Source organism: Phyllobates terribilis, unplaced genomic scaffold (assembly GCF_046119375.1).
Source record: "Phyllobates terribilis strain yellow unplaced genomic scaffold, ASM4611937v1 Scaffold_3__8_contigs__length_932513732, whole genome shotgun sequence".
Taxonomy (NCBI): Eukaryota; Metazoa; Chordata; class Amphibia; order Anura; family Dendrobatidae; genus Phyllobates; species Phyllobates terribilis.
The window spans coordinates 365,807,946-366,384,661 of NW_027362763.1; the positions used below are offsets into that span (position 1 = coordinate 365,807,946).

The 576,716-nt window shown below is 43.1% G+C and overlaps 1 protein-coding gene across 4 annotated transcripts; it reads left to right on the forward strand.

Moving 5' to 3' along the window:
• The first annotated feature begins 31,485 nt into the window (after positions 1-31,485).
• On the forward strand, positions 31,486-317,532 carry MYOM2 (myomesin 2). Of its 4 annotated transcripts, none has more exons than XM_073675391.1 (37): positions 31,486-31,504; positions 113,396-113,523; positions 132,666-132,785; positions 136,063-136,258; positions 140,304-140,461; positions 145,030-145,122; positions 158,684-158,772; positions 171,805-171,852; positions 172,815-172,979; positions 178,382-178,543; positions 180,802-180,943; positions 181,503-181,702; positions 184,575-184,628; positions 186,465-186,592; positions 189,618-189,801; positions 190,140-190,314; positions 197,114-197,235; positions 199,983-200,170; positions 215,665-215,791; positions 244,469-244,647; positions 244,913-245,027; positions 253,202-253,358; positions 253,451-253,557; positions 254,017-254,061; positions 255,815-255,951; positions 260,324-260,468; positions 260,682-260,741; positions 264,854-264,921; positions 266,486-266,599; positions 271,118-271,205; positions 272,886-272,924; positions 281,864-281,969; positions 297,573-297,736; positions 297,892-297,928; positions 298,014-298,036; positions 300,150-300,205; positions 316,099-317,532. In XM_073675391.1, the coding sequence occupies exons 2-37, from the start codon at positions 113,417-113,419 to the stop codon at positions 316,477-316,479; spliced, it is 4,479 nt and encodes a 1,492-aa protein (XP_073531492.1). In that variant the 5' UTR covers positions 31,486-31,504; positions 113,396-113,416; the 3' UTR covers positions 316,480-317,532. The 4 variants fall into 4 exon arrangements, with proteins under 4 accessions (XP_073531492.1, XP_073531491.1, XP_073531490.1 ...); XM_073675390.1 differs by lacking the exon at positions 31,486-31,504 and adding an exon at positions 33,249-33,378; XM_073675389.1 differs by lacking the exon at positions 31,486-31,504 and adding an exon at positions 100,909-101,049.
• Positions 317,533-576,716: the final 259,184 nt, after the last annotated feature.

Below are 576,716 nucleotides of genomic sequence, written 5' to 3' on the forward strand. Positions count from 1 at the left end.
TTTTACACCCCTGTCAGTATACAGTGCTGTATTCTACAGCTGTGACATCAGTGATGGCTGATGTCACAGCTGTAGAAATGATCCGGATCATCGTGGGACAGTCGTAATCGTGGACTACGTTGTTGACGGCGGACAGGTGAGGGATATTGTTGTTTATTTTTTTACGTTTTTTTTCAGGAGTTCGAGGGCTTCGCGGAGGCGTGTAATAAAAAAAATTGTAGAACCGTGTGTTTTTTATTTCATTAAAATACTTTATTCTGACCATGTCTTTTATTGAAAAAGCGGCGACCATTTAACCACGCGGTTAGTAATGGGGGCGTCTTATAGACGCCCTCCATTACTAACCTGGGCTTCACGTCAGCCGCCAGTACAAGGCTGACATGAACCCCAACCCCATTACCCCCTGCCACTGCTACAGTGGCAGTGTGGAAGAGCGAGACTAAATGCCAGATTTGGCGCATCTTATGGATGCACCATTTCTGGGACTGCTGAGGGGTGATATTAATGGCCGCGGAGGGGGCTAGTATTCATGGCCCTTTCCATGGCTATTAATATCAGCCCTCAGCTGTCTAGTTTAGCCTTTGCTGGCTCGATTTTATAAGGGGACCCCATGTCAATTTTTTTCTGGGGTCCCCCTGTAATCTAGCCAGTAAAGGCTAAACAAACAGCTGTGGGCTGATATTAATAGCCATGGAACATTGTTGGCTAATGACCCCTTCCGCGGCTACTAATATCATTCCCCAGCGGTCGGCTTTCCCTCGCTGGTTATAAAAATGACGCGGGAGCCCACGCCATTTTTTTAAAATTTTAGGCTTTGTGCCCATAATTCAGACGTAGCACCGCTTTGGCCGCAAATTTTTGCTGCGCCCAAAATGTTGCATTCTATTGAATGCAGTTAAATCAACATGTGTTTACTGAACCATGCTTATTTACCACATTCTATACATTCTAGTGGTTAAATTTCTGTTGCGGAGACTAGCAACTCCACAAGAGAATTTGACATGCTGCGGTCCTGAAAGACACGCCACATGTCATTGTCCGCAGGTGATTCGCAGCCTCAGATGCACGCATAGCGGACATGGGATTTCTAAAGATCCCATCCACTATGCTGTTACATCTGGACGCTGTGGGTTTGATGCTGTATAAATACGCAGCGTCAAACCTGCAGCGGTTCCTGATTGTGGCCACGTACCCAAATTCACCTGCAGCATGTCAACTTTTGTAGCGGACACGCTAGTCTCCGCTGCAGATTTTGACCGATTAAAGTGTAATTATATGCTGTGGATTTACATGTACCGACAACAAAAATGCAGCATTATAACTCTGAGTTTTCGACACAACATAAATACGTTGTGTCCAAAGTGCTGCTGAGTGCTAATCGGGGAGGGGGGACGAAGGGGCTAACGAACCAGCTGTGACATATTAATTATGGCCAGGGAAAATGTTTGCCTAGTGGCACATTCCCAGGCTAAAAAAAACAGCTTACAGCAGTCGCATAAATTACGTGAATACAAATGCTAATGAAGATTGGGTGAATGGGACTAACTGACACCCAGCTCTTTTGTTTGGTGATGTCAAGGTGTCAATCAGATCTTTTCATGACCAAACAAAGTAAAGAAACACACAGACACAGTGTAAACACTTTATTTGAAATACAACAGGCCAATTCTTTAATCATTTAAATATAAACCAATATACTCACTCCAGTTCTTATGGTAATCCAAAGGCTTAAACAATGTCCCACCAACTTTATTTAGCTCCAAAAATAATTCATTGATGCTCAAAAACGCTTCAAAAAACGTTTAAAAAAATGCATGTAAAACGCATGTAAAAAAGCAGGTCAGGTTACAGAGCTGTGTCGTCAACTGCTGAGGTACATAGGGCATAAAAGTTGTAAAAGTTGCCAAAGGGTTTATGCCAAACCTCCTCTGGTGTTAACATCAGCACATAAGCTGTGCATTGAAAGAATCATAGCATGAGTTTCCATGGCCGAGCTGCTCAGAGGTGTATCTAGGCTTTGTGTCCCCCCCTATACTGCCCAGTATCTATACTGTGACCCCTCATCACACACCGCCTCCTTGGCTTACTGTCCCCTCCTGGTTGTGCCCTTACCCTGTCACCCCATATTACACCCCCAACACTACTCAGTCTCCCACTCACACTTTTCTCCACCCATTATTTCCCCCTCCCCCTACTCATTCTGTCTTCTCCCCCCTTGCTAACAATACTGTCTCCTCATATATTTACCCTCACACATCTCCCCCAATTCCCCATACTGTGTCTGCACACATCACATCACCCTCGCTTCCCAAACTGTGTCCGTATACATTCCCTTCCTTCGTTCCCCATATTGCGTGTGCACCCATCCTCCCCATTCTGTGTCCGTACCAATCACCCAAACACACAAAATCTCTCCCACCCCTCTCCCCACATTAAATCTCCCCCCAGCCATACAATGAATCTCTCCCCACAGTAAATCTCCCCCAGCCATACAATAAATCTCCCCCCAGCCATACAATAAATCTCCCCCAGCCATACAATAAATCTTCCCCCAGCCATACAATAAATCTCCCCCAGCCATACAATAAATCTCCCCCAGCCATACATTAAATCTCCCCCAGCCATACAATAAATCTCCCCCAGCCATACAATAAATCTCCCCCCAGCCATACAATAAATCTCCTCCAGCCATACAATAAATCTCCTCCAGCCATGCAATAAATCTTCCCCATCCATACAATAAATCTTCCCCCAACCATGCAATAAATCTCCCCCAGTCATACAATGAATCTTCCCCTACACTAAATCTCCCCCAGCCATACAATAAATCTCCCCCAGCCATACAATAAATCTTGCCCCAGCCATATAGTAAATCTCCCCCCACACTAAATCTTCCCCAGCCATACAATAAATCTCCCCCAGCCATACAATAAATCTTCCCCCAGCCATACAGTAAATCTCCCCCAGCCATAAAGTAAATCTCCCCCAGCCATACAATAAATCTCCCCCAGTCATACAGTAAATCTCCCCCAGCCATACAATAAATCTCCCCCAGCCATACAATAAATCTTCCCCCAGCCATACAGTAAATCTCCCCCAGCCATACAGTAAATCTCCCCCAGCCATACAATAAATCTCCCCCAGTCATACAGTAAATCTCCCCCAGCCATACAATAAATCTCCCCCAGCCATACAATAAATCTCCCCAGCCATACAGTAAATCTCCCCCAGCCATACAGTAAATCTCCCCCAGCCATACAATAAATCTCCCTGCAGCCATACAATATATCTTCCTCCAGTCATACAGTAAATCTCAGCCAGCCATACAAGAAATCTCCCCCAGCCATACAGTAAATCTCCCCCAGCCATACAGTAAATCTCCCCCAGCCATACAATAAATCTCCCCCAGCCATGCAGTAAATCTTCCCCAGCCATACAATAAATCTCCCCCAACCATACAATAAATCTTCCCCTAGCCATGCAATAAATCTCCCCCAGTCATACAATAAATCTCCCCCCATAGTAAATCACCACCCAAAGTAAATCACCCTCAGACATACCATAAATCACCCTCACAATGAATCTTCCTCTCCATTACATCTTCGATGTCTTCAGCTCTGGAGCACAGAGCACTTTCCACCAATGTGCACCTCTGCAGCGCCTGTGAGTGACATCAGCAGCGTGATCACATGACCTAATCACGCAGATGGCGTCACTCTGACCTGGAGGTCAGAGCTTAGTTGTATTCGCCTCTGAGAGGCGCGAGTACAATCACTGGGAGCCGGCGTGCTGCAGCTTCTCTGAACCGGTTGTCAGCTTGACAGCTGGCTCAGAGAACTGCCGACTCTCAGTCTGGGGGGCGGCAGAATGCAGCTGCCGGGGGAGACACATTAAACTGACGTATTAGGCAGCCTGACTGCGCCCCCCTGCCAGCTGTGCCCAGGGCACAGACCCCGCCTGCCCCCCCTAGATACGCCTCTGGAGCCGCTTCATGCAAGCCTTACATCATCAAGCACAATGTCAAGTGTCTGATGTAGTGGTGTAAAGCACGGCATATCTGTACTCTGGAGCAGGGTTAATGTGCTCTGTGGATTGATGAATCATGCTTTTCTGTCTGACAGTTTATTGGATGAGCCAGGAGATTGTTACCCACAGTGCTAACTAGAGAGGCTGGTGGAGGAAAGATATCAATATGGGGTCGCTTTTCATGGGTTGGTCTAGGCCCTTTAGTTCTACTGAAGGTAAATCTTATCAATATATTTATACATAATTGTGGGGGGGTGGTCATTATTGTCTATAAAAAAACAGCACAATAAATGAAATTGCCCTCTACAATTATTTAGCAAAACATCCCTGAAAAATCTAAATATGTTTACTCCCAAAACTATCCAGTTTAGCTGAAAAAATGTAATGGATGACAGTATGCATATTTATAAGTTTAATATTAACAGAAAGACCAATACAAAAGTTGGAATTCATCTGATCAAACTTCTGTGACTAAGTCATTAATGCAAATTTATGTATAGCTCCGCAATTCGGAGAAATCCCTCTGCTTTTCTTCTAAAGTTTTGTGAATGTATTTATTTTAGTTGGAAATACATAAACCAGAAACTCATCTTTTTACCTTGTTTCACACTGTATCGTTAGATGTGGCTACCACTCAAAGACAATATAATATTTGAAATGGATTTTTTTAAAGAACATTTTAAGCTAAAAAATAAATATTCATGAATTGCCCTTTTCTGTCAAATTGCTGAGAATTCTTTTTACTTGCTTCTTAGTTATATCAGCTTCTTGTAAATCTTAGTGATATTAGTATGGCTGCCATTACATCTTCCACAAAGAGTCAGACATATTGCGGTCACATAATTAATCTTTTAAGAAAGAGTTTTAACCAAGAAACAGCTGAATAAATGTTTTAGTAGGTTGGCACTAAAGGGCAATTCAAGCAATTAAAGGACATACAGTAGTTAAAGGGGTATTCCTATCTCCAAGATCCTATCCCAATATGTAGTAGGTGTAATAATAATAATAATATTAATAAATACCTCCAATTAGAAATGTAGTATAGTTCTTCTGATTCCCTATCTCTCTTTACTCATGTGCAAGGCATTGCAGAACCATAGGTATCCATGGTTACGACCACTAATATAGTGACAGTTAGCTATCTAGTTGCTAGTGGTCATAACCATGGATACCTAAGGTCCTGCAATGCCTGCACATGAGCAAAGTCACAAAGCAAATCAGAAAAACTATACTACATTTCTAATTGGAAGTATTTGCTAATGTTATTATTATTACACCTACTACATGTTGGGATAGGATCTTGGAGATGTGAATACTCCTTTAATGATTGCCGATTGACGCTCAATTAATGACCTAGATTGGCTCTTGAAAAAGGGTGTTACTAACTTTTGTCATGATGACATGACCAGGATCTGTCTGATGATCACATGACCACAACAGATTTTCTTCATCTGGAAGTAGACAGTGAAGCTTCCTTGTCAATGACTGCAAGCAAGGATCTTAAAAACTGTGAGAAATTGTAACACAAAGTATTTTAGAAATAATTATACTGAATATTCAAATATTATATATGCTTATAATGCACTTTAATGGGTTATTCCCAAAAATCAACTTGCTGATTGCTGTGAGTTCAAGCTCTTTGACCTCCAGCAATTCTGTCTTCAATGAGAGGTGTGCATAAGCTCCGCTGATTCTCTATGGGACTGCTGGAGATGGCCAAGTGCTGTATTTAGCAGTCCCATAGAGAATTTTTTCATCTGAAAAAAGGAACTCATTTAGAATTTGATGGCAGCAAAAAAGTTGGGAAAGGGTTAGCAAAAGGCTTTAAATTAAGTGGTATTAATGAAAAACAACTGGAGTTATAGTTTTCAACAAAGTCACAACAAAGTTTTCAAAAAAGAGCATGTTAGAGACAGAGAATCGTTCAGAAGCAAAGATGGTTTATCAATCTGTGAAGAGCTGTGTCTAAAAATGGCTTAATAATTTCAGAAAAAATGTTCCTTAACGTAAAATTGCAAAGACTTTCAAAATCTCACCAAACATATTATACATATACCTAGGGCATATGCACTATGTGTAATGTAATTGACTCGCCCCCTGGGCCGTGGGGCACTCGGATCCGGGCAATAGGGAAACGGTGGGAGTAGTAGTGGCAACCCGGTTCCGTGGCTCAGGGTGGTCAGGCCAGTGGTAGTCCGTTATGTACTGATGTTTATGTCCGACTACGCCACCCATGGATTGCGGTTATTAGGAACCGCCGCTGCATGCAGACCGCTGGGGCTGATGAGGTGTGCAGTAGAGATGAGCGTTGTTCTACTCGAACTGTTCGCCAATCTCAAATTCGAGCTGTTTTGGGCGGTGTTCGAGCCGGTCGGCGAACACGAACAATTTGAGAAAAATTCGGCTGTTCGAGGTTATGTTCGATAACTGTTCGTGCACCAAAATCATAACTGGATTTTTTCTCAGTAATGATGAAAATTAATGTTAATACGCAGTTTGAGTGTACAGCGGGGTGGGGGGAGGGGCAGGGGATGGATCTCTGCAGGAATAATGAAGATCTCCATTTTTTTTTCTCTTTCCCGCATTTGCAGTGGGGAGGTGCAATCTGTCAGCCTATCAGCAGCGCACACACGGAGCGAAGTGCTTTTTTTCACACAAGCAAGGGCATGTGTGATTGGCAGTGTATGTCACATGTCCTTGCCCTATAAGACCAAGCCATTTTCCCCGTCGCCACCATTTTCTCACTGCTGCAGCTGCGTGTTAGACGGCACCGCTGTTGCTGTGTGCGCTATACCTTGTTAATTTCAAGCCAATTTTCGCACAAATATACAGATAGCTTGGGAGTAGGGAATAGTTGTGATTGCAGTCCTTTTAAGGACTAGGTTACAGCATTTCCTACGACTTTTATCAGGCAGGTCTGTGCTCTTAAATAGATAGATTGTGGGAGTAAAGACTAATTGTAATTGGAGTCCTTTTCAGGACTAGGTTACATCAGTTCCTATCAGTTTTTGCCAGGCAGGTCTGTGCCAGTGCTGTGCAAGTTTTTTTCACAGCATTTGGCTGAATCTAGCAAAGCTAATCCTTTTTGGCCTATTGCAGAGTGTGTTAGTCAGTGGAGTAGCCTATCTGTGTTGCAAGATATAACACCTGTGTATAGAATACCAATTTTTTTACTGCACCTAGTGAAGTAAAATCTTTTGGGCATAGCATCATTCTATTAGTCCATCTATACTGACCTCCATCAGGTTGCAAACTGAATATAATTTTTTTCTGCATCTAGCTCTGAAAAAATATTTTGGCTTCTAGCAGTGTGTGGGACTTGGTCTATTAGTCCATCTATACTGACCTCCATCAGGTTGCAAATTAAAAATATTTTTTTTCTTCATTTAGCTCTGAAAAAATATTTGGGCTTCTAGCAGTGTGTGGGACTTGTTCTATTAGTCCTTCTATACTGACCTCCAGCAGGTTGCAAATTGAATATAATTTTTTTCTGCATCTAGCTCTGAAAAAATAGTTGGGCTTCTAGCGGTGTGTGGGACTTGGTCTATTAGTCCATCTATACTGACCTCCATCAGGTTGCAAATTAAAAATATTTTTTTTCTGCATCTAGCTCTGAAAAAATATTTGGGCTTCTAGCAGTGTGTGGGACTTGGTCTATTAGTCCATCTATACTGACCTCCATCAGGTTACAAATTAAAAATAATTTTTTTCTGCATCTAGCTCTGAAAAAATATTTGGGCTTCTAGCAGTGTGTGGGACTTGGTCTATTAGTCCATCTATACTGACCTCCATCAGGTTGCAAATTAAAAATAATTTTTTTCTTCATTTAGCTCTGAAAAAATATTTGGGCTTCTAGCAGTGTGTGGGACTTGTTCTATTAGTCCTTCTATACTGACCTCCAGCAGGTTGCAAATTGAATATAATTTTTTTCTGCATCTAGCTCTGAAAAAATAGTTGGGCTTCTAGCGGTGTGTGGGACTTGGTCTATTAGTCCATCTATACTGACCTCCATCAGGTTGCAAATTAAAAATAATTTTTTTCTGCATCTAGCTCTGAAAAAATATTTGGGCTTCTAGCAGTGTGTGGGACTTGGTCTATTAGTCCATCTATACTGACCTCCATCAGGTTGCAAATTAAAAATAATTTTTTTCTGCATCTAGCTCTGAAAAAATATTTGGGCTTCTAGCAGTGTGTGGGACTTGGTCTATTAGTCTATCTATACTGACCTCCATCAGGTTGCAAATTAAAAATAATTTTTTTCTGCATCTAGCTCTGAAAAAATATTTGGGCTTCTAGCAGTGTGTGGGACTTGGTCTATTAGTCCATCTATACTGACCTCCATCAGGTTGCAAATTAAAAATATTTTTTTTCTTCATTTAGCTCTGAAAAAATATTTGGGCTTCTAGCAGTGTGTGGGACTTGTTCTATTAGTCCTTCTATACTGACCTCCAGCAGGTTGCAAATTGAATATAATTTTTTTCTGCATCTAGCTCTGAAAAAATAGTTGGGCTTCTAGCGGTGTGTGGGACTTGGTCTATTAGTCCATCTATACTGACCTCCATCAGGTTGCAAATTAAAAATATTTTTTTTCTGCATCTAGCTCTGAAAAAATATTTGGGCTTCTAGCAGTGTGTGGGACTTGGTCTATTAGTCCATCTATACTGACCTCCATCAGGTTGCAAATTAAAAATAATTTTTTTCTGCATCTAGCTCTGAAAAAATATTTGGGCTTCTAGCAGTGTGTGGGACTTGGTCTATTAGTCCATCTATACTGACCTCCATCAGGTTGCAAATTAAAAATAATTTTTTTCTTCATTTAGCTCTGAAAAAATATTTGGGCTTCTAGCAGTGTGTGGGACTTGTTCTATTAGTCCTTCTATACTGACCTCCAGCAGGTTGCAAATTGAATATAATTTTTTTCTGCATCTAGCTCTGAAAAAATAGTTGGGCTTCTAGCGGTGTGTGGGACTTGGTCTATTAGTCCATCTATACTGACCTCCATCAGGTTGCAAATTAAAAATAATTTTTTTCTGCATCTAGCTCTGAAAAAATATTTGGGCTTCTAGCAGTGTGTGGGACTTGGTCTATTAGTCCATCTATACTGACCTCCATCAGGTTGCAAATTAAAAATAATTTTTTTCTGCATCTAGCTCTGAAAAAATATTTGGGCTTCTAGCAGTGTGTGGGACTTGGTCTATTAGTCTATCTATACTGACCTCCATCAGGTTGCAAATTAAAAATAATTTTTTTCTGCATCTAGCTCTGAAAAAATATTTGGGCTTCTAGCAGTGTGTGGGACTTGGTCTATTAGTCCATCTATACTGACCTCCATCAGGTTGCAAATTAAAAAAATTTTTTTCTTCATTTAGCTCTGAAAAAATATTTGGGCTTCTAGCAGTGTGTGGGACTTGTTCTATTAGTCCTTCTATACTGACCTCCAGCAGGTTGCAAATTGAATATAATTTTTTTCTGCATCTAGCTCTGAAAAAATATTTGGGCTTCTAGCGGTGTGTGGGACTTGGTCTATTAGTCCATCTATACTGACCTCCATCAGGTTGCAAATTAAAAATAATTTTTTTCTGCATCTAGCTCTGAAAAAATATTTGGGCTTCTAGCAGTGTGTGGGACTTGGTCTATTAGTCCATCTATACTGACCTCCATCAGGTTGCAAATTAAAAATAATTTTTTTCTGCATCTAGCTCTGAAAAAATATTTGGGCTTCTAGCAGTGTGTGGGACTTGGTCTATTAGTCTATCTATACTGACCTCCATCAGGTTGCAAATTAAAAATAATTTTTTTCTGCATCTAGCTCTGAAAAAATATTTGGGCTTCTAGCAGTGTGTGGGACTTGGTCTATTAGTCCATCTATACTGACCTCCATCAGGTTGCAAATTAAAAAAATTTTTTTCTTCATTTAGCTCTGAAAAAATATTTGGGCTTCTAGCAGTGTGTGGGACTTGTTCTATTAGTCCTTCTATACTGACCTCCAGCAGGTTGCAAATTGAATATAATTTTTTTCTGCATCTAGCTCTGAAAAAATAGTTGGGCTTCTAGCGGTGTGTGGGACTTGGTCTATTAGTCCATCTATACTGACCTCCATCAGGTTGCAAATTAAAAATAATTTTTTTCTGCATCTAGCTCTGAAAAAAATATTTGGGCTTCTAGCAGTGTGTGGGACTTGGTCTATTAGTCCATCTATACTGACCTCCATCAGGTTGCAAATTAAAAATAATTTTTTTCTTCATTTAGCTCTGAAAAAATATTTGGGCTTCTAGCAGTGTGTGGGACTTGTTCTATTAGTCCTTCTATACTGACCTCCAGCAGGTTGCAAATTGAATATAATTTTTTTCTGCATCTAGCTCTGAAAAAATAGTTGGGCTTCTAGCGGTGTGTGGGACTTGGTCTATTAGTCCATCTATACTGACCTTCATCAGGTTGCAAATTAAAAATAATTTTTTTCTGCATCTAGCTCTGAAAAAATATTTGGGCTTCTAGCAGTGTGTGGTACTTGGTCTATTAGTCCATCTATACTGACCTCCATCAGGTTGCAAATTAAAAATAATTTTTATCTGCATCTACAGTACCTCTGAAAAAATATTTGGGCTTCTAGCAGTGTGTGGGACTATTTGTATTAGTCCATCTATACTGACCTCCATCAGGTTGCAAATTCAAAATAATTTTTTTCTGCATCTAACCCAGCCAATAGTTTTGGCCTAATACCACAGTTTGGCCACTCAGCTCTGCTCGGTTACCATCCATTGTTTTTTTGTGCAAACAACTCCAGAGTTGTGAATTAGTTAACCACCAAAATGAGTGGAAAAAGGCCTGCTGCTGGTGGAAAGGGGAATAGGCGTGTTGGGAAGGGGAAAAAAGGTTGTGTCCGTGGGGTAGGTGTTAAAGCAACAGTAACATCTGCAGAAGAAAGACCATCTTCCAGCCAAACTAAAATGTCTACTTCTTTTAGCGGACAATGTGATAAGATCCCTTTCTTACGGCCACGCCAATCGCTACAAATTCCAGATGAGGCACAAAAACAGCAGGTGCTTCAACGGATATCAAGTGCTCCTTTAAGTGGGCTCTCCTCCACATCAACTTCAACATCACAAATACTCCAGTCCTCAAAGGTGTCACCCAAATCGCACTTGCTTCCTCACAGCTCCCAAATCTCCAGCTGCCCGTCTGAGTATGAGGTAGAACAGATGGTTGAGTCTGCAGAGCTGTTTACTCATACTATAGCCTGGGAATCAGAGGTCGACTCCAGCGCTTCTGTGAATCCAGACGAGGAAATGATCTGCACTGATGCCCAGAATCTTTATGAGTCGGATCCAGGACCAGACGCAGAAGGTTCTGACCATAATGTAGACCCTCATTCCCAAACTGTAACTCCTGTTGGTGGAGACAATGAGGAAGACGATGATAAGACTCAAATACCTGATTGGAGCGACAACTTTAGTTTTTTGTCAGGGCAGGAACAGGTTGGCTCTGAGGACGACGGGTGTGATAACGCACAGGGTGATGATGATGAGGTCGGAGATCCCACTTACTGTCAACCCACAGTCAGCCAAGAGATGAGGTCAGCAGAGGAGGTGGAGGAAGATGCTAGTGACGACGAGGTCAGGTTGCGCCTTCCTGGACAGAGACGTAGTACTGGAAGCACGTCAACAACTGCATCCTCAAACACAACTCTGCCTCTCACCACAAGTCGTGGTGGCTCTTCAGGTCGCATGGGTGCTAAGCCTTGCATAGCCTGGGCATTTTTTCAGATCGATAAAGATGACCCAACTCGTGTTATCTGTAACATTTGTCAGCAAAAGCTAAGTAGAGGCCAAAAAATACATAGTTTGAGTACTTCATGCATGAACCGGCACATGGACATGAAGCATAAGTTGCAGTGGGAAGCTCAGTGTGCTACAATGCGGCCTAGCCGGCCGGGCCAATCACCGTCTGCCATATCTTGTGCATCCGCGGCCTCTTCATCCTCTGTGACTGGGGGGACAGCAGTCACACCTGTTTTGGGGCGCAGACCTGCCACCTCTTTACCCGCAACAGCCAGCGTGATTGGCAGGTCATCATTTTCTTTGGAGGTGGTAACACCAGCTGGTGTTGAGCGCTGTCCGACATCGATAGCACCACCTTTGGATCAAGGCAACCTAACATGTCCGCCTGCATCTTCCTCACAGACCGGCAGTTTGCCGGGGACACCCTTATCAACCCCGTCTAAGCACAATAGCCAGCCCTCGGTCCCTCAGATGTGGACAAGTAAAAGACCATTTCCTCCTAGCCATTAGAAAGCTAAGAGGTTGAATTTCACCATCTGCAAGCTCTTGGCTACAGAAATGCTGCCTTTCCGCCTGGTGGACACAGAGGATTTTCGAGACCTTATGTCCGTCGCAGTGCCCCAGTACCAGATGCCCAGTCGGCACTACTTTTCAAAGAAAGGTGTGCCTGCGCTCCACCAGCATGTCGCACACAACATCACCGCTTCTTTGAGAAACTCTGTGTGTGACAGGGTGCATTTCACCACAGACACTTGGACGAGTAGGCATGGACAGGGGCGTTACATGTCGCTGACTGGGCACTGGGTAACTATGGTGACAGCAGGACAAGGGGCTGCTGTCCAAGTCTTGCCGTCCCCACGAGTTGTGCGTCAATCCTCTTTATGTCAAAGTTCCTCCACTGCTTCTGCCTCCTCAACCTCCTCTCGGTCTTCCACCTGCACCCAAAGCCTGTCTGGTCATGCCACAAGCTTTCTAACTGCGCAGAAGGGATCCTGCACACCTCCTTACTATGCTGGCAGTAGGGCTCAACGTCATCAGGCGGTTTTTACATTGAAATGTCTGGGAAATGTGAGTCACACAGCTGAGGAGTTGTGGTCAGCTCTGGAGAACCAATTTCATGAATGGTTGTCTCCACTGGACCTGAAACCAGGGAAGGCCGTGTGCGACAATGCTGCAAACCTGGGTGCGACCCTTCGCCGGGGCAATGTCACACACGTGCCTTGTATGGCTCACGTGTTGAACCTGGTTGTCCAGCAATTTTTAGCCCACTATCCCAGACTAGATGGCCTTCTGCAGAGGGCACGGTCGCTGTGTGCTCACTTCCGCCGTTCGCATCCCGCAGCTCAGCGACTTACATCTCTACAGAAGTCGTTGGGCCTGCCACTTCACCGGCTAAAATGCGATGTGCCTACCCGGTGGAATTCAACTCTGCACATGTTGCAGCGACTGTGGCAGCACCGACAAGCCCTGGTGCAATACGTTCTGACGTATAGCCTGGGCCAACGAGATTCAGAGGTGGGGCAAATCACGCTGGAGGAGTGGTCTCAGATCAGGGACCTATGCACCCTTCTGCACAGTTTTGAAATGGCGACGAAGATGTTTAGTGCTGACGATGCCATTATCAGCATGACTATTCCGGTGATTTACATGCTGGAGCACATGTTAAACAGAATTCGGAGTCAGGTGGCACAAGAGGAGGTGGAGGAAGTAGAGGAGGAGGAGTTGTATGCGGAAGGGCTAACATCTGCAAGGTCCAGACGGTCGGCAGCACCAAGGCGGCAGGCATGTGAGGGTGGGGGAGATGGTTTTACCAGGGCGCATGGTAGCAGCCAAACTAGTGAGGAAGGTGCAGGAGCCCAGGAAGAAGTGGAGGACAAACTGATGGAAGACTCATCAGATGAGGGAGACCTTGATCACATTTCTGTTGTGCGAGGTTGGGGGGAGAGGACAGAGGAAGGAAGCATGATTGTTACCTCGCCACCAACACAACAGGGACTTGGTGCTCCTGGATGCGCAACACACATGAGTGCCTTCTTGCTGCACTACCTGCAACATGACCCTCGAATTGTGAGAATTAGAAATAATCCTGACTACTGGGTTGCCACACTGTTAGATCCCCGGTACAAAAGTAAATTTGCAGAAATTATTCCTGCCATAGAAAGGGATGCACGCATGCAGGAGTATCAGCAGAGACTGTTGCAGAATCTTACATGTGCTTTTCCACAAAATACCAGTGGTGCACGTAGTGAATCTCACAGTTCCAACTTGCCAACCGTGGGACCGTCAAGTGTTCAGCACTCAAACCGTAACAGAACCACAGTATCTGCTGGTAACATCAATTTTGCGGAATCATTTCACCACTTTTTTAGCCCATCCTTTGCAAGGCCACAGGAGACAAGAAGTCTGACACATAGTCAACGCCTAGAGACGATGGTACAGGAGTATCTCCAAGTAAACATTGAAGCCACGACTGTGTCACTGGACCCTTGCTCTTTTTGGGCTTCCAATCTGGATAAATGGCCGGAGCTAGCCACTTACGCCTTGGAGATCTTGTCATGCCCCGCAGCCAGCGTTCTGTCTGAACGTGTGTTCAGCGCTGCTGGTGGTGTGCTGACAGATAAGCGCACGCGGCTCTCCACTGATAATGTAGACAGACTCACGTTCATAAAGATGAACAAATCATGGATCCGAAACGACTTTTCTACCCCTGTGTCATCCTGGGGAGAGTAAAAGCTTGATGATTGGTTAAAATCACCCTACCAACCGTTTTAAGCTTTCAAATTACTAATCATGTTTATCTGTATCTTGACTGGAAAATAATTTGGGCTTTGTAGCAGTGTGCAGCACTGATCCTATTAGGCCATCTATACTAAAGCTTCACCAGATTTAAAATTAAAAATAATTTTTAGCTGCATCTAGCCCGGAAAATAATTTTGGGGCTCCGAGATGCGCAAGGCACATAAGTGCCTTCTTGCTGCACTACCTGCAGCATGACCCTCATATTGTCAGAATTCGAAGTAATCATGACTACTGGGTTGCCACACTCTTAGATCCCCCAAACTTTTTGATCAACCTTTTCATTTTAATAAAGACAAAAAAAATGGTCATTTTTGAAATTATAAGCATTAGCAGGTTGTTAGAAACTGAAATCAAACAGTTTTCAACTCAAAACTTTATTCTAGGTGATGTTACATTTTCACATAGGACCCCTTGTTCGAAAGGAGCTTCTGAACTCTCTCGTCCATTGAATTTGTCAGGTTTTGGATGGTTTCTGCTTCAATTGTTTTGCATGAGGACAGAATACCCTCCCAGAGCTGTTGCTTAGATGTGAACTGCCTCCCGCCATCATAGACACTCCTTTTAATGATGCTCCAAAGGTTCTGAATGGGGTAGAGGTCAGGGGAGCATGGGGGTCACACCATAAGTTTGTCCCCTTTTATGCCCATATCAGCCAGAGATGCAGATGTTTTATGTGCAGCATGAGATGGTGCATTATCATGCAGAAAAATGATCTTGCTGTGAAATACACGGTTCTTCTTCTTGAACCATGGCAGGAAGTGCTGTTTGAGAAAATCCACATACATTATGGAGTTCATCTTTAGCGCCTTCAGGGATCCTAAAGGGGCCGACAATCTCTCTCCCCATGATTCCAGCCCAAAACATTACTCCACCTCCTCCTTGTTGGCGCTGTAGCCGTGTTTGCGTGGGGTGTCCATCAACCAGCCATCCTCCACTCCATCCATCTGGACCATCGAGCGCTGCACGGCACTCATCCGTGAACAAAACAGTTTTGAAATCAGTCTTCATGTAATGTTTGGCCCACTGGAGCCGTTTCTGCTTGTGTGAAGTGGATAGAGGAGGTCGACAGGATGGCGCATGCACAGCTGCAAACCTCTGAAGGACCCTGCATCTTGTTGTTTGGGGGACGTTGGAGGCACAAGCAGCTTCAAAAACTTGTCTGCTGCTATGACAAGGCTTTTTTGCCGCTGCTCTTTCAACCTGACGTAATTGCCTGTAGGAAAGAGTCCTCAATTTGCCCTTATCAGCACGCACACGTGTGTACTGTGAATCAGCTACATACTTCTTGATTGCCAAGACACTTCATCCTGATCATCGCACAATGTTGATTGTAGTCATGCCTTGACCTAAACACTCCACAATTTGTTGCTTCTCAGCAGCCGACACATCCTTTTTCTTTCCCATTTTGGCAGAAAATGTAGGCTGCTTAATAATGTGAGAGAGCATTCTTAAGTAGTCTTGCCTTTCATTGGACACACCTGCCAAACTAATTAGCACAGGTGTCTGCAATTGCTTACAGTGATATAAAGAGCCCTGACACACATCACCATCAATGAGTTTAACTGACAAACAAACAAATTCTTCCCTTATCACTCCTAAACACTTTTTGTATAATAATTTGGAACGCAGTGTACATGTGCTTTTCCACAAAACACCAGTGGTTCACGTAGTGAATCTTACAGTTCTAACTTGCCAACCGTGGTCTGTATGGAGTTGTTCAATAAAGGGCCCAAAATTAAAATAACATAGATGGGAGAGGTCTCTATGAATAGGAATTCCTAAGTATTTGATACCCTGTGAGGGCCAGGCAAAGGGAAAGTTGGACTGGATGGAATCCTATATGGATTTGGGGAGGGAGACATCGAGGGCCTCAGACTTCGCTGCATTGATTTTAAAATTTTACCATGTAACAAAGTGATCTATTTCAGCCATAACAGCATGGATGGATATATGTGATTGAGTGATATATACTAGGACATCATCAGCAAATAGAGAGCACTTGTACTCGGTGCCTCCCACCTCAATCCACCTAATATAGGGGTTATGGCGAATTGATGAGAGCAGGTGCTCCGTCACTAGGATGTATAAGAGAGGGGACAGAGGACATCACTGCCTTGTCCCATTGGTGATTGTGAAAGGTGATGAAAATGTTCTGACGCACCCCCTGGGCCTTGGGACACCCGGAGCCGGACCCTTTTTGGTGGATGCTGGTGGTTGTAGTCTTCGTGGCGGCGACCCAGTTCCGTGGCTCAGGGCGGTCAAACCAGTGGCGGAACTATTTATGTGGTTTTCATGTTTAAATGTCCGACTACGCCACCCGTGGATTGCGGTCAGAGTGAACCGCCGCTACAGGGCAGACCACTGAGGCTGGTGTTGTGGGTGCAGCAGAGCGTAGCATAACTCCCCACGGGAGGAGTATAGCCTCAGGGCAGTGTATGCGGAGGATGGGGGTGATGGTGCAGGGCAGCAGCAGTAACGACACGGAGTCAGTGATGCAGTTCAGGGCCTTTACTCACAGTTCTTATTATCCAGACCACGTCTGCAGGTAACGGCTGCCCACGTCGTACTGTGCTCACCAGGTGAGGGGCTCAGACAACTCCCAGATAACTTTGGAGCACTTCACAGGACCCCCTTTGTGTGTCCTTTGTCTGGCCTTTCTTACCAACACTTCTGTCCGGCTGCCTCGGGCCTCCTCTTGGTAAACTTGGCGCCAGTTTCCCTGACCCTATGTGGTGCCTTCCTAGCGGGTGTAGCGAGGGGCTGCGCCACATAAAATGTCAGAGCCTCCGGTTTCTAGCTGAGGGTCGTTTCCTGCCTCCACTAGTTTGGGGACCGGTCTCCCCCTTTGGCCTGACCCCTCCACGCAGGTGGATTCGGGCGTGCGGTGGCGACTCGCCCGTCCGCACCCCTGGGATCCCTTCATTCCTCGTTCCTGGAGCCTTCTCCGCTCCTCTTCCTTCCTTCTCCCTCTTCCAGGCCTGGGCCTCTGTTACTAGGCCCGCCTCCGGAGCAGAGCTCATGCAGAGCCCCTGCTCCCTGCCACTTCTGCTCAGACTTCTCTGCACTGAACTAAGATGGTGCCCACCTTTTATACTCCCTTCTCAATGCACCCAGGAACTGCTTCCTCCCTGCTCCTGCACAACAGGGTTCCCCTTCCTCAGTGTTCCCTCCCCCCACTCCAGCCAGGGACAGGGACTGTCGTGCCCATCTCAGGGGCATATTGGTCGCCCTGCCCCACGGCAATGTGGTGTAATGCATGCAGGTGTCGGGTCCTGATCCACACTCCATCCTTACCTGAGAGTGAGATATCACACCTCTGGGTGAGGTGCAATACGTCTGTAGCAACCGAGCCCTCAGGGTGCTACAGTTCCATTTATCTTCAGCCTAGGTGACGTATTGCGATACAGGGCCGTGATTTTGGCTATAAAAGGGTCCCCTAGACCCCTACCCCAAGCTTTTTAAGAGAATCATATATGGCATGCCAGGAGACTCTATGGAATGCTTTCTCAGCATCCAACGAGAGTATCTAATTACAAATTTTTAACTGCATCTAGCCCAGGAAATACTTTGTGCCTAGTAGCAGTGTCTGCTAGTGAGCGGATTATCCCGGCTGTTAAGCAAGCTGCACCACCTGTAGTTTAGACACTTAATTTTTTCAAAGGAAATGCTTCGGGACCATGGGATACTTAGTGAAGAGCATCAGGAGGCACCCCAAGGCATAGGGGCTGGGACTGGCAGTAGGATGCCTTGCGGTGGACAGCCGAGCTCGATCCTTATAAAAGCTTTTTAACTGCAGCAGCTTTAGTGGACGCTACTGGAGCTGGAATTACCGCGGCTGCTGGCATGAGACTTGCCCTCCAATAGATCCTTGTAAATGGATTTAAAGTGTATTCATTCAAATTAGAGAGACAATTTAAATTAAAAAGCTTAGAGCTGCCTCCACCACAGGGGGGCTCGCTCGACCCACCAGCGGACAGGCACCAGTATTGGGAGAGGGGGGCTGGCCGTCAGGGTTCACCGCGGCTCTGGCACAAACCCGGCGACACGGAGGTGGCACGGGCAGGAGCGGACTGGCCGTGTCGGCTTCTCACTTTTTGGATTTTAGAAGGGCATGACATGCCTATATCTGTGTCTCCCCCTCCTTTTACTCCTCCACCTCTTTTATTTTCGCATGACTATATGTACTTGTCACTTTTCCATGTGTTAGTTATGTCTTCTGAGCAGTTTGTCAGCTTTTGGACACCTTTGAAGGTGTTTTCTATGTGTTTCTATGTGTTTTTGTTTGCCTGCCATTGGTTTTAACGGTGTTCGAAGGTGTTCGACGAACAGTTCGACGAACAGTTCGGCGAACACACGGGTGTTCGACGAACCGAACCGAACTCGAACACTACGGGGGTGGCTCAACACTAGTGTGCAGCTAGGGTAGTGTGACTCCCCACGGGAAGAGTGCGGCCCCAGGGCAGTATAGTGGATGGTGGGAGTGATGGTAGTGAGAGTCCCAGTGCTGGTAGTGCTGGAGGAGCAAGGAGCACACAGACAACAGGTTGCAGTCCAGGGTCTTTACTAAAACAGGTAAATTGACCCACAAACAGTCCCGGCTAGGAGGGGACCTGGATGTCTGAGAGCAACGGGGAAATTGGCCCTGGTCAGGGTGAGGGTGTAGGCCTACCGTGCTTTCTGCGCTCCTTCTGGCTATCTCCTCCTGATAGGATAACAGCCCACGTTTCCGAGCTCTCCGTGTATTCTCGCCTGTATGGCCTGCGACGTGGGTTCCTTTCTGCTCCCAGCCTTGTACGGCTTTACTGGTCCCTTCGGTTGTGGCAGGGCCTCCAGGCTTCTTAGGCCAAGGAATGTACAGTCCCTTGCGGACTGGTTCTCTGCTGGGGGATGTGGAATCCTTCCAGCCTCAGACACCAAAGTCTGGTAAAGTTAAGTCTTTTCTCTGCCAAAACAGGCTCTCTTCGCCTCTTGTCTCTGACTTGTGGCTCTCCTACTGCCACACTTCCTCTTAGGTGCAATCAATTTTCTGTCCCTGCTCCACTCTGGGACACGTCTCAGTGCTGAGACAGGCAATCCAGTTCTCTCTAACCCTGCCCTCAGTACCAGCTTTTATAGGGGCAGCCAGCTCCCCCTACTGGCCTGAGACAGGAGGCATTGCATGCTAATGTTCCCCTGACTAGAGAACCTCCCCCTTGCTCTCAGACACAGCTTTAATTACACTTGCGGCATCCAGGTCAGGGTGACACATTCCCCCCTAGTGAAATTTAGTACTCCGGGACTAAACAGTAAACAAAGATAATATACATAACAATAAAACATTAATAGACAGACGACGCACAAATTGAGTTCTTAAGGTCACAGTGTGGTCTGTGACCAGGTGTCCATATCACCAAAACAAAGGGAGCCTTAACCAGGTGGGGGTCTGTCCTACCCCAAGTCCTTCACAGTCTTAGTTCATTCCTGGGTTAGGCTCAGAATGCAGTCCATACAAGGTCCCGGTTATAAAAAGTCCATAACCTGTGAGTCCTTACGGTAGCTGCAAAAAACTGAAACAGAGTATTACCAAACAAGCATGTAACTTGGCAAACATTTCAACATTTGGCAACAGGGTTATTTACAATTTTAGCGTGCTCTATATTCTCCAGCGAGCGGGTATCTGCCCCTTTGTGCTCCTGGTTGACCTACGTAGCCCACTGTCTGGTGGTGGACCAACCTGGCTTTCCCCACTAGCGTTAGGGGTACAGCTACCAGCTGGGTGTACAGGTAGGGCAGGCAGCTGTCTGCGGGTCCTTTGGCTTACCGCAGGCATGGCAGGCTCACTGTCAGCAGAGGGTTGACTCTCCTGGGCTGCTGGTACAGGCTCTTCTGCCTCTGGAACCGCTCGCTCCTCTTCACCTTCCGGCTCTGGTGTTGGTTGTTGCTGTGCCGGTTGCAGGAAATGCAGGACGGGTACCACTATGGCATCATTTATGCGAGTCCAGGACTGAGGGAACTCTCCGAGAATGGTGCTGATCATTTCTTCCTTGTCCTCTGCGGGTTCAAGGTCACTCTGATCCTCTTCTGCACTACGGAGTTGCTCGGGGCACCTTTTGAGGTGGTCTCTGGAGACGACACTAGTGGTTTCTCCTCCGTCCTTGGTGATTACGCACACGTTTGGGTTGTCGTGGTCAGACTGCAGTACGGTGTAGGGTTCCCTTTCCCATTGGTCGTCCAACTTATGTAGCCTTCTTTTTCGCTTTAGGACTTGCTCACCAGGTTCTAGGGGACCAGCAGGGGCGTCTTGATTGAAGAGTCTTTCGTGCTTCTCTCTCACCTGGGCCAGGCTCTTCTCCACACTCTCCTGTACCTTCTTGTACTGCAGTTGCCTTTCCGTATCCCAGTCCGCATCCGGGGAGGTGTCCTCAGGTATTAGGACTCCCATCTCCAGGTCTACGGGCAGCTTACCTGGTCTAGCTCGCATGAGATAAGCCGGGGTGCAGTTTGTAGCGTTCACCGGGATGTTGTTGTACATGTCTACCAGGTCCGGCAATTTTTCTGGCCACAGGCTGTGTTCCTCCAGGGGCAACGTCTTCAGGAGATCAATGACTATATTGTTCATCTTCTCAGACATCCCGTTGGTTTGGGGGTGGTAAGGCGTTGTCCGTATTTTCTTACAGCCATAGAGGTTGCAGAACTCCTGGAAGATTTCGGCCTCGAACGCTGGACCCTGGTCTGTCAGGACCTGTTCCGGATACCCGTGTGGACGGCAGAAATATTGCTGGAAGGCTCTGGCCGCTGTTTGGGCTGTCAAGTCCTTTACCCGGACCACCACTAGAAAACGGGAATAGTGGTCAACGATTGTCAGGGCATAGATGTATCCTGACCGGCTGGGAGCCAATTTGACATGGTCCAGAGCTACCAGCTCAAGAGGCTGCGTGGTGACGATGGGCCTCAAGGGTGTCTTCTGGCTGGTACGGTCCTTCCTCCTCAGGTGACAAGGGCCACAGTCTCTGCACCACTTTTCTACTGCTCCTCTCATGCCGACCCAAAAGAACCTTCCTCTTAGTAGGAACTCCAGTTTCTTCCAACCGAAGTGTCCCGCTCTGTCATGGTAAGCCCCCAGGACCATAGCTGCATCTCGCCTTGGGACCACGACTTGCCAGGTCAGCTCGTGCGTCCGGTGGTTAACAATCCTTCTGCACAACTTGCCTTCGTAGAGGAACAGCTTGCTCTTCTCTTTCCATAGCTGCTTGGCTTCCTCTGGAGCATCCGGATCTATGCGGGCATCTTCCTGGGTCAGCAGATCTTTCACCAGGCGGATGGCAGGGTCACTATCTTGGGTCTCGGCCCAGCTGTGGTGAGGTAGGGGATTCATCATCACAGTTGTTAGATCCTCCTCCTTCACGCGGTGAGAGTGTTGAGCGGCTCCATACCGGTGAAACGCGGGGAGTTCTACCTCCTCCAGCTCTTCTGGGTCTTCGTCACCTTCAGGTAAGTGAGGCATTCTTGATAGGGCGTCCGCGTTGGCGTTGGTTTTGCCTGCCCGGTACTTGATCACGAAGTCATAGTTGGAGAGACGGGCCATCCACCGCTGTTCCAGGGCACCCAGTCTAGCATTGTCCAGGTGTGTCAACGGGTTGTTGTCCGTGTACACGGTGAACTTTGCGGAGGCCAGGTAATGCTTGAAGCGTTCCGTCACGGCCCACACCACCGCCAAGAATTCTAGCTTGAAGGAGCTGTAATTCTCCGGGTTCCTCTCGGTGGGCCTCAGCTTCCGGCTGGCGTATGCGATCACCCGTTCTCTGCCCTGTTGGTTTTGGGACAGTATGGCTCCCAGTCCCACATTACTGGCATCTGTGTGGAGAATGAAAGGCTGGCCGTAATCAGGGTAGGCCAGGATCTCATCCCCCGTGAGGGCCATCTTTAGCTGGCGGAAGGACTCCTCTTCCGGTTTATCCCACTTGAAAGGTGGCTTTTGACTCCTGGACTTAGACTGTCCGATCAGGAGGTCCTGCATAGGAGCTGCCATCTTAGTGAACCCGGGGATGAACCTTCGGTAGTAGCATACCAACCCGAGAAACTGTCTCACCTCTTTGATGTTCGAGGGGCTTGGCCAGCTCTTGATTGCCGTGACCTTGTCAGGGTCGGGGGCCACTCCTTCCGCGCTTACCACGTGCCCTAGGTACTGGACCTTTGGTTTCAGCAGGTGACACTTCGAGGGTTTCACCTTCAGGCCGTAGCCTGCCAGGGCTTCGAACACCTCGGCCAGGTGCTTTAGATGGTCCTCGTAGGTCTTCGAATAGACGATCACGTCGTCCAGGTAAAGGAGGACCGTCTCGAAGTTTCGGTGCCCTAGACAGCATTCCATCAGCCGCTGGAAGGTCCCTGGTGCGTTGCAGAGCCCGAAGGGCATACAGTTGAATTCACTCAGTCCCATCGGGGTGGTGAAGGCGGTCTTCTCCTTGTCAGCCTCTGCCACAGGAACCTGCCAGTACCCGCTAGTAAGGTCCAAAGTAGAAAAGAAGTTAGCTGATTTTAGTGCGGCTAAAGACTCTTCTATTCTAGGCAGTGGATATGCGTCTTTGTGGGTGATACGGTTGATTTTTCTATAGTCCACGCACATTCTCATGGTGCCGTCTTTCTTTTTGACCAGAACCAAAGGGGCTGCCCAGGGGCTACAGCTGTCTCTAATGACCCCAGCTTCTTTCATCTCTCTTAGCATGCCCTTTGCGTTCTGATAATGTGCTGGGGGTACAGGCCTGTGTCTCTCTTTTATTGGTGGGTGGCTCCCTGTGGGGATGTGGTGTTCTATCCCCTTTACTCTGCCGAAGTCTAGCGGGTGCTTACTAAAGACTCTCTCGTACTCCTGTACCACCCGGTAGACTCCTTGTTTTTGGTGCAGGGGAGTGGAGTCAGCACCCACATGGAGTTTCTGGCACCAGTCCTCCTTTTGTTTCTGGGAGCCATTACCCTCCGCCTGAGGAGATGGAGGCAAGGGTTCCACGGCCCTGATAGCTTTGTGTTCGACGACAAACAGTTTGGCGAGTGTAGCGTACCTGGGTAAGTGTACTTCCCTCTCCCCAATGTTGAGGATGCGGACGGGCACCCTCCCATGACGGACATCAACCACCCCCCGGGCTGTCAAAATGGTGGGCCTGCTGTCTGAGTACACGGGTTCTACCATGGCTTGGTAGTCTCTACCTCTCAACCTGATTGCAGTCCGACACCAGATCATCATTTCACTTTTGGGAGGCATGGAAATGGGGAATGGATCACTGAGTCTTACGCTACCGATCTCACCACCAGACAGTTCTACCTGCTGCCGTCTCATCAGGGCTTTTATCTCCTTGTTGAGGACTCTCTGTTGGCTGGAACTAGCATTCACCGCCACCTGTTGTAAGATTACAATTACCTCTGAAAGACAATTTTCAATTACGTTAGTACCCACAGTTATTTTAGGGTGACTTTCACGACGGTCAATGTCCACAATAATCACTCCCTGTGCCGGCAGTTCAACTTTACCAATTTTAATGGTCATCTCCTTGAACCCCATCGGCGGCACGGGTAAGCCATTACTGGCGATGATGCTCAAGTTACTGTCTGGATACCGTGTGATATCAGCATCAGTCCAATACTGCTTAAAAAGTACATAAGGGATAGTGGTTAATTGTGACCCAGTATCCAGCAAGGCGCTCATGGGGATACCGTCCAGCACCACGGGTAAAACCGGGCGCCCCCCAACGTACTTATCACGTCAATTATAAGGGCCTGGTGATCTTATGCCTGGGGGTTGGCCCTCTGCCCCAGGTTGGACCCGTTTAAATTACAGTACCTGGAAATGTGTCCGGGCTGGTTGCATCGACGGCAAATGGGCTGTCCATCCTCTGCGTAGCGGTCTGTGGGCCTCCCTCGCAACGACGGGATCCTCCTCTGTCGACGCCACGGGACATCCTCCGGACTTGAAGCCAGCTCGATGGGTCTTGACGGGTCCACTTGTAACGCCTGGACGGTCCTGGTCAACGCCGCGACGCTCCTGGTCAGCTCCTGGACTTGGTGGTGCAGGTCTTTCGACGGGGCTTGGTTCAGGGCCTGTGCATCAGCCTCCACGGAGTCCATAGAGGAGGGCGCCGCCTCCTGGTGGTAGGTGATAGCAGGGCACCGGGGATTTATAGCGCCACTGGTTGCAGATTCACGGAGCACCCTTATGGCCCTGTCCTTAAATTGGGCAAAGGTCAGGTCGGGGTTCTGAAAGAACATGAGGCGCAGCTGAGCCCTGTGGGCACTGGACAGCAGACCTTCTATGAATTGTTCTGTTAGCAGTTTGTCCGTTTCCTGCACACTGCCAGGGTCAGTTTGTTGGATAGCCCTCAAGGCTTCCTGCAGATTTAGGGCATAGTCTCTGATGCTGTCCTGTGCCCGCTGCTTACACCCATAGAACCTCATTTTAATTTCAGCGGAGGTACGTGTTTCAAAGGTACCCCGCAGCCGGGCCAGAATACCCTTCACAGTCCTTTTCTCCTCAGTGGGCCATGATTTTACCTCCCTTTGGGCTGCGCCAGTTAACTGCCCTGTTAATATGCTGACCTTCTGTTCCTCTGTCAGGGGGTAAACGTGGAACAAACTGTATAGCCTTTCCTTGAAGTCAGTTAGGGCATGGGGCTCCCCTGAGTATTTGGGCAGCCAGGCCGCTCCAGGGATGTAGGGCAGGGAAAAGGGCATCACCGCTGCTGCAGCTGCGTTGGTGGTAGTGGGCGCCTCTGTGTCCGACATCTTTCTACCCCCCTAGTGGACCGTGGCCTACCTTCCGACGATCCTCTTCTGTAGGCCGCGGCTCCGCTGCTGCTGCTATGGACGAGGACCTGGCGTCGCGTCCTGATGACGTCAGCGTCGCTCTCTCTCCCTTCCAGAACCTTGCGCAGCGTCGGTGCGTGGGGCGGAGCTTCGGGTCTCGCGCGCTTTCGGCGTCCACGCCCCTCTTCTTCCCGCGCGGCGTCCTGAAGATGGCATCCGATGGCGGGAAACAGCTGCGGATGGCGGGAAGACGGCAGAAGACGGCGGGAAACGGTCCAAGATGGCGTCTGATGGCGGGAATCGGCTCCGGATGGCGGGAAACGACTCCGGACGGCGGGAAACTTCGCCACAGGCAAGTTACAAAAGTCTTTTTCAGGCACGCAGTACCCGGTGGTTGCGGGCACCAAATCCTGCCAACTACGCCAAAGCTGACTCGCCCCCTGGGCCGTGGGGCACTCGGATCCGGGCAATAGGGAAACGGTGGGAGTAGTAGTGGCAACCCGGTTCCGTGGCTCAGGGTGGTCAGGCCAGTGGTAGTCCGTTATGTACTGATGTTTATGTCCGACTACGCCACCCGTGGATTGCGGTTATTAGGAACCGCCGCTGCATGCAGACCGCTGGGGCTGATGAGGTGTGCAGCTAGGGTAGTGTGACTCCCCACGGGAAGAGTGCGGCCCCAGGGCAGTATAGTGGATGGTGGGAGTGATGGTAGTGAGAGTCCCAGTGCTGGTAGTGCTGGAGGAGCAAGGAGCACACAGACAACAGGTTGCAGTCCAGGGTCTTTACTAAAACAGGTAAATTGACCCACAAACAGTCCCAGCTAGGAGGGGACCTGGATGTCTGAGAGCAACGGGGAAATTGGCCCTGGTCAGGGTGAGGGTGTAGGCCTACCATGCTTTCTGCGCTCCTTCTGGCTATCTCCTCCTGATAGGATAACAGCCCACGTTTCCGAGCTCTCCGTGTATTCTCGCCTGTATGGCCTGCGACGTGGGTTCCTTTCTGCTCCCAGCCTTGTACGGCTTTACTGGTCCCTTCGGTTGTGGCAGGGCCTCCAGGCTTCTTAGGCCAAGGAATGTACAGTCCCTTGCGGACTGGTTCTCTGCTGGGGGATGTGGAATCCTTCCAGCCTCAGACACCAAAGTCTGGTAAAGTTAAGTCTTTTCTCTGCCAAGACAGGCTCTCTTCGCCTCTTGTCTCTGACTTGTGGCTCTCCTACTGCCACACTTCCTCTTAGGTGCAATCAACTTTCTGTCCCTGCTCCACTCTGGGACACGTCTCAGTGCTGAGACAGGCAATCCAGTTCTCTCTAACCGTGCCCTCAGTACCAGCTTTTATAGGGGCAGCCAGCTCCCCCTACTGGCCTGAGACAGGAGGCATTGCATGCTAATGTTCCCCTGACTAGAGAACCTCCCCCTTGCTCTCAGACACAGCTTTAATTACACTTGCGGCATCCAGGTCAGGGTGACACATAATGACACTGCATTGTCACACATTGATATGCGATTCTCTCGCATGGTCGCCACATATATAATTACACTATGATGAATAGATGTGCATAATGGTTAATTCATAATTTCTTGGTATGGCCTGCAGTATACATAGAGATATGACATATCAATGGACATTGCATATATAGATGCTATCTATATATTCAATTGAATATACGGGGACCTATTACATGTCTGGTTTATTATGTCGTCTTTTTGAATGGTTTTGCTGATCAATTAATTAATTTTCTTGTTGATCATTATGTTTTTTCTATCTATGTTCCACGTTCCTTATTTATATTTCCCATCTATCACTGTAAAAACTATAGCCCCTTTTGTAACCTTGGTCTGCATGCACCGCGATGTCTGAACGCTGTGGTGTCGCGGTCCCTCTGCATTGGTGGGCTCTCGGCATCTTTTTACTGTGTGAGTGTGATGCCGATGCCTTCTGGGTGCCTTGGTAACGGTGACGCTGCTGCATCACACATGGACATGCGCGGTGTGGGATCCGAGGCACGTGGCGAGTATCGCGTCACTATCGGTGACGCGACCAGCGTCATCGAGGACATGCGCATTATCCAACAAGCCGCGCCACTTCCGGGTACGCGGCTAATACCATTACAAACATGTGCAGGGGACAAAACTCGGGTGATTACGCCCTGCACAGCATCTCAGCACCTGCGGTGCATTGTTGGGGGCATGCCCACCTTGGCACATGTGTGATAACTCCTTCGGACCCTATTTATAGCAGACCACTACAAAGGATAGATACCCCTTGAGAAAGGCTTATGCCGAAATGCGCGTTGGAGGAGGTGCACTACGTGGCTGGTATGGACTCCAAGTTATTGAGGTAATATAATGCAATGGTGATACTGCTATATAACCTATGGGCAGCACGTGATTTATCATATTTGCACTGAATACTGTGTACATCCATTGTCCCTATATTTAATAGATCAGTCCAGTACCTGCCACCATGAGCACCTTAGTTGTTGTTTTTATTATGTATTTGTCTGATGCACTTCATTTCTATTTGTTTGTAATCATGCTATCAATAAAGGTATTATATATTTTTCTCATTGATGACCCAGTATTGCTCATTTCTGACCTTCGAGTCACCTCCTTTCTTTATAGTGTATACAGTGGTGGACAAAAGTATTGGCACCCCTGCAATCCTGTCAGATAATACTCAGTTTCTTCCTGAAAATGATTGCAATCACAAATTCTTTGGTATTATAGTCTTCATTTAATTTGTCTTCAATGAAAAAACACAAAAAGAATTGTCCTAAAGCCAAATTGGATACAATTCCACACCAAACCTAAAAAAGGGGGTGGACAAAAGTATTGGCACTGTTTGAAAAATCATGTGATGCTTCTCTAATTCGTGTAATTAACAGCACCTGTAACTTACCTGTGGCAACTAACCGGCACCTTTTCTCTCTTTGAGCATGGAGAAAAGAAAGAAGACCAAAGAACTGTCTGAGGACTTGAGAAACCAAATTGTGAGGAAGCATGAGCAATCTCAAGGCTACAAGTCCATCTCCAAAGACCTGAATGTTCCTGTGTCTTCCGTGCGCAGTGTCATCAAGAAGTTTAAAGTCCATGGCACTGTGGCTAACCTCCCTAGATGTGGACGGAAAAGAAAAATTGACGAGAGATTTCAACGCAAGATTGTGCGGATGGTGGATAAAGAACCTCGACTAACATCCAAACAAGTTCAAGCTGCCCTGCAGTCTGAGGGTACAACAATGTCAACCCGTACTATCCGTCGGCGTCTGAATGAAAAGGGACTGTATGGTAGGATACCCGGGAAGACCCCACTTCTTACCCCGAGACATAAAAAAGCCAGGCTGGAGTTTGCCAAAACTTACCTGAGAAAGCCTAAAACATTTTGGAAGAATGTTCTCTGGTCAGATGAGACAAAAGTAGAGCTTTTTGGCAAAAAGCATCAACATAGAGTGTACAGGAAAAAAAAAGAGGCATTCAAAGAAAAGAACACGGTCCCTACAGTCAAACATGGCGGAGGTTCCCTGATGTTTTGGGGTTGCTTTGCTGCCTCTGGCACTGGACTGCTTGACCGTGTGCATGGCATTATGAAGTCTGAAGACTACCAACAAATTTTGCAGCATAATGTAGGGCCCAGTGTGAGAAAGCTGGGTCTCCCTCAGAGGTCATGGGTCTTCCAGCAGGACAATGACCCAAAACACACTTCCAAAAGCACTATAAAATGGTTTGAGAGAAAGCACTGGAGACTTCTAAGGTGGCCAGCAATGAGTCCAGACCTGAATCCCATAGAACACCTGTGGAGAGATCTCAAAATGGCAGTTTGGAGAAGGCACCCTTCAAATATCAGGGACCTGGAGCAGTTTGCCAAAGAAGAATGGTCTACAATTCCAGCAGAGCATTGTAAGAAACTCATTGATGGTTACCGGAAGCTGTTATTCGCAGTTATTTTGGCTAAAGGTTGTGCAACCAAGTATTAGGCTGAGGGTGCCAATACTTTTGTCCGGCCCATTTTTGGAGTTTTGTGTGAAATGATCAATGATTTGATTTTTGCTTCATTCTCTTTTGTGTTTTTTCCTTGCAAGCAAATTAAATGAAGATAATAATACCAAAGAATTTGTGATTGCAATCATTTTCAGGAAGAAACTGAGTATTATCTGACAGAATTGCAGGGGTGGCAATACTATTGGCCACCACTGTAGAGCCGTTGGTCTATAGAATAGTCCATATAGTAGCAAGAAATAATATGGTTACTCTTTACATGACTTTGCTACGCTTCTCTTGGAGCTTTCTCTTATAGACTTGTAAAATAAGTACTGCATCTGGGCAATAAAAATGAAAAAAGCATATACAGAATGGGAGGAATAGAGCTAAGCAACAGTACATGTGAAAAAGACTTAGGTATACTAATAGATCATAGACTGAACATGAGTCAACAGTGTGATGCAGCAGCAAAAAAGGCAAATACAATTCTGGGATGTATTAACAGAAGCATACAGTCTAGATCACGTGAAGTCATTATCGGTCTTTACTCCTCTTTGGTCAGACCTCATCTGGAATACTGTGTACAGTTTTGGGCACCACATTTTAAAAAAGACATAGACAAACTGGAGCAAGTTCAGAGAAGAGCGACCAGAATGGTGACTGGTCTGCAAACCATGTCCTATGAGGAACGGTTGCAGGATTTGGGAATGTTTAGCTTGCAAAAAAGAAGACTGAGAGGAGACTTAATAGCTGTCTACAAATATGTCAAGGGCTGTCACATTGTAGAAGGATCATCTTTATTCTCATTTGCACAAGGAAAGACTAGAAGCAATGGGATGAAACTAAATGGGAGGAGACAAAGATTAGATATTAGAAAAAACTTTTTGACAGTTAGGGTGATTAATGAGTGGAACAGGCTGCCACGAGAGGTGGTGAGTTCCCCTTCAATGGACGTCTTCAAACAGAGGCTGGACAGACATCTGTCTGAGATGATTTAGTGAATCCTGCGTTGAGCAGGGGGTTGGACCAGATGACCCAGGAGGTCCCTTCCAACTCTACCATTCTATGATTCTATGATTCTATGAAAAAGAAGAGGAAATGCTATACAGCGGTAGACATGGCCCTGTGTCAACTTTTTTGAAATATGTTGTTGCCATCATTTTTAAATTAGTTAAATATTTCAGTTGAAATGGAAAAATGTCTAAATTTAATTTTAATTTTCTGATAGGTGTTCGATGTTCTGTTGTGAAGTATGGCTAGAGAGATTTCCTAATTATTGCATTATTGTTTTCTATACATTTGACACAGAGTCTCAACTTATCTGGAACTGTAACTGCATTTCACTAGAAGAACCTGATACCACTTCTTCGTTGTATCACAGGGCCTGTGAAGATAACGTGAGACATTGTGTCAGAATTATAAAACTAAAGTAGATCTTGTCATATGGCAATGAGACTAAATAATGGCTGAAACAAATGACAGTGTTTCTTGAATGTCCAATGGCTTAAATGGCTCAACTGCTCAAACATTGCACAACTGAAAAAAATATTTGGTGGAGTGGGTAACATTTCTCCAAATTGACATCAGAGACCTGTAGTCAGTTATAAGAAATGGCTGCTTTTCCCAGGGAAGTAAATACCATGGAATGTCTGTGAATTTTTTTCATTCAATGTCATTACCATTTTTACACGTAGTTTACAGGGTTGTCTCATCTTCTTAAATGGAAATAAGTGCATGAAAAAACAAGTAGGGATTTTTAATTCTATTGTGTACAAATTTGTTGCCAAGGTTACTAGTTACCTCTGCAGTCTATAAGTGCTGGCCGATCTCTTGGGCAAGGGGAGCAATGCTAGCCGGTATAAGTGCTAGTCAGTCTCTTGGGCAAGGGGAGCAATGCTGGCCAGTATAAGTGATGGCCGGTATAAGTGCTGGTTGGTCTCTTGGACAACACAAGCTCTGCTCTGAAGCTGACCAACTCGCAGGATCCCCGCCTGCTTCAGTGCACCTGTGCTCCTCCAATGCTGCAAGAGCAAACCCTCCTCTTCTGTAGTATAGCAAAGCTCACAATTCGAGTCAGGGGCAGAGCTATGCCACTGGTCTGAAATGTCCATCATCAGGAACATACTGTCCACTGGAAAGCAGGAAGCAATACAGCAGGTAAGAGGTGTTATCCTGAAAACAGAAGATGATTCAACACCTTAAATGAAGATCAGATATTGAAACTGTGTGTCTATAGTTAAAAATAAAACTATCTTATATGCAGTCAGTGTTGGACTGGGGTGGAAAGGGCCCACCAATAACATTGTCTCTGGAGGCTACATGCAAATGTAACATTACCCTCATTCACAAATTGACCTATGTGCCTATATAATAATTAACTAGGTAGTTTGTTGAATTAATGATGAAATGCTGTGTCTCTCTGTATGTAGTGACTGAAATGATGAAATGTATTAAGCTAACTACTGCTCATGTTGGGGGGTAAGTGGCTTACTTCTGTGCCGGAGAACCACTGGGGGATTCACCTTATACCCTGTGGGCCAGTCCGAGCCTGCATGTAATATCTTTACTATTTCACATAATTCTGCTGTCAGATTAGGGCATTTGGTGTGACACAGTTAAAGAGGTTGGCCTCTACTTTTATATCGACACCCGGCATCCCCACTGATAACCTGTTACTGACGGCAGTGACGGGTGGAAGTTCTTGGATGCTGCCAGAACATAGCAGTTCCATTAAAACTATAGTGGCCGTGGCCGGGTACTGTAGATTCACATCACCAGTCATTGCATCTATTGTACCTAGCCATGGCCACTGTAGAAATGACGAAGCTGCTGTGTTCTGGTAGCATCCGAGAACTTCCGGCCACCGACTGCGCCAGTAACAGCTGATCAGCAGAGGTGACGCATGTCTTAATAATCTTCTACAGCTCTAATTATGAATATTCATGGTTACTTATGACAGTCGTGGACTCTGCGAATTAAGTTTATGGTTATGTCTTGTGGTAGCTGGGTGCAAAACTGTAAACTCTTAGTGCAGGAAACAATACAGTATTTAGATTTTTGTATCAAATTGAATTTAAAATAAGGACAAATGATAAACATATCTGACATGTATGGAATAAAATATGTGGGTATATTAACCCTTGTGCTCTTTACAGAGAGGCTCATCCATATGTGGAAATGCATTATCTCCAGCAGTAGAGAGACGACTGCTACATTCATGTGAAGAGTGATCTGTTACTGAAAATGGAATCCTATATATAGAACTCAGATGATTGTCACACAAACATTTGCGCCTAGATAAAAGAGATTGTAAAATTTTTTACTGTTTGCCAGTGGAGGGTTATAGTCTTATAAATACAGGTTGTAACAGTGACTTGTGAATGTTTCTCTGATTTAGTTTTCCGTTAGACGACAATTATAACATTGAATACAACATTTTCTTAATAAAAATGTTCCAAAAAGAATATTTTAGAAATCTAGTTGACAGGCACAAGTATAATAATGTCACGCTATACAGTCTGTATGTTCGAAAAACAAATCATTTTTATACACAGAGGACAGGTAGGCAGCCCAAATCCAGCTGATGTTAATAATCCTAAAATAATTTTTGCATCACCTAAACCAAGGATAGGAGTAGATTGTGAACACTGGCATAATACTGAGGGCACCAGGATGGCTGCCCATGGTGCAAAATTCTTAGGGTACCAAAAATTCAAAAGAAAAAAAAAGAATGTAACAGTAGCATCCTTAGCGCCAAAGATCTGGGGCAGTCCACATTTCCCACATTTTTGGCTCAGTTCCCCGGATCTCTTGGCAAGGAACACTTTGACTACATCAGCATCAACAAGAAGCCAATACAGTTAGATAATATCGTAGTGCTGGGAACTCAACATTTTCAGTCTTGAAAGATTTGGAGGCTGGTAAAGGCTTGTAACCCACCAGCTGGTAGCATCAAGGTATCACTGCATTGTGCTACCTGTGCCAGCCCACTTTGTGGGCAGGGGAGAAGAGGATTAAGCCACTTGGATTAGGTTAGTTTAAACTTTATTTTTTTATTGAACATGGCATAAAGGGGGTATTATTACTTTTGAAGGACATTGTTATTGTTTTAAGGGTGCACTGTAGAGACATTAATACTTTCTACAATGGGCATTAATATTTTAATTCTAAAGACATTAATACTTCTATTATTTGTTTTAAGAGGGCACTAGTGGGCATTATTTGTTTTAAGGGTACACTCATATGTCATCATTGGGTTATGGGGCAAAAAACTCATCTTGCACAGGCTCTGGCAACCCTCACAACACCACTGGCTCCAGTGAGATATACCTGCTAAACAAAGGCGTGGAACCTAAGGAAATCCTGTTCTTCACTTATGACTAGTGTTGAGTAGTGTTGAGCGATACCTTCCGATATCAGGAAATATCGTATCGGATTGGATCGGGCCGATACCCAAAAAGTATCGGATATCGCCGATTCCGATACCGGAAACCAATGCAAGTCAATGGGACACAAATATCGGAATGAAAATAAACCCTTTCTTTCCTTGTAGGTTAATTCTACATGAAGTAAAACAACTAAGAATAATGTAGAATGACATGAAAAGCCGGCAATTCATCAGCGGCATTCACCGGTACCCGACAATTTACAACAGAAAGAATAGAGCTTCACACATAGATTAGATAGATAGAAACATGTCAGTCACATATATATGAAGTACAGTGACAGTGTTGCTTACTGTACTTGTCATTTAGTGTAAAGGATTTATTAAAAAAAATATTAGTGTTTTCGTGCACCGTCTCTTTAAAAAAGCCGGCCGGCAATTCAGCATCTGTACCCGACAATTTATAACAGACAGAATAGAGCTTCACACATAGATTAGATATAGAAACATGTCAGTCACATATATAAGAAGTACAGTGACAGTGTTGCTTACAGAACTTGTCATTTAGTGTAAAGGATTTATTTAAAAAAATAATAGTGTTTTCATGCACCGTCTCTTTAAGAAAGCCGGCCGGCAATTCAGCATCTGTACCCGACAATTTAGAATAGAAGGAATAGAGAATCACACATAGATTAGATAGATAGAAACATGTCAGTCACATATATATGAAGTACAGTGACAGTGTTGATTACTGTACTTGTCATTTAGTGTTAAAATAAAGGATTTATTTAAAAAAAAATTGGCGTGGGGTTCCCCTTAATTTTAGGCTCTAGCGGAGGTTAAGCAGACAGCTGGGGCAAATGTTTGAAGCCTGGGAAGGGGGTAATACCCACGGAGCTTCCCAGGCTACTAATATCAGCCCCCAGCTGAATACCTAGCCTTTACTAGCTATTAAAATGGGGGACCCCCCCAAAAAAATGACGTGGGGTCCCCCCTAATTTAATAGCTAGCACAGGCTAGGCAGACAGCTGGGGGCTGATATTAATAGCCCAGGAAGGGTGCCATGAATATTGGCCCCCTCCCAGGCTAGAAACACCAGCCGTCAGCCGCCCCAGAAATGGCGCATCCATAGGATGCGCCAATTCTGGCACTTAGCCTCGCTCTTCCACGCTGCCCTGGTGCGGTGGCAGGGGGTAATAGGGTTGGGGTTGATGTCAGCTTATAATGCCAGCTGACATCAAGCCCAGGTTAGTAATGGAGAGGCGTCTATAAGACACCCCCATTACTAACCCCATAGTCAAAGTTAAAAGAAAACACAAACACCCAGAGTAAAGTCCTTTAATTGAAATAAAGACACAATTCTTTATTGTTCTAAATTAAACCATACTTACCATCACGCCCATTCCAGCTGAAGCCAACGATCTCCTGCAATAAAAGAAAAATAATAAAGCAACCTCATCCTTACCTTTCGATGGTTCCCAGGACAGCTCCAGCTCTGCTACATCGAGATGACAGGCTGGACCGCAGCAGAAAGCTGCCATCCAGCCTGTCATCCCGCAGACACTGAGAAGCGCAGGCATGCTTGCGCTCCTCAGTGTCTCTCTGTGACGTCATCCAGATGAGCCGAGTTCATGTCCAATGAACTCAGCTCACCTCATGCACGTCACTGACAGCGTGGGAAAATTCTCCTGCACTCAGCGCTTCAGCGTGAGAATTCTCCCACGCTGTCAGTGACATACATGAGGTGAGGTCATGTCCAATGAACTCAGCTCACCTCATGCACGTCACTGACAGCGTGGGAAAATTCTCACGCTGAAGTGCTGAGTGCAGGAGAATTTTCCCACGCTGTCAGTGACGTACATGAAGTGAGCGGAGTTCATTGGACATGACCTCGGCTCATCTGGATGCCGTCACAGCCAGACACTGAGGAGTGGAAGTATGCCTGCGCTTCTCAGTGTCTGCGGGATGACAGGATGGATGGCAGCGTTCTGCTGCGGTCCAGCCTGTCATCTCGATGTAGCAGAGCTGAAGCTGTCGTGGGAGCCATGGAAAGGTAAGGATGAGGTTGCTTTATTATTTTACTTTTATTGCAGGAGATCGTTGGCTTCAGCTGGAATGGGCGTGGTGGTAAGTATGGTTTAATTTAGAACAATAAAGAATTGTGTGTTTATTTCAATTAAAGGACTTTTTTCTGGGTGTTGTGTTTTTTTAAATACTTTACTAGAAATTCATGGTGGTCATGTCTAATATTGGCGTGACCCCATGAATTTTGGGCTTAGGGCCAGCTGATAATGCCAAGCTGGCCTTAACCCCTTTATTACCCAGTGAGCCACCGCACCAGGGCCCTGGATGAGTTGGGTACAGCGCCAGAAGATGGCGCTTCTATGAACGCGCCATTTTCTGGGGCGGCTGCGGACTGCAATTTGCAGCGGGGGTGGCCCAGAAAGCTTGGGTCTCCCTGCGCTGCGGATTCCAGCCCCCAGCTGCCTAGTTGTATCTGGCTGGGCACAAAAATAGGGCGAAGCCCCACGCATTTTTTTTTAAAATTATTTCATGAAATTCATGGAATAATTAAGAAAAAAAGGGCTTCCCTATATTGTTGTGTCCAACCAGGTACAAATAGGCAGCTGGTGGTTGGGGGCAGCCCATTCCTGCCTGCTGTACCTGGCTGGACACAAATATAGTGCGAAGCCCCACGTCAATTTTTTTTTAATTATTTCATGAAATAATTTTTTTAAAAAAGGGCTTCCCTATATTGTTGTGTCCGGCCAGGTACAAATAGGCAGCTGGTGGTTGGGGGCAGCCTGTTCCTGCCTGCTGTACCTGGCTGGACACAAATATAGGGCGAAGCCCCACGTCAATTTTTTTTAAAATAAGTCCTTTATTTTAACACTAAATGACATTTGAGGAGTTAATAAAGATGCAGTCCCTAAATTATTATTTATTTTTTAATTAATTTTTCCCAAAACTTTTGACGTGGGCTTCGCCATATTTTTGTATGCCAGCCAGGTACAGCATCCAGCTTCTATGAACGCGCCATTTTCCGGGGTGGCTGCGCACTGCAATTTTCAGCGGGGGGAGGGGGGGGGGGGCAGAAAGCTTGGGCCTCCCTGCGCTGCAGATTCCATCCCCCAGCTGCCTAGTTGTACCTGGCTGGACACAAAAATAGGGAGAAGCTTCACGTATTTTTTTTTTTTAATTATTTCATGAAATTCATGAAATAATTAAGAAAAAAAGGGCTTCCCTATATTGTTGTGTCCAACCAGGTACAAATAGGCAGCTGGTGGTTGGGGGCAGCCCGTTCCTGCCTGCTGTACCTGGCTGGACACAAATATAGTGCGAAGCCCCACGTCAATTTTTTTTAAATCATTTCAGGAAATTCATGAAATAATTTAAAAAAATTGATGTGGGGCTTCGCCCTATATTTGTGTCCAGTCAGGTACAGCAGGCAGGAACGGGCTGCCCCCAACCACCAGCAGCCTATTTGTACCTAGCCGGACACAACAATATAGGGAAGCCCTTTTTTTCTGAATTATTCCATGAATTTCATGAATTTAAAAAAAAAAAAACGTGGAGCTTCGCCCTATTTTTGTGTCCAGCCAGGTACAACTAGGCAGCTGGGGGCTGGAATCTGCAGCGCAGGGAGGCCCAAGCTTTCTGGGCCCCACCCGCTGCAAATTGCAGTCCGCAGCCGCCCCGGAAAATGGCGCGTTCATAGAAGCGCCATCTTCTGGCGCTGTACCCAACTCATCCAGGGCCCTGATGCGGTGGCTCACTGGGTAATAAAGGGGTTAAGGCCAGCTTGGCATTATCAGCTGGCCCTAAGCCCGAAATTCATGGGGTCACGCCAATATTAGACATGACCACCATGAATTTCTAGTAAAGTATTTAAAAAAAACACAAACACCCAGAAAAAAGTCCTTTAATTGAAATAAACACACAATTCTTTATTGTTCTAAATTAAACCATACTTACCATCACGCCCATTCCAGCTGAAGCCAACGATCTCCTGCAATAAAAGAAAAATAATAAAGCAACCTCATCCTTACCTTTCCATGGCTCCCACGACGGCTCCAGCTCTGCTACATCGAGATGACAGGCTGGACCGCAGCAGAACGCTGCCATCCAGCCTGTCATCCCGCAGACACTGAGAAGCGCAGGCATACTTCCACTCCTCAGTGTCTGGCTGTGACGGCATCCAGATGAGCCGACAATGAACTCGGCTCACCTCATGTACGTCACTGACAGCGTGGGAGAATTCTCCTGCACTCAGCGCTTCAGCGTGAGAATTTTCCCACGCTGTCAGTGACGTGCATGAGGTGAGGTCATGTCCCATGAACTCGGCGCACCTCATGCACGTCACTGACAGCGTGGGAGAATTCTCACGCTGAAGCGCTGAGTGCAGGAGAATTTTCCCACGCTGTCAGTGACGTGCATGAGGTGAGCTGAGTTCATTGGACATGACCTCGGCTCATCTGGATGACGTCACAGAAAGACACTGAGGAGCGCAAGCATGCCTGCGCTTCTCAGTGTCCGCGGGATGACAGGCTGGATGGCAGCGTTCTGCTGCGGTCCAGCCTGTCATCTCGATGTAGCAGAGCTGAAGCTGTCCTGGGAACCATGGAAAGGTAAGGATGAGGTTGCTTTATTATTTTACTTTTATTGCAGGAGATCGTTGGCTTCAGCTGGAATGGGTGTGGCGGTAAGTATGGTTTAATTTAGAACAATAAAGAATTGTGTCTTTATTTCAATTAAAGGACTTTTTTCTGGGTGTTTGTGTTTTTTTTAAATACTTTACTAGAAATTCATGGCGGTCATGTCTAATATTGGCGTGACCCCATGAATTTCGGGCTTAGGGCCAGCTGATAATGCCAAGCTGGCCTTAACCCCTTTATTACCCAGTGAGCCACCGCACCAGGGCCCTGGATGAGTTGGGTACAGCGCCAGAAGATGGCGCTTCTATGAACGCGCCATTTTCCGGGGCGGCTGCGGACTGCAATTTGCAGCGGGTGGGACCCAGAAAGCTTGGGTCTCCCTGCGCTGCAGATTCCAGCCCCCAGCTGCCTAGTTGTACCTGGCTGGACACAAAAATAGGGCGAAGCGCCACACATTTTTTTTTTTAATTATTTCATGAAATTCATGGAATAATTAAGAAAAAAAGGGCTTCCCTATATTGTTGTGTCCGGCTAGGTACAAATAGGCAGCTGGTGGTTGGGGGCAGCCCGTTCCTGCCTGCTGTACCTGGCTGGACACAATTATAGGGCGAAGCCCCACATAATTTTTTTTTAATTATTTCATGAATTTCCTGAAATAATTAAAAAAAAATTGACGTGGGGCTTCACACTATATTTGTGTCCAGCCAGGTACAGCAGGCAGGAACGGGCTGCCCCCAACCACCAGCTGCCTATTTGTACCTAGCCGGACACAACAATATAGGGAAGCCCTTTTTTTCTTAATTATTCCATGAATTTCATGAAATAATTAAAAAAAAAAAAACGTGGAGCTTCTCCCTATTTTTGTGTCCAGCCAGGTACAACTAGGCAGCTGGGGGATGGAATCTGCAGCGCAGGGAGGCCCAAGCTTTTTGCCCTCCCCCCCCCCGCTGAAAATTGCAGTCCGCGGCCGCCCCGGAAAATGGCGCGTTCATAGAAGCTGGATGCTGTACCTGGCTGGCATACAAAAATATGGCGAAGCCCACGTCAAAAGTTTTGGGAAAAATTTATTAAAAAATAAATAATAATTTAGGGACTGCATCTTTATTAAGTCCTCAAATGTCATTTAGTGTTAAAATAAAGGATTTATTTAAAAAAAAAATGGCGTGGGATCCCCCATAATTTTAGTCTCTAGCGGAGGTTAAGCAGACGGCTGGGGCAGATGTTTGAAGCCTGGGAAGGGGGTAAAACCCACGGAGCTTCCCAGGCTACTAATATCAGCCCCCAGCTGAATACCTAGCCTTTACTAGCTATTAAAATGGGGGACCCCCCAAAAAAAAATGACGTGGGGTCCCCTCTATTTTAATAGCTAGCAAAGGCTAGGCAGACAGCTGGGGGCTGATATTAATAGCTCAGGAAGGGTGCCATGAATATTGGCCCCCTCCCAGGCTAGAAACACCAGCCGTCAGCCGCCCCAGAAATGGCGCATCCATAGGATGCGCCAATTCTGGCACTTAGCCTCGCTCTTCCACGCTGCCCTGGTGCGGTGGCAGGGGGTAATAGTGGTGGGGTTCATGTCAGCGCCAGCTGCCATGAAGCCCAGGTTAGTAATGATGGCCGTCTATATGACACCCCCATTACTAACCTACAAAGTGTTAAAAAGAAAAAACACACTACACCCAGAAAAAAATAATTTATTTGAAATAAAACACCATTTTATTTAATTCTTAGTTTACTAAAAAAAAAATAGTTACCTGTCCACGTTCCTGCGCTGATCTCCCATGCACAGCTGTCACATCTGGAGATGGTGACAGCTGTGCATGGCTGCTGTAAGCTCACGCTGCCGGGAACACGTCCGCTCCCGGCAGCGGGAGCCACTGACTGAGGTCACCGGAGTGCATTCAGGCAGCGCAGCTCCGGAGACCTCCTTTACGGCAGTGCTGTACCGTGGGAATTTCTCACGATACAGCAGTGCCGTAAAGGAGCTAACCGGAGCAGCGCTGCCTGAACTCCGGTGAACCCTTACGGCCCCGTCATTCTAGCGGCGGCAGCGGTTCAGAGCGGTCACATTCTATGTGGCTGCTCTGAACTGGAGATCTTCGTGGGACACTCGTGGACTACTACGGAGGGGTAAGGATAAGGTTGTGGTTTATTATTTTATATTTTATTACAGGAGATCGATGGCTTCGGGGAATTAGGTGTCTTGGTGAGTATAGGTGTAGTTTTTTATTTTTTACTTTATTTTAGGTGGCGATCGGCGGGGACAGGTAATGTATGAACTAATTTCTTTTAGGTAACCACTGGCCACCAATGACATGTATTTAACATTTATTGGGGACACAGTAGGGCAATTTAAATAGCAGGATCAGGCTGATGGGAACTACTGCTCCCATCGAGCTGATCCTGCTGGCAGGAGTGGACGGGGGACAGACATAGGCCGATGGGAGTAGTAGTGTCACATCGGCCTATGTCTGCCCGCACACACACCCGCACACACACACCCCGCACACACACACACCCCGCGCACACACACACCCCGCACACACACACACACCCCGCACACACACACACCCCGCACACACTAATCATGACGGGTCCGGGAGGTGAGGCTGACCTGTGCGGCCGTGGGAAAGTTGATGTGAGTTCATGCAGTCAAGCATGAACTCACATGAACCCTCTGAGGGCACCGCGGCTACTTCAAATGAACAGCTGATCGGCATCACCTGATACCTCAGCTGTTCATTTGAAATAACCGGCGGGAAAGCGCAGCACAGAACGGGAAAGCCGGCGGTGAAGTCTTTTCACTGCCGGCTTCCCCGCCCGGGTCCTTCGCTCCTTGGTGCTGCGCTCCCCGCCCGGTCCTAATTTACGATCGGGATGGGAGGTGGCGAGGGGAGCGGAGGATCGGGGTGGGAGGCTGCGGGGAAGCAGTATGGGGCTGCGTGATTGTTTAAAAGCCGGCGGCTTTTTACCGCGCGCCGGCTTTTAAACAATCAGGAGAATTCTCCCACGCTGGGATGGCATTCTGATGACAAGCTGGATCGCAGCTGAGCGCTGCCATCCAGCTTGTCATCCTTCAGAGACACTGCAGAGCGCAGGCATTATGGGAACTTCCGATTCCGGTATTCGATATTATAAAAGTATCGGAATTAAGTATCGGAATTCCGATACAGTGAATATCGGCCGATACCCGATATTTCAGTATCGGAATGCTCAACACTACTTATGACTTTACTCAGGCTTTGGGCTTTACTGGAAGGGAGTCATCAGGTCAGAGTCCTATTTTCATCTTTCGTTTAATTAGGGCTGCATACAACGGACATGGAAACAAGGTGATTGTAACAGGTGGAGAATGGCCAGCGAAGGAGTAGTCAGAAATATAGCCAAACCAGAATAAATAGTCAACTGCAGTAGTAGCCAAGCCACGAGACAAGTCTTAAAACAGATACAAAGGCAGAAGTCATGACAACTTACTTTTGGTTAATTTTGTTAGAAGTAGGTCTTCCATGCAGAACACAAACTCCTTTGTTGCAATTTTAAGGCTGTTTTAAGCCAATCACAAGTTCTCTAGTGAGCTGCATTTATGGTCAGCAGCTGTCAGCTCTCCTGTTTGCCTACTATTCCCAGAGTACATGGTACTGGACATCACTCTCGTGAGTTAACTCAGAAGCAGGATCTCTATTCTATGTGGCAGTTTGAATTAAGTTCACAAAATACAATTTGACCCAGTTCAATCTAAAAGCTGTAAGACATTTTCTGAATATAAAACTTGCTTCAGCTCATCTTGGATTTGAGTGAAAAATGTGACTGTTGCTCAGAGTCTTGTGTTGATGCAGTTTTATCACTGGTGTATTGCTTGCTGCTAAATTACATATTCTGATAGATGGCTGCTTTTTGAGAAGCTGTCTTGTACACTAGTATCACTCCCTATTAATCACTTGAAATATATAATGTGTATCTTTAGGGTCATAATGAGCGGGCAGATGCTAAGAAAGCCTGGCTGGAACATTGTTTTTGCACCATCCAATATTAAAGGGGTATTCAAGTCTATAAAAGTCATGAGCTATTTCGTTAACTGCTAATCACAGGGTTTAAAGTCTTGAACGAAAGCTCCCTGAATATCTGTGCTGCATAGTCTTCTATTGCAAACCAGAAACATTAAGCTGCAATAACTGATCACAGATGTGTCCTAGAGGAGCAAAAAACAGGAGCCAGGCAATCAACAGTGGACAAAAATTCAAGGTTTATGTAGGCTGCTATCCCCGGCTTCATCTAGGAAATGTGAAAGCTGCATGAGCCTACTGCTAATGGACTTATCTCCTGGATAAAAAGTCATTTTACTGCCTAATGCTACAAAGGCCTGTTTGACAGTTTTGGGCATGTTTCTAATAATAAACCCTAACTGTTTAGTAGAGATGAGCGTTGTTCTACTCGAACTGTTCGCCAATCTCAAATTCGAGCTGTTTTGGGCGGTGTTCGAGCCGTTTGGCGAACACGAACGATTTGAGAAAAATTCGGCTGTTCGAGGTTATGTTCGATAACTGTTCGTGCACCAAAATCATAACTGGATTTTTTCTCAGTAATGATGAAAATTAATGTTAATACGCAGTTTGAGTGTACAGCGGGGTGGGGGGAGGGGCAGGGGATGGATCTCTGCAGGAATAATGAAGATCTCCATTTTTTTTTCTCTTTCCCGCATTTACAGTGGGGAGGTGCAATCTGTCAGCCTATCAGCAGCGCACACACGGAGCGAAGTGCTTTTTTCACACAAGCAAGGGCATGTGTCATTGGCAGTGTATGTCACATGTCCTTGCCCTATAAGACCAAGCCATTTTCCCTGTCGCCACCATTTTCTCACTGCTGCAGCTGCGTGTTAGACGGCACCGCTGTTGCTGTGTGCGCTATACCTTGTTAATTTCAAGCCAATTTTCGCACAAATCTACAGATAGCTTGGGAGTAGGGAATAGTTGTGATTGCAGTCCTTTTAAGGACTAGGTTACAGCATTTCCTACGACTTTTATCAGGCAGGTCTGTGCTCTTAAATAGATAGATTGTGGGAGTAAAGACTAATTGTAATTGCAGTCCTTTTCAGGACTAGGTTACATCAGTTCCTATCAGTTTTTGCCAGGCAGGTCTGTGCCAGTGCTGTGCAAGTTTTTTTCACAGCATTTGGCTGAATCTAGCAAAGCTAATCCTTTTAGGCCTATTGCAGAGTGTGTTAGTCAGTGGAGTAGCCTATCTGTGTTGCAAGATATACCACCTGTGTATAGAATACCAATTTTTTTACTGCACCTAGTGAAGTAAAATCTTTTGGGCATAGCATCATTCTATTAGTCCATCTATACTGACCTCCATCAGGTTGCAAATTGAATATAATTTTTTTCTGCATCTAGCTCTGAAAAAATATTTGGGCTTCTAGCAGTGTGTGGGACTTGTTCTATTAGTCCATCTATACTCACCTCCATCAGGTTGCAAATTGAATATAATTTTTTTCTGCATCTAGCTCTGAAAAAATATTTGGCCTTCTAGCAGTGTGTGGGACTTTCTCTATTAGTCCATCTATACTGACCTCCATCATGTTGCAAACTGAATATATTTTTTTTCTGCATCTACCTCTGAAAAAATATTGGGCTTCTAGCTGTGTGTGGGACTTGTTCTATTAATCCATCTATACAGACCTCCATCAGGTTGCAAACTGAATATAATTTTTTTCTGCATCTACCTCTGAAAAAATCTTTGGGCTTCTAGCAGTATGTGGGACTTGTTCTATTAGTCCATCTATACTGACCTCCATCAGGTTGCAAACTGAATATATTTTGTTTCTGCATCTACCTCTGAAAAAATATTGGGCTTCTAGCTGTGTGTGGGACTTGTTCTATTAATCCATCTATACAGACCTCCATCAGGTTGCAAACTGAATATAATTTTTTTCTGCATCTACCTCTGAAAAAATATTTGGGCTTCTAGCTGTGTGTGGGACTTGTTCTATTAGTCCATCTATACTGACCTCCATCAGGTTGCAAACTGAAAATAATTTTTTGTCTGCATCTAGCTCTGAAAAAATATTTGGCCTTCTAGCAGTGTGTGGGACTTTCTCTATTAGTCCATCTATACTGACCTCCATCAGGTTGCAAATTAAAAATAATTTTTATCTGCATCCAGCTCTGAAAAAATATTTGGCCTTCTAGCAGTGTGTGGGACTTTCTCTATTAGTCCATCTATACTGACCTCCATCAGGTTGCAAATTAAAAATAATTTTTATCTGCATCCAGCTCTGAAAAAATATTTGGCCTTCTAGCAGTGTGTGGGACTTTCTCTATTAGTCCATCTATACTGAACTCCATCAGGTTGCAAATTAAAAATAATTTTTTGTCTGCATCTAGCTCTGAAAAAATATTTGGCCTTCTAGCAGTGTGTGGGACTTTCTCTATTAGTCCATCTATACTGACCTCCATCAGGTTGCAAACTGAATATATTTTTTTTCTGCATCTACCTCTGAAAAAATATTGGGCTTCTAGCTGTGTGTGGGACTTGTTCTATTAATCCATCTATACAGACCTCCATCAGGTTGCAAACTGAATATAATTTTTTTCTGCATCTACCTCTGAAAAAATATTTGGGTTTCTAGCTGTGTGTGGGACTTGTTCTATTAGTCCATCTATACTGACCTCCATCAGGTTGCAAACTGAAAATAATTTTTTGTCTGCATCTGGCTCTGAAAAAATATTTGGCCTTCTAGCAGTGTGTGGGACTTTCTCTATTAGTCCATCTATACTGACCTCCATCAGGTTGCAAATTAAAAATAATTTTTATCTGCATCCAGCTCTGAAAAAATATTTGGCCTTCTAGCAGTGTGTGGGACTTTCTCTATTAGTCCATCTATACTGACCTCCATCAGGTTGCAAATTAAAAATAATTTTTATCTGCATCCAGCTCTGAAAAAATATTTGGCCTTCTAGCAGTGTGTAGGACTTTCTCTATTAGTCCATCTATACTGACCTCCATCAGGTTGCAAATTAAAAATAATTTTTTGTCTGCATCTAGCTCTGAAAAAATATTTGGCCTTCTAGCAGTGTGTGGGACTTTCTCTATTAGTCCATCTATACTGACCTCCATCAGGTTGCAAACTGAATATATTTTTTTTCTGCATCTACCTCTGAAAAAATATTGGGCTTCTAGCTGTGTGTGGGACTTGTTCTATTAATCCATCTATACAGACCTCCATCAGGTTGCAAACTGAATATAATTTTTTTCTTCATCTACCTCTGAAAAAATATTTGGGCTTCTAGCTGTGTGTGGGACTTGTTCTATTAATCCATCTATACAGACCTCCATCAGGTTGCAAACTGAATATAATTTTTTTCTTCATCTACCTCTGAAAAAATATTTGGGCTTCTAGCTGTGTGTGGGACTTGTTCTATTAGTCCATCTATACTGACCTCCATCAGGTTGCAAACTGAAAATAATTTTTTGTCTGCATCTAGCTCTGAAAAAATATTTGGCCTTCTAGCAGTGTGTGGGACTTTCTCTATTAGTCCATCTATACTGACCTCCATCAGGTTGCAAATTAAAAATAATTTTTATCTGCATCTACCTCTGAAAAAATATTTGGGCTTCTAGCTGTGTGTGGGACTTGTTCTATTAGTCCATCTATACTGACCTCCATCAGGTTGCAAACTGAATATAATTTTTTTCTGCATCTACCTCTGAAAAAATATTTGGCCTTCTAGCAGCGTGCGGGACATTCTCTATTAGTCCATCTATACTGACCTCCATCAGGTTGCAAATTAAAAATAATTTTTATCTGCATCCAGCTCTGAAAAAATATTTGGCCTTCTAGCAGTGTGTGGGACTTTCTCTATTAGTCCATCTATACTGACCTCCATCAGGTTGCAAATTAAAAATAATTTTTATCTGCATCCAGCTCTGAAAAAATATTTGGCCTTCTAGCAGTGTGTGGGACTTTCTCTATTAGTCCATCTATACTGACTTCCATCAGGTTGCAAATTAAAAATAATTTTTTGTCTGCATCTAGCTCTGAAAAATATTTGGCCTTCTAGCAGTGTGTGGGACTTTCTCTATTAGTCCATCTATACTGACCTCCATCAGGTTGCAAACTGAATATATTTTTTTTCTGCATCTACCTCTGAAAAAATATTTGGGCTTCTAGCTGTGTGTGGGACTTTCTCTATTAGTCCATCTATACTGACCTCCATCAGGTTGCAAATTGAATATAATTTTTTTCTGCATCTAACCCAGCCAATAGTTTTGGCCTAATACCACAGTTTGGCCACTCAGCTCTGCTCGGTTCCCATCCATTGTTTTTTTGTGCAAACAACTCCAGAGTTGTGAATTAGTTAACCACCAAAATGAGTGGAAAAAGGCCTGCTGCTGATGGAAAGGGGAATAGGCGTGTTGGGAAGGGGAAAAAAGGTTGCGTCCGTGGGGTAGGTGTTAAAGCAACAGTAACATCTGCAGAAGAAAGACCATCTTCCAGCCAAACTAAAATGTCTACTTCTTTTAGCGGACAATGTGATAAGATCCCTTTCTTACGGCCACGCCAATCGCTACAAATTCCAGATGAGGCACAAAAACAGCAGGTGCTTCAATGGATATCAAGTGCTCCTTTAAGTGGGCTCTCCTCCACATCAACTTCAACATCACAAATACTCCAGTCCTCAAAGGTGTCACCCCAATCGCACTTGCTTCCTCACAGCTCCCAAATCTCCAGCTGCCCGTCTGAGTATGAGGTAGAACAGATGGTTGAGTCTGCAGAGCTGTTTACTCATACTATAGCCTGGGAATCAGAGGTCGACTCCAGCGCTTCTGTGAATCCAGACGAGGAAATGATTTGCACTGATGCCCAGAATCTTTATGAATCGGATCCAGGACCAGACGCAGAAGGTTCTGACCATAATGTAGACCCTCATTCCCAAACTGTAACTCCTGTTGGTGGAGACAATGAGGAAGACGATGATGAGACTCAAATACCTGATTGGAGCGACAACTTTAGTTTTTTGTCAGGGCAGGAACAGGTTGGCTCTGAGGACGACGGGTGTGATAACGTACAGGGTGATGATGATGAGGTTGGAGATCCCACTTACTGTCAACCCACAGTCAGCCAAGAGATGAGGTCAGCAGAGGAGGTGGAGGAAGATGCTAGTGACAACGAGGTCAGGTTGCGCCTTCCTGGACAGAGACGTAGTACTGGAAGCACGTCAACAACTGCATCCTCAAACACAACTCTGCCTCTCACCACAAGTCGTGGTGGCTCTTCAGGTCGCATGGGTGCTAAGCCTTGCATAGCCTGGGCATTTTTTCAGATCGATAAAGATGACCCAACTCGTGTTATCTGTAACATTTGTCAGCAAAAGCTAAGTAGAGGCCAAAAAATACATAGTTTGAGTACTTCATGCATGAACCGGCACATGGATATGAAGCATAAGTTGCAGTGGGAAGCTCAGTGTGCTACAATGCGGCCTAGCCGGCCGGGCCAACCACCGTCTGCCATATCTTGTGCATCCGCGGCCTCTTCATCCTCTGTGACTGGGGGGACAGCAGTCACACCTGTTTTGGGGCGCAGACCTGCCACCTCTTTACCCGCAACAGCCAGCGTGATTGGCAGGTCATCATTTTCTTTGGAGGTGGTAAAACCAGCTGGTGTTGAGTGACGCGCCCCTGGGCCTGTGTCGCGCTGCGTTGCGCACGCGGGAGCTTACCCGGAGCCGGATCTCTTGAGGGTTGTAGTCTCGTGGCGGTGATCCGGTCCGTGCCCAGGGAGTCAGACTAAGTGGCGCTGTATTAGCGGTAGATGTTGGACGACTACGCCACCCGTTGAGTACAGCTAAGGAGCTGCCGCTGCAGGGCAGACCGCTGAGGCCGGTGGTAGGATTGTGCAGCGTGATAGTATAACCCCCAACGGGAGGGATATGGCCTCAGGGCAGCCGACGTGGATGATGGGGGTAGCAGGAACCACTCGGAGACGGTACGGTGTAGTTCAGGGTCTTTACTGGTGACAAAGATAGACCCTCCCGGAGTACTGGCTAGCGATTGGGGCCTGGTCAGTCCTTGAGCAGATGGGATCTCCCCTGGCCAGGCGGAGTTGTAGGCCTCCCAAACTAACGATACTCTTCCGGCTACCTTGCTAGAGGCGGGTATAAGTAGCCCACGTCCCTGAGTGTACCGTGTGGTGCTCACCCGTATGGCCGGTGACTCGGGGCCTTCTAGTAGCTTCCGCTCCACGACGGCGGTGCTGGTCCCACGCGTGTGACTGTGCCTTCGGGTTTCTGGGCCAGAGGACCTGCAATCCCCTGCCGGTCGGCTTCTGCTGCTGGATAGGAGTTAGTCCCCACAGCCTCGGACTCCGGATCCGGTGATAACTTTCCAGTCAGGGCGAGCTCTGCAGCTGCCAGCCCCTGACTCCTTGTAGTACTGCTCCCACAGAGCTCCTGATGTTCTTTTCCTATATCTGCCTCTCTGTCTCTACTTCTTCTCTACTCACTAACCCTGCCTCAGCCCTAGGTTTATATAGGGGAAGTTCTTCCCCTCCCAGGACTGGGCAGGAGGTGTGGCATGCACAGGATCCCTGACCAAGAGACCTCCCACCTGCTCTCAGACATAACATTGCTTGTTACTGTGGAAACCAGACCCCTGGGGTGCCACATTCCCCCCTAGTGAAATTTAGTACTCCGGGACTAAACATATTTTTAGAAAAACATAACAAGGTATAAACAATAATAATACAATAAGAAAAACACATAAAGATGGTTACGGCGTGTCCGCAACCGGGTGCAGTCTTTGAAGAAAACAAAGGTGTCCATTTCACCAAAACAGGGAGACGTAACCAGGTAGGGGTCTGTCCTGCCCCGAGTCCTTAACAGTCTTTTAGTCCATTCCTGGGTTACGCTCCAACCAATTGTACAAGGATTCCCGGTAAATCCACCAAGGACTCCTAAAAATAACTAGAAACACATAATTATTTACAAGTAACAGACAGGTGACCACAAATAAAACAATTTAAACACTTCAAATCCTCCAACGTGCGGGTAACTGGCCTCTAGTGGCCCTAGTGGACCTACGGAGCTGACTGTCTGGCCCTGAACTACAGGGTGTAGGAGCTATCAAGGATAAACTGGGCAGCTGTCTACGGGCTCTTTGGCTCACTAGGGGTATGGCAGGCTCACTATGAGCAGAGGGTTGATCCTCCTGTTCTGCTTGTGTGGAGTCTGCTGCCTCCTGGACCGGCTGCTCTTCCAGCTCTACCTGTTGCTCCGTAGGCACTTGGGATGCTGGTTGGAGGAACGTGAGGACGGGTACCACAACTGCACCATTGACTTGAGTCCAGGATCGAGGGAAGTCTCCGAGCACAGTACTAACCATATCTTCCCTTTCCTCTACGGGTCGAGGGTCTTCTTGCTCTCCTTCTGGGTTCCGTAGCTGTTCGGGACACTTCTTCAGGTGATCCCGGGATACAATGGCTGTGGTTTCCCCTCCGTCTTTACTGATGGTACAAACCTTTGGGTTGTCGTGGCTTGAGGGCAGTACGGTGTACGGGTCCTTCTTCCACTGGTCGTCCAACTTGTGGAGCCGTCTCTTCCTCTTCAAGACCTGCTCTCCGGGTACCAGGGGAACAGCGGGAGCATACTGGTTGTAATTTTTCTCTTGTCTTTCCCTAGCGAGACAGAGACTTCGCTCCACGCTCTCTTGTACTTTCCGGTACTGCTGCTGCCTCTCTGTGTCCCAGTCTGTTTCCGGTGAAGTGTCCTCGGGTGTCAGGACTCCCATTTCCAGGTCAACAGGTAACTTACCAGGTCTCGCCCTCATTAGGTAAGCCGGGGTACAGTTGGTGGAACCTACCGGGATGTGGTTGTATAGGTCCACCAGATCGGGCAGCTTCTCAGGCCACAGACTGCGTTCTTCCAGGGGCAACGTTTTCAGGAGATCCATTACCACCTGGTTCATTTTCTCACAAAGTCCATTAGTTTGCGGATGATAGGGTGTCGTCCTTATCTTCCGGCAGCCATACAGATTGCAGAATTCTTGGAAGATCTCCGCTTCAAAGGCAGGTCCCTGGTCCGTCAGCACTTGGTCCGGGTATCCGTGTGGACGGCAGAAGTGCTGCTGGAAGGCTCTAGCTGCTGTTTGAGCCGTTAAGTCCTTAACGGGGACGACAACCAAGAACCGGGAGTAATGATCCACAATGGTTAACGCGTAGACGTAGCCACTTCTGCTTGGGGTCAGTTTTACATGATCCAAGGCTACCAGTTCCAACGGCTGCCGGGTGACGATGGACTGCAGGGGAGTCTTCTGGCTGGCACGGTCCTTCCTTCTTAGGTTGCACGGGCCACAGTCTCTGCACCACCTCTCGATGGTTCCCCTCATGCCTACCCAGTGGAACCGCCCACGCAGCAGGAACTCCAGCTTCTTCCATCCGAAGTGTCCAGCCCCGTCGTGGTATGCTTCCATCACCATGGCTGCGTCTCTCCGTGGCACCTCTACTTGCCAGATTAGTTCATGCGTCCGGGAGTTAACCATTCTGCGGCACAACTTCCCCTTGTAAAGGAACAGTCGACTCTTCTCAGCCCACAGTTGCTTGGCTTCCTCCGGAGCGTCTGGGTCAAGGCGAGCCTCTGGCCGAGTCAGCATCTCCTTCACCAGCCGGACGGCAGGGTCACTGTCTTGCGTTTCCTCCCAGTTGTAGTGAGGCAAGGGGTTAAACGTAGCGGCTTGCTTACTCCTTACCCGATGGGAATACTGGATAGTCCCATGACGGTGGAACGCGGGGAGTTCGACTTCTTCCAGTCCCTCTGGATCTTCTCCTTCGTCCGGTAGGTTTGGCATCCTGGACAGGGCGTCCGCATTGGTATTGGAGCGTCCTGCCCGGTATTTGATTGTGAACTCGTAGTTGGACAGACGGGCCATCCATCTCTGCTCTAGGGCACCGAGTCTTGCCGTGTCCAGGTGTGTCAACGGGTTGTTATCCGTGTACACGGTGAACCGGGAAGAAGCGAGGTAGTGCTTAAAGCGTTCGGTGACTGCCCACACCACTGCCAGGAACTCTAGCTTAAATGAGCTGTAATTCTCAGGGTTTCTTTCGGTGGGTCGCAGTTTTCGGCTAGCGTAAGCGATTACTCGTTCTTTACCCTGCTGGATCTGGGACAGTACGGCTCCTAGCCCGATGTTACTTGCGTCGGTGTAGAGGATAAAGGGCTGGCTGTAATCAGGGTACGCCAGGATTTCATCCCCCGTGAGGGCCATCTTCAGCTGGCGGAAGGACTCTTCTTCTAACTTCTCCCATTTGAAGGGCGGCTTCTGGTTCTTGGCCTTCCGGGACTGGCCTATCAGGAGGTCCTGCATAGGAGCTGCCTTTTTGGTGAAACCGGGGATGAATCTGCGGTAATAGCCTACCAACCCGAGGAACTGCCGCACTTCCTTTACACTGGAGGGACTTGGCCATTCCTTAATTGCGGTGATCTTATCAGGGTCGGGAGCCACTCCATCAGCGCTCACCACGTGTCCCAGGTACTGCACCTTTGGTTTCAGGAGGTGACACTTGGAGGGTTTCACCTTTAGGCCGTAGCTTGCCAGAGCTTCGAACACTTCCGCCAGGTGTTTCAGGTGGTCCTCATACGTCTTGGAATATACGATGACATCGTCCAGGTACAGCAGGACCGTCTCGAAGTTTCTGTGGCCCAGACAGCACTCCATTAATCGTTGGAAGGTTCCTGGTGCGTTGCAGAGTCCGAACGGCATGCAGGTAAACTCGCTAAGTCCCATCGGGGTGGTGAATGCGGTCTTCTCCCGGTCCGCCTCTGCTACAGGAACCTGCCAGTACCCACTAGTGAGATCCAAGGTAGAGAAGAAGTTAGCAGATCTTAAAGCAGCCAAAGACTCCTCTATCCTTGGTAAGGGGTACGCATCCTTGTGTGTGATACGGTTGATTCTCCGGTAATCTACACACATCCTCATGGTGTTGTCTTTCTTTTTGACTAAGACTAGTGGAGCTGCCCAGGGGCTACAGCTATCCCTGATCACCCCAGCCTCCTTCATGTCTCTAAGCATCCCCTTGGCGTGTTGGTAGTGTGCAGGGGGTACGGGTCGATACCTCTCTTTTATGGGAGGATGGTCTCCCGTGGGGATGTGGTGTTCTACCCCCTTGACTCGCCCGAAGTCTAACGGGTGTTTACTAAACACTCTCTCGTACTCTTGAACCACCCGATAGACTCCCTGTTTCTGGTGTGAGGGAGTGGAGTCAGTACCCAAATGTAGTTGCTGACACCAGTCCTCCATTGTTTTCTGAGAGCCGTTACCTTCCTCCGGGGAAGATGGAGGCAAGGGTTCTACGGACTGTATGGAATCTTGATTGATGGTATACAATTTGGCTAGCGTGGCATACCGGGGCAGGTACACTTCCCTCTTCCCGATATTTATTATGCGAACGGGCACCCTCCCATGGCGTACATTGACCACCCCCCGTGCTGTCAAAATGGTGGGCCTACTGTCTGAGTAAACTGGTTCTACCATTGCCTGGTAATCTCTACCTCTCAGACCAATAGCTGCCCGGCACCAAATCATCATTTCACTTTTCGGGGGCATGGCAATAGGGAAAGGGTCACACATTCGCACGCTACCAATCTCACCACCGGAGAGTTCTAGCTGTTGCCGTCGCATCAGTGCCCGGATCTCTTTCTGGAGCACTCGCTGCTGGCCGGAGCTGGCGTTCTTGGCAACCTGCTGTAAAAGGAAAATCACCTCTGCAAGACAATTTTCAATTACAATAGTTCCTAGAGTTATCTTTGGGTGACTCTCGTGTTTGTCAATGTCTACAATGATCAGTCCCTGTGCTGCCAGTTCGACTCTACCGATTTTAATGGTCACCTCTTTAAATCCAATCTGTGGCACGGGCTGACCATTGCTGGCGATGATACTCAAGTCGTCGTCAGGGTAGCGGGTGATATCCGAGTCATTCCAGTACTGCTTGAAGAGCACGTACGGGATGGTGGTGACCTGTGACCCGGTGTCCAGTAGGGCACTCATAGGAATGCCATCCAGTACCACGGGTAAGACTGGACGTCCTCCCACATATTTGTCGCGCCAGTTCGATGGGCCTGGTGATCTTTTTCCTGGGGGTTGGCCCTCTACCCCAGGTTGTGCCAGTTTAAAGGACAGTACCTTGCCATATGTCCGGGTTGATTGCAGCGGCGGCAGATGGGTCGTCCGTCCTCGTTGTATCGGTCACTGGGCTCCTTCCAGGACCTTACGCAACGTCCGGACGTGAGGCGGGGCTTCAGTTCTCGCGCGCTTTCGGAGTCCACGCCCCTCTTCTTCCCGCGCGGCGTCTTCAAGATGGCGACCAACGGCGGGAAAACTCCACGGAAGGCGGGAAGAAGGCTGAAAATGGCGCCGGATGGCGGGAATCTTCACCGATGGCGGGAAGAAGGCTGAAGATGGCGCCGGATGGCGGGAATCTTCACCGATGGTAAGTTTAAAAGTCTCTTTTTTTTTTTTTTCCAGGCACGCAGTACCCGGTGGTTGCGGGCACGGAATCCTGCCGACTACGCCAAAAGTTGACGCGCCCCTGGGCCTGTGTCGCGCTGCGTTGCGCACGCGGGAGCTTACCTGGAGCCGGATCTCTTGAGGGTTGTAGTCTCGTGGCGGTGATCCGGTCCGTGCCCAGGGAGTCAGACTAAGTGGCGCTGTATTAGCGGTAGATGTTGGACGACTACGCCACCCGTTGAGTACAGCTAAGGAGCTGCCGCTGCAGGGCAGACCGCTGAGGCCGGTGGTAGGATTGTGCAGCGTGATAGTATAACCCCCAACGGGAGGGGTATGGCCTCAGGGCAGCCGACGTGGATGATGGGGGTAGCAGGAACCACTCGGAGACGGTACGGTGTAGTTCAGGGTCTTTACTGGTGACAAAGATAGACCCTCCCGGAGTACTGGCTAGCGATTGGGGCCTGGTCAGTCCTTGAGCAGATGGGATCTCCCCTGGCCAGGCGGAGTTGTAGGCCTCCCAAACTAACGATACTCTTCCGGCTACCTTGCTAGAGGCGGGTATAAGTAGCCCACGTCCCTGAGTGTACCGTGTGGTGCTCACCCGTATGGCCGGTGACTTGGGGCCTTCTAGTAGCTTCCGCTCCACGACGGCGGTGCTGGTCCCATGCGTGTGACCGTGCCTTCGGGTTTCTGGGCCAGAGGACCTGCAATCCCCTGCCGGTCGGTTTCTGCTGCTGGATAGGAGTTAGTCCCCACAGCCTCGGACTCCGGGTCCGGTGATAACTTTCCAGTCAGGGCGAGCTCTGCAGCTGCCAGCCCCTGACTCCTTGTAGTACTGCTCCCACAGAGCTCCTGATGTTCTTTTCCTATATCTGCTTCTCTGTCTCTACTTCTTCTCTACTCACTAACCCTGCCTCAGCCCTAGGTTTATATAGGGGAAGTTCTTCCCCCCCCAGGACTGGGCAGGAGGTGTGGCATGCACAGGATCCCTGACCAAGAGACCTCCCACCTGCTCTCAGACATAACATTGCTTGTTACTGTGGAAACCAGACCCCTGGGGTGCCACATTGAGCGCTGTCCGACATCGATAGCACCACCTTTGGATCAAGGCAACCTAACATGTCCACCTGCATCTTCCTCACAGACCGGCAGTTTGCCGGGGACACCCTTATCAACCCCGTCTAAGCACAATAGCCAGCCCTCGGTCCCTCAGATGTGGACAAGTAAAAGACCATTTCCTCCTAGCCATGAGAAAGCTAAGAGGTTGAATTTCACCATCTGCAAGCTCTTGGCTACAGAAATGCTGCCTTTCCGCCTGGTGGACACAGAGGATTTTCGAGACCTTATGTCCGTCGCAGTGCCCCAGTACCAGATGCCCAGTCGGCACTACTTCTCAAAGAAAGGTGTGCCTGCGCTCCCCCAGCATGTCGCACACAACATCACCGCTTCTTTGAGAAACTCTGTGTGTGACAGGGTGCATTTCACCACAGACACTTGGACGAGTAGGCATGGACAGGGGAGTTACATGTCGCTGACTGGGCACTGGGTAACTATGGTGACAGCAGGACAAGGGGCTGCTGTCCAAGTCTTGCCGTCCCCACGAGTTGTGCGTCAATCCTCTTTATGTCAAAGTTCCTTCACTGCTTCTGCCTCCTCAACCTCCTCTCGGTCTTCCACCTGCACCCAAAGCCTGTCTGGTCATGCCACAAGCTTTCTAACTGCGCAGAAGGGATCCTGCACACCTCCTTACTATGCTGGCAGTAGGGCTCAACGTCATCAGGCGGTTTTTACTTTGAAATGTCTGGGAAATGTGAGTCACACAGCTGAGGAGTTGTGGTCAGCTCTGGAGAACCAATTTCATGAATGGTTGTCTCCACTGGACCTGAAACCAGGGAAGGCCGTGTGCGACAATGCTGCAAACCTGGGTGCGGCCCTTCGCCGGGGCAATGTCACACACGTGCCTTGTATGGCTCACGTGTTGAACCTGGTTGTCCAGCAATTTTTAGCCCACTATCCCAAACTAGATGGCCTTCTGCAGAGGGCACGGTCGCTGTGTGCTCACTTCCGCCGTTCGCATCCCGCAGCTCAGCGACTTACATCTCTACAGAAGTCGTTGGGCCTGCCACTTCACCGGCTAAAATGCGATGTGCCTACCCGGTGGAATTCAACTCTGCACATGTTGCAGCGACTGTGGCAGCACCGACAAGCCCTGGTGCAATACGTTCTGACGTATAGCCTGGGCCAACGAGATCCGGAGGTGGGGCAAATCACGCTGGAGGAGTGGTCTCAGATCAGGGACCTATGCACCCTTCTGCACAGTTTTGAAATGGCGACGAAGATGTTTAGTGCTGACGATGCCATTATCAGCATGACTATTCCGGTGATTTACATGCTGGAGCACATGTTAAACAGAATTCGGAGTCAGGTGGTGGCACAAGAGGAGGTGGAGGAAGTAGAGGAGGAGGAGTTGTATGCGGAAGGGCTAACATCTGCAAGGTCCAGACGGTCGGCAGCACCAAGGTGGCAGGCATGTGAGGGTGGGGGAGATGGTTTTACCAGGGCGCATGGTAGCAGCCAAACTAGTGAGGAAGGTGCAGGAGCCCAGGAAGAAGTGGAGGACGAACTGATGGAAGACTCATCAGATAAGGGAGACCTTGATCACATTTCTGTTGTGCGAGGTTGGGGGGAGAGGACAGAGGAAGGAAGCATGATTGTTACCTCGCCACCAACACAACAGGGACTTGGTGCTCCTGGATGTGCAACACACATGAGTGCCTTCTTGCTGCACTACCTGCAACATGACCCTCGAATTGTGAGAATTAGAAATAATCCTGACTACTGGGTTGCCACACTGTTAGATCCCCGGTACAAAAGTAAATTTGCAGAAATTATTCCTGCCATAGAAAGGGATGCATGCATGCAGGAGTATCAGCAGAGACTGTTGCAGAATCTTACATGTGCTTTTCCCCAAAACACCAGTGGTGAACGTAGTGAATCTCACAGTTCCAACTTGCCAACCGTGGGACCGTCAAGTGTTCAGCACTCAAACCGTAACAGAACCACAGTATCTGCTGGTAACATCAATTTTGCAGAATCATTTCACCACTTTTTTAGCCCATCCTTTGCAAGGCCACAGGAGACAAGAAGTCTGACACATAGTCAACGCCTAGAGACGATGGTACAGGAGTATCTCCAAGTAAACATTGAAGCCATGACTGTGTCACTGGACCCTTGCTCTTTTTGGGCTTCCAATCTGGATAAATGGCCGGAGCTAGCCACTTACGCCTTGGAGATCTTGTCATGCCCCGCAGCCAGCGTTCTGTCTGAACGTGTGTTCAGCGCTGCTGGTGGTGTGCTGACAGATAAGCGCACGCGGCTCTCCACTGATAATGTAGACAGACTCACGTTCATAAAGATGAACAAATCATGGATCCGAAACGACTTTTCTACCCCTGTGTCATCCTGGGGAGAGTAAAAGCTTGATGATTGGTTAAAATCACCCTACCAACCGTTTTAAGCTTTCAAATTACTAATCATGTTTATCTGTATCTTGACTGGAAAATAATTTGGGCTTTGTAGCAGTGTGCAGCACTGATCCTATTAGCCCATCTATACTAAGCTCCACCAGATTTAAAATTAATAATAATTTTTAGCTGCATCTAGCCCGAAAAATAATTTTGGGGCTCCGAGATGCGCAAGACACATAAGTGCCTTCTTGCTGCACTACCTGCAACATGACCCTCATATTGTCAGAATTCGAAGTAATCATGACTACTGGGTTGCCACACTCTTAGATCCCCCAAACTTTTCGATCAACCTTTTCATTTTAATAAAGACCAAAAAAATGGTCATTTTTGAAATTATAAGCATTAGCAGGTTATTAGAAACTGAAATCAAACAGTTTTCAACTCAAAACTTTATTCTAGGTGATGTTACATTTTCACATAGGACCCCTTGTTCAAAAGGAGCTTCTGAACTCTCTCGTCCATTGAATTTGTCAGGTTTTGGATGGTTTCTGCTTCAATTGTTTTGCATGAGGATAGAATACCCTCCCAGAGCTGTTGCTTAGATGTGAACTGCCTCCCGCCATCATAGACACTCCTTTTGATGATGCTCCAGAGGTTCTGAATGGGGTAGAGGTCAGGGGAGCATGGGGGTCACACCATAAGTTTGTCCCCTTTTATGCCCATATCAGCCAGAGATGCAGATGTTTTATGTGCAGCATGAGATGGTGCATTATCATGCAAAAAAATGATCTTGCTTTGAAATACATGGTTCTTCTTCTTGAACCATGGCAGGAAGTGCTGTTTGAGAAAATCCACATACATTATGGAGTTCATCTTTAGCGCCTTCAGGGATCCTAAAGGGGCCGACAATCTCTCTCCCCATGATTCCAGCCCAAAACATTACTCCACCTCCTCCTTGTTGGCGCTGTAGCCGTGTTTGCGTGGGGTGTCCATCAACCAGCCATCCTCCACTCCATCCATCTGGACCATCGAGCGCTGCACGGCACTCATCCGTGAACAAAACAGTTTTGAAATCAGTCTTCATGTAATGTTTGGCCCACTGGAGCCGTTTCTGCTTGTGTGAAGTGGATAGAGGAGGTCGACAGGATGGCATATGCACAGCTGCAAACCTCTGAAGGACCCTGCATCTTGTTGTTCGGGGGACGTTGGAGGCACCAGCAGCTTCAAAAACTTGTCTGCTGCTATGACAAGGCTTTTTTGCCGCTGCTCTTTTAACCTGACGTAATTGCCTGTAGGAAAGAGTCCTCAATTTGCCCTTATCAGCACGCACACGTGTGTACTGTGAATCAGCTACATACTTCTTGATTGCCAAGACACTTCATCCTGATCATCGCACAATGTTGATTGTAGTCATGCCTTGACCTAAACACTCCACAATTTGTTGCTTCTCAGCAGCCGACACATCCTTTTTCTTTCCCATTTTGGCAGAAAATGTAGGCTGCTTAATAATGTGAGACAGCCTTCTTAAGTAATCTTGCCTTTCATTGGACACACCTGCCAAACTAATTAGCACAGGTGTCTGCAATTGCTTACAGTGATATAAAGAGCCCTGACACACATCACCATCAATGAGTTTAACTGACAAACAAACAAATTCTTCCCTTATCACTCCTAAACACTTTTTGCATAATAATTTGGAACACAGTGTACATGTGCTTTTCCACAAAACACCAGTGGTTCACGTAGTGAATCTTACAGTTCTAACTTGCCAACCGTGGTCTGTATGGAGTTGTTCAATAAAGGGCCCAAAATTAAGATAACATAGATGGGAGAGGTCTCTATGAATAGGAATTCCTAAGTATCTGATACCCTGTGAGGGCCAGGCAAAGGGAAAGTTGGACTGGATGGAATCCTATATGGATTTGGGGAGGGAGACATCGAGGGCCTCAGACTTCGCTGCATTGATTTTAAAATTTGACCATGTAACAAAGTGATCTATTTCAGCCATAACAGCATGGATGGATATATGTGATTGAGTGATATATACTAGTACATCATCAGCAAATAGAGAGCACTTGTACTCGGTGCCTCCCACCTCAATCCACCTAATATTGGGGTTATGGCGAATTGATGAGAGCAGGTGCTCTGTCACTAGGATGTATAAGAGAGGGGACAGAGGACATCCCTGCCTTGTCCCATTGGTGATTGTGAAAGGTGATGAAAATGTTCTGATGCACCCCCTGGGCCTTGGGACACCCGGAGCCGGACCCTTTTTGGTGGATGCTGGTGGTTGTAGTCTTCATGGCGGCGACCCGGTTCCGTGGCTCAGGGTGGTCAAACCAGTGGCGGAACTATTTATGTGGTTTTGATGTTTAAATGTCCGACTACGCCACCTGTGGATTGCGGTCAGAGTGAACCGCCGCTGCAGGGCAGACCGCTAAGGCTGGTGTTGTGGGTGCAGCAGAGCGTAGCATAACTCCCCACGGGAGGAGTATAGCCTCAGGGCAGTGTATGCGGAGGATGGGGGTGATGGTACAGGGCAGCAGCAGTAACGACACGGAGTCAGTGATGCAGTCCAGGGCCTTTACTCACAGTTCTTATTATCCAGACCACGTCTGCAGGTAACGGCTGCCCACGTCGTACTGTGCTCACCAGGTGAGGGGCTCAGACAACTCCCAGATAACTTTGGAGCACTTCACAGGACCCCCTTTGTGTGTCCTTTGTCTGGCCTTTCTTACCAACCCTTCTGTCCGGCTGCCTCGGGCCTCCTCTTGGTAAACTTGGCGCCAGTTTCCCTGACCCTATGTGCTGCCCTCCTAGAGGGTGTAGCGAGGGGCTGCGCCACATAAAATGTCACAGCCTCCGGTTTCTAGCTGAGGGTCGTTTCCTGCCTCCACTAGTTTCGGGGACCGGTCTCCCCCTTTGGCCTGACCCCTCCATGCAGGTGGATTCGGGCGTGCGGTGGCGACTCGCCCGTCCGCACCCCTGGGATCCCTTCGTTCCTCGTTCCTGGAGCCTTCTCCGCTCCTCTTCCTTCCTTCTCCCTCTTCCAGGCCTGGGCCTCTGTTACTAGGCCCGCCTCCGGAGCAGAGCTCATGCAGAGCCCCTGCTCCCTGCCACTTCTGCTCAGACTTCTCTGCACTGAACTAAGATGGTGCCCACCTTTTATACTCCCTTCTCAATGCACCCAGGAACTGCTTCCTCCCTGCTCCTGCACTACAGGGTTCCCCTTCCTCAGTGTTCCCTCCCCCCACTCCAGCCAGGGACAGGGACTGTCGTGCCCATCTCAGGGGCATATTGGTCGCCCTGCCCCACGGCAATGTGGTGTAATGCATGCAGGTGTCGGGTCCTGATCCACACTCCATCCTTACCTGAGAGTGAGATATCACACCTCTGGGTGAGGTGCAATACCTCTGTAGCAACCGAGCCCTCAGGGTGCTACAGTTCCATTTATCTTCAGCCTAGGTGATGTATTGCGATACAGGGCCGTGATTTTGGCTATAAAAGGGTCCCCTAGACCCCTACCCCAAGCTTTTTCAGAGAATCATATATGGCGTGCCAGGAGACTCTATGGAATGCTTTCTCAGCATCCAACGAGAGTATCTAATTACAAATTTTTAACTGCATCTAGCCCAGGAAATACTTTGTGCCTAGTAGCAGTGTCTGCTAGTCAGTGGATTATCCCGGCTGTTAAGCAAGCTACACCACCTGTAGTTTGGACACTTAATTTTTTCAAAGGAAATGCTTCGGGACCACGGGATACTCAGTGAAGAGCATCAGGAGGCACCCCAAGGCATAGGGGCTGGGACTGGCAGTAGGATGCCTTGCGGTGGACAGCCGAGCTTGATCCTTATAAAAGTTTTTTAACTGCAGCAGCTTTAGTGGACGCTACTGGAGCTGGAATTACGCGGCTGCTGGCATGAGACTTGCCCTCCAATAGATCCTTGTAAATGGATTTAAAGTGTATTCATTCAAATTAGAGAGACAATTTAAATTAAAAAGCTTAGAGCTGCCTCCACCACAGGGGGGCTCGCTCGACCCACCAGCGGACAGGCACCAGTATTGGGAGAGGGGGGCTGGCCGTCAGGGTTCACCGCGGCTCTGGCACAAACCCGGCGACACGGAGGTGGCACGGGCAGGAGCGGACTGAACGTGTCGGCTTCTCACTTTTTGGATTTTAGAAGGGCATGACATGCCTATATCTGTGTCTCCCCCTCCTTTTACTCCTCCACCTCTTTTCTTTTCTCATGACTATATGTACTTGTCACTTTTCCATGTGTTAATTGTGTCTTCTGAGCAGTTTGTCAGCTTTTGGACACCTTTGAAGGTGTTTTCTATGTGTTTCTATGTGTTTTTGTTTGCCTGCCATTGGTTTTAACGGTGTTCGAAGGTGTTCGACGAACAGTTCGACGAACAGTTCGGCGAACACACGGGTGTTCGACGAACCGAACCGAACTCGAACACTACGGGGGTGGCTCAACACTACTGTTTAGTGGCCTTATACTTAGTAGCCAGTTTCCTTTAAGAAGAGGATAATTGTTGATAATGAAACTATTATATGGCTTTTCTGGGTTAAAATGGTTGTCCACTTAGAACACTCAAAAGTGTGGTGACCTCAATAAGGGACCTTATTCTGTTAGCAAAAGTCGAAAGCTACTGTAATAATTGTTTGAGACTTGCTGGCAGCCATCCTAGGTGATGATGGCTGATGGCCATGTGTTTTGTCAGTTGGATAACAAGCTTTACTCGATGAGGGAAACCAATTTACTGACTTTCATTTATACAACCTAGTTACATTTATTGTTTATGATTCATGCCTTGAAACTCTTTCATGATCACTGGCATCAGGCTCCATTTTCCACTTCTCTTATACTTCCTTGTAGTATGCAGCCAAGGCACGCAATGAATATGACATGGTCAAACAAGATGGCTTGGGAGTATAATAGTGGTATAAAAGCATAATCAAAGAACCATGAGTTCAAGCACGCATGAGCCCCACCTAGATCTATGTATGATATAAACACACTATTCTTGCTTTCCTTCCACTTGTCAGGAGCTGAAATTTTCTAGCATTCCCCAATACAATAGGAAGGCAAGAAGAAATAGTGCTGCTAAAGAAATGCTGATTTCATTAAGAAATTCACCCCTCAGTGTAACACTATGGGCACCTTAACTCTCAAAAAAGCTCCCCGCAGCTACTGTCTCCTCAGAGCTTTTCCTGCTAAACTCTCCACCTGATTAAAGGGAACATGTTTTGAGAATTTTATACCCCAAACTAATAACTATCATGCTGTTTAAATAAATGCCTAGATTGTAGAACTTAATTTTGCAGTTTTTGATAAATTCAGCATTGAAATCTTATGCAAATCAGCGGCAAGTGCTTCAGGGTGGGACATTGCACTTTTAATTCTTCTGCCCTCCTTCCCTATTTCCTGCCTCCTGAGTCTGACGGACAGGTCACTTTTGTTCCAGTGACCTACTTTCCCTGACCTGTTAGTCAGACACAGGAGTCAGGCGGCAAGCGCAAAATTGTTGGGTTTCTAAGGAACGGATTTATACAATCAATGTATAGATTTAATCAGCTTGAAAGTCAATGTACATACATGCTATTAGTTTCAGGTATAAAATCCTCATGACAAGTTCCCTTTAATACTGACATATATCACATATAACAAGGGAAGACACACATTGACAGACCAGGCAAACATATGTGGGACATAAAACACATCATTACATACAGTAGGCATGTAAGGGGACATTGCAATTGATATATACATTTCCCCCTTACAAGCAGCCAGACAAAGGGAACTGATTCACTCAAAAAGAAGCTTGATTCCTTGTATCGTAAAATCCATGTTGTGTACAGTGGGTACGGAAAGTGTTCAGACCCCTTTACATTTTTCACTGTTTGTTTCATTGCAGCCATTTGGTAAATTCTAAAAAGTTCATTTTTTTCTCATTAAAGTACACTCTGCATCCCATCTTGACTGAAAAAAAACAGAAATGTTTGCAAATTTATTAAAAAAGAAAAACTGAAATATCACATGGTCATAAGTATTCAGACCCTTTGCTCAGACACTCATATTTAAGTCACATGCTGTCCATTTCCTTGTGATCCTCCTTGAGATGGTTCTACTCCTTCATTGGAGTCCAGCTGTGTTTAATTAAACTGATAGGACTTGATTTGGAAAGGCACACACCTGTCTATATAAGAAGTCACAGCTCACAGTGCATGTCAGACCAAATGAGAATCATGAGCTCAAAGGAACTGCCCAACGAGCTCAGAGATCTAATCGTGGCAAGGCACAGATCTGGCCAAGGTTACAAAATAATTTCTGCATTACTCAAGGTTCCTAAGAGCACAGTGGCCTCCATAAGAGCCTTGGTGAGAGAAGTAAAGAAGAACCCCAAGATCACTGTGGCTAAGCTCCAGAGATGCAGTAGGGAGATGGGAGAAAATTCCACAAAGTCAACTATCACTGCAGCCCTCCACCAGTAAGGCCTCTATAGCACAGTGGCCTGACGGAAACCTCTCCTCAGTACAAGACATATGAAAGCCCGCATAGAGTTTACTCAAAAACACATGAAGGAATCCCAGACTATGAGAAATAAGATTCTCTGGTCTGATGAGACGAAGATAGAACTTTTTGGTGATAATTCTAAGTGGTATGTGTGGAGAAAACCAGGCACTGTTCATCACCTGTCCAATACAATCCCAACAGTGAAGCATGGTGGTGGCAGCATCATGCTATACGGGTATTTTTCAGCTGCAGGGACAGGACGACTGGTTGCAATTGAAGGAAACATGAATGCGGCAAAGTACAGAGATATCCTGGATGAAAACCTCTTCCAGAGTGCTCTGGACCTCAGACTTGGCCACAGGTTCACCTTCCAACAAGACAATGACCCTAAGCACACAGCTAAAATAACAAAGGAGTGGCTTCAGAACAACTCTGTGACCATTCTTGACTGGCCCAGGCAGAGGCCTGACCTAAACCCAATTGAGAATCTCTGGAGAGACCTGAAAATGGCTGTCCTCCAACGTTCACCATCCATCCTGACAGAACTGGAGAGGATCTGCAAGGAAGAATGGCAGAGGATCCCCAAATCCAGGTGTGAAAAACTTGTTGCATCATTCCCAAGAAGACTCATGGCTGTACTAGCTCAAAAGGGTGGTTCTACTCAATACTGAGCAAAGGGTTTGAATACTTATGACCATGTGATATTTCAGTTATTCTTTTTTAATAAATTTGCAAAAATTTCTACATTTCTGTTTTTTTCAGTCAAGATGGGGTGCAGAGTGTACTTTAACCCCTTAAGCCCCGAGGGTGGTTTGCACGTTAATGACCAGGCCAATTTTTATAATTCTGACCACTGTCACTTTATGAGGTAATTACTCTGGAACGCTTCAACAGATCCCCCTGATTCTGAGAATGTTTTTTCATGACATATTGTACTTCATGATTGTGGAAAAATTTCTTCGATATCACTTGCGGTTATTTGTAAAAAAAACGGAAATTTGGCGAAAATTTTGAAAATTTTGCAATTTTCGAAATTTGAATTTTTAAGCCCTGAAATCAGAGAGATATGTCACACAAAAGAGTTAATAAATAACATTTCCCACATGTCTACTTTACATCAGCACAATTTTGGAACCAAAATTTTTTTTGTTAGGGAGCTATAAGGGTTAAAAGTTGACCAGCGATTTCTCATTTTTCCAACAAAATTTACAAAACCATTTTTTTAGGGACCACATCACATTTGAAGTCACTTTGAGAGGTCTTTATGACAGAAAATACCCAAAAGTGACACCATTCTAAAAACTGCACTCCTCAAGGTGCTCAAAACCACATTCAAGAACTTTATTCTTCAGGTGCTTCACAGGAATTTTTTGAATGTGGAAGAAAAAAATGAACATTTAACTTTTTTCACAAAAATGTTACTTTAGACCCAATTTTTTTTATTTTCACAGGGGTAACAAAAAAAAATGGACCCCAAAATTTGTTGTGCAATTTCCCCTGGGCACGCAGATACCCAATATTTGGGGAAAAAACACTGTTTGGGCGCACGGCAGGGCTCGGAAGGGAAGGAGTGCCATTTGATTTTTTGATGGTAAAATTTGCTTGAATAATTAGCGGACGCCATGTTGTGTTTGGAGAGCCCCTGTGTGCCCAAACTTTGGAGCTCCCCCACAAGTGACCCCATTTTGGAAACTAGACCCCCCAAGGCACCTTTCTAGATGCATAGTGAGCACGTGGAACCCCCAGGTGCTTCACAAATTGATTCGTAAAAATGAAAAAGTGAAAAAAAAAACACTTTTTCATTTTTACGAATCAATTTGTGAAGCACCTGGGGGTTCCAAGTGCTCACTATGCATCTAGATAGGTGCCTTGGGGGGTCTAGTTTCCAAAATGGGGACACTTGTGGGGGAGCTCCAATGTTTGGGCACACAGGGACTCTCCAAATGCAACATGGTATCCGCTAACAAATTGAATGGAAAATTGGCTCAAATTGTTAGCGAACACCACGTTGCGTTAGGAGAGCCCCTCTGTGCCCAAACTTTGGAGCTCCCCCACAAGTGACCCCATTTTGGAAACTAGACCCCCCAAGCACCTTTCTAGATGCATAGTGAGCACTTGGAACCCCCAGGTGCTTCACAAATTGATTCGTAAAAATGAAAAAGTGAAAAAAAAAACACTTTTTCATTTTTATGAATCAATTTGTGAAGCACCTGGGGTTCCAAGTGCTCACTATGCATCTAGATAGGTGCCTTGGGGGGTCTAGTTTCCAAAATGGGGTCACTTGTGGGGGAGCTCCAAAGTTTGGGCACACAGGGGCTCTCCAAACGCAACATGGTGTCCGCTAACAATTTGAGCCGACAATTTGTTAGCGGATATCATGTTGCATTTGGAGAGTCCCTGTGTGCCCAAACATTGGAGCTCCCCCACAAGTGACCCCATTTTGGAAACTAGACCCCCCAAGGCACCTATCTAGATTCATAGTGAGCACTTGGAACCCCAGGTGCTTCACAAATTGATTCATAAAAATGAAAAAGTGTTTTTTTTTTCACTTTTTCATTTTTACGAATCAATTTGTGAAGCACCTGGGGGTTCCAAGTGCTCACTATGCATCTAGATAGGTGCCTTGGGGGGTCTAGTTTCCAAAATGGGGTCACTTGTGGGGGAGCTCCAATGTTTGGGCACACAGGGGCTCTCCAAACGCAACATGGCGTCCGCTAACAATTTGAGCCGATTTTCCATTCAATTCGTTAGCGGACACCATGTCGCGTTTGGAGAGCCCGTGATGTGCCTAAACAGTGGAGCTCCCCCACAAGTGTCCCCATTTTGGAAACTATACCCCTCAAGGATTTTATTAAGGTGTATAGTGAACATTTTGAACCCAGAGGTACGGCACAGAATTTGTTTACATTAGGTCATCATATTGAATAAGTTGTCATTATTCTTGAGCGCAAGTGCTCGCTACTTGAGTTTGCATCGGGTACTCAGGTATGCACCATGTACAGCGTGTGCTCGAGTGACATGCTCGAGTCCCTGCTCCGCATGTTTCACGGTTATTAGACACCCAAAAAAAACCATGCGGGGATCGCTCGTGCATGGCAGGCAATCCCCGTAAAGTTTTTTTGGCCGCGAAGCATATGGGGCAGAGACTCGAGCATGTCACTCAAATACCCACGATACTCAATGCATACCAGAGCACCCGATGCAAACTCAAGTAGCGAGCACTTGCGCTCAACACTAGTCACCATATCGTCATCTTTTTTTCTTACTTTTGAAAAAAATCCCAACCCCAGCCCTAACCCTAGCACAACCCTAGCCCTAGCACAACCCTAGCCCTAGCACAACCCTAGCCCCAGCACAACCCTAGCCCCAGCACAACCCTAGCCCCAGCACAACCCTAGCCCCAAACCCAGCCCTAACCCTAGCCCAATCCTAACCCAAGAGTTTATTTTTGACGCCGTTCCTTGTGCGGTATAAGTGATTAGACGACTTTATTCTTCAGGTCGGTGTGATTACAGCAATGCCAGAATCATATGGGGTTTTTATGACTGACAGCTGTCACACACTAAAAGACGCATTTTTTGTAAAATCTAGTTTTTGCATCGCCATATTTTGAGAGCTATAATTTTTCAAGATTTTGGCAGACAGTCATGTGATGGCTCGTTTTTTGCGGGATGACTTGACGTTGTTATTGGTGCCATTTTCAGGCACGTGACATTTTTTGATCGCTTTCTATTCCGATTTTTGGGAGGCAGAATAAACAAAAACCAACAATTCAGGAATTTTTTTTATTTTTTATTCTGTTCCGCGTGTGGTAAAATTGATGAGGTAGCTTTATTCTTCGGGTCAGTACGTTTACAGCGGTACCACATTTGTATCATTTTTCTATGTTTTGGCGCTTATACACAATAAAAGCTATTTTATAGAAAAAAATATTTTTTAGCATCGCTTTATTCTGAGAGCTATAACTTTTTTATTTTTCGGCTAATGGAGCTGTATGGTGGCTTGTTTTTTGCGGGACGAGATGACGTTTTCAGCGGTACCATTTTTATTTATATGCGTCTTTTTGATCGCGTGTTATTCCACTTTTTGCTTGGCGGTATGGTGATAAAGCATTGTTTTTTGCTTCATTTTTTTTTTTTTTTTTACCGTGTTCACTGAAGGGGTTAACTAGTGGGACAGTTTTATAGGTCAGGTTGTTCCGGATGCGGTGATACCAAATATGTGTACTTTTATTGTTTTTTTTTTTTATAATAATATTTATTGATGGGTACATTATATTTTTATTTTTGGTGGATTATTTTTTTTATATTTTTGCAAATTTTTTTTTTTTTTTTTTCCACTTTCAGACAGTTTATACACTTTATTACTTTGTCCCACTCTGGGACTTTCACTTTTTTTTCTCTGATCGCCTGCATGGCACAGGAATGCAGCACCATCCCTATGCCATGCAGGCTGTCAGCGGTGCACAGTGTGAAGATTGTTTGGAGATGCACTGCGCATGTCCAAACAATCTTCCTGCTGTCTGGTGACCCGGATGTTGTCATGACGACATCAGGTCGTCATGGCAACACCCGGGAAGCCTTTGCAGACTGCGCTGGAAGCCAGAAGAGGAGGTGAGTATCGGCGATCACCTCCCCTTGCCCCCGCAATGCCGCGATCGACTTCGATCGACTTCGATCGCAGCATCGCAGGGGTTAATGTGCTGGGAGCGGTGCAGGACCGCTCCCTGCACATAGTACCAGGTGTCAGCTGTGACAATCAGCTGACACCCGGCGGCGATCGCGCCCGCACAGCCTGTGTGCGCGCGCGATCGCGATGACGTACTAATACGGGTCTGGCTCTTAAGTCCCAGGGCACAGACGCGTATTAGTACGTCAGATGTTGTTAAGGGGTTAATGAGAAAAAAATGAACTTTTTAGAATTTACCAAATGGCTGCAATGAAAGAGAGAGTGAAAAATTTAAAGGGGTCTGAATACTTTCCGTACCCACTGTATGCAATATATGCAGATTCTGCCCAATGCTGCCTGTTTCCACCCCTGCATTGAATATATAAATAGGCTAAATGTTGTTGATGCACATTATTTCTTCAATAAAGCTACAAATCTATGCTGAGCTATTTGAGAACATTGGGCCAATATATAATTCTGCTCTCTATGTCTCCAACTATGAATTGTACAATTTCTTTGCTTCTCAATATTGTTTCAAGCAATTTGGTGGAACAACAATCTCACAGTGGTTCACCCATTCCAGCAGTCATCTGTTATATTCTTTTTACATATTTAATATATTTATAAATGTTTTATTTAAATGTAAGCTTTATATATCACATACTCTGCATGCTGTTCTGTTCATTCATTTATTCTGTTTGTCTATTTTCCAAATATAGGTCATCAAAGCAAGCTGTTTAACCAATGCCTAGGCTGTGAATGACCTCTTAAAATGTCAAGGAGATGACAACACATATGACCCATACGTGAAAGGCTGGAATGTACGCTTGAGTTGATGACCTAAGGGCCATAATTAGACCTGAGAGTTCTACCTTTAAACTCACCCAAACCTTACTATGACTAATAAACATTTGGGAGTAATATTGGAGATTTATTCATACCATTTTTTTAATGGAATTAGAATAACACATTTTAGTGCAAAGCTCTTTTTACACATAGAAATGCAACTTTTTCAACTTTACGCTTCTCTTAACACTTTTTTTAGGGCTTAACCTGAGGGGGTTTGGCTACCAACTCTGACTTATATTTCAGTTTGATGTGTACAGACAGCCGATGTCCCAAACTTATTAAGGTGTGTACACCTCTTCAATCGGAGCTAAGCTACAGTGCCACCAAATGGCCACAAAACAGTGTATGGAGCTGTGATGTCAAGGCTCTGCACATTATGCTCTGGCAGCCATGGGACCAGGTAGTAGTTAATCAGATGGGGTGCTTACTGTTAGACTGATCTTAAGTCCGCAATATCCATTCGACTGTCGAGCTGCACATGATATATTAATATATGTGATATACGATAATGATTGCATTCATGTAAACTGTTCATCAATTAGGTTAACTTATTTGGGGACCAACATTTCAGTGATCAATTATTTTACTAACATTTGTAATTCGCAAGTACAGGCCATTGACTGCAAAAATTCTCTAATAATTATATTACAAAATAGTAGATTGGGTCAGATTGTCATTTCAGGGAACCTAACATTTGGGAACGTGCGTAAAGCTTACTCAGGAGTGGATCTCTAATGTAACAAAGCAGAAACGTCACAGTGACCAAGGTACCAGGCTGTTTTAGAGCAGGGCTTTGGTTATGGGTCCAGAACATCATATCTCAAGTGTAGGTGGAGAGCTTGGATTGTAAATTGACTGTTTACATTGATTACTGAGCATTTTATAAGTACTGTGAAGACTGGTTTGTATTTATCCAAGCAGAGGTCAGTATTTTTGGCTTATTTGCTACCAAAGTAATTTATTTATTTTGTGGAATTTTGCATCAAATATGTTCTGTAAGAAATGTATAAAAATATATTTTAGTGACTTAAAGTCTCACTGAATCAGACCCAAAAATAGAAAATAATTTCTGAAAAATCATTTGACCAATTTGACAAGAAATCTGATTAGAGACAAGGATGATTAGATATGCAAATGCTTATCTTCATCTTCTCACTATAGTAGTGTCCCAAAACTTTCACAAATGTAATAATTAAAGACTACAGATGTTCTCTCATTGCTAAGAGAAAGGTCTCTGCAACATCCCTGAGGTCACAGAAGGCTACGAAAGGGGAGCGATAACAGTAACAGGCGATGGTGATAAGAAAGTACATTTTTTCTTTCTCTCACTTGCAACTTCCCCCCTTACTTTTCTTACAGAAATAGAATTAGGAAGTGAACCTTTTTTATGCGGCTCCCAGACTTCAAATGAGGGCTGCAATCTCAGAATACTGTCATGGTATCACTGTAACCCGTCATCTGTAGCGACAGGTGTTCCTTGTCATTTCAACAGTCATTGCATAAATCAATAGTACAAACAAATAGAAGAAACTTTGTAATATCTCTTCTCAACAAAATCTGACTCTTTTTCCACATATGAGACACTTTTCCCCTCTCCCCTACCTCCTGAACTCACCAGAAGGAATAATTTTGTTAGTGTGTCCCATATATACAGTATAATGCTCGTCTCCATCCACTAGTTAGTTAAGAGAGAACTGAAATTTGAAGCTAGAGCCTGCAGCTGGAGAAAAATGCAGGGTACGTGTCAAATTACTAGAAATAGTTCTATCTTCATGTACACACATCACAACTTATTCAGAAAAGATGCAAGAAATGACAGGTACACTTTAAGGAATATAGTTATCCAACGCCCATGCAAGTTATGTAAAAAAGTATCTATGGTGGCGATGATCCTGGCAAGTAAACAAATAATGCCATGCACAGCCAAATATCACCATGTAGCACCTATATGTTACAAAGCAGAATGAAACAAAATCCACCATGCAGTGCACATGATACCCTTAAAGAGGACCTTTCATCAAATTTTTCATGTCAAACTAGACACAGGATGTGATACTGGCTGCGGAGATGAATAAAACGATTTTTTTTGCCTCTCTGTTGCGGGAGATATTAGCAATCAAAGTATTTGTCACCCAATTAGTTAACTTTAAGCACAAGTGGGTGTTATTAGATACTTTTCACTTGGGGTCTGTACTTCTTCTTTCTGTATGAGTTGCGATCTGATAACACCTAGTCGGACTTAAAACAAGTTAACTCATTAGGTGTCAAATATTTTTTTTCCCAATATCTCCGTGTCACAGAAGTGAAATTTAAAAAATAAATAAAAACGTTTTATTCCACTCTGCAGCCACTATTACATCGTGTGTCCAGCTAAAAGGAACCTGTCACCAGGTTTTCCCCATATAAAGTATGGCACCCCAGGGGGTCTGGTTGCCACAGTGGTAGTAATACCATGTCTGGGAGCAAAACAGGAGTTTCCTGGTCAGGGAACACACTACATGCAACACCTCCTGCTCCAGACCAGAAAAGGGGAGGATCCTGCCCTATATAACTGGATCTGGAGGTGGGGTTAGTGAGTTGAGTCTAAGTCGGAGTCTAGACAGTGCCAGGAGGCAAGCAGGACACACAGGAGTAAGAAGCTAGGGACTGGAGCTGTGCAGAACTCGTCCTGGCCAGAGTACATACAGAGAACCGGACACCGGAGTCCGAGGCTGTGGGACTCTTCAAGCCCAGCAGCAGATACCGCAAGGCAGGAGATTGCAGGTCTCCTGGCCCCCAGAAGCCCGGAGGCTCAGCCACACGAAAGGACCAGTACCGCCACAGAGGAGCGAGGAATACACGGGATCCGAGTCGCCAGCCATACGGGTGAGCACAGCACGTCACACTCAGGGACGTGGGCTACAACACGACTATAAGCGGGATAGCCAAAAGAGTACAGTCAGAACGGCAGGCCTACAACTCCACCTGGTCAGGGGAATTCTAGGATTGCTCCCAGACTGACCAGGCCCTCATCCCTAGCAAGTACTCCCGTTGGGGCCTATATAATTACCACCAGTAAAGATCCTAGGACTGCACTGAAAAGACTCCGTGTCATCATTACTGATCCAGGTACTATCACCACCATCATCCATACACGCTGCCCTGAAGCTACACTATTCCTGTGGGGAGTTACACTACCTTGCTGCACGTACCACCAGCTTCAGCGGACTGCTCCGCAGCGGCGGTTACCAATGACCGCAATCCACAGGTGGTGTAGTCGGACTATTTAAACCAGATACACATAGACTACCCTGGTTTGACCGCCCTGGGTCACGGACCGGGTCGCCGCCACGGTGACTACACTGTGTTCCAAATTATTATGCAAATAATATTTTCTCAGATTTTCCCAAATTACCTATATGAATTGCAGTCATTGTAATTTTCCAGTCAAATAACTATTAGAGTACAATTGAAAGGTTTTTGTACAAACTGCCTATGATAACAGTATATTTAAAAAAAAATAAAAAACGAATAATGCCCCGTCTCATGCTGCACATAACACATCTGAATCTCTGGCTGCTATGGGCATAAAAGGGGACAAACTTATGGTGTGGCACCCATGCTCCCCTGACCTCAACCCCATTGAGAACCTCTGGAGCATCATCCAAAGGAGTGTCTATGACGGCGGGAGGCAGTTCACATTTAAGCAACAGCTCTGGGAGGATATTCTGTCCTCATGCAAAACAATTGAAGCAGAAACCATCCAAAACCTGACAAATTCAATGGACGAGAGAGTTCAGAAGCTCCTTTCGAACAAGGGGTCCTATGTGCAAATGTAACATCACCTAGAATAAAGTTTTGAGTTGAAAACTGTTTGATTTCAGTTTGTAATAACCTGCTAATGCTTATAATTTCAAAAATGACCATTTTTTTGTTCTTTATTAAAATGAAAAGGTTGAAAACTCTTCTGTGCATAATAATTTGGAACATGCATTTTGAGTGCAGTTTGAGTGTTTTATTTTTTAAAAAATATACTGTTATCATAGGCAGTTTGTACAAAAACCTTTCAATTGTACTCTAATAGTTATTTGACTGGAAAATTACAATGACTGCAATTCATATAGGTAATTTGGGAAAATCTGAGAAAATATTATTTGCATAATAATTTGGAACACAGTGTACTACCCCCAGCATCTACAAGGCCCGGCTCCGGGTATCCCCACGGCCCAGGGGCGCGTCAAAAGTATGGCCAGCACCTGTACCATCTGTTACAGCAGTCTAGCTTGCTGTATTTATGTCCCCAATCCACTCTGCAAGGCATAAAAAAGAGCTGCGTGGTCTGGACAGGTCTTGATCCGGCGCCTTTTCTCTTCTTATGATCGCCGTCCTCCTGCCCTGCTGTTATGTTCTGAAACTTAGAACTAAGGAATAGGAGGGAAAAGCTGTCCCTGCACTGAGACTAAGCTTAACCCTACGCTGGGGTGGGTGCCCTATTCCTTATGAATAGCCCCACCGAAACTCCTGCACTGAACTCAAACGAAGACCTGTAAGAAGGGGAAAGAGGTCCCTAAAAGATCTAAGGACTGCGACCAAAAGCAGGAGACCTCCTAACAGAAAAGTTAGTTGCAGAAACGAAGATTAAAGGAAACAAAATTGGTGGAACAAGAAGTCCCAGGATAACAATTGACCAAAGCACAAAGAACTAAAGGCTACTTAGCCAGAGCACAAGCGTAACAACACTGATGTCCAGCTTGGAATGGGAGACAGGTGCTGAGTAATTAAAGAATGAAGTGATCACATGACCAAGACACCCAGCACCAGAGGAAAAGACTAGAAGCCAGCAAACCACAACAAGACGGCCGATAGTAAAACAACATAGATTCTAGCAGTACCTCCCCTTTTACGAGGATCCTCCGGATCCTCTAGGCCGAGCCTTACCAGGAAATCTCCTGTGAAAAGCCTTAATTAGCCTTGAGGCAGAGACGTCCTCGGTAGAGATGAGCGTTGTTCTACTCGAACTGTTCGCCAATCTCAAATTCGAGCTGTTTTGGGCGGTGTTCTAGCCGTTCGGCGAACACGAACGATTTGAGAAAAATTCGGCTGTTCGAGGTTATGTTCGATAACTGTTCGTGCACCAAAATCATAACTGGATTTTTTCTCAGTAATGATGAAAATTAATGTTAATACGCAGTTTGAGTGTACAGCGGGGTGGGGGGAGGGGCAGGGGATGGATCTCTGCAGGAATAATGAAGATCTCCATTTTTTTTTCTCTTTCCCGCATTTACAGTGGGGAGGTGCAATCTGTCAGCCTATCAGCAGCGCACACACGGAGCGAAGTGCTTTTTTCACACAAGCAAGGGCATGTGTCATTGGCAGTGTATGTCACATGTCCTTGCCCTATAAGACCAAGCCATTTTCCCCGTCGCCACCATTTTCTCACTGCTGCAGCTGCGTGTTAGACGGCACCGCTGTTGCTGTGTGCGCTATACCTTGTTAATTTCAAGCCAATTTTCGCACAAATCTACAGATAGCTTGGGAGTAGGGAATAGTTGAGATTGCAGTCCTTTTAAGGACTAGGTTACAGCATTTCCTACGACTTTTATCAGGCAGGTCTGTGCTCTTAAATAGATAGATTGTGGGAGTAAAGACTAATTGTAATTGCAGTCCTTTTCAGGACTAGGTTACATCAGTTCCTATCAGTTTTTGCCAGGCAGGTCTGTGCCAGTGCTGTGCAAGTTTTTTTCACAGCATTTGGCTGAATCTAGCAAAGCTAATCCTTTTTGGCCTATTGCAGAGTGTGTTAGTCAGTGGAGTAGCCTATCTGTGTTGCAAGATATACCACCTGTGTATAGAATACCAATTTTTTTACTGCACCTAGTGAAGTAAAATCTTTTGGGCATAGCATCATTCTATTAGTCCATCTATACTGACCTCCATCAGGTTGCAAATTGAATATAATTTTTTTCTGCATCTAGCTCTGAAAAAATATTTGGGCTTCTAGCAGTGTGTGGGACTTGTTCTATTAGTCCATCTATACTGACCTCCATCAGGTTGCAAACTGAATATAATTTTTTTCTGCATCTAGCTCTGAAAAAATATTTGGCCTTCTAGCAGTGTGTGGGACTTTCTCTATTAGTCCATCTTTACAGACCTCCATCAGGTTGCAAACTGAATATAATTTTTTTCTGCATCTACCTCTGAAAAAATATTTGGCCTTCTAGCAGTGTGTGGGACTTTCTCTATTAGTCCATCTATACTGACCTCCATCAGGTTGCAAATTAAAAATAATTTTTTGTCTGCATCTAGCTCTGAAAAAATATTTGGCCTTCTAGCAGTGTGTGGGACTTTCTCTATTAGTCCATCTATACTGACCTCCATCAGGTTGCAAATTCAAAATAATTTTTTGTCTGCATCTAGCTCTGAAAAAATATTTGGCCTTCTAGCAGTGTGTGGGACTTTCTCTATTACTCCATCTATACTGACCTCCATCAGGTTGCAAATTAAAAATAATTTTTATCTGCATCTAGCTCTGAAAAAATATTTGGACTTCTAGCTGTGTGTGGGACTTGGTCTGCATCTAGCCCTGAAAATAATTTTTCTTCCCAATAGTGGTAGCAATAGAAATATGGGGCGCGTGCCTGGCTTACAAAAATATACGCTTCATAACAAAAAACACCAGCCTAGCGCACTGCATTAATAAGATGGCATCATCGTCTCCCCCAGTGCTAGGCCTACTACCCAGGCTAGCATTCCTGTGCCTAAAACACAATGTATGGGTCCGAGCTAGCCACTATGCTGAGGGGTCTAAAGCTGCTGCTAACGCTTTATAACAATTCAATTGGCAGATTTTCACAGAGCTCTTCCACAACGCCCACCCATCGGGCAACAGTTGCCCACCTTCCCTATGGGATCTAGTGGCGAATAGTTGATGCCATTAATCAGAGCGTCAGTTGCCCCGTCGACGTGGCAAGCATACGGTAAGGCATGGGAAGAGTGGACACGACTAGTAGCAGGCAGACGGGTTGACCAATGTGAACAAGCCAGATCACAAGTCACCATAGAATTTCTCCACCAGCTAATTATGAGGGGCATATCAGGGGCGTCAGCGCAGCGGTGTCTGACCGGAGTAGCATTTCACTTCCAACTACTGAATTGGGGAGATGTGACAAAGGTTCATCATCAGACAATCCATAAAAGGGTGGAAAGGGGGTCAGCTAAGTCAGGAGTGTAGACGTCCCGTCCCGTGTCACTAAAACTGATTTCTCACATCATATCCCTAACACCATTAACATGACACTCACAATTTGAAGCAACACTACTGTCTACTGCATTTGTGATCGCCTTCTTCGGGGCGCTATGCATAAGCGAATTAGTCCCTCAATCCAAAATTACCACCAGTGGAGGCTTATTACACCAGGACGTAGTCATAGCCAATAATGCAATACGTCCACGCATACAAAAATCGAAAACGGTTCCAGCGGGCAGGGGCACTTGGGTACTTCTACAACCCACAAACGGTACACTGAGTTGGGTAACAATAGTAAAAACATATCTAACCATCAGATCACAAAGTAATTTCTTCCTATCACACATTGATGGAATGCCATTATCAAGATACCAGTTCCAAGCTATATTTAATAAATGCATAACATCGGCAGGGAACCACCCAAAAGATTACGGGACACACTCATTCCGCACGGAAGCAGCAAGAGCAGGACTGTCAGAAACGGAAGTTCAGAGGATAGGGAGATGGCGATCCACGTGTTTGGCAAGATACATAAGACCGGACTTGTTATCCTAACGTGGTTTGTTTCTTTTACAGGTGACGCTAAGCCAACAGTGTGGGTGATAGGCCACTCGTATATGTATTGGGCAGAAAAAAGGGCGAAAGTCTGCCCAGGCGGGAGGAAATTAGAGTTTCATAACACATATTTCAACTAGAGAGGTATTAGAGGCCTGCTATGGCCACAAGTACTAATGGAGGTAATCAAGGTAGGGAGAGAGGCAAGATGTCCGGTCATCTTAGTTATACAGGCCGGGGGAAACAACCTAGGTCATCATAACAGCGCATAACTAATGGCAATAATGAAACTAGACACTGAGCGCTTCAGAGAATTTTTCACAAAACTAGCAATAGTATGGTCAGAGATTGTGCCGATAGCGGTATGGCAAGGTGCGCGAGACATCACGGCTATCGAATGGACAAGGCGGGTAATAAATATTCGGATGGCAAAATTTAGAAGAGACAGAGGCGGTGTAGTGGTACGACACCGACAACTGGAAGGAGATAAAGCAGGCCTCATACGGCCCGACGTTGTTCACTTAATGAATATTGAACTGGACATATTCCTGTCAGGACTCCAGGACGGAGTGGAACAAGCGTTAAGAGTGATGGGTGGGGGTCAGAGTCCTGCATACGAGTACGCAGGATCCTCCGTGGCCTGGAAATAGAAAGGACATGTTGGAGAGTTACACTTGTTGGCCAACTTGCCGGAGTGGAGACCCAGGGCATGCTGCAACAAGCTGAATTATTTTAGAAATAAAATGCCTTTCTAATGGAATGAGTATAAAGAGTTAATAAAGCTGTGACCGATCCTCACCCATCCAGTTGTAAGAGTTACATTATTGTATTGTCAAGGAAAGGGGGGCGGTAGGGGGGCTGAGCGTCTGGGTTTGGTTGGGGGTCCCCACAGTCTGCCTAGGCTAGATGCATTTAAAAATTCTTATTAGATACACAGGCGGTGCAGCTTGCTTCGCAGCTGGGCTACTACGCCCAAAGTATTGCCTAGGCTAGATGCAGTTAAAAATTCTACGCTGACTAGCAGACACTGAAGATTTGGAGCAGACCTCTGAGCTCTTCAGACTCAACCATCTGTGTTACCCCAAGCCATAGTGTATCTAGTTTCTTACAGTTAAAAAGGGGGGGGCGACCCAACCCACCTGGAATTGACGATGCCAACGTCACGTAAGACACAGCAAGGGGACTCCAAAAAGAGTCTCCATTTTTTCCCAAAATTGTGGCACAGACACCACTTAACCCTAGAACGCATACCTGTGGCCTTGCAGGCCCGCCCTGTTAATTGTTTTCTATTTTCTGCAAGATTACTTTAGTTAGAATTTTGAAACTCTAGGTATTCTTCATGTATATAGTTGTTTGTCATTTGAGTTTGAGTTATTCCATGTTATTTGCACACGAGCCTAAAAGGCCCCAGGTATATGAAAGTGTAGATTTTTATGGTCATGCGTTCTAGGGTTAAGTGGCATCAATTGCCCCACAGTTGTTTAAAACGGTTGGTGAGGTGATTTTACCAAATCCTCAAGGTTTTAGTCTCCCAAGGATAACACAGGGGTAGAAGAGTCCTTGCGAATCCATGATTTGTTCATCTTTATGAACGTGAGTCTGTCTACATTCTCAGTGGACAGACGCGTGCGCTTATCTGTCAGCACACCACCAGCAGCGCTGAACACACGTTCAGAGAGAACACTGGCTGCAGGGCATGACAAGATCTCCAAGGCGTGAGTGGCGAGCTCCGGCCATTTTTCCAGATTGGAATACCAAAATGAGCAAGGGTCCAGTGACACAGTCATGGCTTCGATGTTCACTTGGAGATACTCCTGCACCATCCTCTCTAGGCATTGACTATGTGTCAGACTTCTTGTCTCCTGTGGCCTTGCAAAGGATGGTCTAAAAAAGTGGTGAAACGATTCCACAAAATTGCTGTTACCAGCAGATACTGTGTTACTGTTACGGTTTGAGTGATGAAGACTCGACAGTCCCACGGTTGGCAAGTTAGAACTGTGAGATTCACTACGTGCACCACTGATGTTTTGTGGAAAAGCACATGTAAGATTCTGCAACAGCGTCTGCAGATACTCCTGCATGCGTGCATCCCTTTTTATGGCAGGAATTATTTCGGCAAATTTACTTTTGTACCGGGGATCTAAGAGTGTGGCAACCCAGTAGTCGGGATTACTTCGAATTCTGACAATCTGAGGGTCATGTTGCAGGTAATGCAGCAAGAAGGCACTCATGAGTCTTGCGCATCCAGGAGGACCAAGTCCTTGTTGTGTTGGTAGCGAGGTAAGAATCATGCTTCCTTCCTCTGCCCTCTCCCCTCAACCTCGCACAACAGAAATGTGATCAAGGTCTCCCTCATCTGATGAGTCTTCCATGCCCATCGCCAGTTCGTCCTCCACTTCTTCCTCGGCTCCTGCACCTTCCTCAACAGTTTGGCTGCTACCATGCACCCTGGTTAATCCCTCTCCCCCACCCTCCCATGCCTGCCGCCTTGGTGCTGCCAACCGTCTTTACCTTGGAGATGTTATCCCTTCCGCATACGACTCCTCCTCTACTTCCTCCACCTCCTCTTGTCCCACCACCTGACTCTGAATTCTGTTTAGTGTGTGCTCCAGCATGTAAATCACCGGAATAGTCATGCTGATAATGGCATCGTCGTCAGCACTAAACATCTTCGTCGCCATTTCAAAACTGTGCAGAAGGGTGTGTGGCGCCCCTGAGGGTTCAGTCGCCACAGAGTTACTGCATCTCACCCAGAGGTGTGGTATCTCACCCTCAGGTAAGGAAGGCATATGGCTCGGGACCCTAACACCTGCATCCAACACATACCCGCAGTGGGGGTAGGGCAAGATTGCTCCTAAGGGAGAGCACAGTCCCTGGTCCCTAGCTGGTGGAAGGGTCCTATGTAGTGGGTGCTTAGGGGAGCAGCTTAGCGGAGCACATGACAGGGAGAGTATAAATAGGAAGCTATCTTAGAAAGAGCAAGCCAGTCAGAGGAGGAAAAGTGACAGGAGCAGAGGCTCGGCATGAGCTCTGCTCCAGAGGCGGGCCTAGCCTGGGAGGCCCAGGACTGAAGGAGAGAAGAGAGGAGTGGGAGCAGGAAGGCTCCAGGAACCGAAGGGACCCTAGGGCTATGGGCCGTGCAGAAGGCCACCCGTACTCCTGCTGCTACCAGGAGGTAGAGGGGTCAGACCAGATAAGGGGAACCGGTCCCTCAACTAGCGGAGAAACAGCAAGGCTCAACTAGAAACCGGAGGCTGCAGCATTTCATGTACTGCAGGTAAAAGTCCACACCAGTCTCACTAAGAAGGTAGCCACATAGGACCCAGGGGACGGAACACAAGTCGCCCGCCAAGGCCCGAGGATACCGGATAGAAGTGTCACTGGGTGTGAGTTGCAGGTAGAAGGCCAGAGAAAGGACACACAGAAGGGGGTCCTGCTAAGTACTCCGGAGCTATCTGGGGGTGGACTGAGCCCCTCACTGAGTACGCACAGCACGACGGGTGAGATTGCTCTGGTACCTGTAATCTGGACTGCAACAACTGTGAGTAAAGATCTTGGGACTGCATCACACGGACTCTGTGTTCATTACTGACTCCCTGCACTACAACCACCATCATCCACCCACACTGCCCTCAAGCTACACTCTTCCTGTGGTGAGTAATAATACCATTGCTGCAAAACCACCAGCTTCAGAGGACTGTTCCGCAGCGGCGGCCCCTTTTGCCCCACTCCAGAGGTGGCGTAGTCGGACATTATAAAACCCATATATACAAATTACCCTTGGATTGACCGCCCTGGATCACGGACCGGGTCACTGCCACAGTGACTACAACCCCCAGCGTCTACCGGCCCGGCTCAGGGTACCCCACGGCCCAGGGGGCGCGTCAACTTCATAGGTCCCTGATCTGAGACCACTCCTGCAGCGTGATTTGCCCCACCTCTGGATCTCGTTGGCCCAGGCTATACGTCAGAACGTATTGCACCAGGGCTTGTCGGTGCTGCCACAGTCGCTGCAACATGGTCAGAGTTGAATTCCACTGTGTCGGCACATCGCATTTCAGCCGGTGAACTGGCAGGCCCAACGACTTCTGTAGAGATGTAAGTCATTGAGCTGCGGCATGCGAACGGCGGAAGTGAGCACACAGCGACCGTGCCCCCTGCAGAAGGCCATCTAGTTCGGGATAGTGGGCTAACAATTTATGGACAACCAGGTTCAACACGTGAGCCATACAAGGCACGTGTGTGACATTGCCCGGCGATGCAGCATTGTCGCACATGGCCTTCCCTGGTTGCAGGTCCAGTGGAGACAACCATTCATGAAACTGGGTCTCCAGAGCTGACCACAACTCCTCAGCTGTGTGACTCACATTTCCCAGACATTTCAAAGTAAACACTGATGCCTTGAGCCCTGCTGCCAGCATAGTAAGGAGGTGTGCAGGCTTCCTTCTGCGCAGTTAGAATGCAGGTGGCATTACCAGACAGGCTTTGGGTGCAGGTGGAGGACCGAGAGGAGGTTGAGGAGGCAGAAGCAGTGGAGGAACTTCGAGATAAAGAGGATTGACGCACAACTCGTGGGGACGGTAAGACTTGGACAGCAGCCCCTTGTCCTGCTGTCACCATAGTTACCCAGTGCCCAGTCAGCGACATGTAACGCCCCTGTCCATGCCTACTCGTCCAAGTGTCTGTGGTGAAATGCACCCTGTCACACACAGAGTTTCTCAAAGAAGCGGTGATGTTGTGTGCGACATGCTGGTGGAGCGCAGGCACACCTTTCTTTGAGAAGTAGTGCCGACTGAGCATCTGGTACTGGGGCACTGAGATGGACATAAGGTCTCGAAAATCCACTGTGTCCTCCAGGCGGAAAGGCAGCATTTCTGTAGCCTAGAGCTTGCAGATGGTGAAATTCAACCTCTTAGCTTTCTCATGGCTAGGAGGAAATGGTCTTTTACTTTTCCACATCTGAGGGACCGAGGGCTGGCTGTTGTGCTTAGATGGGGTTGAGTAGGATGTCCCCGGCAAACTGCCGGTCTGTGAGGAAGATGCAGGCGGACATGTTAGATTGCCTTGATCCAAAGCTGGTGCTCTCGATGTCAGAGAGCGCTCAACACCAGCAGGTGTTTCCACTTCCCAATGAACTGATGACCTGCCAATCACACTGGCTGTTGCAGGTAAAGAGGTGGCAGGTCTGCGTCCAAAAACATGTGTGACTGCTGTCCCCCAGTCACAGAGGATGAAGAGGCCGCGGATGCACAAGATGGGGCAGACGGTGGTTGGCCCAGCCTGCTAGGCCGCATTGTAGCACAGTGAGCTTCCCACTGCAACTTATGCTTCATATCCATGTGCCGGTTCATGCATGAAGTACTCAAACTATGGATTTTTTGGCCTCTACTTATGTTTTGGTTACAAATATTACAGATAACACGAGTTGGGTCATCCTTATCATTCTGAATAAATGCCCAGGCTATGCAAGGCTTAGAGCCCATGCGACCTGAAGAGACACTACGACTTGTGGTCAGAGGCAGAGTTGTGGTTGAGGATGCAGTTGTTGACGTGCTTCCAGTACTCCATCTGTGTCCAGGAAGGCGCAACCTAACCTCGTCGTCAATAGCATCTGTGACGCCCCGCTGTGCTTGGTATCACATATCCTAGAAGAGTGTATTGATGGAATCCTCCACAAGAGGCCCCCATAAACATTCACACATCTCCACCTTCCACCTCAGACCAGCAGAGGGAGCCCGTTAGGGATATAAATAGGGAAAGTGGAGCTAGGCAGTTCAGTTCCTCTGAAGAGTTCCTGCAGTAGAGAAGCCTAAGAGAGGTCAGTCTGCAGTGGAGCTCAGTCTAGTCTAGAGAACTCAGTTAATAGTTCAGCAGTGGAGCACAAGGCTCCTGCTAACTAGATTCAGTAAGGCATAACCGGAATCCCTGGAGAACTACAAGTCCCAGGATGGCTAAGGTGCTGATACGTAACAGAGCCAGGAGACGCTTAGGCCCCGCATAGTGGGAGCGTGAACTCCAAGAGAAGGCCCTACCACAACGTCAGCCAAGCCAGGACAGAGACAAAGTTAGGCCTAGCTCCAGGCAGGTCAGAAACTTACTACGCAGAGGCAAGAAACAGGAGGCCCTACACCCGCTCATTGGGGAGGATCCTGATATTCACCCTTCACCCTACAGTGCTCCGGGATGTGCCTGAATTTCCTCCAGTAAAAGGTACTGAAGTGACTATCGTGTCCGTTCCCGTTCTTGCTCTGACCCAGCTGGGTCTCGCCTGTCCTGCATTCCCCCTGCATACGCTGCCCTGAGACTTAGCTCCACCTGTGGGGAGCTATACCATCGAGCAGCCTTATCACGGGTCTCAGTGGACTGCTGCAGCGCTGGTGCTTCTCACCAGATACCACAGGTGGCGTCACAAACTCTTATAAAATTAACAATTATCCACTCTTTTAAAGAGTGACCCCAGGGTACGGGCCAGGGAGCCGACCACCGCGACATCCCCAAGGCCAGGCAAAGGCCCGGGTACCGAGTCATCCCCATCCCCTGGGCTAGTCACATCCTCCACCACCTCCTCCGTTGACCTCATCGACTGGCTGACTGTGGGTTGACAGTAAGTGGGATCTCCAACCTCGTCATCATCACCCTGTGTGTTATCACACCCGTCGTCCTCAAAGCCAACCTCTTCCTGCCCTGACCGAAAAGTCAAGTTGTCGCTCCAATCAGGTATTTGAGTCTCATCATCGTCTTCATCATTGTCTCCACCAACAGGAGTGACAGTTTGGGAACGAGGGTCTACATTATGCTCAGAACCTTTTTCATCTGGTCCTGGATCCGACTTATAAAGATTCTGGGCATCAGTGCAGATCATTTCCTCGTCTGGATTAACAGAAGCTCTGGAGCAGACTTACATTTCCCAGGCTATAGTATGAGTAAACAGCTCTGCAGACTCAACCATCTGTGTTACCCCATACTCAGACGGGCAGCTGGAGACTTGGGAGCCGTGAGGAAGCAAGTGCGATTGGGGTGACACCTCTGAGGACTGGAATATTTGTGATGTTGAAATTGAGGTGGAGGAGAGCCCACTTGAAGGAGCACTTAATATCCGCTGAAGCACCTGCTGTTTTTGTGCCTCATCTGGAATTTGTAGCGATGGGCGTGTCCGTAAGAAAGGGATCGTATCACATTGTCCACGAAAAGAAGTCGACATCTTAGCTTGGCTGGAAGATGGTCTTTCTTCTGCAGATGTTACCCCCCCCCCCCACTGCGGGGGGACTCGACCCACCAGCGGACAGGCACCAGTATTGGGAGAGGGGGGCTGGCCATCAGGGTCCACCGCGGCTCTGGCACAAACCCGGCGACACGGAGGTGGCACGGGCAGGAATGAACTGGCCGTGTCGGCTTCTCACTTTTTGGATTTTAGAAGGGCATGACATGCCTATATCTGTGTCTCCCCCTCCTTTTACTCCTCCACCTCTTTTCTTTTCGCATGACTATATGTACTTGTCACTTTTCCATGTGTTAGTTATGTCTTCTGAGCAGTTTGTCAGCTTTTGGACACCTTTGAAGGTGTTTTCTATGTGTTTCTATGTGTTTTTGTTTGCCTGCCATTGGTTTTAACGGTGTTCGAAGGTGTTCGACGAACAGTTCGACGAACAGTTCGGCGAACACACGGGTGTTCGACGAACCGAACCGAACTCGAACACTACGGGGGTGGCTCAACACTAGTCCTCGGCCTTCACCCAGGAATTATCCTTGGGGCCGAAACCTCTCCAGGACACAAGATACTGTAATCTTCCTCTATGCCACCTGGAATCCAAAATGCGAGAAATCTCAAATTCACCGTCCTCATCAACAGGAGAAACAGTACGCTTCGCCTGCTTATCAGGCGTATCCGCTTTCTTAAGTAATGACACATGAAACACAGAATTAATCCTCCAGGATGAGGGAATGCCCAATCTCACTGCTGCCGAGTTGACAATCTGAACCACTTTGAAAGGACCCACAAATTTAGGCCCCAGTTTTTAGGAGGAATTTTCAAACGAAGATTCCTAGAGGACAACCAAACCATATCCCCAACAGCAAACAAGGACTCCTTTCTTTTTTTTGTCAAAATACCTTTTTGATATCCTGTTAGTCTCTTTAAGGTTCAGGCGTACACTGGTCCAAACCCTCTCCAAATCACCAGAAAAATTGTCCTCCTCTGGTACAGCAGCCCCAACTTTGGAAAATGGACCAAAAGAAGGAGAGCAACCAGCCGAGGAAGAAGTATGATTATTAAGGGCAAACTCCGCAAGTGGTAGACATTCTGATTGCATTTCCTCATTGTCTGCCACAAAACATCTCAGAAACTTCTCGACATCCTTGTTCTTCCTTTCAGTCTGTCCATTGGACTCTGGATGATACCCCGACGAGCAGGGCCGGCTCCAGGTTTTTCTGGGCCCCGGGCGAAAGAGTCTCAGTGGGCCCCTTTAATACATACCACGATTCATGATGCACAGATACAGCAGAGAAATATATATATATAGTACAATGCAAAGATTTCACTTCTTACATTACATGAGCGATATCTATTTTAAATTCTACAATAGCTCAGAAACCAGCGAATCGCTCCACACAGAATACTGGCCCCCATATAAGGCCCCATACGGAATACTGGCCCCCATATAAGGCCCCATACGGAATACTGGCCCCCATATAAGGCCCCATACAGAATACTGGCCCCCATATAAGGCTCCATACGGAATACTGGCCCCCATATAAGGCTCCATACGGAATACTGGCCCCCATATAAGGCTTCATACGGAATACTGGATCCCATATAAGGCTCCATACGGAATACTGGCCCCCATATAAGGCTCCATACAGAATACTGGCCCCCATATAAGGCTCCATACAGAATATTGGCCCCCATATAACGCTCCATACAGGATACTGGTCCCCTTATAAAGCTCCATACAGGATACTGGCCCCCATATAACGCTCCATACAGGATACTGGTCCCCTTATAAAGCTCCATACAGGATACTGGCCCCCATATAACGCTCCATACAGGATACTGGTCCCCTTATAACGCTCCATACAGGATACTGGCCCCCATATACACTGTGTTCCAAATTATTATGCAAATAATATTTTCTCAGATTTTCCCAAATTACCTATATGAATTGCAGTCATTGTAATTTTCCAGTCAAATAACTATTAGAGTACAATTGAAAGGTTTTTGTACAAACTGCCTATGATAACAGTATATTTTTAAAAAAATAAAAAACTCAAACTGCACTCAAAATGCATGTTCCAAATTATTATGCACAGCAGAGTTTTCAACCTTTTCATTTTAATAAAGAACAAAAAAATTGTCATTTTTGAAATTATAAGCATTAGCAGGTTAATACAAACTGTAATCAAACAGTTTTCAACTCAAAACTTTATTCTAGGTGATGTTACATTTGCACATAGGACCGATTGTTCGAAAGGAGCTTCTGAACTCTCTCGTCCATTGAATTTGTCAGGTTTTGGATGGTTTCTGCTTTAATTGTTTTGCATGAGGACAGAATACCCTCCCAGAGCTGTTGCTTAGATGTGAACTGCCTCCCGCCATCATAGACACTCCTTTTGATGATGCTCCAGAGGTTCTCAATGGGGATGAATGTGCTATGTGCAGCATGAGACGGGGCATTATCATGCATGAAAATGATCTTGCTGCAGAATGCACGGTTCTTCTTCTTGAACCATGGAAGAAAGTGCTGTTTGAGAAACTCAACATACATTATGGAGTTCATCTTTACCCCTTCAGGGATCCTAAAAGGGCCGACAATCTCTCTCCCCATGCCCCGTCTCATGCTGCACATAGCACATCAGCATCTCTGGCTGCTATGGGCATAAAAGGTGACAAACTTATGGTGTGGCACCCATGCTCCCCTGACCTCATCCCCATTGAGAACCTCTGGAGCATCATCAAAAGGAGTGTCTATGATGGCGGGAGGCAGTTCACATCTAAGCAACAGCTCTGGGAGGGTATTCTGTCCTCATGCAAAACAATTAAAGCAGAAACCATCCAAAACCTGACAAATTCAATGGACGAGAGAGTTCAGAAGCTCCTTTCGAACAATCGGTCCTATGTGCAAATGTAACATCACCTAGAATAAAGTTTTGAGTTGAAAACTGTTTGATTTCAGTTTGTATTAACCTGCTAATGCTTATAATTTCAAAAATGACAATTTTTTTGTTCTTTATTAAAATGTAAAGGTTGAAAACTCTGCTGTGCATAATAATTTGGAACATGCATTTTGAGTGCAGTTTGAGTTTTTAATTTTTTTTAAAAATATACTGTTATCATAGGCAGTTTGTACAAAAACCTTTCAATTGTACTCTAATAGTTATGTGACTGGAAAATTACAATGACTGCAATTCATATAGGTAATTTGGGAAAATCTGAGAAAATATTATTTGCATAATAATTTGGAACACAGTGTAATGCTGCATGCAGGCTGTTACCCCCCACATAATGCCCCATACAGGCTGCCCCCCCCTTATAATGCTCCATGCAGGCTGTTACCCCCCACATAATGCCCCATACAGGCTGTCCCCCCCCTTATAATGCTCCATGCAGGCTGTCCCCCCCCACATAATGCACTATGCAGGCTGTCCCCCCCTTATAATGCCCCATGCAGGCTGTTCCCCCCCTTATAATGCCCCATTCAGGCTGTCACCCCCTCTCTCTATAATGCCCCATGCAGGATGTCACCCCCTCTCTCTATAATGCCTCATGCAGGATGTCACCCCCTCTCTCTATAATGCCCCATGCAGGATGTCACCCTCTCTCTCTGTAATGCCCCATGCAGGATGTCACCCCCCCCATATTATGCCCCATACAGGATGTCACCCCCCCATATTATGCCCCATGCCTCTGACGCGCCCCCTGGGCCTGTATTGTGTAGCGTTGCGCACGCGGGGAATACCCGGAGCCGGATCTGTCGGGGTTAGTAGTCCTCGTGGCGGTGACCCGGTCCGTGCCCAGGGTGTCAAACTAAGTGGCGGAATTTAGCAGAAGATGTTATAGTGTTCGACTACGCCACCCATTGAATGCGGTTATGAAGCCACCGCTGCAGGGCAGACCGCTGAGGCCGGTGGTACAGTTGTGCAGCATGGGTAGTATAACCCCCAACGGGAGGGGTATGGCCTCAGGGCAGCAGACGTGGATGATGGGGATAGCAGAATTGCACGCAGGCACCAGGAACCACTCAGACGGTGCGGTGTAGTTCAGGGTCTTTACTGGTGGCAAAGGTAGACCCTCCCGGGAGTACTGGCTAGCGATCGGGGCCTGGTCAGTCCGTGAGCAGATAGGATCTCCCCCGGCCAGGCGGAGTTGTAGGCCTCCCCAACTAATTGTACTCTTCCTGGCTACCTTGCTAGAAGCGGGTAAAAGTAGCCCACGTCCCTGAGTGTACCGTGTGGTGCTCACCCGTATGGCCGGTGACTCGGGGCCTTCTGGTAGCCTCCGCTCCACCACGGCGGTGCTGGTCCCTTGCGTGTGACCGTGCCTTCGGGTTTCTTGGCCAGAGGACCTGAAATCCCCTGCCGGACGGTTTCTGCTGCTGGGTATGGAACAGTCCCCACAGCCTCGGACTCCGTGTCCGGTGAGATCTCTTCAGTCAGGACGAGCTCTACAGCTTCCAGTGCTGGACCCCTTTTATCACTGCTCCCACAGAGCTCCTGATCTTGCTCTCCCTGCATCTGCTCCACTCCAGACCAGACTGTGTCTCTGTCTGGGACTCCTCTTCTTCTCTTCTTTTTTTTTTTTTAACCCCACCTCAGCCCCAGTTTATATAGGGGAAATTCTTCCCCTCCCAGGACTGGGCAGGAGGTGTGGCATGCTTAGGGTTCCTGACCAGGAGACCTCCCACCTGCTCACAGACGTAATATTGCTATTACTGTGGTAACCAGAACCCTGGGGTGCCACACCTCCATACATTAAAAAAAAAATCAAATACTCACCTCCCTCCTCCTCACCTGCTGCCCGCTGCTCGGGTCCGGACTCCAGCGCTGTCGGCGTCTTCCCGCTCTGCGCTCCCTGCGACGGCTCAGGGGAGCGCGTGGTGGAAAGACGTCACTGCGCCCTCTGACCTGAGACGTCACAGGGAGCGCAGAGCAGGAAGACAGCGGATCTGCGGAGGCACGGGGAGAGGTAAGTATCCGGCTGCCGGGCCCTGAGCAAGCGGGAGGGAGCGGACGCTGACACCGCTCTCCTCCGCCCATAGCCCAGCGGGGTGTGCGACCGCCAGTGGGCCCCCCTGCCTGCTCAGGGCCCCGGCACTTGCCCGGGTGCGCCGGGTGCTGACACCGGCCCTGCCGACGAGAATGACAAATGAATTTTCAATCTGTCACAAAAAGCACGCCAAAAGCGAGCCACAAACTGTGGTCCTCTATCGGAAACAATGTCCGTGGGAACACCATGGAGCCTGACAGTCTCCTTCACAAAAGCCTTAGCAAGAGTCTTGGCGCAAGGTAACTTGTTGAATGGAACCAGATGACACATTTTACTAAACCGGTCCACAACAACCCAGGTGACAGAAAAACCCTCCGATAAAGGCAGATGAAAAAATCCATGGCAATATGCGTCCATGGCGAACTAGGAACTTCCAAGGGGCATAGCAACCCCACAGCCAGAGCGTGAGAGGCCTTCGACCTAGCGCACACAGAACACTGACGCACCCAATTGATGACTTCCCTTTGCCACCCTGGCCACCAGAAACTCCGACCGATAGACTTCCTAGTTTCCGAAATCCCTGGGTGACCCGCCAACCGAGACTCATGACATTAAACAAACAACGCTCTCCTCAAGGCTCTAGGCACAAACAATTTACCACACGGAGTGTTAGTTGTTGCCGCACTCTGAGCTCCTAGGATGCTATTCTCCAACTCAGAATCCAATATGGCCACCACCGCCCCTCTCTGCAAAATACACTCCTCCCTCTCAGCATTCACCGCTGGAGGAAAGAAACTACAAGACAAACCGTCAGCCTTAACATTCTTTGTCCCCGGGACAAAGGTTACGGAAAAATTGAACCAGGCAAAAAACAGTGCCCACCTAGCCTGATGGGCAGTCAAACGTTTAGCTGCGTCCAGATAAATCAAATTCTTATGATCAGTGAAAACCTATATAGGATGTCGAGCCCCCACCAAAAAATGTCGCCAATGCTCGAATGCGAGTTTAATAGCCAACAACTTACGATTCCCAACATCATAGTTGAGCTCTGTCTCAAAAAATTTTTGGGAAAAGAAAGCACAGGGATGCACCCCATCCTCACCCTCCTGGGACAGAACTGCCCATATGCCTATAGATGAGGCATCCACCTCAACCAAAAATGGCTTGGTCTCATCCATCTGGATAAGAACAGGAGCAGAGCTGAACCTCTCCTTGAGATAATCAAAAGCTTCAATAGCCTCAGTGGACCATTGGACTATATTAGCACCCTTCTTGGTGAGATCAGTAATGGGTTTAGCGATGACAAAGAAATTCTTTATGAATTTCCTGCAATAATTGGCAAACTCCAAAAACCTCTGTATGGACTTCAAACCCTCAGGCCTTGCCGACTCCAGCACAGCCTTAACTTTCACCGGGTCCATCTCAAAACCATCACAAGAGACAAAGTAACCCAAAAAACTAATTTTCTGGACAGCAAACTGACACTTTTCCAATTTAGCAAAGATTGTGTTATCTCTCAGTATCTGAAGAACTTTGCAGACTCTCTGCCAATGAGACTCAAGATCCAATGAATAAATCAAAATGTCATCCAGATAAACAATAACACTCCCACCGATCAAGGGTCTCAGAATGTCATTGATGAAATTTTGAAAAAATGCAGGAGCGTCGTAAGCCCAAAAGGCATCACCAAACACTCAAAATGACCTTCCGGGGTGTTAAAAGCTGTCTTCCATTCATCTCCGTCCTTCACCCGCAGAAAATTATATGCCCCACGAAGGTCAATCTTAGAAAACCATTTTGCTCTGGTCAATTGGTTAAACAAATCCGGAATAAGTGGTAATGGGTAAGGATTGCACACAGTGATCTTATTAAACTCCCTAAAATCCAGATATGGCCTAAAACCCCCATCCTTCTTTTTGACAAAAAAGAACCCAACCGCCACAGGAGACTTAGAGGGTCTTATGTGACCTGCAGCTAAACTAGTCTGAAGTTACTCCTTCAAAGCCTCCCTCTCGGGAATTGTCAGATTAAACAACGACTCTTTGGGAGCTTAGCATCAGGGATGAACTCAGTAGCGCAATCGTAATCTCTATGAGGTGGTAAAGCTTTCGACTCCACCTCCGAAAAAACCCTCCAAAAATCCTGAATGGGTTCAGGTAACTCCCCCTTCATACCAGCTGCAATGTGAACATTACAACACTTACCATAACACCCCTGACCCTAGGATCTTATGGAACCAGACTACCAGTCCAGCAAAGGATTATGCACTTTTAACCAGGGCAACCCCAGGACGACCGGGGAAGGCAACTTAGCAAGTACAAATAAGTCAATCTGCTCCTGATGTTCCATATTCATAGTAAGCGGAAACCCAGTGACCTTTCGAAGAATGCTCCCATGCTCCAGGGGAGTATTATCGATCGCCACCACAGGAAAAGGAGACAACAAAGGTTCAGAATCAAACTTATACTTTTCAAGAAATTGTTGATCAATCAAATTAAGTGCAGAACCACAATCCACCATAACCTGAAACTCACTCAAACAACCCTGACAGGTGGTATTACCAGGAAAAAACACCCCAGCAGAATGTAAAAACGCAATGCGAACGGGAGTGATATTTCTACTGACCATTTTTTTTTCTTTCCTTAAGCGAACCTCACATTGCTTTAAAGAATAATCAGCCTTACCGCAATACAAGCAAAGTACCTCAGAGAACCTCCTGTCCCTCTCCTTGGAATGGGATGGCATTGCCCCGACCTGCATAGGTTCCCCAGTGACGGCAGGAATATTGTGAGAAACAGAATCCAGCAATACAGGAAACGTCTCCTCATTCTGTCTAGCCCTCAACCTTCTATCCATACGGATAGCTAACTGCATGTCAACTTGCAGAGTATCAGGTGCAGGGAATGCAATGAGCAAATCTTTAACCCTTTCACTCAAGCCTGCTAGAAACTGAAACTTGAGTGCAGGGTCGTTCCACCTGACCTCTGCAGACCATCGTCTGAACAGGGTGTAATAACTCTCAGCATCAAGAGAACCCTGTTTGAGATGTCTGAGCTCTGCCTCAGCTGATGCAACCCAATCAGGATCATCATATAGCAAACCCATGGCATAAAAAAATGCCTCCACAGACCTCAAACAATGATCCTCAGGAGACAAGGAAAACGCCCAGATTTGAGGTTCCTTACGCAATAGAGACATAATAATCCTACACGCTGTAGTTCACTCCCAGAAGATCTAGGTCTGAGCCGAAAATACAACAAACAAGCATTTTTAAATGAAAAAAAGTCCTGTTGTTTCCCCCAGAAACACTCAGGTAATCCTACCTTAGGTTCTTCATAGCGTTCTGCAGGGTATTTACTCACGTACTGCTGAAAACCGGCAACCTCCCGAGTCAATCCTTGCAAGCGTTGAGCAAGCTCCTGGATGGTACTCATACTGAAGAAAATCCAGGAAGAGGAGAGGAGAAGAAAAAAAACAAAAAAACCCCACTTTTTAAAAAAAATTTTTTTTAACGCGACTTGACATACTGTTATGTGCCACAGAAACTCTGAAGGTGTCAGATCGGAGGTTGGGTCTGCGACCAGGAAGGACGCGCGATACGAGCCGTTACCTTTTACAGAGACATATGGTACCGGGCATGGATAGAAGGAAAGACAGTAGACAGCCGGGGACCAGCAGATGCCAGAGCGGCATCGCGAAAGTGAATAGAGAGTTATGGGGGAAACGGGCAGCGATAGGAACAGAGTATTGCCAATGCTTTAAAAGACTGCCCCTTGCCCAGTATAGTTATTGACATTATAGTTCCCCTTCCCTCCAGTAGATCATTTTAAACTACCAGCCCCTGAAATCTAGTGTATTCTGATAATTTATTCTGGTATGTGATTTCCTGCTTATTTTATTGTCAAACATTGTGTTTTACAATTATTATTAGTTGTTAAATAAAAGAAATATACTTTTGATCCAGTCACAGAAGTAAATCCAGCTCACCACCTTCAGTTCCACACTTCTGGAGCACGGATAGCACCTGGGCAGGGTGCGACATCCAATAGAGAAAGCGGAAAAACCCAACTCAAAGATAAAGTCCAAAAAAGTGCATTTTATTTTCCAAGGTGCATGAAGCAAAGATTAAAATTGTGTGTTCACAAAAAAGAGAATGCAGGCATCTTTCGACGCATTTTGAGCAGCAAGCGCTCTTTGTAAAAGATACCATCTATCTGTGAGCTGGATTTTTCTGATTTCTCTATACTTTTGATCTGCCTGTGTCTCCGCTGTTACATACCGTTTACCTGCATTATAGACACATCATCCACATGAAAATGGGCAGGAAGACGATGATCATAAGAAGTGAGGAGGTGCTGGATCACAGTTTGTGCTGATCCCAGGTGCCGGCTGCTGAAGGCAGCTCTCATCATTGTCCCTCTGCTCCTGCTGAGATCAGCATGAGCAGGAGACAGTGCTAGGAGTTGTATTCAGCAAGTGCTGAATACATGCTGTATAAAATGAAGAATGAAATTAAATGAATTTCTTGGGCTCATGCCAATTATTCAAACCCAGCAGAGGGAAAACCGCCCACCACGGAAGGGGCAATTAGCTAAAATTGTTCCCTGTCTATTAATAACAGCCCACAGCTGTTTGATTAGCGTTTACTGGCTAGATTAAAGGGGGACCCCAGAGAAAAATTGACATAGGGTCCACCTATAAAATCTAACCAGCAAAGGCTAAACAGACAGTTGTGGACTTATATTAATAGCCAGGGAAGGGGCCATGGATACTGGCCCCCTCTGAGTCTAATAAAATCAGCTCTTGTATTGGCAACTGACATGAAGCCCAGGGGTTAGTAATGGAGAGGCATCTATAAGGCGCCTTCATTACTAACCCCATAGTAAAAGTTTGTAAATAAACACAGAACCTGAATAAAATCCTTTACTAGAAATAAAAGTCCGCACTGTTTTACCCATTTATTTAAAAATAAAAAACAAATTTATACTCACCTTATACCTATTCCTGTGAAACCCATGTCCCTTGTAAAAGACAGAGAATAAAAAAACAACAAAAATACTGCTGGGACGATGAACTGAGGTGACCTCAGTAAAATCACCGCTAGCACCGTGAGAAAATTCTCACAGAGCTCGCGGTGATCTCATTCTGTTCATTGGATGGAATTTTCTGGAAAATTCATAAGTTGAGTATTCAGCAGCCACTGAGTGGATCCCTTCAAATCAGGTATTATATTAATGAGCATCACAGCGCGATTATAGCCATGCCTTTAGTTTATAGGGCTAAATCCAGCTGACAGATTCGCTTTAAATGTATATTTTTGGGATTTTATGACAATCAGAAGTCTTGTCTTCAGAAGTAATACTAACCTGAAGCTAGAGGAACCTATCTGATGATGGATCAATATCATCTACCACACCGCACTGTCTTTCCTTGGGGAATATCCAAAGATATTTTGGTAATATCTCTGGAAAGTGTATTGCATTACTATACACAATAGTCCATTTCATGTAGTGCTAATTTACTTCTAATATTTATAGTGGGGTGTGTCTCACAGGATTCTCTGGAGCAAGTCTTTAGGCAACTCTGCATTAATCCCCAAATAACAATGCAAAATAATAATGCTCATATCTCTGGAACTGTATGATGGATTTTAAAAAATAAAATAAAAAAAGTATCAACGGAAATAAAATAACAACAGAAACTGGCTACTTTACACTCTTGTAATGAGTCCTCTAATATATTTTTTTACTAGAAAACTGAGTGTTTTTATCCACATTCAAGCTACTATGTGCAGGGATGTAATTTATTAGACCATAAACTACTTCCCCTCACACACTGACAAAGGGTATATTCAGTTACAGTGTGATTAAACGCATCTAAAAGAAACAAAATGCACATAGATTCTTTATGCCACAGTTGTTGTGCACTTGCATTTTAGTTCCTTTACAGGTTTCACCTTAAAAACTGCACCCACGTCAGCAATCGTAACAGAACCACAAGCTTTTTCTTTCAGCTAAAACCTTTTACATTCATGGATTATATATCCAGACATTTTTGTAAATAGGCATGTAATACTAATAGATTGTGAGCCCTCGCGGGCAGGGTCCTCGCTCCTCCTGTACCAGTCGCTGTCACATTGTGTTCAAGATTATTGTACTTGTTTTTGTTATGAATACCCCTTTTCACATGTAAAGCGCCATGGAATAAATGGCGCTATAACAATAAATAATAATAATAATAATAATAATACATTTTGCTGCAGTGTCTGTCGGTCATGGTTGGTAAAATCAGCTATAGGAAGGAAGGCAATGCTGTTAAGAATCGAGTAGGGATGGAAAGGGGGACAATGTTACAGCCAGTGGGAAAGAATTAAAAAAGAAACGTTGTTGATGACAATGGGGAAGGAATTTGATCAGGGGCAACACTGCTGACTGTGGAATGAAAGTTGGGAATTGAGCTATTTCTTCTGTTAGTGGTTCTGCAATTTGGTATCTGTTTGGTGCTTTAGGGAAGGAACTTTATAGGCTGCCCTGTGAATAATCAGTGACCAGCACAAGAAACAGAGTAGGTTGTCATATTGATCCGCATCAGAGTGCCATTATAGCCATGCCTTTAGTATGTAGGGCTAAATCCTATTGACAGGTTTTCTTTAAGTTTGTGGATGTAGTGTGAAAAAATGTGGAAGAGTTCATGGGGTATGAATAATTTTTCAAGGCACTGTAATGAACACAGAAAAATAGAACTGAATTTTGTCTCCACCCAAACATATTTGCTGCAGCTCTCACAGCTCTGCTGTATTACAGCCCTGTCTGCCTGTGAGATTGAAGCTGAGAGGAACCTGCAGATGTGTTAGGTATAATCACACACAGCTGTGCAGTGAGATCAGGAGAGCAGAGAGCGGCCATTACACATCACACTGGTAACTCGCCTTAATGTAAAATAAGCTCTGGATGCAGAATCTCATGCAGATCATAGTCAGGCCCATAGTCCTGAACAGCACATTTACATAAAAAAAGTGTTTTTCTCTGGAATAAGACTTTGGATCGCAAATATTAAGGTGTCATTTTATTCAACTTCCTACAACCTACATGCCCATATGGACAGCTCAGGAGGGTTGATCCTACTGACAGATTCTCTTTAAATAAAGTGCTGTATATAATCATGATAAAGAACAAAAAGCATTCAGTGTAATAATAAAATAATGAAAGAATATGGCATATCTGGCATTGGGCAACGACTTTTCCACAGCTGTATACTTGGTATGTTACTATATGTCAGAACTTCATAATAAGCTATACAGAATGACAACTTATCTCTCCCTTGTTTTCTTTGAAATGAGTGCGTGTAACTTGAGAGGATAGAAACAACCATGAGAAAAGCAATGCACTCATGTGTCTCCAAGGTCATCCATTTACAGTGTACTATTTAATGAAATGGACATTAGCAACCTACAGAACTGTAAATGGAATGTCACAGTCATATATCCTATCTTACTCTTAGTAAATGGTCTTTTCAGAAGAATTATACCACCCTATTTATGTTATTTCCCATATAGAATGTGCCGTAATGCTTAATTAAAAAGAACAAACGCTTATAAGGTTTCATTAACAGTCACTTTAATGTATATTAATAGTCTTAGATGGTAATGCCCAGAGGGATGCACTTAATCCAAAATATCCAATGCAAATAATTGCTGCGTATTCCAGATAATTTGATGGCCCCAGAGTAGATTACATATTGTGAAGAGAGAGAGAAAGATGATAGCTATAGATAGATATAGATAATAAATGGACATAGAGAGATAAATGGATTTATAGACACTGCATACAATAGATCGATATGGTGGATGGATAATACAGATAGATATACTGATAGAATTATTGATATTAGATATATTTATAGATAATAAATATACAGATTTGTAGATAATAGATGAATAGATAATACAGATAGCTGCATAGAAAAATTATAGATTTATAATATATATGATAGAAAGATGATGATAATAGATAGAAATATAGATTGATAGATAAAATATGTGATATGTGATAGCTAATAGATTTGTAGCTAATACATAGATGGATAGATAATCTAGATAGATATATGGATAGATAGATAGATAAATATATGGATAGATCTATAGATCATAGATAGAAAGATGAGGATGGTAATAATGATATATAGACAGATAGATTGATGCACATGTAGATTTATAGTTATTAGATTTGCAGATAAAATACAGAGAGATAGATTGATAGAAACATGATAATGGTAATGATGATTGCTAGACAGATTTATGTAGATTTATAGCTAATTGATTTGGAGATAAAATACAGATACATAGACCAGGGCCGGCTCCAGGTTTTTCTGGGCCCCGGGCGAAAGAGTCTCAGTGGGCCCCTTTAATACATACCACGATTCATGATGCACAGATACAGCAGAGAAATATATATATAGTACAATGCAAAGATTTCACTTCTTACATTACATGAGCGATATCTATTTTAAATTCTACAATAGCTCAGAAACCGGCGAATCGCTCCACACAGAATACTGGCCCCCATATAAGGCTCCATACGGAATACTGGCCCCCATATAAGGCCCCATACGGAATACTGGCCCCCATATAAGGCCCCATACAGAATACTGGCCCCCATATAAGGCCACATACAGAATACTGGCCCCCATATAAGGCTCCATACGGAATACTGGCCCCCATATAAGGCTCCATACGGAATACTGGCCCCCATATAAGGCTCCATACGGAATACTGGCCCCCATATAAGGCTTCATACGGAATACTGGCCCCCATATAAGGCTCCATACGGAATACTGGCCCCCATATAAGGCTCCATACAGAATACTGGCCCCCATATAAGGCTCCATACAGAATATTGGCCCCCATATAACGCTCCATACAGGATACTGGTCCCCTTATAAAGCTCCATACAGGATACTGGCCCCCATATAACGCTCCATACAGGATACTGGTCCCCTTATAAAGCTCCATACAGGATACTGGCCCCCATATAACGCTCCATACAGGATACTGGTCCCCTTATAACGCTCCATACAGGATACTGGCCCCCATATACACTGTGTTCCAAATTATTATGCAAATAATATTTTCTCAGATTTTCCCAAATTACCTATATGAATTGCAGTCATTGTAATTTTCCAGTCAAATAACTATTAGAGTACAATTGAAAGGTTTTTGTACAAACTGCCTATGATAACAGTATATTTTTAAAAAAATAAAAAACTCAAACTGCACTCAAAATGCATGTTCCAAATTATTATGCACAGCAGAGTTTTCAACCTTTTCATTTTAATAAAGAACAAAAAAATTGTCATTTTTGAAATTATAAGCATTAGCAGGTTAATACAAACTGTAATCAAACAGTTTTCAACTCAAAACTTTATTCTAGGTGATGTTACATTTGCACATAGGACCGATTGTTCGAAATGAGCTTCTGAACTCTCTCGTCCATTGAATTTGTCTGGTTTTGGATGGTTTCTGCTTTAATTGTTTTGCATGAGGACAGAATACCCTCCCAGAGCTGTTGCTTAGATGTGAACTGCCTCCCGCCATCATAGACACTCCTTTTGATGATGCTCCAGAGGTTCTCAATGGGGATGAATGTGCTATGTGCAGCATGAGACGGGGCATTATCATGCATGAAAATGATCTTGCTGCAGAATGCACGGTTCTTCTTCTTGAACCATGGAAGGAAGTGCTGTTTGAGAAACTCAACATACATTATGGAGTTCATCTTTACCCCTTCAGGGATCCTAAAAGGGCCGACAATCTCTCTCCCCATGCCCCGTCTCATCCTGCACATAGCACATCAGCATCTCTGGCTGCTATGGGCATAAAAGGGGACAAACTTATGGTGTGGCACCCATGCTCCCCTGACCTCATCCCCATTGAGAACCTCTGGAGCATCATCAAAAGCAGTGTCTATGATGGCGGGAGGCAGTTCACATCTAAGCAACAGCTCTGGGAGGGTATTCTGTCCTCATGCAAAACAATTAAAGCAGAAACCATCCAAAACCTGACAAATTCAATGGACGAGAGAGTTCAGAAGCTCCTTTCAAACAATCGGTCCTATGTGCAAATGTAACATCACCTAGAATAAAGTTTTGAGTTGAAAACTGTTTGATTTCAGTTTGTAATAACCTGCTAATGCTTATAATTTCAAAAATGACAATTTTTTTGTTCTTTATTAAAATGAAAAGGTTGAAAACTCTGCTGTGCATAATAATTTGGAACATGCATTTTGAGTGCAGTTTGAGTTTTTTATTTTTTTAAAAATATACTGTTATCATAGGCAGTTTGTACAAAAACCTTTCAATTGTACTCTAGTAGTTATGTGACTGGAAAATTACAATGACTGCAATTCATATAGGTAATTTAGGAAAATCTGAGAAAATATTATTTGCATAATAATTTGGAACACAGTGTAATGCTGCATGCAGGCTGTTACCCCCCACATAATGCCCCATACAGGCTGCCCCCCCTTATAATGCTCCATGCAGGCTGTTACCCCCCACATAATGCCCCATACAGGCTGTCCCCCCCCTTATAATGCTCCATGCAGGCTGTTCCCCCCACATAATGCACTATGCAGGCTGTCCCCCCCCTTATAATGCCCCATGCAGGCTGTTCCCCCCCTTATAATGCCCCATACAGGCTGTCACCCCCTCTCTCTATAATGCCCCATGCAGGATGTCACCCCCTCTCTCTATAATGCCTCATGCAGGATGTCACCCCCTCTCTCTATAATGCCCCATGCAGGATGTCACCCCCTCTCTCTGTAATGCCCCATGCAGGATGTCACCCCCCGCATATTATGCCCCATACAGGATGTCACCCCCCCATATTATGCCCCATGCCTCCATACATTAAAAAAAAAAATCAAATACTCACCTCCCTCCTCCTCACCTGCTGCCCGCTGCTCGGGTCCGGACTCCAGCGCTGTCGGCGTCTTCCCGCTCTGCGCTCCCTGTGACGGCTCAGGGGAGCGCGTGGTGAAAAGACGTCACTGCGCCCTCTGACCTGAGACGTCACAGGGAGCGCAGAGCAGGAAGACAGCGGATCTGCGGAGGCACGGGGAGAGGTAAGTATCCGGCTGCCGGGCCCTGAGCAAGCGGGAGGGAGCGGACGCTGACACCGCTCTCCTCCGCCCATAGCCCAGCGGGGTGTGCGACCGCCAGTGGGCCCCCCTGCCTGCTCAGGGCCCCGGCACTTGCCCGGGTGCGCCGGGTGCTGACACCGGCCCTGACATAGACAGATAGATAGGTGGAAAGCAGATAACATTAGAAAGTGATAACCTATAACAGAAATACTAGATTACAGTAAACCTGAAGCAGCCCATCAGATTACACTATATTTTACAATTAGTTTGTAAAAGTAAAAACTAAATCAGACATTGTGTAAAATGAGAAATAAGATGTTTAGTGTTAGAGTGAAGATATACTCTGTCAGGGTGACCTAAAAGTGTGGTAGCCCAACTCCATGCCTGCTATATATAGCCCCATGGCTTGCCATACATGGGATGGAAGGGCTGCAGCATTCCTTTACAGATAGATATTATTTTTGTTTTCATCACTCTGAGTCTGGTTAGAAGTTAACACAGATCCTGCTCTACTCTACTGGGAAGGTTTAAGTTCTCCTCTTATAACTGGTAAGTAGTTATTCATTTATTATAGCTATATTAGTTTCACACATACTAATAATGGGATCTATTTATATTACATATACATACATAGTAAAGAATTTATACCCTTTTGTAGGAATAAGAAAAAATAAAATGCAAGGTCAAGTTCTGTTGGGTTGATTCTAGATTTTCGGCTAAGTTACATTTCTTTAGGAGGGGACTTCATTGGTTTGACTACAAGCCAGAGAGCTAATAAACCGTCCATCCAAAGTGGCATTAGAGGCATTACATGGCAATAGCCTGCTCACTGGGTTTAGGGCAATGACATGCATTCAAAGTATGTATTCTGACATTTCACAAGCTTAACAATAAGCCCATTGTGATTTGTTGACTATAGCAGCTCTGTAGCCAAATAAACCTGGAAGGTAGAAAATGTTGTGGCTTGTATATGTATGTGAGTGGCAATTCAGGCTCTTATAGATTATTCTCATTTCCTAACCCATGTCTACATAGTGAATATGAGCGGACTATAGATGGCATACGTCTTATCATATAAGGCACTGCCCATGTTTAGGTTACCTTCCTATACATTACCATTTAAATTAGGATATCTCTATTACTAAATGCAGCTTATACACATGTATTCATTGAGGTTTTGTGTAATCGGATCAGTTTCTTGCCCATTGCACTAGAATTGTTCATATCATAACATATCAGAGTATCAGTATAAGGACAATTAAGGATATTTAGTCAATGAGGTTTCTGTCTCAAATCTAAGTTTTCATGACAAAATAAGACCGTTTCTCCACCCCTTATGATGCTTCATCAGGAGGATGCCTTCCTTTCATATGAAACATGGACTGAAGTGGGTGGAATGGCAGAAAAATCTCAAAAGGGACAGTGTGCATAACATAAAATATCACATATTGACGTAAAATGACGTTATGCTGAATCAGCTCATGATTTGTGTGCCATAGATTCTCTGTGGGTTAGGGATATCATTTTATGACATAAATCATAGCTCTATTTGTACAAGCTTAGAAAAACGTGACTACTTCATTCCAAAAGCACTGACACACATCTCTATCACAGCTCCCTCAAAGTGAATGGAGCTGAGCTGCAATACCACACACCGCCTGTTGAAAGGTGTGGCACTGTTTAGAGAGTTTTTCTAAAACATTTTCCTCTTCTTGGATTTATAATTAGAGCTACTTGTGTAAATTTGTGGTTGAGATGAGTAAAACGTTTTGGAGGAGCTTTGTTCAATGGATATATCCATGGGGAGACATATCATTGGTGCAACCTTTGCAGCTGTACAATGGCCCAGGAGGTAAGGGGTCCCACTACCACCTCAAAGACATGTGGAATTATGCATTAGACTATATTGGGCCCATATATTGTTGCTTTTGTTGCTTCTGTCTGTGTCCACCAGTGGTCACATCGGTTGTACATGACCATTCCAGAGCCCTGTAAATTCCCTCTTACCTGCCAGCATGAAGCACAAATGACAACGCTGGACCGGCTAATCAAAAGAAGCACTGTGAATGCCGGAAGGAAAGAGGAGGTTTTCAGGGCTCCGGTCCGACAGCCACGGACTACCGATGTAGCCGCTAGACCAGGGTCCTGTGAAACTTTTTGCTCTAATATGCGTAACATATCTTATAATATGAACTTCTTATGGCAAATTGTCATAGCACGTCGACATTATTAATAAGAAAAATAAATTTGCATTTAATTATTGATGATCTGATATGAAAAGCAGATTGGAAAATGTTGCAGAACTTTTTCTCTTAGACGTCAGCTGAGACTGTAACAGAATCTCAATGTTGATTTCCAAAGCAGCTGATATCAGTGACATAAGGAAATGCGGTGACATTTTAGGCCGGGGACATGTCATGAGCGAGCTGGCCAGACACAATCATCCATAAAAGTTTCTATATTTAGCAAGATTCTCTAAAATAATAAAATGACACATGAGAAGATAAAGCTGTCATTGTGATTCATTGTAACCAAATTCATGTTTTTTTTCAAGGAATTTTAAGCGAGTATTTTGCTTAATAGTTACTGGAAGAAATAATGTTTTATAAACATATAAAGGCAGTCTCGGACTGGCCCACGGGGTAACAGGTAAATTCCCCGGTGGGCCCCTGTGCACGAGTAAACCACTTACCTCCCAACATTAGCAGAAGTTGGCTAAATACATTTGATTCTCTATGTACAGAAAAAAGCAGCATATCATCATTCATCCAACACACTGACTAGAGTATTATTCTATAGAAGCAGAAGTAAATGTGTGAATGAGGATAATGTAATATTTGCATGTAGCTGAACACTGGGCCCCCAGAGTCAATGATACCGGTGGGCCTGTGCCAATGTATAAATGTATAAACCCTATATTATGTGTACCATATAAATGATTGTCTGACTATAGTTACATAGGATGAAAAAAGACACAGGTTCAACTGAGTCCAGTTAGTTATTTGCTCTCGGATTGCCACATATGTCATGTATACTGCTAACATTTGTTCTTACTGTATTGGTTTTACGGCCTGATGCAGCTCAATTTCTGGGCTATGGTTTAGTTTTATAGTGGAATGGCAACGCACAAACCTCCCTAGCAAGCTTAGCAGTGCATGCTTAAGTCAGTCTCTTGCGATGGAGAGGGATTTGCTGTAAGCGGTTTTGTAGATGGAAGTCTTAGTAACAGCGCTGAATGTTTGGGACAGCTGCAGAGGCCGCTCGGATATTATCATGTCTGACACATGGTCCTGGTGGAAGAGGCTCCGCAGCAGAAAATAATTTTGGTCTTTATGAATCCAGCACGTATACATTCCAAACATGGAGCACAATGTCCAAGCTGTATACATAGATTATTATTTAGCTAAGTTATTCTTATTATCTATTTATCCATCTGCTTATTAATTTCTCTTTATCTGTTTTGCTTTACTTGTTCTTATGTTTGTCAGAAAAGATAAATTATGATGTTAGGTCAATTTAAAGGGTATTTATCATTTCATATGATTTTTCATATGCCATAAAGACTGAAATGTTAAACCAAATGTATCCACCAATTGCATAGTTACAAAGCTAATTTACCCATAAATGTACATAAATAGCAAATAGCAACCCCACATGTAATCAATTACAGAAAGGAGAAAAAAAAGAGTTTTTATGCTATAAAAAAAAAATCTCAATTTATTGTTTACATATATCATAAAAGAGACAAAGAAGAGTATCAAGATCGACAAAACAGTATATAGGTAACCAAGCAGGATCTGCACATTTGCAACAATGAGGAAAAATGTGAGTGCATAAGCGTATTTTAGTATACATATAAATGACACAGTGGTCATAAATGTATATGCAAACCTACAGATATCATATTACAGGTATATGGCAAAAAAAGACTCCAAACCCATAACAATAGTGCAAATTGCAAGGTCACCATACAGAAAGAAATCCCCAAAGCGCGTTTCGCGTGTTTAGTATGTTGCTTCCTCAGGGACCTCACGAGGAAGCAACATTCTAATTACGCAAAACGGGAGTTGGGGATTTCTTTCTGTGTGGTGCATAAACATTTATGACCGCTGTGTCATTTATATCTATACTAAAATACGCATTCATATTTTTTATAGATTAAAAACTTATTTTTTTCTCCTTTCTGTAAAAGACTGAAATGTGCAGCTGATCGTTGGGCTTCAGGTCCCGAGCCTTCTACCAAGCACTGCTCTGAAGTGCACAGCTCCTTATGGGCTCAGTAGAAAATCTATGAGTCCTTTCACCACCCTCACAGATTAGTGTACAGATCAAAAGACTTTCTATTGAGCTAGTACACTGTTCTGTAAGGGCACTCATGCAGGAACTGCACACTTCAGAGCAGTGTTTTGTGTGATGATGGGGTCTCAGGTTTTGGACCCCCACTGATCAGCTTAAAGTTTTAGTCTCTATAGTACATAAACAATGATGTGAAATGACAGGTACGCTTTAAAGAAAAAAAAACAAGAATGTCATGGTATCCTTTAACTTCCAAGGATCACCAATGATTTCACCACTACATTCTGCTGACATTATTCATTATGTGGGTACTCAGCTGAAACTGGGCACACTCTGCTGGCTGTCATAGAGCTATTAAGAGGGCTCCCTTACGGGGGCTATTAAAGAGGTTGCACCATAAAGGGGCACTCCTTGACTGTTATATGAGCTTGTTATGCATTTAGTGTATAGTGGCACTGTTTATTTTTATAGTATGTCAGTATAATTTATTTGTGCTGTTTGGTGGCATTAATTATGTAGCAGTAATGTCTGTTTTCTATGTATCATTGCACAATTTATTAATCACTTTATGATATTGGTACTAATTGTATCTATGAAGTGAAAATGCATTTATTTGTAAGTGTGCGAGCATTACAGATCCCTCGTTGAGAAAATCCTATATATACTACTGTTCAAAAGTTTGGGGTCACCCAGACAATTTTGTGTTTTCCATGAAAACTCATACTTTTATTTATCAAATGAGTTGCAAAATGAATCGAAAATATAGTCCAGATATTGACAAGGTTAGAAATAATGATTTTTATAAGAAAGAATAATTTTCTCCTTCAAATTTTGCTTTCGTCAAAGAATGCTCCCAGTGCAGCAGTTACAGCATTGCAGACCTTTGGCATTCTAGCTGTTAATTTGCTGAGGTAATCTTGAGAAATTTCACCCCATGCTTCCTGAAGACCCTCCCACAAGTTGGATTGGCTTGATGGGCACTTTTTGCGTACCATACGGTCAAGCTGCTCCCACAACAGCTCAATGGAGTTGAGATCTGGTGACTGCGCTGGCCACTCCATTACAGATAGAATACCTGCTGCCTGCTTCTTCCATAAATAGTTCATGCAGAATTTGGAGGTGTGCTTTGGGTCATTGTCTTGTTGTAGGATGAAATTGGCTCCAATCAAGCGCTGTCCACAGGGTATGGCATGGCGTTGCAAAATGGAGTGATAGCCTTCCTTATTCAAAATCCCATTTACCTTGTACAAATCTCCCACTTTACCAGCACCAAAGCAACCCTAGACCATCACATTACCTCCACCATGCTTGACAGATGGTGTCAGGCACTCTTCCAGCATCTTTTCAGTTGTTCTGCGTCTCACAAATGTTCTTCTGTGTGATCCAAACACCTCAAACTTTGATTCGTCTGTCCATAAAACTTTTTTCCAATCTTCCTTTGTCCAATGTCTGTGTTCTTTTGCCCATATTAATATTTTCCTTTTATTAGTTAGTCTAAGATATGGCTTTTTCTTTGCCACTTTGCCCTGAAGGCCAGCATCCCAGAGTCGCCTCTTCACTGTAGACATTGACACTGGCATTTTGCGTGTACTATTTTATGAAGCTGCCAGTTGAGGATCTGTGAGGCGTCGATTTCTCAAACTAGAGACTCTAATGTACTTGTCTTGCTGCTCAGTTGTGCAGCGGGGCCTCCCACTTCTCTTTCTACTCTGGTTAGAGCCTGTTTGTGCTCTCCTCTGAAGGGAGTAGTACACACCATTATTGGAAATCTTCAGTTTCTTGTCAACTTCTCGCATGGAATAGCCTTCATTTCTAAGAACAAGAATAGACTGTCAAGTTTCACATGAAAGTTCTCTTTTTCTGGCCATTTTGAGAGTTTCGTAGAACAAACAAATGTAATGCTCCAGATTCTCAACTAGCTCAAAGGAAGGTCAATTTTATAGCTTCTCAAATCAGCCAAACCGTTTTCTGCTGGGCTAACATACTTGTGCAAGGGTTTTGTAGGGTTTTCTAAACATCCATTAGCCTTCTTACACAGTTAGCAAACACAATGTACCATTAAAACACTGGAGTGGTGGTTGTTGGAAATGGGCCTCTATACACCTATGTAGATATTGCAATAAAAACAAGATGTTTGCAGCTAGAATAGTCATTTACCACATTAACAATGTATAGAGTGTATTTCTGATTCATTTAATGTTAGCTTCATTGAAAAAAAATGTGCTTTTCTTTCAAAAATAATTACATTTCTAAATGACCCAAAACTTTTGAACGGTAGTGTATATTCCTTATCTCGGGCAGCGTACAGTATTAGTATCTGAGTTGCTTAACATACAGCATATACACTTATCTCTCCTACATTTGTGGACTGGCTTTAGAAGTGTAAAAAAAATAAAACAACAGACACCAGTGCTTTTTTTAGTATCTCCTCCTCTAAGTCATCTGTCTCTTTATTGCATCCTGTCCTTGAAAGCTGTTCAGATTCTGCATCAGTTGATTTTAGTCTCATAGAATAGAATTGGGCAGAAATTCCAGGATAACTGACTAAATAGCCGGGCAAACTATTAATGTATGGAAGCATTGGCCGTCCCTGTATGTCTAGGGCAAAGAAATAAGTCTTTATATTTGCCTTCTTCCCTCAGCTAATCTATGGCTAGAAGTTTGACTTTGGTAAGGAACTTTGGTTCCAATCTGAACTAGTCTTCTCCACTACCACTAGATTTTGCTCATATTACTAGGAATGGTTAAATGTCTTGCTTTTCTCAATATATCTGTTTCAATCATTGATCTACAGAATTTTTAGGAACTATTCTGCAGGCTTCTTTCTCTGCATTTATCTCCACTTCTTCTTAACCCCTACAGTTTTTCATAGCCTGACCACTTATGATCTGCTTCACTGCAAGTATCCCTGTAGACATACTTTCCTTACACATACTGTAAAGATATCATCTTGGCACAAATACTGTATATCTATAAGTCATATGAATGTTTGACGGGAACAAAGCATATGAACAGTTAATATTCCTATAGTTAAGATGTCAATAATGTCATTTACATATACGGCCTTCTCTGGTTACATTCATATTATTGTAAGATCACTTGAACATATTGGGAAAGAATTATTAAGCAACTGTGCCAGATTTCTGGCAGAAAGAAAGTTGAAAATGTTGGCACATGTTTGTCTAGTAGAAAAATGGGACTTTTTTTTCTTCTTTTGCCATTCTTGTCCCTCCAAATAAAGGGTTTAATGTAGAAGCCTGTGGCCACCAGCGGTCCAACAAATGTAAATGGGTTACCCAAAATATACAAAGTTAAATAATGTTGGTTGCCAATATTGTAGAATAGCAAAATCAATAGTACTAACCCATTCTGTTACTCAGCAATCCGGAGTTGACCGTCCTGCAGCTTTTCTGGTCTTTGTTTACATGCGGTTGGCATGTGACCGCTGCAGCCAAACAAAAATCGGAGTGCAGGAGGAGGGTCAGCTCTGGATCACTGATAGAGAGATTGAGTTAGTACTAATGCTTTTATTATTTTACAGCATTTCAAGACAGCATTATTTAAAAAGTCTTTACCCAGCTATAAGTCAATACCTGATAACTTAACAGTGCTTGGCATAGACTCTAATTTAGGAGTATATTACAAATCTCTGTGGTACCGATTCACAATGCTTGGTTCATAATGTTTTGAGGATCCATCAGAACACATTTCTGGCATGCTATACTATGGACAGCACAGTGTTAATAGCTCTGTAATATGGACCTGTTGATACTATGTGCCATTGTACAGTGTATGTGCATGTTTCACTGTTGTGGTCATGAACCAATATATGGAAATCATCTAAACACTTGTAGAAAAAATGATTGATAATAATTAACACCTAGTAAACCGGTAATAAAATATTCTACTTACTATTTCACACTTATGAGATATACATTATGCATAACTTGTGGTGCATGACTATAACAGTGTAAGATTATTTTGGAGATGGGTCGTCAAAGACATATCAGGTATTTCACAGCTAAATATAGCCCCTTACCACTTCAGAAATCACCTTCTGGACGTCAATGCCAATGATTTATCAGTGGAATACAAAATTCATGATGGCACAAAGTTGGTCATCAGCTACATCTCAGATGTCCTGCCTTCCTGTGGATTGCATTTTTTTAATTTAAATTTTAAAATAATTAATTAGATTGGTTGGCTTAAATAGTCCCTGTGATGAGCTCATAAATTAATCAACTTTTCTCTGGGAAACTGGCAGACTGCATAGATTTTGATACTCAAAACCCCTTTTAATGTGATGAGCAGCAATTTGCTATTTATTTTTCTATATTTTATTCCTGTATTTATTTTTGAAGTCATAATATTAGACTTTTCATTGAAACTGAGTTGGTGTGAAAATGTATTTTTAAATATTATTATTTCTCTGTTGCTTAATCATGAGATATAGTTGACAGTGTCTTGCACATGACAGACATTTGTTAGCTTGGGACTGATAGATCAGCACTGCTTCATTGGTATCACTCTAATATGTCACTTGACTGATCATCAGACTAACATGCACATGATGCGAAAATATTGCAAAATAAATTTGTATGGTTGATAAACATCATGATACATGGTGTACAGTACTCTCCATCTATGACTTTAAAGGAAATTTGTCAGCAGGATTTTGCCCCCCCTCCCCCAAACTATCTAGCTCTTTCAAAGACTAGTCCATCAATACCTCTACATGGTCAGTCCGCTCCTCCTTTACTGAGAAATCAGCCTTTGTAATGATGCTCAAATGAGACTGAAGATCTGAAGCCTCTGTCACTCCAGCTCTATTTCCCACCTAGAGCTGCCTCCTCCTGCTTGATTGACAACCTTTATGCTGTATGACTTTAGGCAAAAGATCCGGCAGCTCTTCAACCTCATTTGTATATCAACTCAAACGCTGGTTTCTTAATAACCAAGGAATGGACTAACTTTGAAAGAGCTACATGCACATAAGTAATTTGGGGTGTAAAATCGTGGTGACAGATTCCCATTAAAGGGTATTTTCACAATTGACATTCCTCACCTATTCATAAAGTACAGTGTCTTGAAAAAGTATTCATACCCCGTGAATATTTATACATTCTTTCGCGTTTGTATTCAGCCCCCCTGAGTCAATACTTTATAGGACCACCTTTTGCTGCAATTACTGCTGCAAGTCTTTTCGGGTATGTTTCTACCAGTTTTTCACATCTAGAGGCTGATTTTTTTTGCCCATTCTTCTTTTCAAACTAACTGTAGCTCAGTGAGATTCGATACTGAGCTTCTGTGAACGGCAATTTTCATGTCTTGCCACAGATACTCAATGGGATTTAGGTCTGGAATTTGACTGGACCATTCAAACACATGGATATGCTTGGATCTAAGCCATTCTATCGTAACTCTGGCAGTATGTTTAGGGTCATTGTTCTGTTAGAAGGTGAACCTATGCCCCAATCTCAAGTCTTTTGCAGCATTTAACTGATTTTATTTCAGGATTTCCCTATATTTAGCTCCATCCATCTTCCTGCTGCCAACACCACATTTGATGGTGGGGATGGTGTTTTCAGAGTGATGTACAGTGTTAACTTTCCGCCATACTTTGCTGTGATGACACAGCATTTAATCTTAATTATCCAGACGTAAATTCAGTAGGCCAGGTGACATATGCTATTATCTTTATGTTGACTTTTCAATTTATGTGTTTTTCTTTGGTTGGTCAAGAAACACAAACTGTTATTTCTATAAGCCTGGATGTTGGCACTTGAGTTGATATTTACTTGAACTTATTGTTTTCTAACTTTGCAAGACAGGGACACATGACACATGGTCATTAAACAATGGATGTTTGCTAAAGTTAACTATGTTAACTAGTTAACTATGTTAATTTACTATTGTGTGGGCCCTGTGGCTTGGTGACCAGCAAAACAGAGAAGGGCAAACTATGCAGATCAATTAAATGCTCAAACATTGTGGATGATGATGACCTGAACCACAGATGTGGTTTTAAAAAGAATTTGAATAGTTCTGCAAGAAGAATCAGAGTGACTTGCCAGAGCACCAGCTAGGACTTAATGGCTCCATCAAGAGGGACACAGATTTGAATTTCTACAGGTTGTCAGCTTAGGGGACCACGGCCCCAGCTGGAAGAACACAGATGTACTCCATTGAATATCACTGAACCCATGGATACGTTTGGAGAAACCAGGTTGGGACCCTCCGGTCATCTGGTCTCATGGAGATGTTTGGGATAGCCAGGTTGGGACCCTCCAGTCACCTGGAACCCATGGATATGTTTGGAGTAGCCAGGTTGGAACCCTCCGGTCACCTGGAACACATGGATATGTTCAGAGAAGCCAGGTTTGGACTCTCCGGTCACCTGGCCTCATTGAAATGTTTGGGGAAGCCAGGTTGGGACCCTCCGGTCATCTGGTCCCATGGATATGTTTGGCTGAGCCAAATTGGGACACTCTGTTCACCTGGCCCCCATGGATACGCTTGGAGAAGCTAGGCTGGGACCATCCGGTCGCCCGACCACGGGCCTCAATATACTGTCAGCTTCCTAAGTGGGTGCCCGCCAAAAGCAGGGTGCCACTGGTGGGGACAGTTGGCCCTGGAAGCCCCGGAGTCGCAGCTGCTTTAATCCCGGCGAGTCAGCGGAAGGGTGAGACTCTGTAATTTTGCACCATCTTGGGTATTTTGCTGGGACTGTTCTATATGTTATTGTCTGTGTGGTGGTTCAATGAAGTATTGCCACACTGTTTTACCCTCACCCTGTGTTGTCTGAGTGGTATTCTGCCCATGGGAGATCCCCGTGTCTCCACAATTGCGTTTTGCATTTAGTCCAAAAAGTTCAGCTTTGGGCTCATCAGACCAGAACACCTTCTTCCACATGCTAGATGTGTCCCCTACATGACTTTTGGCAAACTGCAAATGGGACTTCTTATGCCTTGCTTTCAAAAATGGCATTCTTGTTTCCATTCCTCCATTATGGCCAGATTTGTGGAGTATACGACTAATAGTTGTCCTGTGGATAGGTTCTCCCACCTGAGCTGATGGATGGAACAGTGCTCCATGAGATGTTCAGAGCTTGAGCTATTTTTTTTTATAACCTAACCCTGCTTTACTATTCTCCACAACTTTATCCCTGACCTGTCTGGTGTGTTCCTTGGTTCTCAAACAAACTTCTAAGACTGTCACAGAACAGTTGTAGTTATACTAAGAATAAATTATATACAAGTGGACTCATGTGAGAAAATGTGGAAAAGTTCACGGGGTATGAATACTTTTTCAAGGCACTGTAGATGATAAACACTTGATTGAAAGGGGCCGTTTTGCTTTAAATCAAACAATTACTAGAATGGGGGTCCCAAGCCTCCCCATTTCTCCTCACTGTGAGGAGAAGCTTTAATAGAGAAGCGATCAAGCATGCACTCTCTATTTAATATCTCTGGGACTGATATAAAGAGCTGAGCACTATACTTGACTTGTACAGTTCTGAACTTTTCAAAGGTTCAAAGCATCCATCCTTTACTGAAATTACATAGCTTGAATGTTAAGACCACTCCGGAAATCCTAGGATTGTTTTTGTATTAGTTGACCAGGATTAGAAAAATGTGTCTGCTTTCTTCCAAAAAAAATGCCACACCTGTCCACAGGTTGTATGTGGAATTGCAGCTCAGCTCATTTACTTCAAGGTAGCTGAGCTGTAATGCCACAATCCATGGATATGTATGGGGCTGTTCCTAAAAGAAAGAATCCATGCCTTTATTTAACCCATTACTGCTTTATGATGCATACTGTATATATCCTTCATGGACCTTATAGGAGTGTGTAGAGCAGGCTCAGGAACAGAGTCTGCTCCACACAGGACTCATGCTAGCTGTGTTAAACAGCTGACATCTACCTATAACAGCAGAGATTGGGAACATCAGCTGCAATAAAAATGTTTAATGTATCCCAAAATGTTGATATTTAAAATTGCAGATTAGAGCTCGAAAAACAAGCCCTCATTCAGCTCCTTCAGCAACAAAACAAAAGCTATGGGTCTTGGAAATGGTGACACAAACCAAAGTTCCGATTTTTTTTCAAGGCATTGAAATAGTTCCTGGTCGGTTTTACCACATAATAAGCATCTTAAAACAAAACCTAAGAAATTATGGAATAGTGTTTTTTTTTCACCATTTCTCATCACTTTATTTATTGTTCCCCATTTTTCTGTACACTATTTGGATAAAGTGCATTCAAAACTAGAACTCGTCTGAAAAGCAAAAGTCCTCATCACAATGGAAAAGCAAAAATGTTATGGCTCTTTGAAGTAGGGTAGGGAAAATATTAAACGCAACTTTGGCTGCGACCTTACAAGGTGAATTTTGGACAGTTTTTTTGAGTGATGTGCACTCACAGGAGTCGTGGACTTCCCATTGCTAAACTATTGAGTTATAGGCATTTTGTCTATACAGTAAAACACAGCTAACTGCAACAACATGGCATTATTTGGTACTCAAGATAATAATATATGTATGTACTTTTAAGCTTGCAGCTGTTTAAAATGTTAAATTATTGCCATTTTTTCCTCTAGTTCTAGGGACAGGCTGCTGCCATGTCTTCTAAGGTTGTTCCTTATTATCAGAAGAGACAGAAGCATTATGACCACTCTTACCGCAATGTTCAAAGCAGATATGTAGTCCAGGAATATTCAACACAAAAGTAAGTGCTGCTTGTAAATGATTGAATTGTACTGTATATTTTTCATTGACAGTCAATAGTTGATGAAGGCATTAGGCAACTGTCATTTTTGAAAGCTCCTGCCAAGTAAAAGCCCTCAATGTAGTATGGCTGCTGCAAACAAAATGTAATACAAGACAAAGGAAACCTGGGCAAAAAGATAGTTTTTAAATGGTCATATAATTAAAGAAGCACTCCCATCAAACGTTTTATGGCCTAAACCTGTGTAAATATGTATGTAGTCTAGTGTAAGTGCGAAAATATGCTCACCGATTGCCGTCTTCATGGCTTTCCAGTGCCACTTCAGGCTACTACTCATTTCTGTGTCAGCTATTCCAACTCACCGGGGTCTATGTGTGAAATGGAAGTCACTTTTTCAGTGTAACCCTATAGAGCCTTGTTCTGATCCTTATTCTGATACTCCATAGAATAGCATTGTAAAAGCAACTTCATGCTCATGCATAGACCCCAGTGTGATCCCACAATGTGGAATAGAAGAAGACCTAATTGGAATTGGAACTTGGGGAAGATGGTGATCGGTGAGTATATTACCGTACTTACACTACATTATGTGTACATTGGTGAGAGTGCTCCTCACAACAAACAAAATTTAATTATTACCTACTGATCCAGGGAGAAAAACGAATTTAATGACCTATTTTGGGTAATAATATAATTGTATAAATTTAATGATGTTGCATAATGACATATATAAAGGAGGTAGTAAATAATAGTCAGAGTTGTCAGTCAATATTAGCAAAGGCAAGAAATAGCAAGATATGCAACAGGACAGGATTTGCATGATACTATATTTTAATGGTGCACACCCAAGTCTCACTGGTTGAGCACCTGTGCGCACTACACTAAGGGTATGTTCACACATTGACTTTTTTCAGTGTTTTATTCTACATGGAGTTGCAGTGTGTTGGAACAAAAAACACTACATACATCATGTGTTTTTGATGCATTTTTCATGCTTTTTATGCATTCAGTTGAATGGGTAAAGCAACAAAGGAAACATGTTGAAAAAAAATGATATGCTGCGGTTTTAAAAAAATGCTCCACAGCTCAAAAAATGCATCTGGTCGTGAGATTTTAGAAATCTCATTTATTTTTCTGCTACTGTAAAATGCATTGCTTTTTTCCGCACAAAATAACACTGCAAAAACATTACATGTGAACAAGCCCATACACTGTTCTGCATCCTGGTCAGTTTATTACAGATAGTCTTTGTGTTATATTACATTTTGTTTGTTGGTCTGAAACCATTAAAGAATAATGGCCCTTTCAAAAAGCTTTTGACATGTCAAAAACACAGATCTGCGGGTCCGGGTGCTGACACCTCCACTGATTGCTACAAAAAAGGAGCAGAGGAGCTCAGTAAACCTCTGTTACAAGAATGAAGACAATCTCAATAATAAATGAGCCAAAGCACCTTAAATTTTTTTAAAAAGACAAGTTTTGACCATAACCAACGATTGTCATCTGATTTGGTATAAGGAATGACTGTCCATTTCAAACAACGACCAATGAATGCTCGCAATCATTCCAAACACCAGTCGGACATATCAGATTGTTTTGGACTGTAATCAGCACTGACTGAATCATGGCCCAAAAATTATCAATATGGGGTAATTGGGAAAAGACTAACGATTGTTGGACTATTTTCATCTAATGTGTATGAGTGCCTTAAGTCCAGAAGAGCAATGCTTGGCAGAGAATTTCTACTCCTTCATGGAGACTTCAGCACTTGGACCTCCACTGATCAAAACGTCTCTGTAAGGCCATGTTCACACGACCGTACATTTGGTCTGAGTGCTCTCCATGGAAAAACTGACAGCTTTCGGACAACATTATACAGGAAACTCTATTTGGCATTGTAAATTTTATTAACTGCTAATGTATAAAAATGGATTCCATACTGATGTAAAAAAATGTACATACGGATGAACCAAAATGGACATACTGATTGCGTATGAATTACATATGACTGACAATTCAGATGAAAAATTCTCTGTTTTGGTTGAAAATCGGACAATTTTTTATACGGTCGAGTGAACTTATCCTTAATTATGAAAGGTTTTCTGAAAGTGCTTTCACACATTAAGTATAGGAAAATAGAATAAATGAAGGAGGGAATAAATAGTTTTTCAATGCAGTAGAACTTGATATAACAGTGTGGTACACGTGGAAAATTTGGACATTGAATAAAAGAACTAGCTGTTAGAATTGTTTTAATGCATAATTTTCAATTAAATTAATAGAATTGCCAAATAATGAATGAAATTTTTTTCTGTGCTGTTTCTGTATAATAGATTTTCTCAATGCTGTTCTTTCTTTCTTTCCCTTCAGTTCATTGTCTTACATACATTAAGGAATCCTTTCAGTTTGTGTTTTAATACAGTATATTTTTTCTCCATAATTGCTCAGCAGCCATCTTTATTATTTTACAGAAAAGAAACAAAATTGTCAGTCTAAATTAAGCTACTTTGCTTATGGTCACAAACTATGTGACTCTTACATTCTTCTTTCAATATTTCAGAATCTGTGCTGATTTTTAAAACAACCAAAGAGAGAAGTTCCTTGTTTGTAGAGTATAACACGCATACAGATTTGGGAATGTTCACATTGCATTTTTGCGTTTGAGGCGGGCACAAAAGCGCGGTCAACCATACTTTTGTGCTTGCCTCAGAAAGGTGGACAATGCCGAAACAAAGGCCAGACAGCACAAAGTGATTTATTAAAGTGAATGGTACCATCAGGTGTTCCGCCTGAATCCCATTTTTCCAGGTATCAGACAAAAGTCCCAACAGAACCACTGATTTACGGCCCAAACGCCTTACTTATTTGTGGCTACGTTGCAAAAAATGCAAAGAGAGAGAATTTTCACACAGAGAGTAACTAAACAAAAATGCAAAAACACATATGATCTCTGCTCAGTAGCCTAATTTAATTAAAGCAAACTACCACCATCACAAATAGTTCACTTACATTCATTATTTATGCTCATTATATCTCCCTGTACTACCAGCCCTTACGGAAGTTGGCCCCCAACAGACATGTATGTCCAGCCTCTGAGACCTATGTTGAGGGCCTGTGTCCCCAGTTTGAAAGGAGACACCATCATGCATATCCACTCCGATCAGCACAACGCTCTACTATTTTTATCAGTCCCTCAGACATTGACTGAAGCGGTCCGCAGCTCCATTCTAACAGAGAACACAGGACCCCCATGCTACACAATCACCCCACAGCAATCATATGTTTATTATCGCTAAATGTTTGCTATGGACCAACATTTTTAAATGTCGAATACCAATTTGTACAAAAATATGGTGGTAAGTTGAGGCCTTGAAGATTCTTAGTCACAATGCAAAACCTTTAGGGGAACCTTTCACCTACCACATACTGTTTATAATACCGATGGATTTAAATGTGGCAGAAGGACAATTTAATTTGCTACCTTTGCATCTCTTTTAGGGTAGGGTGACACGACCGTTTTCTCCACATCCAAGTAAAATGGTCCTATTATTCTGATCAGACATTTTTCTTTAATCAGAGAGGAATCCGTTTTTCTTGGATATGGAGAGAAAAAAAAATTCTCCCCCTTGTCCATTCTGTCAGTCCATGAAAATCACACCACACTTGGATGTCATCTGACTGCGTTCAGATTTTTTCACGGATCCATAGACTTGCATTACTGATTTTGATCCGACACTTGGATCAAAATCGGAGGTGTCTCCGATTTTTCCCACGGACCACTTGGTTCGAGGAAAAAATTGGACATGTGCACAGCCCCAAAGATTATCATAGGTATAAGTGCTGTCCTTGAAAACCATGGAAAGCACTCGGATGAGAAAAATGGTCCTGTCCACGAGTCCTTAGAGGGATAAAGAATTCACACTGCCGAAAAGTTTATAACTTTATTAAATCACTAAAGAGGTCTTGTCATTCGCCAAAAATATGTCACTTTAAACTGGTAGAAATGCTGCTGTTCTCCTGAATTTTTGTTTATTTTTGGTTCCTGCACCACGTTCTTGAAATATGGCCTTGTCTTCCTTATATGTAAATTTAGTATTGTTAGCTAAGTAGGTGTGATCCTCAGGATGACACCCATAAACATGCATTGAAGATGAAGCCCACTTTGCAAAAGAGAGGACCATATTTCTAGAGAGATGAAGTAAGAACAAGAGAAAAATAAAAACCATAATCAGAAGAACAGTGGCATTTAAACCACATAATAATATTACAAATTTATGGCAAGTGACAAGAAACAAACGGCTGATGCTGTCTGATTTCAAACTTGTATAATCTTCCTCACCGCCATGAGGAAGAGCTGGAGCCTGACCGCGACATTTAATAATGGAATAAAGATACAGTGGCATGTAAAAGTTTGGGCACCGCTGGTCAAAATTATTATTATTGTGAACAATTAAGCAAGTTGAAGATGAAATTATCTCTAAAAGGCCTAAAGGTAAAGATGACACATTTCCTTTGCATTTTAGGCAAAATATATACAGTGTGGTCCAAAAGTAGGTGGACAGAAAATAACATTTATTTTGATTTATATATAAAATTATATTTACTAACACAAGCATAACATTGACAACTACATTTTATTCTGAACAATAATACAAAAGCCCTTAAATTTTATCAACGCAGGTGCTCAAACTGTTTTCCATTACAATTTGCACAGCTTTGAAGTCTGCCTCTTACGCTTCGACAAACTTTTTTGCGCAAGTCTCTTTGGGTATCAATTTCTTGAAATGCATCTCTTATGCAATTTTTCAAATCACTGACACTTTTTGGTTTTCGACTATAAACTTTGTCCTTGAGTACTCCCCAAAAGAAAAAATCCATTGGGGTCAAGTCTGGTGAACGTGCCGGCCAATCAAGTGGGCCTCTTGAATAATGTGGAGGGGCCCCATCTTGTTGGAAATAAAGGTCATTTGAATTAGGCTGTTGCTGTAACTGGGGAACAACTTGATTCATTAGAATTTCGAGATACTTATCTCCTGTGACTGTTCCATCAAAAAATATTGGTCCTAAAACACCAAAACTTGAAATACCACCCCAAACATTGACACCAGGCTCAATTAGTTGTTGCTCTAATGTTAAATGCATGTTCTCATTATTAGAGATGAGCGTTGTTCTACTCGAACTGTTCGCCAATCTCAAATTCGAGCTGTTTTGGGCGGTGTTCGAGCCGTTCGGCGAACACGAACAATTTGAGAAAAATTCGGCTGTTCGAGGTTATGTTCGATAACTGTTCGTGCACCAAAATCATAACTGGATTTTTTCTCAGTAATGATGAAAATTAATGTTAATACGCAGTTTGAGTGTACAGCGGGGTGGGGGGAGGGGCAGGGGATGGATCTCTGCAGGAACAATGAAGATCTCCATTTTTTTTTTCTCTTTCCCGCATTTACAGAGGGGAGGTGCAATCTGTCAGCCTATCAGCAGCGCACACACGGAGCGAAGTGCTTTTTTTCACACAAGCAAGGGCATGTGTCATTGGCAGTGTATGTCACATGTCCTTGCCCTATAAGACCAAGCCATTTTCCCCGTCGCCACCATTTTCTCACTGCTGCAGCTGCGTGTTAGACGGCACCGCTGTTGCTGTGTGCGCTATACCTTGTTAATTTCAAGCCAATTTTCGCACAAATCTACAGATAGCTTGGGAGTAGGGAATAGTTGTGATTGCAGTCCTTTTAAGGACTAGGTTACAGCATTTCCTACGACTTTTATCAGGCAGGTCTGTGCTCTTAAATAGATAGATTGTGGGAGTAAAGACTAATTGTAATTGGAGTCCTTTTCAGGACTAGGTTACATCAGTTCCTATCAGTTTTTGCCAGGCAGGTCTGTGCCAGTGCTGTGCAAGTTTTTTTCACAGCATTTGGCTGAATCTAGCAAAGCTAATCCTTTTTGGCCTATTGCAGAGTGTGTTAGTCAGTGGAGTAGCCTATCTGTGTTGCAAGATATACCACCTGTGTATAGAATACCAATTTTTTTACTGCACCTAGTGAAGTAAAATCTTTTGGGCATAGCATCATTCTATTAGTCCATCTATACTGACCTCCATCAGGTTGCAAATTGAATATAATTTTTTTCTGCATCTAGTTCTGAAAAAATATTGGGCTTCTAGCTGTGTGTGGGACTTGTTGTATTAGTCCATCTATACTGACCTCCATCAGGTTGCAAACTGAATATATTTTTTTCTGCATCTACCTCTGAAAAAATATTGGGCTTCTAGCTGTGTGTGGGACTTGTTGTATTAGTCCATCTATACTGACCTCCATCAGGTTGCAAACTGAATATATTTTTTTCTGCATCAACCTCTGAAAAAATATTGGGCTTCTAGCTGTGTGTGGGACTTGTTCTATTAATCCATCTATACAGACCTCCATCAGGTTGCAAACTGAATATATTTTTTTCTGCATCTACCTCTGAAAAAATATTGGGCTTCTAGCTGTGTGTGGGACTTGTTGTATTAGTCCATCTATACTGACCTCCATCAGGTTGCAAATTAAAAATAATTTTTATCTGCATCTAGCTCTGAAAAAATATTTGGCCTTCTAGCAGTGTGTGGGACTTTCTCTATTAGTCCATCTATACTGACCTCCATCAGGTTGCAAATTAAAATTAATTTTTATCTGCATCTACAGTACCTCTGAAAAAATATTTGGGCTTCTAGCTGTGTGTGTGACTTGTTCTATTAGTCCATCTATACTGACCTCCATCAGGTTGCAAATTGAATATAATTTTTATCTGCATCTAGCTCTGAAAAAATATTTGGCCTTCTAGCAGTGTGTGGGACTTTCTCTATTAGTCCATCTATACTGACCTCCATCAGGTTGCAAATTGAATATAATTTTTATCTGCATCTAGCTCTGAAAAAATATTTGGCCTTCTAGCAGTGTGTGGGACTTTCTCTATTAGTCCATCTATACTGACCTCCATCAGGTTGCAAATTAAAAATAATTTTTATCTGCATCTACCTCTGAAAAAATATTTGGGCTTCTAGCTGTGTGTGGGACTTGTTCTATTACTCCATCTATACTGACCTCCATCAGGTTGCAAACTGAATATATTTTTTTCTGCATCTACCTCTGAAAAAATATTGGGCTTCTAGCTGTGTGTGGGACTTGTTGTATTAGTCCATCTATACTGACCTCCATCAGGTTGCAAATTAAAAATAATTTTTATCTGCATCTACAGTACCTCTGAAAAAATATTTGGGCTTCTAGCTGTGTGTGGGACTTGTTCTATTAGTCCATCTATACTGACCTCCATCAGGTTGCAAATTGAATATAATTTTTATCTGCATCTAGCTCTGAAAAAATATTTGGCCTTCTAGCAGTGTGTGGGACTTTCTCTATTAGTCCATCTATACTGACCTCCATCAGGTTGCAAATTAAAAATAATTTTTATCTGCATCTAGCTCTGAAAAAATATTTGGCCTTCTAGCTGTGTGTGGGACTTTCTCTATTAGTCCATCTATACTGACCTCCATCAGGTTGCAAATTAAAAATAATTTTTATCTGCATCTACCTCTGAAAAAATATTTGGGCTTCTAGCTGTGTGTGGGACTTGTTCTATTAATCCATCTATACAGACCTCCATCTGGTTGCAAACTGAATATAATTTTTTTCTGCATCTAGCTCTGAAAAAATATTTGGCCTTCTAGCAGTGTGTGGGACTTTCTCTATTAGTCCACCTATACTGACCTCCATCAGGTTGCAAATTCAAAATAATTTTTTGTCTGCATCTAGCTCTGAAAAAATATTTGGCCTTCTAGCAGTGTGTGGGACTTTCTCTATTAGTCCATCTATACTGACCTCCATCAGGTTGCAAACTGAATATATTTTTTTTCTGCATCTACCTCTGAAAAAATATTGGGCTTGTAGCTGTGTGTGGGACTTGTTCTCTTAATCCATCTATACAGACCTCCATCAGGTTGCAAACTGAATAAAATTTTTTTCTGCATCTACCTCTGAAAAAATATTTGGGCTTCTAGCTGTGTGTGGGACTTGTTCTTTTAGTCCATCTATACTGACCTCCATCAGGTTGCAAATTGAATATAAGTTTTTTCTGCATCTAACCCAGCTAATAGTTTTGGCCTAATACCACAGTTTGGCCACTCAGCTCTGCTCGGTTCCCATCCATTGTTTTTTTGTGCAAACAACTCCAGAGTTGTGAATTAGTTAACCACCAAAATGAGTGGAAAAAGGCCTGCTGCTGGTGGAAAGGGGAATAGGCGTGTTGGGAAGGGGAAAAAAGTTTGTGTCCGTGGGGTAGGTGTTAAAGCAACAGTAACATCTGCAGAAGAAAGACCATCTTCCAGCCAAACTAAAATGTCTACTTCTTTTAGCGGACAATGTGATAAGATCCCTTTCTTACGGCCACGCCAATCGCTACAAATTCCAGATGAGGCACAAAAACAGCAGGTGCTTCAACGGATATCAAGTGCTCCTTTAAGTGGGCTCTCCTCCACATCAACTTCAACATCACAAATACTCCAGTCCTCAAAGGTGTCACCCCAATCGCACTTGCTTCCTCACAGCTCCCAAATCTCCAGCTGCCCGTCTGAGTATGAGGTAGAACAGATGGTTGAGTCTGCAGAGCTGTTTACTCATACTATAGCATGGGAATCAGAGGTCGACTCCAGCGCTTCTGTGAATCCAGACGAGGAGATGATCTGCACTGATGCCCAGAATCTTTATGAGTCGGATCCAGGACCAGACGCAGAAGGTTCTGACCATAATGTAGACCCTCATTCCCAAACTGTAACTCCTGTTGGTGGAGACAATGAGGGAGACGATGATAAGACTCAAATACCTGATTGGAGCGACAACTTTAGTTTTTTGTCAGGGCAGGAACAGGTTGGCTCTGAGGACGACGGGTGTGATAACGCACAGGGTGATGATGATGAGGTTGGAGATCCCACTTACTGTCAACCCACAGTCAGCCAAGAGATGAGGTCAGCAGAGGAGGTGGAGGAAGATGCTAGTGACGACGAGGTCAGGTTGCGCCTTCCTGGACAGAGACGTAGTACTGGAAGCACGTCAACAACTGCATCCTCACACACAACTCTGCCTCTCACCACAAGTCGTGGTGGCTCTTCAGGTCGCATGGGTGCTAAGCCTTGCATAGCCTGGGCATTTTTTCAGATCGATAAAGATGACCCAACTCGTGTTATCTGTAACATTTGTCAGCAAAAGCTAAGTAGAGGCCAAAAAATACATAGTTTGAGTACTTCATGCATGAACCGGCACATGGACATGAAGCATAAGTTGCAGTGGGAAGCTCAGTGTGCTACAATGCGGCCTAGCCGGCCGGGCCAACCACCGTCTGCCATATCTTGTGCATCCGCGGCCTCTTCATCCTCTGTGACTGGGGGGACAGCAGTCACACCTGTTTTGGGGCGCAGACCTGCCACCTCTTTACCCGCAACAGCCAGCGTGATTGGCAGGTCATCATTTTCTTTGGAGGTGGTAACACCAGCTGGTGTTGAGCGCTGTCCGACATCGATAGCACCACCTTTGGATCAAGGCAACCTAACATGTCCGCCTGCATCTTCCTCACAGACCGGCAGTTTGCCGGGGACACCCTTATCAACCCCGTCTAAGCACAATAGCCAGCCCTCGGTCCCTCAGATGTGGACAAGTAAAAGACCATTTCCTCCTAGCCATGAGAAAGCTAAGAGGTTGAATTTCACCATCTGCAAGCTCTTGGCTACAGAAATGCTGCCTTTCCGCCTGGTGGACACAGAGGATTTTCGAGACCTTATGTCCGTCGCAGTGCCTCAGTACCAGATGCCCAGTCGGCACTACTTCTCAAAGAAAGGTGTGCCTGCGCTCCACCAGCATGTCGCACACAACATCACCGCTTCTTTGAGAAACTCTGTGTGTGACAGGGTGCATTTCACCACAGACACTTGGACGAGTAGGCATGGACAGGGGCGTTACATGTCGCTGACTGGGCACTGGGTAACTATGGTGACAGCAGGACAAGGGGCTGCTGTCCAAGTCTTGCCGTCCCCACGAGTTGTGCGTCAATCCTCTTTATGTCAAAGTTCCTCCACTGCTTCTGCCTCCTCAACCTCCTCTCGGTCTTCCACCTGCACCCAAAGCCTGTCTGGTCATGCCACAAGCTTTCTAACTGTGCAGAAGGGATCCTGCACACCTCCTTACTATGCTGGCAGTAGGGCTCAACGTCATCAGGCGGTTTTTACATTGAAATGTCTGGGAAATGTGAGTCACACAGCTGAGGAGTTGTGGTCAGCTCTGGAGAACCAATTTCATGAATGGTTGTCTCCACTGGACCTGAAACCAGGGAAGGCCGTGTGCGACAATGCTGCAAACCCTGGTGCGGCCCTTCGCCGGGGCAATGTCACACACGTGCCTTGTATGGCTCACGTGTTGAACCTGGTTGTCCAGCAATTTTTAGCCCACTATCCCAGACTAGATGGCCTTCTGCAGAGGGCACGGTCGCTGTTTGCTCACTTCCGCCGTTCGCATCCCGCAGCTCAGCGACTTACATCTCTACAGAAGTCGTTGGGCCTGCCACTTCACCGGCTAAAATGCGATGTGCCTACCCGGTGGAATTCAACTCTGCACATGTTGCAGCGACTGTGGCAGCACCGACAAGCCCTGGTGCAATACGTTCTGACGTATAGCCTGGGCCAACGAGATCCAGAGGTGGGCAAATCACGCTGGAGGAGTGGTCTCAGATCAGGGACCTATGCACCCTTCTGCACAGTTTTGAAATGGCGACGAAGATGTTTAGTGCTGACGATGCCATTATCAGCATGACTATTCCGGTGATTTACATGCTGGAGCACATGTTAAACAGAATTCGGAGTCAGGTGGTGGCACAAGAGGAGGTGGAGGAAGTAGAGGAGGAGGAGTTGTATGCGGAAGGGCTAACATCTGCAAGGTCCAAACGGTCGGCAGCACCAAGGCGGCAGGCATGTGAGGGTGGGGGAGATGGTTTTACCAGGGCGCATGGTAGCAGCCAAACTAGTGAGGAAGGTGCAGGAGCCCAGGAAGAAGTGGAGGACGAACTGATGGAAGACTCATCAGATGAGGGAGACCTTGATCACATTTCTGTTGTGCGAGGTTGGGGGGAGAGGACAGAGGAAGGAAGCATGATTGTTACCTCGCCACCAACACAACAGGGACTTGGTGCTCCTGGATGCGCAACACACATGAGTGCCTTCTTGCTGCACTACCTGCAACATGACCCTCGAAATGTGAGAATTAGAAATAATCCTGACTACTGGGTTGCCACACTGTTAGATCCCCGGTACAAAAGTAAATTTGCAGAAATTATTCCTGCCATAGGAAGGGATGCACGCATGCAGGAGTATCAGCAGAGACTGTTGCAGAATCTTACATGTGCTTTTCCACAAAATACCAGTGGTGCACGTAGTGAATCTCACAGTTCCAACTTGCCAACCGTGGGACCGTCAAGTGTTCAGCACTCAAACCGTAACAGAACCACAGTATCTGCTGGTAACATCAATTTTGCGGAATCATTTCACCACTTTTTTAGCCCATCCTTTGCAAGGCCACAGGAGACAAGAAGTCTGACACATAGTCAACGCCTAGAGATGATGGTACAGGAGTATCTCCAAGTAAACATTGAAGCCATGACTGTGTCACTGGACCCTTGCTCTTTTTGGGCTTCCAATCTGGATAAATGGCCGGAGCTAGCCACTTACGCCTTGGAGATCTTGTCATGCCCCGCAGCCAGCGTTCTGTCTGAACGTGTGTTCAGCGCTGCTGGTGGTGTGCTGACAGATAAGCGCACGCGGCTCTCCACTGATAATGTAGACAGACTCACGTTCATAAAGATGAACAAATCATGGATCCGAAACGACTTTTCTACCCCTGTGTCATCCTGGGGAGAGTAAAAGCTTGATGATTGGTTAAAATCACCCTACCAACCGTTTTAAGCTTTCAAATTACTAATCATGTTTATCTGTATCTTGGCTGGAAAATAATTTGGGCTTTGTAGCAGTGTGCAGCACTGATTCTATTAGGCCATCTATAATAAGCTCCACCAGATTTAAAATTACTAATCATGTTTATCTGTATCTTGACTGGAAAATAATTTGGGCTTTGTAGCAGTGTGCAGCACTGATCCTATTAGGCCATCTATACTAAAGCTTCACCAGATTTAAAATTAATAATAATTTTTAGCTGCATCTAGCCCGGAAAATAATTTTGGGGCTCCGAGATGCGCAAGACACATAAGTGCCTTCTTGCTGCACTACCTGCAGCATGACCCTCATATTGTCAGAATTCGAAGTAATCATGACTACTGGGTTGCCACACTCTTAGATCCCCCAAACTTTTCGATCAACCTTTTCATTTTAATAAAGACCAAAATAATGGTCATTTTTGAAATTATAAGGATTAGCAGGTTGTTAGAAACTGAAATCAAACAGTTTTCAACTCAAAAATTTATTCTACTTGATGTTACATTTTCACATAGGACCCCTTGTTCGAAAGGAGCTTCTGAACTCTCTCGTCCATTGAATTTGTCAGGTTTTGGATGGTTTCTGCTTCAATTGTTTTGCATGAGGACAGAATACCCTCCCAGGGCTGTTGCTTAGATGTGAACTGCCTCCCGCCATCATAGACACTCCTTTTAATGATGCTCCAAAGGTTCTGAATGGGGTAGAGGTCAGGGGAGCATGGGGGTCACACCATAAGTTTGTCACCTTTTATGCCCATATCAGCCAGAGATGCAGATGTTTTATGTGCAGCATGAGATGGTGCATTATCATGCAAAAAAATGATCTTGCTGTGAAATACACGGTTCTTCTTCTTGAACCATGGCAGGAAGTGCTGTTTGAGAAAATCCACATACATTATGGAGTTCATCTTTAGCGCCTTCAGGGATCCTAAAGGGGCCGACAATCTCTCTCCCCATGATTCCAGCCCAAAACATTACTCCACCTCCTCCTTGTTGGCGCTGTAGCCGTGTTTGCGTGGGGTGTCCATCAACCAGCCATCCTCCACTCCATCCATCTGGACCATCGAGCGCTGCACGGCACTCATCCGTGAACAAAACAGTTTTGAAATCAGTCTTCATGTAATGTTTGGCCCACTGGAGCCGTTTCTGCTTGTGTGAAGTGGATAGAGGAGGTCGACAGGATGGCGTATGCACAGCTGCAAACCTCTGAAGGACCCTGCATCTTGTTGTTCGGGGGACGTTGGAGGCACCAGCAGCTTCAAAAACTTGTCTGCTGCTATGACAAGGCTTTTTTGCCGCTGCTCTTTCAACCTGATGTAATTGCCTGTAGGAAAGAGTCCTCAATTTGCCCTTATCAGCACGCACACGTGTGTACTGTGAATCAGCTACATACTTCTTGATTGCCAAGACACTTCATCCTGATCATCGCACAATGTTGATTGTAGTCATGCCTTGACCTAAACACTCCACAATTTGTTGCTTCTCAGCAGCCGACACATCCTTTTTCTTTCCCATTTTGGCAGAAAATGTAGGCTGCTTAATAATGTGAGACAGCCTTCTTAAGTAGTCTTGCCTTTCATTGGACACACCTGCCAAACTAATTAGCACAGGTGTCTGCAATTGCTTACAGTGATATAAAGAGCCCTGACACACATCACCATCAATGAGTTTAACTGACAAACAAACAAATTCTTCCCTTATCACTCCTAAACACTTTTTGCATAATAATTTGGAACACAGTGTACATGTGCTTTTCCACAAAACACCAGTGGTTCACGTAGTGAATCTTACAGTTCTAACTTGCCAACCGTGGTCTTTATGGAGTTGTTCAATAAAGGGCCCAAAATTAAGATAACATAGATGGGAGAGGTCTCTATGAATAGGAATTCCTAAGTATTTGATACCCTGTGAGGGCCAGGCAAAGGGAAAGTTGGACTGGATGGAATCCTATATGGATTTGGGGAGGGAGACATCGAGGGCCTCAGACTTCGCGGCATTGATTTTAAAATTTGACCACGTAACAAAGTGATCTATTTCAGCCATAACAGCATGGATGGATATATGTGATTGAGTGATATATACTAGGACATCATCAGCAAATAGAGAGCACTTGTACTTGGTGCCTCCCACCTCAATCCACCTAATATTGGGGTTATGGCGAATTGATGAGAGCAGGTGCTCCGTCACTAGGATGTATAAGAGAGGGGACAGAGAACATCCCTGCCTTGTCCCATTGGTGATTGTGAAAGGTGATGAAAATGTTCTGACGCGCCCCTTGGGCCTTGGGACACCCGGAGCCGGACCCTTTTTGGTGGATGCTGGTGGTTGTAGTCTCCGTGGCGGCGACCCGGTTCCGTGGCTCAGGGCGGTCAAACCAGTGGCGGAACTATTTATGTGGTTTTGATGTTTAAATGTCCGACTACGCCACCCGTGGATTGCGGTCAGAGTGAACCGCCGCTGCAGGGCAGACCGCTGAGGCTGGTGTTGTGGGTGCAGCAGAGCGTAGCATAACTCCCCACGGGAGGAGTATAGCCTCAGGGCAGTGTATGCGGAGGATGGGGGTGATGGTGCAGGGCAGCAGCAGTAACGACACGGAGTCAGTGATGCAGTCCAGGGCCTTTACTCACAGTTCTTATTATCCAGACCACGTCTGCAGGTAACGGCTGCCCACGTCGTACTGTGCTCACCAGGTGAGGGGCTCAGACAACTCCCAGATAACTTTGGAGCGCTTCACAGGACCCCCTTTGTGTGTCCTTTGTCTGGCCTTTCTTACCAACCCTTCTGTCCGGCTGCCTCGGGCCTCCTCTTGGTAAACTTGGCGCCAGTTTCCCTGACCCTATGTGGTGCCTTCCTAGTGGGTGTAGCGAGGGGCTGCGCCACATAAAATGTCACAGCCTCCTGTTTCTAGCTGAGGGTCGTTTCCTGCCTCCACTAGTTTCGGGGACCGGTCTCCCCCTTTGGCCTGACCCCTCCACGCAGGTGGATTCGGGCGTGCGGTGGCGACTCGCCCGTCCGCACCCCTGGGATCCCTTCGTTCCTCGTTCCTGGAGCCTTCTCCGCTCCTCTTCCTTCCTTCTCCCTCTTCCAGGCCTGGGCCTCTGTTACTAGGCCCGCCTCCGGAGCAGAGCTCATGCAGAGCCCCTGCTCCCTGCCACTTCTGCTCAGACTTCTCTGCACTGAACTAAGATGGTGCCCACCTTTTATACTCCCTTCTCAATGCACCCAGGAACTGCTTCCTCCCTGCTCCTGCACTACAGGGTTCCCCTTCCTCAGTGTTCCCTCCCCCACTCCAGCCAGGGACAGGGACTGTCGTGCCCATCTCAGGGGCATATTGGTCGCCCTGCCCCACGGCAATGTGGTGTAATGCATGCAGGTGTCGGGTCCTGATCCACACTACATCCTTACCTGAGAGTGAGATATCACACCTCTGGGTGAGGTGCAATACCTCTGTAGCAACCGAGCCCTCAGGGTGCTACAGTTCCATTTATCTTCAGCCTAGGTGACGTATTGCGATACAGTGCCGTGATTTTGGCTATAAAAGGGTCCCCTAGACCCCTACCCCAAGCTTTTTAAGAGAATCATATATGGCGTGCCAGGAGACTCTATGGAATGCTTTCTCAGCATCCAACGAGAGTATCTAATTACAAATTTTTAACTGCATCTAGCCCAGGAAATACTTTATGCCTAGTAGCAGTGTCTGCTAGTCAGCGGATTATCCCGGCTGTTAAGCAAGCTACACCACTTGTAGTTTGGACACTTAATTTTTTCAAAGGAAATGCTTCGGGACCACGGGATACTCAGTGAAGAGCATCAGGAGGCACCCCAAGGCATAGGGGCTGGGACTGGCAGTAGGATGCCTTGCGGTGGACAGCCGAGCTCGATCCTTATAAAAGCTTTTTAACTGCAGCAGCTTTAGTGGACGCTACTGGAGCTGGAATTACGCGGCTGCTGGCATGAGACTTGCCCTCCAATAGATCCTTGTAAATGGATTTAAAGTGTATTCATTCAAATTAGAGAGACAATTTAAATTAAAAAGCTTAGAGCTGCCTCCACCACAGGGGGGCTCGCTCGACCCACCAGCGGACAGGCACCAGTATTGGGAGAGGGGGGCTGGCCGTCAGGGTTCACCGCGGCTCTGGCACAAACCCGGCGACGCGGAGGTGGCACGGGCAGGAGCGGACTGAACATGTCGGCTTCTCACTTTTTATATTTTAGAAGGGCATGACATGCCTATATCTGTGTCTCCCCCTCCTTTTACTCCTCCACCTCTTTTCTTTTCGCATGACTATATGTACTTGTCACTTTTCCATGTGTTAGTTGTGTCTTCTGAGCAGTTTGTCAGCTTTTGGACACCTTTGAAGGTGTTTTCTATGTGTTTCTATGTGTTTTTGTTTGCCTGCCATTGGTTTTAACGGTGTTCGAAGGTGTTCGACGAACAGTCCGACGAACAGTTCGGCGAACACACGGGTGTTCGACGAACCGAACCGAACTCGAACACTACGGGGGTGGCTCAACACTACTCTTTATACCAGTAAGTACAATTATGTCTGTTAATATGGCCGGATAATTTGAAAGAAGCTTCATCACTCCACATAATGTTATCTAAAATTACTGGATGTTGTTTGATAAATCTTCCCCTTCATTACCTTATTACACTTTCTGTCCACCTACTTTTGGACCACCGTGTATATTGTCACTTTTTACATTTTAAAAATTACAAAAAAGGAAAATGTGCCAATGCAAAAGTTTGGGCACCCTGCATGATAAGTACCTAGTAGCACCCTCTTTTGAAAGTATCACAGCTTGTAAACGCTTTTTGTAGCCAGCCAAGAATCTTTAAATTGTTGTTTGAGGGATTTTCATCCATTCTTCCTTGAAACATTCTTCCAGTCCTGTGAGATTCCTGGGTTATCTTGCATGCACTGCTATTTTGAGGTCTAGCCACAGATTTTCAATGATCTTCAGATCAGGGGACTGTGAGGGCCATTTTAAAACCTTCAGCTTGCGCTTTTTGAGGTAGTCTATTATGGATTTTGACGGGTATTTAGGATCATTATCCATTTGTAGAAGCCATCCTCTTTTCAACTTCAGCTTTTTTACAGATGGTGCTATGTTTGCATTAAGAATTTGTTAAAATTTAATTGAATCCATTCTTCCTTCTACCTGGAAAATGTTCCCCGTGTCATTGGCTGCAACACAACTCCAAAGCATGATTGATCCACCCCCATGCTTACTGGTTGGAAGATGTTCTTTTCCTGAAATGCTTTGTTCTTTTTTTCTCCACACATACAATGATCATTGTGGCCAAAGAGTTCTATTTTAACCTCATAGGTCCACAGGACTTGTTTGCAAAATGCATCAGGCTTGCTTAGATGTTCTTTTGCATACTTCTGATGTTTCATTTTTTGGTGAGGACGCAGGAGATGTTTTCTTCTGAAGACTCTTCCATGAAGGCCATATTTGTGCAGGTGTCTCTGAACAGTAGAACAATGTACCACAACTCCAGAGTCTGCTAAATCTCTCTGGAGGTCTTTTGCAGTCAAGCGGAATTTCTGATTTGCCTCTCTAGCAATCCTATGAGCAGCTTTCAGTGATATTTTGCTTGGTCTTCCAGACCTTATCTTATCCTCCACTGTTCCTGTTAACTGCAATTTCTTAATTACATTTTGAACTGAAGAAAGGGCAACTTGAAAATGCTTTGCTATCTTCTTATAGCCTTCTCCTGCTTTGGGGACCTCCACCATTTTCATTTTCAGAGTGCTGGGCAGCTGCTTAGAAGAACCTATGGCTGCTCTTTTTGGCACAAGGTTAGAGGAGGCTGGGTTTTTCTAAAGCAGGGAAATTTGCATCACCTGGCCTTTCCTAACGATGATAGTGAACAAGCCATAAGCTCAACAGGCTAATTAACATCTGAAAACTTGGTCACAGTTATCTGAGCACACAAATTTCCAAGGGTGCCCAAATTTTCGAATCGCCCATTTTCCTTTTTGTAATTTTTAAAATGTAAAAAATGACAATATTTTTTTTGTGCCTAAAATAACTTTATCTTTAGCCCTTTTAGAGGTCATTTCACCTTCAACTTGCTTAATGTTAGGAATTGTGATTCTGTACTCCCACCTGAGAAAAGATCGGGTTCGGTGCTGCGCTACTCCAGTTTCAAGCGCTGCCATTGTCCTGACCCTGGAGGTAGAGCTACCATGTGCGCAGGGAAACTGTCCCTATCTTCGGAGTGTTGTGTTCTGGGGTAGTAGGATGTGTGGGGATGTGGGGCGCCATGTCTCCCATGGATTTCACTGCCTGGGGAACATGGGACACTGTGTTCCCCGGTTGCCAAGCAATGCAGGATGCTGCTGTATCTGGCACTAGGCAGTGGTGGGATTGTGTCCATTCTGCTGTGCAAGTTAGCAGGGAGTGGTTGTCTGGGGATGATTGTGAGGTATTCAGCACCTGATCATTTCTTTCATCATTAGGCAGGCTATTTAACCCTGCTCTCAGCTCATGTCTTTGCTGTTTATTGCAGTTCCTACTGTATGTGCTGTGGTGGTGCTATCAGTAGTGGTTGCTATCTTGTCAGGGGCTTTCTTAGGGGTTTTCTCCTTCTCTCTTCTTGCTACACTTCTTGGGGTTCTTGCAGAGTTACTCACCTGGTTCTTGACTAGGCACCGGCCGCGTCACCAGACGCCAGCTATTTGGCGACAGTGGGCCTGGGAAGGGCTCTGCCAATGCCCCCCTTCGATTTACTGGGAGTGGGGTAAAGAGTATTCCTGGCCCTCAAGGGCTCGCCTAGCTGGGCAGCTTGTGCCAAGTGCGTCTATGGCTGCACCTTTGCTGGTTTGGTGCCAGTCTTGCTGGGTCTCTCTGCATTTAGCGCATAACACATATCTGTTCACAATAACAGTAATTTTAACCATGGGTGCCCAAACTTTTACATGCCACTGCATAAGTTTTCTCCAAGAGATGGCTGCAATGCTGGATAATGTTCTGTATTCTCTGATGGAGGTGACAAGGTAGTAAGCCAAGCTTGTGGTGTGTAGAATGATCGTGTGTTGTATACATATATTATTGTATATCTAACAGTGGTGATATCACAGAGCTACAACAGGTATGTGCAACATCATCTCTTCTCTCTGTCACTACAGAAGAAGTAGCTCTGCTTCTACTCAAAGAGTTTCATCAATTTCCTCCGGTTCCAGAGTAAAATGTGTATGTGGGGCTGATAGAGATGTTCAAGAATACTATGTCCCTGAATTTAAAAGAAGGTACATGCTATTGTGTACCATGCATGGGTAGTTAGACCGTACGCTTACAACATGACCTATTAATGTGTTTTTATAGTATGGTATCAATTAATATGTCATAATAATATGTAATAGCCATGTCCATCCCATCACATCTCACAGGTAACACAAGCATGTTAAATACTACAGCTCTAGCAGTAGATATAGCATGGCCTCACTTATTTATTATGAGCAACTGACTCTTTCTTATACATCACATAATGGAACAAACTAGCGATTTAAGAAAAAAAACATTTAGGAGATTAAGAATTATCAAAGAACATAATCCTATTGATTGTAATTCAGGCCTGTGCGTTTAGGCACTTAGGTTTATTTCCTATGTTTGAAAAAATTAAAGGGCATTAAGATAAAAAATCTACCAAACATGTTTGGTTCACAGAAGTCTACCATAATTGTATCATTCATTGCATCTCATTTGCACCTTTTTGTTTGACTACATAGGTAGACCTGTAAGTGTAGGTTCCCATATGCAATGGTATAGCCATGCTGAGTCCAAAGACTGAGATTTCAAAATAAAATTGTAGGGAAAAAGATGACTCCAATGAAAACATTCAGAGTCTTCGTTTTCTCCTTCCTTATTAACCTTTCCTTTCTTCTTTCCTTGCTGGTTCTTTTCATTTTTATTTCCTTTTTGCCTCTTTCTTCTCTTTTCTGTTTCCTGCTGCTACTCTTTCTCTTTCTTTCATTCTTTCTTTCTCTCTTTCTTTCTTCTTTCTTTTATCCATCCCTCTCTGATTCTCCTTTATCCACTTCCTCACGTTCTTTTTTTTTTTGCATGTCTTTTTTACTTTATACTTCGGCTTTTCTTTCTTTCACTCCTTCCTTTCTTCCTTTTTGTCTTCTTTGTCTTTAACCTTTGGCAGCCACATACAGGTGCTTCTCACAAAATTAGAATATCATCAAAAAGTTAATTTATTTCAGTTTTTCAACACAAAAAGTGAAACTGATATATTATATAGAGTCATTACAAACAGAGTGATCTATGTCAAGTGTTTATTTCTGTTAATGTTGATGATTATGGCTTACATCCAATGAAAACACAAAGGTTATTATCTCAATAAATTAGAATAATTGACAAAAAACACCTGCAAAGGCTTCCTACGTGTTTACAAAGGTTCCTCAGTCTGTTTCAGTAGGCTTCACAATCATGGGGGAGACTGCTGACTTGACAGATGTCCAGAATGCAGTCATTGACACACTCCAAAAGGAGGATAAGCCACAAAAGGTTATTGCTAAAGAAGCTGGTTGTTAACAGCGTTCTATATCCAAGCATATTAATGGAAAGTTGAGTGGAAGGAAAAATGTGGTAGAAAAAGGTGCACAAGCAACCGTGATAACCGCAGCCTTGAAAGGATTGTTAAGAAAAGGCCATTCAAAAATTTGGGGGAGATTCACAAGGAGTGGACTGCTGCTGGAGTCATTGCTTCAAGAGCCACCACACTCTGATGTATCCTGGACATGGGCTACAAGTGTCGCATTCCTTGTGTCAAGCCACTCATGACCAATAGACAATGCCAGAAGCGTCTTACCTGGGCCAAGGAGAAAAAGACCTGGACTGTTGCTCAGTGGTCCAAGGTGTTGTTTTCAGATGAAAGTGAATTTTGCATTTCGTTTGAAAATCAAAGTCCCAGAGTCTGGAGGAAGAGTGGAGAGGCCACAATCCAAGCTGCTCGAGGTATAGTGTGAAGTTTCCACAATCAGTGATGGTTTGGGGAGCCATGTCATCTGCTGGTGTAGGTCCACTGTGTTTTATCAAGACCAAAGTCAGCGCAGCCGTCTACCAGGAAATTGTAGAGCACTTCATGCTTCCCTCTGCCGACAAACTTTTTGGAGATGGAAATGTCATTCTCCAGCAGGACTTGGCACCTGTCCACACTGCCAAAAGTACTACTTCCTGCTTTAAAAACAAGAGTATCACTGTGCTTGAATGGCCAGCAAACTCGCCTGACCTCAACCCCAATAGAGAATCTATGGGGTATTGTCAAGAGGAAGATGAGAGACACCAGACCCAACAATGCAGACGAGCTGAAGGCTGCTGTCAAAGCAACCTGGGCTTCCATAACACCTCAGCAGTGCCACAGGCTGATCGCCTCCATGCCACGCCGCATTGATGCAGTAATTGATGCAAAAGGAGCCAGGAGCAAGTATTGAGTGCATTTACTGAACATACATTTCAGGCCAACATTTCAGATTTTAAAATTATTTTTCAAGCTGGTGTTATAAAGTATTCTAATTTACTGAGATAATGACTTTTGTGTTTTCATTGGCTGTAAGTCATAATCATCAACATTAACAGAAACAAACACTTGAAATAGATCACTCTGTTTGTAATGACTCTATATAATATAGGAGTTTCACTCTCTGCACTGAAGAACTGAAATAAATTAACTATTTGATGATATTCTAATTTTGTGAGATGCACCTGTAACTTCAAGTCAGAGTCAAAGCCTTACAAACCAGAGTTTCTATAACTGTTCACATCATATACTGTACTTCGGTATCTATATGCTTCATGCTTAAATCTAAAAAAATGCAACCATGCTTTATTCCTTTATGTGCCGATGCAAAAGCATATCTTAAGACGACTAATGCATGAGCTAAAATAGACTAATAGTGTACTATGATATTGTTTCATTCTAAATTTGAATAATTTTATTTCCCAAGTTGATTATCTATCTTTAGATCAAATATCTATCTATCTATCTATCTATCTATCTATCTATCTATCTATCTATCTATCTATCAAATACCTATCTATCTATCTATCTATCTATCTATCTATCATCTATCTATCTCTCATCTCATCTATCATCTATGTATCTAATATATGTCAAATATATATTTATCTATCTATCTATCCATATCTATCTATCCATCCATCTATCTATCTATCTATCTATCCATCTATCTATCCATCCATCTATCTATCCATCCATCTGTTTGTTTCTGTCTTACACTTTATTTACATACAGCTGGTCATAATGGTTTCTTCGTCTCAATACTTTCATGGTATAGAGATATTCTGTCTATTATGAAGATCTCCTTTATGCATTAATACCATTAACTCCACTTTACGTAGAACTGATGCTGTGTTCTGCGCTTGTTCAGTGTCTCTCTACTTCAAAGCATGGACTGCAAACTTGTAGATGTAGGAATTTAGTGAAGCCTTCTGTGAAATAACAAGAGCTATATAATGTTTTAGTATTTTTTTTAATTCATTGCATACTCCATATTGTAGGACACAGGAAAAACGTGCCGAGCAGCGCTCCGAGCAGCATGCTGAGCAACAAATTGAGCAAAGGTCTCAGCAGCAACATAGAAGCTATGACCGAAGTGTTCGCTATGCCACAGAGCTCGCCTTCTTGGAAGAAGACGTCCGTATTGCACGGGCCCTGGCAAGGGAACAGATTGATAAAGTGTCTATTCAGAGGATGGTAAGGCAGTCATTTTTTAGCTCTCTTTATACAGTATTTGAATACTACGCCCTTAAGATTTAGAGTTGCATAGACTCATGAACGCATTATGGGGTATAAAGCCTCTCTATCAGATGTAAGTACCCATGGTAGGTGGCATTACTGTTTTGCATTGTGGCCCAGGAAATCAAGTTACAATATAATTGACACAATATTATGCTTATAGGGAATCTCTCACCAGGTTTTTGCTACCTAATCTGAGAGCAGCATAAAGAGGAGACAGAGACCCTGATTCCAGCAATGTGTCACTGACTGGGCTGCTTGCTGTAGTTTTGATAAAACCACTGTTTTATCAGCAGGAGATTATCACTAGAGGACTAGTCAACCTGCTGCCATGTAGTCCTTCATATTTATGAGCTCTATATAACCTCACTCCACCACTGATTGGCAGATTTCTGCATTTTCACAGTTTACACAGAAAGCTGCCAACCAGTGATGTGGATAGGGTTATACAGAGCTCAGCATTCAGAGAAAACAGAAAGCCGGAAAGTAAGTGACACATTGATGGAATCAGGGTCTCTGTGCCTACATCATGCTGCTCTCAGATGGGTCAGCAAAAACCTGGTGACAGATTTTCCTTTAAGAAATTGTGAGACTTCATAACAGTCACTTTGCATATTTATGGTACAATGGTAAAAGTGTTTACCCAACATGTCCTTTATGATCTGGATTTTATTAAAGTACGATACTACGTGCAGGGAATTTAGATTAGTGGCACCACTCTAACAGTAAAAAAACCTCACTGGAGTGGTGCCATTAATCTAAGCTCCCTGCTCCTAGGCTTATACTCACCAGGCTCTTTTATCAGTGCCGCTCCAGTTGGTATTCTGCAGGTTGTGACCTGCTGGATCGCTCCAGTGTTTGCCAGGGGAGTCGGAGGAAACTACTCAATGTAAGTCTATGAGACGCAGAACGAGGCCAGAACAAGGCTCTCATAGATTTACACTGAGAGTCTGTGACCGTTACTTCTGACTTCCGGTCAGTCAGAAGTTGCGGTCACAAGATGACGGATTGGGTCTGGAGTGGCACCAGGAAGAGCTGAAGACAGTGGCTGGTAAGTATAATACTAGGGGCAGGGAACTTACTTTAGTGGCATCACTCCAGCATTGAAATTAAAAAATGCTGGAGTGGTGCTTTTTAGAAAGTACAGGAATAAATCAAACTGTAGCCACTTTATCTGTCAAAAAGAAGCAGTTGCAGTTTATAGCTCTTGTGTCCTAGTGATGGAGAGGAGCTGTTCTGATAGCTCTTAGTGCTTTATAATAATTCCTCTTCCCTTTCTATAAAATAGGTAGACTTATCATAAATGGGTAAAAAAAAATGCAAAGTGCTTGTAAAAACTGGCAGCTTTGCAATTTAAAGCTATTAAAAATCCTCTTATGTTCTCAAGAATGGAGGGATTTTTAATTTTATTATTTACTGCTTGTTGCCTTGCTTAGTGGCCAACGCTGTATTGTAAGAAGCTTTTTCCAATGATCTGCTGCTCTGATCCAGCGATCCGGCCGGCTTCAGTGCCACTACACTCCTCTGATTCTACACTGGCGCAGTTTGAGACAGAGGTGCAATGTCATTGCTTGTCTGAACTGTCAGTCAAGCAGGAATGCACCGCCACTGGCAAACGGCAAGTCAAAAGGTGTAGGGGGAATGCTTTTCTCCTGAAGACAAGATGAGGCTACATAGGGTTTCTGTGGAGTTCTGGGCTCCAATCCATTCATGGGCAACATCTCACAGAGATTGTACACTGTGGGTTTCCTTCAGCCGCTCCTGTTTCCTTCCACACCTCCAAACATAGTGACAATTTAAAGGGGTATATTTTATATTAATTATTTATGTAAACACTAAAAGTCCCAATTTAAATAAAGTGTGTCACCTGCTGCTGGGAGAATTTGACATACTCTCTTCAACTTTGCTTGTGAATAAGTAAGGCACAGCCTAGACAATGCCCTTAAATTCATGCTGCTCCTAGCTTCTTTATAACAGTTGAAGATGTGCTCTATATCACAATTGTATGAAAATGTTCTGTATCCACTGGCTTTATTAAATGAATTTGAACTCTCACCAGAAAAACGCCTCTTAAAATAGTTTTAAAGTACAACAAAATACTTGTATTGTATATATGCAGGATAGGTGATAAATGTATGATCACTGGATGTCTGACCACCGGGACCCCTATGAGAACAAGGTAACTAAGTGCCTTGTGTTACTAGAGCACTGTACATGGCTAGCTGTCAATCCCATAGAAAGTGAATATACTGGTGATCCCACATGCACACTGTTCCATTCACACAGGGTGCTTAATGGAAACCTGTCACTAGTTTTTGAGCTTATGAACAGATGCCACCACCTTCAACTGCTCCTGTGCTGCATCCCACAAACGTGTCTATCAGCTCCTGACTCCCCCTGTATACTATTTGATTTTCTCCTGTGCTGTTTGTAAATGTGGATGATTGATGAGACGCGTCATCCTCATAGTGAACCTAGGGCTCGCGCCTGCGCAGTAGGCTCACAGGACCGTGCAGGCGCGCTCTGCTCTCCCTACTGTGAGCAGAGCATAAAGCAGCACTGCACAAGCGCCTAGCTTTGATTGATGAGAATGGTGAACTGAAATCTCGATGCTGCGCAGTAGCCTTATTCCGATGACGTCGCCATGTGCTTGCGCAATGCTGTTTTATGCTCTGTTCACAATAGGGCAGAGCAGAGCGCACCTGTGCGGTCCTGTGAGTCTACTGTGCAGGAGCGAGCTCTCGGATCGCTAAGTGGCTGATGCGTCACATCAATCAAAGCAGAAGGATGCGATTAGGAGCAGAGAGGAGGGACAGACGCCACAGCAAGGACGCCCATCGGACCGGATCACCCTCATTTACATACAGCAGGGGAGCATATCAAATGGTATTTTTTGGAGGGCATACAGGGGGAGTCAGGAGCTGTTCGAATGCAGCACAGGAGCATTTAAAGGTGGTAGCATTTGTTCATAGACTCAAAAACTGGTGACAGGTTCCCTTTAAGGACCCTCATTCTCATTACTTGTGAGGGTCTCAGCTGTTGGATCCCCAGTGATGATAGATTTATCACCCATGCTGTTAAAAGATGGGTTAAATGTATGCAGAGGAAAAAACACTTTAATCTTATTATGAGGGTTACTGTAAGGGGCTTGGTTAGGTCCTTTCAGATAGAACGATATGAACCTCCAGCTTCAGAAATTGCACAAGGAAAAGAAAGCTCACATATCAAAACTTCTGCACATGATGTTTGCAATTTTTGCCGACTTCAGAAAGTATTATTATTAGTAGTAGTATTATCATTGGCTTTAGAAAGTATTATAACAATTTTTAAAATTGAGTCATCGATAAGATACATTATGCAGGCTCGAACTGGCCCATAGGGGAACAACAGAATCTCCCAGGGGGCCCCTGTGCAGACATGGGTCCCCAACTCCACTGTATGGGCAGTACTTGGCATAATTCACTTGATTCATTCTGTACAGAAAAAGCAGCAGATTATCATTCAATTACCAAACTACCCAGTTTAGTATTATATAGAGGTATAGGTAAATTTATGACCGAGGGTAGTGTAATATATGCTTGCGGGTGAAAAGTGGACCCCCAAAAGTCAATGTTAGTGGTGGGTCATTGGCAACCCAGTCCGACCCTTACATTTTGCGTCTAAAAAGTCCATTGTCGTCCATTATATGGTATTTAGGACTGATGATTGAGGCTGCGATGTATCTCCCCACATAGGATATGCAGGGCAGGTACAATGCCTCCCACTAATATCCTAACCTCCCAGCTACTCTCTGAACCAAGAGTTGGCTCATGTTTTTACATTTTTCCTCTTCATAAATTTGTGTGAAGCAGAAATAGTTTATGAGTATCACATGAGCCTTCTTACTGTTTCTTCTGGGCAGGTGAGGATACAGTCACTATAGCAAAATAAGACTAGTCCTGAAAGTGATTGTTGTGGAGGGATAATTGGATGATTACCAACTTTACACTTTTTTTTCAATCAGGTAGAGGAAAAATTGGCATTACAAAGACAAATTCATGAAGAATGTGTAAGCCGTTCCCCAGATATATTAGTTCGACTCAGATCACATACAGTTTGGGAAGGTATGCCTGTGAAGCTTTTCTTTACTGTCCAAGGATATCCAACGCCAGTGGTACAGTGGTAAGAAAGAAATTATCCTACTCAATTATCATGCATGGTTACAAAAATAGCAAATTGATAGTAGAAAAACATAAAAAAGCTGGCCATACATTAATTTTGCCAACGACTAAACTATATGGTCAAAAATACTGGGACACCTACACATTACACCTACAGGAGCTTTTATGACATACCATTCCAAATCCATATTCCTTAATATGGAGTTGGTCCCCCCTTGGCAGCTATAACAGCTTCCACTCTTGTGCGAAGACTTTCTACAAGATTTTGTATTATGTCTGTGGAATTTTTTGACCATTCATCCAGTAGAGCATTTTTGAGATGTTGGACGAGAGGGCCAGGTTTCACATCCAGGTTTTTTAATGAACTGAGATTAGGACTCTATGCCGGTCAGTTAGGTTATTACACATAAAACTCACCCAACCATAAAAGTATACAATTGTCCAAAATGTCTAGATATGTTGAAGAATTTGGATTTCCCTTTACTGGAACTAAGGGGCCTAAGGCTCCATTAAACTTCACAGCTAGCACAATGCAGTGAGGCTGAGAACGTTCTATTGGCATTCACCAAATTTACACTTGTCAATCAGATTGGAAGATAGAGAAGTGTGATTCATCACTCTACTGAACACATTTCCACTGCTTCAGACTCCAATGGCAGCGTATATTATACCACTCCATCTGAATCTTGGTATTGTGCTTGATGACGTAAGGCTTGTAAGCAACTTCTCCGCAATGGAAACCCAAGCTATGAAGATCCCACTGAACAATTTTTCTTATGATTTTAATGACAGAGAAGGTTTTGGACTCTGTAGTAATTCAATTGCGTCAACTGAATTAATTGAGTCATTTGCGAGTTGTATGCAATATGCACCTCAGCACTCGATGACCCTGTTCTGTAACTTTTTATGGTCTACCACTTCATGGTTAAGTTCTGCAGTTCCTAAATGCTTCCACATTTTAATAATACAACTCAAATTTCATCATGAAATATTTAGGAAGGAAGACATTTCACAAACTGACTTGTTACAAGAGCAGCATTGTACTACAGGACAACACGCAAATTCTGCAAGCTCTTTTTAGAATGACCCATTTTTTCACAAAAGTATGTAAAAGCATGCTGCACTGGTAAGGGCTGGATTTTCTACAACTGTGACAATAGGAATAAATGGAAAATCTGAATGCAATGATTAAGAGGTTGCATATAGTCCATATAGTATATTTCTCCTGATACCCATAGGTACTTGGCCCAGCATGCATGTTTTTCTATGGGGAGAAGAGAGCAATCTGCTGCAAGTCATCTCTGTAGACAGTTTATGTCCTGTAAGAACATGGTCAACATGTAATCATCTGTCAGGGGAGAGTCTGCACACTTCCAATTCATTTAATAGATGACCATGTTTTATATGGACTGTCCAGGTCCATCAATGTTAGTACAATAGCTCTCCAAATAGGCCCATAGAGTCGCCCCATTGGTATTTTATTTAGGCTAGGTTTTTTAGTTATAAATTTAAAGGGGTATTCCCATCTCCAAGATCCTATCCCAGTATGTAGTAGGTGTAATAATAATAACATTAGCAAATGCCTCTAATTAGAAATATAGTATAATTCTTCTGATAAGCTATGTCGCTTACCCCATGTGCAGGGCATTGCAGTAGCTTAGGTATCCATGTTTATGGCTACTCATATACTGACAGTTAGTTGTTAGTTGTCATAATCATGGATATCTAAGCTACTGCAATGCCCTGCACATGGGTGGGGTAAGTGACATAACAAATCAGAAGAACTATACTACATTTCTAATTGGAGTAGTAAACAGTATGGAATATTTGGGGTAATTCAATCGTGAAAATGTATACAACCCCATATTATGACTAGTTTATCCATAGAGAGGGGACTACCGAAGTATATATATATATATACTAAAAATTAAACAACAGAAGAGAAAACTTCGGAACACGTCCCAATTAGAAAAAATCGTAAATTTTTATTTCACAGAATATAGAAATAGAAGGAGACATATATGGATCACACACAGTTATATAAAAACAATAGAACAAAAGAGCTTGGAGATATGAATGGTATTATCTTCATAAAGGTAAATCAAAATGTAAATACAATAGAAGCACAGATAAAGTGAGTCATAGGGGACAATATATATGTATATACTGGCATATCAATTAGATTCTAAAATTTATTGAATATCATGTCCCATATATGACTACTCAGTATTGCTACTGCAAGGCCACAGTGAGTATTACAAAAATTTACATATTTTAGACATTAAGTTGCCTTAGATTAATCTTCACAGTAGTACTCTGTATATAGAGATGTCATAATTACACCATGTGTGCCCATAATAATGCATGATAGCGGAGAGTATCTAGACTCATATGTATTCACAGTCACTGTAAGAAATAATAGGGAAGTTGTGCTTCATAAATATGTATAATGTGATCAAAAGGGATCACTTACTTACAGCAGCTGGGAGAGCCACACCGCTTTCTCCTGCTCTGCCCTACGTGCGTTTCGGCTGGGATTGCCTTCGTCAGGGGGTGGGGAATGAGAGAGGTGCCAGGGATTAAAAGGAGACAGCAGCCAATAAGAAGAGAGGGTGTGTAAGTGGACAACCAATCGGGACAGAGTGGGCGTGGTGTGACACATGTCCGTCACCGCCCCACCGCCGCATCCACGGCAACCGCGTGATATGTATGCGCGTTAATCTTCATAATATTTAGGTCATGTGATTTTTGTCATGCGGAAGATGCTTGTTATATTGTAAATGAATTTTTGTGTTGTGTTATTTAACATGTCATATTTATGACTAATATGTCTCACCTTTTGAAACTGATGTCTGCTGATTTAAAGGATAAATGATGTGATGGCTTTGTATTAAAAGACCTTAATATCCTCTAGAAATTAAATTATTAAGCTATATATATATATATACATTGTTATTTCTATTATGCAAGGTCAATTTCATCATATAGCTCCACATATATTCCTTTCAAATGTACTTTTATATCACAATAATCTAACTAATCGCTTCTAGATTGAGACATGAAAAGTGTCACACATAAGAATCATTATATATCCAATTGTATTCCATCTCCTCTTCCAGTGATGATTGGGTGCTTTACATTGTATGATATCAGCCTATTTGTTGTGACATAAATATTCCACCTCCGTTATGATGGATTACCCCCTGGTGTCCATTCAGTGCGGAGTGGGCGGCACGCATGTCCCCGCTGCCTGCCGCCGCTTCTTCGCTGGCCGTATCTGTATGTGGTCCTCGGATGCACGGTCACGTGTTCACCTCACGTGGCTGTGTTGCCGGGGATCACATGATGCGGTTGCCGTGGATGCGGCGGTGGGGCGGTGACGGACATGCGTCACACCACGCCCACTCTGTCCTGATTGCTTGTCCACTTACACACCCTCTCTTCTTATTGGCTGCTGTCTCCTTTTAATCCCTGGCACCTCTCTCATTCCCCACCCCCTGACGAAGGCAATCCCAGCCGAAACGCGCGTAGGGCAGAGCAGGAGAAAGCGGTGTGGCTCTCCCAGCTGCTGTAAGTAAGTGATCCCTTTTGATCACATTATACATATTTATGAAGCACAACTTCCCTATTATTTCTTACAGTGACTGTGAATACATATGAGACTAGATACTCTCCGCTATCATGCATTATTATGGGCACACATGGTGTAATTATGACATCTCTATATACAGAGTACTACTGTGAGGATTAATCTAAGGCAACTTAATGTCTAAAATATGTAAATTTTTGTAATACTCACTGTGGCCTTGCAGTAGCAATACTGAGTAGTCATATATGGGACATGATATTCAATAAATTTTAGAATCTAATTGATATGCCAGTATATACATATATATTGTCCCCTATGACTCACTTTATCTGTGCTTCTCTTGTATTTACATTTTGATTTACCTTTATGAAGATAATACCATTCCTATCTCCAAGCTCTTTTGTTTTATTGTTTTTATATAACTGTGTGATCCATATATGTCTCCTTCTATTTCTATATTCTGTGAAATAAAAGTTTACAATTTTTTCTAATTGGGACGTGTTCCGAAGTTTTCTCTTCTGTTGTTTAATTTCTAATTGGAGGCATTTACTAATATTATTATTATTATTATTGCACCTATTACATATAGGAATAGGATCTTTGAGATGGGAATATCCCTTTAACTGTAATTCTGTTAACGCAATTTTTTTTATTTCTGCAACTGTAATAATAAAAATGCTTAAAAATTAAATTGAATATTCAGTTTCCTAATTAATTTCCTATCTAATTTGTTTCTGCACTGTTGAAAATTCTGGATATTTACATTGTGTTATCTTTACATTCAATTTTGTCAAGCATTAAAAGATCACACTGACTCTTGCAAACTTGCCATTATCTATAATTAAATTGTTTGTTTCAATGAAATACAAAAGCAACTTAATATATGCCAATGTCAATGCATCCTGAGACCATGCAAAATTAACTCTGCTGTGATTATGATACTATTGACTTTACAGAAATGAATCTGCTCTTTCCATTAGGTATAAAAATGAAACTTTGATTAGCCCAGCAAGTGAACCAGGAAAGTACAGAATTGAAAGCAAATATGGAGTAAACAGCTTGGAAATATACAGGTAAATATTGTTTGCAAGTAATTCTTTGTATTAGGAAGTCTGTTATAGTTATCATTATATTAGGATGAACAAATTACATTTTGTCAAGTTCCAGAGAGCAGAATCTGGCATCATCTTTTATTTACATGATAGATACATTGTATGCATAGAAGTTAGAAGTCTCATTTGGTAAAACTAAGTATCATATACTACAAGTAAATTATCTCTCTATGTATATACGGTATGATCCAGGTTAAACCCAGGAGCAAAGTCAAAGATTACATACCTTTCTTTTCTCTTACCTTCAATAAGGAGCTATAAAATGAGTCCCCTGGTCAGAGCACATCAAGTAGCCCCTAATAGTCAACAAAAGATGGCCACAAAAAAGTGAAAAGTAATGTATCAGTTCTACACATGGAGAAAATTCTGAAAGCATATTTTAAAAATTGCCTTATCCCCCTTTATAATATAACAACCGTCTATACTGACTTCTGGTGCCAGCACAGTTCCAGATCCATTTCAGTGATGATGGTACTGGGTCTCCCAGGGCTCATGTGACATTGTCAGCCCTACAGCCAATCATACACTCGCCTTTTCTCACTTCCTTCGGATGTAACTGACATTTAGAGGACGTCAGAGCGCATCAGCAGCAGCTCTCACTTCTTCCAGCTCTCAATTTTGTCCAAAGAAAGTGAGAGTGAAGCGACTGTTTATTAGCAACAAGGTTCACATGGCATAGCAACATGACGCAAGCCCCAACAGAGCCGGTGCCATCATTGCTGGAACAACGACGGCACTGATGTTAGTACGGACTGTTTTTATTTTAAAAGAGGGAATATAGCAATTGAGAAGGGGTTGTCCAAGTAGTGGACAAACCCATTAATATCATACTTACCAACATTGATTTTGGCCTTTTAAAGAGAACTTGTCATGTGAAAAAACGCTATTAACCTGCAGATATGGTGTAATTCTGCAGGTTACTAGCATTCTGAACCTGCCTGGCACTTAGAGCCCCGCTGCTGGGAGGAACTTAACTTTATTCCTCCTAGCAGCGTTCAGGCATCAGTAATGGGAGTGATGCCAGCATAGTTTCGGTCACTACTCTGTGTATAGAGAGCGATGACAGTAACCGCACCTCTGGCACTGACTGACAGTCGGCCCTAATGCTGAGCTGCTGTCAGTCGGTGCCGGGGGTGCGATTTCAGCTGCTGTTCTTTATACACTGAGCAGTAACTAAAACCGTGTCGGCGCCGCCACCATCACTGAAACCAGAATGCTACCAGGAGGTTTAAAGTTCACTTCCTCCCGGCAGCGAGGTTCTAAGTGCTGGAGCCTGGCAGATTAAGAACGCCAAAAAATAGCTAATTGCTGCATACACTACTAGGAAACATAGTACAGGACAAGAAAATATGTACCGGTTAGTTAATCTGATATGAGATATCACAAAACAGGACTTTTTTCATAAAGAAGAGGTAAAGTGCATCTGAATGGAGGAGGTCATGACTGGGAATGAAGAAGAAACAGGAGCAGGACACTAGAGATCTCCTGTAGGCACTTGGCATCTCTTGACATCAAGGCTCTGTTCACATTACATGGCTCTAATCCCTTGCAGATCTCCTTTTCCTTTTTCCATTTTTAACCTGAAATTGAGAACAAAGTTGTTATCTGAGCGCAAGGGGATAATAAGTCTGTTGATGTTATTGATTTTGACATTTTTGCATGGGTTGAAATAGTGTGTGCATTATATTCTCTCTCTGAATTTATGTCAAAGCCGTTCATAAAATGTACATATATATTAGTCATGTTTGGTTCAGGGCATCATTAGCTAATAATACATTATATTTTAGTGTACAGCTTCATTACCTACAAGATCTTTTCTGTGTAAAAGGCTATGCATTTTTTCATATATGTGTATTTTAATCTTGCTCCAGTATTGTCATTTTTTTTTTGCCAATGCCAACTACAGATTTATGAGTTTATCTATTACTCAGTCATTGGTATAATTGGCTTATCAAATGATAAGTACATGTATTAAAATGATTTATTTTGTGTGCCTCAGACGCAATTTTAATTTTTGCATTTTCTAAAATTTTTTAAAAGACACATGAGGCTTGCACCAAACACTGTATGTACATTACTGGAAGATATTGTGGTATTAAGGGAATGGATGATAATAATGCTGCCTAATGTAAAAGTGAATATTTATTTAAGGTGCACTTAGGCTATATTCACACATCATGTCTTTTTCAGCGTTCATTTTCTGCAGCAAAACCTGATGTCATGCCAGGAGGTTGTTCAAGACTTTTGTTGCTGTTTTCTTGCTTTTTTGCTTTTTTTTGGTGCGTTTTTTCAGTGTTTTACTCACTGTCCTTTTGTCTCTGTTATGCATGTACATAAAGTTCAGTGAAAAAAAAATCTCATTCTGGTTTAGGTGCAAAAAACACTGAAAAAAACATGATGAAAGTTCAGCTTTGCTTCCACCACAGAAGCATTAACACAGGTCACCAATGCAAGACATATGTGAAACCATATTAACCAGAATTTCAAATGTACAGTGAGGAAGGTGAATTGTTCAGGAATAGTTTACCTAAGACACTGGCAGTACATTGAGTTTGTATGACACTATTTACTTTTACACTATGGGGTCTGCAATCGAGTTGCTCAGGGCATTGTGAGCTTCACAATGCTGTACTTGCTTATTTTCACTAAAAACGCAGCAAAATCTGATAGCTATGTTCACGCATCTTGTTTTTTTCAGCGGTTTTTCACTACCCATTACTTCCAATGGGTAAAAAACGCTGAAAAAACGCTGAAAGAAGTGACATGCTCTATTTACCAAAAAAACATGCAAGGCACAAAATCCTGAACAAAAAAATCCCATGATGTGTGAACAGAGAATTCTGGTTTATCATAGACTTTGCTGGTACTCCAAAAGACAGCTGAAAATATGCATAAAAAACTGCATCAAAAAACGCTGAAAAAAACATGATGTTTGAACATAGCCTTAAATTTGAAAAGTAATTTTCAGTGAGACAGTTCTACTTAACTAAAAATCAACTCAGAGGAAACTGATTCTGTTTCCACCATCTTGTACAACAACACAGACCAGACCTATTGATTACTGCAAAGTGTACATGTCAAACTCTGGCCCGTGGGCCAAATGTGACCCGCAGTGTGGTTTTACTTGGCCGCGATACCAGAACCACCACCCCTATGAGGGGCCCATTATTCTGTATGGAGGACTATGTGGGGCCCATTATACTGTATGGAGGACTATGTGGGGTCCATTATTCTGTATGGAGGACTATGTGGCGCCCATTATTCTGTGTGTAGGACTATTTTGGGCCCATTATTCTGTATGGAGGACAATGTGGGGCCCATTATTCTGTATGGAGGTCTATATGGGGCCTGTTATTCTGTATGGAGGACTATGTGGGGTCCATTATTCTGTATGGAAGACTTTGTCTGGCCCATTATTCTGCATGGAGGACTTTATGGGGCCCATTATATTATATACTGGTTGGCCCGCGACTTTTTCCCAGTTTTTCATTTTGGTCCACTGTGTTTTGAGTTTGATATCTTTGCAGTAAAGGCTCCACACTTTCTCCAGTCTCCCAAGTCTGATGCCTCACAACCTTTGGACTTCACTCTATCATACAAACTGTACATTCGGGCCCTCACTACCACTTGTCGCCTCTAATTCATAAACCTTTCTTTTATCAGTTTTTCAATCAACTTTGAATTGAGAAAAATGTTAGTGGATGCCCTTGTTATTTTTCATCTAGATTAATGCAACATCCTTCCATTTTACAGTCTTGCACCCATCCAATCCGTCCTTAAAGGGGTTTTCCCACAAACAAAATACACTTTAATTAATAGATCTTGGAATAAAAACAAGGTTTCACATTTGAATGTGTAAAAAAAATTGTTCCTGCATTGAGATAGTCTTATAAATATGCCCCGGCTGTGTACTGTGTAATGGCTGTGTCTGACCATGCAGGAACATGGTCTGATCATACCACATCTCCTGAGGAGCGGAAGACGCAAAAGAGAGTATACAGATATTACTGCAGGGGATCGTAATGAAAAACATTTCACTGCCTGTTTAAAAACTTGTTTTGCCTCACAGAAAGAATCATTTGTGATCCCGTGCTGTAATGTCTATCCTCTCTTCTGCTTCCTCCACTACCCAGGAGCTGTGGTATGGTCAGACCACTTCCCTGTACGGTCAGACACAGACATTACACAGTACATAGCAGGCGCGCATTTATAAGATTATCTCAGCACGGGAACATTTTTTTAACACTCGCGGCTGTTAGACCGCCTGATGGCTGATAAAATCCGCCATCAAGTGTGGGGAAAGATGTGGGTTCAGCAATTGAGCCCGCATCAAAGGCAGGGACATGGCCAATGTTGAACATGTACGACAACGGTCGGAAAGGGGCTAAACATGGTTTACCTCATAGAAAGTAGCAGTTGTGATCCCATGCAGTAATGTCTGTATAGTCTTTTGCTTCCTCCCCTGCCCAGGAGATGTGGTATAATCAGACCATGTTCCTGCATGGTAAGACACAGCCATTACACAGTACACAGCAGGGGCACATTTATAAGATTATCTCAGCACAGGAATATTTTATTTAACACATCCGATTGTGGAACTTATTATTATTCCAAGATTAATTAATCTATTAATTAAAATGTACTTTGTTCGTGAGACAACCCCTTTAAGTTTCAGCTGTCATTTAATTAGAAGATTAACATATCATGACACACTATTCTGTCTGATAAAATAAACAGGATTCTTTACAACTTGGATCAAAACAAATTCACCGTATTCATAAGGCATCCAGTAAAAAACTAATGAATGATGGCAGTTTGAACAACATCCTTTACCCTATTATATACCTTGAGGGTCCCTTGGGGTACCATACTTTTCCTCAGAAGCAGTGTTTTTATCGTATACAATTTTAATTTTTAAATAGATTTATTACATTTATGGGAAATACCTTTGTGTGTCTCTTTTTTGATTTTGAGGCACATGGAGAAAGTGTATTGGGCCATAGCAGACTGCGGGTGTGGTATTATATATACAGGTGCATCTTAATAAATTAGAATATCATCCAAAAGTTAATTTATTTCAGTTCTTCAATACAAAAAGTGAAACTCATATATTATATAGAGTCATTACAATCAGAGTGATCTATTTCAAGTGTTTATTTCTGTTAATGTTGATGATTATGGCTTACAGCCAATGAAAACACAAAAGTCATTATCTCAGTAAATTAAAATAATTAACAAAAACATCTGCAAAGACGTCCTAAGCATTTAAAAAGGTCCCTTAGTCTGTTTTAGTAGGCTCCACAATGATGGGGAAGACTGCTGACTTGACAGATGTCCAGAAGGCAGTCACTGACACACTCCACAAGGTCCCAGAGTTCCAGTACTCAGTCTCTCAACAATTTCAAACTGGCCTCTTCTTTGCATTTTGGCCGGAGTAGTGCTGCAGGGTTTTACAAGTGCACTGTCATCACAGGAGATGAGGATACTACTCCGATGCAGACATTGAAGCAGTAAGGTCCTTTATTTGTATTACCATATACACCTGATGAAGGCTGTTAACCGCCTTGTGAATTTTATGGTCAGCCGAATGAAGAACCTTACTGCATCAACAATTGCAGTAGTACCCTCATCTCTTGGGATGACAGCACACTCATAGAATCCGGCACTATAATTACATCCTTTTATGACTGGGTGATCCACTAAGCAGACACCATTAACACCATCGTTCATTAACAGGCCCCACCGAGACCGACCGTAAGTTAGTGTACACCTTGCACCCATTCCACAGGCAAAGTCTTTCCTGAGATAGTGCCACATTCCTATCTTTTCTAGACTTCTTTGGATCTTGTCCGAAATGAAAATCTATGAGAAGGTGTACGCGTCTTGTTCAAAGCCTATCGCTTGTTAAAATACCACTATCTGAAGGTGGTATGCAAAGATCCTGACTAATTCTATAAAACTTCTGCTGCAGTTCTTTAACTGCTTTCTAGGAACATGTCTCGGAAACACAGTGAGGACATGTATGAAAGTGTCTTATTACCAGAAGGGTGAAGGTGAGGTCAATCCAATTGCGCAATGACATGTTCTCAATTAATATTCACATTTCCAATGCTTTTTTCACAATCCTCCAATAATCCTGTCTGAGCACAAGTGTAAGGTTCACTAATTTGGTTGCACAAAACATCTGCCACTTAAGTTTAGTAGGATCCTGAAGCGAGATTGGAAAACAAGTATCTCTCATCTCTATTCTCCCTCTGTGAGTCATTTTAAGAGTTTGTCAAGGAGGGTCTTGGCTCCCATATACATTATACAAATGTCAATTAGCAATCGCCATTATCGATGGATTCGGATCACAGTCTAATGTGAATGGAGAGCCAGATTCTTCCTCTTCCTCTCGTACAGTACACATGAGCGCTTGGCAGATGGTATGCTCTTGTGTATGGGAGAGTCGGGAGAGATAGCTGCCAAATTGGCCCAATCATCACTTGGCCAATAGCTATCTAAAATGTATGGGGCACTTTAGGATCTTAGGACTATCAGACATCATTCATTTTTCATGTACACCAACAAAGGATTGATTTTCATTAGGCTAAGTTACCAAAATGAGTATTTGGTGGGCATTTGACGCCGCATATTTTTGCTGTGCAAAAAAAAGCCAGCATCCTACAGTTCCAGAAAAGTGAGTGGGATTTACAGAAATCTCATGCTGACTGTGCTATTTTTAAAGCTGTGTAAACTGATCTGCGGTGCATGTTTAAAAACTGCAACATGTCAATTTCTCTTGGTGTAAAATGTCTTTTATTTGAGGATTTTCTCCACAAACTTAAATGAGATAAGTAAAACCAGCAAGTAAAAAATGCTTGTGTGGTTTTTAGTGCATTTCTGCAGCAGAAACACACTTAAAACTCATGTAATCTGTACATGATTTTATTAATAAACTTTTATCAAAGCCAAATAACAGGAAGTAGCTAAAGCAAAGCAATTCTATTTAAAACACGACATAACAGAAGAAGGCAAAAACTGCAGCAGAAAAAAACAAGATTAAAGCGCATGTAAAAAATACAATTAAAACTGTAATGAAAAAACTCAAATAACCTAATTTAACTAATACTGAAGGTACAGAAATGTTGCAGAAAATCTGTGGCATCAAATACTCACCAAGTACTTATTGTGGGAATTTAGCCTACGGGCTCATACACACACCTGCTTTTTCCACATACAAGAAAAACGGACCGATTATTCTGATCAGACTTTGATCACAGGTTGACCAGTGTGGTCTGAGTGTGATCTGTTTTTCAGTACTTGGTGAAATTAAAAATTTTTTTTCCCATCCTCTTCATTCTGACTGTCCATGAAAATCGGACCGCTGTCATCCTAGTGCAGTCCAATTTTTTTAACGAACTCATTGACTTGCATCGCCGATTTTGATCTAACCCTCAGATCAAAATTGGACATGTATTCATGATTCTCTGTGGACCTCTCAGTCCACGAAAAAATTACAGACTTGTGAATGGCTTCATGGACTATCACAGGCACATAAAAAATTGGACTTGTGAATGAGTCCAAAGTGTTTTGGATAAAAAATTCATCAGAGTTTGGTTAATGTGCCAGTTTGCACCATCAGTGTTTCATCAGATTTTTTTGCGCACAAGGTTTCCCAATATTCTCCAATCAAACAAGAAAATACGTTTTTTTCATGGATCCATAGACTTGCGTTTGCGAGTTTGATCGTAGACTATGGTCAAAAACAGTCAAGTCTCTATTTTTATTTGATGACTGCTCTGACATAAAAATATCACCATAGACTATATCTAGTACAAGTCTGATCAGTGAAAATCACAGATTGTACGGGTATCATTAACAAAATTTACCTTATTTCTGTTGCGTACAAATTATCCTAGTAGTAGAAATATGGGAGTTCCAGTGAGACTGGTACTTTACCTTTATCAATTGTATTTTTTACAAGTAGACATATGAATCAATAGACTGCTGTGTTTCAGGAGGATATTGCTAGGTGAAATTACACTAAGACATATGTATTGGCCGAAAATATGTCAATAGTTTTTTTTCACATATATAATATTGATTACCGAGAACCAGTAAGGATTTTTGAGTTTTGCACTTGTCTTTTTTTGTGTCCCATTGAATGTTTTATACATAACTCATGTGTGCTGATGGTTATTTTTCATTCAGGTCCATCACTGGACATTTTGCTATTTGTACGTACTAGTCAATTTTTTAGAGGTGGAAAAAAAACAGTAAATTATAAATGATTATGTTGTTTGCAAAAAATTAAATATAAAAATATAAAATTAGCAAATACATTTTTTTTTACCTCTCACCACATTTATAAGTAAGCCCGTAATCGCCTGAATAAATAGTTTATACTCATTTAAAAGGGATTTCACCACAAAATAATCCATCCAAAGAAGAAGTGAGAAATGTATGACCATTACTAGATTGGGTGTCCCTGAGCTCCGGTAGGAATACATGGTAGTTGGTGCATGAGGTTTCCGTTAGGTATCAACACTTCAGGTTGATAGAAGTGGGGTAATGGTATCAGGAATGTTTTCTTGGCACGCCCTGTGTCCTCTGATACCAATTGTGACGCTGCCTACCGTCACCTCTCATGGATAAGCCGTGAGGCAGGGGAGTCAAAAAGGCTGGGGTTAAATACCAAGAGTGTATGTCAAAGGCAAAGGGGCAAGACAAGAGTAAACAGGTCACAGTCTGAAGTCAGCAGTCCAACATGGCATATATCGAGACAAAGGGACTAGCCAAACGAATAGTCAAAAGCAAGGTCTGAGGTCATGCAGCAAAAGATCAGAAGAGCGGAACACTAAAGCACAAGGCACACACTCCACCGAGCAAAGCTACGACTGACAATGGTCTGACTATTGCCAGCCAGCTAAATAGGATGACACCCGGGGAAGCCTAGCAGGCTCAGCCTGTGATTGGACTGCTGGGCAATCTTAAATTTGTCATGCTGAGTTGCAGTTTAATTCTGTAGAGCTGCACTGGGAGGAAGGAGAACGAGTTGTCACTACTTCCATCTAAGTTGCTTTAGCCGCTATAAACTCTCCTGCTCGTATTGGCCACTATTCTTTCAGAATGATTTCAACACTTTGTGGAATCTACAGTATGTTATGATGAACTGTTGTGGTTTTGAAGACCAAAGAAGGTCCAACACACTACTGTACAAGATTGGTGTCTGTAATATAGTGGCCATTCAGTGTACGTAGATTATATTACATTTGCAGAAAGTAAATGATACGGTGTTTGAGTTTCTAGCATCATTTATACTTGGGAGTAGTAGAGTGAACGACATACACACGGCTCAGTTTAACCAACTGACTATAGAAACTACCTAATACATTCTGATTTTAGAGTAGGAAGTCTAGTATGTGAATGAATCTTGAGGGTAGAAGCACTTGTTAATTTTGCATTTTGATCCTTGTGATGATAGCGTCCCTGTACATCTCTAGTATTCTCAGCTGTTCATACCATCTTGCTGAGCTGTCTGCAAACTGATCTGCTGATTCTTAAAACAGCTTGGAATTTCTTGGCTGTCATCTTGAACGTACTGTGTTAGGGAGCTCTTCCCTGGTGACATTTGTCTATCTGTATATACTTGGCAATCTTTGGAAAATATTCATGTTGCCAAGATGAGAACATCATATTTAATTTTAAACGCCAATCTTAATGTTCCCAACAGTTTATGTATTTGCATCTTCAGCACTATATTTGAATAAATATATATTAGTAAATTTGCACAAAAAAATATTAACCCAGATAATAGCAAATTATATGTATTCAAAAATAAAAGTAAAAAATGAAAATAGAAATAAACATCTTTGAATCAAGTAGGAGAGAAAAAAAAGTGAGGAGAAAAAGATAATGGAAGGTAATTAGGAAAGGAGATATGCACCGGTACAACCAATGATATTTTTGGAAACTCTAACAGGTTCTCCATTTTTTTGTTCGAATGTGTCTTTGCCTAGTGCATAACAGGCATAGATAAAAAATATACTGATTGTAAGGTAATAAAATAATCTCCTTACCAAGGATAAGAGAATCTGAGAGGCTTTACAGGTTGTCCAGGATTAGAACACATACCTGATTTCTTTCAGAACCAGTGCTGCATCTGTCGGTTATGTCTTGTATTACAGCTCAGCTTATCGTCAGTAAGGTACAAGCGCTGTGTAATCAACTCTTCTGCTCTAAAATCTTTTATACTGTCGGAAGCACTCTTTTTTTCCCCCAATCTCATGTAATAAAGTGGAGAGTATTTGATAAGGAACGGCCCCTTAGTGGTGATGTCCATTCTTACTCTTTTTGATCTCCCAGCACTCCAGTCCTGAGCAAACGTTAAGGTGTGCCTATAATTTAAGGAAACAGAAAAAGCTATCATGAGTGAACAGTAACACTAATTCTGTTTATTATATAAATTGTATCCAACACTTTTCAGTAGTTTTCCACTCTGCATTGTCTATCTCTAATTGTCAGTCGTTTCTGAGCTGGTGGGTGGAGATTACCTATTATGATGCCTCCTATAAACAGTACACAGAGAGAGAAAGATTCCTGCTCTTCATTTCTGTGCAGATTATGTTCAGAACCAGCGTGAAGGATATTATGCAGCAGTACTGAGCAGTGTAGTTATGAATCCAGCTCGAAAGTGTAATGAAATAATTTGCTAGAATATGCAGTACAGATCTGTTTCTCTGTCTGTTAGTGTATGTCCCTGCTCCCTATTACTCCTCCTTCTCCCATCTCTATAAAAAATTAACTTATGTGCAGTTTGTTGAAACGACAGTGACTATTACAATTAACTAATATTTCTACCACAGCCCAAAATGTACCGTACAAAGAACCAATGAGATGCACACATTTTTTCACATTGTAACCTTTGAAGGAGCAGGGGACACCCAGATGACCACATAATGTCTTTACTTTCTTGGGTTCTTCATTGATTCTGTGCTTATATATATTTGCCTATGGTAGGGTCCATTATATCTTACTTTCCAAAATAAGCCATTTATAATAATAATAATAATTTTTATTTCTATAGCACCAACATATTCCACAGCACTTTACATTTTACATTTTAGCTTTGCAACATAATGTGATTTTGTTAAAAAAATAATGTTACTTTTCTAAAATATCATCAATTCACTATCTGCCCAAATCCTGACGCTTACTGTGTAATACCACTGGTTAACAGTTTGTATGGGAACACATATCACAATCTATAGATACCTATTACAATGCTGTAGCTTCGTAAATATGTTGTTAGGCTACATTATGTGAACACTCTTACTTCGGGCAGTAAAAGTCTGTCTCTTGCTTACTTCGAAAACATTGAAATTATTCTCTTCCATGCAGTGCCATCATGTGGAATTTGCAGTAATTGCAGTTATTTTTTTTTTTAGAAAACTTTGTAATAAAGTATTTTTTTTTGCTTTAAATATATTTATTGGGTTTTAACAACATTGATTTGAGAATAGAACATTCCAATTACGTTCAATAATAACAATAAAAAAAAGTTGACAATTGTTAATATTAAGTTATTGTTAAACATTAGAATATAATTGTAACCAGCTTGATGAGATATTAGAAGCTCTTACATGAACCAAATAATTATGTGTATGCTAGAGGAATGTAAAGAAGAAAGGAGGGCGGAAAGAAAAAGAACCGGAAGGACAAGGAGGGGGACCCCCCCCCCCCCTCACAATTTATTCAATTTTAAGTATTATTTTCTGACAACCAAATTGGCAGGTCATTCCCCTCACTGATTAAAATCCAACATGTCCATTAGCGATGAAAAACTTTGAAGCGATTGTTATATCATGTGCAATCATGTTTTTTATTTTCATAATAGTGTTAACCTCTTCCACTCATTCACTTAAAGTGAGGCAGTTTCATCATGCTCCTGAATATTTTTGAAGTAGTCTATAGTCTCACAAAGATCTGAGACACAGAGTAAATCTTTAAGCTGATTATTATTTAAATTGCAACCTCTGAAGCCTTTTTGGGAGTCAGGTATACTCAGATTACAATATACAGGAGCATGAACTGACCATTTAACAGTTCCTTTCTGAGATGTAGGTTGCCATGTAAGCAAGTGATGGCTAATTAAGAAAAAGTCTATATGGCTATGCATATTGTGTAAAGGAGAATAATATGTATAATCCTTTATGTCTGCATGTAGTACCCTCCATACATCAACCACTTGGAGAGACTGAGCACATTTAGCAAAGCTTTTGTTTGTGATTTAGATTGATGACTTCTGCCCAGGGACACATCTAAAGAAGGATCCAAGACAAAATTTAAGTCACATCCAATAATGATAAGGCCCCCTGCATTTTTTAGTTTGTTTAAGTATTGATGGTATGTCTTAATTTGGTCACAATTAGGGATATAGAAGTTTGACAAAGTGAAAATTTTGGAGTAGAAAGAGATCTTAACAAACGCATACGTCCCCTCCGTGTCAGACAGCATTTCTAAAATAGTATGTGGGAGTGCTTTGTGTATGCCTATATTGACCCCCTTACACTTCAAAACAGCATTTGTACTGTGACGCTTAATTATATGTACCAAATGTCCAACTGGTGGTCTGTATGCAGGGGAGACAGGGCAAAAACTTAGAACAAGGATGAATTTTCATCGCCACAAAATAAAAGAAAAAAGATTAGATCTACCTGTGGCCAACCATTTTTGTATTCCTTATCACAACACCATGGACATGAAATTACTAGTATTAAAGGTAACTTCAAATTTCAGATAGACTGAAGAGTCTGGGAGTACAAACTTATGACAACCTTTGACACACTCAGTGCAGGAATGAATGTGTTGCATGGATTTATGTCTTTCTATAACAACTAAAGAATGTGATCCTCTGACCATGTGGGGGCATCACAAGCCTGGACCAGACCTCAATCACAGGATAATAAAACTTTCACACTCCTTATCTGTGAACTGATACAATATTTATGGCCACAACTGTTTATCAGTCTCCCATACTAATAGCTCTGCTTCACGTCACTTGTCTCATCCATTGCATTATTTTTGCATCCTATTGTGCATAAATATGTGACTCTTCAGATTTTGTGTTATTCTGTGCCTGATGAAGAGGCCTAGTAGTCTCGAAAGCTTGCAATTTGTTACCATCTTTTCAGTTAGCCATTAAAAGGTATCAACCACTGAGGACTCTGAAATCTTAATATTTTTGTAAATTGCTTAGAATTTTCCCAGGAACACGGTCTGATGAAAGAGCTCTCAGTGTGTGCGTCCTCTCAGTGCCATGTTCAGGCCACGTCCACTAATAAAGCTTTTATCTTGATTTTGTTTCCTAATATTATATACATGATGTATAAGTGGTAGCTTTTTAGTTATCTTATTGTACTTTAAGGATTAAAAAGATAAGTTCTTAAAGTACTACATGCTTTGTGTAAAGTAAATATTTAACTGATTATTTCTTATTCTGTAACATCAATTAGTCATGTTATTTTAATGTTCTTTTTAGGACTAATACTGATGACACCTCTACATACACGGCAGTGGCTAGAAATATACATGGACAGTCAACTACCAATTCTGCTGTGATTGTGAAACGTAAGTGAAGCAGTAATGGTGAAGAGTTTCAGTTGCATTTGTAAAACATGAAACTCTTGCACATTGTTCTAAATATGGCCCACAGGTACTCAACTAGGTTATCTTATGTAGACTCCTCACAAAAACATGAATTAACGATGGGGCATATTTTTTCACAGTTGTTTTTACATTTAGGTTAAATGCCATTTATGAAACCCTTCTCTACTATTTCTGACACATGTGACATGGTGGCTCAGTGGTTAGCACTGCACCCTTGCAGTGCTGGGGTCCTGGGTTCCAATCCCACAAAGGACAACAAGGAAAACATCTGAAAGGCACTTGTATGTTCTCCCCGTATTTGCGTAGGTTTCCTCCGGGTTCTCCAGTTTCCTCCCACAGTCCAAACACATACTGATAGGGAATGTACCGTATTTTTTGGACTATAAGGCACACTGGACTATAAGACGCCCCTAGGTTTTAGAGGAGGAAAATAGAAAAAAAATTAAAGCAAAAAATTATGCACTGTTATGAGGGAGGGGCTCTGCTGCTGACACTGGTATTGTGGTAATGTCCCCCAATTCTGATAATATCCTCCATCCTGGTATGTATGGCCCCTCCTTCTTGGTATACATGGCCCTCATCCTCATCCTGGTATATGTGGCCCTCATCTCCATCCTGGTATGCATGACACCTCTTGATCCCCCATCCTGGTATGCATGGCACCCCTTGATCCCCCATCCTGGTATGCATAGCACCCCTTGAGTCCCCATCACTCTGTACACAAAAAAAAGAAACAATTATACTCACCTCCTCTCTCCTCCAGTGCTGTCCTGCTCGATTCCGACACTCTCACTGTGTGAGCCGCGCATGGCAGGGACGCCATGCTCACTCACACAGTTAAGTGCTGTGCTGGAATAGTCACTGCTCACCACGCTGGGACTGTGTGCATGGGGAACAGTCACCATTCAGTCTCTTCAATAGCACGCACATTGTACCCGCAGCGCGGCTCCTTCTACTGTCAGCAGTCAGTGTGTCTGCTATTAAAGACCATGAATATACACTACAATCCATGGGAGTGGGTTGTAGCGAATATTTTGAGCTTTAATAGCAGGCACACAGACCACTGGCCTCAGCAGGAGCCACGCTGCGGCTACAGTGTGCGCGCTATTAAGGAAAATTAATAATCATTGCTCTCCACGCCCATGGGCGTGGGGAGCAGGGAATATTCATTTTCTTTAGCAGCGGGCACAGTGTAGGCTGCAGCAGGCGGCTGCTGCCTCCTGTGCCCCTCTCACTCCCGCTGCCACTCCTCCCAGCCCCCCCACCACGAAAGCCACAAAACATATGTTCGGACTATAAGACGCACCCCCCACTTTCCTCCAAAATTTTGGAGGAAAAAAGTGAGTCTTATAGTCCGAAAAATATGGTAGAGTGTGAGCCCTAATGGGGATAGTGTCGATAATGTCTGTAAAGCGCTGTGAAATTAATGGCGCTATATAAGTGAGTAAAATAAATAAAAATAAATAAAAATTTATTAAGGTTTGCTCCTGCTTTTCTGAAAGTGACTGAAACCAATATTAGGTCTGATATTTGTATGTTGGTGATAATAATAAGCTAAAGGTGGTCAATTGTGACCTGTGTTTGGTAATACTACTGCCTGGATGGCTGGTGCCAGTGGTGGTTATCAAACAGTATAAGCTGCAGAATAACTTTTTTTTCTTTTACACTACTCCTTCCATGTCCGTTGCCACTATTTTTTTATCATACATTTTCACAACACTTTAATTGACTTTCGTTAATCTTTTCAAGCCCAATTTTTCAAATCCTCGCCCAAAGGAACGTAATAATAAATGCTAAGTATGTACGCATACAGAGAGCAAAATGTGGCACAGGTTTTCAAATTGGACTAGTAAACAGGTGTGCAAAAACAGACATGCAAAGATAAATATCTACTACTATTTTTAATTTTTTTTTTTCTATTTTTTCCAAAACTCCCTCCCCACCCTCAAAAAAGTAAGCAATGCTAGGTTGGTTCATGACCCAAAAGCTGGCACCTGTAGCATGGCACTGTATTGGTGTGGCGTGCATAGATGTAAAATTTGAATTTGACTAGGAAAACAGATATGCTGCAGAAAAAAAAATTTTGTGGCACACACACTTTGTGAGTTAGACAGTCTCGTTTAAATGTCTGGATTTTAGGCAATTTTCTTTTGCATTTTTTAAAATGAAAATCACTCCCCTCTTTCACCTTCACAAAAAATGATTGCAAAAGAAATGTAAAAACTCAGTGCCGTTGCTTGTGACAAGCAAGTACATCATCTGACGCTGATTTCAGATTTTTTATAGAAACTTATTCTGTCTTGTTGCTGCTTTCTAATGCATTAAGAATAAATGCATAATTGTAATTCAAATGCAGCAAAACAGATTCCAGCTATACTAGATTACTGATAAACCATACTGAGTCTGGCACTGCTGCTGGCACCTCTCCTATCAATTGAACACATTACTGTCTGAAGTATTTGTATTTTAAGGCATTTCTTCCTATCACTATTGCTGAACTGTGAGTGAACTTTGACTAACTTTCTGGATGTAAATCTGCCTAAGGCTGTGTGCCCACGATGCGTTTTTAATGCATTTCTGCAACGTTTTTGCAGCTGCGGAAACGCTGCGGAAACGCATTAAAAACGCATGGTAGAAGGGTAGTGTAACGGGTCTGGGAGGCGGAACCTCTGAGCAACTTATACAAGGGGGCGGTCCTTGTAAGGAAGCGGGTGGCGACCAGGGAAGACAGGCAGGCAGTCACAGCAGGTGACCGGGACAGTCTCTGGGTAAACGGGCAGGAGGTCACGGCAAGTGACCGGGACAGTCTCTGGGTAAACGGGCAGGAGGTCACAGCAAGTGACCGGGACAGTCTCTGGGTAAACGGGCAGGAGGTCACAGCAAGTGACCGGGACAGTCTCTGTTTAAACGGGCAGGTACGACCTGTGACGGCTGAGCCTCCAGGTAGGCTAGCAGGCAGATGGCAGATGAGTGCTCCCAGGTGAGCAGGCGAGAGTCTCTGGATTAGCAGGTGGTCACAGCATGTGACGGCGGAGCCTCCAGGTAGGCTAACAGGCAGATGAGTGCTCCCAGGTGAGCAGGCGAGAGTCTCTGGATAAGCAGGTGGTCACAGCATGTGACGGCGGAGCCTCCAGGTAGGCTAACAGGCAGGTAGCAGATGAGCGCTCCCAGGTGAGCGGGCAAGAGTCTCTGGACTGGCAGGTGGTCACAGCACGTGACGGCGGAGCCTCCAGGTAGGCTAACAGGCAGGTAGCAGATGAGCGCTCCCAGGTGAGCGGGTTAGCTGGTCCATAGACAGACTGACAGGAGTAGGAAGGCAGACTGTCGGACCTCAGGCTTGCAAGCAGGTAAGCGGATAGCAGGCAGGAATCAGACAGCAATCTGGCAGGAAACTGGCAGGTAACTGGCAGGTAACTGGAAACGGGACCTGAGGGCTGAAGCAGAGTAGTGAACAGTGCAACAACATTGCTCGGGCACCTCCATTTTGGAGGAGGTGCCTTATATATGGAGGGATCCTCCGGCCATTGGCCGGGGACTCCTTAGGGCGACGCGCGCGGCCCCTTTAAGAGAGGGGGAGCGCGCGCGCGCGCCCTAAGCACAGTGACCGGGGGAGAGCGGGCGCTGCAAGCAGAGCGGGAGGAAGCCGCCGGGCACGGAGCAGAGAGGTGAGGGGAACAGCGTCCCTGCCTAGCAGGAGGCAGGGACGCCGACGCTACAGTACCCCCCCCTTTAGGCCCCCCTTTTTTAGGCCAGACAGAAATTTAGCAAGGATGAGAGGGGCATGGATGTTCTCCCGGGGCTCCCATGTTCTCTCCTCAGGACCAAACCCCTTCCAATTCACTAGAAAAAAGGTCTTTCCTCTTACCCTTTTGGTGGCCAGAATGTTCTCTACCTCAAACTCGTCTTCAGCAGAAACCGGAGGAGGAGGCGTACCTGTAGACTTGGAAAAGGAGTTAAGTACCACGGGTTTGAGAAGAGATACATGGAAGGAGTTAGGGATCCGTAAGTTGGCCGGGAGTTTCAATTTATAGGCCACCGGGTTGATCTGTTTGATAACCTCCAGTGGGCTGATGAACCGAGGCCCTAACTTATAGGAAGGAATCTTGAGCCGGACATATTTGGATGAGAGCCAGACTTTATCTCCGGGACGAAATTGTGGGGAATCCAGGCGTTTTTTGTCGGCGTGTCTCTTCATCTGCTCGGACGACTGAAGGAGTGCGGATCGGGTACTCTCCCAAATGGAGGAAAATTTGCTAACGAGAGATTCCGCGGCCGGGTTGTCCACAGAGGTGGAGACAGGAAAAGGGATCCGAGGATGCTGACCGAAGACTGCAAAAAACGGGGATTTAGAAGAAGATTCGCTCTCGTGATTGTTGTAAGAGAACTCGGCCCATGGTAGGAGATCCACCCAGTCTGAATGGTGGGCATTAACGAAGTACCGGAGGTAACTGGTCAAATTCTGATTGATCCGCTCCACTTGACCATTGGACTGTGGGTGGTAAGCGGAGGAGAAGTCCAGGGTGACGTCGAGCAGTTTACATGTGGCTCTCCAGAAGCGTGAGGTGAACTGAACCCCACGATCCGACACGATGTGGAGAGGCAGACCATGGAGACGGAAGATGTGGCGGATAAAGTCTTTAGCTAGCTCGGGAGCAGATGGGAGGCCTGGCAGGGGAATAAAATGAGCCATTTTGGAAAAGCGGTCAGCGACCACCCAAATGACCGTACAACCGGCAGAGACGGGGAGATCTGTTATGAAGTCCATAGCTATATGTTGCCATGGGGCAGCAGGCACAGGCAGAGGAAGAAGGCGGCCGGCAGGCAGGTGTCTCGGAACTTTGTTGCGGGCGCAGGACACACAGGCAGAAACAAAGTCAATTACATCCTTGTGCAGGGTAGGCCACCAGTAGTGCCGGGTAATAAGCTGGAGGGTCTTTTTCTGACCGGCGTGCCCAGCTAGCTTAGACGAGTGACCACAGTGTAGAATCTTCTCCCGATCGGACTCCGTTACGAACGTCTTACCGGGAGGGAGACGATTTAGGCCCACGGGGGCTACCTGCATTACTCTGGCGGGATCGATGATGTGTTTAGGCTCCTCCTCAAGATCAGACACCAGAAAGGATCGGGACAGGGCGTCAGCTTTGATGTTTTTGTCAGCCGGACGAAAATGAAGAATGAAATCAAAGCGGGCAAAAAACAAAGACCACCAGGCTTGGCGCGGGTTAAGTCTCTGGGTGCTCTGGAGATATGCCAAGTTCTTGTGGTCAGTGTAAATTATTACCGGGTGGAGAGCCCCCTCGAGCAGGTAACGCCACTCCTCCAGTGCCATCTTAATGGCCAACAATTCTCGGTCTCCTATAGAATAATTGCGCTCAGAAGAGGAGAAAAGTTTGGAGAAAAAGCCGCAGGTTACCTTTCTTCCGGAAGAAGATTTTTGGGTAAGTACCGCCCCAGCTCCGGAGGAGGAGGCGTCAACTTCTAGGAAGAATTGTTTGTTGCCGTCCGGACGATGCAGCACCGAGGCGGAGAGGAAGGCCTGTTTTAAGGAAAGAAATGCCTCCTCTGCTTCGGGCGGCCATTCTCTGGGGTTCGTACCTTTACGGGTGAGAGCAGAGATAGGGGCGGTCCGGGAAGAGAAGTGTGGTATGAACAGGCGGTAATAGTTGGCGAAGCCCAGGAACCGCTGAATAGCCTTCAACCCCTCTGGTCGGGGCCACTTCTGGATGGCAGACAGTTTCTCAGGATCCATTTGTAGACCTGTCTGAGAGATTATGTAGCCCAGAAATGGAAGAGAGGTCTGCTCAAAGATGCACTTCTCATATTTAGCGTAGAGGTGGTTCTGCCTGAGCCTGAGCAGGACCTGACGAATGTCCCTCTGGTGAGTAGGAAGATCCGGAGAGAAGACCAAGATATCGTCCAGGTACACCACCACGCAGGAGTAGAGAAGATCACGGAAGATGTCATTGACCAACTCTTGAAAGACGGCAGGAGCGTTACAGAGACCGAAGGGCATCACAAGGTACTCATAGTGGCCGTCCCGGGTATTGAATGCCGTCTTCCACTCATCCCCCTGACGGATACGGACCAGGTTATACGCCCCACGGAGATCCAGTTTGGTGAAGATTCTAGCCCCCTTCAGATGGTCAAATAATTCAGGAATAAGCGGAAGGGGGTATTTATTCTTCACAGTAATCTGGTTTAGGCCTCTATAGTCTATACATGGACGGAGTGAGCTGTCCTTCTTTTTGACAAAGAAGAAGCCTGCTCCCGCCGGGGAGGTAGATTTCCGGATAAATCCCCGGGCCAGGTTCTCCTCAATATATTCAGACATGGACAAAGGGTAGATTCGCCCACGGGGAGGAGTAGAGCCGGGCATCAGGTCGATTGGGCAGTCGTATGGTCTATGAGGAGGTAAAGTCTCTGCCTCTTTTTTATTGAAGACATCCGCATAATACCAATAGGGAACCGGAAGACCTGGCAGATTGGCTGGGGTAGGAGAAGGACGGGCAGGACGAACGGGAAATAGACAAGTCTTATGGCAGTCCTGTCCCCAGCGAAGGACCTCTCCGGTCTGCCAGTCAAGCACGGGTGCATGTTTCTGGAGCCAAGGCAGGCCAAGCAATAGTGTGTGAGAGAGTCCAGGCAGAACATGAAAGGAGATGCTCTCAGAATGCAGCATTCCCACCTGTAGAGTCAGAGATTCGGTGATGAGTTGGATGGGACGTGGTAAGAGACCCCCATCCACGGCGGCGACAGATAAAGGTACGGCCAGAGGTTTGGTGGGAATGTGGTATTTTTCTACCAGGGATTGAGAGATGAGATTTCCAGCAGCTCCAGAATCAAGTTGAGCCAGTTCAAAATAGCGGTTCTCTCCACAGAAGATAGAAACAGACAGCATCAGGGATGGAGAGGGTTTACTTTTGTCTAGGGCGACCTCTCTGAGCGATCCTAGACACAGGCGTTCCCCGACCTCTCAGGGCAGGAACGGATCCGGTGCTCCTTACTGCCACAGTAGAAACAGTTCCCCTCGGCACGACGTAAGTCTTGACGGGTCTTGACCATCTTGGTCTGGTCGACCTGCATAGGCTCAGGTGAGTGTGCCTGGGGAGTAACAGAGGGAGTGACGGGTCTCTGGAAGGTAGGGACTAGACGTGGAATCCTCCTCTCACGGGTGACCTCCCTAGCGCGCTCCTGGAACCGGATGTCAATCCGGGTGGCAAGTGTAATCAAGTCGTCGAGAGTGGTAGGAATGTCCCGACCGGCAAGTTCATCTTTAATACGGCCGGACAGACCCTCCCAGAAGACGGATACCAGGGCGTCGTTATCCCAGGCCAGCTCCGAAGCAAGGGTACGGAACCGTATGGCATATTGGCCCACGGTGAGACTCGCTTGACGGAGGCGTAGCAGAGATGAGGCGGATGAGGTCTTCCGTCCGGGTTCATCGAAGACCTTCCGGAAAGCCGTGAGAAAGGCTGGCAGGTCGGACACCAGAGGGTCTCCTCTCTCCCATAGAGGATTTAGCCAAGCCAGTGCCTCTCCCGTGAGATGGGACATGATGAAGGCTACTTTGGCCCGGTCGGAATTAAACTGGTGGGACTGGTGTTCAAAGTGCAGGGTGCACTGGTTAATGAAGCCCCGAGCTTGAGCGGAGTCGCCTCCGAAGCGAGGAGGTGCCGAAAGCCGGATTCCAGAGCAGGATACTATGGTATTGGTGGGCAGCGGAGCAGCCGGGCTGCGAGTCATGACACTAGCGGTGGTTGTTGGTGGAGCAGTCAAAGTGTCCAGGCGAGTATTGACATTCCGCAGGTGACCCAGGATGGACTCCTGTTGGGACCTCTGTCGGGACAGTTCATGACAAAGGTCCGAGAGCGAGGGAGCTTGGGTGCCACCGGGTTCCACGGCCCGAGCAAACTGTAACGGGTCTGGGAGGCGGAACCTCTGAGCAACTTATACAAGGGGGCGGTCCTTGTAAGGAAGCGGGTGGCGACCAGGGAAGACAGGCAGGCAGTCACAGCAGGTGACCGGGACAGTCTCTGGGTAAACGGGCAGGAGGTCACAGCAAGTGACCGGGACAGTCTCTGGGTAAACGGGCAGGAGGTCACGGCAAGTGACCGGGACAGTCTCTGGGTAAACGGGCAGGAGGTCACAGCAAGTGACCGGGACAGTCTCTGGGTAAACGGGCAGGAGGTCACAGCAAGTGACCGGGACAGTCTCTGGGTAAATGGGCAGGTACGACCTGTGATGGCTGAGCCTCCAGGTAGGCTAGCAGACAGATGGCAGATGAGTGCTCCCAGGTGAGCAGGCGAGAGTCTCTGGATAAGCAGGTGGTCACAGCATGTGACGGCGGAGCCTCCAGGTAGGCTAACAGGCAGGTAGCAGATGAGCGCTCCCAGGTGAGCGGGCAAGAGTCTCTGGACTGGCAGGTGGTCACGGCACGTGATGGCGGAGCCTCCAGGTAGGCTAACAGGCAGGTAGCAGATGAGCGCTCCCAGGTGAGCGGGCAAGAGTCTCTGGACTGGCAGGTGGTCACAGCACGTGATGGCGGAGCCTCCAGGTAGGCTAACAGGCAGGTAGCAGATGAGCGCTCCCAGGTGAGTGGGCAAGAGTCTCTGGACTGGCAGGTGGTCACAGCACGTGACGGCGGAGCCTCCAGGTAGGCTAACAGGCAGGTAGCAGATGAGCGCTCCCAGGTGAGCGGGTTAGCTGGTCCATAGACAGACTGACAAGAGTAGGAAGGCAGATCGTCGGACCTCAGGCTAGCAAGCAGGTAAGCGGATAGCAGGCAGGAATCAGACAGCAATCTGGCAGGAAACTGGCAGGTAACTGGCAGGTAACTGGAAACGGGACCTGAGTGCTGAAGCAGAGTAGTGAACAGTGCAACAACATTGCTCGGGCACCTCCATTTTGGAGGAGGTGCCTTATATATGGAGGGATCCTCCGGCCATTGGCCGGGGACTCCTTAGGGCGACGCGCGCGGCCCCTTTAAGAGAGGGGGAGCGCGCGCGCGCGTGCCCTAAGCACGGTGACCGGGGGAGAGCGGGCGCTGCAAGCAGAGCGGGAGGAAGCCGCCGGGCACGGAGCAGAGAGGTGAGGGGAACAGCGTCCCTGCCTAGCAGGAGGCAGGGACGCCGACGCTACAGGTAGCAATGTTCCCCAATGATAATCCGCATGTGCTGTGCACATGCTGCGGAAATTTCCGCTGCCGATTATCATTGCGGAAAAAAATGCAGCACTACCAATTATTTTGCGGAAGTGCTGCGTCTTCGCCGCCATTGACTTGCATTAGACCGCATGGATTACGCATCACTGTATATTTAGATGCGTAATCCAAGCGTTCTAATGTGTGGATGGTACCCGGGTGTAGATGAGAGGAGAGTCTCCTCCACACCCAGGTACCATTAAAAAATCTGTAAAAAAAGAATAAAATAAAAAATAAATGTATACTTACCTTCTGGCGGCCCATGCAGCGCTCCTACTTGCTTCCCGGCACTTTGCAGTGGATTGAAGGACCTGCGCTGACGTCAGAGTCATGTGACAGGTCACGCGACGCTGACATCGGCAGGTCTTTCAATCCACTGCTGCCGGCAGCCGGGACCGAGGGAAACAAGCCAGCGCGGGTCATCGGAGGGTAAGTATAGATTTATTTTTTTATTTTTAACCACTCTCTCGGGTCACACTATATAAATCCATGCAGTTTGCATGGATTTATATAGTGTGACCTAGTTGTCACAAGCACTTTCCAAGTGATGCTAATCGCTTGGAAAGCGCTTGTCAATCCGCATGCGGAAATGTCAGTGGGTAAACGCTCCATTTCTGCATGTCCCTGGCAGGAAAACGTATGTACAATCCGCATGTACAATCCGCAGGCGTTTTTTTCTGCCAGGGAGATGCAGAAACGCTCAGGAAAAAATCCTGAGCATTTCTGCATCGTGGGCACATAGCCTAAAATAACTTCTAAATTTCCTGCTTAAGCTATTATACAACCTATGCTAATCCCTTCTGATTGGCTGCGATATAACATGTGATGTGATGTCCGCAAGGCACGATGTGGAAGCCCACGCGGTTGTGCCTGTGGTCATGTAAGCCTTCTATGTTTAATGCAATCTTCTGCATTGTGTTAAAAGGCGACCAATGTTTATATAAACTTTACAGTTATCATGGTTTTTATCTTGCATGATAAATGCCCTAAAAATTAGGAAAAAGCTATCTCAGAATTTCTATTTTTTGGTCAACTTGTGTTATACAAAATGGTTTAAAAAGCAACTATAACGTCAAGTATGTACAGTGGGGAAAGCAAGTAATTGATGCACTGCTGATTTTGCAAATTTTCCCACCTACAAAGAATGGAGAGGTCTGCAATTTTTATCGTAGGTACACTTCAACTATGAGAGACAGAATCTTAAAAAAAATCCAGAAAATCATATTGTATGATTTTACATAATTAATTTGCATTTTATTGCATGAGATAAGTATTTGATACAATAGAAAAACAGAACTTAAAACTTAATATTTGGTAAAGAATCCTTTGATTGCCGTTAAAGAGATCAGATGTTTCCTGTAGTTATTGACCAAGTTTGCACACAGTGCAGCAGGTATTTTGGTCCACTCCTCCATACACATCTTCTCCAGATCTTTCAGGTTTCAAGGCTGTCGCTGGGCAGCATTGAGTTTCAGCTCCCTCCAAAGATTTTTTATTGGGTTCAGGTCTGACTAGGCCACTCCCAGACCTTAAAATGCTTCTTACGAAGCCACTCCTTAGTTGCCCTGACTGTGTGTTTCGGGCAATTGTCATGCTGGAAGACCCAGCCACGACCCATCTTCAATGCTCTTACTGAGGGAAGGAGGTTGCTGGCCAAAATCTTGCAATATATTACCTCATCCATCCTCCCTTCAATACGGTGCAGTCATCCTGTCCCCTTTGCAGAAAAGCACCTCCAAATTATGATTCTTGCCCCACCATGTTTCATGATTTGGAAGGTGTTCTTAGGTTTGCACTCATCCTTCTTCTTCTGCCAAAGACGATGAGTGAAGTTGATATCAAAAAGTTCTATTTTGGTCTCATCTGACCACATGACCTTCACCCACGCCTTATCTGGTTCATCCAGATGGTCACTGGTGAACTTCAAACGTGCCTGGACATGTGCTGGCATAAGCAGGGGGACCTTGCATGCCCTGCAAGATTTTAATCCATGACGGCGTAGTGTGTTACTAACGGTAATGTTTGAGACTGTGGTCCCAGCTCTCTTCAGGTCATTGACCAGGTCCTCCCGTGTAGCTCTAGGTTGATTCCTGACATTTCTCAGAATCATTCTTACCCCACGAGGTGAGATCTTGCATGGAGCCCCAGACCAAGGAAGATTGACACTCTTGTGTTTTTGTTACATTTTCTAAAAATTATGCCAGCGGTTGTTGCATTCTCACTAAGCTGCTTGCCTATTGCCCTGTAACCCATCCCATCCTTGTGCAGGTCTACAACTTTGTCCCTGGTGTCCTTAGACAGCTCTTTGGTCTTGGCCATGGTGGAGAGGTTGGAGTGTGATTGATTGAGTGTGTGAACAGGTGTCTTTTATACAGGTAATGAGTTCAAACAGGTGCAATTAATATACAGTAGGTAATGAATGCAGACAGGTCTGTGGGAGCCAGAATTCTTGCTGGTTGGTAGGTGATCACATACTTATTTCATGCAATAAAATGCAATTGAATTATTTAAAAATCATAAAATGTGATTTTCTGGTTTTTATTTTTAGATTCTGTCTCTCACAGTTGAAGTGTACTACCATAAAAATTACAGACCTCTCCATTCATTGTAGGTGGAAAAATTGCAAAATCGACAGTGTATCAAATACTTATTTTCCCCACTGCTCTGGAACAATAACAATGAGGTTTTCTACTAATATTATATTGATGAACTACCCCTATCATAAAAATCAGTTCAGCAGAAATCTGACACCCAACAATCCCACTGATACCAGCCCGGCAGCGGCCAGATGTAAGACATGGTACAGAGTGTTTCAACACTGCTCCATTTATTGGCTGCTGACAGGCAGACTAGGTCCTATTATTAATTTGAATAGGAGCTGATCTGCAATACCCGACAGCCGCAGTGTTTTGCTGCATACACTATTTACATCCTGCCACTGTCCGAGCTGCTAACATCTGATATGTGGTGGGTGCTGGGTGTTAGATCCCCACTGATCTGGTGTTAAAGTATGTATTTGGTGTTGCAGTGATTATACTGTCCCGCAGATTAAAAGGCTACGTTCCCGCGATTAGTTTTTGGTGAGTTTTTTACGCTGTGATTTTTGAAAAAATGAAAGTAACCTATTTTACTTTATGGTTGCAGAAATTGGACAGAAAATCTGTAACATGAAATCTCACCAAATGCTCATTGTGGGAACATAGCCTTAAGATTATGAAATATGTGTACCAGATCATAGGGTAGGGCTGGTCAGCTAAACACTCTCTGGGGCATTATAATAATATTTTTATATAGTGCCAACATATTCTGCAGCTCTTTACATGCATTATCATTGCTGTCCCCATTGGGGCTCACAATCTAAATTCCCTATCAGTACATCTTTGGAGTGTGGGAGGAAACCGGAGAACCCAGAGGAAACCCACACAAACACAGGGAGAACATACAAACTCCTTGCAGATGTTGTCCTTTGTGGGATTTGAACCCAGGACCCGAGCGCTGCAGGGCTGCAGTGCTAACCACTGAGCCACCGTGCTGCCCACATTATGACTCTTGGCCAACATTTCCAAGCTCTATTAACATGTTAATAAGAGTTTAACATTAAACAAACCTTGTTTTTGAATATTTTTTTGCTAGCTTTGTGAAAAAAAAAGTTATATTGAGCAGAAAACCCTGCAAATATGTTGAAGTAAATACATTTGTTATTTTTATTTACTGATTGCAAATGGAAATAAATGTCTCAATGGAAAAAGTGTCTTGAAGTGCACCCTGATGAGAATGATAATTTTTTTTTTTAGGATTCCGATCAGAAGATGAACCTCTGTATCCTGGTTTCATGCCACACTGTAAGTAACTCTTCTTTTAATAATATTATGAATAATATATGCAGAGTTTTAGGGCTGTACTGAAAATTATCTTAGAAGATGTGTAATATGTAATGGAACATACTAAAATGCTGTTGCAATTAGACATTGAATTGGTTAAGAAGATTTTCAGCAGGCAGTAAGATTTCTTAGCAAAATTAAAGGGGTTGTCTGGCTTTAGGGTTCAAGTCTGCAGTCACTCTATGTGAGGATGCTCCGGTGCCGAAAGCAGGCGGTCATGTGACCCTAGAGGTGTGCGCCTCTTAATGAATAAGGAGAGTCTGACTGCAACACGCCCCCTCATTAAGAATAGTGAGAAAATTGCCAGTCTTGATGAATCAGGGACAGTGTGAACCCTGTATAAAATGCTACAAATATGTATAACAATAGAGAATAAATGGAAGTCAGCTCACCCTCCACGGATTTCAGCATGTCGAAGCCAGGAACAATGTGTGGTCACATGTGGAGCTAATGCAAAAAAGAAGTGAAAAATTCCTGCCCCAAAAAGTTATATTAAAAAATTCCAAATTTTTATTACATCATTTTAAAATCTGATGTCACCTTGTGACCTCATCAGGTTTTAAAATGATGTAATAAAAACTTGGAATTTTTAAATATAGCTTTTTGGAGCTGGAATTTTTCACTTCTTTTTTGCATCAAAATGCTACAAAACCAGATTTAAAAAAAAAATGGATCGAAATGGACTAACAAATAATATGTTAAGTTTGTCCCCATATAGATCACAAAGTCAAAGATAGAAGCTTCAAAATGACATTAATACAATATATGAAAAATAATTAATCAGGATACTTTTTATATAGGGATTACACATTCTAACTCTATGAAATTATTCAATTAATCAATCAATTAGAACCAGATCGATAGGGAAACAGATAAAAGTTTTTCATGTTCACACACTAATAATCCTTTTGATGTAATTACAGTGCCTTTGACAGCAGCAGTTTGTTTCACCCATATTGACGTAAAATTCCTGGAAACGTTTGGGGTAACATTTGGCGTAGAAGGTGACACAGTTACTTTGTCTTGCGCTGTGCTTTTAACTCCTGACATCAGCAGACTGCGACCTGAAGCTGAGTGGTACAGAGACGGTGAGTGACTTCTAATCAACCGAACATATTAAATGTTAAATGTCCAATTTCATATTCTGACGAATGCAGATTAAATGAATCAAAGTTTAAACATAAGAATGTCCTCTGTTGAACTTTGTGCATTTATAATAGTTGGAAAATGTTTCACTTGCGACAACTTAAAACCAAATAAATTGTTATTGTCTAGGATTCCATAATAAGATGTGCAGTGCGTCATGGGCATAGATATTTCTGTAATAATAGTCCAAGAGAATAAAGTATTGCTATTCCCCATCACTAGGCCGTGTTACGGGTCCGGGTGGTGGAACCTCTGTGCCGAGGTGCAAGGAGGGACACAGAGGGGCGTGACTAAGTATCCACCCGAACCGACCCTGGTTGTACGGCAGCTAACGACACCGTGACCAGGGAGGATCTGGGCTGAGGGACCAGGTGCTACTCTGGGGACGACCTTGTAAGAGAGCAGGTGGCTCCCACGGGTCAGATGGCTGGGACTGACCGGTATGGCGGATGGACACGGCAAGCAGGCGGAAGTCCCTGGTAGCTGACAGGTGGTCACAGTTCAAGAAAGCAGGGCAAGTAGCAGTCTTTAGGTTTACCAGGAAGGTGGTCACAGCAAGTGACGGCAGGATCTCCAGGCAGGCTGGCAGGAAACAGGCAGGTGCTCCCAGGTGAGCGGGCAGACAGACGAGGCGGGTAACTGACAGGTAACTGGTGGGCGCTCCCAGGTGAGCGGGCTGATGGACACCGCAGGTAACTGGCAGGTAACTGTTGGACGCTCCCAGGTGAGAAAGCAGACAGACGAGGCTGGTAACAGGCAGGTAACTGGTGGACGCTCCCAGGTGAGCGGCCTTGACAGACGAAGCAGGTAACAGGCAGGTAACTGGTGGACGCTCCCAGGTGAGCGGTCTGACAGACAGGGCAGGCGGATGCTCCCAGGTGAGCGGACAGATAGCCAAGGCAGGTAACAGGCAGGTAACAGGTGAGCGCTCCAGGTGAGCAGGCTGGCAGGCTCGGCAGGTGACGGGCAGATAACAGGCTGGCAGGCAGGACGAGAAGTCAGGCTAGCAGCGGGACCTGAGGGCTGAAGCACAGATCAGACATAGTGCAAACAACTTTGCTCGGGCACCTCCACTTTGGAGGAGGTGCCTTATATATGGGAGGTCCTCCGGCAATTGGCCGGGGACTCCTTAAGACGGCATGCGCGGTCCCTTTAAGAGAGGGGGAGCGCGCGCGTGCGCGCCCTAAGCACACTGCCGGGGAAGGAGCGCGTGCCGGAAGCAGCGGGGAGAGAAGCGCTGGAGGACGCCGCGCCAGGAGCGGGGAGGTGAGAGGGACGGCGTCTCTGCCTAGCAAGGGGCAGAGACGCCGATGCTACAGGCTGTACTGAATCCTAGTTTTATAGAGGTAATAGTGACTTGATTACAAATATTTTTATATTGGTGAGGTCATGATGGCATCTGACAGATCTGATGCTTCTTAGGGCTCGTGTAGACGACCATATTTTTGGTCCTAGTGTGATCAAACAAAACATCAGATCGCACTCGGACAAATGTAATTCTATGGAGCTGTGCATATGTCCGATTTTTCCTTGGACCAAGTCTGTCCGAAGAAAAAATCGCAGCATGCATGATTTGCATCTGTAAATTGGATTGCACTCCGCCATGCAAGTCAATGAGTCTGTTAAAAAAATTTAGATGACGTTCAAGTGCAATCTGATTTACACAGAGATGGAGAAATATTTTTGCCATCTTCTCCTCATCTGAGAAAATTAGATCACACTCTGATTGGACTCTGATCAAACTCTGTTCAGAGTTTTTGTTCAAAGTGTGATTAGCATAATCGGACTAATATTCTAGGATGAGACAAAATACGGTCTTGTGTGACCCTAACATTGCAGTAAAGGTTGTTCTTTTGGGTCACATTACAAGTAACTATGTGGAACTCAAGAACTGTAAACTACATGGAGAATGTTTGTATCAGATATGTTTTAACTGATCTAAACAATTTCCATTGACTCCTTAGTTGGCAATGTGGACGCAGTAAGATTAAATATTGTTTCTTTGACCAGTCTTGAACTTCCAAATGGAAGCTCTTATGGACAAAGGACCATGGCAGGACTTATGTTTCCTTCATAACATTTTTCACAATATTTGTAAAAATTATATTTTGTAAAGTTAATATGTCCTGCACTGCTTTGTAGGCTTGATTAAGGCCTGGGTCATTCAGGCAATCAGTGATGGATTACATACATTACTAAGAATACACCAGGAGTCCAAGTCCGGTGCAGCTTGTCTGTCCTGGCATTTGGTTCAAAAGCCATAATTAGACCCTCAACTTGATAACTTTCCATGCCACTGTTGAAATGAGAACATATTTAGAGAATATATATATTATACTACAAATTTCTATTTGTTTGCCTCCATCTGACGTAAATATAGTATATACATTTAAAAGGAGTATCAAGCACTCTTAAATTGATGATTTATTTGAAGGATAACTCATTGATATAAGGTCGGTGAAGGTTCAACAACACTTGATCAACTAATATCATCTCCAGTGGAAGCAGGATGTAAACAAAGTATGGAGTGGAACAGCATAGCTCTGTATACTATGTACAGTACAGACCAAAAGTTTGGACACACCTTCTCATTTAAAGATTTTACTGTATTTTCATGACTATGAAAATTGTACATTCACACTGAAGGCATCAAAACTATGAATTAACACATGTGGAATTATATACTTAACAAAAAAGTGTGAAACAACTGAAAATATGTCTTATATTCTAGGTTCTTCAAAGTAGCCACCGTTTGCTTTGATGACTGCTTTGCACACTCTTGGCATTCTCTTGATGAGCTTCAAGAGGTAGTCACCAGAAATGGTTTTCACTTCACAAGTGTGCCCTGTCAGGTTTAATAAGTGGGATTTCTTGCCTTATAAATGGGGTTGGGACCATCAGTTGTGTTGTGCAGAAGTCTGGTGGATACACAGCTGATAGTCCTACTGAATAGACTGTTAGAATTTGTATTATGGCAAGAAAAAAGCAGCTAAGTAAAGGAAAATGAGTGGTCATCATTACTTTAAGAAATGAAGGTCAGTCAGTGCAAAAAATTGGAAAAACTTTGAAAGTGTCCCCAAGTGCAGTTGCAAAAACCATCAAGCGCTGCAAAGAAACTGGCTCACATGAGGACCGCCCCAGGAAAGGAAGACCAAGAGTCACCTCTGCTTCTGAGGATAAGTTTATCCGAGTCACCAGCCTCAGAAATCGCAGGTTAACAGCAGCTCAGATTAGAGACCAGGTCAATGCCACACAGAGTTCTAGCAGCAGACACATCTCTTCAACAACTGTTAAGAGGAGACTTTGTGCAGCAGTCCTTCATGGTAAAATAGCTGCTAGGAAACCACTGCTAATTACATTCAACAAGCAGAAGAGACTTGTTTGGGCTAAAGAACACAAGGAATGGACATTAGACCAGTGGAAATCTGTGCTTTGGTCTGATGAGTCCAAATTTGAGATCTTTGGTTCCAACCACCGTGTCTTTGTGCAACGCAGAAAAGGGGAACTGATGGACTCTACATGCCTGGTTCCCACCGTGAAGCATGGAGGAGGAGGTGTGATGGTGTGGGGGTGCTTTGCTTGTGACACTGTTGGGGATTTATTCAAAATTGAAGGCATACTGAACCAGCATGGCTACCACAGCATCTTGCAGCAGCATGCTATTCCATCCGGTTTGCGTTTAGTTGGACCATCATTTATTTTTCAACAGGACAATGACCACAAACACACCTCCAAGCTGTGTAAGGGCTATTTGACCAAGAAGGAGAGTGATGGGGTGCTACGCCAGATGACTTGGCCTCCACAGTCACCAGACCTAAACCCAATCGAGATGGTTTGGGGTGAGCTGGACCACAGAGTGAAGGCAAAAGGGCCAACAAGTGCTAAGCATCTCTGGGAACTCCTTCAAGATTGTTGGAAGACCATTTCCGGTGACAACCTCTTGAAGCTCATCAAGAGAATGCCAAAAGTGTGCAAAGAAGTCATCAAAGCAAAAGGTGGCTACTTTGAAGAACCTAGAATATAAGAAATATTTTCAGTTGTTTCACACTTTTTTGTTAAGTATATAATTCCACATGTGTTAATTCATAGTTTTGATGCCTTCAGTGTGAATGTACAATTTTCATAGTCATGAAAATACAGAAAAATCTTTAAATGAGAAGGTGTGTCCAAACTTTTGGTCTGTACTGTACCTGCTGTTGTTAGTTACTTTTCAATAGCAGCTGGTCTACAGTACCTGACTGTGGCTGCTAAGCAATGTGCAAAAGTGTGCTGTTCTGCTCTATACAATGTCCACATCCGGCTGTTGCCGGAGATTATAATAGCTGATTGACTATGACTGATCTTATATTGATGAACTACGCTAGTGATAGGTCATGGATAATAGACAAAACCTTTAAAAGTAAAGCATTACACTATAGCGCTACCTTGTTACTTTGTGTGGACAAAAGGGTTCCCCATGGTGTTGGATTAACACCTTTGCTATCTCTGCTGATTGAGTTGTTCAGTGCATATGACCCAACATACCAGTCATCTGTCAGCATTCAGTATTTCCAGTTGGTGACACGTGTGTTATATGATATAGCTATGCAAATTGCCTCTTCAGAGACAAAGAGGACTTGAACTCTAGTTTAACCTAATGGAAGTAGCTATCCTAAAAGTCAATATCAACCCTTTAACAAGCCTTGACATATGACTTAGGATAAAACCAAACCAGAATCTCAATTTGCAGACACTGTGTTTCGGGTATTGCCCCTCGTCATCAATGCAAAGTGTGAGATCTGATTTGGCTAGGAGAGATGCTTAAGAAGCAATTTGCATATTTAATTTCCCACAGGAGCATGTCTAGAATATAAGTCTCCTGAGTCTGACATGCCAGGCCTGGCTTGTCACTCTCCACAGGGAGAAATGGTACCCCTTAGATTTCATATGATATAGCTAAACACTCTAATATAACAAATATGTTATATTACTATAACAAATGTAACTATTATCTGATGTTGTACATTGAACTTAAAGTTACATTGTTACTTTGTGACTTACTTTGCATACCATTTTGCAAGAGGGATACAATTCATAATATTGCCAAGGCATTATGCCCCGAATCTCAAATAGATAACACTGAATGCCCAGCCAAAATCTATCTATAGATCGATATAAATAAAAAGTATATGGGAAATAATGTTTCACTATTAGTATGAATGAGATTATATATTTCGTCCATAGGAATGGCCTGGCCAAGGTTGTTTGGTGTTTTGTGGTTTGATATGATTTCCTTTTCACATTATTGAATATTAGCACTATGAGAATAGCTCTTGACTTGTTTGCAATTCAATTTCCTTTTCAGATGTCCTGATAAAAGAATCCAAGTGGTACCAGCTGCATTTTGGAGAGGGACGTGCTACCCTGACATTGACACATTTGAATAAGGATGATGAAGGATTGTATACTGTACGAATGGTCACCAGAGCAGGAGTCAATCAGCACAGTGGATTTCTCTTCGTAGCTGGTATTTATATCATTCAGTCATACTTTTCCGTGTATATATAACATGAACAGTCCTGAAAAAGTATTTTTTAAAGCATAATTGTACCTTTTCCCAGCAAATACCATAGACGTGGTCCACCAAGAATGTTCTTGAAGATGTTATAGAATGTTTAGTAATAGAAGATATGTTAATCAACAGTAACTAAATGAAGAGTATTTTGGAAATAGAGAGAGCGAGAGACATTTGATATCTGCTCCAATTTCTGACCATTGGAGAGAACTCTTAGGATATATGAACATGACAACTTTTAGAAGCTGCTTTACTCACATTTTGCTACAGGAAGACCCTTCAAGAAAATAGAAAATGCTGGCAGTGTTATTCCTGAAGCATCTTTCTTGAGGTCTTTTGCTTCATTTTTGGAGCGACTTTTGTTTTTTGTTCCATATATAAGACAGTGGTGCTTCCAAGTGGAAGCCGTCAGAAGAATGGAACGGTTACTTCTTTTAGCCACTTCACGGCTTTTGAAGCTTAAATCGGTTAAACCCAGTTACAAGAGATAGAACATATGCACTGCAAATTGTTTTGACATTAATGGGCATATGTTCATTCTTTTTGTAGCAATTTAGCATTTTTTTCAGGTGTTTGAATCTGCCTGAAAAAGTTGCCATGTTCAAATACCCTTAAAGGGAATCTGTCAGCAGGATTTCACACCGTAAAATACTTAAAAGCGATGTAACTCTTTCAAAGAAAGGTCCAGCAATACCTTTATATGGTCAGTCCGTTTTCCTGTTACTGAGAAATAAGTGTTTGAATCGATATGCAAATGAATCTGTACATCTGAAGCCTCTGTCACTCCAGCTCTAATACCCATCCAGTGCCGCATCTTCTTGCTTGACTGATGTCTCCTTTGCCTGAAGTCTCACAGCATAAAGGCTGTTAGTCAGGCAGGAGGAGGCGGAACTTGGCAGGGAATAGAGCTTGAGTGACAAAGGCTTCAGATGTACCATAATCCTTCAGCCTCATTTGCATATCATTTCAGATGCTAATTTAGTGTAGAAATGGACTGCCCATGTAAAAGTTTTTCTGGACTTGTATTTGAAAAAGCTACATGTGCATATAAATACCGTGGTTTTGAGGTTGAAATCTGCTGACAGATTCCATTTGAAGGGAATCTCTCAGCAGGTTTTTGCTATGAGATCTGACAGCACCATGAGGGAGAGACAGAGAACCTGATTCCAACAATGTATCTCTTAGTAGTCACAGTTTTCTATTCTGTAGATCCAGTAGAGCTGAGATGTAGATCTGTGTATAAACCCATCCACACCTCAGCTTTCTGTGTATAATGTATAGTGACAGAAACCTGCTAATCAATGCTGGGGATGGGATTGGACTTTGAAGCTCAAGGCCATTTGTCCTGTAGTGATAATCTCCAGCTGATAAAACACTGATTGAAACAGCAAACCACAACCTAGTAAGTGGCACATCACTGTAATTAGGGTCTCTTCTCTCCATCGCTTGTACATTAGACCTGTCAATCATATGCAGTGGTGCTGAGAAGAGCCGGCCAGGGGTGGAGCCGGCCTAGTGATTCCCTGACAGATCTTCAAAGTACTGTATACTTTCTCTGAGACAATGGAGCATTTCAAAAAAATAATATATCAGGATTCAATCAGTCTGACAGTGGTTTGGGCAGTATAAATTGTCTGACAGGTTCCCTTTAATACCATTCAGTAAAAGAAATTCAGAATATTAGTATTGAAAATAATAGTAGGACTAATGTGTAAATGGAATTGTTCACTCAGGAATACGCAGCACAGTTCTTATATCTTTAGACTATGTTCACACACGTTGGGTTTTGCAGCATATTTTGCTGTCGATTTTTATGTAAATTTTTAGCTGCATTTTGCAGTATCAGCAAAGTCTATGAGAAACCAGAATTCTCTGTTCACACATGTTTTTTTGCTGGGTATTTTGTGACTTGGTTGTGTTTTTGGAAATAGAGTATGTCACTTCTTTCACCGCTTTTGCAGCAGAAAACGCACCAGCATTTTTACTGCGTATTTGCAGCTTTTTTTCACTTATAGGATGTAATGGGTGTTCAAAAAAATGCAGCAAAAATGCAGCAAAAAATGCAACAAAAAACGCACCAAAACCTGCGTTTTTAATGCAGCTGTTTTCCTGCCAGAGAAAAGCTAGCAGCATATTTTCAGCAGAAAAAAACTCAACGTGTGTGAACATAGCCTTATTTTTTTTATAATACTGAAATCCTGTTATTGTAGATGCGGCAGCCCTGGTGGCAGGGGCACCCGGAGCTCCAATGGATGTGGAATGTCATGATGCAAATAAAGATTACGTGATTGTCTCTTGGAAGCCTCCAAACACAGCCAGTGAAGCTCCAGTAATCGGATACTTTGTTGATAAGTAAGTATTTAGACATTGGCATGTGCCCACACCCTGATACTGCATTCTGTCAGTGATCAGAGATATCCAGTTTAATTAAGGAGTAGGGGTAAAAAAAATTCCTCACTTTCTTTTATACCTTTGGCTTTAGTAACAGTTCCTTGTATTGATTTTGGATTGACACTTGGATTGACTTCAGCACCATGATAACCAATATTGTTACTTCTGAAGGGAACATAGGACTGAGATTTAGATTTGTCTTTTGCATATATTTTGTTCTAGCTTCTGTACATAATAAACACCTCCATATTTACATGATTAGTGCTTCTTTTTATTAACGCATGTATTACTTTTGGGTTGTTTAATTTATAAGTTTGTTAATGTTTTATTTTTTTGTATAATTATTTTTTAAGAATTATTTTCTTCACTCTGTCCAGTTTATATACAGTACAAATAATATTGGTTGCACTTTAGGATGTTATCATAGCTCTATATGTCCACTTTTTCTGAATGTCATGGTACCAATAAATTTGACCCCAACGGATATATGTATTGATAAATCTATTGTTTTTCCACACAGATGTGAAGTTGGCACTGAAAATTGGATTCAGTGTAATGATTCTCCTGTTAAAATCTGCAAATATCCTGTGACTGGTCTGTTTGAAGGACGATCTTACTTTTTCCGTGTTCGAGCAGTTAATAAAGCCGGAATCAGTAGACCATCAAGGGTCTCAATTGCTGTTGCAGCTCTGGACCCCGCTGATCTGTCACGACTTCAAAGTAGGTGCACACATTCTCATTAAGCAGTTGTGAATTATTTAATGTTTTCTTTCTTTTGTCTAATTAGCTTACGTGGGTGTATGTAATGTAGAAGAAATCTTTCCAAGACACAGCAGGACGTTTGTGTATCCAAGAAAGTAGCACACATGATAAAAGAAATCACTTAGATAGAAAGCCTTATGTGTTTAAATCCTATAATGAATATGTCGCATTCAAGCTCAATATACAAAATCTCTGCTTTGTTGCAAACAGTACTTTCTTTGGTATACATAATGTAAATTGTAGCTACAAAATGCACTATGGGAGATTACAAATATTCTATTTCTTGAATTAAAGAGGTTGTCTACTACAATGTGCAGTGGGCAGATCAATTTAAACTGTGTAAATAAGGCTTTCTTCAAATACCTTACAATTCCAAATGTGCCTGTGAGCGGCGCTATCACTGTCCGCTCATCCTCATCATGTGACCTCTGGCTGCAGCTACCTCTGATGACCGGTGATGCCCAGGATTGGAAGCTGACCTGACATCACCGAGGCGGGAGCCGGTCTCCCTGAGTGACTGGGCTGTGGGAGGAGATTCATTGCACGTCACAGCCCAGCATCTCGCTAGTTGCGGCACCCTGAAAGTAGTTCAGGAGAGAGAGCGTGATGCTGGACTGTGACGAGCCGTGAAACTCCACCCACAGCCCAGTCACTCAGGGAGACTGGCTCCCACCACGGTGATGCCGGGTCAATTTCCAATTTCGGAAGTTAATGTGACATCACCGGTCATCAAAGGCAGCTGTAGTCGGGGGTCACGTGATGAGGATGAGCGGACACTGATAGCGGCACTCACAGGCACATTTGGAAATGTAAGGTATTTGAAGAAAGCCTTATTTCTGAAGTTTAAATCAATCTGCCCACTACACATTATAGTGGACAACCCCTTTAAATCCTTAACAACCTTGGACGTATAAGTACGTCCAAGGTCATCTCCCCCCCTTTGATGCGGGTTCCAGAGCTAAGGTCACATTTTACCCGACACATCTGATCTGATCAGCTATCATGTGCCTCTAACAGCCGCGGGTGGAATCGCGATCCACCCACGGATGTTAACATGTTAAATGCCGCTGTCAAACTCCGCCCGCCCATCGGCACGTCTGTCACATGATCGCGGGCCGCCGATGGGTTGGCTGACACCCGCCCATAGCAGATGAGCATTATTGTTGCACATATCAGGGCTGAAACCCTGCTATGTTTAACACAAGTGATCAGATGATCGCAGCTTCTAGTCTTCCATGGAGACTATTGAAGCATGTGAAAAGTAAAAAAAAAAAGGTTTTAGAAATATTAAAAATATCTAAAAGTTCAAATCACCCCACTTTTAGCACGATTCAAAATAAAACAATAAAAAAATACACGTATTTGGTATCGCTGTGTTCAGAATCGTCCGATCTATCAATATATAAAAAGGATTAATCCAATCGGAAAAACTGCATAATGAGAAAAAAATATCTAAATGGCAGAATTACTTTTTTTTGGTGTCTTCAACATTGCAATAAGATGCAATAACGGGTGATCAAAACATCATGTCTACCCCAAAATGGTATCAATAAAAACATCAGATCGGCTTGCAAAAAATAAGCCCTCACCTGGCCCCAGATGCCAAAAAATAGAGACGCTACGGGTCTCGGAAAATGGCATTTGTTTTTTTACCACTTAAATAAAAAAGAACCTGTACATTTTTGGTATCTACAAACTCATAATGACCTGGAGAATCATAATGGCAGGTCAGTTGTAACATTTAGTGAACATAGTAAAAAAAAAAAAAAAAATAATTGTGGAATTGCACCTTTTTTTGCAATTTCACTGTTTTTCAAAAGTACAACTTTTCCTGCAAAAAACAAGCCCTCACATGGCCCTATTGATGGAAAAATAAAAAAGGTATGGCTCTGGGAAAAAGGGGAGCAAAAACGAAAATGCAAAAATGGAAAAACCCAAGGTGGTAAAGGATTTAATGCGCTATTCAAAATTATCAGTGATCAACAGTGTTGTATTTCAACTGCTCCATTGACATGGACGCTCATCTCAACTGAATGTTCATAGATTTTCAGTAGGAAGAATGTCGCGGCCAGACAGATCTACCACTACCTCCCCTTAAAAGGATTGGGCATATAAGTTTAAACTGCCCCATCCTCTTCTCCTTCTCTCTCATCTGTCGGGAGGGGTGGAGATAGTGGGTTCGGAAATCCCAATACACATCAGATGCAAAAACCCTGCAGGTTTGAATACCATTAGTCTAGTGCATATGGGGACCTTCTGATGGATAATAAAAAAGAATGATTGCAGATAGTCGAACAAAGTAAATCATCATTATACATTTTTTAAGTGAAGGTGATAGATATTGTAAATTTTGTTTAAAAAAATCCAGATTATCATTAGATTCTGTCTTCTTAACACCTATGCATATGTATGTGTTTAAATCCTTGTGCCATATTGAACATTTAATCAATATACTGCTTTATTACCACTTACTGCAGAAAGATGAAAAATATATTGAACACGGCTCCCGCAAGACTAAAATATAAAAACAGATGTCAGAGTATATTCCAGCACAGTAGAACATAAAAAAGCCTTGTTATACCTTTATGTCAATAAATCAAAGGGCTCTATCTACAGGCAAGAGCACAGAAGGCTTTGTTCTTTATGCTACTAAAATGCAATTTTAGCTAGAGATCTAGTTAAATAATACACAAAACAAAGATAACGCAACATAAAAATGTAAAGCTAAAATGTCTTTCATACGCAGTCAAAGCAATATACACAGCACAAATATAACTTATAAAACATTGTGACTTTGTATAATGTGATGTAAATTATTCTGTCTTTACAGCAATCCATCTGGATGGAGGGCGAAGTATTGTCATCTGTCAGGATGACCTAGAAGGTATAATAACCTTAATAATCCAAATCAAGAATCAGAATAATGTGATGTTCATTTTTCTTTTTTCATGAAACAGTGTGAGAAAACAGGCAGTTGCTTCCTATGCGCTTTGATCTGTAGCATTAAAGGTTATAATCAGGTTTATTGGACCTATTATGGTATATTAACAAATTGCATATTTGCTGCAGATTTTACTTCTGAAACAACCCCATTGAGATGAATAGAACTGATATTTTGGCAACAAAATCTACAGTGTGGGAATTCACCCTTAAAGGGGTTATCCGGCCTTAGGCTACAAGTCTGCAGTCACTCCATGTGACTACAGACTTGTGAATACTCAGAGCAGGTGTACAGAGCGCTATGAGGATTGTCCGCTACCAGCGCCGGTAGCTGGCAGTCATGTGCCCACAATTATGCAATTCGCAAACTTACAGCCACATTCCGACTAGTCATATATGGCCTTTCTCAATACAGTTGCATTGAGTGAGGCATGTCTAGTCTGCATGTGACCGCATGTATGCAAATTGCATACTTGTGGTCATGCTCCCGTCGTTAGCACCGGAGAATCCTCAATGCATGTAGTGCGTGCGCTGTGAGGATTCACAAGTCTGCAGTCACATATAGTGACTGCAGACTTGTACGCTAAGGCCGGACAACCCCATTTAACCTATTAAAGCATATTATGCTAATAATCTTCCTTTATTTTTGGACTTCTATCATCTACAGACAAGAACTTAAAAAGCACCTGAGATGTTCAGAAACACTATTTACCTTCAGATCTAGGGGTAATCTGCATCTAAATAGTGTTTAAGCCCTGTTTAGCTGGCTAGCAAGAGCAGTTGCAAAAAGGGGGAATGTGAAGTCATATTCTCCCTGCAGCCAATCGCTTCCAGGTATTGGGGTTGTGCAGGGAACTGTTACAGTCTTCTCTCTTTACACAGTGAGCGTGGCTGTTATCACTCCCTGGCACCTTGATTGACAGGCTGCTCTTCAGTGTATTTGCAGTGTATATGTGCAGAGCAGGCTGACAAACACTGTGCCAGGGAATGATTACAATATGCTCATATCATAGTGAGCGGTGACTGTGACAGCTCCTTGCACTTCTCCGATGACTGTGCAAGCGGCTGCAGGGAGAATAAAACTTCATTTTATCCCTGTAGCTGCTGCTCCAGTAAGCTAAACAGGATTGAAACACTATTTACTTGCAGATTAACCCTATGTCTGAAGGAAAATTGTGTTTTTGGATGTGGCCTTTAGAGTTATTTAAAAGTTTGCTCCAGACTGCCAATGTGTATTGATTTCAATAGTCTTCATGTAAGTCTTGTTTTCGCCCAGTGGCACTCACTGTAGGAAGTATTATGATCGCAAGATAAAGTCAGGTGGGTATTAAGGAACTCTGACTCATAGTTGACTTTGTGACTGTATCAGAATCATATTAAATTAATTTAATAATCGTGAGAAAGCTTGCACCGTGAGAGAACGCACCGTTTAGGTGCGATCATTACGTTTGTCCACACCGTGAATCCTCAGGAGCAAGCAGGAAGCTGGGAGAAGGAGAGGGTGGGCTCCTGTAAAAAAAAAGATTGCACAACCCCTTTAATATTGAAATAAATGTAAAAAAAACATTAAAGGGAAACTGTCAGTCAATTTAATCTGTCCAAACCACAGGCAGCATGGCACTAATCCGGTGACACCATTCTAATTGATTAGGTCTCTCTCCATTTCCACACATGGGAGAGACCTGATAATGAACTAGAGCGATGAGGGGGCAGCATGGGTCACTCTTTGATAATAGAGCAAGTACAAACTATGTTCTATTTATCTATTGCTTTCATTTAGGTGATGTTAAAATTCCTGGCCCACCTACCAATGTCCAAGCACTGGAAACCAGTAAAACATATGTTGTTCTCAGTTGGGATCCACCTGTTCCTCGTGGCAGAGATCCACTTGTTTACTACATTGAGAAGGTAAATGACTGCATGATAATAAAAAATAACTCCCTTCCACTAGTATATTTTAGAGATGTGTTACAATTATTGACATTCTTAGACCTTATAACAATGGTACATGTATTTCAATTAGTTGATTTTTTGAAGGCACATAAGAGCTTACAAGCCTTGAAGCATAAGTATATTTTGGGAGGATTTCATTCAGGTTTCATTGGTGGGAATGCAATATTTAAAGGAGGTCGGTCAGCACAAGGAACTGTTTATACTATACTCAGACGTTGAGTGCACTCTTGGCGTAGCCAAATCTGAAAAGCTGGTATATACTGTATATATCAGGGTGTGTCAGGGTTATTAGCGGGGTGCCTCAAGGGTCTGTCTTGGGCCCTATATTATTTAATATATTTATTAATGATCTAGTGGAAGGGTTGCATAGTAAAATAGCAATATTTGCAGATGATACTAAACTTTGTAAAGTAGTTAATACAGATGAGGATAGGGCACAGCTACAGGAGGATTTAGATAAATTGGGGAGTCGGGCCAAACAATGGCAAATGGGGTTCAATGTCGATAAATGTAAGGTCATGCACATGGGAAAGAAAAACAGCAGTCACCCATACATATTAAATGGGAAACCGTTGGGGAAATCTGACATGGAGAAGGACCTGGGCGTCTTGGTTAATAGCAAATTAAATTGGAGTGCCCAGTGTCAGGCAGCAGCTGCGAAGGCAAATAGAGTCATGGCATGCATCAGAAGAGGAATAGGGGCATATGATGAGAACATTGTTCTTCCTCTGTATAAAGCGCTGGTAAGGCCGCACTTAGAATATTGTGCACAGTTCTGGGCTCCGGTGCTTAGGAAAGACATATTGGAGCTAGAGAGGGTACAAAGGAGGGCGACTAAGGTAATAAAGGGAATGGAGGGACTAGAATACCCAGAGAGGTTGTCAAAATTAGGCCTATTTACGTTGGAAAAGAGAAGGCTTAGGGGAGACCTCATAAACATGTATAAATACATCAGGGGGCAGTACAGAGATCTCTCCCATGACCTGTTTATACCAAGGATGGTGACAAAGATGAGGGGGCACACTTTGCGTCTGGAGGAAAGGAGGTTCCTGCACCAGCATAGAAGGGGATTCTTTACGGTCAGAGCCGTGAGACTCTGGAACTCTCTGGGAGAGGAAGTGGTGATGTCCAACTCACTTAATGAGTTCAAGAGAGGCCTGGACGCCTTTCTTGAGAACAATAAAATTACATCTTATGCTTAGTTAATTAATCCAGGGATTTAATCTGACTGCCAGATTGGTGTCGGGAAGTGAATTTTTCCTCAATGATGTAAATTGGCCTATACTGCATGTTTTTTTTTTTGCCTTCCCCTGGATCAACGCTGCGGAATAGCTGCAGTGCACAAGAAATAGGCTGAACTGGATGGACGCTTGTCTTTTTTCGGCCTTATAAACTATGTAACTATATCAGCTACAATGTACAAGAGCTTTCTGGAATACACTATACTAAGCTTGTCACATTCTGACCACCCTGTCCTTTTTACCAAGCACCATCTGTTCTTTTAAAAAATGGTGTTGATGCAAAAGGCCAAAAAGTTGCTAAACTTTGGCACAAATTAAATTTATGATAAATTTGACAACTTTTTGATTATATAAGACTAGTACAAAGTTGATTGTAAATTCTCCCCATTGATGTATTAAGGGAACTTTTTAGGCATGTTGTGTGATCTATGCAGAGGTCATTGTGCAGGGATGAGGAGAGATATGACCATCAGTTATTGTGAATGGTGGGTCCAATGTTATCCAAATAGAGGTGTTACCTGTCATTGTTATCCTGTCTGTGATGGTAATAAGACTACAAAATAGAAAGTCTAATATTGGGATTCATTGCCAGTGTTAAAGAAGCACTCATCCCATCAAAATTTTTATCCTCTTAATATATTGCAGTCATCATATTATATAGTATTGGGTACTTACAATTGCTCATTTTGCCTTACTACCCAGCTAATTCTTCTTTTTTCCATTAGGTCTATGACATCACATGATTAATAACTGACTAGCTGATTCCTTTTAAAGAATTGGTCCACTACAATGTATATTGTGCACATCGATTTAAACCTTTCAAATAAGTCTTTTTGCAAATACCTTATTTTGACATGTTTGCCTCTGAGCGGTGATATCACTGCTCGCTCAGTCTCGGTCACGTAACTCTTGACTGCAGCCGCCGCTGACATCCGGTGATGTCACGTCAACTTCCAGACTCTTGAAGTTGACCTTACATTACCAAGTCATGCCCCAGAGTCTGGAAGTTGATTTGACATCACTGGATGTCAGCGGCGGCTGCAGCTGGGAGTCACATGATTGGGACTTAGCGAGCAGCGATAGTGCCGCTCAGAGGCAAATATGTCAACATAAGGTATTTGCAAAAAGACTCATTTGAAAGGGTTAAATCGATGTGCACAATATACATATACCACCTCTTTAAGCTCTATGTAGAAACAGGAGGTCAATTTTCCCTGTATGAGTCATAAGTCACTGCAAAAGTCCCTGACTCCTGATGAGGAGTTGAAGAGGGGGATGATAAATGCAGGGACAAGAGATCTCCTGTTTCTACTTAGAGAAGAGAAAAGAGAAGAATTAGCTGGGTAGAAAGACAAAATGAGCAACTGTAAGTGTTATAAAATATGAAACTTGCAATATATTAAAAGGATAAAAACTTTGATGGGAGTGTTTCTTTAAAATAGGAGGTCTTTTTCAAATCTAGAGAAATGGAAAATGTAAATAAACATCAACATTAAAAAAACATTAAGAAAAACTGGCAAGGTGTAGATGTGTCTCATAAATTGAAAAAGAAGTATATTTCTATGATACAATATATTGCAAAGTTTTTTGAACAATAGATTTATGTAAAGTCTGGTGAAACAACTGTGACTATTTATTCGCATTATGTATAAAGATAATGACTTAGGTTCAATAAAAATGAATCCAGTCGTCTGTATCTCAAATTTGGCCAGAGTTAATTGTTTCTTGCATTTTCACAGACAATGGTTGGCAGTGGGAGCTGGCAGAGAGTCAACTCGCAGATCCCTGTACGCTCGCCACGCTATGCAGTGTTTGATTTAGTGGAAGGAAAATCATACAATTTCAGAGTTATTTCTGTCAACAAACATGGTGTCAGTGAGCCTTCTGAAGTAACGCCACCAATACAAGCAGCGGAACGTCTGGGTAAAAGAACTCACTTTTGATGTTGTAAATGTCGTTTTATTGCTATTACATTACAAGTGTAAGTTACTGCAGTATACACATATACAGATTTAGCAGAGGGGATTATTGTCTTTTTTCTTCTTTAGCACCATATATAAATCTATTGAGTAATGTTACCTGCGAACATTATTACTATGCACAAATCAAATACTTAAATAAAATAACAGCCCTGCTACATCTGTATATAAATGAGTTATTTAACATACATACAGGGCTTAGTACCTGATTTATTTGCCTGGCGTTGTTAGGTGCTCTAGTTTATTTACTCCAGATTTATATGCTTGTCTTTTCTTTTAAAGCTGTGCCATCTGCTCCTGGTCGTATTTTGGCTACTAGAAACACCAGAACATCAGTTGTTGTGCAGTTTGATAAACCTAAGGTAGAGGAAGAATTACTCGGGTACTATATAGACTCATCCGTGGTGGGCTCTAATCATTGGGATCATTGCAACCACAAGCCCATTAAATATAACAGGTAAACTGCTAATTTATTTAGTATGTTTGTTACTTAAGAGAAATAATAAGATTTGTTTTGCTTATTTTTATTTTTCATTTTTGTACTAAAGGGAACCTGTCATTAGATTTTTGCTGCCCGAGCATGGCTGCGCAATTGCAGTTAAAGAGATTGTCCACTACTTTTTCATTGATAACCTATCCCTAAGATAGGTCATCAATATCTGATCGGTTAGGGTCTGACACCCGGAACACAGATCAGCTGTTCTCTGTGTCGGCGGCCGCTAGCCAAAACTGCTCGATTCCGCAGCTGCTCCATCTTCTTATAGTTGCTGCAGCCAGGTACTACACATCCGCCTCCTATTCAAATCAGTTATAAGCGGATTTTTATACCAGGCAGTGGCCACTATCAGAAAACAGAGCAGCTCCGCAATCGAGTAGTTCCGGCTGGCGGCTCCTGCGGCCGAGAGTTGCTGATCAGCGGGGGCGTCGGGCGTTGGACCCCTACCAATCAGACATTGATGACCTATCCTAAGGATAGGTCATCAATGAAAAAGGAGTGAACAACCTCTTTAAGTAGGTGAGTAGAAAGAAGCAAAAGAAACCAGCCTGAAACAGGGGTATCATGTAAAATCTTGTGAATAGACAGAAGGCGGCACTCCAGCAAGCGATATACATTGAAGAACCTTTATTCCTTATGCACACTTGAAGCACCAGCTTAGTGCGAAATGGCCGTCATCCCGAAGGACCCCCGCTTCCCCGGCTCCATGTTTTAAAGTGTGCATAAGGAATAAAGGTTCTTCAATTTATATCGCTTGCTGGAGTGCCGCCTTCTGTCTATTCACGAGGTTTTACAAGATAAACCTCTTTAACTATGCATTACTCTGAAATGCTTTACTATTTCAGAGAAAACATAGATTGAAAAACCTGCCTAGTGACTATAGAGAGAGACCTGACTGATTCAAATCAGTTTCTGGCCTGGATTCTCCCTGTGCACCTGTCAATCAACTGGAGCAGGGCGGTAAAGAAGCAGCTGAATTTACAAAAACTATGAAATACCACAGTGTTTCAGAGTAAAACATACATGGTTGCAATCACGCAGCCAGGCTCCAATTTCAGCAGCATGAATCTAATGACAAGTTACCTATAAGATTATCTGAGATACTATATATTTTTAACTGTAACATTGAATCTAACATATGTATGATATCTGTAACTAGATACAGGGAAAAAATATATATATATATTTTTTGTATCGTGTTAGCCAGTAGATAGAAAAATATTTAGATTTGAGAGTCCTCAGTGGTTGATACCTTTTAATGGCTAACTGAAAAGATGGTAACAGATTGCAAGCTTTCGAGACTACTCAGGTCTCTTCATCAGGCTAGTATAACCCAAAATCTGAAGAGTCACATATTTATACACAATATAGCACAGAAATAATGCAATAGATGAGACAGGTGATGAAATGTAGAGCTATTACTATGGGAGAGATAAACATTTCTGGCTGTAAATATTTTAGCAGTTCATAGATAAGGACTGTGAAAGTTTTATTGTTTGGTGCAGTGTTGTGATGACCCCAAAAGTCTGATGGGCAGATTCCTTAGTTGATGTAGAATGACATAAAAAACTCTATTGTCTACAGCCAAGCCATCAGATACAATCGGATATGTTCCTACCCTATGGATAGAGACAAACACCTTGATGGCCTCAGAAAGACCTTTTTAAATCAGGGCTACCATCCCAGAACAATTGAGAAAACTCAGACAACATGAATTCCTGTGTAATCTAGTTGTTATGGAAGTGTTATATCATATAGTGACAGTGTTTGAATGTTTATAGAGTATGATTGATACTTCATTTGGGATCAATTGGGAAAATTTTCTCTTTCAGGTCAGAATAATTAAAAAGGAAACATTCTAAAATGTACAGTGGGTATGGAAAGTATTCAGACCCCATTTAAATTTTTCACTCTTTGTTTCATTGCAGCCATTTGGTAAATTCTAAAAAGTTCATTTTTTTTTCTCATTAAAGTACACTCTGCACCCCATCTTGACTGAAAAAAACAGAAATGTAGACATTTTTGCAAATGTATTAAAAAGAAAGACTGAAATATCACATGGTCATAAGTATTCAGACCCTTTGCTCAGACATTCATATTTAAGTCATATGCTGTCTATTTCCTGGTGATCTTCCTTGAGATGGTTCTACTCCTTCATTGGAGACCAGCTGTGTTTAATTACACTGATAGGACTTGATTTGGAAAGGCACACACCTGTCTATATAAGACCTCACAGCTCACAGTGCATGTCAGACCAAATGAGAATTATGAGCTCAAAGAAACTGCCCAAGGAGCTCAGAGACAGAAATGTGGCAAGGCACAGATCTGGCCAAGGTTACAAAAGAATTTCTGAATTACTCAAGGTTCCTAAGAGCACAGTGGCCTCCATAATCCTTAAATGGAAGAAGTTTGGGACCACCATAAGTCTTCCTAGACCTGGCCGTCCAGCCAAACTGAGCAATCGTGGGAGAAGAACCTTGGTGAGAGAGGTAAAGAAGAACCCCAAGATCACTGTGGCCGAGCTCCAGAGATGCAGTAGGGAGATGGGAGAAAGTTCCACAAAGTCAACTATCCATGCAGCCCTCCACCAGTCGGGCCTTTATGGCAGAGTGGCCTGACAGAAGCCTATCCTCAGTGCAAGACATATGAAAGCCCGCATAGAGTTTGCTCAAAATCACATGAAGAACTCCCAGACTGTGAGAAATAAGATTCTCTGGTCTGATGAGATGAAGATAGAACTTTTTGGTGATAATTCTAAGTGGTATGTGTGGAGAAAACCAGGCACTGCTCATCACCTGCCCAATACAAGCCCAACAGTGAAACATGGTGGTGGCAGCAACATGCTATGGGGGTGTTTTTCAGCTGCAGGGACAGGACGACTGGTTGCAATTGACGGAAACATGAATGCGGCCAATACTGAGCTTTCCTGGATGAAAACCTCTTCCAGAGTGCTCTGGACCTCAGACTTTGCCCATGGTTCACCTTCCAACAAGACAATGACCCTAAGCACACAGCTAAAATAACAAAGGAGTGGCTTCAGAACAACTCTGTGACCATTCTTGACTGGTCCAGCCAGAGCCCTGACGTAAACCCAATTTAGCATCTCTGGAGAGACCTGAAAATGGCATCACCAACATTCACCATCCAACCTGACGGAACTGGAGAGGATCTGCAAGGAAGAATGGCAGGGGATCCCCAAATCTAGGTGTGAAAAACTTGCTTCATCATTCCCAAGAAGACTCATGGCTGTACTAGCTCAAAGGGGTGCTTCTATTCAGTACTGAGCAAAGGGTCTGAATACTTATGACCATGTGATATTTCAGTTTTTCTTTTTTAATAAATTTGCAAAAATTTCTACATTTCTGTATTTTTTTCAGTCAAGATGGGGTGCAGAGTGTACTTTAATGAAAAAAAAAATGAACTTTTTAGAATTTACCAAATGGCTGCAATGAAACAAAGAGTGAAAAATGTAAAGGGGTATGAATACTTTCCGTGCCCACTGTATTCATACCCTTCCCTTTATCAACATTCTCCCTCACCCTTTTTTGGACAACAGTATAAGGCTGTATGCTCGCAGATTTTCTTTTTCAAGGTGGTCAAAAATATATTTCTTGAAGCGATTTTGAAGAGGTTTTCAAAGGTTTTGGAAAGATTTTTCCAGAAGTGTTTTTTTTTGCAGCCTTTCAATTGGACAATGCCTAGTTTGGAGTTTTTCCATCTGGATAAGCTTCAAAGAATTGATATAAACTTTGTTTTCTCCCACTGGGCTTTTTTCAAAACTTGAAGCAGAAGAAAAACTCTTAAAAGACTGAACATGTTGCAAGGTGCGCAGGGCGGTAGTAATGGGCAAGGGGCTACTGTGTTCCTACTCCCTGGCACCCTATAAATAAACAATGTCCCAGTTCCTTAGTGTCATGCTGTGTTTAATGGATTGTACTCACATTCAGGCCACAGGCCTCCACTGTCTCCACGATCCCGGATCCAAGAACAGCCGCACATAAATCAGGGGACACTCGCTTCATAACAAACACTTCAACTTTACTTAGCAGTCCATGTTCAACTGATGATACAACACAGTACATTTCCATGTTCTCTGTATGTTCAGTGTGAGATATCCCTTTGCTTAATGGCTCCTTCGGCCCCCGGGATACTCTATCCGGCTGTGCAGTTCTCATGAGACTCATTCCATCTCCCTCATGTGTCACTCCGTCTGGCTTCCACTTGTTGGAAGAAAATAAGGCACACTTTCCAGTGCCTAGCTCTGGCCATAGGTTCCCGAATATTGCAGGGATGTCCGCAGAAGACAGTAGCAGATGTTCTCCTGCTGCAAGAACAGTGCATACCTGTCATGCCCTCCAGCCCACTAGTCCTGAATGCTGCTAACACTTTCTTTATCTTTCAATCTAATCTCTCACTGGAGACTCACTGCACTAACCAGGAAGTTCTCCCCTTCTTAACTAACCCTACCCCCTCCCATGTTGGGGGTGTTCCCAAATGTTTAACTATATTCTAACTTAGGCAATTTACTTCCTGTATCTGATGTGCCCACAACTGCACTTTTCCAATTCTTAACCTAAACTATGAGCCGTATGCTATACCTATGTCCTATACTTAGCCCTAGAGTTTCCCTATATGTTACACATAAAGAACATGATACATTTACTACCTTACAATACATTAACTGCGCACATTAGTGCTCATAGAACCCTATGCAGTTCCACATATTATAACAGTGACAAATCAGCACAAATTTTCTACAAACACTGTTCGGAGATGCATATGACATCCCCTATGTCACCCTTATGTGACGCTCACAGCCCTCCCTGGGAGATGGGGAACTCGGAGCCGGGTCAGATGTTGGGGGAAGCAGTCGTGGCCTGGACCCGCTCCGTGCCTAGGGCCGTCACATAAAAGTAATGGTCTTTTACAGGGTTGAGTGGTTCTTATCGACTACGCCACCTGTGGTACCTGGTGAAGGCCACCAGCGCTGCTGCAGTCCTCTGAGGCGGGATCTTGTGGCAGTCGTCGTTGATACTACTCCCCACAGGTGGAGCAGGGCCTCAGGGCAGGGACGAGGATGGAGGGAGTTGTAGTGTAGGAGGTCTGGTGCTGCGTGGTGCGGTTCAGTGCAGAAATAAAGAGTCCGGAGGCCATAGGGGTTGACTTCCAGGGTTTTTTACTCACGGTGGAGAGTACAGGTGCAAGGCTTCTCCCTGCTCCTCACGGAGTTCTGCGGTCACCAGGGATGGGGGTCCGACAACCTCCGATTAATTCAAGTGCTTAATCAGGACCCCGCACCAGAGTGTTCCTAGACTTCAGACTGAGTCCTCTCCTGTCTGTGTGTGTAGATAGGCTGGGTCTCCCTCTGGAATACGCTCAGAAAAAGGGTACAGGTGGCAGCTCCGCTCCTTCCCTTACCCGGTGGGATCCTCTGGGCCTGCCGGGCTTCCCTGACTAGGACGTGGAGTAGCAAAGTCAGGTGTCGGGGGCCAGTACCCCTCTTGCAGCCGGAATCCCTCTGACTAGGCCGGAACAGCGAGGACAGGTGGCGTATACCGCTCCGTCTGCATCCCCCTGGGATCCTTTTGCAGTGGAGCTACACTCCTCAGCTCCAGGCCTTCTTTGGTATGGTCCTTGACCGGGTTGAGACATACGTTAACTTCAACCTGCCCCTCGACTCAAGGCCAAAGTACGAGGGCCGTGTCTCCATCCACTGCAGGTTCACCCAGAAGCCACGTTCAGGGATGGAGATCACAATCAAAGAACCATGAGCCCAAGATGGCTGTTTATTAAATATGGAATATTAAGTGTAACTAAATGTACGTCCTCCACCCTCACCCACTACATGGTTCCCCCTATCTCTTGGTTCCCCAGTCTCCCATTTCCAGTAGGGGCAGCACACTAGTGCCTACTAGCCCCCTCTGGTGGGAGAAGTGTGGTGTTAGATGTGGAGGTGGGGTCCTGACCATTGCACCGTTCTTACCTCGAAGGAGGAACACCACACCCCATTGAAGAGGTGCAGCATCCCTGAGGCGATCGAACCCTCAGGGGCGCCACACTTACACATGTGAGCAGCCAGTGGATTTACAACAGGATTTAATAGGAAGAGTCTTTGAAGTGTTTTTTGAGCGATTTTTCTGACGTCTTTTAGAGCAGACCTGCTTTAAAAAACACCCCAAAAACTCTTTGTGCACATACCCTAATTAAATGACCTACTAAGGGTATGAGTTAAATGCATTTTGTAAAAAATTATAAGAAACTGTTTTACTGTGATTTGTTCAAAAAGCACAACAAACCTTTTGCAAAAAAATGTTTTTTTCTACAATGACTATGATGAGCTAATGATGCAATTAAAAGGATACATTTCATGACATAAAGAAGTGATTTTTTAGACAGTCTATATGCTATCCAGCATAGTCTCGTTATAGAATATATGGCAACATGAGGTAATTGGCACGGAGTTTCATTGACACCCCAGGCATCTAACTTTGCCTATGACACTATGCTGAATATAACTTTGATTATTTTAGATTTTAGTTCCTGGATGAGAAATGTAAGATTGACTCAGTCTCTTAGGCTTCTGACACAGATATGTGCTGTCTCACGCGCTGACTTTGAGAAGTTATTCAAGAAATTAGTTGCGTTTAAACCGTACTTTTTAATAAAATATTTGACAAATTCCGACGATAATAAGACATTTACATGAAGAATTGAGCAGTTCAATGAGCTTGTGATAATATTACCACATGCCTTTCCTCAGATTCGTAGTTCACGGTCTAACAAGTGGAGAACAGTATATTTTCCGAGTGAAGGCTGTTAATGCTGTCGGTGTCAGTGAAAATTCTCAAGAATCTGAGGCCATAACCGTTAAAGCTGCTCTAAGTAAGTATCCAGTAATAAATGTATCGCTGTCCTTTAAGGCTTTTTTTTTCTGTCAATTTTAGAGAAGCTTCTAAATCACAAGGCGGCTTGGCATTGATCAAATACAGGTTTTAGAATCCAAAACGAAATGTTAAAAATGAGATAAAAATGGGATATTTCACACTCATAAATCTTGTTATGTCTTAGATTTGGTGTCCTTTTAGGGCTTTGTGCATTTTTCTTGTTTTTGTTAAAAAGAAGTTATAGCATTGGTAAGAAAAGGGCATAACATCCATACTGCAAAAAAAGATCAGGAAGGTAATGGGCAGTAAAGAATTTCCGTGTGGTTGCACGTTTGCTATAATTCTATAGACTTTAGGAAATAAGAAGTAAGTTTGGCCTCAAAGTGAAGTGCATTTTTTTCTTGGACGTGAAAAAAATAGATCAATTTTCAGCAGTGTGCTGGATAAGATTTTCATTAGGTCCGTGGGACGATTTTTACCACCAGCGAAATATGTACGTGTGGAGAGCACTATAATTTATAATGGGCATATGTTCCATCTGTGAAAATTACTGATAGAACATTTTTGTGAAAAACAGACATGTGGATGAGGTCTCAGGCTGAGTTCATACAGTATATGGCCATTGGAAACTGATGGAAGAACTGATCTCATTGTTTGTGCCCACTTGGCTGCTGTACCAGTTATTGTGCCAGACAGGTGCAGGAGCCGGTCCAGTTACATTTTTTCATCAGTTGCACCAGGTTGAAAAAAAGAGTGTGTAGCAACAGATATATGTGAACCCAGCCTTAGGCCGGTTTCGCACATCTGTGTATCTCCGGTACCCGAAAAAATGGTGCCGGAGATATCCATGTCCCGTGTGTCCGAGTGTGTCACACATGTGGCAACCATGTGCCGCCCGTGTGCCACATCAGGATCACACGTACCGGCACCTGGGAGTCAGCAGTACAGTTAGCGCTGTTCCCAAGTGCCGGGTGCTGAATGCTGCCGTCATAATTGTTCCCTGCCGGTGCTGCGATCAGCACTAGCAGGGACAGTGATGAGGGTAGTGTCTGCTCCTGCAGTGTCCACATGTGTAAAAATAAGAATAAAATAAAAAAATCCATATACTCACTTGTCCTGAATGTCTCCCTCTGTAATCCATGCGACCAATCAGCAGAGGAGCCGGGGAGAATGACTGCTGCAGCAAGCCGAGCGGCCCCAGACCTCCACTGAGCTCAGGAGCAGTGTCCTGTCGCTCACTGAGCACAGCTCTGGGGCCGTTCGCTGCAGCACTTCATTCTCCCCAGCTCCTCTGCTGATCAGTTGCATGAGGACACTTAGGACAGGTATCTCTCGTATCCTATATGGATAGATAGATACTGTAGATACAGATACTTGTAGATAGATAGATAGATACAGATAGAGAGATAGATAGATATATGGATAAATAGATAGATAAATAGATGGATAGATAGATAATAGATATATGGATAGATACAGATAGATAGATAGATAGATAGATAGATAGATAGATAGATAGATAGATAGATAGATGAATAAATGGATATATAGATATCTTTACCTGGTACTGCTCTGTTTTACATATTAACTTTATTTCCATTGTTTTAGGAGGCGGTATACCCCATGGTAGGTGTTTTACAATAGTGTGATCACATGCACAGTTCACTGTCACTAGGTGCTTTCTATCACAAATCACCTTGCAATCACTTTGAATGTTCATAATGCCGTCAACAGCACAGTAATGTTAAACATTTACTCAACGCATACTCCTATTGTACAGATTATGATCATCAGTAAGACTGCAGAATGAACTATGAAGACGATGTACAAGAATTTGGCTTCTTTATTTCAAATATAGCACCTTACCTGTCCAGAGGTTGTGTGTGGTATTGCAGCTCTGCACCCTGTACCTTGTACCCTGGCACTGAACTGTGACTATAGGTTTCTCATGTACTGTCACCCTACTTGGTGCCCTCTGTTTGACTCCTCCAATGAGACCAGCATTCTGGATCTGCAGCATCCAAGTTGGCCGCTGCATTACCATAGGGAATAGTGATAAATCTGAACCTCATCTCCACAGCGCAAGAAAGGTAAAGAAGGAATGGTTCAAACTTAAAAATGTGCTTCCCGTGCCAAATTGGCAGCCATCTTGGATGCAGGAGGACCGAAACACTGATTTCAGTTGAGGAGTCAGTAGGAGGAAAATAGAGGCACCAGGTAGGGTGACTACACATGACAAATATTTAGTAACTCTTCACTGCCAGGGTGAAGGGTTATTTTACATAATGTTGAGCTGCAATATCAGTATAGTTACTTTAAAGAGAACCTGTCATGTAAAAAAAATGCTATTAACCATTATTAAACATTATTCTGCAGGTTAATAGCATTATGAAGCTGGAGCATTAGAGCAGTGTGTCAGTCAGTGCCGGGCTCTTGGTCAAAGCCACCGCTCACTATGCACTGAGCGGTGCCTGAAGCCCCACCGACCCACCCGTATGACTGAAAGCCCAAATTTGCTGGGAGGAATAAAACTCACTTCCTCCTGGCAGCGGGGCTCTCAGCGGGGGTGCCAAGCAGCTTCATAACTCTATGAACCTGCTGACTAACCCCATAGCTGCAGGTTAATAGCTTTTTAGCTTTTTTTAAATGACAGGTTCCCTTTCGGGACTTTTTTGCGGCATCAAAATGAGACACTGTTTGCCTAAATTGATAAAGTCATTAAATGTGTGTCCTTTCCCTTGTCAGCCACGCCTTCACATCCATATGGAATTACCCTCCTGAGTTGTGATGGCCAATCCATGACTCTAGGTTGGAAGTTACCCAAAGTCACTGGAGGATCCAATATAACTGGGTATTACATTGATAAGCGAGAGGCGAACCATCTGAATTGGCATGAAGTGAATAGCAGACAAGTTCAAGAAAGGATCTACAAGGTTTGTTACAACATAAACTTTAATGTTGTATATAAAGAAAAATGTGAAATCTCAGAACATTTTAGTAAGTCTCTGATTTACCTCACCAAAGGAATCTTAAAGGTAATCTGTCACCAGGTATTTGCTATTTATTCAGAGAGCAACATGATGTAGGGGCAGAGACCCTGATTCCAGTGATTTGTCACTTGCTCGTCTGTTTGTTGTAATTTCAGCAAAATCAGCTTTTAATCAGCAGGAGGTTGATGCTGATTCAGCAGGAGGTTATTGCTGTACGACTAGTAGTCCTCCTGCTCTGTGTAACCCTGCCCCCCACTAATTAGCAGCTTTCTGCCACTGTACAATGTACTCAGAAAGCTGCCAATCAGTGGTGTGGGTGGGGTTATACACCGATCAGCATTCCGAGAACTGCTAGATTTGCATCACTGAAAATAGTGATTTTATCAAAACAGCATCAAGCAACCCTGTAAGTGACACATCACTGGAATGAGGGTCTCTGTCTGTACATTTTGATGCTCTCAGATTACATAGCAAAAAGCTATAGATAAATTCCCTTTAAATTAAAACTTAAATAAGAAATTAATGTTTAAATTAAATGTTTGTTAGCCTGCAGCATTATCTGTACAGCATGATCCCAATAAAGTAAATTTTATAGAAATCCTGCACAGAATTTAATCTCCTGCTGATCGGTTTCATCTTTGGCTGGTGAATCATTTAAGTCCTGCTGCCTTGGGAAGAAGGGCGGCTATTAGTATTATTTTACTGCATGCAGCGCATAGCCAGGAGGTTACTGCTCTTACACACCCCTGTTTAAATACCAGGTTTTGGTCATGTAAAAAAACATACCAAGAACAATAATTTCAGAGCTTTTTTCCACCTTTAATGGCACCTATAATCTGCACAATCCAATTGAAAAACAAACTGAAATCTTTTGGGGTGAAAAAAAAATAAAGAAAGAACTTAAATAATGTGGTTGCAGAAATATGCACACCCTGAATCTAATATTTGAAGTAGTCTTTGAATTTATGACAGAATTCAGTCTTTGCCCACTCTTCCTTGCAGTAGCGCTCCAAATCTGTCAGTTTTTTAATCCATCTTCTGTATACAGCCCTCTTCAAGTCAATCGACAGATTTTCAATTTTCAGTTTTAGGAACTGTCCGGGAAATTCGAAAACTGTGGTCATCTTATGGCGACGCCATTCTTTTGTTGATTTGGAGGCATACTTTGGGTTGTTATTGTGCTGAAAAGTAAAATTCCTCTTCATCTTTAGCATTTTAGCAGAGGTCTGAAGGTTTTAATCCAAAATTGACTGATTTGGAATTGTTCATAATTCCCCCCATCTTGACTAAAGCCCCAGTTCCAGCTTCCAAAAAACAGCCTAAAGCTTAATGTTTCCTCCTCCATGTTCCACTGTGGGTATAGTGTAGTTTTGATGATCACCAGTGTTGGCTTTGTGCCAAACATACCTTATGGAATTATGTCCAAAAAGTTCAACCATGGTCTCATCAGACAATGACACGTTCTCCACATGCTTGTGGCAGACTTGGTGTAGGTTTTGGCAAATCATAGTTGTGGCTGGAATGTTTTTCTTTGTTACGGAAAGGCTGCCATCTTGCCTATCCCATAGGTCAGATATATGAAGAATACAGGAGTTTTTTGTCATAAAGAGTACACAACCAGTACTTGCGAAAAATTCCTGCAGCTACCTTAATGTTACTGTAGGCCTCGTGATGACCTGCCGGACCAATTTTCTACAATGAGAACCCTTTGCTATGTTATACGTTTGTTAACAGACCATGACGCTTAATGTAAGATGCAACAGGGTAAGTGTCAGGAAAAAAAAACTCTATGTGGTTAATCAGAATTAATCAGAATTACTTTGAATGATGGCACATTTCTACTGACTACTATTTAACATGAATTTAAACATGTTTGGCAAATTCTTAACACAACCACATCACAAATATATAAGAGGGTGTTCACACTTATGCAACCACAGTATTTTACTTTTGTTATTTTATTTTTCCCCTCAAAATGATTTCATTTTTTATGAGGATTTGTACTGATTATGGGTGACATTAAAGATGGAAAAAGTTCTGAAATAATTCTTATTGGTATGATTTTATTTACATGACAAAACCTGACATTATAACAGGGGTGTGTAGACTTTTTATATCCAAAGTGTATGATATTTTCTTATCTATGTTTCTCTCTATCTATTTATCTATCAATCAACAATACTCTACAAAAGTTTTAGGCAGGTGTAGAAAAATACTGGACAGTAAAATTGCGTTATAAATACAAGTGTTAATAGTTTATTTTTATCAATTAACAAAACGCAACATGAATGAACTAAAGATAAGTCTAAATCAAAGCAATATTTGGTGTGACCACCCTTTGTCTTCAAAGCACCATCAATTCTTCTAGGTACACTTGCATAAAGTGAGAAATTTTGTAGGATTATAGTCAGGTGTATAAGTATTCAATTATACCAAACAGGTAATAATGATAATCATATTCATATGTAGACTTACATTTACAGAAACAGAAACAACTGTGTAGGAGGCTTAAAAATGGGTAATGAACAGCTAAACTTTACCACAAAGGTGATTTTATGAAAGAAAGTTTCATGTCACAGGTCATACACTACGGCAAGACTGAACAAAGCAACAATACATGAAGTAGGTATACTGCATTGGCAAGGTCTCTCCGACGCAATGATTTCAAGGAGATTGGAGTTTCAAGATATGCTGTTCTAACTCTTTTGAAGAAGCAACAAGAAGTAAGCAATATTGAGAACCATAGACGTAGTGATCGGCAAAGGAAACTTCGTGCAGCAAATAAAAGACACCTCATGCTTACTTCCCTTCAAAATCGGAAGATGTTTAGAAGTGCCATCAGTGCTCAGATCTGGCAGTAACCAGTGGGACCCGGCTACACCCAACTACTGTTTGGAGAAATCTGGCGAGAAGTGGTGTTTATAGAAGAATTGGTGCCAAAAAGCCATACCTTTGACATAGAAAGAAGGCAAGTGACTCAACTATGCACAAAAACATAAAAAATTGGGTGCAGGAAAATGGCAGAAGGTGACCTGGACGGATGAGTTAAAATTTGTTCACCAAAGTGCTGAAGAACGATAGAACGGTACAACAATGAACGTCGGCAGGTAACAGTGACATGGAGTTAATGATTTCTTCAGTATTAATGGTGTCTTCAGTGCTGAAAAATACAGACTGAGACTTATCCATGATGCAATACCACTAGGGAGACGTCTTATTAGCTCAAAATTTATTCTTCAGCCCCAAATATCCAGCCAGTGTCATTAATAACTGTCTTCAGTGTAAAGAAGAACATGGAGTCCTGGAAGTGATGACATGGCCCCCATAGAGCCCTGATCTCAGCATCATCAACTCTGTATGGGATTACATGAAGACACAGAAGGATTTCTATCTGCATCCACCGAAGATCTCTGGTTAGTTACCCGAGATGTTTGGAACAATTTTCCTGCCGAAATCCTTCAAACCTATGTGCAAGTGTACTTAAAAGAATTGATACTGTTTTCAAAGCAATGGGTGGTCACACCAAATATTGATTTGATTTAGATTTTTCTTTTGTTCATTGACTTTCTATTTTGTACTTTGATAAAATAAACTGCTAGCATTTGTTTATTTAAAAGTATTCTTTCTTTTTACCATTGTTTCTGTACCTGTCTAAAACTTTTGCACAGTACTACATATCTATCTGTTTATCTACAATTCTAATATACCCATAAACCCCCAATAAACAATGTTTATTTAATGGGAAATCATATGATTTAGCATGATGTTTGTAATATAATTGAGATGATAGCAGGTGTCAACTTATATTATGGTGCATGGACCATCTTTAATCTAAACAAAAGGTGCTTTAAATTACATTTTCTAAGATCAAAGCCCTGAGACATCATCCTAAGACTATTAGTATTCATATTGCAAGCTACAGTAGATTAATAATGGCTACCAAATGATAGATATTTTCTCTGTTCTTACAGTTAGCCCACAGCTACATTTTATGAGCTCCCTTACAAAAAGTAACTGGAGTAGGAAAAAGTGCATTAAACTCATTTAAAGTTCTTGCGAGGTTGTTCTGTAACTCCAGGGTCCATATTTCGGAAAATGGTGTTTAATATACCCCACGTTACAGTTTTACTGTTCCAGGTATGGCTAATGCATAGCTAATTAATTAAAAGGGAGCTAGTTAGCAGGATTTACCCTTATAAGCTAATAACATGTGTTTTTAAAGTGAACCTGACAGCTTATACCTGCTGCCCAATCTATTTGCAGCATGAATCAGGCACTCGCAGTATTATCTCATTCAGGTATGTTTCACTCTGAATTGCTGCGACATTTCAGAGAAAAACATACTTTTACTAGCCACCGGGGACCGAACCGTGATGGAGACTAGTCGGACAGCCGGTCGCTAGCGACTTCTCTCCACCCGCTGACAGTGACTGACAGGTCGTTGCCTATACGCGCATGTAGGCAGAGACCTATCAGTCCAGGGCAATGGGTGGGGAACTTCCGCCGGGGACCCGCCTGTCCAACTAATCTGCCTCGCGGCTCGGCCCCTAATGGCCATTAAAATTATATTTTTCACTTTTCCAGAGTCAAACTTACCTGTCTGAGAACACAAAGCCAGAGCCTCGTACATGCTGCCGCATATCAGATGTCAGGTTCTCTTTAAATACTGATTACTATCATTCCAAGGGTTCAAGTAAACTTCTCTACGTTTTATCAAAAATCTATTTTTAATATTGTGGGGCCTCACATGTTAATTACCAGGACTAGTGCAAGAGGCATGTGCTCAGCAATATACAGACTCTCCCTTTCTGCAGATATCCCACCCAGAGAGGGGTGATTGATGTCTTAGTCAAGTCCTCTCCACATGCTCCAAAATGAAAATATGTTCCTGGGATATCGTCTCATGGGAATTATAAACCTAGCATTGTAATGATGAATTCGCAACTGATTATTAGCATTGTTATAGATGCCTTAACAGAAGAAGAGCACTGAAGAAAATAGAAGGGGGCATCATCCAAAGTGTATTTACTGATAATAATAATAATAATATTCCATCAGAAGGTAATGATGGATCTTTTTCTGCAATATGTTGGTGACTTCTAGAAGAGCTTTGAAGGGATACTCCCAAAAGATTGTTATCCCCTATCAATTTAATGGCAGATTACTTGATTACTGCTGAGGGTCCAACTGATGGGACCCCCAGTGATCCCAAAAGTAGGGCTCTGGAGCCCAGAAAGCAAGCTCTGAAGTTTGTTCTTGAATGGAGTGTAGGTATGAATGCTTCCTCCCCTTTAATCATTGTGAATTGGACTGCCGGAAATAGCCAAGTACAGCGCTTTCCTTTTTGAGTTTGATAATTTACAACTAATTTATAAATAATAACAGGGTCTGTACCACCGGACTGGCGCATAGTAAATGTGGTGCCAATATTCAAAAAGGGGGCCAAAGTTTGAGCCTGGAAATTATAGGCAGATAAGTTTAATCTCTATTGTGGGTAAAAAACATTGAGGGTTTTCTAAGAGATGTTATCCTGGAGTATCTCAGTAAGAATAACATCATGACCCAGCATCAACATGTGGTGTTAATGAGGGATTGGTCCTGTCAACTAATCTGATCAGCTTCTATAAGGTGGTAAGTTCCAGATTGGACCAGGGTATCACTGAGGAGGTTGTCTATCCAGACTTTTAAAAGTGCCTCAGTGCCACACAAAATGTTGCTACATAAAATGAGATAAATAGGACTAGGTGAATTTATTTGTAATTGGGTTAACAACTGGCTCTGTGATAGGAAACAAAGGTTGGTTATTAATGGAACACACTTACAAGTAGATGGGGTCACAGTTAACAATGGGGTACCACAGGAGTCAGTATTGTGTCCTCTTCTTTTTAATATATTTATTAATGACCTTGTAGGGGACATATAAAGTAGAATTTCAGTATTTGCAGATGATACTAAACTCTGCATGTTAATCAACATAGAGGAGGATAATTTAATATTATAGAAGGATTACTGTAAGCTGGAGGCTTTGGATGAAAAACGGCAAATAAAGTTTAATATGGATAAGTGTGCTAAATTGTAAAACACTGGGTAAAACTGTCACTGAAAAAGACTTGGGTTTATGGGTGGATGGCAAACTCAACTTTTTATTGACCATTGCCAGACAGCTGCTGCCAAGGCAAATAAAATAAAGGGATGCATTAAAAGAGCCATAGATGCTCTTAACAGGAACATTGTTTGCCTAATGTCACTAGTGCTGCTACACAGGTGTATATGAAGGACATAGCTGAACTAGAGCTAGAGGTGCAGAGAAGAGCGACCGAGGTTATTAAGGGAATGGGTGGTCTGCAATACCAAGATAGGTTATGAAACTTGGGGTTATTCAGTTTGGAAAAACTAAGACTTATGTGCAATCTTATTACAATGTACAAATATATGAGGGGACAGTACAGAGATCTTTCTAATGATCTTTTTACACCTATGCCTGTAATGATGACAGGGTGCCATCCTCTACGACTTGAGGAAAGAAGGTTTAATCATAATCACAGAAGGCAAATCTTTACTGTAAGAACAGTGAGACTATGAAGCTCTCTGCCACATGATGTTGTAATATCTGATTCACCATAAATGTTCAAGGATGTCCTGGATGCAGTTCTTGAAAAATATAATATTGCAGGTTATGGGCAGTAGATTCTGTGATGCGACGTTGATCCAGGGAACTAGTATGTAGAGTCTGGAAGGAATTTTTCCACTAATATGGGGCTAATAGCACCTGCCTAATGAAGCTTTGCCTTCTTGTGGATTAACATGTTAAACGATAGGTTTAACTCAATGGACTTATGTCTACCTTCAACTTAAAAAAACTATGAAACTATAAGACGGGCTGCAGAGCCCGTTCTTGGAGTTCCAGAGCCCCAATCTCAGGATGGCTGGGATCCCTGCTGTCAGACACCCAATGATCAAAGAGTTATCCCCTAGCCAATAGATAGGGATTAATGTTTTTAGGAATAACCCTATATCTTTCTTCATTATGGAACATCCTATACAAAGGGATTACCCATATAAGAATAATTCCTATTCTCCAATTAATTTGAATGTGTATATGTAAATAATAGTATAGTCTGGAAGTTCCTCTCAAATTTTTCCATATGTTTTATGTATTGTGGACTGTATTGAAAGGTCTGATTGGATGTACAAATCCAAAGACTAAGGCAGCGGATGGCAGCGTCAGTATAAGACACTGTTTTTGACCATTACTACTTGATATTACCAAGTGGGTACGGAAAGTATTCAGATCCCTTTAAATTTTTCACTCTTTGTTTCATTGCAGCCATTTGGTAAATTCTAAAAAGTTCTTTTTTTTCTCATTAAAGTACACTCTGCACCCCATCTTGACTGAAAAAAAAAACAAATGCAGAAATTTCTTCAAAGTAGCCACTTTTTGCTTTGATGACTGCTTTGCACACTCTTGGCATTCTCTTGATGAGCTTCAAGAGGTAGTCACCGGAAATGGTCTTCCAACAATCTTGAAGGAGTTCCCAGAGATGCTTAGCACTTGTTGGCCCTTTTGCCTTCACTCTGCGGTCCAGCTCACCCCAAACCATCTCAATATGGTTCAGGTCTGGAGACTGTGGAGGCCAGGTCATCCGGCGTGGCACCCCATCACTCTCTTTCTTGGTCAAATAGCCCTTACACAGCCTGGAGGTGTGTTTGGGGTCATTGTCCTGTTGAAAAATAAATGGTGGTCCAACTAAACGTAAACCGGATGGAATAGCATGCTGCTGCAAGATGCTGTGGTAGCCATGCTGGTTCAGTATGCCTTCAATTTTGAATAAATCCCCCACAGTGTCACCAGCAAAGCACCCCCACACCATCACACCTCCTGCTCCATGCTTCCCGGTGGGAACCAGGCATGTAGAGTCCATCCATTCACCTTTTCTGCATCGCACAAAGACATAGTAGTTGGAACCAAAGATCTGAAATTTGGACTCATCAGACCAAAGCACAGATTTCCACTGGTCTAATGTCCATTCCTTGTGTTCTTTAGCTCAAACAAGTCTCTTCTGCTTGTTGCCTGTCCTTAGCAGTGGTTTCCTAGCAGCTATGAAGGCCTGCTGCACAAAGTCTCCTCTTAACAGTTGTTGAAGAGATGTGTCTGCTGCTAGAACTCTTTGTAGCATTGACCTGGTCTCTAATCTGAGCTGCTGTTAACCTGCGATTTCTGAGGCTGGTGACTCAGATAAACTTATCCTCAGAAGCAGAGGTGACTCTTGGTCTTCCTTACCTGGGGCGGTCCTCATGTGAGCCAGTTTCTTTGTAGCGCTTGATGGTTTTTGCAACTGCACTTGGGAACACTTTCAAAGTTTGCCCAATTTTTCAGACTGACTGACCTTCATTTCTAAAAGTAATAATGGCCACTCGTTTTTCTTTACTTAGCTGCTTTTTTCTTGCCATAATACAAATTCTAACAGTCTATTCAGTAGAACTATCAGCTGTGTATCCACCTGACTTCTGCACAACACAACTGATGGTCCCAACCCAATTTATAAGGCAAGAAATCTCACTTATTAAACCTGACAGGGCACACCTGTGAAGTGAAAACCATTTCCGGTGACTACCTCTTGAAGCTCATCAAGAGAATGCCAAGAGTGTGCAAAGCAGTCATCAAAGCAAAAGGTGGCTACTTTGAAGAACCAAGAATATAAGACATATTTTCAGTTGTTTCACACTTTTTTGTTAAGTATGTAATTCCACATGTGTTAATTCATAGTTTTGATGCCTTCAGTGTGAATGTACAATTTTCAAAGTCATGAAAATACAGAAAAATCTTTAAATGAGAAGGTGTGTCCAAACTTTTGTTCTGCACTGTATGTTTATATGATGTAGATATAAGCCATGTTCATACATTGTGGGTTTTGTCTTCAGTAATTCTGCCCTCAATTAATGTGAACGTGGTGTTTTTTGCCACATTCATAAACTCAAAAACTATGGACTGATTAATAACCATGGCTATAATATTACTGAGTGTGTTGGAAATATTGGACAGGGACCACTATGAGGGGCTACAATCTGTTTACAGGGCTGCACAATATTATATGAGCAATGGGAAATAATTATTTTCAATCAAACTCATTTTTGTGAAGTAATTCTACCCAATATAAAACTGAAGGCAGCTTGAAATAGTACTTTAAGTTTAATGGGATTTAGTATAATTGTGGCACTCTTTTTAGATGACAGACTGATGCATTTAGAGTTCATATGCCAGCAATACTGTAACTAGTAGATTTTAACAGTCATCAATCTGTCAGAACTCAATGAGATAATATACCATTGTACGTTCATGAAACAAATTACATCTGCAAGAGATTTGAACAAAGCAGATCTAATAGTACTTTCAGACAATTATTTTAGCGCTTACTCCATCTCCTAGTGATGAATCTTTATCTCTTCAACAGCTCTTAGCTAATGGAATGGTTTCCTTAGTTTTCAATCCTTTCAAGTTTTCCTATAATTATGCATTATTGTAATAGTATATACTATAAATCGCAAGGGTCTGGGTTAATTTTCTACTTCTTCCCTATTTCATTTTGAAGTAAATTGAATTATAATATTATACATGATAATGAGAAGACATCCTTGTGTTACATATTGATACATGTCACTAAATGTCTTTAAGACAGTTTTTTTTCTTATGCATTACAACCTTTGTAAGACTGACATTTTCAGTCTATCTATGTTTCTATCTAAGTTTTGGCTTGAGAAAGGCTGTTCACAGCCGAAACGTTGCCACACCAGAGGGGCTAATAAGTTCACTTTTTTCCACTTAGAATTTTCTGGATTGCTGCTTGCTTTTCTTATACAATATTTATATGACAACGGAATAGTTGTTTGGGAGGCCATGCACCCATTTTTTTTTTATTTGGTGCTGTTCCAGTATTTTTCATTGTGTATCTATCTATCAATCAAAAAATTAATTGAAGCAGCACAAGCTATAAAAAATAGATGATAGGTGCAAATCCACTGGTTAAGGCCTAGTAACCATATCATATACAAATCCAAAAAAGGTAGGATGCACAGTGCATTTAGATATCAAAAGTACATAAAAACTTTTAATCAGAGTATGTGTTCAATGGCCAGATTTAGGTCCTAGTTTGTTGAATTGATATCCTACCCTAACAAATTCAAGTTAGGTGAACCCACCAATTTCAGAGGGATAGGCTGACACTATATGCGTTTGGTTGTCTCTGAACTCTCCCCTAAAGGGAGAGATAAGGATCAGACTGTTTAATCGTTAAACATCTGATACTTTAGTCCTTCTGGCAGTGTCTTAATCCACTCTACCCATTGAAAACCTAAGAAAGCTCAACCAAGATGAGCTTTCATGTGTATGTGGGGATCAAAAGAGATAGACATTGGCTGAAAAAAACCTACAGCTCTCAAAAGTGTATAGACACCTTAGTGTTGAAGTGAATTAAGGTGATATTGTTGTCCAAACTCATTGATACTGGGATTGACCATCTATTTAATGGGTATGGTGGTCTCCAAACTCTTCCCTGGCAGATAACTGAGGAAAGAAGGATCGGGCACTTTGAATTATCAGTCCCTGCCCTTTGCTCCTATGGGAGATAAATTACTGCCAAGTGGGTCTAACAGCCTCTAATGCTGATGGATGTCAAGTGCTTCCTGTCCCAATAGAGACCAATAGGAGCATCTGTACCTGAGCCACAGGGGTTGGAACAGTGAGTATGTAAAATTTTATTATTTTTTTACCCATTTCTTGCCATTTCAATTTTTTCATTTTGCTAGTAGACAACCCATGGGTTGTCAAAAATTTACTGTGCTATGCATCTTATACAAAGAATCCCCTATCCCTGCCAGTTGCTTGTATATAATAAGAAGCACTATATAACTACAGATAGAACTCCAATAACTCCCATTTTAGGGGTTAATTTGAGGGCATCAAGCGAGGATTTATATACTAGAAGTGCCATCAGGGCTGGCTGGTAGACCCCTAGTGAAAAATTGATGGGCTTTTTGCTGTGTAACCTCTGTGACTCAGATTTACTAGAGTACTACAGGAGGTAAACATTGAGGAAAAGAGTACAAAGCTCCTGTGCACCTACTGGGAAATTGGTGTTTGTAGCTTTAATAACTAGATTTGAAGAACTATTCTGAATGGGTGATGCGACAGGCCCTTAGTGGTGGCTTGGCTTGCACATCTTTTTGTATCTGGCTGTCTTTGATTACTTCTTACAGAGTGTAAATTTACAAATCAGTAAGGATTTCCAGGTTTGTGAATTGATAATAGCACTGACCAAAGACAAAGACAAGATTTGGTTTGATTCTGGCAGGTATTCCAGTATTTTTCACTATTGAAATTCTGGTCATTATTACAGACAGTTGTGCAAACTGCGTGTCATCTCCTCAACGTCGCAACATCATGACAACGGTGTGCTTAGGACGTTGCATATCTCCCCTCTTTCTACCTAATAACACCCTATTCTTTATGCACATCAAATCCTGACAAAGTTGTGTTGGTGTGGCGACAGCATGTCAAGGATTTCTCAGTATCCCACCCAAGTCCCAGAAAAGATGTCCATTGACTAATTATGCTTTACATTGTATCTAAGAAGAAATATTTTTCTAATGAACTTTTGTAATGAACTTTTGTATTGAGAATAAAGCATAGTTATTGGTTAATATTGATGAAGTCAGCACTCCAATTTCTTTATTTATACTTAGCAGGAGTTTCTTCTATAGATTTATCCATTATATTCTAACCTGTTAGGACATCATGTTATTGGCATAATGAAATTGCTATTTTCTTACCTAGCGTTCAGTGTTTCTGTGAACCTTTTAATACTCATATGATAAAAACCTGGTGACAGGTTCGCTTTAATTCTTTACTTTGCATCTATTAAATGTGATATTAATAAAAAGTATTTTTATTATGATAAATGGCCTATGCACCCTTGTGTTCGTAGGTTGGTGTTCAATTGTGCAAATATGTTTACAGTAATGGAAATTAAAGGAGTATTCTACTTCTTCGATTTATGACATATGCTTATCATATGCCATACATGTTTAATAGATGTTTAATGAAATCTGCATCTGTTTCAAGAATGGGGACATGATATGCTTAGTTATCAGAGGAGAGATGTTCAGAATTCCTATTCATTTGTATGGAATCTCCAACCACCTCTTGAATGTCAGCTGCATGCTGTGGGGCCCTATTGTTCACATAGATGTGAGTCCCCCACATCTAGCATGCATTTATGGCATATCATGTGGATATGCCATCAGGATATGAGAAGAGAATATCCCATAAATTTTCATATAGTAAATTGCTATTTGTGTTGTAAACATTGTACATATTTATATACAGTCCGATAGTTCCTGTCTGATACCGCATTTAATGTGACTCCAAGTGTTTGCTAGTTGTGGCTAGGAAAATTTGGAAATGTGAAAGTTTTTAACTAATGAAGCAAATTGTCTCTTCAGAGTGGATGAGGACTAGAACTCTAGTGCCACCTACAGGAAGTAGCAATCCTAAAAGTCAATAGTGACCCTTTAAAGAGCCTTATCACATGACTTAGGATATAAGCCAGAACCAGAAACTCAATTTGCAGACACAATGTTTCGGGATACTGCCAATTTAGACAATTTGCATGTTTCCCAGAGGAGCATTGCGGCTTTAAAAGTCTCCTCACCATGACATGCTTAACATGTCGCTCTCCGTATGGAGAAATGTTACCCCTTAACTAATGAAGCAAATTTCTCCTAGTGCATATAATAATAGTGTTTCCCATAATCTCTAGGCATCTGAATTTTTATGATCCAACCACTAAAAGTTTTACTTTCAACTAGGTGAAAGATCAAAATTCTCAGCCACCATAAACAATATGCTTTTCAAAGAATTTGTGGAGAAATGTTTACTCATTTTTGATTGATGAAATATAGTCTTTTATCTCACGCTAAGTATTGGGGTTTATAAGAAAAGACTTTGGTCTTACTGCAAATATATTTTATTTAAAATCCTTAGATTTTCCATTCTGTAGACTGCCATGCTATAGTGACTTAAGAAGAGTACACTTGAGTAAACAGAAGCATGATAAGCTCCACCACTATTTCCTGAAAATAAATGATGATTTTGGTATTATTAAGACAGTAAATTCACAAATAAGATATCATTTATTGCGATAGCTCCCACAGTAAATGAATTGTGAAAATGGTATTTGTTCATAATTGCTGTAATTGTTTAGCAGATCATTGTTTACAAGCTCATTATAGTATCAGTTAGAAAAGTACCACTGAACCAGCATGTTGTTATTGATTACGTTTCCTTTTCATGGTTTCGAATAGAGTGATTGTAAGAATTAGGCAGAATGCAATAGTTACATTGTTTTTAAAGCTGCTTTAACAGTGGACTTGAAGATTAGTTGGTGCATTTAATCATTGGAATCTAAAAAATTGGTCTTACTCGGACTCAACTTAGGAACAATACTTTATGGATTTCTTGTACTGTATAGTTAATATTCATTACAACGTTTTTCTTAGTAGCTTTTATAGTTCTTCACCTTGTTTTATTATTTTGTCACCCAATGAAACATCACTTTAAATGATAAAATGTTTAAGACTACCTGATACGACTAATTTAACATGCACATATCTCTAAATTTCTCCAGGAGTGTTGAGAGGGGGGTATGCATAATTCTTTGTTAGATTTTTTTATCTTTAACATTTTATTTTACAAGAACCCTAAAAAGCCTCCAGGAATGCGTATATGTGTCAAAGCTGTTAAGTGTGTGTGTAAATTAAAAATAATTATATGACTTCTGCCCTGCATTTTTCATTACTTTACCCTCTGCAGGGTCTCTCTATCATTTAGTTGTCTTTGAGCTAGTGGGTGGAGTCCAGCGTCTATGATGTTTCCCATACACAGTGCACACAAAATGATGAGCAATTCCTTCTGTGTTGTATCTATGTAGCACATGTTCAGAAGCAGCATGGACATCATTGGACAATAGTACAAAGTTTTGCAGTTGTAAATCCAGAATTGGGGTGAGAAAAAAAATCCTAGTAGAAAGCAGCAATACTGCCTGTGCTTTCTGTGCCTTGGTTACTCTTTTCCCCACTCTCCTCCTCTTGCTTCTTTTTCTCTCTCCTTTCCTGAGACTTCGACAGCGAGCTGTAGCCTGATCCCTCAGTGAGCTAGAAGTCCTTCTTGCCTTGAGTAAAAAGAAATGTAGATGTATTTATGTGTAAATTATCTATTGAGGAGGCGGGGATGTGTGCGATGGGAAGTGGCTTTTGGGTGGAGAAAAGACATATTTCTCTAAAAATAAATCTTGTAAAGTTTCTTATTTTTGTTTGTACTATTGACTTATGAAAAATAGGTTTAATAAACCTAATATTTACTAATATATATATATATATATATATATAGTTTTTCCTTAACCCCCCCAAGGTAGCATTGCTCCCTTTATAATAGAAGTATTCTGATTTTGCAGAGAAAAGATATAGGAAAATCAGATTTTCTCTTATTACCCTATGATTATATTAGCAGATTACCAACAATAGTAGTTTATATTCTGTGAAGAGGACACAAGCAGACATGAAACAACTTACAGTTTGCTGATGATCTATGTCAGAATCCACAAAAAAATTCCTCCTTCTTGACTGCATCATTGGTGTCTTATTATAGGGGACATCTAGTTATGCAGTTAATCAGTGTTAATTTGTGTAGGCTTAAAACGGAAAACACTCTGTAGGTATGTTGTTGAACAGGAAAAACTGTCTGATCTAAAATTATGTGTGTTTAATATACATAAACCAGCAAAATGAAAATCTCTAGAAAGAAATGTCTTATGTTTGGAATATTTTCAGCTTTGATGTGGACATAAAGTCCTGTCAAAGTCTTGTCTTTTGTAAAGTTTCACATCACGCGTCCTTTTATTGAATCTCTTTATCAAATCTCTTTAAGTACTTTAGAATGAATAATACATTACTGTTGTGAATCATATTTGTTGAAAACACCTTGAGGAGGCAGACAAAGAAACTTATGGGCTTCATTAGGAATCTTATTTGATTTTTCTGCTGCCATCCTCAATTCAGTGTTCTTTGAATACAAAACTTTGTAAGAATAATGATGACAAACATTTCTTTGTTCACCAACTTGAGCGTAGATGGTTTTGAAATCTGCTCCCAAGGAAATCTGTAGCCTTTTGAAGTATCGTACTTTACTGCACATTTCTTCAGTAAATCCCATTAGCTTTATGAAACTCATGACTCATTGGATGATAAGGGGTATATTACAAAATCACTACATTTTAATACAGTATTTTACTTTTAAGGCTTTATAAGTATTCCCCTGATTCTGTGACTACTGCCTTACGTTATTCTTATTCACATACAAACTTCTTTCCAATTATTGCCCACAGGTTGAGAGCCTAGAGGAAGGAGCATTTTATGAATATAAAATTATTGCAAGTAACCTTGCTGGCCTTGGCCTTCCTTCTGAACCCAGTGAGCACTTTAAGTGTGAGGCTTGGACATTTCCTGAGCCAGGTGAGTCACATGTACTATAGTATGGAGTTTTTGGGATGCAAAAATTGAATAATTTGAGCCTGGAGGAACATGTAGACTTTAGGTAGAAAGAGTGGCCAGTTTTTACTGTCGAGAGCTTCAGGCTTCCGGAGTATACTGAATTGTGAATTGTATGCCAGTCTATGTATACCTTTAGATTACAGCTGTCACTTGACAGATTAAAAAATCTGGTTACAAAAAATTAGTCCTAGTCTAAGGGTCCTTTTAATCAAGCAGATAAACTGATTTCATTTTAATATAGGAATTATCTGGAGGGTATTTTCTGTGAATAATTATTTGTTCCCCTTCCTCTAATACATGCTGTAACACTGTTTGTTTATATAAATGTGCTACCTACAAGCAATAATTTGTACTCCCCATATAAAAGATGCTATATGGCAAACAAGTGTTTTTTCATTTTTTGGATATCTCTGCTCTTATCATGTATACATTGGGCAATGATCAGACCAAACATTGATACAAACCGTTGTTCTGCCAATCATTAAGTCATGCAGTAGGTCATTATCTTGATATTTCCAGAGTAAACTTAAGGTCTCAAGGGAAAATAAATCTATTGCAACACAGCAGTTTAGTAGATGTATAAATTTCACTGTAGCATAGATGAAATGTCGTTATGTCCAGAACAAAAAAAAATATTTAGTTTCAGGAGTTTCATAAGTATTAATAAAGTAAAATGAATGCTGTAGAAAAACAAGTCAAATGGGTAATTAACCCCTTAACGACTTTTGACGTACATTTATGTCAAAGGTCGTGTCCATGCCTTTGATGTGGGCCCACAACTTTCTCCACACATGATGACTGATTTAATCAGTCATCATGTGCCTTTAACAGCTGCAGGTGGAGCAGTGCTCCGCCTGCGGCTGATAACAAGTTAAATCCTGCTGTCAATCACTGGCAGGAAGCCAGGAAGCGTGTCATGCCTCCCACCCTCAGTGCCCCTGTTACATGATTGTGGGACACCGATGCATTGTCATGACAGCTCTGGGTCTGCTGAAGACCTCCGTGCCTGACATTACGATACTCCTGTGAATGCCGGCTTGTGACTGGCGTTCATAGGAGATCGTAAATTCTGCTATACATAATATACATAATAGTGTATAGCACAAGCGATCAGTTGATTGCAGTTTCAAGTCTACTAAAGTAAAAAAAAAGATATTTAAAAATAGGAAAAAAATAACACAAAAGTTCAAATCACCCCTCTTTTGCCCCATGGAAAATGAAACAATTACCATATATTCTCATGTATAAGCCAAATTTTTCAGCACATTTTTTATACAGAAAAAGCCCCCCCTCAGCTTATACTAGTCAGATCTATCCAAATATAAAAGAAATTAATCCGGTCAGTATATGGCGTAGCAGGAAAACAAAATCAAACAGCCAAAATTATTATTTTTTGGCCGCTGCAACATTGAAATAAAATGCAATAAGAGGCGATAAAACATTGCAGCTACCCCAAAAGGGTATCAATAAAAACTTCAGCTCAGGACACAAAAAACAAGCTATCACACAGCCCCAGATCCCAAAAAATGAAAATGTTAGTCTCTGAAAATGGCAACAGAAGCAACATTTTGTTTCTTACAAATTTTGGATTTTTTTTTCACCACTTAAATAAAATAAAAACACTATACATGTTTGATATCTGTGTACTCGTACTGACCAGGAGAATCATATTGCTGGGTCAGTTTTACCATATAGCGAATATAGTAAATAAAAAACCCAAAAAACAATTGTGGAATTGCACTTTTTTTGCAATTTCAATGCACTTGGAGTTTTTTCCGGATTTCCAGTGCATAACATGTTAAAATGGATAGGGTCATTCGAAAGTACAACTCGTCCCACAAAATACAAGCCCTCATATGGCTATGGAAATGGAAAAATAAAAAGTTATGGCTCTTGGAAAAAGGCGAGGGAAAAACAAAAGAGCAAAAACGGAAAATTGCAAGGTCATGAAGAGGTTAACAAATCACAAGACATTCTTAGAATTACAATTTATAAAGCACTTAGATGCCCAGGAACGGATAATTTGCAAGGCATTATGGCTGTAGTCATTTGATGAACAAAATTCTAAAAAAATTGCATAAAAAAAATCTGTGTGTCTCCATGTTAATGAACTACAAATAAACCTGTTGTGTATTCAGATTCTGCAGTGACACTGCCATTCATATGTAACTCTACTTTCTGCTAACATAACTCACATACTTGTAAACTTAGTATGTAAAGTAGTATGACTACAGAATGATCCAAAAAGAAAGAAAAATTATCGGCACTCAACAAAAACGTTATCTCATTCACTTTTGATGGTGCTCAGCAATGAATATATATTGAAAGTCCAATAGTAGTACCAGAAAAGAAATTGTGTCACTCACCTGTGCATAAAATTCAGAGACTTAATTTCTTAAAATATGGTCCAGAGGAAGAAGCGCCTTCTCGGTGTGAAACGGCTGTTGTCTGAATATACCATTCAGTACCACGCTGTTACTTTTATCTATTTGGAAATAAAGTCTCTACATTTTATGCACGGGTAAGTGCCACAATTTCTCTTCTTCCACTATACTATATGACTACAGAATGAGCTTACACAAGGTTTGTAAATCTGCATACAAGGTGCACAAACAAAACAATATGAAATGTATTTTTCTTTTACAATCTCTTTTTAAAACGAACAAGGAAAGTTGAAAAGGAAACAACAGTTGTATCCAACATATTTGAAGACCACATAACCAGAAATCAGTAATAATTTAATAGTCTGAAAAATGACAAAGGGGTCAAATTATGAAAAATAGAGAGTAGAAAAATGACTATTGCGTTTCCAAAATCGATAGGTAATGTCAATAGCATGAAATTAGGCTTTGGGAATCTAGAAACAACCTTAAATGTAAAATCTTCAGGTCAGAATGGGTAGATTTTCAAAACAATCTATTTAACACTCTTAAGTCATAACAGTATTTTTCAGTATCAGAATGAATGTACTTTTGTCACAAAGGTTTTTACACAGATTTCCTCAGAAAAAAAGAAATCAATATACCTTACCCTCCCAACCACTGCCTTGATTTTTATGGGATTTGTTGTTGTGTTCCTTTTTTCTGTTCAATGGTTTTGAAATGTGCTGTTTTCCCTGGCCAAACAAGGTGGTTGAGCAGAATATTCTCTATTGGGTCTCTTGTTCATGAATAATTTATACAAGTTCTTAATGCAGTATATGGGCAAAGTTACTTCATTATTTTTTTTTTAGCTACAGTAGTACAATATAAAATTATACTAAAGGCAAATGTTTATTTAACGATAATTGCTGAGTTTTTTGGAACTACTATACTTTACAGACATATTTAGTCAGTGGATCCAATACTGGTTGCCCTTTATACTATGAGATATCTCATTTCCAAAGTCCAACTTTCCAAATCTAAATGCCCACACTCTCTAAATTCATTTTTAATTCATTGTAAATTATTTGACTTTTAAATAAATCTTATGACTGACATTTTTGGCAGTGAATCTAGTGTAGGTTGCCATTTTTACTAGGAGAAAAGAAAAATTTCTGACTTTCCAAATGACTTTCCATTCATTTTAAATCATTTTCATTTTAATACATTAAAATTATTTTTTATTTTTATTGCTGGTTAACATACTATTGTTACTTTAAGTTGAGGAAAAATAGCAAAGCAATTGTATGTTTGAGTTGAATTAATTACATAAGCAAGTAATCCTTTCCAGTTATTGTTTCAAAACATTGTGGTTATGTTAAAAGAGGTTTTCAGGCTTTGAAAAACAATTTTCAGATATTCTTTAATTCTTTAGGAACTCTGAGTTAATGGATTTAGGTACAGGATTCAGAACCCTTATTTTTCATCAGTCTTAAAAAGCAGCTACAAAAAGTGTATCATGCTTTGATGGACCAGACAATTACTTACACACCACTATTAAATGAGAACTTTGTAATGCTTAAAAAGATTGTAACATCAGAAAAAGACCTATTGTTTAAATAAGGTTTTTATGTTAAACATATCTTCCAAAAATTTTCAGTATTTTTGTTTCATTTTATATATCATGATATACAGTGTGTGAATATATACAGTTGAAACCAGAAGTTTACATACTGTACACTATATAAAAAGACACATATGCATGTTTTTCTCAATATCTGACATGAAATCAAAACAAACCTTTCCTGTTTTAGGTCAATTAGGATTACCATAATTTTTAATATTTGCCAAATGAATAATGAGAGAGAATGTTTTAAGGCATTTTTTTTACTGCAAAGTCAAAACTGAACGACTTGGGTCAAACGTTTGGGATATCCTTCTAGAAGCTTCTCACAACAGTTGGTCAGAATTTGGGCCCATTCCTCCTGACAAAACTGGTGTAACTGATCCAGGTTTGTAGGTCGCCTTGCTCGCACCTGTCTTTTCAGCTTTGCCCATAAATTTTCATTAGGATTGAGATCAGGGCTTTGTTATAGCCACTCCAAAATATTGACTTTGTTATCCTTAAGCCACTTTGTTACCATTTTGGCAGTATGCTTTGGGTCATTGTCCATTTGGAAGACCCATTTCCGCTCAAGCTTTAACTTCCTGGCTGATGTGTTGCGATGTTGCTTCAGTATTGCCACATAATCTTCTTATCTTATGATGCCATCTATTTTGTGAAGTGCACCAGTCCCTCCTGCAGCAAAACAACCCCAAACCATGATGCTTCCACCCCCCGTGTTTCACAGTTGAGATGGTATTCTTAAGCTTCCAAGCTTCTCCCTTTTTCCTCCAAACGTAACGATGGTCACTCATTATAGCCAAAAAAGTTAAATTTTAGTTTCATCAGACCACAGGACATGTCTCCAAAAATGAAGGTATTTGTTCCTGTGTGCATTTGAAAACATTATTCTGGCTTTTTTATATTTATTTTGGATAATGGCTTCTTCCTGGCAGAGGGGCCTTTCAGCCCATGTTGATACAGTACTCGTTTCACTGTGGATATTGACACATTCTTACCAGCTTCCGCCATCATCTTCTCAAGGTCTTTTGCTTTTGTCCTTGGGTTGATATGCACATGTCGGACAAGAGCACATTCATCTCTGGGACACAGAATCCGTCTCCTTCCTAAGCGGTATGATGGCTGGACATTCCCATCTTGTTTGTACTTGCATATAATTGTTTGCACAGATGAACAAGGCACCTTCAGGTATCTTCAAATTGTACCCAAGGATGAGCCAGACTTGTGCAAGTCCACAATTCTCTTACTGATATCTTGGCTGATATCTTTAGACTTTCCCATGATGCTACACAAAGAAGCAGTGTGTTTCAGGTGTGCATTAAAATACATCCACAGGTGTGTCTCTAATTAACTCAGATGTTGCCAAAAAAACTATCAAAAGCTTCCAAACACATGACATCATCATATGGGCAGTCCAGAATTGTTTAAAGGCATAGTAATCTTAGTGTATGTAAACTTTTGACTTTGCAGTAAGTAATAAAAATGCCTTAAAACATTCTCTCTCTCTCTCATTATTCTGGCATTATTTGGCAAATATTAAAAATTATGGTAATCCTAATTGACCTAAAATGGGAAAGGTTTATTCTGATTTCATGTCAGATATTGAGAAAAACATGCATATGTGTCTTTTTATATAGTGTATGTAAACTTCTGGTTTCAACTGTGTATAAGCACTGCTCAAAAAAATAAAGGGACCACTCTAATAACACATCCTAGATCTGAATGAATGAAATATTCTCATTGATTACTTTGTTCTGTACAAAGTTGAATGTGCTGACAACAAAATCGCACAAAAATCATCAATGGAAATCAAATTTATTAACCAATGGATGCCTGGATTTGGAGTCACCCCCAAAATTAAAGTGGAAAAACACACTACAGGCTGATCCAACCATGATGTAATGTACTTAAAACAAGTCAAAATGAGGCTCAGTATTGTGTATGGCCTCCACGTGCCTGTATGACCTCCCTACAACCCCTGGGCATGCTCCTGATGAGGTTGCGGATGGTCTCCTGTGGGATCTCCTCCCAGACCTGGACAAAAGCATCCGCCAACTCCTGGACAGTCTGTGGTGCAACGTGACGTTGGTGGACGGAGCGAGACATGATGTCCCAGATGTGCTCGATCGGATTCAGGTCTGGGGGACGGGCGGGCCAGTCAATAGCTTAAATGTCTTCATCTTGCAGGAACTGCTGACACACTCCAGCCACATGAGGTCTGGCATTGTCCTGCATTAGGAGGAACCCAGGGCCAACCGCACCAGCATATGGTCTCACAAGGGGTCTGAGGATCTCATCTCGGTACCTAATGGCAGTCAGGCTACCTCTGGCGAGCATATGGAGGGCTGTGCGGCTCTCCAAAGAAATGCCACCCCACACCATTACTGACTCACTGCCAAACCAGTCAAGCTGTAGGATGTTGCATTCAGCAGATCTCTCTCCACGGCATCTCCAGACTCTGTCACGTCTGTCACATGTGCTCAGTGTGAACCTGCTTTCATCTGTGAGGAGCACAGGGTGCAAGTGGAGACTTTGCCAATCCTGGTGTTCTGTGGCAAATGCCAAGCGTCCTGCACTGTGTTGGGCTGTGAGCACAACCCCCATCTGTGGACGTCGGACCCTCATACCACCCTCATGGAGTCGGTTTCTAACCATTTGTGCAGACACATGCATAGTTGTGGCCTGCTGGAGGTCATTTTGCAGGGCTCTGGTAGTGCTCCTTCTGTTCCTCCTTGGACAAAGGCGGAGGTAGCGGTCCTGCTGCTGGGTTGTTGCCCTCCTACAGCCCCATCCCCGTCTCCTGGTGTACTGGTCTGTCTCCTGGTAGCGCTTCCAGCCTCTGGACACTACGCTGACAGACACAGCAAGCCTACTTGCCACAGCTCGCATTGATGTGCCATCCTGGATGAGCTGCACTACCTGAGCAAATTCTCTGGGTTGTAGAGTCGGTCTCATGCTACCACGAGTGTGAAAGCACAACCAACAATCAAAAGTGACCAAAACATCAGCCAGAAAGCATTGGTACTGAGATGTAGTCTGTGTTCCCCACCTGCAGAACCACTCCTTTATTGAGTGTGTCTTGATAATTGCCAATAATTTCCATCTATTGTCTATTCCATTTGCAGAATGTGAAATTGATTGTCAATCAGTGTTGCTTCCTAAGTGGACAGTTTGATTTCACAGAAGTTTGATTTACTTGGAGTTATATTCTGTTGTTTAAGTTTTCCCTTTATTTTTTGAGCAGTGTATATGTATATATATATATATATATATATATATATATATATATATATATATATATATATATATATATAGTACAGACCAAAAGTTTGGACACACCTTCTCATTTAAAGATTTTTCTGTGTTTTCATGACTATGAAAATTGTACATTCACACTGAAGGCATCAAAACTATGAATTAACACATGTAGAATTATATACTTAACAAAAAAGTGTGAAATAACTGAAAATATGTCTTATATTCTAGGTTCTTCAAAGTAGCCACCTTTTGCTTTGATGACTGCTTTGCACACTCTTGGCATTCTCTTGATGAGCTTCAAGAGGTAGTCACCGAAAATGGTCTTCCAACAATCTTGAAGGAGTTCCCAGAGATGCGTAGCACTAGTTGGCCCTTTTGCCTTCACTCTGCGGTCCAGCTCACCCCAAACCATCTCGATTGGGTTCAGGTCTGGTGACTGTGGAGGCCAGGTCATCTGGCGTAGCACCCCATCACTCTCCTTCTTGGTCAAATAGCCCTTACACAGCCTGGAGGTGTGTTGTGTTAGGGGGACGGTTGCAAACACTTTATTAAATAGGCACGCAACCGACCCCGGGGTCCGCGATGCAGCCTGGTGGACTGCTGCCGAACTCCTCCCGGGTGAGAAGGGAAGACAACCAACTAAAGATAACCCTTCCGTGTTAACTTCACAATGGACAGGGAATAGCGGTACGCTCTATCTCCGTTAACTGCACGGAGGGAGAGCGACCGGCGACGCACCTAACAACAATCTTAGCCCTTCGTGTTAAAGCACACGGAAGGGTAAGACGGTTCACACAATCTCCAAGAACTGCAGGGAGACGTGCAACCGTGGGAACAGCAGTAGCCCTGTCTTTGATACAGGCGCTATGCTATGGGGATTGGCGCTAAAGCGGTTCACACTATCTCCAAGAACCGCAGGGAGACGTGTGACCGGACTAGGAGCAGTAGCCCTGTCTACGGTACAGGCGCTACGCTATAGGAGACGACGCTAGTGTGCGTGAGTGATTTCCACCAGGTACTTGTGCACTCTGCCGGCGTGCTACCGGACTGAGCCGACCCGCTCAATATGGCTCTTAGAGGAGCTCTGGAGAGATGCGTGCACAACCAAACAACTAGCTCAAATGATCTGAGCGCTCCACCATGTTTGTGGGAGGACCTTTTAAAAACTAAGCCCTGCCCCACTGTCGCACCATTGGTGACGTCGCCTGTGACCAATCAGGCGGTGCCAGGTCACCGGGTCAGCTGGTTCCTGAACCACCAATCACGGTGCGCCATGTCACGGGCATGCTCAGTGCAATGCATTTTAGACTTAGGCTGCGGTGGCCTAGTCTCTCTCCGCAACCTGTGCTTCATGTTGCTAGGCACAAATACACAAGATACCACTTGTACCTCTCGTGCATTGGCTAGGCGTTGGGACCAACGGCAATGCTGAGCAGCATCAGCCCTGGCTGAACCAGAATGGGAGACCACAGAATCCACTGATGATTCAGAACCCATTTCTGATCCAGCAAGTGCCCAGCACCTAATATTATCCCCCCTTCTAACCTCCCCCTCCACTTGACGCTCACATTACTCAATGAGCAGGGGAGCAAGAATGTGGTCCACAGGCTCCCAGGAGCGATCTTCAGATCCATGACCTCTCCAGTGTACGAGGTAAAATTTTTTCCCCCGAACTATCGTAGACCCCACAATCGCCTGTACCTCAAAATCATCACCCCTTGTGTCTGGAGCAGATTGGGGTTCCGAAAATTTGGTCAGACGAACCGACTTGAGAAGCGACACATGAAAGGTGTCGTGAATCCTCATGTGTCGAGGTAATTGTAACCGGTACACTACGGGGTTTATTTGGGCCAAGATTCTGAAAGGACCAATAAAACGGGGAGCAAACTTAGCGGATTCCCCGCGTACCCTAATGTTGCGAGCCGCGAGCCACACTCTGTCGCCCGGGGAGAATACGGGGGCTGGACGACGATGAGCGTCGGCCGCCTCTCTCATCCGATTCTTGGAAGCCAAAATAGCCTCCTGGGTATGATCCCAAACCTCCCGCGCCTCCTGAGCCCAATCTCTGACCCCAGGTTCCACAGAGGAAGCCGGTACAGGAACCGGGACTCGCGGATGTTGGCCATTATTTAGGAGAAACGGAGTCTGACCCGTGGAATCCACCACTGCGTTGTTTAAGGCAAACTCTGCCCAGGGAAGCAATATCGACCAGTCATTCTGGTTGGCCAAAACGAAATGGCGCAAGTATGCCACCAGCGTCTGGTTAGTGCGTTCCACCAGACCATTGGTCTCTGGGTGATAAGCAGTGGAAAGATTTAGTTCAATGTCGAGCAAATTACACAATTCTCTCCAAAACCGGGAGGAAAACTGTGGTCCCCGATCACAGACAATCCTATCAGGCATCCCGTGGAGACGGAAAACGTGACGAATGAACAATGATGCCGGAACCCGGGAGGAACCCTAGGCAGAGGGACCAGGTGAACCATCTTAGAGAAATGGTCAGACACCACCCATATAGTCGTGTTTCCCCGAGACTTAGGCAACTCCACAATAAAATCCATCCCAACCAGCTCCCAAGGTCTATCCGCCATGGGTAACGATGAAGAAGACCAGCCGGCTTCTGACGGGATGGTTTATTTCTCGCACAGGAGACACATGCTTGGACATACTCCTTAACGTCCTGGGATAACCGAGGCCACCAATATGAGTGTTGGAGAAGCTCTGTGGTACGCTTGACCCCAAAATGACTTCCGATCTTAGAGGCATGTGCCCAGGACAGTACCTCATTCTGTAAATTTGGTGGAACAAACGTCCTCCCGGGAGGAACCTGGTTCAGGGACACTGGAGCCAGCATCCGCATACACTCTGGCGGAACAATGAGCCTTGGCTCGTCCTCATCCTCAGCCATATCCATGGACCGGGACAAAGCGTCCGCCCGAGGGTTCTTCTCTCCTTTTAAGAAATGAATGGAGAAATTGAACCGAGAAAAGAAAAGAGACCACCTGGCCTGCCTCGGGTTAAGACGCTGCACCGTCTGTAGGTATAACAGATTTTTGTGATCAGAATATACCACAAATGGATGCTTAGCTCCCTCCAAGAGGTACCTCCATTCTGAAAAAGCCATTTTAATGGCCAGCAATTCTTTGTCACCAATAGTATAATTCCTCTCTGCTAGAGAGAAGGTCTTGGAGAAGAAAAAACATGGTCCGACCCTGTTCATTCTTTTGGGAGAGAACCGCTCCTGCTCCGACAGAAGAGGCATCAACCTCCAGTAAGAATGGCTTGTCCACATCCAGGCGATGGAGAATGGGAGCTCTAGCAAAGTAGGATTTAATCTCCCGGAACGCCTCGGATGTCTCCAGAGACCAGTCCTTGGGATTGGCACCCTTTCGGGTTAAAGCGGCTAAGAGAGCCACTAGGGTGGAAAAATGTGGTATGAACAGCCGGTAGTAGTTAATAAAGCCCATGAAGTGTTGTACCGCTTTAAGAGAATGGGGCTCCTGTCAGTTCTGTACCGCCACCAACTTTTGTGGATCCATAGCCAATCCCTTACTGGAAATGATGTAGCCCAGGAACGGTAACGACTCTCGTTCAAATTGACACTTCTCCCAGCTTACAGTACAAGGAATTTGCTCGCAATCACTCGAAAATCGTGCAAACATCCTCTCGGTGTGTGGAGAGGTTCGGGGAAAAAATAAGAATATCATCAAGATAGACTACCACGGAAGATAGCAGCAAATCCCGAAAAATATCGTTGACAAAATCTTGAAAAACCACGGGGGTATTACATAATCCGAAAAGCATGACGAGATACTCGTAATGGCCATCACGAGTGTTAAAGGCTGTTTTCCACTCGTCGCCCTCACGGATTCGCACCAGATTATATGCCCCTCGCAGGTCCAGTTTAGTGAAAATATGAGCCCCTCGCAACCTGTCAAACAGCTCAGAAGTAAGGGGCAGAGGATATTTATTCTTGATGGTGATGGCATTTAATCCTCTGTAATCAATGCAGGGACGCAAATCACCCCCTTTTTTCTGAACGAAGAAAAACCCCGCTCCCGCAGGAGAGACCGATTTTCTGATAAATCCCCGATGTTAGAACTCTCCTGTTAGGTTTTTTTGAGTTTGCTGGTCACATGACCATTTTTGCCTATTTAATCCGGCTCCGCCCTCCTTGCCTTGCTGGACTTCATTGTATTTACTACTCTTGAGCTAGCTTGGTGCTCTGTTGCCGTTCTCTGTTAGTTTTGCTAGGTCTTCTGACCTCTATGCTTTTTGTTGTGTGTTTGTCTTTGACTGCTACTATTTCTGCTAGGAGGTGTCCAACTTATCCCAGTCCCTAGTTCTTGTAGGGATACCTCCCTCACATCTATAGGTCTTCGTACAGACTAGCCGAGGACTTTAGCGGGTCTGATCGCAGGATCAGGTTCCCCGTTACATCGTAGGGTTCTAGTTTAGTTCTATTGTAGGGACAGATCTCCTGTCCTTCCTTAGTCTCTGTAGCAGATCATAACACCCGAGCCAGATTCTCTTTGATATAATCAGACATAGCCTGGGTCTCGGGTACAGACAGAGGGTAGACCCTACCGCGAGGAGGCTCAGTACCGGGGACCAGGGCTATAGGGCAGTCATATGGTCGGTGGGGAGGTAAAGTCTCAGCAGCCTTTTTAGAAAAGACATCCGCAAAGCTCCGGTATTGCACAGGCAGAGCGGACAAGTCGGAAGGAGGCTCAGAGACTGCTCCTCGGGCAGCTGTAACCATACACTGGGGCACACAGTCTTTACCCTAGGACGAAATTCTCCCTGTACACCAGTCAATGTGTTGAGAGTAATGGCGTAGCCAAGGAAGGCCCAATAACACCTCATCTAATCCCCCGGGGATAATAGGGAAGGAGATAACCTCCTGGTGACCCTGAGGAAATGACATGGTGAGAGGAACAGACTGGTGGGTAATTTGTGCATCCAGCAGGGACCCATTGACCACCCTGATGTTCATTGGCCTAGGCAGTAAGTCCATAGGAATGGCATGTCTCTGGGAAAATGCTGCAGACAAAAAGTTGCCATCAGCTCCAGAATCCACCCATACCTTGGCTGTGACCACGGTTGTTCAGAAGGACAACGTCACCTCATAAAGTAATTTGGAGGACGAGACCCCTGAATCTAACACACCCCCTCCAACGGCGGTTAGACACTCTCGTTTCCCGACTGCTTGGAGACCTTATTAACGGGGTACTCCAGGGGATGTGTGAGTCGGGAACGAGGAGACTTAGACTTAGTCCGGGATATGTCCATAGCCTCAGGCACCGGATTGGAAACCACGGGTTTGGAGATACGCCTAGAGAAAGTGGGTGCCAACTGAAACAGAGGTCTGGAAAGCTCCAGCTCTAACTTGTGTTCTGCATGATGCAGATCAATTCGGTTAGCAAGTGTAATTAACTCTTCCAGAGAGGTTGGAATCTCTCTGGTAGCTAGAGCACCTTTAATGTGCCCAGCCAGCCCCCTCCAAAACACCGGGATCAGCGACCACTCCGGCCAATCCAGTTCAGCCGCGAAGGTTCTGAACTGAATGGCATAGTGGCTGGCGGTGACTGAACCCTGGGTCAACGCAAGCAGCTTAAGAGCCGTATCATGCGTGACCTGAGGCCCCAGAAAGACGCTTTTTAAGGTCCTAAGAAAAAGACCTGCATTAGCCACAACCGGGTCATTCCGCTCCCACAGTGGAGTAGCCCACTCCAGAACCCTGTGGGAGAGCAACGAGATAACATAACCCACTTTGGCCCTCTCGGAAGGAAATCATGCCTCCATCATCTCCAAGTGAATGGAGCATAAATTTATAAAACCCCTGCAAAATTTACTGTCCCTAGAAAATTTCTCCGGGAGAGCAAAGCGGGGTAATGGAGCACTTGCAGCGGTGGCAGCCGAGTTTATCATGTTGGCTGCTAGAGAAGCCGCCTGGGTAGCTAGTGCAGTGGTATCAGCAACCGGGACGGTTTGTTCCAGAGACCTGAGTCTGGTCTCCAGTAGCTGTATATAACGCTGCATCTGCTGGTTGTTGGCCATGTTCGGCAAGACCCTGGCGCTCAGATACTGTTAGGGGGACGGTTGCAAACACTTTATTAAATAAGAACGCAACCGACCCCGGGGTCCGCGATGCAGCCTGGTGGACTGCTGCCGAACTCCTCCCGGGTGAGAAGGGAAGACAACCAACTAAAGATAACCCTTCCGTGTTAACTTCACACTGGACAGGGAAAACGGTACGCTCTATCTCCGTTAACTGCACGGAGGGAGAGCGACCGGCGACGCACCTAACAACAATCTTAGCCCTTCGTGTTAAAGCACACGGAAGGGTAAGACGGTTCGCACAATCTCCAAGAACCGCAGGGAGACGTGCGACCGTGGGAACAGCAGTAGCCCTGTCTTTGATACAGGCGCTACGCTATGGGGATTGGCACTAAAGCGGTTCACACTATCTCCAAGAACCGCAGGGAGACGTGTGACCGGACTAGGAGCAGTAGCCCTGTCTACGGTACAGGCGCTACGCTATAGGAGATGACGCTAGTGTGCGGGAGTGATTTCCGCCAGGTACTCGTGCACTCAGCCGGCGTGCTACCGGACTGACCCGACCCGCTCAATATGGCTCTTAGAGGAGCTCTGGACAGATGCGTGCACAACCAAACAACTAGCTCAAATGATCTGAGCGCGCCACCATGTTTGTGGGCGGACCTTTTAAAAACTAAGCCCTGCCCCACTGTCGCACCATTGGTGACATCGCCTGTGACCAATCAGGCGGTGCCAGGTCACCGGGTCAGCTGGTTCCTGAACCACCAATCACGGTGCGCCATGTCACGGGCATGCTCAGTGCGATGCATTTTAGACTTAGGCTGCGGTGGCCTAGTCTCTCTCCGCAACCTGTACTTCATGTTGCTAGGCACAAATACACAAGATACCACTTGTACCTCTCGTGCATTGGCTAGGCATTGGGACCGACGGCAATGCTGAGCAGCATCAGCCCTGGCTGAACCAGAATGGGAAACCACAGAATCCATTGCTGATTCAGAACCCATTTCTGATCCAGCAAGTGCCTGGCATCTAACATGTTGCCCTGTGAGGTGCCCTGTTGAAAAATAAATGATGGTCCAACTAAATGCAAACCGGATAGAATAGCATGCAGCTGCAAAATGCTGTGGTAGCCATGATGGTTCAGTATGTCTTCAATTTTTAATAAATCCCCAACAGTGTCACCAGCAAAGCACCCCCACACCATCACACCTCCTGCTCCATGCTTCCCGGTGAGAACCAGGCATGTAGAGTCCATCCGTTCATCTTTTCTGTGTCGCACAAAGACACCGTGGTTGGAACCAAAGATCTCAAATTTGGACTTATCAGACCAAAGCACAGATTTCCACTGGTCTAATGTCCATTCCTTGTGTTCTTTAGCCCAAACAAGTCTCTTCTGCTTGTTGCCTGTCCTTAGCAGTGGTTTCCTAGCAGTTATTTTAACATGAAGGCCTGCTGCACAAAGTCTCCTCTTAACAGTTGTTGAAGAGATGTGTCTGCTGCTAGAACTCCGTGTGGCACTGACCTGGTCTCTAATCTGAGCTGCTGTTAACCTGCGATTTCTGAGGCTGGTGACTCGGATAAACTTATCCTCAGAAGCAGAGGTGACTCTTGGTCTTCTTTCCTGGGGCGGTCCTGGTGTGAGCCAGTTTCTTTGTAGCGCTTGATGGTTTTAGCAACTGCACTTGGGGACACTTTCAAAGTTTTCCCAATTTTTCGGACTGACTGACCTTCATTTCTTAAAGTAATGATGGCCACTCGTTTTTCTTTACATAGCTGCTTTTTTCTTGCCATAATACAAATTCTAACAGTCTATTCAGTAGGACTATCAGCTGTGTATCCACCAGACTGCTGCACAACACAACTGATGGTCCCAACCTCATATATAAGGCAAGAAATCCCACTTATTGAACCTGACAGGGCACACCTGTGAAGTGAAAACCATTTCCAGTGACTATCTCTTGAAGCTCATCAAGAGAATGCCAAGAGTGTGCAAAGCAGTCATCAAAACAAAAGGTGGCTACTTTGAAGAACCTAGAATATAAGACATATTTTCAGTTATTTCACACTTTTTTGTTAAGTATATAATTCCACATGTGTCAATTCATAGTTTTGATGCCTTCAGTGTGAATGTACAATTTTCATAGTAATGAAAATACAGAAAAATCTTTAAATGAGAAGGTGTGTCCAAACTTTTGGTCTGTACTGTATACATATACTGTATATATATCCATCTGAACTAACAGTCCTTCTGAGGACTAATCCAGCTGCATATAATCAGTGCTAGGCAGGCAGGCAGTGTATGTGGCAGACTGCAGTGTATGATACAGCACAAGAGAGTCCATTGAAACATGTCTGTTGCTGCTGTAATAATTACAGATATTTGTAGACATAGCCCCAGATATCTGGGGCCAGGGAAATTTTTTTTCTTAATCCTGGTTATTTGCTTAAAAAGCAATCCAGAGTACACCATTTTTCTGCTCCATTTGCTTGTTCTCACTGCAGAATAAAGCCAGATCTGTTCCATATTTCAGTGATAAAAATCCAGAAATTTAAACTGAACGTGGAAAATATTGGCCTCCTTTTCCATTCTGTTGCAGAGTGTCAGTCAAGCTATTCACACTAAGTGTCTGTGAAGGATAGTATTAGCAAATTACAGGCCTGCTATTTAAAACCGTGGTTCTCTGTCAGACATAACACCTATAAGAGTGTTCCAAAATCAGCCATTTCTTCCATTTTCATTCCGTTTTGCAGTGTGTCGGTCAAGCTATTCACACTAGGTGTATGTGAAGGATAGTATTAGCAAATTACAGGTCTGCTATTTAAAACCGTGGTTCTCTGTCAGACATTACACTTATAAGAGTGTTCCAAAATCAGACATTTCTTCTATTTTCATTCCGTTGCAATGTGTCAGTCAAGCTATTGACACTAGGTGTCTGTGAAGAATAGTATTAGCAAATTACAGGCCTGCTATTTAAAATTGTGGTTCTCTGTCAGACATATCACATATAACTGCGTTCTAAAATCAGCCATTTCTCGTGAACGTGGAAAATATTGTCTTCAATTAAAAATGGGCAAGGTGTGTGGCATGGGACAGGGAAGTTGATGTGATCGTGATGGTCCATGCAGAGGCTGAGGCCGAGAACGTGGCCGTGGGCAAGCTGAGTGTTGCCACAACAAACACCCACATCTTGTCGCTTGACCTTCCTGTCCCAATTACTTGGGGACCGCAGAACACCACTATTGAACACAGAGCAGTGTCAAAAGGTTGTTGGCTGGATAGCAGATAATGCTTCCAGTCACTTAGCCACCACCATTACCACCCTGTCTTCTACATGGTCAAGTCACCCTGATCCTCCTTCCTTCCACCATGCCGAGTGCCCAGAGACAACTGATCCCACACTTGGACACTCAGAAGAGCAATTCACTTTTCCATTTGTAGATTCGGGCCTCTCGCCCAGCCAGCTTCAAGCGAGTCAAGAGGAGAACACGTGTAGCGATGCCCAAATACAAATATTTGAGCAGCCACGGTCACACGAAGGCGACGGTGGGAAAGTGCAATTACTGTCGCAAGAGGTGGATGATGATGATGAGACACAATTGCCAGAAAGTCAGGAGGAGGACCAGGGTGCGGAAGTGGAAGACGAGGTGGTGGATGATATAGTAACTGACCCAACCTGACAGGGGGACATACAGAGCGAGGACAGCAGCACACAGTGGGAGGGAAGCGTAGGACTACAACAGGTAGGAAGAAGCAGTGTGGGGGCCGCAGACACAAGGCGGGAAAGCATTCCTCGTAACACCAACATGAGAGAAATTGCCAGTACAACTGTTAGGTCTTCCCGAGTCTGGTTATTTTTTAAAGACTCTGCAGATAACCCCAAAAAGGGCATTTGCACCACCTGCCAGGCCAGCAGCAGAAGGATAGCAAAACTAGCATCCTGACCACCACCAGCATGATCAGGCACATGGCACCAAAGCACCCGACTAAGTGGGCCGAATCTCAGGGTCCAGCAACAATGTCTGCGGGTGACACCACTGCTTGTTCCGCTGTTGTGCGTGCATGCCAATTCCCTGTCCACAGCGCATGCCAAGATGCCTCCTGCCCTGCACCTGTCTTTGAACACTCTCAACTAGCATGCACGTCCACATCCTTGTCCCAGCGCAGCGTTTAGCTGTGCCTACCACAGTCCTTGGAATGCAAGGGCAAATACGCAGCCAACGCCCCACAGGCCACACTACTAAATTCACACATTTCGCGAATGCTTGGGCTTGAAATGTTGCCTTTTCGGCTCGTGGAGATGGAAGCTTTCTGCATTCTGATAGCGGCGGCCATCCCTCGGTACTCGGTTCCCAGCTGCCACTATTTCTCTTGGTGTGCTGTCCCCGCATTACACGAGCACGTGTCCCACAACATTTGACGTGCCCTCAACAACACAGTTACTGGGAAAGTCCACCTAACCACCTCGCTAATGGCTCACTGGGTTAATATAGTATGCCGCCTGTGTGCCTATTTTAGAAAGTCAGCTTCAGCTTCCGCCGCCCTTGCCGTGCTTCAGCAGCGTATGCAGCTTCCAGCTCACCGACTGATCTGCAATGTTCCCACATATTGGAACTTTACACTGCAGATGTTGGGAAGGATTTGTGAGCAGAAGAGGGCAGTTGCTGACTACCATCATCAACAAGGCCGTCTGTACTCAGTTCAGACTCCACACATAAAACCTCAGGAGTGGACATGGATGTCAGACATTTGTACCATCCTCCAAAACTTTTAGGACTGCATAATTAGTGTCACCATCCCGCTTCTCTGTCTTCTTAAACGCTCTCTGCTCACAATTAAAGAGGATGCATTGCAGGCGGAGCGCGATGAGATCGAGCAAGGAGCCATACAGGGTTATTACAGACAGCCCAGCCTCATCTCATCCCAACGTGGATTGTTTGACATTGAGGAAGAGGAGGAGGAGGAGGAAGAATAAGAGCTAGTTTCCTGCACTATAGACGGTATTACCTGCACAACTGTCATACCGTCTGTTCAGCGTGGATGGCATGAGGAAGGAGGAGGAGGAAGAGGAGGAGGATGAGGAGGAGAGCATGGTCAGTCGTCCTCTTGGTGAGGACATGGAAGTATTGCCTCTTTGCAGTCTGGCACATATGGCTGAGTTTATGTTATGCTACCTTTCCCGTGACCGCCACGTTGTCCAAATTTTGGGTGACAGTCATTATTGGTTGGTGACACTTCTAGACCAAGGAGAACTTTCTGTCTCTTATTCCCTTACAGGACAAGCCTAACAAAATGGGGCAGTACGAGAAGGCCCTTGTTGTGGAATTATTTAAAAAATTCTCATCTGAAAACGCTGGCGGCGGAGGTCACAGTTCATTGGACAACCAAGGAGTACAGGCAAGAGAGACAAAAATGCAATCCAGCAGAGGCAGGGGAGCACTGTCAAAGTTCTGGGACAGTTTTCTCAGACCCTCCCATCGCACAGGCCCTGAGGCGCGGGTATTCTCCCAAGGAAGGAAAAGTTTTGGAAGATGGTGAGGGAGTACCTTGCCGACTGTACCATCGTCCTCCGTGATTCCTCTGTGCCTTATAATTATTGGGTATCCAAGCTGGAGATGTGGCATGAACTGGCTCTCTACGCCTTGGAGATCCTGGCCTGCCCTGCCGCTAGTGTTTTGTCAGAGCGGGTTTTTAGTGCCGCTGGTGGAATTATAACCGATAGGCGCATCCGCCTGTCAACTTAAAATGCTGACAGGCTGACTCTTATAAAAATGAACTAGGCCTGGATTGGGCCAGACTTCTCAAAACCACCGAATGATAGCAGCATAACATAAACTTAAATAGTGTCTTTTTTTTTGGGAGGTCTAACTATATTCCCATGCACCTCTGTCTTCACACCCAGACATGGGTATACCATTCCTGATTTTGTCTGTTTGGTCTTGTTCTTCTCCTTTTCCGCATCCTCCACCTCCATATCACCACCATATGTACCATATCAACATATCTACGTCTCTTGCAAGGGGCACATGGCGTTCCTCCAAATTTTTGGCAGCCGTTGCTTCATTGCATAGGCAAACAGTATGGGAGACACACTTCCTAATAATGAGAACATTGTTTTCAGGAGGCCCTACGACATCTACATCTCTTGGAAGGGGCATTGGAGTGCCTCCAAATTTTTGACAGGCATTGCAGTCACTGCATAGGTAAACAGTATGGGAGTCCCTCTCCTTTCCAATGAGAACAGGTCGTTACTGAGGCCCACCTCTATACGTTTTTAAATTGTTAGTGGGGTTTTTCCCAAATTTTGGCAGCCCTTGCAGTCACAGCATGGGCATTACCACTATTGGAGACCCGCTCCTTTATAATGGGAACATTTTTTTATTGAGAGCCTCCTCTATGTCTCTTCAAAGGGGTATTGGGTTGCGTCCAAATTTTTGGCAGCCCTTACAGTCATTGCATCCGCAATAACAGTATAGGAGACCCACTCGTTAATAATGAGAACAACAAAGCATAGCCAACTGCTGGCGCTTTAAGAATAGTAAGAGCTGCCTGATGGCCCTATAAAATAGTCTTTGTGACTTTCAGAGTCCCTCCATCATAAATGAAACAGGATGTGTCAGATTATATGTTACACACCAAAAGGCCAGATAAAGTTGTAAAATGTTAAAATGACATTTCCCGGTGAATGCATTTGTCTTGGTTGAAAGCAATGCAAAAGTGCAAAAATGCATCAAAAACACTATGTGTGAACATAGTCCAAGGTGTGGAGGAGCATTTTTGTTTTTGTTTATTTATTTTGCCTTATATACAAGTCATTACCCTGGAAAGGATGTTCCTTAATATATGTCCCAGGAAAATCCATTTTGGCTTCGTTTTTGTATGTTTTATTATGAGTCCATAAAAGTGGCGTAATACCTCTGACAACGTTGTTGACTGCAGTGACCTGGGAGTAAGAAATGCTTCCAGGGGTCTTCTGCATTCTGTTCCATGTCATTTGAGCACTGATCCTATCGATTTGGGCAATTTTTAGGCCCTCTGCAGACCATAGACTTACCTTGAACTCATTACTTGGTCCGAGCATTTGAGCATTCCAATTTGCTCGACTCGAACAACGAGTACCCGAGCATTTTAGTGCTCGCTCATCACTACTCGGTACATTTGTCCATTCATCCTTCCTTCAATGATATGAAGTTTGCCAGTGCCACATGGTGAAAAACAGCCCCACATCATGATGTTACCACCTCAAAATTTCACTGTTGGTATCGTGTTTTTGGGGTGATATGCAGTGCCTTTTGTCCTCCAAACATGGTGTTTATTATGTCATCCAATTCAATTTTGGTCTCATGTGACCAGACTATATTCTCCCAGCATGTTGTTGAGCAAACTTTAAATGTGCTTGAACATGCTTTTTGTTCAGCAATGAAGCCTTGTGTGGTGAGTGTGCACACAGGCCATGGAAGTAGATATTACTACTGGTTGTTTTCTTTAAAACAATTGTACCTGCTGACTCACAGGCCCTATAGGGGCCACGTGGCCTGCCGCCATTGACGGTACACCACTGACAGTGGTAACCGTTAATCACTTGGTGGAGGGCAAATTTAGCAATGGCATAAGAAGTCAGTGCAGTGGAAGTGGTCTCTTCCGTCCAGAGCACTTCCAGCCTCATTTGCATTTGACTTCTAAAGTGGATTTTTCTGCAACAGAGCAACATTTTTGTTTAATAAAGGTATGAAGTCACTTGTGCTTATATAAACTACACATACATGTAATTGGTTTGAAAAGGATAGGGTTAGACTGAGAAGATATGTGGTTAATCTGCAGGTTAACAGCATTATTATGCTGCCCGGTGCCTCCACATAGCCGAATGCAGCGAGTAAAAATCTAACTTTATTCTCCCCGCCAGCTTTCGGTTTCAGTCATGGGGGCGGGTGTGCCACGGGTTCAGTCATCGTTCTGAGAATACAGAGCTGTTTCTGTTTCCGTAGCCCCGGCCCTGACTGACACTAGCTCTGCATTGTGGCCGACTGTCAGACAGGGTCGGGCATGATTACAGCAGGGAGAATAAAGTTCATTTTCTCCCCTCTGCCTTCGACTACGCGTAGGCGCCGGGCAGCATAATAACGCTGTTAATCTGCAGATTAACTGCATATCTGAAGGTTAATAGTGTTATTTCAGGTTCCCTTTAAAGAAGCACAATGTAGTAGGTATACTGAATAACTTGCAGTTGTACTGAATTTAAAATAGAGCAAATCAGTTCATTCCCAACTAGTTTTATCTTACACCCGACATCATATGATTGTAAAATCCTGTATTGTGCATAAATGAATAATGTAAATAGAGTCTACCCTTATCTTCATAAGAAGCTGTTGTATGTTATATGATATATTACATCCTTGAGAAAGGCGGCATTCTCTACCTCTGAACGTCAAAGAAAATTGTCACTGTGATACTCGAAGGGAAGCAAAGAGTGATTCTTATTTTTTTTTTTTAGTTTAGTTTTTATCAAAATCTAGAATAGCTTTTCCATTTTAAACATATTGTTTTTGTGATGAAATGATGAAACATGATGAATAGGGCCATCTGTCTGTCTATCTATCTATCTAGTGGCTGACACAGACAGAAGAGGGCCCCTGTGCAAGAACAATATGTGGGCCCTGTGCAGTCCAATAGCTCATCACAATGCGCAATTCCAATTGCTTTGGAGGTGGAAATGGGCCCCCTTACCTCTTGGGCTCCTGTGCGGCTGCACAGGTTGCACCAATGATATTTCCGCCTCTCTATCCATATCTATCTATCTATCTATCTATCTATCTATCTATCTATCTATCTATCTATCTACCTATATATTTCTAATCTGTCTTATCCACAAGTTCACTATATCAACCTGCCTAGTGAGAAAATGCTAGTACTGTCAGCATAGTAGGCATCACAGTTCCAATTTTAACCCTTAAAGGACCAGGACTAGGGATTTTTTTCCTTTTTGAATCTGTGCATATTTTTAGTGAATTTTAAATATTTTGTGTAATGTTATGTCATGATTTACATCTAGATGATAGAACATTAGCTACTAGGTGTTTTTAATTCAAAGACATTTATTATGGTATACATGATGTACTGGCTATACAGCCCGGGGAGCCTTTATTACTCTGATGGCTGTCACAGCATCCCAAGGACAGGAAAAAGGAAGTTCAACTTTAGTTTCATATCTACATAAAACATTTTTTTCCAGCAGCATTGTGGGATTTCCAGGTGTTTTCAAATAAACCCAAGATGGTCAATGTTATTTTGTTTTGGGCATCATTGCATTGGTTCCTTCATAGTATCTTTCTGTGAGCAGCATTCTTGTTCAGATTTTTCCTAATCGTGAACACAGGAATAAAGGTTATCGCAGTTTGTTGAGTCTTCGGGAAGTCTTTTACTGTTACCATTGTTACCTCTTTCAGAATTACTTGTTGTGCTCTTGGGGATTTTGATTACTATAGACAGTAGCAATAGTCCTAAATGTTAACCATGTTGTTGAATAGATTATCGTGGACTAATGTACACCCATGTCTTTAAAAATGCTATTGTAGACTTTTCTAGCTTCAGTTTCTATGTAGCACTTCTTCTGAGGTCTTCTGGAAGTTTTTTGCCTCCAGACATGGTTCACATTAACCAATCTTTCTTTAGAAGAAGAGATTCATCAGTAACCAGACTTTGTGTCATTAGTTATAGGGCAAAGCATCTGTGAAAGTCACTTTTCCAATCTGAACTCCATAATTAAAACACCTTTTGCAATGAGCTGTTGGAGCGGTCATTAAGGATGACCAAATTGTTTCTAAACAAAATCAAATTAATTTCACATTTAGCAAAACTCACACATTCTAGCAAAGTCAAATTTTTGTGAATACATTTTTTTGCAAATCCAGCAATATGATAGTCAGGTAGAAGTTAAAAAACAATAAAATATCATACAGTTCTAGTCCATCCGCTTACTATGACACCCATTCCAGTTCAGTCTCCTCTTCCCTCACCACTGGAGCTCCAGCATCGGCTATGCCTCAATGTATGTTCAGACATACAGTACATCCATTGTCTAATCAGCTTGAGGTTATCTACTGCTGCCATTTCATTCTCCTGTAAAATGTTTTTTTAATACAGCTTTGAAATAATTGTTCCCTTAATGATTGCAAGGTGTCCAAACCCTGAAACAGCAAATGTTCCTTAAATATGATGTTCCCTCCACCAAGCTTTAAAGTTGGGATAACATTTTGGTGTGCAGTGTTCTTTTTTCTCCAAACATAGTGTTGCCCATTTGGGCTAAAAATTTCAACTTTATTCTCATATGTGCATAAAACAATTTCCCAGAAGCATTGTGGGACCTCCAGGTGTGCCCATGCGGTCACATGCGGCAGCACATACAGTGGTGGCTAAAAGTATTGGCACCCCTGCAATTCTGTCAGATAATACTCAGTTTCTTCCTGAAAATGATTGCAATCACAAATTCTTTGGTCTTATTATCTTCATTTAATTTGCTTGCAAGGAAAAAACACAAAAGAGAATGAAGCAAAAATCAAATCATTGATCATTTCACACAAAACTCCAAAAATGGGCCAAACAAAAGTATTGGCACCCTCAGCCTAATACTTGGTTGCACAACCTTTAGCCAAAATAACTGCGAACAACCGCTTCCGGTAACCATCAATGAGTTTCTTACAATGCTCTGCTGGAATTGTTAACCATTCTTCTTTGGCACACTGCTCCAGGTCCCTGATATTTGAAGGGTGCCTTCTCCAAACTGCCATTTTGAGATCTCTCCACAGGTGTTCTATGGGATTCAGGTCTGGACTCATTGCTGGCCACCTTAGAAGTCTCCAGTGCTTTCTCTCAAACCATTTTATAGTGCTTTTGGAAGTGTGTTTTGGGTCATTGTCCTGCTGGAAGACCCATGACCTCTGAGGGAGACCCAGCTTTCTCACACTGGGCCCTACATTATGCTGCAAAATTTGTTGGTAGTCTTCAGACTTCATAATGCCATGCACATGGTCAAGCAGTCGAGTGCCAGAGGCAGCAAAGCAACCCCAAAACATCAGGAAACCTCCGCCATGTTTGACTGTAAGGACCGTGTTCTTTTCTTTGAATGCCTCTTTTTTTTTTCCTGTATACTCTATGTTGATGCTTTTTGCCAAAAAGCTCTACTTTTGTCTCATCTGACCAGAGAACATTCTTCCAAAACGTTTTAGGCTTTCTCAGATAAGTTTTGGCAAAATCCAGCCTGGCTTTTTTATGTCTCGCGGTAAGAAGTGGGGTCTTCCTGGGTATCCTACCATACAGTCCCTTTTCATTCAGACGCCGACGGATAGTACGGGCTGACACTGTTGTACCCTCGGACTGCAGGGCAGCTTGAACTTGTTTGGATGTTAGTCGAGGTTCTTTATCCACCATCCGCACAATCTTGTGTTGAAATCTCTCGGCAATTTTTCTTTTCCGTCCACATCTAGGGAGGTTAGCCACAGTGCCATGGGCTTTAAACTTCTTGATGACACTGCACACGGAAGACACAGGAACATTCAGGTCTTTGGAGATGGACTTGTAGCCTTGAGATTGCTCATGCTTCCTCACAATTTGGTTTCTCAAGTCCTCAGACAGTTCTTTGGTCTTCTTTCTTTTCTCCATGCTCAATGTGGTACACACAAGGACACAGGACAGAGGTTGAGTGAACTTTAATCCATGTTAACTGGCTGCAAGTGTGATTTAGTTATTGCCAACAACTGTTAGGTGCCACAGGTAAGTTACAGGTGCTGTTAATTACACGAATTAGAGAAGCATCACATGATTTTTCAAACAGTGCCAATACTTTTGTCCACCCCCTTTTTTAGGTTTGGTGTGGAATTGTATCCAATTTGGCTTTAGGACAATTCTTTTTGTGTTTTTTCATTGAAGACAAATTAAATGAAGATAATAATACCAAAGAATTTGTGATTGCAATCATTTTCAGGAAGAAACTGAGTATTATCTGACAGAATTGCAGGGGTGCCAATACTTTTGGCCACCACTGTATCATCACGTTAGTCGAAACCTATTCCCTGTTCAAAATACCAATGAAGAGTGTAGAGACCAAAGAGAGGGTGCCTTAGGAAGCCACTGGTGGACCGGCGTGGAGCTGCAGTGACTGGGATAGATGAGGGGCGAGTTGAGTATGATATTTTAATTTTTTACTTTTTCCTGGCCCATCCATTTATAATGCATTGGGATCAGGAGAACTTCCTTTTTGTAACAACAATCAGCTCTTTTGATACGCATGGAATAAATTAGATACAAATCGAACTTATCCAAATTTGGGTCAATTCACTTACTCAAAAAATACATAAACACTACCACTATTTGAATGATATTAGTTAAGGAAGATTCGTCTCAAATGGCCATTTTTGGTTTCATGCAGTGTAAAAGGATGAAAGGAAGGAAAAGAGAAATAGAGCAATGACCATGATAATCATGAAAAACTCTTTCATCCTTTGTACATACTTGCTACTTTTAAAAATTATTGATATCATGCAATATACCATTACTGAAAAGAGCTTTTTACACTCCCTGTGCATAAATTGTAATGTGTGCAATGATAATTATGCTGTAAGCAGATTTGTGTTTATTGGATTACACATGCTATGGGATTTAGTGTCTCAGAAAATAATAGAACACATGCTAGATAGCTTGTAGTCTTTGGATGCTGCATGTTAATAAGGGCCCAGAATGAATAACCAACCTAATTAGATATAGTAGTTCAATGAATGGGATGTCGGAAAATAATCAGTATATACATTCACTTATACACTGGGTGCACTTTATTACTAATTTTAGAGCAAATAAGCCTTGACAGCAGTGTCAATGTTTGTGGAATGGATTCAGTAAAGAACATGGGATTATATGGTACATAACAAACTTCCATTATAAATACTTATACTAAAATGTACAAACTAAACAAACATGGACACTTTTACAGCAAAGTAATTGACTTTGGCCATCTGTAGTAAAGGTCAGATTTAAATATACAACTTTAACCCCTTTTAAGATCATCTTTCACCAATTCAAGCATATTAAACTGTCCACACAATAAAATAATGGCAGCAGACTAAAACATCATTTTAATTTTTTAACTTCTCTCCATTGCGGATATGTTAGGCTGCAAAGTTTAGGTTATAACTTAAAATAAGCCCAAAGGGAAGTTAGCAGAGATTTCTCAACACTTTGTAATCAGACAGAGCTCTGCTTTGAAATCAGTGAGAGCAGACTGTCAGTCATTACATGTCTCACATGAGCCTGTTCTAATCTACGGTTGGGGGCATGTACTTCTTCCCCTGCATGATATTGACCAATCATAAGAATCAATACAGGGGGAAAAAGAACACACCCCCAACACAAGAAGACTCTCTGGTACCACCCAGTTGGACTTAAAATTATTTTTTCAGGATAATGTGTAGTTTTGATTTCCACCCTTCATTTTATCAAATAATGTAAGGAAAATTTTTGTTTTGTTTTTATGGCATTCCCTATGCAGTACAAATAACCTGACAAAATTATTCACCAGGTCAGAACAATTATGAAGAGACCAAACTTATTAATTTTTTATATTTTAGTGGTTAAAAATTTCAGAAATTTGTAAAAAAAAATTGGTTTGTGTTGCCATTTTTGGAGATTTTTCTGTCAACCTGTTTCAGAGATTGTTCACTGAGCTAATATTTCTATTGATACTACTTTGTTGTGTATACAACATTTAATCACTTTTTAATGTATTTTTTTAGAAGTAAATCAGTTGAAAAATGTCAATTCAGGCACTTTTTTTTTATTTTTCCATTTTCTAGTTCATGTACGGGACATTTTTATATTTGATTAGTTTATGCAATTTGGCATGCAGCAATTCCAAATAAGTTATTTTATTAATTTTTACATTTTGCTATTTACCCTATTTTTAAAATATTGAAAAAAATATTTGCACTTTTTATTAGTCACCTTAGGGAACCTGAACCTGTGATTGCTTAATTGCCTATACTATGCACACCATAGTATTGTAGTATATTGTAAAATTCCTGGTCTCTTATGAAACCTACTAGTCTCCTTTATGAGGATATTGCCATGGCATACACAAAGGCTATTTCTTCTACACATCATTATTGCATCTTGTTTTTTCCTTTAAATACCACGATTGTATCTTGTAATATTTTCTACACACCTCTATTTATCTTATTTCTTCTATATAACACTACTGTATCTTTTAATTTCTTCTGCACACCATAATTGTATTTTGTTATTTATTTTGTATACCATTATATTTCTTCTCCATACGACTATTTTATCTTGTCATTTTTTCTGCACATTATTATATCTTGTTATTTCTTCTACACACCACTGTTGTATCTTATTATTTCTTCTAGACACCACTATTGTATCTTGTTATTTCATCTATATTTCCCTATTTTTTCTACACACCACTATAGTATTTTTTTCTTTCTTCCACATACCACTATTTCTTCTAAAATTCGCTAATAAGCTAGCGTCCTAGAAAGTTCTATTTGTCCTTTTTTCTGCTCATTGCTATTTTAAGAAGATATAATAAAGATCTTGATTTTACCTTATTTGGGGCGTGGGCAAATTTTTCTTCTGAATTCTGGTGGTTCTGCCGCTGGCCACTTGCCCACGTACTAGCAGGGAGAGCTGACTATTTTTCTACACACCATTTTGTCTTATTTCTTCTACACACCACTATTTTATCTTGTTATTTCTTCTACACATCATTATTGCTTCTCCTTATTTCTTCTACATCCCACTATTGTATTTGTATTTTTTTCTTCTAGACACCACAATTGTATCTTGTTTGTTCTACTGTACATACCACTATTGTATCTTATTTCTTGTACATTTCACTATTGTATCTTGTTTGTTCTACATACCTCTATTGTATCTTATTTCTTCTACATACCACTATTGTATCTTATTTCTTCTATATGCTACTATTGTATCTTGTAATTTCTCCTACATACCACTATTGTATCTTGTTTGTTCTACATGCCACTATTTTATCTTATTTCTTCTACATACCACTATTGTATCTTGTTTGTTCTACATACTATTTTATTTTATTTCTTCTACATACCACTATTGTATTTTGTTATTTCTTCTACATGCCACTATTGTATCTTGCCATTTTGGTCCCCTTTGTTTCTGGTTAAAGGACTTGATCCAGGCAAGCCAATGTTCCCCTCCTCCCTTGCTAACAAGCTATTTTCCCTTATAGAGCTGACCCTCACTTTTCCTTATAAATCACATTATTGACTGAACAATAAACTATATATTTTTTTAACTAGGTCCAGCATATGACCTTACCTTCTGTGAGGTCAGGAATACATCCCTGGTGATACTCTGGAAGGAACCTATTTATTCTGGGACAAGCCCTGTTGTGGGGTATTTTGTAGAATACAAAGAAGTTGATGCAGAGGAATGGACAAGAGTGAATGAGACTGCAACAGCCAGTCGTTACCTAAAGGTACAAATTCAGATCAGTCTGTGCAATAATAGACAATGTATAAATAACTAGCCACACAATATAATATTAAAATGAACATCTATGTTGTATTCATCTAAGCATATCATAATTTATACCTGACTTTCAATAAGCATTATACCACTCACTAAGAAGGACACTTTAGCTAACAGATGAGGCCTGAATATAATTGTTAATAACATTTTGAAGTTAGTAAATCTTTTCTATCATATTGATTCAAATGTCATGTTTTTATTTTGATGTGAAGGTCAAGGAACTGGAAGAAGGCAAAACATATGTTTTCCAAATCCGTGCTGTGAATGCATCAGGCATTGGTAAAGCATCTGACATTTCAGAACCGGTACTTGTCCAGGCAAGACCAGGTAAGGATGTACTGTATACAAGTGGCAGAAAAGCAAACAAATATGAAGAACAGTTTTGCTTTCTTAAATCAGACTTATTTGTATACCATCATCTAAATTCTCATAAAGTTTCTTATTTCAAAATACTGGGAAAACCAATGCAAATATTATATATTTATATACCTCTTACGTACATTTTTGTGTACTACTTTTGTAAATGATTTGGCTAGGACTGCTGTTGTGAAGCACATATATCTCACAGCCAACACTCATTTGGATGGGCACATGTGCTATAATAATATATCCAGTGCATGGAGCTTCCCCTAGTAGAGCTGTCTGCCAAGTTTAGGAAAGCTAGACTCACTGTCATTATCTAAGTGGAAGGGCAGTTTCATTCAGGATTATACCTTTTTTCTACCTCCTTAAATTATTCTTAATTAACCCTATACATTTTAAGTTACTGAAAAGTTATTTTTGGAGCAATGTATAGGGATGCTATGTCAGGGAGCAACACAAGGTTTTGATTTTAGGTTTAACACAGCAGATGATATCATAAAATATAAAAAGATGCCCATAATAATATCAAACATAACATAGACTTAAATAAAATATGTCATTAAAATGTAATAACTACTTAATAGACAAACTTTAATTGGAATCTCAAGAAACCAGTCACCTCAAAGGTTTTGTCCCAGTTTACTACTTTATCCCCTATCCATATGACAGAGGATATTTTATTTATCACTTACAGTGCAACAACTGGGACCTCCACCAATCTGCAGAATGGGGCTTTGAAAAATCCTGTCTGAATGGAGTAAAGGTTGACCATGCTCACCTCACCCCATTCACTATCCATAGGACTACCGGCGATATCTGACTGCTGTAATTGTTGATCCCTGGGGATCCAAATTACAGATCTCCGCCAATTCAGAGAATGCGTTTCTGCAGAGCATTCTGCTATCTCTCAGGCTATGTGCCCATGATGCAGAAATGCTGCATATTTTTTCCGCTTCTCTCTGGCAGGAAAAACGCATGTGGATTTTACATGCGTTTTTCCTGCCAGGTAGAAGCGTTTGTCAAGCGTTTTTGCATGCATTTATGCATGCGGGTTATCAAGCGCTTTCCCAAGCGATTTTAGCATCACTTGGAAAAGTGCTTGATAACTTGGTCACACTATATAAATCCATGCAACCGGCATGGATTTATATAGTGTGACCAAGTAATAGTTAAAAAAAAAAAGAATAAAAATGGTAAAAAATAAAAAATAAAGATTATACTTACCTTCTGATGGCCCCCTGTGTTTTCTCCGCTGCGTCTTGTCTGTTGTATGGGTCGCAGTGGTGTGAAAGGACCTGCGATGACATCTTTGAGTCATGTGACAGGTCAATTGACCACCGACGTCAGTGGTCGCGTGACCTGTCACATGACTAAATGACGTCATGGCAGGTCCTTTCACACCACTGCGACCCATACAACAGACCAGATGTAGCAGAGAAAACATCGGGGGCCATCAGAAGGTAAGTATAATCTTTATTTTTTATTTTAAATTCTTTTCTTAACAGGTACTATGGTACCCGAGTCTGGAGGAGTGTCCTCTTCTCCAAACCCGGGTACCATCCGCACATAGAATCGCATAATATCTGTAACTGTAAATGTGCTTACATGGATAATATGCGTATCAATGCAAGTCAATGGCGGCAATTCCGCAAAATTAATGGAAATGCTGCGTATTTTTCCGCAATGATAATCCGCAGCAGAAATTTCTGTAGCATCATTGGGGAATATGGGGCACGTATTACCAAGCGTTTTTTAAGCGTTTTCGCTGCGGAAATTCCGCGGCAAAAACGCTTGAAAAACGCATAGTGGGCACTCAGCCTAATAGTCCCATAGAGAATAAATGGAGTGAGCGGCACATTCTGAAGAGCCATGCTATCGGGATTGGTTGAGGTCCTAGTTGTCAGACCTTCATTGATCAAGAAGTTATCCTCTATCCTATTGACACATGAAAAGTTAGTTATTTGGGGCAACCCCTTTAAGCATTAAGTTCTTTTTATTTAAGTTAAACTTACTAATGACAGATGTGGGTCCAACTGATGCCGTTTTTTACTTTAAATGTTTAAATTTTTTCTGTAAGTTAGAACAATTTCTTAAAGGAAATCTGTTAGCAAGTTTTTGCTATGTACTCTATGGACAGCATGAGGTAGGGTGTGATGTGTCAGTTATTAGGCTGTTTGCTGTTGTTTCAATACAATTAATATTTTATCACCTGGAGGTTATCACTGCCCATACTACAGCTCACGTGCAGCCTGGTACGACTCTGCCCCCAGCACTGATTAGTAGCTTGCTGCCTTGGGGTAACCCTGGACTCTGATCTCTCCTTCAAACCTCATATCCAAGCCCTTTCCACTTCCTGCCGACTCCAGCTCAAAAATATTTTCCGGATCCGCACATTCCTCAACCATGAATCTGCTAAAACCCTAGTGCACGTCCTTATCATCTCCCATCTCAATTACTGCAACCTCCTGCTCTGTGACCTCCCTTCCAATACTCTCGCACCCCTCCAATCTATCCTAAACTCGGCTGCCTGACTAATCCACCTGTCCCCCCGCTATTCCCCAGCCTCTCCCCTCTGTCAATCCCTTCACTGGCTCCCATTGCCCAGAGACTCTAGTTCAAAACCCTAACCATGGCATATAAAGCCATCCTCAACCTCTCTCCTCCATACATCTGTGACCTAGTCTCCCATTACTTACCTGCACGCAACCTCCAATCATCACAAGATGTCCTTCTCTACTCCCCTCTCATCTCCTCTTCCCACAATCGCATACAAGATTCCTCCCGTGCATCCCTTCTACTCTGGAACTCTCTACCCCAACATATCCGACTCTTGCCTACCCTGGAAACCTTCAATAGGAACCTGAAGACCCACCTCTTCCAACAAGCCTAGAACCTGCAGTAACCCTCGCTCTACCATGCCGCTGCACGACCAGCTCTACCCTCACCTACTATATCCTCACCCATCCCTTGTAGATTGAGCCCTTGCGGGCAGGATCCTCTCTCCTCCGGTACCAGTCACCGACTCGTTTTGTTCAAATTACTGTACTTGTTGTTTGCTATGTATACCCCTTTCAAACATGTAAAGCGCCAAGGAATTAATGGCGCTATAATAATAAATAATAATAATGTACAATGTAGGTGGGGGTAGATTTCTGAGCTCTGTTACATGATACATATAAAGACTCTGATTATGTCACAACTGCTGCAGCCTGTAAATTAAGTGATACATTGTTGACATAAGGGTCTCTTTCTCTACATTATGCTGCCCTGAGATGAGACAGCAAAATCTTGGTGACAGATTCCTTTTAATCTTCTCCTTTTCTGTTCATACTTAAATGAGAATTAAGTTCAGAGCACTGAATGGGTGGTAACTGCTAGATGTTGGTGGGTTGTGCCACTAGCCCCCTATATCCTGTGTTCCCCATTCTCCCTTGATTCTCCCCTGCCTACAAATCTGCAACCAGGAGGAGCTAAATGGAAAGGTAGGTCGCTCATCTCCTTGCTGCTTTATTTCAGTCCATGGCACTGATATAGACAGTCTAGCACAGTACATATTAGCATAAGTTTTCCTTGCAGTGCAAGTATAAATGATGATAATCACTTATGTACACTGTAGCTGGTGCATCTCCTCTCCTATAAAAGTAGCAGGTTTTGTCATGATGTAATTTTGCCGCCTGAGATCAAAAAGATCTGATAGCGTTGTGCAACTTGTGGCAAACTTATTTTCAGATATTTTTAATATTTATTAACCCCTTTACAGCCCAGGGCATACTAATACATACCTGCGCCCTGGGCTTTAAGAGTCAGGTACGTATTAGTACGCCCTGCTGACACCCAGTGCTATGTGCTGCGAGCGGTCTCACACCACTCCCGGCACATTAACCCCCGCAATGCTGCGATCGAAGTCGATTGCAGCATTGCGGGGGCAAGGGGAGGTGATCAAAATACTCAACTCTCCTGCCAGCGTCCAACGCTGTCTGTCGCGGCTTCCCGGATGTTGCCATGACGAACCGATGTCGCCATCACAACATCTGGGTCACCAGACAGCAAGAAGATGTGCAGTACATGACCAAAGTATCTTCTGCATCTGCAGCGCTGACAGCCTATATAGCACAGTGATGGTGCTCCATCCCTATGCTATACAGGTGATCAGAATGTAAAAAGTGAAAGTCCCATAGTGGGACAAAGTATAAAAGTCCAAAAAGTGTTAAAAAATGGAAAAAAAAAGAAGTAAAAATATAAAAAAAAATAAAAAAAATCCACCAAAAATAAAAATAAAATGTACCCATCAATAAATATTATTATGAAAAAAAACAAAAAAACAATAAAAGTACACATATTTGGTATCGCCGCGTCCGGAACAACCTGACTTATAAAACAGCCCCACTAGTTAACCCCTTTAGTGAATACAGTAAAAAAAAAATAAATAAAAAATGAAGCAAAAAACAATGCTTTATCATCATACCGCCAACCAAAAAATGGAATAACACGCTATCAAAAAGATGAATATAAATAAAAATAGTACTGCTGAAAACATCATCTTGTCCTGCAAAAAACAAGCTGCCATACAGCTCTATCAGCCAAAAAATAAAAAGTTATAGCTCTCAGAATAAAGTGATGCAAAAAAATATTTTTTTCTATAAAATAGCTTTTATTGTGTAAAAGCGCCAAAACATAGAAAAATGATATAAATGTGGTACCACTGTAAACGTACTGACCCGAAGAATAAATCTGCCTTATCAATTTTACCACACGTGGAAGGAACAGCATAAAAAAATAAAAAAAAAACAATTCCTGAATTGCTGGTTTTTGCTTATTCTGCCTCGCAAAAATCGGAATAGAAAGCGATCAAAAAATTTCACGTGCCTGAATATGGTACCAATAAAAACGTCAACTCATCCCGCAAAAAACAAGCCATCACATGACTTTGTCAGGCAAAATATGGAAAAATTATAGCTCTCAAAATATGGCGAATCAAAAACTACATTTTGCAAAAAAAAATGCGTCTTTTAGTGTGTGACAGCTGTCAATCATAAAAACCCGATATGATTCTGGTTTCGCTGTAATTGCACCAACCTGAAGAATAAAGTCATCTAATTACTTATACCACACGAGGAACGGCGTACAAAATAAACTCTAGGGTTAGGGTTGTGCTAGGATTAGAGTTGGGGTTAGGGTTAGGGTTGGGCAAGGGTTGGGCTAGGGTTAGGGTAGGGGTTAGGGTTGGGCTAGGGTTAAGATTGGGGTAGGGGTTAGGGTTGTGGTTGGGCTAGGGTTAGGGTTGGGGTTGGGCTAGGGTTAGGGTTGGGCTAGGGTTAGGGTTGGCGTTAGGGTTAAGGTTGGGCTAGGGTTAGGGTTGGGGTTGTATTAGGGTTGGGGTTAGGATTGGGATTTTTTTCAAAAGTAAAAAAAAAAAGATGACATATGACGACTAGTGTTGAGTGCAAGTGCTCGCTACTTGAGTTTGCATTGGGTGCTCGGATATGCATTGAGTATAGCGAGTGCTCAAGTGACATGCTCAAGTCTCCACCCCATATCCTTCGCCGCCAAAAAAATCTTGCGGGGATTGCCTTCCATGCACGAGTGATCCCCCCTGTTTTTTTTGGGTGTCTAATAACCGTGAAACATGCGGGCAGGGACTTGAGCATGTCACTCGAGCACGTGCGATACATGGTTCATACCAGAGTACCCGATGCAAACTCAAGTAACCAGCACTTGCGCTCAAGACTAATGACAACTTATTCAATATGATGACCTAATGTTATCAAATTCTGTGTTGTACATCTGGGTTCAAAATGTTCACTATACCCCTTGATAAAATCCTTGAGGGGTGTAGTTTCCAAAATGTGGTCACTTGTGGGGGGTTTCCACAATTTAGGCACATCAGGGGCTCTCCAAAAGCGACATGGGGTTCGCTCTTAATTCCAGCCAATTTTGCGTTCAAAAAGTCACACAGTGCTCCTTCCCTTCTGAACTCTGCCGTGCGCCCAAAAACTGTATTTTCCCCACATATGGGGTATTGGCATACTCAAGAGAAATTGCACAAAAGTTTTTGGGGTCCAGTTTCTCCTCTTACCCTTGTGAAAGTAAAAAAATTGGGGCTAAAACATCATTTTTGTGGAAAAAGTTTGATTTTTTTTATTTTCACGGCTCCATGTTATAAACTTCTGTAAAGCATTTGGGGGTTCAGGTTGCTCACCACACATCTAAATAAGTTCCCTGAGGGGTCTAGTTTCCAAAATGGTGTCACTTTTGGGGGCTTTCCACTGTTTAGGCACATCCGCTAATTATTCAAGCAAATTTTACATTCAAAAAGTCAAATGGTGCTCCTTCCCTTCCGAAGCCTGCCGTATGCCCAAGCAGTGGTTTTCCCCCACATATGGGGTATTGGCTTACTCAGGAGAAATTGAACAACAAACTGCATGGTGCAATTTCTCCTGTTACCCTTATGAAAAATTCAAAATTGGGGGCTGAAAAACATTTTTGTGGGAAAAATGTGAAAATGTAATTTTTATGGCTCAATGTTATAAACTTCTGTGAAGCACCTGGGGGTTCAAGGTGCTCACCACATAAGTTCCCTGAGGGGTCTAGTCTCCAAAATGGTGTCACTTGTGGGGGGTTTCCACTGTTTAGGCACATCAGGGGCTCTCCAAAAGCAACATGGCGTTCGCTAATTATTCAAGCATATTTCACAATCAAAAAGTCAAATGGTGCTCCATCCTTTCCGAACCCTGCCGTGCGCCCAAACAATGTTTTTTCCCCACATATGGAGTATCTGCATGCTCAGGGGAAATTGCACAACAAATTTTGGGGTCCATTTTTTCCTGTTACCCCTGCGAAAATGAAAAAAATTGGGTCTAAAGTAACATTTTTGTGAAAAAAGTTAAATGTTAATTTTTTTCTTCCACATTCCAAAAATTCCTGTGAAGCACCTGAAGGGTTAATAAAGTTCTTGAATGTGGTTTTGAGCACCTTGAAGGGTGCAATTTTTAGAATGGTGTCACTTTTGTGTATTTTCTGTCATAAAGACCCCTCAAAGTGAATGCCAATGTGATATGGTCCCTAAAAAATAGTTTTGTAAATTTTGTTGGAAAAATGAGAAATCGCAGGTCAACTTTTAACCCTTATAGCTCCCTAATAAAAAAAAAATTTGGTTCCAAAATTGTGCAGTTGTAAAGTAGACGTGTGGGAAATGTTATTTATTAACTATTTTGTGTGACATATCTCTCTGATTTAAAGGCATAAAGATAAAAATTTTGAAAATTGCAAAACTTTCAAAATTTTCGCCAAATTTCCATTTTTTTCACAAATAAACGCAAGTGATTTCAAAGAAATTTTACCACTATCATGAAGTATAATATGTCACGAAAAAACATTCTCAGAATCAGGGGGATCCGTTGAAGCATTCCAGAGTAATTACCTCATAAAGTGACAGTGGTCAGAATTATAAAAATTGCAAACCACCTTGGGTTAAAGCACCACTCCAGTGAATGTAAGTTTCCTGACCCTAGTATTAGACTTACCATATATTGTGTTCTGCTCTTCCCGGCGCCGCTCCGGTGCTGATCTGCCATCTTGTGACCGCAACTTCTGACTAGCAGGAAGTCAGAGGTAACAGTCACAAGATCTCATTGTAAGTCTATGAGAGCCTTTTAGTGGCTATCATAGACTTGCATTAGGTAGTGACTTCCAGCTCGCCCAGAGATCCAGCAGGTCACAATCTGCAGAAGACGACTGGAGCGGCGCCGATAACAGAAAAAGACGGCAGCTGGTAAGTATAATACTAATTGCAGGGAACTTACATTAGTGACACCACTCCAGCAGTAAAATTAAAAACAAAACACTTGAGTGACGCTTTAAGCTACCCAGAAGCTGTAAAAAGTGGAGAGATAGCCTATTACTGAGGATAAATGTTGACGTAGCTTATTCAGGATGACTGCAATTTAGTAATTCAGTGACCGCAAAATGGATGTCTGCCCACAGGGAACTGATTAGCAATGGTCGTGCAAGGACAAATAAAAAAAATGGGTTATCATTTCTTGGAAACTGTGTTAAATTCAAGAAAATATATTTGCCTGCATGTACCATTATAATGAAAAGAAACTTAATCATTGATACTACTTTGTGGTAAATTGTAGGAGTTCAGGAGATTACTGCAGGAGTGGATGAAGAAGGGAACATTTACCTTGCTTACAGCTGTACTGAAATGTCTGAAGCCTCTCAGTTCACATGGTGCAAAGCCTATGAAGAAATCACTGATGACCAAAAATTCAGGGCAGAATCTATTGGAGAAAAGTATGTGGTTATTATGATATACATGATTTCATGGGCAAACTTTTTGATGCTTCCATTTATGCGTAATTTTGTTGACCTTTTCCTTATTTTAGCTCCAAACTATACTTTAAGAACCCTGATAAGGCTGACTTGGGGACATACTCGGTGGCAGTTAGTGATACTGATGGCATTTCATCCAGCTATGTGCTAAATGCAGATGGTAAGAAAAAAAAGGGGGGGAATCATTCTATTTTTATCCAAATATTATAAAGCTAAATCTAACATTCATGAAGATGTATGAAATGATGATCTGCTTTTGTTGGCGTCTGATTGTTGCCTTTGACGGCAAGGCACAGGAAAAGTTTTTAAAAGAATGGAATTGATGATGGCTGCACAGTGAATGCACAGCCAAAAAATAATTGGCTAGGAACTGAAGAAGGATGCATGTGATTAGCGACTTCGTTCAATAAATCACATGCTTGTCTCCTCTTCAACAAACTGCTTCCTGCTAAATTGCCATCAAAGGCATTAATTAATTATATCAGGACATCTGTGCTTTATTCTCCTTTAAAATATAAAATTATCTATCTATCTATCTATCTATCTATCTATCGATCTATCTATCTATCATACATAGATTACAATATGAATAATTAACTGTTTTTTTTAAACTTTCTAGAACTTGAACGTTTGATGGCTCTGAGCTATGAAATTAGGAATCCTAGTAAGTAAACCTTTTTCATTACACAATCTTAAATTGCTTGTTTTTTTGCTCTTGTTTTCCATTCCCAGTCTATTGAACAAATGCATAGCCAGCTACATAGATAACTCGCAATAAAGTACATAGAATGGCTAATTGCATTGAAGAGAATGATCATACATTCCTTTCTGTACTTGCTACCGCTTTTAATAAATTAGTATGATATAGTGATATATGCCAGGGCTCTCTTTAATGGAAAGCGTGTAACAACATATAACTCATTGAATCAGGAACATGACATTTCTCTGATAAATGGCAGTGACCTGAGATAGAAGCAGCCTGATCCCCGAACTTAATATAGATTTTTCAAGGTTACTTCTATCTCCATTCCATCTCATTTCATGAAATAGGTCAAGTGTCTCTTAACATTAGTGTTATTGAAAAAGTGATCTAAGTTAGCTTTGATGATTTAGAAGGTCTAATCTCCATTAATTTTCGTGATATCCACTAGAAGGTCTGACCTCTTTTTGCAAAAGAGATACATATCAACTACAGTACAGCAATTTCAAGGTTATACAAGTGATGTTTACTTCTTACTGGTGTAACGCAACATACACTTGATTATCTTTCTATGACATAAAAGCCAAAGACAATGTATAATGGTTGGAGAAGGGTATGATGCATCTTACTTACAATTTTTGAAAGGGACAATAGTGCATCTCAATAATTAACAAATAACATTTAAAGGAGTTGTCTCGTCTTCTGAAATGGATAAAATTTAAAAAAAATATTTGTTAAAACAATTTACCTCTCAAGTATGGAGGGATTTTTAATTCTATAACTCGCAGCTCGTTGTCAAAGTTACTAGTCACCTCAGAGGTGGCCAAACTAATTAAGCAGAGAGGCTGGGATTTAGGGGAATAATAAGCAGATAGGCAGGGATTGCTTGCCGTCCCCCGGACGCCAAGCCTGCAGAATAAGGAATGGATTAAAGTGCTTTTCTGTACAATCAGACCTCTACTATGGGCTATATAGGTATGTATAGATTTACTTTTCTATACCCTGTATCGCCATAGTAGAGGTCTGATATCGCCCATGGGGTTGACAGATTCCCTTTAAGGAAAGAATACAGACCTATTATTCTAATACAATTAAAAAGTCAAGTTCCAAAATTCTGTTAAAGGCACAGGACCTTGCAGAAAAAAAAAAAGACTGCCGGTCTGTTTTTTACAACACAGCCCGAGAAAGTGTCAACTTGTATTCATATGCTGAGAGCGAGCTACATCACACAGCATTTTCATGATCTTGGCCAAAGGGTCGTGGCTCATAGAGTATTGATGCTGAGCAGTCTAGGGCCATGCCCCCAGAAAATTCGATGAGACACATCACCCTTGATAAAGGCTATAAAAATTAGCACTAAAGAAAAAGGCCATTATCTCTGGAACCTTATGGTGGATTAGATAAAAAAACAAAAAAATATGGAATATTTAGGGGAGCAGGGGAAATAAAATAGGCACTAAAACTGGCCACTTTTGTCCTAATGGCAGGTCTTTTTTAAGTGAATGGTATTGAGCTGCAACGTTAAAGACCAATGACCTAAGTGGTACAGTGTCTTGAACAAAATACAGGCCATCTTTTCTAATCTTATACAATCCATTTTGGGGCATTTTAACTGGTCAACAAAATACATTAATGTATTGCAAGATAGAATATTGGTAATGCTTATTCTTGTGTTCTTCTTGCTTTCCTTACCTCCATCGTGTGTATTTACTTTTAGCTATTCCTCTGAAGTCAGAATTGACCTATGAAATTTTGGAGAAAGGCAGAGTGCGTTTCTGGTTGGAAGCCCCCAACTTGTCTGCAGATGCAAGCTTTAGATTTGTTGTGAATGATTTGGAGATTAAAGACAGTGAGGTTTGTAGATTTCTTTTTTCCTGCAGGATATCTTTCTTAAGAGTTTTAGTGTAATGTTATAAAAAAAAGGATATGTTCCTCTGCTACTTCTTGATATCATATCTTATTGCAATGGAGTGAAAGATGGGTCCCTTAAGAAGAATTACACCAATTGTTGTTCAGTATAATAATATGATTCAGAATACAGCTGGATAGCGCTAGCAGCAAATTAATCCAGTCTTCCAAAACCCAATGTCTTTTTTTTGCCACAATATAAACTACTAAAATACAACAGTATCAACAAAAGATTATTGTAATATTTCCTATTGCCAAAAGGAATTGTGTGGGCATTTGGATATTGATCTCTATAATAATCCACAACTCATATTGATCTGCTACATAATCTCTAAATATATTTGTGTTTTCCCCTTAAGGAGTAGATGTAATTATTGTTTTTCCTTCACACTAAAGCAATGTTTCTGTAACAGCAGGAGTTTCTTGTGCAGTGAATTGGTTGAAAGTCCTATTGTGTTCCACAATAGATTAAAAGCTTTCCAATTCTTGCAAACACATTGTCAGTAAGATCAACAGAATTAATGGCGGAAAAAGCTTTATAAGCTTCAATAGACTATTAATAATAATAACTGATTCAGGGGAACATGCACCACTTTTGTTATTAAGCTGTGATTCTGCTTGTTCTGGGTATTGTTAGGGTACAAAAATCAATGTTTACGAAGAAATATCCATCAGCAATGCAGTTTTACTCTAAATCAGGTATCATAAAAGTTATAAAGAGTTGGTTGAATACACAGAAGCCAAACTTGAAAACAACTGTAAGGCTGTGTTCCCACGATGAGTTTTTGGTTAGTTTTTGACTCTGGGTATTTTCTCTTACAGTTCAAGCAAAGTGGATGGGATTTAAAGAATCTCATGCTTTTTTTTTTTCTCAGCGTAATCTGACCTGCGGTGTGTGTTTCAAATCCGCAACATCAATTTCTCTTGGGGGTATGCTGACATTTATGTGAAGAAATCCCCATAGAAATCCCCATAGACTTGCATTAGATGCAGAAAATCTGTAAGAAAAAAATATACATGCGTTTTTAGCGGATATGCGCTAAAAATACATGTAATCTTCATATGCCTGTATCAATAAAGTTTTATCAAAGCCAAGTACCAAGAAATATCAAAAACAAAGCAGCTTTATTTAAAGTGAATCTTTCCCCCCCTGGGACTTATCTGACCTACTAATATGGGCATACAGGTGATAGAAATGTAAATCTATACATACCTATATGCCTCATATTAGAGGTCTGGTTGCTGTGAAATTTCTTTTTATTCATTGAGGTTTTTAATGCCTTGCGGGCCTGGAAGAAATCTCCCGCTATTTTGTTAATTATAATGTTTCCTCCCTCCCCTGCAAATCACAGTGCCCTGTGACGTGCAGTTGCAGCAGCTATATCCCGCGCCTGTACACTTCACTTTTTAGGCAAGGTGCACTTCTTCCTCCCTTCTGCGTTCATAGTACAGCAGGGATCTTGTGCGCAGGCGCCGGCGAGTCACTGTGACTTTCACTCCAGTGATCTCCGGTGTGCGCAGCACTAAGGTGCTCTCCCCACTTCCTCCCTGCAACATCATCGTTAGGAACCATATATATATATTTATACACGTGCATAAGTATATATATATACAGTATATATACACACACATATACATGTACAGTACAGACCAAAAGTTTGGACACACCTTCTCATTTAAAGATTTTTCTGTATTCTCATGACTATGAAAATTGTACATTCACACTGAAGGCATCAAAACTATGAATTAACATATGTGGAATTATATACTTAACAAAAAAGTGTGAAACAACTGAAAATATGTCTTATATTCTAGGTTCTTCAAAGTAGCCACCTTTTGCCTTGATGACTGCTTTGCACACTCTGGGCATTCTCTTGATGAGCTTCAAGAGGTAGTCATCGGAAATGGTTTTCACTTCACAGGTGTGCCCGGTCAGGTTTAATAAGTGCGATTTCTTGCCTTATAAATAGGGTTGGGACCATCAGTTGTGTTGTGCAGAAGTCTGGTCGATACACAGCTGATAGTCCTACTAAATAGACTGTTAGAATTTGTATTATGGCAAGAAAAAAGCAGCTAAGTAAAGAAAAATGAGTGGCCATCATTACTTTAAGAAATGAAGGTCAGTCAGTCTGAAAAATTGGGCAAACTTTGAAAGTGTCCCCAAGTGCAGTTGCAAAAACCATCAAGCGCTACAAAGAAACTGGCTCACATGAGGACTGCCCCAGGAAAGGAAGACCAAGAGTCACCTCTGCTTCTGAGAATAAGTTTATCCGAGTCACCAGCCTCAGAAATCGCAGATTAACAGCAGCTCAGATTAGAGACCAGGTCAATGCCACACAGAGTTCTAGCAGCAGACACATCTCTTCAACAACTGTTAAGAGGAGACTTTGTGCAACAAGCCTTCATGGTACAATAGCTGCTAGGAAACCACTGCTAAGGACAGGCAACAAGCAGAAGAGACTTGTTTGGGCTAAAGAACACAAGGAATGGACATTAGACCAGTGGAAATATGTGCTTTGGTCTGATGAGTCCAAATTTGAGATCTTTGGTTCCAACCACCGTGTCTTTGTGCGACGCAGAAAAGGTGAACAGATGGACTCTACATGACTGTTTCCCACAGTGAAGCATGGAGGAGGAGGTGTGATGGTGTGGGGGTTCTTTGCTGGTGACACTGTTGGGGATTTATTCAAAATTGAAGGCATACTGAACCAGCATGGCTACCACAGCATCTTGCAGCAGCATGCTATTCCATCCGGTTTGCGTTTAGTTGGACCATCATTTATTTTTCAACAGGACAATGACCCCAAACACACCTCCAGGCTGTGTAAGGGCTATTTGACCAAGAAGGAGAGTTATGGGGTGCTACGCCAGATGACCTGGCCTCCACAGTCACCAGACATGAACCCAATCGAGATGGTTTGGGGTGAGCTGGACCGCAGAGTGAAGGCAAAAGGGCCAACAAGTGCTAAGCATCTCTGGGAACTCCTTCAAGATTGTTGGAAGACCATTTCCGGTGACTACCTCTTGAAGCTTATCAAGAGAATGCCCAGAGTGTGCAAAGCAGTCATCAAAGCAAAAGGTGGCTACTTTGAAGAACCTAGAATATAAGAAATATTTTCAGTTGTTTCACACTTTTTGTTAACTATATAATTCCACAGTATATATATGTTAAGTATATAATTCTACATGTGTTAATTCATAGTTTTGATGCCTTCAGTGTGAATGTACAATTTTCATAGTCATGAAAATACAGAAAAATCTTTAAATGAGAAGGTGTGTCCAAACTTTTGGTCTGTACTGTATATATATACACATATACACGTTTATACATATATACATATGGCTCCTAACGATGACGGGTGGAAGTATGCCAGGGGGTGACAGATTCCCAGTAAGTCCCAGGGGGTGACAGATTCCCTTTAAAACATGACATACCAAAAAGATACAAAAACTGCAGGGTTTAAAGCAAGATACAACCATTTGTAAAAAAAATGCACTCAAAACTAAAATGAAAGAAACGCAAGTAACCTATAAAACCGTTTGCAAAAAAGAGCACTCAAAACAAAAATGAAAGAAATGCAAGTAACCTAATTTACCTTGTAGGTGGAGAAATGGTGAAGAAATTCTGCAATAACAAAAACTCACCCAATGCTCATCATGGGAACGTAGCCTTAGAGGGGTTTTGGAAACATATGGCAGTTTTTCCTGGCGCTGCGGCCAAATCTTGACTTCAAAATGAAAGGGAAATATAAAGCTGCTTTTTCGTTTTTTTTAAATCTTGAAATGTGCATGTTTAGCAATTGGAATTTTGCCAAGCATAGCATGCTCTTGGTGAAACATTTTCCTGTGTTTATCCATATGCATTGTTATAGGAAAAAAAAACCCTAAGCATGAAGAAAAAAATCAAGTGAACAGAAACAATGCTAGAAACACCTCACCATAAAAAATGGAACAGAGCTTGTTAAATAGCATATAGTTGTTTGTTATATGCTACAAAACTGCTGCAGGATGAGAACTGTAGAGGGAGCAAGAAGGGTTTCCCATAAAGTTTACATATGGATCACCTGCCCTGAGGGATTTTACACGTGAGCATTATGTGACTTCCTATGGTTTGTATAATCCTTCAAGAAAAGCAGCACTTAACGAAAGAGTCTTGATAACTTTATTAGATAAAAAATAGCAGCTCACTTTACATGGGAGAATGCTGGTGCATTCAGGTGACGGTCGTTTCGCGCTATTATGCGCTTCATCTGGCCATATAGCATTAAAATGTGCTGATATGACAGGAATCTGAATTCAAATGCTTTATCTTTTGCAGAGTCACCGTATTAAGTTTGATAGAGCTGCTGGCACTATTGAAATGGTAATGGACCGATTTACAGTAGAAAATGAGGGTACCTATACAGTACAGATTCATGACGGTAAAGCCAAGAACCAGTCCTCATTAGTCCTCATTGGAGATGGTAAGTTGCTGGCTTTCACATGATTCACAAATAACTTTAATTTTATACAGTGATGTCATATAATATTATATTTGTTCTTCAGAATCTAATATACACAATATTTAATTATTTTCAATTATTTACATTTTTCTAGCATGGTCACTCCTTCTTTTAATAGCAGTGATAACCTGATTTATTACATTATATTACATGATTTTTTATATATATTTGCAGCATTTAAGGCACTTCTGGCTGAAGCTGAATTTCAGAGACAGGAATATATCAGAAAACAAGGTAAAGTATAATAGGTCTCAAAGTAGTTTAATCCACAATCTGAAAATTAAGCATTCAGCTCAAAGATGTATTAATATTGGCAAAATGTGTGAGAAGTTCACCATTATTCACCCCTCAGGTAGTGTAAGCCAAAAGGGAATACCCTATTATTGATTATAGGCTTTATGTGTCAGAAAAAGGATTTCACAAATATGGCTTTCATCTGAAATGCTGTGTTTTTCAATGTATTTACACCTAAAAACTAGATAAATCTTTCTTATAGTATTTGCAAAATTAATGTGCAAACAAAAGCAAATACCATTGTAAATCTGTATAAATATTAATGAATTCTGAGCAGGAAATGAGCTTCTTTAAAGAGTTACATGGGTTAAGTTGTTATCCATATTATACCTGCTTTATAAAAGCGGGTTCATTAACATGGTACAATTGGCAGTAAATTGCAAAAAATTATCCTATAAATTTCTCATTCAATAATTGCAGAAATTCATCATTTGAAATGGAATTTGAACACACACCATTACACTTAACGGAAAGTGGAAAAGTAGTGTCTATTCATTCCTTTATGCAAATAACTCTGATTAAAGTGTTTCCTACAATCTCATCATATCAAGCTTTTGAAAATTATTTTCATGCCGCTTTATAGGACATAATCATTTATACAATTCACATATTTAATATAATACAGTTGATCATTTTAATGTGATGCTGTTACCGCGCAATACATTACCTTGCTAGTAGCTTTAAAACAGAACTCATGCAAATCATTTGAAGGTCTCCAGGCTAAAAATAAAAATGTCATTGCCACGTCAATCCATGTGTCTAACAGGAGTGGATATACTATTGGTGCAATCTGGGCATCTGAACCGTAGCCCAAGAGATTAGGGGGCTCACTACCACCTCCCTGGAATTGTGCGTTATGATGAGCTAGTGGACTGCAAAACACCCATATAATGTTCTTGCACAAGTACCCTCTTCTGTCTATGCCTGCTCCTGGTGTCTAGTATTGCAGTTCAGCTCTATTCACTTAAATAGGTATCAACAGCAATACGAGATATACAAATGGGCAGAAATGGCTCTGTTTCTGATAAAGATATCAGATTTTTGCTACGTTAGGACAATCCAATTAGCATTAAGCAATGAGCTACACAGGGGTACCCTTTAATGGACACCAAAATCTACCACTATATGTAAAAACATAAGAAAAGAATGTCAGAGTTTCTATGATTTTAGTTGCTGTTTTCACTAAGGTCACTTTCACAAGTTCAGTATTTGGTCAGTATTTTACATCAGTATTTGTAAGCCAAAACCAGGAGTGGGTGAAAAATGCAGAAGTGGTGAATATGTATGTGACGGGGTACATGACAGAGCAGACAGGGACAGCAGACCGGTAAAAAATTCAAAAGACCTTTATTGGGACTGGGAGAATATTCCACCAAACATAGATTCGATTCGTTAGAGTCTGCAATGTGACTGCAACAAAAGGAACAAATTCTGGGTGCCACCAGGTAATCAGACACCAAGGAAAATGCAACAACAGTTCTTCGTTCCTCAAATCTAGCAGGGTGGGTAAGACATCACAATACCATGTGTCGACTGATCCACAATCTCCAATAGTCAATAAACTGGCCCCAGAAACTGGCCGCCGCAGCCGATCCTCACCCTTCACAAGACAAACCATCAACTAACAAACCAAACCTATAGCTTATTGTTCTACCTCTCTTTGGATCAGCCCCCTGGTTGGGCAGAGATACACCCACCCCCTTAAACATTTGCTACAGATAGCTTAAAGAATGAACAATGTTCCAGAAGCCCAATCTCCAGCCTGTTTACAGGGTTGTGTATTATGGAGGCCCCCTGCAGAGAGGAACAAAGACACACATGCCCCCACCAGATGCAGGACAGAAAATGCTAATATCGGCCTGATTACAGTATGGTCCATGAAAACAATCTGAGGGTGGCACTCTGTTACAATGTTTCCATTATACTTTTCCTCTGATTGTTCCGCTCCTGGTTTTGGCTTACAAATACTGACGTAAAATACTTACCAAATACTGAACGTGTGACTGTGACTTAATAGAAACACATGAACTACTTCTGAATTTTTCACCCACTCCTGGTTTTGGCTTACAAATACTGATGGAAAATACTCATGCTGTCAACTTAACCGCTGAACTGAATTATTGTCTGCAGCAATTTTAATGTAACATCAGTAACAGACACAGAGAGCAGCAGCATAGATTCAGATCTGAACATGGGGAGGGTGATAAAAAGTACAGTTTATTTTTTTAAACCAATTGCTGCTGGGAAAGAAGGTTTTTTTTTAAACCCTTCATGGCACTATACATGTAAAAATGTGTTTACAATGCATATGATCAATTAACAATACATAACAAACTTCAAAAAGTCTAACTAAACATGGCTAAGGGAGTGACTGACAGGTACATTTGAAGAGATGACTGTGGAAGAAAAGGCATGCAATCTACAGTACATGGGAGGCGGATGGAGACAAGTGAGGGTGGAAGCTGCTGATACGGCAATGTAATGACAGCAGAGTTATTGCAAGTTGTAGGCTTTGTTGAAGAGGTGGATTTCCAGGTTGGAAAGGTTTAAAACTTTGAAGAGAGTCTGATTGGTTGTGTCTATTAATTCTGAAGTATGTGGAAAGCACCAGAGAAATCTTGGAGATTGTTGCGTGAGGAACACAAAAGAAGGGAGCAAAGAATGACTTCTTGTAAGGATTGGAGATGTATGGTATTGGGAGATTAGGTCGGAGATGTATGGGGTGGACTGGTTATGGATGGTCTTGTTAATAGTGGACACTGAATTCTCTGGGTAATGGGGAGCCAGTGAAGAGATTGGTAGAGGAGTAATGAGAGAAGTGGTGGCGTATTTGGGCAGCAAAGTTAAAGATGGATTGGAGGGGCACAAGAATGAAAGATACAAGGCCACAGAGAAGGATGTTGCAATATTCTAGTTGGGAAATAATAATCAGTTACATTTTTCATGATTGAAAGTTGAAAAAAAGAGCAGATTCTGGAAATGTTTTTGAATTGGATGCGGCAAGAGGCAGTAAGGGCTTGAATGTGGGGTTTGAAGGACAAAGAATAAAGCTATGCTGCAATTTCCTGCACACATGGCGCCAAGGGCATCATAGTGCAGATAAAACCAGTCTAAGGTGTACAGCAGTGCACAAGAGCTGTGGCTACTTCACTTTTAGATTCTGTTGGAGTCCAAGAGCAGTTTTTCCTTTTCTGTTTTGCCCTTCCATACCAAAATTATGCCACCTGCTAATAAAAATGCACATTTTCCCTTTAAATAACATGGCGTAGAACTTTTATATGGATGCGGACATGTTTTGATGGTCCAGTGTCAGAGGAGAAAAAGTAAACACTCACAGAAAAATTCTGTAGTACATGTCCAGTTGGTTGAATGGAAAAATTGCATCTTTATTTTTTGGGGGTATAACTTTGGAACGGAGCGGCACAGAGTAAAATAAAAAGAATTCTTCTAGAATCATTGGAGTAATGCCAAATTGAAGAGGTACTCGGTTTAAAATAAAAAAAAAGAAAAATCCAATGAAGCTCCTTTTTAAGTCAGTGTACTTCTAATTTCTACACTGTAAAACATATTGATAGGTTATTAGACTACTATTTTATGTGTCCTACTGTGTGTCTGAGATACGTAAGCTAGATGCTAAGTCCCATCATGGACAATAACTGATTACAATATGTACAACACCATATAAGCAATGACAGATAAAGTATATAATAGCTACATTCTTTTACAGAAAACAGAAAAACCCATATAAAAGACTTGGAAATGAGTATACTTGGATTTACTAGAGAATTATTATTTCAATTTAATATTGTGTTAATGTCCTAGGAGAATAGTTATCTCAGTTATTCATTTGAAATCAATCCACTTCCCATTATTAGGTGATTTTTCATCATACACGACTCTATTCCCACTCTTTATTTGTAGTACTCAGTAATCTCTATCTACTCAGAATTACTCCCTCAGCTCTTACCACTTATTGTAGTATACAATTAATGCAAATTATTATGAGCGTATATCAAAAATTTTCATATTAGATTTATTTGTGTAATCTGCAGGTCCTCATTTCTTGGAATATTTGTATTGGGATGTTACAGAAGAATGTGAAGTATTGCTTGTTTGCAAGGTATGTATATATATTAAATCATTGTGTACCAGTGAAAATTGTATAATATGCTAACTATCAAATATATAGGAGCTGAGATATACACTACCTCACCCCTGCTGCTCCACAGCTAATGTGCGAGATACCACAGTTAATTAGAGGCCACTATCTGGCTACTAAAATATTTTGAATTTCTAAGTCAAATATATTTTCTATCAGTAAGTTGAATAAACTTCTCATGCTGAGAGTCTGACACTTATTAAGGATTCCACAAGACTAAATATGCAGTTAAAAAGTGCTGTGGGTATTTGATGTTGTGTACCTGAAAGATGTCCGGCTCTGGTGCATGGCCATACAGGGTTGTTGGCTATACTGGTTACAAGAGTAGCAGTAGAATTTGGTGTTTTGACATGTAAAAGACACTAAGACCAAACTCAACTCAATATCCCATGCCACTGGAAAAGAAGTGATGCCTGAGAGTTCCTATTTAGAATGATGAACTCAAAGTGACTCGATGTGAGAAGAAACATTGTAGTCATATTCAAATGAAAGCAACTGGGTGATGCATAAATAACAGTGCACCTTAACTCAATTATCATGAGTGTGCTCAGAGATTAAATAAGATGGCCATCCAAATAATGGTTTAGTCCTTTATTTGCTCACGCCATTCCCTTTTAACCTACATATTGATACAACAAGGAGGAAAAAAATGGCACCATGAAAAAAAGTGGTTCTATGTGTGCTAAGTGTGGAGCTGATCCACAAACAGCAGGAACCGTGTGCTCATCCAAGATTAGTCCATGTAATATGAGAAACAGAAGAAAAAATGGCACTCACCAGTCCTGTTAAAAGATTTTTTCAAGTATCGCATTAAAAACATATGGCAGGGGAGAGAATGGCACAGCTGATGCATGACGGCCGTTTCGAGCCTATCTGCATTTCAACGGGTCATGGAATCAGTTTCATGGACCCGTTTGAGCGCAGATAGGCACAAAATGGCCATCAGCCATCAGATGTGCCACTCTCTCCCCTGCCATTGGTTTTTAATTTGATACTTGAATAAAACTTGGAATCATTTAACAGGACTGGTGAGCGCCATATTTTCTTCTCTTTCTATAAATATTGATACTATACATATATATATATATATATATATATATATATATACTGTATATTCTCTTCTTGAAATGATCTACCTGAAAATATTCTCCTTATAAGGACTCTTGCACATGGCCATATTTTTATTTTTCATTCGAGTGCAACCCGACAAAACATCAGTCTGTGGAAATCATCAAACTGCACTCGGATGACATCTGGTGAAATGTAGAAGATGAAGAAATTTTTTCTCCTTCTTCTCCTCATCTGAGAGAATCGAATCATACTCTGATCAGAGTTTGATCAGAGTGGAATTCGACCATATTCTCTTCGATGAGAGAATACACAGTTGTCTGCACACAGCCTCATAATTAGTAATAACAAAAAATGAATGAATGAATACATAAATGAATGAATCATTTAAAGTTTAGTTGGACTTTATTATAATTCTACTTTCAGAAATTCATTAGTAATGCAATTGCTTTTACAGGTAGCAAACACTAAGAAGGAAACAGTGTTTAAGTGGTATAAAGCTGAGGTACCAGTTGAAGCTCTGGATGTCCCAGATCTGCAGCAAGGAGTGTGCATATTCCGTATTCCAAAGGTACATACTTAGATCTTTTAAGTAGGTTCGAAATTAAATGGTAAATTATCTGATGTTTTACTTAAAGTGGATAACTTTCTGACCGTTGGGGGAAGAGACTGCCCCCAGCAGGGCCCGTAGCGATCCAGGGTAACAGGGTTCTGAAGAACCCCAGATGAATGTAGAGAAGGTCGATCATGTGCAGTGCTGCTCCATTTATTCTAATGGGGGTGCTGACCTCGATAATCTCCGATGCTCCTATTAACACTGAATGGAGTTGTAGTGCTTAGGATTTATCTTCCGCTCAATTCACACGGGGCTCCAAAGAGTTCCCAGGATCACTAAGGGCTTAAGCAGTCAGACCTCCAACAATCAGAAAGTTATTCTCATCCTATGGTTAGGGGATGATTTACAAACGTGAGAACACCCCTTTAATACCAAGCTAATTCTTTCTAGACCAGATCGGATGATCACAGCTTCAAGTCTCCTTAGGGGACTATTGAAGCCAGTAAAAAGTTTAAAAAAAAGTTTTTAAAAATATTGAAAATATAGAAAAAAAACACAAAAGTTCAAATCACCCCTCTTTTGCCTCATTCAAAATAAAACACTAAAAAATACATACAGTGAAGGAAATAATTATTTGATCCCTTGCTGTTTTTGTAAGTTTGCCCACTGACAAAGACATGAACAGTGTATAATTTTAAGGGTAAGTTAATTTTAACACTGAGAGATAGAATATCCCCCCCCCAAAAAATCAAGTAAATCACATTGTATAAATTAGATAAATTTATTTGCATTTTGCAGTGAGAAATAAGTATTTGATCCCCTACAAACCATTATGAGTTCTGGCTCCTACAGACCAGTTAGATGCTCCTAATCAACTTGTTACCTGCATTAAAGATAGCTGTCTTACATAGTCACCTGTATAAAAGACTCCTGTCCACAGACTCAATTAATCAGTCAGACTCTAACCTCTACAACATGGGCAAGTCCGAAGAGCTTTTTAAGGATGTCAGGGACAAGATCATAGACCTGCACAAAGCTGGACTGTGCTACAAAACCATTAGTAAGACGCTGGGTGAGAAGGAGACAACTGTTGGTGCAATAGTAAGAAAATGGAAGAAATACAAAATGACTGTCAATCGACAACGATCTGGGGCACCATGCAAAATCTCACCTCGTGGGGTATCCTTGATCATGAGGAAAGTGAGAGATTAGCCTAAAACTACACGGGGGGAACTTGTTAATGATCTCAAGGCAGCTGGGACCACAGTCACCAAGAAAACCATTGGTAACATATTACACCTTAAAGGTTTAAAATCCTGCAGTGCCCACAAGGTCCCCTTGCTCAAGAAGGCACATGTGCAGGCCCGTCTGAAGTTTACCAATGAAAACCTGGATGATTCTGTGAGTTATTGGGAGAAGGTAGTGTGGTCAGATGAGACAAAAATTGAGCTCTTTGGCATTAACTCAACTCACTGTATTTGGAGGAAGAGAAATGCTGCCTATGACCCAAAGAACACTATCCCCACTGTCAAGCATGGAGGTGGAAACATTATGTTTTGGGGGTGTTTCTTTGCTACGGGCACAGAACTACTTCACCACATCAATGGGAGAATGAATGGAGCCATGTACTGTAAAATCCTGAGTGACAACCTCCTTCCTTCTGCCAGGACATTAAAAATTGGTCATGGCTGGGTCTTCCAGCAAGACAATGACCCAAAACATACAGCCAAGGTAACAAAGGAGTTGCTCAAAAAGAAGCACATTAAGGTCATGAAGTGGCCTTGCCAGTCTCCAGACCTTAATCCCATAGAAAACTTATGGAGGGAGTTGAAGCTCCGAGTTGCCAAGCGACAGCCTCAAGATCTGAATGATTTAGAGATGATCTGCAAAGAGGAGTGGACCAAAATTCCTCCTGACATGTGCGCAACCCTCATCATCAACTACAAAAAATGTCTGACTGCTGTGCTTGCCAACAAGGGTTTTGCCACCAAGTATTAAGTGTTGTTTGCCAGAGGGATCAAATACTTATTTCTCACTGCAAAATGCAAATAAATGTATCTAATTTATACAATATGATTTTCTTGATTTTTTTTTGGATATTCTATCTCTCAATGTTAAAATTAACCTACCCTTAAAATTATAGACTGTTCATGTCTTTGTCAGTGGGCAAACTTACAAAAACAGCAAGGGATCAAATAATTATTTCCTTCACTGTATATTTGATATTGCTGCATTCATAATTGTAAAATCTATAAAAATATAAAGTAAATTAATCCAATCAGTAAACGGCATAAAAGAAAAAAACAAAAAACGCTGGAATTACAGTGGGTACGGAAAGTATTCAGACCCCTTTAAATTTTTCACTGTTTGTTTCATTGCAGCCATCTGGTAAATTCTAAAAAGTTCATTTTTTTTCTCATTAAAGTACACTCTGCACCCCATCTTGACTGAAAAAACACAGAAATGTAGAAATGTTTGCAAATTTATTAAAAAAGAAAAACTGAAATATCACATGGTCATAAGTATTAAGACCCTTTGCTCAGACACTCATATTTAAGTCACATGCTGTCCATTTCCTTGTGATCCTCCTTCAGGTGATTCTACTCCTTCATTGGAGTCCAGTTGTGTTTAATTAAACTGATAGGACTTGATTTGGAAAGGCACACACCTGTCTATATAAGACCTCACAGCTCACAGTGCATGTCAGACCAAATGAGAATCATGAGCTCAAAGGAACTGCCCAAGGAGCTCAGAGACAGAATTGTGGCAAGGCACAGATCTGGCCAAGGTTACAAAATAATTTCTGCATTACTCAAGATTCCAAAGAGCACAGTGGCCTACATAATCATTAAATGGATGAAGTTTGGGACCGCCAGAAGTCTTCCTAGACCTGGCTGTCCAGCCAAACTAAGCAAACCCCAAGATCACTGTGGCTGAGCTCCAGAGATGCAGTAGGGCGATGGGAGAAAGTTTCACAAAGTCAACTATCACTGCAGCCCTCCACCATTCGGGCCTTTATGGCAGAGTGGCCCGACGGAAGCCTCTCCTCAGTGCAAGACATATGAAAGCCTGCATTGAGTTTGCTCAAAAACACATGAAGGACTCCCAGGCTATGAGAAATAAGATTCTCTGGTCTGATGAGATGAAGATAGAACTTTTTGGTGATAATTCTAAGTGGTATGTGTGGAGAAAATGAGGCACTGCTCATCACCTGCTGCCCAATACAATCCCAACACTGAAACATGGTGGTGGCAGCAGCATGCTATGGGGGTGTTTTTCAGCTGCAGGGACAGGACGACTGGTTGCAATTGAAGGAAACATGAATGCGGCCAAGTACCTCTTCCAGAGTGCTCTGGACCTCAGACTTGGCCACAGGTTCACCTTCCAACAAGACAATGACCACACAGCTAAAATAACAAAGAAGTGGCTTCAGAACAACTCTGTGACCATTCTTGACTGGCCCAGCCAGAGCCGTGACCTAAACCCAATTGAGCATCTCTGGAGAGACCTGAAAATGGCTGTCCACCAACGTTCACCATCCAACCTGACGGAACTGGAGAGGATCTGCAAGGACGAATGGCAGAGGATCCCCAAATCCAGGTGTGAAAAACTTGTTGCATCATTCCGAAGAAGACTCATGGCTGTACTAGCTCAAAACGGTGCTTCTACTCAATACTGAGCAAGGGGTCTGAATACTTATGACCATGTGATATTTCAGTTTTTCTTTTTTAATAAATTTGCAAAAATTTATTAAAAAAAAAAGGTGTCTGAATACTTTCCGTACCCACTGTATGTTTTTTTGGCTGCTGCAACATTGCATTAAAATGCAATAACGGATAATCAAAATATTGTATCTACCCCAAAATGTAATCAATAAAATGTCAGCTCGGGCTGGAAATAATAAGCTCTCTCCCAGTCCCAGATCTAGAAAAATGGAGACGCTACGGGTCTCGGAAAATGGCGACATTTCTTTTACAAACTTTGGATTTTTTTCACCACTTAAAAAAAAAAAAGAGCCTATACATGTTTGGTATCTACAGACTCGTAATGACCTGGAAAAGCATAATAGTAAGTTAGCATTTAGTGAACATGGTAAATAAAAAAAACAAAAAAACAATTGTGGACTTGCACTTTTTTTGCAATTTCATTGCACTTGGAATTTTTTCCCATTTTCAATTACTATATGGTACTATATGGTAAAATCAATGGTGTTCTTCAAAAGTGCTACTTGTTCCACAAAAAATAAGCCCTCACATGGCCATATTGACAGAAAAATCCCTTTCCGGGGGGGTGATGGTTAATGCAGTACATCATTTTTTTTAAATCACCTGAAAAAATGTCCACATGGGCAATTGCTCCAACGTGATTAAAAGAAAAGCAAAACAAAACAGGAAATTCATTTGCACTGCAGTAAATCACTGTGATATTCCATGTCTTAAGCATTTTCATGCTTTTCTTTGCCATTTTTCTAACATTTTTTTTTTATTTAAATGTAAAATAGTCTAAATATTCTTTTCTATTTATTATTTATAGCTGACTAAGAAAGATCAAGCTGAATATAAGGCTACGTTGAAAGATGACAGAGGTCAAGATGTATCTACTCTTGATCTCTCTGGAAAAGGTAAGCACGCACATTTTTCTTTACTGCAAGAGATGCAACATTCTTAGAAAAAGAAAATAGCCTAGTGATGCTAAATAACCCTGACGGTAAAGGACAGAGATGTACTACTTAATCCTGCCATGTATAATGCTCACGTTGGTCTATAGACTGTACATTGATTATGGCCAAATGCCCAAGCACACAAGGACACATCTTCGTCCAAGGACATCATTTACTCTCTTATTCATTATATACAGTGACACAGAAATAAAATAAAAAATATTGGCAGTGGTTATTCAGCTGGGTTATTATTCACACGCTGAATTTAGTAAGCGTATTTGTATTAGGACTTTAGTTATTTAGTATCTCTCTGATGGACATCAATTTAGTGGTGAAAGTAGCTTAAAGTTCGACATATGGATTAGGCTCGGACTAATGGCGCACTATGATGAATGCACAACTCCCGCACCTGTGCAGTCATTGCAGCACATCACAGTCCCATTCAATAATATTGATTAATATGCAGCTCGAAGCAGTGGCGATACAAATGATTGTCCTGCCGCAGTACAGCAATCTGCTTCCATTGCGAACACAGCAATTGTGCCTGCTGCAAGACCAAAGACAGTAAATTGACATGTACCACAGACCCTATTCTTGTCAACCAGTGATGCCTTTTAGGAGATTTTATGAGGATGGTTGAGGTTAAATAGGTCATTTTGAGCTTGAATGGTTTGCTCTGAAAGGACAAAACCACCATTCATCATTGTATGGCTATGGGTTTGGCTACTAATACTCCAGATGATCTGCTGACAGAAGCAAGAGAAGATATAGGTGACCACGCATGAAATACTATAGAGCTGTCAATCAAATAATTTAATGCACAATCACATTAAGTCCTCCAGAGCAGAAGATGATTTTTTAAGCTGCTTTCTCTGTCTAATAAAATGGCGTCCTGAACTACGGATTCATTATAGCTGTAGTGACTTAATTGAGCATACAGTATGGAAAGTGGTTGTCTTTTTCTAGATCAGAATTCTAATACTTTCAAGGCCATAAGTTCCTTCTCATGTACCAGTTTATCCATACCGCTAGTAATTTCTATTTCTATATCCCTGGGACAATGGCAATATAAAAAAGCATTAAAAATTTCACACACCACATACATATTTACCAGTACACACACAGTACATATCATGGGTGTACTTTCTTCAAAATTTTTGTTGAAAACTTGATAGCTGATCTCAGGAAACTTTATTTATCAGACCACGCATCATGTCACTTCCTATAAAAATATTAATTTATGTATTTCTATCTTAGTGTTCAATTTCCAGCTCAACTGTTTGTGCAGCACTGTAATAACATCCAGTCTATGAAGAATTATCTTTTTGTTGACATTTACCTGACTAAACATTTTTCTTGAAACAGCAATTAGGGTTTTGCTGTGTAAACAAAGTCCAATAAGAAATCTTGCACTTTTTTCTTACGAATTCATTGAGTAAGATTAATGCATGATTTTTTTTGCATGTCACGCTCATCACATGCTTGACTAAAACAGAAATGTTCCTTCTGTAGATATACAATATTTCTTACTTATGGTTATGGTTATTTTAATTTGTAGCCGATTCTGTATCTCATTGTAAAATGGAATATATTATATTTGCTCTCACTTGTGTGTGATAGAATGTTTTCTTTTATTACTAGTTTATGAAGATATTGTCCTAGGAATGAGCAAAGTCAGCGGTAAGTTTATCTTTTCTTTATTCATGGTAAGAGTTTCACAGTTTAAGAAATGGAGTATATTTTTAAGAATTTCTGTTGAAAATGTAGCACTTGTTTTGCTCCTGTTTTTTGTGTCATTTTTTAAGTTTTAGACACATTTTTAAAAGTTGTGCAGCATTTTTAACCAAATTTGTCAGTAATTGTTATTCTCAGATCGTAAAAAAAGATAGGTGTATGACATTTTCCCTGTTTCAGCCGTATATATGACTTGCAAATATTTAGAAATGTTGTAACAAAACGTTGCCTACTTACTCCAGTAAGTAGTCTAGACAGAATTATAATATCTTAAGATGCAAATAAATGTATCAAACAGCATGGGACACAATAAATTTAGCGCTAATAAGGACAATACAGTCACAAGCAAAACTGACTTTAAAATTTCTACTTTAGAGCACAAAATAACTAACGCAATGAAAACACAATGATATTTGATAAATATTAGGCTCCATTCACACTGCATATATTTGACTACCTGACGCAACACTCAGAAAGGCAATTACACATGAGCTTCCATAGTACTTAGTACTATATGCATGGTATATAGTGATGAGCGAGCATACTCGGGTGTTTCCCAAGTATCTTCAGCATGCTCGGGTGTTATGTTTTAATCACTCCATGCTCATGATTTGCGACTGTTTGACAGCTTTAATACATGTGAGGAATGCCTGTTTCTTAGGCATTCCTCACATGTATTAAAGCTGTCAAATAGTCGCAAATCCTGCACACAGCACGACTAAAACAGAACACCCAAGCACGCTGAAGATACTCATCGAGCACCCAAGCATGCTTGCCGAAAGGGTCAACAGAACATACTCGCTCATCACTAATGGTATACCTTTTTTGCCCAGATGCACAAACTGCTGCATTATGTCAAACAGTAAAAAAAAGAGAAACCTCCGACCAGGCACAGGTTGACTCCTACGGTCTACGATTGGTGAACAAAAGCCTATTTATCCACTTATAGTGTGTGCTATGAGCTTTCTCAGTGCATACAGCAAGTGTACACTGCAGGCACACTGTGAATGATATATATCAAAGATGAGTAAAAAATGTTACTGGTCATGGGGTTCTCAATCAGAGATTTACCCCCTTTGCTGTAGATAAGAGATAAGTATCTATAGTAAAACAACTTTATAATCTGCTTTTTGCAGTCAATATTTAAAATTCTATAGGTTGGGTTCACATTCCTTTTGGCTACCCATTCATGATGCCGTTAGGGTTTTTTGTCTGAATACTCGAAAAACAGTAAAACAGACATTCCTCAGATGGAGTTTGAAACAATAAAAAGTGTGACCTACTGTTAAGAGGGCGGTTGCAGACAACTTTAATATAATGGAACGCAACTGACCCCGGGGTCCGCGATGCAGCCTGGTGGACTGCTGCCGAACACTTTCCGGGTGGAAAGGGAAGCAACCAACTTAAATGTAAAACCCTTCCGTGTTTCTGCACACTGGAACGGGAATAGCAATTCGCACTATCTCCGTTAGCTGCACGAGAGATAGGCAGAGAAAAACTATCTGTAGTCCTGTTACAGCACAGGGACTACAGAGGCGGCGCTAGGATGCGTGTGTGACTACGCCAACGGGTACACGGGCCTCCAGCCGGCATGCTACCGGCCTGAAGGGTTCAACTCCACGTGGCTGACAAGCGTCAGCCGTGAACAGGACGTCTGCTCGGGGAGATAGGTGACCCCTTTGGCTGAGCCAGGCTGCTAGACGAAGCTACCTGCCTTTATGGAGCTAACCTGCCTCTATGGAGCTAACCTGCCTAAGCGACCTGTGCTAATTAGCCGAGCGAACTCTGGCATCGGCAGGTCACGGAGTGAACAGCTAGGAAGCACGTGGAACACAGTTGTCCACACCACAGCATCGCTTGCTCAAATGATCAGAGCGCGCCGCCATGTTTGTGGGCGGGCCTTTTAAAGACTAAGCCCTGCCCACCGTCGCGCCATTGGTGACGCCACCCGTGGACCTATCAGGCTGTGCTAGGTCACCGAGTCAGGTGGGTGCCAAACCACCAATCACGATCCGCCAGGTCACGGGCATGCTCAGTGCGACGAATCCTGGACTTAGATTCCAAGCACCCTGTCTCCCTCTGCAACCTATGCTTAACATTGCTAGGAACCAAAACACAGGAGACAAGCAATACATCTCGTGGACCAGCTAGGCGTTGGGGCTGATGATGATGCTGAGCAGCATCAGCCCTGGCTGGACTGAAATGGGAGACCACAGAAGATCTTGGACCCATTTCGAATCCAGCCACAGACCGATACCTACATTCCAACATTGTCAATCTTTTGAGCTGGCCACATAAGCATGGTTTAGATCTAGCAATGGTAAATCAATGCAGATAATACAGAACTTGGTTACGATGGCTCAAAAAAGTGTAATTTAATACCTAACTTGACTTTGGTCAATGGATTGTGCAGTGCTAGAGAGGCTGTCCATGTCTAATAGATGCTGGCCCCATCTATAGAACCTACACCTATTTCCAGAGCAGTGCCCCCTCTAGAAAGCTTCCAAACATCAGTTGGTGAAGAGGTGGCTGTGCATGTGCTGGCTCTTTCAGTTCATAGCTATGGGATTTCATAATACAGCCAAATAAATGCTTTTGGTTGTGTTTGGAACTCCCATAGTTGAGAATGGAGAGAGCCCGTGCATGAACCACCACTTTCACTCACCAGATTTTGGAAGCTGCCCATAAATTGGGGATCGAAGGACCTCTATTCTGGAGATATCACAGAGGTGGGACCTGAATCTACCAGACATTTATAGCAGATATGCCATAAATGTCTCTCATGAGACAAGCTTTTTAAGTTATCTTAATCCTCTTATGTGATATAATGTTCTGTGAAAAATTATCAAAATGTGTTATGAGCAGAGGTGTACCATCCTTTAGTGGCAAACCATGTAGTCGCTATGTGGCCCATGAGTCAGGGGGCCTGATGCCGCTCACAATTTCATCAGAATCCGCATATACTGTTGAATAGAATGGTGGACCAGGAAGCCAATGGTTCCCTGCTCTACCATTCAGTCTATGCTTGAGAGTCTGAGACTGGCACACTGCAGGCTTTATGACATTACTACCTTTCACCTGCTGTGTGGCTTTTCAGACTCCACACTGCACAGACCCAAGTAGTGCACCTAGGGGACAAGGGAAATTAAGAAGTGTTTTAACTTTTTAATGTCAGTATTTGAGGAGGCATCATACTTAGTGAGGGACTATGGGGGTTATCATACTAAGTGCGAGACTGTGGTGGTCATCATATTAGGAGTGTTTGGGGGCCATCACAATTAGTGGGGGACTGTGGAGGTCATCATACTGAGTAGGTTCTGTGGTAGAATCATACTGAGGTGCCATTATACTTTTATAGGGGCTGTGGAAGCCATGATACTGTGTGGGGGTTTGTGGGGTTATTATACGGAGTATGGGCCATCATGCTGAGTGTGGGCTATGGGGCATCATAATGAATGGGGGCCACCAAACTTATAGGCCGTTATGCTGTGTGGGGGCCATGATACTGTATGTGGGGAAACTATGGGGAAAAGGTATTATACTATGTTAGGTGCACTGTGGAGTCATGCTGTACATGTGTGTGGGGGGCTGAGGGATGAAATTGTGGGAGAAATTCACTGTGACGGTATCATACTCCGTGTGTGAATGGGGGCATTTTTGGGAGCATCATACTCTATAATGTCCATGAAAGTAGTATCATGGGTAAGAATACTAAGGGGCTTTAATAAGGACAATATTACTATGTATGTGCTATAGTACATGTTACATGTCCCTCTCCCTGTTTATAAAAGCTGGGAGATATGACTCCGCCTACTCTGAATATTTTTGGGGTAGAGAGAGGGGCCAAATTCAAACTTTTGCTATGGGGCCTGGTGATTTTTTATGTATATCCCTGGTTGAGAGTCTTGATAACCTTTGCTACATCTGTAGATGTAGTGGTCCCTCACTCATTATTTATCAGGGCAACCGAACATGAGTTAAACCAAGTTTTTTTTTAGTCCCTATATAGGATAGAATAAGTTTAAATTATACGCTATATTCCCATAGTATAAAATATTCAGCATGTACTGTATCCTCTCTATTCAAATTGTCATTCCATGTTGTATTCTACTATATGTGACATTTTCTAAATCAATAGCAATATGTGCTACTTTGATATTACATAACAGTTTTTAAAGGACCTTAATGCTTTTCAGTCTGCATGCAATTTCCGGAGACAAACGTTTATTGCTACAGCGGTTCTGTAGACTCTGGAATATAAACTGTATCTTATCTTTTTAATTTTACTCCCCTCTACTCTCAACCTCCCCTGAGCTCTTCCTAAAAATGCATTTTAAAGTGTTTCACCTCACTTTATTTTGTATTTTTACTAGGTCTAAAAATGAATATGCTAATGCTTTTTAGCTCATCTGTGCTCTAAAAGTCTTGCTGACTAATGTGTATTTTTATGTTAATTTTTTTCAATGAGATATACATATGTGCATGCTCAGAAGCCAGGGAAAGCACAAATAAATTGCAGACAAAATAGTCTACCGAGATGCTATTGGAAAGGCTTTTAGAATACATTTTATGATAAACCCTGTAGACATGTTAATCCGGATTAGGATGTAATCCAAACTGAGAAAAATAAATTTAAAATGAATTGTTGACTTGATGATTTCAAAACACATCTACCTATCAATCTTCTGTTCAGTTATATTTTATATGTTGTCATCAACAATAAAGTGATCAAGACATTGTACACAACTTATTTGGCATAAATACAATTTTCCAGACAATAGCAACTGCTATTAATAAAGCTTATGTGGACAAGATAACGCATATATGACTAAGAAACAACAGTGGAATGTAGGTATCAGTGCACTAAGTGCTCATGAAAAATAACCTTAGGTATGAGACTGAAGCTAGTAAAAGTCTCACAGTTACCAGGTGGATTCAAAGCTACGAGGTATCGTATTTGGTGCACTACTTAAGTAATGCTATCAAATGTTTAAAAGTATTGTACATATTTCACAAATCTTAAATTGGGTTTACACCAGCTGACCTATTGGCAACATGTTTGTCGTGTGACGAACATTTAACAGCCTGTTTAGACAAACAGATAACTCTTTAGATGTGCCTGGAATGATCGGTAATAGATCCTTCAGTGCGTATAGGCTACCATTGTTTTCGGCAGCGCAGACCTGTTTATATAGGCCAGTATGCTGCAGAGAATGATCTTAAACAAGCCAAAGGATCATTTCATCTGACTTACGAGTCTTTTGCTAATTTTTTGGATGATTGGCAGCCTGTTTACATTGCATCATTTTGGGGAACAGACCATCCTAGGAACACTCGTTCCCACTAATTGTGAAGTGGAAAAACATCTTTAAAGAATAGGTCCACCTGGGAAGGCATGAGATTTGTTTCCAATACCAGACTATTAGGGTTTCAGTTGCAGTAAGAATGTGTTAGAACATACTGTCTGATCGTATCTCCATTTGTTTCATAGGAAAATTAGGCAACTAAGACAAAATCTTTTGGACTAACTTCGTATTTTCCCTTAGAAAGTTCTTTTTAGGGGACATTATTGAGGATGTTATTCTTCAGTCATTAGTGGAACAAAGGGCATGGGTTATGTGATAGACAGTGATGAGGGAGGAGATGTAAGGTGGTGCAGAACTGTGGAGAGCTTTGGGGGTGAGAGAGATATAAGTTTACATTGGACTCTGCAGCAGATAGGCAACCTTTACAATGACTGGAACACGTTAGAGGCATCTGTGTAGTGGCTGGAGAGCAATATTATCCTGGCTGCTGTATTCAGGATGGATGGGAGAGTTTTTTCTTTCTTTCTTTTTCTATTCAGCGATATATGTATCCCTTTAAAAATACATTCATGTTGAAAACTAAAATTCTACTTGGAATATATTCACAATTTCATGGCTTAAAATCATTGGTACTCAAGATTTTTGATACACAGAAGTAGTCAAAATAGATTAGTTTATTAATAAAAATGGGGAAATTCCTTGATTGTTTTAACATGACATTTAGACCTTTCAAAGTAAGCAAAGATTGTTTTAAATAATTTCTCTCGTAAATGCTTTGTCGCTCTAGTGCCTGTGGATTAGCTGTTAATGTTGAAGGAGCGATGGGTCCCAATACATTTCCTCTGTAAGAGAAAAGTGGTATTACATCCAGTTATTCAAACGACTGGGAAAATATGTGACACCATATAGAATCCCCTCTATATATGCATGTATAAGGGATATGGACAGGGGTACATGATAAATAGTGGAATGATTCTTAAGGAAAGAGTGCAAATAAATTTTGCACAGGAACAAGTTAGTAATCTAATTTAAATAGTATCGGCTGCCTGTTAAAAGTATAAAATATTGCCGCCATGAAAATAAACACTGCATCATTAAATATAAAGCTCAAGGTATACCTGCCCAAGAAAATCAATGGAGGGAACACTCAATTTGTTGCCTCTTATTTCTTGCAAATGCTGAAAAATCAAATCTGGTCATATGAGTCATTTTCTCTTGTTAGTGTAGCATTGTCTTCTTTTCACCATATTAATTACCAATACATTACAATTTTGTTATACAGAGCATTCCAGCTATTATAATGCAGGTACAATTTAACTTTTCATGGTGACATTGCCTTTTCACACCCTAGATTGATTTCCCAGTTAACTGATTCAGAGTAACTAATGGAATCAATGCTTAGATACAACAGGAGCTTCAGTCTGCAGCTTCCCCTTGTAGGCAGAGTATTTTCCTCATATTTCAGAGTCATTATTTGTGACAAAACACCCTCAATATCAACTGAACAGAATTGAACTCTATCTCTCTGCCAAATGCGCACCATTAATCACCTCTCTGTCAAAATCAAGTCTCATACTCCAGGTTCATTTGCCAAAAACGTTGGGCAATTTGGCCGTCATAACCTTTTTTCTAAGTGATCTTAAGGAGTATAACTTGTACATGATGTATCTAACGGGAAACCATGCACTACTGACATTTGGAATAATGAATATTCCTTACCTATTTTACTCAAGGCATTCTATATTTTATTATAATAATACCAATTATTTGGGAAAATATAGAACTATTATATAGTTTTATATTCTATATATGTTATATATTTTCTGTAGTTCTGTATTTTCTATCTGAAAATATAGAATCTATTTTCAGGAAGGCTGAATTTGCTTAAAAAGAAGAAGGAATAAAAATTGCTGGACGAATCATCAACAATCTTAAATACGCAGATAATACAACACTGATAGCAACAAGAGTAGATGGAATTAAAGACTTATTATGGAATTTCAAGATGGAAAGATCAAACATGGGACTCCTACTCAATACAAGGAAGACAAATATTTTGACTACTGCCAGGCAAGACTAGGACTCACTTGAGAAGGAAGGCGATGATAAGGAAGTTGTGAAGGACTTCAACCTACTCGGATCGACGATAACTCAAGATGAAGCCATGAAACTGGAAGTCAATAGAAGAATAGCTATGGGTAAATCAACAATGATCTCACTGGAGAAGTTCTTCATGTAGAGCAATATTTCATTGGCGACAAAGACATAGTTTGGTCTTTTCTGTGGTTACATATAGATGCGAAACCTGGATGATAAAAAAACAATACAGAAGAAGAATCGACACATTTGAGATGTGGAGATGGTGAAGGATGTTATCAAAATCATGGATGGCAAGAAGATCAAATAAATCAATTTTGGAACAAATCAAGCCAGACATGTTACTGGAAGCAAGGATCACCAAGCTATGACTTGCCTACTTTGCACACATCTTGCAAAGACTGCAATCACTGGAGAAGAAGATCATGGCCAGAAGAATAGAAGGAATAAGTGAAAGAGGAGGTCCAGCAACCTGATAGGTTGATACTATGTAGATAACAATGGAGAAGACCCTGGTGAACCTTTCTTGGCTTGCACAAGATCAATATTTCTACAGATTGTTCATCCATCAAGTCGCCATGGCTTGAGATCAAGCCGAAGGCCAATAAAGTAATGTTGAGTTCTATATTTTGGACATAATATAGGTGAAATATACTTGCTTGCATTTTCCATTGTCTTGCTTGTTTTTTTCAAATCTTTTAGCTGCACAGATTATTGTGGTTTTGAAACTGTCTGGTATTTCTATGACAGCGAGACCATTATAAGAAGATAACAACATTTTCTATCCCCATCAGTAAAGCCTTTTCTTTATCCTTAAAACCTAATGAATGAACACAGAAGATAATTTACCTCTATTCATTGTTTACAGCTAAAATACAGAGTGACCATTTTGCTATTGCAAAGTCTGAAGTAATATAAGTGAGGAGCAACACATAAGTACGTTCTGCGTAAACACAATTATAGTCTATCCATTTAATCTATAGTGATATATAATGCTAATAAAGTCTTTGCACCAGACGGTACAGTTTGAAATATCGGGCTTTAGCTCTCACTAGATAAAGTGAAGAGTCTATTATAAAGATAATTACTGAAATTACTGAGTGTTTATCATTTGAAGAGAAAAATGCATCAAGACATGTTGTGTCTAAGAGCTCATTGTGAAAATACTAAAGTAAAACTAGGTTGTTTCGAAAGAAAAATACCCTTGAAGACCGAAAACCCATAATGTCTTATTATAGCTGTCTGCATCCTTGTAGGAGGATTGTCATAAAAATGCATCAAAGTCAGTAATTCAATCTATTTCATATATAACTGAAGCTCCCAGATAATATGTCTCTATAGTATCCAAAATAGATTTTCTTTTTGTACACATCTAAAGAACAACTATATTTTTCTGCTATGTCAAAGAAAAAGAAAAAAAAAATTAACCTGTGCTCGGCAAACATAAGCTCATGTAGAATATGCTCTCGCTTTGTTTTACAGGATCATCTGCTTCTGAACTGAAGATACAGTGCACACCTGAAGGAATACGATTCCATTGTTACATGAAGTACTTCTCTGAAGAAATGAAAGTTTCCTGGTATCAAAGGTATGAAATGAATGGTATCATTTTTTACATGATTTGGCAATATTGGGTAGATATGTAGAGTGACGGACTGGGGTGCCAAGGGCCCATCAAAACATTGACTATAGGAGTCCATTACCCTCATTTAAAAATGTACCTGTGCTTCTATACTGGATACTTTATTAAATGAATGATGAGATCCTGCCTTTGAATGTACATAGTAAATCAAGTATATTGTGCCAACTACTGCTCATATGGGGGCCAACTCCTGTACAGAGGCCCACGGGGGATTCACCTGTTCCCCTATGTGCCAGTCCAAGCCTGGATATGTACATTTGTATTCTAATGGTAGACTAGTTCCACAATATTTTAGTCTCACTTCAAAAGTTGTTTTTCTTTTTTTTTTACTTTCGCTGTGTGTACATACCAGTGTACAATATGTCAAAAAATGCCAAGGTTCCAAGTAGCTGTGGATATTGCAGACCACAGTCTTTTCAATTCAATACAATGACAGTATAGCGATCTGCACAAACTTTATACCATTTATTTGTGACAGTCCACAGTTTGGGATTTTAAATTTCACTTCTTAGACAAGATAGAGATTAATTAAATTTTAAAGCTAACAATTATAATAAAGGATTTGTTGTATAAAATAGGTGGAACGCTTTATATAATCATTAGCTGTCTTATGGGCAATGTGTAAATATATGGTAAACAAAGAAGGGAACAATGAGTCAATCTTCCGATTTGTGGGGGTACTATGTAATATTGTGATATGTGATGCCTTGAGATATTGATGACCTATCCCAAAGATAGGTCATCAATATAAAAGTTCCATAAACCCTCTATTAAATAAGTTGAATGTGTTGTAGTTTTTAGTGGCACCATTTTTGGACACATAGAACTTATTGATTAACTTTTATTATTTTTTTATGGCTTTCACTATTATTTTTAGTATCAGTCATTACAAATATAGCAAAGCACATTATTAATATTTTAGGTCTCACTTAAAAAAATTCATGTATAACTGTCATTTTCAAGTGATTTTGTCTGTTTTGCTTTTGACCTACCCTTGCTCCTCCTCCCACTTTCCCTCTCCATAAAATGTTATGAGAAGCGACTGCCATCTCCTATCTCAGTAATGTTAAAATCTGTGTTCACTGAAGACAGATTTTATTGATGAGTTGAAAGGATGATCAGTCCAGGAGCAGAAAAAAGAAGATGTTAATCAGTTACTAAGTAAAACAACGGTTAATTTATCCGCTTGCGATTGTCTAATCAATTGTATAATACATTGCATTACTGTTGATTACACTGATCGACAGGCTACCCAGGCAGAGCCTAATAGACATGCATACACGACAAACCTGGGGGCCTCTATTTGTTGTTGATGGGCTTACAAAGCTAAATATTGTTGCATACAAAGAGTTATTGGCTAGAATTGGAGTCTTTTCAGATCTGGGCTGGTGCAGCATAGCATCAACTTTTAAGAGGTTAAAGAAGGGGTTAAGAAACTCTTAAAATTACTGTCTGTTAGAAAAATATTTATTACAAAAGTCATTACAAGTAATATTTAACTTCTGTAATTTTTAGATGACAATTCTAAAAATACTTTCCAGTTCCAATAATTAGAACTAGAAAGATTAAAATTCCTTGTAATTGGCAGATTCCAACATATTATTTTAAAATAATTAAGATAAAACTTCTGTGAAGCAAATGACATACCTTGGCCTTCATGACAGAGATGAATTTTAAATATATTACTGATATTTACTATGTGAAGAACACCTGGGAATTTACGATTAGTTATGAAATGACTGAACTTTTTTTTAGAGACTTTCTATATTCTGTTTTCTTAAAAGTCATTTTTGAACTAATTTCATTTTTTTTTTAAATATATAGGAGTTTTCTGATCTTTAAATATTGTATACAAATAGTTTAAGTGTAGTTAGCTTTAACGGGCCATTCTCAAGATATATCTTGAGCAGCACATAGCTCTTCAGTTTCTATCTTTTCCTTGTTACTGGGGACAGGCGCTTTTCCTTAAGTGACAGTTCAGATTCAGTATCTATGTCCTACTGCTGAGCTTCTTCCTGCTACATTGACACATTAATGGTCTGTCAGTGTATCATCTGAACTATACACTGTTATCACTATATTTGCATATACAGATAACAGTGCATTTGAACAAGTGCACAACTCAAGTGAAAAATGATCAAGAGAACTGTTCTGGAAACAGTCAATGGTGGAGGTTGGGAGATTGTGATTTTGTAGGACTGATATCAGCTTAAGAGCTGAGAGGGAGGGTGAGGTGAGCAGCTAACTGCTGTATAGAAATTAATGAGCGGAAAAATCTGACTGTTAACTGCACAGTCTAGAATATAGCTACTATGTGTACTTAGCCAGGCTCTGTTAGTTGATCTCCTTGTCAACAAGCTGTACATTGTGTAAGATAAAAGCTCTCATAGCATAAAAACCTCAAAGACAATGTGATTCTAAAAGGAAAGGTGTGTGGTGAATTCCAGCAAAAAGTTAAAACATTTATTAGAAAAATATAAAACATATTGTGTAAACAGCTGGTGACTATGAGGGGAGAGAGCTTTCTCTCCAACGTATTTCAAACTCACTTATTCCTACGTAACAAGAGCCAGCATGTTTGAAACACGTTGGAAAGGTGTCTTCCACCCCCCCTCCCATAGTCACAAGCTGTTTGCACAATAATTTTAAGATTTTTCTAATAAAATCTTGGAATATGCCACACATTTTTTTCTTTAACATACTAATGCACTGTCTATAACTGTAATGCATCTATAACCTAGTCTCATATACAGTCACATGATCAAGATCTTAATGTTTGTCTGCTTACGTGACATCTTGAACACCCGATTATCTCCCCTATTCCCACCCTAGAGTAAGGAATGTCACAAATTATTTCTAATCTCCAGCGCTCCTTCACTCTCCCCCCTCTCTTCCTGCCTCAGTAGGGATCATGTTTCACATGCTTAGCAGCAAATAGTACAGCTTCCAGTTGTAGGCAAACAATCGAGAAATTTGTCAACAGGAGATCAGTGTTGTATGTGAATTATAGCAGCACTAACAATTTGTAGGGGCATGCAATAATTATGGAAATTATAGCCCTTCATGTTGTTAATCCATCAAAACAAATTATGCTATACTAAGCTGCAAAAGATAAGGAAAAATAAAAATAATTACCTTACAACTACAGTGGCATCATCTGATGAGCTTTCAGAAACATTAAGTCATGTACAATTTAGTATATGAAAGGATCTCTTGTTAAACATAAGCCAAAAACATCGCTTACCAATACACAAGTGCTGCTGATTTGTTGGCAATATATTACATTTGCAAAACACTCTTCCAATCAAAATTATAACACATAGTAGTATGTCTATTGTGTAGGTCTTTGGACGACACCAAGCGTAATTTTATATTTATTGATTCTCATTAACCCTCTGTTTTTTATTTTTTTTTCATTGATTTATCTTATGATGGCTTTTTTTGTGAATTGTAATTTTTGATGGCATTTTTTTTTAGGTTTTCAAGCTTTGCACTATAAAACCTTTTTTTCTGTTGCTATATTCTGAGAGCAATCAATAATTTTAATTTTTTTATCGATATAACTGTAAACACTTTTTTTGCAGGGTGAGGTGGAGGTTTTCATTGGTACCATTTTTCGGTACATATATGACTTTTTGATTGTTTTTCTGTGAGATGAAATGTATAAAAAACAGTTTTTTTAACAATGTTCACCTTATGGGTTAATTTAATTTTTATATTTTGAAGTGATCAAGTAAACTCCCTCAAACTGTCTAATCTCTTGGGTACTGCAATTGACTGTGACATACAAGGGGTTAAATTGCCATTATCATGGGTATCTTCTGCTCTGGAAATTCCTTTACAGCTGACAGCCTCTGTTGATGGTACTGGCTTCTGAGCCCTTTACATCCTTAACCCCTTAATAACATCTGACATACTAATACGCGTCTGTGCCCTGGGACTTAAGAGCCAGACCCGTATTAGTACGTCATGGCGATCGCGCGCGCACACAGGCTGTGCGGGCGCAATCGCTGCCGGGTGTCAGCTGATTGTCACAGCTGACACCCGGTACTATGTGCAGGGAGCGGTCCTGCACCGCTCCCAGCACATTAACCCCCGCGATGCTGCGACCGAAGTCGATCGCGGCATTGCGGGGGCAAGGGGAGGTGATCGGCGATACTCACCTCCTCTTCCGGCTTCCAGAGCAGTCTGCAAAGGCTTCCCGGGTGTTGCCATGACGACCCGATGTCGTCATGACAACATCCGGGTCACCAGAGAGCAGGAAGATTGCTTGGGCATGCACAGTGCATCTCCAAGCAATCTTCACACTGTGCACTTCTGACAGCCTTCATGGCATAGGGATGGTGCTTCATTCCTGTGCCATGCAGGCGATCAGAAAAAAAAGTAAAAGTCCCAGAGTGGGACAAAGTAATAAAGTGTATAAACTGTGTGAAAGTGGAAAAAAAAAAAATGTGCAAAAATATTATAAAAAAATAAAAAAAATAATACACCAAAAATAAAAATATAATGTACCCATCAATAAATATTATTATAAAAAAAAAAACAAAACAAACAATAAAAGTACACATATTTGGTATCGCCGCGTCCGGAACAACCTGACCTATAAAACTGTCCCACTAGTTAACCCCTTCAGTGAACACGGTAAAAAAAAAAAAAAAAAAAAAAAACAAAGCAAAAAACAATGCTTTATCACCATACCGCCAAACAAAAAGTGGAATAACACGCGATCAAAAAGACGCATATAAATAAAAATGATACCACTGAAAACGTCATCTCGTCCCGCAAAAAACAAGCTGCGATACAGCTCCATCAGCCGAAAAATAAAAAAGTTATAGCTCTCAGAATAAAGCAATGCTAAAAAATATATTTTTTCTATAGCTTTTATTGTGTATAAGCGCCAAAACATAGAAAAATGATACAAATGTGGTACCGCTGTAAACGTACTGACCCGAAGAATAAAGCTACCTCATCAATTTTACCACACGCGGAACAGAATAAAAAAAAAAAAAACAATTCCTGAATTGTTGGTTTTTGTTTATTCTGCCTCCCAAAAATCGGAATAGAAAGCGATCAAAAAATGTCACGTGCCTGAAAATGGCACCAATAACAACGTCAAGTCATCCCGCAAAAAACGAGCCGTCACATGACTGTCTGCCAAAATCTGGAAAAATTATAGCTCTCAAAATATGGCGATGCAAAAACTAGATTTTACAAAAAATGCGTCTTTTAGTGTGTGACAGCTGTCAGTCATAAAAACCCCATATGATTCTGGCATTGCTGTAATCACACCGACCCGAAGAATAAAGTCGCCTAATCACTTATACCGCACAAGGAACGGCGTCAAAATTAAACTCTTGGGTTAGGATTGGGCTAGGGTTAGGGCTGGGTTTGGGGCTAGGGTTGTGCTGGGGCTAGGGTTGTGCTGGGGCTAGGGTTATGCTAGGGCTAGGGTTGTGCTGGGGCTAGGGTTGTGCTGGGGCTAGGGTTGTGCTGGGGCTAGGGTTGTGCTGGGGCTAGGGTTGTGCTAGGGCTAGGGCTGTGCTAGGGTTAGGGCTGGGGTTGGGATTTTTTTCAAAAGTAAGAAAAAAAGATGACGATATGGCAACTAGTGTTGAGAGCAAGTGCTCGCTTCTTGAGTTTGCATCGGGTGCTCTGGTATGCATTGAGTATCGTGGGTATTTGAGTGACATGCTCGAGTCTCTGCCCCATATGCTTCGCGGCCAAAAAACTTTACGGGGATTGCCTGCCATGCACGAGCGATCCCCGCATGTTTTTTTTTGGGTGTCTAATAACCGTGAAACATGCGGAGCAGGGACTCGAGCATGTCACTCGAGCACACGCTGTACATGGTGCATACCTGAGTACCCGATGCAAACTCAAGTAGCGAGCACTTGTGCTCAAGAATAATGACAACTTATTCAATATGATGACCTAATGTAAACAAATTCTGTGCCGTACCTCTGGGTTCAAAATGTTCACTATACACCTTAATAAAATCCTTGAGGGGTATAGTTTCCAAAATGGGGACACTTGTGGGGGAGCTCCACTGTTTTGGCACATCACGGGCTCTCCAAACGCGACATGGTGTCCGCTAACAAATTGAATGGAAAATCGGCTCAAATTGTTAGCGGACGCCATGTTGCGTTTGGAGAGCCCCTGTGTGCCCAAACATTGGAGCTCCCCCACAAGTGACCCCATTTTGGAAACTAGACCCCCCAAGGCACCTATCTAGATGCATAGTGAGCACTTGGAACCCCTAGGTGCTTCACAAATTGATTCGTAAAAATGAAAAAGTGTTTTTTTTTTCACTTTTTCATTTTTACGAATCAATTTGTGAAGCACCTGGGGGTTCCAAGTGCTCACTATGCATCTATAAAGGTGCCTTGGGGGGTCTAGTTTCCAAAATGGGGTCACTTGTGGGGGAGCTCCAAAGTTTGGGCACACAGGGGCTCTCCAAACACAACATGGCGTCCGCTAATTATTCAAGCAAATTTTACAATCAAAAAGTCAAATGGCGCTCCTTCCCTTCCGAGCCCTGCCGTGCGCCCAAACAGTGTTTTTTCCCCAAATATTGGGTATCTGCGTGCCCAGGGGAAATTGCACAACAAATTTTGGGGTCCATTTTTTCTTGTTACCCCTGTGAAAATAAAAAAAATTGGGTCTAAAGTAACATTTTTGTGAAAAAAGTTAAATGTTCATTTTTTTCTTCCACATTCAAAAAATTCCTGTGAAGCACCTGAAGGGTTAATAAAGTTCTTGAATGTGGTTTTGAGCACCTTGAGGGGTGCAGTTTTTAGAATGGTGTCACTTTTGGGTATTTTCTGTCAAAAAGACCTCTCCAAGTGACTTCAAATGTGATGTGGTCCCTAAAAAAATGGTTTTGTAAATTTTGTTGGAAAAATGAGAAATCGCTGGTCAACTTTTAACCCTTATAGCTCCCTAACAAAAAAAAATTTTGGTTCCAAAATTGTGCTGATGTAAAGTAGACATGTGGGAAATGTTATTTATTAACTCTTTTGTGTGACATATCGCTCTGATTTCAGGGCTTAAAAATTCAAATTTTGAAAATTGCAAAATTTTCAAAATTTTCGCCAAATTTCCGTTTTTTTCACAAATAAACGCAAGTGATATCGAAGAAATTTTTCCACAATCATGAAGTACAATATGTCATGAAAAAACAATCTCAGAATCAGGGGGATCCGTTGAAGCGTTCCAGAGTAATTACCTCATAAAGTGACAGTGGTCAGAATTGTAAAAATTGGCCCGGTCATTAACGTGCAAACCACCCGCGGGGCTTAAGGGGTTAAAGGAGTTTTCCCACGAACAACATTAATTTTGATTAACATTTTAATCAATAGATCTTTGAATAATAATAACTTCCACACTTGGATGTGTTTAAGAAAAATGTTCCTGTGCTGAGATAATCTTATAAATGTGCCCCTGCTGTGTACTGTGTAATGGGTGTGTCCTACCATGCAGGAACACGGTCTGATCATACCACATCTCCTGGGCAGGAGAGGAAGCAAAAGAGTATACAAACATTACAGCATGGGGTCACAGCTGATTCCTTCTTTAAGGCAAAACATTGCTTAAAAACACACAGTGAAATGTTGTCCTTCACAGGCAGCAGCAGCTGCGATCCCCTGCTGTAATGTCTGTATACTCCTTTTGCTTCCTCCCCTGCCCAGTAGCTGTGGTATGATCAGACTATGTTCCTGCACGGTCAGACACAGCCATTACACAGTACACAGCAGGGGCACATTTCTAAGATTATCTCAGCACAAGGACATTTTTTTAAGCACATCCGGTTCTGAAACTTATTATTATTCAAAGATCTATTGATTAAAATGTTAAATAAAAATAACTTTGTTCATGGGAAAACCCCTTTAAGTAACAACTGTACAATGCATTGTGGTAACTTATCTGCAATCCGGTTGAACAGTTACTTCCTTTTGTGGAATGGAGCTAATCTCATGAAGAGTTTGAGCATTATAGTAATGTTCATTTGTTAATAAAGGATGTAATATATGTTGGTGAATTGTTTGTATACTATTATACCATTATCACCAGTCTAAACTATTATCTCAATAACATATAATGTTTTGATTTTGTGCAATTTACTCCTCCATCTGACAATATAACAGAAAATAAAAATTATCATACCACTTTTTCCAACATTCAACTTTACAAAACTATACATATTCCAGCCTCATTTTGTTATACTTAGCTAATAGATATGGAAGTCCACTTCTACTATTTTAGACCAACAACATACTCTTGAAATATGCCAGGTTAATTATTGGATTAGCTTGACTATTCTGACTTTTATTAGCAAGCAATATCTAACCACTGAACTGAGGTCACAGGATGTTTTCTTGTAGAAGAAATTGAGGCACTCGCCCATGCAGAGACTTTACTCCTGTGTACGGACAAAAGCTATTTCACACCGAGCAGGCGCTTCTTCCTGGTCCCTGAAGAAGCACCGGCTTGGTGTGAAACGGCTGTTGTCCATACATAGGCATATGCCATTCACTACCACGCTGTTACTTTTATCTTGCTGGAAATAAAGTCTCTGAATTTTATGCACGGGTGAGTGCCACAATTTATTTTCTTTTACAATACTATTGGACTTTCCATATATTCATTGGTGAGCACCATTAAAAGTGAGCAGAATAACAAGTTTTTGTGGAGTGCCAATATTTTTTTTTCTATTGGACAGGATGTTTTATGTTTTTAGCATCATTTTTAGAAGCTATAGAGATGGCTGTGAATAATATAAGAAGATCTGAGGATTGTAAGATCCTAAAATCAGCTTGTCATAAGCCAAAAATCATTTAATGGTGGAAAGGTGGAAAGTAGTAAAATCACTTCACATTCTAATATTAGTTTGATTGTTGACCTGCTCTTTATGCTTTAATAAATTGAGTCGCTGCTATATGTTTGTCTGACTGCATATTTGTTTGTGTACATTAGTACTTTATAAAGTGGTTACTCAATGTACATCATAATGATATAAAATTACAATAAAATAATAATATAGGCAACATATATTGGACGCGCAAAGTAAAATTATTAAATTAACAATTTAAACTGTTAAATTGCTGTTTCTACTTTGGTTATAAGCTTAAAGTGGTTGTCTCATCTTCTTAAAAAAATGTATCTGTTACTAGGGTCTTGCTACCTCCTCTGAAAGGAGCGTGATGTATGAGCAGGGACCCTGATTCTAGTGATGCATCACTTACTGGTCCACTTGCTTCAGTTTTGATAAAAACTGTTTTATCTGGTGCAGATCTACCCATTCTCTGAATGCTGAGCTCTGTATAAACCCATCCACATCATAAGTTGAATTTTTTCTGTGTTCAGTGTGCATAGGCAGAAAGCTGTCAATCAGAGTTGGGGGAAGGGTTATACAGAGCTCATGAATATGGATATGAAGGACTACATGGCAGCAAGTTCATTAGTCCTGTAGTGTAAATCTCCTGCAGTTAATTTATCAAAACTCCAGCAAGGAGCCTAGTAAGTGACATATCTCTGGAAACACGGTCTCTGTCTCTATTATGCTATTCACAGAATAGTTGCCAAAAACCTGGTGACTTATTCCCTTTAATGGTGTAAACTTGGAAAGTGCTTGTAAAAACAAGAAACTTGGCAATTCCCCTGCTAATAAAAATGGCAACCGTTCACAAGAACGGAAGATATTTTAATTCTACAGTTTACAGTTTACAACTCATTTCTTAGGTCTATGGCCCACAATTTATCAGATCCTTTCTCTTCCTTTGGTATAAAGCTTGCAAGAACTGCTCTGAACTAGCAGGATTACTGGATCACTGGCCAACTTCATTTTAACTGTTGACCACTCCTTGCTCCTTTATATACTGGACTCTGGCTAGCAGTCATTGCCAGAGCTAGTTTCATGCTGCATGGTTCAAGAGAGTTGATGTTTGAGGAGGCATTTGGTGGATTTATCTGAGACTGTTGCGTGGTTTTGGTTGTGTGCAAATCCTCTCCTTCTCCTACTTTGTCCCCCCCATCCTCCACTCCCCGATGTTTCACCTCTGTTGTTTGTGTGTCTATATTTATATTCTCAGTATTTTCCTTTATCCCTGTTCGTATTACCTTTTTAGACTGGTTGGTGTATTGCCATACACCACTACCCCCCTCTTCCCTGGTTGGGAGGAGGGAACAGACTGAGGGCATATTCAGGAGCTCAGCAAGGTACGTGGCCCCGGTGTCTTCACCTTCAGAAGTACTCAGGGGAACATGAATAGCTAGGGGGCCCCTAGAATTAGGGACAGGGAAGGAGCCCCTAGTTCCAGGATACCCGACAACAGAGTCGTGAGATTCGGAGAGCACAAAGTTCGGGTCAGGAATGTGGCTGGTCCAAAAGTGTCAATAATCAGGAGTTCAATGCCCCCAGGAAACCTCACAAATATTGCTGTATCTAGGTATATGTTTGTCCTGCAATTGATTACATTAGCATAACAGCTCTGCTTATTAATCTATTACTTATTGGATTACGTACAACATATTTTAATGTTCATTATTTAATTTTGGTAATATATAATAGCAGATAAAGCAATAATAAATTAAGCATCTGTTTACACAATGACTTATGCCTTTCCTTTCCAGAATATCTTGGTTATTTCTTGAAGACTTAGTTGTCCTATGTTCATTAATTTACAAGAGTTTGTAGTTTCTCATCTCACAAAATGATGATAGGTTCAGATCATCTCTTTCAAAGTCTGAAATTATTGCACTGCTGAACGCTGAACACAGCACTGCCAATTAGAGAGGAAATGACTGCAGGGGTGACATTTTGTTTTCAAGCAACAATTTTATGTTTTTGCTGATTAACTCTGTTGATGCTGGAATGGTGAAATTATATTATGTGCCCTTCAGAGAAACCATATGTCCCTTTACTAATATAATTAACATTATCATTTGTCAGTATTAAAAGTTTTCATTATCTGCAAATGTAAATGAATTGTTCTGAAGTGCAATGCAAACAATGTTATTATATCAGTAACTGAACTAGCAGAAGGTACAATTTAATTTTCTACAAATAAGTAACAGACACAAGCAGAAGTGTAATAAACCAGTGTTTCGACCTTTTATATTCTGGAAGCAGAGTTTCCTGAAGTCTATATAAACCTTTGGGGACATTTGTTATGGAAATGCATGCATTTGTTTTTATTAAAAACTTTTTTTTAAATTGAGTTCTAAGAATTTTCAACACTTTTTCTTTTGTAGCTTGCATGTTTTCACATACATTTCAAACTGCTCAGTCCTTTTCAGTGAGAAATGCATCAGATTAGTCCTCTGATGGCTTGGTCTTGTAACCTGTCTCATCGCTCATCTGAATGCAAATTTACTGTTACAACCAAATAAAGTGAATGTAAATCAAAACAGTGGTCAGCTTTATAAGCTTGCAGTAAAGAAGAGAGGGGGGTTACACACCAGATTTCACACTGTGCAGCATACAATATATGAGAATACATTCAGGAAAAACAACTACGCGTACTTATATTAAGGAAAAACAGTAGCCATAGGCTGTTGTTTAAAATTGTCTACATATGGGTGACTAGGAAGATATTTGTAACAAGTTTATTTTAGGATGTAAGTAATAGAGTAATTTAATAGGTATTGTTAAGTGCTCAGTGCAACCATAGGATTTGTAGGTGAACAGCTATACAATTATTAATCAAATATAACTAGGCTATATTTGATTAATTATTGTATAGCTGTTCACCTACAAGTCCTATGGTTACACTGAGCGCTTAACGATACCTATAAAAGATGATCAAATTGATTTGATGCATATAGAATTCGAGTCAAATTTTATTAGGATCACAGGTACTGTACCTGTAAATTCAAACAATTTATGATTCGATTTGTACGAATTGCCAAAACAACGCCTGCTGCCTTTTTACACATTGCAGGAGATTGCATAAGTCCAAAAAGGCCGTCATTACTGCAGGATTCCCCATAATGCTTTGCAGCTATCACATCACATGGTATAGTGCAGCCAATCATGAGGGACTTTCATAACCTGTATAAAAGCCCGAGTAGTTAATGCAGCAGACATTTTAGGCTGATTTTAAAATAAAGTAATTCAGAGCTCACAGCTCACCAATAAAGATTGGAAGAGAAAGCCCTAAATCATTGGACAAATACTCCAGACAGTACTGTGTTGTATAACTGCAGCACTGAAAAAGATGAGTGTAGTAGTTTGTGAATAATACAGAGATTCAATTGATGGGGGGAATGAGTGATCGCCGAGGTGCCAGCAGAAGTAGTCCTACGCTCACTTTGATTGATCAGTAAGATGGTGTATCTGTCTTACTGCATTTAAATTACAATGACACATATTTTCTTCATTTTAATACACTAGAAAGCAGCAAGACAGTACAATATTTTTTACAGAAAAAAAGAAATCTGAAATTAATATCAGATAATGTGCTTGCTTGTCACAAACAACTGTACTCAGTTTTTGCACTCTGTGCAATCACTTTTTTGTTATGGGAGGGTTGATTGTTTCTTAAAAATGCAAAAGAAAAATCCCTAAAATCCAGACATTTAACTGTGACTTTCTACCTCTCAAAGTGTGCAAGTCAAAAACAATTTGTTTTGCATATCTGTTTTATTAGTCAAATTTTACATCCATGCATGCCACACCGATACAATACCCGGTTTCAGTTGCTGGCCTTTTAGTAGCGTACCTACCTTGCGTTTTTTATTTTGTAATTTTTTGGAAAAGGGTTAAAGTTTCTTGGAAAAAATAAATATATTCATATTATTTTTAAATGCAGACATATAAACATGCATGTCTGTTTTTGCATATCTGTTTGTCTAGTCCAATTTGACAACTGTACATGCCAGAGCTATACTGCAGCCTGCTGGCGCATTTTGTTTTGTGTACATGTGCCAACCTACCTAGCATTTCTTATTAGGTCCTTTTTAATAAAGGTTGAATTGTAGTTGGAATAAATATCAAAAGTTAAATATTCAAATGCAGGTAACAATTGGCTTCCTTTGCCTCCATCAAGCATATTAGTGGGGAGAAAGTGGAGGATGTTATGGAATATTTTTCACTTCACTCATCTCAGTCACAGCAGAATGATGTTACTTCTAACAGCGACACTGTTAGTTTGAGACATTGTACAGTAGAGAATGGTCTGCCTGATAAATGACTAAGGCCACGGCCCCACTATCAGTATTTGGTCAGTATTTGGTCAGTATTTTTTCTCAGGAGGGGAGCCAAAACCAGATGAGAAACAATCAGAGAAAAAGTATAATAGAAACAAGTCACCAATTCTGCATTTATCACCCACTCCTGGTTTTGGCTTCCACTCCTGAGAAAAAATACTGACCAAATACTGACCAAATACTGATAGTGGGGCTGTGGCCTAAGAGGTATAAATTTTGGACTGTTTTTTAATTAAAGAAAACTCTGAAAAGTCTGTCAGTACACAATGTTTTTAAATGCACTGTTATTACCAGGTTACTATCCATTTTTATGATAAGGTCACTTAAACATTATTAAACATTATTAAGATCATGTTTGTGTTAAAAGAGAAAGGAAAGGGATTGGATACCATCCTATAACACCTCACTCTGCCTACACATCTTTTCAGGGTAATTGGAGAATCTGTGATTTGCAGCAAATTTATTTTTGACTTTTTGGAAAAAATTTGCCGAACCCGTCGAGTTGGAATTTCAAAAGATTTGATCATCTTTTGTAATACCTATATATTTTTGTAATTTTTTGTGTGATGGGAGTCTGCTTGTTGAGATCCCAACAATTGCTCCAATAGCCACTCTGATACATACAACTATGGACTTAATAGAAAGTCTCTGATCCTGTACACAAAATGGAGAATGGACTCAGATTTTCTACTGAGCCTACACACTGCTTTGTGCCCATGCTCAGGCAGAACTTCAGTGCTCAAGAACTGATCACCCACTGATCTGCTGCTGGTTAGGTAGTAGCTATAAATTAAAAATTGACTTTTTAAAACATTGGAGTCACCATTTACAGAGAAGCTGCTTTTTATGCAAATCTATAGCAGTCAGTAATAGAGATGAGCCAATTGAGTCACTGTGGTTTGAATTCTAGCTGAATTTCCTGAAATTCTCAGGTCCCAGCAAATTCGAACAATTTGTGAATCGGTTTGCAAGGAAAAATATGCCCAGCATTATATTACACATTGCTGATGAGTGTAATAGGCAGAAAGCGGGCTTATCATGCTTCTCTATAATGTCTTGCAGCTATCACATCACATGGTCTAGCGCAACCAATCAAGTGGAACTATAGCAACCACTATAAAAGATGAGGGTTGGCCAACAGCTTCACTTTAGGATTTCACAGATTAAAGATAGATAGAGGTCAGAGTGCACACTTCATTACACATAGGGATAGGAAGAGGCCTAAATTTGACTGTTATTCTACTGCAGTGCTGAAGCACATTGAAAATGGTAGTGGTAGTCTTAGTGTGTGAATAATAATCCAAAGATTCAAGTGATAAGAAGGGGGTGTATCTGCACAGTCAATGCAACTGTGAATTGATTGATGTGTGATAAACTGCAGTAACATCACCTTAATAATAGCACATTTTTTTGTTCCATACACACTGAAAACAAGGAGGGCTGCTTAATACCTCTCTGTCCTAATTTTGCTACTAAAGAAAAATCTTGAAACCAAGGCTTGTGTGTAACAGAACGTGTACTTCCTGACTTATCAGATAGATAAGTAATATTTTTTTTTATTTTTTAAAGACAAAAGTAAAATTTCCTTATTGTAAAAATGTAAATGGAACTTTCTACCACACACAGTGTGCATGTTGTAAAAAAAAATATATTTTTGCATACTTCTTTGTTATAATAGTCCAATAATAGACATGTACACGCCACCCGAATACTGCTGTAAGTTAGCATTGGTTATCATCCGTTTTCAATTAACTAGATATGCGGAGGTCACTCAGACTTTACAAAGGCTGTGTTTGCAGTAAGGAGGTCAAAAGGGATAAAATACAGTCGTAAGAGACTTAGTGTGTTATACACATCTTTTACAACAATTAGAAGCTTTGTAGCATTGAGATTTGTGGCAAACTTATTCACTGTAAATCAAATTATTTGGGAAAAGTCAGGATAGCTGGCAAATTCGAATTTCAAAAGCTTCACTCATCTTCAGTCAGAAACTATGCATAGCTCACAGACTACTTCACAAATGACTTCTGCCATCAGTTCAGTGAACAGTATGTATCTATGCATTCATTATTTCATGTTAAAAATACAGTATGAATAGTAGTCGGAGAAATGATTCGGGATTACATAAAAGTTTAGTTGTCCTTCGTCTATTCTTCACATCCTCTTTCATTATGTTGGTTTTATGTCTTTTTATTGGGAACCTTTTTTTTTGCTTTCAATTTTTATTAATTCATGCTTATTACTTATTACAAACCTTTTGAAAGTTTTAATCTTTAAACATGTACCAATAAAAATAAAATAAAAAAATCTTATAATTTTGTATATTTTTTTTGTTTAAAAAAGGGAGACAAAGGTTTCTTCAAGTGAAAAGATGAGAATTGGAGGCACAGATGAATTTGCTTGGTTGCAGATTTGTGAACCCACAGAAAAGGACAAAGGAAAATATACATTTGAGATATTTGATGCCAAATCTTCCTATAAAAGAACTGTTGATTTATCAGGACAAGGTAACACTTATAAATCTGAGGCATTTTAGAAGACTGATTGATTTTATCTGCTCTCCGAGAACAAATAAATTTATGAGCTGATATTTTTACCTTCTTTTCGTCTTGAGAAGTTCCAGTGTTATGGAAACCAAATAACACATCTTTTCTAATTTCAGCTTTTGATGAAGCCTTTGCAGAATTCCAGAGACTCAAGTAAGTTTGAAGTTCATTATTGTGTATGCAAAATAAGATTCATAAAATATTATATTAAACAATTACTTTTCTTTTCCTCCCACAGGGCTGCAGCCTTTGCTGAAAAGAGTAAGTATTTATAAAAAAATAAAAGATCTATGCAGGAAAATGCTTGCATACACAATTCTCACAGTATGAACATATAGATAGTTTAAAATGGTTGTCTGGTTTGGGAAAAGCTTTTTTGTAATGTGGATCAAGGAGATCAGCTGGAATCTTGTAATCCTGCATAGTACTCTTAAAAATCATTTGGTATTCAATTATTGTTATGGATGCCAGTGTAATGGAGAGCTAAGCTTTATGCAGATATTACTGGTATGGTGGGTTGAATGTGGGAAATAGGGACTGTCAACAAAATGATACAAAAAAAACTTCAGTTAAAAAAAATACTCTCCCAAAACTCTTCAAAGCCTTAGATTTCACCTGGAACCACGAAAAGTGAAGATAATACACACCAATGTAAAAATGATGCTGCTGTCCACCTGTTCAACTTTTTGTTACGTCTTTCAATCTCTTCAGGGTTAGGAAACTGTGAAGCAGTTAAAAGAAGTTCATTTTCATTCTTTGGGTTGGCTTCTGCTAGGTAGCTGCTCATTAGTTACAGTTAAAGTTCTAGAAAAAGATACCAGAAAAAAGAAACCGTTTCAGGAAAAAGACTGCCATTTTCTTCTGAAGTGGTTTAGTCTGGGAAAACCTTGATGTGTGCGTCAGCGTCTTAAAGATACACGTGTACATAACCTAAGGGTATGTACAAACAATGTCTTTTTCAGATGGATTCTGCCTGTATCCTGCCTGAAAAAGCATCACAAAAACGCCACAAAGAGTGAACATGATGCACAGCAATGTAAAAACGACATTGCTGTGCATATGTAAAGTATTTTGTTATTTCTTTCAACCACTTCTGGGCTTGGAAACAGTGAAGCGGTTAAAAGAATTTAGCATGTTCATCCTTCTGGATCCGCAGAAACCACTTGCTAGTTATAGTTTAGATCACAGGAAAAAATGCTGGCGGCGGAACCATTGCAACAATGATGGCAAAACTACCAGCAAAGCCTCTTCAGGAAAAAGACCGCTGTGTCGGCGTCTTAATTACTAAGGTTATATACACAAGGAGAGTTTTTGCTGAGTTTTTGGAGTGGATACTAAGCAGAAACTCAATGCTTTTGAGGAGGATTTAGAGAGTTTCCGCTCAGTTTTGGCTTCAAAAACTCAGTGTGCCCAAACCTCTCTGGCATGTGCACGACTTCTTTTCAGAAAATGCTGTTTAAAAATGTTAAAAAGATATGACATATGCACTTCAATGTCAAAATGACTTGTTCATATGTTCAATCTTTCTTAACTTCTTTTAACCATGTAACATCTTAAAGAGATGACCATTCTTTAGGCAGCTTTTCTTTTGTGCAACCTATTTTTAGTGTTTTAGAAATATTACCATTTTCCTTTTTGTGACCATTTTGAATTATTCTTGAATGTTGCAGACATAGCCATGTTTAACCTCTTCACGACATATGACGTCCATGTACGTCATGTATCGAGTGAAAGCATTACAACAGGTCTCAGAAAATAGTGACACAAGCAACGTTTTTTTTTTTTGTTTTTACAAATTTCCAATTATTTTTTACCACTTAAATAAAAAAACTATACATCTTTGGTATCTGATTAATCTTAGTGACCTGGTGAATCATATTGGCGGGTCAGTTTTACCATATAGTGATCAATAAACATCCCCTCAAATATTGTGAAATGGCACTTTTTTTGCAATTTCAACACGCTTGGAATTTTTTCCCACTTTCTAGTGCATCACATTAATAAAATGGGGAGGAAAAAACGAAAAAGAAAGAAAGGAAAATCACCCGGGGTAAAGGGGTTAAATGAACAATTGAGTGCCATGAACATTGCTTTACATTGATCACCAATATGCAAAGTGTGTAGCATGAAAGCTCCATTATAAAGTAAAGGTGCACTATACAAGTCAATTTAGCAATTTGTAAATCAGTGGTCTCAAAGGTTTTACATGATTTTGGAATTTTATTGAAAAAAATCTGACGCTGTGAATGCAGCCACTCACAATAAAATATCAATATTGTCTCTCTATTTAATAATACATTGAAATTAATTTCTAGATTTTTTACAGCTATATTGATAAGATTTGGCTATAATGGATCTGTCCTGTTTTTTCTAGATCGTGGTAAAGTGATTGGTGGATTGCCCGATGTGGTAACTATAATGGAGAGCAAGGTAAGAATAGCGCAACACTGTATGCATACTGTATGTATATTTTATTTTTAGAGCTTATACTCTATACAAAGTGTTGCAAGTGTCTAAATAACTGTTTTAGTTAGAAAGCTTTGATATACTATTTTGTAAAAAAAAAAGGAAGTTTTAACCTACAGAGACTGTAATAAAAATAAAAATTGAATTACGTAGAAATTTCAGTTACCCCACAATCATTACATAGAGTTGTGTTACTTTTTCAACGACTGTTAGGCTACTTGCCCATGATGAACTTTTATCACGTTTTTGATGGTGCGTATTTTTGCTGCGGCAAAAACGCAGCATTTTAAAGTCCCAGCAAAGTGGATGGTATTTATAGAAATCCCATTCCCACTGTGCTTTTTTGAGGTGTGTTTTTCCAATCCGCAGCGTGTCAATTTCTCTTACTGGTATGCTGAGTTTTCTGTGTGGAATTTCCCCTTAGACTTGCATTAGATTGTGTTATACGTGAGTTTACACAGCATAAACGTATCAAAAATGCATGCGATCTGCACCTAAAAATGTCAATACCAGGAAGTTTCAAAAACAAAGTAGCTTTATTTAAAGCATGACACACCAAATAAAGACAAAAAACGCAGCATCAAAAATGTAATAAAAATGCACGCAAAAACACAATGAAGAAAATGCAAGTAAACTAGGGTGCAGAAATTCTGCAGCATCAAGAACTCAACAAACACTGATCGTGGGAACATAGTCTTAAACTGTAGAAAATGGAACCACTACCTCTATCTCATAGATTTTCATTATAATTTACCCCATTTTCTGGTTATAATTAGAGATGAGCAAACTTAAAAGTTCAGGGTTTGTACCGGACAGTTAGTGTTCGGTGCTAAACGCCGAAAACGGACTTCTCTCGGAAGTCCGTTGCAATGTTCAGAGTTCTGAGAGAGAATTTTCCAGCTCAAAAGGTCCCCATTGTTTTCAATGGAGTTTCGATTCGGGTTCAAGTTTGGGTACAGTTCCGGTACGCAAATCGAACTTTGGAATAAAGTTTGGGTTGGGTACCAGAACCCAAACTTCCACGTGTCCGCTCATCCCTAGTTATAATTAATATGTAAGGCTGTGGTTGGTTGGCCAAACCCATAGAAAAGTGACAAGATCAGCACAAAATTAAAAAAGCTGCTATTTTTTTTTGCTGATCCTACTGATTATAACATCTATGGTCTATCATAAGGAAAGACCATCAAGATTGAAGTTCCAAAATATTGATCTGTTAGTCTTGTTTCATACTAGCAGCATGGCTTCTATCCATATTGAAGCTATGACAACTATTATGGATCAATTTTCAAAGTAATTCTGACAAATCCAATGTGCTGTGTGTGCCACAAAAAATGTTAGTCATTCAACACCTAATGCAGTAATATGGGGATCAACAAAATGTTGTAAGCTGACATAGGGCACTATACATACAGTATCAATGTGACTAGCACACTATACAATGCTTATCCATGTCTAACGTACCAGAGAGCAGGGTGGATGAGACACCCTCCAGTACGCCAGGCAGGGGTTGGATCCTCTCTGGTCCCCGTTACGCGGTCGGTGGTAGCTGTGCCCTATGCCTGGCGCTGCGGAGGCACATTTATAATAAGGACACACGGCTGCGGGTGTGCGGGGTTAAACGTTGTTCCTACTGTCCCTTTTCTGATGGTTTTCAGTGTGGAGGGAGATGGGGTTAGGAAGAGGGAGAGAGATATGAAGCCAGGAGACTTTGGTAACAGTAAAACTGAAGGTAAGCTTTTAGTCATTCACAGCACAAGGGGTATTACAGCCAAAGAGGGTGCAGTACAGGCAACATGTGCTGATGACAAACAGTTCCACTTTACTGATAGCATTTTATAGTGGAGGCAGAGCGATGAGTAACAAATGAGGAGCGATATCAGTAAGTCCCTCCAGGTGTCTAATATCTGGTGTCCAGTGCTGTCTCTATAGCATTCCCATTCCACCCTTTCAGGGTCTCTATCCATGAAAGGCCTCCTTGTCCCAACCTCATTAACTTTCATATAGCACGAGGTGCAATAGAGTGACATTTTCCCCATAGTTTTCTATGAGTAACCACCAACTGGCCGAATATTGCTTCTAAGTTCTGGGCCCACTTGCAGCAGCAATAGACGTATGAGCTCTGCAGAATCAGGCGATCACTCACCCTCACGCTTCCCTTGAGTTAGCCGCTCTAATGCATCCTGATTGGAACAGAGAATAAGTTCCCCTCACATGTTTGTCTGTGGCTGTAGTTGTTCTCCCTGAGCTTCTTCTAAACTCCCATTTTGGACTCTCTCTCCCTCTTCTCTTCTTTGGAGCTCTCTTCTGGACTCTCTCACTCACTCTCTCTTACTCTAACTAACCAAACTATATTATGTGTCTTTTATGTGCAAAACTCCACCCACCAACTGTTCTCTTGGCATCCTGCCTTAGTGAGGATGTTAACAGTTACTGTACAACTATCATAATAAGTGCTGACTCACAAAAACATTAATATATTAACCCATACAGAGTTCCTAGTGATACCCAACTCTATGATATTACACATGGACATATAGAATACTAAGCAATCCCCCAATTAATGGTAGGTGTAAGTAGTTTTTAATCAGTATTTTGCATCTGTGCTGCCTCCGCCTTTATCATGGATATCTCCTGCATCCTGCAGTGCACTAGTATTGTGACCAGGTATTGGTAAGTATTGTTTCTGTTTTTTTTTTCACCAGACTTGAAGAAATAAACAATAAAAATGTCAGAACCTAATATTCAGGCTATTGTAATATGAAAATTGCTGTATAAATCTCAAATATATTACTGAGTTTGGTTCGGTATTAGCATAAAACATGTAGGTTAAACTAATATACTTAATTAGAGAAAAGCATGGTAATTATGAGTGTGTGTGCCTGACATGAGCCACACAAGGGGCGCAGTAGAAAAATAATTACGTAATTAAAAAGAAAGATTAGAAATATTGCATTAACTAAATCCACCGATATAAATGTTTTCTTATTAATTTCATTGCAAGGTTACAAAGCAATAATATAAAAGCTGTTATTACAAACAGTTTCTAAAAATATTGACAAGGAATAACTATGTCTTCATGATTTCAGACGCAAATTGACTTTGTATTCAAGTGCTGAAATATTCTTTACTGCCTCTAAAATTTTACTTGGCAGGAAAATGTAACAAGGGAAGAAGCCTGTTTTATTTGAAGTATTCTGAGTCTTGCTTTTAAATTATTTTGTACAATATATTGCCTTAAGGGGATTTGTGTGAGCATACATAAAAGCTTTAAAGATATCAGCCGAGGCTTATTATACAATGTTAAGGAACATAGGACCTTTTGGTATTAACAAAGACTGAGCTAGATGGAAATGACATTAAAACGAAAAGTGTGTAAGATACAAAAAAAAACAATATGCTAAAGTACAGAATTCTCAGCCACCAACATACCTTTTATTGTACGATTCTATGCAAATAATTGCATTTTACACTTTGGTTTGACTTTATATTTTAAAAAAAAATTAAGAAAACAGGGATTAACTTATGCTTAAAATGCATTATAAGGAAATGTAATGCCAAATCGCATAAGGACAACAATATACATTGTAACACTAATACAGACCATTATAAAAAAAATAATGGAGAACATCCTTCTAAAATAAAACAGATTTTTCTGTTTTTAACTATTTGCCAAGTAAAAATATTGTGGTTTGTTGTCTCAAAAGTTTTAAATCCCAGGAGAAGCAAAAAGGAAAAATGTTGGGAAATGTTTTCATAATTCTTTCAGTTTAGAGTCATTCCTATTTTTTTTAAACTAATATAGCAGGAACATGGTGGACCTTAGATACAGTTGGAAATGGAACCTTAAATGGGTATCAAAGTAAGAAGAGGTTCTTATTTATTCACAGGACTAAAGAGCAGAAAATGGAGGAGAAACTGAATAGGCCCAAGTTAAAAAAATGTGGAGTTTTATTTTAGAGGGGTTAAAACTTAGACCCATTGAGTGTTTAATTAATTTTTGCTCTTCTACATACTCATAGGACTTTCTAGCCTACTAGGGAATGATAACACCTTTGGCTGAAGACTTTGCAGCTATTTTTTATTTACTATTAACAGGTCAGGTGATAACATCTAAATTGGTGGTAGGGTGACATTTAAGGCCACCACCAATCACTAGCACGACGCTCAAACATGACAGTCGAGCATAGCGTGCAAACTGTCTCTCTTTTTATTCTCTGTGTGACTAAGGGAGATAGTCAAATATATCACTTGGCTATCTCCCTCAGTCCCATAGAGAATGAATTGTGTGGCAGTGTTCGTGCTGTGACAGTCACTGGTCTGATATACGAGGGGAGGTATTTGTCACTCAGGTTACTCTCCTGTGTGTGCTGAAACCAATAAACTTTCTGCCAGCATGTTACATGCTGGGGGGTTAACTCACTAAAAGGCTGTGGTTTTATGGGAATGGCAGAGGGTGTGAGACCATTCCCCTACCTCAGGGTGTAGCCGAGCAGGGTTAAATGCTCAGTCAGTTTTTTTTCCTCTCGGTAGTGTGTGGCCTGGAGAGTCAAGTCTCCAGGCTGTGTTTGGCTGAAGCCAGAGGCCAACACTGGAGGACTGGTGTTTGCTGAGACTTTACTGAGCTACCTGGAGCGGGCCGAGCCTCGCTTGCTGTTGGACTCTGTTATACCTTATCTTTTGTTTTCCCATTAACCCCGTGAGGGTCTGTTTATTTTTATGGGACACTGCTGGAGTTTATGCCACAGAAAAAACCAGCAGGAAGTTAACCCGAACGTGTGTTCTTTGTCTGCCTCTGGAGAGCCAAGCAAGTTGCTTTACCACATTGCATAACTATTTTCGTAATCTGGTCAGACCTCCATCAATCTAGAAGTTATCACGTATCTTACCCATCTAAAGTAACAGATATAGAAAAAAAAACAATGTATTTTTTTCTGTGTCATACAAATGGCTTATCTTATATATTAACATATACAGTATTCCTTTACCATTTCTTAGCTAAGTTTTTATGTATGGTGTATCAGAATAAACACTTTTTGACCACTTTGTACATTGCTACTAGTGTTGAGCCACCCCCGTAGTGTTCGAGTTCAGTTCGGTTCGTCGAACACCCGTGTGTTCGCCGAACTGTTCGTCGAACTGTTCGTCGAACACCTTCGAACACCGTTAAAACCAATGGCAGGCAAACAAAAACACATAGAAACACATAGAAAACACCTTCAAAGGTGTCCAAAAGCTGACAAACTGCTCAGAAGACACAACTAACACATGGAAAAGTGACAAGTACATATAGTCATGCGAAAAGAAAAGAGGTGGAGGAGTAAAAGGAGGGGGAGACACAGATATAGGCATGTCATGCCCTTCTAAAATCCAAAAAGTGAGAAGCCGACACGGCCAGTCCGTTCCTGCCTGTGCCACCTCTGTGTCGCCGGGTTTGTGCCAGAGCCGCGGTGGACCCTGACGGCCAGCCCCCCTATCCCAATACTGGTACCTGTCCGCCGGTGGGTCGAGGCCCCCCACGGTGGGGGGGAGAGTAACATCTGCAGAAGAAAGACCATCTTCCAGCCAAACTAAGATGTCGACTTCTTTTCGTGGACAATGTGATACGATCCCATTCTTACGGACACGCCCATCGCTACGAATTCTAGATGAGGCACAAAAACAGCAGGTGCTTCAACGGATATCAAGTGCTCCTTCAAGTGGGCTCTCCATCACCTCAATTTCAACATCACAAATACTCCAGTCCTCAGAGGTGTCATCCCAATCGCACTTGCTTCCTCACAGCTCCCAAGTCTCCAGCTGCCCGTCTGAGTATGGGGTAACACAGATGGCTGAGTCTGCCCAGCTGTTTACTCATACTATAGCCTGGGAAACGGAGGTCTGCTCCAGAGCTTCTGTTAATCCAGATGAGGAAATGATCTGATCCGATGCCCAGAATCTTTATAAGTTGGATCCAGGACCAGATGAAGAAGGTTCTGAGCATAATGTAGACCCTTGTTCCCAAACTGTAACTCCTGTTGGTGGAGACAATGATGAAGACGATGATGAGACTCAAATACCTGATTGGAGCGACAACTTGACTTTTCGGTCAGGGCAGGAAGAGGTTGGCTCTGATAACACACAGGGTGATGATGACGAGGTTGGAGATTCCACTTACTGTCAACCCACAGTCAGACAGTCGATGAGGTCAGCAGAGGAGGTGGAGGAGGATGTGACTAGCCCTGGGGATGGGGATGACTCGGTACCCGGGCATTTGCCTGGCCTTGGGGATGTCGCGGTGGTCGGCTCCCTGGCCCGTACCCTGGGGTCTCTCTTTAAAAGGGTGGATAATTGTTAATTTTATAAGAGTTCATGACGCCACCTGTGGTATCTGGTGACAAGCACCAGCGCTGCAGCAGTCCACTGAGGCCGGTGATAAGGCAGCTCGATGGTATAGCTCCCCACAGGTGGAGCTAGGTCTCAGGGCAGCGTATGCAGGGGGAATGCAGGACAGGCGAGACCCAGCTGGGTCAGAGCAAGAACGGGAACGGACACGGTAGTCACTTCAGTACCTTTTACTGGTGGAAATTCAGGCACATCCCGGAGCACTGTAGGGTGAAGGGTGCATATCAGGATCCTCCCCAATGAGCGGGTGTAGGGCCTCCTGTTTCTTGCCTCTGCGTAGTAAGTTTCTGACCTGCCTGGAGCTAGGCCTAACATTGTCTCTGTCCTGCGCTGGCTGACCTTGTGGTAGGGCCTTCTCTTGGAGTTCACGCTCCCAGTATGCGGGGCCTAAGCGTCTCCTGGCTCTGTTACATATCAGCACCTTAGCGATCCTGGGACTTGTAGTTCTCCAGGGATTCCGGTTATGCCTTACTGGGTCATAGAGATACCGGTAAGCTTGGATCCTGTGTCCGGTAAATGCTTCGGGGTGAGCTGGTTAAGCTCCTCTGCCCCTTATGTACTAACTCGCCACTCGCCTTCGGCCTACTCGGGCCCTCACTAGGCTATACACACTAACGGCAGCTTGCCGCGCTTCACTTATCTTACGGCACCGGCACACCTTAAGCTCTATCTGGGCTCCCTGAATCTAGCAAGCAGGAGCCTCGTGCTCCACTGCTGAACTATTAACTGCGTTCTCTAGACTAGACTGAGCTCCACTGCAGACTGACCTCTCTTAGGCTTCTCTACTGCAGGAACTCTTCAGAGGAACTGAACTGCCTAGCTCCACCTTCCCTATTTATATCCCTAACGGGCTCCCTCTGCTGGTCTGAGGTGGAAGGTGGAGATGTGTGAATGTTTATGGGGGCCTCTTGTGGAGGATTCCATCAATGCACTCTTGTAGGATCTGTGATACCAAGCGCAGCGGGGCATCACAGATGCTAATGACGACGAGGTTAGGTTGCGCCTTCCTGAACAGAGACGGAGTACTGGAAGCACGTCAACAACTGCATCCTCAACCACAACTCTGCCTCTGACCACAAGTCGTAGTGGCTCTTCAGGTCACATGGGCTCTAAGCCTTGCATAGCCTGGGCATTTATTCAGATCGATAAGGATGACCCAACTCGTGTTATCTGTAACATTTGTCAGCAAAAGCTAAGTAGAGGCCAAAAAATACATAGTTTGAGTACTTCATGCATGTACCGTCACATGGATATGAAGCATAAGTTGCAGTGGGAAGCTCACTGTGCTACAATGCGGCCTAGCCGGCTGGGCCAACCACCGTCTGCCTCATCTTGTGCATCCGCAGCCTCTTCATCCTCTGTGACTGGGGGGACAGCAGTCACACATGTTTTTGGACGCAGACCTGCCACCTCTTTACCCGCAACAGCCAGTGTGATTGGCAGGTCGTCAGTTCATTGGGAACTGGAAACACCTGCTAGTGTTGAGCGCTCTCCGACATCGAGAGCACCACCTTTGGATCAAGGCAACCTAACATGTCCGCCTGCATCTTCCTCACAGACCGGCAGTTGCCGGGGACACCCTACTCAACACCGTCTAAGCACAACAGCCAGCCCTCGGTCCCTCAGATGTGGAAAAGTAAAAGACCATTTCCTCCTAGCCATGAGAAAGCTAAGAGGTTGAATTTCACCATCTGCAAGCTGTTGGCTACAGAAATGCTGCCTTTCCACCTGGAGGACACAGAGGATTTTCAAGACCTTATGTCCGTCACAGTGCCCCAGTACCAGATGCCCAGTCGGCACTACTTCTCAAAGAAAGGTGTGCCTGCGCTCCACTAGCATGTCGCACACAACATCACCACTTCTTTGAGAAACTCTGTGTGTGACAGGGTGCACTTCACCACAGACACTTGGACGAGAAGGCATGGACAGGGGCGTTACATGTCGCTGACTGGGCACTGGGTAACTATGGTGACAGCAGGACAAAGGGCTGCTGTCCAAGTCTTACCGTCCCCACGAGTTGTGTGTTAATCCTCTTTATCTCGAACTTCCTCCACTGCTTCTGCCTCCTCAACCTCCTCTCGGTCCTCCACCTGCACCCAAAGCCTGTCTGGTAATGCCACCTGCTTTCTAACTGCGCAGAAGGAATCCTGCACACCTTACTATGCTGGCAGCAGGGCTCAACGCATCAGTGTTTACTTTGAAATGTCTGGGAAATGTGAGTCACACAGCTGAGGAGTTTTGGTCAGCTCTGGAGACCCAGATTCATGAAAGGTTGTCTCCACTGGACCTGCAACCAGGGAAGGCCATGTGCGACAATGCTGCAAACCTGGGTGTGGCACTTCGCCGGGGCAATGTCACACACGTGCCTTGTATGGCTCACGTGTTGAACCTGGTTGTCCAGCAATTTTTAGCCCACTATCCCGGACTAGATGGCCTTCTGCAGAGTGCACGGTCGCTGTGTGCTCACTTCCGCCGTTCGCATCCCGCAGTTCAACGACTTACATCTCTACAGAAATCGTTGGGCCTGCCAGTTCACCGGCTGAAATGCGATGTGCCGACACGGTGGAATTCAACTCTGCACATGTTGCAGCGACTGTGGCAGCACCGACAAGCCCTGGTGCAATACGTTCTGACGTATAGCCTGGGCCAACGAGATCCAGAGGTGGGGCAAATCACGCTGGAGGAGTGGTCTCAGATCAGGGACCTATGCACCCTTCTGCACAGTCTTGAAATGGCGACGAAGATGTTTAGTGCTGACGATGCCATTATCAGCATGACTATTACGGTGATTTACATGCTGGAGCACATGTTAAACAGAATTCGGAGTCAGGTGGTGGGACAAGAGGAGGTGGAGGAAGTAGAGGAGGAGTCGTATGCGGAAGGGATAACATCTCCAAGGTCCAGACGGTTGGCAGCACCAAGGCGGCAGGCATGGGAGGGTGGGGGAGAGGGATTAACCAGGGAGCATGGTAGCAGCCAAACTGTTGAGGAAGGTGCAGGAGCCGAGGAAGAAGTGGAGGACGAACTGGCAATGGGCATGGAAGACTCATCAGATGAGGGAGACCTTGATCACATTTCTGTTGTGCGAGGTTGGAGGGAGAGGGCAGAGGAAGGAAGCATGATTCTTACCTCGCTACCAACACAACAAGGACTTGGTCCTTCTGGATGCGCAAGACACATGAATGCCTTCTTGCTGCACTACCTGCAACATGACCCCCGGATTGTCAGAATTCGAAGTAATCCCGACTACTGGGTTGCCACACTCTTAGATCCCCGGTACAAAAGTATATTTGCCGAAATAATTCCTGCCATAAAAAGGTATTGACGAATGCAGGAGTATCTGTTGCAGAATCTTACATGTGCTTTTCCACAAAACACCAGTGGTGCACGTAGTGAATCTCACAGTTCTAACTTGCCAACGGTGGGACTGTCGAGTCTTCATCACTCAAACAGTAAAAGTAACACAGTATCTGCTGGTAACAGCAATTTTGTGGAATCGTTTCACCACTTTTTTAGCCCATCCTTTGCAAGGCCACAGGAGACAAGAAGTCTGACACATAGTCAATGCCTAGAGAGGATGGTACAGGAGAATCTCCAAGTGAACATCGAAGCCATGACTGTGTCACTGGACCCTTGCTCATTTTGGTATTCCAATCTTGAAAAATCGCCGGAGCTCGCCACTCACGCCTTGGAGATCTTGTCATGCCATGCAGCCAGCGTTCTCTCTGAACGTGTGTTCAGCGCTGCTGGTGGTGTGCTGACAGATAAGCGCACGCGGCTGTCCACTGAGAATGTAGACAGACTCATGTTCATAAAGATGATCAAATCATGGATTCGCAAGGACATTTCTACCCCTGTGTCATCCTTGGGAGACTAAAAGCTTGGGGATTTGGTAAAATCACCTTACCAACCGTTTTAAGCAACAGTGGGGCAATTGATGCCACTTAACCCTAGAACGCATGACCATAAAAATCTACACTTTCACATACCTGGGGCCCTTTAGGCCCGTGTGCAAATAACATGGAATAAGTCAAACTCAAATGACAAACAACTATATACATGAAGAATACCTAGAGTTTCAAAATTCTAACTAAAGCAATCTTGCAGAAAATAGAAAACAATTAACTGGGCGGGCCTGCAAGGCCACAGGTATGCGTTCTAGGGTTAAGTGGTGTCTGTGCCACAATTTTGGGAGTCCCCTTGCTGTGTCTTACGTGACGTTGGCATCGTCAATTCCAGGTGGGTTGGGTCGCACCCCCCCCTTTTAACTGTAAGAAACTACATACACTATGGCTTGGGGTAACACAGATGGTTGAGTCTGAAGAGCTGTTTACTCAGAGGTCTGCTCCACATCTTCAGTGTCTGCTAGTCAGCGTAGAATTTTTAACTGCATCTAGCCTAGGCAATACTTTGGGCGTAGTAGGCCAGCTGCGAAGCAAGCTGCACCGCCTGTGTATCTAATAAGAATTTTTAAATTAATCTAGCCTAGGCAGACTGTGGGAACCCCCAACCAAACCCAGATGCTCAGCCCCCCTACCGCCCCCTTTCATGGACAACCCAATAATGTAACTCTTACAACTGGATGGGTGAGGATCGGTCACAGCTTTATTAACTCTTTATACTCATTCCATTAGAAAGGCATTTTATTTCTAAAATAATTCAGCTTGTTGCAGCATGCCCTGGGTCCCCACTCCGGCAAGTTGGCCAACAAGTGTAACTCTCCAACATGTCCTTTCTATTTCCAGGCCACGGAGGATCCAGCGTACTCGTATGCAGGACTCTGACCCCCACCCATCACTCTTAACGCTTGTTCCACTCCGTCCTGGAGTCCTGACAGGAATATGTCCAGTCCAATATCTATTAAGTGAACACCGTCGGGCCGTATGAGGCCTGCTTTATCTCCTTCCAGTTGTCGGTGTCGTATCACTACACCGCCTCTGTCTCTTCTAAATTTTGCCATCCGAATATTTATTACCCGCCTTGTCCATTTGATGGCCGTGATGTCTCGCGCACCTTGCCATACCGCTATCGGCACAATCTCTGACCATACTATAGCTAATTTTGTGAAAAATTCTCTGAAGCGCTCAGTGTCTAGTTTCATTATTGCCATTAGTTATGCGCTCTTGTGATGACCTAGGTTGTTTCCCCCGGCCTGTATAACTAAGATGACCGGACCTCTTGCTTCTCTCCCTACCTTGATTACCTCCATTAGTACCTGTGGCCATAGCAGGCCTCTAATACCTCTCCAGTTGAAATATGTGTTATGAAACTCTAATTTCCTCCCGCCTGGGCGGACTTTCGCCCTTTTTTGTGCCCAATATATATACGAGTGGCCTATCACTCACACTGTTGGCTTAGCGTCACCTGTAAAAGAAACAAACCACGTTAGGATAACAAGTCCGGTCTTATGTATCTCGCCAAACACGTGGATCGCCATCTCCCTATCCTCTGAACTTCCGTTTCTGACAGTCCTGCTCTTGCTGCTTCCGTGGCCGCACCTATGCGGAATGAGTGTGTCCCGTAATCTTTGGGGTGGTTCCCTGCCGATGTTATGCATTTATTAAATATAGCTTGGAACAGGTATCTTGATAATGGCGTTCCATCAATGTGTGATACGAAGAAATTACTTTGTGATCTGATGGTTAGATATGTTTTTACTATTGTTACCCGACTCAGTGTACCGTTTGTGGGTTGTAGAAGTACCCAAGTACCCCTGCCCGCTGGAACCGTTTTCGATAGGTGTATGCGTACACGTATTGCATTATTGGCTATGACTACTTCCTGGTGTAATAAGCGTCCACTGGTGGTAATTTTGGATTGAGGGACTAATTCGCTTATACATAGCGCCCTGAAGAAGGCGATCACAAATGCAGTAGACATTAGTGTTGCTTCAAATTGTGAGTGTCATGTTAATGGTGTTAGGGATAAGATGTGAGAAATCAGTTTTAGTGACACGGGACAGGACGTCTACATTCCTGACTTGGCTGACCCCTTTTCCACCCTTTTATGGATTGTCTGATGATGAATCTTTGTCACATCTCCCCAATTCAGTAGTTGGAAGTGAAATGCTACTCCGGTCAGACACCGCTGCGCTGACGCCCCTGATATGCCCCCCATCATTAGCTGGTGGAGAAATTCTATGGTGACTTGTGATCTGGCTTGTTCACATTGGTCAACCCGTCTGCCTGCTACTAGTCGTGTCCACTCTTCCCATGCCTTACCGTATGCTTGCCACGTTGACGGGGCAACTGACGCTCTGATTAATGGCATCAACTATTCGCCACTAGATCCCATAGGGAGGGTGGGCAACTGTTGCCCGATGGGTGGACGTTGTGGAAGAGCTCTGTGAAAATCTGCCAATTGAATTGTTATAAAGTGTTAGCAGCAGCTTTATACCCCTCAGCATAGTGGCTAGCGCGGACCCATACATTGTGTTTTAGGCACAGGAATACTAGCCTGCGTAGTAGGCCTAGCACTGGGAGAGACGATGATGCCATCTTATTAATGCAGTGCGCTAGGCTGGTGTTTTGTGTTATGAAGCGTATATTTTTGTTAGCCAGGCGCGCGCCCCATATTTCTATTGCTACCACTATTGGGAAAAATTATTTTCAGGGCTAGATGCAGCTAAAAATTATTATTAATTTCAAAGCTGGTGGAGCTTGGTATAGATGGCCTAATACAATGAGTCCCACACACTGCTAGAAGCCCAAATATTTTTTCAGAGGTAGATGCAGATAAAAATTATTTTTAATTTGCAACCTGATGGAGGTCAGTATAGATGGACTAATAGAGAAAGTCCCACACACTGCTAGAAGGCCAAATATTTTTTCAGAGCTAGATGCAGATAAAAATTATATTCAATTTGCAACCTGATGGAGGTCAGTATAGATGGACTAATAGAGAAAGTCCCACACACTGCTAGAAGGCCAAATATTTTTTCAGAGCTAGATGCAGATAAAAATTATATTCAATTTGCAACCTGATGGAGGTCAGTATAGATGGACTAATAGAACAAGTCCCACACACTGCTGGAAGGCCAAATATTTTTTCAGAGCTAGATGCAGATAAAAATTATATTCAATTTGCAACCTGATGGAGGTCAGTATAGATGGACTAATAGAGAAAGTCCCACACACTGCTAGAAGGCCAAATATTTTTTCAGAGCTAGATGCAGATAAAAATTATATTCAATTTGCAACCTGATGGAGGTCAGTATAGATGGACTAATAGAACAAGTCCCACACACAGCTAGAAGGCCAAATATTTTTTCAGAGGTACTGTAGATGCAGATAAAAATTATTTTTAATTTGCAACCTGATGGAGGTCAGTATAGATGGACTAATACAACAAGTCCCACACACAGCTAGTAGCCCAATATTTTTTCAGAGGTAGATGCAGAAAAAAATATATTCAGTTTGCAACCTGATGGAGGTCTGTATAGATGGATTAATAGAACAAGTCCCACACACAGCTAGAAGCCCAATATTTTTTCAGAGGTAGATGCAGAAAAAAATATATTCAGTTTGCAACCTGATGGAGGTCAGTATAGATGGACTAATACAACAAGTCCCACACACAGCTAGAAGCCCAATATTTTTTCAGAGCTAGATGCAGAAAAAAATTATATTCAATTTGCAACCTGATGGAGGTCAGTATAGATGGACTAATAGAATGATGCTATGCCCAAAAGATTTTACTTCACTAGGTGCAGTAAAAAAATTGGTATTCTATACAGAGGTGGTAAATCTTGCAACACAGATAGGCTACTCCACTGACTAACACACTCTGCAATAGGCCAAAAAGGATTAGCTTTGCTAGATTCAGCCAAATGCTGTGAAAAAAACTTGCACAGCACTGGCACAGACCTGCCTGGCAAAAACTGATAGGAACTGATGTAACCTAGTCCTGAAAAGGACTCCAATTACAATTAGTCTTTACTCCCACAACCTATCTATTTAAGAGCACAGACCTGCCTGATAAAAGTCATAGGAAATGCTGTAACCTAGTCCTTAAAAGGACTGCAATCACAACTATTCCCTACTCCCAAGCTATCTGTAGATTTGTGCGAAAATTGGCTTGAAATTAACAAGGTATAGCGCACACAGCAACAGCGGTGCCGTCTAACACGCAGCTGCAGCAGTGAGAAAATGGTGGCGACGGGGAAAATGGCTTGGTCTTATAGGGCAAGGACATGTGACATACACTGCCAATGACACATGCCCTTGCTTGTGTGAAAAAAAGCACTTCGCTCCGTGTGTGCGCTGCTGATAGGCTGACAGATTGCACCTTCCCACTGTAAATGCGGGAAAGAGAAAAAAAAAATGGAGATCTTCATTGTTCCTGCAGAGATCCATCCCCTGCCCCTCCCCCCACCCCGCTGTACACTCAAACTGTGTATTAACATTAATTTTCATCATTACTGAGAAAAAATCCAGTTATGATTTTGGTGCACGAACAGTTATCGAACATAACCTCGAACAGCCGAATTTTTCTCAAATTGTTCGTGTTCGCCGAACGGCTCGAACACCGCCCAAAACAGCTCGAATTTGAGATTGGCGAACAGCTCGAGTAGAACAACGCTCATCTCTAATTTCTACCATTACACTGTTGATGGTAATTAATTTCTTAGAGGAATATGGCTCATGAATATGGAAAATTTATGATTAACCCCTTTACGACCAATGACCCCTCACAGTCACTTCAAATTTGCTATGGTCCCTAAAAAAATAGGTTTTGTACATTTTTTTGGAAAAATGAAAAATTGCTGATAAAATTTTAACCCTGCGAACTTCCTAACAAAACAATATTATGTTTTAAAAATGATGGCGATGTAAAGTAGACATATGGGAAATGTTATCTAATTTTAAGGCATAAAAATTTGATGTTTGAAAATTGAAAAATTTTCAATTTTTTGGTCAAATTTTCGGTATGTTCATAAATGAACGCAAATCTTATTGACCAAAATTTACCACTGACATGCAGTACAATGTGTCCCGAAAAATCAGTCTCAGAATCGCTGGGATATATTCAAATGTTTTAGAGTTATTACCACATAAAGTGATGTAGATCAGATTTTAAAAATGATGCTCAGTCATTAATGTACAAAGTGGCTTGGTCCTTAAGGGGTTAATATTGCCAGCTCCTAGTTTAGTGTTAGTCTTATTATTAAGACTGTTTGTTCCATGGACTTGGCACTGACATTCATATTGCTAATCGCCATTGGATTAACTGTACTATATAGCGACTTAAAAATATTTACTAACCATGAAGTGTGCAGTCCATGATACTGACACCTTCGAGATAAGTAATATGCCATACTGATTGTTAAGTGCCATTGAAAATGTGAAAATGGAGAACTGTTCTGATATAGAATTTTTACTCTACATAATTGGTACTGTATCTGCTGAATCAGTATAACTAATGTGGAAATGTGAAAAAAGCCTGACTAGTTTTTTATGTTATCATTGTGTTTTTAGACTTTAAGTCTGACCTGCACAGTTTTTGGAAACCCTGATCCTGAAGTATCATGGCTGAAGAATGACAGAGATCTAGAGAAAAGTGATCATTATTCTTATTCGCTGGAACAAGGAAAGTTTGCAAGTCTCACAATTAAGGATGTTTCTTCTGAGGACTCAGGAAAATATGGCATCAACGTTAAGAACAAGTATGGTGGTGAAACAGTCGATGTCACTGTAAGTGTGTACAAATTAGGTGAAGACGTACCTGAAGTAAAACCTGGCCTGCTTCCTAAACCTGCACCTTCACCTGCTCCTGCTCCTGCACCTGCTAAAGCACCAGCACCTGCACCTGAAAAACCCAAAGCGGCTTCTAAAGTAGGGAAGTCAGGAAGGAAGTAAAGTTATAGCAATTTTGAAAACTATAATGTGAGATATTTATGACAAAGTAGTGTAAAGTAAAAGTAGAGTTGTTTACTATGGAGTTGTTTCGCACTAGAGTGACACATCTAGGATTAGCTTCATCTCTAGTTACCTCTACACTATTTTCCATAAATAAGGCCCAAAATTAAAATTAAGAAAATATTACCATGGTTAATAGGTGCTAGCTTTGCTTAGTATGCAAACCAATCCTTTTAGTGAGAATGTGTGGATAATATGAATCAATGAAAGACCATGATAGTATGTGTTAAAACAGCTTTGTGTTCATTCATTTCATATATGCTACTTCCCTACAGTATATCTGTACAATCGTGGACAAAACAAATTTCCAATAACTTTATTAAATCGTTAGTTTAAGCAGATAGAATTTCTAAAAAAGGTTCAGTTATTAAACGGATAGATTATTATTCTACAAATCCATGTGAATGATATGTTTGACTATTGTAACATTTGGATTTTAAAATACAGGACTTACCTTTCAATATATAAACGACTATGAATTTGATTTACGAACACATAACAAAATGCCTTTCTAGCCCCGGACAGTACTTGCTGTCGAATAAACATAGCTGGCAGGAAATAAATCCTGACCCTCTGGAGGTAGTTTAAAAAGTTTTGTACTTTACCAATATCAGCAATGCAGCTGGAGAAAAACAAGCATCAACTTAATTGCAATGCTGTCAGTGCGAAACTTTATAATCTCTTCCTTAGCCACCCAATGTGTATGTGGATTTAATTCAAAGGTTTAATTTATTCTTATCTGGTCTTAGTTTAATATAAAGCGATGAAAAGCAGCACACGGCTTTCATGGATTTTAGGAGAAACAAGCATAGCCCATAGCTAAGATTACCAGATGTGTTATTGTCATATCAATGAGTGCAGATATCAGATTATGTGTATTTATGCATCATTGCAAATGACACGTTTCCCTGTAATGCTGGTATAATTTCGCCACATTGGAATCATCTAATTTTGTTTTCCCTGCTTTGTGCTAATAAACTTAAAAAGACACTAGTGCATTTGTCTGCATTCAATCACAGCAAATCTGTGTCCTTTTTATTACACAAGTCCACTATTAATGCACCGATACACATACTAACCAGCACTATGTCTATGTGTGTTTATTTCATCTTATTCAGTAAGAAAGGATGCAAATGAAATGCAGTGGATTTCCAGCTATAAGAACAAAAAAATTAAAACAACAAACAAAAAGTCATACAGAGTTTGCGTTCCTGGGTCTATATTAAAAAAATGGCATGTTAGTTTACAAAAAAATTCAAGGTTTAACTTCTGTTTTCAGGACGTTTTTCCCAGGTTGTAAATGCTGTTAAAGAAAATATCTTAAGAACCTTCCTCCTTAATCAGTGCACTATAAAATTATAAGTCTGTGAACTTTTTGGTACTGGTGAAGTTTGGTAATCTTGGATAAAGACTCATGTTATGTTCTCTCTTTTTATATATCTACCTGCACACCACACAATGGGAAGTGGGGAGGATGTGACATTGTGTGGCATATAAATTGACTGACAAAGACATAAGAGGACAAGAAATGGGAATCCAAGGAAAATCATGGATTACATTAAACCTCTTAGATAACAGGGGTTCTGCAACACACGAAGAGGTCTAACATATCCAATGCAAAATTGGCAAAATGATCCTTCTCATATTGGATCTTATGTTTAATATTGCTATCTGTAGGATCTGTAGGTCAAGAAAGGGCCTTTCGGCACACTCATGGTGACGCGCCCCCTGGGCCAGTGTTGTTGGGGATACCCGGAGCCGGATCAGATGGGGGTTGTAGTCTCCGAGTGGCTGTGACCCGGTCCGTGCCCAGGGTGTCAAGCTCAGTGTGTGGCAGTCCTTATGATGTTACTAGATGTTCTTTTGTGTCGACTACGCCACCCGTTGAATTGCGGTCAATACGGCCGCCGCTGCAGCAGGGTCCACTGAGGCTGGTGATGTATGTGCAGCTCAGGTAGTATAACCCCCAACGGGAGGGGTATAGCCTCAGGGGGTCAGTTGCAGAGGATGGGGGTTGTGGTGGTGCAGCGAGGATGGAAATGAGACTCAGAGTCGGGCTGTGCAGTTCAGGGTTTGTTTACTTACTGCAGTTGTTCTGGTCACTCCGGCCTTAAGTGACCACCCGAGCCGCGCTGCGTCCACCAGGTCCTGGACTCAGCCAACCCCCAGGTGATTCTGGAGCGTGGTCCTGAGCTCCCTTTCTGTCCTGTCCTCTTCTCTGGCCTTCCCCACCAGGGATCCACCTATGTCCGGCTCCCTCGGGCCTCTTGGTGGTAAACCCTTGTCTCTGGGTTCCCTGACCCTATTCCTGGTCTGCCTTCCGGGTGGATTTAGTGGGTGATCGTGGCAGATTGGTCCTGCCCACGACCTCCGGTTCCTGGCTAAGGTGTGCTGTAGCCTCTGCCAGCTTGGGATCCGGTACCCTGTTGCCAACTCTTCACCCTCTGGTCTAATTTGGGCTCTTGGAGTTCCTTCTTTCTCCCCCTCTGGGTCTTTCTTTCTCCTCTCTCTCTCTCTTGGCCTTGGAGCTGCTCTTCTCCTCTGCTCTGACAGACTGACCTCACTCTGCAAAAGACTGACGTCTCACAGACTGACCTCACTCTGCAAAAGACCCTGTCTTAAGATGGTGCCCACCTTATATACTCCCTCTATGTGTGAGCTCAGGTGACCAGCACCCAATGAGCTCCTAGCACTACCCAGACTGCTCCCCCTATCTGCCCCTACACTACTGGGATGTTCCACCCCCCTCCCACTCCAGCCAGGAACAGACACTGTCGTACCTGCACATTTCTCTAGTGGGAGTACCGTCGGTCTGTTCCTCGGAAATGGGATGTGTGTAGTGCATGCAGCCTACTGAGCTCAGTTCCACACTCCATCCTTACCCGGGAGTGGAATATCACACCTCTGGGTTGAGGTGCAATACCCCTGTAGCAGCCGAATCCTCAGGGTGCTACATTCCCCCCTGGTAAATCACAGCACGTCCTCGGGCTGTAAGATATAAACATCCACAAACATACATTTTTTTTCATAAAACATAAACATATAAAACATCATATATTATCAGCATAAACTTTTCATATAAAACTTATCATAAATAACACTCTTGTTCCTCCGGCTACGGTGCAACTTGTGACCGGGTAAAGTGCGACAGTCTCTTGAAGAAACACGGTTTCCTATAAAACCGGTAGGGGGCGCTTTAGGAAGCGCAACTATATACAAGGGAATTATGGCCGCTCTCAGTCCTCGGCCAGGTATTAGGGAGGAATGACCGCTCTCAGTCCTCGGTCAGTGGGAATAGGGACACACGGGATTCAGTTCAATTGGCTGGTCCCAACGGGGACTATATTTTAACTAGAACAGTTCTTATACCCTGACGGGTAACTATGTACAGTCTCTCTCTACCGTACTTCAACGACGGCGTCCTCCTGCTCTTTCTTGTTGGTTGGTTTCAGTTTCAGACCCGTCCGGGCACGTATGCTGGGCAAATAGATTTTCACCCAGGTGCGGCACTCTAGATGTTGAGGGCGCGTTGATGGTAGCGGCGCCCGGGTCGACCAGGCCTTGCGACCAGGCTTGGGGCACCCTAAAGGCAAAGGGCACCGTAAGAACGGCGGCGCCCGTGGTTACTCGGCCCTGCGGCCAGGCCGGTGGCTCCGCGGAGGTAGGGGGCGCTGTTGGTATTGCGGCGCCCGGAGGTACTAGGCCTTGCGACCAGGCCGGTGGTATTTCCTGCTTGGCCACGCTCGAGGTCGAGGCGTGTGATGTCACAGGGGTCGCGGCCGCGGTTTCCGGTTGAGGCCTAGTCGGCGGCGGTGACGATGCAGCGACGGGCACGGCAGGGGGAACTTCGGGCTCTGCGACGGGGAGCTGGGGCAGGCACGCGGTTTCCCGGCTCGGGGTAGAGACGTCCCCTTTACCTGCCTCCGTCCGTTCAGCTCCCTTCTCGGCGCCGTCTCCTGCCTTCATTCCTCCTGCGCCATCCTCAGAGGCGGTCTGTCTCCTCGTCTCAGGTGGCGTGCTCCGCTGACGGGTGCCGGTCTGCTGGGCCATCTCTCGGCTCCACTCCGCCAACGTCTCTCGCTGCACCCGGGCCATCCTCCGTGCGAGACCCTCCAATGCGGTCTGTGCACACTCCCGGTCTCGGGGGAGCTGTGCTAGGATCTCCAGCAGGCCTTCTGGAGTGGCGACCTGCAACAGGCTCCTGACCACTGGGTCGGTGCTGCCTGACTCTCCCTCCATCTCCGGGTAGGCTCTCTCTGGACTCTCTTCCAGACGTCTTGTCTCCGGGTGCGCTCTCTCCAAACTGCTCCAGGCTGCACCCATCTTCGTTCTCTTCTTCTGTCTCCGCCCACATTGAAGGTGGTCCCGGGGCAACTTTGTGATTGTCAGTTCCAGGGGCAGTTCTCTTACGCTGATGGACACTTCCAGCATCACAGTCTCTGTTGGTGGGCGCGGTTTCCGCTTTTGGCGCCATTCTTCGACCTGGCCCACGATGGGAGGTGGCCTCTTGCCACCCTCTGGCACGCCCATAATGGCGTCCGCTCCCCCAAGGCGGGAAATCTTCAGAAATGGCGGGAATCGTCTCCCAGTGGCGGGAAACTCCATGGATGGCGGGAAAAAGCTGCAAATGGCGGACAACCGGCGGGAAACGACCTGTGATGGGGCCCGATGGCGGGAACCCTCCGGAACCGGCAGGAGACTTCTTTTTGAGGTAACGGTGTACTTTTCTTCAGGCACGCAGTACCCGGTTGTTGCGGGCACGTAATCCTGCCGACTACGCCAAAGTTGACGCGCCCCCTGGGCCAGTGTTGTTGGGGATACCCGGAGCCGGATCAGATGGGGGTTGTAGTCTCCGAGTGGCTGTGACCCGGTCCGTGCCCAGGGTGTCAAGCTCAGTGTGTGGCAGTCCTTATGATGTTACTAGATGTTCTTTTGTGTCGACTACGCCACCCGTTGAATTGCGGTCAATACGGCCGCCGCTGCAGCAGGGTCCACTGAGGCTGGTGATGTATGTGCAGCTCAGGTAGTATAACCCCCAACGGGAGGGGTATAGCCTCAGGGGGTCAGTTGCAGAGGATGGGGGTTGTGGTGGTGCAGCGAGGATGGAAATGAGACTCAGAGTCGGGCTGTGCAGTTCAGGGTTTGTTTACTTACTGCAGTTGTTCTGGTCACTCCGGCCTTAAGTGACCACCCGAGCCGCGCTGCGTCCACCAGGTCCTGGACTCAGCCAACCCCCAGGTGATTCTGGAGCGTGGTCCTGAGCTCCCTTTCTGTCCTGTCCTCTTCTCTGGCCTTCCCCACCAGGGATCCACCTATGTCCGGCTCCCTCGGGCCTCTTGGTGGTAAACCCTTGTCTCTGGGTTCCCTGACCCTATTCCTGGTCTGCCTTCCGGGTGGATTTAGTGGGTGATCGTGGCAGATCGGTCCTGCCCACGACCTCCGGTTCCTGGCTAAGGTGTGCTGTAGCCTCTGCCAGCTTGGGATCCGGTACCCTGTTGCCAACTCTTCACCCTCTGGTCTAATTTGGGCTCTTGGAGTTCCTTCTTTCTCCCCCTCTGGGTCTTTCTTTCTCCTCTCTCTCTCTCTTGGCCTTGGAGCTGCTCTTCTCCTCTGCTCTGACAGACTGACCTCACTCTGCAAAAGACTGACGTCTCACAGACTGACCTCACTCTGCAAAAGACCCTGTCCTAAGATGGTGCCCACCTTATATACTCCCTCTATGTGTGAGCTCAGGTGACCAGCACCCAATGAGCTCCTAGCACTACCCAGACTGCTCCCCCTATCTGCCCCTACACTACTGGGATGTTCCACCCCCCTCCCACTCCAGCCAGGAACAGACACTGTCGTACCTGCACATTTCTCTAGTGGGAGTACCGTCGGTCTGTTCCTCGGAAATGGGATGTGTGTAGTGCATGCAGCCTACTGAGCTCAGTTCCACACTCCATCCTTACCCGGGAGTGGAATATCACACCTCTGGGTTGAGGTGCAATACCCCTGTAGCAGCCGAATCCTCAGGGTGCTACAATGGTATCAAGGCTTTGGTGTATCTTCAACCTCTGCACCCCCTATCGTTATGCCTCCTAATAGACCACAAAAACACGATGTGTAATTGCTTATCCATGATCCCACTAGGATTATTTGGCATGAAATATTGGTAGCCAGAATGGATACTATGCCACAGGTAACAAAGTTATAGGTTTAAAGCGAACCTGTCAGCAGGATTTAGCCCTATAAGCTAAAACCATGGCTATATTGGCGCTGTGATGCTGATTAATAGGATAACTGATGTGAAGGGATCCACTCAGTGGCTGTTGAATACTAACCTAATGAAGTTTTCAGAAAATGACGTCTTCAGGGCTCAAGTGTGCTTTGGGCGGGACGTGGAGGCGCTGAAATTTAAAAAGGAGACGGGTCACCCTGCACAAGAAACAGAGGAGGCTGGTGGGGGGCGGAGAGCGATAAGAAGATCCTGCCCGCACGTCCCGCCCCAAAACACACTGGAGCACAGAAGACGTAATTTTCTGAAAACTTCATAAGGTGAGTAATCAGCAGACACTGAGTGGATCCCTTCACATCAGGTATCATAATCAGCATCACAGCGCCATTATAGCCATGCCTTTAGTTTATAGGGCTAAGTCCTGATGACAGGTTCGCTTTAAGTGTTAAATTAGGAATACTCCGAAGCATTTTAGGGAGGTTACTACAGCTTTGTGCAAAAAAAGGCTAGAACACCATTTAGGTCAGCTTCAACGGCATTGCATATATTTTCTGATAAATATCACGTCCCAATGACATGTTGATGTCCTATACTACAAACAGAGAGAATTTTTCGCCGGTTCTCTAAAATAATGTTTTGTCAGAGATTATTTAAATTTAAGACCTCTGGAAGCATTTAAATGATTTAATATGTATGTACATTTAACCCTCTCACTGCAAGGTATGTATATATTTATGTATGTATTATTGACATTAAAAATCATTTGTCAGCAGGTTTTTGCTATGGAATCTGAGAGTTGCATGATGTAGGGGCAGAATGCCTGATTCCAGTGATATTTCACATACTGGACTGCTTGGTGTAGTTTTCTCTACTGTAGATATAACAGTGCAATAAATGCTGTGCTGTGTATAACCCTGTCCACCTCTCTGATTGGCAGCTTCCTGTGTACACTGCACATTATCAGCAAGCTGCCAATTAGTGGTGAGGGCTGGGTTATGCAGATTAGCTGAACTATCAGACATGTGTCACCTAGTCTTGCAGTGGAAATCCTATGTTGATAAAACACTGATTATATTGAAACTACAGTAAACTGCAGAGCAAGTGACACATCCCTAGAATAAGGCTCTTGCGTCTACATTATGCTACTCTCTAATGAAATACTAGAAACCTGCAGTCAGATTCCCTTTAAATGATTACAAATAAAGTAAAAGCTCTCTCTGTAATATTTAGTGATAAGCATTTGCTTGAAGAATGAAAGCTTTTACATCCTGGTTCAGCTGGTTCAATATTTACGCAGAGGAAAGGTTTATAAAGGAACTGATGACTAGTGAGATGAGGATGAGAGACCGTAGCCTGTTTCTGTCATCTGTCTCCTGTACATTCTTCCACTGACAGCAGTGATGCAATTTTTATCCCCTCTTCTATTTACTGAACAAGGATCTAAGGGATAACATCCCTCCTTATGGAGAGTGACACGCCAGGGCATGGAGACTTATAAGCCATGCAATGCTCCGCTGACTAGTGTAATGTATTGGAAGTGGCAATCTTAAAAGTAAATATCGACCCTTTAATGAGCCTTGCCACATGACTTAGGATAAAAGCCAAACCCAAATCTCAATTTGCAGACATGTGTTTTGATGAATTACCCCTCCTCTGTGCAAAGCATGAGATCTGATTTGGCTGTAAAAGAGTCCTCTGATTGGGATCTAAGGAGAGTGACATGCCTGATATGCCAGGGTAAGGAGACTTATAAGCCATGCAATTCTCCTCTGGGAAATTAAATACACAAAGCGCCTCTTCAGATAGGAAGACCACTTAATCTCTAGCACTACCTATTGGAAGTATCAATCCTAAAAGTAAGTATTAACCATCTAATGAGCCTTTACACATGACTTAGGCCTCTGATACAGCCAAATCAGATCTCATGCTTTGCACTGAGGAAGATCAATACCCCAAAACAAGTGTCTGCAAATTGAGACTCTGGTTTGGCTTTTATCCTAAGTCATGTGGCAAGGCTCGTTAAAAGGTTGATATTTACTTATAGGATTGCTACTTACAAAAGGTGGCACTAAAGTTTAAGTTAGGGATGGAGAATCTTTTTTTCTTCCAAGGGCCGTTTGGATATTTATACCGTCCTTCGGGGGCCATAGAAATTGCATGCTAACTCCGCCCATAAAGTATGTCCTGATGCTGGCACTGTTGTCAGAACGTAATCTTTCATTACATGCACTTCAGCGTCCCGCAGTGAACAGGTCATGCGCATGCTCATAGAGCAACAATAAGTTAATGGGCCGGCGACCATCAAAATACAGCTGCTGGCCAAGTACTGTGGTCCCCAGGAATCTGCCAAAGGGATGGATAAAAGGTCACCAAGGGCCATAATCGGCCCATGGGCCTGATGTTCCCTACCCCTGGTTTAAGTCCTCTTCCTCTGTGAAGAGGCAGACTGCATACTGAACAAGGATGTATGCTTTCTTATTGAAGCATATATGAATAGGAAAATTTGCTTAGTTGAGATTTTGGGGTACACCATTGCAACATTAATGCAATTATCATTTTTATAGAGCTGCATGTATCAGAGAGCCTATCATTTTAATCTGCATATCAGCCCCATTATAGCCATGTCTTTACTTTAACTTGCAAAATTGTGCTGATAGGTTCTCTAAACTACAGACATGTTTTGTACACACTAAGAACAATTTTCTCAAGTTGGAGGTCCTTTTTCGCACTCATTCGCATAGAACTAGCTCAACTCATTCTAATTCTCTGTAATTCTCTCACTTAGCGATCTGTTTTTCTTTTTGGCTTTCAAACTTTTATTTAAACATGAACTTTCTCCTTCACCACAGCCTCACTCTGGTGGCAATCTTTACACCTACAGGTAATGTCTTGGCCCTATGGGGAATGGCTTATATATCTCTATATATCTCAGTCATCAGTATGCTATGGTGCACTTTCCATCAGATGTCTCTGTTTCACCCTCTCATATTTGGGTTGTGCTCTCAGGATAATTCTCCCTCTGCCTCCTGAATATGTCAATAAAATTTCATGGTAGCCTCTAAGTATCCCCGACTCCTGTCTCTGTAAGAGAGTGGCTTTTCTTGTGATATTATCTTTTCCATCTCTCCATGAAGACAAGTACTAGTTGCTCTGCCTGGGACAGCTCACAAAGGAAACTCCCTGAAACCCTAGGACAATGCACCAATGCATTAGCGCTCATCCCCAACTTTCTTATGTTGCATTCACGGTTGGTAGCACAGGGCTCTTACCCACTGCCTTACCCTCTCTAACAGATCAGGAGCATGAGAAACTACTGACAAAAATATTCTTTATCATGCACCCAGATGTCCCTACACTACCCAACAAGCATACGCTCCACCTAGCCTCCTCACAGCCACATGAATCTCTTTAACCCCTACCTATTCAGGCTAATAGGGTGAGGCATGAATAAGCAACTTTGTCCAAACTCATGTACACTTCTACAACTGCAAATTTTTATACGCAACATCAGTAGTGATGAGCGAGCATGTTCGTTTAACTCTTTCGCCGAGCATGCTTGGGTGCTTTCTGAGTATCTTCGGCGTGCTCGTATATTAAGTTTGAGTCCCTGCATCTGCATGATTTATGACTGTTAGTCAGACTCACATGTGAGGATTCCCTAACAAACAGGCAATAATCGGATTTAAATCAGGAACCACAGCATGTTGAGGATGGCATGTGTGGATGCAATGCATACGAGTTTGGTTCTTGTCAATTACGTGTGGAGTTTATTCGCAAGGAAGACATGGACTATGCTCTGAGGAAACTGGATGATGCAAAGTTTTGTTCTCATGAAGGGGAGACCTCTTACATTTGTGTCTGTGATTAAAGACCTGCTGATGGACTGTCTCCAATAAGTAGAGAAGGATGATTGGGATCCTATCATGTCTGACTGATTAAGATTGGGGGAGCAATGGGACTATACAGCTTATAATCTTAATCAGCCAGACAGTTAGATTTGTTAAGCTAAGAGAAATACACTATTATCTTTGTGTTGTGTATTTCTGTGGCTGGTCAAGAAGGACTTACGATTATTTGCATAACCCTGATTATTGTCTCCTCTTGGGTCTGTAAAAAATGATGTTTGTTAATATGCTAATTACATATTATATTAAGCAAGCTAGATGTTGATTTAAAGAGTCCCCCTACTATACCAACTATGTAAATAGATTAGCTCAAACAATGAGACCTGAGTCCTGTGAGTAAATGCCTTCCCTAACCCCTTACCTGTGAATGTGTACTTAAAAAGGAGATATGCTTCTGTAGCAGGTGAGACTGGAAACAGAAATTGGAAAGAGAATTTACAGGGAGAGTCAAGGTTCAGACTCTCTGAGACCATTAGCTTGGAAGCATGGCTTAACCAAAGAGACGCAGATTTGGATTCTACATGATTCCAGCCTAAGGGTATATGGCCCTGACTGGAAAGATAAGAATCTGCTCCATTTACCATCAGACAGCCTATGGATACATTTTGGGGAGACCAGGTTGGGACTATTAAGTCACCTGGCCCCATGGATATGTTGTTTAGGGTTGCCAGGTGGGACCCTCCGGTCACCTGGAACTCATGAAGACATTCAGAGAAGTCAGATTCGGACCAGCTGGTCATCTGGTCCCATGGAAACTCTTGGAGAGGCCATGGTGGAACCCTCACGTCTTCTGGCCTTGTAACTCGATAGACTGCTAGCTTCCTAAGGTTTTTGTTACCTTCTCTCTATGGGGGCCCACAAGAAGCGGGGGGCCACTGGTTGAGGTAGTTGGCCCTGGAAGTCCCAAAGTCACAGCTGTTCTATCCCAGGCGAGCCAGCGGAAGGGTGAGGACTGTGTAATGTTGTACGATCTTGGGTATTTGCTGGGACTGTTCTATGTGTTTATTGTCCGCTTTGTGGTTCAATAAAGTATTGATAGACTGTTTTACCCTCACCCTGTGTTGTCTGATTAGTGTTACACCCACGGAAGACACAGTGTCTTCATATAAGGCAAAATGAGCAATTGTAAGTACACATTGCTATATAATATGATGTGAGTAAGGATGCTCAGGCGGGAGCTCGGGTCTGCCCTGCATGTTTGGCACTCTTTAGAGAGCCAATGAACATGCAGGAATTGTCTGCCACTCACTGTAATGCCGTAACCATCTTGGTTGTGGCATTACAGTGATTGGCTGGCCGCATAGCATCATTGGGTCTATATAAGACCTGGTGACCCTATACTAGTCATTGTCTATCCCGGAAACAGGCAGAGTAGGGAGAGCTGCTGCTATGTGAGGGACAGAATTGGTGAGGTAATAGTTAGATATAGGTATACCATAGCAAGATACATATCCATTTTAACTAACAGTCCTTCTGAGGACTAATCCAGCTGGATATATTCACTGGTGATAACAGGAGTTGGGCATTCAGAGATTGTGGACACTATACAGCACAATAGGGTCCATTGCACATTCTGTCTGGTGCTGCTGCTGCTGCCTGTTACAGATAGCCTTTGGACTAGACATCAGGGCTTTTTTTTTGCTCTTAATCCTGATTATTTTCTTAAAAAGCAATAGAGTCCAACATTTTACTGCTCCATTTGCTTGTTAGCACTGTAGAATACAGCCAGATCTTTTCCATCATCTGACGTGAGCCCATATTACGGCGGTACAAATCCAGCAATTTGTAGCGACCGTGCAAAATATTATCCTCCATTTACAGTTTGGCAGTAGTGCGGCAGTGAAGCTATTCACACATGGTCGCTGCCAATAATAGTAAAATACAAGGCCTGTATTTAAAATCATGGGTGTCCATCAGACGTATCAGATATTACTGCGGTACAAATCCAGCAATTTGTTGGGGCCGAGCAAAATATTATCCTCCATTTAAAATGGGCAAGGCACGTGGCAAGGGATGGGGAAGTGGATGTGATGGTCATGGTGTATGCAGAGGCCGAGTCCGTGGGCAAGCTGAAATTGTGCCACAACAAGCACCCACATCTTGTCGCCCTACCTTCCTGTCCCAATTACCTCAGCACATCACTATTGAACCCAGAGCAGTATCAAAAGGTTGTTGGTTGGATAGCAGATAATGCTTCCAGTCACTTTGCCACCACCACCACCACCTTTTCTTCCACATGGTCATGTCTCAGTAGCCGTGAGTCTGTACCGCATATTCCTCACCCTGATCCTCTTTCCTCCCCCCATGCCGAGTGCCCGGAGACAACTGATCCCACACTGGGACACTCCGAAGAGCTGTTCATTTTTTCATTTATAGATTTGGTCCTCTTGCCCGGCCAGCAGCTTCAAGAGGGGCAAGAGGAAATTGCATGTAGCGATGCCCAAATATTTGAGAAGCCACGGTCACACGAAGGCGACAGTGGGAAAGTGCAATTACTGTCGCAAGAGGTGGAAGATGATGAGACACAATTGCCAGAAAGTCAGGAGGAGGACCAGGGTGTGGAAGTGCAAGACGAGGTGGTGGACGATGAAGTCACTGACCCAACCTGGCAAGGTGACATGCAGAGCGAGGACAGCAGCAGACAGAGGGAGGGAGGCGTAGCACCACAATAGGCAGGAACAAGCATTGTAGTGGCAACAGACAAGAGGCGGGCAACTGTTCCCCGGAACACCAACACGATGGAAGTTGCCAGTAAAATGTCTTCCCGAGTCTGGTTGGTTTTTAAAGTCTGTCCAGATAACCTCAAAAAGGACATTTGCAACATCTTCCAGGCCAGCATCATCAGGGGTAGCAAAACTAGCAACCTGCCCACCACCAGCATGCTCAGGCACATGAAAGCACTGGACTAGGTGGGCCAAATGCCAGGGTCCAAAAAGAGTGTCTGCGGATGACACCACTGCTTGTTCCGCTGTTGTGCGTGCGCGCCAATCCCCTGTCCATGGCGCATGCCAAGATGCCACCCTGCACCTGTTGTTCCACACTCGCAACTACCACCATGAGCAACCACATCCACATCCTTGCCCCAGCAGAGCATTCAATTGTCCCTACTCCAGTCCCTGGAATGCAAGCACAAATACGCAACCAATGCTCCACAAGCCACACTACTAAACTCGCACATTTCTCAAATGCTTTTGCTCTAAATGTTGCCTTTTAGGCTCATGGATACCGAAGCTTTCTGCAACCTGATGGCGGCGGCCATCTCTTGGTACTTGGTCTCCAGCCGCCACTATTTCTCCTGGTTTGCCGTCCCCCGATTACACAATTATGTCTCCCAGAACATTAACCGTGCCCTCAACAATGCAGTTACTGGGAAGGTCCACCTAACCACGGACACGTGGACAAGTGCTTGTGGGCAGGGATGGTACATCTCGCTGACGGCACACTGGGTTTATATAGTGGGAGCCGGGACCCAGTCAGACCTTGGGATCGAACACGTCCTCCCGAAGCCGAGGAATATGGACCCTGGGTCATTCAGGGTTGCCCCCACATTCTACTGCTCCTGCACCTCCTTTTCAGCCTCCATCTCCGAAATGACGACATCAGTAGGAAGCTGGAAGCACTGCAGCACTGCCTTGGCCAAGCGGCAACAGGCTGTGCTGAAGCTAATATGCTGAAGAGTTGTTAACAGCCCTAAAAGAGCAGGCAGATCTGTGGCTGTCACCACTGAACCTACAGCCAGGCTTGGTCGTGTGTGACAATGGCCAGAACCTGGTGGTGACTCTGAAGCAAGGTGTGCTTACACACGTACCATGCCTGTTCCATGTGCTCAACCAAGTCATTCAGCAGTTTCTCAAAACCTACACGGATCTTCCTAATCTGCTTATCAAAGTACGCGCTTGTGTGCCCATTTTAGAAAGTCAGCTACAGCTTCCGCAGCTCTTGCCATGCTTCAGCAGCATTTGCAGCTTCCAGCTCACCGACTGGTGTGCGATGTCCCCATTCGCTGGAACTCAACATTGCATATATTGAGAAGGATTTGTGAGCAGCACAGGGCAGTTGTTGAGTACCAGCTATAATACGCCCGTCGGTATTCAGTTCAGACTCCAAACATAAGACCTCAGTAGTGGGCATGGACGTCTGACATCTGTGCCATCCTCCAAATTTTAAGTACTCCACCAAGATGGTGAGTGGCAATGAGGCCATAATTAGCATCACCATCATGCTTCTCTATCTTCTGAAACGATCGCTGCTCACAATTAAAGAGAAGGCATTGCAGGCGAAGCATGATGAGATGGAGCAAGCAACCAGAGAGGGTGAATTCACACAGTCCAGCCTCATCTCATCCCAATGTGGATTGGGTGACAATGAGGAAGAGGAGGAGAAGGAGGAGGAGGAAGAACAGGAGCTAGTTTCCTGCGCTATAGAAGGTACTACCCACACAACTGTCATACCATCTGTTCAACGTGGATGGCCTGAGGAGAGGGAGGAGGAGGAGAATGAGGAGGAGAGCATGGTCAGTCATCCTCTTGGTGAGGACACGGAAGTCTTGCCTGTTAGTAGTCTGGCACACATGGCTGAGTTTATGCTATGCTGCCTTTCCCGTGACCCTCACATTCTCCAAATTTTGGATGACAGTCATTACTGGTTGGTGGCACTTCTATACCCACGCTACAAGGAGAAATTTCTCTTATTCCCGCGGTGGACAGTTCTACTAAAATGGTGCAGTACCTAAAGGCCTTTTTTGCAGAATTCTTAAAAAAATTCCCATCTGAAAACGCTGGCGGCAGAGGTCACAGTTTGTTGGACAACCAAGGAGAACAGGCGAGAGAGACACAAATACGATCCAGCAGAGGCAGGGGAACACTGTCAAGGTTTGGGAGAGCTTTCTTAGACCCTCCCATCGCAGAGGCCCTGATGTGCAGGGTACTCTCACAAGGAGGGATATATTTTCGAAGATGCTGAAGGAGTACCTTGCCGACTGTACCAACGTCCTCTGTGATTCCTCTGATTCCTGTGTAGCTACGCTCTCAGAGTCTATGGCCCAGATCATGAGCCGGGGTCTCAAAAATCCCATCAGTGGAACAAATACCTTTCATTCTAAGGTACTGTCCAACAGGAATGGCCTGAATTGTCGAAGATGTATGTGCAGATTTTGCATGTAGGAGAGAATTAATCGATGTCTCTTTCCAAAAACATCGGTTTGTATCAAGCCATCCTGTTGGACAATAATCCTAACATCCAAGAAATCAATCTGATTCTTCTCATACCTATATGTAAGTTTGATGTTTCGATCATTACAGTTAAGTGTGGTGATGAAGTCATGGAGTCCAGACTCGGGACCCTGCCAAATGATGAAAACGTCATTAATAAATCTATACCAGCACTGCGCAAGAGACGTGGCGCCAGCGCCGTACCCAAAAATCTCCCTCTCCCAAAAGCCAAGAAAGAGATTAGCGTATGATGGCGCGCACGCCGCGCCCATCGCAGTGCCCCGCTTTTGCAAGAAAAATCTGTCATTGAATGTAAAAAAGTTATGGGTAAGTATAAATTGTAATAACTCTAGAATCAGAGAGCGTAGTGGGACGTCCAGGTTACTAGCGCCAAGGAAGAACACAGACTGTAATCCGTTCTCATGCCCAATGCTCGTGTAAAGCGACTTGACGTCGACTGCAACCAGGAGCATATCCGCATCAAGGCACAAGCCATCAACCTTCCTTAGGACGTCACCAGTGTCTCTGACATAGGAGGGCAGTGTCTCAACCAATGGGTGGAGATAGTATTCAATGAATTGGCAGATTGGATCACATAGCCCTCCAATGCCAGAGACAATGGGACGTCCTGGAGGTTCTAAGGGGTTCTTATGTATTTTTGGAAGCAAATAAGTGGGAACTATTGGGCACTGGACACAAAGGCCATCAAAGATTTTTTTGGGGATAATTCCCTCCTTTATAATAGGAGCATTTTGTTACTGAGGCTCTTTTCTGTGTCTCTTCAAAGGGGTATTGGAGTGCGTCCAAATTTTTGGCAGCCCTGCCACTCACTGCATACACAATAACAGACCCGCTCCTTTATAATGGGAACATTTTTTTTACTGAGGCCCTCCTCTATGTCTCTTCAAAGGGGTATTGGAGTGCATCCAAATTTTTGGCAGCCCTGCCACTCACAGCATATGCAATAACAGTATAGGAGACCCACTCCGCTATAATGGGAACATTTTGCTTTCGGAGGCCCTCCTCTATGTCTTTTCAAAGGGGTATTGGAGTGCATCTTAATTTTTGGCTGCCCTTGAAGTCACTGCATACGCTATAACAGTATAGAAGACCCACTCCTTAAAAATCGGAACAAAGCATAGCCAGCTAATAGCCCTCTAACAATTGTAAGGGCCACCTGATGGCCCTATAAAATAGGCTTTGTGACTTTCAGGGTCCCTCCTTCATAAATTAAACAGGATATGTCTGATCATGTATCACACACCACATGGCCAGATGAGGTAGTAAAATGTTAAAATGACATTTAATGGTAAATGTATTTTTCACCGTTGAAAGCAATGCAAAAGTGCAAAAATGCATCAAAAATGCTACATGTGAACATAGCCCAAGGTGTGGAGGAGCATTTTTGTAATACAAGTCATTACCCTAGAAAGGATGTTCCTTAACATTTTTCCCAGGAAAATTCATTTTGGTTTAGTTTTTCTATGTTTTATTGTGAGTCCGTAAATGTGGCGTAATACCTCTGATGACATTGTTGAAAACAGTAACCTGGGAGTTTCCATGTCATTTGAGCACTGTTCCCATCGATTTTGGCAATTTTTAGGCACTCTGCAGACCGCCAGAAAAATGCTTGAGTTTCCAATAGACTTACTTTGGGCTCGTTACTCGGACCGAGCACTCGAGCATTCCAATTTGCTCGACCCGAGCAACATGTATCCGAGCATTTTAGTGCTCGCTCATCACTAATTTTTACCCATTTCTCAATTTGAAAATGTAAAATCTGGGGCTAAAACAAAACTTTGGTGATAAAAATGTAATACCTCTGACAACATTGTTGACAGCAGTGACCTGGGAGTCAGAAATGCTTCCAGGGGTCTTCCCCATGTTGTTCCTATGTCATTTGAGTACTACTTTCATCGATTAAGGCCATTTTTAGGCCCCCTACAGACCTCCGGTGGGGCCACTGGAAAAATGCTCGAGTTTCCCATAGACTTACATTGGGCTCGTTGCTCGGATCGAGCAAATTGGAATGCTCGGGTGCTCGACGCGAGCAACGAGCACCCGAGCATTTTAGTGCTTACTTATCACTAATTAAGAGGATAAAAACTTTGATGGGAATGCTTCTGATGTGCCCCCTGGGCTGTGGGGTACTCGGTAGCCGGGCCGGTCGATGCTGGGGGATGTCACGGTGGCAGTGACCCGGTCCGTGACCCAGGGCGGTCAATAAAAGGAGAAAAGTAAAAGGGGAATAAAGTTTTTAGAGATAATGTTTGTGATGCCACCTGTGGTATGTGGCTATATGGGGCCAACGCTGTGGTGCAGATCCTCTGGAGCTGATGGTGACGCAGCAGAGTTGGTACAGCTCTCCACAGGCAGAGCTTAGCTCCAGGGCAATAAGTGGTGATTTTATAGATGTTGCTGGTATAGTGCAATGCAGGTGATGGCGCAGATAATTCCAGGACACAGTGGGGTGCAGTCTTCAAGGTTTACTCACAGTTATCACGCAGCTCCGGGTTACAACTGCCTGCTTATAACCACCCACGTCATCCTGCGTTCACCAAGGAAGGGGTTCAGAAGCTCTCAAGTATTTCAGAAGTACTTAAACGGGACCCTGTTCTATGTTCCTTTCTTGGTCGTCTTCCCTGTGTGGCTCTCACCCTCCTGCCCTGCGCCTCACAATCAGTGTCCCAAGCCGGTAGCCTCGGATCTTGTCGGGTGACTTGCAATCCCCTGGACCCTATGCGGCAACCTTTTCGGCGATGTAATTCTGGTGGTTGGCAGCTGCACCTTGCAGGTACAGCAGCCTCCAGTTATCTAGCTGAGCCTGATTATTCTCCACTAGTTTAGGGGCTGGTCCCCTCTGCGGCCTGATCCCTCCACATCCGTGTAGATTCGGGCGCACGGGTGGCTTCCTGCTCTCACCGTGCCCCTGGGATCCCCTCTGATTCTGGAGCCTACCCTCTGCTTCCGTCCTCTCTCACTCTCTCTCTTGGGCCTCTCAGACTAGGCCCGCTCTTCCCTCTCCTGAGCGGAGCTCTTTCTGAGCTCCCACTCACCACTGTTTCGCCTCTGTACTCACACTGCACTCCTGCTCCCAGCACTAGAGCAGGAGACTGGCTTGTTCTAGAACGTTTTACCTTCTTTTTACACTCTTTCTGACGGTGCTCCACTGATCTTCTTCCTCCACCCGCACCCACTAAATGGTTACCCCCCTTCCAACCAGGGACAGGGCTCAGCAGTGGACCAGTGCATTTTGCCCCTTCTGCTGGTCTGGAATGGTGTAGTGTTGGATGTGGGTGTTTGGGTCCCGGGTAGTACTCCCTCCATACCTGAGAGTAGAGTACCACACCTCTGGGTGAGATGCAGTACCTCTGTGGCAACTGAACCCACAGGGGCGCCACACTTCCTTCATAAACATATAATTTGCACACTTCACCCAACAACAGGACATCGAAAACTTAATGAAATTCTAACCAAAGGTGAAAGGAGCAGCAACTTCACAGTTTTAAAGGGTCAGTCTCCCCTTGTAAGAGGGTGATCAATAACAGCTTTTCTTCAAGCAGAGTGTGACTTGTAAGGCATATGCTAAACTTTAGTATGGTCTCATGAATACAGTATATTGGCAGGACTGTGTTTTCTGCAGAAGTGGTGCTTCAAGACTAATATACCATATGTTTTACTGACTTGTAATTTGCTCAGCTACAGGAAAGCACGCGTTCTGTTTCAGTAGCATCTTTTTGATTTAAAATGTGTCTTCACAGGTTGATTATAGAATAATTTTACCAAGGACTCTTTCATAAAGCATATCAGCAGTCTCTTTAAGCAATAATTCCACATAACTGGCACAGCTACACGGGGATTGCTAATTCTCATTGGAACTCCACTTGTTCCTGCGTTTAAATTATTGAAAGTACAGATGTACTTTCAGATCTTGTTTAAGGGCATTGTGATAATCAGTGAATATTGTGACCCTTTGCAATTAGTTGAGCTGAAATTTCTGGCCTGTAGCTTACTTTTCTTTATATTGCAAGTTATTTAAATATAAGCATTGAGAAATTTAATTTATTGCAATGTTCTTATGTCTTCAAGTATTTAAATGGATCTAACATGAAAAGTATACGTCAGGAACATTCAATTTATTTCAGATAAAGTGATGACTAAAATGTCTATAGGCATTGACGTCAGCCATGGGCTGTAGTCTATGAACTTTGATTACCCACTAGAATATTCTTTATTATGAGTGTATCATTTACAAAATGTTAAATCTTAACACAATTTAACAAGGTCATATTTTCATACCATCCACATGCTCATTTGTATAACAGTAATTTCTTGCAACCTAAGCATAAGCATGCAGGTTAAGTATATAGTTGCAATTAAAAATTATTTAAACCCCATTGCAAATTAGGTTTAATTACTGTGGGAGAAGGGGCAGTACAGAAGAATTGGCAGCACTAAACTTGCTTTGGTAATGTTAATGTGTATTTGATCCTGCTAATAAAACTCATTTTAATTTGAGAAGAGAGTTACTAGAAGTGTTTGTAATGCGACTCAACTTCTGCAGTACTGACCCTCCACCCACAGTGACTGCCAAAGATGAGACTTGAAAGCTGTTAATCTCACTCAGGTCTGCTGTGCTCCAGCAAATAATCACTGTGCAGTGAAGGAAAACAGACTCTTAGTCAATATGTCTCACACTGAGCCTGTTCTAAGCTATCGTGAGGGCGTGTTCTTCTTAGTGTATTCCTGCCTGCTTATGATTGGTCAGCCTCAGAAAGAGGAAGAAGTACGTGCCCCCAGTGAAATCTCTCTGGTAATGCCCACTCAATACATTGCTTACATCTGTGCAATGCAGAGGGGAAATAAAAAAAAAAATCATTGAAAGAATGTCTAGACCTATAGAATTACTGTGTAGTTTGAGACACAAGAAATGACAATTAACTATGAATTCTGAGCTTAAAAAAAGTGGGAAACATTTATAAATGCTTTCTAATTCTAGGACGACACAGTCTTAAAAACTGTTAGATTTATCATGCTTAGTTTACATCATCTATTAGTTGTGAAGTGAAGGACCCGTTGAAGCTCTTCCATCCAATGTACTACACTCGTTCCTGTTACCAGATTTAATGTGATATTTCTATAAAACTTTGGATTTTAAAGGACCAGTGAGTGCCACCTTTTCTTCACTTCACATATATCATGGGCTAATTCTTGGTGAGCACCCAGATCCTGTCAGTTTGGTGATCAGACCCATAATCAGTGCAAACGGTCCCTTACATATTCATGGTGTCGGTTTTACTTCCTTCTTTATTTCATCTATTAGTTGGATTACTTTGAGCCAAAAATGTGTGTCAAAATTATCAAGTCCCATTTCCAACAAATCACACTCCTTTTAGGAAGACAATGCCTCTGGGCATGGTATAAAAAGTGCCCAAAAACACATAATAAATATAGTAAATAAATATATGGTAAATCCTCGGACTGGCCGTCTGCTCTCCTGACATGAGTGTGACAGCATGTATTTCTATTTAGCTGTCACTCTCAGGTCAGGAGAGCAGAAGGCCAGTCCGAGGATTGCGATGTGAGCCTCGGGCATACAGCAGTCTGACTGAATGAGTGATGCCAGTGTAGAGGGGTGGCCGGGGAAGGGGTGAAAATTTATTTGCAATTTACTTGACTTGCCAGAACGCGACTATAAACTTTTCCAGGGCTTCCAGTAACATAATCGGGCCACGCACTGAAATAAAAGATACATATCCTGAAAGGGCTTCCCAAGCTCAATTGCAGGATGCTATCAGTACACTACACAAAAATGACCTGACAGATTCCCTTTAACTTGATAAATCTTCCCCACTGTATTTACTTATTTCCCACTAATTATACACTTTAGCTTATTATTTTTTTCTTGTCTGTTTTAGTTTTTGATTACAGTAGGCATACAGTATGAAAATACACATATTGGGAAGTAATATTTGCTTGCTTTGAGACATGTGTCGAAGTGGTTAAAGAAGGGAAAGCTGCATTGTCTCTATGGAACAGAGGGGAATAGGGAGGGAAATGTTAGCTCACCAAATTGTAGATCACCAGATTCATCTGGGTAGCCTCGCAAGGAGCCGTTCTAGTCTTGAACGTAGAATCATATGGAAAAAAATAGAAAAATCCTCCAGCGTAGGCAACTAATTAAAAATTCATCTTTATTGTAGAAAAGTTAAAAAATAGATGCTCTGGTCACCATGGGACATAAAGAGCAAAGAGAAAACCAACGCGTTTCAGCTAAAAGCCTTAATCATGGTATCCTTCGCTGGAGGATTTTTCTATTTTTTTCTGTATTGTCTCTATCTCCTATTGTTTTTTGTCTCCAGATTCGTACCAATTGAGTTATGACTCTGTGGTTGGTGATAATGATATGATTGCTGACTCTAGCCAATGAACAATTAACAATTATAGAAGGTATAAGTGGATAAAGGAGCGAGAGTGATTTATTTTATTCACTTATATACATATCGCGACATTAATTCCACAGCACTTACAGACATCAGCATCACTGTCCCCATTGGGGCTCATAATTCCCTATCATTATGCCTTTGTAATGTGGGAGGTAGTTTTGCTGTGGACTGTTATCAAAATTCTTAATTCTGAGGTAAAGTCTGTATTCAGTGAAGAAAGTCTTTCTCATTACTGAGATAGGAGATGGCAGTTGCTGCGCATTCAATTCTATGTAGACGGGAGAAGGGAGGAGCTAGAGACAGAGCTCCTCCCTCCTATCTACAGAGAATCCTAATAGCGGCAACTCCAATCTCCTATCTCAGTAGTGTAACAATCTGTCTTCACTGAATACAGATTTTACCTGTAAAGTAAGAATTATGAAAATGAAAGATCAGTCCTGGAGCAGACAGAAGCAGATTGCTCTGATAATATATATTAAAAAGTTGCTTATTTTCACGTGTTCTAACTGATTTATTAAATTTAAAAAGAAAATAAATGACATTTACACTTTAAATATCCCATAAAGAAAAGGAAATGACACAGCAAAAGGGATGCCACTGTTACAACAAACCCTATCTAATCTATATTGTAAAACTTTCATATCTTTAGGCTTATATTTTATCATCATTTTACATCTACATAAACTACATATTGCAGATAATAAAAATGGCAAATACTCTGCTGTACCCATTGAGCACATACAAATAATTCAATTTCATATGTCTGAGACGTTTTACTACAGAATAATCATAAGCATATCAGTGCTCTGCAGGCACAGATCACTAATATGCTTAGATATCAAGTAAGAAATTAATCCCACGTTAAGCCGTGTTAACAAACTTCTGATCTAATGATAGCCTATAACAGTACAATAACCCTAGCCTTATATACATCTAATAAGCAAGCTAATTATTTCCTTGCCAGTCTGGAAGAGCTAGGAAGTGCTTCTTAATATCTTTCCAGTATAAGGGTATGTGCACACGATGCAGAAATGAAGCAGAAAATTTCTGCATCATTTCTGCATCTCCCTGGCAGAAAAAACGCATGCAGATTGTGCATGCGTTTTTCCTGCAGAATACATGCGGATCCACATGCAGATTCACATGCGTTTCCGCATGCAGATTGACAAGCGCTTTCCAGGCGATGTTAGCATCACCTGGAAAGTGCTTGATAACTAGGTCACACTATATAAATCCATGCAAACAGCATGGATTTATACAGTGTGAACCGAGAGCGTGTATATACTTACCTCCGATGGCCCGCGCTGTCCTGCTCAATCTGTTCTCCCGGCTGCCGGCAACTTTGAATTGAAAGACCTGCCGACGTCAGCGTCACGTGACCCGTCACATGACTCTGACGTCACCGCAGGTCCTACAACTCACTGCAAAGTGCCGGGAACCAAGCGGGAGCGCTGCGCGGGCCGACAGAAGGTAAGAATACATTATTTTTTATTTTATTCTTCTTTTTACAGCTTTTTTAATGGTACCTGGGTGTGGATGAGACTCTCCTCTCCTCCACACCCGGGTACCATCCGCACATTAGAACGCACCAATTACGCAAGTACAGATGCTGTCTTGCGGAATTGGCGCGTTCTAATGCAAGTCAATGGCGGCGAAATCGCCGCGTTTCCGCAAAATTAATTGACATGCTGCGGATTTTTGACCGCAGCGTTAACGCTGCGGAAAAATCCGCATCATGGGCACAGCACATGCGGATTTCCATTGGGGAACATTGCTTCCCTTCTACCATGCGTTTTTCATGCGTTTCCGCGGCGTTTACGCAACTGCAAAAACGCCGCGGAAACGCATGAAATACGCATCGTGTGAACACAGCCTAACTTGCAGGTTACACATTCTTGAATATTAGATTAGTAAAATTTTCAGTGGTGTTTTTACAATCTGGATAACTAATAAACAGATCACATTATAAAAGACACTATGGAAATATTAAAACATCTGCTAATAACCAGTGGTGTACATAGAAAATATGGGGCCTCATAGCAAAAGTCCTATTTTGGCCCCTCTGACTCTTATTACACAGCTCCCATTACTGCCACATATATCTCAACACAGTATCATACCATCCATACAGTATGATGGCCCCCACAGCTCTCCTACACACAGTTGATAGAATCCACAACATGATCACCAAACAGCCAGGGCCGACATCAGGGCATTACAGCCCTTACTACTGTATGGGGTCCGGTGACCAGAAGCAAAAAGGGGGGGCCGGGCCCCGAGCCCACTGTCCGGGTTACCCCCTCTCTTTGCTTCTGCTTACCGGACCTCTTAGGGACAACAGTTTGGCACATAATGCTCCTGGCGGACGGAAATGAGCACTGTACCTTTAATCCGCTGCCGGATGCATCATAGTCCAGTCATGTGACATGCTGTGCGCTCATCTTCCATCCGGAGCAGAGCAGCAGCGTGCCACATGTGTTGTGGAGATGGCGGCGGGCGGTCAGGTAAGGAATTGTGTGTGTGTTGTGCTGATGAGGAAACGCTGATGAGGGAGGGGAGGCTGCTGAGGGGACACGTTGATGAGGAAGGGGAGGCTGCTGAGGGGACATGCTGATGAGTGAGGGGAGGCTGATGAGGGAACATGCTGGTGAGGGAGGGGAGGCTGATGAGGGACATGCTGATGAGGGAGGGGAGGCTGATGAGGGGACACGCTGATGAGGGAGGGGAGGCTGGTGAGGGAGGGGAGGCTGCCGAGGGGAAATGCTGATGAGGGAGGGGAGGCTGCTGAGGGGACACGCTGATGAGGAAGGGGAGGCTGCTGAGGGGACACGCTGATGAGGGAGGGGAGGCTGATGAGGGAACACGCTGGTGAGGGAGGGGAGGCTGCTGAGGGGACATGCTGATGAGGGAGGGGAGGCTGATGAGGGGACACGCTGATGAGGGAGGGGAGGCTGATGAGGGAGGGGAGGCTGATGAGGGAGGGGAGGCTGCCGAGGGGAAACGCCTATGAGGGATGGGAGGCTGCTGAGGGGACACGCTGATGAGGAAGGGGAGGCTGCTGATGGGACACGCTGATGAGGGAGGGGAGGCTGATGAGGAAACACGCTGGTGAGGGAGGGGAGGCTGATGAGGGACATGCTGATGAGGGAGGGAAGACTGATGAGGGGGCACACTGATGAGGGAGGGGATGTTGATGAGGGGGCACGCTGATGAGGGAGGGGAAGCTGCTGAGGGGACATGCTAATGAGGGAGGGGAGGCTGCTGAGGGGACATGCTGATGAGGGAGGGGAGGCTGATGAGGGACATGCTGAGGAGATAGGGGAGGCTGATGAGAGGGCACGCTGATGAGGGAGGGGATATTGATGACGGGACATGCTGATGAGGGAGGGGAAGCTGATGAGGAGACACGCTGATGAGGGAGGGGAGGCTGCTGTGGGGACACGCTGATGAGGGAGGGGAGTCTGCTGAGGGGGGACAGTGGTGAGGGAGGGGAGGCTGCTGAAGGAGGATGCTGATAAGCGAGGGGAGGCTGTGGAGGGAGGACGCTGATGTGGGAGGGGAGGATGCTGAGGGGACGCTGATGAGGGAGGGGAGGCTGCTGGGGGGATACGCTGATGAGGGAGGGGAGGCTGCTGAGTGGAGGCTGTTGAGTGGCTGTGGAGCGGGGGCGCCAATTTTGTTTCAAGAGGGTGCCAGCCTCCGCAGACAGGTAGGGACGAGTATTTGCTAAATGGAGTGGCCCCCCTTCCCCCTCCCTTTACTCTTGTCTACTTGATAATTTTTTTATATTATCACTTTGAGTTATTATGTTTTGAGGTGTATTTGTATTTATATTCTAGAATGTATAGGTTTTTAATGAAAATAATAAAGATATTTTTAGTAGTGTATAATCGGTGAATATATATGCAATAATATACCCTGTTTACATTTATTAACTCAGTGATCACAGGCTGTGGTGGCGGGCAGGCTGAGGTGGTGACGGTGGGCAGGTGGCAATGGTGGGCAAGCTGAGGCGACCATTAAATTCTTCTTGACTGGGTGGCGGGCGCGGGGGCTGTGTGAGTAGTTAACTTAAGTCCATATAATAATTTGTCCACCATTTCAGTATGTGATTGTATGATGCAATTATTCCCCCCTCAACCTTCCAACTCCCAACCAAAATTTATAAGCTACTGGATGATCCTGAGCGATGCTGCAAAACCAAATGCCGAATTACAACTTCAGGTGGCAGCGCTCAGGATTCTCCAGTAGCTTATACATTTTGGTTGGGGAGGGGAGGGAATGATTGATGGAATTTGCAATCAGAAATACAGATTATTTAAAAAAAAAATATCACAGTCTGGTTACAATTAGTTTAAAAAAATGTGACACATTCCCTTAAAGAAAAATAAATAACATATACCTAAAAAAACGAGAATTGGATATTTTTAAGAGATGCTTACTAGGTTAGAGTAGAGTTCCTACTCTACTCTAACCTAGTAAACATTTCTTAAAGAAGAAATTTAAATTTCCGGCAAGAAGAATCTACATTGTCCTGGTGGTGGCTTAAAAAATCTTTTGGCCAAAATAAAAGCTGCTGGCTATGTATGTTGTATGGTGTTTGATGGGAACTGTTAATGTGTGATAGGTGAGGACGGGGTACAGAAGTAGAGTTTTTTCAAGAGTGGGCAGTGCAACTGTGGAAGGTTCAAGGGGTAGAGGCGGAACTGGGGTGGAGCCTGGGCGGAGTCTCAAGGGGGCCCGGAAATTTTGACAGTATGGGGCCCCGAAATTCCTAGTGGCAGCCCTGGAAACAGCCCACACAGGCAGTATGGGGACCCCCACATAGCATGATATTCCCTACAGCCCCTCAGACAATATTAGGGTCCCCACAGCCTTAGCACACTTACCTGCCCCCCCCCAAAATATGATGTCTCCCATAGCTCATACTGGTAGTATGAGTGTGCCGATAGCCCCCCAATACAGTTATAGGTCCATGGCATAGATGTAATGGTAAAATCTATAAAACCTTTTCTTAAGAAGTGATGTGTCATCCTCATATTGAACATTGATGCATGGCTTAAATATAGCTTGGAAAAAGAACAAGAGCTAGCACTCTAAGAACACTACATTTGAAACTTATTCAGCTATGACCTCCTGCTAGGAACAGGTAATTGAAGTGGGTTATCTGCAGAAATGCAGACAAGAAGTCTGGGCTCAGTGTAAACGAGAGGCTGGGAAGTGTAACTTTTCTTGCCTGTGGAAATATGTTTCCTTTGTTCAAAGCCACGTTTGGCCAAGAATATCAGACATTAGGGCACTGAAGTCCAGTTATGAATATTGTTTTTTTTTATGAATGACGTATATCCTCTAGTTATGGGAGACATATTTTCGGCATTATGACAAAGTGACAAACGTAATGCATTTACTTACATCCTTGGGTGGCTTGCACATCAGCCCCAAATTAATATTGGAAAAATGGATAACGATATATATGCCATGTTTCCAATCTATGAAAAGCTAAATCATGAGAGAAAATATCACATTAATATCTCCCGCCTGGTACCTCTAGGTGAGGAGATATCCTGAAAATAAGGGATTCCATAATTTTTTGGGACCTAGCCACATACATAGTGATCTAGTTTAAGCAATCATTACTGTCATTAAAAACTTGCACGATCCCTGCGAGGATTCTGTGCAGAGTTTTGTAGAAGTTACACCCCTCCTCCATCTCGTCTTTCTATCTTAAATGGCGAATGACTGCTAAGATGGCAGCCGCTTATAAGAAGCACGAGAAACTGTGCTGGTTTGTCTGTGTGAGGAAAGAGGTCTTGAAGGGACAGAGTAAACCAAAGAAATGTTGATCTGTGCGGTGGTTGAGGGCGATGCCAGGCACCAATACAATGTGGCCCCAGAGCCCTGGACCAGTGAAGCACCAGGATACCCAGTTGGGAATCTTGTTACAGAACTGTGGAATGAACTCTTGCTTGCCACTCATTCTGCAGCAAATGAGAATATGTGACACTCAAATGCGGATGCAACTTGTGCTACAATAATGCCAAGCAGAACGTGAGTTAACAGAGTGGCAGGCCCAGGCTGATTGAGTAGCCACAGAGCGGCAGGCCCAAGCTGAGCAAGAGGCTGCAGAGCGAGAGCAAAAAGCTGAGTGAGAGACTGTGGAGCCACAAGCTGAGAGAGAGCATCAGTTGGCATTAGTTTGACTCCAGCTGCAACAGTCTATCAAATGACTCAAGAAGTGTACTGCAAAAAGTTCCAGATCTTTCAACGTGGCCTTAAAGACAGCTATGGTGATGTGGTGGATGAGCTTAGAAGCATCTTCGAGCAGTGGGTCCAGGGACTATCGATCGCCACTATCGAGGAATAGAAGGACCTGATGGTGAAAGACCAATTTTGCATCTTTGCCTTGTGGAGGTGCTACAGTTTGTGATGGACCAGGTTCTAAAGGAGGCAACCACAGCAGCACGCATTGCAGATACTTATATGGCCAACCGTGCACCTGAGGGGCGGAAGTCGGGCGTCGCCAGTTGGAAATAAGGTAAGCTGGCCACAATTACCACTGCCCCTGCCTGTTGATCTTCTGGAGTTTTGCCTCATCTTTGAGCATCCGGCCTGCATCTGATCCCCGCAGTTCCGTTACTTGCAACCAGATAGGCCCAGGGGCCTAATGCAGCAGTTATTTTTGTGGGTAGGGTGGTTAGGAGGGTCTGTGAAAACTTGCAACTGGTTACTGTGGGCAACACCGTCACTGTGGGCTCAATGACATGGGTGCCGAACGAACTTTCACCTGACCTAAGTCAGATTTCCCTGAAGACCTTATCCCTTGGTAGACCCTGACTGTCACTGGGATCGGGGTGTTCACCAACATTTGCTGATGGCCACAGTTTTCTTAGACTGGGATGCCAGGAGAGGGTTGAGGGAAGTGAGGGTGTCCAAAAAACCTCCCCAAAAATGTTTTATTGGGGACCGATGTAGGACGGTTGGTTGCGCAATATGTTCTTGACAATCCTCCCAGATCTGATAAATTATGTAATCCAAATGTCGATAATGTGGATGTCAATTTTGTACATGAGGGGGATGTGTATCATTGTACAGGAGAACTCAGCCATGTCACGCTACAGGGTGATGTTGCTGAGGATCTCCTAAAATGAGTGAGGATCAGTGCTAAGGTGGAGACAGGCACAATGACCAGGAGGAACATGTACAAGTGCAGCTGACCACTGTCACGACGGACGGCGACTTGTTCGGTGGTAGCTGTCCCATGATTAGCACTGCTCCTGAGGTTTTAGGGGAGGATGGGAAAGTGGGTCAATCAGCCTGCCAGGATGATGGGAGGGTATTATACCCAGCCTGTCAGGATGGTGGGAAAGTGTTATCCCCAGCCTCTCAGGATGGTAGGAAAGTGTTATCCCTAGCCTGTCAGGATGGTGGGAAAGTGTTATCCCCAGCTTGTCTGGATGGTGGGAAAGTGTTATCCCCAGCCTGTTAGGATGGTGGGAAAGTGTTATCGCCAGCCTGTCAGGGTGGCAGGAAAGTATTATACCCAGCCAGTAAGGGTGGCAGGAAAGTTTTATCCCCAGCCTAACAGGGTGATGGGAAAGTGGTACTCACAGCCTGTCAGGATAGTGGAAAAGTGTTACTCTCAGCCTGTCAGGATGGTGGGAAACTTTTATCTTCAGTCTGTCAGTGTTGTGGGAAAATGGTACCCCAGCCTGTCAGAGTGGTGGAAAAGTGCTGTCCCCAGCCTATTAACATGGTGGAAAAAGTGTTATTCCCAGCCTGTGATGGGAAAGTATTGCCCACTGTCTATCAGGATGATGGAAAAGTGTTAGAGAAAGCCTACATAGTCGGTGTTCCGCCAAATTAAAGTGCCCAGAATGCAGGTAATATACCGGTTTCTGGACCCTCATCATCCAGAGGGACAACAAGACCAAAACAGGTCCCAGAGAGTTCCAGTGAGGTTGGGGCCTTAATGTCGCTTCTGGCTACCTCAAGCCAAGAGTTTCAAGTGGCACTACACGCAGATTCCAGTCTAGAGGCATTTAGTAACCTCGTGGAGAAGCCCACTATCGAATCCAAGGAGAAGGTATTGTGGAATCCAGGGAGGTTGTGCCAGGTGATGGGCTTGGGAGACAATCTGTAAATTGATCTCCCTTGCCATCTCTAAAAGGGGGAGGTGTCAAAGATGTAATGGTAAAATCACTCTCATATTGAGCATTGAATCATGGCTTAATTATAATTTGGAAAAGCAACAAGAGCTAGCACTCTAAGAACACTACATTTGACACTTATTTAGCTATGACCTCCTGCTGGGACCAGGTAACTGAAATACGTTATCTGTGGAAGAGCAGACAAGAAGTCTGGGCTCAATGTATACAAGAGGCTGGGAGGCGTGACTTATCACTTGGGGAAATGCATTTTCTCTCTTTAAAGCCTCATTTGGCCAAGAATATCAGACATTAGGGCACCAAAGTACAGTTATTGATATTGTTTTTTTTTTAACGCTGTAGGGTCTCTAGTTATGGGAGACTTATTTTCAGCATCGTGATGAAGTGACGAACGTAACGCGTTTACTTACATCACAGGGTGGCCTGCACATCAGCTCCCAATTAATATCGGACAGTTGGATTATGATATATATGTCACATTTCCTATCTACAGAAAGCTAAATCATGAGAGAAAATATCACATTAATATCTCCCGCCTGTTACCTCTAGGTGGGGAGATATCCTGAAAATAGGGGATCCCATAATTTTTTGGGACATAGCCACATACCATTGACCAGCCCCAATTACCCAGCAAAGGTAGGTATGTGGGTGTGACTTTTATCTAATAAAAACAGAATTTGAATTATTGTTATTGTCAGTCCTGGAAGACACAATTTACTGTAGTTCTGTACCATTTTTCTAAAAGGAGAGCTTCCCTCTGCTAAGATCTGCTCCATTTCTGTGACCTCAGGTCTAGTACTTTTCCTTTGTTACCCCTTTTTATTTTATGCAATTGTATATACTGTATTGTCTTATCCCTTTTTGGAATCGGAGGTGTACAGTCATGGCCAAAAGTTTTGAGAATGACACCAAAATTATATTTTCACATGATCTGCTGGCCTCTGGTTTTTATTAGTGTTTGTCTGATGTTTATATCACATACAGAAATATAATTGCAATCATATTATGAGTACCAATAGGTTATATTGACAGTTAGAATGAGTTAATGCAGCAAGTCAATATTTGCAGTGTTGCCCCTTCTTCTTCAAGGCCTCTGTAATTCTCCCTGGCATGCTCTCAATCAACTTTTGGACCAAATCCTGACTGATAGCAGTCCATTCTTGCATAATCAATGCTTGCATTTTGCCAGAATTTGTTGGTTTTTGTTTGTCCACCCGTCTCTTGATGATTGACCACAAGTTCTCAATGGGATTAAGATCTGGGGAGTTTCCAGGCCATGGACCCAAAATCTCTATGTTTTGTTCCATGAGCCATTTAGTTATCACCTTTGCTTTATGGCAAGGTGCTCCATCATGCTGGAAAAGGCATTGTTGGCGCCAAACTGCTCTTGGACGGTGGGGAGAAGTTGCTCTTGGAGGACATTCTGGTACCATTCTTTATTCATGGCTGTGTTTTTAGGCAAGACTGTGAGTGAGCCGATTCCCTTGGCTGAGAAGCAACCACACACATGAATGGTTTCAGGATGCTTTACAGTTGGCATGAGACAAGACTGGTCGTAGCGCTCACCTCTTCTTCTCCGAATAAGCTGTTTTCCAGATGTCCCAAACAATCAAAAAGGGGATTCATCAGAGAAAATGACTTTGCCCCAGTCCTCAGCAGTCCACTCCCTGTACCTTTTGCAGAATATCAGTCGGTCCCTGATGTTTTTTCTGGAGAGAAGTGGCTTCTTTGCTGCCCTCCTTGAAACCAGCCCTTACTCAAAGAGTCTCCGCCTCACAGTGCGTGCAGAAGCACTCACACCAGCCTGCTGCCATTCCTGAGCAAGCTCGGCACTGCTGGTAGTCCGATCCCGCAGCTGAAACAGTTTTAAGATACGGTCCTGGCGCTTGCTGGTCTTTCTTGGGCGCCCTGGAGCCTTTTTGACAACAATGGAAGCTCTCTCCTTGAAGTTCTTGATGATGCGATAGATTGTTGACTGAGATGCAATCTTTGTAGCGGCGATACTCTTCCCTGTTAGGCCATTTTTGTGCAGTGCAATGATGGCTGCACGTGTTTCTTTAGAGATAACCATGGTTAACTGAAGAGAAACAATGATACCAAGAACCAGCCTCCTTTTAAAGTGTCCAGTGATGTCATTCTTACTTAATCATGACTGATTGATCGCCAGTCCTGTCCTCATCAACACCCACACCTGTGTTAATGGATCAATCACTAAAACGATGTTAGCTGCTCCTTTTAAGGCAGGACTGCAATGATGTTGAAATGTGTTTTGGGGGTTAAAGTTCATTTTCTGGGCAAATATTGACTTTGCAAGTACAGTAATTGCTGTTAAGCTGATCACTCTTTGACATTCAGGAGCATATGCAAATTGCCATTACAAAAAATGAAGCAGTAAACTTTGGAAAAATTACTATTTGTCTCATTCTCAATACTTTTGGCCATGACTGTATATAATATACGTTCAATGTGAGTTCCCCAATAACCGCCCTAGTAGAGAAAGCAGCCATGGCCTCGTCCATCACTTATTAGTCAATTGCGTAATTGTCCTGATGATTGGAGGCAACGGAGTGCTGGTTCATGACAACTTAGTAACAATGATGTGATATGTGTGGGATCCCCCTGCTGGTTCCCCTGACAGGCCCCAACTGCCCCACACACAGTCGGATTTCCCTCTCAGCCTCCATGAGGTCTCTCACAAACAATAAGATGACCTTCACAACTCCTATGAGGGCCCCCACAGCCCTATACACATTATAAGGGCCCCACACAAACAATAGGATTTCCCTCACAGTCTCTGTGCAGGTCTTCACCTTCTATCAGTGCTGCTCCAGGCCCGAAGCGCCATATTGTGACCGCAACTTCTGACTGTTAGGAAGTCAGAAGTAACGGTCACAAGCTCTCAATGCAAATCTATTAGAGGCAGACTGAGGCTCTCATAGACTTGCATTGAAAAGTCACCTCCAGCTCGCTCCAGCAAACACAGCAGATCATAAACTGCAGGAGACCGACAATAGCTACAGCAATAGAAGGTGAAGACGGACGGCAGGCAAGTATAAGACAAATTGCAGGGATTTTAGATTAGAAGCACTGTTGCATCGCTGCCATATAAAATGGTGGCGTGTTGCTTTAAATGCACTTACAGTAGCGGAGAATAATATATAATAATTTCAAAGGAAGTCTAGAGCTATATCTTTACAGCACATCCAGAGTACACTGTGCAGTAGAAGCTAAGAAATGAAGTCTGGACTTAAAAAGTACCTGTCATTTGCCATAAACATGTCTTTTTTTTTACCTAGGGTAAAGGCCCCTTTTCTCCTGAATCCGACTTTTAAGCTTTTTTTTTCCTGCACCTCTCCATTTTTGAGATGGTCCCATCTTCCCTCTATATAAACCTAGTCTTGTTAGCAAGTAGGTGTGGTCCACAACCCTTAGCACATGGTATTATTACTAGTGTTGAGCGAACCTGCTCGACACTGCTCGGTACTCACCTGAGCATCACGCTACTCGGGATGTTCGGCGAGCACCGAGCATTTCCGGGTTACTCGGGCGGGAGCTCGGGTCTCCGCCCTGCATGTTTGGCGCTCTTTACAGAGCCAATGAACATGCAGGGATTGCCAGCCAGTCACTGTAATGCTGCAGCCATGTTGGTTGTGGGCATTACAGTGATTGGCTGGCCGCACAGCGTCACCTCGACTATTTAAAACGGGGCGCCGCCATCTTGGACACAGTCGCTCCGGATTAGACAGTGTAGGGACAGCGCTGCTGATTTAGGGAGAGATATAAACTGCGAAATAGTTAGTGTAGGGTCTGTAAAGGGTGCCAGAACAAACAAACAGTCCTTTTCAGGACTAATATCCATCCCAGATACCAGGCAGGCAGGCTGTATTTGAGACACAGTGGTTATACCAGCAAATGCTGCATTACAGTCCTGTGTGCTCCTGTTGCTGAAATTGCTGGACTTAGCACCAGGTGTCGGGGGCCAGGAAAAATCCTTTTTTTTTCATCTAAATCCTCCTTTTTTTTTTCCTCCTTCACACTGTACAAATACCCGTCTTATTAACCTTTTGGTGTGTCCCACCCCCCCCCCCAAAAAAAAGCATGTCTCTGATTTTTCAGACACAAATATAACTGTTGAAAATAGTCTGGTGTAGGCTAGAGAAACAGAAGTGTTGTTTTGCACTTCCACGGTTCAAACCTCTGTATTATCCATTTTGGGCCATTTGTATCTAAAAAAAAAAACAGTTTGAGTGTGTCGCTCACTGTTCAGCAGCAAATATCTCTATTTAAAAAAGTGTGGTATACCCTAGTACACAATAACTGTGGTTTTGCCATCCCACGGTAAAAAATCTCTATTATTCAGCTTTTGGTAGTTTTTTCCGTAAAGAAAAACAGTAGTGTCTCCTGACTGTTGTGACACAAAAATATATCTGTTGAAAATAGTCTTGTGTAGGCCCGACATCCCAGTGTGGTTTTGCAGTTCCACGGGTCAAATCGCTGTACTATCCAGTTTTGGGCCTTTGGTATCTAAAAAAAAAGCAGTTTGAGTGTGTCGCTCACTGTTCAGCCGCAAATATCTCTATTTAAAAAAGTGTGGTATACCCCAGTAAACAATAACTGTGGTTTTGCCATCCCACGGTAAAAAATCTCTATTATTCAGCTTTTGGTAGTTTTTTCCATAAAGAAAAACAGTAGTGTCTCCTGACTGTTGTGACACAAAAATATATCTGTTGAAAATAGTCTTGTGTAGGCCCGACATCCCAGTGTGGTTTCGCAGTTCCACGGGTAAAATCGCTGTACTACCCAGTTTTGGGCCTTTGGTATCTAAAAAAAAAGCAGTTTGAGTGTGTTGCTCACTGTTCAGCCGCAAATATCTCTATTTAAAAAAGTGTGGTATACCCCAGTAAACAATAACTGTGGTTTTCCTCTTCCACGGTTCTAATCTACTCTTTATTACCCTTTTTCCATTGATAGTGCAAGTGTAAGCTATTATACTTCATTTACAATGGGCAAGGCGCGTGGCAAGGGACGTGGAAGTGGACGTTCTGGTGATGGTTCGTGCAGAGGATGGGGCCGTGGCCAAGGTGAAAATGTGCCACAACCAACAGCCACATCTTCTCGCTCCCACTTCTTGACCAAATTACTAGGGAAGCACAGAACAACACCAGTATTGAGAACTGATCAGTGTGAACAGGTTATTAATTGGATAGCAGATAATACTTCCAGTTACCTGGGCACCACCACCTCCGGTCTGTCTTCCACATGGTCAACTCTTAGTAGCCGTGAGTCTCGACCGCATACTCCTCCTCACCCTGATGCTCCTTCCTCCCACCATGCCGAGTGTCGTCAGACAGCAAGTGATCCCACACTTGGACACTCTGAAGAGCTGTTCACTGGTCCATTTCCATATTTGGGCCTGATACGCTTGAAGTGGTGGAAGAGGAGATCACATGTTGCGATGCCCAAATATTTGAACAGCCACAGCCACAGGAAGTCAACGTTGGCAATCTGTCACAAGAGGTGGACGATGACGAGACACAATTGCCAGGAAGTGAGGAGGAGGATCGTGGTGCGCAAGTGGAAGAGGAGGAGGTGGTGGATGATCTAGTAACTGACCCAACATGGAAGGAGGACATGCAGAGTGAGGCCAGCAGCACACAGGGGGAGGGAGGCAGAGTACCCCAACAGGCAGGAAGAAGCAGTGTGGTGGCCGCAGACAGAAGGCAGGCAACCATTCCCCGTAACACCAACACGAGGGACGTTGCCAGTACAAGCGGTAGGTCTTCCAGAGTCTGGAATTCTTTTAAAGACTCTGCTGATAACCCCAAAAAGGCCATATGTTCCACCTGCCATGCCAGCATCAGCAGGGGTGACAAAACTACCAGCCTGACCACCACCAGCATGATCAGGCACATGGCAGCAAAGCACCTGACTTTGTGGGGCGAAACCCAGGGTCCACGACCAGTGTCAGCGGGTGTCACCACTGCTTCTTCCACTGTTGTGCGTGCAATAGAACCCCCTGTTGTGTGTGCAAGGCAATCCCCTGTCCATACTGCATGTAAAGATGCCCCCTCCTCTCAGTCTTCACTTGTTATGGCAGTTTCTCAAGAAACAGCATCAACGTCCACGTCCACGTCCCACCGCAGCGTTCAATTGTCCATATCCCAGACCTTTGAACGAAAGCAGAAATTCGCAGCTAACGCCCCACAGGCCACAGTCCTAAATTCGCACATTTCACGACTGCTTGCATTGGAAATGCTGCCTTTTAGGCTGGTGGAGACGGAATCCTTCCGCAATCTTATGGCGGTGGCCGTCCCTCGGTACTCGGTCCCCAGCCGACACTATTTTGCCCGGTGTGCAATTCCCGCACTACACAAGCACGTGTCCCAAAGCATCTGTCGTGCCCTCAACAATGCAGTTACTGGGAGAGTCCACCTGACAACGGACACGTGGACAAGTGCTTGTGGCCAGGGACGGTACATCTCTCTGACGGCACACTGGGTAAACATAGTGGAAGCCGGGACCCAGTCGGACCTTGGGACGGAACACATCCTCCCCACACCGAGGATTGCGGGCCCTATGTCAGTCAGAGTTGCCCCCACAGTGTACAGCTCCTGCGCATCCTCCTCCTCCTCCTCATGTTCAGCCTCCATCTCAGATATCACCACATCAGTTACAAGCTGGAAGCATTGCAGTACTGCCTCCACCAAGCGGCAACAGGCTGTGCTGAAACTCATAAGCTTAGGTGATAAACCTCACACTGCTTGTGAGTTGTGGACAGCTGTGAAAGAGCAGGCAGATCTGTGGCTGAGACCGCTGAACCTACATCCCGGCATGGTCGTGTGTGACAATGGCCGTAACCTGGTGGCGGCTCTGAGGCGAGGTGAGATCACACACGTACCATGCCTGGCTCATGTGCTTAACCTCGTGGTTCATCGGTTTCTTAAATCGTACCCCGAGTTGCCAGATCTGCTCGTGAAAGTACGCCGCCTGTCAGCTCATTTTCGCAAGTCGTCTACAGCTTCCGCCGCCCTTGCTGTGTAGCAGCATCGTTTGCAGCTTTCGGCACACCGACTGGTGTGTGATGTCCCCACACGTTGGAACTCTACCCTCCACATGTTGCAAAGGATTTGTGAGCAGAAGAGAGCAGTTGTGGAGTACCAGCTGCAACAAGGCCGTCGATATTCAGGTCAGACTCCACACATAAGACCTCAGGAGTGGACCTGGATGTCTGACATAGGTACCATCCTGACAAACTTTGAGGAGGCCACCAAGATGGTGAGTGGCGATGACGCCATCATTAGTGTCAGCATCCCACTTGTCTGTCTTTTGCAACGCTCTCTGCAGAGAATTAAAGAGGAGGCATTGCAGCCAGAGTATGATGAGATGGATCAAGAAGCCGTAGCGGGCGATTACACACAGCCCAGCCTCATCTCATCCCAACGTGCATTGGGGGACAATGAGGGAGAGGAGGAGGAGGAGGAGGAAGAACAGGAGCTGCTATCATGCGTTGTAGACGGTAGTACCTGTACAAGTGTCATACCGTCGGTTCAGCGTGGGTGGCCTGAGGACAGGGGGGAGGAGGAAGAGGAAGAGGAGGAGGAGAGCATGGTCAGTCGTCATCTTGGTGAGGACACGGAAATCTTGCCCGTTACCAGTCTGGCACGCATGGCTGACTTTATGTTACGCTGCCTTAACTGTGACCCTCGCGTTGTCAAAATGTTGGGTGACAGCCATTACTGGTTGGTGACACTTCTAGACCCCCGCTACAAGGAGAACTTTCACTCTCTTATTCCTGAGGTGGAGAGGTCTACAAAAATGGGGCAATACCAGAAGGCCCTTGCTGCAGAACTCTTAAAAAAATTCCCATCTGAACACGCTAGCGGCAGAGGTCACAGTTCGTTGCCCAACCAAGGCGTACAGGCGAGAGAGATGCAACTCCAATCCAGCAGAAGCAGGGGAACACTGTCAACGTTCTGGGACAGTTTTCTGACACCCGCCCAGCTTACAGGCCCTGAGGCGCGGGGTACTCTCACAAGGAGTGGAAAGTTTCAAAAGATGGTGAGGGAGTACCTTGCTGATCGTACCAGCGTCCTCCGTGATTCCTCTGTGCCTTTTAATTATTGGGTATCCAAGCTGGACACTTGGAATGAACTCGCTCTGTACGCCTTGGAGGTCCTGGCCTGCCCTGCTGCTAGCGTGTTATCGAAGCGTGTTTTTAGTGCCGCTGGGGGAATTATAACTGATAAGCGCACTCGCCTGTCAACTGACAATGCTGACAAGCTGACCCTTATCAAAATGAACAAGGGCCGGATTGGGCCAGACTTCTCATCACCACCAAATGACAGCAGAGTAACAAAAAGTCAAATCCACTTTGTTATTTCGGGAGGTGTATTCACATGCACCGCTTCACACCCACACATGGGTATACGCCTCCTCGTTTTGGCTGTTTAATCTTCTTCTCCTTATCCTCAGCCTCCACCACCACTATACCACCAGGGTGCCAGCATTGCAAGTTCCTCCGTCCTTATTTTTGGCAGCTTTTGCTTGCAAGGCATAAGCAAATACTATGGGACACCCACTCCCCAATAATGGGACTTATGTTTGTAATATGCTGTACTGCATGGCTCTTGTAAGAGGCATTGCAAGTTGCTCCGTCCTAATTTTTGGCAGCTTTTGCTGGGAAAGCATAAGCAAATACTATGGGACACCCACTCCCCAATAATGGGACTTATGTTTGTAATATGCTGTACTGCATGGCTCTTGTAAGGGGCATTGCAAGTTGCTCCGCCCTAATTTTTGGCAGCTTTTGCTTGGAAAGCATAAGCAAATACTATGGGACACCCACTCCCCAATAATGGGACTTATGTTTGTAATATGCTGTACTGCATGGCTCTTGTAAGGGGCATTGCAAGTTGCTCCGTCCTAATTTTTGGCAGCTTTTGCTGGGAAAGCATAAGCAAATACTATGGGACCCCCACTCCCCAATAATGGGACTTATGTTTGTAATTTGCTGTACTGCATGGCTCTTGTAAGGGGGCATTGCAAGTTGCTCCGTCCTAATTTTTGGCAGCTTTTGCTTGGAAAGCATAAGCAAATACTATGGGACACCCACTCCCCAATAATGGGACTTATGTTTGTAATATGCTGTACTGCATGGCTCTTGTAAGGGGCATTGCAAGTTGCTCCGTCCTAATTTTTGGCAGCTTTTGCTGGGAAAGCATAAGCAAATACTATGGGACACCCACTCCCCAATAATGGGACTTATGTTTGTAATATTCTGTACTGCATGGCTCTTGTAAGAGGCATTGCAAGTTGCTCCGTCCTAATTTTTGGCAGCTTTTTCTGGGAAAGCATAAGCAAATACTATGGGACCCCCACTCCCCAATAATGGGACTTATGTTTGTAATATGCTGTACTGCATGGCTCTTGTAAGGGGCATTGCAAGTTGCTCCATCCTAATTTTTGGCAGATTTTGCTTGGAAAGCATAAGCAAATACTATGGGACACCCACTCCCCAATAATGGGACTTATGTTTGTAATATTCTGTACTGCATGGCTCTTGTAAGGGGCATTGCAAGTTGCTCCGTCCTAATTTTTGGCAGCTTTTTCTGGGAAAGCATAAGCAAATACTATGGGACCCCCACTCCCCAATAATGGGACTTATGTTTGTAATATGCTGTACTGCATGGCTCTTGTAATGGGCATTGCAAGTTGCTCCGTCCTAATTTTTGGCAGCTTTTGCTTGGAAAGCATAAGCAAATACTATGGGACACCCACTCCCCAATAATGGGACTTATGTTTGTAATATGCTGTACTGCATGGCTCTTGTAAGGGGCATTGCAAGTTGCTCCGTCCTAATTTTGGCAGCTTTTGCTGGGAAAGCATAAGCAAATACTATGGAACACCCACTCCCCAATAATGGGACTTATCTTTGTAATATGCTGTACTGCATGGCTCTTGTAAGGGGCATTGCAAGTTGCTCCGTCCTAATTTTTGGCAGCTTTTGCTTGGAAAGCATAAGCAAATACTATGGGACACCCACTCCCCAATAATGGGACTTATGTTTGTAATATGCTGTACTGCATGGCTCTTGTAAGGGGCATTGCAAGTTGCTTCGTCCTAATTTTTGGCAGCTTTTGCTAGGAAAGCATAAGCAAATACTATGGGACACCCACTCCCCAATAATGGGACTTATCTTTGTAATATGCTGTACTGCATGGCTCTTGTAAGGGGCATTGCAAGTTGCTCCATCCTAATTTTTGGCAGCTTTTGCTGGGAAAGCATAAGCAAATACTATGGTACACCCACTCCCCAATAATGGGACTTATGTTTGTAATATGCTGTACTGCATGGCTCTTGTAAGGGGCATTGCAAGTTGCTCCGTCCTAATTTTTGGCAGCTTTTGCTGGGAAAGCATAAGCAAATACTATGGGACACACACTCCCCGATAATGGGACTTATGTTTGTAATATGCTGTACTGCATGGCTCTTGTAAGGGGCATTGCAAGTTGCTCCATCCTAATTTTTGGCAGCTTTTGCTGGGAAAGCATAAGCAAATACTAATGGACACCCACTCCCCAATAATGGGACTTATGTTTGTAATATGCTGTACTGCATGGCTCTTGTAAGGGGCATTGCAAGTTGCTCTGTACTAATTTTTGGCAGCTTTTGCTGGGAAAGCATAAGCAAATACTATGGGACACCCACTCCCCAATAATGGGACTTATGTTTGTAATATGCTGTACTGCATGGCTCTTGTAAGGGGCATTGCAAGTTGCTCCATCCTAATTTTTGGCAGCTTTTGCCTGGAAAGCATAAGCAAATACTATGGGACACCCACTCCCCAATAATGGGACTTATGTTTGTAATATTCTGTACTGCATGGCTCTTGTAAGGGGCATTGCAAGTTGCTCCGTCCTAATTTTTGGCAGCTTTTTCTGGGAAAGCATAAGCAAATACTATGGGACCCCCACTCCCCAATAATGGGACTTATGTTTGTAATATGCTGTACTGCATGGCTCTTATAAGGGGCATTGCACGTTGCTCCGTCCTAATTTTTGGCAGCTTTTGCTTGGAAAGCATAAGCAAATACTATGGGACACCCACTCCCCAATAATGGGACTTATGTTTGTAATATGCTGTACTGCATGGCTCTTGTAAGGGGCATTGCAAGTTGCTCCGTCCTAATTTTGGCAGCTTTTGCTGGGAAAGCATAAGCAAATACTATGGGACACCCACTCCCCAATAATGGGACTTATCTTTGTAATATGCTGTACTGCATGGCTCTTGAAAGGGGCATTGCAAGTTGCTCCGTCCTAATTTTTGGCAGCTTTTGCTTGGAAAGCATAAGCAAATACTATGGGACACCCACTCCCCAATAATGGGACTTATGTTTGTAATATGCTGTACTGCATGGCTCTTGTAAGGGGCATTGCAAGTTGCTCCGTCCTAATTTTTGGCAGCTTTTGCTAGGAAAGCATAAGCAAATACTATGGGACACCCACTCCCCAATAATGGGACTTATCTTTGTAATATGCTGTACTGCATGGCTCTTGTAAGGGGCATTGCAAGTTGCTCCGTCCTAATTTTTGGCAGCTTTTGCTGGGAAAGCATAAGCAAATACTATGGGACACCCACTCCCCAAAAATGGGACTTATGTTTGTAATATGCTGTACTGCATGGCTCTTGTAAGGGGCATTGCAAGTTGCTCCGTCCAAATTTTTGGCAGCTTTTGCTGGGAAAGCATAAGCAAATACTATGGGACACCCACGCCCCAATAATGGGACTTATGTTTGTAATATGCTGTACTGCATGGCTCTTGTAAGGGGCATTGCAAGTTGCTCCGTCCTAATTTTTGGCAGCTTTTGCTGGGAAAGCATAAGCAAATACTATGAGACCCCCACTCCCCAATAATGGGACTTATTGTTATGTTCTGCTACCAGAGCTAAGGAAAGAGAGGAGATCTGTCCCTACAATAGAACTCAGCTGAATCCCTACGATGTAACAGGGGACCTGATCCTGCGATCAGACCTGCTAAAGTCCTAAGCTAGTCTGTACGAAGACCTATAGATGTGGGGAGGGAATCCCTACAAGTACTAAGGACTGGGAGGAATATGGGACACCTCCTAACAGAAATAGTAGCAGACAGACGAACAAACAAAATATATAGAACATAGAGGTCAGTAGACCAAGCAAACTAACAGAGCAAGACACAGAGCACAGGCTAGCTAGAAAGTAGATATACAATGAAGTCCAGCAAAGCCAGAAGGGCGGAGCAGGATTAAATAGGCCAACAAGGTCATGTGACCAGCAAAGGAAAAAAAACCTAACAGCAAGGTTCTAACAGTACCCCCCCTTCTAAGAGGATCCTCCGGATCCCCTAGGACCAGGCTTATCAGGAAATCTCCTGTGAAACGCTCTGATAAGTCTGGACGCGGAAACATCATCTGACCTCACCCAAGAGTTATCCTCGGGTCCGAAACCTTTCCAGGCCACAAGATACTGCAAACTACCTCTATACCGTCTAGAGTCAAGGATGCGAGAAATTTCATATTCCCCGTCCTCCACCACCGGAGGAACAGAGGCAGAGGCGTCACCATCCGACACAACAGCTTTTTTTAACAGAGAGACATGAAAGACCGGATTAATTCTCCAGGAGGTAGGAACCTCCAACCTAACAGCAGATTGGTTGACAACCTGAAGCACCTTAAAGGGCCCTACAAACTTGGGACCCAATTTCTTAGAAGGAATCCTCAACCGCAGATTCCTAGAGGACAACCAAACCATGTCACCAACAGCGAACAAAACCTCCTGTCGTTTCCTATCAAAGTAGTCTTTAGATTTTCTGTTGGCCTCCTGAAGATTACCACGCACATCCGTCCAAACTCTTTCCAAATCACCGGAAAAATTCTCCTCCTCAGGCACGGCAGATCCCAACTTGGAGAACGACCCAAACGACGGATGTCTCCCAGAACAACAAAAAAAAGGCGAACAACCAGCAGAAGAAGATGTATGATTGTTCAGAGCAAATTCGGCAAGTGGCAGAAACTCAGACCACCCCTCTTGATTGTCTGCCACAAAACAACGCAAGAACTGCTCAACATCCTGGTTTTTCCTTTCTGTCTGGCCATTAGATTCAGGATGATATCCGGACGAAAACGACAAATGAATTCCCAACCTGTCACAAAAGGCACGCCAAAAACGAGCCACGAACTGAGGACCCCTATCAGAAACAATGTCAGTAGGAACGCCATGAAGTCTGACAATTTCCTTGACAAAGGCCTTAGCGAGAGTTTTAGCGCAGGGCAGTTTGATGAAGGGAACCAAGTGACACATCTTGCTAAAACGGTCCACGACCACCCAGATGACAGTAAAACCCTCAGAGGGGGTAAGGTCAGTTATAAAGTCCATAGCCAAATGTGTCCAAGGAGCACTGGGGACCTCCAAAGGACAAAGCAACCCAGCAGCAGGAGTATGTGAGGACTTAGATCTAGCACATACAGTACATTGGCGCACCCACTTAATGACTTCCTTCTGCCATCCAGGCCACCAAAAACTGCGACCCACCAGTCTCTTGGTCTCAGAGATTCCGGGATGACCTGCTAACCGAGATTCGTGACACTCAACAAACAAATCTCTCCTAAAGGTCCCAGGCACAAACAACCTCCCATGAGGAGTGTTAGAAGGGGCATTCTCCTGAGCTTTAAGAATCTCATCTTCCAAAACGGAGTCTAAAGCAGCTATCACAACACCTTCTTGTAAAATGTTTTCCTCTTTCTCAGCACCGACTATGGGAGAAAAACTGCGAGACAAGGCATCCGCCTTAACATTCTTAGTACCAGGGATGTAAGTAACGGAGAAATTAAACCGCGAGAAAAACAGTGCCCACCTAGCCTGACGGGCACTCAGGCGCTTGGCAGCATCAAGATATATCAGATTTTTATGATCCGTAAGAACCTGAACGGGAAATTCCGCACCTTCCAAGAAGTGGCGCCAGTGTTCAAATGCGAGTTTAATAGCCAATAATTCCCGATTACCAATATCGTAATTCAATTCAGTCTCCGAAAATTTTTTTGAAAAAAAGGCACAGGGATGTAACCCATCCCCGTTATCCTGAGACAATACTGCGCCAACCCCCACAGAGGAAGCATCAACCTCAACCAAAAACGGCCTAGTAACATCAGGCTGCATAAGGATGGGAGCAGAGGTGAACCTCTCCTTGAGATACACAAAAGCTTCAATGGCCTCAGAAGACCACTGAACCGCATCAGCACCTTTCCTGGTGAGATCAGTCAGAGGTTTGACAATACTAGAAAAATTTTTTATGAATTTTCTATAGTAATTGGCGAAACCCAAAAACCTCTGTATCGATTTCAAACCAATAGGCCTAGGCCATTCCTGCACAGCCTGAACCTTAACCGGATCCATCTCAAAACCTTTGCTGGAGATAATGTAGCCCAAAAAACTAATTCTCTGTACAGCGAACTCACATTTCTCCAGCTTAGCAAAAAGCGAATTGTCCATTAATAACTGTAATACCTCACGCACGCTCCGCCAATGAGACTCCAGATCCGGCGAATAAATCAAAATGTCATCCAAATACACAACCACATTTTTACCGATCAAAGGTCTAAGGATGTCATTAATCAGATTCTGAAAAAATGCAGGAGCATTAGTAAGACCAAAAGGCATAACCAGATTCTCAAAATGACCCACAGGAGTGTTAAAAGCAGTCTTCCATTCATCACCCTCCTTCATGCGCAACAGATTGTATGCCCCCTTAAGGTCAATTTTAGAGAACCACTTGGCCCCCAATAACTGGTTAAACAGATCAGGAATCAATGGCAGTGGGTAAGGATTGCGTACCGTAATTTTGTTAATCTCACGAAAATCCAGACAAGGACGTAAACCGCCGTCCTTTTTTTTTACAAAAAAAAATCCAACCGCCACAGGAGACTTAGAGGGCCTAATGTGACCAGCGGCCAAACTTGTCTGTATGTATTCCTCCAAAGCCTTCCTCTCAGGAATAGTAAGATTAAATAAACGACTTTTAGGAAGAGTCGCTCCAGGGACAAATTCAATAGAACAATCATAGTCTCTATGGGGAGGCAAAACCTGCGATTCCTTCTCAGAAAAAACTCTCCAAAAATCCTGAATAGGAACAGGCAATTCTCCCCTATCCAAAGCTGCAATACGCCCGTTACAACACTTGTCATAACATTTATGGCTCCAGGATTTAATTTCACTGGTAGACCAATCCAGTACAGGATTGTGAAATTTTAACCAGGGCAAACCCAATATTACTGGAGAAGGCAAGTTATTCAACACTACCAAATCCAATTTCTCATGGTGAACACCATTAATAGTGAGAGGAAATTCACTGACCTTGAGAGTAATATTCTTCAAAGGGGAACCATCCACCGAAACCACAGCAATGGGGGATGATAAAGGTTCAGGTTTTAAATTGAGTTTTTCCACGAATCCCCCATCAATTACATTCAGTGTAGACCCGCAATCAACAAACACCCGAAATTCCATAAATTTTTCCTGAGCAATCGTGGAAGCAGCTAAAAATATACCCTTGGAATTTAAACAGGCAATACGGGCATGACTGACCATTTTTTTTTCTTTCTTCATACGAAGCTCACAGCCTTTAATCAAATGACCAGATTTTCCGCAATAGAAGCACAAGCCTTCCGAAAAACGACGGTTTTTTTCTTGAGAGCGAGGTGCCACCGATCCAATCTCCATCGGTTCACCACTGTTAGTACACACATTCTCATAACCAGAAACTGACATAGCAGAGGATTTGCTCTCATTAACCCTTGCACGCAGTCTCCTATCCACCCGTATAGCTAATTGCATAGCCTGTTGCAAATCTTCAGGTGTAGGATAAGCAATTAGCAGGTCTTTAACCCTTTCACTGAGCCCAGCAAGAAATAGACTTTTCAGAGCAGAATCGTTCCACCCTGTTTGAGTGGACCAACGACGAAAATGTGTACAATATTTTTCGACATTACCTGATCCTTGTTTTAAACGTCTCAACTCAGTCTCAGCTGATGCCACACGGTCAGGATCATCATATAATAGTCCCAAAGCAGAAAAAAAACTATCCACTGATCTGAAGCATGTATCACTAGGTTGCAAAGAAAAGGCCCACTCCTGAGGCTCTTTGCGCAAAAGTGACATTATGAACCCTACGCGCTGGGATTCATCCCCAGAGGACTTGGGTCTCAAACGAAAATACAATAAGCAAGCATTTTTGAATGAAAAAAATTCTCGATGTTCACCAAAAAATAAATCCGGCAAACATACCTTAGGCTCCAAGAAATGTGCTCCAGGACAGTTACTCACGTGCTGACGGAGCTCAGCCACCTCCAGAGAGAGTCCCTGCAGGCGATGAACCAAATCCTGAACCGACACCATGATGGAACAGAAAAATCTTTCCTTAGAGAATTTGCGGGCTGGACTTACTGTTATGTTCTGCTACCAGAGCTAAGGAAAGAGAGGAGATCTGTCCCTACAATAGAACTCAGCTGAATCCCTACGATGTAACAGGGGACCTGATCCTGCGATCAGACCTGCTAAAGTCCTAAGCTAGTCTGTACGAAGACCTATAGATGTGGGGAGGGAATCCCTACAAGTACTAAGGACTGGGAGGAATATGGGACACCTCCTAACAGAAATAGTAGCAGACAGACGAACAAACAAAATATATAGAACATAGAGGTCAGTAGACCAAGCAAACTAACAGAGCAAGACACAGAGCACAGGCTAGCTAGAAAGTAGATATACAATGAAGTCCAGCAAAGCCAGAAGGGCGGAGCAGGATTAAATAGGCCAACAAGGTCATGTGACCAGCAAAGGAAAAAAAAGCCTAACAGCAAGGTTCTAACACTTATGTTTGTAATTTGCTGCACTGCATGGCTCTTGTAAGGGGCATTGCAAGTTGCTCCGTCCTAATTTTTGGCAGCTTTTGCTTGGAAAGCATAAGCAAATACTATGGGACACCCACTCCCCAATAATGGGACTTATGTTTGTAATATGCTGTACTGCATGGCTCTTGTAAGGGGCATTGCAAGTTGCTCCATCCTAATTTTGGCAGCTTTTGCTGGGAAAGCATAAGCAAATACTATGGGACACCCACTCCCCAATAATGGGACTTATCTTTGTAATATGCTGTACTGCATGGCTCTTGTAAGGGGCATTGCAAGTTGCTCCGTCCTAATTTTTGGCAGCTTTTGCTTGGAAAGCATAAGAAAATACTATGGGACACCCACTCCCCAATAATGGGACTTATGTTTGTAATATGCTGTACTGCATGGCTCTTGTAAGGGGCATTGCAAGTTGCTCCGTCCTAATTTTTGGCAGCTTTTGCTTGGAAAGCATAAGCAAATACTATGGGACACCCACTCCCCAATAATGGGACTTATGTTTGTAATATGCTGAACTGCATGGCTCTTGTAAGGGGCATTGCAAGTTGCTCCGTCCTAATTTTGGCAGCTTTTGCTGGGAAAACATAAGCAAATACTATGGGACACCCACTCCCCAATAATGGGACTTATGTTTGTAATATGCTGTACTGCATGGCTCTTGTAAGGGGCATTGCAAGTTGCTCCATCCTAATTTTTGGCAGCTTTTGCTTGGAAAGCATAAGAAAATACTATGGGACACCCACTCCCCAATAATGGGACTTATGTTTGTAATATGCTGTACTGCATGGCTCTTGTAAGGGGCATTGCAAGTTGCTCCGTCCTAATTTTTGCCAGCTTTTGCTGGGAAAGCATAAGCAAATACTATGGGACACCCACTCCCCAATAATGGGACTTATGTTTGTAATATGCTGTACTGCATGGCTCTTGTAAGGGGCATTGCAAGTTGCTCCGTCCTAATTTTTGGCAGCTTTTGCTTGGAAAGCATAAGCAAATAAGATGGGACACCCACTCCCCAATAATGGGACGTGTGTACACGTGTGTGTGATACCCGGTGCCGGGTCTCTGGGGTCTGTAGTCTCCGTGGCGGTGACCCGGTCCCGTGGCTCAGGCTGGTCAAACCAGTGGCAGTCTTTCTTAGGTTTTGAGGTTAATTGTCCGACTGCGCCACCCGTGGATTGCGGTCAGGGAGTACCACCGCTGTGAGGCAGACCGCTGAGGCTGGTGTTGTGTGCGCAGCATAGAATGGGATAACTCCCCACGGGAGGAGTATAGCCTCAGGGCAGTGAGTGTGGATGATGGGGCTGATGGTGCACGAGCGCAGCAGGAATCACTCAGAGTCTTTGCAGTGCAGTTCAGGGTCTTTACTGATGATTATAAGGTAGACCCTCCCGGGAGTACTGGCTAGCATAAGAGGCTTGGTCAGTCTGTGAGCAAGCAGGAGTTCCCCTGGCCAGGTGGATTTGTAGGCCTCCCCGTCTGTCTGCACTCTTCCTGGCTACCTTGTTGTAAGCAGGTAGAAGTAGCTCACGTCCCTGAGTGTACCATGTAGTGCTCACCCGTATGGCTGGTGACTTGGGGCCTTCTGTTACCCTCCGCTCCACGACGGCGGTGCTGGTCCCTTGCTTGTGACTGAGCCTCCGGGCTTCTATGGCCAGAGGACCTGAAATCCCCTGCCGGCTGGTTTCTGCTGCTGGATATATAAGTCCTCACAGCTTCGGACTCCTGTGTCCGGTTCCTATTGTCTTCTGCCAGTGCGAGCTCTGCTCAGCTTCCAGCCCCTGGTCTTTAGCTCCTAGCTCCTACAGAGCTCCTTGCTGTTACTTTCCCTTGCTCTCACTCTGACTCTGACTGTTCTCTGACTCACTCAACCCCGCCCCAGATCCAGTTTATAAGGGCAGAATTCTCCCCTCCCAGGATTGGGGCAGGAGGATGTTGCATGTTTAAGGGATCCTGACCAGGAAACCTCCCACTTGCTCTGACATAATATCTCTATTACCGTGGTGACCAGACCCCTGGGGTGCCAGACATGGCTCTTGTAAGGGGCATTGCAGTTCCTCATAATTTTTGGAAAGCCTTCCATTTACTGCTTAGGCCAACAGTGCATGGGAGACCCAGTTGCTATAAATGGAAAAAAAGGTTTAGTTAACGCCCTCTGACCTCCATGTCATTTCCAAGGGGCATTGGATGGCTCGAAATTTTTGGTAGGCATTGCACTCACTGTATGCCCTATAACTGTGTAGCCAAACCGCTCCTTTTGTTACAGAAACATATCCTACAAGACATATCTGGTTGACTGGCCTGATATTGATGTGAATGGTCCCTGTCCTCCTGCTCTTTCTCCTTTGCCACTACCTCATCCATCATTTATCACCTGAAGCTTTGTTTTAATGGGAGTCATAGAACTTGGATAGTAGCAGGAAAACATCCAGCAATCCTCGGAGGAGGTAGGATATGCGCCAAAACGCTGACCACCTCAGGCCTAGCCGCTGCTACATACATGCGCTTGCATTACAACAAAACAAAGCAGATGCTAACTTCTATCATCCTCATCATGCTCCTCACCTTGGCACTCTCAACTCCCCTGATGGAGAAGCCAGGGCCCACCGGAGGAGTCTGATAGTCCGGTGGGCTCGGCCAATGCTGCCTTAAAGCAGGCCAGGCTAAGAAAAGTGTGGGAAAGGTTACCAGGACAAATATGGGTGGCTGGGGACCGAGTATGGACACCCGGCCACCCCCTGGAGGCTGGGGAGCAAGCGGGGACACCCGGCCACCAGGCGGCTGGGGACTGAGTATGGATACCAGGCCGCCGACACAGCCATGGCGTGGTGGCCAGATTCCACCTCCACATGCCTAAAAGGCCCAATTTAAAGTGCAAGCAAGCAAGCAGTATGGTATTGCAGCCTGGGGGTGGGTGGGTGGCAGGCTGTATACTTGAGCTTGTATTGCAAGGAATGGGGGAGGTACAATTGAACACTGCCCTGGGACAAGGACTTGAATGGGGATAGTTGCCAGTTTGCAACGACAGGTGCAAGGTGGGAGGCATCTTCGCATGTACCATGAACAGGGGTTTGGCATGCACACACTACAGCGGAATAGGTTCTCCTTCCCACTAAATGCACTGGGGAAGGCACAGGTAATGTTTTGGTATACGCGCTTAATCTTATGTATAAGGCACACCAGGACAAATATGGGCGGCTGGGGACTGAGTATGGATACCTCGCTGCCAAAGCAGCCATAAGGTAGTGGCCAGCTTCGGCCTCCTCCAAACTAAAAGGCCCCATTTCAAGTGCAAGCTAGCAGTATGGAATTGCAGTCTGGGGGTGGGTGGGTGGCAGGCTGCACACTTACACTTGCATTAAAAGAAAACATAGCAGATGCTTACTTCTGTCATCATCATCATGCTCCTCACCTTGGCACTCTCAACTCCACCGATGGAGAAGTCAGGGCCCACCGGAGGAGTCTGGTTCTCTGGTGGGCTCGTCCAATGCTGCCTAAAGCAGGCCAGGCTAAGAAAAGTGTGTGGGGGGATGTTCCAAGGAGAAATAGGGGCGGCTGGGGACCGTTTATGGACACCCGGCTGCCCCCAGGCGGCTGGGGACCGTGTGTGGACACCCGGCCGCGGGGCGGCTGGGGACCGAGTATGGACACCCGGCCGCCGGGCGGCTGGGGACTGAGTATGGTTTCCAGGCCGCCAACACAGCCATGACGTGGTGGCCAGATTCCGCCTCCACATGCCTAAAAGGCCCAATTTCAAGTTCAAGCAAGCAAGCAGTATGGTATTGCAGCCTGGTGGTGGGTGGGTGGCAGGCTGCATACTTGAGCTTGTATTGCAAGGAATGGGGGAGGTACAATTGAACACTGCCCTGGGACTAGAACTTGCATGGGGATAGTTGCAAGTCTGCATCTTCTGATGCAGTAAGGATCACTTATGATGGGCACACTTTTAGACAGTGACCTGGGAGTCAGAGATGCTTCCAGGGGTCTTCCCCATGCTGTTCCCTTGTCTTTTCAGCACTTTATGCATGTGTCACACAGCACATGGCCAGATAAGGTTGTAAAATGTTAAAATGACATTTCACGGTGAATGCATTTGTCATAGTTGAAAGCAATACAAAAGTGCAAAAACGCATAAAAAATGCTACTTGTGAACATAGCCGAAGGTGTGGAGGAGTATTTTTGTTTTTGGTCATTTATTTTAACTTATACACAAGTCTTTACCCTGGAAAGGATGTTCCTTAACATATTTCACAGGAAAAAAGTTTCACTTTCGTTTTTGAACGTTTTATTGTGAGCCTGTAAAAGTGGCTTAATACCTCTGACCACATTGTTGACAGCAGTGACCTGGGGGTCAGAAATGCTTCCTGGGGCGATCCCCATGCTGTTCCCATGTCATTTGAGCACTGTCACTATCGTTTTGGGCACTTGTTAGGCTTTTAAAAGACTGCCGGGGGTGCCACCGCAAAAATGCTCGAGTCTCCCATAGACTAACATTGGGCTCGTTGCTCGGGTCGAGCACCCGAGTATCACGGCGAGCTCGGCCCGAGCTTCGAGCACCCGAGCATTTTAGTGCTCGCTCAACACTAATTATTACCCGCATGTGCTGCACAATCATATAATTAAAGCATATAGACTGTAAGAGACCAAGAAGCAAGTTATACAATCTTTTGGTTGCTAAATGTTTATTAAACCTTGTTTCTAAGTCTTCATAAACCCACGATCACATTTTAATTACCTCCCCTTAATAATGCTTTTATTATTTGAACTAATAGACCTCACCTTTGTTCACATATATGTTTGAAAGATGAGAGAATGAGACTTTTCTTTTATGTATAGATTGTAACTATTTCAGAGTGTCACTCTAAAAAGGCCATTTCACCACTGCTTCTCGTGGTTATAGATGCATATGACAAAACAAGTTACCGTCAGCACTGTCACATCAAATGGTCACAAACACATGCAATAGAAACAGACAAATTAAGAAAAGCAATATTTCACAGTTCAAATAGAAAAGAGCACATCTAAAAGCTGGAATCTTTAATACTGCCTGAACACAAGGGTAGTATTTTCAATAAGAATGATGGAGATTTTGTCAATAGTTCCTTTTAGGGAATTCATGATGGAAAAGTACAGATTTAATCTCTGTCAGATTCTTGCAGCTGGATTTTACTGAATAAGTAATAAAAAAAATAGCTGTCAGAGAATGATGCACTGAAAGGGGATTTGATAAATATAATGTAGAAATTCGCAAAGAAATTGCAATGGTCAATAGTGGAAAAGAAAGTGTTACCTTTGGGAGAAGAATTCAGTAATATAAGGAAAGATGAAAGACTGGAAGATAAAATAGGGAACATTTAAAAAAGAAAGCACTTCACAAGCCAGAAGTTGATAAATATAGAGGGTGCTACATTTTGTGAAAAGAAAAATTTGGAGATGACAGTCAGTCTGAGAAATAGCCAAGTGTATATTGTAGAGCTTTTCTATAGAGAAAAGTTTTCCAAAGCTCCGTTTCTAAATGTGTGCTATTCAGAAGATCTCGTCTGATGAGGTCATAGCAGATATGTTAATAGAGAGTGCTCATCATTTATCCTATATTTTTAAAATTTTGATTTTATATAAACTATTTTAAAACACTATTGTCCAGTTTTATAACAAATTTTGACTTCTTTTTGGATCATTTTTTGCATTCATAATCATGGTGCTTGTTGTTACACCTTCAGCTACACCACTTGAAGATAAGCCAGGCCTCCTATACATACAACCATGCCTATTGTTGAATGAGGTGCAAACCTTGTATTAAAGGGTAATGAAAAAAAGTCTATAAGCCTGCATCTATAGAGTTGATTGGCAGGTTAGTAGGGTTCTGAACCTGCCCGTCACCCACACTGAGAGCTCTGCAGCTGGGAGGAAATGAGCTTTATTCTTCCTAGCATCCTCGGCCTTTCAGTCATAGGGATGGGCCAGTGCGGTTTCTTTCACTGCTCAGTGCATAGAGGGCGGCATCTGTAACAACGCTCCCGTCACTGACTGAAAACTGTATATCGTAGATGGCTTTGAAAGCTCCTGATGGGATAATCTCAGGCAACATTGTGAAATTTTTGCTATGAAAGAAGGGGATCCAAAGACAATAGATAGGTGTCATCCTAATGATGGTTTGGCAGATCTTTTAGTAGACAGCTATCTTTCCTGACTCCTCCATACAAAGGAGTGCTCTTTATGTTGAGTGCTCCTGTGTTCTTTTCATGAGAGACTCCTATGGTGTCTACTTACATTACCTTTAACAAAAGGATAGGTGGTTTAAAATTAGACATGCTGGATCCTTTGCTGCCCCAACATCACCAGTGGGGGAAGAGTTTGAATGCCCACATACACATCACACTGTTAGCCTAGTCAACTTATATAGGCAGAATATCTAGTCAACACTAGTCTAGTGTGTATGAGAGCCTTAAGGGATCTTATTCACATGTCCATGATTCAAAGTGACTTCACATGGATGCAACACAGATGGAGTCCATGTGCTGTTTTTTTATTGTACCCCTTAATTAGAATGGGTGAGTAGGTCCATAAAGCATCAGGCCTTCAAATGAAACAGATATGAAAAGAGCAGTAGACTAAATTGTGTCTGTGTGTTGTCTGTTTAAAGGCTTGGATTGTCATTCTTCACAAGGAGAAACGTTATCCCTAAGACCCCAGTCCGGAGCTTCTCACCTAGACAAATCATATCTCATACTTTGCACTGATGAAGGGCAACACTCTGAAACACAGTGTCTGCAAATTGAGATTCTGGTTTGGCTTTTATTCTAATCCATATTGCAAGACTCGTTAAAAGTGTCAATATTGAATTTTAAGATTGCTACTTCCAATAGGTGGCACTAGAGTTTTAGTCCACTTCCTCTCAGAAGATACAATTTTCATATTTAAAAATTGATGACATATTTGATAAAAATAGTTGTGTGAATAAGGCCTAATAGAGAAAAAAAGCCATACATATAAATCCTTGTGACATTCTCTATTATGCACAAGATGATCTTTTTATAGTAGTTTATAGAAAGTTTTTTTTATGTAAATGGGAACTCCCCCAAATTGCAGCAGTTATCATGTTAATATTCACATGAGGAAAGTTATTATAGCACTTTAAAAGCAATGTAAAAAACAAATATTTTTTTCTTAGTGAGGATCTGTCACCAGATTTTACAAAAATGTTTATTATTAAATTAATCTTTCAGACTGATCTTTTAGATCTGATGATGAGGCTGATGAACTTCCTTTAAAAATCTACATCAGAATGGCTGTATGATCTTTAGACACAAGAATGATAGTGAAAGTAGGGTTGAGCAGAACAATTTGCAGGACCCTGACCCAACGTATGATGTGCTGCGGCAGCCGAAGTGGAATGGTGCAAACTTTCTTAGTTGGCACTCAAATGCCAGTATACTGGCACCATTAAAAATTACCATTAGCCTTCAATCTGTCATTATGTTGCTTGAGGCTTAGTAAATATTACTTATTTATTATGCATTGCTTATATAACGCCATCCTATGGAGCAGCGCTTTACATACATTATTATCACTGTCCTCATGGGGCTCAAAATCTAAGTTCCCTATCAGTATGTCTTTTGGAGATACCAGAAAACCAAAAAACACCCATGCAAACATGGGGAGAACATACAAACTCCTTGCAGATCTTGTCCTTGGTAGGATTTGAACTCAGGACCCCAGCGCTGGTGTTTCTAGCCTCAGAGGGGGCCAATATTCATGGCCCTTTCCCAGGCTATTAATATCAGACCCCAGCTGTCTGCCTAAATTTTGCTAGCTGTTAAAATAGGGGGACCCCACATCTTTTTTCTGGGGTCCCCCATTTTAATAGTCAGTAAAAGCTAAGTATACAGCTGGGGGCTGATATTAGTAGCCTGGGAAGCTCTGTGGGTATTACTCCCCTCCCAGGCTGCAAACATCTGCCCCAGCTGTCTGCTTAACCTCTGCTAGAATATAAAATTACAGGGGAACCCACGCCAATTTTTTTTAAATTAATTCTTTAATTTAACAATAAATGACAAGTACAGTAACCAACAGGATCACTGTACTATTGATTAGTAATGGGCGAGCACTAAAATGCTCGGGTGCTCATTGCTCTGTTCCCATCGATTTGGGCAATTTTTAGGCCCTCTGCAGAGCGCCGGGGGGAGCCGTCTGAAAAATGCTCGAGTTTCTCATAGACTTACATTGGGCTCGTTGCTCGGGTCGAGCACCCAAGTATTCCAATGTGCTCGACCCGAGCAACAAGCCCAATGTAAGTCTATGAGAAACTCGAGCATTTTTCAGGCGGCTCCCCCCGGCGCTCTGCAGAGGGCCTAAAAATTGCCCAAATCGATGGGAACAGTGCTCAAATGACATGGGAACAGCATGGGCAAGACCCTTGGAAGCATTTCTGACTCCCAGGTCACTGCTGTGACCAATGTTGTCAGAGGTATTACGCCACTTTTACAGACTCAAAATAAAACATACAAAAATTAAACCAAAATGGATTTTCATAGGAAATATGTTAAGGAACATTCTTTCCAGGGTAATGACTTGTATATAAGGCAAAATAAATAACCAAAACCAAAAATACTCCTCCGCAACTTGGGCTATGTTCACACGTAGCGTTTTTGATGCGTTTTTTCACTTTTGCATTGCTTTCAACTGTGACAAATGCATTCACCAGGAAATGCCATTTTAACATTTTACAACCTACTCTGGCCATGTGGTGTGTGACACATCATCAGACACATCCTATTTCATTTATGAAGGAGGGACTCTGAAAGTCACAAAGCCTATTTTTATAGGGCCATCAGGCGGCCTTTACTATTCTTAAAGGGTCAGCAGTCGGCCCTCACTATTCTTAGAGAGCCATCAGCCGGATATGCTTTGTTGTTCCCATTACTAAAGAGTGGGTCTTCTATACTGTTATTGCGTATGAGTTGCCCAAAATTTGGATGCACCCCAATACCCCTTTGAAAATTTGGATGCACCCCAATACCCTTTTAAAGAGACTTAGAGGAGGGCCTCCAGAAAAATGTTCCCATTATTAGGAAGTGGGTCTCCCATAATGTTGGCCTAGGCAGTGAATGCAAGGGCTGCCAAAAATTTGGAGGCATTCCAATGCCTCTTGGAAAAGGTGTGGAGGTCAGAGGACCTACTAAAAACAATGTTCCCATTATTAGGAAGTGGGTCTCCCATTGTGTTTGCCTATGGAGTGAATGCAAGGGTTGCCAAAAATTTGGAGGCACTCCAATGCCCCTTGGAAGAGACGTGGAGGTCAAAGGGCCTCCTGAAACCAATGTTCCCATTATTAGGAAGTGTATCTCCCATATTGTTGGCCTATGCAGTGAATGCAAGGGCTGCCAAAAATTTGAAGGCACTCCAATGCCCCTTGGAAGAGACGTGGAGGTCAGAGGGCCTCCTGAAAACAATGTTCCCATAATTAGGAAGTGGGTCTCCCATTGTGTTTGCCTATGCAGTGAATGCAAGGGTTGCCAAAAATTTGGAGGCACTCCAATGCCCCTTGGAAGAGACGTGGAGGTCAGAGGGCCTCCTAAAAACATAGTTCCCATTATTAGGAAGTGGGACTCCCATACTGTTTGAATATGCAGTGAATGCAAGGGCTGCCAAAAATTTGGAGGCACTCCAATGCCCCTTGGAAGAGACGTGGAGGTCAGAGGGACTCCTGAAAACAATGTTCCTATTATTAGGAAGTGGGTGTCCCATTGTGTTTGCCTATGCAGTGAATGCAAGAGTTGCCAAAAATTTGGAGGAACTTCAATGCTCCTTGGAAGAGACGTGGAGGTCAGAGGGCCTCCTGAAAACAATGGTCCCATTATTAGGAAGTGGGTCTCCCATTGTGTTGGCCTATGCAGTGAATGCAAGGGCTGCCAAAAATTTGGAGGCACTCCAATGCCCCTTTGAAGAGATGTGGAGGTCAGAGGGCCTACTGAAAACAATGTTCCCATTATTAGGAAGTGGGTCTCCTATATTGTTGGCCTATACAGTGAATGCAAGTGTTGCCAAAAATTTGGAGGCACTTCAATGCTCCTGCTAGAACCCTCCTGTTAGTTTTTTCTATCTTGTGTTTTGCGGTCACTTGACCTTCTGCCTATATATTCCAGCTCCGCCCTTCTGGCTTTGCTGGACTTCAGTGTTGTTTGACTGTTTTGCTAGCCTGGTGCTTCGGTGCCTATCTCTGTCAGTTTGCTTGGTCCTCTGGGATCTCTAGTACTTTTTGTCAGTTTGTCTTTTGTGTTCTACAACAATTTCTGTTTAGGAGGTGTCCCATTTTGGTCCCAGTCCTTAGTTCTTTTAGGGACCCCTCCCTTATTTCTATAGGTCTTCGTTCAGACTAGCCGAGGACTAAGGCGGGTCTGTTCACAAGGAGCAGGCTGCCCGCTACATCGTAGGGATTCAGCTTAGTCTTACTGTAGGGACAGCTTTCCCCTATCTTTCCTTAGTTCTTGTTGCAGATCAAAACAGCTCCTTGGAAGAGACATGGAGGTCAGAGGGCCTCCTGAAAACAATGTTCCCATTATTAGGAAGTAGGTCTCCCATATTGTTGGCCTATGCAGTGAATGCAAGGGCTGCCAAAAAATTGGAGGCACTTCAAAGCCCCGTGGAAGAGACGTGGAGGTCAGAAGGCCTCCTGAAAACAATGTTTCTATTATTAAGAAGTGGGTCTCCCATTGTGTTTGCCTATGCAGTGAATGCAAGGGTTGCCAAAAATTTGGAGGCACTCCAATGCCCCTTGGAAGAGACGTGGAGTTCAGAGAGCCTTCTGAAAACAATGTTACCATTATTAGGAAGTGGGTCTCCCATAGTGTTGGCCTATGCAGTGAATGCAAGGGCTGCCAAAAATTTGGAGGCACTCCAATGACCATTGGAAGAGACGTGGAGGTCAGAGGGCCTCCTGAAAACAATGTTCCCATTATTAGGAATTGGGTCTCCCATATTGTTGGCAAATGCAGTGAATTCAAGGGCTGCCAAAAATTTGGAGGCACTCCAATGCCCCTTAGAAGAGACGTGGAGGTCAGAGGGCCTCCTGAAAACAATGTTCCCATAATTAGGAAGTGGGTCTCCCATTGTGTTTACCTATGCAGTGAATGCAAGGGTTGTCAACAATTTGGAGGCACTCCAATGCCCCTTGGTTAGAGATGTGGAGGTCAGAGGGCCTCCTAATAACATAGTTCCCATTATTAGGAAGTGGGTCTCCCATACTGTTTGCCTATGCAGTGAATGCAAGGGCTGCCAAAAATTGGGAGGCACTCTAATGCCCCTTAGAAGACACATAGTGGGCCTCATGAAAAAATGTTCCCATTATTAGGAAGTGGGTCTTCCATAGTGTTGGCCTATGCAGTGAATGCAAGGGCTGCCAAAAATTTGGAGGCACTCCAATGCCTCTTGGAAGAGACGTGGAGGTTAGAAGGCCTCCTGAAAACAATTTTCCTATTATTAGGAAGTGGGTCTCCCATTGTGTTTGCCTATGCAGTGAATGCAAGGGTTGCCAAAAATTTGGAGGCACTCCAATGCCCCTTGGAAGAGACGTGGAGGTCAGAGGGCCTCCTGTAAACAATGTTCCCATTATTAGGAAGTGGGTCTCCCATAGTGTTTGCCTATGCAGTGAATGCAAGGGCTGCCAAAAATTAGGAGGCACTTTAATGCCCCTTGGAAAAGACATGGAGGAGGGCCTCATAAAAAACTGTTCCCATTAGGAAAGAGCGGGTCTCCTATACTTGTAATGCTCATGCACTAAGGTTATGGGCTGACAAACATTTACCCCGGGGGGGGTATACATGAACATTCTGTATAAAAAAAATTTTCACGGGCATCATAAACACCCTTTAAAAAATTATGCATCACGGACCACAGTCACCCTGGTGATATGGTGGTGGAGGATGAGGAAGAGGAGAAGGAGGAGGACAAGAGCAAATAGCCAAAATCAGGAAGCGTATACCCATGTGTGGGTGTGAAAAGGTGGATGGTAATACACCTCCCAAAAAAAGACACTGCATTTGAGTTTATGTTACGCTGCTATCATTTGGTGGTGTTGAGAAGTCTGGCCCAATCCAGCCCTTGTTCATTTTTATAAGAATCAGCCTGTTAGCATTTTCAATTGACAGGCAGATGCGCTTATCAGTTATAATTCCACCAGCGGCACTAAAAACCTGATAAAACTCTAGCGGCGGGGTAGGCCAGGACTTCCAAGGCATAGAGAGCCAGTTCATTCCACGTGTCCAGCTTGGATACCCAATAATTATAAGGCACAGAGAAATCACAGAGAATGTTGGTACGGTCGGCAAGGTACTCCCTCAGCATCTTTCCAAACTTTGCACTCCTTGTGAGAGTACCCCGCGCCTCAGGGCCTGTGCAATGGGAGGGGCTGAGAAAACTCTCCCAGAACTTTGACAGTGTTCCCCTGCCTCTGCTTGCTGATGGTGCTAGTTGAGAGTGTGCAACGATAGGTGCAGGGGAAGAGGCATCTCCACATGCACTATGGACAGGGGATTGGCTTGCACGCACAACAGCGGAAGAAGTAGTGGTGTCACACGTAGACACTGTTCCTAGACCCTGGGGTTCGGCCCACAAAGTCGAGTGCTTTATTGCCATGTGCCTGATCATGCTGGTGGTGGTCAGGCTGGTAGTTTTGCCACCCTTACTGATGCTGGCCTGGCAGATGGTGCAAATTGCCTTTTTGGGGTTATCGTCAGAGTATTTAAAAAACAACCAGACTCGGGAAGACCTAACAGTTGTACTGGCAACTCCCTTCGTGCTGGTGTTACGGGGAACGGTTGCCTGCCTTCTGTCTGTGGCCACCACACTGCTTCTTCCTGCCTGTTGGGGTGCTCTGCCTCCCTCCCCCTGTGTGCTGCTGTCCTCGCTCTGCATGTCCTCCTGCCAGGTTGGGTCAGTTACTATATCATCCACCACCTCGTCTTCCACTTTCGCACCCTGGTCCTCCTCCTGACTTTCTGGCAATTGTGTCTCATCATCATCCGTCTCTTGTGACACTTTCCCACCGTCACCTTCATATGACCGTGGCTGCTCAAATATTTGGGCATCGCTACATGTGATCTCCTCTTGCCCCACTTCAAGTGGACCAAGCGAGAGGCCCGAATCTATAAATGGAAAAGTGAACAGCTCTTCGGAGTATCCAAGTGTGGGATCAGTTGTCTCCGGGCACTCGGCATGGTGGGAGGAAGGAGGATGAGGGTGAGGAATATGCAGTCCAGACTGGCTACTGAGACTTGATCATGTGGAAAAAAGGGTGGTGGTGGTGGCAAAGTCACTGGAAGCATTATCTGCTATCCAACCAATAACCTTTTCACACTGTTCTGTGTTCAATAGTGGTGTTCTACGGTCCCCTATTAATTGGGACAGGAAGGTCAAGCGAGAAAATGTGGGTGTTTGTTGTGGCACAATTTCAGCTTGCCCACAGCCTCGGCCTCTGCATACACCATCACCATCACGTTCAGTTCCCCATCCCTTGCCACGCACCTTGCCCATTTTAAATGGAGGACAATATCTTCCACGCTCACTGCAAATGGCTGAATTTGGAGGGAACTTATATGTGTTCCTTGTGACGGACAAAGCACAGTTTTAAATAGCTGGCCTGTAGGTAACTATTTTTAACACGCCGACCTCTTGTCAATAAGTTCGCTGACACACTGCAACAAAAATTTCAATGGAGGCCAGAAATGGCAACATTTTCAGCGCAATTATATGTGATCCGTGTGACGGACAAACCACAATTTTAAATAGCTAGCTTGTAGGTAACTATTTTTAACAGCGCCGACCTCGTGTCAATAAGTTTGCTGACACACTGCAACAAAATTTCAATGGAAGCCAGAAATGGCAGAATTTTCAGCGCAATTATATGTGATCCGTGTGATGGACAAACCACAGTTTTAAATAGCTGGCCTGTAGGTAACTATTTTTAACAGCGCCAACCTCGTTGTTATGCACACGCCCGGGCTAAGCGGCGTGTGCGTGTGATTGGTAGTGATTCCACTGGACCGTGCCGGAGAGTGAATGCCTGGAGGGGCGTGACTAAGTATTCACCCGATCCGACCAGGGTCGCACGACGGCATACGACGCCAGTGCACCAAGGAGGAACCGAGCAGAGGGACCAGGTGCTACTCCAGGACAGACCCCGGACACGGCTGTTGACCCACACAGGGAAATACAGGAACAGGCTGGTAGGCTGGCACACAGACTGGAGGGTATAGGCAGGCACGACTGGTATGCAGGCAGGCGGGTATGCAGGCAGGGGGGTAAAGGCAAGCACAGCTAGAGTGCAGACAGGGAGGCACTAGCAGGTAGGAACACAGGCGGGATAGGACCCAGTACACACTGGGACTCAGGAACAGGCAGGTTAGGCTGGCACAGACTGGTGGATATAAGCAAACACGGCAGGTATGCAGATGGGTGGATACAGGCGAGTATGCAGGCAGGGAGGTACTGGTCGAAAGGACGGGCTGGAGCACAGAAAGGTTAAGACCCAGTACAGACTGGGTCACAGAACCGCAGATGCGGTAGACAACCACAGCAGAGAGGGAACGCCCGAAGCGGTGGGCAAGAACAGAGCAGGACGGGGCTGCAGGAGCAGCGAGCACAAGCAGGGCAGGACAGGACTGCCGGAGCAGCGAGCACAAGCAGGGCAGGACAGGACTGCCGGAGCAGCGGGCAGAAGCAGGGCAGGACAGGACTGCCGGAGCAGCGGGCAGAAGCAGGGCAGGACAGGACTGCCGGAGCAGCGGGCAGAAGCAGGGCAGGACAGGACTGCCGGAGCAGCGGGCAGAAGCAGGGCAGGACAGGACTGCCGGAGCAGCGGGCAGAAGCAGGGCAGGACAGGACTGCCGGAGCAGCGGGCAGAAGCAGGGCAGGACAGGACTGCCGGAGCAGCGGGCAGAGGCAGGGCAGGACAGGACTGCCGGAGCAGCGGGCAGAAGCAGGGCAGGACAGGACTGCCGGAGCAGCGGGCAGAGGAGTCAGAGCAGGCTAGGCTGAGTAGGGGGGACAGGGCTCTGTTCACACGGAACAGACAGGAAGGGAAAGGCAGAGCCAGACACCCACAGGGTACTTGCAGTGAAGTAGCGAGTGGACCACAAACTCACGAACGGGAGTACAGAGACAACAAGCAGGAGTTAGGTACGAGTTCAGACTCTGCAGAAAAAGGAAGGGAACGGACATAGAGGCAAAACAGGTAAAGGACAGGAGAGAGTTCAGACTGGAACTGAGTGTACGGAGGAGACCGACACTGCAGCGGAATACAGGAGCGGGTCTGGGAATACGGCCCCCAGAGAGGCAGGACGAACAGGCAAGGAGCGTATTCAGACAGGACAGACAAGATACAGGAGCGGGTCTAGGTAATCGGCCCCTAGAAGGCGGGAGGAACAGGCTAGGAGCGTGTTCAGACAGGTCAGACAAGATACAGGAACGGGTCTAGGAAATCGGCCCCTAGAAGGCAGGAGGAACATGCTAGGAGCGTGTTCAGACAGGCCTGGAAATACAGCCTCCAGGATAGGCAGAAAAGAGAACACAGAACGGGACCTGGCACCTTCAGAGTGCAAGCACACACTGAATGAAACACTATGCTCAGGCAGGGATAGAAGGGAGCTGCTGAGCTATATACCAAGTGTCAGACAGCAATAGGCTGAGGACGCACAAGGGGTGTGACCCACAGCAGGTACAAAAAGCAGGAAGTGATCGGGCGCCGCCCTTAAGCAGCAGAGACAGACACAAACAGACAGCATGGAGGGAAGCCAGAGAGACACTCTGGACAGGAGATCAAGTGCGCTCTCTTGCACAGTGGGAGATGGACCACCATGCAAGGACGCCGCCAGGTATGTTACACTCGTGTCAATAAGTTTGCTGACACACTGCAACAAAATTTCAATGGAGGCCAGAAATGGCAATATTTTCAGCGCAATTATATGTGATCCGTGTGACAGACAAACCACAGTTTTAAATAGCTTGATTTTTAGTGCTGTAATATGGAAAGGACCTGACTGTATTCTGCAGTGCCAACAAGCAAATGGCGCAAAAAACGGTGTTCTCTGGATTGCTTTTTAAGCAAATAATCAGGATTAAGATAAAAAAAATATTCCTGGCCCCTGATACCTAGGGCTATTTATAGAAATATCTGTAAAAGCACCAGCAGACAGAACTGGAATGGACCCCCTTGCTATGTGCACTGCAGTCTGCTATAGACCCTGCCTGCCTACCTAGCACTGATATCTCTGCAGCGGGATTAGTCCTCAGAAGGACTGTTAGTTGAGATGGATATGTAGAGAATCTTGTAGAATACCTACACTAACTAATAAAAAATCAAATCTCTCCCTAGCTCTGCAGTACCTCTCCCTACACTGTCTGATTGCAGAGTGACTGTGACGAGCATGGTGGCGCCAAGTCTGATATAGACCTGATGACGCTGTGCGGCCAGCTAATCACTGTAATGCCACAACCAACATGGTTGCATCATTACAGTGTGTGGCAGACAATCCCTGCATGTTGACTGGCGTTCTAAAGAGCAGTGAGATGCTCGGGCGAGCACCGAGCAGTAGTGAGCATGCTCGCTCATCACTACTAATGATATATGTGACTGACATCTTTCTATCTATCGATTCTATGTGTGTAGATCTATTCTTTCTATTCTAAATTGTCGGGTACCGATGTATTGTACCTGTACGGGGCTGATGAATTGCCGGCTTTTTTAAAGAGACGGGTGCGTGAAAATCGAACGGCACTCACATGATCCGTGATACATGGCAATTCGCAGGATGCTGCAATTTTTTTTCTCAGCCCGATTTCTGCTGAGAAAAAAAAAATCGCAGATGAAATGTCACTCATTGATTAACATTTTTCCGAGTGCAATCCGATGTTTTATCGCATTGCACTCGTCCGTTAAACTCGCAAGTGAGTATGAGCCCTTATCACAGCCCAAGAAGGTCACGAGAACCACCCGCTGTGATCTTTGGAGCGAACGGCTCTCTGCTGCCGAAGTCACGCATGTCATAATGTCACATAATGCCTGGAGAGTAGACCTTATGCAATGTTAAGACCTACATCCAGGGGTGATGTGAAGACATTGCAGGCCTAATCATTCATAGCGTAGGGTCACACTACAGTATAAAAAAATGGTCCCATTCTCATCCAGAAAAGTAGGACGATTTTTTTTCTCACATGTCATCCATGTGCAGTCAGTATGGAATCAGTTTGTTTTACAGTATCAGCAGCTATTAGTCATTTATATTTTCCTATGTTATAGAATTGCAATGTGTTAATAAAAATCAGATGATATACTGTGGCATCTGATTTTTTTCTTGCACCCATAGATTTGAATGGTTGAGCCTCATCTGATTTCAGAGTCTAATCGTATCATGCTGCAATTTTTTTCACAGACAGATTCTGCCAGTGAAAAAAATTAGTCATCCCCATTCAATAACATGGGTCAGTGTGCTGAATGGCTAGCATTCATCCGATTTATGCAGTGAGCCCTTAAATGTAGACAGGATGCTGGTATTTGAGTGCTGCTTGAGAAAATTCGCACTGCCCTGGTTTGCTGGTGTGGCTGCTATGCACCAGGTTCCTGTGCATATTTTTGCTTTAGTCTAAGTCATAGAGCTTATAAATAGCATTTATCAAATACTGAAATGATCGAGTGCCCAGTACTTAAACAGAGCACATGAAACTCGAGTAGCGAGCATAATGGAAGCGATTGTGAAACTCGAGCATTTTTCTGCAGGATGGTTTCCCTCTTTCTCTTTGTCCCCAGAGTTCTACAGCTCGTAAAGAGTCTGACTGACAGAGGAGTCCCTGCTCTCCCAGCAGGGAAATACCCCACTTACGCCACGTACGTGGCTATAGTTATTCAAATTAACTTCTTACGGGGACCCGAGCCCTCAAGCACCACACAATACTCGGCACTGCGCGATACTCGAATGAGTATCGAGCAGTGCCGAACACTCTCACCCATCACTACTTATAAGTCAACAGACATTCAATTTCTGTTCACACATCCTGATTGACAGCTCCTCAATGTCCCTCCTCCCTGTTGCCGCTGAAATATGATATTGTCATATTGATCAATACAAACCACAGCTGTCAGACAAGATGGAAATCTCAAACTGTCAGAAAGTATTACACAGTCATTCTGACGTGGATTGAAAGTCTAACAAATTTAATAATATACATTCAAATAAACTGAAGTGTATATGCAAAGCAGCCAAGTCTGTATATTTACTCGTATGATTAAAATGTGTGTTAGTATTGAAAATACTATAGTAATTTTTGCAACGCTTGTTAAGCTCATTACACTTACCATTTTCCTGAAACTGAGCAAATTGTTTTTTCCAGGTACTAAAAATTAGGTAGAAGTCTGTATCATACTGTACACATAAGCTCTATATAAACATATAATGCGGGCTTTCATTCAATCCAGCATGTTGGCAGTAGAAGCATATTATATTGGCCTAAGTAGCTTGCAGCATTCATCTGTGGTTATTTAGCAGATCCCATTTCTCTCAGCTGAACAGAATCTAATTTAACACATAAAAATGCATTCACATATTAAAGCAGGGGTGCAGAAACTTTTGAAGCCTGAGGCCACATTGTCAGCTTATACTATTTTAAAAGGACTGCAATAAAATGTTGACTGAATAAATATTACAAAGCTAGAACACATTTTAATCCATTTTCAACTTCTGTATAATTTGGAGCCCTGAGCAAGCCTACAGCTTTTTGGAGACAGTTGGTCACAGCTGTATTAAGACAGGAGAAATGTAATGTGTCTGTAATAGAGATGAGCGTTGTTCTACTCGAACTGTTCGCCAATCTCAAATTCGAGCTGTTTTGGGCGGTGTTCGAGCCGTTCGGCGAACATGAACAATTTGAGAAAAATTCGGCTGTTCGAGGTTATGTTCGATAACTGTTCGTGCACCAAAATCATAACTGGATTTTTTCTCAGTAATGATGAAAATTAATGTTAATACGCAGTTTGAGTGTACAGCGGGGTGGGGGGAGGGGCAGGGGATGGATCTCTGCAGGAACAATGAAGATCTCCATTTTTTTTTCTCTTTCCCGCATTTGCAGTGGGGAGGTGCAGTCTGTCAGCCTATCAGCAGCGCACACACGGAGCGAAGTGCTTTTTTTCACACAAGCAAGGGCATGTGTCATTGGCAGTGTATGTCACATCTCCTTGCCCTATAAGACCAAGCCATTTTCCCCGTCGCCACCATTTTCTCACTGCTGCAGCTGCGTGTTAGACGGCACCGCTGTTGCTGTGTGCGCTATACCTTGTTAATTTCAAGCCAATTTTCGCACAAATCTACAGATAGCTTGGGAGTAGGGAATAGTTGTGATTGCAGTCCTTTTAAGGACTAGGTTACAGCATTTCCTACGACTTTTATCAGGCAGGTCTGTGCTCTTAAATAGATAGATTGTGGGAGTAAAGACTAATTGTAATTGGAGTCCTTTTCAGGACTAGGTTACATCAGTTCCTAACAGTTTTTGCCAGGCAGGTCTGTGCCAGTGCTGTGCAAGTTTTTTTCACAGCATTTGGCTGAATCTAGCAAAGCTAATCCTTTTTGGCCTATTGCAGAGTGTGTTAGTCAGTGGAGTAGCCTATCTGTGTTGCAAGATATACCACCTGTGTATAGAATACCAATTTTTTTACTGCACCTAGTGAAGTAAAATCTTTTGGGCATAGCATCATTCTATTAGTCCATCTATACTGACCTCCATCAGGTTGCAAATTGAATATAATCTTTTTCTGCATCTAGCTCTGAAAAAATATTGGGCTTCTAGCTGTGTGTGGGACTTGTTGTATTAGTCCATCTATACTGACCTCCATCAGGTTGCAAACTGAATATATTTTTTTCTGCATCTACCTCTGAAAAAATATTGGGCTTCTAGCTGTGTGTGGGACTTGTTGCATTAGTCCATCTATACTGACCTCCATCAGGTTGCAAACTGAATATATTTTTTTCTGCATCTACCTCTGAAAAAATATTGGGCTTCTAGCTGTGTGTGGGACTTGTTCTATTAATCCATCTATACAGACCTCCATCAGGTTGCAAACTGAATATATTTTTTTCTGCATCTACCTCTGAAAAAATATGTGGCCTTCTAGCAGTGTGTGGGACTTTCTCTATTAGTCCATCTATGCTGACCTCCATCAGGTTGCAAACTGAATATAATTTTTTTCTGCGTCTAGCTCTGAAAAAATATTTGGCCTTCTAGCAGTGTGTGGGACTTTCTCTATTAGTCCATCTATACTGACCTCCATCAGGTTGCAAATTAAAAATAATTTTTATCTGCATCTATAGTACCTCTGAAAAAATATTTGGGCTTCTAGCTGTGTGTGGGACTTGTTCTATTAGTCCATCTATACTGACCTCCATCAGGTTGCAAATTGAATATAATTTTTATCTGCATCTAGCTCTGAAAAAATATTTGGCCTTCTAGCAGTGTGTGGGACTTTCTCTATTAGTCCATCTATACTGACCTCCATCAGGTTGCAAATTGAATATAATTTTTATCTGCATCTAGCTCTGAAAAAATATTTGGCCTTCTAGCAGTGTGTGGGACTTTCTCTATTAGTCCATCTATACTGACCTCCATCAGGTTGCAAATTAAAAATAATTTTTATCTGCATCTACCTCTGAAAAAATATTTGGGCTTCTAGCTGTGTGTGGGACTTGTTCTATTAGTCCATCTATACTGACCTCCATCAGGTTGCAAACTGAATATATTTTTTTCTGCATCTACCTCTGAAAAAATATTAGGCTTCTAGCTGTGTGTGGGACTTGTTGTATTAGTCAATCTATACTGACCTCCATCAGGTTGCAAATTAAAAATAATTTTTATCTGCATCTACAGTACCTCTGAAAAAATATTTGGGCTTCTAGCTGTGTGTGGGACTTGTTCTATTAGTCCATCTATACTGACCTCCATCAGGTTGCAAATTGAATATAATTTTTATCTGCATCTAGCTCTGAAAAAATATTTGGCCTTCTAGCAGTGTGTGGGACTTTCTCTATTAGTCCATCTATACTGACCTCCATCAGGTTGCAAATTAAAAATAATTTTTATCTGCATCTAGCTCTGAAAAAATATTTGGCCTTCTAGCAGTGTGTGGGACTTTCTCTATTAGTCCATCTATACTGACCTCCATCAGGTTGCAAATTAAAAATAATTTTTATCTGCATATACAGTACCTCTGAAAAAATATTTGGGCTTCTAGCTGTGTGTGGGACTTGTTCTATTAGTCCATCTATACTGACCTCCATCAGGTTGCAAATTGAATATAATTTTTATCTGCATCTAGCTCTGAAAAAATATTTGGCCTTCTAGCAGTGTGTGGGACTTTCTCTATTAGTCCATCTATACTGACCTCCATCAGGTTGCAAATTAAAAATAATTTTTATCTGCATCTACCTCTGAAAAAATATTTGGGCTTCTAGCTGTGTGTGGGACTTGTTCTATTAATCCATCTATACAGACCTCCATCAGGTTGCAAACTGAATATAATTTTTTTCTGCATCTAGCTCTGAAAAAATATTTGGCCTTCTAGCAGTGTGTGGGACTTGTTCTATTAGTCCACCTATACTGACCTCCATCAGGTTGCAAATTCAAAATAATTTTTTGTCTGCATCTTGCTCTGAAAAAATATTTGGCCTTCTAGCAGTGTGTGGGACTTTCTCTATTAGTCCATCTATACTGACCTCCATCAGGTTGCAAACTGAATATATTTTGTTTCTGCATCTACCTCTGAAAAAATATTGGGCTTGTAGCTGTGTGTGGGACTTGCTCTATTAATCCATCTATACAGACCTCCATGAGGTTGCAAACTGAATAAAAAATTTTTCTGCATCTACCTCTGAAAAAATATTTGGGCTTCTAGCTGTGTGTGGGACTTTCTCTATTAGTCCATCTATACTGACCTCCATCAGGTTGCAAATTAAAAATAATTTTTATCTGCATCTACAGTACCTCTGAAAAAATATTTGGGCTTCTAGCTGTGTGTGGGACTTGTTCTATTAGTCCATCTATACTGACCTCCATCAGGTTGCAAATTGAATATAATTTTTATCTGCATCTAGCTCTGAAAAAATATTTGGCCTTCTAGCAGTGTGTGGGACTTTCTCTATTAGTCCATCTATACTGACCTCCATCAGGTTGCAAATTAAAAATAATTTTTATCTGCATCTACCTCTGAAAAAATATTTGGGCTTCTAGCTGTGTGTGGGACTTGTTCTATTAATCCATCTATACAGACCTCCATCAGGTTGCAAACTGAATATAATTTTTTTCTGCATCTAGCTCTGAAAAAATATTTGGCCTTCTAGCAGTGTGTGGGACTTGTTCTATTAGTCCACCTATACTGACCTCCATCAGGTTGCAAATTCAAAATAATTTTTTGTCTGCATCTTGCTCTGAAAAAATATTTGGCCTTCTAGCAGTGTGTGGGACTTTCTCTATTAGTCCATATATACTGACCTCCATCAGGTTGCAAACTGAATATATTTTTTTTCTGCATCTACCTCTGAAAAAATATTGGGCTTGTAGCTGTGTGTGGGACTTGTTCTATTAATCCATCTATACAGACCTCCATGAGGTTGCAAACTGAATAAAAATTTTTTCTGCATCTACCTCTGAAAAAATATTTGGGCTTCTAGCTGTGTGTGGGACTTGTTCTATTAGTCCATCTATACTGACCTCCATCAGGTTGCAAATTGAATATAATTTTTTTCTGCATCTAACCCAGCCAATAGTTTTGGCCTAATACCACAGTTTGGCCACTCAGCTCTGCTCGGTTCCCATCCATTGTTTTTTTGTGCAAACAACTCCAGAGTTGTGAATTAGTTAACCACCAAAATGAGTGGAAAAAGGCCTGCTGCTGGTGGAAAGGGGAATAGGCGTGTTGGGAAGGGGAAAAAAGGTTGTATCCGTGGGGTAGGTGTTAAAGCAACAGTAACATCTGCAGAAGAAAGACCATCTTCCAGCCAAACTAAAATGTCTACTTCTTTTAGTGGACAATGTGATATGATCCCTTTCTTACGGCCACGCCAATCGCTACAAATTCCAGATGAGGCACAAAAACAGCAGGTGCTTCAACGGATATCAAGTGCTCCTTTAAGTGGGCTCTCCTCCACATCAACTTCAACATCACAAATACTCCAGTCCTCAAAGGTGTCACCCCAATCGCACTTGCTTCCTCACAGCTCCCAAATCTCCAGCTGCCCATCTGAGTATGAGGTAGAACAGATGGTTGAGTCTGCAGAGCTGTTTACTCATACTATAGCCTGGGAATCAGAGGTCGACTCCAGCGCTTCTGTGAATCCAGACGAGGAAATGATCTGCACTGATGCCCAGAATCTTTATGAGTCGTATCCAGGACCAGACGCAGAAGGTTCTGACCATAATGTAGACCCTCATTCCCAAACTGTAACTCCTGTTGGTGGAGACAATGAGGAAGACGATGATAAGACTCAAATACCTGATTGGAGCGACAACTTTAGTTTTTTGTCAGGGCAGGAACAGGTTGGCTCTGAGGACGACGGGTGTGATAACGCACAGGGTGATGATGATGAGGTTGGAGATCCCACTTACTGTCAACCCACAGTCAGCCAAGAGATGAGGTCAGCAGAGGAGGTGGAGGAAGATGCTAGTGAATACGAGGTCAGGTTGCGCCTTCCTGGACAGAGACGTAGTACTGGAAGCACGTCAACAACTGCATCCTCAAACACAACTCTGCCTCTCACCACAAGTCGTGGTGGCTCTTCAGGTCGCATGGGTGCTAAGCCTTGCATAGCCTGGGCATTTTTTCAGATCGATAAAGATGACCCAACTCGTGTTATCTGTAATATTTGTCAGCAAAAGCTAAGTAGAGGCCAAAAAATACATAGTTTGAGTACTTCATGCATGAACCGGCACATGGACATGAAGCATAAGTTGCAGTGGGAAGCTCAGTGTGCTACAATGCGGCCTAGCCGGCCGGGCCAACCACCGTCTGCCATATCTTGTGCATCCGCGGCCTCTTCATCCTCTGTGACTGGGGGGACAGCAGTCACACCTGTTTTGGGGCGCAGACCTGCCACCTCTTTACCCGCAACAGCCAGCGTGATTGGCAGGTCATCATTTTCTTTGAAGGTGGTAACACCAGCTGGTGTTGAGCGCTGTCCGACATCGATAGCACCACCTTTGGATCAAGGCAACCTAACATGTCCGCCTGCATCTTCCTCACAGACCGGCAGTTTGCCGGGGACACCCTTATCAACCCCGTCTAAGCACAATAGCCAGCCCTCGGTCCCTCAGATGTGGACAAGTAAAAGACCATTTCCTCCTAGCCATGAGAAAGCTAAGAGGTTGAATTTCACCATCTGCAAGCTCTTGGCTACAGAAATGCTGCCTTTCCGCCTGGTGGACACAGAGGATTTTCGAGACCTTATGTCCGTCGCAGTGCCCCAGTACCAGATGCCCAGTCGGCACTACTTCTCAAAGAAAGATGTGCCTGCGCTCCACCAGCATGTCGCACACAACATCACCGCTTCTTTGAGAAACTCTGTGTGTGACAGGGTGCATTTCACCACAGACACTTGGACGAGTAGGCATGGACAGGGGCGTTACATGTCGCTGACTGGGCACTGGGTAACTATGGTGACAGCAGGACAAGGGGCTGCTGTCCAAGTCTTGCCGTCCCCACGAGTTGTGCGTCAAACCTCTTTATGTCAAAGTTCCTCCACTGCTTCTGCCTCCTCAACCTCCTCTCGGTCTTCCACCTGCACCCAAAGCCTGTCTGGTCATGCCACAAGCTTTCTAACTGCGCAGAAGGGATCCTGCACACCTCCTTACTATGCTGGCAGTAGGGCTCAACGTCATCAGGCGGTTTTTACATTGAAATGTCTGGGAAATGTGAGTCACACAGCTGAGGAGTTGTGGTCAGCTCTGGAGAACCAATTTCATGAATGGTTGTCTCCACTGGACCTGAAACCAGAGAAGGCCGTGTGCGACAATGCTGCAAACCTGGGTGCGGCCCTTCGCCGGGGCAATGTCACACACGTGCCTTGTATGGCTCACGTGTTGAACCTGGTTGTCCAGCAATTTTTAGCCCACTATCCCAGACTAGATGGCCTTCTGCAGAGGGCACGGTCGCTGTGTGCTCACTTCCGCCGTTCGCATCCCGCAGCTCAGCGACTTACATCTCTACAGAAGTCGTTGGGCCTGCCACTTCACCGGCTAAAATGCGATGTGCCTACCCGGTGGAATTCAACTCTGCACATGTTGCAGCGACTGTGGCAGCACCGACAAGCCCTGGTGCAATACGTTCTGACGTATAGCCTGGGCCAACGAGATCCAGAGGTGGGGCAAATCACGCTGGAGGAGTGGTCTCAGATCAGGGACCTATGCACCCTTCTGCACAGTTTTGAAATGGCGACGAAGATGTTTAGTGCTGACGATGCCATTATCAGCATGACTATTCCGGTGATTTACATGCTGGAGCACATGTTAAACAGAATTCGGAGTCAGGTGGTGGCACAAGAGGAGGTGGAGGAAGTAGAGGAGGAGGAGTTGTATGCGGAAGGGCTAACATCTGCAAGGTCCAGACGGTCGGCAGCACCAAGGCGGCAGGCATGTGAGGGTGGGGGAGATGGTTTTACCAGGGCGCATGGTAGCAGCCAAACTAGTGAGGAAGGTGCAGGAGCCCAGGAAGAAGTGGAGGACGAACTGATGGAAGACTCATCAGATGAGGGAGACCTTGATCACATTTCTGTTGTGCGAGGTTGGGGGGAGAGGACAGAGGAAGGAAGCATGATTGTTACCTCGCCACCAACACAACAGGGACTTGGTGCTCCTGGATGCGCAACACACATGAGTGCCTTCTTGCTGCACTACCTGCAACATGACCCTCGAATTGTGAGAATTAGAAATAATCCTGACTACTGGGTTGCCACTCTGTTAGATCCCCGGTACAAAAGTAAATTTGCAGAAATTATTCCTGCCATAGAAAGGGATGCACGCATACAGGAGTATCAGCAGAGACTGTTGCAGAATCTTACATGTGCTTTTCCACAAAATACCAGTGGTGCACGTAGTGAATCTCACAGTTCCAACTTGCCAACCGTGGGACCGTCAAGTGTTCAGCACTCAAACCGTAACAGAACCACAGTATCTGCTGGTAACATCAATTTTGCGGAATCATTTCACCACTTTTTTAGCCCATCCTTTGCAAGGCCACAGGAGACAAGAAGTCTGACACATAGTCAACGCCTAGAGACGATGGTACAGGAGTATCTCCAAGTAAACATTGAAGCCATGACTGTGTCACTGGACCCTTGCTCTTTTTGGGCTTCCAATCTGGATAAATGGCCGGAGCTAGCCACTTACGCCTTGGAGATCTTGTCATGCCCGCAGCCAGCGTTCTGTCTGAACGTGTGTTCAGCGCTGCTGGTGGTGTGCTGACAGATAAGCGCACGCGGCTCTCCACTGATAATGTAGACAGACTCACGTTCATAAAGATGAACAAATCATGGATCCGAAACGACTTTTCTACCCCTGTGTCATCCTGGGGAGAGTAAAAGCTTGATGATTGGTTAAAATCACCCTACCAACCGTTTTAAGCTTTCAAATTACTAATCATGTTTATCTGTATCTTGGCTGGAAAATAATTTGGGCTTTGTAGCAGTGTGCAGCACTGATTCTATTAGGCCATCTATAATAAGCTCCACCAGATTTAAAATTACTAATCATGTTTATCTGTATCTTGACTGGAAAATAATTTGGGCTTTGTAGCAGTGTGCAGCACTGATCCTATTAGGCCATCTATACTAAAGCTTCACCAGATTTAAAATTAATAATAATTTTTAGCTGCATCTAGCCCGAAAAATAATTTTGGGGCTCCGAGATGCGCAAGACACATAAGTGCCTTCTTGCTGCACTACCTGCAGCATGACCCTCATATTGTCAGAATTCGAAGTAATCATGACTACTGGGTTGCCACACTCTTAGATCCCCCAAACTTTTCGATCAACCTTTTCATTTTAATAAAGAATAAAAAAATGGTCATTTTTGAAATTATAAGCATTAGCAGGTTGTTAGAAACTGAAATCAAACAGTTTTCAACTCAAAACTTTATTCTAGGTGATGTTACATTTTCACATAGGACCCCTTGTTCGAAAGGAGCTTCTGAACTCTCTCGTCCATTGAATTTGTCAGGTTTTGGATGGTTTCTGCTTCAATTGTTTTGCATGAGGACAGAATACCCTCCCAGAGCTGTTGCTTAGATGTGAACTGCCTCCCGCCATCATAGACACTCCTTTTAATGATGCTCCAAAGGTTCTGAATGGGGTAGAGGTCAGGGGAGCATGGGGGTCACACCATAAGTTTGTCCCCTTTTATGCCCATATCAGCCAGAGATGCAGATGTTTTATGTGCAGCATGAGATGGTGCATTATCATGCAAAAAAATGATCTTGCTGTGAAATACACGGTTCTTCTTCTTGAACCATGGCAGGAAGTGCTGTTTGAGAAAATCCACATACATTATGGAGTTCATCTTTAGCGCCTTCAGGGATCCTAAAGGGGCCGACAATCTCTCTCTCCATGATTCCAGCCCAAAACATTACTCCACCTCCTCCTTGTTGGTGCTGTAGCCGTATTTGCGTGGAGTGTCCATCAACCAGCCATCCTCCACTCCATCCATCTGGACCATCGAGCGCTGCACGGCACTCATCCGTGAACAAAACAGTTTTGAAATCAGTCTTCATGTAATGTTTGGCCCACTGGAGCCGTTTCTGCTTGTGTGAAGTGGATAGAGGAGGTCGACAGGATGGCGTATGCACAGCTGCAAACCTCTGAAGGACCCTGCATTTTGTTGTTCGGGGGACGTTGGAGGCACCAGCAGCTTCAAAAACTTGTCTGCTGCTATGACAAGGCTTTTTTGCCGCTGCTCTTTCAACCTGACGTAATTGCCTGTAGGAAAGAGTCCTCAATTTGCCCTTATCAGCATGCACACGTGTGTACTGTGAATCAGCTACATACTTCTTGCTTGCCAAGACACTTCATCCTGATCATCGCACAATGTTGATTGTAGTCATGCCTTGACCTAAACACTCCACAATTTGTTGCTTCTCAGCAGCCGACACATCCTTTTTCTTTCCCATTTTGGCAGAAAATGTAGGCTGCTTAATAATGTGAGACAGCCTTCTTAAGTAGTCTTGCCTTTCATTGGACACACCTGCCAAACTAATTAGCACAGGTGTCTGCAATTGCTTACAATGATATAAAGAGCCCTGACACACATCACCATCAATGAGTTTAACTGATAAACAAACAAATTCTTCCCTTATCACTCCTAAACACTTTTTGCATAATAATTTGGAACACAGTGTACATGTGCTTTTCCACAAAACACCAGTGGTTCACGTAGTGAATCTTACAGTTCTAACTTGCCAACCGTGGTCTGTATGGAGTTGTTCAATAAAGGGCCCAAAATTAAGATAACATAGATGGGAGAGGTCTCTATGAATAGGAATTCCTAAGTATTTGATACCCTGTGAGGGCCAGGCAAAGGGAAAGTTGGACTCGATGGAATCCTATATGGATTTGGGGAGGGAGACATCGAGGGCCTCAGACTTCGCTGCATTGATTTTAAAATTTGACCATGTAACAAAGTGATCTATTTCAGCCATAACAGCATGGATGGATATATGTGATTGAGTGATATATACTAGGACATCATCAGCAAATAGAGAGCACTTGTACTCGGTGCCTCCCACCTCAATCCACCTAATAATGGGGTTATGGCGAATTGATGAGAGCAGGTGCTCCGTCACTAGGATGTATAAGAGAGGGGACAGAGAACATCCCTGCCTTGTCCCATTGGTGATTGTGAAAGGTGATGAAAATGTTCTGACGCGCCCCCTGGGCCTTGGGACACCCGGAGCCGGACCCTTTTTGGTGGATGCTGGTGGTTGTAGTCTCCGTGGCGGCGACCCGGTTCCGTGGCTCAGGGCTGTAAAACCAGTGGCGGAACTATTTATGTGGTTTTGATGTTTAAATGTCTGACTACGCCACCCGTGGATTGCGGTCAGAGTGAACCGCCGCTCCAGGGCAGACCGCTGAGGCTGGTGTTGTGGGTGCAGCAGAGCGTAGCATAACTCCCCACAGGAGGAGTATAGCCTCAGGGCAGTGTATGCGGAGGATGGGGGTGATGGTGCAGGGCAGCAGCAGTAACGACACGGAGTCAGTGATGCAGTCCAGGGCCTTTACTCACAGTTCTTATTATCCAGACCACGTCTGCAGGTAACAGCTGCCCACGTCGTACTGTGCTCACCAGGTGAGGGGCTCAGACAACTCCCAGATAACTTTGGAGCACTTCACAGGACCCCCTTTGTGTGTCCTTTGTCTGGCCTTTCTTACCAACCCTTCTGTCCGGCTGCCTCGGGCCTCCTCTTGGTAAACTTGGCGCCAGTTTCCCTGACCCTATGTGGTGCCTTCCTAGCGGGTGTAGCGAGGGGCTGCGCCACATAAAATGTCACAGCCTCCTGTTTCTAGCTGAGGGTCGTTTCCTGCCTCCACTAGTTTCGGGGACCGGTCTCCCCCTTTGGCCTGACCCCTCCACGCAGGTGGATTCGGGCGTGCGGTGGCGACTCGCCCGTCCGCACCCCTGGGATCCCTTCGTTCCTTGTTCCTGGAGCCTTCTCCGCTCCTCTTCCTTCCTTCTCCCTCTTCCAGGCCTGGGCCTCTGTTACTAGGCCTGCCTCCGGAGCAGAGCTCATGCAGAGCCCCTGCTCCCTGCCACTTCTGCTCAGACTTCTCTGCACTGAACTAAGATGGTGCCCACCTTTTATACTCCCTTCTCAATGCACCCAGGAACTGCTTCCTCCCTGCTCCTGCACTACAGGGTTCCCCTTCGTCAGTGTTCCCTCCCCCCACTCCAGCCAGGGACAGGGACTGTCGTGCCCATCTCAGGGGCATATTGGTCGCCCTGCCCCACGGCAATGTGGTGTAATGCATGCAGGTGTCGGGTCCTGATCCACACTACATCCTTACCTGAGAGTGAGATATCACACCTCTGGGTGAGGTGCAATACCTCTGTTGCAACCGAGCCCTCAGGGTGCTACAGTTCCATTTATCTTCAGTCTAGGTAACGTATTGCGATACAGGGCCGTGATTTTGGCTATAAAAGGGTCCCCTAGACCCCTACCCCAAGCTTTTTAAGAGAATCATATATGGCGTGCCAAGAGACTCTATGGAATGCTTTCTCAGCATCCAACGAGAGTATCTAATTACAAATTTTTAACTGCATCTAGCCCAGGAAATACTTTGTGCCTAGTAGCAGTGTCTGCTAGTCAGCGGATTATCCCGGCTGTTAAGCAAGCTACACCACCTGTAGTTTGGACACTTAATTTTTTCAAAGGAAATGCTTCTGGACCACGGGATACTCAGTGAAGAGCATCAGGAGGCACCCCAAGGCATAGGGGCTGGGACTGGCAGTAGGATGCCTTGCGGTGGACAGCCGAGCTCGATCCTTATAAAAGCTTTTTAACTGCAGCAGCTTTAGTGGACGCTACTGGAGCTGGAATTACGCGGCTGCTGGCATGAGACTTGCCCTCCAATAGATCCTTGTAAATGGATTTAAAGTGTATTCATTCAAATTAGAGAGACAATTTAAATTAAAAAGCTTAGAGCTGCCTCCACCACAGGGGGGCTCGCTCTACCCACCAGCGGACAGGCACCAGTATTGGGAGAGGGGGGCTGGCCGTCAGGGTTCACCGCGGCTCTGGCACAAACCCGGCGACGCGGAGGTGGCACGGGCAGGAGCGGACTGAACGTGTCGGCTTCTCACTTTTTTGATTTTAGAAGGGCATGACATGCCTATATCTGTGTCTCCCCCTCCTTTTACTCCTCCACCTCTTTTCTTTTCGCATGACTATATGTACTTGTCACTTTTCCATGTGTTAGTTGTGTCTTCTGAGCAGTTTGTCAGCTTTTGGACACCTTTGAAGGTGTTTTCTATGTGTTTCTATGTGTTTTTGTTTGCCTGCCATAGGTTTTAACGGTGTTCGAAGGTGTTTCGACGAACAGTTCGACGAACAGTTCGGCGAACACACGGGTTTTCGACGAACCGAACCGAACTCGAACACTACGGGGGTGGCTCAACACTAGTCTGTAACTCAGTATTTTAGTAGTCCATACTTCCACAGACAGGACAAGAGGAAATGAAAAGAGTATACCGTCTTGCTGAGACAGCATCATTTGCTGCAAATGCTTTGTGGCTGTAAAGTACAGACATCATCTCGGCCTAAATACTCTTAGTGTTTTACTCTGTGCACACAGATTTGTCACTTTTTTCTGTGCAGATTTGTCACAAAACCAGATTGGTTTCCTGATGCCAGCAAAGTGAATGAGAATCCTGAAGTCTCCTGGACACTAGAGATGAGCGGTGTTCGACTCAAACTGTTCGCAAATCTCAAATTCGAGCTGTTTTGGGCGGTGTTCGAGTCGTTCAACGAACTCAAACGATTTGCAAAAAATTCGGCTGTTCGAGGTTATGTTCGATAACTGTTCGTGCACCAAAAGCGTAACTGGATTTTTTCACAGTAATATGTTAATCAATGTTAATAGACAGTTTCAGTGTAGAGTGGGCGGGGGGAGGGGCATGGGGTGGATCTATGCAGAAATAATGCCGATCTCCATTTTTTTTTCTTTCCCGCATTTACAGTGGGGCGGTGCAGTCTGTCAGCCTATCAGCAGCACACACATGCAGCGAAGTGCTTTTTTTTCACACAAGCAAGGGCATGTGTCATTGGCTGTGTATGTCACATGTCCTTGCCCTATAATATCCAGCCATTTTCCCCGTCGCCACCATTTTCTCACTGCTGCAGCTGAGTGTTAGATGGCACCGCTGCTGTGGGAGCTATACAGTATAACTGTGTTAATTGCGAGCGAATTTCCAGTTACATAGAGAGATAGGTTTAGGGAGTAGGTACTAGTTCTAATTGCAGCCCTTTTGAGGGCTAGGTTACAGCAGTTCATAGCAGTTTTTGCCGGGCAGGTCTGTGCCAGTGCTGTGCAAGTGTTTTTCACAGCATTTGGCGAAATGTAGCTCAGCCAATCCTTTTGGGCCTGTAGCAGTGTCTGTTAGTCATTGGAGTAGCCTATCTGTGTTGCAAGCTATACCACCTGTGTATCTAATACCAATTTTTTACTGCATCTAAGCCAGCCAATCCTTTTGGGCCTGTAGCAGTGTCTGGTAGTCAGTGGAGTAGCCCATCTGAAGCAAGCTACACCACCTGTGTATCTAATAACAATTTTTTACTGCATCTAAGCCAGCCAATCCTTTTGGGCCTAGTAGCAGTGTCTGGTAGTCAGTGGAGTAGCCCATCTGAAGCAAGCTACACCACCTGTGTATCTAATAAATTTTTTTACTGCATCTAACCCAGGAAATCCTTTTGGGCTAGTAGCAGTGTCTCGTAGTCAGCGGAGTAGCCCATCTGAAGCAAGCTACACCGCCTTTGTATCAAATAACAATTTTTAACTGCATCTAGCCCAGGCAATACTTTGGGCCTAGTAGCAGTGTCTGCTAGTCAGCGGAGTAGCCCAGCTGTTAAGCAAGCTACAATGCCTGTAGATCTAATTACTAGTATTGAGCCACCCCCGTAGTGTTCGAGTTCGGTTCGGTTCGTCGAACACCCGTGTGTTCGCCGAACTGTTCGTCGAACTGTTCGTCGAACACCTTCAAACACCGTTAAAACCAATGGCAGGCAAACAAAAACACATAGAAACACATAGAAAACACCTTCAAAGGTGTCCAAAAGCTGACAAACTGCTCAGAAGACACAACTAAAACATGGAAAAGTGACAAGTACATATAGTCATGCGAAAATAAAAGAGGTGGAGGAGTAAAAGGAGGGGGAGACACAGATATAGGCATGTCATGCCCTTCTAAAATCCAAAAAGTGAGAAGCCGACACGGCCAGTCCGCTCCTGCCCGTGCCACCTCCGTGTCGCCGGGTTTGTGCCAGAGCCGCGGTGAACCCTGATGGCCAGCCCCCCTCTCCCAATACTGGTGCCTGTCCGCTGGTGGGTCGAGCGAGCCCCCCTGTGGTGGAGGCAGCTCTAAGCTTTTTAATTTAAATTGTCTCTCTAATTTGAATGAATACACTTTAAATCCATTTACAAGGATCTATTGGAGGGCAAGTCTCATGCCAGCAGCCGCGTAATTCCAGCTCCAGTAGCGTCCACTAAAGCTGCTGCAGTTAAAAAGCTTTTATAAGGATCGAGCTTGGCTGTCCACCGCAAGGCATCCTACTGCCAGTCCCAGCCCCTATGCCTTGGGGTGCCTCCTGATGCTCTTCACTGAGTATCCCATGGTCCCGAAGCATTTCCTTTGAAAAAATTAAGTGTCTAAACTACAGGTGGTGTAGCTTGCTTAACAGCCGGGATAATCCGCTGACTAGCAGACACTGCTACTAGGCACAAAGTATTTCCTGGGCTAGATGCAGTTAAAAATTTGTAATTAGATACTCTCGTTGGATGCTGAGAAAGCATTCCATAGAGTCTCCTGGCACGCCATATATGATTCTCTTAAAAAGCTTGGGGTAGGGGTCTAGGGGACCCTTTTATAGCCAAAATCACGGCCCTGTATCGCATTACGTCACCTAGGCTGAATATAAATGGAACTGTAGCACCCTGAGGGCTCGGTTGCTACAGACTTATTGCACCTCACCCAGAGGTGTGATATCTCACTCTCAGGTAAGGATGCAGTGTGGATCAGGACCCGACACCTGCATGCATTACACCACATTGCCGTGGGGCAGGGCGACCAATATGCCCCTGAGATGGGCACGACAGTCCCTGTCCCTGGCTGGAGTGGGGGGAAGGAACACTGAGGAAGGGGAACCCTGTAGTGCAGGAGCAGGGAGGAAGCAGTTCCTGGGTGCATTGAGAAGGGAGTATAAAAGGTGGGCACCATCTTAGTTCAGTGCAGAGAAGTCTGAGCAGAAGTGGCAGGGAGCAGGGGCTCTGCATGAGCTCTGCTCCGGAGGCGGGCCTAGTAACAGAGGCCCAGGCCTGGAAGAGGGAGAAGGAAGGAAGAGGAGCGGAGAAGGCTCCAGGAACGAGGAATGAAGGGATCCCAGGGGTGCGGACGGGCGAGTCGCCACCGCACGCCCGAATCCACCTGCGTGGAGGGGTCAGGCCAAAGGGGGAGACTGGTCCCCGAACTAGTGGAGGCAGGAAACGACCCTCAGCTAGAAACCGGAGGCTCTGACATTTTATGTGGCGCAGCCCCTCGCTACACCCGCTAGGAAGGCACCACATAGGGTCAGGGAAACTGGCGCCAAGTTTACCAAGAGGAGGCCCGAGGCAGCCGGACAGAAGTGTTGGTAAGAAAGGCCAGACAAAGGACACACAAAGGGGGTCCTGTGAAGTGCTCCAAAGTTATCTCGGAGTTGTCTGAGCCCCTCACCTGGTGAGCACAGTACGACGTGGGCAGCCGTTACCTGCAGACGTGGTCTGGATAATAAGAACTGTGAGTAAAGGACCTGGACTGCATCACTGACTCCGTGTCGTTACTGCTGCTGCCCTGCACCATCACCCCCATCCTCCGCATACACTGCCCTGAGGCTATACTCCTCCTGTGGGGAATTATGCTACGCTCTGCTGCACCCACAACACCAGCCTCAGCGGTCTGCCCTGTAGCGGCGGTTCACTCTGACCGCAATCCACGGGTGGCGTAGTCGGACATTTAAACATCAAAACCACATAAATAGTTCCGCCACTGGTTTGACCGCCCTGAGCCACAGAACCGGGTCGCCGCCACGAAGACTACAACCACCAGCATCCACCAAAAAGGGTCCGGCTCCGGGTGTCCCAAGGCCCAGGGGGTGCGTCAGAACATTTTCATCACCTTTCACAATCACCAATGGGACAAGGCAGGGATGTCCTCTGTCCCCTCTCTTATACATCCTAGTGACAGAGCACCTGCTCTCATCAATTCGCCATAACCCCAATATTAGGTGGATTGAGGTGGGAGGCACCGAGTACAAGTGCTCTCTATTTGCTGATGATGTCCTAGTATATATCACTCAATCACATATATCCATCCATGCTGTTATGGCTGAAATAGATCACTTTGTTACATGGTCAAATTTTAAAATCAATGCAGCGAAGTCTGAGGCCCTCGATGTCTCCCTCCCCAAATCCATATAGGATTCCATCCAGTCCAACTTTCCCTTTGCCTGGCCCTCACAGGGTATCAAATACTTAGGAATTCCTATTCATAGAGACCTCTCCCATCTATGTTATCTTAATTTTGGGCCCTTTATTGAACAATTCCATACAGACCACGGTTGGCAAGTTAGAACTGTAAGATTCACTACGTGAACCGCTGGTGTTTTGTGGAAATGCACATGTACACCGCGTTCCAAATTATTATGCAAAAAGTGTTTAGGAGTGATAAGGGAAGAATTTGTTTGTTTGTCAGTTAAACTCATTGATGGTGATGTGTGTCAGGGCTCTTTATATCACTGTAAGCAATTGCAGACACCTGTGCTAATTAGTTTGGCAGGTGTGTCCAATGAAAGGCAAGACTACTTAAGAAGGCTCTCTCACATTATTAGGCAGCCTACATTTTCTGCCAAAATGGGAAAGAAAAAGGATGTGTCGGCTGCTGAGAAGCAACAAATTGTGGAGTGTTTAGGTCAAGGCATGACTACAATCAACATTGTGCGATGATCAGGATGAAGTGTCTTGGCAATCAAGAAGTATGTAGCTGATTCACAGTACACACGTGTGCGTGCTGATAAGGGCAAATTGAGGACTCTTTCCTACAGGCAATTACGTCAGGTTGAAAGAGCAGCGGCAAAAAAGCCTTGTCATAGCAGCAGACAAGTTTTTGAAGCTGCTTGTGCCTCCAACGTCCCCCGAACAACAAGATGCAGGGTCCTTCAGAGGTTTACAGCTGTGCATACGCCATCCTGTCGACCTCCTCTATCCACTTCACACAAGCAGAAACGGCTCCAGTGAGCCAAACATTACATGAAGACTGATTTCAAAACTGTTTTGTTCACGGATGAGTGCCGTGCAGCGCTCGATGGTCCAGATGGATGGAGTGGAGGATGGCTGGTTGATGGACACCCCACGCAAACACGGCTACAGCGCCAACAAGGAGGAGGTGGAGTAATGTTTTGGGCTGGAATCATGGGGAGAGAGATTGTCGGCCCCTTTAGGATCCCTGAAGGCGCTAAAGATGAACTCCATAATGTATGTGGATTTTCTCAAACAGCACTTCCTGCCATGGTTCAAGAAGAAGAACCGTGTATTTCACAGCAAGATCATTTTTCTGCATGATAATGCACCATCTCATGCTGCACATAAAACATCTGCATCTCTGGCTGATATGGGCATAAAAGGGGACAAACTTATGGTGTGACCCCCATGCTCCCCTGACCTCTACCCCATTCAGAACCTTTGGAGCATCATTAAAAGGAGTGTCTATGATGGCGGGAGGCAGTTCACATCTAAGCAACAGCTCTGGGAGGGTATTCTGTCCTCATGCAAAACAATTGAAGCAGAAACCATCCAAAACCTGACAAATTCAATGGACGAGAGAGTTCAGAAGCTCCTTTTGAACAAGGGGTCCTATGTGAAAATGTAACATCACCTAGAATAAAGTTTTGAGTTGAAAACTGTTTGAGTTCAGTTTCTAACAACCTGCTAATGGTTGATCGAAAAGTTTGGGGGATCTAAGAGTGTGGCAACCCAGTAGTCATGATTACTTCGAATTCTGACAATATGGGGGTCATGCTGCAGGTAGTGCAGCAAGAAGGCACTTATGTGTCTTGCGCATCTCGGAGCCCCAAAATTATTTTCCGGGCTAGATGCAGCTAAAAATTATTTTTAATTTTAAATCTGGTGGAGCTTATTATAGATGGCCTAATAGGATCAGTGCTGCACACTGCTACAAAGCCCAAATTATTTTCCAGTCAAGATACAGATAAACATGATTAGTAATTTGAAAGCTTAAAACGTTTGGTAGGGTGATTTTAACCAATCATCAAGCTTTTACTCTCCCCAGGATGACACAGGGGTAGAAAAGTCGTTTCGGATCCATGATTTGTTCATCTTTATGAACGTGAGTCTGTCTACATTATCAGTGGAGAGCCGCGTGCGCTTATCTGTCAGCACACCACCAGCAGCGCTGAACACACGTTCAGACAGAACGCTGGCTGCGGGGCATGACAAGATCTCCAAGGCGTAAGTGGCTAGCTCCGGCCATTTATCCAGATTGGAAGCCCAAAAAGAGCAAGGGTCCAGTGACACAGTCGTGGCTTCAATGTTTACTTGGAGATACTCCTGTACCATCGTACTAGGCGTTGACTATGTGTCAGACTTCTTGTCTCCTGTGGCCTTGCAAAGGATGGGCTAAAAAAGTGGTGAAATGATTCCGCAAAATTGATGTTACCAGCAGATACTGTGGTTCTGTTACGGTTTGAGTGCTGAACACTTGACGGTCCCACGGTTGGCAAGTTGGAACTGTGAGATTCACTACGTGCACCACTGGTATTTTGTGGAAAAGCACATGTAAGATTCTGCAACAGTCTCTGCTGATACTCCTGCATGCGTGCATCCCTTTCTATGGCAGGAATAATTTCTGCAAATTTACTTTTGTACCGGGGATCTAACAGTGTGGCAACCCAGTAGTCAGGATTATTTCTAATTCTCACAATTCGAGGGTCATGTTGCAGGTAGTGCAGCAAGAAGGCACTCATGTGTGTTGCGCATCCAGGAGCACCAAGTCCCTGTTGTGTTGGTGGCGAGGTAACAATCATGCTTCCTTCCTCTGTCCTCTCCCCCCAACCTCGCACAACAGAAATGTGATCAAGGTCTCCCTCATCTGATGAGTCTTCCATCAGTTCGTCCTCCACTTCTTCCTGGGCTCCTGCACCTTCCTCACTAGTTTGGCTGCTACCATGCGCCCTGGTAAAACCATCTCCCCCACCCTCACATGCCTGCCGACTTGGTGCTGCCGACCTTCTGGACCTTGCAGATGTTAGCCCTTCCGCATACAACTCCTCCTCCTCTACTTCCTCCACCTCCTCTTGTGCCACCACCTGACTCCGAATTCTGTTTAACATGTGCTCCAGCATGTAAATCACCGGAATAGTCATGCTGATAATGGCATCGTCAGCACTAAACATCTTCGTCGCCATTTCAAAACTGTGCAGAAGGGTGCATAGGTCCCTGATCTGAGACCACTCCTCCAGCGTGATTTGCCCCACCTCTGAATCTCGTTGGCCCAGGCTATACGTCAGAACGTATTGCACCAGGGCTTGTCGGTGCTGCCACAGTCGCTGCAACATGTGCAGAGTTGAATTCCACCGGGTAGGCACATCGCATTTTAGCCGGTGAAGTGGCAGGCCCAACGACTTCTGTAGAGATGTAAGTCGCTGAGCTGCGGGATGCGAACGGCGGAAGTGAGCACACAGCGACCGTGCCCTCTGCAGAAGGCCATCTAGTCTGGGATAGTGGGCTAAAAATTGCTGGACAACCAGGTTCAACACGTGAGCCATACAAGGCACGTGTGTGACATTGCCCCGGCGAAGGGCCGCACCCAGGTTTGCAGCATTGTCGCACACGGCCTTCCCTGGTTTCAGGTCCAGTGGAGACAACCATTCATGAAATTGGTTCTCCAGAGCTGACCACAACTCCTCAGCTGTGTGACTCACATTTCCCAGACATTTCAATGTAAAAACCGCCTGATGACGTTGAGCCCTACTGCCAGCATAGTAAGGAGGTGTGCAGGATCCCTTCTGCGCAGTTAGAAAGCTTGTGGCATGACCAGACAGGCTTTGGTTGCAGGTGGAAGACTGAGAGGAGGTTGAGGAGGCAGAAGCAGTGGAGGAACTTTGACATAAAGAGGATTGACGCACAACTCGTGGGGACGGCAAGACTTGGACAGCAGCCCCTTGTCCTGCTGTCACCATAGTTACCCAGTGCCCAGTCAGCGACATGTAACGCCCCTGTCCATGCCTACTCGTCCAAGTGTCTGTGGTGAAATGCACCCTGTCACACACAGAGTTTCTCAAAGAAGCGGTGATGTTGTGTGCGACATGCTGGTGGAGCGCAGGCACACCTTTCTTTGAGAAGTAGTGCCGACTGGGCATCTGGTACTGGGGCACTGCGACGGACATAAGGTCTCGAAAATCCTCTGTGTCCACCAGGCGGAAAGGCAGCATTTCTGTAGCCAAGAGCTTGCAGATGGTGAAATTCAACCTCTTAGCTTTCTCATGGCTAGGAGGAAATGGTCTTTTACTTGTCCACATCTGAGGGACCGAGGGCTGGCTATTGTGCTTAGACGGGGTTGATAAGGGTGTCCACGGCAAACTGCCGGTCTGTGAGGAAGATGCAGGCGGACATGTTAGGTTGCCTTCATCCAAAGGTGGTGCTATCGATGTCGGACAGCGCTCAACACCAGCTGGTGTTACCACCTCCAAAGAAAATGATGACCTGCCAATCACGCTGGCTGTTGCGGGTAAAGAGGTGGCAGGTCTGCGCCCCAAAACAGGTGTGACTGCTGTCCCCCCAGTCACAGAGGATGAAGAGGCCGCGGATGCACAAGATATGGCAGACGGTGGTTGGCCCGGCCTGCTAGGCCGCATTGTAGCACACTGAGCTTCCCACTGCAACTTATGCTTCATGTCCATGTGCCGGTTCATGCATGAAGTACTCAAACTATGTATTTTTTGGCCTCTACTTAGCTTTTGCTGACAAATGTTACAGATAACACGAGTTGGGTCATCTTTATCGATCTGAAAAAATGCCCAGGCTATGCAAGGCTTAGCACCCATGCGACCTGAAGAGCCACCACGACTTGTGGTGAGAGGCAGAGTTGTGTTTGAGGATGCAGTTGTTGACGTGCTTCCAGTACTACGTCTCTGTCCAGGAAGGCGCAACCTGACCTCGTCGTCACTAGCATCTTCCTCCACCTCCTCTGCTGACCTCATCTCTTGGCTGACTGTGGGTTGACAGTAAGTGGGATCTCCGACCTCATCATCATCACCCTGTGCGTTATCACACCCGTCGTCCTCAGAGCCAACCTGTTCCTGCCCTGACAAAAAACTAAAGTTGTCGCTCCAATCAGGTATTTGAGTCTTATCATCGTCTTCCTCATTGTCTCCACCAACAGGAGTTACAGTTTGGGAATGAGGGTCTACATTATGGTCAGAACCTTCTGCGTCTGGTCCTGGATACGACTCATAAAGATTCTGGGCATCAGTGCAGATCATTTCCTCGTCTGGCTTCACAGAAGCGCTGGAGTCGACCTCTGATTCCCAGGCTATAGTATGAGTAAACAGCTCTGCAGACTCAACCATCTGTTCTACCTCATACTCAGACGGGCAGCTGGAGATTTGGGAGCTGTGAGGAAGCAAGTGCGATTTGGGTGACACCTTTGAGGACTGGAGTATTTGTGATGTTGAAGTTGATGTGGAGGAGAGCCCACTTAAAGGAGCACTTGATATCCGTTGAAGCACCTGCTGTTTTTGTGCCTCATCTGGAATTTGTAGCGATTGGCGTGGCCGTAAGAAAGGGATCTTATCACATTGTCCGCTAAAAGAAGTAGACATTTTAGTTTGGCTGGAAGATGGTCTTTCTTCTGCAGATGTTACTGTTGCTTTAACACCTACCCCACGGACACAACCTTTTTTCCCCTTCCCAACACGCCTATTCCCCTTTCCACCAGCAGCAGGCCTTTTTCCACTCATTTTGGTGGTTAACTAATTCACAACTCTGGAGTTGTTTGCACAAAAAAACAATGGATGGTAACCGAGCAGAGCTGAGTGGCCAAACTGTGGTATTAGGCCAAAACTATTGGCTGGGTTAGATGCAGAAAAAAATTATTTTGAATTTGCAACCAGATGGAGGTCAGTATAGATGGACTAATAGAGAAAGTCCGACACACTACTAGAAGGCCAAATATTTTTTCAGAGGTAGATGCAGAAAAAAATATATTCAGTTTGCAACCTGATGGAGGTCACTATAGATGGATTAATAGAACAAGACCCACACACTGCTAGAAGCAGTGGTTAACTAATTCACAACTCTGGAGTTGTTTGCACAAAAAAACAATGGATGGTAACCGAGCAGAGCTGAGTGGCCAAACTGTGGTATTAGGCCAAAACTATTGGCTGGGTTAGATGCAGAAAAAAATTATTTTGAATTTGCAACCTGATGGAGGTCAGTATAGATGGACTAATAGAGAAAGTCCGACACACTACTAGAAGGCCAAATATTTTTTCAGAGGTAGATGCAGAAAAAAATATATTCAGTTTGCAACCTGATGGAGGTCACTATAGATGGATTAATAGAACAAGACCCACACACTGCTAGAAGCCCAAATATTTTTTCAGAGGTACTGTAGATGCAGATAAAAATTAGTTTTAATTTGCAACCTGATGGAGGTCAGTATAGATGGACTAATAGAGAAAGTCCGACACACTACTAGAAGGCCAAATATTTTTTCAGAGGTAGATGCAGAAAAAAATATATTCAGTTTGCAACCTGATGGAGGTCAGTATAGATGGATTAATAGAACAAGACGCACACACAGCTAGAAGCCCAATATTTTTTCAGAGGTAGATGCAGAAAAAAATATATTCAGTTTGCAACCTGATGGAGGTCAGTATAGATGGACTAATAGAACAAGTCCCACACACTGCTAGAAGCCCAAATATTTTTTCAGAGGTACTGTAGATGCAGATAAAAATTATTTTTAATTTGCAACCTGATGGAGGTCAGTATAGATGGACTAATAGAGAAAGTCCGACACACTACTAGAAGGCCAAATATTTTTTCAGAGGTAGATGCAGAAAAAAATATATTCAGTTTGCAACCTGATGGAGGTCAGTATAGATGGACTAATACAACAAGTCCCGCACACAGCTAGAAGCCCAAATATTTTTTCAGAGGTACTGTAGATGCAGATAAAAATTATTTTTAATTTGCAACATGATGGAGGTCAGTATAGATGGACTAATAGAGAAAGTCCGACACACTACTAGAAGGCCAAATATTTTTTCAGAGGTAGATGCAGAAAAAAATATATTCAGTTTGCAACCTGATGGAGGTCAGTATAGATGGACTAATACAACAAGTCCCGCACACAGCTAGAAGCCCAAATATTTTTTCAGAGGTACTGTAGATGCAGATAAAAATTAGTTTTAATTTGCAACCTGATGGAGGTCAGTATAGATGGACTAATAGAGAAAGTCCGACACACTACTAGAAGGCCAAATATTTTTTTAGAGCTAGATGCAGAAAAAAATTATATTCAGTTTGCAACCTGATGGAGGTCAGTATAGATGGATTAATAGAACAAGACCCACACACAGCTAGAAGCCCAATATTTTTTCAGAGGTAGATGCAGAAAAACTTATATTCAGTTTGCAACCTGATGGAGGTCAGTATAGATGGACTAATAGAACAAGTCCCACACACTGCTAGAAGCCCAAATATTTTTTCCGAGGTACTGTAGATGAAGATAAAAATTAGTTTTAATTTGCAACCTGATGGAGGTCAGTATAGATGGACTAATAGAGAAAGTCCGACACACTACTAGAAGGCCAAATATTTTTTCAGAGCTAGATGCAGAAAAAAATTATATTCAGTTTGCAACCTGATGGAGGTCAGTATAGATGGACTAATAGAGAATGTCCGACACACTACTAGAAGGCCAAATATTTTTTCAGAGGTAGATGCAGAAAAAAATATATTCAGTTTGCAACCTGATGGAGGTCAGTATAGATGGATTAATAGAACAAGACGCACACACAGCTAGAAGCCCAATATTTTTTCAGAGGTAGATGCAGAAAAAAATATATTCAGTTTGCAACCTGATGGAGGTCAGTATAGATGGACTAATAGAACAAGTCCCACACACTGCTAGAAGCCCAAATATTTTTTCAGAGGTACTGTAGATGCAGATAAAAATTAGTTTTAATTTGCAACCTGATGGAGGTCAGTATAGATGGACTAATAGAGAAAGTCCGACACACTACTAGAAGGCCAAATATTTTTTCAGAGGTAGATGCAGAAAAAAATATATTCAGTTTGCAACCTGATGGAGGTCAGTATAGATGGACTAATACAACAAGTCCCGCACACAGCTAGAAGCCCAAATATTTTTTCAGAGGTACTGTAGATGCAGATAAAAATTATTTTTAATTTGCAACATGATGGAGGTCAGTATAGATGGACTAATAGAGAAAGTCCGACATACTACTAGAAGGCCAAATATTTTTTCAGAGGTAGATGCAGAAAAAAATATATTCAGTTTGCAACCTGATGGAGGTCAGTATAGATGGACTAATACAACAAGTCCCGCACACAGCTAGAAGCCCAAATATTTTTTCAGAGGTACTGTAGATGCAGATAAAAATTAGTTTTAATTTGCAACCTGATGGAGGTCAGTATAGATGGACTAATAGAGAAAGTCCGACACACTACTAGAAGGCCAAATATTTTTTTAGAGCTAGATGCAGAAAAAAATTATATTCAGTTTGCAACCTGATGGAGGTCAGTATAGATGGATTAATAGAACAAGACCCACACACAGCTAGAAGCCCAATATTTTTTCAGAGGTAGATGCAGAAAAAAATATATTCAGTTTGCAACCTGATGGAGGTCAGTATAGATGGACTAATAGAACAAGTCCCACACACTGCTAGAAGCCCAAATATTTTTTCCGAGGTACTGTAGATGCAGATAAAAATTAGTTTTAATTTGCAACCTGATGGAGGTCAGTATAGATGGACTAATAGAGAAAGTCCGACACACTACTAGAAGGCCAAATATTTTTTCAGAGCTAGATGCAGAAAAAAATTATATTCAGTTTGCAACCTGATGGAGGTCAGTATAGATGGACTAATAGAGAATGTCCGACACACTACTAGAAGGCCAAATATTTTTTCAGAGGTAGATGCAGAAAAAAATATATTCAGTTTGCAACCTGATGGAGGTCAGTATAGATGGATTAATAGAACAAGACCCACACACAGCTAGAAGCCCAATATTTTTTCAGAGGTAGATGCAGAAAAAACTATATTCAGTTTGCAACCTGATGGAGGTCAGTATAGATGGACTAATAGAACAAGTCCCACACACTGCTAGAAGCCCAAATATTTTTTCAGAGGTACTGTAGATGCAGATAAAAATTAGTTTTAATTTGCAACCTGATGGAGGTCAGTATAGATGGACTAATAGAGAAAGTCCGACACACTACTAGAAGGCCAAATATTTTTTCAGAGGTAGATGCAGAAAAAAATATATTCAGTTTGCAACCTGATGGAGGTCAGTATAGATGGATTAATAGAACAAGACCCACACACAGCTAGAAGCCCAATATTTTTTCAGAGGTAGATGCAGAAAAAACTATATTCAGTTTGCAACCTGATGGAGGTCAGTATAGATGGACTAATAGAACAAGTCCCACACACTGCTAGAAGCCCAAATATTTTTTCAGAGGTACTGTAGATGCAGATAAAAATTAGTTTTAATTTGCAACCTGATGGAGGTCAGTATAGATGGACTAATAGAGAAAGTCCGACACACTACTAGAAGGCCAAATATTTTTTCAGAGGTAGATGCAGAAAAAAATATATTCAGTTTGCAACCTGATGGAGGTCAGTATAGATGGATTAATAGAACAAGACCCACACACAGCTAGAAGCCCAATATTTTTTCAGAGGTAGATGCAGAAAAAAATATATTCAGTTTGCAACCTGATGGAGGTCAGTATAGATGGACTAATAGAACAAGTCCCACACACTGCTAGAAGCCCAAATATTTTTTCAGAGGTACTGTAGATGCAGATAAAAATTAGTTTTAATTTGCAACCTGATGGAGGTCAGTATAGATGGACTAATAGAATGATGCTATGCCCAAAAGATTTTACTTCACTAGGTGCAGTAAAAAAATTGGTATTCTATACACAGGTGGTATATCTTGCAACACAGATAGGCTACTCCACTGACTAACACACTCTGCAATAGGCCAAAAAGGATTAGCTTTGCTAGATTCAGCCAAATGCTGTGAAAAAAACTTTCACAGCACTGGCACAGACCTGCCTGGCAAAAACTGATAGGAATTCATGTAACCTAGTCCTGAAAAGGACTGCAATTACAATTAGTCTTTACTCCCACAACCGATCTATTTAAGAGCACAGACCTCCCTGATAAAAGTCGTAGGAAATGCTGTAACCTAGTCCTTAAAAGGACTGCAATCACAACTATTCCCTACTCCCAAGCTATCTGTATATTTGTGCGAAAATTGGCTTGAAATTAACAAGGTATAGCACACACAGCAACAGCGGTGCCGTCTAACACGCAGCTGCAGCAGTGAGAAAATGGTGGCGACGGGGAAAATGGCTTGGTCTTATAGGGCAAGGACATGTGACATACACTGCCAATGACACATGCCCTTGCTTGTGTGAAAAAAAGCACTTCGCTCCGTGTGTGCGCTGCTGATAGGCTGACAGATTGCACCTCCCCACTGTAAATGCGGGAAAGAGAAAAAAAAATGGAGATCTTCATTGTTCCTGCAGAGATCCATCCCCTGCCCCTCCCCCCATCCCGCTGTACACTCAAACTGCGTATTAACATTAATTTTCATCATTACTGAGAAAAAATCCAGTTATGATTTTGGTGCACGAACAGTTATCGAACATAACCTCGAACAGCCGAATTTTTCTCAAATTGTTCGTGTTCGCCGAACGGCTCGAACACCGCCCAAAACAGCTCGAATTTGAGATTGGCGAACAGTTAGAGTAGAACAACGCTCATCTCTACTAATTACAAATTTTTAACTGCATCTAGCCCCGGCAATACTTTGGGCCTAGAAGCAGTGTCTGCTAGTCAGCGGAGTAGCCCAGCTGTTACGCAAGCTACACCGCCTGTAGATCTATTTACAAATTTTTAACTGCATCTAGCCCAGGCAATACTTTGGGCCTAGTAGCAGTGTCTGCTAGTCAGCGGAGTAGCCCAGCTGTTAAGCAAGCTACACCACCTGTGCTTTGGACACTTAATTTTTTCAAAGGAAATGCTTTCGGCCCCCGGGACACTCAGTCAAGAGCATCGGGGAGGTGCCCCAAGGCAAAGGGACTGGGAGTGGCGGTAGCACGCCTTGCGGTGGACCGCCAAGCTCGATCCTTATAAAAGCTTTTTAACTGCAGCAGCTTTAGTGGACGCTACTGGAGCTGGAATTACCGCGGCTGATGGCACCAGACTTGCCCTCCAATAGATCCTTGTAAAAGGATTTAAAGTGCACTCATTCAAATTACAGAGCCAATTTAAATTACAGAGTTTAGACCTGCCTCCACCGCGGGGGGTCTCGACCCACCAGCGGACAGGCACCAGAATTGGGAGAGGGGGGGCTGGCTGTCAGGGTCCACTGCCGCTCTGGCACAAAACCGACGACACGGAGGTCGCACGGGCAGGAACGACCTGGCCATGTCGGCTTTGTACTCCAGCGTAGTCCCTCAGCCCACTCGCGCCCGTAACCTCAAAGGGATGTGCATGCGGCTTTTCTTCCCAGGGCTGTTCCCTGCCCAGCAGGAACGTGGGGGAGCTCAGGTCGGCCTTCCACTGTACTCCCTTACCTCCCTTGCCCTTTTTCCTTCTTCCGTTCTCCATCTAACCCCTCGGCTCTGTGGTGTCCACTCTCCCTCCAGCTCTCTCCTTCTCACAGGTGGACTACTGCGTGTATTCACACTGTGGCAAATCTTTTGGGCCCAGGCTTAAGAAGTCGTTGAGGTAATGGATAATATGTGCCCCCTTAGAAACGTCCATGACGACCCATTTGAGGAAGCAACTAAACGCCTCAAATAGTGAGCAGGATATGGAGCACCCCATGGGCAAACAGCGATCTATATAGTATGCTCCTTCCCAGAAGCAGCCCAATAGGCGGACACTATTCGGAGGCACAGGTAGTAAGTAACCGGAATGCCCCCTCAATGTCTGTTTTGGCCATTAGGGTGCCCCTTCCCAACTTCTGATTGCCTTGTCGAAGGAGGTACAGTATATACTACTGTACTTGGTTCTGCATCGATGTTGTCGTTTGCTGACCTGCCCCTTGGATATGACAAATGGTGGATTAGTCCGAATGTATTGGGTTCCATTTTTGGCACGACTCCCAACGGGGATACCACTACGTCTTGTACGGAAAGTGTTCTGAATGGAAACGCCATTCTACCTAAAGATATTCATTTTTTTAATTTTCTTGTCACGACGTCTGGGTGTTGGTAGGCTGATTTTAGATTTTTACTCCAGCCTTTCTTGATTTTAGAAGGGCATGACATGCCTATATCTGTGTCTCCTCCTCCTTTTACGCCTCCACCTCTTTTCTTTTCGCATGACTATATGTACTTGTCACTTTTCCATGTGTTAGTTGTGTCTTCTGAGCCGTTTGTCAGCTTTTGGACACCTTTGAAGGTGTTTTCTATGTGTTTTCTATGTGTTTTTGTTTGCCTGCCATTGGTTTTAATGGTGTTCGACGAACCGTTCGGCGAACATTCCGGTGTTCGACGAACCGTTCGGCGAACATGCCGGTGTTCGACTAACCGAACCCGAACACTACGGGGGTGGCTCAACACTACTGGACACATGTTGCTTTTTTGACTTACAGCTTTAAATCTGCCGCATGTAAATTCTTTCATCATTTTTGCTACAGACTTCACCCATTCTAATGAGTGGGGAAAAATCTACACCAAAAACGCACGCAAAAAACCACAGGAGAACCATGGCAAAAATGCAGCAAAAAGGGCCTAATTTAAGCAGCGTTTCTCCTGCCAAGAGATGCACAAATAATGCAGAAATTTCTGCACCAAATACTTAACATTTGCACACACCCTTATATCAATCTCATGTTTCTACCCTTTTTGTGACTCTACCTGTAAGGTGCCTCTGCGAGGTAGTCGTGGGCGAGCTGTAGCCCCTGCTTGCTCTGGCTCCCTACAGACAATACATGTCCTCCCTCTGATGTATGGCTGTGTATGTGGTGCTCTCCACTTACTTCAGACCATCCAATCGCGGCTGTCTCCAGGCATTTCTCTTCTGGGACCAGGGCAGCAATAAATTCAGAGGACACGAGGTTCTTACCATAACTTGGACTTTACTTGGGGAAGAGGAATATATACAGTATTTACAGGCAGATATAATGGATAAGGCCCGACAGGTTATCATCTCCCTCACAGGCGCTGGCAACATCTTCAGCCCTGGTTCCCTCTTTAAGTGAAGCTTCACTGTGACTCTAATCTCTAGCCCAAGAAAATCTTCCTCAATATCAACAGTGTATCCGGATCCTATATCTCCCCCACATCTTAGCTTGGAGTCCTATCTTTCTCTGCTGCCTGCAGACTAAAGTGCCCCGGGTCCTCAATACCTCCGTTGAGTTTCTACGGCTGGCTAACAGGACTCTTGTGTAGGGAGATCTTCACACTGGTGATCCTACTGTCTGAGGGTACGGAGCTCCCGTCTACCCTAACAGCCACCATATAATCAGGCTGCCCGTACGGTTCACTGTCCCAACTCTCACTGACTCATCACTTCCTGATTCTGGAAACTAAGCAGAGATTTTCCTAATGTGCCCACCCTCTGTGGGCTGTCATCACACACTATTAACCCCTTCACTGTCTGCAATACTGCTGGCAGACTCAACCTGGCACCTACACCCGGGACAGTGGTATCTTGTGGCTGGTTACAAGTACTGCAGCCCACAATGAATTTTGTTAAACTAAGTTCTAGACATACTAAATGTCTGACCATGGCACCAAGTTCCTCCTCTATTCTACAGACTGGACCACTGAAACTAACCCCTTAGCTTGGCCTAACAACAGTTCAGAGAGGTCTAACTACGGGAACATTTTCTTTAACTACTTCAGTGCCAAAGGAAGGTTACATCCTTCCTCACTATTACATACCCATTGTTCAGATAAAGTGCACTACAGCATTATAGTAAGTGTACGGTAAATAAATTTTTCTATCACTACATATCATGTATTCATATAACACTCAGACATAGAAAAATAGATGTGTGACCTACAAATAAACCTCATCAAAGTGATATTGTTATGCTACAGACAGGCCAGACAGAAATATAAAAGGAATCAAATGCCTGATATTATACAGTACAGACCAAAAGTTTGGACACACCTACTCATTTAAAGATTTTTCTGTATTTTCATGACTATGAAAATTGTACTTTCACACTGAAGACATCAAAACTATGAATTGACACATGTGGAGTTATATACTTAACAAAAAAGTGTGAAACAACTGAAAATATGCCTTATATTCTAGGTTCTTCAAAGTAGCCACCTTTTGCTTTGATGACTGCTTTGCACACTCTTGGCATTCTCTTGATGAGCTTCAAGAGGTAGTCACCGGAAATGGTCTTCCAACAATCTTGAAGGAGTTCCCAGAGATGCTTAGCACTTGTTGGCCCTTTTGCCTTCACTCTGCGGTCCAGCTCACCCCAAACCATCTCGATTGGGTTCAGGTCTGGTGACTGTGGAGGCCAGGTCATCTGGCAGAGCACCCCATCATTCTCCTTCTTGGTCAAATAGCCCTTACACAGCCTGGAGGTGTGTTTGGGGTCATTGTCCTGTTGAAAAATAAATGATGGTCCAATTAAACGCAAACCAGATGGAATAGCATGCCGCTGCAAGATGCTGTGGTAGCCATGCTGGTTCAGTATGCCTTTAATTTTGAATAAATCCTCAACAGTGTCACCAGCAAAGCACCCCCACACCATCACACCTCCTCCTCCATGCTTCACGATGGGAACCAGTCATGTAGAGTCCATCCGTTCACCTTTTCTGCGTCGCACAAAGACACGGTGGTTTGAACCAAAGATCTCAAATTTGGACCCATCAGACCAAAGCACAGATTTCCACTGGTCTAATGTCCATATCTTGTGTTCTTTAGCCCAAACAAGTCTCTTCTGCTTGTTGCCTGTCCTTAACAGTGTTTTCCTAGCAGCTATTTTACCATGAAGGCCTGATGCACAAAGTCTCCTCTTAACAGGTCTTGAAGAGATGCGTCTGCTGCTAGAACTCTGTGTGGCATTGACCTGGTCTCTAATCTGAGCTGCTGTTAACCTGCGATTTCTGAGGCTGGTGACTCGGATAAACTTATCCTCAGAAGCAGAGGTGACTCTTGGTCTTCCTTTCCTGGGGCGGTCCTCATGTGAGCCAGTTTCTTTGTAGCGCTTGATGGATTTTGCAACTGCACTTGGGGACACTTTCAAAGTTTTCCCAATTTTTCGCACTGACTGACCTTCATTTCTTAAAGTAATGATGGCCAATCGTTTTTCTTTACTTAGCTGCTTTTTTCTTGCCATAATACAAATTCTAACAGTCTATTCAGTAGGACTATCAGCTGTGTTTCCACCAGACTTCTGCACAACACAACTGATGGTCCCAACCCCATTTATAAGGCAAGAAAGCCCACTTATTAAACCTGACAGGGCACACCTGTGAAGTGAAAACCATTTCCGATGACTACCTCTTGAAGCTCATCAAGAGAATGCCAAGAGTGTGCAAAGCAGTCATCAAAGCAAAAGGTGGCTACTTTGAAGAACCTAGAATATAAGACATATTTTCAGTTGTTTCACACTTTTTTGTAAAGTATATAATTCCACATGTGTTAATTCATAGTTTTGATGCCTTCAGTGTGAATGTACAATTTTCATAGTTATGAAAATACAGAAAAATCTTTAAATGAGAAGGTGTGTCCAAACTTTTGGTCTGTACTGTATGTATAAATAAGAAGTGGATTCATTCCTTTAAACATATATTTTCAAAAATATGCAAACATGAATATACAGTAGTGATCAAAAGTGTGAAAACATTTGTTAATGCAATTGTTTTTTTCTTTCTTATTGGAATATGCACATTATAGATTCAGACTGAAGACAATAAAACCACATAGGAGAAAAAAGGAGTAAAGAAACAGATGTGAAACAAACTATTATATGTATTAAATCTTAGATTACTCAAAGTATCTCCCTTTTACTTCGATGGCAGCTTTACACCCCCTTGGCTTTCCTTCAAGTAGCTCCATCAGGTAGTCACCTGGATTAGCTTTCATTGAACAGGTATTTTCATCAAGAGCTCATTTGTGGAATCACTGGCCTTGAAAGTATTTGCGCCCATCAGATGTGTTTTGCACAGGTACACAGGTCCGTACAGTGCTGACCCTTACCACACAACTGTTATAAACCAAAATATATCAAGAATAACTCAATTAAGTAAAGAAAAATGGAGATGACAAAATTGCTAAAACCTGTAACTGCAGTCATGAAAACCATCAATCACTATGATGAAATTGGCTCTTATAAGGTCTTCTTGATGAAAAAAAGACCAAAAATTAAGTTCATCAGAGTTACCTGCGTCAGAAATGGCAAAGTGACAGCACGTCAGATAACATCAAACCTCAGATGCACAGATATCAAGTAACAGATACATCTCATCATCAACTGTCCAGAAGAGACTGTGAAAAGCAGGCATTTATGGTTAAATTGTTCCCCTGCAAAGAAGCCAATACTGAGGAATGCAAACAAAAAGAGACTTGTTTGGACCAAGCAACACAAGTACTGGGGATTAGATCAGTGGAAATTTGTAACGTGGTCTATTGAGTCAAAATTTGAGATTTTTAGTACCACCTGTCATGTCTTAGTGAGATGCAATAAAGGTGAGAAGATGGTTTCTACATGTATACATGTATGGTGCCCACTGTAAAGCATGGAGGCAAAAATATCATAAGGTGGGGGTGCTTTGATATTGACGCTGTTGGTGATATATTACAAATTAAAATCACATATACCCAGAATGTCTATCACAGCATTCTGCAATGACATTCCATCCCATCTGGTTTGCACTTAGTAGGACCATAATTTTGTGTTATAATAGGACAATGACCTAAAAGACAACATAAGGGCTATGTGAACAAGAGGGAGAAGCATGGAGTGCTGCAACAGATGGAATAGTTTCTGCAATCACCTGATCTCAACTCAATTTAAATGGTTTTGGATAAGTTTGACCATAGAGTGAAAGCAGAACAGCCAACAAGTGCTCAGCACTTTTAGGAAATCCTTTGAAACTGTTCAAAAGCCAGTCCAGATGACTACCTGATTAAGACCTTTGTGAGAATTTCAAGGGGGTGTAAAACTGTCATCAGAGAAAGTGGGGGTACTTAGAGAAATGTAAGGTTTAGTACCAGAAATGGATGATCATATTCAAGAGGAATTGAATTATACTTGAATTTGAAAAAAAAAACTGCAATTACCAAAATGTTGATTTTTTTAGTAATTTGTTTCTGAGCGGTGTCAGCAAAATGATGGCTGACATTTTTCTGAACAGTAAAGGGCCATTTAACCCATTCTACCTGTGAAGGCTGTTTGCACCTTAATGACCAAGCCAATTTTTACAATTCTGACCGCTGTCACTTTATGTGATAATAACTCTGGAACGCTTCAACGGATCACACTAATTCTGAGATTTTTTATTGTGACATATTGTACTTCATGATAGTGGTAAAATTTATTCGATATGACTTGCTTTTATTTGTGAAATAAATGGAAATTTGGCGAAAATTTTGAACATTTTGCAATTTTCAAACTTTGAATCCTTATGCCCTTAAATCAGAGAGACGTCACACAAGATAGTTAATAAATAACATTTCCCACATGTCTACTTTACATCAGCACAATTTTTTAAACAAAATTTTATTTTGTAAGGGTTAAAAGTTGACCAGTGATTTCTCATTTTTCCAACAAAATTTGCAAAACCATTTTTTTAGGGACTACATCACATTTGAAGTGACTTTGAAGGGTCTATATGACAGAAAATACACAAAAGTGACACCATTCTAAAAACTGCACCCCTCAAGGTGCTTAAAACCACATTCAAGAAGTTTATTAACCATTTAGATGCTTCACAGGAATTTTTGGAATGTTGAAAAAAAATGAACATTTAACTTTTTTCACAAAAAATTTACTCTAGACCCAATTTTTTATTTTTGAAGGGATACCAGGAAGAAATGGACCCCATATTTTGTTTTGCAATTTCTCCTGAGCATGCCAATGCCCCATATGTGGGCAAAAACTACTGTTTGGGCACAAGGCAGGGCTCAGAAAGGAAGGAGTGTCATTTGACTTTTTGAACGCAAAATTTGCTGGAATAATTAGCCATGTTGTGTTTGGAGAGCCCCTGATGTACCTAAACAGTGGAGACCCCCCACAAGTGACATCATTTTGGAAATTAGACCCCTCAGGGAACTTATCTAGATGTGTGGTGAACACCTTGAACCCCCAGGTACTTGACAGAAGTTTATAACATTGAGCCGTGAAAATAAAAATGTCACACATTTCCCACAAAAATGTTTTTTAGCTCCCAATTTTGCATTTTTATGAGGGTAACAGGAAAAATTGCACCATACAATTTGCTTTGCAATTTCTCCTTAGTACGCTCATACCCAATATATGGAGGAAACCTACTGTTTGGGTGCATAGCAGGGCTTGAACCCCCAGGCGCTTGACAAAAGTTTATAACATTAAGCCAAGAACATAAAAATTTCATATTTTTCATCCAAAAATGTTCTTTTGGCACAAATTTCTTTATTTTCACAAGGGTAACAGGAGAAAATGGGAAACAAAATTTGTTGTGCAATTTCTCCTGAGTACACAGATACTCCATATGTGGGGGTAAACTACTGTTTGGGCACATGGCAGAGCTCAGAAAAGAAGGAGTGACGGTTTGGAACGCAGACTTTGATGCAATGATCTGCGGTTGTCATGTCACGTTTGGAGAGCACCTGGTGTGTCTAAACAATGGAAACCCCCCCCCAAACGACACCATTTTGGAATCTAGACCTCTCAATGAATTCATCTAGGGGTGCAGTGCGCATGTTGACACCACATGTGCCTCAAAGAATTTTACTCCATTGGGCGGTGAAGAAAGAATAATTACATTTTTACCACCAAAGTTTTGCTTTAGCCTCAGATTTTACATTTTCAAATTGGGAAATGGATAAAAATGGCACCAAAATTTGTCATACAATTTCTGTTGAATGTAGAAATACTCCATATGTGGCTGTGCAGTACTGCTTAGCCACACTGCAATACTCCGGAGGAAATGAGAGCTATTTACCTCCTTGAGTGCATATTTTCCTAGAATAGTTTGCGGACTCCACATATAGAGATCCTAAGTACTAGAAGAGTAGAATCCCCCCTCAAGTGACCCCACTTTGGAAGTTATACCCCTTTGGGAATTTATCTACAGGTGTGATGAGGATTTTTAACTACATGGGTGTTTTCCAAAAACAAGCAGCAGTAGATGTTGCTGAGTGAAAACTGCAAACTGCCGTCATAGTGACCAGTACATTTTAGTGACCAGTACATTGTAGTGACTAGTACATTATATCCAGCTCATGTTTCTGGAAACATGCACCAATAAATTAAGCAGGCTCACATCACTGCAGAAATGCCAAACATATGGTCACTAACTGTGGTTTAGGCACACTGTGGGGCTCAGAAGGTAGGGGGAATTTGGATTTGGGAGCACATAATTTGCTGAATTTCTTTTGGGGGGAAAGGGCCATTTCACTTTTCCAGAACATGCCCCGTCTCATGCTGCACATAACACATCTGCATCTCTGGCTGCTATGGGCATAAAAGGGGACAAACTTATGGTGTGGCACCTATGCTCCCCTGACCTCAACCCCATTGTGAACCTCTGGAGCATCATCAAAAGGAGTATCTATGATGGCTGGAGGCAGTTCACATCTAAGCAACAGCTCTGGGAGGGTATTCTGTCCTCATGCAAAACAATTAAAGCAGAAACCATCCAAAACCAGACAAATTCAATGGACGAGAGAGTTCAGAAGCTCCTTTCGAACAAGGGGTCCTATGTGCAAATGTAACATCACCTAGAATAAAGTTTTGAGTTGAAAACTGTTTGATTTCAGTTTGTAATAACCTGCTAATGCTTATAATTTCAAAAATGACCATTTTTTTGTTCTTTATTAAAATGAAAAGGTTGAAAACTCTGCTGTGCATAATGATTTGGAACATGCATTTTGAGTGCAGTTTGAGTTTTTTATTTTTTTTAAAATATACTGTTATCATAGGCAGTTTGTACAAAAACCTTTCAATTGTAATAGTTATTTGACTGGAAAATTACAATGACTGCAATTCATACAGGTAATTTGGGAAAATCTGAGAAAATATTATTTGCATAATAATTTGGAACACAGTGTAGATGACGCACCTGAGTGGGGACTTTTTTTTGTGGATTGAGTCAAATCTTTTATTGTTATCCAAAATGTTATGTAAAATGTTCCCATTTATTCTGTGGTCTACGCACTGATATCAGGGTTTCCATTTAAATCTCTGAGTGATGTAATTCAGATGAAACCCCCGAGGGATCCATTCACTATAATGAGGCAGCAGAGTTACTCTGGACTCCATCGGGCCTCGATCCAGTGGTGTCCTTTTTAGAGGTGCATAAAACTGTGGCCAATAGCGCTTTTATGCACACTTAAAAAGACGGACACCGCCGGATCATATTCCAGATGGTGTCCATATTGTCTCCATCTGCCTCATTATAGGGACTCTTCTGCATGGGGTTGCGTTTGAATCATGTATTTCAGAGATTTACACGGAAACCCAATGTAAGCGTTCAGTGCTCACCACAGGATAAATGTGAGCCGAGCCTTACTGCAATCTTTGAGAGGCAGAATGAACAAATCAACAGAAGGTGAAGAATTGCTTTTATTTATTTTTTACGCTGTTTCTCGTGCAGTATAAGTAATTAGACAACTTTATTATTCAGGTCGGTGCGATTACAGCGATACTAGATTTATATTGGGTTTTTAACATTGGCAGCTGTCACACGCTAAAAGATGCTTTTTGATGCAAAAATAAGTTTTTGCTTCGCCATATTTTGATAGCTATAATTTTTCCATATTTCTACCCACAGAGTCATGTATGGTCTTATTTGACATTTTTATTGGTACCATTTTTGGGCACATGAAATTTTTTTATCGCTTTCTTTTCAGATTTTTGGGGGGCAGAATAAACAAAAACATACAATTTAGGAATTGTTTATTTTGTTTTTTTATGCCATTCTTCGTGTGGTAAAATTGATAAGGCAGCTTTATTCTTCTGGTCAGTACGATTACAGTGATACCACTTTTATTTTGTTTTTTTATGTTTTGGTGCTTTTACACAATAAAAACTATTTTGTAGAAAAAATAATTATTTTTGTATCGCTTTATTCTGAGAGCCATAACTTTTTTATTTTTTGGCTGATGGACCTGTATGGCAGCTTGTTTTTTGCGGGTCAAGATGACGTTTTCAGTGTTTCCATTTTTATTTCCATTCGTCTTTTTTATTGAGTTTTATTCCACTTTATGTTTGGTGGTATGATGATAATGCATAGTTTTTTCCTTTTTTTTCTTTTTACGGTGTTCACTAAAAGGGTCAACTAGTGGGACAGTTTTATAGGTTGGATCGTTCCGGTAGCGGCTATATGAAATATTTGTACTTTTATTGTGTTTTTTTTCTTCCATAATAATATTTATTTATGTGTACAATATATTTTGTATTTATTTTTTATTTTTATTTTTTAATATTTTTACAACTTTTTTTTTACTTTTTTACTTTGTCCCAATATGGGACTTTCACTTTCTGCAAGCTGATCACAGTTGTAAGGTATAGCAGTGCAAGATAATTCAAGAGCCGAGAGGCTTCTGTCCAGAGGAGCCTCTGTGCGAGCAAAATCACCTGGATGTATCCATACGTCCCTGGTCAATAAGTACCAGGCCGCAGAGACGTATGGATAAGTCCAATGTCAGCAAGGGGTTAAAGATTAAAAAATTGACTCAGTACACAGCATCACTCGCTCTTTTCTTGTCGCATCTTCTTATCACCACTGTGAGCACTGAAATCGCAGAGATGGTTGTGGGCATGAGTGTACAAGGTCACGGCGCACGTCCTGATGTCATTACATAGTGACCTTATGAGTGCTTAGGCAGAACCTTTCTGGGCCACATCACAGCCAGAAGTACCAGCCTAGCGTGAGGAGGCCCTTGAATTCCATGCATGCGGTGGTGATAAAAAGATGCGATGAGGACCGGACTGGTGACGGTTAAGAGTTGAGGGGCCAGAGAGGTAAGCGGTAAGGTGAGTATAAGAATTTTTTATGTTTTACATCTAATATTTATTATGGTCTGGGATATTGAGATATCCCACAGCATAGTAAGGGACATTAAATTCGTGGAGTATAACTTTTCTGCAAATTGAAATTCCCAAGAAAATCAGTACAAACAGGCAAATTCAAATTTTGCCTGATTCACTCATCTCTATTTGGCACATATTCTGGTTTATATTACGTGTTTCCTTATTCCATGTTTTGATCAGTGTTCTTTTATGGTTTTGCTGTCTAAAGTTTGATTCTACAATGTGTACATTCCAAAAAGAGCAAGGAAAACCATTGAGAGAGAAAGGAGTGTAAGTATGGTATGACTATGCACCACAAAGAATTGTCAGCTAAAAGCCAATTTCACAATATAGTAAATATCTTCAGCTGGGATTTATCATGCCTTTCTTAGGCTATGTGCCCACGTAGCAGATTTGATTCAGAGCGTTTTTGCCTCTCTCTGGCAGAAAAAAATGCATGCAGATTTACATGCGTTTTTTCTGCCAGAGAGAAGCGTTTTTACATGCGTTTATGCATGCGTTTTTTCAAGCAGTTTTCCAAGCGATTTTGAGCATCACTTGGAAAAGTGCTTGACAAGTTGGTCACACTATATAAATCCATGCAACTGGCATGAATTTATATAGTGGGACTAAGTAATAGTTAAAAAAAAGAATAAGAATGGTAAAAAATAATAAAAAAAGATTATACTCACCTTCCGCTGTCTTCCCGGTGTCATCTCTGCTGTGTCCGGTCTCTTGCATTGCTCGCGGTGGTGTGAAGGACCTGCGGTGACGTCATTGAGTCATGTGATGGGTCACATGACTCAGTGACATCATGGCAGGTCCTTCACAACAGCGCAAACATTGCAAGAGACCGGACGGCGTGGACAAAACACCGGGAGGACATCGGAAGGTGAGTATAAACTTTATTTTTTATTTTAAATTCTTTTTTTTACAGATTCTATGGTACCCAGGTCTGGAGGAGACTTTCCTCTCCTCCAGACTTGGGTACCATCCGCACATTAGAACGCGCCAATTACGCAAGTACAGATGCAGTCTTGCAGAATTGGCGCGTTCTAATGCAAGTCAATGGCGGCGATTACGCTGCGTGTTCGCAAAATTAATGGACATGCTGCGTATTTTTGAGCGCAGCATAAACGCTGCGGAAAAATACGCAGCATGGGCATTGAAAGTGCGGAATTGCATTGGAGACCATGGTGGAAGGTTTACCAAGCATTTCCCAAGCGTTTACGCTGCGGAAATTCTGCAGCGTAAACGCTTGAAAAACGCATCGTGGGCACACAGCCTTAGTAACCTACATCCATTTGAGAAAAGTATCATGGCCTGCCTAAATGTTGCAAAAAATGTTGCAAAAATTTTCAGTTCTGCAAAAAATTACTTTTATATGCCAGAAAATTGGCTTGAAGACTTTGATAATATCCCCTCAAAAGTAAAAATATATGAATGTTCAAGTTAGTATTCAGTACCATGCAGAAGTTTTTGACAGGTACAATAGAATGTTGTAAAGTAGAATGCTTTAAGGCTATGTGCCCATGATGCAGAAATGCTGCATATTTTTTACGCTTCTCCCTGGCAGGAAAAACGCATGCGGGTTTTACAATGCGTTTTTCCCGCCAGGTAGAAACGTTTGTCAAGCGTCTTTGCATGCATTTCTGCATGCGGGTTATCAAGCACTTTTCCAAGCGATTTTAGCATCACTTGGAAAAGTGCTTGACAACTTGTTCACACTATATAAATCCATGCAACCGGCATGGATTTATAGTAGTGTGACCAAGTTAGTTAAAAAGAAAGAATAAGAATGGTAAAAAAAAAATAATAAAGTTTATACTCACCTTCCGTTGTCCTCCCGGTGTTATCTCCGCTGCGCCCGATGTGTTGGGCAGCTCGCGCTGTTGTGGAGGACCTGCGGTGACGTCATTGAGTCATGTGATGGGTCTCATGACTCAGTGACGTCATGGCAGGTCCTTCACAACAGCGCGAGCATTGCAATAGATGGAGACGAAACAAAACACCGGGAGGACATCGGAAGGTGAGTATAAACTTTATTTTTTATTTTAAATTCTTTTTTTTTACAGTTTCTATGGTACCTAGGTCTGGATGAGAGTCTCCTCTCCTCCAGACTTGGGTACCATCCGCACATAGAAATGCATAATATCCGTGAGTACAAAAGTACTGACACGGATATTATCCGTTTCAATGCAAGTCAATGGCGGCGATTACGCTGTGTGTCCGCTAAATGAATGGACATGCTGCGGATTTTTGAGCGCAGCATAAATGCTGCGGAAAAGTTCGCAGCATGGGCATTGACATTGCGGCTTATCATTGGGGACCATGGGGGGGCGGATTACCAAGCGTTTCCCAAGCGTTTATGCTGCAGAAATTCCGCAGCATAAACGCTTGGAAAACGCATAGTGGGCACATACCCTAAAAAATAGAAGTGTTAACAGTTTGTTTTTATCAACTAAAAAAATGCAAAGTGACTGAACAAGAGAGAACTCTAAATCAAATCAATATTTGGGGTGAACACCCTTTGTCTTCAAAACAAAATCAATTCTTCTAGGTACCCTTGCACACAGATTTTGAAGGAACTTGACAGGGAAGTTGTTCCAAACATCTTGGAGAGCAAACCACAGATCTTAAGTGGATGTAGGCTTGTGCAAATCCTTCTTTTCATGTTATTCCAGACAGTCTTGATGTTGAGCTTAGGGCTCTCTGGCCATATCATCACATCCAGGAGTCCTTTTTTTTTCTTTATGCACAAAAAAGTTCTTATTAACATTGGCTGCATGTTTGGGAGTTGTCCTGCTACACAACAAATTTGGAGCCAGACACCTCATTGATAATATTGCATGATGTATAAGTATCTGCCTGTATTTCTCAGTATTGAGGACACCATTAATCCTGACTAAATCCTCAACTCCATTTGCTGAAATACAGACCCAAACTTGCAAGGAACCTCCACCATGCTTCCCTGTTATCTGCAGACATGCATTATTGTCCAGCCCTTTGGGGAACAAACTGCCTTTTATTACAGCCAAACATTTCAAATGTTGATTCATCAGTTAAGAGCACCAGCTGCTATTTTGTGCACCCCAGTTCTTATGTTTTCATGCATATTGAGTCGCTTGGCCTTGTTTCCATATTAAAGGTAAGGGTTTTTAGCCAGACTTTTCTGAACAATAGATTGGTATAGCTGGGTTGCACTGGTTTCTGCCAGTACTGAGCGGATGGCACTCCTGGACATCTTCAAGTTATGAATGGAAGTAAGCAAAATCTGTTTTTCGTTGGCTGCAGTAAGTTTCCTTTGACTACAAACCTTGACAATGCCTATTTGTCATATACCTTACTACAATCCTACAAAACCCCTGACATTGTGCAAGTGTATCTTGTAAAAATTGATGGTATTTAGAAGGTAAAGGTCAGTCACCTCCAGCAGTGATGTGATTTAGATTTCTATTGTGTTCATTCACTTTGCAATTTTGTTAATTAGTGCAAAAAAAAGACATATCTATTTTTAAAGCAATCTTAGTTTGTAGCATTTTTTTCCACACCTGCCTAAACTTTTGCACAGTACCGTATTTTTTATAAATCACGCTATTTATCTTTTTTTGTACTATAGATTATAAAAAAGATAGAAGATAGCCACCTACTTCTTAGAATAGGTCCCAGTTGATAAAAACTATAGACTATAATAGGAGCAGTATAAGTTGCATAAATTAAATTCTAAATGAAATAATAATGTATGAAAAATAAAGTGGTTCTTTAGTTTTGAAAACTAATTTCCAATTACCCTATTCTCAGTTATTAAATGGGGGTTTCCTGTTTGAACTTGTCTGTACATTATCTGCATCACAGAGTAGCTGCAAAGAGCCCATAACTTTCTGAATTATCAATTTATTAACAATCTGTGTAAATCCAATTTTTTTTAAGATTGTGCAAAAAATATTTCCTTCTATGTCCCTTTTCCGATCACAGTTCATTGTTGGAATCCCAGCAATTGGACAACTTAATGTCAGCTTATATATGGTAGAACTTTTAATCAATAAAAAAAAGTAAAAAAATGTAGCACTTTTAAAATTTCCTACTTAACCCTACACATTACACCATTATCACCCTATGGAGACAGGCAGGTTGTTGTTATCTACCTGCCTGTTCTGCCCTGTGACAATCTCTTCTGGCGCAGAATGGTCATAGCCCACTCCTGCTGGCAATTCTCATGCTTACTCTGACATCGCGTTGACAGAGCAGCTCCTTCTCTTCCACTCTGCTGTGTTGATGGGGGTGTCACTATCAATGTAATGCTGATTGACAACCTTCTCCCAATTGCCTACCTGCAGGGATCCGGCTGTCAAACAACATGATTTCTGTAGTGACACCCTGTCAACAGAGCAGAGTGGAAGAGAAGGAGCTGCTCTGTCATCATGAGGTCAGAGTAAGCAGTAGAATCACCGGCTGAGCCAGGAAAATGAGAGTAGCAACTTAATGCTTGTAAGTTCTAGAAAAACCTAAAAGTCTCAGATAACCCCTTTATTATAACTGCTGCAGCCATATGAACAAAGATCAGTGGCAGCATTGGAGCAGAAGGAGATAAGTAGTGCAGATGTTCTTATTTTTGAGAAGACCAAGGCTTTATGGTAAAAAAAAACGTAAAGCTAAAAACCCCTTTAAGAAGGTGACTGTCACATTAAGTTCATCATGTTCTTTTACATTCTGGAGTAGCAAATTTTCTGGAATAACACTGATGCAGCATGCAGTACCTCAAGAAATGAGAACAGAAAATTACCCAAAAGCATTGACAAAGATACTGCTTTTATTTCTGTGTATTTCTAGAAGAGAAGGATTCAAACTGCAGCCAATCCCCTGTAAATCAAGGGTCTAATACATAAATATAAGTTTCTTTGCTTTAATAGGTAATTATTTTCAAAATCAATTGTTTCTGAAGGTTTATTTTCCGTTACATTTGTAAAGATTTAAGGTAAGCCTATCGTATATGTTATAACTGAATATTGAATGTATATATATTTTTTGGAGCAGAAAAAAACATAATGCTGTACACAATCAGACCTCAAGGTGGCATTCAAAGAGCAAAAATGAAAGTGATATCTGAGACTATAGCCTCAGCCTTTTACAAAAAAAAGTCACTCATCAAATATTCCATTGATAACACAATGCAAAGTACTCAGGACAGCTGATTGCACACCTTCCATTGCTGTCTAATTTGCTTGGAATGGAAATAAAATTGAGATCCATGACTTGGATCATTATGTGTGAACATGCAGAGGAACAAGTTTAAGAATGAGCAAAATAAGTATAAAAAGCGATATACTGATCTGCCAACTGTATATAATGAAACGTAAAATGTAATGCAATTCTGATAGATCTCTTGACGTATTAGATGATTGTGCTTGACTGAAAAGTTTTGCGTAGGCAATAATAATATGTAGCATTTTAAGCTATAAATAATTATGCATATTGCTATGTATAATATAAAAATGTAATGCAACACCACTTATACAACATTTAATAGACATTTATTTAGGCATATATGTATTATTGAAATATGTTATAGGCATACATTATATTAGACAGAGGATTCACACATTTATTTATTTTTATAGTGAAGAATCGTAAGTTAATTTGTGACACTCATGTGATTTGTTTTTTATCAAATATTTTATTGAGTTTTCGGGTTTTTCAAGAAACTTACAGCTGAATTATGTAAACATCTATAAAAAAGTAGTGTTTTAGTACTAAGAGTAAAAAGAGAACTTAAATAGAGTCAAAAAGGAACTTAAACTGAGTATTTTAGTACAAACGGACCTTATAAAATAAGCACTTAGCCCCTATAAAATCACATCTTAAAGGCCCAAATCATTAAGGTGTTCTCATCAGAATACTAGTGTAAAACACGTTCAAATATAACAAAAAGTTTGTGTAACATGTAGTTGCACAAAAACTTTGTGACTTTTGGCATTTACACTCCAGTTTAGGCCAGCTCTCCTAAAGCGGGTGAAGCTGGGGCGAAGCCCTTCCAAAAAATTTATAGAGAGATGTGCCTTTACTTTTCCCATAAATGTTACTCCAGTACCTGATTGAAGTTAAATTTCTGGCGAAGGTGTGCAACCTATAAGATGAAGCACATACATGCACATGTTGAGTATTTGGTCAGTATTTTAACTCAGTATTTGTAAGCCAAAACCAGGAGTGGAACAATCAGAGGAAAAGTATAATAGAAACAAGTCACCACTTCTGTATTTATCACCCACTCCTGGTTTTGGCTTACAAATACTGAGTTAAAAAGCTTGGCTAATACTCAACGTCTGCACATGAGCTAATGAATTAAGCACATCTTTCTTCAGCATGCCCATCAGTAGGATTAATTAGTATGCACAATGTCAGTCATAGCTAATCAGAACTTTAGTGTTCAAAATACTATCTCTATTCTGTAGAAACTAAAGTTTATCCACGTATGCAAATTAGGGTGTAAATTAAAGGAGGAAATGTAGTGCAGGAAGAATAGAAGAATAAGTAAAGATGTGGGATGGTGAAGGTGAGGAAGGGCAAGAAAATGAAGAGAAAAAGTAACCAAGGGTGAGGTTATGGTAAGTGCAATATAGCCAGCATAATACAGCAACTCTTAGCCTGGAAGCAAATGCATCTTATAGTTAAAGAAACACTCTTCCTATCAAAGTTTTTATCCTCTTAATATATTCCAATCATCATACTATATAGCACTGTGTACTTACAATTGCCCATTTGCCTTTCTACCCAGTCAATTATTTTGTTTTCTCTGCTGTATGTAGAAACAGAAAATCTCTTGTCCCTGCATGACTCATCCCTCTCTTCAATTCCTGACCCAGCTGCTCCGCTTCTCCTCCTTGCCATAGACTTTTGCAGTGACTTATGACTTGTGCAGAGAAAATTGACCTCCTGTTTCTTCATAGAGCTTAGAAGGATTCAGCTGGTCAGTTTTTAATAATGTGATGTCACAGACCTAATTGAAAACAGAAGAATTAACTGAGTAGAAGGGCAAAATTATCAATTGCAAGTACACAGTGCTATATAATAAGCTGACTGCAATATATTAAGAGGAGAAAAACTTTCATGGGAGGAGAACTTCTTTAAGTAATATTATAGTACGATTTACCTTGGGGACCAGAAATAGCTCTACTATGCTTGTGTCCAGTTAAAATGTCATTTGATATCACATATTTTTACAGTACTAAAACCCAATATAGCAAAACAATTGGAAAAGCATAAACACTGTAATCTGATGTTCATGATCCACACTTTTTAGATGTTCAAAGAACTTAGTATATTCCCATGGATTACAAATAATTTAAACAAGGGGAGAAGAAGCCTGAGAAAAAAATACAATCATGAATAATATACTAAATGCTGCCCTGTAGGGGTATTCTTGAGCTATTCAATTGTTTTAATTAGACAGCATGAAAATTAGCAAGTTTGGTATTGATCTGATTTTTCTATCTGCTGTCATTCTCCTGCAATGAGAGTTTTTATCTTCTATAGTGTACAGATTGTTTCTGTGGAGCTTGACTACTTGTGCTTGCCCAGGCCCTGGCTGAGAGTGCCTCAGTTGTCACATTCCAGGGGAACGGTTAACTCCTACCATACCAGTCAGCTCTCTACAGCACAATGATTTCTATATAGCAGTTAGCTGCTCACTTACTTTCCAGATTCTGACAAGCTGCTGTTCTAAATAGGGAAAAATCACCAGACCCCAGCATCTCTATGAGGTCTCCAAATCAGGGCTCTCACTGTCTGGAGCTGTGTGCTTATACAAATGCCCTGTTATCTCTATGTGTAAATATGGTGATAGCAGTGTACACTACAGAAAAAGCACAGATAGCAAAAAGTGTTACAGCAGAACTTGTGCTGAGCTTTATAGTTTTGCTAATATTACAGTCCTGCCCGACCTGCCAAAAACCAGGAATTAATTGCCACAGTTGTGTCTAAACATGCTGCTGCAACCCTTGACCTGGTCTCTAAGCGGTGTCACACTAATGCCATGGTCTGTGTTGGATGCCGAAAGTGTGTGGCAGTTTAGCTTTTAGATTGCTGAGATGAGTTGACCCTTTCCTGTCCACCTGTGTTTTGCTTCAGTGAGCCAGAAGGAAATTATCTCTCTGCTGGGAGCTATGGGCGGGCCCCCCTTTTAAATAAACCCCAGCAGACAGTCTCTTGCTTCCATTTATTTAGTTAGTTCAGCTAGATCTGGTCACTCTGATCCTTTGCTCCTGTGTGCTATTTTGTTAATCCTGCTGTATGACCTTGGCTTGAATTTTGACCACCCACTTATCTTTTGATTTTATCCCTCATTTGACTTCTTGATTTTGACCCTGCATGATGACCCCTCAGCCCTTCTGTGGAAGCAATCCAGTGGACTCTGTTGTAAAACCAAATCCTTTTACAGGGCTCAAAGGGTGGAGGTTGGTATTCCTCTGGAATCTGGTAGATGGAGTGGTATGGGCTAAGTCTGTCAGAGCTAGCATTTTTGGGCCTGTGGCCTCTGACATACATTACAGAGATAGAAGCTAGAAAGCAGTAAGCTGCTCAAGAAACAACTTTATTCCATATAATTCAAATGATTATTGTGAACAGATTTTAAGGTACAGTGATTTAAAAACCTGAATGATGTCCTGTATGCTGTAATTTAATTTTTACCTTTAGAATGTTGTAGATAGGCAAACTCTTCAGTATGATTATTGTTAATGGAGTAGACGTTTTGACCAACTGCCCCACGTATGTACAATACATACAGCAGCACAATGATCCTGATTTTAAAAGCTCCAGCAATGTCCCTTCAACGTATTTCGCTGCCTAGCATCGTCATCAAAGAATCGTACATTGAACATGTTTCGCTGTGTAGCGACTAGTGTTGAGCCACCCCCGTAGTGTTCGAGTTCGGTTCGGTTCGTCGAACACCTTCGAGCACCGTTAAAACCAATGGCAGGCAAACAAAAACACATAGAAACACATAGAAAACACCTTCAAAGGTGTCCAAAAGCTGACAAACTGCTCAGAAGACATAACTAACACATGGAAAAGTGACAAGTACATATAGTCATGCGAAAAGAAAAGAGGTGGAAGAGTAAAAGGAGGGGGAGAAACAGATATAGGCATGTCATGCCCTTCTAAAATCCAAAAAGTGAGAAGCCGACACGGCCAGTCCGTTCCTGCCCCTGCCACCTCCGTTTGTGCCAGAGCCGCGGTGGACCCTGACGGCCAGCCCCCCTCTCCCAATACTGGTGCCTGTCCGCTGGTGGGTCGAGTGAGCCCCCTGTGGTGGAGGCAGGTCTAAGCTTTTTAATTTAAATTGTCTCTCTAATTTGAATGAATACACTTTAAATCCTTTTACAAGGATCTATTGGAGGGCGAGTCTCATGCAAGCAGTCGCGTAATTCCAGCTCCAGTAGCGTCCACTAAAGCTGCTGCAGTTAAAAAGCTTTTATAAGGATCGAGCTCGGTGGTCCACCGCAAGGCATCCTACCGCCAGTCCCAGCCCCTATGCCTTGGGGTGCCTCCTGATGCTCTTCACTGAGTATCCCGGGGTCCCGAAGCATTTCCTTTGAAAAAATTAAGTGTCCAAACTACAGGTGGTGTAGCTTGCTTAACAGCTGGGATAATCCGCTGACTAGCAGACACTGCTACTAGGCACAAAGTATTTCCTGGGCTAGATGCAGTTAAAAATTTGTAATTAGATACTCTCGTTGGATGCTGAGAAAGCATTCCATAGAGTCTCCTGGCACGCCATATATTATTCTCTTAAAAAGCTTGGGGTAGGGGTCTAGGGGACTCTTTTATAGCCAAAATCATGGCCCTGTATCGCAATACGTCACCTAGGCTGAAGATAAATGGAACTGTAGCACCCCGAGGGCTTGGTTGCTACAGAGGTATTGCACCTCACCCAGAGGTGTGATATCTCACTCTCAGGTAAGGATGGAGTGTGGATCAGGACCCCGACACCTGCATGCATTACACCACATTGCCGTGGGGCAGGGCGACCAATATGCCTCTGAGATGGGCATGACAGTCCCTGTCCCTGGCTGGAGTGGGGGGAGGGAACACTGAGGAAGGGGAACCCTGTAGTGCAGGAGCAGGGAGGAAGCAGTTCCTGGGTGCATTGAGAAGGGAGTATAAAAGGTGGGCACCATCTTAGTTCAGTGCAGAGAAGTCTGAGCAGAAGTGACAAGGAGCAGGGGCTCTGCATGAGCTCTGCTCCGGAGGGGGGCCTAATAACAGAGGCCCAGGCCTGGAGGGAGAAGGAAGGAAGAGGAGTGGAAGAGGAGTGGAGAAGGCTCCAGGAATGAGGAATGAAGGGATCCCAGGGGTGCGGACGGGCGAGTCGCCACCGCACATCGAATCCACCTGCGTGGAGGGGTCAGGCCAAAGGGGGAGACCGGTCTCCGAAACTAGTGGAGGCGGGAAATGACCCTCAGCTAGAAACCGCAGGCTGTGACATTTTATGTGGCTCAGCCCCTCGCTACACCCGCTAGGAAGGCACCACATAGGGTCAGGGAAACTGGCACCAAGTTTACCAAGAGGAGGCCCGAGGCAGCCGGACAGAAGCGTTGGTAAGAAAGGCCAGACAAAGGACACACAAAGTGGGTCCTGTGAAGCGCTCCAAAGTTATCTGGGAGTTGTCTGAGCCCCTCACCTGGTGAGCACAGTACGACGTGGGCAGCCGTTACCTGCAGAAGTGGTCTGGATAATAAGAACTGTGAGTATAGGCCCTGGACTGCATCACTGACTCCGCGTCGTTACTGCTGCTGCCCTGCACCATCACCCCCATCCTCCGCATACACTGCCCTGAGGCTATACTCCTCCCGTGGGGAGTTATGCTATGCTCTGCTGCACCCACAACACCAGCCTCAGCGGTCTGCCCTGCAGCGGCGGTTCACTCTGACCGCAATCCACGGGTGGCGTAGTCGGACGTTTAAACATCAAAACCACATAAATAGTTCCGCCACTGGTTTGACCGCCCTGAGCCACGGAACCGGGTAGCCACCACGGAGACTACAACCACCAGCATCCACCAAAAAGGGTCCGGCTCCGGGTGTCCCAAGGCCCAGGGGGTGCGTCAGAACATTTTCATCACCTTTCATAATCACCAATGGGACAAGGCAGGGATGTCCTCTGTCCCCTCTCTTATACATCCTAGTGACGGAGCACCTGCTCTCATCAATTCGCCATAACCCCAATATTAGGTGGATTGAGGTGGGAGGCACCGAGTACAAGTGCTCTCTATTTGCTGATGATGTCCTAGTATATATCACTCAATCACATATATCCATTCCTGCTGTTATGGCTGAAATAGATCACTTTGTTACATGGTCAAATTTTAAAATCAATGCAGCGAAGTCTGAGGCCCTCGATGTCTCCCTCCCAAAATCCATACAGGATTCCATCCAGTCCAACTTTCCCTTTGCCTGGCCCTCACAGGGTATCAAATACTTAGGAATTCCTATTCATAGAGACCTCTCCCGTCTATGTTATCTTAATTTTGGGCCCTTTATTGAACAACTCCATACAGACCACGGTTGGCAAGTTAGAACTGTAAGATTCACTACGTGAACCACTGGTGTTTTGTGGAAAAGCACATGTACACTGTGTTCCAAACTATTATGCAAAAAGTGTTTAGGAGTGATAAGGGAAGAATTTGTTTGTTTGTCAGTTAAACTCATTGATGGTGATGTGTGTCAGGGCTCTTTATATCACTGTAAGCAATTGCAGACACCTGTGCTAATTAGTTTGGCAGGTGTGTCCAATGAAAGGCAAGACTACTTAAGAAGGCTGTCCCACATTATTAAGCAGCCTACATTTTCTGCCAAAAAGGGAAAGAAAAAGGATGTGTCGGCTGCTGAGAAGCAACAAATTGTGGAGTGTTTAGGTCAAGGCATGACTACAATCAACATTGTGCGATGATCAGGATGAAGTGTCTTGGCAATCAAGAAGTATGTAGCTGATTCACAGTACACACGTGTGCGTGCTGATAAGGGCAAATTGAGGACTCTTTCCTACAGGCAATTACGTCAGGTTAAAAGAGGAGCGGCAAAAAAGCCTTGTCATAGCAGCAGACAGGTTTTTGAAGCTGCTGGTGCCTCCAACATCCCCCGAACAACAAGATGCAGGGTCCTTCAGAGGTTTGCAGCTGTGCGTACGCCATCCTGTCGACCTCCTCTATCCACTTCACACAAGCAGAAACGGCTCCAGTGGGCCAAACATTACATGAAGACTGATTTCAAAACTGTTTTGTTCACGGATGAGTGCCGTGCAACGCTCGATGGTCCAGATGGATGAAGTGGAGGATGGCTGGTTGATGGACACCCCACGCAAACACGGCTACAGCGCCAACAAGGAGGAGGTGGAGTAATGTTGTGGGCTGGAATCATGGGGAGAGAGATTGTCGGCCCCTTTAGGATCCCTGAAGGGGTAAAGTTGAACTTCATAATGTATGTGGAGTTTCTCAAACACTTCCTGCCATGGTTCAAGAAGAAGAACCGTGTATTCCACAGCAAGATCATTTTTATGCATGATAATGCACCGTCCCATGCTGCACATAGCACATATGCATCTCTGGCTGATATGGGCATAAAAGGGGACAAACTTATGCTGTGACCCCCATGCTCCCCTGACCTCTACCCCATTCAGAACCTCTGGAGCATCCTCAAAAGGAGTGTCTATGATGGCGGGAGGCAGTTCACATCTAAGCAACAGCTCTGGGAGGGTATTCTGTCCTCATGCAAAACAATTGAAGCAGAAACCATCCAAAACCTGACAAATTCAATGGACGAGAGAGTTCAGAAGCTCCTTTCGAACAAGGGGTCCTATGTGCAAATGTAACATCACCTAGAATAAAGTTTTGAGTTGAAAACTGTTTGATTTCAGTTTCTAATAACCTGCTAATGCTTATAATTTCAAAAGTGACCATTTTTTTGGTCTTTATTAAAATGAAAAGGTTGATCGAAGAGTGTGGGGGATCTAAGAGTGTGGCAACCCAGTAGTCAGGATTACTTCGAATTCTGACAATCTGAGGGTCATGTTGCAGGTAGTGCAGCAAGAAGGCACTTATGTGTCTTGCACATCTCGGAGCCCCAAAATTATTTTCCGGGCTAGATGAAGCTAAAAATTATTATTAATTTTAAATCTGGTGGAGCTTAGTATAGATGGCCTATTAGAATCAGTGCTGCACACTGCTACAAAGCCCAAATTATTTTCTAGCCAAGATACAGATAAACATGATTAGTAATTTGAAAGCTTAAAACGGTTGGTGAGGTGATTTTAACCAATCATCAAGCTTTTACTCTCCCCAGGATGACACAGGGGTAGAAAAGTCATTTCGGATCCATGATTTGTTCATCTTTATGAACGTGAGTCTGTCTACATTATCAGTGGAGAGCCGCGTGCGCTTATCTGTCAGCACACCACCAGCAGCGCTGAACACACGTTCAGACAGAACGGGACATGGCTGCGGGACATGACAAGATCTCCAAGGCGTAAGTGGCTAGCTCCGGCCATTTATCCAGATTGGAAGCCCAAAAAGAGCAAGGGTCCAGTGACACAGTCATGGCTTCAATGTTTACTTGGAGATACTCCTGTACCATCGTCTCTAGGCGTTGACTATGTGTCAGACTTCTTGTCTCCTGTGGCCTTGCAAAGGATGGGCTAAAAAAGTGGTGAAATGATTCCGCAAAATTGATGTTACCAGCAGATACTGTGTTTCTGTTATAGTTTGAGTGCTGAACACTCGACGGTCCCACGGTTGGCAAGTTGGAACTGTGAGATTCACTACGTGCACCACTGGTGTTTTGTGGAAAAGCACATGTAGGATTCTGCAACAGTCTCTGCTGATACTCCTGCATGCGTGCATCCCTTTCTATGGCAGGAATAATTTCTGCAAATTTACTTTTGCACCGGGGATCTAACAGTGTGGCAACCCAGTAGTCAGGATTATTTCTAATTCTCACAATTCGAGGGTCATGTTGCAGGTAGTGCAGCAAGAAGGCACTCATGTGTCTTGCGCATCCAGTAGCACCAAGTCCCTGTTGTGTTGGTGGCGAGGTAACAATCATGCTTCCTTACTCTGTCCTCTCCCCCCAACCTCGCACAACAGAAATGTGATCAAGGTCTCCCTCATCTGATGAGTCTTCCATCAGTTCGTCCTCCACTTCTTCCTGGGATCCTGCACCTTCCTCACTAGTTTGGCTGCTACCATGCGTCCTGGTAAAACCATCTCCCCAACCCTCACATGCCTGCCGCCTTGGTGCTGCCGACCATCTGGACCTTGCAGATGTTAGCCCTTCCGCATACAACTCCTCCTCCTCTACTTCCTCCACCTCTTCTTGTGCCACCACCTGACTCCGAATTCTGTTTAACATGTGCTCCAGCATGTAAATCACCGGAATAGTCATGCTGATAATGGCATCGTCAGCACTAAACATCTTCGTCGCCATTTCAAAACTGTGCAGAAGGGTGCATAGGTCCCTGATCTGAGACCACTCCTCCAGCGTGATTTGCCCCACCTCTGGATCTCGTTGGCCCAGGCTATACGTCAGAACGTATTGCACCAGGGCTTGTCGGTGCTGCCACAGTCGCTGCAACATGTGCAGAGTTGAATTCCACCGGGTAGGCACATCGCATTTTAGCCGGTGAAGTGGCAGGCCCAACGACTTCTGTAGAGATGTAAGTCGCTGAGCTGTGGGATGCGAACGGCGGAAGTGAGCACACAGCGACCGTGCCCTCTGCAGAAGGCCATCTAGTCCGGGATAGTGGGCTAAAAATTGCTGGACAACCAGGTTCAACACGTGAGCCATACAAGGCACGTGTGTGACATTGCCCCGGCGAAGGGCCGCACCCAGGTTTGCAGCATTGTCGCACACGGCCTTCCCTGGTTTCAGGTCCAGTGGAGACAACCATTCATGAAATTGGTTCTCCAGAGCTGACCACAACTCCTCAGCTGTGTGACTCACATTTCCCAGACATTTCAAAGTAAAAACCGCCTGATGACGTTGAGCCCTACTGCCAGCATAGTAAGGAGGTGTGCAGGATCCCTTCTGCGCAGTTAGAAAGCTTGTGGCATGACCAGACAGGCTTTGGGTGCAGGTGGAGGGCCGAGAGGAGGTTGAGGAGGCAGAAGCAGTGGAGGAACTTTGAGATAAAGAGGATTGACGCACAACTAGTGGGGACGGCAAGACTTGGACAGCAGCCCCTTGTCTTGCTGTCACCATAGTTACCCAGTGCCCAGTCAGTGACATGTAACGCCCCTGTCCATGCCTACTCTTCCAAGTGTCTGTGGTGAAATGCACCCTGTCACACACAGAGTCTCTCAAAGAAGCGGTGATGTTGTGTGCGACATGCTGATGGAGCGCAGGCACACCTTTCTTTGAGAAGTAGTGCCGACTGGGCATCTGGTACTGGGGCACTGCGACGGACATAAGGTCTCGAAAATCCTCTGTGGCCACCAGGCGGAAAGGCAGCATTTCTGTAGCCAAGAGCTTGCAGATGGTGAAATTCAACCTCTTAGCTTTCTCATGGCTAGGAGGAAATGGTCTTTTACTTGTCCACATCTGAGGGACCGAGGGCTGGCTATTGTGCTTAGACGGAGTTGATAAGGGTGTCCCCGGCAAACTTCAGTGAGGAAGATGCAGGCGGACATGTTAGGTTGCCTTGATCCAAAGGTGGTGCTATCGATGTCGGACAGCGCTCAACACCAGCTGGTGTTACCACCTCCAAAGTAAATGATGACCTGCCAATCACGCTGGCTGTTGCGGGTAAAGAGGTGGCAGGTCTGCGTCCCAAAACAGGTGTGACTGCTGTCCCCCCAGTCACAGAGGATGAAGAGGCCGCGGATGCACAAGATATGGCAGATGGTGGTTGGCCCGGCCGGCTAGGCCGCATTGTAGCACAGTGAGCTTCCCACTGCAACTTATGCTTCATGTCCATGTGCCGGTTCATGCATGAAGTACTCAAACTATGTATTTTTTGGCCTCTACTTAGCTTTTGCTGACAAATGTTACAGATAACACGAGTTGGGTCATCTTTATCAATCTGAAAAAATGCCCAGGCTATGCAAGGCTTAGCACCCATGGGACCTGAAGAGCCACCACGACTTGTGGTGAGAGGCAGAGTTGTGTTTGAGGATGCAGTTGTTGACGTGCTTCCAGTACTACGTCTCTATCCAGGACGGCGCAACCTGACCTCGTCGTCACTAGCATTCTCCTCCACCTCCTCTGCTGACCTCATCTCTTGGCTGACTGTGGGATCTCCAACCTCATCATCATCACCCTGTGTGTTATCACACCCGTCGTCCTCAGAGCCAACCTGTTCCTGCCCTGACAAAAAACTAAAGTTGTCGCTCCAATCAGGTATTTGAGTCTCATCATCGTCTTCCTCATTGTCTCCACCAACAGGAGTTACAGTTTGGGAATGAGGGTCTACATTATGGTCAGAACCTTCTGCGTCTGGTCCTGGATACGACTCATAAAGATTCTGGGCATCAGTGCAGATCATTTCCTCGTCTGGATTCACAGAAGTGCTGGAGCCGACCTCTGATTCCCAGGCTATGAGCTGTGAGGAAGCAAGTGCGATTGGGGTGACACCTTTGAGGACTGGAGTATTTGTGATGTTGAAGTAGATGTGGAGGAGAGCCCACTTAAAGGAGCACTTGATATCCGTTGAAGCACCTGCTGTTTTTGTGCCTCATCTGGAATTTGTAGCGATTGGCGTGGCCGTAAGAAAGGGATCTTATCACATTGTCCGCTAAACGAAGTAGACATTTTAGTTTGGCTGGAAGATGGTCTTTCTCCTGCAGATGTTACTGTTGCTTTAACACCTACCCCACGGACACAACCTTTTTTCCCCTTCCCAACACGCCTATTCCCCTTTCCACCAGCAGCAGGCCTTTTTCCACTCATTTTGGTGGTTAACTAATTCACAACTCTGGAGTTGTTTGCACAAAAAAACAATGGATGGGAACCGAGCAGAGCTGAGTGGCCAAACTGTGCTATTAGGTCAAAACTATTGGCTGGGTTAGATGCAGAAAAAAATTATATTCAATTTGCAACCTGATGGAGGTCAGTATAGATGGACTAATAGACCAAGTCCCACACACACACTGCTAGAAGCCCAAATATTTTTTCAGAGCTAGATGAAGAAAAAAATTCTTTTTAATTTGCAACCTGATGGAGGTCAGTATAGATGGACTAATAGACTAAGTCCCACACACTGCTAGAAGCCCAAATATTTTTTCAGAGCTAGATGCAGAAAAAAATTATATTCAATTTGCAACCTGATGGAGGTAGTATAGATGGACTAATATAACAAGTCCCACACACTGCTAGAAGCCCAAATATTTTTTCAGAGCTAGATGCAGAAAAAAATTATATTAAATTTGCAACCTGATGGAGGTCAGTATAGATAGACTAATAGACCAAGTCCCACACACTGCTAGAAGCCCAAATATTTTTTCAGAGCTAGATGCAGAAAAAAATTATATTCAATTTGCAACCTTATGGAGGTCAGTATAGATGGACTAATAGAACAAGTCCCACACACTGCTAGAAGCCCAAATATTTTTTCAGAGCTAGATGCAGAAAAAAATTATATTCAATTTGCAACCTGATGGAGGTCAGTATAGATGGACTAATAGAACAAGTCCCACACACTGCTAGAAGCCCAAATATTTTTTCAGAGCTAGATGCAGAAAAAAATTATATTCAATTTGCAACCTTATGGAGGTCAGTATAGATGGACTAATAGAACAAGTCCCACACACTGCTAGAAGCCCAAATATTTTTTCAGAGCTAGATGCAGAAAAAAATTATATTCAATTTGCAACCTGATGGAGGTAGTATAGATGGACTAATATAACAAGTCCCACACACTGCTAGAAGCCCAAATATTTTTTCAGAGCTAGATGCAGAAAAAAATTATATTAAATTTGCAACCTGATGGAGGTCAGTATAGATAGACTAATAGACCAAGTCCCACACACTGCTAGAAGCCCAAATATTTTTTCAGAGCTAGATGCAGAAAAAAATTATATTCAATTTGCAACCTTATGGAGGTCAGTATAGATGGACTAATAGAACAAGTCCCACACACTGCTAGAAGCCCAAATATTTTTTCAGAGCTAGATGCAGAAAAAAATTATATTCAATTTGCAACCTGATGGAGGTCAGTATAGATGGACTAATAGAACAAGTCCCACACACTGCTAGAAGCCCAAATATTTTTTCAGAGCTAGATGCAGAAAAAAATTATATTCAATTTGCAACCTTATGGAGGTCAGTATAGATGGACTAATAGAACAAGTCCCACACACTGCTAGAAGCCCAAATATTTTTTCAGAGCTAGATGCAGAAAAAAATTATATTCAATTTGCAACCTGATGGAGGTCAGTATAGATGGACTAATAGAACAAGTCCCACACACTGCTAGAAGCCCAAATATTTTTTCAGAGCTAGATGCAGAAAAAAATTATATTGAATTTGCAACCTGATGGAGGTCAGTATAGATGGACTAATAGAACAAGTCCCACACACTGCTAGAAGCCCAAATATTTTTTCAGAGCTAGATGCAGAAAAAAATTATATTCAATTTGCAACCTGATGGAGGTCAGTATAGATGGACTAATAGAACAAGTCCCACACACTGCTAGAAGCCCAAATATTTTTTCAGAGCTAGATGCAGATAAAAATTAGTTTTAATTTGCAACCTGATGGAGGTCAGTATAGATGGACTAATAGGCCAAGTCCCACACACTGCTAGAAGCCCAAATATTTTTTCAGAGCTAGATGCAGATAAAAATTATTTTTAATTTGCAACCTGATGGAGGTCAGTATAGATGGACCACACACTGTTAGAAGCCCAAATATTTTTTCAGAGCTAGATGCAGAAAAAAATTATATTCAATTTGCAACCTTATGAAGGTCAGTATAGATGGACTAATAGAATGATGCTATGCCCAAAAGGTTTTACTTCACTAGGTGCAGTAAAAAAATTGGTATTCTATACACAGGTGGTGTAGCTTGCAACACAGATAGGCTACTCCACTGACTAACACACTCTGCAATAGGCCAAAAAGGATTAGCTTCGCTAGATTTAGCCAAATGCTGTGAAAAAAACTTGCACAGCACTGGCACAGACCTGCCTGGCAAAAACTGATAGGAACTGATGTAACTTAGTCCTGAAAAGGACTGCAATTACAATTAGTCTTTACTCCCAACCTATGTATTTAAGAGCACAGACCTGCCTGATAAAAGTCGTAGGAAATGCTGTAACCTAGTCCTTAAAAGGACTGCAATCACAACTCTTCCCTACTCCCAAGATATCTGTAGATTTGTGCGAAAATTGGCTTTAAATTAACAAGGTATAGCGCACACAGCAACAGCGGTGCCGTCTAACACGCAGCTGCAGCAGTGAGAAAATGGTGGCGACGGGGAAAATGACTTGGTCTTATAGGGCAAGGACATGTGACATACACTGCCAATGACACATGCCCTTGCTTGTGTGAAAAAAAGCAGTTCGCTCCGTGTGTGCTCTGCTGATAGGCTGACAGATTGCACCTCCCCACTGTAAATGCGGGAAAGAGAAAAAAAAAATGGACATCTTCATTATTCCTGCAGAGATCCATCCCCTGCCCCTCCCCCCACCCCGCTGAACACTCAAACTGTGTATTAACATTAATTTTCAGCATTACTGAGAAAAAATCCAGTTATGATTTTGGTGCATGAACAGTTATCGAACATAACCTCGAACAGCCGAATTTTTTTTTCAAATTGTTCGTGTTCGTCGAACGGCTCGAACACCGCCCAAAACAGCTCGAATTTGAGATTGGCGAACAGTTTGAGTCGAACAACGCTCATCTCTAGTAGCGACATCATCAAGAGAGTGGGTTATATCATGAAAATACTGAAATTCATTCAAGCTTCGGAAGTATATTTCGCTCAACTTTTGTTGGGTGACAAAAGTTGACTATAACTTAAGGTTTTGTTCATTTATATAAATAATTTACAGATTTTCATAATGTTGTTTCTGTGTTTTTCTATAAATAAGACATTTTTCTTGGGATTTTGAAATAAATAACCATCATTAAGCCCAGCTTCACACACCAGACAGTATGGACTCCGATGTAAAATGATACATATGCTGTCAACTTCAAGTTAAGAGACTCACAGACCAGTCAGTACATCATGATCTGCACTCGGATCGTGAGTGCTGGATGTGTAAAGCAGGCTGAAGTTCTAGTCTGACAACTGAGAACATTGCTCAATTAAGGTCAAGATGCACCCTACTCTATTGAATTTACAGCAGACTAACACTGAAACTCAAAATTACAGTGAGTACACGACATAGTATTGTAATTCACACTAATGTAGACACTAGACACCAGAAGATATCAACTAAAATTTTACCAAAAGATAACAGCTTACAAAAATTCGTAGAATGTCATAAATTTCCCAAGCCTATAGGTGTTTCTCACAAAATTAAAATATCATTCCACGTTCCACGACTTATCTAATGTGTTTTTGATTTTTGAACTCATGTGATTGTTGTCCATGTGCGACCATTGGAAGCAAATGCACACTGGCACATGAACCCATGATTGACTAATTAGCCTGTGAACCAATCATTGTGAAACTCATTAGTATGTCAACCAATCATTGTGGAGTTTTGTCTATAAATGTTTTTTCTTGTGTCCACACCCTTGTACCACCTGATGAAGATAGTTTGGCTATCGAAACGCATTGTGGAGAGGGCTCATTAAATGGTTTTAGCCCTAATTCTGATTCCTAGTGATCAATCCAGCGCTCCATAGACCGCTTCTGTTTTCCTTACACATTGCCATTTCCATTCCCTCCTAGAGGGTTAGCAGCAACTTGATCACAAGTCATTTATCGCTGCAATTCCCTATCTTATCTATTGAGGACCTGCGGTACCGGAGCTGCCCTTTCGAACTCTAAAGGACCTGCGGTGACGCTCACCCAGCCTTGAGTCACGTGGTCTGCAGCCGGTCAGGTGGTCCGCGACCAGGAACCCAGAAGCAGCAGTCACAGACTGTGGTCCGCAGCACGTGGTGAGCATACCGGCCCGCATTGGGTGGCGAGAACCACCATCCCTCTACCTTCTGGCAGTCACCGGGGTTGTGCAGGAGTGCACAACTCCACTAGTTGAATGGCCTTTTGGCTGTCCTCAATTCAATTTGGTCCACCCAGTCCTTCACACAGCGCGCTTTTTCATTTTCTTCTTTTGCAATGTTGATGACTATGGCTTACAGCCAATGAAAACACAAAAGTCATTATCTCAGTAAATTAGAATACTTTATAACACCAGCTTGAAAAATGTTTTTAAAATCCTAAATGTTGGCCTACTGAAATTTATGTTCAGTAAATGCACTCAATACTTGGTCGGGGCTCCTTTTGCATCAATTACTGCGTCAATGTGGCGTGGAATGGAGGAAATCAGCCTGTGGCACTGTTGAGGTGTTATGGAAGCTCAGGTTGCTTTGATAGCAGCCTTCAGCTTGTCTGCATTGTTGGGTCTGGTGCCTCTCATCTTCCTCTTGACAATACCCCATAGATTCTCTATGGGGTTAAGGTCAGGCGAGTTTGCTGGCCAATCAAGCACAGTGATACTGTTGTTTTCTAAACCAGGTATTGGTACTTTTGGCAGTGTGGACAGGTGCCAAGTCCTGCTGGAAAATGAAATTTCCATCTCCAAAAAGCTTTTCGCAGAGGAAAGCATGCAGTGTTCTAAAATGTCCTGGTCGACGGCTGTGCTGACTTTGGTCTTGATAAAACACAGTGGACCTACACCAGCAGAGAACATGGCTCCCCAAACCATCACTGATTTTGGAAACTTAACACTAGACCTCAATCAGCTTGGATTGTGTGCCTCTCCACTCTTCCTCCAGACTCTGGGACCTTGATTTCCAAATCAGATGTAAAATTTACTTTCATCTGAAAACAAAACCTTGGAACACTGAGCAACAGTCCAGGTCTTTTTCTCCTTGGCCCAGGTAAGATGCTTTTGGCATTGTCTATTGGTCATAAGTGGCTTGACACAAGGAATGCGACACTTGTAGCCCATGTCCTGGATACGTCTGTGTGTGGTGAAGCAATGACTCCAGCAGCAGTCCACTCCTTGTGAATCCCCCCAAATTTTTGAATGGCCTTTTCTTAACAATCCTTTCGAGGCTGTGGTTATCCCGGTAGCTTGTGCACCTTTTTGCACCACACTTTTTCCTTCCATTCAACTTTCCATTAATATGCTTGGATACAGCTAGAGATGAGCGTTGTTCGACTCGAACTGTTCGCCAATCTCAAATTCGAGCTGTTTTGGGCGGTGTTCGAGCCGTTCGGCGAACACGAACGATTTGAAAAAAATTCGGCTGTTCGAGGTTATGTTCGATAACTGTTCGTGCACCAAAATCATAACTGGATTTTTTCTCAGTAATGCTGAAAATTAATGTTAATACGCAGTTTGAGTGTACAGCGGGGCGGGGGGAGGGGCAGGGGATGGTTCTCTGCAGGAATAATGAAGATCTCCATTTTTTTTTCTCTTTCCCGCATTTACAGTGGGGAGGTGCAATCTGTCAGCCTATCATCAGCGCACACACGGAGCGAAGTGCTTTTTTTCACACAAGCAAGGGCATGTGTCATTGGCAATGTATGTCACATGTCCTTGCCCTATAAGACCCAGCCATTTTCCCCGTCGCCACCATTTTCTCACTGCTGCAGCTGCGTGTTAGACGGCACCGCTGTTGCTGTGTGCGCTATACCCTGTTAATTTAAAGCCAATTTTCGCACAAATCTACAGATAGCTTGGGAGTAGGGAATAGTTGTGATTGCAGTTTTTTTAAGGACTAGGTTACAGCATTTCCTACGACTTTTATCAGGCAGGTCTGTGCTCTTAAATAGATAGGTTGGGAGTAAAGACTAATTGTAATTGCAGTCCTTTTCAGGACTAAGTTACATCACTTCCTATCAGTTTTTGCCAGGCAGGTCTGTGCCAGTGCTGTGTAAGTTTTTTTCACAGCATTTGGCTAAATCTAGCAAAGCTAATCCTTTTTGGCCTATTACAGAGTGTGTTAGTCAGTGGAGTAGCCTATCTGTGTTGCAAGCTACACCACCTGTGTATAGAATACCATTTTTTTTACTGCACCTAGTGAAGTAAAACCTTTTGGGCATAGCATCATTCTATTAGTCCATCTATACTGACCTCCATCAGGTTGCAAATTGAATATAATTTTTTACTGCATCTAGCTCTGAAAAAATATTTGGGCTTCTAGCAGTGTGTGGGACTTGGTCTATTAGTCCATCTATACTGACCTCCACCAGGTTGCAAATTGAATATAATTTTTTTTCTGCATTTAGCTCTGAAAAAATATTTGGGCTTCTAGCAGTGTGTGGGACTTTGTCTATTAGTCCATCTATACTGACCTCCATCAGGTTGCAAATTGAATATAATTTTTTTCTGCATCTAGCTCTGAAAAAATATTTGGGCTTCTAGCAGTGTGTGGGACTTGGTCTATTAGTCCATCTATACTGACCTCCATCAGGTTGCAAATAAAAAATTATTTTTATCGGCATCTAGCTCTGAAAAAATATTTGGGCTTCTAGCAGTGTGTGGGACATGGTCTATTAGTCCATCTATACTGACCTCCATCAGGTTGCAAATTAAAAATAATTTTTATCTGCATCTAGCTCTGAAAAAATATTTGGGCTTCTAGCAGTGTGTGGGACTTAGTCTATTAGTCCATCTATACTGACCTCCATCAGGTTGCAAATTAAAAATAATTTTTTTCTGCATCTAGCTCTGAAAAAATATTTGGGCTTCTAGCAGTATGTGGGACTTGGTCTATTAGTCCATCTATACTGACCTCCATCAGGTTGCAAATTAAAAATTATTTTTATCTGCATCTAGCTCTGAAAAAATATTTGGGCTTCTAGCAGTGTGTGGGACTTGGTCTGTTAGTCCATCTATACTGACCTCCATCAGGTTGCAAATTGAATATAATTTTTTTCTGCATCTAGCTCTGAAAAAATATTTGGGCTTCTAGCAGTGTGTGGGACTTGTTCTATTAGTCCATCTATACTGACCTCCATCAGGTTGCAAATTAAAAATAATTTTTATCTGCATCTAGCTCTGAAAAAATATTTGGGCTGCTAGCTGTGTGTGGGTCTTGTTCTATTAGTCCATCTATACTGACCTTCACCAGGTTGCAAATTGAATAGAATTTTTTTCTGCATCTAGCTCTGAAAAATTATTTGGGCTTCTAGCAGTGTGTGGGACTTGGTCTATTAGTCCATCTATACTGACCTCCATCAGGTTGCAAATTAAAAATAATTTTTATCTGCATCTAGCTCTGAAAAAATATTTGGGCTTCTAGCTGTGTGTGGGACTTGTTCTATTAGTCCATCTATACTGACCTTCACCAGGTTGCAAATTGAATAGAATTTTTTTCTGCATCTAGCTCTGAAAAAATATTTGGGCTTCTAGCAGTGTGTGGGACTTGGTCTATTAGTCCATCTATACTGACCTCCATCAGGTTGCAAATTAAAAATAATTTTTATCTGCATCTAACTCAGAAAAAATATTTGGGCTTCTAGCAGTGTGTGGGACTTGGTCTATTAGTCCATCTATACTGACCTCCATCAGGTTGCAAACTGAATATAATTTTTTTCTGCATCTAGCACTGAAAAAATATTTGGGCTTCTAGCAGTGTGTGGGACTTGGTCTATTAGTCCATCTATACTGACCTCCATCAGATTGCAAATTCAATATAATTTTTTTCTGCATCCAGCTCTGAAAAAATATTTGGGCTTCTAGCAGTGTGTGGGACTTGGTCTATTAGTCCATCTATACTGACCTCCATCAGGTTGCAAATTAAAAATAATTTTTATCTGCATCTAGCTCTAAAAAAATATTTGGGCTTCAAGCAGTGTGTGGGATTTGTTTTCTTAGTCCATCTATACTGACCTCCATCAGGTTGCAAATTGAATATAATGTTTTCCTGCATCTAGCTCTGAAAAAATATTTGGGCTTCTATCAGTGTGTGGGACTTGTTCTATTAGTCCATCTATACTGACCTCCATCAGTTTGCAAATTGAATATAATTTTTTTCTGCATCTAGCTCTGAAAAACTATTTGGGCTTCTATCAGTGTGTGGGACTTGTTCTATTAGTCCATCTATACTGACCTCCATCAGTTTGCAAATTGAATATAATTTTTTTCTGCATCTAGCTCTGAAAAAATATTTGGGCTTCTAGCAGTGTGTGGGACTTGGTCTATTAGTCCATCTATACTGACCTCCATCAGGTTGCAAATTGAATATAATTTTTTTCTGCATCTAGCTCTGAAAAACTATTTGGGCTTCTAGCAGTGTGTGGGACTTGGTCTATTAGTCCATCTATACTGACCTCCATCAGTTTGCAAATTAAAAATAATTTTTATCTGCATCTAGCTCTGAAAAAATATTTGGGCTTCTAGCAGTGTGTGGGACTTGTTCTATTAGTCCATCTATACTGACATCCACCAGGTTGCAAATTGAATATAATTTTTTTCTGCATCTTGCTCTGAAAAAATATTTGGGCTTCTAGCAGTGTGTGGGACTTGTTCTATTAGTCCATCTATACTGACCTACATCAGGTTGCAAATTAAAAATAATTTTTATCTGCATCTAGCTCTGAAACAATATTTGGGCTTCTAGCAGTGTGTGGGACTTGTTCTATTAGTCCATCTATACTGACCTCCATCAGGTTGCAAATTAAAAATAATTTTTATCTGCATCTAGCTCTGAAAAAAATATTTGGGCTTCTAGCAGTGTGTGGGAGTTGTTCTATTAGTCCATCTATACTGACCTTCATCAGGTTGCAAATTAAAAATAATTTTTATCTGCATCTAGCTCTGAAAAAATATTTGGGCTTCTAGCAGTGTGTGGGACTTGTTCTATTAGTCGATCTATACTGACCTCCACCAGGTTGCAAATTGAATATAATTTTTTTCTGCATCTAGCTCTGAAATAATATTTGGGCTTCTAGCAGTGTGTGGGACTTGGTCTATTAGTCCATCTATACTGACCTCCATCAGGTTGCAAATTAAAAATAATTTTTATATGCATCTAGCTCTGAAAAAATATTTGGGCTTCTAGCAGTGTGTGGGACTTGGTCTATTAGTCCATCTATACTGACCTCCATCAGGTTGCTAATTAAAAATAATTTTTATCTTCATCTAGCTCTGAAAAAATATTTGGGCTTCTAGCAGTGTGTGGGACTTGTTCTATTAGTCCATCTATACTGACCTCCAACAGGTTGCAAATTTAATATAATTTTTTTCTGCATATAGCTCTGAAAAAATATTTGGGCTTCTAGCAGTGTGTGGGACTTGTTCTATTAGTCCATCTATACTGACCTCCATCAGGTTGCAAATTGAATATAATTTTTTTCTGCATCTAGCTCTGAAAAAATATTTGGGCTTCTAGCAGTGTGAGGGACTTGGTCTATTAGTCCATCTTTACTGACCTCCATCAGGTTGCAAATTGAATATAATTTTTTTCTGCATCTAGCTCTGAAAAAATATTTGGGCTTCTAGCAGTGTGTGGTACTTGGTCTATTAGTCCATCTATACTGACATCCATCAGTTTGCAAATTAAAAATAATTTTTATCTGCATCTAGCTCTGAAAAAATATTTGGGCTTCTAGCAGTGTGTGGGACTTGTTCTATTAGTCCATCTATACTGACCTCCATCAGGTTGCAAATTCAATATAATATTTTTCTGCATCTATCTCTGAAAAAATATTTGGGCTTCTAGCAGTGTGTGGGACTTGTTCTATTAGTCCATCTATACTGACCTCCATCAGGTTGCAAATTGATTATAATTTTCTTCTGCATCTAGCTCTGAAAAAATATTTGGGCTTCTAGCAGTGTGTGGGACTTGGTCTATTAGTCCATCTATACTGACCTCCATCAGGTTGCAAATTAAAAATAATTTTTATCTGCATCTAGCTCTGAAAAAATATTTGGGCTTCTAGCAGTGTGTGGGACTTGTTCTATTAGTCCATCTATAATGACCTCCATCAGGTTGCAAATTCAATATAATTTTTTTCTGCATCTAGCTCTGAAAAAATATTTGGGCTTCTAGCAGTGTGTGGGACTTGGTCTATTAGTCCATCTATACTGACCTCCATCAGGTTGCAAATTAAAAATAATTTTTATCTGCATCTAACTCTGAAAAAATATTTGGGCTTCTAGCAGTGTGTGGGACTTGGTCTATTAGTCCATCTATACTGACCTCCATCAGGTTGCAAATTAAAAATAATTTTTATTTGTATCTAGCTCTGAACAAATATTTGGGCTTCCAACAGTGTGTGGGACTTGTTCTATTAGTCCATCTATACTGACCTCCACCAGGTTGCAAATTGAATATAATTTTTTTCTGCATCTAGCTCTGAAAAAATATTTGGGCTTCTAGCAGTGTGTGGGACTTGTTCTATTAGTCCATCTAAACTAAGCTCCATCAGGTTGCAAATTGAATATATTTTTTTTCTGCATCTAGCTCTGAAAAAATATTTGGGCTTCTAGCAGTGTGTGGGACTTGGTCTATTAGTCCATCTATACTGACCTCCATCAGGTTGCAAATTGAATATAATTTTTTTCTGCATCTAGCTCTGAAAAAATATTTGGGTTTCTAGCAGTGTGTGTGACTTGTTCTATTAGTCCATCTATTCTGACCTCCATCAGGTTGCAAATTAAAAATTATTTTTATCTCAATCTAGCTCTGAAAAAATATTTGGGCTTCTAGCAGTGTGTGGGACTTGTTCTATTAGTCCATCTATACTGACCTCCACCAGGTTGCAAATTGAATATAATTTTTTTCTGCATCTAGCTCTGAAAAAATATTTGGGCTTCTAGCAGTGTGTGGGACTTGTTCTATTCGTCCATCTATACTGACCTCCATCAGGTTGCAAATTGAATATAATTTTTTTCTGCATCTAGCTCTGAAAAAATATTTGGGCTTCTAGCAGTGTGTGGGACTTGTTCTATTAGTCCATCTATACTGACCTCCATCAGGTTGCAAATTGAATATAATTTTTTTCTGCATCAAGCTCTGAAAAAATATTTGGGCTTCTAGCAGTGTGTGGGACTTGTTCTATTAGTCCATCTATACTGACCTCCATCAGGTTGCAAATTGAATATAATTTTTTTCTGCATCTAGCTCTGAAAAAATATTTGGGCTTCTAGCAGTGTGTGGGACTTGGTCTATTAGTCCATCTATACTGACCTCCATCAGGTTGCAAATTAAAAATAATTTTTATCTCCATCTAGCTCTGAAAAAATATTTGGGCTTCTAGCAGTGTGTGGGACTTGTTCTATTAGTTCATCTATACTGACCTCCATCAGGTTGCAAACTGAATATAATTTTTTTCTGCATCTAGCACTGAAAAAATATTTGGGCTTCTAGCAGTGTGTGGGACTTGGTCTATTAGTCCATCTATACTGACCTCCATCAGATTGCAAATTCAATATAATTTTTTTCTGCATCTAGCTCTGAAAAAATATTTGGGCTTCTAGCAGTGTGTGGGACTTGGTCTATTAGTCCATCTATACTGACCTCCATCAGGTTGCAAATTAAAAATAATTTTTATCTGCATCTAGCTCTAAAAAAATATTTGGGCTTCAAGCAGTGTGTGGGACTTGTTTTATTATTCCATCTATACTGACCTCCATCAGGTTGCAAATTGAATATAATGTTTTCCTGCATCTAGCTCTGAAAAAATATTTGGACTTCTATCAGTGTGTGGGACTTGTTCTATTAGTCCATCTATACTGACCTCCATCAGTTTGCAAATTGAATATAATTTTTTTCTGCATCTAGCTCTGAAAAAATATTTGGGCTTCTAGCAGTGTGTGGGACTTGGTCTATTAGTCCATCTATACTGACCTCCATCAGGTTGCAAATTGAATATAATTTTTTTCTGCATCTAGCTCTGAAAATCTATTTGGGCTTCTAGCAGTGTGTGGGACTTGGTCTATTAGTCCATCTATACTGACCTCCATCAGTTTGCAAATTAAAAATAATTTTTATCTGCATCTAGCTCTGAAAAAATATTTGGGCTTCTAGCAGTGTGTGGGACTTGTTCTATTAGTCCATCTATACTGACATCCACCAGGTTGCAAATTGAATATAATTTTTTTCTGCATCTTGCTCTGAAAAAATATTTGGGCTTCTAGCAGTGTGTGGGACTTGTTCTATTAGTCCATCTATACTGACCTCCATCAGGTTGCAAATTAAAAATAATTTTTATCTGCATCTAGCTCTGAAAAAATATTTGGGCTTCTAGCAGTGTGTGGGACTTGTTCTATTAGTCCATCTATACTGACCTCCATCAGGTTGCAAATTAAAAATAATTTTTATCTGCATCTAGCTCTGAAAAAAATATTTGGGCTTCTAGCAGTGTGTGGGAGTTGTTCTATTAGTCCATCTATACTGACCTTCATCAGGTTGCAAATTAAAAATAATTTTTATCTGCATCTAGCTCTGAAAAAATATTTCTGATTCTAGCAGTGTGTGGGACTTGTTCTATTAGTCGATCTATACTGACCTCCACCAGGTTGCAAATTGAATATAATTTTTTTCTGCATCTAGCTCTGAAATAATATTTGGGCTTCTAGCAGTGTGTGGGACTTGGTCTATTAGTCCATCTATACTGACCTCCATCAGGTTGCAAATTAAAAATAATTTTTATATGCATCTAGCTCTGAAAAAATATTTGGGCTTCTAGCAGTGTGTGGGACTTGGTCTATTAGTCCATCTATACTGACCTCCATCAGGTTGCTAATTAAAAATAATTTTTATCTTCATCTAGCTCTGAAAAAACATTTGGGCTTCTAGCAGTGTGTGGGACTTTTTCTATTAGTCCATCTATACTGACCTCCAACAGGTTGCAAATTTAATATAATTTTTTTCTGCATATAGCTCTGAAAAAATATTTGGGCTTCTAGCAGTGTGTGGGACTTGTTCTATTAGTCCATCTATACTGACCTCCATCAGGTTGCAAATTGAATATAATTTTTTTCTGCATCTAGCTCTGAAAAAATATTTGGGCTTCTAGCAGTGTGAGGGACTTGGTCTATTAGTCCATCTTTACTGACCTCCATCAGGTTGCAAATTGAATATAATTTTTTTCTGCATCTAGCTCTGAAAAAATATTTGGGCTTCTAGCAGTGTGTGGGACTTGGTCTATTAGTCCATCTATACTGACATCCATCAGTTTGCAAATTAAAAATAATTTTTATCTGCATCTAGCTCTGAAAAAATATTTGGGCTTCTAGCAGTGTGTGGGACTTGTTCTATTAGCCATCTATACTGACCTCCACAAGGTTGCAAATTGAATATAATTTTTTTCTGCATCTAGCTCTGAAAAAATATTTGGGCTTCTAGCAGTGTGTGGGACTTGTTCTATTAGTCCATCTATACTAACCTCCATCAGGTTGCAAATTAAAAATAATTTTTTTCTGCATCTAGCTCTGAAAAAATATTTGGGCTTCTAGCAGTGTGTGTGACTTGTTCTATTAGTCCATCTATACTGACGTCCATCAGGTTGCAAATTGAATATAATTTTTTTCTGCATCTAGCTCTGAAAAAATATTTGGGCTTCTAGCAGTGTGTGGGACTTGGTCTATTAGTCCATCTATACTGACCTCCATCAGGTTGCAAATTAAAAATAATTTTTATCTGCATCTAGCTCTGAAAAAATATTTGGGCTTCTAGCAGTGTGTGGGACTTGTTCTATTAGTCCATCTATACTGACCTCCATCAGGTTGCAAATTCAATATAATATTTTTCTGCATCTATCTCTGAAAAAATATTTGGGCTTCTAGCAGTGTGTGGGACTTGGTCTATTAGTCCATCTATACTGACCTCCATCAGGTTGCAAATTGATTATAATTTTCTTCTGCATCTAGCTCTGAAAAAATATTTGGGCTTCTAGCAGTGTGTGGGACTTGTTCTATTAGTCCATCTATAATGACCTCCATCAGGTTGCAAATTCAATTTAATTTTTTTCTGCATCTAGCTCTGAAAAAATATTTGGGCTTCTAGCAGTGTGTGGGACTTGGTCTATTAGTCCATCTATACTGACCTCCATCAGGTTGCAAATTAAAAATAATTTTTATCTGCATCTAACTCTGAAAAAATATTTGGGCTTCTAGCAGTGTGTGGGACTTGGTCTATTAGTCCATCTATACTGACCTCCATCAGGTTGCAAATTAAAAATAATTTTTATTTGCATCTAGCTCTGAACAAATATTTGGGCTTCCAACAGTGTGTGGGACTTGTTCTATTAGTCCATCTATACTGACCTCCACCAGGTTGCAAATTGAATATAATTTTTTTCTGCATCTAGCTCTGAAAAAATATTTGGGCTTCTAGCAGTGTGTGGGACTTGGTCTATTAGTCCATCTAAACTAAGCTCCATCAGGTTGCAAATTGAATATAATTTTTTTCTGCATCTAGCTCTGAAAAAATATTTGGGCTTCTAGCAGTGTGTGGGACTTGGTCTATTAGTCCATCTATACTGACCTCCATCAGGTTGCAAATTGAATATAATTTTTTTCTGCATCTAGCTCTGAAAAAATATTTGGGTTTCTAGCAGTGTGTGTGACTTGTTCTATTAGTCCATCTATTCTGACCTCCATCAGGTTGCAAATTAAAAATTATTTTTATCTCAATCTAGCTCTGAAAAAATATTTGGGCTTCTAGCAGTGTGTGGGACTTGTTCTATTAGTCCATCTATACTGACCTCTACCAGGTTGCAAATTGAATATAATTTTATCTGCATCTAGCTCTGAAAAAATATTTGGGCTTCTAGCAGTGTGTGGGACTTGTTCTATTAGTCCATCTATACTGACCTCCATCAGGTTGCAAATTGAATATAATTTTTTTCTGCATCTAGCTCTGAAAAAATATTTGGGCTTCTAGCAGTGTGTGGGACTTGTTCTATTAGTCCATCTATACTGACCTCCATCAGGTTGCAAATTGAATATAATTTTTTTCTGCATCTAGCTCTGAAAAAATATTTGGGCTTCTAGCAGTGTGTGGGACTTGGTCTATTAGTCCATCTATACTGACCTCCATCAGGTTGCAAATTAAAAATAATTTTTATCTGCATCTAACTCTGAAAAAATATTTGGGCTTCTAGCAGTGTGTGGGACTTGGTCTATTAGTCCATCTATACTGACCTCCATCAGGTTGCAAATTAAAAATAATTTTTATTTGCATCTAGCTCTGAACAAATATTTGGGCTTCCAACAGTGTGTGGGACTTGTTCTATTAGTCCATCTATACTGACCTCCACCAGGTTGCAAATTGAATATAATTTTTTTCTGCATCTAGCTCTGAAAAAATATTTGGGCTTCTAGCAGTGTGTGGGACTTGGTCTATTAGTCCATCTAAACTAAGCTCCATCAGGTTGCAAATTGAATATAATTTTTTTCTGCATCTAGCTCTGAAAAAATATTTGGGCTTCTAGCAGTGTGTGGGACTTGGTCTATTAGTCCATCTATACTGACCTCCATCAGGTTGCAAATTGAATATAATTTTTTTCTGCATCTAGCTCTGAAAAAATATTTGGGTTTCTAGCAGTGTGTGTGACTTGTTCTATTAGTCCATCTATTCTGACCTCCATCAGGTTGCAAATTAAAAATTATTTTTATCTCAATCTAGCTCTGAAAAAATATTTGGGCTTCTAGCAGTGTGTGGGACTTGTTCTATTAGTCCATCTATACTGACCTCTACCAGGTTGCAAATTGAATATAATTTTTTTCTGCATCTAGCTCTGAAAAAATATTTGGGCTTCTAGCAGTGTGTGGGACTTGTTCTATTAGTCCATCTATACTGACCTCCATCAGGTTGCAAATTGAATATAATTTTTTTCTGCATCTAGCTCTGAAAAAATATTTGGGCTTCTAGCAGTGTGTGGGACTTGTTCTATTAGTCCATCTATACTGACCTCCATCAGGTTGCAAATTGAATATAATTTTTTTCTGCATCTAGCTCTGAAAAAATATTTGGGCTTCTAGCAGTGTGTGGGACTTGTTCTATTAGTCCATCTATACTGACCTCCATCAGGTTGCAAATTGAATATAATTTTTTTCTGCATCTAGCTCTGAAAAAATATTTGGGTTTCTAGCAGTGTGTGTGACTTGTTCTATTAGTCCATCTATTCTGACCTCCATCAGGTTGCAAATTAAAAATTATTTTTATCTCAATCTAGCTCTGAAAAAATATTTGGGCTTCTAGCAGTGTGTGGGACTTGTTCTATTAGTCCATCTATACTGACCTCCACCAGGTTGCAAATTGAATATAATTTTTTTCTGCATCTAGCTCTGAAAAAATATTTGGGCTTCTAGCAGTGTGTGGGACTTGTTCTATTAGTCCATCTATACTGACCTCCATCAGGTTGCAAATTGAATATAATTTTTTTCTGCATCTAGCTCTGAAAAAATATTTGGGCTTCTAGCAGTGTGTGGGACTTGTTCTATTAGTCCATCTATACTGACCTCCATCAGGTTGCAAATTGAATATAATTTTTTTCTGCATCAAGCTCTGAAAAAATATTTGGGCTTCTAGCAGTGTGTGGGACTTGTTCTATTAGTCCATCTATACTGACCTCCATCAGGTTGCAAATTGAATATAATTTTTTTCTGCATCTAGCTCTGAAAAAATATTTGGGCTTCTAGCAGTGTGTGGGACTTGGTCTATTAGTCCATCTATACTGACCTCCATCAGGTTGCAAATTAAAAATAATTTTTATCTCCATCTAGCTCTGAAAAAATATTTGGGCTTCTAGCAGTGTGTGGGACTTGTTCTATTAGTTCATCTATACTGACCTCCATCAGGTTGCAAACTGAATATAATTTTTTTCTGCATCTAGCACTGAAAAAATATTTGGGCTTCTAGCAGTGTGTGGGACTTGGTCTATTAGTCCATCTATACTGACCTCCATCAGATTGCAAATTCAATATAATTTTTTTCTGCATCTAGCTCTGAAAAAATATTTGGGCTTCTAGCAGTGTGTGGGACTTGGTCTATTAGTCCATCTATACTGACCTCCATCAGGTTGCAAATTAAAAATAATTTTTATCTGCATCTAGCTCTAAAAAAATATTTGGGCTTCAAGCAGTGTGTGGGACTTGTTTTATTATTCCATCTATACTGACCTCCATCAGGTTGCAAATTGAATATAATGTTTTCCTGCATCTAGCTCTGAAAAAATATTTGGACTTCTATCAGTGTGTGGGACTTGTTCTATTAGTCCATCTATACTGACCTCCATCAGTTTGCAAATTGAATATAATTTTTTTCTGCATCTAGCTCTGAAAAAATATTTGGGCTTCTAGCAGTGTGTGGGACTTGGTCTATTAGTCCATCTATACTGACCTCCATCAGGTTGCAAATTGAATATAATTTTTTTCTGCATCTAGCTCTGAAAATCTATTTGGGCTTCTAGCAGTGTGTGGGACTTGGTCTATTAGTCCATCTATACTGACCTCCATCAGTTTGCAAATTAAAAATAATTTTTATCTGCATCTAGCTCTGAAAAAATATTTGGGCTTCTAGCAGTGTGTGGGACTTGTTCTATTAGTCCATCTATACTGACATCCACCAGGTTGCAAATTGAATATAATTTTTTTCTGCATCTTGCTCTGAAAAAATATTTGGGCTTCTAGCAGTGTGTGGGACTTGTTCTATTAGTCCATCTATACTGACCTCCATCAGGTTGCAAATTAAAAATAATTTTTATCTGCATCTAGCTCTGAAAAAATATTTGGGCTTCTAGCAGTGTGTGGGACTTGTTCTATTAGTCCATCTATACTGACCTCCATCAGGTTGCAAATTAAAAATAATTTTTATCTGCATCTAGCTCTGAAAAAAATATTTGGGCTTCTAGCAGTGTGTGGGAGTTGTTCTATTAGTCCATCTATACTGACCTTCATCAGGTTGCAAATTAAAAATAATTTTTATCTGCATCTAGCTCTGAAAAAATATTTCTGCTTCTAGCAGTGTGTGGGACTTGTTCTATTAGTCGATCTATACTGACCTCCACCAGGTTGCAAATTGAATATAATTTTTTTCTGCATCTAGCTCTGAAATAATATTTGGGCTTCTAGCAGTGTGTGGGACTTGGTCTATTAGTCCATCTATACTGACCTCCATCAGGTTGCAAATTAAAAATAATTTTTATATGCATCTAGCTCTGAAAAAATATTTGGGCTTCTAGCAGTGTGTGGGACTTGGTCTATTAGTCCATCTATACTGACCTCCATCAGGTTGCTAATTAAAAATAATTTTTATCTTCATCTAGCTCTGAAAAAATATTTGGGCTTCTAGCAGTGTGTGGGACTTGTTCTATTAGTCCATCTATACTGACCTCCAACAGGTTGCAAATTTAATATAATTTTTTTCTGCATATAGCTCTGAAAAATATTTGGGCTTCTAGCAGTGTGTGGGACTTGTTCTATTAGTCCATCTATACTGACCTCCATCAGGTTGCAAATTGAATATAATTTTTTTCTTCATCTAGCTCTGAAAAAATATTTGGGCTTCTAGCAGTGTGTGGGACTTGGTCTATTAGTCCATCTATACTGACATCCATCAGTTTGCAAATTAAAAATAATTTTTATCTGCATCTAGCTCTGAAAAAATATTTGGGCTTCTAGCAGTGTGTGGGACTTGTTCTATTAGCCATCTATACTGACCTCCACAAGGTTGCAAATTGAATATAATTTTTTTCTGCATCTAGCTCTGAAAAAATATTTGGGCTTCTAGCAGTGTGTGGGACTTGTTCTATTAGTCCATCTATACTAACCTCCATCAGGTTGCAAATTAAAAATAATTTTTTTCTGCATCTAGCTCTGAAAAAATATTTGGGCTTCTAGCAGTGTGTGGGACTTGGTCTATTAGTCCATCTATACTGTCCTCCATCAGGTTGCAAATTAAAAATAATTTTTATCTGCATCTAGCTCTGAAAAAATATTTGGGCTTCTAGCAGTGTGTGGGACTTGTTCTATTAGTCCATCTATAATGACCTCCATCAGGTTGCAAATTCAATATAATTTTTTTCTGCATCTAGCTCTGAAAAAATATTTGGGCTTCTAGCACTGTGTGGGACTTGGTCTATTAGTCCATCTATACTGACCTCCATCAGGTTGCAAATTAAAAATAATTTTTATCTGCATCTAACTCTGAAAAAATATTTGGGCTTCTAGCAGTGTGTGGGACTTGGTCTATTAGTCCATCTATACTGACCTCCATCAGGTTGCAAATTAAAAATAATTTTTATTTGCATCTAGCTCTGAACAAATATTTGGGCTTCCAACAGTGTGTGGGACTTGTTCTATTAGTCCATCTATACTGACCTCCACCAGGTTGCAAATTGAATATAATTTTTTTCTGCATCTAGCTCTGAAAAAATATTTGGGCTTCTAGCAGTGTGTGGGACTTGGTCTATTAGTCCATCTAAACTAAGCTCCATCAGGTTGCAAATTGAATATAATTTTTTTCTGCATCTAGCTCTGAAAAAATATTTGGGCTTCTAGCAGTGTGTGGGACTTGGTCTATTAGTCCATCTATACTGACCTCCATCAGGTTGCAAATTGAATATAATTTTTTTCTGCATCTAGCTCTGAAAAAATATTTGGGTTTCTAGCAGTGTGTGTGACTTGTTCTATTAGTCCATCTATTCTGACCTCCATCAGGTTGCAAATTAAAAATTATTTTTATCTCAATCTAGCTCTGAAAAAATATTTGGGCTTCTAGCAGTGTGTGGGACTTGTTCTATTAGTCCATCTATACTGACCTCTACCAGGTTGCAAATTGAATATAATTTTTTTCTGCATCTAGCTCTGAAAAAATATTTGGGCTTCTAGCAGTGTGTGGGACTTGTTCTATTAGTCCATCTATACTGACCTCCATCAGGTTGCAAATTGAATATAATTTTTTTCTGCATCTAGCTCTGAAAAAATATTTGGGCTTCTAGCAGTGTGTGGGACTTGTTCTATTAGTCCATCTATACTGACCTCCATCAGGTTGCAAATTGAATATAATTTTTTTCTGCATCTAGCTCTGAAAAAATATTTGGGCTTCTAGCAGTGTGTGGGACTTGTTCTATTAGTCCATCTATACTGACCTCCATCAGGTTGCAAATTGAATATAATTTTTTTCTGCATCTAGCTCTGAAAAAATATTTGGGCTTCTAGCAGTGTGTGGGACTTGGTCTATTAGTCCATCTATACTGACCTCCATCAGGTTGCAAATTAAAAATAATTTTTATCTCCATCTAGCTCTGAAAAAATATTTGGGCTTCTAGCAGTGTGTGGGACTTGTTCTATTAGTTCATCTATACTGACCTCCATCAGGTTGCAAATTGAATATAATTTTTTTCTGCATCTAGCTCTGAAAAAATATTTGGGCTTCTAGCAGTGTGTGGGACTTGGTCTATTAGTCCATCTGTACTGACCTCCATCAGTTTGCCAATTGAATATAATTTTTTTCTGCATCTAACACAGCCAATAGTTTTGGCCTAATACCACAGTTTGGCCACTCAACTCTGCTCGGTTCCCATCCATGGTTTTTTTGTGCAAACAACTCCTGAGTTGTGAATAAGTTAACCACCAAAATGAGTGGAAAAAGGCCTGCTGCTGGTGGAAAGGGGAATAGGCATGTTGGGAAGGGGAAAAAAGGTTGTGTCCGTGGGGTAGTGTCACGGGTGTGTTGCCACGAAGATCGTCACGAGTACACAGCCTGACTTCTCGCAGCTGACTTGTTGGTGCTTTGTGTTTTTTCGGCAGTGAAGGAGTTAATTCTCTCTCTCTCTGGGCTAGCTGAGGTCCAGCCTCGCCCAGCTGCAATCAATGCTTCTTTAGTGAGACTCCTTCATATTACTGCAGGTCTGTTTGGGAGGTGTCGGTGAAAGCTTTTCATTCAGACTTACAGAGCGGATCGTGGTGTTTGGAGTTGCTGAGATAAGTGTATTTGGAAGTGTTTTTTCCCTTTCCTCGCTTTATCATTTATCTCCTTTCCCGTTGGTGTTCCCTCTGTTGTAGTTGTGTAGAAGTTGTATGCAAGGTGGTTTTGGTTTTTCCCTTGTACTGTCTCGTTCGTCTAAATACTGTGTGTGGGCATATTATTTCTGGTTCCCAATTGTTGTGATCGGGGTCCTTCTCAGGACTAGATTACTGAGGTGCAGGGATCCTCAGGAGGTAGGGGTTACGCTGGCGGCCTGGACCTCTGTACCTTTAACAGTACCTCCAGGTTGAGGGATTAGTCAGGGCCCCAGCTTAGGGTCAGCTTAGGCCCCCTACCTCCAGTATTCTGTGACAGTGTGACATTTTCACCGACCAACTTAGTTTTTCTCCAGCTACCATGGATCCAGTAGCCGGTCTAGCTCGGCAGTTGCAGAGTTTGTCCATGGGGCTGGCGGACGTTAGGTCCAAGGTTTTGCATCCTCTGGAGCAAGCCGGACCTGAACCTAAAGTAGCTCTCCCTGACAGGTTCACTGGGGGGCGGGACAAGTTTTTTGTTTTCCGGGAGGCATGCAAATTGTACTTTCGGCTGCGGCCTCGGTTATCGGGCAGCGAAGAACAAAGGGTGGGAATTGTCATCTCGCTCCTACAAGAGGACCCACAATCTTGGGCGTTCTCTCTTCCCCCAAGCTCCCCGGTTCTCCAGTCAGTGGATAGGTTTTTCGCTGCTCTGGGACTCGTATATGATGACCCAGATCGGATCTCCCTTGCTGAGTCTAAGTTACGTAGGATTCAGCAGGGAGATCGTCCGGCGGAGGAATTCTGTTCGGAGTTCCGTAGGTGGGCCACGGACACCCAGTGGAATGACCCGGCTCTTAGGAGCCAGTTTTGTCATGGTTTATCCGACAAATTACAGGATGTGTTGGCACAGTATGACTCTCCCGCGTCACTGGAAGCCGCTATGGCTCTTGCCATTCGCGTTGACAGACGGCTTCGGGAGAGGTGCGGGATAACTCTACCCCCTGTAATGTCTCCACCTCCTACAAGGTCCCCTCATATGGTGGTTCCCCTGGTCAGTCCGGAGGAGCCTATGCAATTAGGAGGGACATCATTTCGGGGAAGGGGACCGGTGGAGCGCCATAAGACAGGAAGGTGTTTCCTCTGCGGGAAAAAGGGACATTTTATTGGGGGGTGTCCATCCCGTCCCTTGCAGAGTAAAGAGTCGTCGAAAAAACTGTTGATCCCAGGTTGTGTGGTGGACGGCAATCTGGGAGTAGGTATTTCGTCCCTAGGTTCGTCTCAGTTTCTCGTACCGGCGGAGGTGGTGGTGGGTGCGAGAACTGAGAGGATATCTGTTCTTCTGGATAGTGGGGCCGGGGCTAATCTGGTTGATGGTCGGTTTGCCCGGGTTCAAGTATGCGATTGAGTGAGTTGGCTAAACCCATCCCCATATTCTCGATCGATGCCAGGCCTCTCGGTCAGGGAAGTTTTTTGCAAGCTGTGCATGGCGTAAAATTTCAAGTGGGGGCAATACATAAAGAACTGTTGTCTTGCTACGTGTTGGAGGGTCTTCCCACTCCTATAGTGTTGGGCCTTCCTTGGTTAGCTAAGCATAACCCGGTTATTAATTGGCAAACCAGAGAGATAAGCCAATGGAGTAAATTCTGTAATAAAAACTGCATGAACACGGTCATCGGTGCGGTTACTCCTTGGGTCTTACCTCCATTTCTGGCGGACTTTGAGGATGTATTCTCGGAGAATGGGTGTCAGGAACTACCTCCTCATCGCGAGTATGACTGTTCTGTAAAACTGCTCCCTGAGGCCAAGTTACCTAAAGCTAGGTTGTATAACCTTTCTGGTCCTGAGAGGCAGGCCATGAAGGATTATATTTCTGAAAGTCTGGCTAAGGGGCATATTAGACCTTCATCTTCACCGGTGGCCGCGGGGTTCTTCTTTGTTAAGAAGAAAGATGGAGGCCTACGCCCTTGCCTGGATTTCCGTGAACTTAATCGGATTACGGTCCGAGATCCGTATCCGCTCCCACTTATTCCCGATCTCTTTAATCAGATCGTGGGCGCCAAATGGTTCTCTAAGTTGGATCTCAGGGGGGCGTACAATCTGATTAGGATGAAGGAGGGGGATGAGTGGAAGACGGCTTTTAACACTCCGGAGGGGCATTATGAGAACCTTGTCATGCCATTCGGTCTGACTAATGCCCCGGCGGTGTTTCAACACTTTGTTAATGATATTTTTCGCCACCTGGTGGGACAGTTTGTTGTCATATATCTGGATGATATCTTAATTTACTCGCCGGATCTGGTGTCTCATCAGGAGCACGTTAGACAGGTGTTACAGATCTTGCGGGATAATAAACTGTATGCCAAGTGGGAAAAGTGTGTGTTCGCCGTACAGGAACTCCAGTTTTTAGGCTTCCTGGTTTCAGCGTCCGGTTTTCGTATGGACCCTGGGAAAGTGCGGGCAGTTCTTGAGTGGGATCGGTCGGAGAATCTTAAGGCACTACAACGTTTCCTGGGGTTTGCTAACTATTACCGGAAGTTCATTCGTAATTTCTCGTCCATGGTTAAGCCTCTCACAGACATGACTAAAAAGGGGACGGATTTTTCTAGGTGGTCTGACAAGGCTTGTCAAGCATTCTCCTCCTTGAAAAAATGTTTTGCCTCGGCACCCATACTCATTCAACCTGATGCGTCTCAGCCATTCTTTGTAGAGGTAGACGCTTCCGAGGTAGGGGTGGGAGCAGTATTGTCACAGGGTTCGTCCCCTGGTAAGTGGCATCCGTGCGCCTTTTTCTCTAAAAAATTGTCGTCCGCTGAGAGGAATTACGATGTCGGCAATAGGGAACTCTTGGCCATTAAGTTAGCTTTTGAGGAGTGGCGCCATTTTTTGGAGGGGGCAGTTCATCCGGTCACCGTCATCACCGATCACAAGAACCTGCTATATCTGGAGTCCGCTAAACGTCTGAATCCCAGACAAGCTAGGTGGTCATTGTTTTTTACCAGGTTTAATTTCGTCGTTACATATCGTCCTGGGTCTAAAAATGTAAAGGCGGATGCCTTATCTCGTAGTTTCCCTGGGGCCGGGAATACGGACGACCCGATTCCTATTCTTCAGGAGGGGGTGGTGGTTTCGGCAGTATGCTCTGATCTGGAGGAGGAGATATTGGAGGCTCAGGGGGACGCCCCTGTTGGACCTCCGGGGAGACTGTTCGTTCCAGATCAGTTGCGACAAAAGGTGATCGAGGCACACCATAACTCAGTTTTTGCAGGACACCCGGGGAGTAAAGCAACTGTGGATCTCCTCTCGCGTCGGTTTTGGTGGCCTAACTTACATAAAGAGGTGGTAACTTTTGTCGCGTCCTGTGGGGTTTGTGCGCGCTCTAAGACCTCACATACCCGTCCGTCTGGGGCCCTTTTACCTTTGAAGATCCCGGAGCGTCCTTGGACTCATCTGTCTATGGACTTTATTACGGACCTCCCTCCGTCTTCGGGTAAAACGGTCATACTCGTTGTAGTGGACAGGTTCAGCAAGATGGCACATTTTATCGCTCTTCCGGCTCTCCCTAATGCTAAAACTCTTGCGCAGGTGTTCATTGGGGAGATTGTGAGGCTTCACGGGGTACCCTCCGAGGTGGTGTCTGATCGGGGGTCTCAGTTTGTGTCCAAGTTCTGGAAGGCGTTTTGTGCACGGCGGGGGATGCATTTGTCATTCTCGTCGGCTTTTCATCCTCAGACCAATGGTCAGACGGAACGTATGAACCAGAGCTTGGAGACATATCTTCGGTGTTTTGTGTCAGAGAACCAGGAGGACTGGGCTTCTTTCCTACCTCTGGCAGAGTTTGCTCTCAATAATAGGCGGAGCGAGTCCACTGGTAAGTCCCCGTTTTTTGGGGCATATGGTTTTCACCCCCAGTTTTGTACTTTCAGTAGGGGGGGCTCTTCGGGGGTTCCGGAGGAGGAACGATTTTCCTCATCTCTCGCTTCAGTATGGAGAGGGGTGCTGAAGAATCTGAATACTATGGGGAACCGATACAAACGTATGGCTGATAGGAGGAGAGTGTCTGGTCCGGACCTAAGTGTGAACGATCAGGTATGGTTGTCTACCAGGAATATTAAACTTAAGGTTCCCTCCTGGAAACTGGGTCCCAGGTTCATCGGGCCGTACAGAATCAGTTCTGTTATTAATCCGGTGGCATTCCGTCTTGACCTCCCCCCTACGTTTAAAATTCACAACGTGTTTCACAGATCATTGCTTAAGAGGTATGTGGCGCCGGTGGTACCGTCACCTTTACCTCCCCCTCCTGTGGTTGTCAATGGTAACTTGGAGTTCCAGGTATCGAGGGTCATTGATTCACGCTTTAATCGCCGGTCCCTTCAGTACTTGGTTCATTGGAAGGGGTATGGTCCTGAGGAGAGGATGTGGGTTCCTGCGTCGGATATTAACGCAGACCGATTAGTTCGGGCCTTCCACACGACTCACCCGAATAAACCTGGCCCTGAGGGTCCGGAGGCCCCTCGTAGAAGGGGGGGTACTGTCACGGGTGTGTTGCCACGAAGATCGTCACGAGTACACAGCCTGACTTCTCGCAGCTGACTTGTTGGTGCTTTGTGTTTTTTCGGCAGTGAAGGAGTTAATTCTCTCTCTCTCTGGGCTAGCTGAGGTCCAGCCTCGCCCAGCTGCAATCAATGCTTCTTTAGTGAGACTCCTTCATATTCCTGCAGGTCTGTTTGGGAGGTGTCGGTGAAAGCTTTTCATTCAGACTTACAGAGCGGATCGTGGTGTTTGGAGTTGCTGAGATAAGTGTATTTGGAAGTGTTTTTTCCCTTTCCTCGCTTTATCATTTATCTCCTTTCCCGTTGGTGTTCCCTCTGTTGTAGTTGTGTAGAAGTTGTATGCAAGGTGGTTTTGGTTTTTCCCTTGTACTGTCTCGTTCGTCTAAATACTGTGTGTGGGCATATTATTTCTGGTTCCCAATTGTTGTGATCGGGGTCCTTCTCAGGACTAGATTACTGAGGTGCAGGGATCCTCAGGAGGTAGGGGTTACGCTGGCGGCCTGGACCTCTGTACCTTTAACAGTACCTCCAGGTTGAGGGATTAGTCAGGGCCCCAGCTTAGGGTCAGCTTAGGCCCCCTACCTCCAGTATTCTGTGACAGTGTGACAGGTAGGTGTTAAAGCAACAGTAACATCTGCAGAAGAAAGACCATCTTCCAGCCAAACTAAAATGTCTACTTCTTTGAGCGGACAATGTGATAAGATCCCTTTCTTACGGCCACGCCAATCGCTACAAATTCCAGATGAGGCACAAAAACAGCAGGTGCTTCAACGGATATCAAGTGCTCCTTTAAGTGGGCTCTCCTCCACATCAACTTCAACATCACAAATACTCCAGTCCTCAGAGGTGTCACCCCAATCGCACTTGCTTCCTCACAGCTCCCAAATCTCCAGCTGCCCATCTGAGTATGAGGTAGAACAGATGGTTGAGTCTGCAGAGCTGTTTACTCATACTATAGCCTGGGAATCAGAGGTCGGCTCCAGCACTTCTGTGAATCCAGACGAGGAAATGATCTGCACTGATGCCCAGAATCTTTATGAGTCGGATCCAGGACCAGACGCAGAAGGTTCTGACCATAATGTAGACCCTCATTCCCAAACTGTAACTCCTGTTGGTGGAGACAATGAGGAAGACGATGATGAGACTCAAATACCTGATTGGAGCGACAACTTTATTTTTTTGTCAGGGCAGGAACAGGTTGGCTCTGAGGACGACGGGTGTGATAACACACAGGGTGATGATGATGAGGTTGGAGATCCCACTTACTGTCAACCCACAGTCAGCCAAGAGATGAGGTCAGCAGAGGAGGTGGAGGAGAATGCTAGTGACGACGAGGTCAGGTTGTGCCTTCCTGGACAGAGACGTAGTACTGGAAGCACGTCAACAACTGCATCCTCAAACACAACTCTGCCTCTGACCACAAGTCGTGGTGGCTCTTCAGGTCACATGGGTGCTAAGCCTTGCATAGCCTGGGCATTTTTTCAGATCGAGGATCAAGGCAACCTAACATGTCCGCCTGCATCTTCCTCACAGACCGGCAGTTTACCGGGGACACCCTTATCAACCCCGTCTAAGCACAACAGCCAGCCCTCGGTCCCTCAGATGTGGACAAGTTAAAGACCATTTCCTCCTAGCCATGAGAAAGCTAAGAGGTTGAATTTCACCATCTGCAAGCTCTAGGCTACAGAAATGCTGCCTTTCCGCATGGTAGACACAGAGGATTTTCGAGACCTTATGTCCGTCACAGTGCCCCAGTACCAGGTGCCCAGTCGGCACTACTTCTCAAAGAAAGGTGTGCCTGCGCTCCACCAGCATGTCGCACACAACATCACCGCTTCTTTGAGAAACTCTGTGTGTGACAGGGTGCATTTCACCGCAGACACTTGGACGAGTAGGCATGGACAGGGGTGTTACATGTCGCTGACTGGGCACTGGGTAACTATGGTGACAGCAGGACAAGGGGCTGCTGTCCAAGTCTTGCCATCCCCACGAGTTGTGCGTCAATCCTCTTTATCTCAAAGTTCCTCCACTGCTTCTGCCTCCTCAACCTCCTCTCGGTCCTCCACCTGCACCCAAAGCCTGTCTGGTCATGCCACAATCTTTCTAACTGCGCAGAAGGGATCCTGCCCACCTCCTTACTATGCTGGCAGTAGGGCTCAACGTCATCAGGCGGTTCTTACTTTGAAATGTCTGGGAAATGTGAGTCACACAGCTGAGGAGTTGTGGTCAGCCCTGGAGAACCAATTTCATGAATGGTTGTCTCCACTGGACCTGAAACCAGGGAAGGCCGTGTGCGACAATGCTGCAAACCTGGGTGCGGCCCTTCGCCGGGGCACGTGTTGAACCTGGTTGTCCAGCAATTTTTAGCCCACTATCCCGGACTAGATGGCCTTCTGCAGAGGGCACGGTCGCTGTGTGCTCACTTCCGCCGTTCGCATCCCTCAGCTCAGCGACTTACATCTCTACAGAAGTCGTTGGGCCTGCCACTTCACCGGCTAAAATGCGATGTGCCTACCCGGTGGAATTCAACTCTGCACATGTTGCAGCGACTGTGGCAGCACCGACAAGCCCTGGTGCAATACGTTCTGACGTATAGCCTGGGCCAACGAGATCCAGAGGTGGGGCAAATCACGCTGGAGGATTGGTCTCAGATCAGGGACCTATGCACCCTTCTGCACAGTTTTGAAATGGCGACGAAGATGTTTAGTGCTGAAGATGCCATTATCAGCATGACTATTCCGGTGATTTACATGCTGGAGCACATGTTAAACAGAATTCGGAGTCAGGTGATGGCACAAGAGGAGGTGGAGGAAGTAGAGGAGGAGTTGTATGCGGAAGGGCTAACATCTGCAAGGTCCAGACGGTCGGCAGCACCAAGGCAGCAGGCATGTGAGGGTGGGGGAGATGGTTTTACCAGGGCGCATGGTAGCAGCCAAACTAGTGAGGAAGGTACAGGATCCCAGGAAGAAGTGGAGGACGAACTGATGGAAGACTCATCAGATGAGGGAGACCTTGATCACATTTCTGTGGTGTGAGGTTGGGGGGAGAGGACAGAGGAAGGAAGCATGATTGTTACCTCGCCACCAACACAACAGGGACTTGGTGCTCCTGGATGCGCAACACACATGAGTGCCTTCTTGCTGCACTACATGCAACATGACCCTCGAATTGTGAGAATTAGAAATAATCCTGACTACTGGGTTGCCACACTGTTAGATCCCCGGTACAAAAGTAAATTTGCAGAAATTATTCCTGCCATAGAAAGGGATGCACGCATGCAGGAGTATCAGCAGAGACTGTTGCAGAATCTTACATGTGCTTTTCCACAAAACACCAGTGGTGCACGTATTGAATCTCACAGTTCCAACTTGCCAACCGTGGGACCGTCGAGTGTTCAGCACTCAAACCGTAACAGAAACACAGTATCTTCTGGTAACATCAATTTTGCGGAATCATTTCACCACTTTTTTAGCCCATCCTTTGCAAGGCCACAGGAGACAAGAAGTCTGACACATAGTCAACGCCTAGAGACGATGGTACAGGAGTATCTCCAAGTAAACATTGAAGCCATGACTGTGTCACTGGACCCTTGCTCTTTTGGGCTTCCAATCTGGATAAGCGCACGTGGCTCTCCACTGATAATGTAGACAGATTCACGTTCATAAAGATGAACAAATCATGGATCCGAAATGACTTTTCTATCCCTGTGTCATCCTGGGGAGAGTAAAAGCTTGATGATTGGTTAAAATCACCTCACCAACCGTTTTAAGCTTTCAAATTACTAATCATGTTTATCTGTATCTTGACTGGAAAATAATTTGGGCTTTGTAGCAGTGTGCAGTACTGATTCTATTAGGCCATCTATACTAAGCTCCACCAGATTTAAAATTACTAATCATGTTTATCTGTATCTTGGCTGGAAAATAATTTGGGCCTTGTAGCAGTGTGCAGTACTGATTCTATTAGGCCATCTATACTAAGCTCCACCAGATGTAAAATTACTAATCATGTTTATCTGTATCTTGGCTGGAAAATAATTTGGGCTTTGTAGCAGTGTGCAGCACTGATTCTATTATTCCATCTATACAAAGCTCCACCAGATTTAAAATTAATAATAATTTTTAGCTGCATCTAGCCAAGAAAATAATTTTGGGGCTCCGAGAGGCGCAAGACACATAAGTGCCTTCTTGCTGCACTACCTGCAACATGACCCTCAGATTGTCAGAATTCGAAGTAATCCTGACTACTGGGTTGCCACACTCTTAGATCCCCCACACTCTTCGATCAACCTTTTCATTTTAATAAAGAACAAAAAAATGGTAATTTTTGAAATTATAAGCATTAGCAGGTTATTAGAAACTGAAATCAAACAGTTTTCAACTCAAAACTTTATTCTAGGTGATGTTACATTTGCACATAGGACCCCTTGTTCGAAAGGAGCTTATGAACTCTCTCGTCCATTGAATTTGTGAGGTTTTGGATGGTTTCTGCTTCAGTTGTTTTGCATGAGGACAGAATACCCTCCTAGAGCTGTTGCTTAGATGTGAACTGCCTCCCGCCATCATAGACACTCCTTTTGATGATGCTCCAGAGGTTCTGAATGGGGTAGAGGTCAGGGGAGCATGGGGTCACACCATAAGTTTGTCCCCTTTTATGCCCATATCAGCCAGAGATTCAGATGTGTTATGTGCAGCATTAGACGGTGCATTATCATGCATGAAAATGATCTTGCTGTGGAATACACGGTTCGTCTTCTTGAACCATGGCAGGAAGTGCTGTTTGAGAAACTCCACACACATTATGGAATTCATCTTTACCCCTTCAGGGATCCTAAAGGGGCCGACAATCTCTCTCCCCATGATTCCAGCCCAACACATTACTCCACCTCCTCCTTGTTGGCGCTGTAGCCGTGTTTGCGTGGGGTGTCCATCAACCAGCCATCCTCCACTTCATCCATCTGGACCATCGAGCGTTGCACGGCACTCACCCGTGAACAAAACAGTTTTGAAATCAGTCTTCATGTATTGTTTGGCCCACTGGAGCCATTTCTGCTTGTGTGCAGTGGATAGAGGAGGTCGACAGGATGGCGTACGCACAGCTGCAAACCTCTGAAGGACCCTGCATCTTGTTGTTCGGGGGACGTTGAAGGCACCAGCAGCTTCAAAAACTTGTCTGCTGCTATGACAAGGCTTTTTTGCCGCTGCTCTTTTAACCTGACATATTTGCCTGTAGGAAAGAGTCCTCAATTTGCCCTTATCAGCACGCACACGTGTGTACTGTGAATGAGCTACATACTTCTTGATTGCCAAGACACTTCATCCTGATCATCGCACAATGTTGATTGTAGTCATGCCTTGACCTAAACACTCCACAATTTGTTGCTTCTCAGCAGCCGACACATCCTTTTTCTTTCCCATTTTGGCAGAAAATGTAGGCTGCTTAATAATGTGGGACAGCCTTCTTAAGTAGTCTTGCCTTTCATTGGACACACCTGCCAAACTAATTAGCACAGGTGTCTACAATTGCTTACAGTGATATAAAGAGCCTTGACACACATCACCATCAATGAGTTTAACAGACAAACAAACAAATTCTTCCCTTATCACTCTTAAACACTTTTTGCATAATAATTTGGAACACAGTGTACATGTGCTTTTCCACAAAACACCAGTGGTTCACGTAGTGAATCTTACAGTTCTAACTTGCCAGCCGTGGTCTGTATGGAGTTGTTCAATAAAGGGCCCAAAATTAAGATAACATAGACGGGAGAGGTCTCTATGAATAGGAATTCCTAAGTATTTGATACCCTGTGAGGGCCAGGCAAAGGGAAAGTTGGACTGGATGGAATCCTGTATGGATTTGGGGAGGGAGACATCGAGGGCCTCAGACTTCGCTGCATTGATTTTAAAATTTTACCATGTAACAAAGTGATCTATTTCAGCCATAACAGCAGGGATGGATATATGTGATTGAGTGATATATACTAGGACATCATCAGCAAATGCAGAGCACTTGTACTCGGTGCCTCCCACCTCAATCCACCTAATATTGGGGTTATGGCGAATTGATGAGAGCAGGTGCTCCGTCACTAGGATGTATAAGAGAGGGGACAGAGGACATCCCTGCCTTGTCCCATTGGTGATTATGAAAGGTAATGAAAATGTTCTGACGCACCCCCTGGGCCTTGGGACACCCAGAGCCGGACCCTTTTTGGTGGATGCTGGTGGTTGTAGTCTCCGTGGCGGCTTCCCGGTTCCGTGGCTCAGGGCGGTCAAACCAGTGGCGGAACTATTTATGTGGTTTTGATGTTTAAACGTTTTGATGTTTAAACGTCCGTCTACGCCTCCCGTGGATTGCGGTCAGAGTGAAGCGCCGCTGCAGGGCAGACCGCTGAGGCTGGTGTTGTGGGTGCAGCAGAGTGTAGCATAACTCCCCACGGGAGAAGTATAGCTTCAGGGCAGTGTATGCGGAGGATGGGGGCGATGGTGCAGGCAGCAGCAGTAACGACACGGAGTCAGTGATGCAGTCCAGGGCCTTTACTCACAGTTCTTATTATCCAGACCACTTCTGCAGATAACTCCCAGATAACTTTGGAGCGCTTCACAGGACCCCCTTTGTGTGTCCTTTGTCTGGCCTTTCTTACCAACCCTTCTGTCCGGCTGCCTCGGGCCTCCTCTTGGTAAACTTGGCGCCAGTTTCCCTGACCCTATGTGGTGCCTTCCTAGCGAGAGTAGCCAGGGGCTGCGCCACATAAAATGTCACAGCCTCCGGTTTCTAGCTGAGGGTCGTTTCCCGCCTCCACTAGTTTTGGGTACCGGTCTCCCCCTTTGGCCTGACCCCTCCACGCAGGTGGATTCGGGCATGCGGTGGCGACTCGCCCGTCCGCACCCCTGGGATCCCTTCGTTCCTCATTCCTGGAGCCTTCTCCACTCCTCTTCCTTCCTTCTCCCTCTTCCAGGCCTGGGCCTCTGTTACTAGGCCCGCCTCCGGAGCAGAGCTCATGCAGAGCCCCTGCTCCCTGTCACTTCTGCTCAGACTTCTCTGCACTGAACTAAGATGGTGCCCACCTTTTATACTCCCTTCTCAATGCACCCAGGAACTGCTTCCTCCCTGCTCCTGCACTACAGGTTTCCCCTTCCTCAGTGTTCCCTCCCCCCACTCCAGCCAGGGACAGGGACTGTCATGCCCATCTCAGAGGCATATTGGTCGCCCTGCCCCACGGCAATGTGGTGTAATGCATGCAGGTGTCGGGTCCTGATCCACACTCCATCCTTACCTGAGAGTGAGATATCACACCTCTGGGTGAGGTGCAATACCTCTGTAGCAACCGAGCCCTCAGGGTGCTACAGTTCCATTTATCTTCAGCCTAGGTGACGTATTGCCATAAAGGGGCGTGATTTTGGCTATAAAACGGTCCCCTAGACCCCTACCCCAAGCTTTTTAAGAGAATAATATATGGCGTGCCAGGAGACTCTATGGAATGCTTTCTCAGCATCCACCGAGAGTATCTAATTGCAAATTTTTAACTGCATCTAGCCCAGGAAATACTTTGTGCCTAGTAGCAGTGTCTGCTAGTCAGCGGATTATCCCGGCTGTTAAGCAAGCTACACCACCTGTAGTTTGGACACTTAATTTTTTCAGTACCCCGCGATACTCAGTGAAGAGCATCAGGAGGCACCCCAAGGCATAGGGGCTGGGACTGGCGGTAGGATGCCTTGCGGTGGACTGCCGAGCTCGATCCTTATAAAAGCTTTTTAACTGCAGCAGCTTTAGTGGGTGCTACTGGAGCTGGAATTACGCGGCTGCTGGCATCAGACTTGCCCTCCAATAGATCCTTGTAAAAGGATTTAAAGTGTATTCATTCAAATTAGAGAGAGAATTTAAATTAAAAAGCTTAGAGCTGCCTCCACCACAGGGGGGCTCGCTCGACCCACCAGCGGACAGGCACCAGTATTGGGAGAGGGGGGCTGGCCGTCAGGGTCCACCGCGGCTCTGGCACAAACCCGGCGACACTGGCACGGGCAGGAACGGACTGGCTGTGTCGGCTTCTCACTTTTTGGATCTTAGAAGGGCATGACATGCCTGTATCTGTGTCTCCCCCTCCTTTTACTCCTCCACCTCTTTTATTTTCGCATGACTATATGTACTTGTCACTTTTCCATGTGTTAGTTATGCCTTCTGAGCAGTTTGTCAGCTTTTGGACACCTTTGAAGGTGTTTTCTATGTGTTTCTATGTGTTTTTGTTTGCCTGCCATTGGTTTTAACGGTGTTCGAAGGTGTTCGACGAACAGTTCGACGAACTGTTCGGCGAACACACGGGTGTTCGACGAACCAAACCGAACTCGAACACTACTGGGGTGGCTCAACACTAGTTACAGCACTCTGTGAACAACCAGCTTTTTTAGCAATGACCTTTTGTGGAGGGTAATTATTTTTTTTAATTATTATAATTTACTGAGATAATGACTTTTGTGTTTTCATTGGCTGTAAGCCATAATCATCAACATTAACAGAAATAAACACTTGAACTAGATCACTCTGTTTGTAATGACTCTATATAATAGAGTCATTTGTTTCACTTTTTGTATTGAAGAACTGAAATAAATGAACTTTTTGATGATGTTCTAATTTTGTGAGAAGCACCTGTATATTAAGGCTAGTTAAGAGCTTGAAGGATGGTGCCTGACAAAGGAAGTCAAAGAATACTTGCAAAATGATTCTTCCATAATTTACTCAGAAGGAAAAAACTAGACATGATGCAGATTATCGGTTACCAATGCATTTAATTTAGTTAGGTTAAAGAAATGAGACATGTATAATTAAACCAATGACAAAGGTTAAAGGTTTAACTAAGACACCCAATATTTAATAAATTAGTACTAGTGTTTAGTGAACATGCTCAGATAAGGTGTTATCTGAGCACGCTTGGGTGCTAACAAAGTATCTTCGGGAATGCTCGAAAAATATGTTTACGACGCAGCGGCTGCCTGTCTCGCGGCTAACAATCAGGCAATCCCTGCATGCATTGCGGCTGTCTAACAGCTGCAAGGCATTCAGCCACGGCGACACAAACATATTCTTTGAGCATGCCAAAGATACTCTGTTAGCACCCAAGCGTGCTCAGAAAAGCACCTTATCCAAGCACGTTCGCTCAACACTAATTTGTACCTTTTCATGATTTTTAAACATGTTCATCTCTTACACATAAGCATTAGAAGTGGATATTAGAATGTGGATCATCTTAGATATTTTCATTAATAAGCAATTTATGAATCTTAAAAAAATTAGTAAATAAATGGCGAAAATAACTACCATGTGTCTTAATAGTGTATGACTAAACAGAGCTTATAAATATCTCTGACATTTGATAAACTGCTCCAACTGAGTAGTTCTCATTAAAGACTTATTCTCAAACTAATCTATATTTATTACATTCCTTGTGTACTAAATGTTTAGCAGTGATGCTTCACTTTGAGAATATCAGACCTATAAACACTATTGTCAACATCTGAACCATACACAACTCAACCTTCAATTTCTTTGTAGTTATAAGTATGTCTTTTAACTTACTTGCACATTATTAGTCTCCCATTAGAGATAAGTTATTAATTTACAAATTTATAATTTGGGATCAATGTACAGACAAGGAATCTTATGGGTACAAAATTCCTGAATGGTTTACCCCTGTCAATTTAAAATGTTCAAATATCAATGTCCAAATGACCCTGCTTCTTTAACCACTTTGCATTGATTAGGATTTACACAGGGAACCTTGGGTTGGGGTCAAGGAGTTAGCTGCTGGCCGATGATGCAGGATGGCGAGTGTAGTCAGGAAGCTGGGTCAGAACTCAGAGGGCAGTTAAGGTATAACATCAGAATGTCTGTAACAGGAAAAAGCACAAGAACAACAGGATCTGTGATCAAGTGGTGTGAACCATGAAGCAAAACTATATCTGGCAATCCCAGCAGGAAACTGTGAGTTTTAGCAGGGTGTGGTGCTATCCTATTGACCAATGGAGGGAGCTGATTACTCCAGCTGGATAGCACAAACACCCATACTGCCAGTCTGGACACCACTACAGGTCCCAGCCATTCTAGTCTCAGTGGCTGGATAGAGACTGCAGTACCCAAAGGTCCTGTTTGCAATGTTTCGCCCATCACTGTAGTCACTACCAGAATGGAATACGGCAATGCCTGGTGACAGGAGCAGCCATCGCAGTAGCAGGTTGCAGGAGGAAATGTGACAACTACATAATTTCAATCTACAACCAATATGTTTCAGAACAGGGCTGACTTTGCCTATATGACAAATATAAAATCAGTAAATCATTTCAAATCTATTTTAAACCTAAATCAATCCAAAGTCAATTGTATCAATTAAATAGCCTGTTTCATGCCAGTGTGATCTCTATATCTACACCAATGAGCAGAAGCATTAATAGCATGTCTAGTTCAATACACTGCAATTAAATTGATCAGCTAGTGTTTTTCAATCAAATTATTTTTCTTTCCAGCATGATTCCAAGTTTGCATTGTATTAACAATATATAAGGCAAAGTGAAGGAAAACACAATTATAAGACGCAATTAGTAATCCGCTCATGGTTCATTCACATAGCTGATGCAGTCATTGGAATAGGGAATTTTTAGCATATAAAGCACCAGGTCATTTAAAAAGTAATTACACATAAAACCTGTTTGTGAATGTTCTAATGAGAATTTTCAAGAAATGGACTAATGTTTATATGAAAAATATTGCTTTACTAAAAATTCAATATTACAGTAGTTTATGCTGTCAAAATATTTAAAGGGCCCAATAGAAAATTATTCTAAAAGTCCACTCTACAGCTGTGCAGAAAATGTTTTCATAATGTACATACAGGTGCTTCTCACAAAATTAGAATATTATCAAAAAGTTAATTGATTTCAGTTCTTCAATACAAAAAGTGAAATTCATACATTATATATAGTCATTACAAACAGAGTGATCTATTTCAAGTGTTTATTTCTGTTAATGTTGATGATTATGGCTTACAGCCATTGAAAACACAAAAGTCATTATCTCAGCAAATTAGAATAATTAAAAAAAACACCTGCAAAGGCTTCCTAAATGTTTAAAAAGGTCCCTTAGTCTGTTTCAGTAGGCTCCACAATCATGGGGAAGACTGCTGACTTGAGAGATTTCCCGAAGGCAGTCATTGACACACTCCACAAGGAGGGTAAGCCACAAAATGTCATTGCTAAAGAAGCTGACTGTTCACAGAGTGCTGTATCCAAGCATATTAATGGAAAGTTGAGTGGAAGGAAAAAGTGTGGTAGAAAAAGGTGCAAAAGCAACTGGGATAACCGCAGCCTTGAAAGGATTGTTAAGAAAAGGCCATTCAAAAATTTTGGCAAGATTCACAAGGAGTGGACTGCTGCTGGAGTCATTGCTTCAAGAGCCACCATACACAGACGTATCCAGGACATGGGCTACAAGTGTCGTATTCCTTGTGTCAAGCCACTCATGATCAATAGACAACGCCAGAAGTGTCTTACCTGGGCCAAGGAGAAAAAGAACTGGACTGTTGCTCAGTGGTCCAAGGTGTTGTTTTCAGATGAAAGTAAATTTTGCATTTCATCTGGAAATCAAGGTTCCAGAATCTGGGGGAAGAGTGGAGAGGCCACAATCCAAGCTGCTTGAGGTCTAGTGTGAAGTTTCCACAATCAGTGATGCTTTGGGGAGCCATGTCATCTGCTGGTGTAGGTCCACTGTGTTTTATTAAGACCAAAGTCAGCGCAGCCATCTACCAGGAAATTTTAGAGCACCTCATGCTTCGCTCTGCCGACAAGCTTTTTGGAGATGGAAATTTCATTCTCCAGCAGGACTTGGCACCTGTCCACACTGCCAAAAGTACCAATACCTGGTTGAAAAGCAACAGTATCACAGTGCTTGATTGGCCAGCAAACTTGCCTGACCTTAACCCCATAGAGAATCTATGGGGTATTGTCAAGAGGAAGATGAGAGACGCCAGACCCAACAATGCAGACGAGCTGAAGGCTGCTATCAAAGCAGCCACAGGCTGATTGCCTCCATTCCACGCCACATTGATGCAGCAATTGATGCAAAAGGAGCCCTGACCAAGTACTAAGTGCATTTACTGAACATACATTTCAGTAGGCCAACATTTTGGATTTTAAAATCATTTTTCAAGCTGTTTTTATAAAGTATTCTAATTTACTGAGATAATGACTTTTGTGTTTTCATTAGCTGTTAGCCATAATCATCAACATTAACAGAAATAAACACTTAAAATAGATCACTCTGTTTGTAATGACTCTAAATAATATATATGTTTCACTTTTTGTATTGAAGAACTGAAATAAAATAACTTTTTGATGATATTCTAATTTTGTGAGAAGCACCTGTATCTAATAGAATCTGCAATTATAACATCACATAAATGACACATCAATTAACTCTAATCTAGTTATTTGTGATTCAGACTATGGAAAATGAAGCATTCAGGCAAGAAATCAGTATCCTAAGTCACTATGGTTCTGATCTATTAGGTAACATGCTTTATGTCAGTACTGGGGAAAATTGAAGTTCCTTCTGGGGGCTCTTCTGGACCACAATAACTCGGATTGTACAAAAGAATTAGCAGTTGGAAGCCCAGAAAAAATGTCTTGGGCTTCGATTTGCTGCACATTTAATTGGGTGGAGTTTTGCTTTTCTTTTTAAGCCCAGTATGAAAAAGTCTTAAAAGATCGATAACAAATATTAAGTAAACTTCACTTTATTTTTTTTAAAAGACAGAGGATGAAAGGGCACTATTTTGTAATAAACTGATTTTTCTTTTAAATGTTATTTTTATTGTGAAAATATTCATAACATAGCACAACATACAACCAAGTCAGGAAAGACAAGTTAATGCAGTTATACAAACATAAAAGGTTCCGTTTGACTTTAGGTGGCGTGCCGCTTAGTCACAGGCATGGGATGATAACTGCTTCTGAAAACAGATGAGCCAAGACTAAGCCAAGAGTCTGTATTCTAAAAGGAAAGGGATAGCAAGAAGACTGTTCCTTTATAGATACTGCAGAGTTGTTGATTAGACATCCACTCCAGATTAAGTGTCGCATATTCAGTATTTCATTTAGAAATCAATCTGTAGGTAGCAAATGTAAGTTCCTAGATAATGAAATACTAATATTAGCAAAACTGGTAGGTCAACATAGGGGATTTTTTATTTACAATGTTGAAAGAATGGAAGGGAGAGGGTTGGGGAAATTGGGATGGACATGTTGGCCAATGAGGATACATAATGTTTTTTCTAAATGAATGTAATACAGTACAGTACAGTGTATTTTAGACAGCAGGAGACATGGCATTCTGCAAGAGACAGTGTAGTGCTGTAAGATTAAACAGTACTTGCTCCTGAACTGATGGCGGCAGACTGGGGCAGAGGGCAAAGCTTTGTCTCCGACTACAGAGTTAAGTGTAGTCTTCAGCACTATAATCCCAAAGAGTGAAATGACAACTTGAACTTTGCTATATCTGAAATAGAGTACCATTAGAATTAAATGGGTTATCGGGCCTTGGGGTACAAGTCTGTAGTCACTCTAAGGGCCTGCAGATGTGTGCATTGTCACAGCGCTCGCACTGCACACTGTGTGGCTTCTCCGCTTCCAGAATCGGGAGCTGGCGGTCTAGTCACCATAGTTATGCGATTTGCATTCTTCCAGCCATATCCCGACTGTACGTGTCAGACTATATAGGGTGACTGAAGACTTGCACCTTAAGGACAGATAACCCCTTTAAATTGTGTATAAAATATTAGGACACAAGGCCAGTGTTTACAAGGTTATCTGTTGGAGCTACCTATCTATACACACATGCTGACCTCTCCATGCACGTGTGCGCACAGCTCAGCAGAGTATGGATGTATTATCAGTAGCAGCAAGTAAGTAAGATGCTGGCAGACTTCTCTAGTAGTTGCCTGTCTCTAGTGAGAAAAAATATTTGGGCACATTCAAATCCAACTGCTTTATTCTTATCTCTTCAAACTTCTTCAGTGGGGGAACGTTGGCAGCCTTCATAGACTATAGTCCGCTTGTCCCATCTGAAATTAGCAGGGTGGGCTAGATATATCTTATGTAGAGATGAGCGGATCGATTTGTGAAAGATCAAGTCTGAGTCAAATTTCTTGACATTTGAGTCACAGATCGAAAAAAAAATAACTTGCCCGGCACCATTTCACACAATACAGCAAAGCATCAAAAAATGTATTTTTTGCGTGGGTTTCCCCTTAATGCCCTGCAGCTTTGACATCTAGCAGTTTATCATACCTTGTACAGTGGTGGTCAGTACCTGGGCCATCACAAATCAGCGGGTCACAGTGGAGTACTGTTTGTGCTGCAGAGTCATTTTCCATCTCCAGAATTACAGTATAAGTCTCTCTCTATCTCTCCTGTAGAATGTAAGTTCTTCTGATCAACTGGGGTCCTCCTGTTTTTCTCTCTAGAGTGTACGCTCTTATTGTCACCATTTTTCTCGCTCTCTCAGTGTAAGTCCCTATGGTCTGGGGGTCACCTCTCTCCCTCATGTAGAATGTAAGCTCATATGGTCAGCGGGGTCATTTCTCTTTTTCTCTCCTGTAGAGTGTAAGCTCTTATAATCAGCGGGGTCCTCTATCTTGCTCTCTGTCCTATAGAGTGTAAGCTCTTATAGTCAGTGAGGCTCTCTCTCTCCTCTCCCACATGTGTATTTTCCAAACAACTACAAGCTTTCCAGTATTGAGATTCATGCAAAATTTTTTGACGCAAATTGATTTTTGGGGAAAATTTAGCAAAGCTGGCAAATTAAAATTTCAAAAGATCTGCTCACCTCTAATCTTTTGTGTATATGTGTCATCTTTACATGTGTTTACAAAGATAGATAGAGGTGTGCTTAATTGAAAAGCTCTGAGCATATCTAGATGTCTACATGTAGAAAATACGGTATGTTGTGCTTCAGGTGGTACAGAAGGAAAGATGTTTATCTTTGATTAGAAGTGGCAGTTGTTACAGATGACGGAAAATGACAGGTTGATGGAATGATCATTGACATTTAATAATTGTCTAGACCATGCAATAGATTTTATGGTGATCTGAAATTTGATATTTTTATACTTTATACTTAGAAAATAAGATATACTCTTATTATATAAGGTTGAGGTAAAAATAGTATTAGGATGGATGTGTCAACAGCAATAATATAGTGGATATACCATTCAAAAAATGATGTAAACTTCCTGACTCCAAAACTTGGAGAAGGAATTAATGAATATTCTGCTTATAAACCTGACTGAAGAATCTGCCTATCTGCAGCATCGACCTGTCAGTCAGGTTACTTCTGTCAGAACTGTAAAAATGATAAGAATATTAATAATCCTTATTTATATAGATTATTATTATTACTACAATTTTGAGGGGGTTCACTAGACCAACATATCAGTGCTGCATATCGGCAACTGTCCCTACACCCTTTATTAGGATTGGGAGGCTAAATGTTTCATGCAGCTGTACCTTTCAGCACAGGTTCAATTTAAGGCTTTATTTTGCTGCAAAGTTGATTACATATGGACAAGTGGATTGGTTTTATAAAACAGACCCTTTATAAGCATTAAACATTTGCCACAGGTTTCATACTACATGTGTATAGATTGTTGATATGTACCCAATAGCAAAAACAAAACCCAAAATATTATGATGTAATTGCATTTTTTCCCAATTTCACCACACTTGGATTTTTTTTTCCAGCTTTCCAGTACATTCTAATGTACAGTTAATGGCATCATTCAAAACTGCAGTACAAATTGCACTCCAAAAAACAAGCACTCTTGCATCTATGTCGTTGGAAAAATAATAAAGTTATGGCTATTGAAAGAAGGGGAAAGGAAAATGAAAGTACAAAAGCTAAAAGTGGCTGCAGAGGGGTTGACGCCTTCCCAACATTGAACGTACTGGTGTGTCCTACTTTATGGTGTGTTCCTGCAAATGGACATATGGGTACATCTTGGTGATTATGTGGGTACAGTAACTATGTACACACAAACGTCACCAGAGGCTAGGCTTAACTGATAGCCAACTCTTTGCAGTAACAGTCAGGGACGGTGGGGGCAGAAAAAAAAAAATTATAGCTCTCAAAATATGGTGATGCAAAAAAAATTTTTTTGTAAAAATGTCCACACAAGAATTTGATAATGTGTGATAGTAGCAAAACATAAAAAACTAATATGTCTGCTATCGTTGTAATACAAATGTCTAATCACTTATACTGCACGATGAATGGGGTAAAAAAAAAGTAAAAGTAATTCTTCAAATGCTGTTGATTTGTTCATTCTGCCTCCAAAATATCTCAGGAAGGCTTGGCTCACATTTATCCTGCGCTCTACGCTGAGCGCTTACATCAGGGCTTCCATGTAAATTTCTGAAATACGTGATTCAGGAAAAAACCCTGAAGAATGCATGTATGCATGCAGATGTTATGCGGTTCAATGCAAGTCAATGGTGGCGATTTTGCCACGATTACGCACAAGAAATGGTTGTGCTGCAGATTTTTCTGCAATGATAATCCGCAACAGAAATTTATGCAGCATGTGCACAGCACATGCGGATTATCATTGGGAAACATGGCGGACAACTTAACATGCATTTTTAATGCGTTTTCGCGGCGGAAATGGCGCCGCGGAAACGCATTAAATCCGCACCGTGGGCACACAGCCTAACTCTGATGCCTCATATAGTGAATGGATCCCTCAGGGGTTTCATCTGAATCATGTCATTTGGAGACTTAGATGGAGAACCCATGTAAATGCTCAGTATACAGCACGGGATAAATTTGAACTGATCCAAAATGTTGTGTGTTCAAATATCTACCAATAAAAGCTTCAATTCAATCCACAAAAAAAGTCACTTCTCAAGTCTGTCATCTTCACTTTTCTAAATTAAAATACCCTGTAAGGGAATTCTATAAGTTCCAGTGTAGGGAGCCATACACAAAAGCTGAATAATGTTTTTCTTAGTTTATTTCAATTTGTATGTCAAAACATCTAATGAACTGTAATCTATTGCCTAGGGAGGAAGATAATATATTATCAGCCTTGAAGGCCTTAGTTACATTCGGATTCTCTGTTTAATTGTATTATTAGACAGAAGAGATTTGTTACGTTTCCATGTGCTGGCCTCAGTATGCCTGAGAAATAATCACCTTATTCACCTTACATAATAGGAATAGTTTTTGTAAAGACTTCAGAGCACAAATACTATCTTCAAGGATATTGCTCTTTCTAAGCTGGTGGTAAGAAAGAAATCCATACACAATGTACAGATCAGAAAAAAAGAATGCAATTCATGGAGTAGTAAACATTCATAGACTGTGGTATACTGTATACTGCAGATTGGTGTTACAAAGCAGAACTTCTCTAAGGCCGGGTTCACACAAGCATATTTCACAGTCTGATATCGGACCCCAATTCGAAGACTGACCAAGGGTCTCCCAACCCAAACATTACAGTCCGTATACGGTTCATGAAACACGCTCGTATCAACCCAGACTTACGGGTATGAACATGTGAATGGAAGAAATATTTATTATTGTACACACTCATTCTTTTTATTACTGTGTCCTCATAAGAATTCAGATATAAGGTGGTTAATGCTGCTTTAATTTGTTAAGTGCCTCAATGATATTTCAGCTGAAAGTACCTAAATATGTCTAAATACATAGGAATTATGGAAATCACAGGATTGGTAGGCATGTTAACGAAATGCAAGTGATGAATAAATGGAAGCACAATTTTCAAACCATCGAGATTTATTCAGTATCGACTATGAGCGCCACGTGCAGAAATACATACACTTACACGCCTTGGCATGCGAGAGATGAAGTTATTACTGGTTTCCGGGACGACAAGTAAAATGTACTTAGGTATGCAAATCATCGACATTTGCTGCTGGCCCTTTATAATTGTCGACCAATGACATCTACCAAGACGTACGTGATGGGAGACAAGTGCAGAGAGGCTGCAGGCCCTCGTAGCACATTTAGGTCCCACAGGTAGCTCTACATGATAACATCAGGCTTCATATTGCTTGTGCTACTGTAAGTCATCTGTGTCTAACAAGCTACTGTGGCCCGTAGAGTTTCTGGGCTTGTCTCCCATGAAGCACTTGAACATCATTGGTCAGCAATTGCAAAGGGTGTTGCAAGGAACAGATCTTGATGATTTGCTGCCTAAGTGCATTCGGCGTGGCAGGACATGCCATTATTAATCTCATTAATAGCATGTCAAGGTGTGTAAGTGAATGCATTTCTGGTGCTCATACTCAATACTCAATAAATAGATATTTTGAAAAATTTGTTTTAAATTTTTCTGAATTTATATATCATTAGCATATCTATCGATCCTGTGATTTTCATAATTCCACAAGATTTCCTACTTGTTACAATTTCAACGTTGAAGAGTGTATACAGTATATGTATGGAGACATTTTTAAGTCACAGTGGAGTGTAACCACTGTGACTGTTCTATGAACAGAAGAAGAAATGTCTTAATTAGAGTGAAGTATTGTCTGCGCATGCACATCACTGCTCTATTGATTTACTATGGGACTGCTGGAGATAGCCAAATGCAGTGTTCAGCTATTTCCTGCAGTCTTATAGTCAATGAACTTCAGTGTTTCATTCTCAAGTTGGGACAACTCATTCACCCATCGTATGTCTAGAAATCATTTCACTTAAAGGATAATTCCTATATTATACATTCATTGCTTACTAGTAGAGATGAGCGTTGTTCTACTCGAACTGTTCGCCAATCTCAAATTCGAGCTGTTTTGGGCGGTGTTCGAGCCGTTCGGCGAACACGAACAATTTGAGAAAAATTCGGCTGTTCGAGGTTATGTTCGATAACTGTTCGTGCACCAAAATCATAACTGGATTTTTTCTCAGTAATGATGAAAATTAATGTTAATACGCAGTTTGAGTGTACAGCGGGGTGGGGGGAGGGGCAGGGGATGGATCTCTGCAGGAACAATGAAGATCTCCATTTTTTTTTCTCTTTCCCGCATTTACAGTGGGGAGGTGCAATCTGTCAGCCTATCAGCAGCGCACACACGGAGCGAAGTGCTTTTTTTCACACAAGCAAGGGCATGTGTCATTGGCAGTGTATGTCACATGTCCTTGCCCTATAAGACCAAGCCATTTTCCCCGTCGCCACCATTTTCTCACTGCTGCAGCTGCGTGTTAGACGGCACCGCTGTTGCTGTGTGCGCTATACCTTGTTAATTTCAAGCCAATTTTCGCACAAATATACAGATAGCTTGGGAGTAGGGAATAGTTGTGATTGCAGTCCTTTTAAGGACTAGGTTACAGCATTTCCTACGACTTTTATCAGGGAGGTCTGTGCTCTTAAATAGATCGGTTGTGGGAGTAAAGACTAATTGTAATTGCAGTCCTTTTCAGGACTAGGTTACATGAGTTCCTATCAGTTTTTGCCAGGCAGGTCTGTGCCAGTGCTGTGCAAGTTTTTTTCACAGCATTTGGCTGAATCTAGCAAAGCTAATCCTTTTTGGCCTATTGCAGAGTGTGTTAGTCAGTGGAGTAGCCTATCTGTGTTGCAAGATATACCACCTGTGTATAGAATACCAATTTTTTTACTGCACCTAGTGAAGTAAAATCTTTTGGGCATAGCATCATTCTATTAGTCCATCTATACTGACCTCCATCAGGTTGCAAATTAAAACTAATTTTTATCTGCATCTACAGTACCTCTGAAAAAATATTTGGGCTTCTAGCAGTGTGTGGGACTTGTTCTATTAGTCCATCTATACTGACCTCCATCAGGTTGCAAACTGAATATATTTTTTTATGCATCTACCTCTGAAAAAATATTGGGCTTCTAGCTGTGTGTGGGTCTTGTTCTATTAATCCATCTATACTGACCTCCATCAGGTTGCAAACTGAATATATTTTTTTCTGCATCTACCTCTGAAAAAATATTTGGCCTTCTAGTAGTGTGTCGGACTTTCTCTATTAGTCCATCTATACTGACCTCCATCAGGTTGCAAATTAAAACTAATTTTTATCTGCATCTACAGTACCTCTGAAAAAATATTTGGGCTTCTAGCAGTGTGTGGGACTTGTTCTATTAGTCCATCTATACTGACCTCCATCAGGTTGCAAACTGAATATATTTTTTTCTGCATCTACCTCTGAAAAAATATTGGGCTTCTAGCTGTGTGTGGGTCTTGTTCTATTAATCCATCTATACTGACCTCCATCAGGTTGCAAACTGAATATATTTTTTTCTGCATCTACCTCTGAAAAAATATTTGGCCTTCTAGTAGTGTGTCGGACTTTCTCTATTAGTCCATCTATACTGACCTCCATCAGGTTGCAAATTAAAACTAATTTTTATCTGCATCTACAGTACCTCTGAAAAAATATTTGGGCTTCTAGCAGTGTGTGGGACTTGTTCTATTAGTCCATCTATACTGACCTCCATCAGGTTGCAAACTGAATATAGTTTTTTCTGCATCTACCTCTGAAAAAATATTGGGCTTCTAGCTGTGTGTGGGTCTTGTTCTATTAATCCATCTATACTGACCTCCATCAGGTTGCAAACTGAATATATTTTTTTCTGCATCTACCTCTGAAAAAATATTTGGCCTTCTAGTAGTGTGTCGGACTTTCTCTATTAGTCCATCTATACTGACCTCCATCAGGTTGCAAACTGAATATAATTTTTTTCTGCATCTAGCTCTGAAAAAATATTTGGCCTTCTAGTAGTGTGTCGGACTTTCTCTATTAGTCCATCTATACTGACCTCCATCAGGTTGCAAATTAAAACTAATTTTTATCTGCATCTACAGTACCTCTGAAAAAATATTTGGGCTTCTAGCAGTGTGTGGGACTTGTTCTATTAGTCCATCTATACTGACCTCCATCAGGTTGCAAACTGAATATATTGTTTTCTGCATCTACCTCTGAAAAAATATTGGGCTTCTAGCTGTGTGTGGGTCTTGTTCTATTAATCCATCTATACTGACCTCCATCAGGTTGCAAACTGAATATAATTTTTTTCTGCATCTAGCTCTGAAAAAATATTTGGCCTTCTAGTAGTGTGTCGGACTTTCTCTATTAGTCCATCTATACTGACCTCCATCAGGTTGCAAATTAAAACTAATTTTTATCTGCATCTACAGTACCTCTGAAAAAATATTTGGGCTTCTAGCTGTGTGTGGGACTTTTTGTATTAGCCCATCTATACTGACCTCCATCAGGTTGCAAACTGAATATATTTTTTTCTGCATCTACCTCTGAAAAAATATTTGGCCTTCTAGTAGTGTGTCGGACTTTCTCTATTAGTCCATCTATACTGACCTCCATCAGGTTGCAAATTAAAAATAATTTTTATCTGCATCTACAGTACCTCTGAAAAAATATTTGGGCTTCTAGCTGTGTGCGGGACTTGTTGTATTAGTCCATCTATACTGACCTCCATCAGGTTGCAAACTGAATATATTTTTTTCTGCATCTTCCTCTGAAAAAATATTTGGCCTTCTAGTAGTGTGTCGGACTTTCTCTATTAGTCCATCTATACTGACCTCCATCAGGTTGCAAATTAAAACTAATTTTTATCTGCATCTACAGTACCTCTGAAAAAATATTTGGGCTTCTAGCAGTGTGTGGGACTTGTTCTATTAGTCCATCTATACTGACCTCCATCAGGTTGCAAACTGAATATATTTTTTTCTGCATCTACCTCTGAAAAAATATTGGGCTTCTAGCTGTGTGTGGGTCTTGTTCTATTAATCCATCTATACTGACCTCCATCAGGTTGCAAACTGAATATATTTTTTTCTGCATCTACCTCTGAAAAAATATTTGGCCTTCTAGTAGTGTGTCGGACTTTCTCTATTAGTCCATCTATACTGACCTCCATCAGGTTGCAAATTAAAACTAATTTTTATCTGCATCTACAGTACCTCTGAAAAAATATTTGGGCTTCTAGCAGTGTGTGGGACTTGTTCTATTAGTCCATCTATACTGACCTCCATCAGGTTGCAAACTGAATATATTTTTTTCTGCATCTACCTCTGAAAAAATATTGGGCTTCTAGCTGTGTGTGGGTCTTGTTCTATTAATCCATCTATACTGACCTCCATCAGGTTGCAAACTGAATATAATTTTTTTCTGCATCTAGCTCTGAAAAAATATTTGGCCTTCTAGTAGTGTGTCGGACTTTCTCTATTAGTCCATCTATACTGACCTCCATCAGGTTGCAAATTAAAACTAATTTTTATCTGCATCTACAGTACCTCTGAAAAAATATTTGGGCTTCTAGCTGTGTGTGGGACTTGTTGTATTAGTCCATCTATACTGACCTCCATCAGGTTGCAAACTGAATATATTTTTTTCTGCATCTACCTCTGAAAAAATATTTGGCCTTCTAGTAGTGTGTCGGACTTTCTCTATTAGTCCATCTATACTGACCTCCATCAGGTTGCAAATTAAAACTAATTTTTATCTGCATCTACAGTACCTCTGAAAAAATATTTGGGCTTCTAGCAGTGTGTGGGACTTGTTCTATTAGTCCATCTATACTGACCTCCATCAGGTTGCAAACTGAATATATTTTTTTCTGCATCTACCTCTGAAAAAATATTGGGCTTCTAGCTATGTGTGGGTCTTGTTCTATTAATCCATCTATACTGACCTCCATCAGGTTGCAAACTGAACATATTTTTTTCTGCATCTACCTCTGAAAAAATATTTGGCCTTCTAGTAGTGTGTCGGACTTTCTCTATTAGTCCATCTATACTGACCTCCATCAGGTTGCAAATTAAAACTAATTTTTATCTGCATCTACAGTACCTCTGAAAAAATATTTGGGCTTCTAGCAGTGTGTGGGACTTGTTCTATTAGTCCATCTATACTGACCTCCATCAGGTTGCAAACTGAATATAGTTTTTTCTGCATCTACCTCTGAAAAAATATTGGGCTTCTAGCTGTGTGTGGGTCTTGTTCTATTAATCCATCTATACTGACCTCCATCAGGTTGCAAACTGAATATATTTTTTTCTGCATCTACCTCTGAAAAAATATTTGGCCTTCTAGTAGTGTGTCGGACTTTCTCTATTAGTCCATCTATACTGACCTCCATCAGGTTGCAAATTCAAAATAATTTTTTTCTGCATCTAACCCAGCCAATAGTTTTGGCCTAATACCACAGTTTGGCCACTCAGCTCTGCTCGGTTACCATCCATTCTTTTTTTGTGCAAACAACTCCAGAGTTGTGAATTAGTTAACCACCAAAATGAGTGGAAAAAGGCCTGCTGCTGGTGGAAAGGGGAATAGGCGTGTTGGGAAGGGGAAAAAAGGTTGTGTCCGTGGGGTAGGTGTTAAAGCAACAGTAACATCTGCAGAAGAAAGACCATCTTCCAGCCAAACTAAAATGTCTACTTCTTTTAGCGTACAATGTGATAAGATCCCTTTCTTACGGCCACGCCAATCGCTACAAATTCAAGATGAGGCACAAAAACAGCAGGTGCTTCAACGGATATCAAGTGCTCCTTTAAGTGGGCTCTCCTCCACATCAACTTCAACATCACAAATACTCCAGTCCTCAAAGGTGTCACCCAAATCGCACTTGCTTCCTCACAGCTCCCAAATCTCCAGCTGCCCGTCTGAGTATGAGGTAGAACAGATGGTTGAGTCTGCAGAGCTGTTTACTCATACTATAGCCTGGGAATCAGAGGTCGACTCCAGCGCTTCTGTGAATCCAGACGAGGAAATGATCTGCACTGATGCCCAGAATCTTTATGAGTCGGATCCAGGACCAGACGCAGAAGGTTCTGACCATAATGTAGACCCTCATTCCCAAACTGTAACTCCTGTTGGTGGAGACAATGAGGAAGACGATGATAAGACTCAAATACCTGATTGGAGCGACAACTTTAGTTTTTTGTCAGGGCAGGAACAGGTTGGCTATGAGGACGACGGGTGTGATAACGCACAGGGTGATGATGATGAGGTCGGAGATCCCACTTACTGTCAACCCACAGTCAGCCAAGAGATGAGGTCAGCAGAGGAGGTGGAGGAAGATGCTAGTGACGACGAGGTCAGGTTGCGCCTTCCTGGACAGAGACGTAGTACTGGAAGCACGTCAACAACTGCATCCTCAAACACAACTCTGCCTCTCACCACAAGTCGTGGTGGCTCTTCAGGTCGCATGGGTGCTAAGCCTTGCATAGCCTGGGCATTTTTTCAGATCGATAAAGATGACCCAACTCGTGTTATCTGTAACATTTGTCAGCAAAAGCTAAGTAGAGGCCAAAAAATACATAGTTTGAGTACTTCATGCATGAACCGGCACATGGACATGAAGCATAAGTTGCAGTGGGAAGCTCAGGGTGCTACAATGCGGCCTAGCCGGCCGGGCCAACCACCGTCTGCCATATCTTGTGCATCCGCGGCCTCTTCATCCTCTGTGACTGGGGGGACAGCAGTCACACCTGTTTTGGGGCGCAGACCTGCCACCTCTTTACCCGCAACAGCCAGCGTGATTGGCAGGTCATCATTTTCTTTGGAGGTGGTAACACCAGCTGGTCTTGAGCGCTGTCCGACATCGATAGCACCACCTTTGGATCAAGGCAACCTAACATGTCCGCCTGCATCTTCCTCACAGACCGGCAGTTTGCCGGGGACACCCTTATCAACCCCGTCTAAGCACAATAGCCAGCCCTCGGTCCCTCAGATGTGGACAAGTAAAAGACCATTTCCTCCTAGCCATGAGAAAGCTAAGTGTCACGGGTGTGTCGCCACGAAGATCGTCACGAGTACACAGCCTGACTTCTCGCAGCTGACTTGTTGGTGCTTTGTGTTTTTCGGCAGTGAGGGAGTTAATTCTCTCTCTCTCTGTGCTAGACGAGGTCCAGCCTCGCCCAGCTGCAATCAATACTTCTGTAGTGAGACTCCTTCAAATGCCTGCTGGTCTGTTTGGGAAGTGTCGGTGAAAGCATTTCATTCAGACTTACAGAGCGGATCGTGGTGTTTGGAGTTTCTGAGATAAGTGTATTTGGAGTGTCTTTTCCCTTCCTCGCTTTATCATTTATCTCCTTTCCCGTTGGTGTTCCCTCTGTTGTAGTTGTTGTATGCAAGGTGGTTTTGGTTTTTCCCTTGTACTGTCTCGTTCGTCTAAGTACTGTGTGTGGGCATATTATTACTTGACCCCTTTTGTGGTGATCGGGGTCCTTCTCAGGACTAGATTACTTAGGTGCAGGGATCCTCAGGAGGTAGGTGTTACGCTGGCGGCCTGGACCTCTGTACCTTTAACAGTACCTCCAGGTTGAGGGATTAGTCAGGGCCCCAGCTTAGGGTCAGCTTAGGCCCCCTACCTCCAGTATACAGAGACAGCGTGACATTTTCACCGACCCACTTAGTTTTTCTCCAGCTACCATGGATCCAGTAGCCGGTCTAGCTCGGCAGTTGCAGAGTTTGTCCATGGAGCTGGCGGACGTTAGGTCCAAGGTTTTGCATCCTCAGGAGCAAGCCGGACCAGAACCTAAAGTAGCTCTCCCTGACAGGTTCACTCGGGGGCGGGACAAGTTTTTTGTTTTCCGGGAGGCATGCAAGTTGTACTTTCGGCTACGGCCTCGGTCATCGGGGAGTGAAGAACAAAGGGTGGGAATTGTCATCTCGCTCCTACAAGGGGACCCACAATCTTGGGCGTTCTCTCTTCCCCCGGGCTCCCCGGCTCTCCAGTCAGTGGATAGGTTTTTCGCTGCTCTGGGACTCGTATATGATGACCCAGATCGGATCTCCCTTGCTGAGTCTAAGTTACGTAGGATCCAGCAGGGAGATCGTCCGGCGGAGGAATTCTGTTCGGAGTTCCGTAGGTGGGCCACGGACACCCAGTGGAATGACCCGGCTCTTAGGAGCCAGTTTTGTCATGGTTTATCCGACAAATTACAGGATGTGTTGGCACAGTATGACTCTCCCGCGTCACTGGAAGCCGCTATGGCCCTTGCTATTCGCGTTGACAGACGGCTTCGGGAGAGGTGCGGGATAACTCTACCCCCTGTGATGACTCCACCTCCTACAAGGTCCCCTCATATGGTGGTTCCCCTGGTCAGTCCAGAGGAGCCTATGCAATTAGGAGGGACATCATTTCGGGGGAGGGGACCGGTGGTGCGCCATAAGACAGGAAGGTGTTTCTTCTGCGGGAGAAAGGGACATTTTATTGGGGGGTGTCCATCCCGTCCCTTGCAGAGTGAAGAGTCGTCGGAAAACTGTTGATCCCAGGTTGTGTGGTGGACAGCAATCTGGGAGTAGGTATTTCGTCCCTAGGTTCGTCTCAGTTTCTCGTACCGGCGGAGGTGGTGGTGGGTACGAGAACTGAGAGGATATCTGTTCTTCTGGATAGTGGGGCCGGGGCTAATCTGGTTGATGCTCGGTTTGCCCGGGTTCAAGGTATGCGATTGAGTGAGTTGGCTAAACCCATCCCCATATTCTCGATCGATGCCAGGCCTCTCGGTCAGGGAAGTTTTTTGCAAGCTGTGCATGACGTAAAACTTCAAGTGGGGGCGATACATAAAGAACTGTTGTCTTGCTACGTGTTGGAGGGTCTTCCCACTCCTATAGTGTTGGGCCTTCCTTGGTTAGCTAAGCATAACCCGGTTATTAATTGGCAAACCAGAGAGATAAGCCAATGGAGTAAATTCTGTAATAAAAACTGCATGAACACGGTCATCGGTGCGGTTACTCCTTGGGTCTTACCTCCATTTCTGGCGGACTTTGAGGATGTATTCTCGGAGAAAGGGTGTCAGGAACTACCTCCTCATCGCGAGTATGACTGTTCTGTAAAACTGCTCCCTGAGGCCAAGTTACCTAAAGCTAGGTTGTATAACCTTTCTGGTCCTGAGAGGCAGGCCATGAAGGATTATATTTCAGAAAGTCTGGCTAAGGGGCATATTAGACCTTCATCTTCACCGGTGGCTGCGGGGTTCTTCTTTGTTAAGAAGAAAGATGGAGGCCTACGCCCTTGCCTGGATTTCCGTGAACTTAATCGGATTACGGTCCGAGATCCGTATCCGCTCCCACTTATTCCCGATCTCTTTAATCAGATCGTGGGCGCCAAATGGTTCTCTAAGTTGGATCTCAGGGGGCGTACAATCTGATTAGGATGAAGGAGGGGGATGAGTGGAAGACGGCGTTTAACACTCCGGAGGGGCATTATGAGAACCTTGTCATGCCATTCGGTCTGACTAATGCCCCGGCGGTGTTCCAACACTTTGTTAATGACATTTTTCGCCGCCTGGTGGGACAGTTTGTTGTCATATATCTGGATGATATCTTAATTTACTCGCCGGATCTGGTGTCTCATCAGGAGCACGTTAGGCAGGTGTTACAGATCTTGCGGGATAATAAACTGTATGCCAAATGGGAAAAGTGTGTGTTCGCCGTACAGGAACTCCAGTTTTTAGGCTTCCTGGTTTCAGCGTCCGGTTTTCGTATGGACCCTGGGAAAGTGCGGGCAGTTCTTGAGTGGGATCGGCCAGAGAATCTTAAGGCACTACAACGTTTCCTGGGGTTTGCTAATTATTACCGGAAGTTCATTCGTAATTTCTCGTCCATGGTTAAGCCTCTCACAGACATGACTAAAAAGGGGACGGATTTTTCTAGGTGGTCTGACAAGGCTTGTCAAGCATTCTCCTCCTTGAAAAAATGTTTTGCCTCGGCACCCATACTCATTCAACCTGATGCGTCACAGCCATTCATTGTAGAGGTAGACGCTTCCGAGGTAGGGGTGGGAGCAGTATTGTCACAGGGTTCGTCCCCTGGTAAGTGGCATCCGTGCGCCTTTTTCTCTAAAAAATTGTCGTCCGCTGAGAGGAATTACGATGTCGGCAATAGGGAACTCTTGGCCATTAAGTTAGCTTTTGAGGAGTGGCGCCATTTTTTGGAGGGGGCAGTCCATCCGGTCACCGTCATCACCGATCACAAGAACCTGCTATATCTGGAGTCCGCGAAACGTCTGAATCCCAGACAAGCTAGGTGGTCATTGTTTTTTACCAGGTTTAATTTTGTCGTTACATATCGTCCTGGGTCAAAAAATGTAAAGGCGGATGCCTTATCTCATAGTTTCCCTGGGGCCGGGAATACGGACGACTCGATTCCTATCCTTCAGGAGGGGGTGGTGGTTTCGGCAGTATGCTCTGAGCTGGAGGAGGAGGTATTGGAGGCTCAGGGGGACGCCCCTGTTGGACCTCCGGGGAGACTGTTTGTTCCAGATCAGTTGCGACAAAAGGTGATCGAGGCACACCATAACTCAGTTTTTGCAGGACACCCGGGGAGTAAAGCAACTGTGGATCTCCTCTCGCGTCGGTTTTGGTGGCCTAACTTACATAAGGAGGTGGTAACTTTTGTCGCGTCCTGTGGGGTTTGTGCGCGCTCTAAGACCTCACATACCCGTCCGTCTGGGGCCCTCTTACCTTTGAAGATCCCGGAGCGTCCTTGGACTCATCTGTCTATGGACTTTATTACGGACCTCCCTCCGTCTTCGGGTAAAACGGTCATACTCGTTGTAGTGGACAGGTTCAGCAAGATGGCACATTTTATCGCTCTTCCGGCTCTCCCTAATGCTAAAACTCTTGCGCAGGTGTTCATTGGGGAGATTGTGAGGCTTCACGGGGTACCCTCCGAGGTGGTGTCTGATCGGGGGTCTCAGTTTGTGTCCAAGTTCTGGAAGGCGTTTTGTGCACGGCGGGGGATGCATTTGTCATTCTCATCGGCTTTTCATCCTCAGACCAATGGTCAGACGGAACGTATGAACCAGAGCTTGGAGACATATCTCCGGTGTTTTGTGTCAGAGAACCAGGAGGACTGGGCTTCTTTCTTACCTCTGGCAGAGTTTGCTCTTAATAATAGGCGGAGCGAGTCCACTGGTAAGTCCCCGTTTTTTGGGGCATATGGTTTTCACCCCCAGTTTTGTACTTTCAGTAGGGGGGGCTCTTCGGGGGTTCCTGAGGAGGAACGATTTTCCTCATCACTCGCTTCAGTATGGAGAGGGGTGCTGAAGAATCTGAATACTATGGGGAACCGATACAAACGTATGGCTGATAGGAGGAGAGTGTCTGGTCCGGACCTAAGTGTGAACGATCGGGTATGGTTGTCTACCAGGAATATTAAACTTAAGGTTCCCTCCTGGAAACTGGGTCCCAGGTTCATCGGGCCGTACAGAATCAGTTCTATTATTAATCCGGTGGCATTCCGTCTTGACCTCCCCCCTACGTTTAAAATTCACAACGTGTTCCACAGATCATTGCTTAAGAGGTATGTGGCGCCGGTGGTACCGTCACCTTTACCTCCCCCTCCAGTGGTGGTCAATGGTAACTTGGAGTTCCAGGTATCGAGGGTCATCGATTCACGCTTTAATCGCCGGTCCCTTCAGTACCTGGTTCATTGGAAAGGGTATGGTCCTGAGGAGAGGATGTGGGTTCCTGCGTCGGATATTAACGCAGACCGATTAGTTCGGGCCTTCCACACGACTCACCCGGATAAACCTGGCCCTGAGGGTCCGGAGGCCCCTCGTAGAAGGGGGGGTACTGTCACGGGTGTGTCGCCACGAAGATCGTCACGAGTACACAGCCTGACTTCTCGCAGCTGACTTGTTGGTGCTTTGTGTTTTTTGGCAGTGAGGGAGTTAATTCTCTCTCTCTCTGTGCTAGACGAGGTCCAGCCTCGCCCAGCTGCAATCAATACTTCTGTAGTGAGACTCCTTCAAATGCCTGCTGGTCTGTTTGGGAAGTGTCGGTGAAAGCATTTCATTCAGACTTACAGAGCGGATCGTGGTGTTTGGAGTTTCTGAGATAAGTGTATTTGGAGTGTCTTTTCCCTTCCTCGCTTTATCATTTATCTCCTTTCCCGTTGGTGTTCCCTCTGTTGTAGTTGTTGTATGCAAGGTGGTTTTGGTTTTTCCCTTGTACTGTCTCGTTCGTCTAAGTACTGTGTGTGGGCATATTATTACTTGACCCCTTTTGTTGTGATCGGGGTCCTTCTCAGGACTAGATTACTTAGGTGCAGGGATCCTCAGGAGGTAGGTGTTACGCTGGCGGCCTGGACCTCTGTACCTTTAACAGTACCTCCAGGTTGAGGGATTAGTCAGGGCCCCAGCTTAGGGTCAGCTTAGGCCCCCTACCTCCAGTATACAGAGACAGCGTGACACTAAGAGGTTGAATTTCACCATCTGCAAGCTCTTGGCTACAGAAATGCTGCCTTTCCGCCTGGTGGACACAGAGGATTTTCGAGACCTTATGTCCGTCGCAGTGCCCCAGTACCAGATGCCCAGTCGGCACTACTTCTCAAAGAAAGGTGTGCCTGCGCTCCACCAGCATGTCGCACACAACATCACCGCTTCTTTGAGAAACTCTGTGTGTGACAGGGTGCATTTCACCACAGACACTTGGACGAGTAGGCATGGACAGGGGCGTTACATGTCGCTGACTGGGCACTGGGTAACTATGGTGACAGCAGGACAAGGGGCTGCTGTCCAAGTCTTGCCGTCCCCACGAGTTGTGCGTCAATCCTCTTTATGTCAAAGTTCCTCCACTGCTTCTGCCTCCTCAACCTCCTCTCGGTCTTCCACCTGCACCCAAAGCCTGTCTGGTCATGCCACAAGCTTTCTAACTGCGCAGAAGGGATCCTGCACACCTCCTTACTATGCTGGCAGTAGGGCTCAACGTCATCAGGCGGTTTTTACATTGAAATGTCTGGGAAATGTGAGTCACACAGCTGAGGAGTTGTGGTCAGCTCTGGAGAACCAATTTCATGAATGGTTGTCTCCACTGGACCTGAAACCAGGGAAGGCCGTGTGCGACAATGCTGCAAACCTGGGTGCGGCCCTTCGCCGGGGCAATGTCACACACGTGCCTTGTATGGCTCACGTGTTGAACCTGGTTGTCCAGCAATTTTTAGCCCACTATCCCAGACTAGATGGCCTTCTGCAGAGGGCACGGTCGCTGTGTGCTCACTTCCGCCGTTCGCATCCCGCAGCTCAGCGACTTACATCTCTACAGAAGTCGTTGGGCCTGCCACTTCACCGGCTAAAATGCGATGTGCCTACCCGGTGGAATTCAACTCTGCACATCTAGCAGCGACTGTGGCAGCACCGACAAGCCCTGGTGCAATACGTTCTGACGTATAGCCTGGGCCAACGAGATTCAGAGGTGGGGCAAATCACGCTGGAGGAGTGGTCTCAGATCAGGGACCTATGCACCCTTCTGCACAGTTTTGAAATGGCGACGAAGATGTTTAGTGCTGACGATGCCATTATCAGCATGACTATTCCGGTGATTTACATGCTGGAGCACATGTTAAACAGAATTCGGAGTCAGGTGGTGGCACAAGAGGAGGTGGAGGAAGTAGAGGAGGAGGAGTTGTATGCGGAAGGGCTAACATCTGCAAGGTCCAGAAGGTCGGCAGCACCAAGGTGGCAGGCATGTGAGGGTGGGGGAGATGGTTTTACCAGGGCGCATGGTAGCAGCCAAACTAGTGAGGAAGGTGCAGGAGCCCAGGAAGAAGTGAAGGACGAACTGATGGAAGACTCATCAGATGAGGGAGACCTTGATCACATTTCTGTTGTGCGAGGTTGGGGGGAGAGGACAGAGGAAGGAAGCATGATTGTTACCTCGCCACCAACACAACAGGAACTTGGTGCTCCTGGATGCGCAACACACATGAGTGCCTTCTTGCTGCACTACCTGCAACATGACCCTCGAATTGTGAGAATTAGAAATAATCCTGACTACTGGGTTGCCACACTGTTAGATCCCCGGTACAAAAGTAAATTTGCAGAAATTATTCCTGCCATAGAAAGGGATGCACGCATGCAGGAGTATCAGCAGAGACTGTTGCAGAATCTTACATGTGCTTTTCCACAAAATACCAGTGGTGCACGTAGTGAATCTCACAGTTCCAACTTGCCAACCGTGGGACCGTCAAGTGTTCAGCACTCAAACCGTAACAGAACCACAGTATCTGCTGGTAACATCAATTTTGCGGAATCATTTCACCACTTTTTTAGCCCATCCTTTGCAAGGCCACAGGAGACAAGAAGTCTGACACATAGTCAACGCCTAGTACAATGGTACAGGAGTATCTCCAAGTAAACATTGAAGCCACGACTGTGTCACTGGACCCTTGCTCTTTTTGGGCTTCCAATCTGGATAAATGGCCGGAGCTAGCCACTTACGCCTTGGAGATCTTGTCATGCCCCGCAGCCAGCGTTCTGTCTGAACGTGTGTTCAGCGCTGCTGGTGGTGTGCTGACAGATAAGCGCACGCGGCTCTCCACTGATAATGTAGACAGACTCGCGTTCATAAAGATGAACAAATCATGGATCCGAAACGACTTTTCTACCCCTGTGTCATCCTGGGGAGAGTAAAAGCTTGATGATTGGTTAAAATCACCCTACCAAACGTTTTAAGCTTTCAAATTACTAATCATGTTTATCTGTATCTTGACTGGAAAATAATTTGGGCTTTGTAGCAGTGTGCAGCACTGATCCTATTAGGCCATCTATAATAAGCTCCACCAGATTTAAAATTAAAAATAATTTTTAGCTGCATCTAGCCCGGAAAATAATTTTGGGGCTCCGAGATGCGCAAGACACATAAGTGCCTTCTTGCTGCACTACCTGCAGCATGACCCTCATATTGTCAGAATTCGAAGTAATCATGACTACTGGGTTGCCACACTCTTAGATCCCCCAAACTTTTCGATCAACCTTTTCATTTTAATAAAGACCAAAAAAATGAAATTTTTGAAATTATAAGCATTAGCAGGTTGTTAGAAACTGAAATCAAACAGTTTTCAACTCAAAACTTTATTCTAGGTGATGTTACATTTTCACATAGGACCCCTTGTTCGAAAGGAGCTTCTGAACTCTCTCGTCCATTGAATTTGTCAGGTTTTGGATGGTTTCTGCTTCAATTGTTTTGCATGAGGACAGAATACCCTCCCAGAGCTGTTGCTTAGATGTGAACTGCCTCCCGCCATCATAGACACTCCTTTTAATGATGCTCCAAAGGTTCTGAATGGGGTAGAGGTCAGGGGAGCATGGGGGTCACACCATAAGTTTGTCCCCTTTTATGCCCATATCAGCCAGAGATGCAGATGTTTTATGTGCAGCAGGAGATGGTGCATTATCATGCAGAAAAATGATCTTGCTGTGAAATACACGGTTCTTCTTCTTGAACCATGGCAGGAAGTGCTGTTTGAGAAAATCCACATACATTATGGAGTTCATCTTTAGCGCCTTCAGGGATCCTAAAGGGGCCGACAATCTCTCTCCCCATGATTCCAGCCCAAAACATTACTCCACCTCCTCCTTGTTGGCGCTGTAGCCGTGTTTTCGTGGGGTGTCCATCAACCAGCCATCCTCCACTCCATCCATCTGGACCATCGAGCGCTGCACGGCACTCATCCGTGAACAAAACAGTTTTGAAATCAGTCTTCATGTAATGTTTGGCCCACTGGAGCCGTTTCTGCTTGTGTGAAGTGGATAGAGGAGGTCGACAGGATGGCGTATGCACAGCTGCAAACCTCTGAAGGACCCTGCATCTTGTTGTTCGGGGGACGTTGGAGGCACAAGCAGCTTCAAAAACTTGTCTGCTGCTATGACAAGGCTTTTTTGCCGCTGCTCTTTCAACCTGACGTAATTGCCTGTAGGAAAGAGTCCTCAATTTGCCCTTATCAGCACGCACACGTGTGTACTGTGAATCAGCTACATACTTCTTGATTACAAGACACTTCATCCTGATCATCGCACAATGTTGATTGTAGTTATGCCTTGACCTAAACACTCCACAATTTGTTGCTTCTCAGCAGCCGACACATCCTTTTTCTTTCCCATTTTGGCAGAAAATGTAGGCTGCTTAATAATGTGAGAGAGCCTTCTTAAGTAGTCTTGCCTTTCATTGGACACACCTGCCAAACTAATTAGCACAGGTGTCTGCAATTGCTTACAGTGATATAAAGAGCCCTGACACACATCACCATCAATGAGTTTAACTGACAAACAAACAAATTCTTCCCTTATCACTCCTAAACACTTTTTGCATAATAATTTGGAACGCGGTGTACATGTGCTTTTCCACAAAACACCAGCGGTTCACGTAGTGAATCTTACAGTTCTAACTTGCCAACCGTGGTCTGTATGGAATTGTTCAATAAAGGGCCCAAAATTAAGATAACATAGATGGGAGAGGTCTCTATGAATAGGAATTCCTAAGTATTTGATACCCTGTGAGGGCCAGGCAAAGGGAAAGTTGGACTGGATGGAATCCTATATGGATTTGGGGAGGGAGACATCGAGGGCCTCAGACTTCGCTGCATTGATTTTAAAATTTGACCATGTAACAAAGTGATCTATTTCAGCCATAACAGCATGGATGGATATATGTGATTGAGTGATATATACTAGGACATCATCAGCAAATAGAGAGCACTTGTACTCGGTGCCTCCCACCTCAATCCACCTAATATTGGGGTTATGGCGAATTGATGAGAGCAGGTGCTCCGTCACTAGGATGTATAAGAGAGGGGACAGAGGACATCCCTGCCTTGTCCCATTGGTGATTGTGAAAGGTGATGAAAATGTTCTGACGCACCCCCTGGGCCTTGGGACACCCGGAGCCGGACCCTTTTTGGTGGATGCTGGTGGTTGTAGTCTTCGTGGCGGCGACCCGGTTCCGTGGCTCAGGGCGGTCAAACCAGTGGCGGAACTATTTATGTGGTTTTGATGTTTAAATGTCCGACTACGCCACCCGTGGATTGCGGTCAGAGTGAACCGCCGCTACAGGGCAGACCGCTGAGGCTGGTGTTGTGGGTGCAGCAGAGCGTAGCATAACTCCCCAAGGGAGGAGTATAGCCTCAGGGCAGTGTATGCGGAGGATGGGGGTGATGGTGCAGGGCAGCAGCAGTAACGACACGGAGTCAGTGATGCAGTCCAGGTCCTTTACTCACAGTTCTTATTATCCAGACCACGTCTGCAGGTAACGGCTGCCCACGTCGTACTGTGCTCACCAGGTGAGGGGCTCAGACAACTCCCAGATAACTTTGGAGCACTTCACAGGACCCCCTTTGTGTGTCCTTTGTCTGGCCTTTCTTACCAACACTTCTGTCCGGCTGCCTCGGGCCTCCTCTTGGTAAACTTGGCGCCAGTTTCCCTGACCCTATGTGGTGCCTTCCTAGCGGGTGTAGCGAGGGGCTGCGCCACATAAAATGTCAGAGCCTCCGGTTTCTAGCTGAGGGTCGTTTCCTGCCTCCACTAGTTCGGGGACCGGTCTCCCCCTTTGGCCTGACCCCTCCACGCAGGTGGATTCGGGCGTGCGGTGGCGACTCGCCCGTCCGCACCCCTGGGATCCCTTCATTCCTCGTTCCTGGAGCCTTCTCCGCTCCTCTTCCTTCCTTCTCCCTCTTCCAGGCCTGGGCCTCTGTTACTAGGCCCGCCTCCGGAGCAGAGCTCATGCAGAGCCCCTGCTCCCTGCCACTTCTGCTCAGACTTCTCTGCACTGAACTAAGATGGTGCCCACCTTTTATACTCCCTTCTCAATGCACCCAGGAACTGCTTCCTCCCTGCTCCTGCACTACAGGGTTCCCCTTCCTCAGTGTTCCCTCCCCCCACTCCAGCCAGGGACAGGGACTGTCGTGCCCATCTCAGGGGCATATTGGTCGCCCTGCCCCACGGCAATGTGGTGTAATGCATGCAGGTGTCGGGTCCTGATCCACACTCCATCCTTACCTGAGAGTGAGATATCACACCTCTGGGTGAGGTGCAATACCTCTGTAGCAACCGAGCCCTCAGGGTGCTACAGTTCCATTTATCTTCAGCCTAGGTGACGTATTGCGATACAGGGCCGTGATTTTGGCTATAAAAGGGTCCCCTAGACCCCTACCCCAAGCTTTTTAAGAGAATCATATATGGCGTGCCAGGAGACTCTATGGAATGCTTTCTCAGCATCCAACGAGAGTATCTAATTACAAATTTTTAACTGCATCTAGCCCAGGAAATACTTTGTGCCTAGTAGCAGTGTCTGCTAGTCAGCGGATTATCCCGGCTGTTAAGCAAGCTACACCACCTGTAGTTTAGACACTTAATTTTTTCAAAGGAAATGCTTCGGGACCATGGGATACTCAGTGAAGAGCATCAGGAGGCACCCCAAGGCATAGGGGCTGGGACTGGCAGTAGGATGCCTTGCGGTGGACAGCCGAGCTCGATCCTTATAAAAGCTTTTTAACTGCAGCAGCTTTAGTGGACGCTACTGGAGCTGGAATTACGCGGCTGCTGGCATGAGACTTGCCCTCCAATAGATCCTTGTAAATGGATTTAAAGTGTATTCATTCAAATTAGAGAGACAATTTAAATTAAAAAGCTTAGAGCTGCCTCCACCACAGGGGGGCTCGCTCGACCCACCAGCGGACAGGCACCAGTATTGGGAGAGGGGGGCTGGCCATCAGGGTTCACCGCGGCTCTGGCACAAACCCGGCGACACGGAGGTGGCACGGGCAGGAGCGGACTGGCCGTGTCGGCTTCTCACTTTTTGGATTTTAGAAGGGCATGACATGCCTATATCTGTGTCTCCCCCTCCTTTTACTCCTCCACCTCTTTTATTTTCGCATGACTATATGTACTTGTCACTTTTCCATGTGTTAGTTGTGTCTTCTGAGCAGTTTGTCAGCTTTTGGACACCTTTGAAGGTGTTTTCTATGTGTTTCTATGTGTTTTTGTTTGCCTGCCATTGGTTTTAACGGTGTTCGAAGGTGTTCGACGAACAGTTCGACGAACAGTTCGGCGAACACACGGGTGTTCGACGAACCGAACCGAACTCGAACACTACGGGGGTGGCTCAACACTACTTACTAGTAACCTATCAATGGAACACACATCTGTCTCGAGAATGGGGCTCCATTCTCAAATTGGAATTCCAACCAACCACCTATTCACTGGCAGCGGTGTACATGATGGCCCTAATTTTTATATAAAGGCATGTTCCATTTGTGGGGTCCACATCTACTACACATTTATGGCATAGAAAAAAATGCATAGACAACACCTAGAAATGGGACAAAAAGCTGCCAAAACACATCAAATTAGATGTAGACACAAGGGAAGTGCCATCAATTGACCCAGAGAACAAGTACTATAATTATTATTACTGTGACAGCGACATTTATTCAGTTGCGCTTTACATGTCAAAAGGGGTCACTGACTGTACCAGTCAGTGACCCCTTTTGACATGTAAAGCGCAACTGAATAAATGGAGAGAGGACCCTGCCTGCGAGGGTGCACTGTCACGGACGTGGTTTGTGGAACCACTGTTCCACGGACCCCGGAGAGCCTGGAGGGGCGTGACTAAGTGAGCACTTGACTGTTCACTAGATTCTCTAATGGTGAGGTTAGACTTGGCTCACGATGAACGCCAGGTGCCACTCCAGGACAGACCAACGGACGTGCAGCAGCTGGACACAGACTAGATAGTGCAGCAGGCAGAGTCTGTATCAGGAGTGCAGCAGGCAGAGTCTGTATCAGATTGCAGGCGGCAGAGTCTGTATCAGATTGCAGCAGGCAGAGTCTGTATCAGAGTGCAGCAGGTCGAGTCTGTATCAGGAGTGCAGCAGGCAGAGTCTGTATCAGATTGCAGGAGGCAGAGTCTGTATCAGAGTGCAACAGGCAGAGTCTGTATTAGAGTGCAGCACGCAGAGTCTGTATCAGAGTGCAGCAGGCAGAGTCTGTATCAGAGTGCAGCAGGCATAGTCTGTATCAGGAGTGCAGCAAGGACTGGTACGCAACCTTACACAACTTAGACTGCAGAACAGGAAGGTTCCATTACAGCCAACCCAATAGATGGAGCCTAATCATAATTCTCCACATTTCAAAAAATTAGTGGCAGACACTAGCAATGTCTAATCAATTTCACTACAGTAGAAACAGTGTAAATAAGACCCACACCTCTTCCAGTACAGCCAAGCCAGGAGACGTGAGACCTAACCAGGAGTGATCACATTGCCCTAAATGAAGGCCTAACACCACCGAAGTGGCATCAATGTCATCAGACTACAAGTAGTTTAAAGCAGACCCATACCTGTCCCACTACAGCCAACCCAGGAGATGCAGACTCAATCGAAGTGTTTACATTTAAAAAAATAGGGCCTAAGACCACCACTTCCGTGGCCAACAGATTGGAGATGGTGAAGTTCAACCTTTTAGCTTTGTCATGTGTAGGACAATCTTTTATGTGACCACAAAATTGGGATTGAGGGCTGGCTGCAGTGCTGAGAGAGGGCAGAGTACGGTGAAACGGACAAACCGATAGACCGTGAGTGATGTGCAGGCGGAGATGTTACGGTGGATTGAGAAACGTGTGATGTGCTCAGAGAAACGAACATAGCAGGCATGTCCGCTTCACTTACAGTTGACGGGCTGCCACTCAGCCTAACTGCAGCGAGTATTCAACTGGTTCTGTTGGACACCTGCGTGACACAACTTGGCACAGTAACAGAGCAGCAGGAAGAAGCAGCAGAGGTGTTTGATGGGGCAGCTGATGGTTGTTTATTGAAAATCAATTTAGAGTTGATCACGTTTGCGTACTCGTTTGGGGAGTACAATATCTGCACCAAATGCTCAATTTCACTACAGTATAACTATAGAAATGCATGGAGACCAAAACCTCTTCCACTACAGTCAACCCAATGGAGACCCATTCAGGATTCTCTACAATTCCAAAAATTAGCCGCAGATGCCAGCAAAGTGTAATCAATTTCACTACAGTAGAAATAGTGTAAATGAGACCCACATCTCTTCCAGTACAGACAACCCAGGAGATGGAGACGATACCAGGAGTGTTCACAATGCCCTAAATGAGGGCCTAACACTGCAGACCTAACCAGGAGTGTTCACATTGCCCTAAATGAGGGTCTAACATGACCAAAGTGGCATAAATTTCACTAGAGTATAAGTATTGCAAAGGAGGCCTAAACGAGTTCCACTACAGCCAACCCAATAGATGGAGACCCCATCAGGATTCACCACATTTCCCAAAATTAGGGCCTAAAACCTGCAGCAGCAGCAAGAGCAGGCACAGAAGCCATATCACAGACTGCAATTTCAAGAGATCAATGCAGCACACTCAAAACGACAACATCGCCTACTCTGTACAGTCTGCAATTGGGGTGAAAAAGTCCTTGGAGATCCATGACTTGTTCATCTTGATGAAAGTTAGGCGGTCTACACTTTCAGGGGACATTCGGGTGTGCTTATCCGTCAAGACACTACCAGCAGCGCTGAAGACACGTTCAGAGAGAACGCTGGCTACCAGGCATGATAAAACCTTCAAGGCGTGAGAGGCGCGCTCAGGCCATTCATCTATTTTTGAAGACCAAAATGTTAAAGGGTCAAAATCCTCCCTGATGGTATTCATATTGAGCTCTAGATACTCCTCCACCATCCTCTCCAGTCATTTACAACGTGTCAGACTTGTACTCTGTTGTGTTGGTGCATGAGCTGGTGCAAAAAATGTGTTAAAGGACTCCCAGAAATTGCTTCTGCCACTTACTCTTCTGCTGCTGCTAATGTTTTGGGATTTATGAACTGGCGTACTGGAGGTTGAAAGACTACAGCTGAGATGCACACTTTGTGCCTCACTGTTATCTTGGGGAAAACCTCTATTAAAGTTGCTTAAAAGCTTCTTTCAATACTCCAACATAAGCGAGTCCGTTTCCAGGGCGGGAAGCATCTGGCAAAATTGACTCTTATAACGTGGATCTAACAGAGTGGCAACCCAGCAATCAGCATTATTTTGAATCCTAACTATACGGGGATCATGTTGCAGATAGTGCATCAAGAAGGCTCTCATATGTCGGGCTCTTCCAGGAGGTCCAAAGCCAGGCTGCATTTTGGGCTGCGTAACACTGATGCTTGTTTCCTCCGTCCCCTCCTGCCAACCATGTTCAAACGAGAGGGGATGATTATCCTCTTCATCCTCTGACAGCTGCTCGTCCATCACCTCTTCTCCCTCCATTAGTTCCTCGGCTCTTGCACCTTCACTAACAGTTTGCCTGGTATCACCAAACCCCCTAGATTGCTGTAATCCACTGTCACTTGGCATCCGCCTGTGTGACGACAGTCTGGAAATTTGAGACATTGGTATCCCTTCCGCTTCCTCCTCTTCTTCTGGGGCCACCACCTCCTGCCGCAGGTTATTCAAAGTTTGCTCCAGCATGTATATGATCAGAATAGTGATGCTGATGACGGCATCATCAGCGCTAACCAGTTTAGTAGCCATTTCAAAACCATGCAGAAGGGTGCAGAGGTCCTTAATTTGTTCCCACTCTGCAAACGTGATATGCCCCAAGTCCGTACTGTGCTGCGCCAAGCTATATGTCATGACATACTGCGTTAGAGCTCATTGGTGCTGGCACAGTCGCTGCAACATGTGCAGAGTGGAATTCTACCGCGTTGGCACATTGCAGATCAACCTGTTAACTGGCACGGACAAAGACCTCTGCATCGATGCAAGTTGATGACATGAGGGTTGTGAACGGCGGAAGTGAGCACACAGCTTCCATACTTTTTCAAACGAACCAACACGATCCAAAGCCCACATTTAATAATCTAAAAATATTTTTATTAAATCCATTAAAAATTTCAAACACAGATAATTGGTGTACAAGTGGTGCGACTAACATACAATGTATAAAAAATGCATCACGATATGGGACATGCAAGACCCATACTATAGAGCCCAAATAAGGCTATATAGCCATATATATTAAGTATACAACAACAGGTGTACTCTGCGATCATTAGTCCCAAGTAGGGCTATGTAGCCATATGTATTAAACACCAAATATACAACCATAGGTATGTCCTGCGATCATTAATAAAAATAATGCATCAGCCGTATGGCTGGAAATGCTAGTGCAAGGTATTAATCATTAATCCTAAAGTAACAATGCATGAGTATATATATGTAAATACCAGCTTCATACCTAAGCACAAGACCGCAGGATATCCGGGCTCACAGACAGGTCATGCGTCCTCCCCAACGCGCATTTCGGCGCTGCCTTCCTCAGGAGGCGTGAATCATGTAGAATGGTGTGTCTCTTTAAATGTTGTGTCTTCCAATCATGATGTGGGGGAGGACCAATGATGACGCATGTCGCGTCACGGTTGCCGGGTCAACCTGTAACGTCGGCGTCAAGCAAGGATCACGTGTCGGTCACATGGGCCCATGTGACCACGCAGGTCCTTGCAGGGAGATGCCGAAAGTCACAGGACGCACATCAGGGCCGTGGTGTGCATGTGTACAGGTCCTAAATGCTTCATAACTCACAAATGATTCAAGTATGCTCCGTTTTTTAAGATTTAAGCAGAATATTACCACTTAATACTGGCATATTAATCAATTAGTGTAATATATAGTAATCATCTGTGGCAATAAGAAGGAAATCAATCAAACCATCATACATATAATGTTCTCAATTCACATAGTAAAGTGTGAATTCTAGAAGACAGTCACATCAGGTAAATAAATAAAGATGTCGATCAATACATCAATTATGCTAAGTAGACCTGACACTATGATATTATAACAAGTCACAGTATAATAATACATAACACAATCAAAATGCATCAATATTCATTTATGCCTTTCAAAATAATGAGATAATCATTGCTCAATGAAGAACAATCGCATATGGGAAAGATTATGGATAAAAATGTAGTAATGGCTATTAGTCATTGGATCCAATACCAGTGACGGTTACTAACACAATGCATATATGATAATTCAATCCTCTAGTGACATATATTATTTTCAATGGTGTGAGCCATAGACACCAAATGTGGATGCTAGTAAGGGAATGGGCCCAAAAGACCCCCCACCGCCACCACGGACACACAGTCCACGACCGGACCACAGAAATGCTAGGCATCGCCCCGGATCCAGCCATAGACCGCAGGTCCAAAAGCTTCCGCGGGCCACCCGTAGGACCCACTCCCATCGGGGCATCGTCTTATAACGGGCATATCCACCGTACCACACCCACCACATATATGGTCACAACAACAAAATTCAGTGTACATATTCACCTGAGACCAACTATGAGAACACAATATTGAAAACAATATATATGGTTATCACAAAAGTACATCACATTTAAATTGGCATAATAGAGAGCTCACAAAACTCTATGATACTAGGTCTCAGCATGCTCTATGTGGTAACGTAAATTTCTTTTCACAACATTTTTGTCGATAACATGGAGCCATCGGATCCAAGTAGTGTAGACCACACCAATCCTAAGATGATTCACCAGAAGTGCATATGAGTGATGAACTGTAAATAAAAAAATTTGTATTAAAATCAATAAAACCAATACACATGTATGCAGCAGACAGGGAGTGATCAAAGGTAGGGAACAAGACCCAAATTCTCAATTAGTCCATTTGGCTGTACCGTACCCTAATTCCAAATCCATTGAGACTCAAGCTGAGCCAACCGTTGGCTCAGCTTGCCACCGGGAATCCCAACTTTAAGTGAGTCAATCCCCCTCACTTTAAACAACGAGCTGTCACAGCCATGTACTAGCTTAAAATGCCGTGGTATAGTCCTGAGTGTGGAGGTGTCCGTGCAGTCAATGGCCGCAATGATACCCAACATGTGCTCTCTTATCCTCACTTTCAGTTGGCGTATAGTCAAGCCAACATATATTAGTCCACATAGGCATGTGGCATAATAAATTACATATCGTGAGGTACATGTAATGCGACTTTTAATTTCATATGTTTTAGAACCAGATGAGTTTGTAAAAGTGTTGGCTCTTTCCACATTGGGACAAGCGACACATTGACGGCACGGATCACTCCCAGGCTCAGGACTTGTTATACCCAAAAAGGCATTTTTAGATTCTGCCTGATAGTGGCTATGTAGGAGATGGTCCCGTAAATTCCTGGACCGACGTATGGTAATACATGGCTAGTCCGAAGGAATTTTTGCCAAGGTAGGATCTGTCAGTAAAATCGGCCATGCCCTTGTTAGACAGTCCCTCATACGCCCAAATTGTCCATGATAGCATGTGATGCATCTCACTTTGTCTTCCATCCTGGGATTCCTAGTTTTGTTCAACAGATCGTGACGGGCAGAGTATTTTGCGCGGTGATATGCTCTCTTCACCATCCGTCTGCTATATCCTCTTTCATAAAATCTATGTTTCAAGTCATCTGCCTGTTTGTTAAATTCCTTCTCATCGGAACACATCCTCCGCAAGCGTAGGAATTGACCGATGGGTACCGACTGGATCATGTGTGAGGGATGAGAGGATGCTGCATGGAATAAAATATTGGTGGAAGTATCCTTCCTATAAATGTTAGTCTGGAGACAATTATTCGTGTCTCTCTTAAGAGTCACATCCAAGAAGTTAATTAAGTCTCTATCCCAAGAATATGTAATATGAATATTCATATTATTATTATTAAGAGACTCCATGAACTCTAGCAGGGCTTCAATAGAGCCCTGCCAGATCAGCAGGATATCGTCAATGTACCACGTCCAAAAAGGGACACAGTTCATTGACGCCCGCCGATCTGGCAGGGTAAGGTCCCTCTCCCACAGCCCCAGGAATAGGTTGGCGTATGCCGGGGCAAATGCTGCACCCATGGCTGTACCCTGGAGCTGTAGGTAGAAGGACCACATAAAAATGTATGTGTCAACAAAAATTCTAAGAGTTCCATCACCAATTCTGCCACATCACTGGGTAAGTTAGATGACTTTAGATAGAAACCAACAGCCCTTAGTCCATCCTCATGTTTGATATTTGTGTACAGAGATTCCACATCTCCTGTCACCAATATCATGTCAGCACTCAAGCATAAGCCATCTACTCTTTTTAGCAGTTCTCCTGTATCAAGGAGAAAGGAGGGGAGACTCTCTACCAATGGTTGTAATTTGCTGTCAATCCAACGATTAATGTTTTCTAAAAAGTTCCCCGCACCTGAAATGATGGGGCGTCCAGGTGGTGTAGACTAGTGTTGAGCCACCCCCGTAGTGTTCGAGTTCGGTTCGGTTCGTCGAACACCCGTGTGTTCGCCGAACTGTTCGTCGAACTGTTCGTCGAACACCTTCGAACACCGTTAAAACCAATGGCAGGCAAACAAAAACACATAGAAACACATAGAAAACACCTTCAAAGGTGTCCAAAAGCTGACAAACTGCTCAGAAGACACAACTAACACATGGAAAAGTGACAAGTACATATAGTCATGCGAAAAGAAAAGAGGTGGAGGAGTAAAAGGAGGGGGAGACACAGATATAGGCATGTCATGCCCTTCTAAAATCCAAAAAGTGAGAAGCCGAGACGGCCAGTCCGCTCCTGCCCGTGCCACCTCCGTGTCGCCGGGTTTGTGCCAGAGCCGCGGTGAACCCTGACGGCCAGCCCCCCTCTCCCAATACTGGTGCCTGTCCGCTGGTGGGTCGAGAGAGCCCCCCTGTGGTGGAGGCAGCTCTAAGCTTTTTAATTTAAATTGTCCCTCTAATTTGAATGAATACACTTTAAATCCATTTACAAGGATCTATTGGAGGGCAAGTCTCATGCCAGCAGCCGCGTAATTCCAGCTCCAGTAGCGTCCACTAAAGCTTCTGCAGTTAAAAAGCTTTTATAAGGATCGAGCTCGGCTGTCCACCGCAAGGCATCCTAGTGCCAGTCCCAGCCCCTATGCCTTGGGGTGCCTCCTGATGCTCTTCACTGAGTATCCCGTGGTCCCGAAGCATTTCCTTTGAAAAAATTAAGTGTCCAAACTACAGGTGGTGTAGCTTGCTTAACAGCCGGGATAATCCGCTGACTAGCAGACACTGCTACTAGGCACAAAGTATTTCCTGGGCTAGATGCAGTTAAAAATTTGTAAGTAGATACTCTCGTTGGATGCTGAGAAAGCATTCCATAGAGTCTCCTGGCACGCCATATATGATTCTCTTAAAAATCTTGGGGTAGGGGTCTAGGGGACCCTTTTATAGCCAAAATCACGGCCCTGTATCACAATACGTCACCTAGGCTGAAGATAAATGGAACTGTAGCACCGAGGGCTCGGTTGCTACAGACGTATTGCACCTCACCCAGAGGTGTGATATCTCACTCTCAGATAAGGATGGAGTGTGGATCAGGACCCGACACCTGCATGCATTACACCACATTGCCGTGGGGCAGGGCGACCAATATGCCCCTGAGATGGGCACGACAGTCCCTGTCCCTGGCTGGAGTGGGGGGAGGGAACACTGAGGAAGGGGAACCCTGCAGTGCAGGAGCAGGGAGGAAGCAGTTCTTGGGTGCATTGAGAAGGGAGTATAAAAGGTGGGCACCATCTTAGTTCAGTGCAGAGAAGTCTGAGCAGAAGTGGCAGGGAGCAGGGGCTCTGCATGAGCTCTGCTCCGGAGGCGGGCCTAGTAACAGAGGCCCAGGCCTGCAAGAGGGAGAAGGAAGGAAGAGGAGCGGAGAAGGCTCCAGGAATGAGGAATGAAGGGATCCCAGGGGTGCGGACGGGCGAGTCGCCACCGCACACCCGAATCCACCTGCGTGGAGGGGTCAGGCCAAAGGGGGAGACCGGTCCCCGAACTAGTGGAGGCAGGAAACGACCCTCAGCTAGAAACCGGAGGCTCTGACATTTTATGTGGCGCAGCCCCTTGCTCCACCCGCTAGGAAGGCACCACATAGGGTCAGGGAAACTGGCGCCAAGTTTACCAAGAGGAGGCCCGAGGCAGCCGGACAGAAGTGTTGGTAAGAAAGGCCAGACAAAGGACACACAAAGGGGGTCCTGTGAAGCGCTCCAAAGTTATCTGGGAGTTGTCTGAGCCCCTCACCTGGTGAGCACAGTACGACGTGGGCAGCCGTTACCTGCAGACGTGGTCTGGATAATAAGAACTGTGAGTAAAGGCCCTGAACTGCATCACTGACTCCGTGTCGTTACTGCTGCTGCCCTGCACCATCACCCCCATCCTCCGCATACACTGCCCTGAGGCTATACTCCTCCCGTGGGGAGTTATGCTACGCTCTGCTGCACCCACAACACCAGCCTTAGCGGTCTGCCCTGTAGCGGCGGTTCACTCTGACCGCAATCCACGGGTGGCGTAGTCGGACATTTAAACATCAAAACCACATAAATAGTTCCGCCACTGGTTTGACCGCCCTGAGCCACGGAACCGGATCGCCGCCACGAAGACTACAACCACCAGCATCCACCAAAAAGGGTCCGGCTCCGGGTGTCCCAAGGCCCAGGGGGTGCGTCAGAACATTTTCATCACCTTTCACAATCACCAATGGGACAAGGCAGGGATGTCCTCTGTCCCCTCTCTTATACATCCTAGTGACGGAGCACCTGCTCTCATCAATTCGCCATAACCCCAATATTAGGTGGATTGAGGTGGGAGGCACCGAGTACAAGTGCTCTCTATTTGCTGATGATGTCCTAGTATATATCACTCAATCACATATATCCATCCATGCTGTTATGGCTGAAATAGATCACTTTGTTACATGGTAAAATTTTAAAATCAATGCAGCGAAGTCTGAGGCCCTCGATGTCTCCCTCCCTAAATTCATATAGGATTCCATCCAGTCCAACTTTCCCTTTGTCTGGCCCTCACAGGGTATCAAATACTTAGGAATTCCTATTCATAGAGACCTCTCCCATCTATGTTATCTTAATTTTGGGCCCTTTATTGAACAATTCCATACAGACCACGGTTGGCAAGTTAGAACTGTAAGATTCACTACGTGAACCACTGGTGTTTTGTGGAAAAGCACATGTACACCGCGTTCCAAATTATTATGCAAAAAGTGTTTAGGAGTGATAAGGGAAGAATTTGTTTGTTTGTCAGTTAAACTCATTGATGGTGATGTGTGTCAGGGCTCTTTATATCACTGTAAGCAATTGCAGACACCTGTGCTAATTAGTTTGGCAGGTGTGTCCAATGAAAGGCAAGACTACTTAAGAAGGCTCTCTCACATTATTAAGCAGCCTACATTTTCTGCCAAAATGGGAAAGAAAAAGGATGTGTCGGCTGCTGAGAAGCAACAAATTGTGGAGTGTTTAGGTCAAGGCATGACTACAATCAACATTGTGCGATGATCAGGATGAAGTGTCTTGGCAATCAAGAAGTATGTAGCTGATTCACAGTACACACGTGTGCGTGCTGATAAGGGCAAATTGAGGACTCTTTCCTACAGGCAATTACGTCAGGTTGAAAGAGCAGCGGCAAAAAAGCCTTGTCATAGCAGCAGACAAGTTTTTGAAGCTGCTTGTGCCTCCAACGTCCCCCGAACAACAAGATGCAGGGTCCTTCAGAGGTTTGCAGCTGTGCATACGCCATCCTGTCGACCTCCTCTATCCACTTCACACAAGCAGAAACGGCTCCAGTGGGCCAAACATTACATGAAGACTGATTTCAAAACTGTTTTGTTCACGGATGAGTGCCGTGCAGCGCTCGATGGTCCAGATGAATGGAGTGGAGGATGGCTGGTTGATGGACACCCCACGCAAACACGGCTACAGCGCCAACAAGGAGGAGGTGGAGTAATATTTTGGGCTGGAATCATGGGGAGAGAGATTGTCGGCCCCTTTAGGATCCCTGAAGGCGCTAAAGATGAACTCCATAATGTATGTGGATTTTCTCAAACAGCACTTCCTGCCATGGTTCAAGAAGAAGAACCGTGTATTGCACAGCAAGATCATTTTTCTGCATGATAATGCACCATCTCATGCTGCACATAAAACATCTGCATCTCTGGCTGATATGGGCATAAAAGGGTACAAACTTATGGTGTGACCCCCATGCTCCCCTGACCTCTACCCCATTCAGAACCTTTGGAGCATCATTAAAAGGAGTGTCTATGATGGCGGGAGGCAGTTCACATCTAAGCAACAGCTCTGGGAGGGTATTCTGTCCTCATGCAAAACAATTGAAGCAGAAACCATCCAAAACCTGACAAATTCAATGGACGAGAGAGTTCAGAAGCTCCTTTCGAACAAGGGGTCCTATGTGAAAATGTAACATCACCTAGAATAAAGTTTTGAGTTGAAAACTGTTTGATTTCAGTTTCTAACAACCTGCTAATGCTTATAATTTCAAAAATGACCATTTTTTTGGTCTTTATTAAAATGAAAAGGTTGATCGAAAAGTTTGGGGGATCTAAGAGTGTGGCAACCCAGTAGTCATGATTACTTCGAATTCTGACAATATGAGGGTCATGCTGCAGGTAGTGCAGCAAGAAGGCACTTATGTGTCTTGCGCATCTCGGAGCCCCAAAATTATTTTCCGGGCTAGATGCAGCTAAAAATTATTTTTAATTTTAAATCTGGTGAAGCTTATTATAGATGGCCTAATAGGATCAGTGCTGCACACTGCTACAAAGCCCAAATTATTTTCCAGTCAAGATACAGATAAACATGATTAGTAATTTGAAAGCTTAAAACGGTTGGTAGGGTGATTTTAACCAATCATCAAGCTTTTACTCTCCCCAGGATGACACAGGGGTAGAAAAGTCGTTTCGGATCCATGATTTGTTCATCTTTATGAACGTGAGTCTGTCTACATTATCAGTGGAGAGCCGCGTGCGCTTATCTGTCAGCACACCACCAGCAGCGCTGAACACACGTTCAGACAGAACGCTGGCTGCGGGGCATGACAAGATCTCCAAGGCGTAAGTGGCTAGCTCCGGCCATTTATCCAGATTGGAAGCCCAAAAAGAGCAAGGGTCCAGTGACACAGTCGTGGCTTCAATGTTTACTTGGAGATACTCCTGTACCATCGTCTCTAGGCGTTGACTATGTGTCAGACTTCTTGTCTCCTGTGGCCTTGCAAAGGATGGGCTAAAAAAGTGGTGAAATGATTCCGCAAAATTGATGTTACCAGCAGATACTGTGGTTCTGTTACGGTTTGAGTGCTGAACACTTGACGGTCCCACGGTTGGCAAGTTGGAACTGTGAGATTCACTACGTGCACCACTGGTATTTTGTGGAAAAGCACATGTAAGATTCTGCAACAGTCTCTGCTGATACTCCTGCATGCGTGCATCCCTTTCTATGGCAGGAATAATTTCTGCAAATTTACTTTTGTACCGGGGATCTAACAGTGTGGCAACCCAGTAGTCAGGATTATTTCTAATTCTCACAATTCGAGGGTCATGTTGCAGGTAGTGCAGCAAGAAGGCACTCATGTGTGTTGCGCATCCAGGAGCACCAAGTCCCTGTTGTGTTGGTGGCGAGGTAACAATCATGCTTCCTTCCTCTGTCCTCTCCCCCCAACCTCGCACAACAGAAATGTGATCAAGGTCTCCCTCATCTGATGAGTCTTCCATCAGTTCGTCCTCCACTTCTTCCTGGGCTACTGCACCTTCCTCACTAGTTTGGCTGCTACCATGCGCCCTGGTAAAATCATCTCCCCCACCCTCACATGCCTGCCGCCTTGGTGCTGCCGACCGTCTGGACCTTGCAGATGTTAGCCCTTCCGCATACAACTCCTCCTCCTCTACTTCCTCCACCTCCTCTTCTGCCACCACCTGACTCCGAATTCTGTTTAACATGTGCTCCAGCATGTAAATCACCGGAATAGTCATGCTGATAATGGCATCGTCAGCACTAAACATCTTCGTCGCCATTTCAAAACTGTGCAGAAGGGTGCATAGGTCCCTGATCTGAGACCACTCCTCCAGCGTGATTTGCCCCACCTCTGAATCTCGTTGGCCCAGGCTATACGTCAGAACGTATTGCACCAGGGCTTGTCGGTGCTGCCACAGTCGCTGCAACATGTGCAGAGTTGAATTCCACCGGGTAGGCACATCGCATTTTAGCCGGTGAAGTGGCAGGGCCAACGACTTCTGTAGAGATGTAAGTCGCTGAGCTGCGGGATGCGAACGGCGGAAGTGAGCACACAGCGACCGTGCCCTCTGCAGAAGGCCATCTAGTCTGGGATAGTGGGCTAAAAATTGCTGGACAACCAGGTTCAACACGTGAGCCATACAAGGCACGTGTGTGACATTGCCCCGGCGAAGGGCCGCACCCAGGTTTGCAGCATTGTCGCACACGGCCTTCCCTGGTTTCAGGTCCAGTGGAGACAACCATTCATGAAATTGGTTCTCCAGAGCTGACCACAACTCCTCAGCTGTTTGACTCACATTTCCCAGACATTTCAATGTAAAAACCGCCTGATGACATTGAGCCCTACTGCCAGCATAGTAAGGAGGTGTGCAGGATCCCTTCTGCGCAGTTAGAAAGCTTGTGGCATGACCAGACAGGCTTTGGGTGCAGGTGGAAGACCGAGAGGAGGTTGAGGAGGCAGAAGCAGTGGAGGAACTTTGACATAAAGAGGATTGACGCACAACTCGTGGGGACGGCAAGACTTGGACAGCAGCCCCTTGTCCTGCTGTCACCATAGTTACCCAGTGCCCAGTCAGCGACATGTAACGCCCCTGTCCATGCCTACTCGTCCAAGTGTCTGTGGTGAAATGCACCCTGTCACACACAGAGTTTCTCAAAGAAGCGGTGATGTTGTGTGCGACATGCTGGTGGAGCGCAGGCACACCTTTCTTTGAGAAGTAGTGCCGACTGGGCATCTGGTACTGGGGCACTGCGACGGACATAAGGTCTCGAAAATCCTCTGTGTCCACCAGGCGGAAAGGCAGCATTTCTGTAGCCAAGAGCTTGCAGATGGTGAAATTCAACCTCTTAGCTTTCTCATGGCTAGGAGGAAATGGTCTTTTACTTGTCCACATCTGAGGGACCGAGGGCTGGCTATTGTGCTTAGACGGGGTTGATAAGGGTGTCCCCGGCAAACTGCCGGTCTGTGATTAAGATGCAGGCGGACATGTTAGGTTGCCTTGATCCAAAGGTGGTGCTATCGATGTCGGACAGCGCTCAAGACCAGCTGGTGTTACCACCTCCAAAGAAAATGATGACCTGCCAATCACGCTGGCTGTTGCGGGTAAAGAGGTGGCAGGTCTGCGCCCCAAAACAGGTGTGACTGCTGTCCCCCCAGTCACAGAGGATGAAGAGGCCGCGGATGCACAAGATATGGCAGACGGTGGTTGGCCCGGCCGGCTAGGCCGCATTGTAGCACACTGAGCTTCCCACTGCAACTTATGCTTCATGTCCATGTGCCGGTTCATGCATGAAGTACTCAAACTATGTATTTTTTGGCCTCTACTTAGCTTTTGCTGACAAATGTTACAGATAACACGAGTTGGGTCATCTTTATCGATCTGAAAAAATGCCCAGGCTATGCAAGGCTTAGCACCCATGCGACCTGAAGAGCCACCACGACTTGTGGTGAGAGGCAGAGTTGTGTTTGAGGATGCAGTTGTTGACGTGCTTCCAGTACTACGTCTCTGTCCAGGAAGGCGCAACCTGACCTCGTCGTCACTAGCATCTTCCTCCACCTCCTCTGCTGACCTCATCTCTTGGCTGACTGTGGGTTGACAGTAAGTGGGATCTCCGACCTCATCATCCTCACCCTGTGCGTTATCACACCCGTCGTCCTCAGAGCCAACCTGTTCCTGCCCTGACAAAAAACTAAAGTTGTCGCTCCAATCAGGTATTTGAGTCTTATCATCGTCTTCCTCATTGTCTCCACCAACAGGAGTTACAGTTTGGGAATGAGGGTCTACATTATGGTCAGAACCTTCTGCGTCTGGTCCTGGATCCGACTCATAAAGATTCTGGGCATCAGTGCAGATCATTTCCTCGTCTGGATTCACAGAAGCGCTGGAGTCGACCTCTGATTCCCAGGCTATAGTATGAGTAAACAGCTCTGCAGACTCAACCATCTGTTCTACCTCATACTCAGACGGGCAGCTGGAGATTTGGGAGCTGTGAGGAAGCAAGTGCGATTTGGGTGACACCTTTGAGGACTGGAGTATTTGTGATGTTGAAGTTGATGTGGAGGAGAGCCCACTTAAAGGAGCACTTGATATCCGTTGAAGCACCTGCTGTTTTTGTGCCTCATCTGGAATTTGTAGCGATTGGCGTGGCCGTAAGAAAGGGATCTTATCACATTGTCCGCTAAAAGAAGTAGACATTTTAGTTTGGCTGGAAGATGGTCTTTCTTCTGCACCTACCCCACGGACACAACCTTTTTTCCCCTTCCCAACACGCCTATTCCCCTTTCCACCAGCAGCAGGCCTTTTTCCACTCATTTTGGTGGTTAACTAATTCACAACTCTGGAGTTGTTTGCACAAAAAAACAATGGATGGTAACCGAGCAGAGCTGAGTGGCCAAACTGTGGTATTAGGCCAAAACTATTGGCTGGGTTAGATGCAGAAAAAAATTATTTTTAATTTGCAACCTGATGGAGGTCAGTATAGATGGACTAATAGACCAAGTCCCACACACCGCTAGAAGCCCAAATATTTTTTCAGAGCTAGATGCAGAAAATTTTTTTATTCAATTTGCAACCTGATGGAGGTCAGTATAGATGGACTAATAGACCAAGTCCCACACACTGCTAGAAGCCCAAATATTTTTTCAGAGCTAGATGCAGAAAAAAATTATTTTTAATTTGCAACCTGATGGAGGTCAGTATAGATGGACTAATAGACCAAGTCCCACACACCGCTAGAAGCCCAAATATTTTTTCAGAGCTAGATGCAGAAAAAAATTATATTCAATTTGCAACCTGCTGGAGGTCAGTATAGAAGGACTAATAGAACAAGTCCCACACACTGCTAGAAGCCCAAATATTTTTTCAGAGCTAAATGAAGAAAAAAATTATTTTTAATTTGCAACCTGATGGAGGTCAGTATAGATGGACTAATAGACCAATTCCCACACACTGCTAGAAGCCCAAATATTTTTTCAGAGCTAGATGCAGAAAAAAATTATTTTTAATTTGCAACCTGATGGAGGTCAGTATAGATGGACTAATAGAACAAGTCCCACACGCTGCTAGAAGCCCAAATATTTTTTCAGAGATAAATGAAGAAAAAAATTATTTTTAATTTGCAACCTGATGGAGGTCAGTATAGATGGACTAATAGACCAAGTCCCACACACTGCTAGAAGCCCAAATATTTTTTCAGAGCTAAATGAAGAAAAAAAATATTTTTAATTTGCAACCTGATGGAGGTCAGTATAGATGGACTAATAGACCAAGTCCCACACACTGCTTGAAGCCCAAATATTTTTTCAGAGCTAGATGTAGAAAAAAATTATTTTTAATTTGCAACCTGATGAAGGTCAGTATAGATGGACTAATAGACCAATCCCACACACCGCTAGAAGCCCAAATATTTTTTCAGAGCTAGATGCAGAAATTTTTTTTATTCAATTTGCAACCTGATGGAGGTCAGTATAGATGGACTAATAGACCAAGTCCCACACAATGCTAGAAGCCCAAATATTTTTTCAGAGCTAGATGCAGAAAAAAATTATTTTTAATTTGCAACCTGATGGAGGTCAGTATAGATGGACTAATAGACCAAGTCCCACACACTGCTAGAAGCCCAAATATTTTTTCAGAGCTAGATGCAGAAAAAAATTATTTTTAATTTGCAACCTGATGGAGGTCAGTATAGATGGACTAATAGAACAAGTCCCACACGCTGCTAGAAGCCCAAATATTTTTTCAGAGATAAATGAAGAAAAAAATTATTTTTAATTTGCAACCTGATGGAGGTCAGTATAGATGGACTAATAGACCAAGTCCCACACACTGCTAGAAGCCCAAATATTTTTTCAGAGCTAGATGCAGAAAAAAATCATTTTTAATTTGCAACCTGATGGAGGTCAGTATAGATGGACTAATAGACCATGTCCCACACACCGCTAGAAGCCCAAATATTTTTTCAGAGCTAGATGCAGAAATTTTTTTTATTCAATTTGCAACCTGATGGAGGTCAGTATAGATGGACTAATAGACCAAGTCCCACACACTGCTAGAAGCCCAAATATTTTTTCAGAGCTAGATGCAGAAAAAAATTATTTTTAATTTGCAACCTGATGGAGGTCAGTATAGATGGACTAATAGACCAAGTCCCACACACTGCTAGAAGCCCAAATATTTTTTCAGAGCTAGATGCAGAAAAAAATTATTTTTAATTTGCAACCTGATGGAGGTCAGTATAGATGGACTAATAGAACAAGTCCCACACGCTGCTAGAAGCCCAAATATTTTTTCAGAGATAAATGAAGAAAAAAATTATTTTTAATTTGCAACCTGATGGAGGTCAGTATAGATGGACTAATAGACCAAGTCCCACACACTGCTAGAAGCCCAAATGTTTTTTCAGAGCTAGATGCAGAAAAAATTATTTTTAATTTGCAACCTGATGGAGGTCAGTATAGATGGACTAATAGAATGATGCTATGCCCAAAAGATTTTACTTCACTAGGTGCAGTAAAAAAATTGGTATTCTATACACAGGTGGTATATCTTGCAACACAGATAGGCTACTCCACTGACTAACACACTCTGCAATAGGCCAAAAAGGATTAGCTTTGCTAGATTCAGCCAAATGCTGTGAAAAAAACTTGCACAGCACTGGCACAGACCTGCCTGGCAAAAACTGATAGGAACTGATGTAACCTAGTCCTGAAAAGGACTCCAATTACAATTAGTCTTTACTCCCACAATCTATCTATTTAAGAGCACAGACCTGCTTGATAAAAGTCGTAGGAAATGCTGTAACCTAGTCCTTAAAAGGACTGCAATCACAACTATTCCCTACTCCCAAGCTATCTGTATATTTGTGCGAAAATTGGCTTGAAATTAACAAGGTATAGCGCACACAGCAACATCGGTGCCGTCTAACACGCAGCTGCAGCAGTGAGAAAATGGTGGCGACGGGGAAAATGGCTTGGTCTTATAGGGCAAGGACATGTGACATACACTGCCAATCACACATGCCCTTGCTTGTGTGAAAAAAAGCACTTCGCTCCGTGTGTGCGCTGCTGATAGGCTGACAGATTGCACCTCCCCACTGCAAATGCGGGAAAGAGAAAAAAAAATGGAGATCTTCATTGTTCCTGCAGAGATCCATCCCCTGCCCCTCCCCCCGCCCCGCTGTACACTCAAACTGCGTATTAACATTAATTTTCATCATTACTGAGAAAAAATCCAGTTATGATTTTGGTGCACGAACAGTTATCGAACATAACCTCGAACAGCCGAATTTTTCTCAAATTGTTCGTGTTCGCCGACCGGCTCGAACACCGCCCAAAACAGCTCGAATTTGAGATTGGCGAACAGTTCGAGTAGAACAACGCTCATCTCTAGTGTAGACATACTCTTATGAAGTTTGGGCAAGAAATATAACGTAGAAATGGTAGGTTCACTGATGTGTAATGCCGAAGCCAGTTCCTTGGTGATGACCCCATTTGTTACTGCTTTATTTATAATCTTAGATAATTGTAAAGAGAAGGAGGATAATGGATTAAACGTTAAACGCTTGTAACAGGTTTTGTTGTTCTATTGTCCAAAAGCCTCCTTCTCATACATGTCTTTGGGCCACATTACGATATTCACACCCTTATCGGCTGGCTTTAGCAACACATCAGGAAGATTTTTAAGTGTCATTAAATGTTCCCGTTCACCCCGAGTAAGACTATCATTTTGAACGTATCGTGGGATACATTCAAACTCCTTCGTTACTACCTGAACAAAAAGGTCGATATTTGCACAGGTGGATAATGGGGGAAATTTTTTTGACTTGGTTTTTATTGCTTCCATACTTTGTGAAGCAGCTCATCCAGGCCAGGATAGTGGCAGAGAAATCGCTGTACCACCAGGTTGAGGTCGTGAGCCATGCAAGGCACATGTGCAAGCTTGCCTCGGCCTAGGTTCGCTAACAGATTCGCACCATTATTGCACACGGCCTTCCCTGGCTCTAGGTTCAGCGGAGACAGCCATTGCTCAAACTGATGTAAGATAGGGAAAGGGGAAAGTAGGAAAAGTGTGGATATAAAGAAATTAAAAATGCATAAACTTTATTGATTAATTAAAATCCTATAGATGTAAAATTGCTCATGCATCTATAGATGCATATAAGGTAACCACCTACTGATAGAAAAAGTGGTACCCACTAATAGATCTGGCTGGATGTAGTGTAGGGTGTAACATACCTGGCGGCGTCCTTGCATAGTGGTCCATCTCCCACTGTGCAAGAGCGCGCACTTGATCTCCAGTCCAGAATGTCTCTCTGGCTTCCCTCCATGCTGTCTGTTTGTGTCTGTTTCTGCTGCTTAAGGGCGGTGCCCGATCACTTCCTGTTTCTTGTACCTGCTGTGGGCACACCCCTTGTGCATCCTCAGCCTATTGCTGTCTGTCTCCTGGTATTTAAACCAGCTGCTCCAATTAACCCATGCCTGAGCATTGTGTTTCATTCAGTGTGTGCTTTCACTCTGAAGGTGCCAGGTCCCGTTCTGTGTTCTCTTGTCTGCCTATCCTGGAGGCTGTATTTCCAGGCCTGTCTGAACACGCTCCTAGCCTGTTCCTCCCGCCTTCTAGGGGCCGATTACCTAGACCCGCTCCTGTATCTTGTCTGTCCTGTCTGAACACGCTCCTAGCCTGTTCCTCCCGCCTTCTAGGGGCCGATTACCTAGACCCGCTCCTGTGTCTTGTCTGTCCTGTCTGAACACGCTCCTTGCCTGTTCGTTCCACCTCTCTGGGGGCCGTATTCCCAGTCCCGCTCCTGTATCCCGCTGCAGTGTCGGTCTCCTCCGTACACTCAGTTCCAGTCTGAACTCTCTCCTATCTTTTACCTGTTTTTTTCTGTATGTCCGTTCCTTTCCTTTTTCTGCAGAGTCTGAACTCGTACCTAACTCCTGCTTGTTGTCTCTGTACTCCCGTTTGTGAGTTTGTGGTCCACTCGCTACTTCACTACAAGTACCCTGTGGGTATCTGGCTCTGCCTTTCCCTTCCTGTCTGTTCCGTGTGAACTGAGCCCTGTCCCCCCTGCTCTGCCTTGCTCACCGCTCTGGCGGTTCTAGCCTGCTCTGCCTTGCTCACTGCTCGGCAGCCTTGCTCCGCTCTGACCCTTTTGCTCACTGCTCCGGCAGCCTTGCTCCGCTCTGACCCTTTTGCTCGCTGCTCCAGCAGCCTTGCTCCGCTCTGACTCCTTGCTCACTGCTCCGGCAGTCTAGCTCAGCTCTGACCCTTTGCTCACCGCTCCAGGCGGTCTCGTCCTGCTCTGCTCTTGCTCACCGCTCCAGGCGGCCTCGTCCTGCTCTGCTCTTGCTCACCGCTTCTGGTGGTCTCGTCCTGCTCTGCTCTTGCTCACCGCTCCAGGCGGTCTCGTCCTGCTCTGCTCTTGCTCACTGCTCCAGGCGGTCTCATCCTGCTCTGCTCTTGCTCACCGCTCCAGGCGGTCTCGTCCTGCTCTGCTCTTGCTCACCGCTCCAGGCGGCCTCGTCCTGCTCTGCTCTTGCTCACCGCTCCAGGCGATCTCGTCCTGCTCTGCTCTTGCTCACCGCTCCAGGCGATCTCGTCCTGCTCTGCTCTTGCTCACCGCTCCAGGCGGTCTCGTCCTGCTCTGCTCTTGCTCACCGCTCCAGGCGGTCTCGTCCTGCTCTGCTCTTGCTCACCGCTCCAGGCGGTCTCGTCCTGCTCTTGCTCACCGCTCCAGGCGGTCTCGTCCTGCTCTGCTCTTGCTCACCGCTCCAGGCGGTCTCGTCCTGCTCTGCTCTCGCTCACCGCTCCGGGCGGTCTCGTCCTGCTCTGCTCTCGCTCACCGCTCCGGGCGGTCTCGTCCTGCTCTGCTCTCGCTCACCGCTCCGGGCGGTCTCGTCCTGCTCTGCTCTCGCTCACCGCTCCGGGCGGTCTCGTCCTGCCCTGCTCTCGCTCACCTCTCTGGGCGGCCTCACTCTGCTGTGTTTGTCCGCCACATCTGTGGTTCTGTTCCAGAGTCCCAGTGTGTACTGGGTCCTATCCCGCCTGTGTTCCTACCTGCTAGTGCCTTCCTGTCTGCACTCTAGCCGTGCTTGCCTGTACCCCCCTGCCTGCATACCCGCCTGCCTGCATACCAGTCGTGCCTGCCTATTCCTACCAGTCTGTGTGCCAGCCTAACCAGTCTGTTCCTGTATTCCCCTGTGTGGGTCAACAGCCGTGTCCGGGGTCTGTCCTGGAGTAGCACCTGGTCCCTCTGCTCGGTTCCTCCTTGGTGCACTGGCATCGTATGCCGTCGTGCGACCCTGGTCGGATCGGGTGAATACCTAGTTACGCCCCTCCAGGCATTCACTCTCCGGCACGGTCCAGTGGAATCACACGCACACGCCGCTCAGCCCGGGCGTGTGCATTACATAGGGCAAATTATGGGACACCTCAGTCAAGTCCCTCTAATGTAGGACCGAGGTAATGTGATATCCCCATATATTGGAATAGCCTAAATATGAATGTCAGGTGGAACAATTAAAGTTGAAAATATATATAGTTGCTATAGTAGCAAAATGTACATGTATAACTCTGCCTTAGGGCATTACTATTCACCACCTGATGGACATATATATATATAGGCTTGCATAAATCCAGTTGTTTTAAGTATTGTAACAGTGGGAGATATCAGACATCAGCACTCACCCTCTGCTCAATCACACAATTGCACAGTATATGTATTTAGACTGCTTATTAATGAGCCGGCACTGTTCAAAATCATTAGCAGGAGGAGATCACACTGTCAAGCGATCCTCTGCTCTGTTACACTGAGGAGCCGTCCGCTGCACCGAGCGACTCCTCACATGTCAGAGGTTAATGATCACACTGTAATTCAGCCTGTCCAGCTGTACGGTTGATCGCCTGAGTGAGGAATAGTCTGTTATCCCCTGTCTCATTCCCTGCACACTCGTGCCGGCGTGCCCAGCACAAACAGCTGATCGCTGCAGTGTGGAGCAGTCCACTGTCTCGTAGCTGCACACGTGTTTGATGTGTCCGACTCAGACAGCCGAACACTGCGGTTATACACTTTATAATCCGCTACAGCTAAGAGTGCTGACACAGTTCTCCCTATTATTGAAATGCCGCCATAATGTGCATATTCCTAGGGTTAATTCTCATTCCCCCCTACACTATCATGCTGCTCAGATAAGTTTCCTGACACGCGTTTCGCCGGTATACCGGCTTTTTCCTAAGGAAACTGAGCCTGGAGAGCTGCCCACAACTCTTCACCTGTATGACTGCGATCTCCAAGGCATATTAATTTGAGACTGCCTGATTACGGTGAGCCCTGACTGTGCAGTACAGAGGTAGTGTGTATTTTCTGTGCACCCTTGGAACGCGTGTCTCGTTAAGGCAGAGGTTGAGTGCGCAGGTGGAGGCCCTAGAGGAGGTGGAGGACTCAGAAGCAGCAGAGGAAGTGGGAAATACAGAGGTTTCTTCTGCAAGCCTTGGGGATTCCAAGATTTGTGGAGCAGCCCCTTCCCCGCCTGCCCCCACAGCCACCAGAGTCATCCGGTGCCCAGTAAGCGATATGTAACGCCCTTGGCCATGCTTACTCATCCAGGTGTCTGTGGTGAAATGCACCCTGCCACACATAGATTTAGACAAGGAGCGGGTGATGTTGTCTGCAACATGCTAGTGTAGCACAGGCACAGCTTTCTTAGAGAAGTAATAGCGACTGGGCAACTGGTACTGGGGGACTGCGATGGCCATCAGTTTTCAAAAAACATCTGTATCTACCAGGCGGAAAGGCAGCATTTCCGTGGCCAAGAGATTGGAGATGGTGGAGTTCAACATCTTAGCTTTGTCATGCGTAGGATGAAACAATCTTTTACGTGACCACAACTCCGGGTCCGAGGGCTGGCTAAGGTGCTGAGAGAGGGCGGAGTATGGTGAACCGGAAAAACTGGTGGAGCGTGAGTGAGGTGCAGATGTTATGTTGGATTGAGAAACATGAGGTGTGCTCAGTGAAACAAACACAGCAGGCGTGTCCACTTCTGTTACAGCTGACGAGCTGTCACTCAGCCTGACTGGAGAGGGTAAAGAACCAGAGTATCTGCGATGGGAGACCTGTGTGACAATACTTGGCACGGTAACAGAGGAGGAGGAAGAAGCAGCGGTTTCGTTTAATGGGGCAGCTGATGGTTGTTGAGGTGTGCTGGTCCGCATTTCAGCGTGGTAAGATTCCCAGCATAAAGAATGTTGTTTGAGCATGTGAACGTTCATGCATGTAGTAGTCAAATTATTGCAGTTTTTCCCTCTACTGAGTTTCTCATTGCAAAGTTTGCAGATAATGTGAGTTGGCTCATCCTTTGCAGTGACAAAAAAGGCCCATGCTAGGCAACCCTTGCTGCCCCTGCTGTGAGCTGCATACCCATGACCGCAGCTGGCAGTGCTCCTCGTGCTTGCATCACTCTGTGTCTGCGCCGTAGGGGAAAATGTAACCTCCTCGTCTTCCTCCTCCACCTCCTCAGATGAACTTCTTGGCTGCGTGACTCTGAGTTCACAACAAGTAGGATCTTCAACCTTATCATCCAATGTGTTATCCCATTCCTTGCCCTCAGAGTGACCCCTCTCCTCTTGTTGCCCTGACAGCACAGTACAGTCAGCATGAGCTTTAGGTATCTGAGTCTCATCGGGATAACCTCTCTCCCCTGCGGTTAACGTCTGGTGACGAGGGTCAGGAACCTGCTCGGACCCTACTTCATCCTGCCCTGAATCCAAGCTGAAAAAATTTTGGGCATCGGTGAAGATGCTTTCCTCCCCTTGACTCTGTGACTGTTTGGAGTACACTTCTGATGCCCATGGCGTAGAATGGGTGAAGAGTTCTACAGACTCGCTCACCTGTGGTTCGCTACAGTCAGTTGGGCAGTTGGCCAGTTGTGATGCAGGGGGAAGCATGGGTAATTGGGGTGCCACCTCTGTGGACTGTACTGCATGTGATGTTGAAGTGGAGGATGAAGAGGAGAGGCCACTGGAAGCAGAGCTTGCCATCCACTGGAGCACCTGCTCTTTCTGGGCCTTATCAACAAGGCGTATCGCTGTGCGGCTGCCAAAGGAAGGGAGTGCAGTAGGCCGTTCACTAACATAAGTTGTTAGTTGTCTTTGGATAGGACCTATTTGTGTTGGTTCACTAGTGCTTTCATTAACATTACCACATACCCCACGTACGTTTCCCACTCATGTTGGTCAGATACAGCGGTAGAAGCATGCAATTAACTAAAGAAAAATACTTTTTTTTCCTGTGCAATAGCTCAGCACACACCTGAATTTCAGCGACTCTAAATGACAAGGTAAGACATGGCCTGCCGTATAACGTTACTAACAGAGAAAAGAAATTTGTTAATGTGCATGAGGCTGATAAAACCTACGAGATATTCTCCAAACAATTTTAAACTGAGATGTCTCCTGCTGTATTACTTTAGGAACAGAAGAAATTTTTTTTTTAATGTGGATGAGGCCAGTATGACATAGAATATATGCTACAAAATATTTCAAAACTCAGATCTAGCCAGCTGTATCACTTTACTCAGAGCAAAAAATATTTTTGGGCTACTCTGCATAAGCTCTGCGTCCAGCTGACTTTGACCGCCACTGACATAGTAGCTGGCTTAAAGCACTGTTTGACTTTTGGCACTAAAAGAGTATCTGCCCTTTAGCAGACTCGATCAACTTTGCCACAGTATAAAACCTTTGGTGGACTCTGCCTGCCAGCCAAAAATATATATAGGTTTGACTGCGCGTACAAGTTGAATTTGACCGCCACTGACGTAGTAGCTGGCTTATAGCACTGTATGACTTTTGGCACAGGAAAAAATATTTTTTGGACTGGGCCTAGTAAGAGAAGTTTTTTTTTTTACTGTGAAACCAGGACAAGTTCAATGCCACTAAAATAGGATCTGCCTTTTAGCAGACTGGATCAACTTTGCCACAGTAAAAAACCTTTGGTGGACTCTGCCTGCCAACCAAAAATATATATAGGTTTGACTGTGTGTACAAGCTGAATTTGACCGCCACTGATGTAGTAGCTGACTTATAGCACTGTATGACTTTTGGCACAGGAAAAAATATTTTTTGGACTGGGCGTAGCAAGAGAAAAAATGTATGTTTTTACTCTGAAACCACCTGAAGTTCAACTCCACTAAAATAGTATCTGACACTCAAAAAGACATTAGAAAGACACAGATTTCAATATCACAACAGCAACAGAAAAAAACAAAGATGTTGTGCTCTGCAATAAGAAGCTCTGACGACTGTGCAGAGCACAATTTCAACCCCACTAAATGAAAAGGTGCACTGCGCTTGCTTGATCACATTAGCAAGTTCAAAAAGAGATTCAAGGTATACTGAGACATGGAGCTCTATACCAGCGGTGCACAGCACTATTGTATGGCATGTGCCCTCTGCTAATATCAGAATCTCAATACTTGCACAAGAACACCAAAAATGTGCTGCACCACCGGTTGCAGAGGTACACAGGCCAGGAATTATCTACACTATCTGACTACCACACAAGCGTCCATCTGTCTAGCTAATATCTCTCATTACACAGGAGAAAACTGAGCTGCGTCTGTCTCCAGCAGTGACATGGATATAATGGCGCTGAGGGAACATGGCCGCTTTTTATATTGAGAGGACATGTGATTTCTGCAGCCAATTGCTGAAGCCCTTATGTCTGAACAGTGTAGATGCTTCCTGCGCTATGATTGGCTGGCCGCGCTTTCCTCAGTTAAAGTTACCGACCACAGGTCTGACCTGTTCTAAGCTCTCCACAGCCCCCACACTCACCTGCCACATGTCACCACTCATCATACACTTGCACTATGCTAACAAAACTGTTCAAAATGCCGTGGTTGTCCTGTATTCACGGTCCCACCAAATTCGTCTAACTTTTCCGATTTTAAGAAAATTTGCTCGCCTTTGCGATCACGAATCCGAATGTGCCATATTCATGCCGAATTTGAAACTTTTGAACATTCGCTGAACAAATTCACTCAACACTACTCATAGTAGCACTATGGCTTTGAATTCAGTAAAGAAATGTTGTGTCTGTATGCGTGTCAGTTCTGCATGGACTCAGGCAGACACAGGTCTCTTCCCAACTGGAAGCCAAGGAGAACTTTTTTTTCCTAATGACCAGTCTGTGGGACACAAAGCACAAAAAAAGGGAAACAGATTAATAGATGAGAAAAAACAAGGCAAACACAATCAAATATAAAAATCTGACTAAATGATTGTGAAGATCACAGAATTTTATTGATTTGATAACAGTGAACATCAATTGACAACTATAAGTGCAATCTGTAGAAACTGCTAAATAGTTGTCTAGTAAATTGATAAGCTGCAATGTTTCTTAGATCTGGGGTAATTAATGAAATGCAAACCTATTTTTGTTGCTGTTTAGTTGATATGGTAAGCACATTTAAATATTAAAAAGCCCATTTTATTAGAAGGCTTTACATTTAGCATGTCTAGATACTGTTGTGCTTAGATGATGGAAATCATTCCTTTATGCTCACCATGTCACCACAAATGAAGCGATCTGTTTATAACACAGAATAAAGCATCATGCTACAACCCTTGAATGATAACCATATTATTCAAAGGGAATGGTGCATAATGACATACTTTGTTTCGAGAAGCTTCACAGATCATCAAGAAAAGAACGTCTGCACTATTAAATATGGGAAAAATGTGCATTTGAAGGATATCAATTGTCTTCTTTGTTAAACAACTGAAATTACACAAGAAAGCAGGCATTTATACCTCCACAATAAATATCAATATTGGTTTGTAAGTACACTGCTCAAGAAAAGTAATGAAACACTTAAGCATCAGAGTATAGCTCCAAGAAAATTAAGGTTCTCAGATAGCAGTCTGTCTAGTAGGAGCATGACCAAATACTGTATTCACATAGTGTCCTGGCTATGATGCGGATATGATGCAAACAGTTATGTGCCGCTGTGGTTTTCAAATTGCCAATTAAACAGTTATATGATTTTGTAGGAAGAACAGCAATATGAGCGCCATGTGTGGCTGTAGCATTAGGCTGTGACACAGTGGTCATCCTGCGGCTTTTAACCGTAGCAGTCTGTACTGCTGCGGTCTTTCCACTGTGTGCTGCGGTCTTTCCATTATAATCAGTAGCATGAACTTTTAGATGAAACAGCTATTTCCCTGCAAAATTATGTGGCTGTGTAGGAAGACAGTGGAAAGACCACAGAGGTACATGGCGCTTTTGTGGAACCAAACGAGATTAGGATTTAATTTCACATGCGCTGGTGCAAATGAAAGTGACAATAGGTGACCTGCTGGAAAAGTAATAGTTAAACTTGATTTTGCAGGTGGTTGCCACAGAGAATTATTCTCTTTGAAAACTTTCTGACAGAGCTGCCCTTCTAGTGTGAAACTGTATGAAACAGACACCATAAGGGTGGCTCGACATCCTATAGTCAGACCTGTACTCAGCACACAACACTGTGCAGCTTGATTAGCTTTCACCAGAGAACACCAGAATTGCCAAGTCTGCCATTGGTGTCTTGGTGCCTTCACAAATGGTGCAGGATACTGGTGCAGGATACTGCCTGACCTTATGTGTGTAGGTAGTTCCTATATGAAAAAGGCCTTGATATTATTGACTGGCCCTCAAGTACTCCAGACCTGAATCCAAAAGATGAGCTCTTGGACATTATATATCAGTGCATCTGATGCCACTAGGTAGTGTCACACATTGTCCATGAGCATCTGCCATCTCATTAGGAACATGCCCAGACATCGTTAGAAGGGAATACAAGCATTTAGGAGTCATATGCACTACCAAGTACTGAGTAACATAAAGAGCTACCATGATGAAATTCAGGCAAATTGGAACAACCTGTGATTTCAATGTGTTCATTTGATTTTTGGGAAGATTTGGAATCCAGCTGGTTGGTTGGTCAGCTGGTTGCTGATTTCGGTCTCCATTGGTTTCCATTGACAGTTGAGATGTCATTTTGTTCTCAACAAATTTCACAATTTATATCAGCTATATAAGTCAATGATACATTTTTTTGAAATGTCAGAAATGTATCTTTGTACATTTTGAGTTGTTTGGTTATTATTCTCACTTCAACAGATGGAAATAAACAATTGAGATTAATTTTGCACACATAGATATTTTCCTAAGAAAGGCAAAACTTCACGTTTATTAACCTTTTGAATTGACTAACAGCACTGTAGTTGTTCAATAACATAATTAATCATCAAAATTACAAATTGCCTTACATTTGTGCACATAGTGTAGGTTTCGTTTAAACCATTTGTGCCCTGCACCATACCATTACATTGCACTTGCAAGTACTTTGCACTTTTTGCTTACTGATGTAATACTATTACACAGTTATTACTTTGGCATCAAAAGACCCCAGATTTGCCATGTGTGGATGACAACTAAGACACTAGAGAGGAACGTCCTAATAGGCTGCCTTTCTGTTTTACCCTAAAAAACACAATACATTGCACTTCATGCATTCTGAAGTGGTAATATCTATTAGTCAAGTCCCCTAGTGGGGGACTTTCCTCTAAAAAGTCATATATTGTTGCAAAAAACAAACAAACAAATAAATGAAGTATACATTCTGTAATTGCCATTGCTACCTCTTTAAGAAACTACAATTAAATCAACAAATTATATATCCAGCACAGTTGAGGTCATTAAAAAAACAAAAAGACACACCAAAATTGTTGATATTTGTTCTTTTAGCTTGAAAAAAAATTAATAAGGGATTGTTTATTGGGAGAGGAATTGCAGTTGCTATTAGTGTTGAGCGATTTTGTTCAGCATTTCAAATTCGGGTTCGTGTTCGGGGTTCCCGCTTGTTCATACAAAAAAATCGGCTCCACCCATGAACATCCCTGATTTGCCACGCCATGTTATCTATGTGACAGCGTGTTATTGATGCTATTTTTCCAACCCCAAAAATGGTATCAATTGTACTATAACTACAATTCTTCTCCAAATAAACAAGCCCTTATGAATCTGTATTGAAGAAAAATTTAAAATGTTGATACTTTCAAAATAAATAGATGAAACATCATTGTGTCCAAAATTTCTTGCTACATAAGGAGGTTAAAGACATCAAGGACACTAATGTGATGTAATGTCTGTTGTCTAAATTTCAGGCCAGGGTAGCTTTGCTATGGGAGCAGTGGATTAATGTATTTACTATGGCCAAAGAGTAAGCATTTTATTTGGTAATAAAACATAATGATGATCGTGTAAGGTCTTAAAATGGGTTCTAAATGTAGGTGTTTAGTAAGTGGAACAAAACATGTACTGTATCTAAAACTGAGCAGGGCACAATAAGGTCAGTGCCTGATAACAAACGTCTGAAAGTGCATAGAAGCAGCTGGCTGTGTCTTACTGTTAATGTCATAGAACAGCTGCAGAAAATAATAAGATATTATCATGCATAAAGCAGGATATAGATGACAAGGTGACAGCATAATGGTGTCATTGTATAAATCCTTTGGAAATCTACGACCTCAGATATAAGCCGGGAATTTGCTGAATTTTTATAATAGAAGGTTACTCAGATAAAAAAGGTAAAAATAAAAAGAATAAAATATGCCAAGCAAACACAAATAAAGCAATTGTGAATTTATTCTTTTCAGATCTACTGAAGGTTGGAGAAGGAAACCAATCACGTTTAAACTACATAAGCTGAGAACGTAGTTTTTCATCATGTTTATTAATATTTTTGAATAGAAAAACAAGATACAAACATAGAGGCAACCTATTATTCTATTCACCTATTATTCTGTTTACAACCAATTTTTGCAATGCCTAATAATGCAGTACAACAGTGTTGGACTGGGGTGCCTATGGCACTCCAGTAAATTTGATTCTGGGTGCCCACTCGACAGTTACATACAAATATTTTCCAGCTGCAGCTCCACTGAATGATATGGATATTGCACCAGGCAGGAATTATAGGCCCTCAATTCATTCAATTGTTTAGGATCCAAGAGATGGCTTTTATAATATATCTTATATGGGAAAGTGCGGTGTGGCCGAAAACTCAACTTGCAGAGATAGCCCTAACCACAGACTAGAAGAAGGCAGTTTGGACCTATGCTACCTGAAAGGCCGTCAATCACTTCATGTTCTTCCTAAAGAACTGGAGGGCACTGTAGAGTGTAATTGACTTACAAAAGGGAAAGTCTGCTGAAAAAGGAAAGATCCCAGAGTGAGAAAAGTAAAGAATAAAGTACATACTGTTTGATTTTATGCCGCCTACTTCCGACCATAAAACATTGGCTTATGGGTTCGATCCCAGGAGCATGACATATTGGTTGTGTGTTTTTGTCAAATATCATGCCCGTGATGAGCGAATCCATTCAATTCAAAAAGAGTTTGAGAAGAATTTTATTAAATAACTCTTATATTTGGCACCTGATCAAATTCCTTTGAAAAGTATTGATATACAAAACCTTACCTAGATCGAGAGCTTTGTTTTACAGGACTGAACTCTCGTAAACTCATGCTGATATTGCTTTTAAGTCTTTTCAAGAAAACACTAACATCTCTTTGAAAACTTTAGATATATTTTACTGACACAAGATATGAATGTTCAGATTATAATATACTGATTTTGTTTCTGATACATAGTGAATTAAAAAAACTTAAATTTCATTTTATGCACTGAAATCAAGAAGGTTTGAAAATCTGCTGTTCTGCTTAACTGGCATGGTTCTGGTATTAAAAAAAATAAAGACCTCTGACCTTTGGAAACTTCAAAAGATCATAACAGAACATTCCACATCCTTGGGATTTAATATATGTACAGATATAGGGAGCATTACTCGATTTAAAAATTGCAAAAATGGTGCCCACTATATTTGCGAAGTGTGACAACTCATCAGCCAAGGTTAGTAAAGAGAGCATAGTTGTACAATACTAATGGAATCTCAACATAAGAGATGCTACATTTGTAGTTTGTATACAAGGGTATAAAATTAAGATAATTTGGGTAATGAATCTTAGAAAAAGCAAAATAATTGGAAAAGTAGAATTGCACTTCCTTCGCCGTCTGCCCAGATTATCATGGTGACTTCTCCAAGCTATAACTTATGTATCAACTGTTGCAATTCTACTATATTGCATTCAATCCTTTCATGATTTGCAGAGCATATTATTTCAAATAACCCACTAAAGAAAGCACGACTTTGACCAAATATTGCCATAATTAAGGTAGGAACCTCAGCACCACAAAAGAAAATGAGACTAGGTCTTGCTGCAGTGTTAGTTTATATTGATCTGGCAAGGAGTCAAAAACATATGGCCCAACGTTTCGACCGGGAGCAATCTTTGGGAAGGACATCTGTTGTGGGTGCAGGTAGGCAGAAATCTAGTAGAGCAATAAATCATAAGATCTTTCATGCCAAGGAGGACCTGTGTGGAGAAAGAACTGGGAATCAGGAAATTCGGCAAGCAGGGTGTCGCAATTTACGCTATTGCTCTACTAGATTTCTGCCTACCTGCACTCTCAACAGATGTCCTTGACAAAGACCGCTCCAGGTCGAAACATTGGACGATATCTGTTTTTGATTCCTTGCTGGATCAAAATAAACTAACACTGCAGCAAGACCTACAGTCTAATTTTCTTTTGTGGTGCTGAGGTTCCTACCTCAATAAGTCTGGACCATGAGTCCCTCCCTCAATCACACAATTTTTTTAACAGGACAGTGTGCCAGTCTTTCACCTTCTAATTCAAATATCACCATAAAACAAACTAAATGTTGTTAGTACACATTAATAAAAACATATAGAAAAAATCTAATATAAAAACATGACATATAATCCACACAATGTAAAGGAGAAAAAGGGCTGATGTGGCAGGGCAAATCAAGAACCCCAAAATAAACCAAACCATAACCTTTACCCCTGATGAACCAAGTTGTGCGATATGCGCGTACGGCTGGCTGTGTCTTTGACTTCCCCTTTAACTCTGATTATTATTATTTTTTCTGAGTTCATTACATATGTATATGGTTTCAGTATATACAGTATGTGCTTTTATTAGTATTGCTGTTGCCATGGACTATGAGATCTAAACTTACTATTTACTCTATACTTTCTGCACCTGCATATATGTACAGTGGGGAAAATAAGTATTTAATACACTGCCGATTTTTCAAGTTTTCCCACCTACAAAGAATGGAGAGGTCTGTAATTTTTATTGTAGGCAACTGTGAGAGACAGAATCTCAAAATAAAAACCAGAAAATCACATTGTATAATTTTTAATAATTAAATTGTATTTTATTGCATGAAATAAGTATTTGATCACCTACCAACCAGCAAGATATCTGGCTCTCACAGACCTGTTAGTTTTTCTTTAAGAAGCCCTCCTACTCTACACTCATTACCTGTATTAATTGCACCTTTTTGAACTTGTTACCTGTATAAAAGACACCTGTCCACACACTCAATTAATCAATCACACTCCAACCTCTCTATCATGGCCATGACTAAAGAGCTGTCTAAGGACACAAGGGACAAAATTGTAGACCTGCACAAGGCTGGGATGGGCTGCACCACAGAAGACAAGCAGCTTGGTGAGAAGGCAACAACTGTTGGCACAATTATTAGAAAATGGAAGAAACACAGGATGACTGTCAATCTTCATCTGTCTGGGTCTCCATGCAAGATCTCACCTCGTGGGGTAAGGATGATTCTGGGAAAGGTCAGGAATCAGCCCAGAACTACACGGGAGGACCTGACATTATCATAACACGCTACATCGTCATGGATTAAAATCCTGCAGGGCACGAAGGTCCACCTGCTCATGCCAGCACATGTTGAGGTCCGTTTGAAGTTTGCCAATGACCATCTGGATAATCCAGAGGAGGTATGGGAGAAGGTCATGTGGTCAGATGAGACCAAAATAGAACTTTTTGCTATGAACTCCACTCGCCGTGTTTGGAGTAAGAAGAAGGATGAGTACAACCCCAAGAACACCGTCCCAACCGCAAAGCATGGTAAGGGAAACATCATACTTTGGGAGTGGTTTTCTGCAAAGGGGACAGGACGACAGCACTGTATTGAAAGGAGGATGGATTAGGTCATGCATTCCGAGATTTTGGCCAACAACCTCCTTCCCTCAGTAAAAGCATTGAAAATCGTTTGTGACTGGGTCTTCCAGCATGACAATGACCCGAAATACACAGCCAGGGCAACTAAAAAATGGCTCTGTAAGAAGCATTTCAAGCTCCTGGAGTGGTCTAGCCAGTCTCCAAACCTGAACTCAATAGTAAATGTTTAGACTGAGCTGAAACACAATGTTTCCCAGTGAAAGCCCCCAAGCTTGAAAGATCTGGAGAAGATCTGTATGGAGGAGTAGGCCAAAATCCCTTCTGCAATGTGTGCAAACTTGGTCAAAAACTACAGGAAACGACTGACCTCTGTAATTGAAGACAAAGGTTTCTGTACCAAATATTAAGTTCTGCTTTTACATTGTATCCAATACTTATTTCATGCAATAAAATGCAAATTAATTATGTAAAAACATTACAATGGGATTTTCTGGATTTTTTTTAAGATTCTGTCTCTCGCAGTTGAAGTGTACCTATGATAAAAATTACAGATCTCTCCTTTCTTTGTAGGTGGGAAAACTTGCAAAATCGGCAGTGTATCAAATACTTATTTTCCCCACTGTACATACAGGTGCATCTCACTAAATTAGAATATCATCAAAAAGTTAATTTAATTCTCTTTCTTCAATACAAAAAGTAAAACTCATATATTATATAGAGTCATTACAAACAGAGTGATCTATTTCAAGTTAATGTTGATGATTATGGCTTACAGCCAATGAAAACACAAAAGTCATTGTCTCAGTGTCAGGGATTCACAGCGACAGGGGCGACACCCGGGAGATCACACAATATCTCACCATTGCCGTCACACTGTCACGGATTTCGTCAGGGATACGCGAGCACATGATCCCGACTACTCACTATTGGTAGGTATTGGCAAGCGACCAGTGAGTACATGGCGTCACACCATCGGATTCCAACGCATGGAATATGTGTATACGCCACCCGTACCATCACTGTCAGCTTCACGATAGCCCAATTATTATGCCACCACTGGCCAAGTTTGAAATATAATACAGGCCTGGCCGGACGCCTGCGTTCTGCTAGCGTATATGGCTTCGGGGGAGGGAACGATTACAGGACAAAAGAAACAGAACTATTAAATTTTAAATTTAATCCAAAAGTGAGGCAGCGTTTAAGAAAAATATATACAAGGATTTTACAAAGGAGACATTACATACATAAGTAGTACAAGTTACACAAAATAATAAGGATTAAAGCAGAAACTTACTATACGATCGCTGAGGCGATTCAATATAGGTGGAGGGGAGAAACTTCGCTTGATTAGACTGTTATTGAACAGGATTCGTTGCATATAGTAAATATGTCTCCCTCAAGGAATGTGGATCAATCTTCAAATGGCTCTTTTATGCCTAAGGGGAGATCTGCTCACATACCCCTGTGGTGACATCTTGTGGGCTTGGGCTCGACCCTTCATGTTTTTATTAAAATAACTAACTTCTGCGATAACTTATCCCTGGTTTTTTGCAGAAGCCCAAAAGTTATCCCATATTTTCTATTATGATTTTACCTTCATTTAGAGACCACTCATGGTGTAGTTGTGACCTGCTATTTTGTTACTTTTGTACCACAGCCCCCTGGAGGGGCTTACGGGTATGGAAAAATAAGCATATTGCTCCTTGGCTGACCCTGCCACTAAAAATATAGGTCCCGTTATTATCGGCATTATGGAACTTACAATATTCCATATTGGTGCCGGCCTGACTATAGATTTCCTTTTGAAGCTCGGGAGTAGAGATGAGCGTTGTTCTACTCGAACTGTTCGCCAATCTCAAATTCGAGCTGTTTTGGGCGGTGTTCGAGCCGTTCGGCGAACACGAACAATTTGATAAAAATTCGGCTGTTCGAGGTTATGTTCGATAACTGTTCGTGCACCAAAATCATAACTGGATTTTTTCTCAGTAATGATGAAAATTAATGTTAATACGCAGTTTGAGTGTACAGCGGGGTGGGGGGAGGGGCAGGGGATGGATCTCTGCAGGAACAATGAAGATCTCCATTTTTCTTTCTCTTTCCCGCATTTGCAGTGGGGAGGTGCAATCTGTCAGCCTATCAGCAGCGCACACACGGAGCGAAGTGCTTTTTTTCACACAAGCAAGGGCATGTGTCATTGGCAGTGTATGTCACATGTCCTTGCCCTATAAGACCAAGCCATTTTCCCCGTCGCCACCATTTTCTCACTGCTGCAGCTGCGTGTTAGACGGCACCGCTGTTGCTGTGTGCGCTATACCTTGTTAATTTCAAGCCAATTTTCGCACAAATATACAGATAGCTTGGGAGTAGGGAATAGTTGTGATTGCAGTCCTTTTAAGGACTAGGTTACAGCATTTCCTACGACTTTTATCAGGGAGGTCTGTGCTCTTAAATAGATAGGTTGTGGGAGTAAAGACTAATTGTAATTGGAGTCCTTTTCAGGACTAGGTTACATCAGTTCCTATCAGTTTTTGCCAGGCAGGTCTGTGCCAGTGCTGTGCAAGTTTTTTTCACAGCATTTGGCTGAATCTAGCAAAGCTAATCCTTTTTGGCCTATTGCAGAGTGTGTTAGTCAGTGGAGTAGCCTATCTGTGCTGCAAGATATACCACCTGTGTATAGAATACCAATTTTTTTACTGCACCTAGTGAAGTAAAATCTTTTGGGCATAGCATCATTCTATTAGTCCATCTATACTGACCTCCATCAGGTTGCAAATTAAAACTAATTTTTATCTGCATCTACAGTACCTCTGAAAAAATATTTGGGCTTCTAGCTGTGTGTGGGACTTGTTGTATTAGTCCATCTATACTGACCTCCATCAGGTTGCAAACTGAATATATTTTTTTCTGCATCTACCTCTGAAAAAATATTTGGGCTTCTAGCTGTGTGTGGGTCTTGTTCTATTAATCCATCTATACTGACCTCCATCAGGTTGCAAACTGAATATAATTTTTTTCTGCATCTAGCTCTGAAAAAATATTTGGCCTTCTAGCAGTGTGTCGGACTTTCTCTATTAGTCCATCTATACTGACCTCCATCAGGTTGCAAATTAAAAATAATTTGTATCTGCATCTACAGTACCTCTGAAAAAATATTTGGGCTTCTAGCTGTGTGTGGGACTTGTTGTATTAGTCCATCTATACTGACCTCCATCAGGTTGCAAATTAAAAATAATTTTTATCTGCATCTACAGTACCTCTGAAAAAATATTTGGGCTTCTAGCTGTGTGTGGGACTTGTTGTATTAGTCCATCTATACTGACCTCCATCAGGTTGCAAACTGAATATATTTTTTTCTGCATCTACCTCTGAAAAAATATTTGGGCTTCTAGCCGTGTGTGGGACTTGTTGTATTAGTCCATCTATACTGACCTCCATCAGGTTGCAAATTAAAAATAATTTGTATCTGCATCTACAGTACCTCTGAAAAAATATTTGGGCTTCTAGCTGTGTGTGGGACTTGTTGTATTAGTCCATCTATACTGACCTCCATCAGGTTGCAAATTAAAAATAATTTGTATCTGCATCTAGAGTACCACTGAAAAAATATTTGGGCTTCTAGCTGTGTGTGGGACTTGTTGTATTAGTCCATCTATACTGACCTCCATCAGGTTGCAAACTGAATATATTTTTTTCTGCATCTACCTCTGAAAAAATATTTGGGCTTCTAGCTGTGTGTGGGACTTTTTGTATTAGTCCATCTATACTGACCTCCATCAGGTTGCAAATTAAAAATAATTTGTATCTGCATCTACAGTACCTCTGAAAAAATATTTGGGCTTCTAGCTGTGTGTGGGACTTGTTGTATTAGTCCATCTATACTGACCTCCATCAGGTTGCAAATTAAAAATAATTTTTATCTGCATCTACAGTACCTCTGAAAAAATATTTGGGCTTCTAGCTGTGTGTGGGACTTGTTGTATTAGTCCATCTATACTGACCTCCATCAGGTTGCAAACTGAATATATTTTTTTCTGCATCTACCTCTGAAAAAATATTGGGCTTCTAGCTGTGTGTGGGTCTTGTTCTATTAATCCATCTATACTGACCTCCATCAGGTTGCAAACTGAATATAATTTTTTTCTGCATCTAGCTCTGAAAAAATATTTGGCCTTCTAGCAGTGTGTCGGACTTTCTCTATTAGTCCATCTATACTGACCTCCATCAGGTTGCAAATTAAAAATAATTTTTATCTGCATCTACAGTACCTCTGAAAAAATATTTGGGCTTCTAGCTGTGTGTGGGACTTGTTGTATTAGTCCATCTATACTGACCTCCATCAGGTTGCATATTAAAAATAATTTGTATCTGCATCTACAGTACCTCTGAAAAAATATTTGGGCTTCTAGCTGTGTGTGGGACTTGTATTAGTCCATCTATACTGACCTCCATCAGGTTGCAAACTGAATATATTTTTTTCTGCATCTACCTCTGAAAAAATATTTGGGCTTCTAGCTGTGTGTGGGACTTGTTGTATTAGTCCATCTATACTGACCTCCATCAGGTTGCAAACTGAATATATTTTTTTCTGCATCTACCTCTGAAAAAATATTGGGCTTCTAGCTGTGTGTGGGTCTTGTTCTATTAATCCATCTATACTGACCTCCAGCAGGTTGCAAACTGAATATAATTTTTTTCTGCATCTAGCTCTGAAAAAATATTTGGCCTTCTAGCAGTGTGTCGGACTTTCTCTATTAGTCCATCTATACTGACCTCCATCAGGTTGCAAATTAAAAATAATTTTTATCTGCATCTACAGTACCTCTGAAAAAATATTTGGGCTTCTAGCTGTGTGTGGGACTTGTTGTATTAGTCCATCTATACTGACCTCCATCAGGTTGCATATTAAAAATAATTTGTATCTGCATCTACAGTACCTCTGAAAAAATATTTGGGCTTCTAGCTGTGTGTGGGACTTGTATTAGTCCATCTATACTGACCTCCATCAGGTTGCAAACTGAATATATTTTTTTCTGCATCCACCTCTGAAAAAATATTTGGGCTTCTAGCTGTGTGTGGGACTTGTTGTATTAGTCCATCTATACTGACCTCCATCAGGTTGCAAATTAAAAATAATTTTTATCTGCATCTACAGTACCTCTGAAAAAATATTTGGGCTTCTAGCTGTGTGTGGGACTTGTTGTATTAGTCCATCTATACTGACCTCCATCAGGTTGCAAATTAAAAATAATTTGTATCTGCATCTACAGTACCTCTGAAAAAATATTTGGGCTTCTAGCTGTGTGTGGGACTTGTTGTATTAGTCCATCTATACTGACCTCCATCAGGTTGCAAACTGAATATATTTTTTTCTGCATCTACCTCTGAAAAAATATTTGGGCTTCTAGCTGTGTGTGGGACTTGTTGTATTAGTCCATCTATACTGACCTCCATCAGGTTGCAAATTAAAAATAATTTGTATCTGCATCTACAGTACCTCTGAAAAAATATTTGGGCTTCTAGCTGTGTGTGCGACTTGTTGTATTATTCCATCTATACTGACCTCCATCAGGTTGAAAATTAAAAATAATTTTTATCTGCATCTACAGTACCTCTGAAAAAATATTTGGGCTTCTAGCTGTGTGTGGGACTTGTTGTATTAGTCCATCTATACTGACCTCCATCAGGTTGCAAAATGAATATATTTTTTTCTGCATCTACCTCTGAAAAAATATTGGGCTTCTAGCTGTGTGTGGGTCTTGTTCTATTAATCCATCTATACTGACCTCCATCAGGTTGCAAACTGAATATAATTTTTTTCTGCATCTAGCTTTGAAAAAATATTTGGCCTTCTAGCAGTGTGTCGGACTTTCTCTATTAGTCCATCTATACTGACCTCCATCAGGTTGCAAATTAAAAATAATTTTTATCTGCATCTACAGTACCTCTGAAAAAATATTTGGGCTTCTAGCTGTGTGTGGGACTTGTTGTATTAGTCCATCTATACTGACCTCCATCAGGTTGCATATTAAAAATAATTTGTATCTGCATCTACAGTACCTCTGAAAAAATATTTGGGCTTCTAGCTGTGTGTGGGACTTGTTGTATTAGTCCATCTATACTGACCTCCATCAGGTTGCAAACTGAATATATTTTTTTCTGCATCTACCTCTGAAAAAATATTTGGGCTTCTAGCTGTGTGTGGGACTTGTTGTATTAGTCCATCTATACTGACCTCCATCAGGTTGCAAATTAAAAATAATTTTTATCTGCATCTACAGTACCTCTGAAAAAATATTTGGGCTTCTAGCTGTGTGTGGGACTTGTTGTATTAGTCCATCTATACTGACCTCCATCAGGTTGCAAATTAAAAATAATTTTTATCTGCATCTACAGTACCTCTGAAAAAATATTTGGGCTTCTAGCTGTGTGTGGGACTTGTTGTATTAGTCCATCTATGCTGACCTCCATCAGGTTGCAAACTGAATATATTTTTTTCTGCATCTACCTCTGAAAAAATATTGGGCTTCTAGCTGTGTGTGGGTCTTGTTCTATTAATCCATCTATACAGACCTCCATCAGGTTGCAAACTGAATATAATTTTTTTCTGCATCTACCTCTGAAAAAATATTTGGCCTTGTAGCAGTGTGTCGGACTTTCTCTATTAGTCCATCTATACTGACCTCCATCAGGTTGCAAACTGAATATATTTTTTTCTGCATCTAACCCAGCCAATAGTTTTGGCCTAATACCACAGTTTGGCCACTCAGCTCTGCTCGGTTACCATCCATTGTTTTTTTGTGCAAACAACTCCAGAGTTGTGAATTAGTTAACCACCAAAATGAGTGGAAAAAGGCCTGCTGCTGGTGGAAAGGGGAATAGGCGTGTTGGGAAGGGGAAAAAAGGTTGTGTCCGTGGGGTAGGTGTTAAAGCAACAGTAACATCTGCAGAAGAAAGACCATATTCCAGCCAAACTAAAATGTCTACTTCTTTTAGCGGACAATGTGATAAGATCCCTTTCTAACGGCCACGCCAATCGCTACAAATTCCAGATGAGGCACAAAAACAGCAGGTGCTTCAACGGATATCAAGTGCTCCTTTAAGTGGGCTCTCCTCCACATCAACTTCAACATCACAAATACTCCAGTCCTCAAAGGTGTCACCCAAATCGCACTTGCTTCCTCACAGCTCCCAAATCTCCAGCTGCCCGTCTGAGTATGAGGTAGAACAGATGGTTGAGTCTGCAGAGCTGTTTACTCATACTATAGCCTGGGAATCAGAGGTCGACTCCAGCGCTTCTGTGAATCCACACGAGGAAATGATCTGCACTGATGCCCAGAATCTTTATGAGTCGGATCCAGGACCAGACGCAGAAGGTTCTGACCATAATGTAGACCCTCATTCCCAAACTGTAACTCCTGTTGGTGGAGACAATGAGGAAGACGATGATAAGACTCAAATACCTGATTGGAGCGACAACTTTAGTTTTTTGTCAGGGCAGGAACAGGTTGGCTCTGAGGACGACGGGTGTGATAACACACAGGGTGATGATGATGAGGTTGGAGATCCCACTTACTGTCAACCCACAGTCAGCCAAGAGATGAGGTCAGCAGAGGAGGTGGAGGAAGATGCTAGTGACGACGAGGTCAGGTTGCGCCTTCCTGGACAGAGACGTAGTACTGGAAGCACGTCAACAACTGCATCCTCAAACACAACTCTGCCTCTCACCACAAGTCGTGGTGGCTCTTCAGGTCGCATGGGTGCTAAGCCTTGCATAGCCTGGGCATTTTTTCAGATCGATAAAGATGACCCAACTCGTGTTATCTGTAACATTTGTCAGCAAAAGCTAAGTAGAGGCCAAAAAATACATAGTTTGAGTACTTCATGCATGAACCGGCACATGGACATGAAGCATAAGTTGCAGTGGGAAGCTCAGTGTGCTACAATGCGGCCTAGCCGGCCGGGCCAACCACCGTCTGCCATATCTTGTGCATCCGCGGCCTCTTCATCCTCTGTGACTGGGGGGACAGCAGTCACACCTGTTTTGGGGCCAGACCTGCCACCTCTTTACCCGCAACAGCCAGCGTGATTGGCAGGTCATCATTTTCTTTGGAGGTGGTAACAGCAGCTGGTGTTGAGCGCTGTCCGACATCGATAGCACCACCTTTGGATCAAGGCAACCTAACATGTCCGCCTGCATCTTCCTCACAGACCGGCAGTTTGCCGGTGACACCCTTATCAACCCCGTCTAAGCACAATAGCCAGCCCTCGGTCCCTCAGATGTGGACAAGTAAAAGACCATTTCCTCCTAGCCATGAGAAAGCTAAGAGGTTGAATTTCACCATCTGCAAGCTCTTGGCTACAGAAATGCTGCCTTTCCGCCTGGTGGACACAGAGGATTTTCGAGACCTTATGTCCGTCGCAGTGCCCCAGTACCAGATGCCCAGTCGGCACTAATTCTCAAAGAAAGGTGTGCCTGCGCTCCACCAGCATGTCGCACACAACATCACCGCTTCTTTGAGAAACTCTGTGTGTGACAGGGTGCATTTCACCACAGACACTTGGATGAGTAGGCATGGACAGGGGCGTTACATGTCGCTGACTGGGCACTGGGTAACTATGGTGACAGCAGGACAAGGGGCTGCTGTCCAAGTCTTGCCGTCCCCACGAGTTGTGCGTCAATCCTCTTTATGTCAAAGTTCCTCCACTGCTTCTGCCTCCTCAACCTCCTCTCGGTCTTCCACCTGCACCCAAAGCCTGTCTGGTCATGCCACAAGCTTTCTAACTGCGCAGAAGGGATCCTGCACACCTCCTTACTATGCTGGCAGTAGGGCTCAACGTCATCAGGAGGTTTTTACATTGAAATGTCTGGGAAATGTGAGTCACACAGCTGAGGAGTTGTGGTCAGCTCTGGAGAACCAATTTCATGAATGGTTGTCTCCACTGGACCTGAAACCAGGGAAGGCCGTGTGCGACAATGCTGCAAACCTGGGTGCGGCCCTTCGCCGGGGCAATGTCACACACGTGCCTTGTATGGCTCACGTGTTGAACCTGGTTGTCCAGCAATTTTTAGCCCACTATCCCAGACTAGATGGCCTTCTGCAGAGGGCACGGTCGCTGTGTGCTCACTTCCGCCATTCGCATCCCGCAGCTCAGCGACTTACATCTCTACAGAAGTCGTTGGGCCTGCCACTTCACCGGCTAAAATGCGATGTGCCTACCCGGTGGAATTCAACTCTGCACATGTTGCAGCGACTGTGGCAGCACCGACAAGCCCTGGTGCAATACGTTCTGACGTATAGCCTGGGCCAACGAGATTCAGAGGTGGGGCAAATCACGCTGGAGGAGTGGTCTCAGATCAGGGACCTATGCACCCTTCTGCACAGTTTTGAAATGGCGACGAAGATGTTTAGTGCTGACGATGCCATTATCAGCATGACTATTCCAGTGATTTACATGCTGGAGCACATGTTAAACAGAATTCGGAGTCAGGTGGTGGCACAAGAGGAGGTGGAGGAAGTAGAGGAGGAGGAGTTGTATGCGGAAGGGCTAACATCTGCAAGGTCCAGACGGTCGGCAGCACCAAGGCGGCAGGCATGTGAGGGTGGGGGAGATGGTTTTACCAGGGCGCATGGTAGCAGCCAAACTAGTGAGGAAGGTGCAGGAGCCCAGGAAGAAGTGGAGGACGAACTGATGGAAGACTCATCAGATGAGGGAGACCTTGATCACATTTCTGTTGTGCGAGGTTGGGGGGAGAGGACAGAGGAAGGAAGCATGATTGTTACCTCGCCACCAACACAACAGGGACTTGGTGCTCCTGGATGCGCAACACACATGAGTGCCTTCTTGCTGCACTACCTGCAACATGACCCTCGAATTGTGAGAATTAGAAATAATCCTGACTACTGGGTTGCCACACTGTTAGATCCCCGGTACAAAAGTAAATTTGCAGAAATTATTCCTGCCATAGAAAGGGATGCACGCATGCAGGAGTATCAGCAGAGACTGTTGCAGAATCTTACATGTGCTTTTCCACAAAATACCAGTGGTGCACGTAGTGAATCTCACAGTTCCAACTTGCCAACCGTGGGACCGTCAAGTGTTCAGCACTCAAACCGTAACAGAACCACAGTATCTGCTGGTAACATCAATTTTGCGGAATCATTTCACCACTTTTTTAGCCCATCCTTTGCAAGGCCACAGGAGACAAGAAGTCTGACACATAGTCAACGCCTAGAGACGATGGTACAGGAGTATCTCCAAGTAAACATTGAAGCCACGACTGTGTCACTGGACCCTTGCTCTTTTTGGGCTTCCAATCTGCATAAATGGCCGGAGCTAGCCACTTACGCCTTGGAGATCTTGTCATGCCCCGCAGCCAGTGTTCTGTCTGAACGTGTGTTCAGCACTGCTGGTGGTGTGCTGACAGACAAGCGCACGCGGCTCTCCACTGATAATGTAGACAGACTCACGTTCATAAAGATGAACAAATCATGGATCCGAAACGACTTTTCTACCCCTGTGTCATCCTGGGGAGAGTAAAAGCTTGATGATTGTTTAAAATCACCCTACCAACCGTTTTAAGCTTTCAAATTACTAATCATGTTTATCTGTATCTTGACTGGAAAATAATTTGGGCTTTGTAGCAGTGTGCAGCACTGATCCTATTAGGCCATCTATAATAAGCTCCACCAGATTTAAAATTAAAAATAATTTTTAGCTGCATCTAGCCCGGAAAATAATTTTGGGGCTCCGAGATGCGCAAGACACATAAGTGCCTTCTTGCTGCACTACCTGCAGCATGACCCTCATATTGTCAGAATTCGAAGTAATCATGACTACTGGGTTGCCACACTCTTAGATCCCCCAAACTTTTCGATCAACCTTTTCATTTTAATAAAGACCAAAAAAATGGTCATTTTTGAAATTATAAGCATTAGCATTTTGTTAGAAACTGAAATCAAACAGTTTTCAACTCAAAACTTTATTCTAGGTGATGTTACATTTTCACATAGGACCCCTTGTTCGAAAGGAGCTTCTGAACTCTCTCGTCCATTGAATTTGTCAGGTTTTGGATGGTTTCTGCTTCAATTGTTTTGCATGAGGACAGAATACCCTCCCAGAGCTGTTGCTTAGATGTGAACTGCCTCCCGCCATCATAGACACTCCTTTTAATGATGCTCCAAAGGTTCTGAATGGGGTAGAGGTCAGGGGAGCATGGGGGTCACACCATAAGTTTGTCCCCTTTTATGCCCATATCAGCCAGAGATGCAGATGTTTTATGTGCAGCATGAGATGGTGCATTATCATGCAGAAAAATGATCTTGCTGTGAAATACACGGTTCTTCTTCTTGAACCATGGCAGGAAGTGCTGTTTGAGAAAATCCACATACATTATGGAGTTCATCTTTAGCGCCTTCAGGGATCCTAAAGGGGCCGACAATCTCTCTCCCCATGATTCCAGCCCAAAACATTACTCCACCTCCTCCTTGTTGGCGCTGTAGCCGTGTTTGCGTGGGGTGTCCATCAACCAGCCATCCTCCACTCCATCCATCTGGACCATCGAGCGCTGCACGGCACTCATCCGTGAACAAAACAGTTTTGAAATCAGTCTTCATGTAATGTTTGGCTCACTGGAGCCGTTTATGCTTGTGTGAAGTGGATAGAGGAGGTCGACAGGATGCCGTATGCACAGCTGCAAACCTCTGAAGGACCCTGCATCTTGTTGTTCGGGGGACGTTGGAGGCACAAGCAGCTTCAAAAACTTGTCTGCTGCTATGACAAGGCTTTTTTGCCGCTGCTCTTTCAACCTGACGTAATTGCCTGTAGGAAAGAGTCCTCAATTTGCCCTTATCAGCACGCACACGTGTGTACTGTGAATCAGCTACATACTTCTTGATTGCCAAGACACTTCATCCTGATCATCGCACAATGTTGATTGTAGTCATGCCTTGACCTAAACACTCCACAATTTGATGCTTCTCAGCAGCCGACACATCCTTTTTCTTTCCCATTTTGGCAGAAAATGTAGGCTGCTGAATAATGTGAGAGAGCCTTCTTAAGTAGTCTTGCCTTTCATTGGACACACCTGACAAACTAATTAGCACTGGTGTCTGCAATTGCTTACAGTGATATAAAGAGCCCTGACACACATCACCATCAATGAGTTTAACTGACAAACAAACAAATTCTTCCCTTATCACTCCTAAACACTTTTTGCATAATAATTTGGAACACAGTGTACATGTGCTTTTCCACAAAACACCAGTGGTTCACGTAGTGAATCTTACAGTTCTAACTTGCCAACCGTGGTCTGTATGGAGTTGTTCAATAAAGGGCCCAAAATTAAGATAACATAGATGGGAGAGGTCTCTATGAATAGGAATTCCTAAGTATTTGATACCCTGTGAGGGCCAGGCAAAGGGAAAGTTGGACTGGATGGAATCCTATATGGATTTGGGGAGGGAGACATCGAGGGCCTCAGACTTCGCTGCATTGATTTTAAAATTTGACCATGTAACAAAGTGATCTATTTCAGCCATAACAGCATGGATGGATATATGTGATTGAGTGATATATACTAGGACATCATCAGCAAATAGAGAGGACTTGTACTCGGTGCCTCCCACCTCAATCCACCTAATATTGGGGTTATGGCGAATTGATGAGAGCAGGTGCTCCGTCACTAGGATGTATAAGAGAGGGGACAGAGAACATCCCTGCCTTGTCCCATTGGTGGTTGTGAAAGGTGATGAAAATGTTCTGACGCGCCCCCTGGGCCTTGGGACACCCCGAGCCGGACCCTTTTTGGTGGATGCTGGTGGTTGTAGTCTCCGTGGCGGCAACCCGGTTCCGTGGCTCAGGGCGGTCAAACCAGTGGCGGAACTATTTATGTGGTTTTGATGTTTAAATGTCCGACTACGCCACCCGTGGATTGCGGTAAGAGTGAACCGCCGCTCCAGGCAGACCGCTGAGGCTGGTGTTGTGGGTGCAGCAGAGCATAGCATAACTCCCCACGGGAGGAGTATAGCCTCAGGGCAGTGTATGCGGAGGATGGGGGTGATGGTGCAGGGCAGCAGCAGTAATGACACGGAGTCAGTGATGCAGTCCAGGGCCTTTACTCACAGTTCTTATTATCCAGACCACGTCTGCAGGTAACGGCTGCCCACGTCGTACTGTGCTCACCGGGTGAGGGGCTCAGACAACTCCCAGATAACTTTGGAGCGCTTCACAGGACCCCCTTTGTGTGTCCTTTGTCTGGCCTTTCTTACCAACCCTTCTGTCCGGCTGCCTCGGGCCTCCTCTTGGTAAACTTGGCGCCAGTTTCCCTGACCCTATGTGGTGCCTTCCTAGTGGGTGTAGCGAGGGGCTGCGCCACATAAAATGTCACAGCCTCCTGTTTCTAGCTGAGGGTCGTTTCCTGCCTCCACTAGTTTCGGGGACCGGTCTCCCCCTTTGGCCTGACCCCTCCACGCAGGTGGATTCTGGCGTGCGGTGGCGACTCGCCCGTCCGCACCCCTGAGATCCCTTCGTTCCTCGTTCCTGGAGCCTTCTCCGCTCCTCTTCCTTCCTTCTCCCTCTTCCAGGCCTGGGCCTCTGTTACTAGGCCCGCCTCCGGAGCAGAGCTCATGCAGAGCCCCTGCTCCCTGCCACTTCTGCTCAGACTTCTCTGCACTGAACTAAGATGGTGCCCACCTTTTATACTCCCTTCTCAATGCACCCAGGAACTGCTTTCTCCCTGCTCCTGCACTACAGGGTTCCCCTTCCTCAGTGTTCCCTCCCCCCACTCCAGCCAGGGACAGGGACTGTCGTGCCCATCTCAGGGGCATATTGGTCGCCCTGCCCCACGGCAATGTGGTGTAATGCATGCAGGTGTCGGGTCCTGATCCACACTACATCCTTACCTGAGAGTGAGATATCACACCTCTGGGTGAGGTGCAATACCTCTGTAGCAACCGAGCCCTCAGGGTGCTACAGTTCCATTTATCTTCAGCCTAGGTGACGTATTGCGATACAGGGCCGTGATTTTGGCTATAAAAGGGTCCCCTAGACCCCTACCCCAAGCTTTTTAAGAGAATCATATATGGCGTGCCAGGAGACTCTATGGAATGCTTTCTCAGCATCCAACGAGCGTATCTAATTACAAATTTTTAACTGCATCTAGCCCAGGAAATACTTTGTGCCTAGTAGGAGGGTCTGCTAGTCAGCGGATTATCCCAGCTGTTAAGCAAGCTACACCACCTGTAGTTTGGACACTTAATTTTTTCAAAGGAAATGCTTCGGGACCACGGGATACTCAGTGAAGAGCATCAGGAGGCACCCCAAGGCATAGGGGCTGGGACTGGCAGTAGGATGCCTTGCGGTGGACAGCCGAGCTCGATCCTTATAAAAGCTTTTTAACTGCAGCAGCTTTAGTGGACGCTACTGGAGCTGGAATTACGCGGCTGCTGGCATGAGACTTGCCCTCCAATAGATCCTTGTAAATGGATTTAAAGTGTATTCATTCAAATTAGAGAGACAATTTAAATTAAAAAGCTTAGAGCTGCCTCCACCACAGGGGGGCTCGCTCGACCCACCAGCGGACAGGCACCAGTATTGGGAGAGGGGGGCTGGCCATCAGGGTTCACCGCGGCTCTGGCACAAACCCGGCGACACGGAGGTGGTACGGGCAGGAGCGGACTGGCCGTGTCGGCTTCTCACTTTTTGGATTTTAGAAGGGCATGACATGCCTATATCTGTGTCTCCCCCTCCTTTTACTCCTCCACCTCTTTTATTTTCGCATGACTATATGTACTTGTCACTTTTCCATGTGTTAGTTATGTCTTCTGAGCAGTTTGTCAGCCTTTGGACACCTTTGAAGGTGTTTTCTATGTGTTTCTATGTGTTTTTGTTTGCCTGCCATTGGTTTTAACGGTGTTCGAAGGTGTTCGACGAACAGTTCGACGAACAGTTCGGCGAACACACGGGTGTTCGACGAACCGAACCGAACTCGAACACTACGGGGGTGGCTCAACACTACTCGGGAGTACATTTTCCTCATCTCACTGTAAATTATCACAAGCCTGTGTCTAATCATACCTTGCTTTTGCCAGGGAGAAGGACCCTTGCATTTTAATTAGGTTATGTTTACAGGGCACTTCTCAGGCGTTTCTTAATTGCATACCGACAGAGCTCTCAGCTCTCTTCTTGGGACAAATGGTGGATAATGTAGGGGTGAAGAGGGGCTTGGGAGAAAAACTTCTTAATATCTATGACAGGGGGGAGAAAGAATATTTTCAATATTCCTCAATATTTCCCTGACACTCATTAAATTAAAATAATTAACAAAAAACACATGCAAAGGCTTCCTAAGCATTTAAAAAGGTCCCTTAGTCTGTTTCAGTAGGATCAACAATCATAGGGAAGACTGACTGCTGATTTGACAGATGTCCAGAAGGCAGTCATTGACACACTCTACAAGGTCCCAGAGTTCCAGTTTTCATTTGGAAATCAAGGTCCCAGAGTCTGGAGGAAGAGTGGAGAGGCACACAATCCAAGCTGCTTGAGTTCTAGTGTGAAGTTTCCACAATCAGTGATGGTTTGGGGAGCCATGACATCTGTTGGTGTAGGTCCACTGTGTTTTATCAAGACCAAAGTCAGCACAGCCGTCTACCAGGAAATTTTAGAGCACTTCATGCTTCCCTCTGCCAACAAGCTTTTTTGGAGATGGAAATTTCATTCTCTAGCAGGACTTGGCACCTGTCCACACTGCCAAAAGTACCAATACCTGCTTTATAACCAACAGTATCACTGTACTTGATTGACCAGCAAACTTGCCTGACCTTAACCCCATAGAGAATCTATGGGGTATTGTCAAGAGGAAGATGAGAGACAACAGACCCAACCATGTAGATGAGCTGAAGTCTGCTGTCAAAGCAACCTGGGCTTCCATAACACCTCAGCTGTGCCACAGGCTGATCGCCTCCAAGCCATGCCACATTGATGCAGTAATTGATGCAAGAGGAGCCTTGACCAAGTACTGAGTGCATTTACTGAACATACCTTTCAGTTTGACAACATTTCGGATTTTTAAAAACATTTTTCAAGCTGTTGTTATAAAGTATTCTAATTTTCTGAGATAATGACTTCTGTGTTTTCATCGGCTGTAAGCCATATCAACATTAACGAAATAAACACTTGAAATAGATCACTGTTTGTAATGACTCTATATAATATATGAGTTTCACTTTTTGTATTGAAGAACTGAAATAAATTAAGTTTTTGATGATATTCTAATTTTGTGAGATGCACCTATATATATATATATATATATATATATATATATATATATATATATATATATATATATATATGATACCATATACATTAACATACGTCATCTTTAACTTTTTGTTTTTTTCTAGGGTTCTTGATTTGCCCTCCCACCTCAGCCCTTTTTCTCCTTGGCATTGTGTGCATTATATGTCATGTTTTTATTAATATTTTTCTATGTGTTTTATTACTTTGTACTAATAAAGATGATGTTTTATAGTGATATTTGGTCATAGTCATGCTTTCTTTAGTGTGTTATTTGTTTCACATTTTTGCACGAGACTCTATATAGGATTGTTTTCTGGACTACATTGGTGTTATTAGGACATATGAAGTGTAGAGTATCTTACGCAACAGATTACAAAGCATTTAATTTTCCCATTTGCAGGTTAACCTAACTGTTCTAGATATGGGACATATTGTTTCCTACACTACATATTTCATATATTTACAGTGTACAGAAAACAGTGCTATCACCTAAAGCATTTTATGTGGGTGCTAAGCAGTCTCCATAAGTACTGCATATTATAAAGTGGCCCAATCATTTTGGGTATTTGCACTCCTACAGGGTGCTAAATTTTGCATTGCTTACTAAAGTGAAACTTGCTAAAAGCTAAAAAGTGTACTTGAGTTTTCATAAACACTTTAAATCAATATGCAATATACACTGTATTAAATGCATATCCTTTAACCTTATATATTTGAATAGGTGATTGCAACGAGCAAACCAGTTAGACATCGACACGGAGAACAAAAAAACCTGACAGCTCCAGAAGAAAAGACAAAGTATAAAACTGTGGAGAAAGGTACTTTAAACAAATATTGCTGCACAAACCTTTCTTACGACAAATGTCACCTTATTTCAACCATATCCACTTTTTTTTTAGCACCTGCTTACATCCCTGACAGTCAGGGCAATACAGAAGAGTAATTCAATTTATGTCATTGCTAATACAAAGAATTTACCTGAAATCGTGAGGGAAGCATAATTAGTGTTCTGTATAGTTATATATAATGTTTCATTAAAAATGTTCTTTCCTATAACCAAGAATTAGCCAGCTAGAGACAAATAAAACATTTTGTCTGCCTGGTTCTCAAATTAAAAACATTAATTTTGGTTTGTGTTTTCTTTAATAATGTTGACATTTCACATTTAATTGTATGTTAGACTTCAAATCAACCCTCTACTTTGAAGATATAAAAAATTCTAGGGAAATGGATGAACATTTGGTCCCTACTAGTGATGAGCGAGTGGGTTATGTTAACCCTTTCGGCAAGCATGCTCACGTGCTTGCCAAGTATCTTCGGAGTACTCGGATGTTATGTTTAAGTCACTGTGTGTGCATCATTTGCGACTGTTTGACACCTTTAATACATGTGAGGAATGCCTAACAAACAGGCATTTCTCACATATATTAAAGCTGTTAAATAGTTGCAAATCATGGACACACAGTGACTCAAACATAACATTCGAGCACACCGAAGATATTCGGAAAACACCTGAGCATGCTCCTAAATCTCTAGTAATGAGCATGCTCGCTCATCACTAGTCCTTACTAATCAGAGACTTCATGGCAAATTTTAGCCTGGGGGGCAATTACAAAACACTGGTCCATGAGTTGAAATAGCCCATCTTTATCCCAATTATAGTACCTCTGGCTGCTGTATTAAAACAGCTGAGTTAACAGGGCATTAAAAGTACCGATGGCTGGTGTTGTTTTCATACTGGATCACGCACGCATGTGTGTTGTTCAGTGATATAGACCATGATAACTTTCTGTCTCACATGTTAACATTAGTATCTCAAAAATAAGGGCCAAACAGGACCAGGTCCCGTACATGTGCACCCAGGAAAATGGGAAGCTGTATAAATGTAATGTCCAGCTCAAAGAAAGGGAGGCCACACCCTTACCTGCACTAACTGTAGAAATCTGAAACTTAACCGAGAAAACATAAACTGGAGTATAAGTTAGTATGCATGCAAAATAGGATCATGTTTACATTGGCCATTAAACAGACAAAACCTAAGACAGAAACAAAATGAACATTAAACCTATAAAGAGATCACTAAGAAGTGAAATCACTCCCAAAAATAATGAAAAACCAAAAAGACATTCCCAAGTCTATATCATGCACTGGTGATACGTCATAATAATGTTGCATTGGAGACTAACGGGAATCAGAGACAAACTGTGGAGTCAGTTTTATGCAAAAGTAATACATTTTATTCAAAGTAATACAAATATAGAACATGAAAACAAATCATCTAAGAGGTTTGGAAGAAAGTGCTGCTGTGGACCTATGGAAAGCGTGATGGAATATCCATCACACTACAAGAATCATAGAGACACATTGGGTCCCATTCAACCAGAACAAGGCATATAAACATAAAGGTGAGCCACTAACTATGCTAAATTATTGAATGGCAGCTGGATTAAATGCCAGCGATTAGTCAAAAGTATTGTGTAAAGCCATAATAATCCTCTGTATGTTTGGATAACCGACTAAAAGAGGTGCAGAGTAAGGGAATTACCTTGTGCCATGTTCTCAAGTGGAGCAGAGCGTCTGTGGGACCCGTGCAGTAGCCTCGACGCGCATTTCACCTTCCTGCTGACGTTATTCACGTTGACGTCACTTTGACACATGGTAAGGTTTTAATACTAGAGGTTAGGACCATCCCGAATATGGGTACACATTGAAGCTGGTGGGATGGCTTTCATCCTTTTTTTACATAAACATTAGTGTTTACTAAGTACCCTACATTATATATATGCAATGTTGCTTTTACTTATTTACTTACAGCACGGTATATCTGTATTTTGCTTCATTCTTAGGTTTTGTCTGTTCAATGGTCAATGTGAACATGCTCCTAATTTGCATGCATACCAACTTATACTCCATTTCATTTTTTTCAATTATATTTTGAAAAGGAAGTTTACTTTTGGCATGGAATTTTGTCTGATATTATTCCTATATATTTCGGTATATGACTAGAAAAAATGGAAGAAAAAAATCTATGTCTAAAATGTACTGAACTGAAAAAAATGCCGCTTTGAAAGCTTTTAAAAATGCGGGAAATATTGATTGAAAATATGGCATGTGGATGTGGAAGGGTGGCATTGTAATAGATTTTTGTGGATGTGGAAGGGTTGAGTGGAAGAAATATAGTTACATTGAGGAGAAGAAAATAATAGTTTCACAAATGTTTGTCAACTATTTTTTAATAGTTATATTTATACCTTGCCTGCATTTGAAGTAAATTCTAACAGTTCATTTTGATACAATTGCAAATAATATTTGACTATAAAAAGAAAATCATGCAATGAACAATGACATTGACTTTACTAATGTTGTCATTGCCTGGAATAATTGCTCCCAAATGGTAAGCAATGTTTTTTTTAAGTCTTTTCTTTTCTCTACATGTTGATTTTTGACTGTCGTCACGTAAATACAACATGCACAGCTTAAGGCATGTGTTTATCTCCTGGAGAAAGACTGCATGTCAAATCATATTACTCATTGCCAGTAAATCTTAGGTAACATGAGAGCGTCTGAAGGATAGAAGCCTTCATCTTGATTTTATTTTAGCTTTCAATTATGTTGATTTGTAGAAAAGACAGTCCTGTGGGTTTTAAATTAATCTTTGCGTTTTTATGAATATTTGATTTAGTATTTGTGCTAAACAACAGGTATTAGTTCATTTTCCGCTTTTAGCCTTATTATTCTAAAGACAAGTGAGCTGTATATAGAATTATTACCAAGATTAGGATTCTTGTTCTTAATGACACCATACACAAGTTAATCTAATTATGGTCTCATACACACAGCTGAACTACCCCATTAATCTTGTGTCAGTTACTGTATTTTTCGGATTATAAAATGCACTTTCCCCCCAAAATATTTGAGGAAAATGGGGGTGCGTCTTATAATCAAAAGGCAGCTTACGAGGGGAAGGGCAACTATGGTGGAGTGGGGTCAAAGGAGGAAGAGTCGCTGCTTCAGGAGGCCGGCGACAGGAGGAGTGGGGCAATGTCTCCCGAAATTGCAATCTGTGCATGCGCCGCTTCCGGCGGACATTTTCTCAAAGCCCATCGCAGGGAAATCAATGGGAAAGGGGACTCCGCTCACCGGTGTTGACATCTTATGAGAGCCCAGAGCCCGAAGCCTTGCACCACCTGGACGCCCCCTCCTCTCAACCCTGGACCTGCGGCATCGCACCCAACTCCTGCTACCGGCCTCCTGAAGCAGAGACCCTGCCTCTTGTGACCCCGCTCCACCACCCCCTGGTAAACTACAGTTAAAATGGACTATAATATGCACCATCATTTTATTTAAAAGATTTATTTTCCTGTTTTCCACCCCAAAATTTGGGGTGCATCTTATAGTCTGCAAAATACGGTATGTCTGTACTTTTAACAATGGAAGTTATATTTTTGATTATTTCAGAAATGTAACTTAAAAGAGCTCCTCTCTGATAAAGTGCACAATTTTCTACGTTTTCTGGAACGTTTTGTCAACCAACTATTCAATTCAAGTATCATATGTATTCACCACTTTAATGATATGAATCTCTTCAGCCCTCCGGCTGCCAGAAGTCTATGTAAATGGTGTTTTTTGCATGTTATGAGCACAATAATTATACATTTTGGATACAGCTGGTCCATACTAGCGCTTTTGCACATCAGTACTTCTGCTGTCATGAACAACAGCTTGATTCTGCAGTTTCCTTGATAACGCAAGTTGTAATTTTAGTACTTTGAATATTTCACAATGCTTTCAATATTGTACACACTCTGGAATCATTGAGCCAAATGTCTGCTTGCCTCTGTTAAACAGATGAATTGTATTGCAAAATCAAGTTTGGAACTAACACAATCGTGATGATAGCACAAAGGAGCCAGGATTCTGTAGAGTAGTTTTACTAGGATCTGAGCAATATTGTAAATGTTGAAAGTCTGCAGAGTTATGGCAGGAGCATTTTAAACATAAATTTTAGCAATCCTCAAGCTCACATTAAACATTTCGCAAAAAATGCTAGATGCATGGTTAACATGTGGTGTCTGTTATGCACAAGCCCGGGCGGACTGGCGTGTGCGTGATTTAGTGATTCCACTGTGCCATGAACCCGAGAGTGCCTGGAGGGGCGTAACTAAGTATCTACCCGATCCGACCTAGGTCGCACGACGTCTAACGATGCCGTGCACCAGGGAGAAACAAAGCAGAGGGACCAGGTGCTACTCCAGGCCAGACCCCAGACACGGCTGTTGACCCACACCGAGGAATACAGGAACAGGCAGGTTAGGCTGGCACACAGACAGGTGGGTACTGGCAGGCATGGCTGGCATGCAGACAGGTGGGCACTGGCAGGCACGGCTGGAGTGCAGACAGGAGGATACTGGCAGGCACGGCTGGTATGCAGACAGGAGGGTACTGACAAGTACGGCTGGCGTGCAGATGGGGAGGTACTAGCAGGTTGGAGCACAGGCTGGATAGGGTCCAGTACAGACTGGGATTCAGGAACAGAACCGCAGATGCGGTAGACAAGCAGAGCAGAGAGGAACCGCCGGAGTGGTGGGCAAGGCAGAGCCGAGAGGCACCGCCGGAGCGGTGAGCAAGCAGAGCAGGGAGAAACCACTGGAGCGGTGAGCAAGGCAGAGCAGGCAGGAACCACCGGAGCGGTGAGCAAGGCAGAGCAGGCAGGAACCGCCGGAGCGGTGAGCAAGGCAGAGCAGGCAGGAACCGATGGAGCGGCGAGCAAGGCAGAGCAGGCAGGAACCGCTGGAGTGGTGAGCAAGGCAGAGCAGGCAGGAACTGCTGGAGTGGTGAGCAAGGCAGAGCAGGCAGGAACCGCCAGAGTGGTGAGCAAGGCAGAGCAGACAGGAACCGCGGGAGAGGTGAGCAAGGCAGAGCAGAGAGAAACCACCGGAGCGGTGAGCAAGGCAGAGCAGGCAGAAAGCGCCGGAGCGGTGAGCAAGGCAGAGCGGGCAGAAACCACCGAAGCGGTGAGCAAGGCAGAGCAGAGGGGATAGGGCTCTGTTCACACGGAACAGACTGTAAGGGAAAGGCAGAACCAGATACACACAAGATACTTGCAATGAAGTAGCGAGTGGACTCTAAACTCACAAACGGAAGTACAGCAACAACGAGTAGGAGTTAGGTGCAGGTTCAGACTCTGCAGAAAAAGGGAAGGTACGGACATAGAGAAAAACAGGTAACAGACTAGGAGAGTGTTCAGACAGGAACTGAGTGCTCAGACAGGAACTGACACTGCAGCGAGATACAGAAGCGGGTCTGGATATGCGGCCCCCAGAAGGCGGGACGAACAGGCTAGGAGCATGCTCAGACTGGAACTGAGTGTTCAGACAGGAACTGACACTGCAGCGAGACACAGGAGCGGGTCTGGGTATGCGGCCCCCAGAAGGCGGGACGAACAGGCTAGGAGCGTGTTCAGACTGGCCTGGAAATACAGCCTCCAGGAAGGCGGACAGACAACAGGCTAGGAGATAGTTCAGACAGGCCTGGGAATACAGCCCCCAGGTTGGCAGACATGCAAGAACAGAACAGGACCTGGCACATTCAGAGTCAATGAGCACACTGAATGATAGAGTTGCTCAGGCACCAGCTTCCAGGTGAAGCTGGTTTAAATATCCAGTGACAGACAGCAATAGGCTGAGGACGCATTAGGGGTGTGCCCACAGCAGCTACAAGAAACAGGAAGTAACCTGTTTCTTAGGCCACCGCCCTAAGCAGTTAGAACAGAGACAAATAGACAGCATGAATAGAAGCCAGGCTAGCAGACTGGACTGAAGATCAAGTTTGCGATCTTGTATAGTGAGAGATGGTGCACCATGCAAGCCCGCCACCAGGTATGTTACAGTGTCCTTTTTTTTTTTTTTCTACTGTTTCTGGCATGGTTCTTGTGATTCACAGTATTTGCTGGCAGCCAGTTTCTCAGACTGCTCTAGGCATACTGTACTTTTGTAGTCTGAGAAAATCCCCCATTCTCTTGAAGGTACCAGTGGTCTCAACTACCAAAGCATATTGTATATAGAGAAGTGTGAGAACCTACCAGCGATTATGAAATTTGAGGAAGTGTAATCTCTATTCTCACCATTTGCAAATTAGGTCTATGCAGTCAAAAAGGTTTAGATGCAGCACAGTCAAGACAAGCTGTCCACGCCTTATCGCTGCCAAATATGGCTTTATTCATGATGACAGGGAATGTCATCACTAACTCTGTCCTTAGGAAAGCCAAAATGACACAACTACTGGGATGATAGAAGAACCATTTCAGATTGGATGATATTTGCTTATCTTAGTTCCGCTTTGCCAAAAAATGGTAAATTTTCTTTTCATATTGTAAAATGTAAACTTAATGTTAAAAGAAACTAAATGGATAAAATAATTTTAATTAAGACCTTAATAACTGATTTATCATGACTAGTGTCAGTAGTTTTACTGACATCACTGCCATAACTGTCATTATTGATATTGGTTCAGATATACATGCAAAAATTTGGTATACATGTCTTACACCAGATTCATTACATGTTATAGGCATTTTATGCACTTTGTCATATGACAGGTATGGCATATTGGAAATGAACGTGACTTAAAATTCACCACATTGTACTAAAGTTTTGTGCAAAAACAGTCAAGAAAAAGTCAATCAAGAGGTGACATTAAGTTAGACAGCAGTATCTGAAGATCTGCTAAATTATCATCTAGCATAAGAAATAATGTGTTAAATTGTGGCACATATAGTCTATTTTTAATCTGTCTAAATTTAATATAGAAATAATAAATGTGCACTATTATATTTTGTACTATTTTTACCACCTAAATAATTTCAATTATCTTTAGTAACAATTTTTGATATTGATAGAATAAATTTGATCACATGGATAAAATATTTGTATTTGTGCGGAAGGATTACACAATATAACAGTCATTTAAATACCCAGCACAGAGTTATTTATTAATAGAAATGCACGTGACATGCTGAACAAGTTCTATCTGCATAGAAGCAAGCAGCCTTAGAGTTATACTGAACTTTTATCTGAAACTCCTCTAATGTGTAATTTGTGATCGGTAAGGAGCTGCAACTTTAGTGTCAAACAGATTTTGCACTACAAGAATATAAAATATATATTTTTTGGTGCAGCTGGTGCATATTTTTTATCTTTTACATGGGACAAGAGCATCGGGGATTAGGTCTGGGGGTGAGTATAATGTGTTTTTTATTTGAATATTTATTTATTCGTTTTAACTTTTTTTTTTACTTGGAGCACAGGCGCCGGCTGATGAGAGACTACTCCTCCCATCAGCGGCACCTGTGCTTGCTGTTTACAGTGTGACAGCAGGCGTCAGCTGAGGGGATAGTAGACTCATCAGCCGATGCCTGTGACCCACGGTAAGCTTTTTACCGCGGATCACAGTCACAGTTGCGGGATCATTCTGACATCTGACAGTGTGATCCCACAGCACTCTGACAGATAGATGACAGCGTGGGAAACAACGGATTTTCAGGACCCCATTCGGGTTCGGGTTTGGCATCGGGTGCCCGTACACACAAACTTTTTTTAGCTGTTGACGAACCGGAACATCAACAGGTTCGCTCATCTCTACACTTGAATTTACAGATTGGTTTCCAGTTACTATGCTAGTGCAAGCTATATCCTATTTGCCTATGTTTGCCAATGTAATGTATTTTACAGTAAAATCTTTATTTTTTAGGTTAAATTGGGTTGAAACCAGGATGGAAGAAATGATTGCTATTTTGGCCTAACATCAATGAAGACATATTAAAATTTGTACACAATTTAAAGTTATTCGTGGAGAAGAATACATGGAATTGGAGATTGCATTTATATATACTGTATACTGTAGATCAATATAACAGAGATGGTGTGTGCTATTTGATTAAATTCATTATGATATCAAAATATGTATAGTTTTAAATAGGATTGCAGGTAACACTACTAAGGTTTTACCAACAGTGTATGTCAGATCGCTAGCGTATGACCGTACATTTTGTACTTTACTGTTGTTGTTTCCATACTCTTCCCCACATACAATATATATATATATATGTAAACAAAAATGTATAAAGCTAGACACGTTATTGGTTCTTTTAAAATATTTAGTGCAAATTCTACTAGTAGATTGCTCTAGAGTACACATTCACCATGATGAGTTTTATTAAAAAAAACTAGGGTAGTGTAAGACAAGGTTAATGAGTGGGGCTGCGTACTGTAGGTAAGGGCAGAATGACCACTCCATTTAAAATTACCATCCTATTTGTACTGCCAGAATGTAAGCTGGCTAGCAATTGTAGAGCTGTTTTACTCCAGTACAAAGCTATCTTACTGGCAGACTCTTCCTGCATCAGTCCAGTAACATTATTGGAGAATCATGGGTATTCGTTTCTAATGAAGCAATAGACAATGTTGTGAATGGGAAATTTTGAGAGTTGTAATTAAAGAAAAGACTCTTCCTGCTTTTATATTTGTGGTTTGACACTAGAGAGGCGCCAGACGTTGCAGAAGGGCCAGCTGGGGTGTGTAGTCTCACTGGCAGCAGATAATGATGTCCGGTAGCTGAAGTGAGTCGCTGGACCCCTCAATGCTTCCTTCGTGTCCCCAATGATTTAAAAAGCAGGAGGTGGCACTTGTGGATGGTATAGGACCCCCCGGGGGCACTCTTGTAGCGGTGGTGTCTGGGTGCAGGTTTTGGAGTGCCCGTGATGTTTGTGCAATCTCAAGCAGCCAGACGCACAGGTGAACTTGTAAACATAACAATTTTACTGAATGAGGTAACAGGGTACAGTCTCTACAGTCTCTCTTACAGGAAAAGTTCACAGTATATTGTGCATACGGAAGTTATGGTTTTCTCCTCATGAGACAAGCATTGTTTTGTCCAGGGCAGCTGGAGCAGAGTTCTCTTCACTTGCTTGTACAGTAAATGCTATGCGCAGTCCAGGAAATATTAAACTGATGGAGGGACCTTCACAGATTGGCTCTCTGTGGAAAACACAGTAAAGTGTGGATGTGCTCACAGTTTTTATCCCACCGATCCCTCTTGCAGGGGGTAGGTTTAAGCAAAGTCGATGGCGTGGCAGCCACATGGATCTGGTCCTGGCTAGAAGCGATCAGGATAACCAGAGAGCAGGAGACTCCATGTATAGCTTTCTCTCTCCTGACTAGAAGACATTTCACTTGTGAAGGAGATTATGTGAGGAAAAATGTCCCCTCAGCGTAGACTGGTATTGAAAACACTTCTCTGAGAGAATAATGTCTCTCTTCAATCTTCCTGAGGCAGCAGGAACCGGCCATAACTGGTTTGTACCAGCGTTCTAGTCAGAGTGAAAGCCCTGAGCTGGGAGGCTCCTCAAAGCCGTTGCTATGGCCCCTTGTGGTGAGGAGAATAATCATTACTTCATATAGACACATTGGCCAGTAGATGTACAACTTACAATGCAAGGAAGTACAATTTACAATGCAATGTATCATATCCCCTAATTCAGTGCTCAAAATAAAACAAAGCTAATACAACTGTTTCATTTAGCAGTAGTAGAACTGGTACCGGGATGCCATATATTCTCAATTCTTCCACTGCCTTTCTAATGGTGGCCATACTGTCTAGATATTGGAGCAATAGTTATTTTCTTCTCTGTTCACTTGCTCGACACATTTCATCTAGCTGGACATATCAAGAGTTAGTAGAATACTTATCAGAGTCTTGATGGTGGACTCTAAGCTAAGAAGGTCTTCAACTTAAGCTTTGAGAGTCCACCATCAGGGTTAGACAATTTGCATAATGGAGTAAAACAGCGCTACAATCAATAGCTAGCTAGTTTTCAAACAGGTCAAACTGGAGGGGAATTTTAAGTGGAATGGATGTTCTGTCTTGACTTGTAAGCCTCTGTTCAGTAATTTTCTCTCCCCTATGTTATCATCCTTCATATTATTGCTAAACCTAATTTTATGTGGTGAAAGTGTTCTTACAGTAATCTACAAGTAGAAAATTTAGTGGAGTATTTTAAATGAAGCAATAAGGTATCTAATTTTAAATATTTTTCCTTCCACTACCATCTGTGATTTCTGCAGTAATTTGGTTGGCTTTCAGACCCCCTGAAGTTGTACAGTGATAGAGTTCTTCTCCACACAGCACCAAGGTTGATGCAATGTTGGAAATTGAATGGAGCTGTATTTTAGTTTTTTGAAAAGCACAATAGTACTGTGCAGAGAAAAATCTCATTCTCAGATTCTTTAACTTAGTCATCTTTGGTGATCTCAAGGGTCAGACAACAGTAATCAATAAAAGAAGGTATATTCTCATAATAAGACTTTACTTTCTGTCTTTAAAAGGTGGTTTATGAATAAATAAAACCTATTAAGCTGTGCTTCACACTGTAACTTTATTAAAGTACATTACCAATATCATAGATATACTTTAGCTGAGCTATATTACACTTGTTTTTTTGTATATTGATGTTTTTATCATATTTAGGAAAAAAAATAAAAATATTTTAAACACTTTTTTTATAAAAGCCATAGTAAAACAAATCTAGCTTAAGGAATTACATTCTCACTTACAACGTTATAGTTTACAAATCTTTATATACATTGTTTTGTAATTGTAAGAATGTTTCACATAGTATTGTATCAGTATATTCATTGTATGAATTTATAAAATTAAATAAATCTGTTTTCAAAATTATATTTTGGTTATCAGTTATTGCTAATAATACTGCAGCTAACACTATGGCAAACAATATTGTTGTATTTTTTACCATAAAATATGTGCAATCCTTGCAGCTGCCTAAGCCTCTTAACACTTTAGCTTCTAACATATTTAAACAAAAATAGATTACTTCCATTGTTTTTTGCCCACCGTGAAGTTGGTGAGGTGTTTGCAAGCAATCCAACAAGGTGGACAATTTATAGTTGGAAGCAAAGGATCCCACATACTGTTCTGCACAAAGGCCCTTTATTGTATATGTCCGCTATTTGTTTTTTGCAGCTTAATACTTTTGTTACTTTTGGTAACAGAACCAATAAATGTTAAATAAAAACATCACTTACCAAAAGAAAGACGGTAATGTCAGTTATTTGGTCTACAACTTCATTGATTTCACTGTAAAGCAACTGCTTTGAAGTGAATGTGTAGTTGGCAATTAAAGCAATTACAGTTAGGTCCATATATATTTGGACAGAGACAACATTTTTCTAATTTTGGTTCTAGACATTACCACAATGAATTTTAAACAAAACAATTCAGATGCAGTTGAAGTTCAGACTTTCAGCTTTCATTTGAGTGTATCCACATTAAAATTGGATGAAGGGTTTAGGAGTTTCAGCTCCTTAGCATGTGTCACCCTGTTTTTAAAGGGACCAAAAATAATTGGACAATTGACTCCAAGGCTATTTCATGGACAGGTGTGGGCAATCCCTTTGTTATGTCATTCTCAATTAAGCAGATAAAAGGCCTGGAGTTGATTTGAGGTGTGGTGCTTGCATTTGGAAGGTTTTGCTGTGAAGTAAACATGCGGTCAAAGGAGCTCTCCATGCAGGTGAAACAAGCCATCCTTAAGCTGCAAAAACAGAAAAAACCCATCCGAGAAATTGCTACAATATTACGAGTGGCAAAATCTACAGTTTGGTACATCCTGAGAAAGAAAGAAAGCACTGGTGAACTCATCGATGCAAAAAGACCAGGGTGCCCACGGAAGACAACAGTGGTGGATACCAAAAAGATTGAGGTCCCTGCTCACAAGCTTACAATCTATGAGGAAATTGGGGCGACACGAAAGGTGAATGGCAAAAAAATGATTGTATTATACGGTCAGGCTATCAATAAAATACATAAACAGATTGAAATAACGCCGTATGATGTGGTCACCAGCCAGTATCACTATATTTGGGAAATATTGGGAAATATTGTTTCCCAAGGAGACAGGTTCCCACACTACATAAAGTAGAAGTTGGCTGATTGTTGAACAGCCAGCAAACACATCGTTTAGTGAATGATCATTACCCAGATGGAGGCATTAACATTTTAGGCTATATCAGCAATTACAATTTTTCTAACTAGCAATACTTGTTCAATGATATCAAATGAAGAATAAATGATATTTCTTGAAATATTCTTATGTCTGAATACTAACCGAAAATTTCAAGCATGGCCAACTTCATTTCAAACGACAGTGGTATGTAATTAGTTGACTAAAACGATTGTTTGTTGTTGATAAATACTTATTATGCTTGAAATCTTCAGTTTAATGTTTTTTACATTCATTTTAGAGGATGAAAAATTCAATTGATGTCCAGCTTGCATTAATGATGACCTTATTTCTGATCTGAGGTTTTTCCTTTGAATAATTTTTGTTTATAAATTATGTTTATATAAGGCTACAAAAACAGTTACATTTTTATTTTAAATCCAAGAGGATAATACAATATTATAAGATCGCACATTCAAGAAGTAAAATAAAAGCCAGATACAATTTCTATGGACAACTAGACTGTAAATTGCAAAGAAAAAATATAGACGATCAGCTCACCTTTTCTCAGATGCAGGTGTCCACGAATCCAAATTCCAAAGGAAACAATCCATATAACAAAGGCAGTTGACCAGCACTTCCAATAAAATGTATATTTCTATTTAGAAAAATTCATCCATAAAAGGTATATAGTTCCATAAAAAATCCACATAAATTAATGGAAAAGTATTCCAAGGAAATAGTCCCAAGGGAGATGCATTCAAGGTGTTGGTTGACGCGTTTCGAAGTGATACTTCTTATTCATAACCTACTACTTATTCATAATACTACTTGGGACTATTTCCACATATGATATACTTTTCCATTAATTTAGTGGATTTTTTTATGGAACTATATACCTTTTATGGAAGAATTTTTCTAAATAAAAATATACGTTTTATTGGAAGTGCTGGATCAACTGCCTTTGTTATATAGACTGTAAATTGGAAACTGAGCCTAATAACATTGAATTGATCTTCAAATAAATATCAAAAAGATTTTTACATTTAGATTTTGGTTAAAAGTACAAAATATAAATTGCTCACAAGCAAACTGTAATAATACTGTAAGCTGTGTACTCCATTTGTGTTTCATAGCATAATAGTGTTCTAGCTTCTATATAGTGACTAAACTGGTTAATCTAATTAAAAATAGGAAACAATTTGGCAAATGATATTCAGTTGTTTTAAAAAAATAAGTTTATACAGTTTGTGAGAAAAAAGTGCTTTTGATCAGTATCCTGGATACTGTTCATTATTGGGTAAATTTTCAATAGAGAAGCTTTAGAAGTATTTATTGTGGTGCATTATGGTTATGGTGCATCATTATGCATTATAGTTATGCACTTTCACACTGTATAGCCCCACCACTCATTTACTTTCTGTTGACAAGGTCATGTTATGTAATTTACATACAAACGCTCACTGTTCGGATGAATCATTTGAGTCTCGTTGATCTTTTATTTTACATTTTATTACATCTGTATATGTGTATAAACTTTTAAGGGGTTGTGCCACCAACAAAATATATTATAATCAATAGTTCTTGGAATAATAATAAGTTACCCAATTACATTTATTACAAAAATGTGCCACTGCTATGTACAGTTATTTGCTAGGCCTGAACATGTAGAGCTGCTCCAGTTTATGGTGTGCACATACCACAGCACCTGGCTAGGGGGAGAAGCATATGTCACTTATGATAAGTGAAAGTGAGTATACAGATAAAACAGCAAGAGTTGCAGCTGCTACTTTCCCAGGTAATACATTTTCCTGTTTGTTTTATCACAGGAGTGTTTCTGCGTATCTCCAGGCCTCTGAGTTGTCCATAAATCAAGTCAGTGACCTAGGAATTCTAGTGTCCACTGAGCTTACATGTCATCGACTTAATATATGATGAGCTCCCAGGACCAGTGATGTGCCACACCTGTGATAAAACAGACATGGAACAGTGTTCCCTCACACAAACAGCTGTTAGCCTCTACTGTTTTGTCTGTCTGTATATTCATAACTGACTCATGGTTCCCCTCTGGCAAGGAGCTGTGGAATGTGCTGACCATGAACTGAGGCAGCACTGCATGGTCGGACACTGCAAATTACAGTACACAGCAGTGGCACATATTTGAGATTTCAGCACATCCAATTGTGGAACTTATTTTTATTCCTTATTCCCCTTATTATTATTCCAAGATGTGTTAATTAAAATTTGCTTTGTTCGTAGGTCAAACCCTTTAAGTTATAACTTTAGAACTATCGGTTTCTATTTTGTTAGACCATACACCACTACTTGAACTAAAACAATTGCACTGAATGTTTAAAGGGGTTTTCCGGTTCCTTAAAACTGATGGTTCATTCATAGGAAAGACCCTCAATATTCGATTGGTGAGCAGCTGTTTAAAGGGGCTGTGACATTATAGTGTCATGTCCTCTTCATTGTTTACACTCCTCTGTTTAAGATGACGCCATACATTTGTTAGAGGCTGTGCTGGCAGGTTTGTGCCACTCGTCAGGTATGAATGGTCTTTCTTAAAGGAAATGTTGCAAGTTCAAAATGTTATCTACCTGCAGATATAGGGTTAATCTACAGGTTAATAGCATTAAATCCTGCCTCTCTGTCTTACTGTAGTAGCAGCTACAGGGAGAAAATGAACTTAAAACCTCTGGTATAGGAAGCGGGTACAATCACCTCTCACTATACACTTAGTGCACTGTAATCATTCCCCCTGTTCTTTGATTGACAGCATGCTCATCCCTGAATTCATGAATCTGCCAGGCAAATGTCACAAAAGACATGATTTATAGAACAATTACTGCCTTGAGATTTATCATATAATCATTATAAATCTGCTTCAAAGATGCTTCCATTTTGTCCAATCTGCTTGTCGTCCAGTCTTCATTTCATTATTCATGTTGTACATATTTATATATAGGATTATATATTGGTATTTTATTTTTTCTATTACCCCTCCTTCCTTTTTCTTATTTCTGTATGTTAAGAAGTATTCATTTGTATTTATATAAACAGCGGGTGAAATAAGTTTAGAACACGTCAACAATTTTCAAAGTAAATTTATTTATTGTTCTTTCCACTTCTAGATCATGGCCCCAACACTGCTGACTGGAACCTTCAGTAGTTTAGAATCTCTTATGTAACCAATGCCATTAGTATGTTTTACAACAATAAGGTTGCGAAGGTCTTGAGACAGCTCACTGGTTTTACCCATTATTAGATGTTTCTTGTGTGGCACCTTGGTAATGAAACATCTTTTTATAAGCCATCAGTTGAATCAGCTGATATTATTTTTCACTAAGTGGCAGGATTGCTTTCTAATTAACGATAGATTTCAGCTGGCGTCATGACTTTCCTTGGCTATTTGCACCTCTCTTTCTTCATGTGTTCAGTACTTTTTGCCTGTGTCATTTCTCATTATTACACATAACTAAATTTATGGACATCTATTGTTTGATATCTTTGCCTATGTGGATTGGATGGGTTGTTACTGATATATTGTGAGAATTTCATGTCAGTCGCACCTTTAGAAATAAATTTACTTAGAAAATTGGTGACATGCTCAAAATGTATTTTGTATACATTGCCACAGATGCCTTAAGCAAAATCTTTTGGGTGAAATGTTGAGATATTATATTTCTATCCCGCACTAGAACTATTAAACATATTCAGGCATCATACATGTTTTGCATTTGCATTGTGCTGTGACAAAGACTTATTGCCTCAGTGTGTGCCTCAATTTATATATATACAGTACAGACCAAAAGTTTGGACACACCTTCTCATTTAAAGAGTTTTCTGTATTTTCGTGACTTTGAAAATTGTTCATTCACACTGAAGGCATCAAAACTATGAATTAACACATGTGGAATTATATACTTAACAAAAAAGTGTGAAACAACTGAAAATATGTCTTATATTCTTGGTTCTTTAAAGTAGCCAACTTTTGCTTTGATGACTGCTTTGCACACTCTTGGCATTCTCTTGATGAACTTCACGAAGTATAGAAGAAATGAGGGGTCGCTCACTGTATAGTATGTCCGGGTGCTCTGAAGTAAAATATTTGCAAAGATACCAAGAGAAACTTCGGCACTCCAAAATAGATGCTTTCAGCATCTATTTTGGAGTGCGGAACTTCAAGAAGTAGTCACTGGAAATGGTTTTCACTTCACAGGTGTGCCCTGTCAGGTTTAATAAGTGTGATTTATTGCCTTATAAATGGGGTTGGGACCATCAGTTGTGTTGTGCAGAAGTCAGGTGGATACACAGCTGATAGTCCTACTGAATAGACTGTTAGAATTTCTATTATGGCAAGAAAAAAGCAGCTAAGTAAAGAAAAACGAGTGGCCATCATTACTTTAAGAAATGAACGTCAGTCAGTCCGAAAAATTGGGCAAATTTTATAAGTGTCCCCAAGTGCAGTTGCAAAAACCATCAAGCGCTACAAAGAAACTGGCTCACACAAGGACCGCCCAAGGAAAGGAAGACCAAGAGTCACCTATGCTTCTGAGGATAAGTTTATCCAAGTCACCAGCCTCAGAAATCGCAGGTTAACAGCAGCTCAGATTAGAGACCAGGTCAATGCCACACAAAGTTCTAGCAGCAGACACATCTCTACAGCAACTGTTAAGAGGAGACTTTGTGCAGCAGGCCTTCATGGTAAAATAGCTGCTAAGAAACCACTGCTAAGGACAGGCAACAAGCAGAAGAGACTTGTTTGGGCTAAAGAACACAAGGAATGGACATCAGACCAGTGGAAATCTGTGCTTTGGTCTGATGAGTCCAAATTTGAGATCTTTGGTTCCAACCACCGTGTCTTTGTGCGACGCAGAAAAGGTGAACGGATGAACTCTACATGCCTGGTTCCCACCATGAAGCATGGAGGAGGAGGTGTGATGGTGTGGGGGTGCTTTGCTGGTGACACTGTTGGGGATTTATTCAAAAGGCATACTACCTCTTGAAGCTCATCAAGAGAATGCCAAGAGTGTGCAAAGCAGTCATCAAAGCAAAAGGTGGCTACTTTGAAGAACCTAGAATATAAGACATATTTTCAGTTGTTTCACACTTTTTTGCTAATTATGTAATTCCACATGTGTTAATTCATAGTTTTGATGCCTTCAGTGTGAATGTACAATTTTCATAGTCATGAAAATACAGAAAAATCTTTAAATGAGGTGTGTCCAAACTTTTGGTCTGTACTGTATATATATGAGACAAAAATAAAACATTGGAATCTGTCCATACTTTTCCTCATAACCAAAATAGAAACTCTGGAAAGTCAAGTATTAAAAATCAAGGGTTTTAATATCTTGCAAAGAACCCATTGTCATGTCACAAGCTTTAGTGATACTTCACATTATTCTTAATGTACTAAAATTACCCAGGCCAGTTCTGAAATAACTATATGTTTTTAAAAGAAACTGTAGACCAATGGAGAAAGATAAGTAAAATATTTCTCCAGATATGTTGTAAAGTATTGTTGAATATGCTAATGAATATTTAAAGCCAGAATGAAAAATAAACTAACTCTTCTCAATAATGGATGTTCATGTACATAAAGTATGTGTTGTTAATAAGTAATTAAAAATAATCACTGACTATTTTAATCAGTGAAAGTGACATTTGGCATTATCTTAACAGCAATCTAAAATCCAGCACTTATCCGGTAAGCCTCTGTAGATATGTCAAGATTGTGTGACGGATGGCTATTATTCCTCCAGGCAATGTTCTTCTTAGTTGCATGATTCAAGATATGCAGCACTATCAATATATTTATTACGGCTTTTTCCTGCTGTTCAGTTGGTTTCATTACTTTTTATTTTCCTTGATGTTCAACAGCCCAGTGAAATAGTAATAATAAGACTTTACCTGCTGCACACAAGGATGTCTCTTGATATCTCTCATTGGTAATTTATCATTATGTAACTATATATTTGATATGGAGTCCAGAATATATTAGAAAAGTATCCTTAACTCTCAAACTTTTGTTATATTTTTGGGGGGATAATTGAAAGAGTTTGGGTATTTTATAAACCATATAAGTAAGTGTAAAAGTCAGAGCAAAATAAAACATGTTAACAATTTCAAAGTGATGGTAAGAATAGAATACATTAGATCTTCGTGGAGTCAGGTATGTGTAAAATAAATAAAATAAAAATAAAAACATTAATAGACAGTTTCTTGTAATCTATCCTAAATTAGAATAATGTGATCACGCTATAGTAATTTACTTATCGCGGGCAATTATAAGTCAAGTAAACTGCAAGCAGCAAAATGTTTCAGTGATATTTGCTGCTATAAAATAATGTTTTGAGTATATGTCTCTGTTATTTTATTTTCTCTGTCGAAGATACAAGTAAATGAAACCAGGAAAACAAACCACAATTGATTTTTTGGGGTTTGTCCTGGTGAAGAAGTTTGTTAACTTTGAAATGCGTTGATAATAAATCACACAGAAATATCCTTGGTCTACTGGTTTCATCCACTGGTGTTTCCTGGTTTCACCTAGTGGTATCTCTGGGAGCGCAATGAACCCCATCTTTCCATTTTTTCTTCTCCCCCAATTAACTTGCAGGTCTTCAGCAGACATTTTCACAATGTTTGAGTTGTTGTGTTTCACACAACTTCATCAGGTGAGCTATTCCAAGTACCCTGATCCCCTTATACACAGAATAGGACCCCATTGCAATATTGTTTTTCCATCTTTTTGTCACTTAATTTATTTATGACAGACAAATTCCAAATTTTCCTCCAAATTTAGTAATTTTTAGAATATGTACATTTTCTTTAGTTTAGCACCAGTCAACATTGAATTTAAGTTAATTAAAAGGGTGATCTATTTTAATACATTTCTGTCATATGCAAAAGGCAACTTTCTAATCTACTCTATCTCCCAATTCTGCCTCTTTGATTCCTAAATATTCCACAAAATTTACTTCTGCACACAAAGTAGCAATCTTTTGATGGGCTGTCCATAAATATATCACATTCTTGCAAATAATTTTGTCAGTAGAGACCAGCAGTAATCTACCACCTATGAATCACATGGGTTGGAAGAGTTAGTGGTTTGATACCAGCACTTCCGCGCTATTATTAAAGAAAATCTGTTACCAGATTTTACAATACAAACTGCAAACCTTATAATATAGATTTCTTACACCTTAGGAAGCTGGTTTACTTACTTTCAAACTCATATTAATAATGGCTGTGTAATCCTATGGAAAAATGTCACCCTCTCATATCAAAATGAGCATATTATGAATACACCTCTAGCCGAGTTCCTAAAATGTTCATTTTCTTCTTGGTTGCATTTCAAACTGCATACTTTATTAAATAGATCTTTTAGACCTGAGGAAGTTTGTTTACTTACTTTGAGACTCATTGTAATAGTGTTTGTGTAATCCTATTAAAAAATTGTACCCACTCACATTAAAACGAGCATTTTGTTTTGAGTCCACCTCTAACTGAGTTCCTAAAATGGAATTTAAATATCAAGATTATACTTATTCAAATAAGTATTCCAGTCTCATTCGTACTAAGATCACTGAAATCAATCTAAAAAAATGTGCTAATTAGTTTGCCAGGTGAATCCAATTAAAGGAAAACTACTTAAGAAGGATGTTATTATTATTCATTATTATTAATAAGGAAAAAAAGAAAAAGAAGGGCGCAGATATGTTCCGGGCGCTGCGATGGAGACCAGCCTATTCACAAGATGATAACAAATACTGCACTTCCGGGTTTACTTCGGTGCACAAGTAGGACCCCAATCCTACTGGCCACTTGTCTGAGCAGTGGATACTGCAGACACCTTTCCAGTGCTGTCTGCTGCAGTGTAATCAACTCCCAGATGACTGATAAAGGTCTTATTGACCGAAACGTCTTGAATCTGGAATTTCTATGAACAATAAAATATTTCAGTCTATGTAAAGAAGTGATTGTCAAGTTTTTCTTACGCTATTCACAAGATGAGACGTTTAACGGAACTTCGCATTTCAGTGATGGTCTGTCCCCTTCATCAGGTGAAATCGATGAAGGGGATGGACCATCTCTGAAATGTGTAGTGCCATTAAACATCTCATCTTGTGAATATGCTGGTCTCCTCCATCTCAGTGCCCTGAACATATCCGCCCCCTTCTTTTTCCTTTTTCCTCCTGAATGGTATCTTCAGCTTCTGCCCATGAGGGTGTGGAACTGGCAGTCGATGCGGCAACTGATTGGGGAAGCCATCCATCTTACACCTCCTCCAAGAGTGTGCTTATTCAGCACAGTGGTGCAGCTCCTGCCTGGTGAGGGTGGGGAGCTGACAGTTGGTGTGGCGGCTGATCTTTAAAATTCTCCATTTTATACCCTATAGCAGTGTTATGCTTGTCCAGCTCAACAAGTGAAGGTGAGCAATGCTTACTTGGACCTTGCTCTATGTAGTTTCTGATTCACACAGGGAACGCTTTTCTTTCTTTTTTTGTTCCACATTATTTGGCAATCCACAGGTTTCAAGCAATATGGGAAAGAAAAAGGATCTCTCTGCTGCATAAAAGTGGAAAATAGTGCAATGCCTTGGATGAGGTATGAAAACATTAGATATTTCAAGAATATTTAAGAGTGATCATCGTACAGTGAAGAGATTAATGGCTGATACAGAGCACAGACAGGTTCATGCAGATAAAGGCAAAATGAGGAAGGTTCCTGGCAGACAAATTCATCGGATTAAGAAAAAAGCTGCTAAAATACCATTACAAGGCAGAAAATAGGTATTTGAAGCAGCTGGTGATTCTGGAGTCCCACAAACCTCAAGGTGTAGGACCCTTCAGAGGCTTGCAGCTGTGCATAAACCTACTATTCAGAGACATCTAAACAGTTCTCACAAGCTGAAACCCTTGCAGTGGGCCCAGACATTCATGAAGACTAATTTTAAAAGTCTTGCTTACTGATGTGTGCTGTGCAACTCTAGATGGTCCAGCTGGATGGAGTAGTGGATGGTTGGTGGATGGCCACCATATCTCAACAAGGCTGCGATGTCACCAAGGAGGTGGCAAAATCATGTTTTGGGCCAGAATCATGCGGGAGAGCTGATAGGCCCCTTTAGGGTTACTGAAGGTGTGAAAATTATCTTGTCAAAGTATATAGAGTTTCTGACTAACCACTTTCTTCCAAGATACAAAAAGAAGAACCATGCTATCAGTAGCAAAATCATCCTCTTGCATGACAATATGCCATCTCATGCTGAAAAGAATACCTCTGATTTATTGGTTGCTATGGGCATAAAAGGAGAGAAACTCATGGATAGCCACCGTCCTCCCATGACCTCAACCCTATTGAGAACCTTTCTAATATCCTCAATCAAAGGATCTATGAGGGTGGGAGGCAGTGCACATTAAAGCAGCAACTTTGACATCCTACAAAGAAAGTCAAGCAGAAACTATCAAAAAACTCACAAGTTCATTGGATGCAAGAATTCTAAAAGGTGACATCAAAGAAGGAGTCCTATGTTAACATGTAACTTAGCCTGTTAAGATGTTTTTGATTGAAAAGGCTTTTCAATTTAAGTAAATGTGACCTCTTAAAGAAGCACTCCTATCAAAGTTTTTATCCTTCTAATATATCGTAATTGTAACATCCCTGGCGGCATGCTTGCATAGTGCATCATCTCCCACTATGCAAGATCACAATCTTACCTTTCAGTCCAGCTTGCAAATCTTGCTCCTGTTCAAATTGTGTGCATGCCTCTGTTATGACTGCTTAGGGCAGCGGCCCGGTTACTTCCTGATTCTTGTAGCTGCTGTGGGCACACCCCTAATGCGTCCCCAGCCTATTGCTGTGGGTCACTAGATATTTAAAGTGGGATTTATGATGTCCTACCTAGAGGGTGATGCCTTGGAATGGATCACCTCCCTATGGGAAGCAAGGGATCCTATCATCTCTGACCTGCAGGCCTTCCTGGTGGCCATTCTAATGGTCTTCGATGACCCTAATCCTGAAGCCTCTGCTAAAACTTCCCTTCCCAATATCCCGGAGCAGCCCCGATGGGTAATGTGTGTGGGCAGCTCACCAGTTCTCCAGCCTGAAGAGACTGTTGCTCACCCAGAATCCACACAGGATGACTACGCTCCGCAGAATGCTTCTCTTCCCAACCTCAAGAGGCAGTCCAGACGTGCAAGGCGTAGAGGCAAACCATCACGCCAGGTTCTGTCCTCCCAAAGACCTCCTGTTCCCCAGCCTGTAAAAGCAGCTACCCGCACTGAATCCATGAAGGTTGACCATGTTCGTCAGGCAAAGCAGAGGCCGGAACTCAGTCACAAAATCGGATTGCGGTCCCACTGCGGTTGTTTGGGACCCCCTGACGGTCTTTGTCCAGAGAAGGTTGGAGAATCCCAAGACATTAGGCCTGTAGGAGAGGCTGCCCTTGGCCTTAGTGTTTCCTCTCCATAGATGACCATGACTGTCTCCGTGGCAAGTAAAAGCCTCGGATTAACCGGAAGTTTCGGGCTTAAAGCCTTGAAGAGTCAGTGTTTGATTCCCGTCCGAAAACTCCAGAAGCCGGTTTGGGCATTGTCAGCGGAAGGACGAGCTCTACTCAGAAACAATCATAATATGTCTGTACAAATTAAGCTCCAGATTGGAGCATTACACACGAAGAAGCTTACATTCCAGGTGCTGACTGGTTTTCCCACAAGTCGTCCAGAGCCGAGAGATCTAGTGCCCGCTCAGGTCTGGAGACCCTGTATGGTATATCCTGGGGGACTGCTAAGGTACAAGGGGTGTCCAGTCCCCATATCTTCAGGACGGTCAGCAGTTTCTTCTTCTTCTTCATCAGATCTGCTAGTTGTTGACTCGCTGTGTGCTGAAGTCTCCGAAGGAAGAGATGTGGAGGCAATGTCCCCACACAGTCTCGACGATTGTACCAATGATCTGGCTTCAGGTACCGTCCCGCCTCACAGACATGTCATCTCTGAAACCAGACTTAAGATGGTCCCAAAGCAAGGACCCTCCATCTCTAATAAATCTGGCCTTACGTCCATCAAGGCGGTGGATACCTCCAAGTCTTCAGCCAGGCGGAGGACCTCCAGTTGCCTCCTGAATCCTCCGGGGTGCTACCTGATAACAAATGGAGAGATACTTTCCTACACCCTGTACCTGATACCGCGCCCACTTCATCCAGTGAGCTTGACAAAGTATACTTTGAAGCAGTAGTTACTCCCGAGTCTCTGCACTCCTCCAACCAGACGGAGGACCTCCAGTTGTCTCCTGAAACTTCCGGGGTGCTACCTGATAGCAAAGGAAGAGAGACTTTCCTACACCCTGTACTTGGTAAGCTGCCCACTTCATCCAGTAAGCTTGGCAAAGTGTACATCAAGGCGATGGTTACCTCCGAGTCTCTGCACCCCTCCAACCAGGTGGAGGACCTCCAGTTGTCTCCTGAATCTACCGGGGTGCTATCTGATAACAAATGGAGAGAGACTTTCCTGTGTGCTGTCCCTGGTACTTCATCAACTTCATCTGTTGCTGAGGATGGTTTGATGGGAGGAAGCATCCTAGTTACCAAGATGATGAGACCAGTTTCGTTTCCTCTAGTGGACAGAAGAGGTAACCCTCTTGAAGAGAAGGATTGGCCTCCAAATTCTCTGTGGAAGACCCTTGCAGGCTTGAAGAAGAGGGGGCGTAAAGGGGGGGTACTGTAACATTCCTGGCGGCATGCTTGCATAGTGCATCATCTCCCACTATACAAGATCACAATCTTACCTTTCAGTCCAGCTTGCAAATCTTGCTCCTGTTCATATTGTGTGCATGCCTCTGTTCTGACTGCTTAGGGCGGCGGCCTGGTTACTTCCTGATTCTTGTAGCTGCTGTGGGCACACCCCTAATGCGTCCCCAGCCTATTGCTGTGGGTCACTGGATATTTAAACCTCCTTCTCCCAGAAGAAGGTGCCTGAGCAACTCTTACCTTCAGAGGGCTCCTTGCCTCTGATGTGCCAGGTCCCGTTCTGTTTCTTGCCTGTCCGCCAACCTGGGGGCTGTATTCCCAGGCCTGTGTGAACTATCTCTTAGCCTGTTTGTCCGCCTCTCTGGGGGCCTTATACCCAGACTCGCTCCTGTATCTTGCTGCAGTGTCGGTTCCTGTCTGAACACTCTCCTAGCCTGTTTGTCCTCCTCTCTGGGGGCCGTATACCGAGACTCGCTCCTGTATCTTGTCGCAGCGTCAGTTCCTGTCTGAACACTCTCCTAGCCTGTTTGTCTCTGTGTCCATACCTTTCCTTTTCCTGCAGTCTCTGAACCTGCACCTAACTCCTACTCGTTGTCTCTGTACTTCTGTTGTGAGTTTAGAGTCCACTCGCTACTTCATTACAAGTACCTTGTGTGTTTCTGGTTCTGCTTGTCCCTTCCGCTCTGTTCAGTGTGAACAGAGCCCTGTCCTCTCTGCTCTGCCTAGTTCAACGCTCCGGCGGTTTCGCTCTATTCTGCCTTGCTCACTGCTCCGGCGGTTCCTTCCTGCTCCGCCTTGCTCACCGCTCTGGCGGTTCCTCTCTGCTCTGCCTTGCTCACCGCTCCGGCAGTTCCACTCTGCCTTGCTCACCGCTCTGGTGGTTCCTTCCCGCTCTGCCTTGCTCACCGCTTTGGCGGTTCCTTCCTGCTCTGCCTTGCTCACCACTCTGGCGGTTCCTCTCTGCTCTGCCTTGCTCACCGCTCCGGCGGTTCCTCTCTGCTCTGCCTTGCTCACTGCACCGGCGGTTCCTCTCTGCTCTGCCTTGCTCACCGCTCCAGCGGTTCCTCTCTGCTCTGCCTTGCTCACCGCTCCGGCGGTTCCTCTCTGCTCTGCATTGCTCACTGCTCCTGCTGTTCCTCTCTGCTCTGCCTTGCTCACCGCTCCAGCGGTTCCGCTTTGCTCTGCCTTGCTCACTGATCCGGCGGTTCCTCTCTACTCTGCCTAGCTCACCGCTCCGGCGGTTCTGCTCTGTTCGGCCTTGCTCACGTCTCCGGTGGTTCCTTCCTGCTCTGCCTTGCTCACCGCTCCAGCCGTATCTCTCTGCTCTGCCTTGCCCACCGCTCCAGCAGTTCCTCTCTGCTCTGCTTGTGTACCGCATCTGTGATTCTGTTCCTGAACCCCAGTCTGTACTGGACCCTATCCAGCTTGCGCTCCAACTTGCTAGTGCCTCCCCATCTGCACTCCAGCCGTGCTTGCCAGTACCCCCCTGTCTGCATACCAGTCGTGCTTGCCAGTATCCTCCTGTCTGCACTCCAGCCATGCCTGCCAATACCCACCTGTCTGTGTGCCAGCCTAACCTGCCCGTTCCTGCATTCCCCGGTGTGGGTCAACAGCTGTGACCGGGGTCTGACCTGGAGTATCACCTGGTCCCTCTGCTCGGTTCCTCCTTGGTTCACGGAGTCGTTAGCCGCCGTGCGACCTTGGTCGGATCGGGTAGATACTTAGTTACGCCCCTCCAGGCACTCCTCGTTTCATGGTACAGTGGGATCACTAATCAAGCACACGCCAGTCAGCCCGGGCGTGTGCATAACAGTAATCACCATATTATATAACACTGCATACTTACAATTGCTCATTTTACCCATGCATCCAGCTAATTCTCTTTTCTTTATTCTATGAAGAAAGGAAGTGTCTTGCTCTTGCAAAAATCCTTCCCCTCTTCAACTTCTGACCCAGCTGTCCTGCTCATTCCCCTGCCAGGGACTTTTGCAGTGACTTATGACACATTCAGGGAAAATTGACCTCCTTTCTCTACATAGAGCTTAGAAGGATTTAGCTAGTCAGTTTTTAATCTCGTGATGTCATAGCCCTAATGGAAGTAGAAGAATTAGCTGGTTAGAAGGGCAAAATGAGCAACTGAAAGTACACAATGCTATATAACATGATGATTGCAATATATTAAGAGGATACACATTTTGATGGGACTGTTTCTTTTGCAAATTCAACAAATGACCATTTTCAGTTCATTACAACCTAT

What these genes read in the sequence shown, in the direction of transcription:
- MYOM2 (XM_073675391.1), top strand. Translation starts at nt 113,417, where the DNA reads ATGTCTTCTAAGGTTGTTCCTTATTATCAGAAGAGACAGAAGCATTAT. An exon ending in GTCCCTGAATTTAAAAGAAG is followed by an intron (nt 132,786 to 136,062) that starts GTACATGCTATT and finishes TCCATATTGTAG; the next exon opens with GACACAGGAAAAACGTGCCG. An exon ending in ACAAGCAGCGGAACGTCTGG is followed by an intron (nt 189,802 to 190,139) that starts GTAAAAGAACTC and finishes TTTCTTTTAAAG; the next exon opens with CTGTGCCATCTGCTCCTGGT.